We start from the raw sequence: 482,403 nt of genomic DNA, 5'->3' as shown, positions 1-482,403 counted from the left end.
GTATGATGAGAACTACTTTGATTTGGAGTTCACTTATATTGGGAGTAGTGCCTTTCCTCAGCCACAGTGTGTTATATGTGCAAAAGTACTATCTCACAACTCGATTAAACCTTCACTCTTGTGCAGACATTTAGAAACAAAACATTCCAATTTGAAAATAAGCCACAGGAGTTTTTTGAGCGAGAATTAAGACAACTTTCAAGTAGTAAGACATGTATAAAAGCAACAGATACAATTAATAAGAACGGTCTAGAAGCATCTTATATGGTGAGTTAACGAGTGGCAAGGACAGGCAAGCCCCATACTATTGTGGAGGACTTAATTCTACCTGCTTCCGTGGATATGGCAAGGATAATGCTGGGGGAAATGGCCCAAAAAACTCTACAGACAATGCCTTCATCAGACAACACTGTTTCATGACGCGTCAGTGACATGGCAGGAGATGTTTTGAAACAATTACTGCTTTGCATACAAGCCAGTAAATTCTATCCATTACAGATGTATGAGTCAACAAACGTGGCAGGCCTGGCAAATCTCCTGATATACAGTTGAAGTCAGAAGTTTACATATACCTTAGCCAAAAACATTTAAACTCAGTTTTTCACAATTCCTGACATTTAATCATTTAATCCTATCCACCACTTTATTTTAAGAATGTGAAATGTCGGAATAATAGTAGAGAGAATGATTTATTTCAGCTTTTATTTATTTCATCACATTCCCAGTGGGTCAGAAGTTTGCAACACTCAATTATTATTTGGTAGCATTGCCTTTGGGTCAAACATTTTGGGTAGCCTTCCACAAGCTTCCCAAAATAAGTTGGGTGAATTTTGGCCCATTCCTCCTGACAGAGCTGGTGTAATTGAGTCAGGTTTGTTGGCCTCCTTGCTCGCACACGTTTTTTCAGTTCTGCCCAGAAGTTTTCTATAGGATGAGGTCAAATCAAATCAAATCAAATTTTATTTGTCACATACACATGGTTAGCAGATGTTAATGCGAGTGTAGCGAAATGCTTGTGCTTCTAGTTCCGACAATGCAGTAATAACCAACAAGTAATCTAACTAACAATTCCAAAACTACTGTCTTATACACAGTGTAAGGGGATAAAGAATATGTACATAAGGATATATGAATGAGTGATGGTACAGAGCAGCATAGGCAAGATACAGTAGAGGATATCGAGTACAGTATATACATATGAGATGAGTATGTAAACAAAGTGGCATAGTTAAAGTGGCTAGTGATACATGTATTACATAAGGATGCAGTCGATGATATAGAGTACAGTATATACGTATGCATATGAGATGAATAATGTAGGGTAAGTAACATTATATAAGGTAGCGTTGTTTAAAGTGGCTAGTGATATATTTACATCATTTCCTATCAATTCCCATTATTAAAGTGGCTGGAGTGAGTCAGTGTCATTGTCAGTGTGTTGGCAGCAGCCACTCAATGTTAGTTAGTGGTGGCTGTTTAACAGTCTGATGGCCTTGAGATAGAAGCTGTTTTTCAGTCTCTCGGTCCCAGCTTTGATGCACCTGTACTGACCTCGCCTTCTGGATGATAGCGGGGTGAACAGGCAGTGGCTCGGGTGGTTGATGTCCTTGATGATCTTTATGGCCTTCCTGTAACATCGGGTGGTGTAGGTGTCCTGGAGGGCAGGTAGTTTGCCCCCGGTGATGCGTTGTGCAGACCTCACTACCCTCTGGAGAGCCTTATGGTTGAGGGCGGAGCAGTTGCCGTACCAGGCGGTGATACAGCCCGACAGGATGCTCTCGATTGTGCATCTGTAGAAGTTTGTGAGTGCTTTTGGTGACAAGCCGAATTTCTTCAGCCTCCTGAGGTTGAAGAGGCGCTGCTGCGCCTTCTTCACGATGCTGTCTGTGTGAGTGGACCAATTCAGTTTGTCTGTGATGTGTATGCCGAGGAACTTAAAACTTGCTACCCTCTCCACTACTGTTCCATCGATGTGGATCGGGGGGTGTTCCCTCTGCTGTTTCCTGAAGTCCACAATCATCTCCTTAGTTTTGTTGACGTTGAGTGTGAGGTTATTTTCCTGACACCACACTCCGAGGGCCCTCACCTCCTCCCTGTAGGCCGTCTCGTCGTTGTTGGTAATCAAGCCTACCACTGTTGTGTCGTCCGCAAACTTGATGATTGAGTTGGAGGCGTGCGTGGCCACGCAGTCGTGGGTGAACAGGGAGTACAGGAGAGGGCTCAGAACGCACCCTTGTGGGGCCCCAGTGTTGAGGATCAGAGGGGAGGAGATGTTGTTGCCTACCCTCACCACCTGGGGGCGGCCCGTCAGGAAGTCCAGTACCCAGTTGCACAGGGAGGGGTTGAGACCCAGGGTCTCGAGCTTGATGACGAGCTTGGAGGGTACTATGGTGTTGAATGCCGAGCTGTAGTCGATGAACAGCATTCTCACATAGGTATTCCTCTTGTCCAGATGGGTTAGGGCAGTGTGCAGTGTGGTTGAGATTGCATCGTCTGTGGACCTATTTGGGCGGTAAGCAAATTGGAGTGGGTCTAGGGTGTCAGGTAGGGTGGAGGTGATATGGTCCTTGACTAGTCTCTCAAAGCACTTCATGATGACGGATGTGAGTGCTACGGGGCGGTAGTCGTTTAGCTCAGTTACCTTAGCTTTCTTGGGAACAGGAACAATGGTGGCCCTCTTGAAGCATGTGGGAACAGCAGACTGGTATAGGGATTGATTGAATATGTCCGTAAACACACCGGCCAGCTGGTCTGCGCATGCTCTGAGGGCGCGGCTGGGGCCTGCAGCCTTGCGAGGGTTAACACGTTTAAACGTTGTACTCACCTCGGCTGCAGTGAAGGAGAGGCCGCATGTTTTCGTTGCAGGCCGTGTATTGTCCTCAAAGCGGGCAAAAAAGTTATTTAGTCTGCCTGGGAGCAAGACATCCTGGTCCGTGACTGGGCTGGATTTCTTCCTGTAGTCCGTGATTGACTGTAGACCCTGCCACATGCCTCTTGTGTCTGAGCCGTTGAATTGAGATTCTACTTTGTCTCTGTACTGACGCTTAGCTTGTTTGATAGCCTTGCGGAGGGAATAGCTGCACTGTTTGTATTCGGTCATGTTACCAGACACCTTGCCCTGATTAAAAGCAGTGGTTCGCGCTTTCAGTTCCACACGAATGCTGCCATCAATCCACGGTTTCTGGTTAGGGAATGTTTTAATCGTTGCTATGGGAACGACATCTTCAACGCACGTTCTAATGAACTCGCACACCGAATCAGCGTATTCGTCAATATTGTTATCTGACGCAATACGAAACATGTCCCAGTCCACGTGATGGAAGCAGTCTTGGAGTGTGGAGTCAGCTTGGTCGGACCAGCGTTGGACAGACCTCAGCGTGGGAGCCTCTTGTTTTAGTTTCTGTCTGTAGGCAGGGATCAACAAAATGGAGTCGTGGTCAGCTTTTCCGAAAGGGGGGCGGGGCAGGGCCTTATATGCGTCGCGGAAGTTAGAGTAACAATGATCCAAGGTCTTTCCACCCCTGGTTGCGCAATCGATATGCTGATAAAATTTAGGGAGTCTTGTTTTCAGATTAGCCTTGTTAAAATCCCCAGCTACAATGAATGCAGCCTCCGGATAAATCGTTTCCAGTTTGCTGAGAGTTAAATAAAGTTTGTTCAGGGCCATCGATGTGTCTGCTTGGGGGGGGATATATACGGCTGTGATTATAATCGAAGAGAATTCTCTTGGTAGATAATGCGGTCTACATTTGATTGTGAGGAATTCTAAATCAGGTGAACAGAAGGATTTGAGTTCCTGTATGTTTCTTTCATCACACCATGTCACGTTAGCCATAAGGCATACGCCCCCGCCCCTCTTCTTACCAGAAAGATGTTTGTTTCTGTCTGCGCGATGCGTGGAGAAACCCGTTGGCTGCACCGCCTCGGATAGCGTCTCTCCAGTGAGCCATGTTTCCGTGAAGCAAAGAACGTTGCAGTCTCTGATGTCCCTCTGGAATGCTACCCTTGCTCGGATTTCATCAACCTTGTTGTCAAGAGACTGGACATTGGCAAGAAGTATGCTAGGGAGTGGTGCACGGTGTGCCCGTCTCCGGAGTCTGACCAGAAGACCGCCTCGTTTCCCTCTTTTTCGGAGTCGTTTTTTTTGGGTCGCTGCATGGAATCCACTCCGTTGTCCTGTTTGTAAGGCAGAACACAGGATCCGCGTCGCGAAAAACATATTCTTGGTCGTACTGATGGTGAGTTGACGCTGATCTTATATTCAGTAGTTCTTCTCGACTGTATGTAATGAAACCTAAGATGACCTGGGGTACTAATGTAAGAAATAACACGTAAAAAAACAAAAAACTGCATAGTTTCCTAGGAACGCGAAGCGAGGCGGCCATCTCTGTCGGCGCCGTCTTTGTGATGGCCACTCCAATACTTTGACTTTGTTGTCCATAAGCCGTTTTGCCACATCTTTGGAAGTATGCTTGGGTTCTTTGTCCATTTGGCAAACCCATTTGCGACCAAGCTTTAACTGATGTCTTGAGATGTTGCTTCAATATATCCACATAATTTTCCTCCCTCATGCTGCCATCTATTTTGTGAAGTGCACCAGTTCCTCCTTCTGCAAAGCACCCCTACAACATGATGTCGCCTCCCCCGTGCTTCACGGTTGGGATGGTGTTCTTCGGCTTGCAAGCCTCCCTCTTTTTCCTCCAAACATAACGATGGTCATTATGGCCAAACAGTTCTATTTTTGCTTCACCAGATTATTCCAAAAAGTATGATCTTTGTCCCCATGTGCAGTTGCAAACTGTAGTCTGGCTTTGTTTATGGCGGTTTTGGAGCTGAGGCTTCTTCCTTGCTGAGCGGCCTTTCAGGTTATGTCAATATAGGACTCGTTTGACTGTGGATATAGATACTTTTGTACCTGTTTCCTCCAGCATCTTCACAAGGTCACAAGGTGCTGTTGTTCTGGGATTGATTTGCACTTTTCACACCAAAGTACGATCATCTCTAGGAGACAGAACGCATCTCCTTCCTGAGCGGTATGATGGCTGCGTGGTCCCATGGTGTTTATACTTGCATACTATTGTTTGTACAGATGAACGTGGTACTTTCAGGCATTTGGAAATTGTGGAGGTCTACAAAACAGCGATCAAATTACAGAAAATGTACATGACCAATTACCATCAGTAGCCTACAGAGTAATATGAGAAGAAGGCAATTGCTGAATTTATGTAGATATTCTAAACTAAGTGGTTTGATATCTTTCAAATGTAGTAGCAGGTCCATGTAGAATAATCTACCCTTTACCATAGAAGTTATGGTTATGCTAATATAACAATGTGCACAATGTGCACCTTTCATTGTTGTTATCAGCCGATGCAGATACTGTGCCTAATCAGCATTTTGTCAGGTGGTAATGGGGCTACCTTGACAAACATGCCAGTGGTCATACCTTCCTGTGTCAGAATACACAGGGTTTCTCCCTCCCCATATTGACTGCCAAAAAAGACAATACAAGTAAACGTTATCTAGTAAAATGTTAATGCTGAGTGCCAGTTCTCTCTCCATTCAGAGTCATCAGTATCAAGCATGTCTGTCGGTCTAGACTTCATCACATCATCTAGAAAGTCTCCATGTGCTGGCTCCATACATGTTTTTGTGAACACATACAGTACCCACAGTCACTGTTCTATTACCAATAGCAGTTAGGATAGGTAATATCTGACACACAAACAAGTACTACGTTGAAGTTTGAAAAGGTCAGACTAAATCTACCTAATTCTGTTTTCCCCATCCACGACAGTTGATGAGAGGCAAGAGATGGTGAGGTAAGGGTCTTTGCCATAGCCCCATTTATGGGCATAGCAGCTGTAACGCTTGTCGTCTAGGGAAGGAGAGGAGGACCAAGGTGCAGCGTGGTAAGTGTTCATATTATTTAATGAAATATGCAACACTAGACAAAACAACACTAAACACTAAACAGGAAACAACCACTCACAAAACACAATGGAAAACAAGCTACCTAAATATGGTTCTCAATCAGGGACAACGATAGACAGCTGCCTCTGGTTGAGAACCATACCAGGCCAAACACAGAAATAGAAAATCATAGACAAACTAACATAGACAACCCACCCAACTCACGCCCTGACCATACTAAAACAAGCCACGGGTCCCGAATGGACGGGAGATTCCGGCAGCGCCAGACAGGCGGGAGACTCCGGCAGCGCCAGACAGGCGGGAGACTCCGGCAGCTCCTGGTTGACTGACGGCTCTGGCAGCTCCTGGCTGACTGACGGCTCTGGCAGCTCCTGGCTGACTGACGGCTCTGGAAGCTCCTGGCTGACTGACGGCTCTGGAAGCTCCTGGCTGACTGACGGCTCTGGAAGCTCCTGGCTGACTGATGGCTCAGGACAGACTGGCGGCTCTGGCAGCTCAGGACAGACTGGCGGCTCTGGCAGCTCAGGACAGACGGGAGACTCTGGTAGCGCTGGGAGGAAGGCTCTGGCAGCGTTGGACAGGCGGGAGCACCTGTAGGGAGAAGACAGAGATGTACACCGGCCCTAGGAGACGCACTGGAGACCAGATGCGCTGAGCCGGCTTCATGGCACCTGGCTAGATGCCCACTCTAGCCCGACCGATACGAGGCGCTGCAATGTACCGCACCGGGCTATACACACGCACCAGGGACACCGTGCGCTTCACGGCATAACACGGTGCCTGCCCGGTCCCTCTCGCTCTCCGGTAAGCACGGGGAGTTGGCTCAGGTCTCCTACCTGACTTAACCACACTCCCCGTGTGCCCCCGCCCAATAATTTTTTGGGGCTCGCGGGCTTCCAACCACGCCGCCGTCCTCCCATGTCCAGGAGTCCTGCGATTCCGGCCGCTGCTGCTCGTTACCACGCTGCTTGGTCCTTTCTTGGTGGTTGGTTCTGTAACGCTTGTCGTCTGGGGAAGGAGAGGAGGACCAAGGTGCAGCGTGGTAAGTGTTCATATTATTTAATGAAATATGCAACACTAGACAAAACAACAAACAAACAGTCCTGAAAGGTGAAACAAAAACACTAAACAGGAAACAACCCCCCACAAAACACAATGGAAAACAGGCTATCTAAATATGGTTCTCAATCAGGGACAACGATAGACAGCTGCCTCTGATTGAGAACCATACCATCCTTCTCAGAGGCAGCTGTCAATCGTTGTCCCTGATTGAGAACCATATTTAGGTAGCCTGTTTTCTATTGTGTTTCGTGGGTGATTGTTTTCTGTTTTGTGTTGTGTGTCTGCACCAGCCAGAACTGTTTTCGGGTAATTTCTCTTTGTTATTTTTGTTATTTCCGTGTTCATTCTAATAAATATGGACACATACCACACTGCACCTTGGTCCTCACCTTCTTCCACCAACAATGGCCGTTACATGTATTTGGCGCCCTGCAATTTCATTGGCTGTTGGCGAGGTAACCCCAGTCCTACACAGGTTAAAAGGCCTTTGAACGCATTGTGGGAAATTAAACAATGGAGCCCCATTTCAATGAAGGGAAGCGAAGTGTGCGGAGCTTGGAAAAAAGGGGCATGATTTGTTTACATAATTGTAATCCAAACCAAATCTTCATATACTCATTGTGACGCACTGAGGTGACCAACATTATCGTATTTACACTTTGTAGTCACTTTTGATACTATAATAAATGTTTGACTCATATCAATGCCACATAGGCCGTTTTTCAAAGGGATAAGTAGGTTTTTAGGGGCTCTTAAAAAAAGTTTTACAATTTTGTATCTGCAGCCAAGAAGAGGGCAACGAAAACGTTTGGTCGGAGACCGAGTCATTGTCCAGGCCCACTACCAGCCCCCCCCACACTAACTTTGCCAAACCGGCTGAAAAAAAGAAGTACTTCTGGAAAAAGCACCTAGGCTAAACTTTGAAAATCCAAAGGCACAGCTGTTAACTCAATTTGATCCACTCCCTCACTCTGTCCCCCTTGAAGCAACAGTAATGAGTAATTCATAAGCACAGGCCTATTTCTGTTCTGTGGCTTAGCTACCATCTTAAATTATAGGCTACCGGTATGCTGCTACCCATGAGAAAGGAAGTCTACAGCCTTTCAAAAACTTAGGCAAAAGCTGAACTTTGTACAGTAAAAACATGATAATATTGTCTCGATTAAATCTACACGCAAAAGTACATTTACCTCTTGAATTTATAATGCTTTATCTGTGAAAACAAGTAGAGAGTGATTCCATGCCAGTAAGGCCCAAAAATATTTTGGGTATCTCAGATTGTTCTAGCAATTGGGAGAAAGGATGTTAGATATGCTTTTTACATTTGTAACATATAGCTTTTTTTATCTTGGTGAAAGTGGCAATTTTTTGCCGTTTTTAGACCTATACATGCAAGTATATGCATTGAAGTTACGATAAATGTTATGAGCACAACCAACACAGTGAATGGGACAATGGATTCAAAGGCAACTCTCTCTGCTGGTGATTTGCTGAATGAGCAATCCTAAAATCCTGAATATGCAGGCATTTGAATTCATAAATGCAACTATTAAAATTGCATTGACCCACAAACTGTGTACCAGTAATATTATATCAGTATTGTTTAGCTGAAGAAAAATAGGTATTCCTCTTACCAACATCATTCGGGCATACAGTATCAGTCAAAAGTTTGGACACACCTACTCATTCAAGGGTTTCTTTATTTGACTATTTTCTACATTGTAGAATAATCGTGAAGACCTCAAAATTATGAAATAACACATATGGAATCATGTAGTAACCAAAAAAGTGTATTTTAGTATTTTAGTAACCAAAATTAGATTTTAGATTCTTCAAAGGAGCCACCCTTTGCCTTGATGACAGCTTTGCACACTCTTTGCATTCTCTTAACCAGCTTCACCTGGAATGCTTTTCCAACAGTCTTGAAGGAGTTCCAATATATGCTGAGCACTTGTTGGCTGCATTTCCTTCACTCTGCGGTCCAACTCATCCCAAACCAACTCAATTGGGTTGAGGTTGGGTAATTGTGGAGGCCAGGTCATCTGATGCAGCACTCCATCACCCTCATTGATCAAATAGCCCTTACACAGCCTGAAGGTGTGTTTTGGGCCATTGGGCCAAATGATAGCCCCACTAAGCGAGCGGTATTACTGCAGAATGCTGGGGTAGCCATGCTGGTTTAGTGTGCTTAGAAATCTAAACAAATCACTGACAGTGTCACCAGCAAAGCACCCCCACACATCACACCTCCTCCTCCACGCATCACGGTGGGAACCACACATGCGGAGATCATCCGTTCACCTCATCTGCGTCTAACAAAGACACAGCGGTTGGAACCAAATATCTCAAATTTTGACTCATCAGACCAAAGGACAAATTTCCACTGGTCTAACCAATACTCTTCATAATTGTAATGCTTCTGGTATTTTTGCACATGTCATAAGGGATCACTGTGCTATTGTGCCTGTGTGAGAGATGGTAAAATTCCTAAGCATTCACCACGTGTCATTACGAAAAGAAACTGGAAGCGGTTTCATATTCAAGGTTTTTTACATGATGTATCTAGCATTGAATGGAATAGAATGGAATTAATCCCTGATGTTGTAACTAGACTTTTCTTCCTTCCACATTGCATTGCAGGATGTATGCAATGGACATGTCCCTTTAAAAAAATCAGGATTAAGGGCAGAGAGAACCCTTTGTTTACTGAGCAACTTACTAAAATCATAAGGGAACGAAATGCTAAAGCAAGAGGGTCTGGTTCGGTTGATGATTGGATGGCTTTTAACCGTCTTCAAAATATAAGTGTGGCTATGATCCGTAAATTGAGAAAAAAGAAGAAACCCGCACACCGCTCTTGATAGTATCACTGCTCTCCAATAAGCTTTACGCATTGGCCTCACGGCCTTCGTCACAGCTCTGACGAAGGCTGTGAGGCCGATGTGTAAAGCCTATTGGAGAGCGGTGATACTATCAAGAGCAGTGTGCGGGTTTCTTATTTTTTCTCATTTTATTCAACTGTTACCATGCACCTGCCAAAAAGATAGCTCAGATGTGTGAGAGCCTTTTGAATTAGGATCCGTAAATAGAAAGCAGACCACTACCTGAAATCTACTTCGGATAATTTAAATTATCCATCAACATTATGGCAATTAGTGAAAGGTTGGGAGTGCAAAAAAGATACACAGCTTCCCAAACAATTGTTGGTAGACACACAGATTGTAACTGAGATAACCTGCATTCTGAAAGCCTTAAATCAGCATTTTCTATATGCAGACAGTTTATTTGAAAAGGTCAAAAGGTATAATTGAGCCCCCTATAAATTTACCTGACACCCCTGTGCACTCCTTCGCCAGGTTCTCCTTTTCATCCTTCTCTGTTTCAGAATTGGGTAAAGCCCTGAAAGAAATTGATAGAAAAAATTCCCTGGCCCTGATGATCTAGACCCCCGCTTCCTACGCCTAGCTGTAAACATCATTGCTCCACCCTTAACATGTATTTTGAACCTCAAGCTTAATGTTAAGGAAATCCCCAAGTTATGGAAATCTGCTTTTGTACTGCCTCTCCTGAAAGGTGGAGATCCTTCGCTACTTGACAACTATCGACCCATATCAAAATGGTCTGTACTGTCTAAGGTACTGGAGTCCTTAGTTAGTAGGGAGCTGAAGGCCTACCTCCAAGAAAACATCATCTTAAATGGAATGCAATCAGATTTTAGATCTGGCCACAGCACTGTTTCAGCAACATTGAAGGTTTTTAATGACATCCATTGTGCTCTTGACAAGAAGTTACATTGTGTGTCTGTCTTTATTGATTTGTCGAAGGCATTTGACACTGTGGTCCATGCTGTGTTAGTGCAAAGGTTAAAATGTTGTGGAATTACTGTTCATGCTCTAAATTGGTTTATAAATTACCTATCAAATCCTACACAATGTGTAATGGCAGATGGTTGTGAATCTGAGTCCATAGAGTTGTGCTCAGGTGTTCCGCAAGGTTCTATTTTGGGCCCATTGTTGTTCATTTTGTATATCAACAACATTGGAAATCATATTGAAACAGCAGATGTTAATTTTTATGCAGATGATACTGTTCTTTATTCAAGTGGTAGTAGTTTATCTTTAGGGAAAATTCCCAAAGAGCATTTAACATCATACAACATAATCTGTATGATTTAAAGCTGGTTCTGAATTTGGGTAAGAAAAAATGCATGGTATTTTCAAATACCTGTTTGAGAGAATGCCAAGAGTGTGCAAAGCTGTCATCAAGACAAAGTGTGGCTACTTTGAAGAATCTCAAATATAAAATATACACTTTTTTGGTTACTACATGATTTCATAGTTTTGATCTCATCACTGTTATTCTACAATGTAGAAAATAGTACAAATTTAAAAAAAGCCCTTGAATTGAGTTGATGTCCAAACTTTTGACTGGTACTGTATATCATGATAACTCTATTTTTTTATTTTTATGAAGGAGTGGGCCTTTAATATTATTTAGGCTGGTATTATAATGACTCTTGTATTTAGTTTGCAGGCTGACACCATGCTGAAGATGGGCTTCCAGAAGCAGGTCCTGGAGGTTCTGGAGCATGTCCCAGAGGGGCAACAGACCCTGTTGATGTCCGCCACAATCCCCAAGGGCACAGAGGCGGCCCGACTGACCCAGGACCCGGTCTGCATCGCTACTGTGGACCAGAACCAGGCCTGCGCCAACATTTGCCAGATTGGCATTTGTTTACATCCTTGTTAGGGAGCTATTCTTCTTTGCCAAGATAATCCATCCACCTGAGAGGTGTGGCATATCAAGAAGCTGATTATGATTATTACACAGGTGCACCTTGTGCTGGAGCCAATAAAAGACCACTAAAATGTGCAGTTTTGTCACACAACAATGCCACAGATGTGTCAAGTTGAGGGAGTGTGAAATTGGCATGTTGACTGCAGAGCTGTTGCCAGAGAAATGGATGCTAAGTTCTCTACCATAACGTTGTTTTAGAGAATTTGGCAGTACGTACAACCGGCCTCACAACCGCAGACCACATGTATGGTGTCGTGTGGGCGAGTGGTTTGCTGATGTGAATTATTTATTTTTTTTACCTTTATTTAACTAGGCAAGTCAGTTAATTAAGAACAAATTCTTATTTTCAATGACGACCAAGGAACAGTGGGTTAACTGCCTGTTCAGGGGCAGAACGACAGATTTGTACCTTGTCAGAGCTCAGGGATTTGAACTTGCAACCTTCCGGTTACTAGTCCAACGCTCTAGGCTAGGCTACCCTGCCGCCCCATTGTGAACAGAGTGTCCCATGGTGGGGTTATGGTATGGGCAGGCATAAGCTACGGACAATGAACACAATTGCATTTTATTGATGGCAATTTGAATGCACAGAGATATCTTTACAATATCCCGAGGCCTATTATTGTACCAATTATCCGCCGCCCTCACCTCATGTTTCAGCATGATAATGCACGGCCACATGTCGCAAGGACCTGTAGACAATTCCTGGAAGCTGAAAATGTCCCAGTTCTTCCATGGCCTGCATATTTACCAGAAATGTCAACCATTGAGCATGTTTGGGATGCTCTGGATCGAAGTGTATGACATAGTGTACGGTGGGGTGCTCCAGTTCCCGCCAATATCCAGCAACTTCGCACAGCCATTGCACAGACAACATTCTACAGGCCAAAATCAACTCTATGCGAAGGAGATGCGTCACCACTGTTATCAAATGGACTCATGCTAGCCACAAGTTCTGACTGAGCTCAATTGTCATGAAACTCACATACAGTGATGAATTTCTCTCTCTTTCATACAAACTTTAAGAAATAACCAGGAACGCCCACAATGTGTATTGTGCGGGAAGTGCTTAGTAAAAAAGTCTCTCAAAATGAACAAATTAATAAAACGACACGTCCTGACCAAACATCCACAGCATGATGGAAAACCCAGGGAGTTTTTTAGAACAGGGCAGAATGCTTCAGGAAACTGTGCTTCGACAGTGGAAAAGTAAGTCAGCTAGCAAGGCATTGTTGTCATCTGTTAACAGGTGTTAGTTAATAAGCAGAAATACGGGAGTAGTAGATGTCAGTTTCTCTTTCAAACAATCCCCTGGCCTTTAAAAAAAAAAATCTCCCCAATTATTATATGTAATTTTTTTAATTAACCCCTTTTTCTCCCCAATTTCGTGGTATCCAATTGGTAGTTACTGTCTTGTCTCATCGCTGCAACCCCTGTACTGACTCAGGAGAGGCGAAGGTCGAGAGCTGCGCAGACTCCGAAACACGCTTCTTTTGTGTCTGCACTGCTTCTTGACACAATGCTCGCTTAACCCAGAAGCCAACCGCACCAATGTGTTGAAGAAAACACCTTACACCCGGCGACCATGTCAGTGTGCATTGTGCCCGGCCCGCCACAGGAGTTGCTAGAGCGCGATGGGACAAGGACAACCTGGCGCAACAAACCCTCCTCTAAACAGAACGATGCTGGGCCAATAGTGCGCTGCCTCATGGGTCTCCCGGGTGCAATGGGACAAGGACAACCCGACCTGCCAAACCCTCCACTAAACCGGACGACGCTGGGCCAATTGTACGCCGCCTCATGGGTCTCCCGGTCGCAGCCGGCTGCGACACAGCCTAGGATTGAACCAGGATCTGTAGTGACGCACTGCGATGCAGTGCCTTAGACCGCTGCGGCACTCGAGAGGTCCCCAGGCCTTGTACACAGATAATTGCTAACATTAACCAAAGCAAGCTAGCTAGCACTGATTGTAACAGTACAGATTAAGATGAAAAATGATCAGGCCTACTGTACCTCATACTGTAGAAACTAGTCTAGGTTGGAACTGTCGTTGTTAAAATACAAGTAATAATTTATATTCTGAACTGGAATAAACTTATTGAAGCAAGATGCTTTTTGAGGCAAACACACTCACCCAGTTCTGGGTTGCTCATCTACAGCAGGAAGCGAACTCCTGCCTGGCTGAGAAAGCAGAAGATGTTCTGATCCAGTTTGGCACCACATATCTACGCGAGTCAGGGTTCTTAACTCTGACATACTTAAAAAACAAGTACAGAAGCAGTCTCAATGCTGAACCTGACCTCAATGTTGCACTGTCAAAAACTGTGCCCAAAATAGACATGCTTGTTGAAAACTTCAACCAGCCACACACCTCTCATTAGGACTATGTGTGTGTGTGTTTTCTGGTCTACATCTGTGTGATGTGATCAATCAGTTTATTCCAGTTCAGAATAAAACATATGTATTGTATTTTAACAGCAGCACCAACCTAGACAGATATGTAAGAGTGTTTCTAATGGGGGAAAATAAACATGAATAGATATTTATATGGATATTTAATTACATTGTTATTTGATTTTGTCTATATTGCATTTGTTTTAGGTATAAGGGCAATGAAATGTACCAATATTTACATATAGTTGCATGTTTTCCTAAGCTTGGGTCCCAGGAAAACACAGAATTTTTCATTTGGTCCCAGGCTGAAAAAGTTTAAGAACCACTGGAGTAGGGCCTAATGAATTTATTTCAAATGAACTGTAACTCAATAAAGTCTTTGAAATTGTTGCATGTTGTGTTTATATATTTGTTCAGTATATATGAAAACTGTTTGTTTTTTCTTCAGTGTACTGGGTAATGTTCATTGGTCACTAAACAGAAGAAAATAGACTGAAACAGGGAGGTGCGTGTCTGCAAAATGATTTATAATGTTTTCCGTTGCGTGCCCTCATGAACCCAACCCTGGTGTAGATTTTTTTTAATGTTAATTTAAGTTTCCGGTTTGGTCAGTAATTTCTGTATAGAGTCATAAAGCAGACACTCTCAGAATGGAGTGTTTTTAAGTCTGAAAAATGGTCATTCCTGCTGTGTGAGGACTGAGATGGCGCTGGAGGAGAGGGCTGCCGTCTTATCGGCTCTTCACCAACCATGCTATTTTGTATGTTTTTTTACATTGTTCGTAACTTGTTTTGTACATAATGTTGCTGCTACCGTCTCTTATGCCCGAAAAGAGCTTCTGGACATCAGAACTAAGATTACTCATCTCAAATTTGACGAGGAGTTCTTCTTCAATGAGTCGGACATGAGGCATATACTACAGACACCCAACCAGGCCCAGATCCCCGTAATTCTCTGGAAAAGGAAACGTAGGTTTCGTGGAAAGAGATCAGGATGCCTTGTGAGGATCAGCCGAAGAGTGGCTAATCTTCCCTTGCCTTTCGTTCTGCTAGCTAACGTTCAATTGCAGGAAAATAAATGGGATGAACTGAAAGCACGTATATACTACCAACAGGACATTAAAAACTGTAATATCTTATGTTTCACTGAGTCGTGGCTGAACTACGACATTAAGAACATACACCTGGCGGGTTATACACTCAATCGGCAGGACAGAACAGCAGCCTCTGGTAAGACACGGGGCGGGGGCCTATGCATATTTGTAAACAATAGCTTGTGCACGATATCGAAGGACGTCTCAAGGTGTTGCTCGCCTGAGGTAGAGTATCTCATGATAAACTGTAGACCACACTATCTACCTAGAGAGTTTTCATCTGTATTTTTTGTTGATGTCTACATACCACCACAGACCTAGGCTGGCACTAAAACTGTACTCAATGAGTTGTATTTCGCCATAAGCAAACAGGAAAACGCTCATCCAGAGGTGCACTCCTAGTGGCCGGGGACTTTAATGCAGGGAAACTTAAACAGTTTTAGCCAATTTCGATCAGCATGTTAAATGTGCAACCGGAGGGAAAACAATTCTAGACCACCTTTACTCCACACACAGAGACGCGTACAAAGCTCTTCCTCGCCCTCCATTTGGCAAATCTGACCATAACTCTATCCTCCTGATTCCTGCTTACTAGTAAAAGTGAAAGCAGGAAGCATTAGTGACTCAGTCTATTAAAAAGTGGTCAAATGAAGCAGATGCTAAACTACCGGACTGTTTTGCTAATACAGACTGGAATATGTTCCGGGATTCTTCCGATGGCATTGAGGAGTACACCACATCAGTCACTGGCTTTATCAATAAATGCATTGAGGACGTCGTCCCCACAGCGACTGTACGTACATACCCCAACCAGAATCCATGGATTACAGGCAACACTCGCACTGAGCTAAAGGGTAAAGCTGCCGCTTTCAAGGAGCGGGACTATAACCCGGAAACTTATAAGAAATCCCGCTATGCCATCCGATGAACCATCAAACAAGCAAAGAGTCAATACAGGACTAAGATCGAATCGTACTACACCGGCTCCGACGCTCCTCGTATGTGGCAGAGCTTGCAAACTATTAAAGACTATAAAGGGAAGCACAGCCGAGAGCTGCCCAGTGACACAAGCCATCCAGACAAGCTAAATAACTTCTATGCTCGCTTCGAAGCAAGTAACACTGAAACATGCATGAGAGCATCAGCTGTTCCAGATGACTGTGTGATCACACTCTCCGCAGTTGATGTAAGTAAGACCTTTAAACAGGTCAACATTCACATGGCCGCTGGGCCAGACAGAATAGCAGGAAGTGTACTCCGAGCATGCGCTGACCAACTGGCAAGTGTCTTCACTGATATTTTCAACCTCTCTCTGTCTAAGTCTGTAATACCAGCATGTTTCAAGCAGACCACCATAGTCCCTGTGTCCAAGAACACTAAGGTAACCTGCCTAAATGACGACCGACCCATAGCATTCACGTCTGTAGCTATGAAATGCTTTGAAAGGCTGGTCATGGCTCACATCAACACCATTATCCCAGAAACTCTAGACCCACTCCAATTTGCATACCGCACCAACAGATCCACAGATGATGCAATCCCTATTGCACTCCACACTGCCCTTTCCCACCTGGACAAAAGGAACACTGATGTGAGAAAGCTATTCATTGAATACAGCTCAGCGTTCAACACCATAGTGCCCTCAAAGCTCATCACTAAGCTAAGGACCCTGGGACTAAACACCTCCCTCTGCAACTGGATCCTGGACTTCCTGACTGGACGTCCCCAGATATCAACACATCCACCACGCTGATCCTCAACACGGGGGCCCCTCAGGAGTGCGTGCTCAGTCCCCTCCTGTACTCCCTGTTCACTCATGACTGCTCGGCTAGGCACAACTCCAACACCATCATTTAGTTTGCTGATGACACAACAGTGGTAGGCCTGATCAAAGACAAGGATGAGACAGCCTATAGGGAGGACCGTGTGGTGCAAGGACAACAACCTCTCCCTCAACGTGATCAAGACAAAGGAGATGATTGTGGACTACAGGAAAAGGAGGACCGAGCACACCCCCATTCTCATCGACGGGGCTGTAGTGGAGCAGGTTGGGCATGACAAAACCTATTCCCCCTCAGGAGACTGAAAAGATTTGGCATGGGTCCTCAGATCCTCAAAAGGTTTTACAGCTGCAACATCGAGAGCATTGGTAACACTGGTTGCGTTACTGCCTGGTATGGGCAATTGCTCGGCCTCCGACCGCAAGGAACTACAGAGGGTAGTGCGTACATCCCAGTACATCACCAGGGCCAAGTTTCCTGCCATCCAGGCCCTCTATACCAGGCGGTGTCAAAGGGAGGCCTTAGGGAGTCCAGCCACCCTAGTCATAGACTGTTATCTCTGCTACCGCACGGCAAGCGGTAACGGAGCGCCAACTCTAGGTCCAAGAGGCTTTCAGCTTCTACACCAAGACTCATGAACAGCTAATCAAATGGCTACCAAGACTATTTTGAATTGCCCCCCCTGCCACTGCTGCTCTACTGCTGCTCTTTAATTATTTGTTATTCTTATCTCTTACTTTTTTGGGATGTATTTTCTTAAAACTGCATTGTTGGTTAAGGGCTTGTAAGTCAGAATTTCACTGTAAGGTCTACTGCACCTGTTATATTCGGCGCATGTGACAAAAATAAAGACTTCTCTCACTGGCCCATATTTAGAAAGCCATCACTGCAGCCCCGCCCCCCTTTCCAGAGGAAATGGGTGGGGCCTTAGCCATGACCTCGCTCCAGGAAACTAAGCAACGGTTTATACCATCTATACAAGGCAGGGAGCAGGAAGAGGCTGTGCTTTCATAAACCCATTGGAGAAATTGCAATTACTGCCCAGTAATCAGACTTTTTTTTGTTATACAGGGGGATATTGACTTGCACTCCTGCATTTTACCTGTTGTCCAACAATTCTGAAATAAAATGTAATTATCATGTTATTTTATAGGTTTAGTTTTGTAGGTTTTAGCAGACTGTCTTATCCCAAGCCACTTACATTACTTATGATGGCTTATAATAAATGCACATAGGGGTGAAACATCAGCATAAAACATCAACAAGCATAATAAATCAACTCTTCCTTAGATGTAGGAAGAAATGTTTTTGTGACCGAGATGGCCATCATATTTTGTATAACACTACTGACCTGTGTGTTTATCTTGTAGGATGGGAAACTGTACCAGCCTCCGGTGATGGTGATTATAGACTGTAAGCTGGGGGCAGACCTGCTATGTGAGCCGGGAAGTAGGTCATGGGCCTCAACACGGTGGCCATCCACTCCGACAAGACCCAGTGGGAACGCAACCGCATCCTCAAGGTGAGGCCAATGGCAGCCTTTGGTTCATTAGGCACCAAACAGAAGAAAACTGACTGAAACAGGGAGTGAGTGCCTGCACTGGTCCAATAAGAAACACACATTTTCATTTTCTTTTGCAAAACATTTTAAAACATTCTCTTTTGCGTGCCCTAATGAACAAGACCCAAGGGAGGGGTATTCAGTTGAATGATCAAAGGGTTTCCCTAGATATGTTTCCCTAGGTCAATACCACACACACTAGGATCTAGGATCAGTTTAGCCTTTTACAGCATAATTAATAAGATTACATGGATAGTGGGGACCTGATCCTAGATCAGCGCTCCTACCATAAGATGCTTTATGAATACGGCCCAGGTCTGGCTACTATGGCTCAAAAAGCGAAGCAAGTCAAAGCTATTGTACTTCCATGAAGAGTATGATACCTTTAATATGTTTTGTACTCTGTTCTCAGGATCTACTTGAAGGGCACTTTGAAGTGATGGTCCACTGGCGTACTGGGCAGAGGGCTCAAACTAGTGGTCTTTGACATCTCACCCAACATGGACAAGTATGTTCATCAGGTAGGTGATTTTGAAACTGTTGTGCATGGGAAAATCTGATGTGTTTTTGTCTTATACATTTTTGAGACAATACCTTCTTGCATCTTGGCGGGAACATCTTGCACAGAATAATTTTTTGTATAGTATAGTCTACAAGTGTGTGTGTTTGTGTGTGTTGCCACTTATTCGGTGGTGACAAGCCATTTTAGGTGTCCGTCCTGTCACTCCTTCCTCACAGCTGAGCAGAGCAGGCAGACTGGGCCACTGGGGCACTGCCTTCACGTTGGTCAACAACATCAACAAGTGTCTGTCCCTGAAGGTGGTAAACTGGGTGAAGCCCACAGGCTCCCAGCTGCCCCCCCCAGCTCCTCATCTCCACTCACCTCCACGAGCAGCAGAGGAAGGGAAAGCAGAAAGCCACGTAAAGTAGAGAGGATGATGTCGTTGGTCACCAAGACCAACAAAACACAACAGGAGATTAAAAAGATAGAAACAGTTTGACAGATGCACTTGTTATAGTTACTTTGTGTTTATATCTGGGTAATTTTTTAAAATAAATTAATATGAAAACTTGATTGAGTTGTCATTTGGATTTGACCCTCTTTTACATTCAATATGGTAATATACACAATATACTGTATATATACAAAGTAGGTGGACACCCCTTCAAATTAGTGGATTCGGCTTATTTCAGCCACACCCGTTGTTGACAAGTGTATAAAATCGAGCACATAGCCAAGCAAACACCATAGACAAACAGTAGAATGGCCTTACTGAAGAGCTCAGTGACTTCCAACAACGCACCGTCTCATAGGATGCCACCTTTCCAACAAGTCAGTTCATCAAATTTCCGCCCTGCTAGAGCTGCCCCAGTCAACTGTAAGTGCTGTTTATGTGAAGTGAAAACGTCTAGGAGTAACAACGGCTCAGCCGCGAAGTGGTAGGCCAAACAGAACGGGACAGCTGAGTGTTGAAGCATTTAGCGAGTAAACATTGTCTGTCCTAGGTTGCAACACTCACTACTGAGTTCCAAATTGCCTCTGGAAGCAATGTCAGCACAAGAACTGTTCAGCGGGAGCTTAATGAAATGGGTTTCCATGGCCCGAGCAGCCGCACAAGCCTAAGATCACCATGCGCAATGCCAAGCGTTGACTGGAGTGGTGTAAAGCTCGCCAGTGGTGTAAAGCTCGCATTCTCTGGAGTGATGAATCACGTTTCACCTTGGCGAATGCCAGGGGAACGCTACCTGCCCCAATGCATAATGCCAACTGTAAAGTTTGGTGGAGGATTAATAGTGGTCTGGGGCTGTTTTTCATGGTTCAGGCTCCTTAGTTCCAGTGAAGGGAAATGTTAACGCAACATCATACAATGACATTCTATACAATTCTGTGCTTCCAACTTTGTGGCAACAGTTTGGAGAAGGCCCTTTCCTGTTTCAGCATAACAATGCCCCTGTGCACAAAAGGAGGTCCATACAGAAATGGTTTGTCGAGATCAGTGTGGAAAAACTTGACTGGCCTGCACAGAGCCCTGACCTCAACACCCCATTGAACACATTTGGGATGAATTGGAATGCTGACTGAGAGCCAGGCCTAATCGCCCAACATCAGTGCCCGACATTCCGAATGCTCTTGTGGCTGAATGGATGCAAGTCCTTGCAGCAATGTTACAACTTTTAGTGAAGAGTGGTGGGGACCAGCTCCATATTAATGCACATGATTTTAGAATGAGATGTTCGACAAGCAGGTGTCCACATACTTTCGATCGTGTAGTGTAGTTGTGCATTTTGTTGAGACGATGGATCTAGTCTCAAGCGTGGAAATACTGCCATCTACCTTTCAAACACAGGCTCTGCATGTTTTTTGTTCTGCTGTGGACGGTGACGTAATTTGTGTCTAGCCAATAGCACACCACTGATAGGAGTTTGAAATCGACGCGGGGCAGATGTCAACCACTACAGTGAAATGGTAAACAAACTCAGAAGAAATAGTTAAATTCTTCTGTTTTGAGAAGTAGCTGGCAAATATAATTGTGAATGTCCGAATTATATTAACGTTTACTTATTAAACTGATCAGATTATCATTTTCAGCTTTGCAATGTGTTATGGACAGTTAGCTAACGTTAGCTGGCTAATTTAGCTAGCTAAGCTAACGTCGTACACCAACTAAACGACCAAATAAAACCGCATGCATTGTTGTCTAGTCAGCTCATGTCCGAATGATCAATTTCTTAATACAACTAACGTTAACTTTAAACATTTTGCAGGGGAAGATGTGCACTTTCATTGATTTGTCTACAGATAACGTTGGTAACATTTTTCTTTTGGAATTGACGAAAGATTGTAATACATTTATTATTATTTTTTAAATAAACTCAGCCATGTCTTTATATTCGACATCAGCAAAAAAGCACACCGCCTTTTATGACAATTTCTTGACATCAAGGGTTCCTGACACGAAAGACCAAAAAGCTGCGCGAGGAATGATCAAAGGGGACGATACTAAATTATTGACATTGGATAAAACCAAGGAGATAAACACGACCTATTTGAACTCTGCACTGTCAAAAACCGGAGGTCAGAGGAATGGCACCCCCGGTCGAGGTCGTCTCACTCTACAGAGGAAAACGGGTACGAACGGCGACACTGTGATGAGTGAAAATACAATGGAAATCACTCAGAATAGGACACCGGTACCCGAGAAAAGACTCACGTTGCAACGCAGAACCAGGACAGGTTCAATTGACAAAAGCGCAAGTAATGACACCAGCAAAGCAACAGAGAGCTCGAGACAACACTGGGTCAGCGGTACCGACTCTCATCATTACAAAGTTCTCTCTGAATCAAACCCTCGAACGCCTGTTAGTACAGTTGTATTGCGGTCATTCAGTCTGAGGGACAGCTCATCTAGAAGTAAATCAAGAGAAGCTGTTCATCTTTTAAACACTCCTTCTAAAGGAGTCAAACTATTTGTACCAAAACAGCCAGCAGCCCCGGGTAAAGTAGATGTGACAAAACCTGAGGATCATACCAGAACTTTTTCAACACCCACAAAAATGACTCCATTCGAGAAAATCACAGCAAAGAAGGATGCCTTTGAGAGGTTGGCTGGGAAAGAGATCCCAAAAGTGGTGGCAGTAAAAACGGTAGGCCTAGAGAGGCCGAAGACACACGCACAGGTGACTGTGGAAGCTGCAAAGCCTGTTGCAACTCCCCATACTAACAAGTTTCTGGTCAGTAGTCAAAGAGCAAACGTGACCTCCAACTTGACGCCCGGGCAGGTGAGAAAGTACTCAACCCATGGCGACCTGACCATGGCTAGGTCCTCGACTCCTGCGCCTACCTTCTCCACCGAGCTTTTACTCCCACCCAGTGCGATGCTAAAGCACGAACAGGGTACCCTGAAAATGGAGAACAGTGCCGTGACAGTTGCGGTCAGAATGAGGCCATTCAACACCAGGTATAAATACGTAGCATCTGCTTGTGATGAATTGTTAATTAAAATTGCATTCAGCCAGCTCTTAATGACATTTCTATTGTTTGGAATAAATATTGCTGTCTTTGAACTTGTATTCTACTAATTTGTTTCTACAGTTATCCATAAATAGTGACTTAAATAATGACAATGAAATATCTGCCTTTCATTCATATTCAGGGAGAAGACTGAGAAAGCATTGCAGGTGATCTTCATGGATAACCAGGAGACTCTTGTCCAACATCCAGACACCAAGCAGAGCTACTCCTTCACGTATGACTTCTCCTTCTGTTCCGTCGACAAAAGCGACCCCGGCTTTGCCAGCCAGCAGACGGTGTATGAAAAACTAGCAAAGCCACTTCTGGAGAGGGCCTTTGAGGGCTTCAACACCTGTCTGTTTGCATATGGCCAAACTGGATCTGGGAAGTCTTACACGTAAGGCTCACTCCCACAACTTGAAGAAACACTCAAATCGTATAATGTATTGGTTCTAATGCAAGGTTTCCCAAATTCGGTCCTGGGCCCCCACCTGGGTGCATGTTTTGGTTTTTGCCCTAGCACTACACAGCTGAATCAAACAATCAAAGCTTGAAGATTAGTTTGTTATTTGAATCGGCTGTGTAGTGCTAGGGCAAAAACCAAAACGTGCACCCAGGGCTAAGATTAGGAAACCCTGGTCTAATGTAATGTTCCTTTGTGCCGCAAGCCATGTAAACTGTGGTTGCATCCATATGTTCAATTGGACTATATGTTCTTCTGTTACTCTCCTGCAGTATGATGGGTGTTGGGGAAGAAGCAGGTGTAACACCAAGATTCTGCGAGGAGCTCTTCTCTAGGCTGTCTGTGGTTGATAATCAGGAGGTACCCTATTAGCTATTAATTCAGATAATATTCCTACCAAGTTGCACATATTGTTGACTCTGTTCAGTTATCATGCAATGCATTTTTATGTGGCTGTCGATGTATTACAGGTTACATGTCATCTGGAGATGAGCTACTTTGAGGTGTACAATGAGAAAATCCATGACCTGCTCATTGCCAGGAATGAACAAAACCAAAAGAGGTGGCCTGTGAGTAGGACAAACTCCCTAAAGATAACCGATATGAATTGAAACATGACATTTCAATCCTGACATTTCTATTGAATGGCCCTATGATCTGTGTTGTTTCTCAATGCCATTTTACATCAATGAGCTTAGTAATGACCAAATGCTCTGTTTTTGTAGTTAAGGGTGAGGGAACATCCAGTCAACGGGCCTTACGTTGCTGAGCTGACAACGTGAGCAAACTTACTCTTTCCATTCTTATCTTGTTAAATGTAATGATGGATTGCTAGTCTTATGGATTCACTCACTGACTATATGTTTGCTCACAGAAACGTGGTGAGCTCCTATGCGGACATTCAGGTAAGTTGCTTTGCAGACACAATTTCTTAACACTGGGCCACGTTCAGTTGCCAAACATTGTTGAACGTTGCAGATAGAAATGCCATTAATGGCCTCCGAGTGGCGCAGTGGTTTAAGGCACTGGGTTTGAGTCCAGGCTCTGTCGCAGCCGACCGCGACCGGGAGACCAATGGGGCGGCACACAATTGGCCCAGCGTTGTCCAGGCTAGGGGAGGGTTTGGCCGGCAGGGATGTCCATGTCCCATCGCGCACTAGCGACTCCTGTGGCGGGCCGGGCGCAGTGCACGCTTACACTGTTGCCAGTGTAAGCGGCTGGCTGCGACAGTGTAAGCGGCTGGCTTCCGGTGTAAGTGAGCCTTGTGTTCGTTTGTGTTTTGGACGACACACCGCTCTCGACCTTTGCCTCTCCCGAGTCCATACGGGAGTTGCAGCGATGAGACATGACTGTAACTACCAATTGGATACCACGAAATTGGGGAGAAAAAAGGGGTTAAAAAACCACAATAAATGCTATTAATAGAGCTGACGTGATCCCTTACTCTACATGACAGAAAGGCATGGCATATTTCTATCTGAACGTTCCAAAACGTGTCCTGCTGAACCCGTCCATGATATGTAGCGAGCTCTTACCACTTTTGAACACTGCTCAATAAATGTGTGGTGAATACACACTCTTACCAGGGTTGGCTGGAGCTTGGGAACAAGCAGCGAGCCACTGCAGCCACGGGCATGAACGACAAGAGCTCCCGATCCCACTCCGTATTTACTCTGGTTATGACACAGACCAAGGTGAACTCCCCGCCCTGTCTCTTTGTGTGTGTATGCTGTTAGCGTTACTTTGTGCATCTAAATGCATATTATCCACCCACTGATGACCAATTATTTGTTTCTTCTGATGACGATCTGGGTCTGTTTGTCTTGTGTCCTTTGTGTTTGTGGTTCTTCGTGTTTCTGTTTTTATGCACATTTGTTTCATTTGTGTGTCGCTCATCTCCTTTTCTGTTTGAATACACACATACAGCTAACTGCCAAAATAAAGGAAACACAAACATAAAGGGTCTTAATAAGGCAACCACAATCCAAAACAGCTTCGATGCACCTTGGCATAGATTCTACAAGTGTCTGGAACTCTATTGGAAGGATACGACATCATTCTTCCACAAGAAATTCCATCATTTGATGTTTTGTGTTTGGAGGTGGAAAACACTCAGGCGTCGCTCCAGAGACTCCCATAAGTGTGCAATTGGGTTGAGATCTGGTGACTGAGACTTCCATGGCATATGGTTTACATAATTTTCACGCTCATCAAACCATTCAGAGACTGTTCTTGCCCTGTGGCTGGAAGCATGGTCATCCTATGGGACCTTAGTAGCTAAACTAATGGCATGCCCAGCATTTTTATATATCACCCTAAGCATGATGGAATGTTAATTGCTTAATTAACACCTACTTTGTATCCCTCATTTACTCAAGTGTTTCCATTATTTTGTCAGTTACTTGTATGTTTTGTGTGTGTGTGACTGTTCTCCCTTTGTCTGTGTAGACTGAGTTTGTGGAAGGGGAAGAACATGACCACAGGATCACCAGCAGGATCAACCTGGTGGACTTGGCCGGCAGCGAACGCTGCTCCTCAGCCCAGACCAGTGGAGACCGCCTCAGGGTAAGCACTGGTAGTTGGACTTGATTTCTTCATCTCGCTCTCGCTGATTTCTTGTCCGACTCCCACCCGCTCCTGCAAGAACTGGTTCTGAACCCGACGGCCTGAACCCGAAGGTTTGAGTGAAATAAAATAGGAGAGCGGACATTTGCACTTGACTCAATATACTTTTTGATTGACTTTTATGAGCGGGACGATTTGCACACAGTAAAATAAATGTGTTATAAATATTTATTTCCAGTCAATGTCGGAGCCTAATTATAGCCTAGCTATCATATGTTTAGGAAGTTAATTTCCTTGAATATACAGCCTTGGGCAAACGTTTTGAGAATGACACACATATAAATGTTCACAAGGTTTGCTGCCTCAGTTTGTATGATGGCAGTTTTCATATACTCCAGAATGTTATGAAGAGTGATCAGATGAATTGCAATTAATTGCAAAGTCCCTCTTTTCCATGCAAATGAACTGAATCCCCCCAAAACATTTCCACTGCATTTCAGCCCTGCCACAAAAGGACCAGCTGACATCATGTCAGTGATTCTCTCGTTAACACAGGTGTGAGTGTTGACATGGCTAGAGATCACTCTGTCATGCTGATTGAGTTTGAATAACAGACTGGAAGCTTCAAAAGGAGTGTAGTGCTTGGAATCATTGTTCTTCCTCTGTCAACCGTGGTTACCTGCAAGGAAACACATCATTGCTTTGCACAAAAAAGGGCTTCACAGGCAAGGATATTGCTGCCAGTAAGATTGCACCTTAAAATCAACCATTTATCGCATCATCAAGAACTTCAAGGAGAGCGGTTCAAATGTTGTGAAGAAGGCTTCAGGGCGCCCAAGAAAGTCCAGCAAGCACCAGGACCGTCTCCTAAAGTTGATTCCGCTGCGGGATCGGGGCACCACCAGGACAGAGCTTGCTCAGGAATGGCAGCAGGCAGGTGTGAGTGCATCTGCACGCACAGTGAGGCGGAGACCTTTGGAGGATGGCCTGGTGTCAAGAAAGGCAGCAAAGAAGCCACTTCTCTACAGGAAAAACATCAGGGATAGACTGATATTCTGCAGAAGGTACAGGGATTGGATTGCTGAGGACTGGGGTAAAGTCATTTTCTTTGATGAATCCCCTTTCCCATTGTTTGGGGCATCCGGAAAAAAGCTTGTCCAGAGAAGACAAGGTGAGCGCTACCATCAGTCCTGTGTCATGCCAACAGTAAAGCATCCTGAGACCATTCATGTGTGGGGTTGCTTCTCAGCCAAGGGAGTCGGCTCACTCACAATTTTGCCTAAGAACACCGCCATGAATAAAGAATGGTACCAACACGTCCTCCGAGAGCAACTTCTCCCAACCATCCAGGAACAGTTTGGTGACGAACAAGGCCTTTTCCAGGATGATGGAGCACCTTGCCGTAAGGCAAAAGTGATAACTAAGCGGCTCGGGGAACAAAACATCGATATTTTGGGTCCATGGCCAGGAAACTCCCCAGACCTTAATCCCATTGAGAACTTGTGGTCAATCCTCAAGAGGCGGGTGGACAAACAAAACTCCACAAATTCTGAGAAACTCCAAGCATTGATTATGCAAGAATGGGCTGCCTTCAGTCAGGATGTGGCCCAGAAGTTAATTGACAGCATGCCAGGGCGTATTGCAGAGGTCTTGAAAAATAAGGGTCAACACTGCAAATATCGACTCTTTGCATCAACTTCATGTAATTGTCAATAAAAGCCTTTGACACTTATGAAATGCTTGTAATTATACTTCAGTACTCCATAGTAACATCTGACAAAAATATCTAAAGACACTGAAGCAGCAAACTTTGTGGAAATTCATATTTGTGTCATTCTCAACTTTTGGCCACGACTGTACAACTAGGTTGTGCTTTTCCGCCTATGCATATAGCCTTCAGGCTATTTAATTGAGACGCACATGGGCCATAGGCGCAACAACGAGAGAAAGACGATTTGCAGGCATAGACAAATGTGTTATCAATATTTATTTCCAGTCAATGTCGAAGCGTAAAATATAGCCTATCCTATATTAGGAAGTGAATTTCCTCGGAAAGACATTTCCCACTATTTGTCATTTATTTTTTACAAAGTTCAAAACCAGTCAAATTGGAGCCAATCTGTTCTCTCTATCAAATCCATCCAGCCTAACTGTATCCTATTCCCCTGTATCTCAGGAGGGTGCCAGCATCAACAAGTCGCTGCTGACCCTGGGGAAGGTGATCTCTGCCTTGTCAGAGCAGGCCCAGACCAAGAGGAAGGTTTTCACTCCCTATAGGGACTCTGTGCTCACATGGTGAGTAAGAGAAACTTCACTGACAGGCTAAAGAGTTGAATGCTTGTTATACAAACAATTGGGATGGGCTGAATTCCATTATCAAGTTAGAGATTTAATTGAAATGGAATCGACCCTTACCTTGCCACACCACAGTATTGTAAACTACAAACATATTTCATCAAGCTTTTGAAACTAATGAGAAGGAGGAGATATTGAGGTTTAGATTCCTCAATAGAAACATTGGTAATATTTAACATGGATTAACTATGTGGGGATAAGATCATTGTTTTATGTTGTTGGCAATGCCACTACCTGTACAAGATATCCTTATGAAATTGCGAGAGGTTGGTAAAGTCAGTTTGTGAAGTAAGTAGTTTTGTCGAGAGGTAAACTGAATGTTGTTTGTGTCGCCCGTGTGTCCAGGCTGCTGAAGGAGAGCCTGGGTGGAAACTCCAAGACGGCCATGATCGCCACCCTGAGCCCGGCGGGCAGCAATGTGGAGGAGAGTTTGAGCACGCTGCGGTACGCCAAGCAGGCCCGCATGATCATCAACGTGGCCAAGGTCAACGAGGACACCAACGCCAAGCTCATAAGAGGTCAGCCTCGCTCTCCCTCGCCATGCCACCACCCAACTCTGTCTTTCTCGCTCTATTTTTCCTATCTATCCATCACCAGATTGAATTAGGTAGCCCGGCTCTAACCTTGCCTTCGGGACATATTTATACACTGTCACTTTACACGGGGGCTAAGTCAACTGTCATGCAGGTATTATTGAAAGGAGATAGCTGCGCCACATTTGCAAATACTTTATTTGACCACGGAAGGGGAAACAGTGCAGAGATTGAGACCATCTACCTTCTGTGGTGTATCACCATATTATGTGTATTAAAGGGTAGGTTGCAAGAATAAGTTGTCTTTTGACATCATACATGTGATTGTTATGAACAAAAACTCATACAAACTGGCTCCTCACTTTTCTGTTTTGTTGGCAATTTAACAAACAATGTCGTTTGTGTCTTTGTTTACTAGAGCTGAAAGCTGAGGTGGAGAAGCTGCGGGCTGCTCAAATGAGCTCTCAGGGCATCGAGCCGGAGAAAATTAACCTCTTCCAGCAGGAGATCTTAGCTCTGAAGAGCCAGCTAACCCAGCAGGAGAGGGAGATGGCCGAGGCCCACAGGTGACCACCATACAACCTCCACACGCCTTAGGCACTAGTACCAGAGAGGGTCTGATCTAGGTAGCAAAATATGAAAATGGGTCCGAACAACTGTTTTAGTCTTGGTTTGTTACTTTAATCTGATTCCTTTACCTCTTGTCAGAGCGTGGAGAGAGAAGCTGGAGCAGGCAGAGAAACGCAAACTTGAGGAAACCAAAGAATTACAGGTCAGTTTTAGTTGGTTGTAAGTGGAAAATGACCTTTAGCTTCATTACTAGGGTTGCAAAGGGAGGGTATATTACTCAAAACTTTTTAAGTTAACAGTAAAGTACCAGAATTTTGCTAACTTTCATGTTTTAATTTCATCAGATGACATCTTGTGGCCTTTTTGTGTACTTCAGATTATCACAGATGTCTGTAATTATCTCTGGCCCTCTGTGGCCTTATCTCGTAAAATAATCAAATAATAATGAAAAAGCTGTTATGCTATATATACCAGCTTAGTGAATACCATTGGTGTTTAATATGAGGGTTTCAGCAAGAATTATCCTTAATATATTTTTAACACTTTTTATTAAAAACATTGTTTATTGTACATTTTTTCAAAGTCAATTCCTTCCTATATTTGTCTGCTTCCCTCTCCCTCTCAGAAAGCGGGCATCACGTTTAAGGTGGACAACCGGCTGCCCAACCTGGTAAACCTGAACGAGGACCCGCAGCTGTCAGAGATGCTGTTATACATGATTAAGGAGGGACAGACCAAGGTCGGCCAGCACAAGTCAGAGTCCGCCCACGACATCCAGCTGTCTGGGGCCCTTATCGCAGACCACCACTGGTGAGGAGAACCGACCCGCCTCTTTGGTTTTAAATAGCGTCTTTTAAAAAGGGGAAGCACCATTTAAAACATGTATTTATCTTTATTTAACCAGGTAGGCCAGTTGAGAACAAGTTCTCATTTACAACTGCGACCTGGCCAAGATAAAGCAAAGCAGTGCGACAAAAACAACACCACAGAGTTACACATGGGATAAACAAACGTACAGTCAATAACACAATAGAAAATCTGTATACAGTGAGTGCAAATGAAGCAAGTAGGTAAGGCAATAAATAGGCCAATAGTGGCAAAGTAATTACAATTTAGCAATTTACACTGGAGTTATATGTGCAGGTGAGGATGTGCAAGTAGAAATACTGGTATGCAAAAGAGCAGAAAAACAAATATGGGGATGAGGTAGATAGTTGGTTGGATGGGCTATTTACAGATGGGCTGTGTACAGCTGCAGCGATCGGTAAGCTTCTCTAACAGCTGATGCTTAAAGTTAGTGAGGGGGATATGTCTCCAACTTCAGTGATTTTCTTTTTTTGCAATTCGTTCCAGTCATTGGCAGCAGAGAACTGGAAGGAAAGGCGGCCAAATGGAGTGTTGGCTTTGGGGATGACCAGTGAAATGTTTTATTTCACCTTTTATTTAACTAGGTAGGCCAGTTGAGAACAAGTTCTCATTTACAACTGCAACTTGGCCAAGGTAAAGCAAAGCAGTGTGACAAAAACAACGCCGAGTTACACATGGGAAAAACAATCGTACCATAGCCTCGTATAGCCTACTAATGAGTCCCGTCTGTCACTTGCTTATATTTTAATGTTTGTTTGACATGAAATAACTTTATTCCAGTGTAATTTTGTCGTCGTTCCTGACCTGTTGGTCCTTCTGTCTGTAGATTTTTTTCTTTCTTCTCCAGGTTATTTAATAGGAAACACCTCTATTCCAGTGTCCTTTTGATGTCATTCTTGTATGGTTTCAGTTGCGTTATGGCTAGAATTGACTAAACTGTTCCTTTCCAGTGTAATTTCCAATGTGAATGGTGAAGTCAGCATCATCCCCATAGAAAACGCCAAGACCTTTGTCAACGGGAACCTGGTATCTGAGATCACTGTCCTGCATCATGTACGTATTGTGTACACACATACGATGAATAATAAAAAGCAAAAGGTACAATATTAGAAACCTGACTGTGAGCTCAATCATGAATCACTCACGTTTAAAAAATATTTTTTATATATCTCTGTGGTTTCTAGGGTGACAGGGTGATCCTGGGCGGCGACCATTACTTCCGCTTCAACCACCCGGCAGAGGTGCAGTCTGGGAAACGCGTGTCATGCTGGACGGGCGACGGCGATGGCCATAAGGACTTTGAGTTTGCCAAAAATGAGCTGCTCTCCGGGCAAAGAGCGCAGTGAGTCGACCACAAGATTCAGAAACGGTTGCGATATGATTCCTGTCACACGTCAATGTGAATAACGGAAAGTCCCATGCGTATGGGTGAAAATATTTTTAGATGATCACATCGATGATGCAATACTGCACTTGTTCGAAAACTTGTTAATGCAACTAGGAGGCCATTTTGTTTCTATCTAGACTGGAAGAGGAGATCGAGGAGGCCAGGCTAAAGGCCAAAGAGGAGATGATGCAGGGGATCCAGGTGGCCAAAGAGATGGCCCAGAAGGAGCTGTCTGACCAGAAGACTCAGTATGAGAACAGGATCAAAGCCCTGGAGAGAGAACTGGTACGCCAACCATGGCTTTACGCACATGTAGGACTAATGTGTGAATGAAAACACTGACAAATCTCGGCCACTGCCTTCATGTTCACATCAAACCTTATGTAAAGTATCATGGTGTCTTCACTGTCTTGTATAAAGTGAGTCATTTAGTGTAACGGTGTAATGTCAGGGCTACTGAATTGACCAATGACCAGCTAAATCAGATGTACCACAAGTGTTGGCTACTTATCCGGCATAGTCACTCGGTGTAACATTTTGTAGTCATAGGGATACCACGGCAGGGTTTTTTCTGCATAGAAAAGTATCAGGTGGGCCGCTTAAGTGTTTTCTCGGTCCAACTCTTAATCTTTACATTTTCAAGAGGAGCTCCTCAGAAATTTCCGGTTTGCGACTGCGCCGTTGGCCACGCCCAGCGCCTAAGTCCCATTTTGATCCAGAAAAAACCCTGCAACGGTGTAACATTTTGTAGTCAGTCATTCAGTGTACTGTTTTGTGGTCATCTGCTCCAATTGCTGACAGATTTGAATGCGAATGTAAAAAATAATCAGCAAAAACAATATACAATTTTATTGGTCACATACACATGGTTAGCAGATGTTAATGCGAGTGTTGCGAAATGCTTGTTCTTCTAGTTCTGACAATGCGGTAATATCTAACAAGTAATCTAACAAATTCACAACAACTACCTTATACACACAATGTAAAGGGATGAATAAGAATATGTACATATAAATATATGGATGAGCGATGGCCGTGCAGCATAGGCGAGAGGCAGTAGATGGTATAGAATACAGTATATACATATGAGATGAGTAATATAATATGTAAACATTATTAAAGTGACTGGTGAAACCTTTATTAAGTCCATTAATTAAAGTGGCCAGAGATTTGAGTCAGTATGTTGGCAACAGCCTCTCTGTTAGTGATGGCTGTTGAACAGTCTGATGGCCTTGAGATAGAAGTTGTTTTTCAGTCTCTCGGTCCCATCTTTGATGCACCTGTACTGACCTCGCCTTCTGGATGATTGCGGGGTGAACAGGCAGTGGCTCGGGTGGTTGTTGTCCTTGATGATCTTTTTGGCCTTTCTGTGACATCTGGTGCGGTAGAGCAGGTAGTTTGCCCCCGGTGATGCGTTGTGCAGATGGCACTACCCTCTGGAGAGCCTTGCGGTTGAGGGCGGTGCAGTTGCCGTACCAGGCGGTGATACAGCCCGACAGGATGCTCTCGATTGTGCATCTGTAAAAGTTTGAGTGTTTTAGGTGACAAGACAAATTTCTTCAGCCTCCTGAGGTTGAAGAGGCGCTGTTGCGTCTTTTTCACCACGCTGTCTGTGTGGGTGGACCTTTTCAGTTTGTCTGTGATGTGTACGCGGAGGAACTTAACTTTCCACCTTCTCCACTACTCTACCGTCGATGTGGATGGGGGGGTGCTCCCTCTGCTGTTTCCTGAAGTCCACGATCATCTCCTTTGTTTTGTTGAGTGAGAGGTTATTTTCCTGACACCACACTCCGAGGGCCCTCGCCACCTCCCTGTAGGCCTTGTCGTTGTTGGTAATCAAGCCTACCACTGTAGTGTCGTCTGCAAACTTGATGATTGAGTTGGAAGTGTGCATGGCCACACAGTCATGGGTGAACAGGGAGTACAGGAGGGGGCTAAGAACGCACACTTGTGGGCCCCCAGTGTTGAGGATCAGTGGGGTGTAGTTGTTTCCTACCTTCACCTGGGTGCGGCCCGTCAGAAAGTCCAGGATCCAGTTGCACAGGGCGGGGTCGAGGTCTCGACCCTGGGTCTAGATACCCATTTTCGCGCCGGAGATGTTTCAATCTCTAGACAAAAGGCTGTACGTGATGACGTTAATGCACACAATTTCTTTTGTGCTTAAATTCCCATGTACTGAACAAAAAATACAAGTTAATTGGGTTTCTATTGCATTTTCAACTGTAATGATGGTTTTCCCACATGTTGCGTTACATAGCGAACAGCTTGCAGATACAATTCGAGTAGGCTGCCTACATGATGAGATTATTAAGAGTGGGATAATTTTGTATTTGTCAAACAGCAGCCAAGCATCGATCATGTCACCAGAATAAGACCCTTGATATTTAATTGAAAGGAGCATCAAGCTCCTCGTGCACTTTCACCACCCTGTGAAGTTCATCTGTAGCTTAATAACCTACATGCTTTCCTGAGTCGTAGTGGGCGGACCACAGAACATATAATCACGTGACTCAAGTTTATTTCAATATGATGGTTATTATATCAATATTTGCGCATACATTACGCCATTTCTAGCATAATACATTTTACAGACCCAAAAAGATCCCACCTTGTCGACATTTGGAAAGTTTACAGACAAATTTTGATGTTTCCATCTGGCCTTGTGTTTTTTTTTTTTTTACCTGACCATGTACTTTACTTGATTTTAAAGGTTAGGTGGTCCTACAATGGTGTAACATTTTGTAGTCCTACAACGGTGTAACCTGAGAAGTTTGCTTTTTAACAACCAAATCTCTATGCGCTTTTCCGTTTCTCAAAAACAAGTGAAATTGCAAAAAAAAGTGTCTGGATCCTTCTATAATCCTTTTATGCTGTTTTGAAAATGCAATCTGCACAGGTTCCAGATTTCTGTGGTGACATCACCATGCGGTAAATTGGTTAATAGACTATTAACTTTCAACAAATAACAGCTAGTTTTCAGTTTCCCCTACTCAGACCACTCCCAGACAGCCCTAGCAAAATTCTTGCTTGAGAAATAGTTTTTTGCTAAAAAGCTATTTTTGCCCTCTTTTCATGGAAATCTATTACAGTAATGTACTTAATTGTTACACAGAAATGATTTGATACATAAAACGACTGCATTAGGCCTGTAAGACCTTTTACTCATTGACAATGGTGCTTTCCTTCCCCCAGGAGGAGGAGAGCGAAAGGAAGCGGTGTCAAGAGATGGACCAGCAGCGGGTGGTCTCCAAGATGGAGGAGCTGCAGTTTGCCAAGGTGGAGCTGGAGCAAGAAGTGGACACGCACAAGACACGTCTCCGCCTCCACATGGAGGCCCAGGCCACACGGCAGGCCATGGCCGATCACGGTGTCCGACAGGCCAAGGTGGTGGAGGCCCTCGAGGCAGAGAAGAGGAAGATCGGCAAAGACCTTGAGGAGATGCAAAGGAAAGTGGCGCAGAAAGGAAGCCAGACTCTGAAAATTGGTAAACCATTGTTGGGAATTTTCATCTTTGGGTTGTATTCACGAGGAAACGGACCGAAACTAATAGCTAGCGCTGTGTTGTAAAGATAAGTGTCGTTTCCATTACGTCACAGCATGGTTCTAGTGTTGTAGCTAGTTACAGTTCTGATGACCTGGTGTGTATTCATTAGTCCACACCATAGCAAACTGTAGAAAAACTTTTTTTTGCAAAGGAAACGAGAGTTTCTATTGGACAAACTCGGGTACATCCCTCCCAGTTTGGTTCTGTTTGTTTTCGTTTTGTCCCTAGGAAATACACTAATGCTCTGTGGTCTGTTGTCTTAAGTCCCTCCACAGTGGGACACCATGAAGTTGTCTCTGATGATCGAGGAAGCCAACAAGATCAGTGGCAAACTCATGAAGAACACAGTTTTCAGCAGGTACGAGTGGAGAGAATCTATATGAAATATTTACATGAAATAGTCCTTTGTTTTGCTGCATATTGAGATCTTACTGTAGATCCATCTATCAGGAAATTATCTTGTTTTATTTAATTTATTTAACCTTTATTTGGGCAGGGTGGGGTCTCATTGAGTCCAAGGTCTCTTTCTTAGAAAGCCCTGCATTATATATCAATCCTTGTCATCACTTTCTCTTCCTTTTTCGATTAATCTCAATCTTCACTTTGTTTTTAGACACGAGGGGTCTGGGAAGGAGGGCGGAGGGGGAAAGGGAGAGCTGCAGGTCCAGGTGCAGAACACCAAACTGGGCATCTCCACCTTCTGGAGTCTGGAGAAATTCCAGAGCAACCTGGCTGCCATGAGAGAACTCGACCAGGTCAGTAACAGTCATTTGAGTTATTCCTTGCTACTAATGCATATGTTGTCCATCTGAATTTAAAGAGCTGTGTTGGGTGCATTTTTGGTTAATCTAGTTGGTAGTTATCATACCACTATCTAGTCGATTTAGACTGCATTCTCCCACCCTTTTTGTCTCGCACTCAACCAGTGGAACAGTCAGTCTGCCCTTTGTAGATTTTGCCGGTGCACACCTAATTTACAAAACGCTTGTTTATGCATGAGGGGCATCCTCCGTTCCTGTAATTTCTCATTTAAGCTGAATAAATGAGTCTGGGGTTAAACTGAGCAGTCATTTATTCTCCTTCCCCAGGGGGACAGCAGCGCCTGTAAAGATGACGACGTGTTTTACGACCCCAATGATGAGTGGGAGCAAGATATATCGGCTTCCTCAACCGCCTCCTCCTTCTCACGCAGAAGGTCATTTCTAATGTGCATCCCAAAAGGCACCCTATTCTCTATATAGTACACTACTATTGACCAGGCCCTATGGGGCTGTGGTCAACAATAGTGCACTATGTACAGAATAGGGTGCCATTTTGGGACACAAACCTAGTCTCTACTCTTTCTCTCTATTCTCCTCAATTGAACTCGCATGCAAAAATGTGTCAGAACTAAGTTGAATATGATGAATGTGGAAAACCGTGTTTTTGAGCTCACTTGAGTGAACATAGAAAACTATCATTCGTTGAACATATGGAACGTGTTGGGTATTTTTTTTCTTCTACAGCGCTCGTATTGATATTTCCACTCTGTTGATTTACTACTTGGCACATCCTGGAAGTTCAATGTATAATTTTTCTTCACCTCAGTGTGAAATAACCACACAGAAACATTTCCCTAATTTTTCCCCTCGCGGCAACTTTTTTCCCCCACGCTATTTTTTTTGTTGGCTATGTTTATGGGCCTGGTGGTGCCTGCAGTGAAGGAGAGGATGCCAAAAGAAACATGAAAACCATCTCGGTCTCTCTCGCTACTCACTCTCACCTGAATCCTCTGGAGTCTACCCTGAACCCACTAGCAGCCACAGCTAGTGCCCTGTTTATCTTTGTCGGTCTGGCTGTGTGTGTGTCTCGGGCTCCCGTAGCCCTGCTTTTCCCAAAGTGTTCACTCCCCGTCATGGATTTAAAAAGCTTTGGATTTTCTGAAAGCCTTAGCTGGAGGGAATTCACCATTGACGGGAGTGTACAAAGTGTGGGTAATCGGGACGCTGCCCGAGAGAACACTCACATTCTGCCAACCAATGTTTGACTCTCAATTATTTTAAATGGCCTCTCCTCCTCTGCTCCTGTCTCCTCTCCTTCATCTGCACTGATATGATAACAGGATAGGTGAATGAAATGTAGCTGGTGCGTGGTGCCTATCAGACATTAATTTGCTTTCACATCAGTGAAAGTTGGGGCAATGCTGTGTTAGACTGTTGAAATCCTTTCCAAGACACATTAGTCGTGTGTTTTTTGTTTTTTGTTCCCCACCATTATAGGAGCAGAAGCCTGTTGAAGAGCAGGAGGATTTCAGGGCGTCTCTACGAAATCCGAGTGCACCCTATTCAAAGCCTTCGTAACAGTAACACCTCACAGTCCTCTGGTATGTGTGTTGTGTTGTGCGGTCCTGTGTGTGTAAGACACTAAAGTACTTTTAGTTTCTTTTCCAGGCTACCGTATATAGAAATGAAAGAATGATATAACATTAGGTGTCAAATAAAAATACAGTGCCTTGCAAAAGTTTTCACCCCCCTTGGCATTTTTCCTATTTTGTTGCATTACAACCTGCAATTAAAATTGATTTTATGTCATGGACATACACAAAATAGTCCAAATGGGTGAAGTGAAATGCAAAAAATAACTTGTTTAAAAAAATTCTAAAATATCAAAAACTGAAAAGTGGTGTGTGCATATGTATTCACCCCCTTTGCTATGAAGCCCCTAGCTGGTGCAACCAATTACCTTCAGACGTCACATAATTAGTTAGATTTCGCACAGGTGGACTTTATTTAAGTGTCACATGATCTGTCACATGATCTCAGTATATATACACCTGTTCCAAAAGGCCCCAGTCTCTGCAACACCACTAATCAAGGGCTACCACCAAGCAAGGGGCACCATGAAGCTCAAGGAGCTCTCCAAACAGGTCAGGGACAAAGTTGTGGAGAAGTACAGATCAGGGTTGGGTTATAAAACAATATCTGAAACTTTGAACAATAAGGGGTGTTCGTCAAAAGGCATGTGGGAGGCTCCCCAAACATATGGAAGAAGGTACTCTGGTCAGATGAGACTAAAATTGAGCTTTTTGGCCATCAAGGAAAACACTGTCTGGGGCAAACCCAACACCTCTCATCACCCCGCCATCCTCACCGTGAAGTATGGTGGTGGCAGCATCATGCTGTGGGGATGTTTTTCATCGGCAGGGACTGGGAAACTGGTCAGAATTGACGGAATGATGGATGGCGCTAAATACAGGGAAATTCTTGAGGGAAACCTGTTTCAGTCTTCGAGATTTGACACTGGTACAGAGGTTCACCTTCCAGCAGGACAATGACCCTAAGCATACTGCTAAAGCCACACTCGAGTGGTTTAAGGGGAAACATTTAAATGACTTGGAATGGCCTAGTCAAAGCCCAGACCTCAATCCAATTGAGAATCTGTGGTATGACTTAAAGATTGCTGTACACCAGCGGAACCCATCCAACTTGAAGGAGCTGGAGCAGTTTTGCCTTGAAGAATGGACAAAAATCCCAGTGGCTAGATGTGCCACGCTTATAGAGGCATACCCCAAGAGACTTGCAGCTGTAATTGCTGCAAAAGGTATTGACTTTGGGGGGTGAACAGTTATGCACGCTCAAGTTTTCTGTTTTTTTGTCTTATTTCTTGTTTGTTTCACAAAACATATTTTGCATCTTCAAAATGGTATGCGTGTTGTGTAAATCAAATGATACAAACCCCCAAATATAGATTTTATTTCCAGGTTGTAAGGCAGCAAAATAGGAAAAATGCCAAAGGGGTGAATAATTTCGCAAGCTACTGTAGGCCTACAGTTATAGCTCTCGTAGTCCACGTGGAGTTTCCTTTATATTCCATGTAATTATATTGGCCTACTTGTCTGTCTCTATTCCAGGTCTGATAGGTGTGGCCAAAACGCCCTCGCTGCACCCCAGCTCATTAGATTCCACCCTGCCGGGGATCTGCAAAGATTTGATTGGCCAGATGGTGGGGCAGCTGCGCGGGTGTCACAGCTACGAGGAGAGCATGGCAGACAGGCTGAGCTCTGACCTCTACTGTGTGTACACAGCCGTGACGACCATCTCCGGCCTGTACGATGGCCTGGACGATGACTGTCAGGAGAGTGGTAAGTCTGCATCTCAAAATTCACAATGTTCCATTCTTCAATGTTCCATTGCTCAGTAGGTTATGTGCTTGCAACACCAGGAGCTGGTTGCACCAGTTGATTGTAAGTGGTTTGTAAATCTATGTCCAATGTAAAATGTGCTCTACGTTGGACCTAAAAATTAAATCTGTTGCACCACCTGGGCGTTAACACTAATACAACCTATACCTAGGCGTTGATTCTACACCTTGTAGGGAGCAGGCGTGTGGTGTTAAATTGGAATCTTCATGCACAGAAAATAATAGCAATCTATATTTTCGAAAGGATGCGAGTCTCGTGTTCATATTTCACAAACTCCGTGGGCTTTTTGAGTTGCCTAAGCACAAGTCATTAGCAAAATAATACACTTGATTTATGCTATATTATAGCATGCCGAATGTGTCTGCTCAGATATTAGCAAACTAATAGAGGAGCTGCCTCCACTTATTTGCCCAGCCAGAGATCAAATAACCAGACAGATTCGGTGAATCAAAATGACATTGATTAAAAGACCAGGGCTTTTAGGCTATAACATTCTTGCAAAATGTCCTGATAACTGTTAGACGAACAAACTAGATGAGTCCACAGGCTTGTTTCAAAGCAGCGCTATAACGCTGTCCCAATCATAGCGGTGCTGAAATTATAGTTGACCACACATGGCTATTGCTTTAGTAGAATGGCGCCGGAGAGGATGGCTGATGTTTTATGTGCTCCTAACCGACTGTGCTATTTTGTTAGTTTTTTGCATTTTTTGTAACTTATTTTGTACATAATATTGCTGCTATTTTTATGACTGAAAATAACTTCTGGACATCAGAACAGTGATTACTCACCTCAAACTGGAAGAAGCTTTTTCCTTTAACGAGTCCGATGCAAAGGATATACTGCTTTCTCGGGAACATGCCCAAATCCCTGTAATTTGTGTGAAGAAAAGACAGATAAAAAGGAGGCGAAGGTCAGGCTACCTTTTGAGAATTCGTAGACGAGCGAGTAAACCCCCACTGCCACCCGTTCTATTGGCCAAAGTGCAATCATTGGAAAATAAAATTGATGACCTACGATCAAGATTATCCTACCGACGGGACATTAAAAACTGTAGTATCTTATGTTTCTTTGAGTAGTGACTAAACGACGGCAGGGAAAATAGATCTGGCGCGATTTTCCATGCACCGGCAGGACAGAGAAGCTACGTCTGGCAAGACGAGGGGTGGGGGTGTGTCTACTTGTCAATAACGGCTGGTGCGCAATGTCTAATACTAAAGAAGTCTCGAGTACCTTATGATAAGCTGTAGACCACACTATCTACCAATTGTTCTCATCTATATTATTCGTAGCCATCTATTTACCATCACAAACCGATGCTGGCACTAAGACCGCACTCAACAAACTGTATAAGGCCATAAGCAGACAAGAAAATGCTCATCCAGAAGTGGTGCTCCTAGTGGCCGGGGACTTTAATGCAGGCAAACAAATCAGAGGAACCAGAGGGAAAAAACTCTAGACCACCTTTACTCCACACACAGAGATGCATACAAAGCTCTACCCCGCCCTCCATTTGGCAAGTCTGACCATAATTCTATCCTCCTGATTCCTGCTTACAAGCAAAAACTAAACCAGTGACTCGCTCAATACGGAAGTGGTCAGATGACGTGGATGCTACGCTACAGAACTGGTTTACTAGCACAGACTGGAATATGTCCAATGGCATTGAGGAGTATACCACCTCAGTCACCGGCTTCATCAATAAGTGCATCGACGACATCGTCCCCTCAGAGACCGTACCAGAAGCCATGGAGTACAGGTAACATCCGCATCGAGCTAAAGGCTAGAGCTGCCGCTTTCAAGGAGCGGGACACTAATCCGGACACTTATAAGAAATCTCGCTATGCCCTCAGGCGAACTATCAAACAAGCAAAGCGTCAATACAGGATTAAGATTGAATCCTACTACACCGGCTCTGACACTCCACGGATGTGTCAGGGCTTGAAAACTCTCTTATGGACCACAAAGGGAAACCCAGGCACGAGCTGCCTAGTGATTCGAGCCTACCAGACAAGCTAAATGCTCGCTTCGAGGCAAGCATCACTGAAGCATGCATGAGAGCACCAGCTGTTCTGGATGACTGTGTGGTAATGCTCTCGGTAGCTGATGTGAGCAAGACCTTTAAACAGGTCAACATTTACAAAGCCGCTGGGCCAGACGGATTACCATGACATGTACTCAAAGCATACATGGACCAACTGGCAAGTGTCTTCACTGACATTTTCAAACTGGGTCTAAAAACCTCCCCTGGGTCTAAAAACCTCCCTCTGTAACTGGATCCTGGACTTCCTGACGGGCTGCCCCATGGTGATAAGGGTAGGCAGCAAGACGTCTGCCATGCTGATCCTCAACACTGGGGCCCCCTCAGAGGTGTGTACTGATCACCGACAACGATGAGACAGCCTATAGGGAGGAGGTCAGAGATCTGGCAGTATGGTGCCAAGGACAATAACCTCTCCCCCTAGTGTGAGCAAGACAAAGGAGCTGATCGTGGACTACAGAAAAAGGCGGGACGAACAGGCCCCCATTAACATCGACGGGGCTGTAGTGGAGTGGGTCGAGGGTTTCAAGTTTCTTGAAGTCCACATCACCAACAAACTATTATGGTCCAAACACATCAAGACAGTCATTAAGAGGGCATGACAACACTCCCCCCCTCAGGAGAATGAAAATGAGTCATGGGTCTCCAGATCCTCAAGTTCTACAGCTGCACCATCGAGAGCATCCTGCCTGGTATGGCAACTGCTCGGCATCTGACCATAAGGCGCTACAAAGGGTAGTGCGTACGGCCCAGTACATCACTGGGGCCAAGCTTCCTTCCATCCAGGACCTATATACTAGGCAGTGTCAAAGGAAAGCCCAAAAAATGGTCAGCGACTCCAGTCACCCAAGTCATAGACTGCTTTCTCTGCTACCGCATGGCAAGCGGTACTGGAGTGCCAAGTCTAGGCTCCTTAACAGCTTCTACCCCCAAGCCATAAGACTGCTGAACAATTAATCAAATGGCCACCGGACGATTTACGTTGACCTCCCCCATTTGTTTTGTACACTGCTGCTACTCGCTGTTTATCTATGCATAGTTACTTCAACCCTTTGCTCGACTAGCCTGTACCACCACACATTGACTCTACCGGCACTCCCTGGATATAGCCTTGATATTTTATTGTTACTTTTTATTCTTTTTTACTTTAGTTTATTTGGTAAATATTTTCATAAGTCTTTCTTGAACAGCACTGTTGGTTATGGGCTTGTAAGTAAGCATTTCACGGGAAGGTTGTGTACACTTGTTGTATTCGGCTCGTGACAAAGTTAGACTTGAAAGTATTTAAAACGTTTGGATGACTAAGAGTTTCATTAAGCAACAATATGATAAATTGCTTTAATTGCATTTGCGTACTTTATTGCAATATTTTCGTCATTCATTTCCACAGTAATTATTGATTGATTAATCCAGATGTGGTTAATAAGAAAACGTACATGCGTAGCGTTGGGCTTTGCAAAGTGATGGAACATTCCTCGCAAAGTTTATATGGTAAAGGTGGTAACAACCTAGTAATGGGCGCTGCCTAGCAACCATCATTATGAAGCATCAAATCTCATGAACGTGCATTGCTGACGCCGGAATTAGCTATGACTAGTCATATTTTTGGTTGGTTGGTGCAATAGATGTAAATTCTGATCCCAAAGTCGGAAGCTCAACGCCCGACCAAGCATGCACCCAACTGGTGCAACTGTCCCCAGGGTTGCTGGTTAAAGTATATCTCACTGTCAATGTTGAGAATAGAGGTCGACCGATTAATCGTAATGGCAGATTAATTAGGGCCGATTTCAAGTTTTCATAACAATCGGAAATCTGTCTTTTTGTGCGCCGATTTTATTTATTTATTTATAAAAATATATATTTTTTAATACCTTTATTTAACTAGGCAAGTCAGTTAAGATTCTTATTTTCAATGACGGCCTAGGAATGGTGGGTTAACTGCCTCGTTCAGGGGCGGAACGACAGATTTTCACCTTGTCAGCTCGGGGGATCCAATCTTGCAACATTACAGTTAACTAGTCCAACAGAATAACGACCTGCCTCTCTCTCGTTGCACTCCACAAGGAGACCTAACTGCCTGTTACACAAATGCAGTAAGCCAAGGTAAATTGCTAGCTAGCATTAAACTTATCTTATAAAAAACAATCAATCATAATCACTAGTTAACTACACATGGTTGATAATATTACTAGATATTATCTAGCATGTCCTGCATTGCATATAATCTGACTGAGCATTCAAGTATCTAAGTATCTGACTGTGCGGTGGTAGGCAGAAGCAGGCGCATAAACGTTCATTCAAACAGCGTTTATAACTTCAAGCCTATCAACTCCCGAGATGAGGCTGGTGTAATCGAAGTGAAATGGCTAGCTAGTTAGTGCGATCTAATAGCGTTTCAAACGTCACTCGCTCTGAGCCTTCTAGTAGTTGTTCCCCTTGCTCTGCATGGGTAACGCTGCTTCGATGGTGGCTGTTGTGTTGCTGGTTCGAGTCCAGGGAGGAGCGAGGAGAGGGACGGAAGCTATACTGTTACACTGGCAATACTAAAGTGCATATAAGAACATCTAATAGTCAAAGGTTAATGAAAAACAAATGGTATAGAGGGAAATAGTCCTATAATTCCTATAATAACTACAACTTCAAACTTCTTACCTGGGAATATTGAAGACTCGTGTTAAAAGGAACCACCAGCTTTCACATGTTCTCATGTTCTGAGCAAGGAACTGAAACGTTAGCTTTCTTACATAGCACATATTGCACTTTTACTTTCTTCTCCAACACTTTGTTTTTGCATTATTTAAACCAAATTGAACATGTTTCATTATTTACTTGAGACTAAGTTGATTTTATTGATATATTATATTAAGTTAAAATAAGTGTTCATTCAGTATTGTTGTAATTGTCATTATCACAAATAAAAAAATAAAAATTGGCCGATTAATCGGTATCGGCTTTTTTGGTCCTCCAATAATCGGTATCGGCTTTTTTGGTCCTCCAATAATCGGTATCGGCGTTGAATCTTAATCGGTCGCCCTCTAGTTGAGAGTACTGTAAGTTTCTCTCCCATTAATCATGAATGTGACCCTGGTCTTATACACCTATAGTAAAGTCTTTGTCAGTGCTTGGCACTCCTGAAATAACAGGTTTAAGCCCACAGTGCCTTCAGAAAGTATTCACACCTCTTTGACTTTTTAAAACATTTTGTTACAAAGTGGGATTAAAATGAATAATTTTTTTTTTGTCAACTATCTACACAAAATACTCAGTCAAAGTGGAAGAGAAATTATAACAGTTTTATTTTTCACAAATATCTTCATTAGATAAGTATTCACACCCCTGAGTCAATACATGTTAGAATCATCTTTGGTAGCAATTACAGCTGTGAGTCTTTCTGGGTAAGTCTCTAAGAGCTTTGCACTCCTGGATTGTAAAATATTTGCAGTCTTAAATAAACAATTATTCAAGCAGCATTCCACCCTGCATCCAACTGCTGGCTTGCTTCTGAAGCTAAGCAGGGTTGGTCCTGGTCAGTCCCTGGATGGGAGACCAGATGCTGCTGGATGTGGTGTTGGAGGGCCAGTTGGTGGCACCCTTTCCTCTGGTCTAAAAAAAATTATCCCAATGCCTCAGGGCAGTGATTGTGGTCATTGCCCTGTGTAGGGTGACGTCTTTTGGGTGGGACATTAAACGGGTGTCCTGACTCTGTGGTCACTAAAGATCCCATGGCACTTATCGTAAGAGTAGGGATGTTAACCCCGGTGTCCTGGACATCATACCATCATGGCCACCTAATCATCCCCAGCTTACAATTAGCTCATTCATTCCTCCTCCCTCCATCCCCCCTTCTCAGACAACTTTCCTGGTAAAATAAGGCTACCGTCCTGGTAGCCATTTGATGTTCAGGAGTCTTATTGCTTGGGGGTAAAATCTGTTGAGAAGCCTTTTGGTCCTAGACTTGGCGCTCCGGTACCACCTGCCATGCGGTAGCAGAGAGGACAGTCTATGACTGGGGTGGCTGAGGTCTTTGACAATTTTTAGGGCCTTCTTCTGACACGGTCGGAGGCCGAGCAGTTGCCGTACCAGGCAGTGACGCAACCAGTCAGGATGCTCTCGATGTTGCAGCTGTAGAACCTTCTGAGGATCTGAGCACCCATTCCAAATCTTTTCAGTCTCCTGAGGGGGAATAGGTTTTGTGGTGCCCTCTTCACGACTGTCTTGATGTGTTTGGACCGTTCTAGTTTGTTGATGTGGACACCAAGGAACTTGAAGCTCTCAACCTGCCATTACAGCCCCGTCGATGAAAATGGGGGCGTGCTCGGTCCTCCTTTTCCTGTAGTCCACAATCATCTCCTTTGTCTTGATTACGTTGAGGGATAGGCTGTTATTCTCCACCACACGGCCAGCTCTCTGAACTCCTCCCTATAGGCTGTCTCGTTGTTGTCCGTTATCAGGCCTACCACTGTTGTCGTCTGCAAACTTAATGATGGTGTTGGAGTCGTGCCTGGCCATGCAGTCGTGGGTGACGAGGGAGTACAGGAGGGGACTGATGAGGCCCATGAGGCTCCAGTGTTGAGGATCAGCGTGGCAGATGTGTTGCTACTTACTCTCACCACCTGGGGGCGGCCCGTCAGGAATGCCAGGATCCAGTTGCATTTTGAGGTGTTTTAGTCCCAGGATCCTTAGCTTAATGATGAGTTTTGAGGGTACTATGGTATTGAATGCTGAGCTATAGTCAATTAATAGTATTCTCACGTAGGTGTTCCTTTTGTCCAGGTGGGAAAGGGCAGTGTGGAGTGCAATAGAGATTGCATCATCTGTGGATCTGCTGGTGCAGTATGCAAATTGGAGTGTGTCTAGGGTTTCTGGGATAATGGTGTTAATGTGAGCCATTACCAGCCTTTCAAAGCACTTCATGGCTATGGACGTGAGTGCAGTCATTTAGGGAGCTTACAGGGACACAGGGACTATGGTGGTCTGCTTGAAACATGTTGGTATTACAGACTCAATCAGGGACATGTTGAAAATGTCAGTGAAGACACCTGCCAGTTGGTCAGCACATGTCCGGAGCACACGTCTTGGTAATCTGACTGGGCCAGCGGTCTTGTGAATGTTGCCCCATTTAAAGGTCTTACTCACGTTGGCTACGGAGAGTGTTATCACACAGTCGTCCTGAACAGCTGATGTTCTCATGCATGCGTCAGTGTTGCTTGCCTCAAAGCGAGCATAGAAGCATGCATCCCTTTGTAGTCTTTAATAGTTTGCAAGCCCTGCCTCAACCGACGAGCTTCGGAGCCGATTCAACCGTAGTCCTGTATTGGCGCTTAGCCTGTTTGATGATTAGTCAGAGGGCATAGGGGGATTTCTTATAAGCTTCCGGGTTAGAGTCCTGCTCCTTGAAAGCGGCAGCTCTATCCTTTAGCTCAGTGCGGATGTTGCCTGTAATCCATGGCTTCTAGTTGGGGTATGTACGTACAGCCTCAATGCACTTATTGATAAAGCCAGTGACTGATGTGGTGTATTCCTCAATGCCATCGGAAGAATCCCAGAACATATTCCAGTCTGTATTATCAAAACAGTCCTGTAGTTTAGCATCTGCTTCATTTGACCACTTTTTTATAGACTGATTCACTTGTGCTTTCTGCATGAATTTTTGTTTGTAAGCAGGAATCGGGTGCATAGAATTATGGTCAGATTTGCCAAATAGAGGGCGCGATAGGGGTTTGTACGTGTCTCTGTGTGGAGTAAAGGTGAACCATAATTTTTTTTTGCTTGCGCATTTAACATGCTATTAGAAATTGGCGACAACTGTTTTAAGTTTCCCTGCATTTAAGTCCCCGGCCACTAGGAGCGCCGCCTCTGGGTGAGCGGTTTCCTGTTTGCTTTTTTCCTTATACAGCTGACTCCGTGCGGTCTTAGTGCCAGCTTCCCTCTGTGGTGGTAAATAAACAGCCACTCATTTTTTTAATAAACTCTCTTGGAAAATAGTGTGGTCTGCAACTTATCATGAGATACTCTCCTCCAGGTGAGCAAAATCTAGAGACTTCCTTAGATTTCGTGCACCCCTTCTCCTGTGTGCTGTTTTATCTAGCCGGTGCAGCGTATACCCCGCCAGCTGAATGTTTTCCATGTTGTCATTCAGCCACAATTCGGTGAAACATAAGATATTACAGTTTTTGATGTCCCGTTGGTAGGATATTTGTGATCATACCTCGTCTAATTGTTCAATGATTGTACGTTGGCAAGTAATATTGATGGTAATGGCAGATTTCCTACTCGCCGTTGGGGATCCTTACGTGGCACCCCGCCCTGTGTCCTTTATACCTGCGTCTCTTTCTCTTGCCAATGACAGGGATTTCGGCCTTGTCGGGTGTCTGAAGTACACCCTGTGCGTCCTGCTTGTTGAAGAAAAAATCTTTGTCTAAACCGAGGTGAGTGATCACTGTCCTGAAATCCAGAAGCTCTTTTTTTTTGCCATAAGATATGGTGGCGGAAACATTGTGTAAAGTAAGTTGCGAAAAAAAAACCCACATGCCACAAATAGTTGGGTGCCCGTAACACGTCTGCCATGTCTTCCGGCGTCATCTTGGAAAGCTCAGGACATAAAGTTAATTTCTTTGACACATTTTTTGCAGCTGTACTTTAGTTCCTTATTATAAACAGGATACATATTTTGGAATATTTTTTTGTTGTTGTACAGGCTTCCGTCTTTTCACTGTTTTTTTAGGTTAATATTGTGGACTAACTACAATGTTGTTGATCCATCCTCAGTTTTCTCCTATCACAGGCATGAAACTAACAATTTTCTACAAATCAAATTGTATATTTCACATGCTTATTAAACAGGTGTAGACTAACAGTGAAATGCTTACTTATGGGCCCTTCCCAACATTAAAAAAAATAATAAATAACACAAGGAATAAATAGAAAAGCTCTTCGGTCGGTCTGACAACTGAGTTTGGAAGGACGCCTGTATCTTTGTAGTGACTGGGTGTATTGATACACCATCCAAAGTGTAATGACTTCACTATGCTCAAAAGGATATATTTTTGCCATCTACCAATAGTAGCCCTTCTTGACGAGGCATTGGTAAACATCACTGGTCTTGTGCTTGAATCTGTTTGAAATTAGCTGCTCGACTAAGGGACGTACAGAGATGGTATTGATTTTTTAAATCTCTGTTAAACACTTATTGCACACAGTGAGTTCATGCAACTTATTGTGTGACTTGTTAAGCGCAATATTACTCCTGAACTTTAGGCTTGCCATAACAGGGGTTGAATACTTATTGACTCAAGCTTTTCATGTTTAATTCATTTGTAAAATGTTCTAAAAACATTACCCTAAATCAAAGTGGAATTATGTATGTAGGCCAGTGATGCAAAATCTCAATCTAATCCATTTTAAATTCAGGCTGTAACACAACAATGTGTAAAAAGTCCAGGGGTGAAAATACTTTCTGAAGGCACTGTATATGTTATCCTCCTGACACTTCAGACAATAGGCAGCAGTGTGCTGTGGCTGTTTTCTTGAAAAACTCATTCTTGAAACAATTCTGCTGCGGATAGACAATGTTTTCCACGTCTAATATGTGGGTGAAGGAAGCTCTGTTGTAAGTGTTGTCACCAATAGTGCTGGGTGATGTCAACCTTTGTCCTCATAAAACCTTGATTGACCATTTTTATTTTTTTACTCCGCTAAAACAACTGTTGGGCTGTTGGGTGATTTAAAAAAATTCTAAATACAGATCTCTATTGCGTGAAATTGCATGCTACTACTATACGAATCATGACGTAGAATCATGGACGCATATTTTTGCTTTTTTTCAACACTTGTAACTGCCATTTCCTGCAATCAAGAGCAAAATGTTTACTGAAATGGTAACAAATGAAGTAAAAATCTGTGTATATATACAGTGTACAACTTTGTTTTTTACAGAGTTGCGCAGGCAGTCCAAATGCCCCACCTATTTTGAGCCCCACTTCTGTCCTGGAGTTGCGTTCCCATACCAAAACTAGACAGATAGCTAACAACTAAGTTCAATAAAACTCCCAAGGCGTGACTTTTCTTGAATGACTATATTGTAAACGTTTGTTGTGAAACTGCAAAATACAGAAAATAATATACTTCAGTATTCAATTCACATCGACATACTGTAACTGTACATTATACATTTTAAATTGAAGTTGCATAAATGCAAAACACGTGCCAAGGTACCATGTATCTGGCATGATGCCAAACCAGAGAACTGGTTGCTAGTCATATGGTAATTGGCTAACTCCTTCAATTACTCTAATGTGCAACCACCTCTGTACAATAACAAAGCATATTACACTAGAAACAGTAACAAAAGTTCAGTCGATAGCGCGCCGGACCTCGGCCTAGAAGGTCGAGAGTTCGAGGCCTGCTCCCTGCCTGTTTCATTACAGTATGTTTTACAATTTGTTTACATGACGCACGAGCAAAGTAATACAGCTGACGGCATACATGAGACGAGGCAATTTGTGTGAGTAAATGCAAACAACTAAGTAAGTAATTCTATCAATAACAAGATTATCATCACTAGCAATATTCTTTCATCAAATTTACAAACAAATATTTTCCGAGGCTGAAGCGTGACGAGAAATAACTGCACTGAAAGACCTGCACCGTAGCGTTGTTTTTAGAGGCTTTGCGTGCTGAACGACTACTCTACTTCCTGTTTCCGTACAGTCTTTCTAAGTACCAGAAAGCTCCACTAGGGGGCGATAAACACTATGGAACACAATGAAAATCCATCTTAACCACTGTAATAAAATCATCTGTTACCTTCTAACAGGAAGACGGCACACCCACCTTTTTTAGCTTTTTTTATGTGCCTGTTTTGCATGTTGCATTTTATTTTGGCATATCAGTTTGCTAACAATGTAAAACAAATATTAATTGAGTAAGGCAGCTCCAAAAGGCAGGTGTTTCAGCCTAGCTCAGTGCTTTCTGTGGTGGTGGGGCAGCCAGCTGAAAATTCGTGGTTGGTGGTGTTCTTTAGTTGCGCTGTGATTGGCTCAGTGTTCTGTCACTCAAGGGGACACTACGTCACTGCAAAGTTTAAGAGGAAATTCAAGCCCCTTAGGTGCTGCCATATAGTTACATTAGAAGGGCCCATCCAAGAAGGCTCAAGGGCATTGGTCATAGATGACGTCAAATCACGTTATATGTACCGAAGCTTTGATTGGACTGATCGTGTCAACATCATACTTTCAAAATCTTAGCTAACAAGTTAGCAGTCATCATCATGAATCAAGTTGACATATACTGGAAAATCCTTTTCAGTCCTTGTCATATGAAGAGAAAGTATAGATAAAATGTATTGGTGCTCATTGGCCATTGGACATAAACATTACACAAGTTGGAAATCGCAAATTCAACAATGAGTGGTTTGGAAGGAATCAGTGGCTAACTGCAAGCTTTGCAAAGCAATCACCAGCCTGCTATTCAGTGGAGAGGGTGTGTGGTCCAAGTCTGGGTTTAAGGGTGTCCTTTTCCAAACTTAAAAGGATAAACATTCAACATTGGCCAAGCTGTCAATACAGCATGACTTCTGCCGCGTTCGAAACAACTGGGAAATCTCAGACTTCAGTGAGTTCAAGTAAACTGAAAACTCGGGTGGAACAAGCTCCGACTGGGAAAATAAGTTTCGAACGGTCATCCAACTCAGAATTCCAAATCGGGAACTCTTTTTAGAGCTCCGACCTGAAGATCACTGACGTCATGATTCAACCTTGTTTTTTCCCCAAGTTCCCAGTTGTCTTGAAAGCACCATAAATCCAGAGAATGCCAGAATTTGATTATACATTTTGATGACAAAATCTGTGCACAAGAAGGACTTTCGCGCCACCTTCCTGTTCAAGTGAGCACAGCACAAAAATGTATGTTGTGTAATGATGTAATATGCCAAGCAATACTAAGTGTATGTTGTGTATTAAGCTGTTAGTATCCCATGTTCCTCACCCTAATAATTTGCTCCCTTTTCTCTTAAAAATGTAGCCTGCTGTTTGGACTTGGTGGTGCACATTTAGCCTATTTTATAGAAATGTCAATATCGAATATTGTAAGAGCTTTCATTGTCTGCGTTTATACCCCCTTTATTTATCCTACGGTTCTGACTTGGTGTACAGGGAGAATACTGTAAGAATGGCCCATGTTTTGAATTCAAAAGTGCTGAACAAGTAGATAAATTGACTTTGTCTGTCCTTGCTCGCTCTTTAATATCTTAATCGAAATTATAGATTGACTCTTATCCGCTATGTTGTATCAGCTATGAACATTTTCATAAGTATTCAGACCCTTCAAACCCGTGCTTAGGGTTGTTGTTCTGTTGGAAGGTGAACCTTTGCCTCAGTCTGAGGCCGTAACCTGCTCCAGAGCGATTTTCATCAAGGATCTTTCTTTACTTTACTCTGTTCATCTTTCCCTCGATCCTGACTAGTCTCCCAGTCCCTGCCGCTGAAAAACATGCCCTCAGCATGATGCTGCCACCACTCTGCTTCACTGTAGGGAAGGTTACCTCCAGGCGTGATGCTTGGCATTCAGGCCAAAGAGTTCAATCTTGGTTTCATCAGACAAGAGAACCTTGTTTCTCATGGTCTGAGTCCTTCAGGTGCTTTTTGGCAAACTTCAAGCATGTCATGTGCATTTTACTGAGGAGCGGTTCTGTCTGGCCACTCTACCATAAAGGCCTCATTGGTGGAGTTCCGCAGAGATGGTTGTCCTTCTGGAAGGTTCCCCAATCTCCACAGAGGAACTCTGGAGCTTTGTCGTAGTGATCATTGGGTTCTTGGTCCCCTTCCTGACCAAGGCCCTTCTCCCCAAATATCTCAGTTTGGCCGGCAGGACAGCTCTAGAAAGAGTCTTGGTGGTTCCAAACTTCTTCCATTTAAGAATGATGGAGGCCACTGTGTTCTTGGGGACCTTAAATGCTGCAGACATTTTGTTGGTACCCTTCTCAAGATCTGTGCCTCAACACGATCCTGTCTCGTACAATTCCTTCAACATCATGGCTTTGGTTTTTGCAAACGTTCCAAAAAACCTGTTTTCACTTTTGTAATTATGTGGTATTGTGTGTAGATGTTTTTTTTAACGTTTTTGTAAAAAAAAATTATCCACTTTAGAATAAGGCTTTAACGTAAAAAGGGAAGGGATCTGAATACTTTCCGAATGCACTGTATGCATAGGCTTATTGACTCCGACTTTCATTCATGTTCTTTTTGGAAGTGGAAACTATTGGACCTTAGGCTTTTAGGGGGCGGCAGGTAGCCTGATGGTTAGGGCGTTGGGCCAGTAACCGAAAGGTTGCTAGCTCGAATTCTCGAGCTGGCAAGTTAAAAATCTGTCATTCTGCCCCTGAACAAGGCAGTTAACCCACTGTTCCTAGGCCCTAATTGTTAATAGGAATTTGTTCTTAACTGACTTGCCTAGTTAAAGGTAATAATATTAAAAATAGGACATTTGGAATAGACTTCTGTTCGTAACTTTATTTTGACTTAAAGCTTTTATGGTAGGAGGATAGGTTATTGGAGGGATTCTTACTCCCCGCACAGATTATTTATTTCTTAAATAATCTTAAACTTGTCATTAGATTGTTTTATAGGCCATTGATATTGTTTGTCCTTACTCATTATTAGTCCCCTGGCTTCCTCATGTTTTTGGGCTGTTCAATCTACTTTTGAGATGGAACTGTTAATTATTCTAATTGTTTGATCGGGAGAGAAAGCATGCATAAAACAATGAAAGCCCAAAGTCGTATTCATATTGATTGGAGAGACAAGGGAATATAGCTGTTTTTTGTTGTTGTTTTTTTACCGCTGGACACTATAGTTAGGGAGTGTCAGTTATTAAAAAAAAAATGTATAGGTTTAGGCTATTTTAAGGCCCATGCATCTTACAGAAGTCAAGAAACAATATTTTATGACGGGACATTTTGCGCTGCTTTGGTGGAATTCTCTGGTCTTTCTAGCCTACACTGCTCTTGCGTTCTGTAGGCTTATATAACAGGCTATTTATTGAAATGTGCTATAGCAAATAGGAATAGGCAGATTACTTGGAATGCCACTTGTATGCTGCCCTGTTGTTTGCTGCCCAACTCCATTCTGTAGGCTACTACGTGGTGCCAAACCAGTTCAAATAGGCTAAGCCATCGTCTGTCACATCACAATGTCCTCACCATCGACAATGGCCGCCAAACATCGTCGACAGAGGATACTGGCGTAATATTTCCCAACCCTAGTCACTATACTTAGTTCAGTCGAGGGCAGGCTAAACTGAATGAACAACAGAGGCAAGTATGAACATTTTATTAAGAGTTTTGGGGAATGACTTCGTCATTGATCATTGGAGCCAGATGCTGGTATGCAGGCAGCACTATGCGGGGCAGCTGGCATTGAAACCATCCCTCTGGTAGAGAAAGGTTCCGATGACGGACCTTCAGCTGCTGGAGGTGGAGGGTCGGCAGTGAAACTTTTGCTGTAAGACGTGAGGGAACAAGAGCAAGCCGTCATTTTAAATGCATCAAAATATGTATTCCCATTGGTCAGAAGAGAGCACGTTGATTATTGCACCAGTATGCAAATTCAAATCAAATGAATTCATAAAGCCCTTTTTTTTACATCGGCAGACATCACAAAGTGCTTTTTCAGAAACTCAGCCTAAAACCCCAAATGGCAGGCAATGCAGCTGTAGAAGCACAGTGGCTAGAAAAAAAAGAAAGGCAGGAATCAGTCCTCTTCTGGCTGTGCCGAGTGGAGATTATAAGAGTACATGGTCATTTAAGGCCAGATCGTTCTTCAAGATGTTCAAATTTTCATAGATGACCAGCAGGGTCAAATAATAATCACGGTGGTTGTAGAGGCTGCTACAGGTCAGTACCTCAGGAGTAAATGACAGTTGGCTTTTCATAGCCAAGCATTCAGAGGTCGAGAGAGAGAGGGAGTCGGAAACGGCAGGTCCGGGACAAGGTAGCACGTCCGGTGAAATGTGAGGTTTCCATAGCCGCAGGCAGAACAGTTGAAACTGGAGCAGCAGCACGGCCAGGTGGACTGGGGACAGCCAGGAGTCATCAGGCCAGTTAGTCCTGAGGCATGGTCCTAGGGCTCAGGTCCTCCGGGAGGGGGGGATGGAGAGAGCACACATACTTAGTCACCTAGGACACCAGATATAACAGACTGACCCTAGTCCCCCGGCACATAGACTATTGCAGCGTAGATACTATGCCTCTAGGTTATTTAGCAAGTGTGATAAAGTTGCATTATTCAGTTGTGCTGATTGGCCATAGGGTAATAGGGGAATGACATTCCGCACATGGCTAATTGATAGTAAAGGAGGAGGAGTGACATGATGCTGTGCTGTTGATGAGAACATTCTAAACATCAGATATAAATTCCTGCTGTGTCCATAGAAGAGGATTGCCTGGCTACCCAACCACATTGCTATGGCCAAACACCACGCCCACGATGAGTCTGGATATGATCTCCTCACAACGACTTCTCGAATGCGAACACATTCAAACCGTTCTGATTGGTTCCACAAACCGATGGGTTGGGCCAGAGCCTGAAAACACTTGGTCAAGTGGCGTTTTGGAGATGGTAATTGGCTTTGATAGAAGCGATCATTCGCTGATGACTTGTTTTGTACAACGTCCCTCACTTTGAAAGCAAAAATGACTTCTACAATGGCAGTCTGACTGAAGGTATATAGCGATAGATAGAGCAGCGGAATTAAATTCAGTATGAGTCATCAGGCAAAGAGAAAACAATGTAAATTATATTGTGGTTACAGAATTAAGTAATGTGAGCTATCTATTTAGATCAGCCTTCGTGATTTGTACCTCCACTACCGGTCAAAAGTTTTAAACACCTACTCATTCAAGGGTTTTTCTTTATTTTACTATTTTCTACATTGTAGAATAATAGTGAAGACATCAGAACTATGAAATAACACATATGGAATCATGTAGTAACCCAAAAAGTGTTAAACAAGTATTTTATATTTGAGATTTCAAATAGCCACCCTTTCCCTTGATAACAGCTTTGTACACTCTTGGCATTCTCTCAAGCAGCTTCACCTGGAATGCTTTTCCAACAGTCTTGAAGGAGTTCCCACATATGCTGAGCACTTGTTGGCTGCATTTCCTTCACTCTGGGGTCTGACTAATCCAATAACCATCTCAATTTGGTTGAGGTCGGGGGATTGAGCAGGTAATCTGGCCTCAAGAATCTCAAATATAAAATATATTTGGATTTGTTTTAACACTTTTTTTGGTTACTACATGATTCCATGTGTTTCATAGTTTTGTTGTCTTCACTATTATTCTACAATGTATAAAATAGTAAAAATAAAGAAACCCTTGAATGAGTAGGTGTTTTAAAACTTTTGATCGGTAGTGTACATTATCTGAATAGTCATGGCAAGGTTAAACTAAATAACATGAATCAGACTAAATGTCCTGAGGAAAACAATCCTAATATTGGAAACAAACAGCCTTATGTTGTCACCCAGTCACATTTGTTTATTTTCCATGCTATAGCACACCATGTTGTGCATGAAGCAGGTTCATAGTAAAGGACTGTTTTTCTTTTTTGTCATGGAATATTGACAATTATCTTGGTAGTATTTTGATACGGATATTGTGAAAAATGTACCCTTTTGCCTTCTACTTGAAAATAATGAACTTTTAAACGTATATCCAGCGTATTCACTAGGAACCAAATGGGAAGAAACAGGGAACGACCCATCTGAATTCGTCCAATAAGAAACTCTTGTTTTTGTTGCGAAAAGTTTTGCTAAGTTGGGCACCACATGACATTTTGAAAATACTAAATTGACCTATTGTAATGTATTCTTTATTCTGTCTCTGTCCCAGTGTTTGTGTTAGAGGCTGAGGCTCCGACACAGCTGGTGAAGGCCACCTCGGCCATCGAGAGAGCCGTGTTTATCACCATGCAGTGGGTGGCCAGCGTCAAACCCAGAGCCGGACCCCTCTACACCGTCACAGAGGAGCTCAAGACCCAAGTCAAGAGAATGGGTGGTTACTTTCAGCTTCTCATCCAGGTAGACATTTCTGTCAGCACTTTTAACTTAAAAAGATCAGACAATAGAATTAACAATGTATCGCACTAGGACTGTCTTGAAAAAGAGATGTTATCTTTATGAAATTGACCTGGATAAATATAGGTTGGCTAAAGTATTACATTCCAAAAGGGACACATTGGAGCATTGAAACAATTGAACACAGTATATTCAAAACAGTAGTCGCTGTATGTGAATGTACAACATACAGATAGAACTATGCACCAAAAACATTCAATCGCACCTACAGTGCATTCGGAAAGTACTCAGTCCCCTTTACATTTTCCACATTTTATTACTATACAGCATTATTCTAAAATGTGTTAAATAATTTTACCCCATAATGACAAAAGTAAAAACAGGTTTTGTAGAATTTTTTTCAAATGTATTAAAAATATAAAACTGAAATTGTATATTTACATAAGTATTCAGATCGTTTACTCAGTACTTTGTTGAAGCACCTTTGGCAGCGATTACAGCCTCTAGTCTTCTTTGGTATAACGCTTGGCACCTTTATTTGGGGAGTTTCTCCTATTCTTCTCTGCAGATCCTCTCAAGCTCTCTCAGGTTGGATTGGGAGCGTCGCTGCACAGCTATTTTCAGGTCTCTCCAGAGATGTTCGATCGGGTTCAAGTCCGGGCTCTGGCTGGGCCACTCAAGGACATTCCTGAGACTTGTGCCAAAGCCACTCCTGCGTTGTCTTGGCTGTGTGCTTAATGTCGTTGTCCAGTCTGAGGTCCTGAGCAGGTTTTCATCAAGGATCTCTTTGTACTTTGCTCTGTTCATCTTTCCCTCGATCCTGACTAGTCTCCCTGCTACTGAAAACATCCTCATACCATGATGCTGCCAACACCATGCTTAACCGTAGGGACGGTGCCAGGTTTCCTCTAGATGTGACGATTGGCATTCAGGCCAAACAGTTCGATCTTGGTTTCATCAGACCAGAGAATCTTGTTCCTCATGGTCTGAGAGGATTTAGATGCCTTTTGGCAAACTCCAAGTGGACTGTCATGTGCCTTTTTATTGAGGAGTGGCTTCCGTCTGGCCACTACCACAAAGGTCTGATTGGAGTTCTGTAGAAATGGTTGTCCTTCTGGAAGGTTCTCCCATCTCCACAGAGGAACTCTGGAACTTTGTCAGTGACCATCAGGTTTCCTGGTCACCTCCCTGACCAAGGTCCTTCTCCCCTGATTTCTCAGTTTGGCCGGGCAGCCAGCTCTAGGAAGAGTCTTTGTGGATCCAAACTTCTTCCATTTAAGAATGATGGAGGCCACTATGTTCATGGGGAGCTTCCATGCTGCAGACATTTTTTGGTACCCTTCCCCAGATCTGTGTCTCGACACAATCCTGCATCGGAGCTCTACAGACAATTCCTTCGACCTCATGGCTTGGTTTTTGCTCTGACATGCACTATCAACTGTGGGACTTTGTATAGACAGGTGCGAGCCTTTCCAAATCATGTCCAATCAATTGAATTTCCCACAGGTGGATTCCAATCAAGTTATAGAAACATCTCAAGGATGACCAATGGAAAATAGGATCCACTCCGCTACAATTTCTAAAAACCTGTCTTCGCTTTGTCATTATGTGGTTTTGTGTGTAGATTGAGGGAAAAAAATCTATATTTAATCAATTGTAGAATAAAGCTGTAACAGAATGTGGAAAAGGGATCTGAATATTTTCTGAAGGCACTGTATGTACAGTACACATACATTGTTGACTAGTTTATTGTAAGTAATGTCATAGTGAATTACAGTAAAGATATTCTAGAAATATCAGTTTTTATCCCAATTAAACTGAAAAGACACAAACGCTGCAAAAGGAAAATCTTTTTCAATCGAGTTGGGTTGACACCTCACTGGCTCATCAAAATTCACCTCACTGATTGACGGGTTTTAGCTTTGAGCTGTTTTGACTCCTCGTATGGAAATATCAGAGCGTAGGGGAATTCTCAACCTTCAGCCTCAAGTCCAACATGAATGAATGTATATTATACAGTGCCTAATGAATGTCTACACACGCCTTGCACGGTCTTTACATTTTGATGCCTTAAAATTGTGTTAAAGAATGCAACCGTTGTACACAACCTTCTCCAGCGTTGCACAAGTCTTAGGGGCAACATATAATATCCATTGTTTTTGTCAAAATTGCTCAAGGTCAGTCAATTTGGTTGGGAGTCATTGATGGACAACAATATTCAAACCGTGTCTCTGTTTTTCAAGCAGGTTTAAGTCAGGATTGAGACTGGACCTTTCAGGAACACTCAAAACATATTGGAAAGCCATTCTGGTGTGTCTTTGACATAAAAACTTGTGTAATTGTAATTGTCCCACGGTTAGGTATTCAGAAGACTGAGACAGGGTTTCCTCTTACTTTTTATCTGAGCTTTGTTCCTTTCATATTTATTTAGATCCTGACAAACTCTCTAGTCCCAGTCTCTGCAATAACATTGCATTCACTCCACATTATTGGCCTGTATGACAATGTTAAATCCACTTCAAAACATCTTCATCTTGTCTTTAACTTTGAACATTTGGACTAGGTTGTGTAGATGGTTGGGAAAATAATCAAATATATTCCCTTTTGAGATTACATTTTAAGGCAGCAAAATGTGAAGACTGCAAGGTGTGTGAAGACCTTCACTACATTTTAGGAATTTAGCAGACAATCTTATCCAGAACGACTTACTGGAGCAATTAGGGTTAAGTGCCTTGCTCAAGGGCATATTGACAAATTTCGCCTAGTCAGCAAGGGGATTCAAACCAGAAACATTTTGGTTACTGGCGCAACCTCTTAACCGCAAGGTTACCACCCAGCCCACACTAGTCACTAGTGACGGTATACGTAGCCTTCAAAATGTATTCATACCCCTTGACTCATTACACATTTTGTTGTTGCAGCCTGAATTCAAAATTGATTAAATATATGTTTTCTCTCACCTCATCTACTGTGCACACAACCCTATAATGACAAAGTGAAAATATGTTTTTAGACATTAAATGAAATGCGTATCTCATTTACATAGGCATTCACAGCCCAGAGTCAATATTTTGTAGAAGCACCATTGGCAGCAATAACAGCTGTGAGTCTTTCTGGGTAAATCTCTGAGAGCTTTCCACACCTGGATTGTGGAACATTTGCTCATTTATTATTTTCAAAATGCTTCAAGCACTATACATTTGGTTGTTGATCATTGCTAGACAACCATTTTCAGGTTTTGCTATAGATTTTCAAGTAGACTTAAGTCAAAACTGTATCTCGGCCACTCCGGAACAGCCACTGTCTTCTTGGTAAGCAACTCCAGTGTAGATTTGGCCTTGTGTTTTAAGTTATTGTCCTGCTGAAAGGTTAATTCATCTCCCAGTGTCTGGTGGAAAGTAGATTGAACAATGTTTTCCTCTAAGATTTTGCCTGTGCTTAGCTCCATTCCATAATTGTTTTTTTCCTGAAAAACTCCCCAGTCCTTAACGATTACAAGCGTACCCATAACACGATGCAGCCACCACTATGCTTGAAAATATGGAGAGTGGTACTCTGTAATGCGTTCTACTGGATTTGCCCCAAATTTGCCACATTTGTTTGTAGTATTAGTGCCTTGTGCAAACAGGATGCATGTTTTGGAATATTTGTATTCTGTACAGGCTTCCTTCTTTTCTCTCTCAATTAGGTTAGTATTGTGGAGTAACTACAATGTTATGTGACTTGTTAAGCACATTTTTACTCCTGAACTTATTTAGGCTTGCCATAACACAGGTTGAATAGTTATTGACTCGAGACACATCAGCTTTTCATTTTGAATGAATTTGTAACATGTTCTAAAAACGTAATTCCATTTTTGACATGGTGGGTCAGTGATATCTTTAATACATTATAAATTCAGGCTGTAACAACAATGTGGAAAAAGTCAAGGGGTGTGAGTACTTTCTGAAGGCACTGTATGTACTGCACAATCTAACATTCCTAACCAGTGGCAGCAATAAAACAAATTAAACCACCTTTTCCACCCATCTCACCCTCCTTTCACACTACTGTATGTCTTTAAACTTTACATTTTTATTTAATTTTTTTAAACATTTGAAAGTCATTAAAAGTGTTAAGCTTTTTTCCCTAGTTCATTCATGTATGTATTCAAATACAATATAACTTCGCATTCACAATTAGTGTGAGTACATTTATTTTATTGAGCAAACTCTTATCCAGAGCGACTTGCAGTTAGTGCATTAATTTTACTTTGGCTAATTAAGACAACCACATTTCAATTATTAAAGTAGTTATCAGCAAAGTCAGTGGTAGTAGGAAAAGACAAGTGCAAGTGTTTTATTTTATTCAAATATTATTTTATGTGATTTAACATCCAATTCCCATGGGCTGTGACCAGGGCTGTGACTCTGAGATCTCGTCCATGGTGACCGAGGCCCACAGGAAGAGTGGTCAGTGTCTGGACACGGCACTGCTGGTCATCAGCCACCTGGCCGCGCTTACCGCCACCCAGCTCCATTTAACTGAGCTGGGCTCTGAGGCCACAGGCAAGGTAAATGTTACCACACTGACTGTCTTTCTCCTACTCACACTCTCACCATATACTGCCTTTCATATTGATTGAGAATGGATAAGATACTGGGCATGAAGGCTTTGTGGTGCTTTGGTGGAAATAACGAAGCCATGATGCATCCTGCCTGGATGCTTCATCTCCACTCCCCTCCTCAATTCAGAATAATTATATAACTGGATCCAATGACACATGGCTAATCACGCTGGTTTGCGGAGGGTAAAGAAAGCGTCTCTCAAAAGTTGTTTGTCGTTTCTCTTTCCCCAGCGGTCTGTGGCCCTGTCTCTTTTGGAGGGGACTTGTAAAGGGGTGCACTCTCTCCTGGAAGAGGGTCTGGCAATCTCCAACAAGATGCTGAGAGATGCGCAGCTGGCCTATCCCAGGACTCCGGTACGTAGCCACCATTTTAGTATTCACTGTCTAAATGACTTCTCTATAGGAATTGTTTTGATATACACTGCCGTTCAACAGTTTGGCGTCAGTTAGAAATGTCCTTGTTTTTGAAAGTAACGTCAATAACATTAAAATAACATCACATTGATCAGAAATACAGTGTAGACGTTGAATGACTATTGTAGCTGGAAACGGGTGATTAAAAAAATTACAATAAAAAAAATAAATAATAGTAATATCTATTCTCCATGGACTTTACAGTGTCCCTAAACTTTTTGGAATTATTGCTGAAGGAAGCAAATTCCTGTTTGAAAAAGCTAGCCTTCGCTTTCCTAACTGACTGTGTGTATTGGTTCTTGACTTCCCTGAAAAGTTGCATATCGCAGGGATTATTCGATGCTAGTGTGTTACGCCACAGGATGTTTTTGTGCTGGTCGAGGGCAGTCATGTCTGGAGTGAACCAAGGGATATCGGTTATCGGTTCTTAGTTCCTCATTTTTTTGAATGTGGCATGCTTATTTGAGATGGTGAGGAAATTACTTTTAAAGAACAACCATGCATCCGCTACTGACGGGATGAGATCAATATCCTTCCAGGATACCCAGGTCGATTAGAAAGGCCTGCTCACAGAAGTGTTTTAGGGATTGTTTGACAGTGATGAGGGGTGGTCGCGGACCCATAACGGATGCAGGCAATGAGGCAGTGATCGCTGAGATCCTGGTTGAAAACAGCAGAGGTGCATTTAGAGGGCAGGTTGGTCAGGATGATATCTATGAGGGTGCTCGTGTTTACGTATTTAGGGTTGTACCTAGTGGGTTCCTTGATAATTTGTGTGAGATTGAGGGCATCTAGCTGAGATTGTAGGACGGCCGGGGTGTTAAGCATATCCCAGTTTAGGTCACCTAACAGAACGAACTCTGATAGATTGGGGGCAATCAATTCATGTATGGTGTCCAGGGCACTGCTGGGAGCTGAGAGGGGTCTATAATAGGCGTCAACAGTGAGATACTTGTTTCTGGAGAGATTCATTTTTAAAATGAGAAGTGTATGGGCATAGACCTGGTAAGTATGACAGAACTTTGCAGGCTATCTCTGCAGTAGACTGCAACTCCTCCTTTTGGCAGTTCTATTTTGACGGAAAATGTTGTAGTTGGAAATCTCAGAATTTTTGGTGGCCATCCTGAGCCAGGATTCAGACCGGGCAAGGACATCAGGGTTGGCGGAGTTTGCTAAAGCAGTCAGTAAAACAAACTCTGATTAAAGAAGCAATAAAACTGGCCGTCTTTAGACTAGTTGAATATCTGGAGCATCAGCATTTTGTGGGTTTGATTACAGGCTCAAAATGGTCAGAAACAAATAACTTTCTTCTGAAATTCGTCAGTCTATTCTTGTTCTGAGAAATGAAGGCTATTCCATTTGAGAAATTGCCAAGAAACTGAAGATCTCTTACAATTCTGTGTACTACTCCCTTCACAGAACAGCGCAAATTGTCTCTAACCAGAGTAGAAAGAGTGGGAGGCCCCAATGCAAAACAGAGCAAGAGGACATGTGTCCTCTTGCTCAGTTGCTGGCCTTCTAGGTAGCACTCCGGGATGCTGGCCTTCTTGGCAGAGTTGCAAAGAATAAGCCATATCTCAGACTGGCCAATAAAAAGATTAAGATGGGCAAAAGAACAGACACTGGACAGAGGAACTCTGCCTAGAAGGCCAGCATCCTGAAGTCGCCTCTTCACTGTTGATGTTGAGACTGGTGTTTTGCGGGTACTCTTCAATGAAGCTTGCCAGTTGAGGACTTGTGAGGCGTCTGTTTTAGAGGTCGACCGATTTAATCGGAATGGCCAATTTAATTAGGACCGATTTTCAAGTTTTCATAACAATTGAAAATCGGTATTTTTTGAGATTTTTTTTGTTACCTTCAGTTCAGGCATTCAATCTTGCAACCTTAAGGTTAACTATTCCAACGCTCTAACAACCTGTCTCACGAGGAGCCTGCCTGTTACACAAATGCAGGTAGAAGCCAAGGTAAGTTGCTAGCTAGCATTAAACTTATCTTATAAAAAACAATCAATCAATCATAATCACTAGTTAACTACACATGGTTGATGATATTACTAGTTTATCTAGCGTGTCCTGCGTTGCATATAATCGATGCGGTGCGCATTCGCGAAAAAGGACTGTCGTTGCTCCAATATGTACGTAACCATAAACATCAATGCCTTTCTTAAAATCAATACACAGAAGTATATATTTTTAAACCTGCATATTTAGCATCCCTAAGTCTAAATATTGCTGTTACATTGCACAATCTTCAATGTTAAGTCATAATTACGTAAAATTCTGGCAAATTAGTTCGCAATGAGCCAGGTGGCCCAAACTGTTGCATATACCCTGACTCTGCGTGCAATGAATGCAAGAGAAGTGACACAATTTCACCTGGTTAATTTTGCCTGCTAAAATGTCAGCCTCAAAACCTTAATAACTTGGAGAAGATCTGCAAAGAGGAGTGGGACAAAATCCCTCCTGAGATGTATGCAAACCTGGTGGCCAACTACAAGAAACGTCTGACCTCTGTGATTGCCAACAAGGGTTTTGCCACAAAGTACTAAGTCATGATTTGCAGAGGGGTCAAATACTTATTTCCCTCATTTAAAATGCAAATCAATTTATAACATTTTTGACATGCGTTTTTCTGGATTTTTTGTTGTTGTTATTCTGTCTCTCACTGCCCAAATAAACCTACCATTAAAATTATAGACTGATAATTTCTTTGTCAGTGGGCAAACGTACAAAATCAGCAGGGGTTCAAATACTTTTTTCCCTCACTGTATATACACATGTTTTGAAAGGCCCCTGAGTCTGCAACACCACTAAGCAAGTGGCACCATGAAGACCAAGGAGCTCTCCAAACAGGTCAGGGACTAAGTTGTGGAGAAGTACAGATCAGGGTTGGGTTTTTAAAAAATCTATCAGATCTTTGAACATCCCACTGCGCACCATTAAATCTGTAAATACAAACTTGAAAGAATATGGCACCACAACAAACCTGCCAAGAGCGGGCTGCCCACCAAAACTCACGGACCAGGCGAGAAGGGCATTAATCAGAGAGGCAACAAAGAGACCAAAGCTAACCCTGAAGGAGCTGCAAGGCTCCACAGCAGAGAGTGGAGTATATGGCCATTGTACTACTTTAAGCCATACACTTCACAGAGCTGGGCTTTACAGAAGAGTGGCCAGAAAAAAATCCATTGCTTAAAGAAAAAAAACAGCATGTGGGAGACTCCCCAAACATATTGAAAAAGGTACTCTGGTCAGATGAGACTAAAATTGAGCTTTTTGGCCATCAAGGAAAACGCTATGTCTGGCACAAACCCAACACCTCTCATCACCCCGAGAACACCATCCCCATGTTTTTCATCGGCAGGGACTGGGAAACTGGTCAGAATTGAACGAATGATGGATGGCGCTAAATACAGGGAATTTATTGAGGGGAACCTGTTTCAATCTTCCAGAGATTTGACACTGGTACAGAGGTTCACCTTCCAGCAGGACAATGACCCTAAGCATACTGCTAAAGCAACACTCGAGTGGTTTAAGGTGAAACATTTAAATGTCTTGGAATGGCCAAGTCAAAGCCCAGACCTCAATTCAATTGAAAATCTAAGTTTATTAGCGGAACCACTCCTACTTGAAAGAGCTGGAGCAGTTTTGCCTTGAAGAATGGGCAAAAATCCCAGTGGCTTGATGTGCCAAACTTATAGAGACATACCCTAAGAGACTTGCAGCTGTAATTGCTGAAAAAGTTGGCTCTACAAAGTATTGACTTTGGGAGGGTGCATAGTTATGTACGCTCAAGTTTTCAAGTTTTTTGGTGTTATTTCTTGTTTGTTTCACAACTATCTTCAAAGTGGTAGGCATGTTGTGTAAATCAAATGATACAAACCCCCCAATTAATCTATTTTAATTCCAGGTTTTAAGGCAACAAAATAGGAAAAATGCCAAGGGGGTGAATTCTTTCCCAAGCCACTGTACTTGTCCCCTTGCTCAGTTGTGCACCGGTGCCTCCCACTCCTCTTTCTATTCTGGTTGAGCAAGTTTGTGCTGTTCTTTGAAGGGAGTAGTACATAATGTAGTACGAGATCTTTAGTTTCTTGGCAATTTCTCGCATGGAATAGCCTTCGTTTGTCAGAACAAGATTAGACTGACGAGTTTCAGAAGAAATAACTTAGTTCCGGCCATTTTGAGCCCGTAATTGAACCCACATAAGCTGATACTCCAGATACTCAACTAGTCTAAATAACAGTTTTATTGCTTCTTTAATCAGAATAACAGTTTTCAACTGCGCTAACATAATTGCATAAGGGTTTTCTAATGAACAATTAGCCTTTTAAAATGATGAACTTGTATTAGCTAACACAACGTGCCATTGGAACACAGGGAGTGATGGTTGCTGATAATGGGACTATATAGATATTCCATAAAATATCTTCTGTTTCCAGCTACAATAGTCATTTACAACATTAGCAATGTCTACACTGTATTTCTGATCAATTTGATGTCCTTTTAATGGACATAAAATGTGCTTTTCTTTCAAAAACAAGGACATTTCTGAATGACCCCAAACTGTTGAACGGTAGAAATCCTTGAGATGGATTCTTGAGGTTTTGGCATCAGAGAAATGTTATGTTAAAAAGTTAAGTAAAGAAATTACATTTAAAGCCATGAATGGCATCAATGATTTGCATAGGATAAATAATTTTGCAATGTTATTCTGGATTGTTTCTTTCGATTGCCTCTGTCTCTATTATCAAGCATCAGTCTCCAAACAAGATACCATATGGTCTATATGTTTCTGGCAGGTTTTGCAGAGCCTCAAGTCGAAGATGCTGGACCTGTCCTGTGCTCTCCAGAGCTACATCCACTGCCACATGACGGTGAGCACTGGGCGAACAATAACAAACCCAACCAGCCCATCTATCTTTCTTGACATGGGGTTAAACTCTCCAGATAAATAGCCCCTCCCACAGCCAGCACGTTAAAAGGTGCGAATCAGCTTTTATGGCTCTTGTAAAAAACCTTGCCACCCCTGTCAGCCTTATCGCCACAGTCTCACGTTGAGCACATCGTTCAGGTAATGGATGTGTTGAATGAAGTGCCATCAGTCACCGTTAACGTGCTTGTTTGCCATTATCTGCCACTCACAAACTAGCGTCTTTGTTAGTGTCGATCATCGGCTGCGCTAGGCGATTGGGACAAAGGAGAGGACATCTTTCCCCCGGACCTCCACCCCCATTGTCTTTAAACAAAGGGAATGGATGAGCAAAACCAGTCACATGTTGAATCTCTGTGGGCCTCTGGGAGAGCCATGGTTTAATTTGTTGCTACTGTATTTTCATGATAGTGAAATGCAGATGCAGCCAGGTCCATAATTATTGGCACCCTTGTTACACATTTTTTTTTATACAAATACTGTGTATGCTCAAAGAAAATGTGAAATTATATTATTTTACGCTAATGCAATTGCATAAATACAATTTTTGTTTAACCACTAGTTAAAAAATAAAAAAAAATCTAAAAAAGATGAGGGTGAAAATAATTGACATTAATTTTCAAAACTCTAGCACCCCCTCCCCTTGCGAGCATAACGACACTGAGATGTTTTCTTAAATGTTTTATGAGATTTGAGAACATGTTGGGAGGGATCTTAGACCATTGCTCCATACATAATCGTTCCAGATTCTTGATATACTGCTGCCAAGTTTCAGCCCCCTGGCAGAGGCAACCTTGTTTGGCTGACGCCAGCTCTCAAAGTCTTGCTGACTTGAGAGTAGGGGTCTGAATGATAGAACATTAAGAAAAAATACCTAACTCGACAATGCTGTAATGTTAGTAGGAGGAGCTACTTTATTAGCAGAGCAGCAGCTCAAATGTGAGTGCTGATGGGAGCAGGGAGGTGGCGGCATGGCAACAGTCGACTCGCACTGGTAGACTAATTTATTGCTAGTTATTTGTCATATCATCTGATTACATAGTACCTTTTCTTGATTGCATCAAACCGAGAGAAGCTAGTTAAGATGGCCAGATACCTAACATTAGCTAGGCTAATTTAGACTACATAATGCTATCTCCAAAGACAAACATTGGCAGTACAATGGCCTTACTGAAGAGCTCAGTGACTTTCAACGTGGCACCATCATAGGATGCCACCTTTCCAACAAGTCAGTTCAACAAATTTCTGCCCTGCTAGAGCTGCCACGGTCAACTGTAAGTGCTGTTATTGTGAAACGTCTCGGAGCAACAACGGCTCAGCCGCGAAGTGGTAGGCCACACAAGCTCACAGAAAGGGACCGCCGAGTGCTGAAGCGCGTAGTTTTATTTATTTTATTTTTATTTCACCTTTATTTAACCAGGTAGGCAAGTTGAGAACAAGTTCTCATTTACAATTGCGACCTGGCCAAGATAAAGCAAAGCAGTTCGACACATACAACGACACAGAGTTACACATGGAGTAAAACAAACATACAGTCAATAATACAGTATAAACAAGTCTATATACGATGTGAGCAAATGAGGTGAGATAAGGGAGGTAAAGGCAAAAAGGCCATGGTGGCAAAGTAAATACAATATAGCAAGTAAAACACTGGAATGGTAGATTTGCAATGGGAGAATGTGCAAAGTAGAAATAAAAATAATGGGGTGCAAAGGAGCAAAATAAATAAATAAATTAAATACAGTAGGGAAAGAGGTAGTTGTTTGGGCTAAATTATAGGTGGGCTATGTACAGGTGCAGTAATCTGTGAGCTGCTCTGACAGTTGGTGCTTAAAGCTAGTGAGGGAGATAAGTGTTTCCAGTTTCAGAGATTTTTGTAGTTCGTTCCAGTCATTGGCAGCAGAGAACTGGAAGGAGAGGCGGCCAAAGAAAGAATTGGTTTTGGGGGTGACTAGAGAGATATACCTGCTGGAGCGTGTGCTACAGGTGGGAGATGCAATGGTGACCAGCGAGCTGAGATAAGGGGGGACTTTACCTAGCAGGGTCTTGTAGATGACATGGAGCCAGTGGGTTTGGCGACGAGTATGAAGCGAGGGCCAGCCAACGAGAGCGTACAGGTCGCAATGGTGGGTAGTATATGGGGCTTTGGTGACAAAACGGATTGCACTGTGATAGACTGCATCCAATTTGTTGGGTAGGGTATTGGAGGCTATTTTGTAAATGACATCGCCAAAGTCGAGGATTGGTAGGATGGTCAGTTTTACAAGGGTATGTTTGGCAGCATGAGTGAAGGATGCTTTGTTGCGAAATAGGAAGCCAATTCTAGATTTAACTTTGGATTGGAGATGTTTGATATGGGTCTGGAAGGAGAGTTTACAGTCTAACCAGACACCTAAGTATTTGTAGTTGTCCACGTATTCTAAGTCAGAGCCGTCCAGAGTAGTAATGTTGGACAGGCGGGTAGGTACAGGTAGCGATCGGTTGAAGAGCATGCATTTAGTTTTACTTGTATTTAAGAGCAATTGGAGGCCACGGAAGGAGAGTTGTATGACATTGAAGCTTGCCTGGAGGGTTGTTAACACAGTGTCCAAAGAAGGGCCAGAAGTATACAGAATGGTGTCGTCTGCGTAGAGGTGGATCAGAGACTCACCAGCAGCAAGAGCGACCTCATTGATGTATACAAAGAAGAGAGTCGGTCCAAGAATTGAACCCTGTGGCACCCCCATAGAGACTGCCAGAGGTCCGGACAGCAGACCCTCCGATTTGATACACTGAACTCTATCAGAGAAGTAGTTGGTGAACCAGGCGAGGCAATCATTTGAGAAACCAAGGCTGTCGAGTCTGCCGATGAGGATGTGGTGATTGACAGAGTCGAAAGCCTTGGCCAGATCAATGAATACGGCTGCACAGTAATGTTTCTTATCGATGGCGGTTAAGATATCAGTGTAGTGTGTACAAATCGTCTGTCCTTGGTTGCAACACTCACTACCGAGTTACAAACTGCCTCTGGAAGCATTGTTCGCCCAAGAACTGTTCATCGGCAGCTTCATAAAATGGGTTTCCATGGCAGCCGCACACAAGCCTAAGATAGCCATGCACAATGCCAAGCGTCGGCTGGAGTGGTGTAAAGCTTGCCGCCATTGCACTCTGGAGCAGTGGAAACTACTCTCTGGAGTGAAATCACCCTTCACCATCTGGCAGTCTGATGAATGAATCTGGGTTTGGCGGACACCAGGAAGTACCTGTAAAGTTGGGTGGAGGAGGAATAATGGTCTGTTACTGTTTTTCATGCTTCTGGCTTGGCCCTATAGTTAAAATGAAGGAAATACATAACGCTACAGCATACGATGATTCTGTGCTTCCAACTTTGTGGCAACAGTTTGGGGAAGGCCCTTTTCTGTTTCAGCATGACAATGCCCCTGTGCACAAATCGAGGTCCATACAGAAATATTTTTTCAAGATTGGTGTGGAAGACCTTGACTGGCCTGCACAGAGCCCTGACCAACTCCATCGAACACCTTTGGGATGAATTGGCATATGTTTTGATTTGTTTAACACTTTTTCTTTGGAATGTTACCACATGATTCTGTGTTATTTCATAGTTTTGAAACTAGCCATAGCACCGGTGCCAACGTCGTTTATCATACTTCATGGTGCTATGGTCTGTTGATGTGAAAATGTAGCTCTTTGGCCACGCACACCAGTGGTGGGTTTGGCGTAGAAAAAATGGAAGCATGTGCAGAAGAGTACCTCATGCCTACGTTAAAATACGTAGGATTTTATGGGGTTATTTTGCTTCCACTGGTCTTGTGGCCTTTGTTTAGGACAACAGCATCATGAACTTAACCAGGACATTTTAGCCAAAAACCTGGTTGCCTTTGCCAGGAGGCTGAGACTTGGCCGCAAGTGGATCTTCCAGCATGACGATAACCCCAAGCACACACCCAGACTTGAACCACATTGAAAACCTGTGGTTTGAGTTGAAGAGAGCAAGTCCATAAGCGCAGATGAAGGATATCAAGGATCTGGAAAGATTCAGTGTGGTGGAATTGTAAGATCCCTCCCAATGTGTTCTCCAATCTCTTAAAACATTTTCAAAAAAGGCAGTGTCGTTATCCTCGCAAAGGTAGGGTACTACTGAAAACAGGTCTCAAATTTATTGGCAGCCCTATCTTACATTATTATTTTTTTATTACTTGTTAAACAAAATCTCTTTCTCTGAGCAATTGTATTAGTATAATCATTTTAAACTTTTTTGGCGCCTGCGCAGTATTTATTTTATACATGCTTTTTTTGCTCATCTTTATCAAGGGTGGCAATGATTATTGGCCTAAAATTGTCACATGTTTTGTAATTGCACTGTTGTAGTGAGACAGTATTTGATTGGAATCAACAGTAGTTATGCACAACTAGTGTATGGAGGAAGGGCTTTATTAGGGTTAGCTACAGTATGTGAGGAAAAGGGTTCATCCCCTTGGAAAGGCACCATTTTCCAATGACATCAACTGTAAAGTGTGTGTGTTTTCCAATGACATCAACTGTAACGTGTGTCTGTCTGTCTACAGGATAGGGAAGAAGGCTCCAGGAAGGGAGCTGAGGACCCTGATCCCTCACTGCTCCACAGAGTGAGGAACACAGCAGCCAAGCTGTTCCAGCTCAACCAGGCAATCAAGCAGCTTCACGCTGCTCTCTCTCTCGCCCTCCGAGGTACTGACTGTCTGGCCTGTGAGAAGCAAGGCCACAGCTTCCTCAGCATTGCTATAAAAACAAAATGCCTGTCATTTAACTAACCAAAATGGCTTCCTTTTTGATTTCCCCTCATTTCCCTGTCCTTTTGTGACTTCAACTTTGATTGATAGATTTGAGCGATATTGTGGAACTGTAAACATATGTGTTTATATTATCTGCCCATCATTAGTCTAATCATCCAGGAAAGCTAGGTTCTAGCCACTATAGGGACCTAAATAAGTCAAACGAGAAGTTAAATGCATGTATTTAACTCTTTACCAGGTAAAAGCAGTGACTCCAGCCTCAGTACCTGCCGAGAGGCTGTCTCCTCCTCCTCCAAGACCATTGACAAAGTCATTAATGGCCTCCCCAGGGGCGGCACAGGGCTGGCTACCACATCATCTAGTCTACAGCTGCCCTGCCTGGAGACTGTCATAGCAGCCCGGGACGAGCTCCATTCTGCCCTGCAGTCCCTGAGTACCGCCTTCAACACGCAGGGCCTTGAAGAGAAGAGGGGATCTTCTGGCTCAGAGAAGAGCACACGGGAAAGGGGTCAGGGGAATGAGGGGACTCTGGTTGCTTCCGACATGGAAAGGAACAGAGGAGCCCCTACGATTGTTTCTCTCTCTTCAGGATTGTCTTCATCTAATGACGATGCACATTGGGTTTGATGCACAGGGGGTTGATCAGCTGATCAGGTACTTGTTCAGTAGGCATGAAACTGCCAGAAATGGGAAGGTAGTACAATCTGAACTTGTCCAATGAGGAACAAATGTTTTCGCTTTCCGTTGCAATTTTTTTTGCTACAGTGTGCTCTAATGAACACGACCCAGATGATTGATGTTAAAGGTTACAGGCTCAATGCCATTAATATAAAGACCCAACAGAGAGAATGAATGTACATCAAAGGTCTTTCTGTCCAATTGCACTAAAACCCCAGATGAATACACTGAACAAAAATATAATGTAAACGCAACATACAACAATTTCAAAGATTTTACTCAGTTACAGTTCATATAAGGAAAGCCGTCAATTGAAATACATTCATTAGGCCCTAATCTATGGATTTCTCATGACTGGGAATAAAGATATGCATCAGTTGATCACATACCATAAAAAAGTAGGAACGTGGATCATAAACCCAGTTAGTATCTGGTGTGGCCACCATTTGCCTCATGTCCCACTCTTCAATGGCTGTGCGACATTGCTCGATATTGGCAGGAACTAGAACACTTGTACAGGTCGATCCAGAGCATCCCAAACATGCTCAATGGGTGACAAGTCTGGTGAGTATGCAGGCCATGGAAGAACACGGACATTTTCAGCTTCCAGTAATTGTGCTTAAATTCTTGCGACATGGGGCCAAACATTATCATGCTGAAAGATGAGGTGAATGCGGCGGATTAATGGCATGAAAAATGGACTTCAGGATCTCGTCACGGTATCTCTGCATTCAAATTGCCATCAATAAAAAGTAATTGGGTTCGTTGTCTGTATATTATGCCTGCCCATACCATAACCCCATTGCCACAATGTGGCACTGTTCACAACGTTGGCATCAGCAAACTGCAGTCAGGTCAAGACCCCGTTGAGGACTACGAGCACAGAGAGAGCTTCCCTGAGACCATTTCTGACAGTTAATGCAGAAATTCTTCAATTGTGAAAACACACAGTTTCATCAGCTGTCCTGGTGACTGGTCTCAGATCAACCCGCAGGTGAAGAAGCCGGATGTGGAGGTCCTGGGCTGGCATGGTTACATGTGGTCTGCCCTTGTGAGGCCGGTTGGACGTATGGCGAAATTCTCTAAAATGACGGCTTATGTTAGGGACATGAACATTCCCAGGCAACAAACAGCTCTGGTGGACATCCCTGCAGTCAGCATGCCAATTGCATGCTCCTCAACTTGAGACATCTGTGGTGTTGTGTGACAAAACAGCACATTTTAGAGTGGCCTTTTATTGTCCCCTGCAAAAGTACACCTCTGTAACGATTATGCTGTTTAAACAGCTTCTTTAATATGCCACACCTGTCAGGTGGATGGATTGTCTTTGCAAAGTGGAAATGCTCACTAACAGGGATTTAAACACATTTGTGCACAAATGTGCGTAACATTTCTTAGATCTTTTATTTCTGCTCATGAAACTTGGGACCAACACTTTACATTGATATTTTTGTTCAGTATACTTTATTTTGTCAGACAGGGATTTCTTCAGATTGTAAAGTACTTTGATAAAATGTGTATACTAATTGAATTGTACTGCAGTGGATTGTAAACTATTTGGGCAATATCTTCTCATTTTGGCATTTATTCATGTAGGCGAAGGCGCAACAATTTTCTGTATTGTATGTAGCTGTTATGCTGTTAGAGGTGTCCCATATCACAACTTTTTCTGAGTGGTTTCATTCATTTGATCAACTATACTTTGCACTTAAACCTTGCACAAAGTACTTGTCTTTCTTGTTGTCTCATGACACTTTTTGTATCTCTTGGTAAAGATTTGATACCTCACAATCATGTCACAATTTGAAAGTGAGCTTAATAAATGAATATTTCTGGACTTTTTTGTTTTGCTTTTTCGTCTGGTCTCCATACATGCATATTTTGGTCTCGTTTTATGCATATTGTGCAACAGCTTGTGAGTAAGTTCGTTATTTTTCCCTCAGCAGAGCTTGAAACGGCTCCCTGCTTTTATACCCACCCTTCGCGCTCTCAGGCTCTGCATCACTTCATAAAATCTGATGTCACCTAGGAGGTTCCCTCAAACTCATGAAGAGTAAATCGAATCTACTACTTTTGGGTTGCAAACAACGACCGATTAGTTTTTGCTAATTACTTTTGTTGAGAAAATGTAGCACAGGAGGATTCATTGATGAAAGTATTTTAAATCACACGACGACTTCGAAATGTCGATGGAGGTGGACTAAAGAAAACGCACGAAAACTTGAGTATTAACGGATGGTGTCCGATCTCAGGTAGGTGTAAAGTACTGTTAGTCATTTTAACTTAAATGTTAAAGTGAGAATTCAATAATTATATTTGGACATGTAGCTTTTGCCTTTTGGTGCAACCTTTAAATTAAGTTGATTTATATTGCCTTTATCGATGGATCATTTCCCAAAACCGTACTAACAATTTCACATTGGCTTCCATTTCAAAGGATGCAGTGGTTTTGGATATTATACCCCAATTTACTTGTAAGTGCACTGTTTTCATTATTTTAGGGCATGTTTTATATTTGAAGGAATGTGTTATTGAACTTTCACACAATGTATGAAGGATGTTCACTCAGCCCTATTCTCCCTTAAGCCAATGTTTCTTAATTAAGACCTATGTACACTCAGTACCCACTGAACAAATTTCCATCATTATTGGAATCAATATTGTGGAATATGGGCCCGATTCAGACTTAGGAAATGTACGCCTTTCCTATGCATGCCATTCCTACACACTTCTCAGTAGTTCAGATTTACCTTATGCAGGTGTGGTTCCCTTGCACATTCTGAAAACAATTTAATTAAACTGCTGAAAACCCTCCCACTTGCAGGCCAACATATTTTATTGTGGGATATTTTCAACATGGGATTCCGTACATGTATCTAAAGTCATCCCTTTGAATTTGGTGTACTTTTAAAAATATGTGTATCAGCAAACTCACTAGAATATATGGAGAGTACGGTTCAGGGCCTGGCTTCCAAAAACTTCTTAAGGCTAAGTTCATCGTTAACCTTTGTAGCAACATAGTCAAATCTCCTAGCTGTTTCGCAAAACCATCGTTATTAACGTTGCACTTGAAAACGCTCGTAAACTAACGCTTCCTCAGACCACTTGTAGAACAGCTAAGTGTGTCGTTGCATGCTGACTAGACTGGGCACGCGCATGCATGTTGATTTTTGTCCACCCACACCGGACACGATCAGGACACGCAGGTTGAAATATCAAAACGAACTCGGAACCAACTATATTAATTTGGGGACAGGTCAAAACGCATGTAACATTCATGGACATTTATCTAGCTAGCTAGCGTGCTATTGCTAGCTAATTTGGGTTATTTTATTTGACCGAAATTGCACAATGATGTGCCAAATCGGTGATTAATGTATTTTTATTGGTCATTCGAATAAGCCGCCTCAATATTTGCTGCCGTAGGTGGTAATTTCACTAGGAGCTGACCCATCTTCAGTATTGTGAAAAAATTCAAATGTTAAGGTAAGACTTGACTGGAGAAAGCTGATCAGAGAGCAGCGCTCCCTTTCTTTCGAATCAGTATTGAAACCTACTCCAACGATGCATTTAGCGACCGTTCTCTCTGCCTGGTGTTTTGGGAAACGCATGCTACGTCTTTCGGCTGTTGTAGGAAAGATACATCGTTGGGGAAACCGGGCCCAGAATATTAAGGATCAGTGAAAGAAAGCCATGTAAATACACACCTTCGTCTCCTTTCCAACACCAATTAGTAGATTTAAAAATAGTCTGATCTTGTATATTTTTTAGGGATAGTAAGTTATTTATGAATAAAAAATAGAACTGGTTTGGAGATCCTTAAGGTGCAAAATATATTGGTGAAACAAAGATTGTGGTTTGATTCATCCTGAAAGTTACCTTATTCAATTGTTCAATCCATGAAATATTGGAAGGTGAGAAAAGTGTACAATAGGGGTTGAACAGTAGTCCTATAAATCTACCCTAATAATCCTCACTAATCGTGGAACTATGATGGCAACGGTCCATTCATTAGAACTGCTCCAGGTTTTAAATGGCTATGTATGGTCTGCGTTCCGTAATGATTCAAATAGGCTACATGTCCAAATTTATTGTACAACTTATAATACGGTAGCCTAATATTATCCACTATTGCTAGCGATCCTCAGTAACAACCACATGCATGGGACAGAGGAAAATAACAATGTAGGATAATGGAATGATGCAAAATGTAAGGAATCTAATAAGGAAGTCAGCGACAGTTATAGATGTATGTGGGTATAACTGACGATTGATACCAATAGTGGCTAATATTTAACACAATACAAATTGTAAAAAGTACAATGACAAGTTGCTCGACCTTATTTCATCATGCACTAAGGTGGTGAAATTATGAGGGAATTAAGGTCAGAATATGACGTATCTGTAGACACACCTCTGCCACACCTTCATTTCTCGAATAGCGGGTGAATAGCATGCTATTCTCATGCTTAAGATCAAGTTCAGAATACGCGTAGAGCGTAAAGTGCATAAAAAGGGAATCGTTCCATTTAAGCATGCTTAATTCGGGTCGTAATTACACTAAAAGAGATTTGAAAGTCAATGTTTGAGACAAAATATGTCACCAATTACTGTTCCAAAAGGATTTGTAAAAAAATTGTGGTGCTCTAAACATGTGCAAATTCCCATAGGAACACAGCCATTTTAAAAACGCTTGTGCAATGTGTCATGCCTTAATTCCTTGTCTTACCGGAATGATATAGGGTACCAGTCAAAAGTTTGGACACACCTACTCATTCCAGGGGTTTTCTTTATTTTTACTATACTCTATATTGTAGAATAATAGTGAAGACATCCAAACTATTAAATAACACATATGTAATCATGTAGTAACCAAAAAAGTGTTCAACAAATCAAAATATATTTTAAATTTGAGATTCTTCAAAGTAGCCACCCTTTGCCTTGATGACAGCTTTGCAAACTCTTGGCATTCTCTCAACCAGCTTCCTGGAATGCATTTCAATTAACAGGTGTGCCTTGTTAATATGTGGAATTTCTTTCCTTAATGCATTTGAGCCAATCATTTGTGTTGTGACATGGTAGGGTTGGCATACAGAATTAGAGGTCGACCAATTAAGATTTTTCAACGCCGATACCGATTATTGGAGGACCAAAAAAAGCCGATACCGATTTATCGGCCAATTTTTGTATATATATTTGTAATAATGACAATTACAACAATACTGAATGAACACTTTTATTTTAACTTAATCTAATACATCAATAACATATATTTAGTCTCAAATAATGAAACATGTTCAATTTGGTTTAAATAATGCAAAAACAAAGTGTTGGAGAAGAAAGTAAAAGTGCAATATTTGCCATGTAAAAAAGCTAACGTTTAAGTTTCTTGCTCAGAACATGAAAACATATGAAAGCTGGTGGTTCCTTTTAACATGAGTCTTCAATATTCCCAGGTAAGAAGTTTTAGGTTGTAGTTATTATAGGACTATTTCTCTCTATACCATTTGTATTTCATATACCTTTTGACTATTGGATGATCTAATAGGTACTTTAGTATTGCCAGCCTAATCTCGGGAGTTGATAGGCTTGAAGTCATCAACAGCGTAATGCTTTTACGCATTGTGAAGAGCTGCTGGCAAACGCAGCCGAAACTGCTGCATATACCCTGACTCTGCTTGCACAGAACACAAGAGAAGTGACACAATTTCCCTAGTTATAAGAAATTCATGTTAGCAGGCAATATTAACCAAATATGCAGGTTTAAAAATATATACTTGTGTTTTTATTTTAAGAAAGGCATTGATGTTTATGGTTAGGTACACATTGGTGCAACAACAGTGCTTTTTTCGCGAATGATCTTGTTAATTCATTGTTAATTCATCAGCCTACTTCACCGTTTGGCGAAGTAGGCTGTGATTCGATGATAAATTAACAGGCACCTCATCGATTATATGCAACACAGGACAAGCTAGATAAACTAGTAATATCATCAACCATGTGTAGTTAACTATTGATTATGCTAAGATTGATTGTTTTTTATAAGATAAGTTTAATGCTAGCTAGCAACTTACCTTCTTGCTGCACTCACTGTGGTGGTCAGTCTGCCACGCAGTCTCCTCGTGGAGTGCAATGTAATCGGCCATAATCGTGTCCAAAAATGCAGATTACCGATTGTTATGAAAACTTGAAATCGGCCCTAATTAATCGGCCATTCCTATTAATCGGTCGACCTCTAGACAGAATACAGCCCTATTTTGTAAAAGACCAAGTCCATATTAGAGCAAGAACAGCTCAATTAAGAAAAGAGAAATGGCAGTCCATCATTACTTTAAGACATGAAGGCCAGTCTCTACATGAAAGCTGAAGTCTCTACCTATCCATTGTCCGTAGCTTATGCCTGCCCATACAATAACCCCACCGCCACCATGGGGCACTCTGTTCACAACATTGTGCACTCGCCCACACAATACCATACACGTGATCTGTTGTTGTGAGGCCGGTTGGAGGTACCGCCAAATTATCTAAAATGACTTTGGAGGCGGCTTATGGTAGAGAAATGGACATTCAATTCTCTGGCAATTGCTCTGGTGGACATTCCTGCAGTCCGCATGCCAATTTCACGGTCCCTCAAAACTTAAGACACCGGTGGCATTGTGTAGTGACAAAACAGCACATTTTAGAGTGGCCTTTTACTGTCCCCAGCACAAGTATGTCTGTTTAGTGATCATGCTGTTTAATAAGCTTCTTGAAATGCCACACCTGTCAGGTGGATGGATTATCTTGGCAAAGGACAAATTCTCACTAACAGGGATGTAAATACATTTCAGCACAATTTGAGAGAAATAAGCTTTTGTTCATATGTACAATTTCTGGGATAATTTATTTCAGCTCATGAAACAATGCAACATTCCAACATGTACAGTAGCTTACTGTGTTCTGCAGGTTAACATCTAACCAGTGATGTAAAAATATCTCCAGTTTTTGTGTGTTTTTTGAGTTGTGGTAGTTTCAAAAGTGCAACTCCCCCACCCCCACCCCTTTAAAACTGTGTTTTGACATTGAGGTGTTTATCAAAATCTTGGCAACAGGAAGCAGCTACAGCATCATTTTCAACATTAACTTTCAATGGTATTGTACTTAATTGTGTAAAAACTAATGAATGAGTCCAAAAACATGCACTGATTGAATTATTTTGATGATATACCAGAAATCACCAAAATGTGTTTGTCCTGTCTAGTATTGAATCATTGGTGACTGGAAGTTGAAAAATATATCTTCCTTTCATTTGGGTTGCCGACCCCGGGTTTAGAAGATATAACTAAGGGAACATGGGGCTGAGGGAACATGGGGCTGAGGGAACTGAGGGAACATAGGGCTGAGGGAACTGAGGGAGCATAGGGCTGTGGGAACTGAGGGAGCATAGGGCTGTGGGAACTGAGGGAGCATAGGGCTGTGGGAACTGAGGGAGCATAGGGCTGTGGGAACTGAGGGAGCATAGGGCTGTGGGAACTGAGGGAGCATAGGGCTGTGGGAACTGAGGGAGCATAGGGCTGTGGGAATGTAGACATGGTCAGGCTACTCAGACCATAAATACGCTAGTGTACACCATACGCTGTTTTAAAACAGCTAAATGGACATATTTTCATTATCATAGGCTACTTCACAAGCACGAATATTATTCTTACTACAACATGTGTTTATATACCTATTTATAGTAGGGGTCCCCAGTATTCCACTAGTTACACTTGATAGCGATTTAGATAAGACATCAAATGTCAGGAATCAAATGATAATACATTAACCTAGGTTTTGTTTTATTCCGTAGATTTGGTTTCACCACTGTACATCAGGTAAGTAGTCTTTAATATGTTGACATGTAAGTGATATATTCTGAGTTAAAGCTGGTAGTAACATTACATAACAGCCACTATGAACTGTAACTTACAAGGCATGTATGACAAAGTTATAACCTATAGTTATTATTTGAGTTCTCGTACAATTGTAAGAGCTCATGACTTCACCGCACTTAATCGGGGTTGAACCATATTGTTGGTTAAGGGCTTGTAAGTAAGCATTTCACGGTAAGGTTGTATTCCTGTTGTATTCGGTGCATGTGACAAATACAATTTGAGCATGTGGTCTCAGTTATACTGTACGTCCAGCAGTTGCCATTTTCCTGTCCTTAATCTCCCACTATGCTGAGATAATGTAAAATGGGTATTGTTGAACAGTGGCCCAACAAAGCCATAGTGCAACGACAGCCACTATAACTCCCTGTATTCCCTAGCAGTGCATATGATTTCCTCGATAGTGAGCTCCGTTGTTAACCAGGGTCATGTTCATTTGGGCACACTGTAACAAAATGTTAGAAAACCTATTGCAATGGGGGGGGATAGCTTTTTTTTTTGGACAAGTTCAGATAGTGCCTCCTCGTTTCCGACAGCCTTCCATTTTGTGAAAACGGACTTGAATGGTAAGGGACTACCTGGACCTGTTCGATGAGAAAAGCTTATTTTCAGATTTTTTGGGCAAAAGGCTTCAAAACCTTTGGTACCCTAATGAACATGATCTCGCTCCTCTCCTCAACCACTCTTTGTGTTCTCTGGGCAGATACAGCTTTGACGTTGGAGAGCAGGACCCTGTTCACATACGACGAGTCCTACTACGAGTACGTACCCGACAGGCTACCGTGGCATGGGGCCGGACGCCTCTGTAGCCAGCGCTCGGGGGCCTTAGCCACGGTATCCAACACCTTCGAGAACCGAGAGCTCACCACCTTCTTAAAGTCCCTGAACATAACCCACCCCGTGTGGATTGGCAGGAAAGTCATGACACACTTAAAGAGTGAGTTCAGTCACTATGCCATTGCCATATTTGACAGCTTTAAGATTTCAGCACCTTCTCTGTATTTTTTATTTATTTTTTATTTCACCTTTATTTAACCAGTTAGGCTAGTTGAGAACAAGTTCTCATTTGCAAGATAAAGCAAGATAAAGCATAGCAATTAGACACATACAACAACACAGAGTTACACATGGAATAAACAAAACATACAGTCAATAATACAGTAGAAAAAAAGAAAACAAAAAGTCTATATACAGTTAGTGCAAATGAGGTAAGATAAGGGAGTTAAGGCAATAAATAGGCCATGGTGGCGAAGTAATTACAATATAGCAATTAAAAACTGGAATGGTAAATATGCAGAAGATGAATGTGCAAGTAGAGATACTGGGATGCAAAGGAGCAAGAAAAATAAATAAATACAGTATGGGGATGAGGTAGATAGATGGGCTGTTTACAGATGGGCTATGTACAGTATGCTACCCATGACTGCGTGGCCACGCACGCCTCCAACTCAATCATCAAGTTTGCGGACGACACAACAGTGGTAGGCTTGATTACCAACAACGGCGAGACGGCCTACAGGGAGGAGGTGAGGGCCCTCGGAGTGTGGTGTCAGGAAAATAACCTCACACTCAACGTCAACAAAACTAAGGAGATGATTGTGGACTTCAGGAAACAGCAGAGGGAACACCCCCCGATCCACATCGATGGAACAGTAGTGGAGAGGGTAGCAAGTTTTAAGTTCCTCTGCGTACACATCACAGACAAACTGAATTGGTCCACCCACACAGACAGCATCATGAAGAAGGTGCAGCAGCGCCTCTTCAACCTCAGGAGGCTGAAGAAATTCGGCTTGTCACCAAAAGCACTCACAAACTTCTACAGATGCACAATCGAGAGCATCCTGTCGGGCTGTATCACCGCCTGGTATGGCAACTGCTCCGCCCACAACCGTAAGGCTCTCCAGAGGGTAGTGAGGTCTGCACAACGCATCACCGGGGGCAAACTACCTGCCCTCCAGGACACCTACACCACCCGATGTCACAGGAAGGCCATAAAGATCATCAAGGACATCAACCACCCGAGCCACTGCCTGTTCACCCCGCTATCATCCAGAAGGCGAGGTCAGTACAGGTGCATCAAAGCTGGGACCGAGAGACTGAAAAACAGCTTCTATCTCAAGGCCATCAGACCACTAACATTGAGTGGCTGCTGCCAACACACTGACTCAACTCCAGCCACTTTAATGATGGGAATTGATGTAAAATATATCACTAGCCACTTTAAACAATGCTACTTAATATAATGTTTACATACTCTACATTATTCATCTCATATGTATACGTATATACTGTACTCTATATCATCTACTGCATCTACTGCATCTTTATGTAATACTAGCCACTATGTATCACTAGCCACTTTAAACTATGCCACTTTGTTTACATACTCATCTCATATGTATATACTGTACTCGATACCATCTACTGCATCTTGCCTATGCCGCTCTGTACCATCACTCATTCATATATCTTTATGTACATATTCTTTATCCCTTTACACTTGTGTGTATAAGGTAGTAGTTTTGGAATTGTTAGTCAGATTACTCGTTGGTTATTACTGCATTGTCGGAACTAGAAGCACAAGCATTTCGCTACACTCGCATTAACATCTGCTAACCATGTGTATGTGACAAATACATTTGATTTGATTTGATATGTCTCACAGTAGGGTCTTTGTTAGAGGTCGACCGATTATGATTTTTTTAACGCCGATACCGATTTTTATATATATATTTGTAATAATGACAATTACAACAATACTGAATGAACAATGAACACTTTTATTTTAACTTAACATAATACATCAATAAAATCAATTTAGTCTCAAATAATTAATGTAACCTTAAATTTGGTTTAAATAATGCAAAAACAAAGTGTTGGAAAAAAAGGAAAAGTGCAATATGTGCCATGTAAAAAAGCTAACTTTTAAGTTCCTTGCTCAGAACACGAGAACATATGAAAGCTGGTGGTTCCTTTTAACATGAGTCTTCAATATTCCCAGGTAAGAAGTTTTAGGTTGTAGTTATTATAGGACTATTTCTCTCTATACCATTTGTATTTCATATACCCTTGACTATTGGATGATCTAATAGGTACTTTAGTATTGCCAGCCTAATCTCGGGAGTTGATAGGCTTGAAGTCATAAACAGCGTAATGCTTTTACGCATTGTGAAGAGCTGCTGGCAAACTCAGTAAAGTGCTGTTTGAATTAATGCTTACGAGCCTGCTGCTGCCTACCACTGCTCAGTCAGACTGCTCTATCGAATCATAGACTTAATTATAATATAATAACACATAGAAATAAGAGCCTTCGGTCATTAATATGGTCAAATCCGGAAACTATAATTTCAAAAACTAAACGTTTATTCTTTCAGTGAAATACGGAACCGTTACGTATTTTATCTAACGGGTGGCATCCATAAGTCTAAATATTGCTGTTACATTTCACAACCTTCAATGTTATGTCATAATTACATACAATTCTGGCAAGTTAGTTCGCAACGAGCCAGGCGACACAAACTCTTGCATATACCCTGACTCTGCATGCAATGAACGCAAGAGACGTGACAAAATTTCCCTAGTTTAATATTGCCTGCTAGCATGAATTTCTTTTAACTAAATATGCAGGTTTAAAAAAAATACACTTCTGTGTATTGATTTTAAGAAAGGCATTGATGTTTATGGTTAGGTACAGTCGTGCAACGATTGTGCTTTTTTCGCAAATGCGCTTTTGTTAAATCATCCCCCTGTTGGCTGTCTTTGTTAGGAAGAAATAGTCTTCACAGAGTTCGCAACGAGCCAGGCGGCCCAAACTGCTGCATATACCCTGACTCTGTTGCACAGAACGCAAGAGAAGTGACACATTTTCCCTAGTTAAAAGAAATTCATGTTAGCAGGCAATATTAACTAAATATGCAGGTTTAAAAATATATACTTGTGTATTGATTTTAAGGAAGGCGTTGATGTTTATGGTTAATACACATTGGTGCAACGACAGTGCTTTTTTCGAGAGTGCGCTTGTTAATTCATCCCCCGTTTGGCGAAGTAGCGTGTGATTCAATGTTAAATTAACAGGCACCGCAACGATTATTTGCAACGCAGGAGAAGCTAGATAAACTAGTAATATCGTCAACCATGTGTAGTTAACTAGTGATTATGTTAAGATTGATTGTTTTTTATAAGATATGTTTAATGCTAGCTAGCACCTTACCTTGGCTCCTAGCTGCACTCGCATAACAGGTAGTCAGCCTGTCACGCAGTCACTTCGTGGAATGCACTGTAATCGGCCATAATCTGTGTCCAAAAATGCAGATTACCGATTGTTGTGAACTTGAAATCGGCCCTAGTTAATCGGCCATTCTGATTAATCGGTCGACCTCTAGTCTTTGTGCAGACATTTTAAATTGGACTTACGGCAGCGCCGTTGGCCTTACTATCCTGCAGTCTAGTGAATACGTTTTTGCAACCTAAATATGACTACAATTGGAGTTGCGTAATATCGTTCCGTTCCTTTTATGTCTGTGTCCAAGTTGTAATGAACGTGACTGTTCTCTCTCTGTCCACCACTCAAAGGTTCCACCGAGACCCTTATCCTGGAGTTTGACGGGAGATCCGACGTGAAGAACGCGCGCCTCCTGCACAAGTTCCCCGCCATGTGCGAAGTGACCGTTTGCACCCGTGTCCGCTTCGATCCGGCCTGCTACGGATTTTCCACTGTCTTCTCTTATTCCATCCAGTCATTCATTAATGAGTTCCAGCTCCGCGCCAGGCTGATCCAGGGCCAGCCTGTCCAGCTGGCTCTGTTGGTCCATGGCATGCACGGGCCCTACCAGGAGGCCTTCCACCATGATGGCTCCTGGCACTCACTGTGCGTGAGCTGGTCGCGCCACGGTGGACGCTGGGCCCTGTTTGCCAACGGCCGCCCGGTCAACCGGGGCGACAGCCTGTACAGCGCAGGTGACGTGGGCCCTGATGGCCACTTCATCCTGGGCCAGGAGCAGGACTCGTTCGGGGGCTCTTTCAAGAGTGCAGAGTCCTTCTCGGGTAGTCTCACGCAGCTGCACATTTGGGAGCGGATGTTGAACGACAGCGAAATCCACACCATGGAAAAAGAGTGCTCTCCCGCCTCATCTGGGCTGGTGTTCAAGTGGAGCGCCACAGTCCTGGAAGTGGAGTCCTCCCTGAAGAGGCTCTGGGGAGACTCGCCGTGCCAAGGTAAGGACCACGTGGGCGGACATGGTTGATTTAAAGCGGACTACCCCTGGAGCTAGGCTGGGCTGTCCCAGCATTCATTCTCTCATTCTCTCTCTCTCTCTCCCTCTCTCTCTCTCTCTCTCTCTCTCCCTCTCTCCCTCTCTCTCTCCCTCTCTCCTCTTACCTGTTATGAGTTCCAGAGCCTGCATGTCTCTGTCCGGCAGCTCCCTCTTCCTTCATGAATAGGGGAGCAGATTGGCAAGTTGTAATTGGCAAACTCAGCCCAGTAATGGTTGTAAATATTTCATGTGCGTGGTAATGAATCCCACCCTTCAAAACAAACTCTCCTTTCTGACATCGTCGTCTCAGCTGCCTGGGCTCTCGTTATGGAGACCGTAGGGAATAGTGTCCCAAATGGCACCCTATTCCATACATAGTGCACTACATTTGACCAGAGCTGGTGAAAAGTAGTGCCCTATACAGGGAATAGGGTGCCATTTGGCATGCAACAAAGGAGAACACACAGGCAGATGTTATATCTCCATATATATCAGACCCAGACAGTACAACCTCCTTCCGTTCCTTATCGGACCATTTAAGAATGTTGACTCATTCTGACATCATGTGAAACCCAGCACATTAGGAGTGCACTTGCTTTCTCTTTCTATCAGCTTTTTTTACTTCCTAAAAGCATTGCATATCCATTGCACAGCCAGAAGAGGGTGGGGCCTCCCCTCTGAGCCTAGTTCCTCTCTAGGGACTTTATTTTAACAAACCTAACGCAAATGGCCTTATGGTTAGGGTGTCCACCCTGAGTATGGAAGGTTGTGACTGAAAAATGAGACCTGATGCGTCTCTGCTTGGCACTCAGCATTTAGGAGATAGATTGGGGGTAAGGCCCTGCGATAGACTAGTGTCCTGTTCCACGGGGTGTACATCAAGCTGCCTCACGCTACAGAAACAGGAGATAGGCACCTTCCCTATGAGCCGTTTCGACTCGCACAAGCCAAGGCTCTTGCAAGACTACTTACTTACTAATTCAATGGTAAATCTAAGCGTTGGCGGTAGAGCTATAAGTCCGGGGGTGTGTCAAATATTTGAGCTATTTTCACAGCTGGAATTATGAGTGAAATAATTGATGATGGAGCGAAAGGGCTGGGTTTTGATTAATAAACAAGTTGTAGGTGTGACAAGTGCTTGGCCACTGACTGGCCAATCAACGCATTCCATGGCTTAATACTGCATGCGATTGTCTCAAGTTCTGTATGTTATTGACTGTCTTTGCGTTTTCTTCAACTCCAATTCAGCTGGGGGCATGGACTATTCTCGTCCTGGTCCATTGTGGATTGATATTACACTTCATTAAATAGTATAGGCCACAGTAACGAGTAATAGCAACAGTAAAAAATTATGCTGAGCAATTAACCAAAATTTCGCTCATTTACATTTTTTTAAACAACTAATTGAATGTTAGTTGTTTAAATATTTTCATTCCATTTATTTTTTGGGGGGTTGTTGAGTGCAATGTGCAGTTTATCTAGCGATAAATCAGATAAAGCCTGAACTGTGAGATGTAGTAGGGAGGTGTAGTTTCCAACAGGCTAATATTCTACATAGTTTAGCAAAGAAAACATGGTAATTAACTACAATGACCATAATCCATTGCGCACCTACTTGTCTGTTCTGAGATGGAGAAGAGACAGAAAGAACTCGCAATTGAAAGTCATAAAGAGTAGTTGTTCATGAGGTATCTCTACCTGAAAATACATGATCTAAGATTGATAGTTGGTATTCAGCAGTTTTAAAAGTATGTGTTTTTTACTTTGAAGAACTATTAAAAAAGTGATTTGTGCCAGACGGCATAGGCAACAGTTCTATAGAGATGAGATGATGACTTGGAATTAAATAATAGTCTTCAAATAGGCCTAAAACAAATGTAATATACAAAACAATTAAAATATTTGATTAAAGTAAAGTAATGTGAATACATTATGGTTAATAAGTGATAAGCAGTAATGGCAGTCATTTTATTAATAGTTTTTCTGTAGGGGGTGAAACTGAAACAGCACTCCTAAAAGCTTAGTACTAGTAAAAGAAAAATGAACATCCAGTGTTTGCTCAATAGCCTATGTTTGGAGTGTTGGCAGTCAATATTGTTGTAATTGGCTTTAAAAGCCTAGCATACATATCTTTACTCATTGCACTTCTCCTAAAATAAAAATACTAGGCTCCCGTAAAATGTATTGTATGTGTGAGGCAGGTTCTCAATAAGCAAAATATAGCCTAGGCCTACCATTAATACTGCATTATAGCAATGAATCATTTAAATTAAGCGGAGCCAGTTCAGAAAATAAACCTGAGTGCCCCTCCTCAGGCTGACGCATCAGCTGAGATGGCATCTACTGTGTTAGAGGCTAGTATCAATCACGCCTACTACCTTAGTTGGCGGTTTATTTAAGCTGACCGGGTCTGCTCACTCATCCTGCTGCCACTTACTGTTACTATGTGCTGGCTTCTTGTTCCCACCATCACCCCAGCCTCTACCTGTTAGGTTCTGTGTTCCTGCCGGGGGGATTGGTATAGCATACCGCACTCACTGCCTGTAGGCTATTTTATATTGATGCTTTGCTTGGACAGTGAGCTACCCTGATGGAGCAGAGCCTAAGACTTGCACTATCCATTGCTTAATAAATGGTTAAACATATTTCTACCTGGCGTTTTCTTTCTGAAATAAGTTTGTATGAGTGCGTCTTTGGTAACCGGATGAGATGACGAAACTATTCAGACCCTTTGTTATGAGACTCGAAATGGAGCTCAGGTACATCCTGTTTCAATTGAACATCCTTTCGATGTTGCTCTTTTGCACCCTAGTATCTCTACTTGCACATCATCATCTGTACATCTGTCACTCCGGTGTTAATGCTAAATTGTAATTATTTCACCACTATGGTATATTTATTGCCTTACCTCCCTAATCTTACTACATTTGCACACACTGTATATAGATTGTTCTATTGTGTTTGTTTATCCTATGTGAAACTCTGTGTTGTTGTTTTTGTCGCACTGCTTTGCTTTATCTTGGCCAGGTCGCAGTTGTAAATGAGAACTTGTTCTCAACTGGTTAAATAAAGGTGAAAAAAAATAAATGTCAGAGCAAAAACCAAGCCATGAGGTCGAAGGAGTTGTCCGTAGAGCTCCGAGACAGGATTGTTTCGAGGCACAGATCTGGGGAAGGGTACCAAAACATTTCTGCAGCATTGAAGGCCCCCAAGAACACAGTGGCCTCCATCATTCTTAATTGGGAGAAGTTTGGAACCACCTAGACTTCCAAGAGCTGGCCGCCCGGCCAAACTGAGCAATCAGGCGAGAAGGGACTTGGTCAGGAAGGGGACCAAGAACCCGATGGTCACTCTGACAGTGCTCCAGAATTCCTCTGTGGAGATGGAGGAGGACCTACCAGAAGGACAACCATCTCTGCAGAACTCCACCGATCAGGCCTTTATGGTAGAGTGGCCAGACAGAACCGCTCCTCAGTAAAATGCACATGACATGCTTGGAGTTTGCCAAAAAGCACCTGAAGGACTCAGTCCATGAAAAAAAAAGGTTCTCTGGTCTGATGAAACCAAGCTTGAACTCTTTGGCCTGAATGCCAAGCATCACATCTGGAGGAAACCTTGCACCATCCCTACGGTGAAGCATGGTGGTGGCAGCATCATGCTGAGGGCATGTTTTTCAGTGGCAGGGACTGGGAGACTAGTCAGAATCGAGGGAAAGATGAACAGAGTAAAGTACAGAAATATCCTTGATGAAAACCTGCTCCAGAGCGCTTAGGACCTCAGACTGAGGCAAAGGTTCACCTTCCAACAGGACAACAACCCTAAGCACACAGCCAAGACAACACAGGAGCAGCTTTGAGACAAGTCTTTGCATGTCCTTGAGTGACCCAGCCAGAGCTCGGATTTGAACCCAATCAAACATCTCTGGAGAGACCTGAAAATAGCTGTGCAGCAACGCTCCCTATCCAACTTAACAGAGCTTGAGAGAATCTGCAAAGAAGAATGGGAGAAACTCCCCAAATACAGGTGTGCCAAGATTGTTGCGTTATACCCAAGAAGACTCGAGGCTGTAATCGCTGCCAAAGGTGTTTCAACAAAGTACTGAGTAAAGGGTCTAAATATTTATATAAATGTGATATTTCAGTTGTTTTTTCCCGTAAATTTGCTCAAATGTATTAAAACCAGTTTTTATGCTTTGTCATTATGGGGTATTGTGTGTAGGTTGATGAGGGGAATAAAACAATTTAATCGTTTTTAGAATAAGGCTGTAAAGTAACGAAATGTGTGGCAAGTAAAGGGGTCTGAATACTTTCCGAATGCACCGTATGTTTATATGTTTAAGGATGTGCAGTATATTTTCTGTTCAAGGCACATTGACTAAACAACTTTATGGATATGCTGCTTTGCAAGGCAAGGATAAAACAGAAAACACGTTGCTTTTTAACCAGCCTTAGTAGCCTAGGCCTAGGTTAAGGGTAGCGGAGGGCTTGATACGAAATGGGAAACAAGAAATCTGTTTTTTTTAAACAACAACCATATTTCTACACAGGGTGGGGTCAAAAGCATGATATCATATATCTCTTCTTGTTCCATGGCACTGTGTGCACACATAGGCCTAAGAAGACTCACCTGTGCGATGCTGCTAAACCAGCCTTGATTAAGAGGACATGTCTTTTCCATGGGCACTGTGTGTCATGGGTGGATTCCGCTCTCAAAATGCATGCCATTGTCAAATGCGTTACCATTAAGACCTGCTTTTTGTGGGTCTTATCTTCCCATTAGCGCTGGGAAGATTGTTACTTTTGCGCTTGTTTTTAAGGACATACCTAAAATATTGCCACACCTCCCACCTCAACGCAAGCGAGTTAGTTGATTTTAGACAGGTAAATTGCCGAGCCTGGAGTTAGACACTTGTCTTCCTTCTACTAAGTTTTTCCCGGACAATGTGCTACTGCTTTTGCTTGCTGTTTGGGGCTAAGGACAGGTTTTAGGGCTGTATTCCAGAATTCCCGGTTGGAGGATTTCGTATCTTGGTCAATCCTTCCTGATTCTAGGAATCCTCCAACCTGGATATCTGGAAAACCTGAGAATTTTTGGAAAGTTACTGTAGGTTTGCAACCCTCGACAATTTAATGTAAAGCACTTGTGACATATAATTATTCTAAAAGGTCTTTAAAAATGCATTTGATTGATTGATGTACAATGGACTTATCAATGGATCTTATCTTTTTGGCTCCCTGTTTTTTTCTGTTATTTCTTCCTTACTAGCTAACAGCAGTGATTTGGCTGACGAGTTCCTGTACTCCCTGTTGGATTCAGATGTGGTGCCATATCACAACTTCTCTGAGGTGGTGGATGCACCTCAGGCTGGAGAGTGTGTCACCTTTGACCCCCTGAGTGGAGGCTGGGGCTTAGACGTTTGTGACAGTCAGAGAGGTGCCGTCTGCCAGTTTGAGAAAGGTGATCGCTCACTGATAACAGTTAAATGTCATCGAAACATGATCTAATTATTTCTAAGCACACACAAATCAATCAAAGGAGGAGTGCATGTTTTTTTTTGCGGAATAAACAACAACATCCTATGTAAAATAAGATACAACTTTTAAAAGTTAAGCGTCACCTGTCTCAAATAGACTCTTGTTATGTTATGGTGCCAATGTAATAAAAAACTCAATGGCCCTGCTTGGGTACTTTCAAAATTAAACTTAGGATGTGTTCAGAAAGGTGATGTGTTTAGAACGTTATATAAATGGGATTAATAGAGCTAGCAGGATTCCCTATTCTACATGTCAAATATTTGTTTTACACAATACATTTATATCTGGACATTCGATAACGTTGCACCCATTCAAACAGACCCAAGTCATTCCATCCTTTAGGTAATCACTAATCTATAATTAGTTAAGTTACGTCTACCTTCGTAGATACCTTGCTTTCACCTATCCAGTCACCTTAAAGGGGCAATCCAGGATTCGAACAACAAAGCGGTCAGCCCGCCACTTCTTTTGGTAAACAAGAGTGATGAGGCTGGAGAAATGTAATTGATAGACAGAGCTATGGACGCAAGGACTGACTACCCATGAGATCAAAATTATAGTGTTAGCCATGTTTTGATTTCAAAATTTAGGACCTGTTTTGGTATCAAAAAAAGTACATAAAACAATTAATTGATGAAACATTAAATTTGGCCTTACTGCTATTAGCCCATAGAAACACATTGAATAAAAGTTTCATACATGACAAAACAGATCAACAGTCAATAAAAGAAAGTGTCTGTCCTATATCTGAGAGATATAATAAATATCAGGATTTTAGGCATCCTAGAGCAAAATGTGTTCGTGAGAGTCTCACGTTTCAGTATTAGTGTGTAGCCCAATCTGTACAGACTTTAGAGACAGAAGTTGGCAGATGGGCGGAACCGACTTCAGATGAGCCCCGTGACTTGTGGGGGTAGTAGAGCAAAACGGAGAACACCATCGTGTTTGGGAGAGTCTCATCTGTCTATAGAGTAGTAATACATTCGGACGCTACAGATGTTTTTGTGAGAAGACCGATTTTCGGAATGTCACATGGTCTGACAAACACCACTGTAGACACGCCACCTTCCACCGTAGATGCGGAAGGCCGCCATTGGTGGATGAAGTGATTTGAGACGCTGCCCATGCAAAAAAAAACACTATATCTCTAGCTTAAACAAAATTATTTTGATGGGGATTTTTGTATTATGCTAATTATATTTCCACTGGGGCACGGACATCAACTCTGGGCGGTTGTGTATGTTTTATTCAGTATATCCCGAGATATCTCATACTAACATTGTTTTGTTTACTTTTTTTTATTCTAGAGGTGTTGGACATCTTCGGCTTTCCCAAGACAGCATTTTTCATTAAGGTGAGCAAAGATGCGCTCGACCAACCCTGTAAATTGGAAGGTTCACCCAGCTGTAGCCTATTAGTTTCACGCCATTCAAATGCAGCTTTATCAGTCTGGATTCTGCGTCCAACAACCGCAAGCCAATGGCAGAATTAATATGTATCTCCCCTGAGTCATTTAGGGTTGCGTCCCAAATGGCACCCAATTCCCTATGTAGTGCACTGCTTTTTACCAGGGTCCTTAGGGCTCTGCTTAAAAGTAGTGCACTATAAAGGGCATTTGGAACACAACCTTAAGCCTGTGTGACACCAAAGGTTTTATGTTATATTGACAAGATACAGTGCCTTGCGAAAGTATTCGGCCCCCTTGAACTTTGCGACCTTTTGCCACATTTCAGGCTTCAAACATAAAGATATAAAACTGTATTTTTTTGTGAAGAATCAACAACAAGTGGGACACAATCATGAAGTGGAACGACATTTATTGGATATTTCAAACTTTTTTAACAAATCAAAAACTGAAAAATTGGGCGTGCAAAATTATTCAGCCCCCTTAAGTTAATACTTTGTAGCGCCACCTTTTGCTGCGATTACAGCTGTAAGTCGCTTGGGGTATGTCTCTATCAGTTTTGCACATCGAGAGACTGAAATTTTTTCCCATTCCTCCTTGCAAAACAGCTCGAGCTCAGTGAGGTTGGATGGAGAGCATTTGTGAACAGCAGTTTTCAGTTCTTTCCACAGATTCTCGATTGGATTCAGGTCTGGACTTTGACTTGGCCATTCTAACACCTGGATATGTTTATTTTTGAACCATTCCATTGTAGATTTTGCTTTATGTTTTGGATCATTGTCTTGTTGGAAGACAAATCTCCGTCCCAGTCTCAGGTCTTTTGCAGACTCCATCAGGTTTTCTTCCAGAATGGTCCTGTATTTGGCTCCATCCATCTTCCCATCAATTTTAACCATCTTCCCTGTCCCTGCTGAAGAAAAGCAGGCCCAAACCATGATGCTGCCACCACCATGTTTGACAGTGGGGATGGTGTGTTCAGCTGTGTTGCTTTTACGCCAAACATAACGTTTTGCATTGTTGCCAAAAAGTTCAATTTTGGTTTCATCTGACCAGAGCACCTTCTTCCACATGTTTGGTGTGTCTCCCAGGTGGCTTGTGGCAAACTTTAAACATCACTTTTTATGGATATCTTTAAGAAATGGCTTTCTTCTTGCCACTCTTCCATAAAGGCCAGATTTGTGCAATATACGACTGATTGTTGTCCTATGGACAGAGTCTCCCACCTCAGCTGTAGATCTCTGCAGTTCATCCAGAGTGATCATGGGCCTCTTGGCTGCATCTCTGATCAGTCTTCTCCTTGTATGAGCTGAAAGTTTAGAGGGACGGCCAGGTCTTTGTAGATTTGCAGTGGTCTGATACTCCTTCCATTTCAATATTATCGCTTGCACAGTGCTCCTTGGGATGTTTAAAGCTTGGGAAATCTTTTTGTATCCAAATCCGGCTTTAAACTTCTTCACAACAGTATCTCGGACCTGCCTGGTGTGTTCCTTGTTCTTCATGATGCTCTCTGCGCTTTTAACGGACCTCTGAGACTATCACAGTGCAGGTGCATTTATACGGAGACTTGATTACACACAGGTGGATTGTATTTATCATCATTAGTCATTTAGGTCAACATTGGATCATTCAGAGATCCTCACTGAACTTCTGGAGAGAGTTTGCTGCACTGAAAGTAAAGGGGCTGAATAATTTTGCACGCCCAATTTTTCAGTTTTTGATTTGTTAAAAAAGTTTGAAATATCCAATAAATGTCGTTCCACTTCATGATTGTGTCCCACTTGTTGTTGATTCTTCACAAAAATACAGTTTTATATCTTTATGTTTGAAGCCTGAAATGTGGCAAAAGGTCGCAAAGTTCAAGGGGGCCGAATACTTTCGCAAGGCACTGTAGTTGAGTGACTGCTCCATCAATGGAAATGCATGTCCTCAAAGATGGAAGGCAGGGCTGGTGAGATCAGTGGTGAGATCAGCTGTGTGGTGACCATTCTAGCCAGTGTGAACAACTATACTCCGATATAGTTGTTTATATGAGTGCATCCATTTATATCAGTGCATTTATAACACAACCATTACGAAACTTATTTTCGATCAAGTAAGCCTCACGTACCAAATTAGGAACAACATTTTTTGTTGTTGACCAAATTTGACACTCATTGACCTCCATTAAAAAAAATCCTCACTTCGTTGTCTTATTTAGGTAGACAGATTTTGGATTGAGTAAACCCTCTTGCTTTGCAGCTTCCTCTGGTCACACAACGCTATTTGGACACAATTTTTGTTTCAGATGCAAGTGACATCTTCTCTAGCAACTTTGCTGATACATGAAGCAATTCAAAGGCAATTGAAATTTCATGCAACATCCAATCCTGTCATACATTGAAGCTCCCGAGTGGCGCAGCGGTCTAAGGCACTGCGTCTCAGTGCTAGAGGCATCACTACAGACACCCTAGTTCGAATTCAGGCTGTATCACAACTGGCCGTGAAAAATAACCGGGACCTAAGATGCATATCGGGAGAGTGGAAGACGCGTAGTCGCATTTCATTCACCCACTTTCATTATGCGACTTAAGACGTCTTGGTCAGAGCATACGGCGTTAGAATTGATTTGCGATCCCAGAAATTTGTCGTGGATCTCAAATCGTGGCAAAATCGCAGTTAAAAATCATGTAATGTATTATACATTACACGATGGCGTCACACTGAGCAACCCAGATCCAACTTCGTTAGAAGCAACATACAGTGCCTCCAGAAAGTAGTCATACCATAGATCTACACACAAGACCCCATAATGACAAAGTGAAAACATGTTTTGAGAAATATTTGCTAATTTATTGAAAATGAAGTATAGAAATATCCAATTTACTTAAGTATTCACACCCCTGAGTCAATACTTTGTAGAAGCAGCTTTGGCGGTTTATAGCTCTGAGTTGTCTTGGGTGTGTCTGTATCAGCTCTGCAAACCCGGATTTGAGGATTTCCTCCCATTCCTCCTTGCAGATTTTCTCAAGCTTTGTTAAACCATTACGTCTAAGCCGGGGAGGGTTCTACTAAGCCATGTGGAATTGTTTTAAGAAGGTACCAAGGTACCAAAATGATCCATACCAAGGATCATTTTGCTATTTGATTTTGAATTGTAAGACCCCTTGAAGTATCAAAAAATATATAAACAAATTATTTAATGAACATTTTTATTTGACCTTTACTGCTATTAGCCCATACAAACACATTGAATAACAGATTCACTACATGGAACAACAGATAGTCCCCCCCAAAAAAAAGTGTGTTTACATGTGTTTAACCCCTTATTTTTGGAACTAAACAGTCTCCATAAATACTTCCATAAATGTTTTCATTTGGTACCAGGGGACCTTCAGACTAGTCTTGTGATGCCTGTGGGCATCCTAGAGCAAAACAACTGACATGTACGTGTTCTTTAGAGTATCACCTTTCTACAGATGGGTTATATTAGTGTAGCCCAAACTGTTCGAACACTACAGACAGAAGTTGGCAGATCGGCTGTACCGACTTCAGACGAGTTCCAAGACGTTTGTGGGGCTCGTAGACCAAAACATTCGGACACTACAGACAATTTAGTAAGAAGACCGATTTTCGGGATGTCTCATGGTCGGACAAACACCGCTCTAGCTCTATGCTAATTAGATTTCCACTGGGGCACGGACATCGATTCTAGGGGGTTAATTTAGATGGCGGTGGTGAACAGCAATCTTCAAGTCTATCCACAGATTTTCTATGGGATTCAAGTCTGGGCTTTGACTGGGCCACTCAAGGACTGTCACATTCTTGTTCTGAAGCCATTCCAGCATTCCTTTTAACAAACTCCAGGCGTGCGTGCGGTCATTATCGTGGAAAATACATAATTAGTCATTCTATCCCATGTTTTACTGTTTAAAGAATTATCTTGTTATATGCTGGTGCTTTTCTAACCTGATACAACCTTGTCTTTGTGGGACTTAGTCATAAGACTGGGCGTATAGCTAAGGTCAGCTTGGGTGCGGCCGCAGCATGTGACACCCCATGGGTTTACTATCTACAGAAAGTCACATGTATGGAAACTTGCAGAAAGGAGCACATTATAGTGTTTTGCAGTTGTGAATGTGCTAACTAATTACCTTTTACACACTATCTGTTGACTGCCACGTATACAGAAAGAGGTTGTATGTATTTCCTCTATAAAAGCAGAGACCGGGCTATGTTTGTTAAGCTTTCAACTCTGAACCGTTCTTGGTGATGTTGATTTTTGCAAATCTTATGATAAAGTGTTGTTTGAAAGAATCTGGTCTCTCTTCCCTTTGATTATATATTCCACAATATCACGTGCCTTTTTCTCAGGAGTGGCTTCAGTCTGGCCACTCCAATAAAGCCCAGATTGGTGAAGTGTTGTAGAGACTGTTGTCCTTCTGGCAGGTTCTCCCATATCAGCCAAGGAACTCTCTGTAGTTCTGTCAGAGTCCTTCTTGCCCGGTTGTTCAGTTTGGTCAGACAGCCAGCTCTAGGCAGAGTGTGGGTATTTCCATATTTTTTTCAATTTCACAATGCTGGAGACCACTGTGCACTTGGAAACGTTCAACGTTTTTACCATTCCCCAAATAAATGCCTCATAACAATTCTATCTCAGAGATCTGCAGACAGTTCCTTGGAGTATCTGCTCTGACATGCACTGTCAACTGTGGAACCTTTCCACTGGGGCACGAACATCGATTCTAGGGGGTTAATTTAGATGGGGAGCGGTGGTGAACAGCAGGTGTGTTTCTTTTTAAATCATGTCCAAACAATTGAATTGGCCACAGGTGGACTCCAATCAAGTTGTAGCGACATCTCAAGGATGATCAAAGGAAATTGGATGCACCTGAGCTCAACTTGGAGCGTCATAGCAAAGGGGTGTGAATACGTACAGTACCAGTCAAAAGTTAGGACACACATACTCATTCAAGGGTTTTTCTTTATTTTTTACTATTTTCTACATTGTATAATAATAGTGAAGACATCAAAACGGTGAAATATGGAATCATATAGTAACCAAAAAAAGTGTAAACAAATCAAAATATATTTTATAGTTGAGATTCTTCAAAGTAGCCACCCTTTGCCTTGATGACAGCTTTGCACACTCTTGGCATTCTCTCAACCAGCTTCATGAGAAATCACTCTTAAATGAAAGAAGTTTGTGGAGATGGAAGAACCTTCCAGAAGGACAACCATCTCTGCAGCACTCCACCAATCAGGCCTTTATGGTAGAGTGGCCAGACTGAAGCCACTCCTCAGGAAGTGACACATGACAACCCGCTTGGAGTTTGTTAAAAGGCACCTAAAGAACTCTCAGAACTTGACAAACAAGATTCTCTGGTCTGATGAAACCAAGATTGAACTCTTTGGCTTGAACGCCAAGCATCACGTCTGGAGGAAACCTGGCACCATCCCTACGGTGGAGCGTTATGTTGTGGGGATGTTTTTCAGGGAGACTTGTCAGGATTGAGGGAAAGATGAACAGAGCAAAGTTCAGAGAGATCCTTGATGAAAACCTGCTCCAATGCGCTAAGGACCTCAGACTGTTGCTAAGGTTCACCATTCAACAGGACATTGACCCTAAGCACACAGCCAAGACAACGCAGGAGTGGCTTCGGGTCTATGAAGCCGGGTCTTTATATTCATAAAATCTATGAATATCATTGAGTGGCCCAGCCAGAGCCCGGACTTGAACCTGATCAAACATCTCTGGAGAGACCTGAAAATAGCTGTGCAGCGACACTCCCCATCCAACCTGACAGAGCTTGAGAGAATCTGCAGAGAAGAATGTGAGAAACTCCCCAAATATACATGTGCCAAGCTAGTAGCGTCATACCCAAGAAGACTTGAGGCTGTAATCGCTGCCGAAGGTGCTTCAACAAAGTACTGAGTAAAGGGTCTGAAAAAAATTAAATATCACATTTACACAAGTTGTCTTAAAATCTGTTTTTGCTTTGTCATTATGGGTATTGAGTGTAGATTGATGAGGTGGAAAAAATATTGAATCTATTTTAGAATAAGGCTGTAACGTAACGAAAAAGTCAAAGGGTCTGAATTAGAGGTCGACCGATTATGATTTTTCAACGCCGATACCGATTATTGGAGGACCAAAAAACCCGATACCGATTAATCGGCCGATTCCTTTATTTTTTTATTTGTAATAATGACAATTACAACAATACTCAATGAACACTTATTCTAACTTAATATAATACATCAATACAATCAATTAAGCCTCAAATAAATAATGAAACATGTTCGATTTGGTTTAAATAATGCAAAAACAAAGTGTTGGAGAAGAAAGTAATATGTGCCATGTAAAAATGTGTGCCATGTAAAATATGTGCCATGTAAAAAAGCTAACATTTAAGTTCCTTGCTCAGAACATGAGAACATATGAAAGTTGGTGGTTCCTTTTAACTTGAGACTTCAATATTCCAAGATAAGAGGTTTTAGGTTGTAGTTAATATAGTATTTATAGGACTATTTCTCTCTATACCATTTGTATTTCATATACCTTTGACTATTGGATGTTCTTATAGGCACTATAGTATTGCCAGTGTAACAGTATAGCTTCCGTCCCCCTCCTCGCCCCTACCTGGGCTTGAACCAGGAACACATCGACAACAGCCACACTCGAAGCATCGTTACCCATCGCTCCACAAAAGCCACGGCCCGCAGCGCAAGTGGAATAACTACTCCAAATCTAAAAGCAAGTGACGTTTGAAACAGTATTAGCGCACACCCAGCTAACTAGCTAGCCATTTCACATTGGTTACACCAGCCATTAGGCTGATAGGCTTGAAGTCATAAACAGCGCGGTGCTTGAGAAGAGCTGCTGGCAAAACGCACGAAAGTGCTGTTTGAATGAATGATTACGGGCCTGCTGCTGCTCAGTCAGACTGCTCTATCAACTCAGACTTAATTATAACATAATAACACACAGAAATACGAGCCTTTGGTCATTAATATGATCGAATCCGGGAAACTATCATTTCGAAAACAAAACCTTTATTATTTCAGTGAAATACGGAACAGTTCGGTATTTTATCTAACGGGTGGCATCCCTAAGTCTAAATATTCTTGTTACATTGCACAACCTTCAATGTATGTCATAATTACGTAACATTCTGGCAAATTAGTTCGCAATGAGCCAGGCAGCCCAAACTGTTGCATATACCCTGACTCTGCGTGCAATGAACACAAGATAAATGACACAATTTCACCTGGTTAATATTGCCTGCTAAACTGGATTAGTAGTTATGATGATTGATTGTTTTTTATAAGATAAGTTTAATGCTAGCTAGCAATTTACCTTGGCTTCTACTGCATTCGTGTAACAGGCAGGCTACTCGTGGAGTGCAATGGTTAGAGCGTTGGACTAGTTAACTGTGCTGTTACAAGATTGGAACCCCTGAGCTGAACAAGGCAGTTAACCCACAGTTCCTAGGCAGTCATTGAAAATATGAATGTGTTCTTAACTGACTTGCCTAGTTAAATAAAAGGTATAAAAAAAAAAATAATAATAATCGGAATTCGGCGCCCAAAAATACCGATTTCCGATTGTTATGAAAACTTGAAATCGGCCCTAATTAATCGGTCGACCTCTAGTCTGAATACTTTCCAAATGCACTGTAAATAATCCCAATAGACATTCCCATTCAAGTCAAAGTTCGCTAATGTTCTAATAGTTATTCTATTTCTATGGTTCAAACCACCATGTTTTTCACCAAGGTGATTGAGGACATGAGCATGAACGCGTCGTCTGAGAAAGACTTGGTGTCGCTGAGCGGACTGACTACCGTGCTGGTCAAGGTCCTGGAGGCCAGTCCGGACATCCTCACGTCCACCGATGTCCTCTACCTCACCGAGCTGATGAAACTGGAGGCCACCACCACCACCCAGGAGGTCAACCATGCCCAGGGGGGCCTAGACTCTGCCGAGGCCATGGTGTCCATTGCCACCAACTACCTGAAACTGGCCAGTCTCATCCTGGACTCTAAGAGGGCCACCCGGTGGCTAGGTCGGCCGGAGGACGTTGTACGTTTTCAGTGTTCACACGTTTATATAATGTATTACACCGGCAAACAAAACTGGTTGCCATTACGTATTTAGTGATTTCATGGTCAGGTTGTATACTGGTCTTAATATTTTTTTTGTCACACTTTTGTCTTATCTCTACAATGAATGTGAAGTTTTGATTTATTGTGTAATTTTTATATGTTCTATAAGGAACTGGTTCTATAAGGAAGTTGTAATCTGACCACAAAACAACAGGAATATTATGTATTTTTCATGACTTCTTGATCTTGTCGTGAAAAAATATATCATTACCTGATTGTAACAGAGACCAGTCGTTGTATTCTGGTTACATGACCAGTTTTCAACCTGAAAATCCCATATCAGTAATATGTTGTTTTTTTCACACAAATGCAAAAAAATAATTTTTATTTTGTATTTTTTTTCCATACAGACTGTGGGACCATTCACTGTGGTGGAGAGCATTGATAAACTGACTGGAGCTTTAGCAGATGTGCTATCTGCCGAGTGGAAAAGCTTCACACTCTCCACGGAAAACATAGGTAAGGATATTGTTTGCAACCGTTTTTTTATAGTGTTGCTAAACATCTTTGAAATGAGGTCTTATTAAGAATAAAATTAACATAAGAACTGATAAGAACGGATAAGAACTGGAGATAGAACTGGGAACTTCAGATAGACGCGAACCAACTAGAGAATATAGGTGAAATGACTGTAACGGTTTTCTTGATGAGAAGGAGAGTCGGACCAAAATGCAGCGTGTCTATTGCAATCCATGTTTAATGAAGAAACGAACTAAACACAAACACTACCAAAACAATAAACTTAACGAAAACCGAAACAGCCTATACTTGTGAAACCTAACACAGAACAATGACATCAGGACACTAAGGACAATCACCCACAAACACACAGTGAAACCCAGGCTACCTAAATATGGTTCCCAATCAGAGACAATGACTAACACCTGCCTCTGATTGAGAACCATATCAGGCCAGACATAGAAATAGACAAACAAGACATCCAACATAGAATGCCCACCCAGCTCACGTCCTGACCAACACTAAAACAAGGAAAACACACACGAACGATGGTCAGAACGTGACAGTACCCCCCCTCCAAGGTGCGGACTCCGGACGCACAACTTAAACCTATAGGGGAGGGTGTGGGTGGGCATCTGTCCGCGGTGGCGGCTCTGGCGCTGGACGTGGACCCCACTCCATAATAGTCTTGGTCCACCTCCTTAGCGTCCCTAGATAGGTGACCCTCCTTAATGACAGCTCGGGACAGAGGGTCAGCTCGAGACAGAGGGGCAGCTCGGGACAGAAGTAGCTCGGGACTGATGGGTAGCTCAGCACTGAGAGGAAGCTCAGGCAGGTAGTTGGATCCGGCAGATCCTGGCTGGCTGGCGGTTCTGGCAGATCCTGGCTGAATGGCGGATCCTGGCTGAATAGCGGATCCTGGTTGACTGGCGGATCTGGAAGAGTCTGGCTGACTGGCAGATCTGGAAGAGTCTGGTCGACTGGCAGATCTGGAAGAGTCTGGTCGACTGGCAGATCTGGAAGAGTCTGGTCGACTGGCAGATCTGGAAGAGTCTGGTCGACTGGCAGATCTGGAAGAGTCTGGTCGACTGGCAGATCTGGAAGAGTCTGGTCGACTGGCAGATCTGGAAGAGTCTGGTCGACTGGCAGATCTGGAAGAGTCTGGTCGACTGGCAGATCTGGAAGAGTCTGGTCGACTGGCAGATCTGGAAGCTCCATGCTGACTGGCTGCTCTGGCTGCTCCATGCTGACTGGCTGCTCCATGCTGACTGGCGGCCCTGGCTGCTCCATGCTGACTGGCGGCCCTGGCTGCTCCATGCTGACTGGCGGCCCTGGCTGCTCCATGCTGACTGGCGGCCCTGGCTGCTCCATGCTGACTGGCGGCCCTGGCTGCTCCATGCTGACTGGCGGCCCTGGCTGCTCCATGCAGACTGGCAGCTCTGGCTGCTCCTCGCAGACTGGCAGCTTTGGCGGTATCCTGCAGACTGGCAGCTTTGGCGGTATCCTGCAGACTGGCAGCTCTGGCAGCTCCTTGCAGACTGGCAGCTCCTTGCAGACTGGCAGCTCCTTGCAGACTGGCAGCTCCTTGCAGACTGGCAGCTCCTTGCAGACTGGCAGCTCCTTGCAGACTGGCAGCTCTATGCTGACTGGCAGCTCTATGCAGACTGGCAGTTCTGAACAGGCGGGAGACTCCGGCAGCGCTGTAGAGGCGGAAAGCTCTGACAGCGCTAAACAAGCGGGAGACTCCGACAGCGCTGGAGAGGAGGAGGGCTCCGACAGCGCTGGACAGGCGAGGCGCACTGTAGGCCTGATGCGTGGTGCTGGCACTGGGCCAAGGACACGCACAGGAAGCCTGGTGCGGGGAGCTGCTACCGGAGGGCTGGGGTGTGGAGGTGGTACTGGAAAGACCGGACCGTGCAGGCGCACTGGAGCTCTTGAGCACCGAGCCTGCCCAACCTTACCTGGTTGAATGCTCACGGTCGCCCTGCCAGTGCAGCGAGGTGGAATAACCTGCACTGGGCTATGCAGGCGAACCGGAGACACCGAGCGCAAGGCTGGTGCCATGTAAGCCGGCCCAAGGAGACGCACTGGGGACCAGCTGCGTAGAGCCGGCTTCATGGCATTAGGCTCGACGCTCAATCTAGCCCGGCCAACACGCGGAGCTGGAATATACCGCACCGGGCTATGCACCCGCACTGGAGACACCGTGCGCACCACTGCATAACACGGTGCCTGTCCGGTCTCTCTAGCCCCCCGGTAAGCACAGGGAGTCTGCCCAGGTCTCCTACCTGGCGTAGCCATACTCCCTGTTAGCCCCCCCCCCAAGAAATTTTTGGGGCTGGCTCTCAGGCTTCCATCCGCGTCGCCGTGCTGCCTCCTCATACCAGCGCCTCTCCGCTTTCGCCGCCTCTAGTTCTTCTTTGGGGCGGCGATATTCTCCTGGCTGAGCCCAGGGTCCTCTTCCTTCTAATTCGTCCTCCCATGTCCATACCTCCTCGCGCTGCTCCTGTTGCCTCTTCTCCTGCTGCACCTTTGGGCGGCTACACTCCCCTGGTTTAGCCCAGGGTCCTCTCCCGTCGAGGATTTCCTCCCATGTCCAGAAATCCTTATTGCGCATCTCCTCTTTGGGCTGCTCCTGCCTGTTGACACGCTGCTTGGTCCTTTTGCGGTGGGTGATTCTGTAACGGTTTTCTTGATGAGAAGGAGAGTCGGACCAAAATGCAGCGTGTCTATTGCAATCCATGTTTAATGAAGAAACGAACTAAACACAAACACTACCAAAACAATAAACTTAACGAAAACCGAAACAGCCTATACTTGTGAAACCTAACACAGAACAATGACATCAGGACACTAAGGACAATCACCCACAAACACACAGTGAAAATGACTAACACCTGCCTCTGATTGAGAACCATATCAGGCCAGACATAGAAATAGACAAACAAGACATCCAACATAGAATGCCTACCCAGCTCACGTCCTGACCAACACTAAAACAAGGAAATCACACACGAACGATGGTCAGAACGTGACAATGACAAAGAAAAGGGAGTTCACTTTACAGTGGTATCTGATGGCTCAGTCTGGGAGTATAGTGTTTGAATCAAATAAAATTATATTCGTCACAGGCCGAGAGAAAGAAAATAGAGAATTATTAGAAAAATTATAACATGTAATAATAAATACCCAATGAGTAATGATAACTTGGCTACGAGGTAATTGAGGTAGATATGTACATATAACTAGGAATGAAGTGAATAGGCAACAGGATAGATAATAAACAGTAGCAGCAGTGTTTGTGAAGAATAAAAAAAAGTTTGTGCAAAAAGGGTCAATACAGATAGTCCCGGGTAGCTATAAGGTTAACTATTTAACTAACTATTTAACAGGTTTCTGCAAAAAAAGAAACGTCTTCTCACTGTCAACTGCGTTTATTTTCAGCAAACTTAACATGTGTAAATATTTGTATGACCACAACAAGATTCAACAACTAAGACATAAACTGAACAAGTTCTGCAGACATGTGACAAACAGAAATTGAATAATGTGTCCCTCAACAAAGGGGGGGGGGGTCAAAATCAAAGTAACTGTCAGTATCTGGTGTGGCCACCAGCTGCATTAAGTACTGCAGTGCATCTCCTCCTCATGGACTGCACCAGATTTGCCAGTTCTTGCTGTGAGATGTTACCCAACTCTTCCACCAAGGCACCTGCAAGTTCCCGGACATTTCTGGGGGGAATGGCCCTAGCCCTCACCCTCCGATCCAACAGGTCCCAGACGTTTGTTTAAATTATGTTTAATGTGTAAATGATGTATTCAATATAGACAAGAAAAATACAATAATGTGTGTTTTATTAGTTTAAGCACACTGTGTTTGTTTATTGTTGTGACTTAGATGAAGATCAGTTCAAATTGTATGTACAATTTCTGCAGAAATCCAGGAAATTCCAAAGGGTTCACATGCTTTTACTTGCCGCTGTACTGCACTAGGTAACTTTGATTATTAACCTCATCAAACCACGTCCCCTGCGCGCACGCCTGTTAGCTAAACTATGTGGAGATATGGCATCAGAGCATGACAATGTTCTATTGCACACTGAGGCTTGGTGGTTATTGAGGGAGAGTGTTGGAAAGATATTTTGCATTGAGAGAGGAACTGTTGTCATTCAAAATGGATGTAAACCCCCCCCCCCCCCCAAAGAACAGACTTGGTTGACTTTTTGTGTAATGAAAGAAAAATGTGTTTCCTTGACTATGTAACAGACATATTTGGAGAACTGAACACAAGCATGCAGGGGAAATACAAAACATTCTACTGACGAGTGACCGAGTCAGTGGATTCAGAGGGAAGAATTCCTATTGGAGAGAGTATTTCAAAAGCGAACCATGCCCCCTTCCCTAGGCTGTGCATGTTTCTAACGGACAACAGCATCAGTAAGTGTCCCACACGAGTGATGACTGCTCACTTCCGATGCTTGGAAGAGAACTTTGGGACCTACTTCCCAATCCGTTTAACTGTGATCCTGGCTCAGACATGCCGGTAAGTGAAAATGAACAGCTGATCGGGCTGTCATGTGACCGAATGCATTCACTGGTCACTGTGGAGGAGTTTTGGTTCCTGACTCAAAGGGAATACCCTGCCGTCTCCCTCTGAGCATTAATGCTGCGTTCAAAACAACTGGGAACTCCGACAGGGATATATATTTTTGAACAGTCATCCAACTCGAATTTCCAACTCGGGAACTTGGACCTCTTTCTAGAGCTCCGACATTCTGACCTAAACATCACTGGCATCATGATTTGACCTCGTATTTTTCAGAGCCTTCTGGGAAGGCTTTCCCCTAGATGTTGGAACTTTGCTGCAGGGACTTGCTTCCATTCAGCCACGAGCATTAGTGAGGTCGAGCACAGATGTTGGGCAATTAGGCCTGGCTCGCAGTCGGCGTTCCAATTCATCCCAAATGTGTTCGATGGGGTTGAGGTCAGGGCTCTGTGCAGGCCAGTCAAGTTCTTGCACACCGATCTCGACAAACCGTTTCTGTATGGACCTTGCTTTGTGCACCGAGGCATTGTCATGCTGAAACAGGAATGGGCCTTCCCCAAACTGTTCCCACAAAGTTGGAAGCACAGACTCTTCTAGAATGTCATTGTATGCTGTCGTGTTAAGATTTCCCTTCACTGGAACTAAGGGGCCTAGCCCGAACCATGAAAAACAGCCCCAGAAATGATTCCTCATCCACCAAACTTTACCGTTGGCACTATGCATTGGGGCAGGTAGCGTTCTCCTGGCATCCACCAAACCCAGATTTGTCCGTTGGACTGCTAGATGGTGATGCGTGATTCATCACTCCAGAGGACACGTTTCCACTGCTCCAGAGTCCAATAGCGGCAAGCTTTACACCACTCCAGCTGACGCTTGACATTGCACATGGTGATCTTAAGCTTGTGTGCGAGATGCTCGGCCACGGAAAACCATTTCATGAAGCTCCCGACGAACAGTTATTGTGCTGATGTTGCTTCCAATGGCAGTTTGGAACTCGGTTGTAAGTGTTGCAGCTGAGGACAGACGATTTTTATAATTTTATGCGCTTCAGCACTCGGCGGTCTCGTTCTGTGGGATTGTGTGGCTTACCACTTTGCGGCTGAGCCGTTGTTATGGCTAGACATTTCCACTTCACAATAACAGCACTTACAGTTGACCAGGGCAGCTCAAGCATGGCAGAAATTTGACAAACTGACTTGTTGCAAAGGTGGGCTCTTCCGTAAGGCCATTGTACTGCCAATGTTTGTCTATGGAGATTGCATGGCTGTGTGCTCGATTTTATACACATGTTAGCAACAGGTGAATTTGAAAGGGTGTCCACATACTTTTGTATGTAAAGTGTACATTTTTTCACATGGTTGGGTTTCAGAGAAGTTTTAGATCTCAAAATAGGGTTGTGGGCCAAGAATGTTTGGGAACCCCTGGTCTATGACTTGGGTGGCTGGAGTCTTTGAAAAATGTCTGGCTGTCTGGCTCCGCCTGTTATAGAGGTCCAAGATGGCAGGAAGCTCGGCCCCAGTGATTTACTTGGCCGTACTCACTACCCTCTAGTGCCTTGCGGAAGGATGCCAAGTTGTTGTCATACCAACTGGTATGTCCAGTCAAGATGCTCTCAATGGTGCAGCTGTATAACTTTTTGAGGATCTGAGGGCCCATTCCACATTTTTTCAGACTCCTTAGGGGGAAGAGGTGTTTCGTGCCCTCTTAATGACTGTGTTGGTGTGTGTGGACAGTGATAGATCCTTAGTCATGTAGAAACCAACAATCTTGAATCTCTCGACCCGCTCCACTACATCCCCGTCGATGTGAATGTGGGCATGCTTGTTAATGAAGTTTGTGACTGGTGTGGTAAGTTCCTCAATGCCATCAAATGAATCCCGGAACATATTCCAGTCTGTGCTAGCAAAACAGTCCTGTAGCTTAGCATCCACTTCATCAGACCACTTCCACATTGGGCGCATCATTGGTACTTCCTGTTCGATTTTTTGCTTGTAAGCAGGAATCAGGATGATAGTATTATTTGGCAGATTTGCCAAATGGTGGGTGAGGGAGAGCTTTGCATGTGTTTCTGTGTGCGGAGTGATGGTGATCTAGAGTTTTTTTTAATTCTAGTTGCACAGGTGACATGCTTGAAAAAATGAGGTAAGATGGATATCAGTTTCCCTGCATTAAAATCACCAGCCACTAGGAGCGCCACTTCTGGATGAGCATTTTCCTATTTGCGTTTGGCCCTTTTACAGCTCATTTAGTGCGGTCTTTGTGCCAGCGTCAGTTTGTGTTGGTAAATAGACAGCTATGGAAAGTATAGATAAACTCTCTTGACACGTACCAACAAATGGGTGTGATCATTCTATTGTGGTCCCTAGGGTTGCAAAGTGTCGGAAACTTTCTGGTAAATTACCGGAATATTTCCATGGGAAGTTAAGCCCTGGAATTTGGGGAATTATTTTTAAATTCATCAAAAAGTTAGCTTATAACAGTGAACCTTTTTTGTGGGATACACATGAGGCAATTCTAGGTCTTGTGACATATTTTGGTTAAACTATTCAATGGTATTGCAACCATCTGCATGCACCGTGCATTATTCCATCACATGTGCAGTGCACTCTTCCATCACATGTACAGCTGATTCTCAAGATATTGCACACTAACATGCTGGCCAGACCGGACACGTCGCGTGCGCGAGCGAGCAAAATACATTTTAGAAATCCATGTTATTAAATTATTTCACCCACACTGCTCGCGCGCGCCAACGAGCGTCTGTGATGCCAAGGGCTAAAATAGAACTCCTTTCTATTTCTGACGCAGATCACGCTGAAAGTCCTGCCTCTCCCGTTTCCTCATTAGTTTATAGAAGCAGGTACCCACGTGCCATCTCCTCATTGGTTATATCCACGTGGGTGATTGAAAGATGAACAGTTTTGCCGGTCATCGTGGTAGTTCTATGAAAGTTTAGATGCCAATCACCATATAAGTTCAAAGATGAAAAAGCCTGGAAGGAGGAGAGATGACTAGAAACGATTCGGTTGGCCGTTTTATGTGTGGATTAATTGTAGGAGTGAAGGTCCTTGTGCATTTCAGGTAAAATAACAACTCAATGTTTATATCCCAGGACATATTAGCTAGCAACAGCAAGCTAGCTAAATAGGACAAATTAGCTAGCAAGTGCAAGCTAACTAGCTAAATTGCCATACATGTTTAATGCTTTTCGACCTGTCCCCAAATGAATGTCATTGGTTCAGAGTTTGTTTTGATATTTTAACCTGCGTGTCGTGATCACGTTTGGTGTAGGGGGACAAAATAAATGTATGCACGATAGAGCACGATGGCGCACGCGCGCATCCGGTTTGGGTTCCGTGTAATGAGATGCTATTGAGCCCACACTACTACACTGTCTGAGCCAAGGACTACATGCTTTCTGGTAAGTTTTGATTACAATACTGGGTGGGGTGAATATATTTTATATGACATTTTATATTTTTTTGTTTAAATCATTTCTAAAGTAACAATTTATGCTAGTTAGTTTTTGTTACCATGTGGGTTTTAGCTTGCTTGAGCCTAACTGAGGAGTGTTAATTCACCTGTTTACATACATGTTTCATTTTAAAACATCTTATTGCTTAACTATTTATCTGTACATGGAATTGTATTTGTTTTTTTTACTATTTTTTTCTAATCTTTACAGGAATGTCACAGGCACTAACTGATGTGTGGAGACATTTCACTGCAGCTAATGTAGAAGGAAAAGCTGTGTACATTTGCAAATACTGTGCCAAATCATATGTGAAGAATGCATCAATGATGCAGAATCATCTGGCCAAGTGCATAAAGTTCCCTCAGCACTCACAACAAGCAACCTCTGACAAAAGTCCCTCTACTTCTATTTGAGGTGATAATGCTGAATCAGTCTCCTTATTGATAGCAACAGCTCATGGTCCTCCTGGAACCAGAAGTTTTTTTGACTCAATGGAGGAACGTAATCAGAGAAATGCTGATGGATGTCTTGCTCGAGTTGTGTATGCAACTGCTTCACCTCTGATAAACTACATCATCTCCACCCCTCAAACCAGTATTCTACAAGAGCACAGACACAAGGGACAACAGACACACCGGTCTCTACATTGCAGATAAGCTGAAGGCAGCCATCAATGACCTTGGACCACAGAAGGTATTTGCAGCGGTGACAGACAATCATGGAATCATGAAGGCTGCTTGGTCTAGTGGAGGAGTCCTTCCCTCACATCACACCCATTGGCTGTGCTGCTTATGCATTGAATATGCTCCTCAAGGACATCATGGCACTGAAAACAATAGATACACTCTACAAGAAAGCCAAGGAAATGGTTAGGTATGTGAAGGGTCATCAAGTTATAGCAGCAATCTACCTCACCAAGCGAAGTGAGAAGAATAAGAGCACCACATTGAAGCTGCCAAGCAACACTCATTGGGGTGGTGTTGTCTCATGTTTGACAGTCTCCTGGAGGGGAAGGAGTCTCTCCAAGAAATGGTCATGTACAGTGGGGCAAAAAAGTATTTAGTCATACACCAATTGTGCAAGTTCTCCCACTTAAAAAGATGAGAGGCCTGTAATTTTCATCAAAGGTACACTTCAACTATGACAGACAAAATGAGAAAAGAAAATCCAGAAAATCACATTGTAGGATTTTACATTTTTTTATTTGCAAACTATGGTGGAAAATAAAATGGTGGCAAATTCTTATTTACAATGACTGCCTTCCCCGGCCAAACCCGGAGGACGCTGTGCCAATTGTGCGCTACCCTATTGGAATCCTAAATCCGGGCCGGATGTGATGTAGCCTGGATTCGAACCAGGGACTGCAGTGAAGTCTCTCTTCTGAGATGCAGTGCCTTCTGGAGACGAGATGAGTTTGGTCGTTTTTGAAGGGGGTGTGTCATCTACTTCACCTCATTATATAACATCTTTGATCTAACAGTTTATGTGACACCCAGAATGCATTGTATAATGTCAACAAACATGGCGCAACACATAGCTGGCAAATAGCTTAGCCTTATCTCATCGTAATCAGTACAACCTTCAAAAAAGTATTTTACACACATCATAGGTGTCCATTAAAATCTATGCAATTATCGGAAAGTATTATTTTTCACCAGTACTGTGAATAAAACTGTTAATACTTTATGCTCCATACATACATACTGTATGCTACAGTAGAAACGTCAAAACGATAGAATACCTCATGAAGCTGGTTGAGAGAATGCCAAAAGTTTGCAAAGCTGTCATGAAGGCAAAGGGTGGCTACTTTGAAGAATCTAAAATCTAAAATAAATTTTGAGTCGTTTTAACATTTTTTTTTGGTTATTGCATGAGTCCATATGTGTTATTTCATAGTTTTCATATTTTCTTCAATGTAGAAAATAGTACAAATAAAGAAAAACCCTTGAACGAGTAGGTGTGTCCAAACTTTTGACTGGTACTGTATATTTTTGATATCTCAAATAGCTAAATTATCCTTGGTATGATCATCTTAAAACAATTCCATATTTTAGCACGAGTCCAATTTGTCTAATGTTCCTGTATTACTTTATAGGAGTCCAATTTCCCTGTATGTCCTTTGTTCCCAGATGTGCACGTGGAGGCACGGACGCTGTCCCAGATGAGCTGCAGCTGTGTGTTTAAACCGTCAGTGTTTGGCGGCCACAGTAAAGGTAGTGGCCAGGACGAGCTGCTCATCCCCGACACGGAGGTCCAGAGACTACATGACTTGGGTAACACTCATTCATGCGGATGAACACACACACGGACACTCACACTAAGGTTTAACTCTAGAACCACTAGAGAACGTTGCCTATAGCCTATGTTTGTTTCCCTTACAATAAAAACATTACAGTGTAAGCCATTTGATCAACTTTATTTGTAGATTCGATTAGTAATAGTTATAGTAATTAATAAAGTCCAGTTACAGCTTCTTTTGACAAAGTAGAAGTTAAAACTATAATAATAATATAACCAACCAGGTACACAGGTGAAATTATTTGCCATATTCCTAAACAAAAGCATCAGTACATGAACAATTGTGAAGGATGAATTGCATTAATTAATATTTGTGGAAATACTGTATATTCATGACAAGATATAAGAACACGCATTTTTTGATTGTATCGGACACTTACGTGCCTTTACGCATTAATCAATCTCGTCTTCTCTTTATGCTTTGTTTCCAAAGTCAGCACACAGCTTCGAGGCTTTGTGTGAGCAAGCCCCACAAACAAATCGGTTACACTGCACACAGTTTTCATGGGCCTTGTTTTGTGTGCCCCTGCTGCAGGTGTCGCATAACCTCTCTGTAGCGGTTGTGTGGCATGGTCTCTCCCAAAACAAGTCCACCCTAAAACTATCAGAACAAAATTCCTCTACATCCATGCTCTTTCCGCGTGCAATAAATGCTTACAGTTCATCATTAGACATGTCCCACGTACTGTTTCCTTTTTTGTGCACATGAGCAACAGTACAATCTCTGATGCACTGCGACATCTGCATGTCACATAAACTCATCACTCTTTTCTACCCAAACCGTGCCATCCCTCCCAGACTCCTGTCTCACCGTGGCAGTTGGGATCACCGTCTCAGTTGGCTCTGTTCTGGTTTTTCTGCGGTGAGACTCAAGATCAGAATCAGATGAAGACTCTTCATCAGCAAGGTCGATTTCAAGCTCAATATCTGATCCTCCATCAGGCTCCAAATCTAAATTCTGCAGTATTTGCAGTGCTGTCAAAACGTGAAAGAGAATGGTAATCAAACCTGCAAGGCGTGCGGTCAAATTATTAACATGAGTGCCAACGCTGATAAATAGGCATAACACAAACTCGTTATTACACTATTGTTGTTCTAAATGAAACCAACCTCTTCACCCTCATCATTCAGTTAGGCCTAATTTAAATCAGATTGTGAAGTAACTTGCACAATGATTGCCCATTCCATCCATTGTCATTCATTCTGTGAGCTGGCATCGTTTGCTTCGCTGTATAGAGTCAAGATATGTTTAGCGTTATTCTAAAGGCCTACTGCAACATGTAACATGTTCTCATTTCCCTTACAATACATTTGATTAATAATAGAGTTATAGTAAATAAAAGAGTCCCATAACAGCTTATTTTTACAAAGTAAAATGTAAAGTTGAAGTCGGAAGTTTACATACAACTGCCCCAAAACATCACTGCTCTATAAGAGATCTGCATGGAGGAATGGGCCAAAATACCAGCAACAGTGTGTGAAAACCTTGTGAAGACTTACAGAAAACATTTGATCTCTGTCATTGCCAACAAAGGGTATATAACAAAGTATTGAGATAAACTTTTGTTATTGACCAAATACTTATTTTCCACCATAATTTGCAAATAAATTCATGAAAAATCCTACAATGTGATTTTCTGGATTTTCTATTCTCATTTTGTCTGTCATTGTTGAAGTGTACCTATGATGAAAATTACAGGCCTCATCTTTTTAAGTGGGAGTACTTGCACAATTGGTGTATGACTAAATACTTTTTTTCCCCACTGTACTTTATTGCTAGAAAAGGCCTACCATAGATTTTTAGGCTAACGAATGATAATGAATGAATAATAAGTAAATTGTTAGCTTTTATGTAAAATATAGCCTACCTTAGAATGGCACATGATTCGCGGCGGGTTTAGATTTGCGGGCAATTGATCAACCGTAGTGCTATCCTCTACAGCAAATCTCTTTGATTAGCGGAAAATCAAATGTTCCCTCTGATAAAATCACCACAGTAAGCAAAGTAAAAACAGCCACAACCTTCCCAAATTCTCCCGATAGCAATGAACAAGGAGAGAGAAAAGGACCAAGGTGCATCGTTCAGTCAAAGCTAGGCTACAGCGAATGTCATTTTCACTAGACCGTATTAACCCCATAATACTTTACTAGTCGGCCAACAATGCTTCATAGGCCTGTTAAAACTAGGCTACATCATCAAAATAGTGTGGTGACTTCAAGAGCACTTTGAGTTGGTTAAATTGCGACAAATACAACAAGATATCGTTAGATTAATGTGTATATTTCTCCATTTATAGTGGTATAGTCAGATTTTTTTTCACTGGTCTTCCGGTTTGAACAAGAATAGTGGGAGACTCATTTAACTAACACTCGCATCAGTGTTGTATTTTATGATGACGTTTATTTTATCACCCATTTTGTTTGGCAGGTCACAAGGAAGTGATGTTCATCCATACGTACTACAGCCATCTCATGGAAATCCAGTCTATGATGGAGCAGGACACTTCTCCAGAAGACCAGAGTGAAAACACAGGGTCTGGTTTCCTTACACCTCCAATTTGACCTAGTAGAGAATGTCATCCAATACAATGAATGACCATATGACCTTTGGCTTTGACATAATTATGGTAAACGTTTCAGAACCTCCAGATCTTTTGGGGAATTAAAATGCTACACCAACATACAGCATGGAGAATTCAAAGGGAATACATTATTGGATTATTTCTGAATACAATCTTTATCTACTAGAAAAATGTAAAAAGAAATTACACTTTATACTTCTAGTAGTCTGATCTTAATCGGATAAGATCTGATTTTGGTTGCCAACAAGCTCACATGAAAGGAAAGGCCTAAAGGTTACATCTACTCTATTATTGCTCTCCGCAGTGTCCTCCCTGGTCGCCTGGCCACTGCAGTCATCTCAGCCACGGTTCGAGACCCCTCCAAGGCCCAGAACATCCCAGTGGCCATCCACTATACTTTGTCCTCCTCGCACGTGGTAAGATCAATGGCTGCATTCCAAATGGCACTCTATTTATTTTATAGTGCACCCTATTACCTTTAGAGTCCTATGTGCCCATGTCAAAATGACTGCTCTATAGGGAATAGGGTGCCATTTGGGACATACACATTACTATATATGAAGGGGATAAAGCCCACTGCTACACACTAGATTACTGCCTGCATCCTGATTCACACTATAGTGCCAACCTGAACCATAGAGTACTTACTGGCTTGGATATTTTCATTTCACATTGTCCTTTCCAGCTCTGCTCCAGCAACTACGGTGATGAGTAATCAGGCCAGCCAGTGCGGCTTGGCTTGGTTCGGCTCAGTAGTGTGAAATGTTATGTCCTGCAACAACAACAAAAATATTTCCTGCAATTCTTATGATGAACTGAATTCCAATCCGTACAATATATTACGATTTTGTAAGTATGGGTGTGTGGTGTAACGTTGATGTGTATATATTGTGTCTAGTGGGTGGTTCTCCTCCTACAATTTTTCTTAGGCGAGGTTGCCAGATTCTCAAGAACCCCAGAATCTTTGGGTTTCACTAACAAATGGTGCAATTCAAACCAATCTTGGTCATTTTTACAGTGGTTGGGAACAGGGTGAAGTAATGGTTGAGGGAAACATACCGTTGTTATAGAAACTCTACAATACAGTACATGTCATTGATTTGACATCTATTCACAAAGTAAAGAGTTGGCCCAGGTCTTTCTAGTAAGTTCCCTGGCCTGATTCCGTGTTGCTTTTGGCGTGTCCTGTCGAAGGGTGCGAGGAGAGAGACTGAGAGAGAAAGAGGGTGAGAAACATCTGTTTCTTGTTCTAGGTGGAGTATTCGCAGCGAGTCACGCCTGTTTGCGTGTTTTGGAATTTCACCCTAATGTAAGTATGACCACACAGTGCAGCTAAGTCAGACGTCTCTAGAGTACATGTCAGTAGCGATAAGTCATAACATAACGTTGCGTAGTGTTTGTATGTGTGTGCGTGTTTGTGTCATATTGATTTCTGGGTTTTTGTGCCACAGGACTGGGAATTCTAACGGCTGGTCCAGCGAAGGTTGCAGAGTGACTCACACGAGCTCTGATGTCACTTCATGCTATTGTAACCACACCACCAACTTCGCCGTCCTGATGAATTACATGGAGTCCAAGGTAATGAATAGCATGGTCGTTCCACCAATTACATGCCATTTGAGTAGTGTAACTTGGTGAGGAAGAAAAACAAACATTTTAACATTCTGTCATAAAGAGTACGTTCAACTTTATAAAAAACATGTTTTACCATCTCAAGAGGTTAATTAAAAATTAAAAATAGTGCGTAACTGCCAAATAAAGTAACAGGGTTGACCGTAACAATATTGACCGTAACAGTGTTGAAGATGTAATCTTAAATCAGCCATAAATCACCTTTTGAAATGCAGAATGGAAGCTTGTTGTGTGAATCAGGGAAGGGGAATTGAATGCAAGCGTCACAGTATTTGTGTTATTGTTAAAACATTTCTAGCCTGTCGATCTATGGGTAATAGGGTTGATGTGTTACGCTCAACCCACTCAGTTTTCCACCACAAAACACCAGAAAATTGTCAAAAAGAGTAGATTTTACTACGAGATGTTCAATGTTTCTTTAGAAAAAATATATTTTAAAAGGAACAGTTTCAGTTCAATTTATGTAACAGGGTTGACTTTTTTTTGTTCTCTTGAAATTAATATCTAATCACATCAAATACACTGAACAAAAATGTAAACGTAACCTGTAAAGTGTTGGTTTCATGAGCTGAAATAAAAAATCCCAGAAATGTTTCATACGTACAAGAAAGCTTATTTCTTTCAACTATTTCTCTAAAATGTTGTTTATATTCTTGTTAGTGAGCATTTCTCCTTAGCCAAAATAATCCATCCACCTGACAGGTGTGGTATATCAAGAGGCTGGTTAAACAGCATGATCATTACACAGTTGCACCTTGTGCTGGGTACAATAAAAGGCCACTTTAAAATGTGCTGTTTTGTCGAACAACACAATGCCATAGATGTTAGACGTTTTGAGAGAGCGTGCCGTTGGCATGCTGACTGCAGGAATGTCCACCAGAGCTGTTGCCAGATAATTGAATGTTAATTTTAATATCATAAACTGCCTCCAACGTAGTTTTAGTGAATTTGGCTGTACGTCCAAGCGGCCTCAAAACCACAAAACACGTGTAGCCACGTCAGCCCAGGACCTCCATATCCAGCTTCTTCACTTGTGGAATCGTCTGAGGGTGGGTGGAGAGGGGGTGCTGAGGAGTATTTATCTCTGTAATAAAGCCCTTTTGTGGGGAAAAACTAATTCTGATTGGCTGGGCCTGGCTCCCCAGTGGGTGGGCCTGGCTGCCAAGTGGGTGGACCTATGCCCACCCATGGCTGCACCAATGCCCAGTCATGTGAAATCCATAGATTAGGCACTAATGAATTTATTTAAATTGACTGATTTCAATATATGAACTGTAACTCTGGAAAATCTTTGAAATGGTTGCGTGTTGCATTTATATTTTTGTTCAGTATAAATAATAATCTTCAGAAATGACTTCGTCAAAGCAACAACATACACTACAGTACCAGTCAAAAGTTTGGACACACCTACTCATTCAAGGGTTTTTCTTTATTTTTACTATTTTCTACATTGTAGAATAATAGTGAATACGTAAAAACTATGAAATAACACATATGGAATCATGTAGTAAAGAAAAAACTGTTAAACAAATCAAAACAGATTTTATATTTGAGATTCTTCAAAGTAGCCACCCTTTTCCTTGATGAGAGCTTTGCACACTTTGTGGTAGTGGTATGTTTCAGTTCTGATATTGCATCAAATAATTGTATACACATGCACGCACAACTGCAGGAACTGGTGGATTTGTAGCCAGGTCAGCGTAGTTCAGCTCTGCTCTGCTTAATAGGGTTATTTGTTGTGTCAAGTATTCCTCAAATCAAGCTCATCTAACGTCAGTCACTTGCACTTATTGCCATCAGACTGTTGCAAACTTGTATTGTGCCACATTGCCCAGTAGATGTCACTGTTAGTATGGAGAACCATAGGCCTCAGGCCATGTAGGAGTTAATCAGCTATAATATAGACTCGTTCCTAGTGATCAGTACTCAGTGAATGATAACAAGACTTATGTGTTGACTGTGTTTTGACTGGCTTGTCCTACTGTGTGTATGCGTATGTGTGCTTTTCTCCCTTTCTCTCCCCAGTGGACTCAGGAGGAGGAGGATATTTTGACGAAGCTGACGTTTATCGGCTCTGGGGCCTCTCTGTGCGCGCTGGTGTTGACCTTGATGCTGTTCACCGTGCTGGAGTGAGTGTTTTATTAGCCAGTCGCCAAGCTGCTACTTTTGAAAAAACACCACCACTGTGAAACTGGGAAGAATTTGAACCAACATGGCCTCATTGGAGACATTTGGCCTCTCTAACTTAGCTTCACCCTCCAAAGCCAGCATGGCCCATTTCTTAGTCAGCACTCACTGGAATATTATATTTTAGCCATGCAAAAGCAAACAACAACATTTACTTAAAGACAGTAAGAGAAAACAAACATTGTAAGCAAGCCCCTTTAAAAGCAATAAATCAGTAGCTACATTCACAATTAAACCTGATTTAACAGCAGAACTCCTCAACAGTAAGTTGCCACATCCAGGGTTTGGGTTTCTAACTCCATTTGAATTGATTAAATTCAGGAGATTCATTGAAGACATTTCTCATTATTTCCAATGAAGAGTTGTCTGAGTTGAAATGGAATCGACCCCAACCCTGGTCAAACCAGCCAACAACATACCATTGGAATCATAGAGATACAATTACTAGAATTGGGTTTTCCCATTCAAGTCAATGTAATTTGTTTCAAGTAAAATTGTCATGATCTCAAGGACTTTGTCCCTTCTAATAATTATATTTCTATGGTCGGAATCCTGCCTAGTCATCACTGATGCTCTGTTTTAGATGTTTTTAACAGTGCTAATGTAGTAATTAGTAGTGTATGTGTTTGAGCACACTGAAGGTTTATGGTGGCATTAAAGGGCAGCAAATTAACTCATCAATGGAGATCCAAATCAGCATGGGAATTGGAATAGCCGATTGGTCAATCGGCTGGGGTTGGAAATAGCGGGAATAGGCGACTTGACAAGGAGATTTATGAGCCAGTCACACCTAAATCATCCCAGACACACCCGATGGCACACAGATAAAAACAAGAGATGGCTGGTTATTCGCCAATACTTCATTTGAATAACAACAAAATGACAGACCCACACTTGGTTTGCTATAAAGCTGAGGATGGGGTTGGATAAATCACAGAGTGAGCCTTTAAAGCCATTCTATTTGCTGCTATTACTTTCTTTCTCAGACATTTTGAAAGTATACATGTGAAATGTGTAATTATTGCAAAGATACTTGATTGGGGTTTTATTGTTATGCCGTCCTGTTAAAATATAAATGTTTTCAACACTAAATCTTTTGATTCTGTCCAGCATTCCCAAATCGGACAGGACGTCTATCCACAAGAACCTGTTCATTGCGCTAACCTGTGCCCAGATAGTCCTTCTCTGCAGTGGCTCAGCTGTCAACAACAAGGTAGGCTAACAATCTTGGCTAACTGTGGGGCAAAAATAATTCACTTTACAGTTAGTTAGCTACGGCACCTCTCTTTGCTAGGAAACCGCTACCCCTGAAACGGATAGGGTGGCTCCACATTTTGTGACGTATCCTCTTACAAAGCGTATTGGTCTGGCGTGTTGTTTATCTGACCCTTGACCCTGTCAGGTGGCCTGCACCCTGGTGGCGGCCCTGCTGCACCTTTTCTTCATGGCTGCCTTCAGCTGGATGCTGGTGGAAGGACTGCTGCTCTGGAGCAAAGTGGTGGCAGTCAACCTGAGCGAGGACCAACACATGAAGTACTACTACCTCATTGGCTGGGGTATGACACAGAAGAACAAGATAGAAGAAGATTTCTCTTATTAGTCCATTGAGCAACAATGTCTTTTCCATATCCCATTCTCCCCAGTAGACATACTGTACACATACACTACATATACTGTACAGTCAGGTCCACAATTATTGGTACCCTTGATAAATATGAGCAAAAAAAGACTTTATAAAATACATTTTTCAAATACTGAGCTATATTGTATGGGGAAATTGTATTATTTTATACTAATACAATTTCTCTGAGAAATATATATTTCTTTTCAGATCCTTCCTATCCTTCATCTGCTGTTATGGACTGCCCTCTTCAGTTCAAACCACAGGTTTTCAGTGGGGTTCAAGTCCGGAGACTTAATGTTGATTTTGTGGTAAATTAACCATTTCCTTGTGGATTTTGATTCATACTTGGGCTTATTGTCTTGCTGGAAAATCCACTTGTGGCCATGTGTCAGCCTCCTGGCAGAGGCAACTAGGTGTTTGGCTAAAATGTCCTTGAATTGAGGAGGGCAGCCCATAAGAGCAGACAAAAGATATCAAGGATCTGGAAAGATTCTGTATGGAGGAATAGTCTAAGATCCCTCCCAACGTGTTCTCCAATCTCATGAAAACATCGGTGTCATTATCCTCGCAAGGGGAGGGTGCTGGATTATTAAAAACGGGTGCAAATAATTTTGTCCCCCATCGTTTGAGATTTTACTTGTTAAACAAAATATCTTTCTCTGAGCAGTTGTAATAGTTTAAAATAATATAATTTCCCATTTGTTTTAGCATACAATATAGCTCAGTATTTGTATTATTTATTTTATAGAGAAAATAATTATGTACCTGACTGTACATACACACACATACAGTGCATATACACACACACACTCAGGAAGAACTGATCTCTCTTGCTCTAACTCTCATTCCCTCCCTCCCTACCAGGTCTGCCAGTGCTGATAGTCACCATCACCCTGGCCTCTGCCTCAGGGAAGTACTCTGCTGATGGCCACTGTTGGCTCAGTGTGCAGAACGGGGTCATCTGGGGCTTCGCAGGCCCTGTCATTTTCATAATTATGGTGAGAACACATGCACATTTTTTTTGCTCGCATTGCATTGTCTGAAAGCATTGAAAATACACTGAAAACATCCTAATACATAATCTATACAGCTAAAATCTACAATGCCATGTAAAAACAAGTTGACATTAAGGTTAAATAAATTGTTCTTTCTCAATTTACCAAATTTTGCTAACCGTTACGTTAGACAAAATCAAGAAGTCGTCATGAAAAATCTTGAATTACAGCTCACTTTGAGAAAATCCTGCGAGTTAACGCAATGTTTAAAGTTGAATATTTTTATTGTTTGCCAGCCCTAATTATTACCCCCCCCCCAAAAAATATACCAATTTAACTCTAACAGATGACAAAACAATGTCTTAGATACAGTAGGCCTTCTGAATACTAACAGTACCTCTCACATGACTTGCATGTTTTAACCAATTATGTACTGCATTTACCCTGTTGAAGTGTATGTGAATATATTGTATGTCTCTGTCTTACCGACAGTGTGTGTGTGTGTCGTCTCATCAGGTGAACATCATGGTTCTGATGCGGGTGGTGGTCATCACCATCTCCACAGCCAAGAGGAGGTCCATCATGCTGGCAATGGATAGCAGTCCTGTGGAGCAGGCCTACGAGCAGATCAGGTATGCACCACACAGGGGCGTAATTTCATTACAGTTACTGCCACTGGAATGGACTACTACTAGGTGGTAGACAATACTAATGTAGTTGTTCTATGTCTTTGCAGAAGTTCCATGGTTTGAGGTTGGTTTTGTAATCTAGTTAGAATTCGTTTTTAACATTGTGCATAAAGCCGGCAGGTATAATACTTGTATTTCTTGTTATAAGCATGTATGAGGCATTATAATCTCTTATACAAATAACTCTATGTATATAATGACTATGCATTTTTTGGTCTTACAAAACATTGTGGACATCCGCTCTTTCCATGTCATGGACTGACCAGGTGAATCCAGATGAAAGCTATAATCCCTTATTGATGTCACTTGTTAAATCCACTTCAATCAGTGTAGATAAAGGGGAGTAGACAATTGAAACATAGATTGTGTATGTGTGCCATTCAGAAGGTGAATGGCTAAGACAAAAGATTTAAGTGCCTTTGAACGGGGTATGGTAGTAGGTTCAAGGCGATCAATTAGTTTCCCGTGTGTATCAAGAACAAGGACATCCAGCCAACTTGACACAATAGTGTGAAGCATTGGAGTCCAAATGGACAAGCATCCCTGTGAAACGCTTTCGACACCTTGTAGAGTCCAATTCCCCGACGAATTGAGGCTGTTCTGAGGGCAAAAGTGGGGCGGTGCAACTCAAAATTAGCAAGGTGTTCCTAATGTTTGATATACCCAGTGTACATATTAACTGAATTGCAAGATATTAACTACACTGCAAGAGGTGAGGTAAAGTGTGTTGGTATTTTTCCCTTTGTTGTTTCCTTTACCCTTTGTATTGGATACAGTGTGTGAAATTTGAGTGTAATTATTCATTCACTGAAGTGCTGTTTACAATCTATCAGTGGAAATCATTTGAACGTGTAAATGTTTTTCCTGCAACTCAGCTGCGCTGGTCACAATAACAACTCTGTGGAGGAGGAATATCAATGTTGGTGTTGAGCGTCAGCCGGCCTGCCCGATGGCAGCCAGAGTGGAAACTTAAACACATTCCTCCGCTGAATAAACTAGAGCCCTCTCCAGCCCCACAGCTGGTGCGGTTTAGCGGTCACCTGAACTGGAAGGTAATTTCATCCTAAACAGAATTAGGGAGCGATTTAGTGTGGAAATTGTCACAATATGAGACTAACCAGCCGCCCCTGTTGTGCTTGGGTCGACCCTCCTGCCAACCTGCCCTATTTGGCCCAGTAGGGAGCCAACCACGTCCAACCAAGCCCATAGCGTTGCGCACTGATCCGATCCAGAATGGACGGGGAGTTTCAGTGTGAGGTGCCTGGATTGGGTGGGTAATGGGGAAACTGTCTACTAGCATGGTGCCCAGTCCTTCAATTTGTGTCGATTGGCTTGTGGTTGCTTTCTCTCAGGGCTGCAGTGAAAGCGGTGCTGGTGCTACTGCCAATCCTGGGCCTGACCTGGCTCTGTGGCGTCCTGGTGCCCTTCTCCATAGTCATGGCCTACATCTTCATCTTTCTCAACTCACTGCAGGTACTGGCCACATACTTTCACTTATCTAAAAAAAACATATCACTCTTTCTGTTGTTAAATTTTTTTTCACCCATTCTGTCTCTGTGTGTTCTCTCTCTTCCTCTCACTCTTTCATTCATTCTTTGTCTCTCTGTTGTCCTCTTTCTCTCTCTTCTTCTCCCTCAATTCGGTGTTATACACGTATGACCGTATACGGATGTGTAGATTATTTGCTATAGGCCTATTTCATTGGAGGCCTACCCAGTAGAGGGACATACTGATTTGTAGATGTTGATTGGAGAATTAACAAGGATTGCAAGACCACTAACCACCAATAGAGATGGAAGTGGCTCAAGTTTCAGTTGAGACCGTTGTTCTTTGAAAGGCCTCTAGGTTTTGCTGTGAGTGAATGAGATGCTGTATTAGAACCAAGCTCGGAGATTAAAAAAGGGACACAATCAGTATTTGTGGCAAATAGGGACTCTCATTTTACCATAAAAAACATCCCCCATCGTTTTTTAAATGTTTTTTTTTTATCAGAAAGCATTTTACTATTATGCATTCTCGTGATTCTCTTATTCTGACTGAAAGAGAGCAACAAACTCTCAAGGTTTCAGTTTGTGTTTGTTGGAGACAAGGTTGACTTTGACAGGAAATGAGTAGCATTCTGCTTGTGTTAAACTGGTGCTTCTGTTTTTCAGTGAAAGTTACAAAATGGTTTCATGAGCTACTACAGAATTTATAGGCTGGCATCTTGATTGTCAATTGTGTTCATGTTTAAATTGTTTATTTTTTCAGCTACAAAAAAACATGTTTTTGTTATTTTATTTAAGTATTTTATTTACAGTGAACAATGTACATCATTTCAGTCAAATTCACCACTTCGTATCATGTTTTTGATATTGGATTCAGTAGTCATGTAAATAAAATATTTTTTTAAACAGTGAAATAAGGTATTTTTCTAATTACATTTCATAAATATGACACATACAACATTCTGAAAACATGAATACGTATTTTCTTATGTTTTATCTCAGCAGTGTACCCAGGAGTTAGCTTTCATTTTTACTTCCGACCCATAATTAACATCAACTTGAGAAATATCGGTTTTCACATGAAAACATTAATTCCAGTGTAACTTAATTATCTTGCTTGCCTGTGAAAATAGGACAGAGAGAGGGAGAATAATGTAACGCTCAGAATGCGGTCTACCCTGGTGTGCAGTACTCGCACTACTCACATCCTGCTTGGCAATTTGTAGTCATCTTTAATCAGTTGTATCTTTAATTGAGCCGTATATTTAACAAGAAATCAATAGAGATTTAGCCCGAGTCAGATCATTAAGAAAGCCCTCTCTCTTTCTAACTATAAATAGTTATGTTTCTCCCACATCTAATTACATTTTTTATCATAACAATAATTAATGCAGGCTATCTTAGTAGTCGGGGTGGAGTAACATAGCTTTGATGGACGGCTTCCACTTTAACAGTAAAGTAGAAACATAGAAACAACTTTTCCTCATAGTTTTTCCTCTGAGCCCTGCTATAAGCAATAGAGCAAACTGAATGAAGAAATGATTTTGGGTCCTTAAAAGCTTCCGTTACCTCACTAACATGCAACATGACTCCTTTAACATCATATTATCCACGTGATCGCATAGCAGACTAGTTATAATATTTTTATGTCTATATTCGTGACGTAATTGGAGCATTACCAAGACAACATATACAGTTGAATTGCTCAGATACAGGTAACAAATGTACAACTTTCTGGTCAGGACAGTGCTTTTAACTGCCTGTGTAATGTTAAAATAGGCATGTTTGCGGTTTAGATTCAATGTTAGCGGTCATCATGCCTTGAGGAAATCATCCTACACATAATCACTGTCTGTATTTATCGCACCAAAAGTCCCAGCTCATGTTTATCGTGTCAATCTTAAATAAGGCAACAAATAGCACTAACCTGCACCTTTTTGTAATTCACCTGTCAAGTACAGGTTTTTTTATGTGACCGTGTGAGTGAGTACCTTTTACTTCTATCAATGCTAAATAATGAAATGAAACTAAATAAATGAAATGGCCATCCAAATGGGACTATATACATTTTTCAAATGACTGCTTATTGTGTGAGGTCAGACTGGTCAACAACGCTCGCCTGAGGAGGAATTAATGAAGTGACGGGGCACTCCGTCAGTTGTTGTGGCGATTGGGGCCCTATAATAGCCAGCTGCTCCTGAATTCCGTAATCGGCCCTGCTTTAAAGGCTTTGACTGTAGAGAATAGGGCCAGACCACCCCTGCTATGCAGAAAACTAGTCCCCCGTTGCTAACAGTGACCTGGCATTCAGCATATTGTCCCTTCTTAGATATACCTTGTTATTCGGTATATAGGCCTAATCACTTATTAGATTATTGCTCTTCAGCTAGAGTGTCACTCATGTATTGCATAATTTCTCAAGTATGTCTTTCAAGTATATTATTCAGTATTTTGGGAGTGTTAAAGCTGAAAATGTCAGATCACTATATACTAGATATTTGCTCCTCATGCTTTGAATTCTTATCAAAGAAATACGGCTTCAGAGGGTGGACATCCGGTGAAACAAGAAGTATCATACATATAAAAAGCATTTTTGAAAGTATTAATTGCTTTGTTGGGAATTTGCGCATCCAGCTGGAATGCCAGCTATTGATGTAAGCTGTTTGGAATCCGAGGCTAGAGTTGAGTCTTTGATTCGATTGTCGCCATCGCTGTGTTTTTAGTCTTTTAGGAAGTATCGCATTTGTTTGATGGCGAGGAAGTCAACACAATTTCGGTGAGTCACAGAGACGGTTCTCAGCACTAGGCCCAGCGCAGAGGAAACATCCTGAGTGCTTTCTGTGATCTTCTAATTGTACTGAGAGTCTTTTCGGCCCGGTCTTTTCCACTGGAACATGAAGAAAATAGACGTCCCCTGTGTACAATTTAAAATGGATTCATCTGTTTTCCTGATGATTTCCAGGCCCATGTGGTGCCCCCTTTCCTCTCTTCTCTCTCTTGCATAGCTCTCTCTCTCGCTCTCTCTCTCTCTCTCTCTCTCTCTCTCGTAATGCAAGCAAGGCTCAGGCTTTGGAGCAAAATCTTGGGAGCCAAAACATTTATCTTGTTTTTGCAAGTTTCTCAATGAATCTTCCACGTTTTTTTCACCCACTTTTTGTGATACATTTTAATTTGGTGTCATCTTGATGCATCACGTAGGCCTATACTGATCTCCAGTTCTGCTGGAGATGTATCTAACTACAGTATATCCTCGTTCAAATGACATTGATTTCTTGGCGAGGAAAAACCTACTTGAACATTCTAAATTCTAATGGCCGCCCATAAAGATGATGAAATGCAGGAAATACATAATAATGCACGCAAAACCTCAAGTGATTCCGGCATGTGATAAAAAGGGGACGTTTTAAGGACGTTTTTTTTATTTGTGGCTATTGTATTTTCAGTGGGGTGGCCAAAGCAACGTAACGCTTAAGCTGCTTGCCTTTACTGTTAAATCAATAAAACAGATCATGTTGACAAGCCTTTTTCATCGCACTCCTCCCCCCTATTGGGTGCTTGACAAGATTGTTTGAGTATTTACAGTGTTGTTGTTCTCTTTTCTTCTTTTTTTTTTGCAGACATTAACCGACCATGATAAACAAACGAGCAAACACGATCATGCATTTTCTTACACACCAAAAGCTCACAGACCGTTTTTTTTTTCTTTTTCCCACTGATACACACTGAGAGTGTGTGCGTGCGTTTGTGTGTGTTTGTGTGCATGCGCGCATATATGTGTGTATCTTTGTGTGGTTTTATACCCTAGCATTTCCTCATATATCATTTGTGTTGTTGTTTTTGACTCATTTGATGTTTTGCATTAAGAGCAACAGCACATGGTTTGGTAGATTCTAAATTTGCTCCATTTTGAGTAAGCACCCATTGGTTCCGATTGTATTTACTATACCATGTAATTAATTGGTCCTTGGTATATATTATAATACCCTGAACAAAAACATAAATGCAACATGCCACAATTTCAGATATTGTTTTTATTTTATCAGTTCATATAAGGAAATCAGTCAATTTAAATAAATTAATTACGCCCTAATCTATGGATTTCACATGACTGGGAATAAAGATATGCATCTGTTGGTCATTGATACCTTCAAAAAAGGAAGGCGCAGGGATCAGAAAACCAGTCAGTATCTGGTGTGACCACCATTTGCCTCATGCAGCAAGACACATCTCCTTCGCATAGAGTTGATCAGGCTGTTGATTGTGGCCTGTGGAATGTTGTCCCACTCCTCAATGGCTGTGCGAAGTTGTTGGATATTGGTGGGAACTGGAACACGCTGTCGTGCATGTCGATCCAGAGCATCCCAAACATGCACAGTGGGTGACATGTCTGGTGAGTATGCAGGCCATGGAAGAACTGGGACATTTTCAGCTTATACGAATTGTGTACAGATCCTTGCGACATGCTAAAACATGAGGTGAATGCCGCGGATGAATGGCACGACAATGGGCCTGAGGATCTCATCACGGTATCTCTGTGCATTAAAATTGCCATCGATAAAATGCAATTGTGTTCGTTGTCCGTAGCTTATGCCTGCCCATACCATAACCCCACCGCCACCATGGGGCAATCTATTCATGGGGCAATCTATTCACAACTCTGCGGTTGTGAGGCCGGTTGGACATACTGCCAAATTCTCTTAACCGACATTGGGGGTGTTTTATTGTAGAGAAATGAACATTCCGTTCTCTGGCAACAGCTTCCTCAAGACTTGAGACATCTGTGGCATTGTGAAGTGTGACAAAACTGTGCATTTTAAAGTGGCCTTTTATTGACCCCCAGCACAAGGTTCACCTGTGTAATGATCATGCTGTTTAATCAGCTTCTTGATATGCCACACTTGTCAGGTGGATGGATTATCTTGGCAAAGGAGAAATGCTCACTAACTGGGATGTGAACACATTTGTGGACAACATTTTAGAGAAATAAGCTTTTTGTGTGTATGGAACATTTCTAGGATATTTTATTTCAGCTCATGAAACATGGGACAAAATCTTTAAATGTTGCGTTTGTATTTTTGTTCACTGTACATTTACATTTTAGAGTGATACATTATATCGAATAGTTTCATCGATATTTCATTATGTCCCATTCATCTGAATTAAGGTAGTGGGAGAGTCCTACAATAACCAAATTACACATAAAGACAAAGTATCAATTGTCCACCAAACTCCCTCATACACTATGTATGCAAAAGTTTCCAAATGAGTGGATTCGGCTATTTCAGCCACACCCGTTGCTGACAGGTTTCTACAATCGAGCACACAGCCATGCAATCTCCCTAGACAAACATTGTCAGTAGAATTTTCTTACTGAAGAGCTCAGTGACTTTCAACGTGGCACTGTCATAGGATGCCACCTTACCAACAAGTCAGTTAGTCAAATTTCTGCCCTGCTAGAGCTGCCCCGGGCAACTGTAAATGCTGTTATTGTGAAGTAGAAACGTATAGGAGCAAAAACGGCTCAGTCGCGAAGTGGTAGGCCATAAAAGCTCACAAAATGGGACTTCCAAGTGCTGAATCACGTAGCGCGTAAAAATTGTCTGTCATTGGTTGCAAAACTCACGACTAAGTTCCAAACTGCCTCTGGAAGCAACGTCAGCACAATAACTGTTTGTCGGGAGCTTCAGGAAATTAGTTTCCATGGCCGAGCTTCCGCACACAAGCGTAAGATCGCCATGCGTTAGCTGGAGTGGTGTCAAGTTTGCCACCATTGGACTCTGGAGCAGTGGAAACACATTCTCTGGGGTTATGAGTCACGCTTCACCATCTGGCAGTCTGACGGATGAATCTGGGTTTGGCTGATGCCAGGAGAACGCTACCTGCCCGAATGCAGAGTGCCAATGATAACATTTGGTGGAGGAGTAATGGTCTGGGGCTGTTTTTCATGGTTCGAGCTAGGCCCCTTAGTTCCAGTGAAGGGAAATCTTAATGCTACAGCATACAATGACATTGTAGACAATTCTGTGCTTCCAACTTTGTTGGTTTGGGGAAGGCCCTTTCCTGTTTCAGCATGGCAATGCCCCTGTGCACAAAGCGAGGTCCATACAGAAATGGTTTGTCAAGATCGGTGCGGAAGAACTTGACTGGCCTGCACAGAGCCCTGACCTCAACCCCATTGAACACCTTTGGGATGAATTGGAACGCTGACTGCGAGCCAGGCCTAATCGCCTAACATCCGTTCCTGACCTCACTAATGCTCTTGTGGCTGAATGGAAGCAAGTCCCTGCAGCAATGTTACAACATTTAGTGTAAAGCCTTCCGAGAAGAGTGGAGGCTGTTATAGCAGCAAAGGGGGGACCAACTCCATATGAATGCCAAAGATTTTGGAATGAGATGTTTGGTGAGCAGGTGTCCACATACTTTTGGTCATGTTGTGTTATATCCCTAGAATATGAGAGGATTTTAACTCCTTCCCGGCCGTCTTTATGAACTTGTGGACCATAAATACCACCATGCCTCATCTGTTCTCTTATCAAGCTGGAAATAAATAGCATGGAGGGGGGCTTCACTTGGCCATAAATCGCCGACCCTCCGTCATCCAATCTCCGTGCAGTGTCATTCAATAGCTCCCTGCTATCCATTACCTGGGCATAATGGGCTCCTGGCCATGCATTGTCCGTCGTATTATTAGCCCATAACTTCTAACTATCAATAACTTTTGAGTGCAGTGGGAGCGAGAGATTGGGGGAGGAAGGGTGAGAGTGAGAAAACAAATGGGCTGGGGCTTGGAAGTTGGAACTTTGTGAGTTTGCTCATTGTTAATAAGTGTAGAGGAAACTACAATATTAGTTATAGAATAGTTGCTTTTAAAGTTGTTGGTGTTTAAGGTTTTGTTTTTGTGCAGCAGAGGTTATAAGGCATTTAAAATGTCTGTTTTTGAACCACCAGAGGGCAGTGTAATTTCAGTCCTTCAAGTTCTTACTATTACAGTGGGGAAAATATGATGAAATCAGTAACTGTTTTTACTTGTGCACTTTCTTGTCAAGCTTTTTAATTAGAAGTTGCTGATGATGACAATAGCTTTTACTTTTCCTTTGAAATTAATAGTCAGTGCCTGGATAGAAATTTAATTCCAAATGCATTCAACAGCACTTCAGAAACGGTTGACTTTTTTAATCATGTTTAATGCTGAAGGAATAGATTTGATAAGCTAATCTAATGATGAGATGTAATTGATTCGTTGTGGAATTAAGTTTTAGCATGTTTAAAGAGGCTACTTTCTGATATTTGAGATAATAGATATTTCCCAATCTTAACATCAGTGCCTAAACCTAACATCTTATTTTTCGGATTAAAATATGTTGTATTCCCTGGGCATTCTGTCAAAATTATATTTAATTTAATATGTGGTGTCATATATAATATATTGTCATTTGTCATGATGAGATTTCTGAATACCCATATGGTGTCGAAAGAACCAATATAATTTGTGCTTTACCATGACATGACTGTTGCTCAGTCAAAGATGACACCCAGTCAATTCATCAATACTGGTTCTATACACATTGGCTGTCCGAATGGCATTTTAGAAGCCAATGGAACAAATTACATTTAAAAAAAAATAGGAATTTTAGCCAACAGGCAGTCCAATTCGGATCATTTTTTAACCAGTTGGTCTTTTGTCCAATCAGATCAGCTCTGAAAAAGATCTGATGTGACTAGTCAAAAGACCAATTAGTGGAAAAAATATCAGAATTGGCTGCCTGCATAATCACAGTCTTAGTAGTCAGGAATCAGGGCTTTGGGCTTTTTGGAAGGACTTTTTACATTTTTTTGTGTGTGTGTGAGAGAGAGTGTCTACCTGGGCCAAAGACATAGTCATAAGAGCATAGCGTTTTTAGACACTCAAGATGTTCTAACTAAAACTCAGTTCAAGAATGTTTCTCTATTTGTTGAATGTGACTTTTTTCACGTTTTCCTTTGACGGGTTGTTTTGACATTATTTTGACTGATTGTTTGACTCATTGTGGCTGTTTTGACAGGCCCTTTGAGCTAAGCCTTTGACTGGGGTAATTGTAGGCAGTGATGATAACTTTCCCTTCTGCCCGACTTCTAAGGCTGTCGAAAAAGACTTGACACTTTAAATAAGTGTTAAGGCTTTATGAACCCTTTAAAAGGCATATAATGATTTTTCAGAAATCATTCATAAGCAAATGTCATGATATAGTCTATTAAGTGAGGCAAAAGGGTCATAATGCCACATTGGGCAAAGCACCAGGTGGATTGAGCTTTTTTATCCGATATTTTTTTTTTTTTCCGATATTAACTCAAAATGCATCGTCACAATGGAACATTGCTCATGATTTTCTAGTCACGGACTGAATTTTGTGTCATCCTCTGAATTCTGCTCTTGACATGAACTTGAACTACAACTCATAAACAAGATATTTCAAATAATTTTCTAGTCATGAAGTGAATTTGGTGTCATGTCTCTGAATTGAGTGGATTCAAATGGATTCAATTGAGTTGACCCCCCAGTCCACTGGCTGGTGATTGTCTCTGATTAATGGTGGTTGTGGCCCAGGAGGAGATCAGGGGGCCGTTTACACTCCTTTCAGCTGTCGCAGCTGTGTGTCATGCTTCAGTTTCCCCCCCACACTAGCAATCCCCGGCGGAATTTTTTGGCCATGCGTACGCTCACTCGTGTGGATGCCAAGATACCTCCATCGGGGGCGCCCTGGGAGTGGGCCTGGGTCATGTTCTCTCTGTGTGTGTGTGTGTGTGTGTGTGTGTGTGTGTGTGTGTGTGTGTGTGTGTGTCTGTGTGTCTCCAACTCCCGTCACCTCCCCGTTTCCCACCTCAGACAAAGGGGAGACTGGTTATTTTAAATCCCAGCGCACGACAGGGAACAAAAACAGGAGTCCAGCTTTCCAGGCAGTTGTCCAGTCAGTCAACTCACATGAACTCTCCGGGGCAGCCTCTCCGGGGCAGTGTCTCACACACACACACACCTTTCCTCTGTCTCCCCTGCGTAGACACACACACAGGGTTGGGTAGGTTACTTTTTAAATGTGATCCGTTACAGTTACTAGTTACCGGTCCAAAAGTTTAGATGACCTAACCCAGTAACATAATCTGATTACTTTCAGTTACTTTTAGGGGCATTAGAATTCATGTGTCAAACCTATTCCACAGAGGGCCAAGTGTCCTTAATTGATTAATTAAGGTCACAAATTAGTAAGGAACTCCACTCACCTGGTTGTCTAGGTCTTAATTGAAAATTGAAAACCCGCAGACACTCGGCCCGCCGTGGAATGAGTTTGACACCCCTGCATTAGAAGAAGACAAAAATGATTAATCAAATGCCTTTGGAGTGTCATCACAGTGGTCTCTGACTTGTGGTCAGACTCGCTTAGGTGGAACAAACTTTAACTTGCACTTTTTTTCAATGCTGAATTGAATGTCATTGAGAAAACAGAAAGGTATCATAATGTTTTTGTTTTTTTGCAAACATCCTTTCTGAATATAAAAGTAATTGTCTACGGTAATAAACTAGATCTACATCTAGTTAAATAAAGGTAAAATAAAAAAATAATAAAACACAGACACACACACTCGCACTGTTCCCGAGTGGCGCAGCGGTCTAAGGCACTGCATCTCAGTGGTAGAGGAATCACTACAGACAACCTGGTTCGATTCCAGGCAGTATCACAACCGGCTGTGATTAGGAGTCCCATAGGGCGGGCCACAATTTGCCCAGTGTCGTCCGGGTTTTGCTGATGTAGGCCGTCATTGTAAATAAGAATTTGTTCTTAACTGACTTGCCTAGTTAAATAAAGGTTGAATTTAAAAACACACACACAGCCCAATGGTCAGATTACCAGGGAAATGTTTTACATGTTGAATTGTTTGAGACGGCAGCAGGCAGGAACACTATCCCCCTAGGAATCCAGTGCCTTTGTAAAGTTCAAAGACACAGCCCCTACTCAGTGTGGCGATATCTCGCATCAAATGCTAACTTAAATAATGCTAATATTTTCTGTTTTCTCACAACTGTACTTTTTCAGGGTAAACTAAAACCTTTGGTAACACTTCATGATAGCTTTCATGAATAAGCATTAATAATGCAGTTGATAAACTATTGATGAAAATGTAGTTCTGGGCCCAGATTATAGTAAAAAAATGTATTTATAAGTAGTTGAATACATTCATTAGACACTCTGTAGCAACAGGTGATTGGGTATCACTATGTAGCATCAGGTACTAGGGTATCACTTTGTAGCAACAAGTACTAGGGAACTTGTAGTGTCAAATACATACAAGCACATTAATAACATGGCATGCGTATATCAGTCCAATAAATGTATTCATAAATGTGTTCATAAATCCCCCCCAAAATACAGGGTGCCTGAGAGGACAGGGTAAAGGGCACAGAGGAAAAAGTCAATTGCTTGCTTTTTTATTTATCCAGGTGAGTCAGTTAATAACAAATTCTTATTTACCGGCACAAAACAATGTTAAACAAGATTTCAAGGTCAGTGTTGTCTCTTACTATGAATTCCTAAGAAGATGGCATTTGCAATTAGGTCATAGTGTGCTTTTTTAGGTAGTATATTTTTGGGGCATTTGCCTCAAACTTGTTCTTGTTATTTTTTCATGTCTCATTTCATGTTACTTAACTTTGGAAGTAGATAAGTGTTGTACACTGTCTAAGGAGAACACTGACACATTTCATATTGCATTTCCGTAACTTCTTATGGAAATAAATTAATGTTTTATGAATGAATGTTAGCAATAAAATATCAACTCCTTAAAACCCTTGTCAAAGTCTCACAAATACAATTGAAAAATTATATTTGGGTTAATTCCATAAAAATATTTTTAAAGTCCAATAGACCAGCAGCGCATAAGTGAGCAATGTGTGGTATTTAAGAATAAAGAAGGGCCTCATTTTGAACCAAACGCCATCCGAGCGAAAACCCAAAAACCTGACTATATCGGTGCTGCTGGGAAAATAAGCCGGGAAGAATGATATGCTTCCTGTCAAAAGGAGAGAGAATTCTAAATTCCTGTCGTTACTCACGACACCACCACCTCAAAAAATACCCTTTCTTGTATTAAGCCCACTAGCATTTATTTGCTTTAGAATTTACCTGCCAGCTCAATTTAGTAATAGCCTATGTCATATGAAAGCAAACCATAGTGCAAGCCCATGACCCGAAACACATGATCAGCTGACTCTCACTTCATGACCCTTTTTATAATAACACAACACCCCCCCTTCCCCCTTCCTCTGCCCTCCCCCTGCCAACCACCCACCTAGCAGTGTCAGGAACCACTCCGACGACTCCAACACTGAAATAACACATTCAGAACAATGACTATTCTATTTATAAGTTCAACCACTTCTTTGCCTTCTCCGACCTGTTGTGAGCTCACAGTTCACACAGACGTGCTCGTCTGGCTGTGACAGCAAGATGGGGTAGGTTTGGTGGATTAGTTAGTTAGAAAGGGGAGCCCTCAGCCCGACCACATCGCAGTCATATATTTTAAATGGGTTTGAATCTATCTAAGTGCTGCAGACTGTTTGGCCTGCTTTGATGCCTACTTTGCAGATAATTAGTGAGAACTGGGTCAGCATGGGGCAAGGCAGCAGCATCTTTTAAATATTTTGTAGGGCTGAGTGGGGTGGGGGGTGGGGGGGGGGGTAAAGGCCGTCAAATACACATGCCAATTTGCAAGTGAGCTATTCGCTTATTTTCTCGCATGTGAATTAAACCAAAATAAACACAATGTATTATTCAGGGGCCTTGACTTTGTAAATCATTATTCCTTTTCGAAAGAAAGCTTAATTGTATGTCACAGCTATTATTGAACAGAGAAAGGAAAATTCAGTCTGTCGGTTTATCTAAGAATTTACGCTGAAAAGGGATGCTATGCATTTAGATTTTTTTCCCGCATAAAGATTGCCCAGGGAACTACCTGGCTATTTCAAACGTTACAGCATTGTTGTTTCAATGTTACAGCAGCATTATGTAAAGCAAATATGGCATGGAGTCGCAGACAGAGAGAACAACGGCAGCCAAGGGGATGTCACTCAGCCTCAGCCTCAGCCCCTTTGGCCTTTTGCCCTTCCTCCCATGGCCGTGCTGTGCTTTCTCACACACACAGGACAGGGTGAGCCACACACACAACCCGGCATCTTGTGTCATTTCCTCCGCGCGCCGCCGAGCCTCCTGGCCCTAATGAGTGTTTACAACGACATGCTGATTCCTATTAATCTGGTTATTGTCGACTGGAGGGAGGGAAGAAGGGAGGGGTGGAAGGAGGTAGGGAAGGAAGGAGAAGGGAGGAGGTAGGGTTTGTGTTAGAATGGGCCCATGCCGCTGAAGGTGGGAAAAAGAGTGCGCTCTCTCTCTCTCTCTCTCTCTGACAGATCGGGGCACCACCACCTCCCTTTGCTCCGACGTTACACTGAGCAGATGTGGTTCCCCAGTTGTTATTCCTAGTAATTATCCTCATTAAGTGAAAGCATGTGCCAATCAAATGCCTTTGAGAAGGGCCCCGGCCGGGGCAGAAAATCGCCCTAACACCATCTCAAAAACGTCAAGCCTGTGTCATTTGGACTCATTAGTAGGCTAGATTAAAGAGGTTAGTCGACCAGGAGTTGAGAAAGTCGCGCGGAACGAGAGGCTGAGGCAGCGACGTTATTGCGGCTCGTTTCACTTTCCTGTGGTTGATAATTTTTATGATTATCACGTTTAACACTTTGCGATGCTCAATCACATGAAAAGGCCGAAAAGCCATATGGGCCTTTTTTAATCCCTTTTTTAAAATGTAAGACCTCTTAGATAATTACTCCTTAAAAGCAGAGAAATAAATATACGCAAAAAAACTATTCCAAATTCAATTAGTTGTATTGTAATAAATTCTAGTATAAATTATATTTTACGAAATTGTTGAATCATTTCTTCTACAGTAGGAAGAGGGGAATATTTTATGGCATCTTAAATAGGGACACAAAAACACAGAGCCATACAAATAGAAAGAGAAAAAAGACAAGACAAGTTCCCCCCCAAAAACAAGATATATGAAGTCTTCATGTCGATGAACTACCATTCGTTTTCACTTTGAAGTCCCGCGATCCGTAGTAAACTGTGATTGCATGTGACAGACTCCGGGTCCCCTGCTTTATCATGATGGATACTCCGGCAAAGTGCCTGAACTGCCGCTGGCTCCACACGTCACCGCAGTTGGCATATGCCATTAACCCCAGCTCGCCTCACCTCAGGTGGGGAAGAAGAAGAGAGGAAACACGTCCCTAGGATCCAGGAATTGGGATAATAATTCTCTCCCTCGCTAGTGCAACTTTCTCTGAGTTTGCATATCAGCGCGTTTTATTTATTTTTGTTAGTGTGATTTTGCTCCGGTGTGTTGTGTGGTGTTTCTAATGCACACAGAAGCTTGTTTTTGGGGAAGTTTTAAGTTTGCCATTAATGAATGGAATGACATGTAGTAACAGCTTTAGCTGTTGCAAATAGTATCTGCTACAAAGGGTAGCTAGCGTCTAGTCCAAATAGACACTGTTATTATGATTTTAATATAATAAGCCCAGCACAATGCCTGAAAAATACAGTCAATACACTGTGCTTACATAGGAGACTGACAAAGAGAAATAGTAAGTTGGCCTTCTTCTCTCCCCTTTTTTCATGCCGTGAAATTGAAGGTATCCTGCAAAGTATCACATTTTCTGCATTCAGTAGGTGTTAGTGTAGTGATGATGGTAGAAGCGTGCCTGATTCTATCCACAGTCAGTTGGACTATTCTCTCTCAGTTCAGAGCCGAGAGCGTGTGTTTGAGTGTTTGTGTATAAGGGAGATTCCCAGCCCAACCCAAACTCCAGCTGCTCACTGCTTCTCAGAGATGTAAGTTCGTTTTCCACCTCCACCCCACCCCCGTTAGTGGAAAATGTGTAATTAAAATATGCCCCAAGATTGACAGTGGGGTCTCATGCAATTTGACAGGGGGGCGCCCAAAAATGTCTGTTGGATATCTAAGTATTGTTAATTAAACAGCTTTCTGGCACTCAGGCTTCTCTTTCCTTTGCCAGTTCAAAGAGTTTGGTTTGACCCATGTGTTAAAAGTTTGTATCAGTTTTCTGCGCGTATGTTTTCCTTGGCGCTGGGAACATGCAATGCCAAATTGTCTTGTTTAAAAGTGTGTTTGTTTACAGTTCGTTCTTTCGCCCTTATTTTCTCCCACATGTGTACGCTAGGATAAATCCGGGTATACGGTTACACACTCAGTTGGATTCGAATCGTATTGTAACAGGCAGATTGGTGTAAACGTTCCAGAATTAAGTTAACACACCAGACAAAATCAGTACATTAGTGAATGGAAAAGCTGCCACTCGAGTGGCTTCGTCGGTGTACTTAAACAAGAACAAGTACAATAAGAAGTACAATAGTGCTCTCATCCGTTACCGAAGGAGGTTCATCAATAACATTTGGCCCTCTGATGTAAAATCAATACAACACACACCGACAGAATGTTAGACCGATGGCAAATGTTGTGACATCTGTCATCGACTGGCTATAAAGATATGTCACCATTGATTTTACCGGGATAGTTTTTTTTCACCTTTCTCTCCCTCTCTCTCGTAGTTGTTAGGGTGTAATGGAAAAAATAAATGAATGTTATTATGAATGAGGCATGGTCAGCCTTGCCAAACTCAATTAATATTAGAGAAACAATGTGAGAAAGAACACTGTGATTAGATCTTTCAATTTTCCACGGGATGCTTTGCTGGCAGTTTGAAAATGGGGTGGGATGCTCAGGGGGGAAAGAGTTTTGTTCAGCGCTCGCTCAATACATGTTTTCCCTGACCTTCCAAAACTAGCCCTTCTGAATGGACAACTCTCTCCTGAAAACCAGAACATTATTTGGTGTTTTGGGTCCTCTGTGAAATGTTAAGTATTTTTTAGGCTACTTTGAATTTTTCAACAACCTTGACATTTTGTTATGGATTCTTTAATCCGCGGGGTTCTCAAAGTGGGGTCCGCGGCCAGATACCAAAATAAAAAAGTGTATGGGTGGCTCACAGGGATATTGGTATCCACAGTACTCCACCAATTATCACATTTTCAACTCAATAGTTCTTGTATTCCCCCTCAACATTTTTTTGGAGTGGAAGACATAAATGCACTGGAATTTAAACTTTCAAACTGCAACGGTTTCTCTCTACCTCATAGCAACATGTGTAGAATTGCAGGATATTATATTTAAAGCTGCAACAACAAAAATCTCTGCCCCATGACAAAATGTGTAGAATTGCAGGATATTATATTTAAAGCTGCAACAACAAAAATCTCTGCCCCATGACAAAATGTGTAGAATTGCAGGATATTATATTTAAAGCTGCAACAACAAAAATCTCTGCCCCATGACAAAATGTGTAGAATTGCAGGATATTATATTTAAAGCTGCAACAACAAAAATCTCTGCCCCATGACAAAATGTGTAGAATTGCAGGAAATTAGCTTTGAAAACGGCTACATTTTCTTACATTTTCAAGAGATGCGGCCCTTTAAAATGTTCCTTCCCAGTGCCCAGACTTGGTTCATCCTGCCATGTAGTGCCGAAGTCATAGAAACTCCTTGAAAAACTCCTTGTATGCTATTTTTTTATCTCACTTGAGTTGTGTTCATATATGAATTTGCTATTACAAAGTGGTCCCGGCCCCAAAAACTTTGAGAACCCTTGCTTTAAATCTTTAAATCTGCTAATTGTTTTCATGTTGAAATGAGTAGAATTCCTTTAGTATACATTTTGTATTATGTGTGATCCATTTAATATGGTGCATTTATTCCAAATGTATTTTGAATTCATTGATAACTTGTTCAATTTTGGCAAATATCAGTTTAGAATATTAATCCAATACCAAATTATCAATAGAGAAACAGATGAAGTTAGATAAGCGTACCATATGTTTAATACAAAAGGATGGTACTGTACATGATATACCTGTGATGTGTATGTGTGTGCACGAGTGTGTACAAAGCGCTTGTGCCTGTGTGTGTGTCACAATTTGCCATGGGTTTGTTTCTTGCTGTATACCTCGCCGTGCCAGTGGTAGCAAGCAACATCTGTTTCGGCTTGTTGTTCCTCTTGGCTGCTTTTCAATTGGATTTCCTCAAGCAGGTCCAAAAGCTGTCACCTCTGCTAGGCTCTGCTAGCTATCAGCACTGGCCCCTATATTAAGTAGGTGTTTCAGGGCTAAGCTAATAACTCTCCCTCCTCTCCTGAGTGATCACAGTCAGCACTGCCCCTCTCTGGGCTCAGTTTACCCCCTGCTCCACAGGGGTGGCTGGCCTGGGGGTCCCCCGTTCACTCTGACACTGTGTGTGTGTGGTGGTGCTGTGTGGGGGGGGGGGATGACCACATGTGTGTGTGTGTGTGTGCGTGTACAACCTGTACGTTAGGGCTAGCAAAATTACAGTAGAACCGTGTAGCCCACGGTTATGGATGACAACATTCATGAAAATCAAATAACTGTTAAAACTGTTTAAAAAAATATATTTACAGCTGACTGAAGACGGGACGCATATTCATGCAGTTGAGTCCGTTTCTGCGGTGACATGGACTCTTTTTGCTCCTTGCTGAAACAAGCAAGGTGTTGTAGCAAACGAATCTTCGGTTGCCTGGACAATGCCCCCCTCCCTGCAGCAGCAGCACAGATAGAAATAGGATAAATAGAACGTACTTGAAGCCTAACCCTGGCAATTGACCCTTTACTAAGACCCACCCCCCTTGGTTACTGTTGCAACCTCAGAAAACATTCCCCATTCAACCACTTGCAAAATCTTCTCTCAATGATTTCAAACTGTGTTTCTAATACACAATGAAATTAAACACAGACTACCGCTTGCTAATCAGGAAACTCTTGGGTAAATTGTGGTGGACTGTCATTACAATTGCTTCATGGGACCCTGATAAAATTATATTTGTAGTGTAGCTACAGTAGCCACAGAAAGGCTCAGAATTCACTCAGCATGCAGTTAAAGCTATAACCAAATCGCATCCTGCTGTCGTAACAGATAGGAGTTGTATTCATAACATTGCTAACTTAGTTAGCTAACATACATTTAGAAAAAACAAGTTAAATTAGGTGACTAGCTAGCATTAGCAACATTTGGCAGTCAATGATACTGGGAGCTAGCTAACCAGCTGAGCTATCAAACAATGTAACAATTTTGGATAAAAAGATACTCCCAACAGGTATCAGGAATCACAGTAGCAAGTACTCCCGGTGCACTGTTAAATTATTTAGCCATTAACAACAACAAAAAATCGGAACAAAACTCTGCTTCTGCCATAGCCTTCACTCACTGGCTTTCATGCGATTTAAACGTGAGCTTGTCCTAGTTGTCGGACTCGATGACAGTCCATTGGAGCGCTGCGATTGTTGCCCAAAAATCTGGAGCGAGGCTTACCGCAAGGTCAATTTTACTTGTAAACTCATGGGTACACCCACAATGGCTGGCTGGTATTGTGATACAATAATTTCCAAGGTAATGTAGAATGTTCATTCAAATGGTGTTAACAGCTGGCTCATGAAATTAAATATTTTTTGTTGTTTAATCAACAAATTGTTGTTTAATCACAGCACATATTGATGGGTACACTTCCTGCTTTTACTTCCTGCTTTGCTCCTATGGGTACACTCGTAATGGCTACCAGTCCACCCATTATGCCATCATTGACTTGAATGGGGACACCCGTTCTATTCATTCTATTTCTATGGCTGCACATGCAGTCCTTAGCTTTTTTTGGTTGTTGCTATTCCATCGGTTATTTTGGTGACCGTGGTCATTTGGCTGGCCAATAACCGTCATCCAAAATTCCACGACAGTCACAGCCCTAGCATGAGTGCATTGTGTTGTTTAGCCCCCACTTGACTTCCTGTGAAAGCTTACCACTGTCCTCTCTCCTACATCAGATCTACAGCATGGTGCAGGCTCTGACACAATGTATTTCCTCGGGCCATTATCACTTAAATTGTTTTAAGTACATCACTTTTATACATATGGTATAAACAATATAAAGGCTTGCCCATTCAAATAAGGATTTCGTAGAATCAAGGCTTTAATCTGGAAATAGTTTTTTATGTCCTGTCCCTAGTGCAACCTGGCACTGTGTTGATGGCTGAATATGTTCCGCCATCATTATAAAAGCAACTGAGTGCATATTTAACATGGCTTTTGGCCCAGAATGAAATCCAACCAACATATGTGAGTGATGTGGAAATGCCTCACCCAAGGAATATTTTATTTGTTTTAGAATACTGTAGTTTATGTAATCCCTGAATGCCTGTTAGTGTGTGTGTGTGTGTGTGTGTGTGTGTGTGTGTGTGTGTGTGTGTGTGTGTGTGTGTGTGTGTGTGTGTGTGTGTGTGTCTCTGTGTGTCTCTGTGTGTCTCTGTGTGTCTCTGTGTGTCTCTGTGTGTGTGTGTGGACTAAGGATTGTTTTTTCTGAATGTAACAATCACCCTAGGCAAACCACTGTTAGTCTGCTGTTGTCATCCAAAATGTGACTGCAGAAATTCATCAAATAAAATTGTTGGTATGTCGTTGAGATCCATTTATTTTAGCCCAAACCTTAAAGCTTTTAAGTATTGTCTTAATTATATTATTTTCAGACTGTTGAAAAAGGGGTTCAAGTAGAAAATATGGATTTTTTTTGCAGTCGTTCATTTGGTTATATCCACAAAATTAATAATAGTATTGGATATGTAATATTTTTCCCGAATATGCTTAATGCGCTAGATTTGAACACAAGTTTTATCTTCAAGCCTTTTCGATCAGGAGAGTTGGTAGTTGGCTCTCTTTCTGACAGAGCGGCTGCCTGCCTGCATCCCAGCTGGACGAAATACAGAGAAGTTTGATCTAAATGTGAGGACCTGCAAAGCATCAACTTCGAGGGCTCGGGGCTTTGACGGACAGCTTTATTTGACAGGCCGTGAGCGGTTAAAGTGAAAGTTATGTATACAAGTTAATTAAACTGTTTTTGTGTAGAGGGGTCATAGACATTAGCAGGTACCCTCCGCAAAAAGTGTGAACTTTTTTTTCACACCGTGTTTTAACCTCTTCTGTCTCTCATTTAACGTAATGACTGCCATGTGTGGTGGAATTTTCCAACCTCTGCCAAGCTACGGACAGGGCTGTCGCTTGTTTTTGAAAAGATTTCATGTACAAATTGTACTTTTGTAATGTATCATTTGTTGCTAAAGCATTGCTTTTTGACAGAGCACCAATGGTTGAAATGTTATGTTGGACTGACATTAACATTGTAGATGACTGAGTTTGTTTCGTTATTGAGCTATTTTGAGACTTGGATGATATCTCTGAGTTTCTGTAGCTCAGAATGTCTGCCCAAAGGACTTGTAAGTATTCTAGCTTTTGTGAAGCTCTCGAGAGTGTTTTGCTCTGAAGTTGAACAATTTTATAAATCAAATTATGATCACTACATACAATACTAACAGCCAAAAGAAAGTTGTTTTGAAACCTATAGTTGGTTGTATTTAAATGGGAACTTTTGTTTCCTCACTTCATCTAGATCATTTGAATATAATTGTCAAACAACCCTGTGACAACTGTCCTTGATCAGTCTGATGGCACTTTCAATCAAAAAATATATTTTCCAAGAGGCCACAAAAAAGAGGAGGTGGTCATCTGAAAATATTCACACAAAATAATCGGGAACAATAACATCATTAGAAGGACTTCGATAACCTTAAGGGAACATTCCATAATGCCCAGGAAACTGTTTGAGCTCATCAGGCGGTGGCTTAAACCTGATGGAAGGGCTCCACACCTTGCTGACTTCTCTCCCATCGTCAGGCAGCTATGGTGGCCATGTCCATTTGGTACAGAAGTGGTGTCAGGAGCCGTTATATATATTTTGCTGCGGGAAGTAGAAAGCTACCCGCCACTCCCCTTGCCGAGACACTGGCTCCCCTTAATCATAGTTTTCATTTCAGTACATTTAGATTTCGGTTCCCAAGGACAATGTCATCAATAAAACAGCCTTTTGTGAGATTTTTACCTGCTGCTACCTAACTTTCCACATTAGGGAGGGGCCACTGTAAAAAGAGGAGGTGGTCATCTGTAAACATTTATAATAATTTGTTATGTAGGCTAGGGGCTTGAGCCCAGCAGGGAGGTAAGGGAGAAGCATGAAGGCACACATCCTTAAAGTGGGGCAGGAGGACTCCTAAATGAAAAGTCAAGTGAATTTCTGTATCTTGTCACAAAGTAATGAGGAGCTAGGGCCCTTCTTCATTGCGACGTACAAGACATTCACTCTCAATCTGAGGGGGAACTGTTAACTGATGTATGGCCTGAAATTGGAGAGGAATTTATCTGTGCTCAACGCAGGGCTGTCGTGACGGGAGGGTGAAGGGAAGGGAACATGCTTGGATGGACTCGACTCGTCACGAGGGTTTTTGCAGTAGTGCTGTTTCACTGTCTCTTCTAGCTGCCAGTGCAAGTATTTCTTACACGAGTTTGGTATCCCACTTTGCCGACTCAAAGTCCTAAGCCAGGGCACGTATTCAAATGCTGATATAAGATCAGGTCTTCCACCTCCATATAATCTTATATCTCATTGGGATCTAAAAGGTGAAAATTATCCTATATCAGCACATCTACTGAGCCTTTATGAATATGGGCCCAGGTGTGAGAGTCTACTTTGTTATCAAAGTTATCTATTTGTTCTGACTGCAATGTTTGAGAGTAATTTATCTGGTTTTGACCCCTTCTAATGAGTTGTGTGCTGCTGTGATTTTGACTGCCTACTTCTCTAGCTAGCACACATAGTATTTCCCCACTGTTTATTCAAATTGCGTATTCTTTTTTGTCTTCCGATGCACCACATTACAGTTCTCAAGGGTGATATATGTTTTTGCAAACACAATGTTTGTTGGCTTTAACTTTTTAAACATACAATTGTTCCCTAATTAGTTTGGTCATAATTAATTCAGCCATTTTGTTTGATGTATTTGTAGCAATACTTTGAAAGCAACTACGCCAATCCTTTGCATACATTTGTACCATTTTACTGCAGAGTTCAAAAGAAACCGGACTCTGTTTGGAAAAGCGCACAATGCATTTAAATATTACGCTCCAGTTTTACAATGTTTGTTTTTAACTGAAAAATTAATGAATTAACATTTTAAACAATCCATCATTATTGTTTTGATGCCACTTATTTTTAACTCAATTATATTCTAATTGATCATTTTTCGTAATGTGCGAGAGATGTTTTCCCACTTTGTTTGCTACACAACAAAATATTAATTGCAAATAAAAGAAATGATCAAAAACATGATAATTAATTTGTAACAATAAGGAGGAAATTGCAATTCTAATGCAATACAATGTGTTATGTGTTGCAAATTACCTCCTACTGTCTCTAGGTATTGTTTTTTTGGTGTGTGTGTTGGGTAAATTTTCAGCACTGCACTTCGATACAGAGTTTTAAGGGCAACCTTTTGTGTCTTAACTATAACCACACCGTTATAAAAACAAGCGTATGTAAAGGACAATATTGACAAGTACACCTTTCTTATAATATATTTTTTAATACTTTTGAGTTTTAGAGTCAGGTAATGAAATAGTTAGATTGACAGTGACACCTCCTGGTGCATCCATTTTGTTTTGTGTGGCCTTTGGAGTGGCTGGATAAAGAGGACAGATGTCCTAAGATGGCACCAGACAGACAGAGGCCAGTCCCTTGGGGACATCAGCAGGACCAAAGGAGTTGGGCGATAAGCCCAGTTTGGAGGTGCCATCGTATAGGCCATCAAGCCTGTCACCGCGAATGGGGCCCCCAAATCATGTTGTCAATGGTGATGCATCGAGATCTTGCTCTGGCAAATTGGATGTTCCAAACTCGCACTTGATTGATGCCCCGACCACGTCGCCTATTCAAGAGGTGTCATCTAACCGCTGAAAGATCAGAAATTAGAAAAGAAGCAAGAAAGAAAAAAGGACAATATGTTATTTTGTTATGTAAATTGATAAAAGTTTGTACTGTGAAGAGTCTGCCCTCGTCTGACATTAGGCCCAAACTCGGGACAGCCTTGGAATTGATAGGAAATTTTTCCCTTTCATTTTTTAAAATCTTTTGGGTGGCGACTGCATTCCGCAGTCCTCCTTTGTGAATCATGTCTCTTCACTGTGCCTATTACGGTTGGAGGACTGCATTATGGGGGTGAAGGTGAATTTACAGCTTGTATTTTCAATAAAGACAACAATGGGTTAATGAAAAATGTGCCCTTTATGTGCCCAAGGGCATTCCATTCTTGCGCGCCCAGTACTAGCCGTAGAGTTTTGTGAACCTGAAATATTTTCCTTTATTTGCCTTTTCTTTCATTCTTTTGCTCGCCTCCTCCACTGATTATTCTCGATAAACTCCTACATGTGTGTGTGTTTTTGTGTGTCTGTCTGTTTGTGTATGTGTTTGTCTGAGTGTGTCTGCGTGCCTCTATCTACCAGGGAACACAAATTGAACATGGCCACTTGAGGGTGAAATATTTCTGTTCCGTAAAGCCAGAGGAAACCTTGGGTTTCAGGTTTTGATCGGCTCGAAGATGAACACCGCACAGCAGAGATGCTTGTCTCGCAGAAGTGCCCCAGTTTAAAGAAGATCTCCACTCCCTTAAGTCCTCCAAACCCACTCTGTAGGGCTCGCTAGAAACAAAACAGCCTTAAGCTCAGTCCACTTTTCCCTCCACAGAGAGAAATATGTGTAAATACGTTGAAATACTGTAGGTATAGAAATACAATACATTATGTTATTCATGACGCAAGATAATAAAAGAAAGCAACTTTTTTCTCTCTTTTTTTCTCTGTGTGTGTGTGTGTGTGTGTGTGTGTAGGGCCTGTTCATCTTCCTGATATATGGGGTGTACAACACAGAGGTAAGTCTGCATTGTGTCTCAAGGCTGTCGCAGTGAATGAGAGAAATGACACGTTTCTGATGGGCTCGCTCGGTTTAAAAGGGGGGGGCGACGGATTGAAGGAAGGGGACTAGGGAGCGGGGGGAGGCTTTCCACATGAGCGTCCCACTGCCCTTCATGCTTGAGCTAACTTATATGCATCCAGCCACCGCCATTAAACACTGACACGGCCGGTACTCAGCGTAGTCATTCCTCACCCACATTGGCTAATATTTCACTGCCTCTTTAAGTTTTTAAACTCACGGTCCTCAATTTAGCATCCTGACAATAGGGCTACTCTACACTGGAGGACTAGAGGGACTGGAGGATCTAGCGCTTTGTCGATGGGGGAAAAACAATATGCAGCTTGAGGAATGGGAGGGAGTGGCGAGGTATCATATTGAGATGGTTGGTTATTACCATTTAGATTTACATTGGGATACAAAAAGGGGGATAAAAAAGGGGGGGAATCTGACTTTATGGATGAGGTTCAATTGAATGAATCGCTCTTGGTCAAATAGTTCTTTTTTTTCTATTGCCATGTAAATAGGGCGGGAGTTGAATGTGCTTAAGCAAATAACACACATTATAGTCGAGCTGAAGTGGAGCGGGATTATTTCTGAAGTCCAATTGCTCATTTCAAGATGTTAACCTTGCTCTGCCTAGAGATGCTTTTACATTCAGCAAGACTGAATGGAAACGGATTTCTTCTCACTGAGGAGATTCAAATGTTTGAATTTAAGCTGACTTCTGATTTGCTTTTGACCAAAGTTAATGGCCTGCAATTACTTGGATATGCTATCACAATACAGTAAGTAGCTTGTTGTTGTCCTTCACAGTGACATATTTGTTTTCACAAGAAAAATACTTCTCTGTAAGATACCTCCCGAAAAACCAAAACAATTACTGACCAAGATTTTTTAATTTTTTAAATACATCCAACTTTACTGTCATCTTTATTGGGCCAAAATAGCATTATTAAAAAATTGTCACACAGGAATAATCATTTTCATTACTTTAGAGAAGTCACCCAGTTTTAAGGTGTGTATGTATGCATGCATTTACTGTATGTATGTATATATGTATGTATATGTACATACATACATACATACATACATACATACATACATACATACATACATACATACATACATACATACATACATACAGTTGAAGTCGGAAGTTTACATACACCTTAGCCAAATACATTTAAACTCAGTTTTTCACAATACCTGACAATTTATCCTAAACTTCTGGCCCATGCCATGTTGCCAGGAACTTACTTTCGGCCGTGTGGATTAATTCCAACACCCTGTCTCCCACCTGGAATTTTCGGGGCTGGGTTCCCCGATTGTAGACCTGGACTTGGGCTGGTTGGGCCTTCTCCATATGTTCCTTTACCACTGGCCATATGGCTGTCATCCGCTCCCTCGTCGTCTCCACGTGCTCTACCACGCTGCGTAAGGTGGTCGGCTGGGCTTCCCCCACACCTCCTTGGCAAGGTCCAGTAGGCTGCGTGGCCTCCTCCCGTAGAGGAGTTCGAAAGGGGAAAACCCAGTGGAGGACTGGGGTACTTCTCGGATTGAGAACATTAGGTGGGGTAGTATCTGGTCCCAGTTCTTCCCGTCCTGCTCGATGACCTTCCGCAGCATTTGTTTGAGCGTTTTATTGAACCGCTTGACGAGCCCATCCGTCTGCGGGTGAAAGACGGAGGTCCGGATCTACTTGATCTGCAGGAGAGCACACAAATCTTTCATTAGGTGGGACATAAACTCAGTACCTTCGTCTGTCAGGATCTCGTTTGGGATGCCCACCCGGCTAAAGAGGTAGAACAGCTCCCGGGCGATTCCCTTGGATACCGCCGCCCGTAGGGGAATGGCCTCGGGATCACCAGGATGTACCGGTGTCCTCGTGCTGTTTTTACCAGGGGTCCCACTATGTCCATGGCGATGCGTTCAAATGGCACAGAGATGATCGGTAGGGTTTCGGAAGTGTGCTTTTGCTGCAGTGAGTTGACACTCCGGGCAGCCGCAAACAGTAGTCTTCCACGGCCCTCCTCACCCCGGGCCAGTGGAACCGGGCGGGGATCCGTTCCCGGGTCTTCTCCATTCCCAGGTGCGCCCCCAACAGGTGGGTGTGGGCCAGCTGAAGAACGGTTCCCACATACCGTTGTCGGGGCACCAACAATACCTCTCAAAGTTCCCCCTGTTGGCGCGACACCTGATACAAAGGGTTATTCTTGATTTGGAAATGGGGGTATCGCCAGTCACTCACCCCCGGGAGTAGCTGTCCATCCACCACTATCACTTGGGCTGCGGCGGCTTTCAAGATCGGATCCTCACACTGGGCCGTCCCGAATTGTCCCCTCAGTTGGCCCCCAGCGGGTGTCTCGATTAGCCCCTCGAAATCGAGGAGGGGGAGGCTGGGCTCCCCCTCCAGTGGTTCCCCAGGGGGGTCGGGTTCTGGTGCCACGTCCGACTCCAGACCCGTAGATACAGGTTGGTCATCCGGTTGCTTCCGGGCCGCACAGGCGATGAGTTGTCCCCGCTCTCTTCTTCGACTGGCTCGTATCTTTTTCTTCAGCTCATGCCCCCATAGGGCTGCGAACAGCGGACAATCCCGTCCCACTAGGAAAGGTACCAGCAACTCTGGTTCTGCACACACCATCATCTGGCAGCTCCCTTGTGGCGTCATGATTTTGGTCCATATGGTTGGATACCGCTTTGTGTCACCAAGAACACAGGAAATGGACATCTCCCTACCATTTTCGGTCTCCTGGTTCAGCAGGCTCGTGGTTACGAGTGTAACCATACTTCCGGAGTGTAATAGAGCTTCCATGTCGTTTCCGTCAACCTTCACCGGGACCATGGGTGCTGTTGATTCGTGGTGCAGGAGGTGACATAGTTCACGGCGTGACCCACCTCGTCTCCGGGGCTTACTGATGGCATTGACTCCTCTTGAGCCTGGCAATTCCAGGCAAAGTGCCCCCAGGTGCCACACTCAAAACACCTCCTTTGGTCTCCATCTACCTGGGGTCGTCGGTGGCGGATCAGCCCTACCCCAGCCGTCTCTCCACGGGTTAGCGGTCCTTTGGACCTGCCGACTGTCGGTTCGGGGTACACAGCGGTGGGGCTGTCCTCCCGTCCCCTCAAACGGGTCGCCGACTCGGCCTGGCTCCCGCTCAGCAGGGCTTGAGTGTTCTGATAAGTCTCCACTGCTTCCAGGAGGCCCTCCAAGGTCTGGAGCGCGCATAGACTCGCTGCCCTCTTCATATCATGGGGAAGCACCCATAAGAAGCGACCCGGGACCACTTTGTCGAGGATAGAGAGGGTGGATACGTCGGGTAGGAGCCATGCCCTGGTGATGTGCAGTAGGTCGCTCATCTGGGCTCGTGGGGATGCGTTGGGTACGAACCTCCAGTCGTGGAACAGTTGAGCCCGATGGGCCAGGCTGTACCCGTAGAGGCTGAGTATCTCCAGTTTGAGTCCGTTGTAGTTCGTTGTTCGTTGTTCAGGTCCCAATACACCTTTTGGGCATTCCCAGAGAGGAACGGGGCCAGCAGACTTGCCCACTTCGGCCTTGGCCATCCTTCCCGTAGTGCTGTCTGTTCAAACGTATAGAGGTATGTTTCGATGTCATCGTCTTCCGTTAGTTTGATTAAAAACTGGTTGGGATGTGATTAAGGAGACACTCGTCCTTGCAGATTCCTGATTTCCTCAACGAGGTGGACGTTTTGTAGTCGCTGTTCCTCCAGCGTTTGTTCCTGAACTGCCTATTGTGCTTGTTGGGCCCGGACGAACTGAGCTATCAACTCGTCCATGCTGATGCTGTGTAAACATCAACCCTGATCTGACCACGTTATCAGAATGCCTGCATTCTCCACCACTTGTGGTAGACCAGGGAGACCTGGCATGTCCAGCAGAGGGAGCCATCGCCTCGTGATGTAGACTCCGTCTGCCACCAGGCCTCAACGAGTCCCCTGGTGGCTGACCTGCTGTACGCCACAGTACATACATTCATACACATATACATACAGTACCAGTCAAAAGTTTGGAGACACCTACTCATTGCAGGGTTTTCTTTATTTTTACATTGTAGAATAATAGTGAAGACATAACTATGAAAGAACACATATTGAATCATGTAGTAACAAAAAAAAGTGTTAAACAAATCCAAATATATTTAAATTTGAGATTCTTCAAAGTAGCCACCCTTTGCCTCGATGACAGCTTTGCACTCTTGGCATTCTCTTAACCAGCTTCATGAGATAGTCACCTGGAATGCATTTAAATTAACAGGTGTGCCTTCTTTAAAGTTAATTTGTGTTGTGACAAGGTAGGGATGGTACACAGCCCTATTTGGTAAAAGACCAAGTCCATATTATGTCAAGAACAGCTCAAATAAGCAAAGAGAAACAACAGTCCATCATTACTTTAGGACATGAAGGTCAGTCAATGCGGAACATTTCAAGAACTTTGAAAGTGTTTTCAAGTGCAGTCGCAAAAACCATCAAGCACTATGATGAAACTGGCTCTCATGAGGACTGCCACAGGAAAGGAAGACCCAGAGTTACCTCTGGTGCAGAGGATAAGTTCATTAGATTTACCAGCCTCAGAAATTACATCCCAAATAAATGCTTCAGAGTTCAAGTAACAGACACATCTCAACATCAACTGTTCAGAGGAGATTGCGTGAATCAGGCCTTCATGGTCAAATTGATGCAAAGAAACCACTACTAAAGGACACCAATAAGAAGAAAATACGTTATTTTATTTTATCATTCTTGGCCCAAGCAAGAAAATACTTATTTGGGCCAAGAAACACGAGGAATGGACATTAAGACCGGTAGGAATCTGTCCTTTGGTCAAATCCTTTGGTCCAAATATGTGTTTTTGGTTCCAACCGCCGTGTCTTTGTGAGATGTGGAGTAGGTGAACAGATGATTTCTGTATGTGTAGTTCCCACCGTGAAGCACGGAGGAGGAAGTGTGGGGGTGATTTGCTGGTGACACTGGCTGTGATTTATTTAGAATTCAAGAGACACCGCATATCTGCAACTATATGCCATCCCATCTGGTTTGCGCTTAGTACGACTATCCTTTGTTTTTCAACAGGACAATGACCCAATACACCTCCAAGCTGTGTAAGGACTATTTGACTTAGAAGGAGGGTGATGGAGTGCTTCATCAGATGACATAGGCCTCCACAATCACCCGATCTCAACCCAATTGAGATTGTTTGGGATGAGTTGGACCGCAGAGTGAAGGAAAAGCAGCCAACAAGTGCTCAGCATATGTGGGAACTCCTTCAAGACTGTTGGGAAAGCATTCCAGGTGAAGCTGGTTGAGAGAATGCCAAGCGTGTGCAAAGCTGTCATCAAGGCAAAGGGTGGCTACTTTTGGTTACTACATGATTCCATATATGTTATTTCATAGTTTTGATGTCTTCAATATTATTCTACAATGTAGAAAATAGTAAAAATAAAGAAAAACCCTTGAATGAGTAGGTGTCCAAACTTTTGACTGGTACATATGGTATATATATATATATATACACATACCTTAGAACTGGGTGACTTCTATCAATGCAGCAAGGATGCATAAAAAATATAATCTTCTGATGCTATGACTTAGTGGGCAAGGTCATTGTCACTGGGGCACAGTACAATGTCCCCTCTTCCTCTCCATCACCCCCCTCTCCATCCCCGTCTTTCCGCCCCCCTCCCTCCATCACAGGAGTCCACGCAGTACGTGACCGCAAGAGTCAGGACACCTCTCCTCCCTTATTTTTTTTTTATCATTCTGCTCTACAGAGAGGTGTGAAGAGGTGTCCCTGAGTCATAGCACTGCATTGACATAGCAGACGCATTGGCCTGACCCCCCACATTGTAAAATAAATCATTGTCACATTCTTGCTTAAGTGGCTTTTTTAGTGTGCAGGAATCAATTTTCTTACTTCAAGTTCTCCTTGACCTCTGGGTCTTCACAATTTGTGAGCAACCCATTTACACGTTCTGCTTTTCAAAAGGGGTTTTGTAAATACTAAACGTAATAATCTTCCCTTTTTTTTTTATCTCCCTCTTTTCTTTTTTGCTTTTCTCGCGCTCTGGCCTTTTTTTGTGCTTTTTTGACGCTGCTTAAAGGTGTGACATAAAACACTGGCAGCTTCACGTTTCGCCCTCTGACACCCAAAGGGAATTTGTGTCTAATAGAAAAAAAATGCAAAAAGCTGAATAGAACGATCAAAGTTTTTGTGTGTGTGTGTGTGTCTGACTAGGGGTAAATCAGATCATTAAGGAGCGGAAAGGAGAGGCCAGAGTGAGACGTTCTGTTCTGTCTTCTCTCATTTAAGCAAACCAGTCCAGATCACCAGGGAAGGTAACATCCAATGACCTCCCTTTGGATTAAATTATCGCATATGTGACAAAACAGAGAGAGAAAGTTTTGTTTATTAGGATCCCACTTAGCTACTGCACATGCAGCAGCTACTCTTCCTGGGGTCCACATACAACGTACAAATACATGAAAAAGTACAGAAAGTAATAGACAAGAACAACGTAACATATTACAAGGGACAACAAAAATACTATTTACACACTATTCACATATACATATTCATATTCTTATATACACTACAGTTAAATTAGATCTTTAGAAAGAGAAGAGGTGCTGTGATACAACCAAATTTTTTTTTAAATCTGTTTTTTAAAGCTAAACTTGCTTTTTACCTGAGTGTAACCTCTGGTGGCAGAGAATTCCATGATGACATGGCTCTATACATAACTGAGCGATCCATTCAATCTGTCTTTGGTTTATGCACCGTGAAGAAATCCATAGTGTGGTGTCTGGTGGGGTATGTACAGTGCTTTCAGAAAGTATTCACACCACCTGGCTTTTTCCATGTTTTGTTGTGTTACAGCCTGAATTTAAAATGTATTACATTGTGATTGGTGTCACTGGTCTGCACACAATACCCCATAAGGTCAATGTGGAATTATGTTTATAAAATTCTTTACAAATGAATTAAAATGCAAGGCTGAAATGTCTTCAGTCAATAGGTATTCAACCCCTTTGTTATGGCATGCCTGAATAAGTTCAGGAGTAAACGTTTGCTTAACAAGTCACATGAAAGTTGCATGGACTCACTCTGTGTGCAATAATAGTGTTAACCATGATTTTTGAATGACTACCTCATCTCTGTACCCCACACATACAATTATCTGTAAGGTCTCTCAGTCGAGTAGTGAATTTCAACCACAAAGACCAGGGAGGTTTTTTAATGCCTCACAAAGAAGGGCACCTATTTGTAGATGGGTAAAAATAAATAAAGGCTGACATTGAATATCCTTTTGAGCATGGTGAAGTTATTACAGTGTAATTACACTTTGGGTGGTGTACTGTAGCAATACACCCGGACACTGCAAAGATACAGGCATCCTTCCTAACTTGCCGGAAAGGAAGGAAACCGCTCAGGGATTTCGCCATGAGGCCAATGGTGACTTTAAAACAGCTACAGAGTTTAATGGCTGTGATAGGAGAATATTTAGGATGGATCAACAACATTATAGTTACTCCACAATAATAACCTAATTGACAGAGTGAAAAGAAGGAAGCCTATACAGAATAAAAAATATTGCAAAACATGCATCCTGTTTGCAATAAGGCACTAAAGTTAAAGTGCAAATAAATGTGGCAAAGAAATTACCTTTATGTCCTGAATACAAAGTGTTTATGTTTGGGGCAAATCCAACACAACTCATCACTGAATACCACTCTTCATATTTTCAAGCATGTTGGTGGCTGTATCATGTTATGGGTATGCTTGTCATTGGCGAGGACTATGGAGTTTTTTTAGGATAAAAAGAAATGGAACGGTCCTCCCGGGTTAAGGACGCTGTACTGCAGCGCCAGCTGTGCCACCAGAGAATCTGGGTTCGCGCCCAGGCTCTGTCGTAACCGGCCGCGACCGTGAGGTCCGTGGGGCGACGCACAATTGGCCTAGCGTCGTCCGGGTTAGGGAGGGTTTGGCCGGTAGGGAAATCCTTGTCTCATTGCGCACCAGCAACTCCTATGGCGGGCCGGGCGCAGTGCGCGCTAACCAAGGTTGCCAGGTGCACGGTGTTTCCTCCGACACATTGGTGCGGCTGGCTTCCGGGTTGGATGGCGCTGTGTTAAGAAGCAGTGCGGCTTGGTTGGGTTGTGTGTCGGAGGACGCATGACTTTCAACCTTCGTCTCTCCCGAGCCCGTACGGGAGTTGTAGCGATGAGACAAGATAGTAGCTACTAAAAACAATTGGATACAACGAAATTGGGGAGAAAAAGGGGTAAAAATTCAACAACAAAAAAGAAAGGAGAAAAAAAAGAAATGGAACATACCTAGCCACAGGCAGGAAAACCTGGTTTAGTCTTCTTATCATCAGACACTGGGAGATATATTCACCTTTCAGCAGGACAATATTGCTTACCAAAAATAAATAGAATTTTCCTGATTGGCCTAGTTACAGTTTTGATTTCAATTGGCTTGAAAATCTATGGCAAGGCTTTAAAATGTCAACAACCAACTTGACCAAGCTTGAATATTGTTTTTATGTCCAAATATTGTACAATCCAGGTGTGCAAAGCACAAATGTTTCTTAACAAGAGTAAAAGAGAAGTAGTCCATTTTCTCCTCAACCCTCAACAAGGAAAGACTACCATGCATGTTGTTGATGTTAGTTCCCTGCATACAGTTAATGGCAAGGCCTTTCTTTGCTGCACCTGACCATATTACCGGACAGTAATCAAGATGGGAGAAGATCAAAGCCTGATCAACTAGTACAGTGGATCTTTCTGTCAAAAACGCAGGACATCTTTTTATAACAGACATACTGCACCTCTCCCCATCTCCACAACAACTTTGTGAGTATGACTTTGTCAAACTGACCATCCAATGTTACTGCGACGAGTTCAGCTTCTTCAACTTGTTCAATGGTCACATCCTTTATGCACAACTCCAGTTGAGGCTTAGGTCGAAGTTAATGCTCTGAACCAAATACAATGTCTTTGGTTTTAGATGTATTTAACTCCTTGCTAAGAGTCTCAGTGAGCTCACTCTCTGTAGGTGCTGATGTGTGGAGTGTGCAATGATCAGCATACGTAGTCATTTGAGCTTATCTGATTTTAGAGAAGCTTCCATTGAAGAATACTCTCCTGAGTTCTATTGGATAAGTAACTCTCCAACCATTTGATGGCAGGTGATGTCAAGCCATAACAAGTGATTTTTTTTCAATAACAAATTAGATCCAACTATCATCTTATTATCATGTCTTTTAGACAATCATCAGTCATCTGAGTCAGTGCAGTACAAGTTGAGCACCCTTTGTTCAAACAAGTACAATGAGAGAGGAAGACATAAAGAGGAGAGAGCACGTGTATGAATTTGACTGTTGTAGGTGTTGACATTCATCTTCTCTTCTTCCGATAAGTGGAGAGTTGCCAGATGGTATCCCCTTAGATCAGGGGTACTCAAATACTATTTGAGAAGGTCCAGTCACACAAATTTCCCATGTGGCAAAGGCCTGGATGGATATTGTAATTGATTTATTCATTTTAATATGTTGGGACCTGCGGTCCATTGGTCTTGTTACGTTCATTTTCTTTTCGCAACATTGGTGTTGGCAAAGAATTACATATAGAATCAGGGATATGTGTGGGATCTCTATGCGTGTACACACCAGTGGATTATATTGAACCTTCTTATATCACTGTATAGGAGTAGGTAACACAATTGAATCATGTTCAGTAATTAACTATTTATTATAAAGTGTTACTCAGCATTATTCTTTGAGAACAGTGATAGATCGTATGTATTTGTTCTATGTTATTTGATTCAAATGGTCCCTTAAATCTAAATATCAATATGAACAATTACATCAATGAGTAGTGTGCGTTTTATTGTCAATTAGAGTTACATGTTACACAGATTGCAATGAATAGATTGCAATGAAAGTTGAAAAGATTCAATCAAATTCTAATTTATTGAAAGTTACCAACATTTTCTAAAATGTACTGTGCATTTTAATGCAAAGCTGGAAAATACTCTTGTTGTTTGCAGGTTTCATAAGTAGGAAAACACAATGTTACATATATCATACCCACTGATATTACACTCCATTGCAACATATATTAAATTACTTGATTGAATGATTACATAATTTATCCCAATTCACTTTTTCTCCTTGGTCAGCTCTTCATCCTCCTCTTTGATTACTTTTTATTTCAATCAACTCTAAGGATGTCGGCAGGTGTGTGTACATGCACGTCTTTCATGTGCTAATAGTTTTTCTCCCATTTACAACGGAGACTCGCGGTTACATCCCTGCAAAATCTTCAGGCAACAGAAATCCTTAAACGCATAACAATCGTCTAAAACAATGCCCTTCCCTTCATTGTCAAATGATTAATTAAGTCAATGTCACTTAATTGCCTCTCGCCTTTTCTTTTATGCTATCGAAATAACCAGGATTTCCCCTTTAACAGCGGTTGGTAAACATTATCTAAACGCATCTCAAACGCATTTCAAATGCTCGGCAGGTCAATGTCACGTAATTTCCCCAGCTTTGATATGAACAAAAACACCAGGATTCCCCCTGAATATCGCTGTGTAAACATTATCTAAACTCATCTCAAACGCTCGCCGCTCCTCATCCCGTCAGGATTAATAGGGGTGTGGAATATGACACTGCTCTGTTGATTCTGCCTGTCAGGAGCCTTCTGCTCTCTTCATTATGGGCCCGCTCAGCGATTGTGTGTATGCAAAACATCCCCCTGCCACACACACATAGACAGACACACACACACTATTTTTAGTGTGTGTATTTCAGTGTAGCGTCATAAATTATGACATGCCGCAGCCTAATGAAGCCATAAGAAATAATGCATATTCACTAATGGAGCGGGCTGCCCCTGAGTGCGCCGGAGCCCGTTACAAATTTACAGTGTATGGTGACAGCTACCAGCCTCATTGAAGAAAACGTCATTGGACGGAAATGCTTCACAGTGACAGTAGTAAACAGGATCGATAGAATACAGATCAGTAAAGCCTGAACTTGTGTCTTTTGTTGTTGTTATAAGCATGCATGAGCCTTTAAAATGTATTGTAAGGCTTATGATATTTGATTGTCTCTCCATGTAGGACGTTTTTAACTGACTCAAAATAGTTTTAGTCAAGTTGATAACGAGACATAAGGGGTCATACATGCTTATGCCAAGTCTTACGATGCATAATAACAGCATTGGGATGCATTACTCCTGCAGGCTTAACATAAAGTCGTAAAACATTTTTAAATGTAGCCAATTTGTAGGAAGAGGTATGATGAAATGAATCGCACAAAATATATTATGAATAAAAAATGTCATTTTAAAGCATTCCATTGGAAACCTTAAACACATTCTAGTAATGTTAATAGCCAGCTTTAGGGAAATATCTATCAGTAATTCAGTTGATGACTTTCAAGTGAATCCTTGCCTTGCTATTGTTACTTTAGTAGCTCCATTTTCATGTAAACCAAATTCTACTGAAACAATAAATATATATACAAAAAATAGCCTACAATGTAATATGCATTCATACTGTAAATATACCCTGCCCAAAACATTTAACCACCAAAAAAAGAGATGTAATCTATGTGTGCAACAAACAGCACTATTGGATACTGTTCCACACTGCAAATGTAATCTGTTCTGCTAGTGCAACCCTTTCCCTCCTATAGCTCCATTTGTTGGTTCCCCTTGCCATGTGACAGATGATAGCTTAAAGTAGTCTCCTTAGTTTGCTGGCGCTATGTGTCACTTTCAGGTTCCATTACCCCTGACAAACTGGAACATTTCTGTTTTCCCCTCTCCGGTGCTGCTCATCGGCCTAAAAAAATGTGCTGCGTGCTTTGTGTGTTTCTCTCTCTGTCTCGCTCTCTCGCTCTCTCTCTCTCTCTCTCTCTCTCTCTCTCTCTCTCTCTCTCTCTCTCTCTCTCTCTCTCTCTCTCTCTCTCTCTCTCTCTCTCTCTCTCTCTCTCTCTCTCTCTCTCTCTCTCTCTCTCTCTCTCTCTCTCTCTCTCCACTTTGTTCTTTATTTTGAATTTGCTTCCAGATGCAGGGGGATGCCTTTGAATGATTTTTTGTTTTGTTTTTGTAAGTGTTGTATTGTCCCCAAGTCAAGAACAGACTATGGGAGACGTACAGTACTACATAGAGCCATGGCTACATGGAACTCTATTCCACATCAGGTAACTGATGCAAGCAGTAGAATCAGATTTGGGGAAAAAACTGACAAAAATACACGTTATGGAACAGCAGGGACTGTGAAGAGACACACACACATGATAAGACACGCACTCGTACACATGGAATTTGTATTGTAGATATTTGATTGTAGAGTAGTGGCCTGAGATAACACCTATATGTGTTGTGAAAAGTGTTATGTAATGTAATATTTTAAATGGTATATAACTGCCTTAATGTTCCTGTACCCCAGGAAGAGTAGGTGCTGCCAAAGCAGCAGCTAATGGGGATCCTTAATAAATACAAATACAGCATGGTATGTTCTGTGTCAAACTCTCTTATTGCCCCTCTCTCGCGCTCTCTCTCTCTCTCTCTCTCGCTCTTTCTTGTATCTCTCTTTGCTGCAGGTTCGGAGCACAGTTAAAAGGATCAAGGAGAGAAGAAAAGCGCTACGTTTTTCAGTATGTAACCTAGCATCCCTTTTACGTGTGTGTACAGATTCACATAGTTCACCACATAGTTCATACATAGTTCACCATAGTACACACACCATGTTCTTTTCCACATCAATGCTGCAATGTCAGTGAGAAGTAGCCGCTGAGCAATGCTTTTTGTACCGCTGGCGGAAAGCCCCATGTTAGAAGCCCTTATACATCAAACACGCACCTCTGTAATAGCCCCTATGCCGCACGCCGGCCCAGCACCTTCATCCCGACCAATGTCACCCGCACCACTGGGGTTACAAGTTTCTAATCCTGGACGAGCTGTCCCCTGACATTAAAGTGTCAGGCCACTATTTATACTGTTCCCTCCTGCTCCCTGCAATCACTTAGCTCCGGCAAAGCGCTTTAAAAGTAGTTAATAGCCCCCCTCCACACATACACACACCAACCAAAGCCCCCCACCCCCCTTCACACACAACAACTGTCCCCTCTCCTCCACCCCCTTCTGCAACTCGTCCCTTATGAGTGATCACATTAACTCCTCTCCCGGGTTGTCACGCTTTATGGCTCAGAGCAGTTTGTTCCCCAGTCCAGTCCCCCCACCCTTCAACCATCAGGTAATTGAGAAGGGAATCAGACCATTTTTAAAGGCAGATTGATTTTAGAATATCGCCCCTTCTTCCTTTTTGACCCCGTTACAGTTCCTGACACTGTGAAGATTGTGACTAGTAAAAAAAAAAATGGCTCGGGGGGGGGGGGGCAAACACACCCCAGGGTAGCTGATATACCGTGCAGCTGTATTATCAGTGTGGGGGTGCTCCTTTTAGTGCTCTCTGGCAATTTTCCAATCTCAAAGTCCGCCATCCAGTTTGCCCATGCAGCGGATGTTTTTTAGCTAATGCTATTTTGCCCCATAAATCCCGCTGAAATACAGTATCTACCTGTCTGTCTGGAGATGGGAGACATTTGGCTCTAGATGACCGAACATGCCCTATATCTCCCCAGTTGTAAAATATAGGATTCAGTATCGTCTCTGGTGGAAGGTACAGTTCTTTGCAGCATACCGTTACTGCATATGGTACTTCAGAAGATAAATGAGACATACAAAATAGTTTTATCTAAAAGGCTTTTTATGAATGTTTCATAAGGTTGATGTAAAATGATTGTGTGACGCATAACCAGATACACTGGAATGAAGCACGCTGTTCGTTTCAGCTCTGTTTTCTAAATGGCCATTAGTCCATAGATTTCTCAGAATGCACATCAAAGCAAATATTTAAATAAAAAAAGAGGATACACAGCGCAGCGTTGTTGTTCACATCTCTTAAATGATCCGGCGCTGCATTCATGTCAGCATAGGTATAGTGCAGCGAAGCAAAAAATTACCCCCAATCATTACATCTAATGACATTCTGTCATTGTTAATTTAATAATCCTATTGACCGCTGTTCAGCAGCCCCAAAATGCTGTAGGTTGTGCAAACAGCCCTTTTAGACCTCCGGGAGTCCCCCCTTCAAGTTAATTTATACACAAGCTCTAGACCAATGTTGCCTGCCTGCTTGATACCAACTGCCTGGTGACCCTCATGACCCCACACTTGTACACACACTGCCAGATTGCTTTGTGAAATAAAGCTGTCAGTTGCACCACCCAAATAAAAAACAACCCCTTTTCAATACTTGGAGTTCCGTGGCTTTGAAAGCACTGAAATATCGATATTGGAAGTGGATTAGTAAAAAAAAAAGTATTCTTAATTCAAGTTTTGACAAGATATAGGAAGCCGGGGGCGAACAGTGTGGGTGCGTGTGTGTTTCCTGGAGATCTACATTGAGTAGGGGTTGTAAAAGGAGCGGCAGGCATAACTTTGAGAGTTTGTTCATCTGTGATGCTAGGCATTCCTTCATGACAGACATATGTAATACAAGAGGCCGAGCCCATGGAAGTGCCCTGGTGCTCTCTGAAGTCTGTTTAATCGCTGTGCAAACAAATGGGATTCAATGATTGGAGTTTATTTTGGTCTCTTAGAGAGATTCCCTGTTTTAAATGTGTTCAAATGGTGAAATGTGTCGCCCATAGAGATGGATAGAGAGTGCCACAAAACACTTTGATTGCATGCACAATGCCATGGAGGGATTTCACAATTTTAACTGGGTGGTCAACTGGTCTGCACATGGTCTTCTTTCTTAAATGGGTTTGTTTATAGTTTGTAAGGTTTCCATCCAGGTCAGTAGGAGAATCTGCCAATGAATTACAAGGAGCAGAAGGAGGAAGTAATGTCAGGTTGTCGGCTAGGACAGCTTTCCATTCTAAAGCCCATAGACCTTTTGTCTGTTGGCGGCACTCCCCTCCTCTAAGCCCGCCTCCAAATCAAAACCCCAAACGAGAACAAAGAAGAAGCTGAGCGGGGAAAACTTGTGCACTCAATGAGAAGAATCAAGCCCGAAAACAAGATATTTGATCAACTGAATGCTTTCAAAAGGATGAAATATTATTACCCTTGAATATTATTTTCTTTCTACATTTTTTGTTAATACATTTATTCTATTTATTTTCAGCACACATTTTGTTCTTTTTTTGCTTAAAATATAAGTATTATTTTTGTTTACAGTTTTTATTCTTCCTCAGTCAATCATTACAGTGATTGTAGAGGGGCAAATTATTTGATCCCCTGCTGATTTTGTACGTTTGCCCACTGACAAAGAAATGATCAGTCTATAATTTTAATGGTAGGTTTATTTGAACAGTGAGAGACAGAATAACAACAAAAAAATCCATAAAAACGCATGTCAAAAATGTTATAAATTGATTTGCATTTTAATGAGGGAAATAAGTATTTGACCCCCTCTCAATCAGAAAGATTTCTGGCTCCCAGGTGTCTTTTTTACAGGTAACGAGCTGAGATTAGGAGCACACTCTTAAAGGGAGTGATCCTAATCTCAGTTTGTTACCTGTATAAAAGACACCTGTCCACAGAAGCAATCAATCAATCAGATTCCAAACTCTCCACCATGGCCAAGACCAAAGAGCTCTCCAAGGATGTCAGGGACAAGATTGTAGACCTACACAGGGCTGGAATGGGCTACAAGACCATCGCCAAGCAGCTTGGTGAGAAGGTGACAACAGTTGGTGCGATTCGCAAATGGAAGAAACACAAAAGAACTGTCAATTTCCCTTGGCCTGGGGCTCCATGCAAGATCTCACCTCGTGGAGTTGCAATGATCATGAGAACGGTGAGGAATCAGCCCAGAACTACACGGGAGGATCTTGTCAATGATCTCAAGGCAGCTGGGACCAAAGTCACCAAGAAAACAATTGGTAACACACTTCTCAGGGAAGGACTGAAATCCTGCAGCACCCGCGAGGTCCCCCTGCTCAAGAAAGTACATATACATGCCCGTCTGAAGTTTGCCAATGAACATCTTAATGATTCAGAGGACAACTGGGTGAAGTGTTGTGGTCAGATGAGACCAAAATGGAGCTCTTTGGCATCAACTCAACTCACCGTGTTTGGATGAGGAGGAATGCTGCCTATGACCCCAAGAACACCATCCCCACCGTCAAACATGGAGATGGAAACATTATGCTTTCAGGGTGTTTTTCTGCTAAGGGGACAGGACAACTTCACCGCATTAAAGGGACGATGGACAGGGCCATGTACCGTCAAATCATGGGTGAAAACCTCCTTCCCTCAGCCAGGGCATTGAAAATGGGTCGTGGATGGGTATTCCAGCATGACAATGACCCAAAACACACGGCCAAGGCAACAAAGGAGTGGCTCAAGAAGAAGCATATTAAGGTCTTGGAGTGGCCTAGCCAGTCTCCAGACCTTAATCCCATAAAAAAGCTGTGGAGGGAGCTGAAGGTTCGAGTTGCCAAATGTCAGCCTCAAAACTTTAATGACTTGGAGAAGATCTGCAAAGAGGAGTGGGACAAAATCCCTCCTGAGATGTGTGCAAACCTGGTGGCCAACTACAAGAAACATCTGACCTCTGTGATTGCCAACAAGGGTTTTGCCACCAAGTACTAAGTCATGTTTTGCAGAGGGGTCAAATACTTATTTCCCTCATTCAAATGCAAATCAATTTATAACATTTTTGACATGCGTTTTTCTGGATTTTTTTGTTGTTATTCTGTCTCTCACTGTTCAAATAAACCTACCATTAAAATTATAGACTGATCATTTATTGGTCAGTGGGCATACTTACAAAATCAGCAGGGGATCAAATACTTTTTTCCCTCACTGTATGTCCTTGACTCCTTACTCTTCTCCCTGTGCCCCTCCAGAACTGTGCCAGCTCCAGACCCTCCAGCTCATTGACCAGCTCCCGGCCCGCCAGCTCCCCCACGCCCTCCCCCCAGGGCCCCCAAGGTCCCAGCCTGGACGAAGGGGGGGATAAGACCTGCTCCGGCCAGCCCAGCCCACTCCCCAACCCTACCTACCCCCACACCCCAGGCCTTGTGGAGGAGAACGCCAACAGAGGTGAGCCACAAGCTCCCTCACCCACAGTTCCGATGACAGTACTACCTACAGAGGTGAATCGATGACTTCCTCCTTTTCTGACCCTCATCCTGAATGCTGCATTTCACTCCGAAAACAAGATCTCGGCTGTATATTGCGTACCATAGTCTGAGAGCTGAATGAAAGGGGGGAAAGACAGCTGAAAGAATATGCTCCAGCTTTTCACAAAAATAATCTAAATTGTCCCAAAAATATTTAGACACTCATTCTTCACTTCAAAAACATATTACCCTGTTGTGGGAGTGTGGCCAAGTGTAGTTTGTAGTTGTGCAGACTCCCATGGACATATTGCCCACAGTGGCATGGGTACGAATCTCACCCCAGTCTGTACTTTCTTGCTGTCTTCCCCTCTACAACCTGTACCCTGCCTACAGGGTAAAGTAAATTACGAAAAGAAGGACAGAGCTCTTGTCCTCCTTTTTGTAAATTAAATACAAAATAAGCATATTACTCAAATGTTGTACAACTTTGAGAGGCAATCATGAAATTCAGGAACAAAAATAAAACAAATAACCTTTGCTGATTTTTCTAAACCAATAATAGTTCCTCTTAGAGGATTTTGAGTAACCTATGTAATTAGGACTGAGAAATATGGAACTTTATTCAATCGAAACCTGAAACCGGATCTTGGTTTCAACAAGAGTTTGGAGTCATTTAATCAACAAAAAAAGTGTTTTTATATGACATAACATGTCAATTCAACCTCACATTTATTCAAACCATCTTCCTCGAGAACAATCTCATCCTAGTCTTACTGCGGAAACATGTGTATTGGCTTTGATTGAACAGCGAATCTGCGATGCATTAGGTTGTGAACGAGGAGCGGTGCTTGGCACAGAGAGTGAACCCAGACGTGATAGCTCCTCTGTAGGACTCAAACACTGTCCAGACTGCACAGACTGAACAGCTTTAATGCAGTTCCCTGACCCGTGTATCACTGAGTGGAGTCAATGTAATTGAAGGGGAGGAAAACACACATGATAACACACAACACAGCCATGCATGCACGCAATCACATATGCACGCGTGCACACACAAAGCATTTACGCACATGCACACACACCTATAGACACACAAACACAACACAGACACACACACACAGCAGAGGAAAGTTTCAAAGCAGTGAAAAAAGGATGGTGGCATCTCCTTAGTAAGTGACTCAAATACAGAGTCAAGCTGCTATATCTTCTCATTTCTTTAAAGCTACAATCTGGTATTCAAACAACTGCTCAGCCTGACACTTTTTTGGTAAACTGGTGAGGGATGGGTTCAAGGACTGACCATCCATGAGATCAAAATTATGTTTTAACCATGTTTTGAAGCTATACATTGTTTACACACAATGGAGTAAAATTTGCTCATATTTGGGGTTCTGACAGAGAAAAAGAGTCTAACTAAGCTCATGAGGCATTTCTATGTTATATTTAAGCAATAAGGCCAGGGGGGGGGGTGTGGTATATGGCCAATATACCATGGCTAAGGGCTGTTCTTATGCACGACGCAACACGGAGTGCTAGGACACAGCCCTTAGCCAGCCGTGTTATATTGGTCATATATCACAAACCCCTGAGGTGCCTCATTGCTATTATAAACTGGTTACAAACATAATTAGAGCAGACCAAACTGAAATACATAAATATATAATTTACATACAAAACCAGTCAAAAGGGTTTTTCTTTATTTTTACTATTTTCTACGTTGTAGAATAATAGTGAAGACATCAACACGATGAAATAACATATATGGAATCATGTAGTAACCAAAAAAGTATTAAACAATTCAAAATATATTTGATATTTGATTTTCTTCAAAGTAGCCACCCTTTGCCTTGATGACAGCTTTGCAGACTCTTGGCAACCAGCTTCATGAAGAATTGTTTTCCAATAGTCTTGAAGGAGTTCCCACATATGCTTAGCACTTATTGGCTGCTTATCCTTCACTCTGCGGTCCAACTCATCCCAAACCATCTCAATTGGGTTGAGGTCAGGTGATTGTGGAGGCCAGGTCATCTGATGTAGCACTCCCATCACTCTCCTTGGTCAAATAGCCCTTAACCAGCCTGGAGGAGTGTTTTGGGTCAAGGTCCTGTTGAAAAACAAATGATAGTCCCACTAAGCGCAAACTGGATGGGATGGCGTATCGCTGCAGAATCCTGTGGTAGCTATGCTGGTTGAGTGTGCCTTGAATTCTAAATAAATCACTGACAGTGTCACCAGCAAAGCACCCCCACACCATCACATCTCATCCTCCATACTTCACGGTGGGATCACATCACATATGCAGAGATCATCCGTTCACCCTACAAAGACATGGCAGTTGGAGACAAAAATGTTGTATTTGGACTCGTCAGACCAAAGGACAGATTTCCTCCAGTCTAATGTCCATTGCTTGTGTTTCTTGGCCCAAACAAGTCTCTTCTTATTATTGTTGTCCTTTAGTAGTGGTTTCTTTGCAGCAATTCGACCATTAAGGCCTGATTCACACAGTATCCTCTGAACAGTTGATGTTGAGATGTGTCTGTTACCTGAACTTTGTGAAGCATTTATTTGGGCTGCAATCTGAGGTGGTGTTAACTCTAATGTACTTATCCTCTGCAGCAGAAGTAACTCTGGGTCTTCCTTTCCTGTGGTGGTCCTCATGAGATCCAGTTTCATCATAGCGTTTGATGGACTGCACTTAAAGAAATGTTCCGTATTGACTGACCTTTATGTCGTAAAGTAATGATGGACTGTCGTTTCTCTTTGCTTATTTGAGCTGTTCTTGCCATAATGTGGACTTGGTCTTTTACCAAATAGGGCTATCTTCTGTATACCACACCTACCTTGTCACAACTCAACTGATTGGCTCAAACGTATTAAGAAAGAAAGAAATTCCACAAATGAACTTTTAACTAGGCACACCTATTAATTGAGATGCATTCCAGGTGACTACCTCATGAAGCTGGTTGAGAGAATGCCAAGAGTGTGCAAAGCTGTCATCAGGCAAAGTGTGGCTACTTTGAAGAATCTGAAATTTAAAATATATTTTGATTTGTTTAACACTTTTTTTGTGACTACATATGTGTTATTTCATAGTTTTGATGTCTTCACTATTATTCTACAATGTAGAAAATAGTAAAAATAAGGAAAATGAGTAGGTGTGTCTGAATGTTTGACTGGTACTGTAAGTATTCACACCTTTGAATCAATACTTTGTAGAAGTAGTTTTGCACTGATTACAGCTGTGAGTCTTTCTGGGTAAATGTTTCCACTCCTGGATTGTGCAACATTTTCCCTTTGTTCTTGAGAAAATTCTTCAAGCTCTGTTAAATTGGTTGTTGTAAGTCAAACTGTAACGAGGCCACTTTGGAACATTCACTGTGTCACGCCCTAATCTGTTTCACATGTCCTTGGGATTGTCTCCACCCCCTCCAGGTGTCGCTTATTTTCCCCAGTGTATTTATCCCTGTGTTTCCTGTCTCTCTGTGCCAGTTCGTCTTGTATGTTTCCAAGTCAACCAGCATTTTTTCCCGTTCTCCTGCTTTTTGCATTCTCCTTTTTCTAGTCCTCCTGGTTTTGACCCTTGCCTGTTTCTGGACTTTGTACCCACGACCATGGGTTAAAGGCTATTATGGAGCAAATCAGGGAGTTAGCTCAGACTGTCTACCACCTCTGGAAAACCCCAATCATCCAGTAATGTTTTTCCTGTCTGTGGTGAGTTTGTACAGCCTATCCCGACTCCCTGTGAACCCCTCGTACCTCCTCCAGAGCGATATTCGGGGAATCCTGGTACCTGCCAGGGTTTTCTTTCTCTGCTCGCTTATTTTTGAGCTACAGCTTTCTTTGTTTTCTTCAGACCGATCGAATGTTGGGAAGGGCGCTCTCCTGGGCTACAGCAGTTTGGGAGCAACAATCTGCCATTTGCTCGTGAATCTACAACAGGTGATTTGGAAATTCCTGAGCCTATGCAGTTGGGACGAACTAGGCTATCAGTTTGGGAGCGCTCACGGGGGATGAATAATAACAGTTGTCTGTACTGTGGAGGGGCAGGACATTTTATAGCTACCTGCCCTATTAGGAAACCCGTGTCTCTAATGGGTACCAGTACTATGGTGAGTCAGACTGGGAGTTCTCTAATTCCCATCACCCGCACACCCCTTTTTGCTCTTGTGCTGTGGGGAGACCAATCTAAGTCTCTCCGAGTACTCATTGGCTCTGGGGCTGATGAATGTCTTATGGATGCCACGATAGCATCGGAGCTTGGTATTCCCACTCAGCCGCTCTCTGTGCCCATGGATGCTAGGACACTGGACGTCCACTCTATAGGGGAAGTCACCCATAGTACTGTGCCCGTTCAATTACGGGTTTCTTGTAACCGCAGTGAGACCATGCAGTTCCTCCTCATTGCATCTCCCCATGTTCCGGTTGTTTTGGGATTTTCCAGGCTACAAAACACAATCCTGTGATTGACTGGGCCATACGCTACATCCTGGGTTGGAGTCCTTTTTGCCATTCCCACTGCCTTCAAGCAGCACAGCCTTCCCCAAGTCATCCTCCTCAGGATGTTAGCAAGACTGTGGATGTCTCTGCTTTTCCTACTGAATACCATGACCTCCTGGAAGTGTTCAGTAAGGCACGTGCTACTTCCCTTGCACCATCCTTATGATTGTGCCATTGATCTTCTCCCAGGCACTACACCACCTCGGGTCAGCTGTATTCTCTGTCCGGACCAGAGACCAAGGCTATGGAGGAGTACATAGAGGAGTCTCTGGCAACTGGGGCCGTCTGTCCTTCTGCATCTCCTGCCGGCGCATGGTTTTTCTTTGTGGAGGACAAGACCCTGTGCCCATGCATTGACTACCGGGGACTTAACGATATCACGGTCAAATCGTTACCCCCTACCTCCCCTCGGCATTTGAACCTCTCCAGGGGGCTACCATGTTTTCCAAGTTGGACATATGGATTGCCTACCACCTGGTTCGGATACGCGAGGGGGATGAGTGGAAGACAGCCTTCAATACAGCCAGTGGACATTATGAGTGTCAGGTCATGCCATTTGGACTCACCAACGCTGTCTTCCAGGCTTTGGTCAATGATGTGCTTCGGGACATGCTAAACCGGTTTGTGTTCCTCTACCTGGACGACATCCTTTTTTTTTTCCCAATCTGCCCAAGAACATGTACTCCACGTCAGACAGGTCCTTCAGTGCCTCCTGGAGAACCAATTGTTTGTGAAAGCAGAGAAGTGTGATTTCCACCGCTCTACAATCACCTTTCTGGGATATGTCATTGCTGAGGGCAATGTTTAGATGGATCCTGGAAAGGGGAAAACAGTGGTGGATTGGCCTCAACCAACGTACAGGGTGCAGTTGCAACGGTTTCTTGGGTTTGCATACTTCTACCGCCGTTTCATTCGGGATTACAGCACCCTGGCAGCCCCCCTCTCAGCACTCACCTCCCCCAAGTTACCGTTCAAATGGTCTCCAGCTATCGACAAAGCCTTTGTGGACCTGAAGCCTCGGTTAACAACAGCACTCATCCATCCGGACCCCTCGCGCCAATTTGTGGTGGAAGTGGATGCTTCGGATGTTGGAGTGGAGGTCATCCTGACCCAGCGATCTGCCCAGGACCAGAAGCTTCATCCCTGTGCCTTCTTGTCCCATCGTCTCAATCCTGCTGAGAGGAACTACGATGTTGGCAACCGAGAACCCATGGCGGTAAATATGGTGTTGAAGGAGTGTAGGCACTGGCTGGAAGGAGCAGAACAGCCATTCCTGGTCTGGACCGACCATAAAAACGTGGAATATCTCCATTCAGCCAAGCGCTTCAACTCAAGGCAGGCCTGGTGTGCCCTCCTGTTTTACCAGATTCAACTTTTACCATTTCCTACCATACTGGATCTAAAAATGTGAAGCCTGATGCTCTCTCCCGCCTATATAGTTCCTCTGCCACACCCTCGACTTCCAAAACCATTCTCCCTACCTCATGCCTTACTGCCACTGTGGATTGGGGTATTGAAGACCTGGTTTGTGAGGCGCAACGCTCCCAACCTGGACCTGAAGGGGGCCCGGCTAACCGTCTGTTTGTCCCTAGTCTGGTCCCGGGTCCTGGAATAGGCTCATTCCTCCAGGCTGACCTGTCATCCAGCGTTCGTAGCCTTCCTTCGACAACGCTTCTGGTGGCCCACTGGTCCCTAACGTCTCTGCCTTCGTCACTGCATGCACTGTGTGTGCTCAAAATAAGACTCCATGGCAAGCTCCTTCTGGCCTCCTGCAGCCACTACTCATCGACACTGGTCTTATATATCTCTGGACTTTGTCATTGGGCTCCCTCTGTCTGATGGCAACACTGTCATTCTGATGGCAGTCGACCGTTTCTCCAAGGCCGCTCATTTCATCCCTCTTCCCAAACTACCTTCAGCCAAGGAGACGGCCCAGCATGTCTTCCGGATCCATGGATCCTGTCCACGACCATTCTCTTGACTACCCGTTTGGATTAATAAACATTGTAAGACTCCAACCATCTGCCTCCTGTGTCTGCATTTGGGTCTCGCCTTGTGCCTTGATACACTGTCTTTGTAAGCAACTCAAGTGTAGATTTGGCCATGTGTTTTTATTTTGAATTTCAACCTTTATTTAACTAGGCAAGTCTTATTTTCAATGACAACCCACTGTTCCCCGGTAGGCCAACTGCCTTGTTCAGGGGCAGAACGACATATTTTTTTTACCTTGTCTGCTCAGCGATTCGATCCAGCAACATGTTGGTTACTTGCCTAACAGTCTAACCACTAGGCTACTAGGATATTGTGTTTTAAGTTAAGGTGAATTCATCTTCCAGTGTCTGGTGGAAAGCAGAGTGAACCAGGTTTTCCTCTAGGATTATGCCCCAGTCCTTAATGATTTCAAACACACCCATAACATGATACAGCCACCATTACACGTGAAAATATGGAGTGGTACTCAGTAATGCATTGTATTTGATTCGCCCCAAAAATACTACTTTGTATTGAGGACAAAAAGTGAATTGCTTTGCCACACCTTTTGCTGTGTTAATTTAGTGCCTTGTTACTAACAGGATGCATGTTTTGGAATCTTTTTATTCTGTACAGGCTGCCTTTTCCCCCTCTGTCAATTCGGTTAGTATTGTGGAGTAACTACAATGTTGATTCGTCCTCAGTTTTCTAGAATGCCTCAGCAGTTTCCTTCCTCTCCGGCAACTGAGTTAGGAAGGATGCCTATACCTTTGTCGTGACTGGGTGTAGTTATACTAAACAAAAATATAAACGCCACATGCAACAATTTTAAAGCTTTTACTGAGTTACAGTTCATATGAGGAAATCAGTCAATTTAAATAAATTCATTAGGCCCTAATCTATTGATTTCACATGGCTGGGAATACAGATATGCATCTGTTGGTCACAGATTTTTTTATTTAATTGACCTTACAATGGGCCTCAGGATCTCATGGTATTTCTTTGCATTGAAATTGCCATCGATAAAATGCAATTGTTTGTTGTCCGTAGCGTATGCCTGCTCTTACCATAACACCAACGGCACTCTTTTCACAGCAAACCGCTCACCGCACAACACTATACACGTGGTCTCTGGTTGTGAGGCCAGTTGGAATTACTGCCAAATTCTCTAAAACGACGTTGGAGGCAGCTTATGGTAGAGAAATGAACATTTTCTGGCATCAGCTCTGGTGGCATATTTTAGAGTGGCCTTTTATTGTCCACAGGTGCACCTGTGTAATGCTGTTTAATCAGCTTATTGATATGCCACACCTCAGGTGGACGGATTATCTTGGCAAAGAAGAAATCCTCACTAATAGGGATGTTAACCAATGTCTAAACTATTATTGCACACGGTGAGCCCATGCAACTTACAGTATTATGTGACTTGTCCATCAATTACAGCAAGCGAGGGGGCCCACAAAACGCAGCCGAGGCCAATTTTATTTAATTATTTGTGAAGCACAAACATAAATATTGATTGTCAGCCGTTATTATCCAGCTAATTTCCTGTGCGGCACCACCTCCCATATCAATGTGCTCCGCTCTGCATGATTGAGCGTCTAGTGAGCTTTGCGCTAGCATTGCACTCTACTGCTCTGCTTTACTCTACTGTTTGCATATGTAAAGCTCAGCGGAGCCTCAGCGCTCGCACAACCACTCTAACTAATCGTCTTGACGAGCCCGCCCATAATCCAACGCAACATGAGCAATGATTGATTATTTGTTTTTAATACCGGGCCACTTTCTTTAATCGTCGGCGGGTAGTGGGTAGGGCACCCCCCTGACCGCCAAGGGAGCAGTGGAACTAGATAGTGTGAGGAGGATACAGAGAGAGAGGGAGAGAAAGAGACAGGGTGATGAAGGATGGAGTTTAATGAATGAAAAGAGAGATAGATAGAGAGCGAGTGAGGAGAGATGAGGTTGATTGTGTGCATTGTCTGTGGGTGTTGTTGTATTGTGCATATAGTACGTACGCGCTGAGCTCTAAGGAAGTGTAAAGTGCGGCGCTCTATAACTATTTAACAGAATGAACATTACCCAATACCAAGACATTTTATCCAAAAACCTGCTTGGGCTCTACCAGGAGGCTGACACAAGTGGATCTTCCAGTAAGACAATAACCCGAAGAACTAATCAAAATCCACAAAGGAATGGTTAATGGATCACAAAATAAAAGTCTCAGTCTCTGGACTTGAACCCCATTGAAAACCTGTGGTTTGAACTGAAAAGTGCAGTCCACAAGTGCAGACGAAGGATATCAAGGATCTGGAAAGATTCTATTTGAAGGAATAGTCTAAGATCCTCCCAACGTGTCCTCCAATCCCATAAAACATTTTAGAAAAATGCTGTGTCGTTATCCTCACATAATTGTTGGCATCCTTGAAAAAAATAAAACGAATACTGAGCTATATTGAATGCTAAAAAATGTTTTTATTATGTTATACTAATACAGTTGCTCAGAGAAAGATATTTTGTTTAACAAGTAATACAAAATATTGTACAGAGGCACTGTTGACATGTTTCAGGGCTTTCACAAACAACTTAGAAATATATTCTATAAGTTCTAATATAAAATGTTTTTGTAAAATAATAGTGTTAAGTAAATATTAACAAGGGTTATAATGGTCAGATTTTCTCCTTTTAGCATCTGTTGATCCCCTTTAAATTGTGCACCACATTTTTGGAAAGCTGTTTGACTTATAATACTCAATGTTGTCGTTTCAGCTCCCCCTTATTTTAATGGACTTACTGAAAGTCAGTGTTTCTTAGAGCAACTATAAAAACCCGAAATAACAACTGTGAAAGTGATGAAACAAAAGTGAATTCCTTTCTACAGAAATATTGAAGATTTGTGCGTTGTCCCTGGCCAATAATAAATCAAATACAGTAAGTCAAGGGTATGCTTCCCTAATGGCCCCCTATTTCCTATATAGTGTAATAGTGTTAACCAGGGCCCATAGTTCTCTGGTCAAAAGTAGTGCACTATATAGGGAATAGGGTGCCATTTGGGTATGCAACTTAAGTGAAGTTGTCAGTGCGCAGCCTGCCAGGATTCTTTCCACATAGCACTCTAGTAAAAAGTAGTACACTATATTGGGTGTAGGGGGCCATTTGGGACTCAGCCCAAGTCAAGTTGTCAGTGCGCAGCCTGCCATGATCTGATCCCTTGTGCTGTCTGTCGTCTCTGGGTACAGGCCCATCTCCTGTAGGTGAAGGAGGAACATATGGTTGTACTGCTAACATCTGACTCGCCCCCTCTTAACATGTGTTTCTCAGCATCAGCTGCAATTAGGGGCCTACCATTGCGTCTAAATAAAGGGGCTCGTCTCTCTATCGCATGCAGCCGCAGATTACCCCCAGAGCTCCCCACCAACACCAATGTGGTGCATGGGGATGGGGGGATGACTTTTCTTCCTCCATCCCTCTTTCATTCCCTCCCTCCTGGCCCGCTGCTTGTCACACACGTTTAGCCTGATTCATTGACACGCCACAGGATCTGGGGCCTCCCAAAACGCCCCAGAGACAATGACAGCATCACCTTCTCTCCTTCAAACTCATCTATAGTACACCTTTTTAGTCCTCGTTCACCTTGTTCAATCAAAAGCTGCATGTGGAGGTATCCGGGAAATTTCTGTTTGTGTGACCATTTGCACAATATTGATGTTGTGAAGCTAAAAGGAACACCAGAGCGCTCTCTCGCTGTTTTTCTGCCTCACTGTGGGAATTTCAATATACAGTGCCTTGCGAAAGTATTCGGCCCCCTTGAACTTTGCGACCTTTTGCCACATTTCAGGCTTCAAACATAAAGATATAAAACTGTATTTTGTTGTGAAGAATCAACAACAAGTGGGACACAATCATGAAGTGGAACGACATTTATTGGATATTTCAAACTTTTTTAACAATTCAAAAACTGAAAAATTGGGCGTGCAAAATTATTCAGCCCCCTTAAGTTAATACTTTGTAGCGCCACCTTTTGCTGCGATTACAGCTGTAAGTCGCTTGGGGTATGTCTCTATCAGTTTTGCACATCGAGAGACTGACATTTTTTCCCATTCCTCCTTGCAAAACAGCTCGAGCTCAGTGAGGTTGGATGGAGAGCATTTGTGAACAGCAGTTTTCAGTTCTTTCCACAGATTCTCGATTGGATTCAGGTCTGGACTTTGACTTGGCCATTCTAACACCTGGATATGTTTATTTTTGAACCATTCCATTGTAGATTTTGCTTTATGTTTTGGATCATTGTCTTGTTGGAAGACAAATCTCCGTCCCAGTCTCAGGTCTTTTGCAGACTCCATCAGGTTTTCTTCCAGAATGGTCCTGTATTTGGCTCCATCCATCTTCCCATCAATTTTAACCATCTTCCCTGTCCCTGCTGAAGAAAAGCAGGCCCAAACCATGATGCTGCCACCACCATGTTTGACAGTGGGGATGGTGTGTTCAGCTGTGTTGCTTTTACGCCAAACATAACGTTTTGCATTATTGCCAAAAAGTTCAATTTTGGTTTCATCTGACCAGAGCACCTTCTTCCACATGTTTGGTGTGTCTCCCAGGTGGCTTGTGGCAAACTTTAAACGACACTTTGTATGGATATCTTTAAGAAATGGCTTTCTTCTTGCCACTCTTCCATAAAGGCCAGATTTGTGCAATATACAACTGATTGTTGTCCTATGGACAGAGTCTCCCACCTCAGCTGTAGATCTCTGCAGTTCATCCAGAGTGATCATGGGCCTCTTGGCTGCATCTCTGATCAGTCTTCTCCTTGTATGAGCTGAAAGTTTAGAGGGACGGCCAGGTCTTGGTAGATTTGCAGTGGTCTGATACTCCTTCCATTTCAATATTATCGCTTGCACAGTGCTCCTTGGGATGTTTAAAGCTTGGGAAATCTTTTTGTATCCAAATCCGGCTTTAAACTTCTTCACAACAGTATCTCGGACCTGCCTGGTGTGTTCCTTGTTCTTCATGATGCTCTCTGCGCTTTTAACGGACCTCTGAGACTATCACAGTGCAGGTGCATTTATACAGAGACTTGATTACACACAGGTGGATTGTATTTATCATCATTAGTCATTTAGGTCAACATTGGATCATTCAGAGATCCTCACTGAACTTCTGGAGAGAGTTTGCTGCACTGAAAGTAAAGGGGCTGAATAATTTTGCACGCCCAATTTTTCAGTTTTTGATTTGTTAAAAAAGTTTGAAATATCCAATAAATGTCGTTCCACTTCATGATTGTGTCCCACTTGTTGTTGATTCCTCACAAAAAAATACAGTTTTATATCTTTATGTTTGAAGCCTGAAATGTGGCAAAAGGTTGCAAAGTTCAAGGGGGCCGAATACTTTCGCAAGGCACTGTACTGGTTTTGATTGAATAGCGGCAGTAACGGGGTAAAGTTATCGTTTCCAGCTAGCCATAACATAGCATCGTGATTCTTAATCCACTGTATTGATTTAGCCTGTTTTCTGTTTTGTCTGCTGTGTTCCAACAAGGTTAGTTTGTGGAAGTCACCCTATCACAGAAATAAGAGAGTGTATTGAAGTGTACTACCAATTTTTATTAGTCAGGTTTTACTAATTTGATTTATACTGTAGCTCTTGAAAGACGACGACTTGAAACGTCATTGACGCTTTTCCGCGTTTATCTGTGTAAAAACAGAAACGCTCTGTTTTCAATTACTGATTCCAGTTGGATAAACAGCTGGGCACATCTATCCAGGTATATGCTCCTATTTTCTTAAAGAATGAGTCTTTACATTGGGGATTGGCATCACATCGATAATTGCACAAGCAGAATTACAGACACCAGCAAACCCTGGTGCGGCGAGAGGGAGGTGTACTCTCCATGGTGGCTTTATGGTTTACGTCTCGCTGATGCAAAGTGATGTGTACTAATTCTACATCTGGTCAAACAAAACAGGCCCCAGAAGTTCAGCCAATGCAAAAATCACTTCCCTTTTTCTCGTCCTTTCCTTCTTTCCTCCTGCCCTCTCTTTATTCAAGCCATTTATGCATCTTTATTCATTTTTCTCCCATCCACAATGATTGACAAATAACTGGGGGTGACCTTGAAGGTTGTATGCGTTGAGCTTTAGCTTGCTCAGCCTTTGTTTAGTGGATCTGTGCCGCTGTATCAGGGCCTTGTCATTTGGACTGAGGCTTTGAGGACTTGATTGTAGCCTACAGTCTAAATACCCAAACAAACTGCTGGGGCCAAAATGTGCTATTGGTTTGCTGTGTTTTTACATTCCTTCCTTCTTCTCACTCTGTCTTTCTACATCTCTCTCTCTTCTGTGTTTCGCTTTCTCTCTCATCTCGCTCTTGTCTCTCTCGCATCTTTTCCTCTCTCTGTCTCTTCTCACTCCCTTCTCCGCTCCCTCTTTTCTCTGAATGGCACATGCAGGATCTCTGGCCTAGAGTCATATGTTTACATAAAAACCCGTTTGGGGGAAGAAATTAAGTTTTGAGATTTCAATTTAGGAAATCCATATTCTTAATTTCCTTTTTGTTTGTATTATGTGAAATCTGTAATTCATTCTGAGGTAAACTTTAACTCTGGCACCCACATGTTCTTGCGCTCATGCTCTGGCACTTCATATTTATCAGACACACACACAGTCAATGAACAAAGGAAAAGCTGAAATATTGAACGTGTGTTGTCGCTCTTAGGGCGCTTTAAGTGTGAATGTTTATGCATATGCACTCGACTGTTTCAAAGCGTGCCGGGTTCCAAATGTGTTTTCCTACTCGTTTCGCATACGGCTTGCTTGAGCAAAGTCGAGGACAGAAATCTATTCATAATTCAAAGAAACAACAACGGCGAGTTGAAAGCTATAACAAATTGGAGGGAAAAGTTGAATTTGTATCTTCTTAGGAGGCTGACTCCATAATACATACTGCTCCCACTGTGTGGTAATGGGATATATGATGGATGGCCAACCAGCATAGACTCCCATTCCTTCTCTTTGCTATTCATCTGTTTATCTATTTATTCATTTCTTCCGTCATCCAGTGAGACCCAGACTAACTGTGGATTGGGCCCTGGAGGGTCTCTGGAGGGTTCGCCGTAAGTGGCCTAAAAGGGATATTTCACCCAAATTACACAATAACATATTGGTTTCTGTACTCTGTTAGCAGTCTATGCAGTAAGATGTCAGCAATCCATACTTTGGTTTTGTGTACCTGGCCACTGTCTTCAAATGTGCCACTTTGTAATTTGGGTGAACTATCCCTTTAACATGGTTGTTAATCAAAAGAAGGATTGATACTACAATTTACTATAGATCCTTTAGGGCATTTGGTGTTGATTGATGTCATTGGTGGCACAAGGTGCAGTGTGGCTTTGGCTTCATCAAAGCAGATGTGATGTGGTTGCTGTGAGCCCATAAGTTAAAGGTACAACTGTCTCCACTCATATATTGTGCCAAACAACACCCCTTGGCTGTGGTATATACTGTACTGTATTCACGATATACCATGCCTCCTCAGGCCATATTATTGCTAAAGTACCACATACAACTTTAATACTTTGTTGAATCACAGTACATTAACAATCAATGTCTGGACATTGTACCTGTTTTGTAGATTATGCACTCTAAAAAAAGGTACATTAGAAGAGTATACTGTACATACACCACTACAACCAGACCAGTTGTTTCTCAAGATGTCGCTCTAGCTAGCCAACCTCGACCTAAAGTGAAGTGAAATTCCTGATTTTTACCTGGATTATGTTGGAGAGGCTTCCATTAAATAACACCCTCTGTTTTCTGTTGGACAGGTAACTCTTTATCCACAATATAGCATGGGGTGTGAAGCCATAACACATTTTTTTTTCTCCAGAAGCAGACTATGATCGATAATGTCGAAAGCCATCTTGAAGTCTTACAAAACAGCCCCCACAATCTTTTCATCATCAGCCCATCATCAGTCTTTTGTGTAAGTGCTGTGCTTGTTGAATGTCCTTGCCTATAAGCGTGCTGAAAGTCTGTTGTCCATTTGTTCAATGTAAAATAGCAACTTTTTTTCCCAAAAGTTTAGGAAGGGTTGGTAACAGGCTGATTGGTTGGCTATTTGAGCCAGTAAAGGGGCTTTACTATTCTTGCATAGCGGAATGACTTTTGCTTCCCTCCAGGCCTGAGGGCGCACACTTTCTAGTAGGCTTTGATTGAAGATATGCCAAATAGGAGTGGCAATATCGTCCTCTATTATCCTCAGTAATTTTCCATCCAAGTTGTCAGAACCCGGTGGCTTATCATTGTTGATAGACAACAATACTTTTTTCACCTCTTCCACACTCACTTTATGGATTTCAAAATTACAATGCTTGTCTCTCATAATTTGTTCAGTTATACCGTACTTGGATGTGTAGTGTCAGCGTTTGTTGCTGGCATGTTTGCTAATCTTGACAATGAAATAATCATTACAGTAGATGGCAACATCAGTGGGTTTTGTGCTGAATGAGCCATCTGATTCAATGAATGAGTTTGTCTTTTTGCCCAAAATTTCATTTTCGGTGCTCCAAAGCTTTTTACTATTATTCTTTATATAATGAATCTTTCTTTCACAGTGTAGTTTCATCTTCTTTTTATTCAGTTTAGTCACACGATTTCTCAATTTGCAGTACGTTTTCGAATCGGTTGTGTCAAGTGCAGCAGCTACTGTAGTTGCACCTCATTACACACATACAGACCAGCAAATATTATTTAAATCATCAACAGAGGAATTACTGCAAAACTTATTGTATGATCTCTTATACACCATGTTAGGCCAAGCCTTAACTTTGGTTTTCCTAGATATGGCTACTATATTATGATCACTACATCCATTGGATTTGCATACTGCTTTAAAGCACATTTCTGCAGCATCAGTAAAAGTTGTGATAAATACATGTTGATGATTTCATTGCGGTGCTGTTTGTAACTACCCTTGTAGCTTGACTGATAACCTGAACCAGTTTGAAGCTTTTTCTTGAGTGGGCAGCTTGATAAAAGCCAGTCAATATTGAAATCACACAGAAAATATACAAATATATATATATATACAAATATCCTGCTCTGTCCATGTCTGATCTGTGTAAATGTTTTGACCAAACCCTCTGGTCTGCCACAGTATGTACAGTCGGAAGTTCACCACAGTATGTACAGTCGGAAGTTCACCACAGTATGTACAGTCGGAAGTTTACCACAGTATGCACAGTCGGAAGTTTACCACAGTATGTACAGTCGGAAGTTTACATACACTTAGGTTGGAGTCATTAAAACCCGTTTTTCAACCACTCCACAAATTTCTTGTTAACAAACTATAGTTTTGGCAAGTCGGTTAGGACATCTACTTTGTGAATGGCACAAGTCATCTTTCCAACATTTGTTTACAGACAGATTATTTCACTTACAATTCACTGTATCACAATTCCAGTGGGTCATAAGTTTACATACACTAAGTTGACTGTGCCTTTAAACAGCTTGGGAAATTCCAGAAAATGATGTCATGGTTTTAGAAGCTTCTGATAGGCTAATTGACTTTGGTGCGAAAAGTGCAAATCCATCCCAGAACAACAGCAAAGGACCTTGTGAAGATGCTGGAGGAAACCGGTACAAAAGTATCTATATCCACATAACCTGAAAGGCCGCTCAGCAAGGAAGAAGCCACTGCTCCAAAACCGCTATAAAATAGCCATACTACGTTTTGCAACTGCATATGGGGACAAATATCATACTTTTTGGAGAAATGTCCTCTGGTATGATGAAACAAAAATAGAACTGTTTGGCCATAATGACCATTGTTATGTTTGGAGGAAAAAGGGGGAGGCTTGCAAGCCGAAGAACGCCATCCCAACCGTGAAGCATGGGGGTGGCAACATCATGTTGTGGGGGTGCTTTGCTGTAGGAGGGACTGGTGCACATCACAAAATAGATGGCATCGTGAGGAAGGACAATTATGTGGATATATTGACACAACATCTCAAGACATTAGCCAGGAATTTAAAGCATGGTCGCAAATGGGTCTTTCAAGCATACTTCCAAAGTTGAGGCAAAATGGCTTAAGGACAACAAAGTCAAGGTATTGGAGTGGCCATCACAACGCCCTGACCTTAATCCTATCAAATCTGTGGGCAGAACTGAAAAGGCATGTACGAGCAAGGAGACCTACAAACCTGACTCAGTTACACCAGCTCTGTCAGGAGGAATGGGCCAAAATTCACCCAACTTATTGTGGGAAGCTTGTGGAAGGCCGCCTGAAACATTTGACCCAAATTTAAACAATTTAAAGGCAATGCTACCAAATACTAATTGAGTGTATGTAAACTTCTGACCCACTGGGAATGTGATGAAAGAAATAAAAGCTGAAATAAGTTACTCTCTCTACTATTATTCTGACACTTCACAACCTTAAAATAAAGTGGTGATCCTAACTGACCTAAGACAGGGAATTTTTACTAGAATTAAATGTCAGGAATTGTGAAAAACGGAGTTTAAATGTGTTTGGCTAAGGTGTATGTAAACTTCCGACTTCAACTGTACCTCTCTGTTGATATCACGTACATTATCAAGCATTTCACACGTTATCCAGATACTGATTGTTAGCACTTGGTGGTCTATAGCGGCTTCCCACAATAATGGGCTTTATGTGAGGCAGATGAACCTGTAGCCATATTACTTCCACAGTTTTTTAACATGAGATCATCTATACGCTTTACAGGAATGTGGTTCTGAATATACACCGCAACACCACCCACATTGACATTTCTGTCTTTTTTGTAGATGTTATAACCATGGATTGCTACCACTGTATCATCAAAGGTATTATCTAAGTGAGTTTCAGAGATAGTCAGAACATGAATGTCATCTGTCAAGGTATTGATTTCATGAACCTTGTTTCTTAGGCTACATATGTTAGTGTGGAATATTTGTATCACTTATTGGATGCTTGATTGTTTTTATTGCTTTACTGGGAAGCTTATCAGAATTGGACATGCTCATGTTATTTATGTTTGAGGTGATAGTGCAGGATGAACCGACCACAGTGGACTTCCTACTAGGGCACACCGCCTGAGTGCTAACAGTATAACTCTGGTTCATAGGCACAATAGTTGTAGGCTCAACAGAGGCCAAAATCTCCAGGTCTCCCTCATCTTCAACCTCATTTTTGCTCCCAATCAAGGGCGTTGCTCAGGGACCTGTGTTGTCCCCCACTCCCTTACCACTCCCCTGGGGGTGACCTCTCACGTCCCGCCCGCACCGCTGCTTGTACAGGCCCCTGGGATATGGAGGGGTGTGGGGGGGGGGGGGGGGGGTGCAGGTATAGCATAGAGGCAAGGTGACAGCACTCTAAACCAATGGCGCATCAAGACACTTCTTCCCCGGGCAGCAGGACCGTAGATCAGAACAGGGAGGATGGCGGAGCGACTGAGGGTGACAGGGGAATAACATCCCTTTCTCCTCAATCGACAGGGACTATAACTCCTGCTTCTCCAGGGACAGATTGAGAAAGGCAATAGCCAGGGGCTGTGAAGCACGGATGCTTAGGAGAATTGAAAGTTAAAGAAGCAGCAGTTGGGACTTTTTGTTATTTTATTTTTTTTGTCCCTTTTTTATGTATATATAAAAAAAATCCTTATAAAACTATCGAACAATAAATCCTGTGCGTTCTTGCATCCCCCCAAAAATAAAAAACATTATTTTATATACACTGATTGTACAAAACATTAAGAACACCTCCCTAATATTGAGTTGCACCTCCCCTTTCGCTCTCAGAACAGCCTCACTTCGTCGGGGCATGGACTCTACAAGATGTTGAAAGCGTTCCACTAGGGATGCTGGCCTGTGTTGATTCCAATGCTTCCCACAGTTGTGTCAAGTTGGTTGGATGCCCTTTCTTGATGCACATGGGAAACTGTTGAGCGTGAAAAACCCAGCAGCATTGCAGTTCTTGTATGTTTCAAATTATTTTTTGCTACTTTTTGATATCTACCATGACTCTTAGATTATGTAGAGCAAGACCAGGATATTTGAACCAAACAGAGTTTCCTTCTGAAGCTTCATTTCCTAGTCCAGGCTTAGTGGTGTTGAAAATGTGATGCATTACATTTTCTGATTGTTATACTGCTTGGTGTGTTGTAGTGTATTGTATATTGTAGAGTACTGTGATGAGCTGGTACTAATGATAGTGCACTGTTATGAATCATTGTGTTACATGGTCTTGTGTCTCTCAGAGCCTGTATGGTTACTGCTGCATCAGGTCTGAGCTGTCTCACTCACACCATCTCTCCTTCTTCCTCTCTCTATCTATATCTCTCTCTCCCTTCCTCACTCTCTCTCTCTTCCCCTGTCTTTCCTCCTGTCTCCTTCTCTTCCTCACCCCCCATCCCCGTCCTCTTCCCCCTATCTCTCTCCATCCTGCCTGAGGCGAGAGCCTCCTCCTTCTCCATGCATGGCCACTTTTCCCTGGGGAACAGCTTTTATTGACTGATCAATTTCACAGTAGCTTATTGAATGCCTTTTAATGGTTTCTTTATTTTCAATTACAATACACTGTGTCTCGCCTGACGACGTGGCAACCGACAGCGACCCAATGTACTCACCAGAGAGCAGCGAAATTTTGAACCCCCATTTTGAGAAATTACGAATGTTTTATGTGTTCGTTGTAATGTGTTTGGGACTTTTATTGTCACGCTGGGATAATATTGTCCTAAACTGTGTGGGGCGAAAAAGATTGACTGGTTGAATATCATTAGTCAAGATATTATACCAATAGTGATAATAAAGAAACACTACACAACAGAAAACCTCAGTCAAATCACATTAAATGATTTAATATTTGTGCTGGTTGAGATTTAGGCCTAATACATTCCACCATAGAGTAGCTTGCGATTTCCAAGCCCAGTATGGTCACTGACTAGACGAGGGGAAGGGTACATTTCAATGTGCGTTGGAGATTAATCGGCAGTATATAAAAAAAATTGGGGTTATTTCATTCAGGCACTGTCATCAAGTTGATGAAGGCAAACACCGATAGGTCTGGTAAATACAGTGGATGAAAAATAAAAACTGCTAGAGTGTTAAGGTGTGTGTATATTGGATGGCGGGGATTGTGTTTGTGCGTGCCTGCCAGCCGACCAGGTTACCAGGCACCTGCTCCACTGAAGGTGAAAGAAGTGCTCACTTGAGCTCATTGAAAAGTAGATGTGACAGTAAATTTTTCAGCCTCCCGAGATGGGAGATCTTGTTATAGCAGTCAGGATGGGGGTCAGGGCAGTGGCTGTTGATGATTGAGGAAAAGAGAAGTAAATTCATTCTGCTTCAGGCACTTTGTCAAGTGCCAGTAGCTTACCGTTGAGAGCCACTCACCCATCACTGTGTTACGGCCCCAGAGGTCACCCTCCCGTCGTAAATCAGAGTCGCCTCGCCTCGGCTGCTAAACCTATTGCCTGCTCTCCTATTGCCGCTCCCCCTGCTCCTAGTGAAATGAAAAAGGAAGATCAGCCAAGCCCATGTTGCTGCTGCTGTATTGAAGAACATAACAGGGACATGCATGTAAGGAGATGACTGGGACTGGGAAAGAACTCTCTGGGAGCACTCCTCCACGCCACATGTTGCTTCTGTTTCATAAAAGCCACCTCTTTTTTCGCTCTCAATTCAATTCAATGGGCTTTATTGGCATAGAAAAAAAACATGTTTACATTGCGAAAGCAAGTCTCTCTGTCTCTTTCTCTCAGGGTACATATCGATCCTCACGTATCAAGTCATTAAAAAGTGTATTTTCTCCGTTTTTTCTTCTTCTTTCTATTGTTTATGAGAATGAGGCAATTAATTGGTCTGTTTAAGTTGGAGCAACCCGTTCCTGGTGGTTTATGATGTGTATAGAGTTTTTGCCGCCATTGCATGGCTGCAATTGCATTGCCATCAGTGACAATGTTTTTGATTACTCCTGACAAACCTCCTTGGGGTGTTAATTAAAAATGGCAGCAGATGCGCAGGTGTGGGAGATCATTAGGAGACACAGGGCCCCCTTGTTCACACACACGCACACTTGTCTCACCACACCCCAGCCCAGCGTGCACACGATTGCACACACACAGGCCTTCACAGCTCAGAGGAGAAGTTATCAGGAAAGGGGAGAAGAGAAAAGGAGAGGAGCAAGGGAGAGGGGTGGAGAGGATAGAAGGACGGACGGAAGATGAGAGAAAAGAGGAGAAGGACGGAGAAGAGGAGAGGAAACAGCGCTAACACTGTAATCTGCCAGACAACAGATAGAACCAAACCAGAAGCATATCCAAAACCAACTCAACCAGCAGATGCCTTAATAACATACAACCGTCAATCCTACACACCTACAAACTGTTCTAGGATCAGCATTAGTCAGCCCTATCCAGTATCTCTCACTTTGGGTTTCCATGTCTGAGTGATGGCGCTAAATGCCCTAACAACAGCTGCAAGCAGCACGAAAGCTATCAGCAGCGTGTTTCTGAATCTCCCCTAAAGTGCGAAAGGTCTTATGATACTCCAACATGCCGTGTTAGTTTTTCTGGTGAAACGTAAGCTCCAGTCTACAGAAGGATTCCTTCATTTTTCAGTCTTTGCTCGCACTGCCATCACGGCCCAGAGCTTTGGACCCAGCCGGGACTCAGGGCTGGCCTCACGCAACTCTACATACAGACATTCACAGGGTGCCTCCAAACCAAACATCAAATGTACAAACGCAAACCCCCAAAGGCTCTCTTTCTTTCAACCTGTTAATTGATATATTATGAAATTATTGAAATCTTGTGTGGCCATGTGCAAACATTTTTCTGGGATGGTGGGAAAGAGAGAGAGAGAGAAAGAGAGAGGAAAAGGGATCCAGTGTGTGTGTGCACTGCTGTTTTTAATATTCCTTCTTATTAGGGTGTGATTATCCTCCCACGCCTGGCTTCTCTCACATGATGACTGGAAGAGGAGCGGGGAGACCAGGAGAGAGGACTCTGAAAACCTGCGTTTTCACCTCTAACTTTACACTTTCATTTCAGCTTTTTCCTCAGTGAATCAGCCTTTTTTCTTAAAGTAACTGTGAATTCTGACGGCCAAATGACAAAGACAGTTGATTTAAAAAGTATTTATAGAAAAATTGTGTCCGTAAAATAGCTATTTATATATGGATACTAGCCTACAATGGATGTTCAGGGTTTGTTTAAATATTAGGCAATTTTGAGCATTACTGCGCTTGCATCCCTTGGGAAGAGTCATTGGTGTATTTGTTGATGGTATCATGCCAAACATTGTCGACGACCTCTGAAGACTCCCACCGTTTAACAGGCGCTAACATCAGCCGTAAGCGAACGGTTAGCCTTTTCCAGCATCTCTCTCCCAGGATGTTTATGCCTTTATGTTCGCCTCCTCTTCATGCATACACACACACTCGCGTCCAAAGGCCTCTCCAGTCAGCCGATGCGCTTCTGCCGCTGCTCCTCACCGCCTTCAACATACTCTGGCACAGTTTTGCTAACCTCTCAAATAGAAAATTCCACTCTTTGATGCAAATCGCCAGAGCAGGCTGGATACATGCCACTGAGGATGCTGGCGACCGTGCTATGATCTGACGGAATATTCCGTGCACCAAGAGAAGAAAAAAAATGGAAAGGAAAGGACGACAAACGGAGAGAAACAGGATGGAGGGAAGAGGAGAAGAAGAAGAAGAGAAAAAAAAGGCAGCGAGAAACTGCAGAGCAGGTCTCCGGGGGCCCGACCAAGCACTTTGTATCGTACATATATCACCTGTCAACCACGGGCTCTAAAGAGACACACAGAAACACAATGGAACTGACAGATGGTCCAAAACAAACCAAACCTGGTTTGATGCTATTAAAAGCTGTTTACCTCGGCCAGACGGCTGCCTGTGTGTGTGTGTGTGCGTACGTGTCTGTCTGTGTGTGTGTGCGTGTGTGTGTACAGTATGTGTGAGAAGGTGTTTGTGTTTGTTCTGTTCGTGTGTGTGTGCTGTTTCTTAGCTCCCAGCATTTCATCCAGCTCACTGTTATGTTAGCAGCTCCCAGGCGGTAGTTCTAAGGCCGAATAGTGCAGTGTGTGTGTGCTTGTGTGTGTAGGAGCTGTACCACAATTAAGATTAAACAAAAGACACAACATAGTGAAACATTCTCACTGATTACTATGGTTGTTGTTGGACACCAGCTAAACTCTCTTTAAGTACTGACTGATCAAACCCCCCCAAGCGAAGGGTAAGAGAGAATATCCCCCTTCCCTATCCCCCCTTCTTCATCCCATCCTCCCCTCTAAAGAGGTCTGACACCATAGAATGATGAACCCCTTAAATGCACTGACCTTTCTCATGTGGACTTCACCCCCCCCCCCCCCCCCACACACTTTCTCCATGTAGATGAGACAGAGAGAGATTAAGATATTTCTGATGGGGAGCGATTTGAGCGCAACACGCTAAATTAATTCTGGTGGAAGCCAGCCCACCTCCTGTTACTGACACAGGGCCACTTTGAGACCATGACAACTATGAGAGAGGAGAGGAGTTGACAGGCCATGCGTGTGTAGGTGTGTGTGGAAGTGTGATTACTTTGCATGAATAACGTGTTACATTTATTGTATCAGATGCAGTCTCAGTTGCAGTTATAATATTCCTATTCAAAGGCTTTTTTTTGGGTGGCTTAAGACAGCATCCAATTATATGTGATGACTTTGGGCTCATTTGGGCTTCTGAATTTTCTCCATAATTACAAGAGCATAATTAGTCATTCAGAGCTGACAGCCTCGTGTGTGTGTGTGTGTGTATGTTTAATTTAAGAAATAATTAATGATTACTTTGTCCCATTACATAGTTTATTTGTCACGTTCTGACCTTAGTTCTTTTGTTATGTCTTTGTTTTAATTGGTCAGGGCAGGGGTTGGGTGGGCGGTCTATGTTCTTTTTCTATGATTTGGTATTTCTGTGTTTGACCTGGTATGGTTCTCAAATCAGAGGCAGCTGTCAATCGTTGTCCCTGATTGAGAACCATACTTAACCACCCACCACCAAAGGACCAAGCAGCGTGGTGAGGAGCAGCAGAGCTATCTGGAGAAATGGACATGGGAGGAGATACTGGAAGGCAAGGGACCCTGGGCACAGGCTGGAGAGTCGTCGTCCACAGGAGGACCTGGAGGCAGCTAAGGCTGAGCGGAAACACTACGAGGAGTTGGCACGGAGACAGCCCCAAAAATGTATTGGGGGGCACACGAGGAGTTTGGCAGAGTCAGGAGTCAGACCTGAGCCAACTCCCCTTGTTTATCGTAAGGAGCCAAGGATGGAACCAGAGCCGGTCAGGGTGAAATTGGAGGTGAGCGACGGAAGCGAAGCAGAGACAGTGAAGGAGTTAATGGGGAGATTGGAGGAGAGAGTAATGAGGGAGTTGCTGTGTTGGTGCATGAGGCACGACATCCGCCCGACGGAGCGTGTCTGGGATTTGATGTCACCTGAGTCAGCTCTACATACTCGTCCTGAGGTGCGTGCTAACCGTCTGGTGAAGACTGTGCCAGCCCCACGCACCAGGCCTCCTGTGCGCCTCCCTAGCCCTGCACGTCCTGTGCCAGCTCCGCGCTACAGCTCTCCAAGATGTGCTTATGGGTGTCGTACTGGTCAGGCACTGTGTTATGAGGTGGAGCGCGCAGTGTCCACAGTACTAAGAACCCGTGCGCTACATCCCAGCTCCCCGCATCTGCCGGGCTAGGGTGAGGATCCAGCCAGGGCGGATGGTGCCAGCCCTGCTCTCCAGACCTCCAGTGCGTCTCCTCGGGCCAGGATATCCTGCGTCGGCTCTGCACATTGTATCTCCCGTGTGTCTGCACAGCCCAGTGCATCCTGTGCCTGCGCCCCGCACGTGCCGGGTTAAAGTCACCAGCCAGGACGGGTTATGCAGGCCATTAGTTCGAGACCTCCAGTGCGCCACCACGGCCCGGTCTATCCTGTGCCTCCGAGGACCAGGCTGTCTCTCTGTTTCCTCCCTACAGGTGCTCCCTCCTGCTCAGCGCTGCCAGAGTCTCCCTCCTGCTCAGCGCTGCCAGAGTCTCCCTCCTGCTCAGCGCTGCCAGAGTCTCCCTCCTGCTCAGCGCTGCCAGAGTCTCCCTCCTGCTCAGCGCTGTCAGAGTCTCCCGCCTGTCCTGAACTGCCAGAGTCTCCCGCCTGTCCTGAGCTGCCAGAGTCTCCCGCCTGTCCTGAGCTGCCAGAGTCTCCCGCCTGTCCTGAGCTGCCAGAGTCTCCCGCCTGTCCTGAGCTGCCAGAGTCTCCCGCCTGTCCTGAGTTGCCAGAGTCTCCCGCCTGTCCTGAGCTGCCAGAGTCTCCCGCCTGTCCTGAGCTGCCAGAGTCTCCCGCCTGTCCTGAGCTGCCAGTGTCTCCCGCCAGAGCCGCCGGAGCCGCTGCCAGAGCCGCCGGTTACTCCGGTGCTGCCAGAATCGCCCTTCCCTCCGGTGCTGCCGGAATCTCCCATCCATTCGGGACCCGTTGCTAGGGTCCCCAGTCCGAGGTTGGCGGCGAGGGTCGCCACGGAGGCGGGTAAAGAGGCGGGTTAAGACTATGGTGGAGTGGGGTCCACGTCCCGCGCCAGAGCCGCCACCGCGGACAGACGCCCACCCAGACCCTCCCCTATAGGTTCAGTTTTTGCGGCCGGAGTCCGCACCTTTGAGAGGGGGTATTGTCACGTTCTGACCTTAGTTCTTTTGTTATGTCTTTGTTTTAGTTGGTCAGGGCGTGAGTTGGGTGGGTGGTCTATGTTCTTTTTCTATGCTTTGGTATTTCTGTGTTTGGCCTGGTATGGTTCTCAAGTCAGAGGCAGCTGTCAATCGTTGTCCCTGATTGAGAACCATACTTAGGCAGCCTGTTTTCACCCTTGAGTTGTGGGTGATTATTTTCTGTGTCTGTGTGTTCCACACGGAACTGTTTTGGTTTTTGTTATTTCACGTTGTTAGTTTGTATTTTTCATTGTTCTATTAAAAGAATCATGAACACGTACCACGTCCTCCGATCCTTCCTACTTACTCTTCGTCAGAGGAGGAAGAAGACAGTTACATTATTAGGCATGGCATATTATAGTATCCTGATATTAGGAACACCTTCCTACTATGGAGTTGCACCCCTTTCTGCCCTCAGAACAGTCTTAATTCGTCAGGGCATGGACTCTACAATGTGTCGAAAGTGTTCCACAGGGATGCTGGCACATGTGGAATCCAATGCATCCCACAGTTGTTTCAAGTTGGCTGGATGTCCTTTGGGTGGTGGAGCATTGTTGATACACATGGGAAACTGTTGAGCGTGAAAAACCCACCAGGGTGGTGGACCATTGTTGATGCACACTGGAAACTGTTGAGCATGAAAAACCCAGCAGCGTTGCAGTTCTTGAAACACTCAAACTGGTGCGCTTGGCACCTAATACAGGACAATACAGTGCCACTGACACGGCCTGCAACGAAAACATGCGGACTCTCCTTCACTGCAGCCGAGGTGAGTAAGACATTTAAACGTGTTAACCCTCGCAAGGCTGCAGGCCCAGACGACATCCCCAGCCGCGCCCTCAGAGCATGCGCAGACCAGCTGGCCAGTGTGTTTACGGACATATTCAATCAATCCCTATACCAGTCTGCTGTTCCCACATGCTTCAAAAGGGCCACCATTGTTCCTGTTCCCAAGAAAGCTAAGGTAACTGAGCTAAACGACTACCGCCCCGTAGCACTCACTTCCGTCATCATGAAGTGCTTTGAGAGACTAGTCAAGGACCATATCACCTCCACCCTACCCGACACCCTAGACCCACTCCAATTTGCTTACCGCCCAAATAGGTCCACAGACGATGCAATCTCAACCACACTGCACACTGCCCTAACCCATCTGGACAAGAGGAATACCTATGTGAGAATGCTGTTCATCGACTACAGCTCGGCATTCAACACCATAGTACCCTCCAAGCTCGTCATCAAGCTCGAGACCCTGGGTCTCGACCCCGCCCTGTGCAACTGGGTACTGGACTTCCTGACGGGCCGCCCCCAGGTGGTGAGGGTAGGCAACAACATCTCCACCCCGCTGATCCTCAACACTGGGGCCCCACAAGGGTGCGTTCTGAGCCCTCTCCTGTACTCCCTGTTCACCCGCGACTGCGTGGCCACGCACGCCTCCAACTCAATCATCAAGTTTGCGGACGACACAACAGTGGTAGGCTTGATTACCAACAACAACGAGACGGCCTACAGGGAGGAGGTGAGGGCCCTCGGAGTGTGGTGTCAGGAAAATAACCACCAAAAGCACTCACAAACTTCTACAGATGCACAATCGAGAGCATGCTGGCGGGCTGTATCACCGCCTGGTACGGCAACTGCTCCGCCCACAACCGTAAGGCTCTCCAGAGGGTAGTGAGGTCTGCACAAAGCATCACCGGGGGCAAACTACCTGCCCTCCAGGACACCTACACCACCCGATGTTGCAGGAAGGCCATAAAGATCATCAAGGACATCAACCACCCGAGCCACTGCCTGTTCACCCCGCTATCATCCAGAAGGCGAGGTCAGTACAGGTGCATCAAAGCTGGGACCGAGAGACTGAAAAACAGCTTCTATCTCAAGGCCATCAGACTGTTAAACAGCCACCACTAACATTGAGTGGCTGCTGCCAACACAGTGACACTGACACTGACTCAACTCCAGCCACTTTAATAATGGGAATTGATGGGAAATGATGTAAATATATCACTAGCCACTTTAAACAATGCTACCTTATATAATGTTACTTACCCTACATTATTAATCTCATATGCATACGTATATACTGTACTCTATATCATCGACTGCATCCTTATGTAATACATGTATCACTAGCCACTTTAACTATGCCACTTTGTTTACATACTCACCTCATGTATATACTGTACTCGATACCATCTACTGTATCCTGCCTATGCTGCTCTGTACCATCACTCATTCATATATCCTTATGTACATATTCTTTATCCCCTTACACTGTGTATAAGACAGTAGTTTTGGAATTGTTAGTTAGATTACTTGTTGGTTATTACTGCATTGTCGGAACTAGAAGCACAAGCATTTCGCTACACTCGCATTAACATCTGCTAACCATGTGTATGTGACAAATAAAATTTGATTTGATTTGATACCATACCACTTTGAAGGCGCTTAAATATTTTGTCTTGCCCAATCACCCTCTGAATGGCACACATACACAATCCATGACTAAAGGCTTAAAAATCCTTCTTTAACCTGTCTCCTCCCCCTCATCTACACTGATTGAAGTGGATTGTACAGGTGACATCAATAATTTATTTAACCAGGAAAACCCATTGAGACCCAGAGTCTCTTTTTCAAGGGAGACCTGGCCTAGAAGGCAGCAACAATCATTACATTACATAATTAAAACATACAACAATACAAGTCAACAACATGATCCAGCCTAAAAAGAAAAGCATTTACACTCTTCTCTAACAGAGTCGGGGATCATAGCTTTCTCCTGGATTCACCTGGTAGGTCTATGTCATGTTTTGTACACTCAATGTGTGCATTACTGTTTCAGCTGTCCATGCTCTGATTGGCTCCAATGACCGCCATTGGGTCATCCCTTGTGTTTGGTTTGTTCCATTCTGATTGGTCAGTTTAGAATTGATCAGTCAGACATTTGAGTCCGAGATAAAACATTTTTAGTTGCAGACAACCTTTTGACATCTCAGTTTACACAAAACACACTGGAATAAGCTATCTATGAAAACTTTTGAGTACATGATTAAAAAAACACTGACAAAAGCATAGTCTAAAACTACTGGTCCTGAGTTGTGTATCATGTATATTGTATCTTATTTTTGCTTGGATATGTCTGTTAATACATTCGATTCCCTGCATTCTGTAATTCACAGATTATTGTGGTTGACAATTATTTTCCACAATTTCAGATGTGCTGTTCACTTAGGATTATCTGTACCGTATACCCTGTAAAATATATTACCTTTTGGCAATTTTTGCAAATATTTTTAAATAGGAAGGAATCTCCTTATTAGAAAAGCCTCTACTTGTAATACCCCAGGGAGTGACACACATATTTTCTTCCCCAAACAGTCCAAGTGGTTCCATGTTTAGTATGTTTGTAAAGCGGTGTGAACAGAGACGTGGGACCGCAGAGGCCTCCCTCGTGGTGGAACTATGCCTGTTGATTTAGCATGCTACGGTTCCCATGGCATTACAGTGAAAAGTACAGGAGTATTATACAAGTATGACATTCCACAATTGTGTGTGTGTGTGGCTCCAAATTGCTTCAAAAATACTTTTTATGGAAGCACAAGAACCAAAATATCCAGGGATGAATAATAATGTGCAAACTGAATTGAAGAAAAGTTGTTACTTTGTGTCGCTTCAGTTGAGGTCATTGGCAGTCCAAATAGTATAGATAAGAGAGTGTGTGCTGAAATAGAAGTGAGCCGGAATCGAACCATGCTCTCAGTGGTGTTTCAGAGGCAGCGGCTTAGACCACTAGACCACCCCAGGCCATTCAGACAAGATCCTTATCTGAGGTGACCATTGTGGTCAACAGTGATCATTTCCTTATTAATACACGTTCCTGTTGTTAATTTAATTCAATCTTGGAATGAAATGTCCCAACCACATGTTGGGACATTTCCATAATATAGGGCCCTATAAAATCTGCGTTGCCATGAACGCGTATAGAATCACGGAATCCAGACATTAAAACAGAATTCAACAATATTCCAAAATGTATTGAACTTAGTAGGTAAAGTACTAAATGCGTTGAACTGGTTAGATTAAATTGCCCAAGATTTTCATAACTCCTGAACATTATGTATCAGTGATTCGTATTTCCCTTCAACTTCCTGAATAGTGAGTGCGCGTTTGTCTACCTCTGTGTAGCCATTAACGATGATGCTAGTGTTATGACAACCGTCTTCTGGGAGATGGAAAGGTTTTTCCAAAATGATATTATGATTATTTGCATCAATCCAGTGTCCACTCTGCAATCACATGAGCGCTACAGAAACATTGCAAATCAAACAATAGTATCTGGCTGGGGTGATTACAGCCCCCAAAATTTTAAAAATGATCCCAGAACCTCAAAAGTGGTCTCCTGATGTGGTTTAAAGTTTTATTGTGGACATACACAATCAAATGTGGTTGTTTTTCTCTCTATTTTTTTTGTTGTTGTTTGAAAAACTAAAACCTGAAAAAACCAAATGGAATTTGGAGGGGATAAAACTAAACAGATTTTATAGGGCCCTAATAATTTAACCCTCGATGTACTTTAAATTCAACATTCAATTTACCTCAATCAATCACCCAACTACCTCGTACCCCAGTACACTGACTCAGTACCGGTACTCCTGTATATCGCCTCGTAATTTTATTTTGTATCTATTCATACATTTTCTCACTTTTTAACTGCATTGTTGGAGTAAGCGTTTAATGGTAAAGTCTACAATAATTGTATTCGGCGCATGCGACAAATAACATTTGATTTGATATGATTTAAAGCTATTTCTTGATCAATGAAAAGTGAACACGGTAACTGTCCAAATGCATTTCTGTTTTAACGGGCAACATTTTTGTTGTATTACAATATTGTTAAATAACAAGGATGTGAAAATGACAATCACAGTTATATAATTGAAATGATCTATGTCGAGACAAATTAAGGAAATTGTGTTAATTTAGAAACGGTTTATAGGATAAAACAAATTGGGATGTCTTCATTACTTATTTACTGTTGTATTACTTTTTTTCAGCGTAGAACAGGGGTAGGCAACACGGGTCCTCGAGCGCCGCAGGCACTTAATGTTTTTGGTTGAACTAACCTGGGAGACCAGGTGTATTCGATTCAGGCAATCACTGAATCAGGGGTGGTGCCTAGTTGGAACAAAATCGTGCAGTACCTGCGGCACTCCAGGAACAGGGTTGCCTACCCCTGGCGTAGACTGAAAGAACAATTATTGGGAGCGGCCACATTTTTTATAATTTTTATTTGATCTTATCTTTTCACTTATCAAATCACTGTGTTAATTGTAATACTCCAATATATTAGATAACACATGTTTTCAAAACTCCTTGACTGAGTGATGTGAAAGGTAGGTGTACCAGACAAACTGACAGTGGTGTGTGTGTGTGTGTGTGTGTGTGTGTGTGTGTGTGTGTGTGTGTGTGTGTGTGTGTGTGTGTGTGTGTGTGTGTGTGTGTGTGTGTGTGTGTGTGTGTGTGTGTGTGTGTGTGTGTGTGTGTGTGTGTGTGTGTGTTTCCTTCAGGTCAGCTGTCCATTCCTTGTGTCCCAAAGAGCCTAAAGGATTCCCACAGTCATGCTACAGGTGCCTTGATCCCCAGAATGGTAATAACACATACACGTACACATACACATTTAGTGCATTCGGAAATTATTCAGACCCCTTCACTTTTTCCACATTTTGTTACGTTACAGCCTTATTCTAAAATGTATAAACAATGTGTGTTTTACTCATCAATCTACACACAATACCCCATAATGGCAAAGCAAAAACAGGTTTATAGACATGTTTGTAAAAAAAAAAAAAAATAATGTATTTACATAACAATTCAGACCCTTTGCTATGAGACTCGGAATTGAGCTCCGGTGCATCCTGTTTCCATTGATCATCCTTGAGATGATTCTACAACATGATTGGAGTCCACCTGTGGTAAATTCCATTGATTGGACATGATTTGGAAAAGTACACATCTGTCTATAAGGTCCCACAGTTGACAGTGCATGTCAGAGCAAAAACCAAGTCATGAGAAGGAATTGTCTGTAGAACTCTGAGACAGGATTGTGTCGAGGCACAGCATTGAAGGTCCTCAAGCTCCATAGCGTTCAGGACCTCAGACTGGGGCATAGGTTCACCTTCAGACAGGACAACAACCCTAAGCACACAGCCTAGGCAACGCAGGAGTGGCTTCGGGGAAGTCTCTGAATATCCTTGAGTGGCCCAGCCAAATCAAATCAACGTTTATTTGTCACGTGCGCCGAAAACAACAGGTGTAGACGACCTTACAGTGAAATGCTTACTTGCAGGCTCTAACCAATAGTGCCCGGACTTGAACCCGATCGAATATCTCTGGAGAGACCTGAAAATAGCTGTGCAGCAACGCTCCCCGTCCAACTTGACAGAGCTTGAGAGGATCTGCACAGAAGTAGTGTCATACCAAAGAACACTCGAGGCTGTAATCACTGCCAAAGGTGCAATGTACTGAAAAAAAATGAAGTACTGGATAAAATACCTGAATACTTATGTAAATATGATATTTCAGTCATTTTTTTGTGTGTGTGAAAGTTGCTACATTTTCTACAAGCCTGTTTTTGTTTGTCATTATGGGGTATTGTGTGTAGATGTAATGTAACAAAATGTGGAAAAAGTCCAGGGGTCTGTACACTTTCCGAATGCACGGTACATACACACCACTGTTAGATCTGTCACTCCCTCCTCTGGGCCTTTTGGGCTTTCTAACAGGCTAAACACCTGAGGTCAGGCTGTGGCATTTGACCTGTGAACCCAAGACAAAAACAGCTTGAGCTCCAGGCCAGGTGATTACTATAGAGCGCTACTGTATTCACGGCAGCCCAGTAATGTTTTAGTCTCCCCCTCGGCCCCTTTCCTTCCCTCCTGTCCTCCCCTACTAATTCCCCACAACCTCCCCCAATGTCTCCCCCTTCTCTCGCTCCCTTTCCTTCCCTCCTGCCTGTCCTCCCCTACTCAATCCCCACCACTTTTACCATATTTCAGGGCCTCCCCAGGTCTGCCTCTCCCTCTCTCTGTCTCCCCCTTCTTTTTCCCCTGGTCTCTGACTCTACTAGTAGGTTTCCCATGTCCTCCCCCTTTCTCCCTCCACCTGTCTTCCTCTGTCTACTGTCTCCCCCTTTCCCTCCCTTCTCTCTGCTGTTGTCTGATCCTACCGGAGGTCCTCAGTCATCACAGCAAGCCTCTGTGCTGGAGGTCAGTGTGAGGCCTAATGTAAGGTAAATAACTTGGGGCTGAGTAGCTAAGACCCAACTAGTGTATGTACAGAGCAGTACAGGGGACATATGTATCAAGCGTCTCAGAGTAGTAGTGCTGATCTAGGATCAGGTCCACTCTGTCCATATAATCGTATTCCTTGTGATCTAAAAGGCATAACTGATCATAAATCAGCACTCCTACTCTGAGAATCTTGGCCCCAGAGAACTGACATTGACTTTTGGTCCTCAGTACTGAAGCAAGCGAGTTGTTTTAACTTCCCTTTTAAGTTCTGACTGACTGGGGCAAGGATCACCAAGTAGATTCAGCCGCAGGCAAATTTTTTTCTTCAGTGGATGATCGGGGGGACGGAACATAGTTACAAATCATTTGTAGACTGCAAATAGACCACAAGAAGCCCAAACAGATATAACATTTGACGAAAACACAATCATTTCAAACCTTTCTTACGTTTGTATACGATCAGATATCTCTATTATGCGTGGGAATACGGGAATATATTTCCAAAATTCAAATAACTTGGAGATGATTTCTGTGTTTTTACAATCTTTTATGTCCAACAATGAAAATTCACAACGACATAAAAAAAATATATATTAAAAATATATATATATAGATGATTTTTTTTGCTCAGAAAACTTGGGAGGCCAAATAAAACTACCCACTGGCACCAGTTGGGGAACCCTGGACTAGGACATGCCGTGTGGGACGCCTCATGCACACTGGTTGCCTCCTAAATGGCACCATATGCAAGGCACTACATAGGGAATCGGGTGCCCATTTCAGCAGACACTGATGTAATGTTGTGAAAACAGATCAAACAAATGAAACTACAAACAATGAGGCAAAAGTGGCAGTTTGATTTGAATATAGATTGTGATAGTTAAGAGGGAGGAATAAAGATGACAGAGCCCACATCAGACATGCTGTACCCCTGTACTATAGGCCCCCTGGTGGACAGTGGTGGGAGAGCATCAGTAGTCACATCACTGTCTTTCATCCCTTGCTAACCCAGTGTGTTTGCGTGTGTGTCCTGTGGATAGTGGTGTGTGTATTTCTAGCTGATTGTGCAGGGTGTGTGTATGTCCAGGGCAGCGTAAAAACAGTTACTGTCCCATTTCTGATATGATCATGCTTGACTTTAGCCCCTTTGCTCTGTTTGGTTTGGTTTTCATTTGGGTGGTCCACTCGATCCATGTGAAGTGTGTATGGCTGTTTGAACTTGTCTGTTTCTCTGTGGGGCCTGGCGTGACCTGAAACCTAATACTTAAGTACACACAATTAAGTTCACACCAGAGGTTACATGGGGAAATAGGACCTTTCCCAGAGGTGTGAATCAGTTCAACCTGTATACAAGAGCCAGAGGCTTCTCACCACTCATGGTTCAAGGTTAAGAATTTCTTTGGTTGGAAAAGAGGCGGGTCTGAGACCTAGTTGGCTGTCCCCGTGGTGGTGGTGCCTTGACAAGAAGAATTATCCAATCGGATATCCTGTTCTAGGATTTGTTCTGATCAGCTGTGGTGAAAATATCCCACTGTGCAGTAATGTCCAGAGTGTTTTCATAGTTTACAAGAGTGGGTAAAGTAACTGCCACAATAAAGGAAACACTAATGTAAAGTTGGGCCACCACGAGCCACCAGAACAGCTTCAATGCACCTTGGCATAGATTCTACATGTGTCTAGAACTCTATTGGAGGGTTGCAATACCTTTCTTCCACGGGAAATTCCATAATTTGGTATTTTGTCGATGGAAAACACTCAGGCACTGCTCCTGAATCTCTTGTTTGAGATATGGTGACTGAGACACAGACAAACAAACACACACAAACCCCCATATGGTCCTTTGAGACCACTCTTTCAAAGTCACTTACTCTAGTATGGTACATAAAATAATGGGCGACTGGGCATCTCTCTAAGCATGATGGGAGGTTAATTGATAAATTAACTCATGAACTACACCTGTGTAGAAGCACCTGCTTTCAATCTACTTTGTAACCCTCGTTTACTCTAGTGTTTCCTTTACTTTGGCAGTTACTTTCATATACAGGGCATTCCAAAAGTATTTAGACCTTTTTCCACATTTTGTTACATTACAGCCTAATACTGAAATGTATTAAATACACACAATACCCCGTAATGACAACTCAAAAACAGTTTTTTAGATATTTCTGCAAATGTATTAAATATAAAAAACGTAAATATCACATTTAGACCCTTTACTCAGTACTTTGTTGTAGCACATTTGGCAGCGATTACAGCCTCAAGTCTTTCTGGGTAGGACGCTACAATCTGGGCACACCTGTATTTGGGGAGTTTCCATTGTTCCCTGCAGATCCTCTCAAGCTCTGTCAGGTTGGATGGGGAGCGTCACTGCACAGCTATTTTCAGGTCACTCCAGAGATGTTCGATCAGGTTCAAGTCCGGACTCTGGCTGGGCTACTCAAGGACATTCAGAGATTTCCCCAAAGCCAGTCCTGCTTTGTCTTGGCTGTGTGCTTAAGGTCGTTGTCCTGTTGGAAAGTGAACCTATGCCCCAGTCTGAGGTCCTGAGTGCTCTGGAGCAGGGTTTCATCAAGGATCTTTATGTACTTTGCTCCATTCATCTTTCCCTTGATCCTGACTAGTCTCCCAGTCCTTCCACTGAAAAACATCCCCACAGCATGATGCTGCCACCACCAAGCTTCACCGTAGGAATGGGGCCAGCTTTCCTCCAGACTTGGAAACTCCTCCAGCTTGGAATTCAGGCCAAATAGTTCAATCTTGGTTTCATCAGACCACAGAATCTTGTTTCTCATGGTCTGAGAGTCCTTTAGGTCCCTTTTGGCAAACTCCAAGCGGGCTTTCATGTGCATTTTACTGAGTAGTGGCTTCGGTCTGGCCCCTCTACCGTAAAGGCCTGATTGGTGGAGTGCTGCAGAGATGGTTGTCTTTTTGGAAGATTCTTCCATCTCCACAGAGGAACTCTAGAGCTCTGTCAAAGTGACCATCAGGTTCTTGGTCACCTCCTTTACCAAGGCCCTTCTCCCCCGATTGCTCAGGTTAGCCGGGCTGCCAGCTCTAGAAAGAGTCTTGGTGGGTCCAAACTTCTTCCATTTAAGAATTATGGAGGCCACTGTGTTCTTGGCAACCTTCAACGCTGCAGAAATATTTTGGATCTGTGCCTCGACACAATCCTGTCTCTGAGCTCTATGGACAATTATTTTGACCTCATAGCTTGGTTTTCACTCTGACGTACTGTCAACTGTGTGACCTTATATAAACAGATGTTCAATCAATTTAATTAATTAACTTATTTTTTGCTTTGTCTCTTTGGGGTGTGTGTAAATTGTTGAAGAAAAAAACATGATTTAATCCAGTTTAGAATAAGGCTGTAACGTATCAAAATTTGTTAAAAGGGAAGGCGTCTGAATACTTTCTGAATGCACTGTAAATGCACAGACAAACGCATGCGTGCGTGCATGTGCGCACACTCAACCACATAAATCCTGCTTTGATATGGTGCACCTCACATAGAATTAATTGGCCATATATTTATTTTTGGTGCATCCTTCTTCCACACGAGTGTTGACCAGCAACGTGATTACAATCTTCCCGATGTATGCTTGTGCAATGTCATGCAGTAATGCTGTATTATGTCATGTGATTTCCCCCCCAACCGTTTTGGGACAGTATGAGGTGTCTTCAAAAAGACAAACATAATAAATAAATATGATTATGTACACTACATGACCAAAAGTATGTGGACATCTGCTTGTCGAACATCTCATTCCAAAATCATGGACATTAATATGGAGTTGATAACCCCTTTGCTGCTATAACAGCCTTCACTCTTCTGGAAAGGCTTTCAAATAGATGTTGGTACATTGCTGCAGGGACTTGCTTCTATTGAGCCACGAGCATTAGTGAGGTCGGGCACTGATGTTGGGTGATTAGGCCTGTTTCGCAGTCTGCGTACCAATTCATCTCAAAGGTGTTCGATGGTGTTGAGGTCAGGGCTCTGTGCAGGCCAGTCAAGTTCTTCCACACCCATCTCGACAAACCATTTCTGTATGGACCATGCTTTGTGCGCAGGGCACTGCTGAAACAGGAAAGGGCATTCCCCAAACTGTTGCCACAAAGTCGGAAGCACAGAATTGTCTAGAATGTCATTGTATGTTGTAGCGTTAAAATTTCCCTTCACTGGAACTAAGAGGCCTAGCCTAAACCATGAAAAACAGCACCAGGCTGTTATTCCTCCTCCACCAAACTTCACATTTGGCACTCTGCATTTGGGCAGGTAGCGTTCTGCTAGCATCCGCCAAACCCAGATTTGTCTGTCGGACTGCCAGATGGTGAAGCGTGACTCATAACTCCAGAGAATGCGTTTCCACTGCTCCAGAGTCCAATGGTGGCAAGATTTACACCACTCCAGCTAACGCATGGCATTGCGCATGGTGATCTTAAGCTTGTGTGTGGCTACTCGGCCATGGAAACCCATTTCATGAAGCTCCAGACGAACAGTTCTTGTGCTGACGTTGCTTCCATAGGCAGTTTGGAACTCGGTAGTGAGTCTTGCAACCGATGACAGACGATTTTTACACGCTACAGCACTCAGCGGTCCCGTTCTGTGAGCTTGCGTGGCCTACCACTTCGCGGCTGAGCCGTTGTTGCTCCTAGACGTTTCCACTTCACAATAACAGCACTTACAGTTGACCGTGGCAACTCTAGCAGGGCAGAAATTGACGAACTGACTTGTTGGAAAGGTGGCATCCTATGACGGTACCACTTTGAATGTCACTGAGCTCTTCAGTAAGGCCATTCTACTGCTGATGTTTGTCTATGGAGATTGCATGGCTGTGTGATTTGATACACCTGTCAGCAACAGGTGTGGCTGAAATAGCCAAATCCACTCATTTGAAGGGGTTTTCATATACTTTTGTATATATAGTGTATGTATATATTAGCCTTAAACATGATTGTTAACTACAAGTTGTTTAAGGCTACAAGATATGGCATTCCTCCTAGAATCAGTACACCCATTCCCCAAAAAAGTCTAATAAAATAAATATGATTGATTTGTCAATATAATCTAACACATTAGCCTAACTGTAAGTCTCTCTGGATAAAAGTGTCTGCTAACTGACAAATGTTTTATGTAAATTGTATTCAGAAAGTATTCACACCCACTTGACTTTTTCCTCATTTGTTGTTCTTCAGCCTTAATTTAAAATGGATTAAATGAACACTTTGGATGGTGTATCAATACACAGAGTCACTACAAAGATACAGGAGTCCTTCCTAACTCAGTTTCCGGAGAGGGATTTCACCATGAGTCCAATGGTGACTGTAAAACAGAAAACTGAGGATGGATCAACAACATTGTAGTTACTCCACAATACTAATGTAATTGACAGAGTGAAAAGAAAGAAGCCTGTAAAGAACAAAAATATTCCACACAAATATTCCAAAACATAATCCTGTTTGCAAGGCACTAAAGTAATAGTGCAAAAAAATATGCCAAAGCAATTCAGTGTTATGGTTGGGGCAAATCCAATACAACGTATTACTGATTACCACTCTCCATATTTTCAATTAGTGGTGGCTGCATCATGTTATGGGTATGCTTGTAATCGTTAAGGACTGGATAGTTTTTCAGGATAAACATAAATGTAATGGAGCTAAGCACAGGCAAAATCCTAGCTTTTCCAGTCTGCTTTCCACCAGACACTGTGAGATGAATTGACCTTTTGGCAGGACAATAACCTGAAACACAAGACCAAATCTACAATCTACACTGGAGTTGCTTACCAAGAAGACAGTGAACGTTCCTGAGTGGTAGAGTTATAGTTTTGACTTAAATCTGCTTGAAAATCTGTGGCAAGACCTGAAAATGGTCAGCAACCAATTTGACAGAGCTTGAAGAATTTTGAAAAGAATAATGGGCAAATGTTGTACAATCCAGGTGTGGAATGCTCTTATAGACTAAACTACAATGACTTACAGCTGTAAATGATGCCAAAGGTGTTTCTACATCTGCATTGCTTGCTGTTTGGGGTTTTAGACTGGGTTTCTCTATAAGCACTTTTTTTTATGGTAAAAGGGCTTATAAATCATTTTGATTGATACTAACATGTATTGTCCCAGTGTTGAATACTTATCAAATCAAGATATATTAATATTTCATTTTTCATAAATTATTTTACAAATGTTCACATTTTTCTTCCCGTTTGACATTACAATGTATTTTGTGTAGATCGTTGACAAAAATGTAAATCAAATTGATTTGAATCCCACTTTGTTACACAACAAAATGTGGAAAAAGTCAAGGGGGTGAATACTTTCTGAAGGCACTGTGTAGACCTTTTTTAAGAACCTGTAAGCTACCGTTTTTAATTTGAACTATAGTACATGGACTCGTATCTGCAGTGAGCCAACATTACTTTTATTTTTCTCTACGGTGGCTCTTCTTTTTGTCCAGCTTCTGTGCACAGTTGTATGTGTGTTTGCGTAAATATCTCTACTCTCACTGATATCGTTGTCCCTATCAAACCAGTACAGCTGACGTACCTCCCCCTGCCTGTCTGTTAATTGGACAAGTGGTCCGACACTGAGCAGCGGCCTTTCTGTGAGGCGTCACACGCGATAGGGACCCCCTTGGCAGCCCAGGTGGCCCCTCCATTCAGACACAGCCAGGGGCCGGGTCCCACAGGGCCTCCCTGGCCCCCCACTTGTCAGTCACGAGGGCAGCTTGTCAATCACTAGGGGAGTGCTTGAGCTTCCTGTTTTAGCCCGGGTGCTGTGACACATCCTGGCAGGGGGTGACTGGTGTCAGCCTGTCAACTGGAGGGGGGCTGTTGGAGCACACACACTCTCTCCCTCTGCTCTCTAAGGCTGGTGACTCCGCAGCAGAGGCAGGGCCCTAGTTCCTGTTTTACCTCACACACCTGCAGGCTGCCGTTAGTGCAGTCGGCGCTGCCGTCTCAGAGGTCACACGTGCCATAATCCAACCTCATTAAGAGCCCTCTAAGAGCCGGGGGAAAGAACGTACAATTGCCTATCACCAGATAACTCACCGCTGAGTGTGAAGGTAGCCATTTTTCACATGCAGCCATATTTAAGACTCAAACGCACCCCTGTGACCTCAGGGTTTCAACAGCAATTAAAACCGTCTTCACGTCTTTAGTGCCACACTGGCTCTGGTACAGGGCTCGTGCTCCCTACTGTAACTCCCACTCTGCCAACTGACAGACCCATGCATGTACACACACACACACACACACTCCACACACATCTACGCCCATCTTCAAAGAAGAGTTCAGGCTGTGTGTGTGTGTGTGTGTGTGTGTGTGTGTGTGTGTGTGTGTGTGTGTGTGTGTGTGTTTTGCTGTAGCTAAATGAACTAACAAATTGTAGCTAAATTAGCAAATTGTAGCAAACAAACTAGCTAAATGAACTAACTGTAGTTAAGTTTTATTTTGATAGGTGGGCATGGCTGGAACATTCCAACCATTGTCTGGTCTCTGTCAGGCCCTGTCTATTGTAGATACGCCACTATAAGGTTATTTTCGATACCAAAATATTTAGCCGTAGGGACAACAACCAAAAACAGAAAGCCGTTGAGGTGAAGTGCAGACAGGCTCATCTTTCTCACCCTTAATTAAACCTCTGTAGCGGGGGCCATTGTTTAACTCCAACAATTGTCATTGAATTAAAAGTGTCGTGTCTTTTGTTCTGGCGATGTGTGCTGCTGTCAGGGGTCCTGCTGTTAATGTGCCATCACCACGCCTCATATCCGCATTAGACACCGCCGCTGATGTTATTTCCTCTGTGTGTGTGTGTGTGTCTCTCTCTCTCTCTCTCTCTCTCTCTCTGTCCTACATATCCCTCAGCAGGAGAGGAAGAGTGGAATGTCATCCAACATCTGAGAAACCTAGGGCTCAGTGATACTTATGCACACACACACACACTCAAGTACATATCGTATACATATACGCACGCACGCTCGCACAGACACAAACACTTATAATTGAGAGACCTACGTCCCGTTTTCTTGCAGTTGCCTAATAGGAATGGAGATTTTTTTTAGATGTTTTATTGCGTCACTACAGTTGGATTCAGATGTTTTATTGCAAATTAAAAAGCTGAAAGAGTTACATCTACCTTTTCTGTGAATGAGCAGTGTTTGCTTTTTGGATTTGGGTGTGGCACTCTAGTGAGTAACATGTCCTGGAGCCTGCAGGGCTTCAGTGAATGGGTGTTGGCCAGGCAGATAGTATGACAGACAGGAAAGGATCATCCCGGGGTCACCACAACAATTATCACTTAGTGTCCACAAGGTAGAGAGGGTCACAGTGCCTTCAGAAAGTATTCACACCTCTTGACTTTTTCAAGATGTTGTTGTGTTACAGCCTGAATTTAAAATGGATTCAATTGAGATCGTTTTTTGTCATTGGCCTACACACAATACCCCATCATGTCAAATTGGAATTATGTTTTTATTTTATTTATGTACAAATTAATAAACAATGAAAAGCTGAAATATCTACAGTTGGTAAGAATTCAACTTTGTCATGGCAAGCCTAAATAAATTGAGGAGTGAAAATTTTCTTAACCAGTCACACAATAAATTGTATGGACTCTTCTTGTATGCAATAATAGTGTTTAGCATAATAATTTTTAACAACTAACTTGACAGAGCTTGAAGAGTTTAAAAAATAATAATCTGAAAATATTGAACAATCCAGGTGTGCAAAGTTCTTAGACTTACCCAGAAAGACTCACAGCTGTAATCACTGCCAAGGGTGATTCTAACATGTTGACTCAGGGTATTGAATACTTATCTAATCAAGCTATATTACCTTACAAAGTACAAACAATATAAAAAATGTAAATTAAATCCATTTTAATCCCACTTTGTAACACAACAAAATGTGGAAAAGTAAAGGGGTGTGAATAGTTTCTGAAGGTACTGTAGCACTCTCTCTCTTTCTGACACACACAGTTCTCTCTTTCTCACACACATACACATACCCTTACAGCCCTTCTCCTCTCTCTCTCTCTCTGGCACATACACAGACAACAACAACATCCCTCCCCCCCGTCTCTCTCTTGTACACACTAACACACACTAGTGATATGTCCACTGAGGTGACATTTCCGGATGGGGGGGGACAGAGGATGACACTCGTGTCCACCCCTGCTTGAGAGGAAGTGGATATCAGAACACAACAGGAAAGACCGAAAAGAAAAACAAGCTGACATCTTTTTGGACATTAAATCACTTCCTTTAGGGCCCTGCGACTGACCCCTTAAGCAGGTTTACCGCCGAGCATCCTCTTGCTGGGCTGGGGATCGATCGTTGTGTGTGTGCTGTCTTACTCTTTCTTTTTTGGGGGGTAGATCAGCTTCAATATTGCAAATAGATTGTGGCTCCTATCAGTGTTATTGTCTGCATCATTTCAAATTCTCCATATATTTTCTCCATATATTTTTTGGTAAATATATATATATAGAATGTTAAATATATATATTTTTCCATATACACTGCTTTCGGAAAGTATTCAGACGCCTGGACTTTTTCCACATTTTGTTGCGTTACAGCCTTATTCTAAAATTGATCAAATATTTTTTTCCCCTCCTCAATCTACACATAATACCCAATAATGACAGCGAAACAGGTTTTTGGAAATTATACCTTATTTACATTTTGAAAAACATGTTTTTGCTTTGTCATTATGGGGTATTGTGTATATTGATGAGGAATTTATTTTATTTTAAAATAAGCCTTTCTGAATACTTTCTGAATTCACTGTATTTTCCTTCTTTATTACCCTACCACCCCTCCCCTAATTGGAGTAAACTATTAGACAACAATACTTAGGCTTGCACTTCCACCTTATACATACTACATACATTTCACGGGAATTATATTTTGCATGATCTTGTTTTTAGTCCCAGCCTTCAGCTCCCCTTAACCCCTCCCATCTATCTCTGAAGACCATCCAGTTTTGATTTCTAGCTGCCGTATATTTTTCTACTATGCTGTGATGTTTCAAAAAAGTTATATATTTCTATTCTCATAGTTTCTACATAGTTTCTACATCAACATGTTTACTAAGATATTATTATATTGTTGATCGATTGACTATGACTTTTCAAAACACCCAGCAGTGCTATTTACAGAGTTAGCGCCAAGTCATTATTGCAATTGTTCAGCCATTCTTGAACTTGCGACCAAAAACAAGTTACCAAAACAAGATCTAATGATTCTGTCTCTTCGCAGTAACATCTGTAGAGCTGGGATGGTTGTATTCCCCATATATATAACATTCTATTGGTTGCAAGAATTTTGTATAATAATTTAAATTGAAAGATTTAGAAGTTTTTAATCTGATGTCGTTTTGTATATCAGTTCATAAACCATGTGACATGGAATCGGTACATCAAAAATATCCTCCCAACTATTTTGCGACCTGTGTGGCTCAGCTGTACATTTTTTCGTCCTTAAATTAAACTAGTATACTTTTTGTAGGTATCACAATTTTCTTTATCCAATTTTGGTCTTTAATGCAGGGCCAACAGACAAGTTCCTTACCTTTCCTCCATTTTTGGGGTAATGCTGCAATCAGTTGCATGTTTGACAAAACTCCATCAGTCCTATTTATGATATAATTTACAAAGATTATACTGTTTAAAAAAAATAATAATAATTAAAGTATTTTTTTAATCAATTACTATATTTGAGTTGAACCATAATATTTGTTTAGGCTTTTCTTGTGGATTAAACTCAAATTAAAATCAGCTTTCTATTGCTTGTTAAAAAATAGATATTTTGGAGATTGTTTCATTTCCAAATAACTGAAAGTCAGAGGTAATCTGAATGATAGGAAAAAGACCATTCTTGAACATGACATTCTTACTATTCTGAGAACCAGTTTTTTTTTTTTTAAGTTGTATTTTTTTTTTATCCAATAAAAAAATATGGTGCACACATAAATTGGTTTTCATCCAGAGAGGTTAGGATAATGATCTAGATCCTCTATGAAGCTGTGCAGGGATCCAAATAGTGGATTATAAGAAAACAATAGTCAGCGTACAATGACACCTTTGTTTTTAAACCCTGGATTTCTAGCCCCTTGATATTATTTTTGGATCTGATTTTAATAGCTAACATGGTCATAATAAATGCATATGCCGATAGTGGACAACCTTGTTTTACTCCTGGTGACAATTTAATACTTTCTGAGAAGTAGACATTATTTACTATACATAACTTTTAACTCATTGTATAAGAGATTCTCCAAAATTAAAATAGTCCACGCATTTGTATATAAATTACAGTCGTACTTTATCAAAGGCGTTTGAATACCAGGCCTAGTTTCACAGATTTTTCATAATCTTCTATTGTATTCTATTGTATTATTATCTATTATTATCTCCAATGTATCATCCATGTCAAAAAATAATAATAAAATAACTGTCTGATTAGGATGAATAATATCCAACAATACCTTTTTAATTCAATGCACTATGCATTTTGTTAGAATTTTGGCATCACTACACTGAAGTGTAAGGAGTCTCCAGTTTTTTAGGTGGACTGGATCTTTATATTTACCATCTTGGTCCTGTTTCAGTAATAGTGAAATCAGACCTTCTTGCTCAGTATCTGATAGTTTACCATTTTTATTGAAGTCGTTAAAACATGTTATTAACAGAACTTTGACAAACATTGAAAAATATTTGATGAACCTCAACTGGTATGCCATCCATCCCTGGAGTTCTCCCAGACTTGAAGGCATTAATTGCATTTAGAAGTTCCTCCTCTGCATTTAGGCCTTCACATGTGTATTTCTGTATAGCTGTTAATTTTACACTATTAATAGAAAAAAATCCTTACAATTAACCTCTGTTAGTGGAAATGAATGAGACTGAAATGAAAACAAATGGTCAAGGTACTTAGCCTCTCCTTTCATAATATCGTTTGGTGAATCATGAATGACCGTCATTTCTAACAAGTTTCTGTAAATTATTTTTGGTAGCATTTCTATGTTGAAGATAAAAAAATATTTGGTTAATTTTTTTCCCTTATTCCATCCAGTTCGCTTTATTTTTATAATATATTACACTTGATCTTTCTTGAATAAGTTCCTCCGTTTCTGTTAGTTTGTATTGCTATCTGTCTGTACTGTTAGTTCCTCTATTTCCTTTTTTTAGGATGAACTCTTTTTGACCTAAATTGTTTTTGTTTTAAAGATTAATATTGAATTGTATGTCCTCTAAAGGCACATTTAAAAGTGTCCCATACAATAAGGGGATTTGCTGTACCTATGTTATGTAGGAAAAAGTTGTACATTCTTCTGTCTTGGTTAGAACAAGTTGTTATCCAGTAGGCTTTGAGATTCAATGTCCAATATCCTAGTCCTTGTGGAAATTCTGTAATGTGTAAACCAATTATTTGATGGTCCGACCACATTCTGTCCCCTATCAACACTCTTTAAACTTTTGGTACCAGCGTAAACAACATACAACATACATCCGTACATCCAATAGTTCCATTATATCCATAATATTCGTAATTTCCTTAACTTCTTATGGCTGGGGGCAGTATTGAGTAGCTTGGATGAATAAGGTGCCCAGAGTAAACTGCCTGCTACTCAGTCCCAGAAGCTAAGATATGCATATTATTAGTAGATTTGGATAGAAAACACTCTGAAGTTTCTAAAACTGTTTGAATGATGTCTGTGAGTATAACAGAACTCATATGGCAGGCAAAAACCTGAGAAGAAATCCAACCAGGAAGTGGGAAATCTGAGGTTTGTAGGTTTTCAACTCATTGCCTATCGAAGATACAGTGGGATATTGGTCATATCCTAAGGCTGCCACTAGATGTCAACAGTCTTTAGAACCTTGTTTGAGGCTTCTACTGTGAAGTGGGGGCGAATGAGAGGGGAATGAGTCAGAGGTCTGCCAGAGAGCCACGAGCTCAGTCTCGCGCACTCACGTGATAGTTAACTCTGTTCCATTGCATTTCTACAGACAAAGGAATTCTCCGGGTTGGAACATTATTGAAGATTTATGTTAAAAACATCCTAAAGATTGATTCTATACTTCGTTTGACATGTTTCTACGACCTGTAATATAACTTTTTTGACTTTTCGTCTGTACTTTCTGCTGGATTTGTTTACCAAACGCACTACCAAAAGGAGGTATTTGGACATAAATAATGAACTTTATCAAACAAATCAAACATTTATTGTGGAACTGGGATTCCTGGGAGTGCATTCTGATGAAGATCATCAAACGTATGTGAATATTTATAATGCTATTTCTGACTTCTGTTGACTACACAACATGGCGGATATCTGTTTGGCTTGTTTTGGTCTCTGAGCGCCATACTCAGATTATAGCATGGTTTGCTTTTTCGGTAAAGCGTTTTTTAAATCTGACACAGCGGTTGCATTAAGGAGAAGTTTATCTAAAGTTCCATGTATAACACTTGTATTTTCATCAACATTTATGATGAGTATTTCTGTAAATTCAAGTGGCTCTCTGCAAAATCACCGGATGTTTTGGAACTACTGAACATAACGCGCCAATGTACACTGAGATTGTTTTATATAAATATGAACTTTATCGAACAAAACATACATGTATTGTGTAACATGAAGTCCTATAAGTGTCATCTGATGAAGATCATCAAAGGTTAGTGACATTTATCTCTATTTCTGCTTTTTGTGACTCCTCTCTTTGTCTGGAAAAATGGCTGTGTCTTTCTGTGAATAAGCACTCACCTAACATAATCGTTTGTGGTGCTTTCGCCGTAAAGCCTATTTGAAATCGGACACTGGTGGAATTAACAAGAAGTGTATCTTTAAAATGGTATAAAATACTTGTATGTTTGAGGAATTTTAATTATGAGATTTCTGTTGTTTGAATTTGGCGCCCTCACTTTCACTGGCTGTTGTCATATCGATCCCGTTAGCGGGATTTCAGCCATAAGAAGTTTTAAGTGCATGAGGGTGATAGTTTGTAGTGTGATCTCCTTTACGGTCCATTGAGGTATTTAAATCTGTATTATAATCTCCCACCATAATAATTGAGTCTGTTTCACTCTTTGTGAAGTATCAAAAGAGCTACAGTTAGTCAACAATATATGTTCCCCGTTGCGTTAGCTTGCATACTCCAAAGTAACTGTACTACAGGTTCACTAAACACTGTGTTAAACCAATTTATGGTGTTAGCTGGGGTTGCTCTTTCAGGTCTCTCAGGTCTCAGACAAGGTCTCTCATATTGCGAGCCTGGTTCACTGAACCACCTCAGTTACAGTTGTAAGGAGAGGGATAATGAGTGTATTCTTAGCACCAATAAGAGACACGACCAAAATAGAGTGAAAAGTTGGCTTTATTTATCTTAGTCTTTCTACCACCCAAACAATTACTATCTATCTTCACTACCGTCAAGGTTGTGAGGCAGTTTCAAAATATAATTTGAGTTCGATAATATGCCTTATATTTCTCTCATAAGAAGATTTGTATTACATATTAAGTGTATTCATTTAATTTATTTTGTTAAATTTATTTGACAGGGAGGTCGTTCCACCAATTCAGTGCCTTTTGAGAGTGTAACTTCGTAAGAAAAGAAAAAAGATTTGGCCTACCGAGTGGCGCAGCAGTCTATTTAACTAGGCAAGTCAGTTATGAAAAAATTGTTATTTACAATGACGGCCTACCAGATAGTGATTGTTCTGAATTATCACAGATTAAAGGCGCATCTCCTCTGAGAACTAAGGAAGTAACATGAGGCCCCAGAGGGGTGAGAATAAAACAGAGTGCCAAACAACTAGGGGAATTTAAACATTTTATATGTATTTATTTTTAGGGGTCGGCTTTATTTATCTTAGTCTTTCTACCACCCAAACAATTACTATCTATCTTCACTACCGTCAAGGTTGTGAGGCAGTTTCAAAACATAATTTGAGTTCGATAATATGCCTTATATTTCTCTCATAACCTCTTCGATATAGGGGGCGCTATTTTAATTTTGGGATGAAAAACGTTCCCGTTTTAAACAAGATATTTTGTCACAAAAAGATGATCGACTATGCATATAATTGACAGCTTTGGTATGAAAACACTCTGACGTTTCCAAAACTGCAAAGATATTGTCTGTGAGTGCCATAGAACTGATGTTACAGGCGAAACCCAGATAAAAATCCAATCAGGAAGTGCCGCATTTTTTTAAACCGCCTCATGCCAATGACTCCTTATATGGCTGTGAATGAGCTACGAATGAGCTTACGTTTTCCACGTTTTCCCCAAGGTGTCTACAACATTATGACGTCTTTTTAGGCATTTCCCTTGAAGAATGGCTGTAAGGGACCATATATGGCATGTGGTCACATGGTGTTTCCCGCAGAAAACCTTGCGTAAAATACTGAGGTAGCCATTTTTCCAATCGCTTCTTATGAAAAACCAACTGCCTCGACGGATATATTATTGAATACATATGTTAAAAACACCTTGAGGATGGATCCTAAACAACGTTTGCCGTGTTTCTGTCGATATTATGGAGCAAATTTTGAAAAAAGTTTGGCATTATAGTTTAAGTATTTTTCGGTCGATTTCTCAGCCAAGCAGGATGAACAAACGGGAGCTATTTCGCCTACAAAAATAATATTTTTGGAAAAAAGGAACATTTGCTATCTAACTGGGAGTCTCCTGAGTGAAAGCATCTGAAGTTCTTCAAAGGTAAATGATTTAATTTGGTTGCTTTTCTTATTTTCGTGAAAATGTTGCCTGCTGCCAGCGGAGCCTAGCATAACATTATGCCATGATAAACTTACACAAATGCTTGTCTAGCGTTGGCTGTAACGCATATTATGAAAATCTGAGATGACAGTGTTGTTAACAAAAGGCTAAGCTGGTGTTTGAATATATTTATTTCATTTCATTTGCGATTTTCATGAATAGGAAAAGTTGCGTTATGGTAATGCGCTTGAGGCTATGATTACGCTCCCGGATACGGGATTGCTAGTCGCAAGAGAAGATTTGTTTTACTTTTTAAGTGTATTCATTTAATTTATTTTGTTAAATTTATTTGACAGGGAGGCTGTTCCACCAATTCAGTGCCTTTTGAGAGTGTAACTTCGTTAGAAAATAAAAAAGATTTGGCCTCCCGAGTGGCGCAGCAGTCTATTTAACTAGGCAAGTCAGTTATGAATTTTTTTTTATTTACAATGACGGCCTACCAGATAAGGATTGTTCTGAATTATCACAGATTAAAGGCGCATCTCCTCTGAGAACTAAGGAAGTACAGTGCCTTGCGAAAGTATTCGGCCCCCTTGAACTTTGCGACCTTTTGCCACATTTCAGGCTTCAAACATAAAGATATAAAACTGTATTTTTTTTGTGAAGAATCAACAACAAGTGGGACACAATCATGAAGTGGAACGACATTTATTGGATATTTCAAACTTTAACAAATCAAAAACTGAAAAATTGGGCGTGCAAAATTATTCAGCCCCCTTAAGTTAATACTTTGTAGCGCCACCTTTTGCTGCGATTACAGCTGTAAGTCGCTTGGGGTATGTCTCTATCAGTTTTGCACATCGAGAGACTGAATTTTTTTCCCATTCCTGCTTGCAAAACAGCTCGAGCTCAGTGAGGTTGGATGGAGAGCATTTGTGAACAGCAGTTTTCAGTTCTTTCCACAGATTCTCGATTGGATTCAGGTCTGGCCTGACTTGGCCATTCTAACACCTGGATATGTTTATTTTTGAACCATTCCATTGTAGATTTTGCTTTATGTTTTGGATCATTGTCTTGTTGGAAGACAAATCTCCGTCCCAGTCTCAGGTCTTTTGCAGACTCCATCAGGTTTTCTTCCAGAATGGTCTTGTATTTGGCTCCATCCATCTTCCCATCAATTTTAACCATCTTCCCTGTCCCTGCTGAAGAAAAGCAGGCCCAAACCATGATGCTGCCACCACCATGTTTGACAGTGGGGATGGTGTTCAGGGTGATGAGCTGTGTTGCTTTTACGCCAAACATAACGTTTTGCATTGTTGCCAAAAAGTTCAATTTTGGTTTCACCTGACCAGAGCACCTTCTTCCACATGTTTGGTGTGTCTCCCAGGTGGCTTGTGGCAAACTTTAAACAACACTTTTTATGGATATCTTTAAGAAATGGCTTTCTTCTTGCCACTCTTCCATAAAGGCCAGATTTGTGCAATATACGATTGATTGTTGTCCTATGGACTGAGTCTCCCACCTCAGCTGTAGATCTCTGCAGTTCATCCAGAGTGATCATGGGCCTCTTGGCTGCATATCTGATCAGTCTTCTCCTTGTATGAGCTGAAAGTTTAGAGGGACGGCCAGGTCTTGGTAGATTTGCAGTGGTCTGATACTCCTTCCATTTCAATATTATCGCTTGCACAGTGCTCCTTGGGATGTTTAAAGCTTGGGAAATCTTGTTGTATCCAAATCCGGCTTTAAGCTTCTTCACAACAGTATCTCGGACCTGCCTGGTGTGTTCCTTGTTCTTCATGATGCTCTCTGCGCTTTTGACGGACCTCTGAGACTATCACAGTGCAGGTGCATTTATACGGAGACTTGATTACACACAGGTGGATTGTATTTATCATCATTAGTCATTTAGGTCAACATTGGATCATTCAGAGATCCTCACTGAACTTCTGGAGAGAGTTTGCTGCACTGAAAGTAAAGGGGCTGAATAATTTTGCACGCCCAATTTTTCAGTTTTTGATTTGTTAAAAAAGTTTGAAATATCCAATAAATGTCGTTCCACTTCATGATTGTGTCCCACTTGTTGTTGATTCTTCACAAAAAAATACAGTTTTATATCTTTATGTTTGAAGCCTGAAATGTGGCAAAATGTCGCAAAGTTCAAGGGGGCCAAATACTTTCGCAAGGCACTGTAGCATGAGGCCCCAGAGGGGTAAGAATAAAACAGAGTGCGAAACAACTAGGGGAATTTAAACATTTTATATATATATATTTTTAGGGGTAAATCAGCTTTAATATTGCAGCGTCCATCATTATGTGTCTGCATTATTTCCAATACCCCATATAGTTTTTGGTATATATTTATATATTATATATATACAGTACCAGTCAAAAGTTTGGACACACCTACTCATTCAAGGGTTTTTCTTTATTTTTTTACTATTTTCTACATTGTAGATTAATAGTGAAGACATGAAAACTATGAAATAACACATATGGAATCATGTAGTAACCAAAAACGTTTTTAAACAAATCAAAATATATTTTCGATTTTAAATTCTTCCAAGTAGCTACCCTTTGCCTTGATGACAGCTTTGCACACTCTTGGCATTCTCTCAACCAGATTCATTAGGAATGCTTTTCCAACATACTTGAAGGAGTTCCCACATATGCTGAGCACTTGTTGGCTTCTTTTCCTTCACTCTACTCAGTCCAACTCATCCCAAACCATCTCAATTGGGTTGAGGTCGGGTGATTGTGGAGGCCAGGTCCTCTGATGCAGCACTCCATCACTCCTTGATCAAGTAGCCCTTACACAGCCTGGGTGTGTGTTTTGGGAATTTGTCCTATTGAAAAACAAATGATAGTCCCACTAAGTGCAAACCAGATGGGACGGTGTATCGCTGCAGAATCCTGTGGTAGCCATGCTGGTTAAGTGTGCCTTGAATTTTAAATAAATCACAGACGGTGTCACCGGCAAAGCACCATCACTCTTCCTTCTCCATGCTTCACGGTAGGAACTACACATGCGCTGACCATTCACCTACTCTGCGCCTCACAAAGACAAGGCGGTTGGAACCAAAAATCTCAAGGACAGATTTCCACCGTTCTAATGTCCATTGGTCCTCATGAGATCCAGTTTCATCATAGCGCTTGATGGTTCTTGAAATGTCCGAATTGACTGACCTTCATGTCTTATACTAATGATGGACTGTCATTTCTCTTTGCTTATTTGAGCTGTTCTTCCCATAATATGGACTTAGTCTTTTACCAAATAGGGCTATCTTCTGTATACCACCCCTACCTTGTCACAACAACTGATTGGCTCAAACGCAAGAAGGAAAGAATTTCCACAAATGAAATTTTAACAAAGCATACCTGTTAATTGAATTGCATTCCAGGTGACTACCTCATGATGCTGGTTGAGAGAATGCCAAACCTTTGCAAAGCTGTCATCAAGGGGTGGCTACTTTTAAGAATATAAAATATATTTTAGTTTGTTTAACACTTTTTTGATTCCATACCTGTTATTTCATAGTTTTGGTGTCTTCACTATTATTCTGCCATGTAGAAAATAGTACAAATAAAGAAAAACCGTTGAATGAGTGCAGCATTGAAGTCCCCAAGAACACAGTCGCCTCCATCATTCTTAAATGGAAGAAGTTTGGAACAGCCAAGAGTCTTCCTAGAGCTGGCCTCCCGGCCAAACTGAGCAATCAGGAGAGAAGTGCCTTGGTCAGGGAGGTGACCAAGAACCCGATGGTGACCCTGACAGAGCTCCAGAGTTCCTCAGTGGAGATTGGAGAACATTGCAGAAGGACAACCATCTTTGCAGCACTCCACCAATTAGGCCTTTTTGGTAGAGTGGCCACTCAGTAAAAGGCAAATGACAGCCCGCTTGGAGTTTAACAAAAGGACAGACCATGAGAAACAAGATTCTCTGGTCTGATGAAACCAATTATTAACTGTTTGACCTGAATGCCAAGCGTCACGTCTGGAGGAAACCTGGCACCATCCCTATGGTGAAGCATGGTGGAGGAAGCATCCTGCTGTGGGGATGTTTTTCAGCGGCAGGGACTGGGAGACTAGTCAGGACTGAGGACTTTGTTAGATACTACTGCACTGTTGGAGCTAGGAACACAAGCATTTTGCTACACCCGCAATAACATCTGTTAAGTATGTGTATGTGACCTATACAATTTGATTTGTAAGACAAACGGAGCAAAAGTACAGAGATTTCCTTGATGAAAACCTGCTCCAGATTTCTGAAGACCTCAGATTGGGGCGAAGGTTCACTTTCCAACAGGACAACGACACTAAACACACAGCCAAGACAATGCAGGAGTGGCTTCGGAACAAGTCTCTGAATGTCCTTGAGTGGCCCAGCCAGAGCCCGGACTTGAACTCGATCGGACATCTCTGGAGAGACCTAAAAATAGCTGTGACGCTCCCCATCCACCTGACAGAGCTTGAGAGGATCTGCAGAGAAGAATGAGAGAAACTCCCCAAATACAGGTGTGCCAAGCTTGTAGCGTCATCCAAGAAGACTTGAGGCTGTAATCACTGCTACTAGTGCTTCAGCAAAGTATTGAGTAAAGGGTCTGAATACTGTGATACATAATGTAGACCAGTTTAATTTAAGGGCAGAAAAATTAACAGCTGAGCCAAGCAGGTCGCAAAATAGTTGAGATTTTCCACACCAATTCCATGTCACATGGTTTATGAACTGATATACAAAACAACATCAGATTCAAATCTTCAAAGTTTTTCAATTTAAATTATTATACAAAATTCTTGCAACCAATAGAATGTTATATATATGGGGTATCCCCCATATCCCAGCTCTGCAGATTTTGCTGCGAAGAGTAAGAATCATTAGATCTTGTTTTGGTAGCTTGTTTTCGGTCGCAAGTTCAGGAATGGCTGAACAATTGCAATAATTGCTTAGAGCTAACTCTGGGTGTTTTGAAAAGTCATAGTCAATCGATCAATAATATAATAATACCATAGCAAACGTGTGTATCTTTAATTTACCATTTGTAGAAACTATGAGAATAGAAAGCATCAGAACTTTTTTGAAACATCACAGCATAGTAGAAAAATATACGGCAGCTAGAAATCAAAACTGGATGGTCTTCAGAGATAGATGGGAGGGGTTAAGGGGAGCTGAAGGCTGGGACTAAAAACAAGATCATGCAAAATATAATTCCCGTGAAATGTATGTAGTATGTATAAGCTGGAAGTGCAAGCCTAAGTATTGTTGTCTATAAGTTTACTCCATTTAGTGGAGGGGTGGTAGGGTAATAAGAAGGAAAATACAGTGAATTCAGAAAGTATTCAGACAGGCTTATTTTTAAATAAAATAAATTCCTCATCAATCTACACACAATACCCCATAATGACAAAGCAAAAACATGTTTCTTGAAATGTAAACAAGATATTTATGTTTAAAAAATGTTAAACATTTGCAAAAAATTCAACACACTTGTTTTTGCTTTGTCACTTTTTTCTTCATCCAATTTTGGTCTTTAATGCAGGGCTGGCAGACAAGTTCTTTGCTTTCCCCGCTTCCACCTGTCTCTTCCATTTTTGCGGTAATGCTGCAATTAGTTTGTTGTAATTTTGGGTAGAGCAGGCATTTCCATATATTTTTGTTAGCTGGATGTCTGACATAACTCCACTGGTCCTATTTATGATATAATTTACAAAGATTATACTTTTTTTAAAACATTTAAATATATACACTACTGTTCAAAAGATTGGGGTCACTTAGAAATGTCCTTGTTTTTAAAAGAAATATCAGCAACCATCACTCCTGTGTTCCAATGGCACGTTGTGTTAGCTAATCCAAGTTGCTGGCCTTCTAGGCAGAGTAGCAAAGAAAAAGCCATATCTCAGACTGGCAAATAAAAATATTAGCCTAAAATGGGCAAAATACCACAGACACTGGACAGAGGAACTCTGCCTAGAAGGCCATCATTCCGGAATCGCCCTTTCACAGTTGACGTTGAGACTGGTGTTTTGCGGGTACTATTAATGAAGCTGCCAGTTGAGTACTTGTGAGGCGTCTGTTTCTCAAACTTGACACTCTAATGTACTTGTCCTCTTGCTCAGTTGTGCACCGGGGCCTCCCACTCCTCTTTCTATTCTGGTTAGATTCAGTTTGCGCTGTTCTGTAAAGGGAGTAGTGCACAGCATTGTACGATATCTTCAGTTTCTTGGCAATTTCTCGCATGGTATAGCTTTCATTTCTCAGAACAAGAATAGACTGCTGAGTTTCAGAAGAAAGTTATTTGTTTCTGGCCATTTTGAGCCTGTAATCGAACCTACAAATGTGGATGTTCCAGATACTCAACTAGTCTAAAGAAGGCCAGCTGTATTGCTTCCTTAATCAGGACAACAGTTTTCAGCTGTGCTAACATAATTGCAAAAGGGTTTTCTAATGACCAATTATCCTTTTAAAATTATAAAGTTGGATTTGCTACGTGCCATTGGAACACAGAAGTGATGGTTGATGGTTGCTGATAATGGGCCTATGTACGCCTATGTACATATTCCATAACAAATCTGCAATAGTAATTTACAACATGAACAATGTCTACACTGTATTTCTGATCAATTTGATGTTATTTTAATGGACAAAACATGTGCTTTTCTTTAAAAAGCAAGGACATTTCTAAGTGACCCCAAAATTTTTTTTTGTATATTTGAGTTTAACCACAAAATTTGTTATGTTTTTTTTCTAGTGGATTAAACTGAAATTGCAACCAACTTTCAATGGCTTGTTTAAAAAACAGCAATATTTTGGGGATTATTTCATTTTCAAATAACCAAAGGGAGAGGTTGTAATCTGATTAAAGGGAAGGCCATTCTTGAACAGGAGATGAGACATTTTTACTAATCTGCTAAAGAAACAGTTTGGGTTTAAGTATAATTTTTGTATGACTGACGTCTTTAGTGAGAGGTCTAATGCTTTAATATTTATTCATTTCTGCCCTCTGAATTAATATTAATTATATACAATTGGGTTGGAGTCATTAACTCGTTTTTCAACCACTCCACAAATTTCTTGTTAACAGCTCCAGTCCGGGGCTGCCAGAGTCGCCCTCCAGTCCGGGGCTGCCAGAGTCGCCCTCCGGTCCGGAGCTGCCAGAGTCGCCCTCCAGTCCGGAGCTGCCAGAGTCGCCCTCCAGTCCGGAGCTGCCAGAGTCACCCTCCAGTCCGGGGGGCTGACAGATTCGCCCTCCAGCCTGGAGCTCCCAGAGTCGCCCTCCAGTCCGGGGGGCTCCCAGAGTCGCCCTTCAGCCTGGAGCTCCCAGAGCCGCCCTCCTGCGAGGCCCGCTGCGAGGGTCCCCCGTCCTGGGTCGGCGGCGAGGGTCCCCGCTCTAGAGGCGCCAAGTGGAGGCCCCAAGTGGGCCAAGCCTGAGGTGGAGCGGCGTCCACGTCCCGCACCAGAGCCGTCACCGCGGATAGATGCCCACTCCCCTATAGGTTTAGGTTTTGCGGCCGGAGTCCGCACCTTTGGGGGGGGTACTGTCATGCCTTAGAGATCCTTTTTATGTCTCTATTTTGGTTTGGTCAGGGCGTGAGTTGGAGTGGGTATTCTATGTTTTGTGTTCTATGTTTTTCTCTTTCTTTGTGTTTGGCCGGGTATGGTTCTCAATCAGGGACAGCTGTCTACTGTTGTCTCTGATTGGGAACCATACTTAGGTACCCTTTTTCCCACCTGTGTTTGTGGGAAGTTGACTCGGTTTGAGCACTTTGCTTTTGAGCTTCACGGTTTGTTTTTGTAGTGTTTAGTGTTTTGTTTGCTGTCATTTTGATTAAATTAATGAAAATGTATGCTCACTATGCTGCACCTTGGTCCTCTCCTTTGAACAACCGTGACAATATCCACAGTAAAACGCGTCTTATATCAACATAAACTGAAAGGCCGCTCAGCAAGGAAGAAGCCACTGCTCCAAAACCATAAAAAAGCCAGACCACAGTTTGCAACTGCACATGGGGACAAAGATCGTACTTCTTGAAGAAATGTCCTCTGGTCTGATGGAACAGTAAAAACCCAAGTTAAACAATTTAAAGGCAATGTTACCACATACTAATTGAGTGTATGTAAAAAGCGTCGCCCTCCTGAGACGTCTTTCAACGTCTTGTGCTCACTGACCTGCCTTTGATCTTTATCTGAGGAAAAGGCAAGTCCTTATCGGTGACTTGAGCAGGAACAACGTTGCCATTTCAAACAGAGCTAGAGAAACGGAAGATCAAGTGCCAGACACAATGCCTGACATCATGACAACCGACCATTCACCTTTGTAGTATATTGTAAGTGTTTATCATATCAGACATTTTCTTGCACATTGTTTTTCTCAATGGAAACTCCATTTATTAATAAATGTCATGAAAGCGTATTTGAGTACAACCGAGCAAGTTGTCAACTCACACACATTGACAAACACAGCTCTCTCTTCGTAGCATTGGTCTATACATTGTTGCCATCCCCCCAAACACCCAGCCGTCAAAAATATGACTTCCTTCCCGTGGGCATTTTCCTGTTTATGTGTGGGTCAGGAGAGAGAGATAGTGTCTTCCAGTCCCTTCTGACCTAACCTTAAGGTCAGCACGTCTTGCATACATGTAATCATCACAAGTACACACAAAGACGCCCTCTGTCCCAAAACAAAGACATTGAAGGAAACTCACATAATGTTTATTTTCTGGTTTACCATATTGTACCAGACGAGGCTGGGATTGTCAGCGAAACACCAAAATGTCTCAATTGCATGCATAAGCTATTGTACTGTAAAAGGTTGTTTGTTTTATTCCTGCTGATTTCCCTAAAAGAGGTGACTGCTGTGAATGTTTAATTTAAAAGCTCCTGTTTCCGCACAGTACAACACTGCTGGGTTGGAGCGTGTGCGTGCGTGCGTGCGTAGAAAGTAGCTCGCCACTCCCAACCTCAGAGAAGATGTTCCCCTGCTATATTTATTATTTATGACTTTACCAATTAAAATGGACATTTATATCAGCCACTGTGTTACTTGGCTTCTTGGGTTAGACTGAGGGAAAATTCTGATCTTGGTAATGTAGAGGAAGCACTTGATGTGTTATGGAGCTTTTTTACTCTATGAATGGAAGGTTTCATTCTTCCCTTCTGTTAGCTATGATTGTGATACTCCCTCTGAATAATACAGGAAGATTCAGAGGCATGTCTGTCTATAGCAGCCAATCACCTGAGACTTTGCTGCTCTCGCTCAATCATGAACTGGCACTCAGGATTTCATAATATTAACACAGTAAGAAAAGATGGAGAGAAAGCAGGGAGCACTAATGACAGCCTGCAGGTGTGTGCATGTGTATGCGTGCGTGCGTGTCACCACGTGCGTGCGTATGTGTGGGCCCAAACATGAGTGTGTGTTTATGTGGACAGAGAGAGGTACAGACAAACCTTCATTTTTTTGTGCCTAGTGCACACATAAAAACGTTTCAGATGTTCAAGTCAAAGAACTATTGCGTAGGAAAAATGTTGACGGTCGGGTGCATCACAAATTCTGGCCCGCTGGACAGCAACATAATAAACTAAAGCCCTGATAATTGGGAACAAGGTCAGAATGACTGCTAAGGTTTGATCCATAAATGAAATAATTACATTTGTAACCTAGCCTAAAAAATAATACAATACATATGTCCAAGATGCCTGATTAACTTGACATCAATAGAGTAGCCACATACATCCCACAGTCCCTGGTGCAGACATTCAGAAATAGAAAGATGGTATTTAGTATTTAGTTTAAAAACTCTGACAAATGCCAAACGAACAAGAAACGCTTTTCAATGAGAAAACAGAAATCCACTTTAAAAAATAAAAAATCTATACAATATTCATTTTAAGGAGAACAAAAACTAGTTAGCCTATATTTGAACACCACCACAGCAGCTTCGCTATTTGGCATCTTCCCAATTAAGTAGCCTAGTTTTGTTGTTTGGCATCTTGAAGAGAACTAAGGGCATATTACTCTCAGCCCACCTCTTTCAATGCATTGTGGAAAAGTGTGCATCGAATTCTACTAGATGACGAGCCGAAATGAGCTGAAAATTCACATACTATTTTTAAAAAAAATGCACACTGAGAATGCGTCACTGTGCGATGGCATTGTCTCCCGCTATTCGTTGATATCTACAGTTGAAGTCGGAAGTTTACATACACCTTAGCCAAATACATTTAAACTCAGTTTTTCACCATTCCTGACATTCAATCCTAGTAAAAATTCCCTGTCTTAGGTCATTTAGGATCACCACTTTATTTTAAGAATGTGAAATGTCAGAATAATAGTAGAGAGAATGATTTATTTCAGCTTTTATTTATTTCATCACATTCCCAGTGGGTCAGAAGTTTTCATACACTCAATTAGTATTTGGTAGCATTGCCTTTAAATTGTTTAACTTGGGTCAAACATTTTGGGTAACCTTCCACAAGCTTCCCACAATAAGTTGGGTGAATTTCGGCCCATTCCTCCTGACAGAGCTGGTGTAACTGAGTCAGGTTTGTAGGCCTCTTTGCTTGCATACGCTTTTTCAGTTCTGCCCACACATTTTCTATAAGATGAGTTCAGGGCTTTGTGATGGCCACTCCAATACCTTGACTTTGTTGTCCTTAAGCCATTTTGCCACAACTTTGGAAGTATGCTTGGGGTCATTGTCCATTTGGAAGACCTATTTGCGACCAAGCTTTGACTGATGCCTTGAGATGTTGCTTCAATATATCCACATAATTTTTCGTTCTCATGATGCCATCTATTTTCTGAAATGCACCAGTCCCTCCTGCAGCAAAGCACTCCCACAACATGATGCTTCCACCCCCGTGCTTCACATTTGGGATGGCATTCTTCGGCTTGCAAGCCTCCCCCTTTTTCCTCCAACCATAACAATGGTCATTATGGCCAAACAGTTCTATTTTTGTTTCATCAGACCAGAGGACATTTCTTCAAGAAGTACGGTCTTTGTCCCCATGTGCAGTTGCAAACCGTAGTATGGCTTTTTTATGGCAGTTTTGGAGCAGTGGCTTCATCGTGACTGAGCGGCCTTTCAGGTTATGTCGATATAGGACTCGTTTTACTGTGGATATAGATACGTTTGAACCTGTTTCCTCCAGCAACTTCACAAGGTCCTTTGCTGATGTTCTGGGATTGATTTGCACTTTTCACACCAGAGTACGTTCATCTCTAGGGGACAGAACACGTCTCCATCCTGAACGGTATGACGTCCCATGGTGTTTATACTTGCGTACTGTTGTTTGTACAGATGAACGTGGTACCTTCAGGTGTTTGGAAATTGCTCCCAAGGATGAACCAGACTTGTGGAGGTCTACCATTTTTTTCTGAGGTCTTGGCTGATTTCTTTTGATTTTCCCATGAGGTCAAGCAAAGAGGCACTGAGTTTGAAGGTATGCCTTGAAATACATCCACAGGTACACCTCCAATTGACTGAAATTATGTCAACTAGCCTATCAGAAGCTTCAAAAGCCATAACATCATTTTCAGGAATTTTCCAAGCTGTTTAAAGGCATAGTCAACTTAGTGTATGTACACTTTTGACCCACTGGAATTGTGATACAGTGAGTGATAAGTGAAATAATCTGTCTGTAAACAATTTTTGGAAAAACTACTTGTGTCATGCACAAAGTAGATGTCCTAACCAACTTGTCAAAACTATAGTTTGTTAACAATAAATGTGTCTGGAGTGGTTGAAAAACGGATGACTCCAACCTAAGTGTATGTAAACTTCCGACTTCAACTGTAATGATCAGCTGTTGTCAAAGCCAAAATTAGTATGACATCAGAGCATTTAAAGTATATGTACTGAACAAAAATATAAACGCAACATGTTACACACAACAAGTGTTGGGCCTATGTTTCATGAGCTGAAATCAAAGATCCCAGAAATTTTCCATACTTACAAAAATAGTATTTCTCTTAACATTTTGTGCACAAATTTGTTTAGATCCCTGTTAGTGAGCATTTATCCTGTGCCAAGATAATCCATCCACCTGACAGTTGTGATATCAAGAAGCTGATTAAACAGCATGATCATTACACATGTGCACCTTGTGCTGGGGACAGTAAGTCCACTCTAAAATGTACAGTTTTGTCACACAACACAATGGCATAGATGTCTCAAGTTTTGAGGGAGTGTACAATTGGCATACTGACTGCAGGAGCTGTTTGACACTATGTCCAACCGGCCTCACAACAGCAGACCCAGGTGTATGACGTCGTGTGGGCGATCGGTTTGCTGATGTCAAACACAGTTGCATTTTATCAATGGCAATTTGAATGCACAGAGATACTGTGATGAGTACCTGAGGCCCATTGTGAGACCCATTTCTTTAACAGTGTATGTGACCAACAGATGCATATCTGTATTCCCAGTCATGTAAAATCCATAGATTAGGGCATAATGCATTTATTTCAATTGACTGATTTCCTTATAGAAACTGTAACTCAGTAAAATATTTAAAATGGTTTAATTATTTTATATTTTTGTTCAGTATATTTTTTAAATGTTGCATACTATTAAACTTTATTTTTTCGCATGCTCAAACAGCTTACTATTTAGGATACAAGGATGGGTATTCGGACATGGCCTCCTTTTCTCTCTCTCCCTCTCTCCCTCCACCTCCCTCTCTCTCTCTCTCTCCCTCTACTCTCACCACCCACCCAACCTACTCTCTTTCTCTCTCTCTCTCTCTCTCTCTCTCTCTCTCTCTCTCTCTCGCTCTCTCACGCTCTCTCTCGGGAGCCCCTCTGGCCCTGAGCCAGTCTCTGGTTGCACGTGATATTGATCTGATCTACCTGCTAGTCTCGGTGGTACTGCCTCAGGGCTACTCCAGCCTCTACACCGCTCTATACCGCATTGGTTCAGCGCTAACATTCATACTTGACTTGGAAAGATGGCTGGAATGGAATGGAGAATCAGTGTCTAATATCATAGCCAGTCCTCAGAGAGACTGGGTAGAATGGCAGTCAATTGGAGGTGTTTTAGCAGAACATGCTCTTGCCATCAATCTTGTATCGATCCCTGTGTTGAAGACACAATGGAAGGGTATCTGTCAGTATGCGTTTCAATCAGTGTTCTGCTCTCCCTTATATCACATTTTGTGAGTGTAGTGTGAGGACATCCCCAGTATTTCAGACACAGACACACTCTTTCACACACACCCTCAGCGTCATTGTTATGTCAGGAGTAGCGTGCTTGATCCTCCACAGGTCAACGACAGCTTGACAGGCTGTCGTTGTCTGAAGGTGACGCGAAGCAGCTCCCTGCCGACACACTCAACCAACCTCTCCTCTCCCCTCTTCCTCCTCTTTTCTTTCTTTTCCCCTTTCCTCTCTTCCCCTCCCCTCCTTTCTTCCCTCATCTTTTATCCTCTCCTCTCCATCGTGACCCTAACAGATGCAGAGCCCTATTCCCCGGGCTTCCCCCCCCCCCCCCCCAGCCAGTTCCCTGTGATGAGTCCACAGGCCCTGTGATGTGCTTTCTCTGTGTAAGTGTGTGGTTTTCCTGGGCCTCTGATTGTGTACGGCTGCCGCCAGGGGCCTGAATCCAGGGCTCTTACTGTGGCTCTTTCTTGGGGCCTCTTGGGACCTTGCAGCAGCCAAAATAAACAATGTTTCCCATTACAACTACCTATCTGCTGCTGCTAGGAACAGCTGTTTGTATCTGAGCGCCTGCCAAACATTGTTCTGTGTCGCGAGAGAGACATGGGAAGAAAGGAAGGAAGAGCGAGGGAATGAAAGGAGAGATATTGTTGTTGGAGTTTGTGTTGTGGCAGTTTGTCTTTGTCCTTAAGGTGTCTCTGTGTGGGTCGGTGCCTCGCACACACGCAGGCACGAATCAAACGTACGTACGTACACAAACACACCCACCCAGACACATAAACACACACAAGGCATACCTCCCATTCCCATCTTCCCCCCAGATTGGGAGGTTGTGCACGTTTTTGTTTGTCACACAAAGTGTCAAACACGCTTCTCTCCTGACTCAAGGACAAACAATATTTAGGTGCTGTGGTGGTTGTGGCTTAAAATAACCCACTTCAAAGTACCAGACCAGACAATGTTAATTTGTTTTACCTTTATTTATACAGGCAAGTGCATTAAGAATAGATTCTAATTTTTAATACATACCTGTCAAGAGGCGACCACAGCAACGACTTTACATTTGGAGCTCAACAATGTCACTTTTGTCCAAAATGGCGGCTTAATTGACAGCATGTAGATGGAGTCCAGACCCCTCCTGTTGACTTCTGACTCAACAATGTCACTTCTCCTCAAAATGGTGGTATAGTTGACTGAATGTAGATGGAATCCAGACCCCTCCAGTTGACTTGTGTGAGTGGTTGCGTTGCTTTAGTTTCTCACAGCAGGATTATGTGTATGGTGTTTGACTTGGGGTGTGAACCCTTCTGCTCCCCTGCTCTGTGTTAATTCTCCAGCTCAACATCAGCCAGTCCCCATTCAATCTGCAGTAAGCCTGGTTCCAGATCAGTTTGGGCCTTATAGACGACTCCTTGTTTAATTGTCATGCAAAAAGGGCTGGGACCAGGCTACGTTGGAGTGGTTTCTCCAGCAGGTTTCTGTCTATGGAGTTTGTTTGCATTGGAGTTAGCCTGGTCCTAGATCAGTTTGTGATCTATAGCTAACTATTATGGTTGTTCTCATTCTAAACATAACAAACAGATCTAGGACCAGCCTACGTTGGGAGTGGTTTCTCAACCAGGTTTCTCCTGTATTGCGTTGGAAAATCTGGTCCCAGGTCAGTATGTGCCTTATAACCGACTCCTATGGTCTGTGTCATTCTAAACATAGGGGAGAATAGGGTATTGTGAAACATTTATTACATTCAGCATCACTACGCCAAGGGAAATATAGTATTCTTACTAACAAATATCTCTACATATATTACAGGGTGTGGTGTCTCCCTGGAAATAATCAGAATTCATGTAAACATAACAGTTTTTAAAACATAGCTTGTCCAAAAAAAAGTTGTCTCTTGGCGCAACTTATCCCCGGTATGGGGTAAATTGAGCACAAGGACTGGGTAAGTTTATGGTGTCCTGTGACAGTGGGTGTTGGTGCTGGTAGGTTCATGTTTAATTCATGGAATGGGGATATGATATAGGTATTGAATAGATATAGATCTCTGTTCAATATCACTTACCGTTACATTTTTTTACCAGTTGTCTGGGACAGGGATGTTGTTTTGATGTGCCAATTCGCCGAGGTTGGGACCAAGTCACTATTATTTTAATCACAAGCAAGTCACAAGGTCCGAGTCTCAAGTCGAGTCCAAAGTAGAATGGGTCAGGTCAAGTCCAAGTCGTACGTTCTAAAAGCAAGTCGAGTCGAGTCAAGTCACACTTTTTTTTTTCAAATCAGATCTCAGGTCAAGTAAAAAAAAATCGATACATGCAATGGCTTGTTCAACTTCAAAGCTTTGTCTATTTATTGAGGCTACCAGACAGTCCTTTTCATTATTATGTCTACAACACATTTTGATTATGTAATAATTCATCTTTACAACAAATTCCAGATTTCGTAAGTAAACAATACATTTCAAGCAATTTTGACATACCAAAAGACCAGTAAGCCTATGCTAGTAATTGTTGCTTAAGGCCCCGTTGCTGGTGAGCATGCAAAGTAAACAGCTAATATTCCTGATTAACCATTTTTTTTTGGAGGTGCATATTTAATTATGGTAATCCTCTCTCTCCCTACAATTAGACGTTTGCGCTGCCCCAGATCCTACAGCAAATATGTACATCAAATCATCAATCTGTTCACGAGCTCAGTGGTTCCCAAACTTTTTGAACCCGGACCCCCAAAAAGGAGTGGTTCAAAGCTTGTGACACCCCGGCGCACGTGCATGCCCTTGCGAACGCGCACAATCGGTGCGCAAATGTAGTCTTGTCATTACAGCCATAAACGTGATGCACTTCCAAAACGCAAGATACAGAAATATACTGCGTTTTACACCTGCGTTTTTAGCTGAAAGTCATTCATATTAGCAAGTAGGGATATCATGTCACATTCTCACGTCTCTGGAGTACAGAGTAAGTAGGTCCATGTAGTCTACCTGTGTGCAGCGGAGGTTGAGGTTGCAGGATCGGATGGAAAGCATGATCAGTCTGTATAGACTTTTTCTTCTTCACAAATATTGTATTTCATTTGCCAGAATATGTTACATCTTCATACCGTAAGTATTAAAGGTAGTGCGACGTTACAGCTAGCTTTAGACATATAGCCAATATCCACCACCGAGGTAAACAATTGTAACCCACCCAAACTAGGCATATCTGAAATATGAAAATGATTAATGAAATCACCAGGCAGGGATGCGCCCGTAACATATTGCTAAACGGTATTTTATATGGATAATATAAACGTAGGTGGGCTACTCTGTTTTTGCCAGGCTCAATTGGAGAAAATTAAACGAGCGCTTTCCGGTCAATAATCTGGATGCTCTGCCAATGTTGATGACTGGTCATTGGTCAACACTCGAGATGCTTGGAGATACTTTTGAAACAAGAACTTGGTGCAATGCTGTAGGCCTATGTTAGTGACCAGATCAAATAAGCAAAAATATACATACAAATGGAAGGCTATATGTAACCTATTAAAATATGTATTAAATGATAACTTCTTCCAAAATATTTGGTCACATGGTTCTTTTTGTGTATGGTTTCCTAGAAACAATTGGTGGTTCAACTAACCCTTTTGCACAACTTACCCCACTCTCCCCTACAAACAGATCTATGATCAGGCTCTGTTGGGAGTGGTTTATCTACAATCTCTAGCAGGTATGTGTTGGAGTTAGCCTGGCCCCAGATCAGTTTGTGCCGTGTAGCCAACTCCTATGTTCATTGTCATGCCAAACATATAGACTGATCTGCCACATCTAGGTCTGTGTATTGGGTTTGATTTAAGGTGCAGTGTGTTTTAGTGTGAACCGTGCTTGGCCTGCTCGCTCTCTCTCCCCTCCCCTGCCTGCTGGTCTGTGTTATTTCCTCAGCCCTCCATCAGTGGGTCACAATTCAAGGCTGCAGGGAGCCACAGGAGACAGAGGCCTGCTCAGGCCAGAGCTGCAGCACTGGGTTCCCTCAAAGTTCACTTCCCCCACCAGGGGTGGTAGGTGGGTGTGTTTGTGTGCCTCTTTGTGTGGGGGTGTGTGTGGGTGGGTGGTATGGTGTGGGGGGATATGTGTGTGTGTACGTACGCGCTATAGGAAGGGAAAGGGAGATGCGTGTTTCTAGTGTCAGTGAGTCAATCAGCAAGTTTTTCTGTGCTGAAACTGGTTACCTCCATTCATATGACATGTCATGTTATTTTTTTGTGTCTGTGATAATGTGTGTGTCCAGTGTGACTGTTTGTTTCCCTTTTTCTCTGTGTGTGTGTGTTAGTGTACGTGTATGTGTCTGTGGGTTTGCATGTTTGTGTGTGTGTGCATTCGTGTTTTTGTTTGTGTGTGTGCCTGTGTTTCACTCTCCAATAAGCTGGCAGATGTGACCTTGAGTGGCATCCCCATGCTGATTTATCAAATGTTGTCTTCACAGCACAGTCTATTTTCACCTGACAAAGGCACATTTCCCAACTAAACAGGGGCTCTTAGTTAAAAATGGCTATGATGGCTCAATGTCCTTCCACACACAATGCATCTGAAATTATCAGTGTAAAGATTAACTTGTTTAGGTTAATCAATCTCCTCAGTAGAGTTACAGCTCTGTTCTAATGTTGTAATGGTATGGTTTGATGTCTATATTTGATGCACTAAATCAATGTATTTTCAAGAGTCTCCTCGATTTTTAATTAGTGTGGAAAAAAATCTATTGGGGCAGTGTGTGTTGAAAAGTGTTGATTCGATATAAAAAGGAGTTCAACAACATGAGTTGTTGAAAGCATGAATGTTAAGATGTCACAGTTTTCAATTTGTCACTTATTTCATCGTTACATATCTTTTTCTTCTCGCCATTGGCGAAGCAAAGGTCAGATTCCCACCACGGCCGGTATTGTCCACAGGCACTTGTCTGAGGCCTGGTGTGATTAATTATTGGTGCCTACATGTGAAGATTTTCATGTCTCTTACAAAGGAGTGAGGCAAACGAGGAGAAAACTAGTTTTCGGAAAGACTTTGACTTTGGCCATTTGAATTCGATGTTCTATCCGTCTCTAACTCTAAATGGATTTCTGAAGTGCTCATTGGCTGGGTCTTTCAATTGAACGTAACCTTGAGTTATTTTTCATGTCGGATTTAAGTGCCGGTATGACATGAACAGGACTGAATGCATGCTCCTCAATTTTCTGAAATTGAAAAATCTCCATCCGATACTACGCCATTGTCCAGGCAATTAATGGAATGGTGAAAGAGAGGTTCAGGTGCTTCAAAAAAAAAAAAGCCTGTATCCGTTTTTTCCTTTCCCTTTTTTCGACTTAATGACTAATAAGGATAATAAGAAAAACACAGCTTAATGCTGTAGTGTTCCTACTTAATGCTTATTTATGTATTATGCATGCATATAAATGAATAGGCCGTGTCCTTCGGTCCATTCCGTTTCAAAACCCGCCATATTTGCTTCTTAAGGTGAAGGTTTTGCATAACAATCAGCGCAATCCTATTCAAACGTTGGCCTATTAATTTAAGTCGTACCTTTTTTTGTGTGTGTCTAAAGGGCTGCTAACAATAAGCCACAGTCGGTGTTTCTCGTAAACTTGGCTAATTGGTCCTCAGATGAGTTCTGACATTTTTGGCCTCTTTCTGGTATTCAATGAGATTTGCTTTTAAACATTAAAGCCTCTACCAGATATACTGTATCTGGTGGTTTTCTGGTACAGTATATGTAACTCAGAAAATGCTTCTGACATGATTGTTCACTTAGAGGAGCAGTACTGTAATGCTGTTTTACATTGCTGCCTGCAACTTTGTTTTGGAGGTGGGGGGGGGGGGGGGGGGGGGGGGGGTTCATGGGTCCTGATTGGTGTTAATCGAATGACAGTTTTTTAACGTTTGCTTTGAGACACGATTTTGTATCTAACTTGTAATGCTACGACAGAGTGCAGCTTTTAAGGGGCAATCTGCAGTTGAAACAATAGAAGGTCTCCCTGCAACTGTTTCGGTAGAAAGCTTAGGCTGAAGAAATGCAACCACTCTCAAATTCCTAGACAGAGCTATGAATGAGGAGGAGTGACCATCCATGACATCAAAATAACAAGCTTATATTTTGGGTTCTGATGGGGTACAACTATTGAACTAAGCTCATGAGGCATTTCTAAGTTATATTCTTCAAGAATCAATGGTTACATTATCATTAATTTATGGATGTAGCAACTGCAGATGGCCCCTTTAAGGCACTTTTCTCGCAAAGATATCCAATTGTACTAAAAGTAATGTATTTATCTAACGTGTGAATTCTCTGTCATCAACAGAACACTGTGAGAAACTCATGCCACCACTATACTATGCGCTAACACATCCACTAAACTGCATATGTACCAACTAGTAGACCATGCCACTGTGGGGCTTTTTCATGGCAGGGCAGAGTGCGATATACCACGCGGGTGGCGTAACACAGCGAGAACGGAGCCCTCCTGTTAACGTTGTGACTTGGCTGCCCTGTGGGCCTCCAGGGTAGATAGAGGAGGCTGGGGAAAGCAGGACCAGGTGACTGCTCTGGATTTTTCACCCCTCCCTGTCTAATTCAAATGTCTCTCTTCTGTTTGAGTGGCGTCATCTCTCGCTCTTTGGAGGAAGTCCAAGTCCTCTCTCCTTGCGGCCCCTTCTGGTTGACTTAGTGTTGTGGAGGTGCCGGGAACATATGAGAAGAACTAGCCAACGTGCATGATGTGGTGCCATAATCTTAAGTGGTTGAGCATAGATACAACTCCGGGGTGTTTCGACATTGAGGGTGGGAGGGACACTTGTTAGAAACTGACAGTGGTGTGTGTGCGTGTTAGAGAGAGGGAAGCTGTTTATTTTTGTTGCTTTTGGCTATCTACTCATTTGTTTATTTTTTCCTGTCTTAGAGTTGGCGCTTAGAGTTTTTGCTACTGCTACCTTCAGGGATGCGAGTAGCATACATTTGTGAGTCTTTTTACCTGAGGCTGCCCTTGTTAGTGCCTGTGTATAAATGTATATACATTATTTATAAAAATTCACAGGGAGTGAAAAAAGGTTTAATACATTTACAGACAGTAGAGAGAACAAGCACTGCAAGCAAAGCTGGAAGTTAGTTAGTTTGCATAGTAGTAAGGGGGGGGTAGTAGACAGGTGCTTTTTGACCAGCATGTGCAATTTCATTGTACTAATGATAATAATAATAATAATATTACTATAACCACAGCTACTAATAAATATTTCATGTGTATATTTGATTGGGACGGATAGAATTGAATAGCGACGCATGGAATCGTCAGTCAGATTGCACTGCAATGTATGACGTGCTAATACAACATGGGTCATTTTAATAATGACAATAGTATAATTTAGTGAATGTTATTAATGTATCTTTATGTGTATACAAAGATATGTCAATTTCTGCGTAAGGGGTACTTTGTTTTTTTAAACTGTGTCTTAAAGGGAAAATCCACTCAAACTATCTTTTGGTATTTTTTTAATTAGTCTACTGTTGATACAGTCACAAAATGTTTTGCATGTCAGAAGTCAAGTTTTTATGATATTGGACTTTCAAGAAGCAAAGCCTCACCGGCCACATCATCAAGTTGACGCAAAGTGCATCTTGTAAAATGGCACAAAAAAAATACGGCCGTATCAACAGTGGAAGAATGAAAAGAAGAAAAAAACAAGTGGATTTTTTTGGTGTGGATTTTCCCTTTAACCACACACACTCACACCACTCACTTAGCCTTCTTCCTCTTTTGACAGGAAAACCCTCCCAAAGCCATGGAGGCCATGCTAGGTGGATGTAGCCTTCACGTACCCATGATGGACGTCGAGCTCACGTCTTGTTTCTCCCTCCCCGAAACCCTAACCCCCAGAAAACCTACAGCCTTGTATATTTAGACGAACGGCCCTCATTACCGCTCTGTCATTTTGCTGTTGTTTTTCTTCTTTGTCTGCTTGTCTCTTGAGGTGGTGTTAATTTTTATATATTTTTTGATATACTGATTCCACATGGTCTCTGTACAGTATGTCATTTAATTTGGTACTTTTTGTAATGTTTTGTTGAACGACGTACGTGTTGTTAATTAGGTAACAAACGATAATAGAATTCAAGGCTGTATAAATGCATATATCGAAATAATAGGGCAGCACTTTCTTTTACCAAGTAGTATGGAATAGTGATATCAATGTCTCCACCCAAAAATGTGTTTAAAATAAACATACAGTACTCTTCACTGTACATAAAGGTGCATATTTGCTTAAAATGACTGGGAATGCAATTAAAAACCTCCCCATTAAATGAACCATGTTGCATTCTGATTGAATTAATATTACTCTGTGTAAAAATGAATGAACGGTAGAGTCACCTGCAGGAAGTGACAGCAAAGCGGTGTTGCCATATAATTATTTATTGAAATATGAAGAAAAAGTCCATCAGCTTTGAAAGAAACTCCCCAGAACAGGAAGTGGCAGGACATAGTGTCAGATTGGGGGGGGGGGTATGTGAGTGTGGTTTCTGAGTGTGAGAGAGAGAGTGTTTGAGGACTTCCAAGGCAGCTGTAGAACTTTACCAGAACACACAGAATGAGATGGGGGACTGATAGAGATTGTCATTAAATACACACACTTAAGTACGGTAGTGGATTCATGCCAAAATAAAAACGCTTTTTTTGTGACTATTTTTCGATATCTGGTTTTTTTTCACCATAGTGCATCGCATTTCGTAATAACGTCTATCGCAACAACATTTGTATTTGTTTTGGCATGAATTTGCTTCCATAGCTAAGCAGGGGACGAGAATAGAAAGTACAATACTTCATGGGGTTTAAAGCCAAAAGTTTAGCCAAAATAGCTTTTTTCCGTCTTTAATAAAACGCACTGTTCAGAATGGATACTGAATCAATTATTTAACCAACCACTAACATTTACAAAAGCAGAAATGTATGTACTGAAGATACAAAAAATATTTTTGAATCACAGACGAATGTGAAGTGGATGATGTGATGGTTTTGAAGTGTACATTATAAGGGAAGGAACGAGCACAGGTTCAATGCTGTAAAAAATAATTGTGATTCAACACAATCCATAACGCTGAAGAGCAGCGCTGTAGCGCAATTGAAATTTGAAGGTTCCGATTCAGCTGACATATGCAGCGTTTACCGTGAATGCAGTCTCCACGAATGTGGGAATAATGCCTTTACATTTCTATTGCGCTGTAGCGCAGGTCTTCAGCGCTACTGATTGAATCGAGCCCTTGATCCGTTTTGACGTAAATGTAGACAGGCGGACTGATATATATATATATATATATATGTGTGTGTATGTATATATATATATATATATATATATATATACATACATACACACACATATATGTATATATATATATGTGTGTATGTATGTGTATATATATATATATATATATATATATATATATATATATATATGTATCGCAAATGTTTGGGGCCTTATTTGTGTAAGACAACAATGTAATTCTACAAAAGGACATTACAGAATGGCAAACTTCTGGATGGCTGTGGACGGCGGACTGTTTGTTCATTCAGTTATAACACATCACAGGTAACCACAGCTCACGGGACAGATGCAGTCTTTGGTATCAAACAAACAGGGCTGAAATGTGAAGCTAGTTGAAATTCAATGACAAGAAACAACTGATGCAAGGACAGTAACAATCACACCCATTAACTTAAATACAATACTTATATTTTTTTCCAATTTACAGCTCAGAATCCCATAGACATGTAATTAAAAAAAAAAAATGATATTGATAATTTCTAAGATAATTGTTTTGTTCCTGAACTGCATCAATACATTTAAAAAAAACATGCAACAGTAAACAAATATATTTGGCCTTGTCACCTTGCGCTTATAACACACAAGAACAAAACCCAGGGCTGGATTCAATCTGTATCGCCAAAGTATTGCGGAAGTTCTGCGTTAAAATTGAAAGGTCATTTCAGATTGAGCCTACATATGCAGCATTTACCGTGAATGCAGTCTCCGCGACCGCTGGAACGTTGCCTTTAATTTCATTTGTGCTATGAAGCGGATCTTCAGCCCTACGAATTGAATAGAGCCCCAAGACGCAATAAATTATTTTCATTTTTAAGCGTAACCAGTGACATACATTGAAAGCTAGAACATTGAAAAACAATTCTAAATAAAGCAAGTGTCTGAAACTGAACTCGAACACAATATGCACATTTTTTGAATGCCAACAGAAAAACTGTTAGAAATGAAATGTTTTAAGTGAGATTCCTTTTTGATTTTAGTGTCTCACGACATAATTAAGTACTGGTCAAAGAAAAAAGTTCAACACTGTACACGGCAAATAAAGCAAACCAGAGGAATCCATTTTGTGTTTTTAGTTTTTTTTTAGGAAATCATTGCTTTGCAATTTGCCTTGTCACAGTTATCTCCCACAGGACCGCTTGAATGTAAACACCACTTGAATTATTCTTGTTTTTATTTTTTTTACATTAATACTTTATATATATATTTGTACATATTTTCATTCACATCTGCACGGTTAGCTAGCATCGTAATGAAATAAGGCAAGACTCACATAACTGTGACATCACAAATGTATAATACTGATACTTAAGGTTTTGTTACTTTTTTTGTTTGATGTTGTTCTGCAGCAGGCTTTGGTCTGTTCGGACAAAAGGCAGCGTTTCTCAAATCTAAAGTCATGCTTTCTTTCCAGTTCTAACGAAAGGGATACATATTTTTGGGGGAGGGGGGGGGATCACACTCCATATCTGTCTATGCAACCATAAAATAGCCATGTAGAACATTCAAATAACTTATCTATGGTGTGTAAAACACATTTTACTGAGGTAAATGGTAAACATTGTTGATATGAGATCCTTTTGGGGTGGTTACAGGGTGGATTACAAAGAGGAGCCTCAGAATGACCAAGAGGAGGAAAAAACTAATGTTTTCAAAAATAGTTTTTTTGTTCTCTTCTTTTGTTCTGTCATGTTTTAATTAATTTTGTTCATCTGTTTTTTGGTGACTGGGCTGCACACGAGTCTCTGTCAGGTTCTGACATTTTCACCAGTTCTTCGTTGCCGTCTGTCTGTCCAGCTTGTTAGCCATGCAGCTTCTTTGAAGCCGGCTAAAGAGACTCTTGTCCAGCTGACAGTCTGCTCTGGTCTGGCCAATGCAGTCAGCTAATACAGTACCAACACTGAAAAGCATGGGCCAGTCTAAAGAGAGCGAACCACCCACACGCCTTTGGCCAAAGTCACTGCTCTCTTCTGAAACCCTCACCACAGATATCATAGGGTGGCTGGCACTCTTCATTGCTCAAAACCCTTCAACAGTATGGGAGGTGCAGAATACTAATGGTTTGCTTGTTTGTTACTTTAGTTACAGTCTGCTAGTCCTTGTATCACCTTGATGGTTTGTGTTTTTATTAAAAGCAGAAAAAAATGATCTCCCATGTACAGAGTCCAATGTACAGTTTACAAATGTTTTCGCTGTTTCTCACCGTCTCTCACAGCTTTACCCAGGGCCCCAGACACACCTGTCTTAGAGTAAAGGGATGTGTGTGTGTATATGTAATATGCGTATTGTGTGAATTTGAACGTGTGTGCTTTTGCGTGTGTGTGTGTGTGTGCATACACAGCATTTGTAAGTGGGTGTCAGTTTCTGCATGTGTTTTTTCCTGTTTGTGTGCCAGGATGGTTGATCATTACGATGAAGGAAAAGGACTGATGCTTCCCGCCCCAGAATCACAAAGTCTAGCTCTAACATGGGCAGAGTTTGTTCTGAGTCGGGTAAGGGCTGGAGTCTCAACAAACAAAACTGCAAAAACTAGTTCAGAGTCCAGCATCCCGCCTGCAGTCTCATCAGGCTCTCTTGGCGTGTAGCATCTCGATGAGCAGGTTGTTGCAGGGCACGTCTCCATTCAGGTGCTTGTAGTACAGGTACTCCTCGGCCTGGAGGCTGATGGCTCGGATCTCAGGCAGCCGCAGGAGCAGCTGGCCAAACTTGTCTGTCTGCTGCGGGTAGTTGCACATGACATAGTCCAGCAGTGCAGCGTTCACCTGCTCCTGGACGCTTTCCACCAGGTGGAAGTTCTCCAGGTTCTTCACGTCTGGAAAGAGAGAGGGGGGAACAGGAAATGGAGGTTAGCATTTGAAGGAAACCGAAATGGTCAATATCAACACATCAGTTTGCGTATATTGAACATTTCTCAGATGATGGGTATAAAAACCTTCATATATCACATGTTGAGGATACCTGTACACTAATTTTAGGCCCTGACACCATATGTACACCTTCTCTTAATGACATGATTGAAGAGGCTAACATTCCAACAATGGAAAGTCATGGAAAGCAACCAAGAAACTAAACTGAACAAAAATATATAAATGCAACATGTTAAGTGTTGGTCCCATGTTTCATGAGCTGAAATAAAATATCCCAGGTGCTGAGGAGTATTTATGTCTGTAAAAAAGCCCTTTTGTCGGAAAAATTCTGATTGGATGGGTCTGGCTCCCAAGTGGGTGGGCCTATGCCCTCACAGGCCCACCCATTACTGCGCCCCTGCCCAGTCATGTGAAATCCATAGATCAGGGCCTAATGAATTTATTTCAATTGACTTATTTCCTTTCATGAACTGTAACTCAGCAGAACGTCTTTTTTTGTTACATGTTGCGTTTATATTTTTGTTCAGTATAAATGGACGATACATATTTACATTTAGTTCACATAACATATATTAGATTTACATTTTCAAAACTTAGCAGATGCTCTGATCTAGAGCCTGAAACAAGTGGGTAACGTGGTACTCTAGATGCTTTATCCAAGACAGATTAAAAAGATGCCAAATTCTCCCCCTTCTATATTTCTTTGCTCCGGATTCTCTCAAGAGAATAAAATCGAAAGAGAATCAAATAAGAAAAAAAATCCTCTCCTCTGAGAAATTCTCCCCAGGAGTATATGAATTATGTAGGGCAGCATTACAGCGATGGAAGACTCTTTAAAATGAGTCCTTCCCCATTTAAAACTAAGCATCTAGACTACTTTACTGGTGTGTACTTTACACTTTTGTGTGGACATGGCTACATTTTGAATTGAAATCAAACTGTAAAGAAAGCTTATGTCCAGAAACACATTTTCGTGCTGGCATTTGAAAATATTGAAAGAATATAAACTTTTTACTATTAAAGTTTTATATATGTACTGTTTCGTACAGTAGCGGCTTTTCCATGTGGGCTATAGAGCTTGGATTCTGTGATGGATCAGAAATAAATACAGTATGGCCACCTGGCTAAATGAATGTCAGTACACTACATAGTAATGTATGCACACCTAATGAATAGGTGTCACAGGGCTATATTTAATCAAATACAGAGAGAGGTGTGTGCATGGTTGTTTATGTGTGTGCGCAGTGGCTATCTGTGTGTGATCTTTTATTCATCTTTGACCCCAGGTTGAGTGGGCTCTGGGAGCCCTTGTGCTTGTGGAATGTGACGGGTGTCCCCATGTCTGGCTGACACACACACTTAGAACAGACCTCTCACCCGCCTAGCCAACTCTAAGAACCTGAAATGATCAGCCTCCTCGCTACCGACACACACAGGCTCCATTGCTGTGAACACTGAGACACACGCACGCACCCCCAAGACACATCCGGGCTGTGAAGCGGAGAGAGAGAGGAGGAGGAGATACATCAGCGCCTAATGAGGTCTAAAGAATGAGAAGTCATTCAAGGCACCTCACTCATTCTATGATGCTTTACTACAATGTGTGTGTGTGTGCCTGTGTGTGTGTACCTGTGTTTGTGTGTGTGTGAGAGTGTGTGTTCACCCTGACCCCAGTGTGACACGTAGAGGCTAAATAAGGCCAAGAGAAGGGCAGGAAGAGAGATGAGGGGGAGGAGAGGCTCTGCCAGTGACAAATGACCCTCCAAACAGATATTTGCTTTTTCCTGCCTGCTGCCACTCTGTGGTCTGTCTGTCTGACCTCACATCAGCCTCATCAACATCTCCCAAATGAGCTCCAACCAATTGACCCGGTCAATATAAAAGAGGGCTGTGACTTATGGTGTTAATGTTAGGACATACATCACTCTGAGTGAGTCTGACACATGTCATGTTCATTAGGACACACCTTAGCAAAACATTTGTCAACAGGAAACTAAAACCTAAGGTTACTTTTACAACCCCAGTTCTCTGATAATATGAGTGAGATGTATCACATAGGGGATCGCCTGGATCACCAATACTCTCGGAAGGACCTATCAAAAGTGTCTGTTGGAGACAGACAGGTACAGTGGTGAATAAGGAGAGACCCTCATCTCCTTATAAGGAGCCACACTCCAACCCTCTGGTCATTCTCACTTACTTACTGACTTTATTGTCCGCATGGGGAAATTTTGTTGCAGTCTCATGTACACTTTTAAAGTGGCATTTAACAAATTAACAATACAAATTAACAATACAATTTTCATGACAGTTACATACCAATAAAAAGAGACTAGCCTGCTGGCCTTACTGGGTCTATAGGAACATTAGCCCGAGCTATTCAGGAGGGATATCACACCTGGCACAAATTATTGTCTAGTTCTGTCTTTCCTGCCGAGGAGCGCCCTATACCTGCGCCCAGAAGGGAGTAGTCCAAAGTCTGGGTACAGGGGGTGGCTTGAGTCTAAAATGATTTTGTGAGCCTTGCGGAGGGCCCTGACCATAAAGATCTCATCCAGGCATGTCTGTTTGACTCTCTTCCTTGTGCTCTTGTGCGCAGGGGAATGTGGTGATACATCTCACTCGAAAGTACTTTAAGTTCTCTTTCAAATACTTTTTGATGTATCACATATGGGGATATGGCCAACTCCCGTACTGCAAAACATGTTCTCCAAAGCCAGGGTAGTCAGAACCAAGAAGGTGCAACATCAGAACCAAGAAGGTGCAGAAACAACCTGTCGGGAAAAACATCATAACAAAGTGAGGGGAAGCCCAATACGTGGCACACAACATCTCAGTTTAATGAGATACAGTACATAACCAAAAGTATGTGGACACCAGCTTGTCGAACATCTCATTCCAAAATTAATGGCCAATAATATAGAGTTGGTCCCCCCTTTGCTGCTATAACAGCCTCCACTATTCTGGGAAGGCTTTCCACTAGATTGTTGGAACATTGTTGCAGGGGCTAGCTTCCATTTAGCCACAAGAGCATTAGTGAGGTAGGGCTCTGATGTTGGGAAAACTAGGCCTGGCTCACATTCGGCGTTCCAATTAATCCCAAAGGTGTTCAACGGGGTTGAGATCAGGGCTCTGTGCAGGCCAGGCTAGTTCTTCCACACCGATCTCGACAAACCATTTCTGTATGGATATTTCTTTGTGCACAGGGTCAATATTATGCTAAAACAGGAAAGGGCCTTCTCCAAACTGTTGCCACAAAGTCGGAAGCACAGAATTGTATGCTGTAGCGTTAAGATTTCCCTTCACTGGAACTCGGGTGAGCCCGAACCATGGAAAACAGTCCCAGACCATTATTTCTCCTCCACCAAACTTTACAGTTGGTACTATGCATTGGGGCAGGTAGCGTTCTCCTGGCATCTGCCAAATGCAGATTCGTACGTCAGACTGCCAGATGGTAAAGAGAGATTCATCACTCCAGAGAACGTGTTTCCACTGCTCCAGAGTCCAATGGCAGCGAGCTTTACACCACTCCAGCCGAAGCTTGGCATTGCGCATGGTGATCTTATGCCTTCTGTGCAGCTGCTCGGAGATGGAAACCCATTTCATGAAGCTCCCGACGAACAGTTGTTGTGCTGACATTGCTTCCAGAAGCAGTTTGGAACTCAGTAGTGAGTGTCGCAACTGAGGACAGACGATTTTTACGCACTACATGCTTCAGCACTCAGCTATCCTGTTTTGTGAGCTTGTGTGGCCTACCACTTTGCTGATGAGCCGTTGTTGCTCCTAAACGTTTCTACTTCACAATAACAGCACTTACAGTTGACTGGGGCAGCTCTAGCAGGGCAGAAATTTGAAGAACTGACTTGTTTGAAAGGTGGCATCCTATGAAGATGCCACGTTGAAAGTCACTGAGCTCTTCAGTAAGGCCATTCTACTGTCAATGTTTGTCTATGGAGATTGCATGGCTGTGTGCTCAGTTTTATAAATCTGTCAGCAACGGGTGTGGCTGAAATAGCCGAATCCACATACTTTGCATATATAGTGTATATCCCAAAACCAGAGCCCAAGTGGTAAACGCCTCTGTAGATAAAGGCCCTTTCAGGCCCCTCCGAAGACTATCATAATTGCCATCATAAATCAATATAATAGTCCCCATAATCTGGTAGGATATCGTCGGACAAGAGCCCATCCTCTTTCGAGGGTAGTTGCTTAATGAGTGACGCGCATAACACCCTTACATGACCTCTCGTTCAATCCAAGTAGATGCGCAACCCATGTACAATGACGGGTACGCACTTCTGGGGAAAGACACAGACGAAAAGCCATAGGCTCCAAAGTGCAACAATGAGAAAAAGTTGACCTGGGAACAAGGATGGGTTAAGGTACATTTATCTGGAAAAACCCTGGGCAGACTGCGGGTGTTAACAGTGGCTGGTAGAGCACAGTCCACACACTCACTTAAGGATGCCAAGGGCAGTAGCAAAGAAAAATATGGATAAATATTACACCTCCACGCTTATCAGTGGCTAGTAGCTGCTGTGAAAGTATCTTGAACACAATAAACATGTCCCAGGACAAGCTAAGACTTAGAGACTGAGTGTAAGCGATGTGCCCTCCTAGGAACAACATTACATGAATAAACTGTACTACTGTAGGGGCCTTGGCAGGCCAAAAAAGAGTCTACAGGACTTTAACAATGACGAAACCTTCTCTCTGTCAAAAAAGCTTCGCAAGGAGCATAAGACCATGGAAAACAGAGTGTAGGCAAGAACAATCTATTTAGTCATACCAATTACCAAGAAAAACGCAACAACTGTAACACAGAGAGCATGCATAAGCTCTTCCAAGAGTCCCAGGCCCTATTCACTTGCTCTGTGCAGACGGAAAAGTGAGGGTAGCCAACATAGGAGGAAAATAATACGGCATCACCCTATTTTCATTGGTGTGTCAGCTCTCCCACCCCCATGGCTCTCACAGGGTCGTAGCTTCTACCAGGATGCAGCAAGTCAGTCCGCATAGATGCGGGAAGTGGGCTCTCTCGGGAAGTCAGGCAATATAGCCGGAGGAAGAAGGAAACAACTGCCGAGCAGTAATCCTAATCATTTGGCATAGGTGCCTGAGAAATGGAACAAACAGAGCAGTTGGTTCAGTGCAGTTAGAAAGCACTAGTTGGACCACTGGTGTTTAAAATGTATATTTTTTATCTATGTAGTTGTGCTGTTGCATTTGTATCGTTGTTTCATGTCCGATGTGTTGGTCCAATGGTGTTGTTACATATCATTTGAGCTGCGTGCACCATGAGCAAATTCATTATATCATTTCACTTTTCCTGTAAGAACCATGATGCACACATTCTGATTAGGCTTTGCTGTAGCGCAGACTCTGACTCTGAGTTTTTGTATTTATTATGGAACCCCATTAGCTGCTGCCTTAGTTTTTACAGTCATGCTTATTATTAACTGGAATAAGCATTTCATAAATGTGTCAAGTGCAGCGTCTGGTTGGTCCTCATGACATACCACAGACCAGCAAATATTCTTTACATCTTCAACATAGGAATCCCTACAAAACGTATTATATGATCTCTTATACACTACAATTAGGCCCAGCCTTTGGAACTTTGGTTTTCCTAGATATGGCTACTATATTATGATCACTACATCCAATGGATTTGGATACTGCTTTAGAGCATTAGTAAAGATGTGATCAATACATGTGGATGATTTCATTCCTGTGCTATAGGAATATACCCTGGTAGGTGGACTGAGAACCTGAACCAGGTTGCAGGCACTGGTTCAGTTTTAAGCTTTTTCTTGAGTGAACAGCCAGTCAATATTTAGGTCATCCAGAAAATATACCTCTCAGTTGATATCACATACATTTTCAAACATTTCACACATATTATCCAGATACTAGTAGCTAACAAGTAGATAGTTCGAAATAATCAGTAGGCCTAATATTACATGATTAAAATATGTGGAATACAGTGGCGGTCCGTGCCGTTTAAGATGAGGGAGGACAATTTAATTTTTTCATGAGCATGGCCTTTTCTACTACACTCAGTTCAAAGTAACATTGAGAGTTTCAGGCCACTACATGATACTCAAATTTTCCCTATGCCCATCATGTTGCTACATCCCAGCCTATGAATGAAAGTTTACAATGTAGGTGCATACAGGTCGAGATACAAATTTCAGGTGATAGACAGTGACACATGGACAGACAGTGACACATTCAATGCTACCTTGCACACTCTTGCCTGCATCTAGCTGATCTAGGGTATAATCATTAGTCCAACAGTTGCAAACAAAAGTTTCTATTGGACAAATTCAGGTATGTTTATCCCCATTTAGTTTGTTTTACTTCTGTTTAATAAATGTGAATAAATGTTTTTCAACAGAATCGGCAGATTAATATATCCCTGATCACACATAAACACAGTTCACTTTCATAGCAGCCACGTTTTCCTTCTCGCATCTATGCGTGCTCTCCTCCTTTCACCTTTTCCCTTAGCTTGTGGACTTCAATGCACAACACATCAGCTGTAAGTGACCAGGCAAAATAAACTTTCCAAGCCAAACCATATCATAACTGCTACACACAGCCTACATCATTGTCACCATATACAGAGTGCTGTTGAAGCTACTGTAGACCTTTACTGCAAAACACTATGTTTTAATCAATTATTTGGTGACATGTGAATAGATTTGGTATAGTTTTTTCTAAAAATCTATTTTTATTTTTATGAAGTTCACTGTGGAGGATGGTCTTCTCCTTCCTCCTCTGAAGATCCTCCACTGGTGAAATATTTAGTATTTAACACCATTCAGCATTTTTGGCATCCATTTTCCACATTTAAATCGATTAAATCACAATGTTAAAATGTTATCAATCAGTTACATAAAAGTAACAGACCTTGTTGAGCCCCATGTGTGATGGTAGCAGCGCACCATGGCCGATTTGCGGTTACAATGTAGCCAAGCTGTGTCTGTATGCGCCAATGCACAAAATGAGAAAGCACAGGATATACAGTGCCTTGCGAAAGTATTCGGCCCCCTTGAACTTTGCGACCTTTTACCACATTTCAGGCTTCAAACATAAAGATATAAAACTGTATTTTTTTGTGAAGAATCAACAACAAGTGGGACACAATCATGAAGTGGAACGACATTTATTGGATATTTCAAACTTTTTTAACAAATCAAAAACTGAAAAATTGGGCGTGCAAAATTATTCAGCCCCTTTACTTTCAGTGCAGCAAACTCTCTCCAGAAGTTCAGTGAGGATCTCTGAATGATCCAATGTTGACCTAAATGACTAATGATGATAAATACAATCCACCTGTGTGTAATCAAGTGTCCGTATAAATGCACCTGCACTGTGATAGTCTCAGAGGTCCGTTAAAAGCGCAGAGAGCATCATGAAGAACAAGGAACACACCAGGCAGGTCCGAGATACTGTTGTGAAGAAGTTTAAAGCCGGATTTGGATACAAAAACATTTCCCAAGCTTTAAACATCCCAAGGAGCACTGTGCAAGCGATAATATTGAAATGGAAGGAGTATCAGACCACTGCAAATCTACCAAGACCTGGCCGTCCCTCTAAACTTTCAGCTCATACAAGGAGAAGACTGATCAGAGATGCAGCCAAGAGGACCATGATCACTCTGGATGAACTGCAGAGATCTACAGCTGAGGTGGGAGACTCTGTCCATAGGACAACAATCAGTCGTATATTGCACAAATCTGGCCTTTATGGAAGAGTGGCAAGAAGAAAGCCATTTCTTAAAGATATCCATAAAAAGTGTCGTTTAAAGTTTGCCACAAGCCACCTGGGAGACACACCAAACATGTGGAAGAAGGTGCTCTGGTCAGATGAAACCAAAATTGAACTTTTGGCAACAATGCAAAACGTTATGTTTGGCGTAAAAGCAACACAGCTGAACACACCATCCCCACTGTCAAACATGGTGGTGGCAGCATCATGGTTTGGGCCTGCTTTTCTTCAGCAGGGACAGGGAAGATGGTTAAAATTGATGGGAAGATGGATGGAGCCAAATACAGGACCATTCTGGAAGAAAACCTGATGGAGTCTGCAAAAGACCTGAGACTGGGACGGAGATTTGTCTTCCAACAAGACAATGATCCAAAACATAAAGCAAAATCTACAATGGAATGGTTCAAAAATAAACATATCCAGGTGTTAGAATGGCCAAGTCAAAGTCCAGACCTGAATCCAATCGAGAATCTGTGGAAAGAACTGAAAACTGCTGTTCACAAATGCTCTCCATCCAACCTCACTGAGCTCGAGCTGTTTTGCAAGGAGGAATGGGAAAACATTTCAGTCTCTCGATGTGCAAAACTGATAGAGACATACCCCAAGCGACTTACAGCTGTAATCGCAGTAAAAGGTGGCGCTACAAAGTATTAACTTAAGGGGGCTGAATAATTTTGCACGCCCAATTTTTCAGTTTTTGATTTGTTAAAAAAGTTTGAAATATCCAATAAATGTCGTTCCACTTCATGATTGTGTCCCACTTGTTGTTGATTCTTCACAAAAAAATACAGTTTTATATCTTTATGTTTGAGCCTGAAATGTGGCAAAAGGTCGCAAAGTTCAAGGGGGCCGAATACTTTCGCAAGGCACTGTATGTGTTTCGATAAAAACGCTATGCTTGGCTTGGTAAGTAATACTGATCAAATAAGCCATTTCTACCCTTGTTGCATCAAATATGTATGCTGCTGAGACAAGTACATATTTTTAAAAAAAATGTATTTCATGGTGACAGCGCTTCAAACAACAGCGCCAAAAACAAGTTTGGCAGAGGAAATGCAGAATGGTCAGTTAATGTGTTTGCTTAGAGCACACATGTTATTCCTCATACTTTTCTGTAGTATGTAGCCTACTCACTGTGGTTGTTGTTCAAAAGGCCACTAGTAAACAGAACGACAATTTAGTAGCCTAGTCCTTCATGCAGGCTACAGATTTGTATAAATGTAAAACCCTTTAAAAAGGCAAGATTCTCAAGGTAGACTACAGTAGAATGATTTTTGTTCAAAATGTGTGGTCTTTGTTTCTATTCACCAACTTTGCCCTACACAATAACAGAATATGCAGGCTGTATATGAGTAACTTGCGAGAAAAAAAGTGTTTATGAAAGAAATGTTGGAGACCCCTGCTCTAGCCCAAACTGTTCAAATATGACCCATACTACCGGAGCTATATTTTATTCTTTATACTGCAGATTCGGAGCCTTCATAGCTGCTAAAAATAATCTAATTTGATGATGATCCATTAATCATTCATTAACAATATTATATTTATGTGAACATAATCAATGACCAAATTTAAATACAAAACTTCAGTTTGCATTTTCAAGTTGATAGTTCTTGTTCAATGCCCTACCAGCTAACACTACCATATTGAGAAAGACATTTATTAAAAGATAATTACATTATTGCATCACATTATTTATGACAAATCCTTATTTGGTAAAACAATATTATTCCTGTCATGCAACAAGATCTCACAGTCTCACTGCAGAATTAGACATTCATCCACGTTCCCCAAACATCAAATTTCAAAGCTGCTCCAAACGTCTAATTTCAAGTGTGAAATGGCCTGGTTCAGGGGCCTAGCCTGAGTCTTGCCAGACTGCTGCATTGCCGAGGAAATCAGTTCAGCTGTTGCCCCCTCCCAGCTGTGAGACTGGGACGAGAGGCAGGAAGTAATGACTTTTGCTTTCTTTTTCATTTTTAAATGTTTTATTTAACCTTTATTTATATGTTGAGTATGTTACACCTTTGCCACATGGCAGGGACAGTGGGCCCGAACAACTCCTTGGGTGTCACTGTGGCACCCTGGAGGTAAACTTTTCTTGAAAAAAAAATTGTTCATTTGTCTCATTTAACTCTCTTTTCCAGATCGACTTACAGTTAGTGCATTCAACTTAAGATAGCTAGGTGGGACAACCACATATCAGTCATAGTAAGTACATTTTCCTCAATAAAGTAGCTACAAGCAAAGTCAGTGCTAGTAGGGGAGAAAAAATTTAAGTGTGAGTGTTAGTTCCCGAAAGGCAAGGGGTAAGGAGTAGGTGTGAGGTGGGGGTGTTGTGGGATTATTTAAAATACTCTTTCAAGAGGTAGATTTTCGGGAAGATGGGCAGGGACTCTTTGTCCTAGCTTCAGGGGGAAGCTGGTTCCACCATTGGGGTGCCAGGACAGAGAGGAGCTTTGACTGGACTGAGCAGGAGCTACCCTCCCATATGGGTGGGAGGGCCAAGGGACCAAAGGTGGTAGAACGAAGTACTCAGGTTGGGGTGTAGGTTTGAACCTAGCCTGAAGGTAGGGAGGGGCAGTTCCTCTTGCTGATCCGTAGGCAAGTACCATGGTCTTGTAGTGGAGGCAAGCTTTGACTGGAAGCCAGTGGAGCATGCATAGGTGCGGGGTGACATGGGAGAACTTGGGAAGGTTGAACACCAGGCAGGGTGCAGCGTTATGGATAAGCTGCAGGGGTTTGATGGCACAAACTGAGAGCCCACCCAACAGCGAGTTGTAGTAGTCCAGACAGGAGATGACAAATGCCTGGATTAGGACTTGCACCACTTCCTGTGTGAGGTAAGGTCGTACTCTACGGATGCTGTAGAGCATGAACCTGCAGGGAAAGTCACTGCTTTGATGTTTGCAGAAAACGACAGGGTGTTGTCCAGGGTCATGCCAAGGTTATTTGCACTCTGGAAGGGGGACACTGTGGAGTTGTCAAACTTGATGGAGAGGTCTTGGAGCGGGCAGGCCTTCCCCAGGAGGAAGAGCAGCTCCGTCTTGTCGAGATTGAGCTTGAGGTGGTGGGCCGACATCCAAGCTGAGATATCTGCCAGGCACGCAGAGATGCATGTCACCACCTGGCTGTCAGAAGGGGGAAAGGAGAAAAGTTGTTGAGTGCCATCTGCATAGCAATGATAGGACAGACCATGTGGGGATATGACAGAGCCGAGTAAATTGAGAGAAGAGGAAAGGTCCTGGAACCGAGCCACGGGGGACACCAGTAGTGAGAGTACGTGTTGCAGACACAGATCCTCTCCACATCCGCTGGTAGGAGCAGCCTGCCAGGTAGGATGCAATCCAATAGTGTGCAGAGCCTGAGACGCTCAGCCCTGAGAGGTTGGAGAGGAGGATCTGATGGTTCACGGTGTCAAAGGCGGGGGATAGGTCTAGGAGAATGACAACAGAGGAGAGAGAGTAAGCTTTGGCAGTGTGGAGAGGAGAGCAGTATCGGATGAGTGACCCGTCTTGAAGCCTGACTGGTTAGGGTCAACAAGATAGTTCTGGGAGAGATAGCGAGAAAGTTGGTCAGAGACAGCATGCTCAAGTGTTTTGGAAAGAAAAGTCCTGTAGTTTTTGACGTCAGAGGGGTCGAGTGTTGGTTTCTTGAGGAGGGGTGTGAGGAATGGGAGGTCTCCAGAGATGTTCAGGAGAAGCTGAGCGGCCAGTGGGAGAGAGAGAGAGCAAAGATTGCGATGGCACATTATTATCTGGGAAGGGGCTGAGTGAGCAGGGTTGGAAAAGAGGGAGACAGACAAGGAAATAAAGTAGTGATCAGACACCTGGACGGGGATTGCAGTGCGATTAGTAGGCGAACAGCCTCTATTAAAGATGAGGTCAAGCGTATTGCCTGCCTTGTGAGTGGGCGGGGACTTTGGAAAGGGTGAGGTCAAAAAGAAACAAAGAGGGGAAACAAAGAGGTGGAAAGAAATTAATCAAAGGCAGACGTCGGGAGGTTGAAGTCACCCAGTACGATGAGCGGTAAGCCGCTGCCAGGAAATTTGCTTATCAAGATGTCAAGCTCGTTGAGGATCACTCCAAGGGCACATGGTGGGTGATGATGACAATTTTAAACTTGAGTGGACAAGTGACAGTGACCGCATGGAATTCAAATGAGGAGATGGGCAGATGAGTGAGGGAGAAAATAAAGAATCTCCCATTAAGAGCAATGAGTAGTCCTGTGCCACCACCGCAATAACCAGATGCTTTTGGTCTATGAGAAAACACGTAGTCAGATGAAGAGAGAGAAGCTGGAGTAGAAGTTTTTTCAGAGTCTCAATAGCTAGCAATCAAAAGATGGATATTGTGCTCCCCACGATACCAGCTAACCTGGAGTCCAATCAATGAGATGAGATTGGAAATGTTGGTTAGAGCTGCCCTGCCCTATAAAAAACACTCACAACATTTGAGTTTGCTATTCACAAGAAGCATTGCCTGATGTGAACCTGCCTCGAACAAATGAGATCTCAGAAGACCTAAGATTAAGAATTGTTGACTTGCATAAAACTGAAAAGGGTTACAAAAGTATCTCTAAAAGCTTTGGTGTTCATCAGTCCACGGAAAGACAAATTGTCTATAAATGGAGAAAGTTCAGCACTGTTGCTACTCTCCCTAGGAGTGGCCATCCTGCAAAGATGACTGCACAGTGCAGAATGCTCAATGAGGTTAAGAAGAATCCTAGAGTGTCAGCTAAAGACTTACAGAAATCTCTGGAACACGCTAACATCTCTTTTGATGAGTCTACGATATTTAAAACACTAAACAAGAATGGTGTTCATGGGAGGACACCACGAAAGAAGCCACTGCTGTCAAAAAAAACATTGCTGCACGTCTGAAGTATTCAAAAAGAGCACCTGGATGTTCCACAGCGCTACAGGCAAAATAGTCTGTGGACAGATTAAACTAAAGTTGAGTTGTTTGGATGGAACACACAACACTATGTGTGGAGAAAAAAAGGCACAGCACACCAACATTAAAACCTCATCCCAACTGTAAAGTATGGTGGAGGGAGCATAATGGTTTGGGGCTGCTTTACTGCCTCTGGGCCTGGACAGCTTGCTATCATTGATGGAAAAATGAATTCCCAAGATTATCAAGACATTTTGCAGGCTACCTGTCCGCCAATTGAAGCTCAACAGAAGTTGGGTGATGCAACAGGACAACGACCCAAAACACAGAAGTAAATCAACAACAGAATGAAATACGTCTTCTGGAGTGGCCCAGTCAGTCCTGACCTCAACCTGATTGAGATGCTGTGGCATGACCTCAAGAGAGCAGTTCACACCAAGAATATTGCTGAACTGTAAAGAGGAATGGTCTAAAATGCCTCCTGACCGTTGTGCAGGTCTGATCTGCAACTACAGAAAACATTTAGTTGATGTTATTGCTGCCAAAGGAGGGTGAACCATCAATTAAATCCAAAGTTTCAAATTATTTTGCGCACCCTAAACTGTGAATAATTACACAGTCTGTTCAATAAAGATGTGAAAACAAATAATTGTTTGTGTGTTATTAGTTTAAGCAGACTGTGTTTGTCTATTGTGACTTAGATGAAGATCAGATCAAATTTTATGACCAATTTATGCAGAAATACGGGTAATTCCAAACGGTTCACATACTTTTTTCGTGCAACTGGAGACTGAGAAGTAGAAAATACATTTCTACATAAAGCAAAAACCTTTCCGTCAACCTCTCGACAGGGTCTGAAGACCTACGCTCGGCAGCGATGTCCTTCACGGTTCACTTGTGAGCAGTTAAGCAGGAAAACAGGGATCCAGGGATCCAGTTGTCGGGAGAGCTGGAGAGTAAATGTTCTTTATGAGGAAGAGAAGTGAGAATGACCAGAGGGTGAGAGAGTGGCTCCTTATTAGGAGGTGAGGGGCTCACCTCATTCGTCGCTCTACCGGTCTGTCTCCAACAGATGCTTTTGATTGGTCCATCTGGTGATACTGGTGAATCCCCCATATGTGATACATCAAAACAAGTGTTTGAAAGAGAACAAGGGGTTGTTATTGGACAAGTCCAGATGTTTCAATCTATTCTCTTCCATTTGGTGCCTAATAAACACAACACATGTTTCCTTGATGAGGACATAGCAATACTGACAATAGCTATACTGACTATTTTGGATATATGTAGAAAATGTACAATCTATATTGACAATATGATGTGTCATTGTCTGTTTATCGATTACATTTTCTTCTGTCCATTGATAAAATGTGATTTCATTGATTTAGAGGAGACATGACAGGGTTATCTGCGATCACTGGCAAAACAAGACACATGATATGTTGCCATGGTTTCATGGTAAGACTTTTCTCGGTGTGTGTGCGTGCGTGTTTGTGTTTGTGGGGTGTGTGTGTGTATGTGTGTGTGAGACCCAAAACTACAGAGATGAACAGCCCAATGTCTCTGTCATGCTAATTAGAGAAAGATGAGGCAAAAAAGGCACATTTTAATTGCTAATTATTATCAGGCTCCTTTTGAAAAAATAATGAAAGGGGCTCAAAAAGCACACTGATGTTCGATGACAATAGCTTGATCTCTTTTCCCCTGCAAACAAAAACACAGGTTTGCCGCAAAAGGAATTATCCCCATTTTCAATAGTAATTTATCGGCAGCAAAAAAGAGGGTTTGATGATGCTATGGCGATAAAGGGAGTAGGGTGATGGAATTGTATGGTTGAGTCATTCTGATTAACACTATCCCAAATGTCAGGTTGGAGCTAAGTACCACCGTAAGTATCTCCTCCTACTCTACTCCTCCTCTCCTCAATCCCTCCATTGAGTCACTAAGGGACTAATTATCAACTTTTTTTCACATGAAACAGGCTCAGTGTGCTCCAGCGCCGTGCACAGCACTCAGATGGAAACCCTGAGGTCCCGTGGAATATATTGTTTCGTTTGACTTGCGATCCACGCTGGAGCCCGACGACCCCACACTACACTACACACACACACGCACGCACGCACACACACACACACACACACACACACACACACACACACACACACACACACACACACACACACACACACACACACACACACACACACACACACACACACACACACACACACACACACACACACTGTACAGCCTCTCAATATGCCGCAATGCCTTTTAATTACATTGGATCAGCTCTGCCTGGATTCATTCAGAATGGGGGGGGGTACATTTCTGCTGTAGTTTTATTTACCAAACATATATATATATATATATATATATATATCATTATTATTTATTTTTTTCACCTTTATTTTACCAGGTAGGCCAGTTGAGGACCTGGCCAAGATAAAGCAAAGCAGTGTACCAAAAAATCACAGAGTTAAACATGGGATAAACAAACGTACAGTCAATAACACAATAAAAAATCTATATACAGTGTGTGCAAATGTAGTAAGATTAGGGAGGTAAGGCAATAAATAGGCCATAGTGGCGAAATAATGACAATTTAGCAATTAACACTGGAGTGATAGATGTGCAGAAGATGAATGTGCAAGGAGAGATACTGGGGTGCAAAGGAGTAAAAAAAAAAAAAAACATTATGGGATGGGGTGGGCTATTTACAGATGGGCTGTGGACAAGTGCAATGACCGGTAAACTGTTCTCACAGCTGATGCTTAAAGTTAGTGAGGGAGATATAAGACTCCAGCTTCAGTCATTTTTGCAATTCGTTCAAGTCATTGGCGGCAGAGAACTGGAAGAAAAGGCAGCCAAAGAAGGAGTTGGCTTTGGGGATGACCAGTGAAATATACCTGCCGAGCGCATGCTACGGGTGCTGCTATGGTGACCAGTGAGCTGAGATAGTGCAGGCATTTACCTAGCAAAGTCTTATAGATGACCTGGAGCCAGTGGGTTTGGCGATAAATATGAAGCGAGGGTCAGCCAACGAGAGCATACAGGTCACAGTGGTGGTTAGTATATGGGGCTTTAGTGACAAAACGGATGGCACTGTGATAGACTACATCCAATTTGCCGAGTAGAGTGTTGGAGGCTATTTTGTAAATTACATCGCCGAAGTCAAGGATCGGTAGAATAGTCAGTTTTACGAGGGTATGTTTGGCAGCATGAGTGAAGGATGTATTGTTGCGAAATAGGAAGCCAATTCTAGATTTAATTTTGGATTGAAGATGCTTAATGTGAGTCTGGAAGGAGAGTTTACAGTCTAACCAGACACCTAGGTATTTTTAGTTGTCAGAACATTCCAGAGTAGTGATGCTAGACGGGCGGGCAGGTGCGGGCAGCGATCGGTTGAAGAGCATGCATTTAGTTTTACTTGCATTTAAGAGCAGTTGGAGGCCACAGAAGGAGTGTTGTATGGCATTGAAGCTCATCTGGAGGCTTGTTAACACAGTGTCCAAAGAAGGGCCAGAAGTATAGAGAATGGTATCATCTGCGTAGAGGTGGATCAGAGAATCACCAGCAGCAATAATTGATCATTGATGTATACAGAGAAAAGAGTCAGCCCAAGAATTTAACCCTGTGGCACCCCCATAGAGACTGCCAGAGGTCCGGACAACAGGCCATCCGATTTGACTCAATGAACTCTATCTGAGAAGTAGTTGGTTAACCAGGCGAGGCAGTCTTTTGAGAAACCAAGGCTTTGAGTCTGCCGATAAGAATGCGGTGATTGACAGAGTCGAAAGCCTTGACCAGGTCGATGAAGACGGCTGCACAGTATTGTCTTTTATCGGTGGCGGTTATGGTATCATTTAGGACCTTGAGTGTGGCTGAGGTGCACACATGACCAGCTCGGAAACCAGATTGCATAGCAGAGAAGGTACGGTGGGATTCAAAATGGTCGGTGATGTGTTTGTTAACTTGGCTTTCGAAGACTTTAGAAAGGCAGGGTAGGATATATAAAGGTCTGTAACAGTTTGGGTCTAGAGTGTCTCCCCCTTTGCAGAGGGGGATGACCGCGGCAGCTTTCCAATCTTTAGGGATCTCAGACGATGCGAAAGAGAGGTTGAACAGGCTAGTAATAGGGGTTGCAACAATTGCGGCGGATCATTTTAGAAAGAAAGGGTCCAGATTGTCTAGCTCGGCTGATTTGTATGGGTCCAGATTTTGCAGCTCTTTCAGAACATCAGCTATCTGGATTTGGGTGAAGGAGAAATGGGGGAGACTTGGGCAAATTGCTGTGGGGGGTGCAGAGCTGTTGACCGGGGTAGGCGTTGCCAGGTGGAAAGCATGGCCAGCCGTAGAAAAATGCTTACTGAAATTATAGTTTATCGTAGATTTATCGGTGGTGACAGTGTTACCTAGCCTCAGTGCAGTGGGCAGCTGGGAAAGAGGTGCTCTTATTCTCCATGGACTTTACAGTGTCCCAGAACTTTTTGGAGTTTGTGCTACAGCATGCAAATTTCTGTTTGAAAAAGCTAGCCTTTGCTTTCCTAACTGCCTGTCTATATTGGTTCCTAACTTCCCTGAAAAGTTGCATATCATCGCGGGGGCTATTCGATGCTAATGCAGTACGCCACAGGATGTTTGTGTGCTGGTCAAGGGCAGTCAAATCTGGAGTGAACCAAGGGCTATATCTGTTCTTAGTTCTACATTTTTTGAATGGGGCATGCTTATTTAAGATGGTGAGGAAAGCACTTTTAAAGAATAACCAGGCATCCTCTACTGACAGAATGAGGGCAATATCCTTCCAGGATACCCGGGCCAGGTCGATTAGAAAGGCCTGCTCGCTGAAGTGTTTTAGGGAGCGTTTGACAGTGATGAGGGGTGGTCGTTTGACCGTGGACCCTTTACAGACACAGGAAATGGGGCAGTAATTGCTGAGATCCTAGTTGAAAACAGCAGAGGTGCATTTAGAGGGCAGGTTGGTCAGGATGATATCTATGAGGGTGCTCGTGTTTACGTATTTAGGGTTGTAACTGGTAGGTTCCTTGATAATTTGTGTGAGATTGAGGGCATCTAGCTTAGATTCTAGGACAGCCGGGGTGTTAAGCATATCCCAGTTTAGGTCATCTAACAGTACAAACTCTGAAGATAAAAATGGTGTCCAGGGCACAGCTGGGGGATGAGGGAGGTCGATAACAAGCGGTAACAGTGAGAGACTTATTTCCGGAAGGTAGAAGCTCGAACTGTTTAGGCACAGACCTGGATAGCATGACAGAACTCTGCAGGCTATCTCTGCAGTAGATTGCAACTCCACACCCTTTGGCAGTTCTATCTTGGCGGAAAATATTGTAGTTGGAGATGGAAATTTCTGAATTTTTGGTGGCCTTCCTAAGCCAGGATTCAGACACGGCTAGGAGATCAGGGTTGGCGGAGTGTGCTGAAGCAGTGAATAAAACAAACTTAGGGAGGAGGCTTCTTAACATGCATGAAACCAAGGCTTTTATGGTTACAGTCAACAAATGATAGCGCCTGGGGAATAGGAGTGGAACTGGGGGCTTCAGGGCCTGGGTTAACCTCTACATCACCAGAGGAACAAAGGAGGAGTAGGATAAAGGTACGGCTAAAGGCTATAAGAACTGGTCTTCTATTGCGTTGGGGAAAGAGAATAAAAGGAGCAGTTTTCTGGGCGTGGTAGAATAGGGCATAGTGTACAGACAATGGTATGGTAGGATGTGAGTACAGTGGAGGTAAACCTAGGCGTTGAGTGACGATGAGAGAGGTTTCGTCTCTGGAGGCACCAGTTAAGCCAGGTTAGGTCTCTGCATGTGTGTGGGGTGGGACAAAATTGCTATCTAAGGCATGTTGTGCGGGACTGAGGGCTCTACAGTGAAATAAAACAATACGAACAGGGCAGATCATATGAATGTAACAATAAAGGACAGAAGAACAGGGCAGATCAAGAGAGAAACAGTAATGACTCTAGTAATCAACTCATGCATCACAAGCAAATATGATACTCACTACCTAATCATTAATTCTTTAGTCACAAAAATGACTGTCAATACCTAACTTGTAACAGTGGCGTGTGTCTAACTAAACACGTGAGTGAACAATGAGCCAATCCGTTAAGAGCCATTCATGGGGCGGGACTTTGGCTAGATCGTCCAATCCCTGTTAGGGTTTACATGACCTCTCTATACAGAGATTGTTTTACTACTAGTAGGCTATCACCGCATTGACACAAAGGCCAGAAAGTAGTGCTGGGGAGTGTAGGATATGATATATCACTGTATTATCCCCCTATCTCAGTCTGTCCGCTATCTCCCAAGCCACTGCCATCAATCTCCCCTTTATTCATCATTAACCTGCTCACCTGACTTTCAGGAAGGTTCCAATCAGGCTGGTGGGGCAGTCCTGTCAGGGAACCCAGTGACCCCATCATTGATGTGGGGAGAGGTAGGCCCTGGGAATGCCACACCTGTGGATGGGTTGGTTGAGTGAGGGGAGGGGGAGTATGTGTGTGTTGGAGGGCGGTGGGGGGGGGATTTTGTGTGTGTGTGTGTGTGTGTGTGTGTGTGTGTGTGTGTGTGTGTGTGTGTGTGTGTGTGTGTGTGGAGCTGATGCTGGAAACAGGGCAGTAAGAGGGGGGCAATGGCCGCCCGGTCAACTCTATGGGCCAGTTTGTTAATACTGCTGAGTCACTAGGTGAGTAGTTAAGTGATAATGCCAGAGAAATTGGTGTTTGAAGAATATATTGGCCAGTCGTTCGCTCTCAATGTTCCATTGCCATACTGGCTGGCAATGTACTTATCCCTTGCTAGCTAGCTAGCGAACTACGGCTAATTTACAGTCACGTCAAAAAGTGAAGCCAGAATAACAGTAAAGTAGCTGCATTTGCATTTGTTTAAGCTGTTTTCTAGTGACATTTATTTGGATACATCCATAACAATGAGCTAATGAGGTAGGATTTTGCCTGGCATAAAAAATGTGCTCACTTGAACAGACGAGCTAGCCAACAACACAGCTTTTTTCAATTGACATTTCTTAGTATATATCCATAAAAAATGATGCCAGCTGATTCATGATTTCAACTGGCTGAGAAATGCTTAACTATCCATTCAAGTACATATTACCTCAATTAGCCCGACTAACCAGTGCCCCCCGCACATTGGCTACCCCGGACTATTTGCGTTGTGTTTATTTTTTTACATTTCTTTACTAATCTATTGTTTACCTAATACCATTTTTTTTACTTAAAAAATGTACTGTTGGTTAGGGCTTGTAAGTAAGCATTTCACTGTAAGGTGTTATATTCGGCGCATGTGACAAATAACCTTTGATTTGGTTTGATATGTCTCATCCAACTCCAGACACATTCATTACTATGGGACAGCTGGAGATCGAATTTGAATATTGAAACAATGTTGCAAATGTCGGAGAGACAGAAAGCAAGGTTTATACAAATCTCCGCTGTTGAAAACTAAATGTTTGTCTAAAAGAAATGTGAGATAATGTCTAGATGCTTTTTATGTGGAGATCAAGTTTTTACATTTCTTGGCTTGGCTGATGAGACAGTAGATTGCGCAGTTAGGCATTTTAACATCATAGATTTAGACAGTGTTAACATGTGGAACAGACACCGTCTGGAATGTGTTTTTAATTAGACCCACCCATTGTATAATACTGTACACACACCCTATGTTTGTACACACTGAATGGAAGTGTTGAGACAGTTGAGCCATTTTTTGTTGAAATTTGTGAATTTCTTTTGATGTTCTTTCTCTATTTCATACGTACATACACACACAAATATGCATTAACACACACCCTCTCACTGAAACACACATACCCACTCATTGAAACACACAAACACTGTCTTTCACCGCGAATACCACACGTCCTACTCAGACCTCATCAAAACTCAACTGACGTGTGTGTTATACCAGAGATTCTCCTTCCTTTCACAGCACCATGTTCCCTATCTATATTTCTATCTACTGAATACATTTCCCTGATCCCTGGAGCTCTACACTTCCTTGTTTCCTCCAATTCCCACTGGGATAATTCCCTCAGTTTCCACATCTAAGACTAAAACAGGGAAAACTGGAGCAGTGTGCCTCTTGACATTAATAGGTTATTTGAAGGAATTCACCGTAGAGTAGCTAAGCTAACGGCTAGCTAAGCTAATGGCTCGCTAGCGCCATGCATTCTGTAGTAACGTCTAGCTAAGCTAACAGATAGCGCCAAACATTCAGCGCATACGTAAGTACAGGGGGATTAATAGGCCTTCGCGATTGGGCCATTATCAAACTGAGATGCATTTCGATCTGCAATAAAGATTTAAGGGTGTGTATGGCTGTTTGGCTATTATCTTTGCTTCTTTTACAGTGAAATGGCTGGAGAGGAGCAGGCAGAGGAGTTGAAGAGAGAAGAAGAGGAAGGGAAAGGAAAGGAAAGGAGAAGTGAGGGGTTGAATGAGACATTTGGGAAAGCACTCGAGAAAGCACTTTCTAAAACACTATACTGGTCCTCAAAATGACACCAATACCCAATTCAATCCCACTCCAACCACACATAACCAGACAGTGATGCATTTTTTTTCTTCTACTGTGTTATTGACTTGTTTATTGTTTACTCCATGTGTAACTCTGTGTTGTTGTCTGTTCACACTGCTATGCTTTATCTTGGCCAGGTCGCAGTTGTAAATGAGAACTTGTTCTCAACTAGCCTACCTGGTTAAATAAAGGTGAAATAAAATAAAAATAAATACAATTAGCATCAATGATGCATTAGCATTACGTCACAACACTTCCTTGTTCTTTCGAGTGGGGGGGATGTGTGATTGGCCTGTTGATGAGCCAGTGGGGACAGGCTTTTATGTGTCAGAATAAGGCATGAAGGCTCAATTTGCTCGCCCCTCGTCAACCTCGAAGACCGCCGGGACCTGCGCCGGGCGGCTATGAAAGAGAATTAAACAGGAACGGCGTCCATTCGGGGATATATTAAGTAAAATCCGACTTAAAACCGGCGCCAGTTGTTGTTACTAAGCAGGTAGTCGAGGAGGCAGGTCCCGTCGCCCAAGGACGGGTCGGTTGGTTGGCGAGCTCGTCAGGTGCTCCGAAGACGCAGAGAGGACAGGAAAAGCGCCTTAGGTCTGATTAAATAAACAAGAGAGACAAGGCTCGCCGGCGGATCACAGAGCCGTCTTGTTACTTATGCTAGCTGAAATGCACTAGGGTCTGATCCTAAGGTGAAGGGAAATGCATTTACATCCATTGATTCTGTCTGTGGCATGACGATGTCGGCGTTATTAAGTGCCAGGGCAGTGGAGGACATTCAGAGGCAGAGGGGTTATATCCACAAGAATAATCACGAGAACATCGTGAAATCGTGAAAATGGTCACAGGCGAGAGCTTTTTCACAATGGTGACTAATCTAGTATGTCAAACCAAACAAACAGAAGATTGCACAGTGTGTTTGGTATAAGTGCACACACACCTGCAATTTGCATTGGTGGATTCTTAATTAATCTCCCTCTGTCTTTCTTCCTCTGTCTCTCTCTCTCTCCGTTTCCACTACAGGTCAAGGCGTCATGCTTTTTTTTACCAGTTCATGACTGGGGTGAAATTCTATCCAAACCAAACTGCAGTAACAGTGTTGTAAAGTGGCTATACAGAGGCAGGTAGGGCACACCACTGTGAAAGCAGACACTAAAGGGGTTGTATTAGCCATGAGTAGGTGACTGTGTTTTGGTTAATCATGACCTGGATTTTTACCTTTATTACAGAAATTAGAATTGGCCCAAAAATAAGTCTGCAATTGTCTGAGGATGGTGACATAAGAACGTGACATGATTAACCAAAACGCAGGGCCCATGAGCCCCTTTCCTCACCCCTTCTGGCCTCCTTTGCCACTTTTTAAAGCCCCCCTCCAGGCGGAACCAAATGCCTTTCAATGAGTTGACCTCAAAGGGCACAGTCACACTCCCAGGCCTGTGCTCTCTCACCTATCTAATGCCATCAGAATTCAATGAGCGGTTAACCCCTAGGAGCTAACACAGCTAGCTAGCACTTCATGTTTTTTTTTTTTTAGCACTTCATGGCTAGAGTTAATATACAGTGAGTCATTCTGAAAAGAAGCACGTGCTAGGCAGTTTGGAGCGATGGAATTGACAGAAGCATACGACATTTGAAAAGAAAGAAAGAATAAAAGTAGGTCAAATAAATGTACTAAAGGTGTTGTAAATTTGGTTGTCTCTCTGATGTAACCTGTGTTTTGTCTGTCTTTAAAGCTTTGAGGAGTTCATATGAACAACAAACAACAGACTGGTCAGCTCCTCTCCTTTACCCTTCTCCATATTTTCCCTCTCCTCCCCTTCTCTTTTGCCGATGGGTAGTTGGTTCTGGTGATGGTACTGCTGGCGCTGGTGAGGGGAGTAACTGGTTTGCATTCAGCATGTACTTTTACGGCCCTGCTAATTACATGCATGCGAGAGTGAGCGGGGGCACGTCAAAACCTCCTTGTTTATGATAAAGTGACAGAAAATCATTGGGGGGTCAAGTATCCCCCTCTCCTTCTAAACTCCTGGAGCAGTAGAAATCCCGCCCAGAGTGGAAACCTCGACACCTAATGAGACCATTAAAGCCGAGCTCCCATCAATATATTTCTTTCATTCTTTTTCGGACAAAATTTGAATTGATAATTCAACAAGAGTGCCGGGGGATGTATATTTTCTGTGTGAAGGACAGTTAATCCATAGTGTCATTTTTTCCCTCGTTTTTTTTCTCACTCCCTCTATCTTCACACCTTCCATTCCCGTCTTCTTCCTGCCTCCCCTGTTTGATGAGTGCTGACTACAGAATTGGGTTTTTATCTTCATCACACCTTTAATCTCTCTCTCTCTCTGTGATTTTACTCCTCTGTCAGTGTAAATTGGAGGTTCATTTATTTGGCTATGTTAGCAGCTGTCGTAACATGGCAATAAGTAACATGGCATCCCACTGGACACACACTGTTTTTGTGTTGCCTGTCAAAGTCGGCTTGATTTACAAGAGCGTTGCTTCATTGAATCTTTCTTATGTACCAAAGGGTGGAAATAATAATGAAACAGAATAAACGGGAGGAGAAAGAACACAATATTGAGGCAATCAGTTGCATCCGTCTAATGCTTCGTTATCGATTGGTTGTCGGAAGCTGCATTGAAGGGGAAAAGACTCGCAAAGCTGTCTGAAATAATTTCCCCGATCAGAACAGTTTCGCACTGGTGATATGCAATAGCGAAGACAGTGGGTTGAAATAATCTCTATCAGGAGTTAGGGTTCAGAAAGAGGGCATAACAGTGCTGACAACTTGGCAGAGGAAACTCTCTTATTTATATATCCTATAACACTGGCCACAGTATTGAAGCGAACACTCCTACACTTCTAAAGAATGCCTGGGATCACAAATGCCTGTGGACACCAATGACATCCATGGCAGGTGCCACCACAGCATGTGTGGTCGATTTTAATAACAGAGAGATATGAATGAGAGGATGAGGAAGAGGCAAGTGGGAGAAATACAACAAAGAAAGTGGTAGACTCAGGACTCGAGCCCCCCACATAGAGGGGCAATGTGTTAGTTCGGAGTCGGCAACTCTAGCACTAGACCAGACTCCTGGCGGGCACCTGGCACCCCCATTAAAATGATATAAAGTTGCATTATTCCGTCGATGGACACATGTCATGGCTTTTGTCCTCCCCGCGACCTCTAACCTTACCAACAGTCAACCATTTTGACAACCAAGGGTGTCCATTTTGGCTCTCACTGTGTTTTGATTGATTGATACCCCCTTTGTCTAAATGCGTCTCTCCCTCTTGGCCCTCCTGGCCCTTGTTTCCAACACTTGCCCCGGCCTGCAGGTTTAGGTTACACTCACCGAAGAGTGATGTGGAGATTTTTTCCACGGGGGGGTGAGAAGACAGTGAGCTCCACAGACGGCTTTGTTACTTTAAATAGACTAGCACAAGCGGGGCAATGCAGGAGGAGGTGTGTGTGTAAGTATGCACAAGTGTGTGTGTATGTGTGTGTGCGTGTGCATCTGTGCGCAAGTGTGTGCGTCCAGAGAAAAAGAGACACGACTAGAGCACCTGTCGGATCATCTGTGCTTAAACCATTTAATCACTGTCTCCAGTTACCGCTGGTCCTTCTCTGTTCTCTGCCGGGATCCTATAACCACATTGTGAGAGGGATCCGTCATGAGCCGACCAGCACAAAGAGCAAAGGGAAGCAGTATCCGGCCACCTGACTGCCATAGCTCACATCACATTGGCCACATGGATGCCCTTATACACAATCACCAAGGGTGGGCACTCACTGGGCAGGCCATGGTGGCACACGCCAGCTGGCAGGGACTTGATGCCAGGGTGCCGATTTGTAATGCACCAAGGGACGTTAGGAAAAGTCCTTAAATAAACAACAAATTTTACATCACGGCTTTGTGTCGCTAAGAATAGGCAGTCCGAATTTCAGTCTACAAGCGTCAGTATGCGTTTTTGTAATAATGATCATGATGCGATAGTTCTCGTATGCTGTTGTACTCTACTCCTTTACATAATATTAGCACTCATCTATCTTCATATGCAACCTTCTTTTCATGTTTCGGAGAGAGACTTTTTTACTGTCAAATTATGACAGTCAAATTACGCTAATCACTATTCAAACAATTCATAATGTACAATAATGAATAATGCACAAATACTATCAGCTAATATTTGCACAAATGTAAATGGCTACTCACATTTATCGGGCTTGACAAATGATTGACAGACTTGCCTCTCTATTCAACCAGATCCACTTTAGCTGACATCCGCCTAGTGTTTTGTTTTGGCATAATACCTAAATTGGACATTGCCACTGGTTGCACAAGTTCGAACACTGGAATGTGAGATGCAATCTACACCTCAGTGAGGATCAGGATTTCAATTTGAGAGAGGGGTGGGGGTGTGGCAAGTGGGGTGGGTGTGGCTTCGTGACAATGATCACAAGAGCAGCTGCTGACCGACTTGACATCTCCAACACAGTTTCACCTTCAACACCGCCAAAAACATCTGCTATGCGGCTGTCTGATATCGCCCGGTTAACGCTTGATCTGATTGGTCTATTTCATTGCCGATGTGGTTTTTGTGCATTAGACCTGGGTTACGCTACAGCAGCCCCTGAGGCCACGGCTGCCTTTGGCCTGACTGTTGCAGTGTGTGAGAGATTGTGTCTGTGTACGTTTGTGTTTGTGTGCGTATGTGTGCAGAATACGTGTGTGCATGCCTCTGTGCATGTGTGTGTGCATGCATGCCTGTGTGTGTGTGTGTGTGTGCGTACATACTCGTGTGTGTGTGTGTGACAGAGACAGCTTTATAGATGGCCACGGCACAGAAATCCCTGGGAGGGATCGATGGAGAAATGACAGCTCTTTATGGAGGGCTTGTGTAACTCCTTATCTGTGTTTGTGTGCAATGTTTAAATAAGGCCTGGCTGGCTTACTGATCAATACGGATTCTGACCGTGGCAGTTGCTCTTTCTCTCTCCTTACATCGGCCATGCTGCCTGACACTATACTCCTAGGAGAGGAGATATGCCGTAAAATACAAAGTTTATATACCAGTTCTCCCACAAGTATATAAATATATCCACAAGATCATCAGGCGCTTGACCTGAGATCATTTCATTAATTTAAATAAAAATAGGTCATATTATCTGCTTCCAATGGGGTAAGAAATTCTGACTAGATAATGTGAGATGATAAGTGTACCGGTTTCATGAATGTACGAGGCTTTTTCCAAGATAATCACATTTTTGTTTTAAAAAAGTAGGTTTGAATTATTTGCTTCAAGTGGGTAAAAAATTCTGACTAGGTAACATAAGATAATGTAAAACAATAAAATTAAAACAAAAATAATTGTTTCAAAATAGCTAGCATTGTACAATTTTGTTATTATTTACATTTATTTTGCCCCCTGCTCTCCACTGGGCCCTGGGTAGCCTGTCCTCTCCTCCATGCCCTGGCAGGCCTCAGCCAATAATTGATGGAGAGCAGAAGCTAGCGCATTGGCTATAATAGCGCTGCTGCTGCACCCATTGTGAAACATTAGCATCGTAGCGGATACCATGTACTGTACATAATGATAACCTCAAGCTGGGGCTACAGGGACCTCCAGTCATGTAAACTATTCTGATGCTGCTCTATAGGGCCCCCCTCCTCCCTACACACATGCACACAAACACACACGCGCTAGGCGTTGGACGGCTTGTGTGTGTAATGAACTTAAGTCCATTGATCGGGAATGAGAGGCGTTGCGAGCGGTCTGCTTGTCCCAGCAGGACCTGCGCAGCGCTCATAAATGTTTGAGTGGGCCCACGCTCTGCTCCTTATGCACTACTGTTCCTGTTTAGGTATCCGCTTCAAATGAATCCGCTTCAATTCAGGTGATGGACAGCTCGGGGTTAGGAGGAGTGATTATTTCAATATTTCTCCCTAATTTTTGTTAGAGGCAGGGTGGGTTTGAAGAAAATTTGGTGTGGAAAAGTTACACATAAACACTTAAATATGGCCAAATGCCTTGCGAACAAGCACCTGGGAGTGAAAAAATGCTGGCCTTAAAAAATCCAGCCTTGCAATCATGTTTGTATGTTTATTTGTTTCCCTGCAATGTTGTTCTCTCATGTTCTCATGCAAATGTGCATCCTGTGAACAGAGGCCCAGGAGGCCCAAATGGCCCCAGCAGAAGAATAGGTATTATAATATATAGATATTATGATAGCATTGTCTATCGATGATGATTGACAGTCGATGGTGACAACATCGTGATGTGACAGACGGTGGTTGAGCGCAGGGGTAGGCAACCCTGGTCCTGGAGTGCCGCAGGCACTTCATGTTTTTGATTTAACCGACCTGGAAGACCAGGTGTGTTTAATTTAGGCAATCATTGAACTGATCAATTAACTCAGTTTGGCAGGTGTGGTGCCCAGTTGGAACAAAATGCTGCAGTACCTGCGGCACTTCAGGAACAGGGTTGCCTACCCATGGTTTAGACTATTTGAACTTGACTGGCACCGTGCAGTAAAGAACGAAGTTCTATCTCTAAAAAAGTTGTTTGAATAGCCTAAAAGTAAAAGGTAGCGAGGGTACTAATAATGAGAGAGAGCAGACAATATCAATACACTATGACAAGTTTCTTATTAAGAAAGAAATTATCCATGCAGACCGGGAAAATCCTTCCATGAAAAGTTGAAAACCAATAACCATCCTTCTACTAGGCCTATCATAAATGCTTTAAGACAAGTTACAGTTATGAACAGTTGCTTATTTCCAAAATATTCTAGCCTAAGGTGTGCTCTAAAGTTGCCGCTTTTAAAAATAACAATAATGAAAGTCTATAGGACAAGAGAGTTTTTTAGAATAAAAAGGACACGTAATAGAGCTAATCACGGGCAGAATCCTAGAGGAAAACCTGGTTCACACTGCTTTCCAACAGACACTGGGAGATGACTTCACCTTTCAGCAGGACAATAACCTAAAACACAAGGCCAGATCTATACTGGGGTTGCTGACCAAAAAGACAGTGAATGTTCCTGTGGTCAGAGTTACAGTTTTGACTTAAACCTGCTTGAAAATCTATGGCAAGACCTGAAAATGGTTGTTTAGCAATGATCAACAACCAATTTGACAGAGCTTGAAGAATTTTTAAAAGAATAATGGGAAAATATTGCACAATCTAGGTGTGAAAATCTCTCAGAAAGACTCGCAGCTGTAATCGCTGCCAAAGGTGCTTCTACAAAGTACTGCCTCAGGGGTGTGAATACTTATGTAAATTGGATAATAATCACAATAGGACAAAGGTTGACATCGGCCAACCATAGTGCACATATCACTTAAGAAGCATCTGACTTGTCGGGAGCATGTTCTAGGGGCTAGCTGTAATGCAGGGGTCTAACCGGGAGGCAAACACAGCCTTATGCAGCCCTGGTAATAAAAGTTGAGCATTGATTTTCTGTAGCTGCTTGTAACTGTTAATGTTGATACATCAATAGCCGCGCAAGGAAAGCACCGGAGCTTAATGGGAGGGCCGAGAATGTTGGAGATATGGCAGAGGAGTCTGCCACTAAATCACGGAATCTATCCCGACGATCGATAAGACAGTAACTACAAGTGTCCCTCTGCTTTCCTAATGTTTTATAATAAACTGACAGGCTTGTAATAAGGCCTAGGATAGAGGGAGCGCAACGGTTTCTCCCTGCACCAACATCAATAGCTCATTCGCGCTTAAATCACACCCGGCGGAAAGAAGAGGAGGAAAGAAGGAGAGGGAAGAAGGGAAGAGGATATTTTTTCATAAGAAAACTTTACAGGGCATCTGTCTGCTCAGTGTGGCCCACTAAAGCTGGACAGTGTGTTGATGAAAGCAGACAAAGATTACAGGACATTCGCTGTAGTACTCTCTGCCTGTCGTCTGTAGTGTGAGTTAAGATTGCATTAAATTCTACTGAATCCGAACAGACATTATGGTTGCGTTGGATAGGCCTCCAGTTCTCATCAGTTTTTTAGTGGATGGGATTGTATAGTCCAGTCTACACACTAAAGTAGCAGTTCCTGAAACTGTTAGGAAGTTGATGTAGCAATGTTATTGTCTGTTTGTGTCTGGGGTTGGAAGCAAAATTATTTTCCAATCTTTTCGTTCTAAACAGAACCATATTTTTTTTCTGTTCCGTTCCACTGTTCTGACCAGCAAAAAAAGTTCTGACCCGGTTCGAACCAAAGAATGTATTGTTCCTTCCTGTTCCTTTATAAACCTCTGAAATCTACATTGTTTTACATTTAGCTCAACATTAAATGACTTCACCAATGGCTAGAGCAGCTTGCTATGGAGCAGGCAAACTATGTACAGTGCATTCGGAAAGTATTCAGACCTCTTGAATTTTTTCACATTTGGTTACATTACAGCCTTATTCTTAAAAGGATTAAATTGTTGTTTTTCTTCAACAATCTACACACAATACCACAAATGTATTAAAAATAAAAAACTGAAATATCACATTCACTTTTTACAAATATTCAGACCCTTTACTTTGTTGAAGCGCCTTTGGCAGCGATTACATATCTTCTTGGATATGACGCTACAAGCTTGGCACACCTGTATTTGGGGAGTTTTCCCCATTATTTTCTACAGATCCTCTCTAGCTCTGTCAGGTTGGATGGGGAGCATTGCTGCACAGCTATTTTCAGGTCTCTCCAGAGATATTCGATTGGGTTCAAGTCCGAGCTCTGGCTGGGCCACTCAAGGACATTCAGAGACTTGTCCAGAAGCTACTCCTGCGTTGTCTTAGCTGTGTGCTTAGGTTGATGTCCTGTTGGAAGGTGAACCTTCACCCCAGTCTGAGATCCTGAGCGCTCTGGAGCAGATTTTCATCAAGGATCTCACTGTACTTTTCTCCGTTCATCTTTCCCTCGATCCTGACTAGTCTCCCAGTCCCTGCTGCTGAAAAACATCCTCATAGCATGATACCGCCATGCTTCACCGTAGAGATGGTGCCATGTTTATTGAGTCCTTTAGGTGCCTTTTGGCAAACTCCAAGCAGGCTGTCATGTGGCTTTTACTGAGAAGTGGCTTCCGTCTGGCCACTCTACTTTAAAGGCCTGATTGGTGAGTGCTGCAGAGATGGTTGTCCTTCTGGAAGCTTCTCCCATCTCCACAGAGGAACTCTGGAGCTCATTTGGGATCTTGGTCACCTCCCTGACCAAGGTCCTTCTCCCCCGTTTGCTCAGATTGGCCAGGCGGTCAGCTCTAGAAAGAGTCTTGGTGTTTCCAAACTTCTTCAATTTAAGAATGATGGAGGCCACTGTGTTCTTGGGGACTTTCAATGCTGCAGAAATGTTTTGGTACCCTTCCCCAGACCTGTGCCTCGACACAATCATGTCTCAGAACTCTACGGGCAATTCCTTCGACTTCATGGCTTGGTATTTGCTTTGACATGTACATTCAACTGTGGGACCTTATATAAACAGATGTGTGCCTTTCTAAATAATGTCCAATCAATTGAATTTACCACAGGTGGACTCCAATCAAGTTGTAAAAACATCTCAAGAATGATCAATGGAAACAGGATGCACCTGAGTTTAATTTCAAGTCTCATAGCAAAGGGTCTGAATACTAAATAAGGTATTTCTGTTTTTTATTTTTGCATATTTTCGCTTTGCAAATATGGGGTAATGTGTATAGATTGACAAGGAAAATGTTTTATTTAATTCATTTTAGAATAAGGCTGTAACGTAACAAAATGTTGAGGTGTCTGAATACTTTCCAAATTGATTGGACAGACAAGTGTGGTGTAGGGTTTGAGATGTGACTGAAATTTTGCGGGTGAGAAGAGCACTGGGCATGAAGCACTGGGCATCTTGTTGTTATGACATGCATTATCTGAATTCGGACCAAATAATTATACCTACAGAGGAGCGGCTTCTATGAAGGAACTTTGAATACCTTTGAACATCGGAGAGTTGGCTTAACTAACGTTGGACCAGAGCTAGGCCTTGATCATGACTCTCAGTTCCATTACATTACACATAATGCCACGTAGCATTTTCCTGAACTAGACCAGAGGTAGCTAAGTTAGCTAGCTAACAGGCTTGTGTGTACAGAGCGGCACCAGAATTAAAATACAATTTTTTGTAGTTAATAAATCCAATGTGAAACGTGATAACTATCGTATCCTTACCTATCATTGAAAAAGTAAAAAATCTGAATCATTTCTGAATCATTTCTGAATCATGCTTGTAACGAAAGTAGCTATAGTAGACTATGCTTCGGAGGGAGTAGTACGGGCAGGTAGCTTACACACACACACTGGCAAAGATTTTCAGCTGGTAGGCAGACACTTGAATATGTTTTTAAGTGACAAAGTGAGGGCTTTGCATAGGCGCTTTTTGTGGGACTGGAAAAAAACTCCCAGAATGTAAAAAACGTTATTAACCTGTTCCCATGCTTTTAAAATAATGGTTCTGTTCCAGAACAGTATAGATCACTTTTGTTCTCAGTTCTGGTTCTGTTCCTCTAAAATGTTGGTTATTTTACCGTTTTTGGTAGTGTTCCCTGAACCGGTTCCAACCTCTGGTTTGGTTATCATACAGTATCTTCACTACATTTAATGGAAAGGAGTGTTTAAAACAGGCTGTACCTGTATTCATTCCCAGGAAATTTGCATAATCTAAAAATCGAATGCATAATGTATTTTGCTAACACACTGAACTAGGCTCCATTATTTCTCTCAGGACCCCCTTGTAACACAATTATGATGTGTGTGTTTTTTTTATTACCATTATCACACCTTTATCAGCAGAAAGTGCTAGGGTCCAGCGTTTTACAAAGTACAGGTAACTGCCAAAATAAAGGAAACACTTGAGTAAATGAGCAATGGAAAGTACTGTATATTGAAAGCAGGTGCTTCCACACAGGTGTGGTTCCTGAGTTAATTAAACAATTAACATCCCATTATGTTTAGGCTGCACCTAGGGGTCTCAAAGGAGTATAGGGGGTTTAAAGGGTGTGTGTGTGCATCCCTTCAATAGAGTTCCAGACACTTGTGGAATCTATGCCAAGGCGCATTGAATCTGTCCTGGCGGCTGGTGGTAGCCCAATGTCCTATTGAGATATGTTATGTTGGTGTTTCCTTTATTTTGGCAGTTAACTGTAGGAGCCGAGTATTGAAATCGAGGCGGAATCGGGGCTTAATTTCCAGAGCGTTCTGAATGTTAGGCAAAAGGGAGAGAATGTAAGGCAAGAGCTACAATTTCTCCCCAAACTCCTTTTTAATTAACAACAGCCTGAATCTGAATCAGTAATGGCCATTAATAGTGGCAACATGGAGATCTGGTGCTTTTACAGCTTGATAAAGTCTGAAAGCCTTTTAGAAGGTCTCAATACTGAGCTTGCTTTTCAAAGTGGGAGCTCGACAACGAACAACCGTGGGTTTGCTTTTTTACAAAGAGAGAGGGATGAAAATCAAGAAATACTAGATTCATTGCTTAGGGGGTTGCTGCTACCTTGTACTGTTAAAATAAAGGAAAATGTCAGGACACTCAACTAGAAGCCAATTGAGGCTTTTGCGGTGACTAAGTTCAAGCGTATGCCAAGAAAGCATTTTTATGCAACAGTCTCAAGTTGCTCTGGATAAGTGTCTGCTAAATAAAAAATGTAACAAAGAAAAGTACCAAAACGGAAGAGAAGATATTGAGGGAATATGTTTGAGAAGGAAGCACACACACCCAATCGTGGTTTATATGGGTATTGATCACGTTAACGCCACACGCGACTTCACCGCCTCCAAATGTTAATCAATCCTGACTGAATTCCAAATTATTTGATTCGTTTCAGGAAATGAATATTTGCGGGGCATTATGTGAGCCCGGGTTATGCATGCATTAGTGAACTCCCCAACTCATTGGCCGGGATCAGAGCATTGATTGGGGAAGCAGAGGAGCAAGGCTTGTAGCTTAATTAGGACATACCTGTCTGGGAATTACATGTTTTCTTCTCGCTTTCAGGGAGCAGTGTATGTGTGTGTGCCTGCATGCGTGTGTGTGTGAGAGAGAGAGAGAGAGAGAGAGAGAGAGAGAGAGAGAGTGAGAGAGAGAGAGAGAGAGAGAGAGAGAGAGAGAAAATTTGTTTTTTCTTTCAACAGGGTTTACCACTTTTGTGTTGTTTCAGCAGATTGGTGTCTGACCTCGTGGAACCCAGAGCGAGAGGCTTCACGTGACGTGCTAAACATGTTAATGAGAGATGCTAGCTAGCGCAGGGGAGAGGGCGGAAGGGTGGAGGGGATGAAAGGAAGGGAGGGAGAGAGGGATAGAGGGGAGGTGGGATGGGTGGAAGGTTTGAGACACAGGTTATTCCAGAACTGATTTCAGATCAGATCTATTCAAATGTCTGAAGAGAGAAGGAAACTGTGGTGTAATACCTTTTTTGTACTATTGGTTAGAGCCTGTAAGTAAGCATTTCACTGTAAGGTCTATTACACCTGTTGTATTCGGCGCACGTGACAAATCAACTTTGATTTGATTTGACTGTATGTTTAAAGTTCCATTGAAAATGATTCAGCATTTCCCATTTGTTTTATTTTTAGGTGGGAGGATCCCCAAATCAACAGCAAAGGCTGCCAACATCCCCCAAAAACGTCAGCTCTTTCGGCAAGGGTGCAAAGGAGACTATCTAAATGGGAAGGGACCCGCCTACATATACTAGCAAGGGGAAACACTCCTCGTAAGACTTGAATGGAACACAATCAGTCATCTGAGTAACCTTTACTCCTATAGTTTTTTCTGGTTCTTTTAGAAAAGAAGCAGAAAAAAAGGCCAGATAGTAGTAGTGTTATTTAGTGCTCTGCCCACAAATCTGGCCCCCGTTGGGAGCACTTACCAGCGCAGCCTGGCTATCCCTGGCTTTCCTCGCCTCTGACAAGTTATGACTGGGGCGGCCTCACACAATTACACATGACAGAGGCTGACCTCGAGCCGTGGGGTCACTGCAGAGCTCCCCTAACTGCACTCTTATGCCACTATTGCCGCATCTGGCATGTAACACACACACACACACAGATATATACACACACATATACACACACATATACACAAGCACGTATGCAAGCAAAACATGCACGCACATGTGCGCACACACACAGACACATACGCACGTTGTTTTGCACATGCACTCAAGCACGCACACTAACCGTGCTTACACCTTGCATTAACGTGGTTGTCGTCATCCGATCACAATCAAATCGAGATTTGTTGCGTCTAATAAAACGTGTCTCTTATTTGCCCACTTCATCCATATTGTGACCAGATTCCCTGGCCCCTCCCTGTATGCAAATAAATCCAACCTGCCTTGGACCTCCTGTTATGACACAAGCTGTATAAACTGACAGAAAACAGCACACTTTTATAGTCAACAGTCTTACACTCTCATCATTACAGCTTACTTTTGTTATCCAACGATTTAAGACTTGACGTAATAGGCTACTGTCCCGATAACCTCGACCTGTCCACAGATGTACACATAAATATTAGGAGAATCCATAAAAATTTCACCACACAAATGAGCTGAGGATTTGTGTCCAAAATACAATTATTACACTTAGGCCTTATGCACACAGTAAGAACAGAAACAGGTTACGTTTTCAGAGTCGGCTACAAAGTGCATCTCTGAATGGTGCAATACATTATCCAAACAGGCCTGGAAAGGGTTTACATACACTACACGAACAAAACTATGTGGACATCCCTTCAAATGAGTGGATTTGGCTATTTCAGCCACACTTGTTGCTGACAGGTGTATAAAATAAAGCACACAGCCATGCAATGCAAACATTGGCAGTAGAATGGCCCGTACTGAAGAGCTCAGTGACTTTCAATGTGGCACCTTCATAGGATGCTGCTCCGGTCAACTGTAAGTGCTATTATGGTGAAGTGAAAATGTCTAGGAGCAACAACGGCTCAGCCGCGAAGAGGTAGGCAACACAAGCTCACAGAACGGGATCGCCAAGTGCTGAAGTGCGTAGCTCGTAAAAATTGTCTGTCCTCGATTGCAAGACTCACTACCTCGTTCCAAACTGCCTCTGGAAGCAATGTCAGCACAATAACTGTTCATCTGGAGCTTCATGAAATGGGTTTCCATGGCACACAAGCCAAAGATCACCATGCACAATGCCAAGCGTCAGCTGGAGTGGTGTAAAGCTCAACGCCATTGGACTCTGGAACAGTGGAAACGTGTTCTCTGGAGTGATGAATCACGCATCACCATTGGGCAGTCCGACGGACGAATCTGGGTCTGGCGGATGTCAGGAGAAGGCTAACTGCCCGAATGCATACTGCCAACTGTAAAGTTTGGTGGAGAAGAAATAATAGTCTGGGGCTGTTTTTCATGGTTTGTGCTAGGCCCCTTAGTTCCAGTGAAGGGAAAACTTAATTCTACAGCATACAATGACATTCTAGACGATTTTGTGCTTCCAACATTGTGGTAACAGTTTGTCGTAACAGAAACCTTTCCTGTTTCAGCATAACAATGCCCCCGTGCACAAAGCGTGGTCCATACAGAAATGGTTTGTCGAGTTCAGTGTGGAAGAACTTGACTGGCCTGCAAAGAGCCCTGACCTCAACTCCATCGAACACCTTTGGGATGAATTGGAACGCCGACTCCGAGCCAGCCCAACATCAGTCCCCGACCTCACTAATGGATGCAAGTCCCTGCAGCAATGTTCCAACATCTAGAGGAAAGCCTTCCCAGAAGAGTGGAGGCTGTTATAGCAGCAAAAGGGGGATCAACTCCATATTGATGCCAATGATTTTGGAATGAGATGTTCAATGAGCAGTGTACACATACTTTTGGTCATGTAGTGGATGTTGTCTTTATATTATTGTACATTTGTATTGAAAGAGGCATGCTAGGAGAACGACCGTGGTTTAGGTAAGTGATCATGCCCGAGAAGCTGGTGTTTGGAGGATATATTGGTACGGATGTCGTTAGGCCTGAGATGAAGTCGAGGCAAACCATACCTTGACATCGAGGGCATTATCCCTTTTATACAACAAGTTATCAACATATTCAAACAATGATTTACATATTTTCATAAAAAAAATTATTTTGATGAATTTATTCATACTGTTTCAACCTTCCACAAGATATAGTCCCGACACAAATCAAGGGTTGCTACCCAACCCGGCTGGTCGTTCGTTCGTCCTCTATCTATGGACGGGACCCAGTCGTTCATTATAAATGTTCTATTGCCATACTGGCTGGCAACGTTCTTATCCCTTGCTAGCTAGCCAACTACAGCTAACTTACAATCACGTCAAAAACAGTGTGGCAGAAAAACAACAAAGTAGCTGCATTTGCAATTGTTTAAGCTGTTTTCAAGTCACATTTATTTGGATACATCCATAACAATGAGCTAATCCTGATGAGAGAGCACATGTTCTATGCCAGGTGAAGTCGCGACTTCACCTGGCATAGAACATGTGCTCTCTCATCAGGATACTGTTGTTCAGACGAGCTAGCCAACAACACAGCTAACACAATCACTTCAAACTGAAGCTGGAACGACTGTAAACTAGCTGCACTTTGTTTCGTTTTACTTGTTTTCTATTGATATTTCTTTGTATGTATCCATAAAAATTATGCTGATTCATGATTTCGACTGGTTGAGAAAATCTGCCTGCCTGTCTGTCTCATCCCGACAAGTTCATAACTACTATGTGACAGCTGGAGATCGAATTTGAATATTGAAACAATGTTGCAAATGTCGGAGAGACAGACAGCAAGGTTAATACAAATCTCTGCATGTACGCACGCGCACACACACACACACACACACACACACACACACACAACACTTTTTCTTGACACCCCACCACCCACCAAGACAAGTGACTCTTCCCAGGTCAAAAACGATGGTCTATCCTCCTCTTTATCGACAGCCACTTTTACAAAGAGTCCGGCGGCGAGCGACATTGACTGATCACGCTGGAGTCGGCACGCTGATAGAAAGCGCAGAAGTTGGAGCAATTGGGCTAGGCTCATGTCAGGCCAGGGGAATTGTACCTTTGATTTCCTTTAAAAGGCTTCATTTGTAAATGGCTTAAGAGAGGGCTGCTTTTAGGAGAAAAGGCCTGTCCAGGATTGATGTCTGTATGTTCATCGGAGCTGCATTTGACCTTGTGTGGCGAGTTTGTGGAGCTGTGTGTGTGTGTGTGTGTGTGTGTGTGTGTGTGTGTGTGTGTGTGCTTGCGTGCGTGCGCGTGTCAAATCAAATCCATATCTAATTTACTTGTCACATACACAGTTTACAGCAGGTATAAAAGGTGCAAGCGAAATGCTTATGTGCTGGATCCCTCAACAATGCGGTACATTAAACAATAATCAATAATAACGGTGAAAAGAGTCAAGTCAAAAATAACAAGTAGTAGAATGAATAGAAGCGGTAGTGTGCATATGTGGGTGTGTGCGTGGTTAACCTGTCTCACACACACTCGGCCTTGGACTGACTGGTGCTTTTACCTCACATCGATCTCTACCTTTCGGTGATCAGAATTCTACCAGGCATCTCTGAAATAGAGAGCCCCTGACAAAAAAAGCCTTTAAAAGATGTCTATGCATTGAAATTCAATTCAATCTAAATCTGATTAAAGACGTTGTATATGCTTGAATATACTTGGATTGAGTAATACTAATCTAAACTAGAGAATTGACTGTCAATAAAAGGAATAAAAGGTTAGAGTGACACCAACTACTGTATATTATAAACTGGGTGGTTCAAGCCCTGAATGCTGATTGGCTGAAAGCTGATTGGCTAAACACATTTCTAATTATGTTGGTAACCAGTTTATAATAGCAATAAGGCACCTTGGGGGGTTTGTGGTATATAGCCAATATACCACAGCTTATGGCTGTATCCAGGCACTCCGCATTGGAGTATGCAACATATACCACATCTCCTCGGGCCTTATTGCCTAATTAACTTGTTACTATGTAAGCAGTGCACATATGTCAAAACACGAATGCACCCATGCATTTGATAGATAGTCCAAATTTGATGGTCAAAATGTAGCTGGTTAAAATATGTGATGTGCAGCTGGCAAAAAAAAGGGTGCTCCACTTGATAGCTTATTGGTACAAGTGATGGTCACCTATCTATGTAAACACACACACACACACACACACACACACACACACACACACACACACACACACACACACACACACACACACACACACACACACACACACACACACACACACACACACACACACACACACACACACACACACACACCCATAGTAGAAGCAACTTGTGATCCTGTAAAGAACCAGTATTCACAAAACATCTCATAGTAGGAGTGCTGATCTAGGATCAGGTCCCTCTCTGTCCATGTAATCTTAGTCATTATGATCTAAAAGGAAAAACTGATCCGACAGTAGATCAGCACTCTTACTCTGAAATGCTTTAGGAATACGGGCCCAGGTAGCAAGTATAGGAGTAATAGAGAGAGAGTGTTTCACCTCATGTTGCCTTCTGCATTCACCCAGCACGGCACAGGAGTAGTTTCATGCCTCATTTCATTAACTCCCTATTAATTGGCTCCTCAGCTGGAGTTGATGAACTCTAGTACACACAGTATACAAACACACAGAGACACGCACACACTGTACAGTAAAACTTACACTTACAGACACGCGTGCATTCACATGTATATAAAAACACACACACACACACTCCTCTCGACTGTGGGATGATATTAATCAGAGCACTTCTAATCTCCTGGCTTAATGTTGGTTTCCCGCTTTCTCTCCGTAGCGAACCGTCTAGCGTTCACAGGGGCCCAGGCAGCGCAGACAACACGCACTGCCGGGGGCGATACACATCCCTCAGGTGAGCCTTTCATTATGGATGATGTTTCCGCCAAATTATTTAGACCATCAACCCCCCAGACCCCCCATCACACCCTCCCAGCCTCCCCTCTCACCCGCCCCTCTGCCACAAACACCCAATAACACAAACATTAATCTCACTAGCTCTGAGCACGGCAAGTCGGCCAGGAGGAAAGCATTTCATTAAGGGGCTTGTGCGAGGGTTGGGGAAGTAAAGCCCTTTTCCAGGTGGGACTGAAGCGTGGGGAGGAAAGGGGGAGAAGTGGAGGAGTGCAGAGGGGTTGGGGGAGGGTCTGCGTTTATTCAAAGGCTTGCTGTTCACTTAGCGATTCCAGGTGGTCAACATAAGCCCCTTGTAAATTGGAGGCGAGAACATGCACACACGCGCACAAACAAACCCGCACACACACTCACACACACCTATGTACTAAGTTCAGATGTGGAAATGCAAGTGATATGATAATACTTGTTGACAAACAGCCGAGTACATTACAATTCCAGCAATCTTCCTGGCAGTAACCATCAACCCTGGAAGTCTGTCTTTGATAGGAGAAACCAGTGTCCACCGTGGGGCTAGCCTGAGCATATTACCTTGACTTCAAATGACTTCATTAATGAATGATGGTAAACTACGGGAGTGAGGAGGCATAACTTACGAACAGGAAATGGTGAGGAAAGTCCCATGGCTGACCAACAAACACACATACAGAGAATATGAGAATATTGAACCTTTCTTAGAGGTGTGTGGTGTGTTTGTCTGTGATTGTCTCCGTGTGTGTGTGTGTGTGGGGGGGGGCGGGGGGGTGTATTGTGTGTGTGTATGTGTCCGACCGCTCCTGTCTCAGCTTCCAGTATTTATGCTGCAATAGTTTATGTGTCGGGGGGCTAGGGTCAGTCTGTTATATCTGGAGTATTTCTCCTGTCTCATCCGGTGTCCTGTGTGAATTTAAGTATGCTCCCTTTAATTCTCTCTCTCTCTTTTCTCTCTCTCTTCTCTCGGAGGACCTGAGCCCTAGGACCATGCCTCAGGACTACCTGGCCTGATGACTCCTTGTTGTCCCCAGTCCACCTGGTCATGCTGCTGCTCCAGTTTCAACTGTTCTGCCTGCGGCTATGGAACCCTGACCTGTTCACTGGACGTGCTACCTTGTCCGGGACCTGCTGTTTTGGACTCTCTCTCTACCGCACCTGCTGTCTCTAACTCTGAATGATTGGCTATGAAAAGCCAATTGACATTTACTCCTGAGGTGCTGTCCTGTTGCACCCTCTACAACCACTGTGATTATTATTATTTGACCCTGCTGGTCATCTATGAACATTTGAACATCTTGGCCATGTTCTGTTATAATCTCCACCCGGCACAGCCAGAAGACGACTGGCCACCACTCGGAGCCTGGTTCCTCTCTAGGTTTTCTTCCTAGGTTCTGGCCTTTCTAGGGAGTTTTTTCTAGCCACCGTGCTTCTACATCTGCATTGCTTGCTGTTTGGGGTTTTAGGCTGGTTTTCTGTGCAGCACTTTGTGACATCGGCTGAAGTAAAAAGGGCTTTATTTGATCAACATTTGATTGATTGATTGATCCTGCAGCTGCCACAGTACCATGACCACACCACAACCTGCCATCAGGACAGACCACTGCATCCGCAACCCGTGCGACTGACCAAATGGCCAATCGGTTGCAGATAGGGTAAGTGTGTGTGTGCATGCGTGCATCTATGTGTGTGTGTTTATATGCAGGGCTGGACTACCACATTTGGGGCTACCGGGCACCGATCACCTTTTGTAGAATTAACATTTTTTGGGGGAAATCAGCTAACTTCCCGGTTGAAAAAGCTAACATTTAAGGTTGAAAAAATGTGCAGTTTTATAATGCTTTCGACTAGGCTGGTCACTCGAAACATACGTCAATTTCAGACATTTTAAAAGGTCCTGTTGTCGTCGATATAATCCGTCCTTGGCGCTCACCAATTTTTTTTTTGAGAATTGTGGTACAGCACTCAAACTGAAAATGTTTTGAGCCAGAGCACACTGCTTAGACCACTGCGTCAAAGCAGTTCATAATGCTTTAGCAAGCAGGGAGAGTAGTTAATGCATTTCTTGTATTATTATTTAGTTTTATGCTTTCCCCAAACCATAGCCCTAACTTTAACAGCTCGGGAATTAATACCTGAACTTAATCTTTTGAGTTGTTTTTGTTTTAACCCTGTAACCATGCGGAATGAAACCTATAACCATGCTGAATTAATGAGTCAAAAATCGACGTTCATCCAATTACGTCAGTTCCTGAAGTGAAACTATGAGATCAGATTGATTCTACACATTTTGTCACGAGGCTAAGAGAAAATGTTGCTGTTTAAAAGCTAATTTCCTGATATTCTACACGTTTTGCCATGGGTCAGAGAGAAAAATGTGCTTTATAGCTAACATCACGCTATTGCTCACATTTTGCCATGAGGCTGAAAGAACATGTAGCAATTTTAAAACAAAATGTTCTACTATTCCTCACATTTTGCCATTAGCCCAAGAGAGAATTGAGCAGTTTTAAAGCTAATTTTCCTACAATTTTACACATTGTAACTGGGTTGTGGGCCCCCTGGAGGTCGGGTGCCCCAGGGCACGTGCCCTGTGTGGCCGTTCGGTGACCCTGCCCTGTTTCTATGTGGCATTCATGACCAGTGTGTTGTAGTCTCGTTATCACCTCCCCCCCACATCTCTGGCCCCATCTCTCTCCCAAAGTCATCCATACCTCACCTTACCCCTTCTCCCACCCCATCCCTTATCGTAAGACTCCCCATCCCTCACAAACTACCCTTTCCCTCCTCTTCCTACCTCACCCATCCTCCCTCCCCCTCACCTATAACCCCTTCCCCAATATCCCTCCCCTCCCCCCTTCTCACTTCTAATCCATACCCCTATATATCCCTCCCCTCCCCCACCCAGTCTCCCTTCTTCCCATCCCTGGGACTCACCCACACGGAAACAACCCTCTTTCCCCCCGACCCGTTCAGCCTCCACCCTCTCCTCCCTCAGCCACCTTCTCCTCTCTCACCCAGCATCCCTTACCCGGCCTCCCCTCCCCTACCCAGCCTCCTCCAGCATAGTACTCACCCAAGCTGAACAGCACCAGGAACTTGAGGCAGACAAACTCCCTCTGGTCCAGCTGCAGAGAGCGCAGCTTGCCCACCAGCTCCTGGGCGTGGCTCATCAGGTTGTTGAGAGTGGCTCCGGCTTGGGAGGCAATTACAACGTAATCCACCTGCAGGAGAGAGGGGGGGAGCACACACAAGCTGTTAGACACTGTGGGGTACACACTAGGCCTCATAGGACACACATATACGGTATCCGTATATATAATTTGATCACTCGTTTGTTGCCGAGAAATCTCCTTGATCTCGTGCAATTCAATAGCATTCCCATAGAATATAACACACTCCTTTACAGTGTGTGCTGAAGTTGAGGTGAGAGAAAGGTCTTGTCTGCGATGAAAGAATACTTTGAAGTCTCGTAGAATGATTTAATTATTTTTGTTTATAAAGCCCTCCTGCATAAACTTCTGCCGTACCTTACTTAATTGTTAACTTATATGGTGTTTTGTATAACAACATGTTATACAGAGTAATAATACATTATTATTATTATTATTATTATTATACAAATAATGCGTGTATGGATGTGTAGTTGTGTATTTTAATGTGTAGTTTAATGTGTATATTGTATCTTGATGTGTATTGTTGTGCTAAACAGGGCTCATCTGGAAAAGAGACCTTGGTCTCAGCATTGTCAGTTTTAGAATGGGTGGCCAGTAATAAACTAGTCCTTAACATCTCTAAAACTAAGAGCATTGTATTTGATACAAATCATACCCCAAGTTCTAGACCTCAGCTGAATCTGGTAATGAATGCCGTGGCTGTTGAGCAAGTTGAGGAGACTAAATTACTTGGTGTTACCTTAGATTGTAAACTGTCATGGTAAAAACATATAGATTCAATGGTTGTAAAGATTTGGAGAGGTCTGTCCGTGATGAAGAGATGCTCTGCTTTTTTGACACCACACGACGCAAGACGTGCAGGCTCTAGTTTTATCTTATCTTGATTACTGTCCAGTCATATGGTCCAGTGCTGCAAAGAAGGACCTAGTTAGGCTGCAGCTGGCCCGGAACAGAGCAGCACGTTTTGCTCTTCATTGTAATCAGAGGGCTGATATCAATACTATGTATGCCAGTCTCTCTTGGCTAAGAGTTGAGGAAAGACTTGTTTTTATAAGAAATTGTTTGCATAGTCAACTTACACACAGCACTAATACACACCCTTACCCAGGGGTCTTTTCACAGTCCCCAGGTCCAGAACAAATTCAAGGAAACGTACAGTATTATACAGAGCCATGACTGCATGGTACTCCCTTCTATCTCATATAGCGCACGTGGACAGAAAACCTGGTTTCCAAAAACAAATAAAGAAACACTGCATGGGACAACATCTCTCCCCCATGTGACTTACTTGTTGTGTGTATGTACTGACATGTATGTGTGACTGAGAGATGCACACTCACACACACTACATGTTCATGTATTTAAATGCATGTAAAGTATTTTGTCTGTAATGTCTTTTTCTACCTTTATTTAACTAGGCAAGTCAGTTACGAACAAATTCTTATTTTCAATGGCCTAGAAACAGTGGGTTAACTGCCCGTTCAGGGGCAGAAAGACAGATTTTTACCTTGTCAGCTTGGGGGTTTTGAACTTGCAACCTTCCGGTTACTAGTCCAGCGCTCTAACCACTAGGCTACCCTGCCGCCCCGGGTCATGTGGGGTCAAGTGTCGTACCCCAGTAAGACTAGATGTCGTCACTGGCGTCGGCTAATTGGAATCCTAATCAAGTTAAATAAAATTGGCTCCCTGTCAACATAAAGGTTAAATAAAACATGGAAATACCTTGACCGGTTTTTGAAAGTAAAACCATTTTGTAGTTCACTGGCACCTTAGATAATGCCTATCTATACAACAGTATGCCTTATACAGTATATGTGTATGAAATGTCCCTTTGGTCAATCTGACAGTGTAAGATCCCATCTCAATATGGGTGCAGTTAGCTTACCGTTCTTACACAATAAGACAAACAATAAAATAAACAAGCAGGTAGACCCCTATAACTGTGTATCCATAGAAATGAGGAAGAATACAGTGTATGCCTTATAACAATACAGGGCGCTATGTGTCTAACAACAACAGCTAGATGCATCCTCCCCATCAGCATACAGTAGGCTGGCTATCAGGAGAGTTTCTCTCTCTCTCTTATGGAGGCTTATCACTCTCACTGAACCTGAAAATATATATATTTATATATATATATTATTCTCTCTCTCTCTCTCTCTCTCTCTCTCTCTCTCTCTCTCTCTCTCTCTCTCTCAAGCCTTTCTCATTATCTCTCTCTCTCTCTCTCTCTTTCTCTCCCTCTCTCTCTCTCTCTCTCTCTCTCTCTCTCTCTCTCTCAAGCCTTTCTCATTTTCTCCCTCTTTCTCACTCTCCCCACACTGTAGCCCAGCACACTGTAGATTGCTAGCACAGCAGGGAGAGAGATACAGGGAGCGAGGGAAAGAGGAGTGAGAAAGAGAGGGAGGGAGAGGGCCGAAGGGCCGGGGCTGACTGCTGAATCATAATCACCCGCCGATAAACAAGGGGGGGACACCCCCCTCTCTCCTCCCTCTCGCCTTCCCCCTCCTCTCCCCTCCTCTGCGTCTGGACGCGGGGTTTGGAGGCGGGGGCCGAGAGGGGTGAGAGCGTGTGGGCCCCCCCGGATATCCCCCAGGACCCCCCCCCACCCCTCCTCATGCTCTGGCCCCGGCACTGGCCCCATTGGCCCACCGCGAGCACTTTCAGGTGCACTTAATATCTGCAGCAGCAGCAAATTTGTCTGGGAGGCAAGTCCATAGCTGCCACTCACAGTAAGCAGGCCATATTAAATTTTTATATTTATTGACAATTCATTACCATAATTGACTGAGCCAGGGTTTCTCGAGGAAGGTAGGCGGCTGCCTCCTAGGCTCGGGGAGGGGTCCCCGCGAGCTGCATTTGCAATTAAAACGGCCCAGATCGGAATTTATTTATTGTGTAAATAATGATGAGTAGAATTTTTTTAAGCATTGGGCTGGGAGGATTCCGAGATGTGCGGCAGCTTTTTTTCCCTACTTCTCGTCGCCTCTCCATCTCTCCTTTTCTCTATATCTCTCTCTCTCCATATCGCTCAGCATCTCTCTCTCTCCCTCCCTCTCTTCTCTCACTCTCTCTTCTCTCCCTCTCTCTTCTCTCCCCTTCTCTCCCCTTCTCTCCCTCTGTCCTTTTTTGAGGTGGTGAAAATTAAGAGTCAGTGAAATGTCAACGCCCCCCCTAAAGTGTCAATTAATTTACATAAAATCAACTGTGCATGAAATAACTTCAATGAAGGATTGGGCTCTTGATGGCATTGGGTTATGGTTTCCTAGCCTTAAGTAAAAAAAATTTTAAAAAATACACTTATCTATCATCTCTATGTCTGCATATTATAAAGATTCATAGGTCAACCTGTCATTAATACATCAAACAAAGGCAAACAAAATTAACATGGTTTGCCAAATGACAAACGAGCATAAAAATGGGAAAAGACGGCTAATATGGTTGGGTGACTCATATAGCACAGTAAGTTGGGTCATATAATAACAAAAATGTCTAAAGTTAAATTGCACAGAAAGTTGGATTAAAGTGTCTGCTAAATTACCACATTCTCCTAATAATACTATGGCTCAAAGAAGACGAGTTAGTTTAAAAAGACAATGCCACTGAAAAGTAGTGTAAACCTGCCGAATAAATTAGTTCAGAGAATATTTTTTAGCAATGCTTTAACATTTGCCTTTCATGTGCAAGTGCCATTGATATCAAGTAATATCAAAGACTTATCTTGCGAGACCTTGCTTGTACATTCATACTCTACTGAACTGCCATACAGCCATAACCCTGTGTTTTCACATGACACCGGCAGTCATGTCTTGTGTTTGAGCCAAGGACAGTTCAGGTCAGTACAAGACAGGCCAAAGAGCTGTATAAATTAGACGTGAATGTTGTGTGATTATATATTGTATCTGTTGCTACATCAGATTCCTCCGAAGGTCAGTGTACTGTGACTAAGGCTACCAGCTGACAGATAGGAGAGTGGAGGGCGGTGAGGGATCTGTATTCAAAGGGGGAAGAGGGGAGGAAGGGAGGGAGAAGAGGGGAGGAAGGGAGGAAGAAGAGGGGAGGAAGGGAGGGAGAAGAGGGGAGGAAGGGAGGGAGAAGAGGGGAGGAAGGGAGGGGGAATACGGAAGGAAGGGACAGTAGCATGTTCTGAAGCCCGTCCTCCCGGGGTGTCATGTGTTGCTCGCATTTCTCCTTTAATCCCCCATGGTGCACTTGGACCATTCCGACGACTGCTGGCAAAACGGCCAAGACACAAATGCTCACGCAACGAGGTAACAGCGTGGAAGTGGTCGGCACGCCCAAACAGGTCACGGTGCCCTGGCCTGACCCAATTGCCCTCCCAAAGATCCTCAAAATATTTTTGCAGTAACGCCAACCCGTGATCAACCCAACCCCTTATCTGAGAGATATCGCAAGAGGCTGTTGAGTTCTGCCATAGTAACCTTATCCATGTGTTTTGGTGGAGGTGTTGCTGGTAGTGATGGTGGTTGTGGTGGTGGGCCCTGGCTTTAAAGCAGTGCTGCTGTCACCTCTGGCTTCATGGAGAATAATAGGAGATAATGAACGGTTTGAGAGGAACTCCCCTCCTGTCTCCCACACCGGCCCCCCAACACCAGCTGTTCATTAACCAAAATATGCAAACGAGACCTGGTCCTCACCTCCCCTGACTCTTCCCCCTCCTCCTCCTCCTCCACCTCCTCCTCCACCTCCTCCTCCTTCTTCACTGGCTCAGCCCTGCTCACAGCCAACCTTCACTAATCAAACACAGAGCAGCAAAGACACTGCTGGGAGTACGAGCCACCGCTCGGCACTCTGCACTGGACGTGGGAGGGGGAGGGGGGGGGGGCAGTGACTCAGGGCACTCTGTGTGTGGGTTGGTGTATGTGTGGGTATATGTGGTCTGATAAAATAGCAGTGATATGAAAACTCCCCCTCTCTTGCGCTTTCTCTCTTTCTGTTTCTCTGTCTCTCTCCCTACATGAACTCACACACAACAACTTCAACTTTCTGACCACTAATTATTGGAGTTCATCGGGAGAACCACTCTTGTGTCCCTCCTCTCACAACATCTTCTTTTCCAAATCACGTCAGTAAAGCTCATCTACAGTAAGTCTGTAACTGTAAACAAAGGTAAAAACAACACTCCCTAACTCCACTCAGACCCTCCTTGCTTCGCCTCAATAGTAATGCCCCCATCTATTGTTGGAGAACATTTTGTTGAAGAGCAACGTTTTGGAAACACCGCCCCATCAATAATTAAGCGTGCTCGTCTTGCTGACAGGCGAGAGGTGCCGGGCGTTCAGAGCCATATTCATAACGAGCAATTTCATTCCTCTTTCTCTCTCTCTTTATCTCCCTCTCTCTGTCTCTCGCTCTCTCTCTGCCAGTGGAGAAAAAGACTGAGGAATCACAGGTCCACTCTGTGTTGAGAGCCTCGTCAGGAGCCTCAGGCATCGGCCCTTGCCGGCTCCTCGGGGGCCCCGCAAAGGTAAATCATCATAGGCTTTTTTTTCTACAGCTATGACTCTACCGGCATGCTTAACCAAGCGCTTTATTTATTCGCTGTTTGGAGTCTTTGCTTGATGCAAAATAATAAAAAATAAATAAATTGAAAATGTTTAATTGATTATTCTGGTCACATTAGCTTATACCTATAAGCGTAATCTATTTTTAATGGAGCGGTGACTGCGCGGGGGCCGGCTTGGTCGATAGTGCTTTAAAGGGTGTTGATGTGCTCGTGCTGAGTGGCTGATGAGGTCTATGGGGAGGGTGTGGAGAGAAGGGGAGGGGCATGTGGGGCAGGAAGGGGTAGGTGGAATTGGGGGAGTCAGGTGACTTACCTGCTGGCCGGTGACCAATAGGATGGAGCCTTCCTTGGCGTGCATCACCTGACGGAAGATGTGGTCGAGGATGAGGAGCTCGCTCCAACAGTTCTGGAGGAGCTTCATTTGGTCATCCACCTGATTGTGACAAAAGGGTAGAGAAATAGAAGATGAGGTCAGTTGTTGATGCTAATGCTAATGTATGTGCGTAGCTCATGCTATGCTAATGTGTCATGCTACATATATTTTCCCTCTGAATAAAAAGGATACATAACGATGAATAAAAAACCGCATCTTGACAAAAGGTTAAAGATTTACGATGCTGCATTATTCTCTTGGTGAAAAGTTTTTGGGTGAAGCTTTACCACTTTTATGGTTTGACAAGTAGACACATCTTGGGGTAGATTGACTCGTATTGATTACTATTCCACAGGTGGAGGAAGACAACTTCACACGATACTGTAGTTTCACATAGCCTCCCCCTTCCCCGTCTGAACACAACCACACCACTACTTTCTCATGTGAACTTAGCAACACCACGCTCTCTCAAAAAGCCCAGGAACGTCCCTGTTTGACAGCATTACTGGTTAGCTGTTTGCCCTGGAATACCAGTGGCTGAGGGATTTCTCCATTCCCAGTGATTAAGTTGTGAGTTTCTACGCAACACTGCGGCCCCACTCCCATTCCGGTGACTGACGCAGGCCAAAGGGGAGTCTGATACACTGCAACAACCATCCATTGTGAACTCCTGCAACTTCCCAGGGCTCACTATGTTAATCATTACACACTGTAGCCACACACATAGAAAGGCCACATTCAGAAGAGAAAGAATGAGGAAAAAGACAGGGAGAACCTCTCACACCCCTCCTTTTTTCCCCCGACAAAAAAAGTGTCACATTCGATATTATTTATCTGACTTGCGGAATGATGTGGCTTCGCGAAATTCTTCGGCATGTGTTGTTCTGGTGAAATGTGCTTTGCCTGAGTCTGAGAAAATCCTTGGGTTGACAGTTACAATCTGTGACGCTGCACTCGAAAACGTCAATGAGAATTGGAGAAGAATGCGTAAATCGATGATGTAAACTACCTCACTAACAGGTATGGTACAATTGACGGAGAAAGGAATGCTATTATCCATACTGGAACTTTTACTTTGTTATATATTGTTTTATTAACCCCTCTTCGGAGGACAAATATATTTTTGTTTTTCCACAGATTTTGTGCTACATATACACTACCGGTCAAAAGTTTTAGAACACTTACTCATTCAAGAAGTTGTCTTTATTTTTACTATTTTCTACATTGTAGAATAATAGTGAAGACATCAACACTATGAAATAACACATATGGAATCATGTAGTAACCACAAAAGGGTTAAACAAATTAAAATATATTTTAGATTTGAGATTATTCAAATAGCCACCCTTTGCCTTGATGACAGCTTTGCACACTCTTGGCATTCTCTCAACCAGCTTCATGAGGTAGTCATCTGGAATGCAGTTCAATTAACAGGTGTGCCTTGTTCAAAGTTAATTCGTGGAATTTCTTTCCTTCTTAATGCATTTGAGCCAATCAGTTGTGTTGTGACAATGTAAGGAAGATAGCCCCATTTGGTAAAAGACCAAGTCCATATTATGGCAAGAACAGCTCAAATAAGCAAAGAGAAACAACACTCCGTCATTACTTTAAGACATGAAGGTTAGTCCATATGGAAATTTTGAAGAACTTTGAAAGTTTCTTCAAGTGCAGTTGCAAAAACCATCAAGCGCTATGCTGCAACTAGCTCTCATGAGGAGCACCACAGGATTGGAAGACCCAGAGTTACCTCTGCTGCAGAGGATGAGTTCATTAGAGTTACCAGCCTCAGAAATTGCAGCCCAAATAAATGCTTCACAGAGTTCAAGTAACAGACACATCTCAGCATCAGCTGTTCAGAAGAGACTGTGTGAATCAGGCCTTCATGGTCGAATTGCTGCAAAGAAACCACTACTAAAGGACACCAATAATAAGAAGAGACTTGCTTGGACCAAGAAACACAAGCAATGGACATTAGACCGGTGGAAGTTTGTCCTCCAAATTGGAGATTTTTGGTGTCTTTGTGAGACACGGTGTGTGTGAACGGATGATCTCTGCATGTGTATTTCCAATTGTAAAGCATGGAGGAGGAGGTGTGACGGTGTGGGGGTGCTTTGCTGGTGACACTGTCTTTAGAATTCAAGGCACACTTAACCAGCATGGCTACCACAGCATTCTGCAGCGATACGCCATCCCATCTGGTTTGGGCTTAGTGGGCCTATAATTTGTTTTCCAATAGGACAATGACCCAAACACCTCCAGACTGTGTAAGGGCTATTTTACTAAGAAGGAGAGTGATGGAGTGCTGCATCAGATGACCTGGCCTCCACAATCCCTCGACCTCAACCAAATTGAGATGGTTTGGGATGAGTCGGACCGAAGAATGAAGGAAAAGCAGCCAACAAGTGCTCAGCATATGTGGGAACTCCTTCAAGACTGTTGGAAAATGCATTCCAGGTGAAACTGATTGAAAGAATGCCAAGAGTGTGCAAAGCTTCATCAAGGCAGAGGGTGGCTATTTGTTTAACACTTTTTTGGTTGCTACATGATTCCCTATGTACAGTATTAGTTCATAGTGTTGTAGTCTTCACTATTTTCTACAATGTAGAAAAGAGTAAACATTTTGACCCTTGAATGAGTAGGTGTTCTAAAATGTTTGACCGGTAGTGTATGTACATTTTACATATGCATTTTACATACGCATTTTACATACCTGGTACTTTTACGTATATAAAGCAGTCACATAACAATAATACATTACCAAACATAAGCTCTTTAATCCCAACCCTCAGCCGCTCTCAGCCCATCCCACTTATCACCATAGACCACCCTAGTTTGGTTTCCATGTGCCCATATATTTTTCAATAGTGCTGTGATGTTTTATATATAATTTTTAACCTTTCTAATCATATAGTACAGATTGTGAGCTAAAGATGAAAACCTTTCCTATGAGTATTATTATATTATTTATTGTAACTTTGTAAAAGAGGCCATTTGTTTCAATCGAAGCGCTGTGATATCACTGAGCTAACAGATGTCTACTGTACGTGAAATGCTTTATTACTTTGAATGACAGTGTGGTAGTTTCAGCACAACTGTTGTTGGCGTTGATTGTTTTGACTGCATAGGGGTTGTTTATTCTCCACCTAGTCATAACAATGGCAGTATCACTGAGCGTTCGCTTGGTGGTGCCGGGTCATGGAACTTCATAGTCGAGACTCAAACCGGGTCTGTCTGTGTCTCAAACCCAGGAACGCTGACATGATTTGTCTCATTCCTATTTTTATCAAAATGAAATACAACAAAGCCGCTGTGACCATTACCACAACTTCTGAAAGTTGGGTGAACTCCCTTTCTTTCCTCTTTTTTTCTCTCATCCCTCCTTTCTGTGGGGTGGGTGACCAGAGGCGACATGCGAGAGCAAAATTCAAATGCCATCATTAAAACCATCAGAAAGCGAGGGAGGGCGTGAGGGAGGCGATGGTGAACGAGTGTCCTCCTTACTGTACTTTAACCCCCCCACACTCCCCCCATCCCTGTCTTCGTCTCAAAGCCTCAGCATTAGTAGTAAAATACCCTCTCAGAGAGAGAGTGAGATTGGACGAGAGAGAGATAGAGGGAGCGAGAGAGTCTAAGAGAGAGGTGGTGGAGTGGGATGTGCAGCTAGACCTCGCTCTTCAAAGCAGGCCTGTCAAGGGCCCCGGCGAGCGTCGGGGTCCTCATCAAAGGGAGCCGTCCTCACGCTGCCTGCCTGGCAGCATCACTCTCGACAGAGCTGGGTCATCAAAAGGGGACAAGGGGAGATGAGGGGAACACGAGGTGGGAGCAGGAGACACCCGCACAGCAACCAAGACAGGACGAGCACAGTGAGGCGGGGAGAGAGATTGCCGACCCTTTAAGTGCCAGTGACACTGGCTGTTTTCCTGACAAGATTTTCCTTTGCACTGTCACATGGTTGAACACGACAGGCCCTGGATTTCACAAATCCATCTGTCTGTCCACTGAGATACTTGGTGGTCTGACAAAAGGGAGGGGATTGTTTGACTATCCATGCCTTTTATGTATTCTGTTCACAGTATGATTGCTTGTGAACAGGAATATATTGTGAACGTGTTGTAAATAAAAAAAAGTATGCAGCCAAAGCCAAGCCAACAGAACAGAATGTGATCTTAGACAATGAGGTTTATTGAGTAAATGGTCTAATAAAGTTTCAATTGATGTTAGGCCTATAGTTCATTGAACTATATGGGAGCAATAAAACTGTCTGGTTAATAATTACCATACCAAGTAGTCATGGAAACTGTGGATAACATGGACGATAGGCAGTTAGTTGCTAACCACGATCAATGTACTACTTCATTAAAAAGATTCCAACCTTTCCTGATGACCAAACCCTTACAATTGAGACTTCTTGGCGTTATCTAGTAATTTTACGTTTGTAGAATCAAGCTTCATTCCACTGCAGAAAACAGACATCACAGTTACATCATCAATACTAAACTATTACTAAAAGTAGTATATTTAAATACCGGTTTCATTGTGAACAATTTTTCAATTTGAGCACCATTATTTCTATATAGCCTACACTTTCTCACTCTGAACTTCTAACGCAAGTGAGGTGGGTGTGGCTTCATGGCAATGATCACAAGAGCAGCTGCTCACTGATTTAATGGCTCCAATGCAGTTGCACCTCTGACACCGCCAAAACATCCGCTATGCGGGTGTCTGCTATCGCCGGTAAACACTTGATCTGATTTCATTTAGGCCTTAAACTACCTATCGCTTTCTATGGTCTGACTTGAACCCGCCAAGCAATAAGTGATCTATCCTTGAAATCATGAAACAGTCATGACAAAGGCTTTAGCATGTTAGCTTTGGGTTTGGCATTGATAGTGGTTGAATAGCCCCCTTAAGAAGAGTATTATACCTCTGATAGGCCCAAACTATGTTCATTTAACACATTTAAGGCTATTTTCAAGGTGTTCTTTCTCTATACTTTAATATCATCACTCCTTTTTTCTTATTTTCAAAAAGGAACTTCTCTCAGTGCTTGTAATGAAAAATACATATTCTCCCAGAAACCAATTTAACACCTTCATGACCATTGAGGCGAGGACATCAATGTCCAGATCAATCGCTTTGCTCATAGCTTTTGTTCAAAACCACAAGCGCAGATTCATGTTTTCTACTTCACACACAGAGAGAGAGAGAATAAGAGGGGGAGTGAGATAGAAAAAGAATAAGAGGGGGAGTGAGAGAGAGAGAATAAGAGGGGGAGTGAGATAGAGAAAGAATAAGAGGGGGAGTGAGAGAGAGAGAATAAGAGGGGGAGTGAGATAGAGAGAATAAGAGGGGGAGTGAGAGAGAGAGAATAAGAGGGGGAGTGAGATAGAGAAAGAATAAGAGGGGGAGTGAGAGAGAGAGAATAAGAGGGGGAGTGAGATAGAGAGAGAATAAGAGGGGGAGTGAGAGAGAGAGAATAAGAGGGGGAGTGAGAGAGAGAGAGAATAAGAGGGGGAGTGAGAGAGAGAGAATAAGAGGGGGAGTGAGAGAGAGAGAGAATAAGAGGGGGAGTGAGAGAGAGAGAATAAGAGGGGGAGTGAGAGAGAGAGAGAATAAGAGGGGGAGTGAGAGAGAGAGAATAAGAGGGGGAGTGAGATAGAGAAAGAATAAGAGGGGGAGTGAGAGAGAGAGAATAAGAGGGGGAGTGAGATAGAGAGAGAATAAGAGGGGGAGTGAGAGAGAGAGAATAAGAGGGGGAGTGAGAGAGAGAGAATAAGAGGGGGAGTGAGATAGAGAAAGAATAAGAGGGGGGGTGAGATAGAGAAAGAATAAGAGGGGGAGTGAGATAGAGAAAGAATAAGAGGGGGAGTGAGAGAGAGAAAGAATAAGAGGGGGAGTGAGAGAGAGAGAATAAGAGGGGGAGTGAGATAGAGAAAGAATAAGAGGGGGGGTGAGATAGAGAAAGAATAAGAGGGGGAGTGAGATAGAGAAAGAATAAGAGGGGGAGTGAGAGAGAGAGAATAAGAGGGGGAGTGAGATAGAGAAAGAATAAGAGGGGGGGTGAGATAGAGAAAGAATAAGAGGGGGAGTGAGATAGAGAGAGAGAGGACTTAAGGGTTTAGAGAAAATAAAATACAGTGATTAAGAAAATAACATTTCCCCCATTTTTCGGGAATGTAAATTCATTGGGAATGGTGTTTTTGGAGAACCCAACAGTAATATGTATTCATCTTCCCCTGCTAAGAAGAGGTCACTGATAATGTTGATAATGGTCTGGAGTCAAAACTGGCAAATGTGTCAAAGCGTGTTATTTTTTATTTTTTCCTTCACCCTTTTTTTGGGCTGTTTTTGGTCGAGTGCCACAAGCATTGTTAAGCGTGGAGGGTATCGCGGCCTAACGAGGGTACACAGCTGGATCTGATTTTAATAAGTAGCTCCATTTTTGATGTGGCCTAATGAACAGATTAATAGAATCTCCTTCAGTGCTCCTTAATGAACAGAGTGAATTGCATTATTTTTGCCCACGAACGCAGCGACTTCACATCCAAAATTACATTTACATAAAGCAAGATGCGCATCTGATTTCGCTCTCTTTCTCACTACTTCTCTCTGTCCTTTTTTCCCTCCTACTAGCTGGATGTGTATCAATGTTCTCTCTGAGAACTACAGGTGAGGTTTGAAGTTCACTTCAATGAGGGGACTCTCGAGCATGGCATCGTTTGAGTTCTCTTCTGTTGGCATCTGTTCGTCTGGTGGCGAACAGGCCTTGTGTATGGTACTATTCACTTGGGGATAGGAATTAATCACCTAGAGTAGGTTCCACTCTTCTCAGGCTGTTACTCAGCCTGCTTCACTTCAAAACACATTCTAACCTAGACATACAGTACTTAGGTGTAGGTGTTTAGATTTGGGTTTCGTTTGTAAAGCATTTTTCTTAACCATGGAGAAAGCCATTCCCAAATGTAATATAATCGATAGTGACTGTAAGGGAGAGGGGGATACCTAGTCAGTTGTACAACTGAATGCATTCACCTGAAATGTGTCTTGATATTTACAAGAAAAATCTGTAAGTAATGTGACACCTCGTTTTGCACACTACCAATAACGCTTTAAAACAATATAAAAGAAACAACACACAAAAGAGTGGTTTAATAATCATATAATTGTAATGTCCTTTCTAGTAATTATTTTCCTATGGTAATAATGAAAGGGCAAAATAGCCTAAGTGAGTGAGTAAATCCCTGGGATGTGCTAAGTATGTGACCTAGGGGGAGCCAGCCAGCTAGTTTCTCCCGAGAGACAGGGCCTATTTAATCTCTCCTATCTATGATCCTGTGGAAATATCCCAGTCTGTTTATCATGGCACAGCCTCTGTTTGGGCCTCGGCCTCTCCCCTGCTGTGGCTAATGGTGATAAGCATGCTGGGAAAATCCTTGGGCCTTATGTGGGCCGCATGTATGAAGTGGGTGCGATGACACAGAAATGCTTTTCAGCTAGAAAGGGAATTTATATATACAGTATAGACAGTATATACAGTATATATACAAAAGTATGTGGACAGCCCTTCAAATTAGTGGATTCGGCTATTTTAGCCACACCCGTTGTTGACAGGTGTATAAAATCGAGCACATAGCCATACAATCTCCATAGTCAAACATTGGCAGTATAATGGCCTTATTGAAGAGCTCAGTGACATTCAACGTGGCACCGTCATAGGTTGCCACCTTTCCAACAGTTCGTCATATTTCTGCCCTGCTAGGGCTGCTCCGGTCAACTGTAAGTGCTGTTATTGTGAAGTGAAACTGTCTAGGAGCAACAACGGCGAAGTGGTAGGCCACACAGAATGGGACCGATGAGTGCTGAAGCATGCAGCGCGTAAAAATCATCTGTCCTCAGTTGCAACACTCCCTACCGAACTAACTCTGAGGCTAGTGTTTGCGGCCTTCTAAAGTAGGACAGTTTTATTGCTTCTTTAATCAGGGCAACAGTTTTCAGCTGTGCTGACATAATTGCAAAAGGGTTTTCTAATGTTTAATTAACCTTTTAAAATGATAAACTTGGATTAGCTAACACAACGTGCCATTGGAACACAGGAGTGATGGTTGCTGATAATGGTCCTCTGTACACCTATGTAGATGTTCCATTAAAAATCAGTAGTTTCCAGCTGCAATAGTCATTTACAACATGAATAATGTTTACACGGTATTTCTGATAAATTTGCTGTTATTTTAATGGACAAAAAATAGCTTTCTTTCAAAAACAAGGACATTTCTAAGTGACCTGAAACTTTTGAACGGTAGTGTATATGTTTTGATTTCCACATACACCAGATGGGTGGAGTGAAATGTGTTGTTTTACAGGGTCAGCCATACTGTGGTAGTGCAATGCCCCTGGAGCAAATTAGGGTTAAAGGGACATTTACAAAAAAAATCCACTTCATATTCATCATCTCCAGCACCACTCCATCAATGTGAAAATGGCACATTTCTCTGTTTTGTGGAAGAAAAGATTGAGGAAGATACTTTTTTCCAATGACATCATCGGTGTGCGCCATGTGATTCTAACCAATTATGAGTAGGCGTTGCCGACTAATTGTCTACTAATTGGTTGATGATGTCATTGGAAACGCTTATCTTAATTTTTATACGACAGAACACTTATCTTCATCTATCTTTTTTTACTATAAAACATAGAAAAACACAATTTTCACATATGTTGAGGTTGGGATGGTGCTGGATCTGATGAAGTTGACATTTGTTCTGTTCCGTACAGTCAGTTTGTATCTGAAGCATTCTGTGAAGTCATTGGCAACTGCTTCTGATTCTATGTCTGTCTGTCTGTCTGTCTGTCCATTCTAGTCTTGGTGCCAGACCAGTCAGTCTAGTGTGGAATAGAGGGGGGCTAATGGTAGGTAGAACACATATGCTTGAACTTTTTTCTCCGTCTTGCACCTGTTTAGAAGTTAGATCTAGATTTTATATCAAGTAACTAGGCCAATGTATGCAGGCCTATCCCCTGACCACACAGAAACCCTATACAGATATTATGTCTCTAAACAGCAATAGAAATACCAATGTCCAAACTAAGCCTATACAATGGGCCAGAGAAATGATAACTCATCCTCCCTCAGACTGTTTTTTTTCATCTGTTTTAGCCTTCACACAATATCAACAGAGGAGCATTTTCTCTATACCATGGAAAACCGCAGAACATTCATATTGAAGTGGACATTTTACAAGGCAAAGAGTTAAGTATAAATATATGCATAGATATATATATAAATAAATATACAGATGAAGTCGGAAGTTTACATACACTTAGGTTGGAGTCCTTAAAACTTGTTTTTCAACTACTCCACAAATTTCTTGTTAACAAACTATAGTTTTGGCAAGTCGGTTAGGACATCTACTTTGTGCATGACACAAGTAATTGTGCATGACACAATTCCAACAATTGTTTACAGACAGATTATTTCACAATTCCAGTGGGTCAGAAGTTTACATACTGTGCCTTTAAACAGCTTGGAAAATTCCAGAAAATGAAGTCATGGCTTTAGAAGTAGGTAGGCTAATTGACATAATTTGAGTCAATTGGAGGTGTACCTGTGGATATATTTCAAGGCCTACCTTCAAACTCAGTGCCTCTTTGCTTTACATCATAGGGAAATCAAAAGAAATAAGCCAAGACCTCAGAAAAACAGTCTGGTTCATCCTTGGGAGCAATTTCCAAACACCTGAAAGTACCACGTTCATCTGTACAAACAATAGTACGCAAGTATACACACCATGGGACCAAGCAGCCGTCATACCGCTCAGGAAGGAGATGTCTTCTGTCTCCTAGAGACGAACGTACTTTGGTGCGAAAAGTGCAAATCAATCCCAGAACAACAGCAAAGGACCTTGTGAAGATGCTGGAGGAAACAGGTACAAAAGTATCTATATCCACAGTAAAACGAGTCCTATATCAACGTAACCTGAAAGGCTGCTCAGCAAGGAAGAATCCTCAGCTCCAAAACCACCATAAAAAAGCCAGACTACAATTTGCAACTGCATATGGGGACAAATATCATACTATTTTGGAGAAATGTCCTCTGGTCTGATGAAACAAAAATAGAACTGTTTGGCCATAATGACCATCGTTGCGTTTGGAGGAAAAAGGGGGAGGCTTGCAAGCCGAAGAACATCATCCCAACCGTAAAGCACGGAGGTGGCAGCATCATGTTGTGGGGGTGCTTTGCTGCAGGAGGGACTGGTGCACTTCACAAAATAGATGGCATCATAAGGTAGGAAAGTAATGTGGATATATTGAAGCAACATCTCAAGACATCAGTCAGGAAGTTAAAGCTTAAAGCTTTTTTGCAAATGGGTCTTCCAAATGGACAATGACCCCAAGCATACTTCCAAAGGTGTGGAAAATGGCTTAAGGACAACAAAGTCAAGGTATTGGAGTGGCCATCACAAAGCCCTGACCTCAGTCCTAGAGAACATTTGTGGGAAGAACTGAAAAAGCGTGTGCGGGCAAGGAGGCCTACAAACCTGATTCAGTTACAACAGTTCTGTCAGGAGGAATGGGCCAAAATTCACCCAACTTATTGTGGGAAGCCAAAACGTTTGACCCAAGTTAAACAATATAAAGACAATGCTACCAAATACTAATTGAGTGATAGTAAACTTCTGACCCACTGGGAATGTGATTAAAGAAATAAAAGCTGAAATAAATAATTGTCTCTACTATTATTCTGACATTTCACATTCTTAAAATAAAGTGGTGATCCTAAATGACCTAAGACAGGGAATTTTTACTAGGATTAAATGTCCGGAATTGTGAAAAGCTGAGTTTAAATGTATTTGGCTAAGTTGTGTGTAAACTTCCGACTTCAACAGTATATATATATATATATATATATATATATATATATATGGGCCTATAAATTAATTAGATGACAGAATAAAGAAGCAGTGGCCGAGGCTTCTGATTGGTTACTTGGGGTAGAGCAGACCGTCTGCCTTTCTGAGAGGCCGGGAAGAGGGGAGGGAGCGTGTGTGTGTGTGTGTCTCACAGAGAGTCGTATTGTGATCGATACTGCTGAGGCACAAAGATTGATAAGTTCCCATAGTGACCGCATTAACAGACTCAGGAGGCTGTCCCCTGACCTATAGAACACACTTTGTTCGATTAGCCTCCCACCGCAACCTTTTCCTCCCCTCCTGTCCCAACGCCTCCCACCCCAAACCCTTCCTCCCCTCCTGTCCCAACGCCTCCCACCCCAAACCCTTCCTCCCCTCCTATCCCAACGCCTCCCACCCCAAACCCTTCCTCCCCTCCTGTCCCAACGCCTCCCACCCCAAACCCTTCCTCCCCTCCTATCCCAACGCCTCCCACCCCAAACCCTTCCTCCCCTCCTATCCCAACGCCTCCCACCCCAAACCCTTCCTCCCCTCCTGTCCCAACGCCTCCCACCCCAAACCCTTCCTCCCCTCCTATCCCAACGCCTCCCACCCCAAACCCTTCCTCCCCTCCTATCCCAACGCCTCCCACCCCAAACCCTTCCTCCCCTCCTATCCCAACGCCTCCCACCCCAAACCCTTCCTCCCCTCCTATCCCAACGCCTCCCACCCCAAACCCTTCCTCCCCTCCTATCCCAACGCCTCCCACCCCAAACCCTTCCTCCCCTCCTATCCCAACGCCTCCCACCCCAAACCCTTCCTCCCCTCCTGTCCCAACGCCTCCCACCCCAAACCCTTCCTCCCCTCCTATCCCAACGCCTCCCACCACAAACCCTTCCTCCCCTCCTGTCCCAACGCCTCCCACCCCAAACCCTTCCTCCCCTCTTATCCCAACGCCTCCCACCCCAAACCCTTCCTCCCCTCCTATCCCAACGCCTCCCACCCCAAACCCTTCCTCCCCTCCTATCCCAACGCCTCCCACCCCAAACCCTTCCTCCCCTCCTATCCCAACGCCTCCCACCCCAAACCCTTCCTCCCCTCCTATCCCAACGCCTCCCACCCCAAACCCTTCCTCCCCTCCTATCCCAACGCCTCCCACCCCAAACCCTTCCTCCCCTCCTATCCCAACGCCTCCCACCCCAAACCCTTCCTCCCCTCCTATCCCAACGCCTCCCACCCCAAACCCTTCCTCCCCTCCTATCCCAACGCCTCCCACCCCAAACCCTTCCTCCCCTCCTATCCCAACGCCTCCCACCCCAAACCCTTCCTCCCCTCCTATCCCAACGCCTCCCACCCCAAACCCTTCCTCCCCTCCTATCCCAACGCCTCCCACCCCAAACCCTTCCTCCCCTCCTATCCCAACGCCTCCCACCCCAAACCCTTCCTCCCCTCCTATCCCAACGCCTCCCACCCCAAACCCTTCCTCCCCTCCTATCCCAACGCCTCCCACCCCAAACCCTTCCTCCCCTCCTATCCCAACGCCTCCCACCCCAAACCCTTCCTCCCCTCCTATCCCAACGCCTCCCACCCCAAACCCTTCCTCCCCTCCTATCCCAACGCCTCCCACCCCAAACCCTTCCTCCCCTCCTATCCCAACGCCTCCCACCCCAAACCCTTCCTCCCCTCCTATCCCAACGCCTCCCACCCCAAACCCTTCCTCCCCTCCTATCCCAACGCCTCCCACCCCAAACCCTTCCTCCCCTCCTGTCCCAACGCCTCCCACCCCAAACCCTTCCTCCCCTCCTATCCCAACGCCTCCCACCACAAACCCTTCCTCCCCTCCTGTCCCAACGCCTCCCACCCCAAACCCTTCCTCCCCTCTTATCCCAACGCCTCCCACCCCAAACCCTTCCTCCCCTCCTATCCCAACGCCTCCCACCCCAAACCCTTCCTCCCCTCCTATCCCAACGCCTCCCACCCCAAACCCTTCCTCCCCTCCTATCCCAACGCCTCCCACCCCAAACCCTTCCTCCCCTCCTATCCCAACGCCTCCCACCCCAAACCCTTCCTCCCCTCCTATCCCAACGCCTCCCACCCCAAACCCTTCCTCCCCTCCTATCCCAACGCCTCCCACCCCAAACCCTTCCTCCCCTCCTATCCCAACGCCTCCCACCCCAAACCCTTCCTCCCCTCCTATCCCAACGCCTCCCACCCCAAACCCTTCCTCCCCTCCTATCCCAACGCCTCCCACCCCAAACCCTTCCTCCCCTCCTATCCCAACGCCTCCCACCCCAAACCCTTCCTCCCCTCCTATCCCAACGCCTCCCACCCCAAACCCTTCCTCCCCTCCTATCCCAACGCCTCCCACCCCAAACCCTTCCTCCCCTCCTATCCCAACGCCTCCCACCCCAAACCCTTCCTCCCCTCCTATCCCAACGCCTCCCACCCCAAACCCTTCCTCCCCTCCTATCCCAACGCCTCCCACCCCAAACCCTTCCTCCCCTCCTATCCCAACGCCTCCCACCCCAAACCCTTCCTCCCCTCCTATCCCAACGCCTCCCACCCCAAACCCTTCCTCCCCTCCTATCCCAACGCCTCCCACCCCAAACCCTTCCTCCCCTCCTATCCCAACGCCTCCCACCCCAAACCCTTCCTCCCCTCCTATCCCAACGCCTCCCACCCCAAACCCTTCCTCCCCTCCTATCCCAACGCCTCCCACCCCAAACCCTTCCTCCCCTCCTATCCCAACGCCTCCCACCCCAAACCCTTTCTCCCCTCCTATCCCAACGCCTCCCACCCCAAACCCTTCCTCCCCTCCTATCCCAATGCCTCCCACCCCAAACCCTTCCTCCCCTCCTATCCCAACGCCTCCCACCCCAAACCCTTCCTCCCCTCCTATCCCAACGCCTCCCACCCCAAACCCTTCCTCCCCTCCTGTCCCAACGCCTCCCACCCCAAACCCTTCCTCCCCTCCTATCCCAACGCCTCCCACCCCAAACCCTTCCTCCCCTCCTATCCCAACGCCTCCCACCCCAAACCCTTCCTCCCCTCCTATCCCAACGCCTCCCACCCCAAACCCTTCCTCCCCTCCTATCCCAACGCCTCCCACCCCAAACCCTTCCTCCCCTCCTATCCCAACGCCTCCCACCCCAAACCCTTCCTCCCCTCCTATCCCAACGCCTCCCACCCCAAACCCTTCCTCCCCTCCTATCCCAACGCCTCCCACCCCAAACCCTTCCTCCCCTCCTATCCCAACGCCTCCCACCCCAAACCCTTCCTCCCCTCCTATCCCAACGCCTCCCACCCCAAACCCTTCCTCCCCTCCTATCCCAACGCCTCCCACCCCAAACCCTTCCTCCCCTCCTATCCCAACGCCTCCCACCCCAAACCCTTCCTCCCCTCCTATCCCAACGCCTCCCACCCCAAACCCTTCCTCCCCTCCTATCCCAACGCCTCCCACCCCAAACCCTTCCTCCCCTCCTATCCCAACGCCTCCCACCCCAAACCCTTCCTCCCCTCCTATCCCAACGCCTCCCACCCCAAACCCTTCCTCCCCTCCTATCCCAACGCCTCCCACCCCAAACCTTTCCTCCCCTCCTATCCCAACGCCTCCCACCCCAAACCCTTCCTCCCCTCCTATCCCAACGCCTCCCACCCCAAACCCTTCCTCCCCTCCTATCCCAACGCCTCCCACCCCAAACCCTTTCTCCCCTCCTATCCCAACGCCTCCCACCCCAAACCCTTCCTCCCCTCCTATCCCAATGCCTCCCACCCCAAACCCTTCCTCCCCTCCTATCCCAACGCCTCCCACCCCAAACCCTTCCTCCCCTCCTATCCCAACGCCTCCCACCCCAAACCCTTCCTCCCCTCCTGTCCCAACGCCTCCCACCCCAAACCCTTCCTCCCCTCCTATCCCAACGCCTCCCACCCCAAACCCTTCCTCCCCTCCTGTCCCAACGCCTCCCACCCCAAACCCTTCCTCCCCTCCTATCCCAACGCCTCCCACCCCAAACCCTTCCTCCCCTCCTATCCCATGCCCAATGGCAAAGGAAAATATTTAAAGTGGCGCTAACCCTGCTCTAATAAGGTCCTTCCTGTGCGCTCCTCACCTCATCACGCCTCAGCACTGATACAGATCCACTGGAGAAATTAGAGATGCATCTCTGATGGAGGGATATCTGTCATTTTTAGATATTGTTAGCCATTTTTTTCTATTGTTAGCCATGTTAGTAGACATTGTTTACGTACTATATCTTTTGGGTTCTGATGGGGAACTAAGTTCATGAGACATTTGTAAGTTGTATTCTTCAAGAATCAATGGGTATATATTATGCATGTATAAGTCCAAAAGTGGGTGTAGCAACTAAGGATTATAGCATTAAAGAGGGAAAACTGAACTTTTGTCAGAAAGGGGCACACCTCCCCACACCAATAGGCAAACACATAAAACGAAGGCCCAAAACGTGTGTTTTGTGTGGTTTAATGAATTAAGAAATCATAATAGAGTATGAATCATACTGCCAACAATCAAGCCCACATTTTGCGTAAACAATTAGCAACTAAACTTACATAGTGTGTCTTTAATGAGCTACAGTCAAAGTTTCCACATATCCAAAATAGACACTGAATTAATTGGATACATGACGGGCAGCAGTTGTCCACACTAGTTGCTCTAGCTACATACAAACAGTTAAAAGAGCGAACTATGAGAACAGTTGGCCAACACAGAGAAGAGGTAAACACAAAGTCTCTTTGGTGTGTGTTGTTGGGAGTGTCTTGTTGTTTTCAAGGTCACTAAAGAAAGTAACAAACCCTTCCTCTCAGATTTCAGACAGGGATTTGCAGACAAAATCAGGTATCCCAACTTATGTATTCCTTTTCCCCCGATGAATAAGCATATGAAAGATATAAAAAATCAATAAGGCAAGAGAGAAACTGACCAGAGAGACGCTAGTCATGAATTTCAATAGACATATTTATATGGTGTACTTATTGTTGACTAGTTTGAGGTTCGCCATACTCCTTAAATTCTACCAGTGGGGTACACTGGAGTCAACTGGATAGCCCTAAAATAGATAAAAGGTAGTCCTTTATAATAACTCCATGTAACAAAGCATTTGTAATGGATTAGTAAATAGTTTATTCATAGTTTATTAATCATTACTCCCACATTTGTAAATGTTAGTAACCTAGTTACTACATTTAAAATATTAAATAATAATTAATAAGATCATTCATACAATGTTTAATATAGGTCTTTATAAACCATTTACTAATCATTAGTTAAGACTTTCTGCGCAGCCTCATCTAAAGTGTGGGCTATTTATATATATTTTATCAATGTTTTGAGTGACCAGTCTAATTTCTCACAAAAAGATGGACATGCCATTGGTTCCTGCTGTACCTGATGCTCCTTAAGGTCTCAAAATGGTTGAGTGAAATAATGTTACTCTATGCTGAGTAAAATAACGTTCTTAGTCCAAAAATGCTAACAAAACGCTAAGAGTTTCTTTGCAATCACTTTTCTACCAAAACCAAAGTGTGTTTTGGTAGAAATGTTATCACGTTATCATTACAGTGTCTGTATATCATGTTGTCGTTTTTACTGCAGTACACCATTGTGTGTATGTATGGACCATAGTGTATTTTGTGTTTTATTCATGTTATTCATGTTTTCAAGTACTGGTGACCAATAAAGCATTCTGATTCTTGTATAGATTGTAATGGACACATATGATGTGTGTAAAATGCTTTTTGGAAGGTTGTACTGATCATGATGAGGATGTGTGGCACCATGTTTGTTGATCATGTCTGGATGTCACGTAAATCGTACGCGTTAAAGGGCTAATGATTAGTAAATGGTTTATAAGGACATATATTATGTAATGATTAATAAATAATAAATACATGATTTACTAATACAATATAAATGCTTTATTTTGTGGAGTTATTATAAAACACTACCAAATAAAATCTAGACATCTTTGATTGATATAACATCAGATCTGGTGGCATGCCACAGCTATACAACACAAACAGATCTTTGGGAGCCAGGCAAGGAGCTGCCAGGCATAGAGCTGCCAACACAAGGCAAAATCACACAAAAATGTGGTTATGAGCTGCCAGTCTGCAAGAAACACAGTTGGGAGCCGCCAGAGCTGCCAGTCTGCAAGGAGCCGCCAGAGCTGCCAGTCTGCAAGGAGCCGCCAGAGCTGCCAGTTAGAATCAAATGTACAGCATTGAGTAGAGATGCATTTTAGGAATAGCAAACTGTTTGTAGCCTGACCTCAGATCTGGTGGCATGCCACAGCTATACAACACAAACAGATCTGGGACCAGGCTAGGGAAACACAAGGCAAAATCACACAAAAATGTGGTTATGAGAAAGAAACACAGTTGGTACAGCTGCTTCATTTCTGGATTTGAAATAGTCAGTTAAGTGCATGGAGTAGACCATCTATGAGTACCGTTGCTGATATGTTCATAATACGTTTTTTAAAAATGGCAGGAGTTTGCTGCATGGTATCTTGAGGGCTTAACGCTAAGAAGCTATCAACTAATTATCAAAAACAGAGAGGCGTAATCAATTATTCAAATTAACATTAGGCTCCTAATATAGATGACGCAAGGGGAGCCCCCAAAAGTAACCCTCCCTGAGACACACACACTTCCACACACACATATATACACACACACTCCTTAACCCCCCGCCCCACAAACACACTCCGAATCCTTCCCCGACACCCACCAACCAAACTCCCTCCAAACTGAAATACAGTGAGAAAATAATGACTTCCAAATGTGAAATGAGTTTGTGCTCTGTAAGTCTAAGGCGCTGGGTAGTATTGATCTGTTCCACAGTGTTCAATCTAGCAGGCAATACTCTGCATTAAGCCTGGGCAGCCGATCCCTGAGTGATCTGTGGTGGGCTCATTTGATTTTCATTCCATGCCTTGTTTGACTTGATTCTGCGATTTATGGCTATAGGCTACTTTATGGTAAGGAGGGCTGTCGATATTGTGTGTGTAGGGTGGGTGGGAGGGTGTGTGTGTGTGTGTGTGTGTGTGTGTGTGTGTGTGTGTGTGTGTGTGTGTGTGTGTGTGTGTGTGTGTGTGTGTGTGTGTGTGTGTGTGTGCGTGTGTGTGTGTGTATATGAGTGTGTGTGTGTGTGTGTGTGTGTGTGTGTGTGTGTATGTACAGCGCCTTGCAAAAGTATTCATCCCCATTGGAGTTTTCATATTTTGTTGCATTACAACCTGTAATTTAAATTGATTTTTATTTGGATTTCATTTAATGGGCATACACAAAATAGTCAAAATTGGTGAAGTGAAATTTTAAAAATAACTATAAAAAATAATAATAATAACATGGAAAAGTGGTGCGTGCATATGTATTCCCCCCTTTTCTATGAAGCCCCTAAATAAGATCTGGTGCAACCAATTACCTCCAGAAATCACATAATTAGTTAAATAAAGTCCACCTGTGTGCAATCTAAGTGTCACATGATCTGTCACATTATCTCAGTATATATACACCTGTTCTGAAAGGCCCCAGAGTCTGCAACACCACTAAGCAAGGGGCACCACCAAGCAAGCGGCACCATGAAGACCAAGGAGCTCTACAAACAGGTCAGGGACAAAGTTGTGGAGAAGTACAGATCGGGGTTTGGTTATAAAAAAATTATCCGAAACTTTGAACATCCCACGGAGCACCATTAAATCCATTATTAAAAAATGGAAAGAATATGGCACCACAACAAACCTGCCAAGAGAGGGCCGCCCACCAAAACTCACGGAACAGGCAAGGAGGGAATTAATCAGAGAGGCAACAAAGAGACCAAAGATAACCCTGAAGGAGCTCCAAAGCTCCACAGTGGAGATTGGAGTATCTGTCCATAGGACCACTTTAAGCCGTACACTCAACAGAGCTGGGCTTTACGGAAGAGTAGCCATAAAAAAGCCATTGCTTAAAGAGAAAAATAAGCAAACACGTTTGGTGTTCGCCAAAAAGGCATGTGGGAGACTCCCCAAACATATGGAAGAAGGTACTCTGGTTAGATGAGACTAAAATTGAGCTTTTTGGCCATCATGGAAAAACACTATGTCTGGCACAACCCCAACACCTCAAATCACCCCGAGAACACCATCCCCACAGTGAAGCATGGTGGAGGCAGCATCATGCTGCGGGGATGTTTTTCATCAGCAGGGACTGGGAAACTGGACAGAATTGAAGGAATGATGGATGGTGCTAAATACAGGGAAATTCTTGAGGGAAACCTGTTTCAGTCTTCCAGAGATTTGAGACTGGGACGGAGGTTCACCTTCAAGCAGGACAATGACACTAAGCATACTGCTAAATCCACACTCGAGTGGTTTAAGGGGAAACATTGAAATGTCTTGGAATGGCCTAGTCAAAGCCCAGACCTCAATCCAATTGAGAATCTGTGGTATGACTTAAAGATTGCTGTACACCAGCGGAACCCATCCAACTTGAAGGAGCAGGAGCAGTTTTCCCTTGAAGAATGGGCAAAAATCCCAGTGGCTATATGTGCCAAGCTTATAGAGACATACCCCAAGAGACTTGCAGCTGTAATTGCTGCAAAAGGTGGCTCTACAAAGTATTGACTTTGGGGGGGTGAATAGTTATGCATGCTCAAGTTTTCCGTTTTTTTTTGTCTTATTTCTTGTTTGTTCTATAGTAAAACATATTTTGCATATTCAAAGTGGTAGGCATGTTGTGTAAATCAAATGATACAAATCCCCCCAAAATCCATTTTAATTCCAGGTTGTAAGGCAACAAAATAGGAAAAATGCCAAGGGGGTGAATACTTTCGCAAGCCACTGTATGTATGTGTGTGTGTGTGTGTGTGTGTGTGTGTGTGTGTGTGTGTGTGTGTGTGTGTGTGTGTGTGTGTGTGTGTTTGGAAAGGAGTGTGTGTGTGTGTGTGTGTGTGTGTGTGTGTGTGTGTGTGTGTGTGTGTGTGTGTGTGTGTGTGTGTGTGTGTGTGTGTGTGTGTGTGTGTGTGTGTGTGTGTGTGTGTGTGTGTTTGGAAAGGAGTGTGTGTGTGTGTGTGTGTGTGTGTGTGTGTGTGTGTGTGTGTGTGTGTGTGTGTGTGTGTGTGTGTGTATGTACAGTATATGAGTGTTTGTATGGGAAATGACACACATACACATGCAGGTACATGGATATAGACTAGCCTTTATAATGCAGTCCAGTGGAGATACACTTGCCCAGCCTCGTTGAGTAGACAAGAGTGTTTTAAAATGCACAGACAGATGCTTCTCTCAGTCTGAAGAGGAGACATACATTCCCATTAGCACTAACAGACTGTCTGGCTCTGGCACTTCACAGCTGGGGCCACTCAGAAACCCACTTTGATTGGGGCTTTGATATGAAATTAACATCTGAATTAAACAAATTGATCTATGGATGTGTGATCTAAACACAAACAATTAGTGAGATGTAATTGAATGACTAGGCTGTGAAAGGTTGTCTCTCTTGTGGATAGTGAAAAGCCTTCTTTATCAACAGACCATTGTGACGAATGTATCAGGGAGAGTGTGTGTGTTTGTGTGTATCACGCTTACATAACTCTTTTGAGAGACTGAAGGCCGCTACAGTTCTGTCTGTCTGTGTGTGTCTGTGTGTGTGTGTGTGTGTACCTGCGTTCACGTGTGTGTACCTCTGAAACAATCTGTCTATCTATTCACCTCTCTCAATTGAATCCCCTGTCGACACCCCTAGCAGGGTGGGTTCTGGGGCAGTTAAAACGTGCTGGGCCTTGAGTCCATTCGGAATATTTTGTTTTTATTTTTCATTGTTTCAGTGATCGTAAAAAAGTTCCCCTTTATCCCCCTTTAAGTGTGCAATCTAAAAGGAACGCAGTCATAATATCTATTATTAGACTATACGCTTATTTAATATGTATGGATAATTTAGTTCTGCACCATGCCAGGTGCTGAGTTAAGGAGAGAGAGAGAGCGAGAGAGCGAGAGAGAAAGAGAGCGCGAGAGAGAGAGCGAGAGAGAGAGAAAGTCAAAAAAGACAGAGAGAAAGAAAGAAAAAGAAAGAAACACGATTACGAACAGGTGTTTTTCTCCTACTATTGCGGTCCGTGATGCAAAATACATTTTATAGGTGCATGGTGGGCCTCGTGAATTTCTCGCCCGTCGTAACTGACGCTCACGTCTAGCGTTACCCCCTCCAGAACCCACATGTCATTCATCAGAGTACAAATCTAATCACCCCTACGTTGGTTAAACATAAGTTCCCCCGAACCCCTCCCCCCCCCCCCCCCTGTTGTAAGCCTGCATTCTCTCTATCCTTTCATCCTATTGCTTATCTATTGTCTTTGGTCTCTCTCTCTCTCCCTCTCTCTCTTTCTCTGTTTCTCTCTCTCAGCGAGACGCCTCTGTCCACTGTGTCCAGAATAGCCGCCCGTAAATAAGCAGCAAAAATAGACGTAGAGAACAACTGTTGACAGGTTGTGTGACGAGGGTGGCAGACCTCAGCCAGCCAACCTCCAGCCAGCACCCCAAATTACAAGCAGATAATTAAGGCCGGGGCTAACAATGGAGAGCGAGACCCGCAATAAGCCTGAATCATGATTGTAGGAGAGAGACAAGGCCCTGTTGTAGTCGGACATAGTAAGATACATGAGATGTATCTTTAGATGGAAAACAAGTGGATGGAAAACATGTGAGGGATACATACATCAGTAACACTTCATAATAACTTTCATGATTAAGCATTGATAAATGATTTATAGATAGTGTAAGTACAATTAAAAATGTGTATATAATTATTCATAAGCATTTTATAAACATGTATCTAAGCAATTACAAGTGCTTTTTCATTAACATTATTATTAAGTTTATAAATCACTTGAAGTGACCACATGGCTTTGTGTAGTGAGTTTAGTTTGGAGATGGCAGGGTCCGGTCAACATGAGTCCAGAGAGGCCACACCTTAGCCCCTTTGACCTAAAGGAAACTCAGGGAGTAAATACTAGCGCTTGGTGTGTATATGTATTGTCTGTGACAACACATTACCAGCAGACCTGCAGATAACAATGCTTTACTGGAAGCCACTTGTTTTCTCTCAGCTCTTGTGAACTCTTGAGCAATATGTTGTTGTTAAGTTTTTTGATGGAAGACACTGGAAAGTGGACTCCCTCCGTATGCGCTATTGTTTTTAATGTCGGCTCATAACAATAGTGAGGGTTGAGAAGTCTAAGAGTTTGTTCGATGGAGACACCGCCCGAGTTAGCGTTAGCATCAGAGCCGTTGAGTTGATTTGTTAGCAGGCTAGCCGGCTAAATCAACTCCCAATATCCATTTTGTTTTCCCATTTCGCCACCACTCACTCGCCCGCTGATTTTGCACGCCTAGTCGTGGGCGGCGTCGTGGAACTGCACAGGAGTAGTGTGGGCCCCCGCGCTAACAGCATTGCCGAGCATCCACAGACTCCACACCTTAATCAGCACCATGGCCTGCCACTAAAAAGGCTCTTACCCTGATCGTCCATAAATAAGACTTAACATGGACCTGCTCTCTTCGCTTACACTAGCAGAGAAGCCAAAGTGCACACAAATGCGAATTCCAATGATGAACAATGTTCAACTTCGGAAAAATTGCGAGTGGGGGGGGGGACATTCTATTTTGTTTCCATTGCCATCATAACAGAAGCAGTTAAAGAGTACGAGGAGGAAGGGGAGGAGGAAAAAGGGAACGGCGAGACATCAGAAGATTTGGTGCGGATGAGTATCAGTGAATTCTGCAATGTTTCACTTCTGAAATTGTCTGTGGGGGTGTGATTATTTTTTCCCCTTCTTCCTTTGCATATTTCTTTGCCAGTCTAAGAGGAAGAGAACGAAAGGAAGGAGGAGGGGGGGAAACGGCAAGCGCGGAAGAGAAGAGTCTGAGGCGGATGAGTCTATCAGTTTCTTCTCCAGGAACTTGTAGTTCATGCCAGCCTTTTATCCACCATCAAAGCAACAAGTGGATGAGCAGACTCAGCGAATCCTCGAAGCTCTCCCCGATGTCTCGTTCTCCGCCCGTCTGTGGGGATAGCCAGCCCTAAATCTTTCCTTTTAACAAGTGCCTCCGCTTCCTTCCGGTCCCGGGGAGAGTCTCAGGAGACTACCGGGGCTCTAGGATGCAACGTTCTGGACTTGTCCAGACTTGTCTTCTAGGCCGGGGATATTGCTGTCCAGGGACCAAGGGAGGACCGACAATGGGAAGTAATGGTCGAACAAGACAGACAGGGGGAAAGAACGGTCCAGAGTGGTTGTCAATGGTCAAATGGGGCTGAAGCGACTCTAAAGCGACTAGGCATGAAAAAACAGACATGGTTTAGCAGTAAATAAACGGAGTGAGTGATCTGTCAAATGTCGATGTAATTTTGTGTATATCCTGGATTCTTGTAGTAGCTCAAGACTTAAAATGGTTCCATTTTGAGAACCTTGCTTGCCAGATGTCTATATGCTCTCTGTCTAAAATCCATCATATTATCTGACACTATATTAAAAAAAGGAACATTTCGGCATATATCGGAATTATCGGAAAGCTAAAATACGCAGCTTTTTGTTGCCCGTTGTTCAGTCATTTATGAATGAAAAGCGGCTTTTATGACCTCCCTCGCGCTCCATCCTGCCCTGATCAACCAGATTTTGTTACCACTAAAATAGCAACTTAAAAAAACAGGCTGCCAGCAGACTTCAGCCTGGGACAGAGACAAGAGAGAGAGGGGGTGGGGAGGGTGGGACAGAGGGGAGGGTGGACAGAGAGAGAGGGAGAGAGGGGGGGCAGAGTGAGTGAGCAAGAGTGAAGTTTGGTGAGAGAGAGTGGGAAGCAAGAGAGAGAGAGAGAGAGAGAGAGAGAGAGAGAGAGAGAGAGAGAGAGAGAGAGAGAGAGAGAGAGAGAGAGAGAGGGAGCATGAGCAAGTGAGCAAAAAAAATATGTACAGGAGCAGGCCCTTACAAAAACTCACACGCCATCTCCAATTGTGGCTGCCTGGCGGGGCACGGCGGGGGGATATCATCTATCAGTGGACAAATGCAGGGACTGAGAATGCTGCTCCTCAAATGAAATAATATATCTTTGAAAACCTATGCCTGCACCAGGCCCAGGGCCCATATATCAAGCCTGAGCGTCTGGTGGATCCGGTCCAGGCCCATTAACCTTCCACCTGTTTCCCCCCCTGTCCTTCACCATGCACCCTTGCCCTTGGTATGCCTCTCCCCGGGCCTTGTTCATCTTCCCCCTCCTCCCTCCTTTCTTCTTCTCCATCACTCTCTTCCTCTTTTTGACTCTTTCTCTCTCACTGGGGCACTAATGTAAAGTGAGAGAGAGAGAGAGAGAGAGAGAGAGAGAGAGAGAGAGAGAGAGAGACAGGGGGCTAGCCTGTGGAATAATTCAAATGCAATGGACCAGGGACACAGTTACAAATCTCTGCCAGCTGGGACGCCAGCGGCGCGCACGCAGTTTGTCAGAGCTGACCTCAGTGACAAGAGCGCGACGAGAGGGAGAGTGGGGGGTGGGAAGTATGGCTTGGGGATGGCAGTGGGGTGGCGGGGGTGTGGGTGAGGGGGTGTAGATATAAATCCGACCCCCCTTCACCTCCATCCCGCCTTTCACCCCTCGAGTTCACAGATCACGCCTAAAACGCCTTATTAATTTCCCCCGGTTATGGGGCGTAAAAAAACACAATCAGGGTGTGTGTGTGTCCCGCCAGCACCTTAAAATTGGATCGCTCAGAGAGAGGTTGCAGTGGGAGGGGAGAGAGGAGGGGTCGAATGCGGGGAGGTTGTAGAAAAAAGGCTGCAATTTCACAAAAGTAAATTCATGTAATATGTATGGCCGGTGAAATTATGCGGCTGTGTGGGAAAGCATCAGATCAGTACATTATACACTCAGATAAATCTATAAATTGAGAATATTCAGGTACGTTATAAAACCCCTGGGATTCTGACTGTCGTCCTGAGAGATTTACTGACGTACACGCTATAAAAAATGCATGTACACAAACACACTGCACATACACACACACATCTACGCCCTATAGACTATAGAGGGACGTATGAATGGCAGTACACAGAGTAAGCACTGTAAATAATTCCATTGCTGATCTATATTTTTCAATTGAAGAAATGTTTTTTTTTGCGATTCTATCTTTCTTCTTTCATAGGCCTTACATAGCTTAGAGTCAATGTTGCTGTTCCTTACATTTTTTGTGAATACATCTTTACTCACTGGTTGATTGAATCAATGTTGATTCCAAGTTATAAACAATTCAAATCTATGCGATAACATGGAATCAACGTGGAAAACTGATTGGATTTGCAAAACGTCATCAACGTCAGGGAATTTTGTCTTTGTTTCACTCAACTTTTAATCTAAATCCAATGACATGGTGACATGTTTTGTTGATTTCATGTTGAACTCACGTTAGTTGACAAATCTACCCAATGTAAATCAAAACTAGATGTTGAAATGACATCTGTGCCCAGTTGACTGAATTAATTGGAGAGATCATTTAGGTATATCTCCAGTACCCAAAACAAAACCATTTAACAATTTAATTCAACCACAAAAAATAATATGTCTACGTAATACTGTGTTAAAACTGCAATATGTGTTTGACTGAATGAAGCATTTAAGTCAAAGACAAGCAGTGAAGTCAAGAGGCAGACTGAGGCTTCTCTGCTCTCCTATCCTATACTTTCCTCTCCACCCCTCTCCTCTCCTCCGTTCTCCTCTCCTTCGCTCTCCCCTCCCACCCCCCCACCTCTCCTCTCCTGTCCTCTCCTGTCATCTCCAGCTGCTAATCCAATAAGGACCTGGGCAGCACAGCTGGGTATGGGCCCAGAAACAAGGCCCTAATACAGTCCCCCCTCACTTAATGGCAGGTCTGGTATTGTCATCGTCATTACCTCGGAGGAGAGGAACCCCAAAGCCCAAGCTGTCCCAGAACAACCGTGAAAGGACTAAAATAAATATTGCCGCCACATGTCAAAGCGTCATGGGCTTTACCCAGTTTAGTTTTATCAGGTTGACGGACTAAATCTACTTGTTATGTTACAGTGTGTGTGTTTGTGTGTACGTGCATGTGCGCGTGTCGGGTCCATTTTAACTGCAGAATAAACAAGTAAGTTGTCTTGTCACAACACAATTATTCTGTGGTGGAATAATAGAGCAATAATAGTGGGGTTATAAAGTATCAGAGGATAAAAACAAAACTAAAAGCAGGGAGGAATAATAGAAACATAATAGAAACAGATGAATCAATAACCACAATTGGAGACTTAATTCGGTCCCATTGTGTTGGTGGAAGCTAGAGGAAAAGCGCGGCTCACGCATCCTATCCCTGGAACAATGGTGGAGAGGCCCAGAAGCCGAGGTGGTTCTCTCCATGGACCCCGGTATGAATCATTCCTCAGCTCATGGGCAGAGCGGCTAATGACACACACACACACACACACACACACACACACACACACACACACACACACACACACACACACACACACACACACACACACACACACACACACACACACACACACACACACACACACACACACACACACACACTCATGCACATACAGACAACCTGACACACACACACATGCCTGCACATACAGACACAGACAAACTGACATACACACAGAAACACATTTACAAAGCCACACATAGAGTAAACACACAGAGACAGACATACGCATGTATGCACACATGCACCACACATGCACGCGCACGCACACACACACGCGCAGCATGAGTAAGTCTGATCGTACCTGTGAACCCAATGGCAGCCCGGCCCTGAGAAGAGACACACTAATAGTCTGGGTAATGATTGGTTGGAAAAAGCTCTTAAGGCGGAGGGACTGCGCTTGTGTGTGTGTGTGTGTGTGTGTGTGTGTGTGTGTGTGTGTGTGTGTGTGTGTGTGTGTGTGTGTGTGTGTGTGTGTGTGTGTGTGTGTGTGTCAACCAAACTTAACCTTGGCTCAGATCTGGTCTAGAAGGGGCATCAATAACAATCCCAATAACGACCCCACTAGAAATTATGCCCTCGGAGAAAGAGGTTGATAAAACGTTGATGAAATGTAAACATGTCAATTAGTCATTTATTATCATTGCATTCCACAGGTTGGTGTGATTGGGTGTTTATTAAATGGTGCCTGGCATAAAGGCTTGCCAGGATATGGGAGGAGTGCCACAGACACATGCCAACCCTGCGGTACCACCCCCTCAGTGACATCTAGCCACACTGAGCCACACATCTGTTTCCCTCTGTGCCCAGAGCGAGCCCAGCAATAATGGGAAGGGACGCTACTCCTAAAACACACACACACTCACAAGCACACACACACACATGCACACTTGCAATCAAAATGACACTCACATGCAAAAAGACACCCCTCCCAAAACTCCATACTTTTCCCCTCTCATATTACCATTTATTACAGTAATAACCAAACCAGGACACCTGGCTTAAAAAAGTCCAAATGTGAAACGAGTTAAGACTGAGGTAGGTAGGGCTGGAACCAAAAAAAGATACATAAAAGTACAGTTAAAGATCCAATCCAAAGGTGTGAGAATTGTGAAACGATTCTTGGCCAAGTGTCTTTCTTCTCCGGCTGCTCAGCTGCAGAGCAACACAATGGGGCTCCTCTCTTCAGTGATATCTAATGGCTAAATATTTATGACTCCTGTAACCAGGTCCAACTTATGGAAAATAAATCTTTAAACACTTTTGGCAGAAGCTTCTCACCACTCGGCTCCATTACCATATCAATTATTTTGTTCTTACCAAGCTAATAATAGGGGCCTGTAGATGGAGGGGTATTTATAGTGCCCTCGGAGCCGGGGTCTCAGACCAGCTTTTATTCCATGAGTATTTCCTGTGTTTATCGCCCGCTCTCTGTCCTCATTTTGAAATTATTTATATATTAGATGTAGCAGTCTACAGAGGTCACCAGTAGTAAGTAGTATTTGAATGTCTCTCTGAGATATGGTGAAGTGCAGAAATGCACACGGACACACGCATACACACATTTTATGATTCGGACACTGACGATCACAGATTGAGTCAAATCACCTGAAAATCTGTCTGAAAACAGCACTTTTAAATCATTGAATTAGTATGAAAACACTACATACAGTACAAGTAAATGTAGACATTTATCTTCCTACAGCAGCATGTGTGGTTCAGCGTGTTGAAAAGGCCAAAATGCAGGGGGGCAACATCCCACAAAGCCTCTCTGTCTACTGTATCAGTAGCTGCCTTAGCTTAGCAGAGCTCCAATTTGCCAGCACTTGTGGAAACAGTGCAGGGCTTACACAGGGCTTTTCTCTCATCACCAACACTAAGTTTTCTGCTCAACAATAGCTGTACAACTATCTGCTAATTACAAACAAGAGGGGGTGGGGTCTAGTGTACAGGGAAAGCTGTTAGTGCCTGCCTGCTAGCACACTATTTTTCAGCCCTGCTAGGCAAGCGCCTTTAGTCTAAACTCGAGTAGCTAGATGAGGTAGCGTAAAAAAACGCACCCCCTAATTATTCAGTAACTTCAGCGAATCAGTGAATTAACCCCCCACCCCGCCCCTCCGTGACCTCGCCTGCTACCGCGTGTCCCCGTACCACTACAGAAGGGGCAGCGGACACAGGAATATTGGTGCAGGAATTAGCCCCCAAATTTACCGTGGGTCATTCTCCACCATTTTAAAACACCTGAGGCTCTGTTCCACTTGAGTCCATGAGTAATATGGACAGTCATTAGCTTGGACATAATGATATTTCATTCTGAAGTGAACGAGGGGCGACATCTACAAGTGGATATAGGTAATTGAATTCGAATGGAGAGTTTAGAGAGGTATGCTGCTCCACACACTGCACAATGATCATTCAGCGGCTTAAATGGGCAAAAAAAAAAAAACATGGACAACCACGCCCAACTCTCCTGTCCATATACTCAGTGAAGTACTGTACAATAAAACATTTTTATTTTATGCTAATTCAGATACAGAAAATGTCAATAGGGAATGGCCGCGTGATAAATGTCAACATGTGTTTTCGAGAGCTCTTGCCCCTAATACAGAATTGGATTGTGTTGAATATTACATTTTTATTTCCCTCCCCTAAAAATTCAGAGGACTGTAATGGGGGCCCTAGTACATGAATATGCAGTCATGCCTTTGGCTACCGAGTAAACAGACAAAAGAGTGAGATAAGAGAGGGGGCAGAGAAAGAGAATTAAAGAAAAACAGGTGATCCACACAGACTCATCAGAGCTTTTTCATGTTGCTCTCCGCATATTAACCTTCTCTACTGAACGAATAAACCTCGGAGCAAACGAAACCACGCTTGGAAACATTTCCCGTTCCTCTGAAAATGTTTGGAATAATCTGTTTTTTACAGGAAGACTCGTCGTTGGCCATCTAGGGTTGTTTTGGTAAGCAGCTGTTAGTGATTGGTTGACAAAACATGACAAAGTATGTCAACCAAACTTGACTTTGGCTCCAAACTGGCCAGGCCTGGCCAAAACTGTCTGCTGCAGTATCCTCACTGAAAGCAGGGCTTTCGGAAACAGAGTTCGATAACACATCAATGAAATTTAAATACTTCAATTAGGCATGCATTACTACTAAATGGGTTGATCGGGTGAGAATATCAATATCCTAATTCATTCATTAATGAAATGCATTATCATTAATAGTAATAGTAATTAATAGACTGTATTTTTCAAGTATTTTCCATTTACCTCTGCCGCTGTGATGATGCATGCATTTGTGGGCCTGTGATCATATTTTATTTTGTATTTCAATATTTTCATACAGTCCCTGCCTACTTGGATCTCAAAAATGATACAGGGAAAAAGGGCACATCAAATCCAAAATTCAAATCCAAACCAAGAGCAGGGGATCTCGCTGCTTTGAATGAAAAGAGCCTGAAGGCGGCCAGTCAAAGTTTTCCTAACCCATACCCGAAATGTGTCACAGTGTGTAAATAGGGCAGGCTACTGAATTTTGATCAGGATGAGAGATAGACGGCTAAAGCTACACCGCAGCCTTCCCTCTCAGCTTCGTGCACATTGCATTAGTGTCGAGCAGACACATAAAAGGGAAAGATTAAAGGCGGGCGAAGATAAAATATTACGGGGGGTTTGACGAGGAGTGAGATCACAGGGGTGTGTGTGTGTGTGTGAAACTGTCAATTGTGGATAACAACACTGGGTTGAAACATTGAACGTTTGGACAAAACGCAGGATGCATTATGCAAAGCCACACAAATAGGGTAGGTATAACGATCCTATTGTCTATTGATCAGAAAATATATCAAGATATAATACATGTATATGACCGAGTTTGATATGTGTAATATGCATGACTTGTTGTATATTGTAGTTAGCTAACCAACATATCTCATTTAATTCACATCATCAGTAGTTTAGCAACCACTAAAAATGATGTATGTGAAACATTGTGAAAATATAGAAAACCAATGTACTGTAATATACAATACAGATGTACTGTATATGTGTTTGACTAGTGTTTGTCTATATGCATGTTAAACCTTCTGAAAGATACACATGAACAATTAAAACAGACATACAGTATACAGTGTGTGTGTAAAATTCAACATGGTGTCTGTGTGTAGTGTTCCCACGTACCTTGAGCTCGCGGAAGAAGATGCTGCTCCGGGCCCACTCCACGATGGAGAACAGCGTCTGGTCGGCCATCTTGCACATTAGGCCGAACGTGTTGAGTTTCTCGTGCTTCCCCCGGCTGGCCTGCTCCTGCTGCAGATAGGTCAGGATCTTGGCCTGCACCTGGGGCTCGTCAGGCTCGCACTTCAGCAGCTCCACTATGAGGTGAGGGAAGCTGGGCGGCGAACCCGTCTGGTACGCGTCCATATACGGGTTGTATCCCATGATGGACTCGGGAGAGCTGGTGTACGGGTCCGGGTACTCGGACTTGATGGTGCGGGTGCTCTGGAAGTGGCCGTAGGCTGCCTGGTAGCCCTGGAGGGAACCGGCATGGGGGGGCATGGCCATGCTTATGGGTGACGTGACGAAGGGGCTGCGGTCGTAGTCTGTGTGGGGCAGGGCGGCGTGGTGCGGGTGACCATGGTGGCTGAGCGGCAGGCCCTTGGAAGCTGCCTGGTGGATGTTCTGGATAGCCGAGGAGATGGTGAGGTCGGTGGGCACCGCCTGCATCACCTGGGTCATGGCCTCGATCTTCAGGCCGTTGGCACGGATCAGTGCCTTTTTCTGCTGCTTGAGCGCCCGGTCGCGCTTGTACATGGGGCCAAACTTGTTGCGGCCGCCACGCATGCGGTCAGCCCTAACAGCTGACGGAGACAGACAAGACAGGAGAGGAAGGACAGGAGAAGAGAAGAGGACGTTAGTGACATGATAACATCCACATGTGTTTCCATTTATTTTAGCAGGTAAGGTGACGAGGAGCACATTCTCCTGGCGGGTGTTGAAGGGGGAAGGAGAGAAAAAGATATTAGCAATATTGATAAACTGATCAAATAAAAAGTAATTGGAGTCTACTTAAGCCAGTGTTCTGAAACTTCCAATCCGCGGGCCACAAATAGGCAGCTCATGAGCCAGGAGTTTGTGACAAATGTCATTCATGACCCCCATGTGTTCATAACAAGAACCCACACCAAACTATTAGCATTGATGGATCATAGAGATATCTACAATGGCCATTTAACACAGAGCTCCCGTTTCATCTTATAGGTCATGCATAGAAGGAAAAAAAAACGATCAACAACTACTAAACTTTGTGTTGACCTTTGCACTGGAGAACTCGGATGTCTCAGAGCAGGGAAATACAGCCTTGTCATAACATGTTACCTTTCACAAGCATGGCACGCTTTGTCACTCAGCTTGACAGGTTGTAAACACTAGTTACTGAAACAATAACTTTTATTAACCTATGTAATCCTGATACATACCAGACAACAAGGCTGTTAGTAATTTCTCCAAGCATATATCGTCAGTCCAAATGAGAAGAGTGACAACATCAACATTATTTATGCCTACACTTATTCAAAACACTGAAAAGTGTTAACACTGAAAATTATTTAACCTCGTTCAAAACACTGAAAAGTGTTTGCACTGAAAATTATTTACCCTCATTGAAAACACTGGAAAGTGTTAGCACTGAAAATGACACTCATTCAAAACACTGAAAAGTGTTAACACTGAAAATCAAACCAGAGTACAAACATGACAAAAATTGTAAATTTCCTAATGATCCCAAAACATCATATGAAAACCCCAGCAGAATCCCGAATGATCCCAAGATTCCGAGGATCACAGCTTCATTCAGGCTAATGAATGAGACTGTCTCCATGGTGCACGGCGGACCATGTATGATCTGCACCATGCATGCCAAGGGGGGAGACTGTCTCTCTGCCTCTCTCTCTCGGGTGCCCCCCTGTTAATTATTTATGGTTAATTATTTATCTCTTATGCCCAAGCTGTGGTGGAGTGGAGCAGGCAGCAGACTGGCTACGCTGGGCTCGGTGGGAGAGTGAACCAGGCGGGACCACACCATTCACCCCCCATCCGCCCACCCCCGTTCCATCCCTACAATACTGGGTCAGGGCGGACACACCGTTGGGCACTCAGGCCACTAATATCTAATATCTCTAGTAGGGAGTATGTATTGAAATACATAAAGTGATTAGAAGGGGGCTGGACCAACAGCTGCCTTGGGAGTAGTTTTAATGGTCTCTGTCACAGCAGTGTCTGTCACAGTGGCGGTGATCTGAGAAAGGGGCCAAGAGGGGCTTAGAGGGGAGAGCACAGGGGCCGCAGACACACAGTACAGAGGGTATCACACACTGATGCAGCACTGATAAGAGAGAGAGGTAAGGTCAAGCACATAGGGTCCGTAGACACTGGCACCTAAGAAGAAGAGCCTGCCACTGGCTAAGTGACACACACCAAACAAATATATAATGTATATATGGGCCCTGGTCAAAAGTAGTGCACTATAAAGGAAAACATTTTGGAACGTGGATCCCGTGTATCCATTATACATTATTGTAGCGCCTTTAACTATTAATGACTCAGAGCAACAGGGTAATTAATAAGCTGAAAATTAATAGTTGGCCCGTTTGGGGAAAACACAATTAGGTCTGAACCTGGGACTCACATCATGAATACTGGAGCATTTTTGATAGCAGTTTTTTTCTCTCTTTCACCCTCCTTGTGTCTAATTAAACAAGGTTATTTACATGCATGTTGTACAGATTAATCTGGGATGGAGTTTGGGAGAGGATGGGGCTTTAGCTGGGGGATTGGGGGTTAGGGCTAGCTGAGGTTGGGATTGGGGTTTGATACTGGGGAGAATACTGTACTGTATAAGGCAAGAGCTGAGGTACAATGATGGGGCTGTGGTATAAGTTTAGAGTATAGGACTGTAGTATAAGGCTGGGGCTTAGGTACAAACACACAGACACACACTCTACACTCCATCCCGGGCCCGGCCCGCCACGGCACAAAGGGCTCTGCTTATGGTCTGATTTATGAGTGTTTAATATACAGGAATATTAAGTGAGCGTAGGTGAGGATCCCTGTCGGGCAGCAGCATATTAATGGCTCCCCTGGCCAGGTTCTGACACCCTGTTTGTCATGTCTGCCCGGTTCCCACTCTGGATGTGCGCTACCCCACGCACACACATGAATACCTATGATACCTATGCATAAGTAATGGGACAGGAGTCTGGCTTCCGTTTCTTCGGCAGGTAGAAAGGGAAACAAGACAGGGCAGGGAGAAAGGGAGGAGAAAAAAAGGAGGACGGAGGGAAAACACAAACACACAGGAGACAATTCCGTTTATCTGTGTGGAAATATTAGGATTCGGGCAGGGGTTCAATCAAACCTGCACTGCGGGGAAAAAAAGTGATGTTTTTCCTTAACAGCGATATTGCATGTTACAGTGAGAATCTAAATGGGATAATACGTTTTGTTTAAATGACTGAATAGTACTTACTATAAAGTATATGCTTAAATAAATATATGTTTTTTTAGGCCTAGAAGCATGAGATTTTTCAGCAGTGTGCTAGTAGTGCATGCATTGTGCGGGTGGTTGAATCCTACTCTTGATACCTGGGACAGGCATCTTGCTAGGCTCTTGGATGACAGTAGCTATTTACTGACAATTTAGCTTTGGGCAATAAAACAGGAATAAAGAATTCCCACCATACTTAACAAAGTAAATTATCCAAATTATATGAATTACGGATATTAGTAAGTATGGTACATTTTAACACTAATATGTTTTAAAACATGTTTTAACACTCAGAAATGTTAACTCATATTAACACTCATCAATGTTAAAATACCAGTGCCAATGCACCTTTTCAAGGGAAAAGAAGAGTGTAATCTGTACATTGCTCATTCACACTCAACAGGAAAGACACAACAACAGGAAAAGTGAATCTGAAATCAGATCATGAGCCCAGACTGCACATTAGGCCAAAGGTAAACTATTTATCATGGGCATAAATACACAACAAAAGGATATCTCACGGCGGCATAATGACTCCTTTTCCTCCAGGATAGATAGGCGTCGCCATGCTTTTATCAGTCCAGATAACAGGGACTGAATCTCTCTATGGCAGACATGTCAGACTCAGGATACTGTCTGTGTCACTCAGATATGACTGCCTGTATGTTCACCATTATTTACAGCCCCAGCCCAACACTGTACTGGATATTGACTAGGTCTATTGACTTATCGGTAGACAGGAACAACTTCCAACAAGCAAAACAAACCCCAAAATTATCCTACCTTTAAAAATAGATTTAACTGCAATTCGACCATTTTTTCTTTTCAAAAATCAGCCCAAAATGAAGGACTGAACGGGTCTAGCTCTAAACACCTTTTTTTGGTGCGTCTGAATATATTTATAATATATTTATGTGTTTACTGGAAAGCTGTGTCTGGAAGATCAGGATTCTAGCTCGGTGCTCTTTACAGGTTGTGGCAACTCTCCACACTGCCTCCCTGCCTGTCCACCCGCCTGCCTGGCTCTGCCCCTGGGCTGAAGTAGACAGAGCGCTGCAGGGCCCCTCCGCCCAGCTGCTGGCATATGAAAACAAATCACATCGTAGTAAGCTGTAAAATGACAGGCGTGGAAATTCTGCCCCGCGGCCATTCACAATTAATAGTAATTAAAACCACACTCCTGCGGGCTAAGAGGAAAAGACTCCAAAAAAAGAACTGTTATCTTAAAAAACGCTTAAAAGTACACATGAATATGGGATGGTTTTATGAAGATTGTGGTTCAACGAGGAAAGGTTTAGGCTAAAGACTGAGGGCCCAGTAGATATGAGTGTCAGGGGTAAATCAAGCCAATGTTGCCTTTCACTTCTCGCCCCTCTGTGTACCTGCAGGACATGTTTGGATTATTTCTACAGAGTAGGTTGAATTTGGCCCTCATCATTGATACAGGGTCAGATATTTGTTCATCCCCCTAATCCTAACCTGGTAAAAGTTAGGATTGGGGTAGGAGTATCTCATCCTCGATCTGTGGTTTAGGGCAACTTCTACATCAACCTATGTCTATACAACAACAGTAGAAACCTTTGAAAACCTTAGGTGATACCAATTCAAACGTGTTTGTTTTTCCTTTGCCCCAAAACTTCCACATAACAGTTTTGTTTGAATATGGCCGTAGCGTTCAAATTAACTCTAGAGAGATCAAAGATAGTGGACTGGAGAATTTCCACATCTTTACTGATTGCCCATGCTAAATTCCCACTCCAATAAGTGTGGTCTGTGCACCAGACTCTGAGCTCAAATTGTATTTGTTTTCTTTCAAATACTTTAGCTGGGTGTGACTGAACTCGCCTGGCGCAATGGAACCGATGGAGTAGTCCCAAAAGTGCAAAACCCAAACATTTGGCACTCTGCACGATTCGATCAAAGTCCTCAAACTTTTTGAAAGACAAACAAATACTACTTGAACACAAGTCTGTCATTCACCAACTTTAAATCAAACCCTGACCCTAACTATACTATGACCTTGTCTTACTGTTTCATAATCTCATTAACAAGAGCTGTCCTTACCTTCCAGCTTCATGCCGACGGTAAGGCACTTCTGGAAGCGGCAGTAAGGGCAGCGTTTTCTTTGTGTCTTGTCGATGGCGCAGCTCTGGTTCTCTATACATGTGTACCGCTTGTTGTTCTGAACAGTGCGCTTGAAGAAGCCCTGTGGAAAGGCAAGAACTAAGATGTCAACACTTATGACCCCAACGTTTGTAATTGCCCTATTCACACACACACATACTAGAGCGTGCCGCACACACACACACACACACATAATGGGAAGCAATCACAGGCATAAACACAGTGATGTGAACACTAGGAATCACAGAATCACAGAATGGAGGCACAGAAAAAACAAACTACCAAACTATATTCACACAAAACAAATATACTTGATAAACGGACTATGTATACACATAATTGCAGCCATAAATACAAATAAATGATCCCAAACAGACACACAAACACACACAAATAAAATATGTATTGATACCAGCTCCTGTTCATGACAATGATATGGGAATTGGGCTTCAGTGTTCAATGTCTGGTACTGAAGTAAACTACACTAAATAATGAACATGCTGATATCAAATGTTTACACTGAAGAAAGCTTAAAACCCTAACAAAGCAGCAAACCCCAAATCTGATATAGCCTACTTGGTATAACACATACTAATTCTTATTCTTATGCAATTAACATACTAACATCACCCTAGTACTTTTCAGTGCTAATGCTGAATTTTTACTCACATAAAAGTCATAATTTTCCTCATACATAAATATGTACTTTGGGTAAGTGATGAGACGGATGCATGAATACGACTCCTATGTTACTTATAGTTGAATTAGTGTTTGATGAAAAGTATAGAATATACTTCTGTTCTCATTGTGAGTTTAAACAGAGTGTTAATACAATGTTATAAGTAACATCATCAAATAGGTGTTCAGTATTTTCATGAAGCAACCTGTTGCAATTCCAGCCATATATACATTGGTATTCACACTTACACGGCCCTATGAAGACTTCAAAATTGACTTATAAAATCTCCTCTATCTATCTCTCAATTTAATTATTTAAAAATATGAGTGTTAGAGTAAAAAATCCAATAAATTATATCCATAATTTACAGTTCCGGGATTACACCGTTCTATCTGCACCATTGAATTCATTTTCAGAAGCAGCAGGAAAAATCTAATGGGGAAAAGGTATTAACGTATTCCCGATCCATACCAGCAGGAGAATCCCCTAAACCTGCCCATTTAAAAGTAAAATGATCAATATTTCACCAAATTCCAAACATAGATTTAATGTACAATCGCGATGCAGGGTCGTGACATGAAAATAAAACCGCACTAGACTCGAAACTAGACACAGTGGAGAGACAGTCTACTCACTTCGGCCAGACAAACAAGCATCAACGTAATAACCCCCCCCACACCCCCCCACCCCCCCCCCCCCCAAAAAAAAAAAAATATTTAAAAAATACCGTGCGTTCTATAAACAACGGGTAAGCCACAAAATAGAGCGTGGATACCAACAACTGAATTTGCGTAAAGCCGCAAGATTTCAACGTCCAGGTTGTCCCAACTTCTCATTTGTGCTTAGTGTACAGTATGTGGCCTATGTTGAATTTGTGTGTCTGTACACTGTATCTGTGTCTTTATCCAAATCTAGACTTTTCCCACAGCTTCTGTGTCTAGCAGCGGTTATGGGAATATGGGAAGAGCCTAACGCAACCCAGTTAAAATGTACAGTATTTCACACATTTTCAAGTCAGTGATTGTGTGTGCGTGTGTGTGAGCGTGCATGCATCCTGCTTGCCTGCGTGTGTGCATGTTTGTGTCCGCTTGCATGGGCCTATGTATGTGTGTATGTGCGCATGTGTGTCTGTATAGGTTTAAAGTAGACTAACACTGTATTACTTTGTGTGCGTTTAGACATGAGTCCTGATACCACCCTTCTCAGACCCACGGCAGTGTGGTAGACTGGCGAGAAACGATAAAAACGCTCCAAACCCAATCTTTTTCCAGTCCAAAACACACAGCTTCCGTTGAAATAACTACACAGTACAAAAAAATGACACCCCAAATATGTTCCTAAAACCCAGACAGATCCCATTTAGAACTGTGCCGGTAGACATTTGCCACAGTTTATCGCAAATACAAGATGATTTCGCTGAAGACACTCATTTGAGATCTCATTTTAAGCAATGTTGCTATTGAAGGTATCCTCAAAGAAAACATGTAACATCTCATGGTCAGAAAACGGATGAAATCTATAACACCTGTTTTAAATGATGCCAGCGTAGGCAGAAATATGTACCGCATACACAGAACGGCTAGCTATACACAAATTGACATTAGAGATTAACATTTTAGAAAATACGACTAAAATAGGCTACTTGAAACTTCATCGGACAAACAAATGTAGGAGTTAGCTGCTTATAGGCTATGTTCAAGAGAAGCACAGATGGACAATCTGATGAAAGGGTAGAAAAGGGGTAGAGAAAAAAACAAGCACAAACCTTGCAGCTTTCGCAGGTGAGCAGCCCATAGTGGTATCCAGAAACCTTGTCGCCACAAACCGGACACATCTCATCCAAGTCTTCGTCATACGAGTAGTCCATCATTTTATAGTGGGGGGCTGCAATAGATAAAATACACACATGAGCACACAAAGAAGACTGTTTCGTTTGAAAGACCATCTCTGCCTAATGCAGTCATCTTTAACGTATACATCTGAATAACTTCACAATGAGCTTAGGTTCTGCAATATTTTTGGCGACATCCATAAAATGTTCAATATAATTTTTATTTGTATTTTAAAGCTTTTAAACAAAAAAGGGCATTTCACAAAACTATAATTTTTGAAGGAATAATGTTATTTGATGGAGCTGAAAGAAAATATACCTCTGTATCCCTCTTTGCAGCACTCACTCTTGCTCGCCAGTCGCAGACAGGGCAAACATATGAAACTGAGCTTCATAAATATTCATGATTTTAAGTTGTGAATTCATCCGGGAAATGGTAAAATAGAGTAAGGGATTCGAGGAGAAAATGTTACCGCCCACAGACAAATGAAGACATACAGTGTAACCTTTCGCTCTAACAGGCGAAATAAAAATACAAAACTGATACTGAAATTGAACTTACAAATGCGCTCATTAAATCGCAATTGTTCCTATCTGCTGTGGCCTGTATGTGTAGGCCTACATTTGTATTGACTTTCCATAAGCCACTGCTTTAGCCCACATTTTACGTGCATGAATGCCGAAGGCAATAGTTGCATTGATGAGAGGATATATGACAGTGCTAAGCAAACTGCTGAACTGACATTTACAATGGTTACAAAATGTTTTATTGTTCTTATAAAAAGTGGCAAACATCAAACAGAAAAATCCCAATGAATTCCAGAGCAGACTGGAAAACTGGCAAATTATTTCCCGACATTAGACTCTATATAAAATAATGTTGGCTAACTTTCAATTGCAATTGCATCTTTCTGCCTGTGCCTGCTGATTTCTTTCTCCATTGACCATTTGATCTCGCAGCGTTTATAAGCGCTGAATATTAAGTTGAAAGAGGCAACAAGTCCTCTTGTGTTTTGAAACTTTTAATAGAAATTAACTGATAATGTAGCCTATTACTTACTATATTACAAACATATCTGCCTGCACGAAAAATCCCTTCGATAGGAAAGTGTCAGGCCTCGTATTTTGATGACAGGAGAGCAGAACCCATGGATAGCCCAAGTTGTATGCGAACTCTGAGCCGTTTGGATTTTTGCCAAGTTCAGACAGCTTTTCTGTAACCTACGGATATCACCTAAGCTATCGAATCTTACTTATGGTCTCTTAAGCACGTGCAGCCTCAAAACTATATCCAGTTAAAATGTAGATTTTTTAAATATATGTTTAAATGAATTGGAGAGAGGCATTTGCTTGTGCACTCACACAGAGAAACTACCCGTGCAAAGTGAAACAGAATGTCACAAAGAAATTCTAGCCCTTTATTCCTTGAGGTTGGTGTCCCTTTATCAGGTGTTTAAAAAAAAAGTCAAAGCCACATGAGACTTGATTTTAAATCAAATGTAAATGTGCAATTGGCAAAATGAAAGGGATTTACAGATATTAATTCGATAGGCCTGCAGAGAAGTCTTTTTTCGATGAGAATTTTTTATTATTTTATTTCCATATCTTATTAAACTTTGGGAAATTCAAGCAAGCACTAGTCTAGAATTGTGAGAAATAACACCAAAACTAAATTGCCACAACGGGTTATAGGTGATAGTTTGTAAACTAAACTAAAATGTATCCAAGTAAAATGTATCCAACTCAACTGGGTATTTTTCAATCATTACATAGGCCTACTTTTGTCCGAATTTTTGTTTTGTTTTAGGACTATTGCTACTCTGACGCAAAGACTAGACTATATGATTTGCACGCTCGCATTTGCATTCTGGAGTAAAGATTCTACATGTATCACCCTTTTTTATATCAACTTTTGCCTTTTGACAGAAACGTGACGTTAACTAAAATATTTTATCCAGAATAAAACAGTTATTTTAATATCACTGACATAATTTTGCATGGTACTGAAATCGAGGTTTAAAAGATAATAGCCCAGAGTTAGTGACATTTTGGGAATTCCAATTTTTCAGGATTCAACAACTGCTGGCGAATCAGATCATGCATATTACGCAAATTTTAGATATCGGTGAACTTTCGGGTGGTTTACTCATTAGCCTAGTAAAATATCATCAGATGACGTTGGCTATATGATAGATAAACTGTGGCGTTTAATTTCGTAATATGTCGGAATAAAAAACAATGAATTAAACCGAATGATATCTGACAGTGAGTATTGGGATTTTAATGAATTCATAGAGTGCACAAAACAATCATTTGGCATGCACTATTTGGATCGAATTTGGGTAGGGTGAATTCGCAAGTGCAACATCTTGACGGTCCCTGATATTGTTGCACAATGCATGATCAGCAAATACGTTAACTATGAGAGAGGCAAGCGCGAGAGGCAAGACGAGTCTGTTGTCTTATTCTGTCTAACACTGCCAGGTCTTTCGCCTGGTATTGTGCACAAATGACACGACTTGCGATTGTGATAAGGCACAAGGGACATGCGGTCTACAATATTGCGTACATCGATCTCAGTCTCTTACCTTGCATATTCCTTTGCATGTGCCCCTGTTCTCCATGCGATCGAACGAGTCCCAAAGATTCCGTGTCGGCTTTGGGCAGCATGACAGCTCCGCTGGGCTGAGCGGGAGACTCAGCTCCGTCCGGTGGACCACCTGGACGGGAGAAGGTCACCACAAGTTCTCTCTCACACACACACCAGAGAAAAGTGACTTCCCAAATCCCGCGCGCTCACTGTGTGGCTCAACTGCAGCCGGCTCAGGTTAAACTGACATCATATGTCTAGGCTACATACCCAGTGGGTAGCCTGCAACAGCGAGCCCAATGTAAATTAATTCTGAATAGCGCTCTTGCATAAATTGCAACACGGAGCAATGCCGCTGAACCTAGAATATGAGCATGGTTTCGCCGCGAAGTTGAGGAGTGGAGCGCACTGATTTCCAGTTCTCTCTCTCTCTAGCTCTGTCTGTGATGAAAATAACAAATCTACCCGGGAAACGATACATCTATCTATACGCTGGCCTTTCCGCGTCTTTTTTGACCAGGGTCTTGAAAGTGTAGTTAGCGAACTGTAAGGAACTTTCGGGCTGGATGGCAAAGACTGTCACGCCGGCCCCTCCTTCGCGAAAGGTTGGACTCGGTCTATCTGTGATGTAGTGGGATGTGAAGTTCGGTCCTATCCTTGCTGCTTTGTTTACTCCACACTGACACCGCTGCCTCGCGCCAATCAGGGGCTCATGGACTCTGACATCACACCGTTAGCTCCAATCGCGTGCGGAGATAGGCAACATCACTTCTAACCGGTTTTCCACACACTGTCTAAATCACAGCTGTTTATACAGTTTATGATGGACTTAATAAAAGCAGTGGGATAACAAGGAAATAAACGAAGGTGAATGTTAAAATAAAACGAGTTTAGACACAGAGGAGCGGAAGACAAATAGCCTACACAATGAGGTACAGTGTGATAATAGTAACGAGTTATAACGTATTCGTTCTAATTAGGGTTTTTATAAGGAACAGGTAGCGGATAAATTACGGGGAAACTTTGCGCGCAAACGTTTCATTTTACTGAAACCTAATGCCATGTTCGTTTTACGCTTGGATGTATGAATTCTAAAATATTGTCTATATCCATCCGATGCAATTGTGACAAAACCATACATTTGACCCAAATGTTCCTTGTTTTAGGCTAATATCCCAAAACATATTGCCATGTCTTTGGCAAAATATTTGCATTTTAAAAAGTAGCAAAGTTATAATATGCTATATTGCTAAAGGCGAAATGTATTTGCGTTTTTTAAATAGGCTACCAAACGTTCTCAATTACTTGTATAAATGATCTAATTTCTCTCCTTAATATTTACAGAAATCAATACAGGACGGGAAATATCAATTCATGTAGGCCTACACTCTAAACCTCAATTGTGCTGGGGACAATAAAGGCCACTCTAAAATGTGCAGTTTTGTTACACAACACAATGCCACAGTTGTCTCAAGTTTTGAGGGAGTGTGCAATTGGCATGCCGACTGCAGGAATGTCCACCAAAACTGTTGCCAGATAATTGAATGTTAATTTCTCTACCATAAGCCGCCTCCAATTTAATTTGAGAGAATATGGCAGTACATCCAACCGGACTAAATACCGCAGACCACGCGTAACCATGCCAGCCCAGGACCTCCACATCCGGCTTCTTCACCTGCGGAATGTCTTGAGACTAGCCACCCGGACAGATGATGAAACTGAGTATTTCTGTCTGTAATTAAGCCCTTTTGTGGGGGAAAACTAATTCTGATTGACTGGGCCTGGCTCCCCAGTGGGTGGGCCTATGTTCTTCCAGGTCCACCCATGGCTGCACCCCTGCCCAGTCATGTGAAATCCATAGATTAGGGCATCATTTATTTATTTCAATTGACTGATTTCCTTATATGAACTGTAACTCAGTAAAATCTTGAAATTGTTGCATGTTGCTTTTATATTTTTGTTCAGTATATAAATAGCTCTCTAAAATATGCAATGACTGGCATGATGAGGAAAACTGATTATGCACTACCCAATTTCAAAATTGCACCTTATGCATTCTACTGTTACAACTTGCAAGAGTAAGTTGATGTGACTTCTCATTTAGTTACTGTAATACTTACTTTTCATTGGATTAGTTCCAGTGGCATGTACTCATGAATGCTAAGGGAAGCCAGACCCCCCCACACACATTTTTAAATAAATAAATAAACATACAAAATAATTTATCTTTTAATTAATATTTTACAGTGCCCATTTGTCTCTGTATGTGTAGCCCATCTATACTGTCTGGTTAAAAAGAGAATGACATTGTTGCCACCCATAGCATTGAATGCGAGGGAAGCCAGTGAGCACTTGGCCTCCCTTGATACAAAAAGTATAAAATAATAACCAATCAGCGTTGAGCTAAACTGAGTGATCTCAGCTGTGAATGGTCCTGGCGCACCAAAAAAAAGTGTCAAGGGAAGCCCGTTTGAATTTGGCTTCACACCAATCACATTTCATTAGAAGCCAAATGTCATTGACAGAAAACTTGAATTGTTGCATCTCGTTGTGTCATTGTCCTCCGGTGGCTAGATAGCTAGCTAAAATCATCCCTTTTCTAAATTAGCCATGGATGGAAATAGGGATTTGGACTTGTGGACTTGTAGGTTTACTTAATTCTCCGTACTGGCCAATGATTATAACGGCTATTCTGATCCAACCATAAATTCATACATTGTGCACCTGGCTTGAGAGTATGGAAATTCAACATGTAGCTAGATGTAGTAACGTTAGGCTAATGTTAACTAGCTGGCCTGGTTCATCATTGCCCATGAAAGGAAGTTAGGCTAGTGAGCAAGGATTTTAGTCAGGTAGGACAACAAAAACTAAAAGCGGATCTGACAGAGTCATAGACCTGTTTAGGCAACATGAAAGAAGAGGATGGCATTGGCGTTTCTCTACAAGTAGGGTGAGTCAACTATGTTTTTTCTACTTGCGCGCATGCATGCACACACACGGAAATAAGTACAATGGAAAGCCACATCATATTTAGCTTACATTGATTGGATTATATAGTTTTTTTTGTATATTTTAGTTGTCAATATATTAGACTAAGCATAGGTGATTAGATTATGTTGAGAAAAAAGAAGGAACCCGCACACTGCTCTTGATAGTATCACTGCTCTTTCATAAGCTTTACGTATCAGCCTCACGGCCGTAGTCAGAGCTTTATGTTATGTAACTGTTTGTTACATGCCATATGTTTTGTGGACTTCACAGGACAGATGATGCTCTCCGGTTTTGTGATGAAACAAAGGTTTGTTTGAATTTACTTTGCCACTGTGTCTTCTTATTGCCTCGGCTTTAGGCCTATATATCACGGTGCCAAGGCATATGAACTAACCGGTTATAGAGCAAACAACACAATTATCACAACACATAGGTTGTAATATGGCTTTTTTTCCCTGGCTTGGCTTCCCCAGTGATTTTACCCACACACGGCTACTGCTGAGTTCAACTTACTAGAAGGATGACTTGCGGTTTAAAGTGTAGGCATAACGAGGAGAGGCAACATTAGCGACATGGACCATTGAATTAAAACCACAAAAGGAAAATCAGGATTTGTGTGTGTTAAAATAGGCAAATAAGACATTAGGGTATTTTCACATGCATGTATGCACACACAAACACACACACACACACACACATTTTTATTTTAAGGTTTGGCTCTGCGGAAACCAACATAATTCAGTCTTATTGAAAAATTATGCACAGCGGTCCTAGAACCAAATATTACATATCAAAGGTCAACTCGAGACACACTGTATCTGAGAGGTCCTAAGGCACTTACACACACACACACACACACACACACACACACACACACACACACACACACACACACACACACACACACACACACACACACACACACACACACACACACACACACACACACACACACACACACACACAACTGCTTGGAGTAACCCTGGATTTTAAACTGTCATGGTCAAAACAGGTTGATGCTACAGGAGCTAAGATGGGGAGAAGTCTGAACATAATAAAATGCTGCACTGCCTTTTTAACAACACTCACTATCAACAAAGCAGTTCCTACAGGCTCTAGTTCTGTTGCACCTGGACTACTGTTCAGTCGTGTGGTCAGGTGCCACAAAGAGGGACATTGGAAAATTACAATTGGCTAAGAACAGAACAGCATGGCTGGCCCTTAAATATACATGGAGAGACATGCCACCAGAGGTCTCTTCACAATCCTAAAGTCCAGAACAGACTATGGGAGATGCACAGTACTACATAGAGCCATGGGTACATGGAACTCTATTTCAAATAAAATAAAATAAATATTATTGGTCCCATACACATGGTTAGCAGATGTTATTGCGAGTGTAGCGAAATGCTTGTGCTTCTAGTTCCGACAGTGCAGTAATATCTAACAAGTAATCTAACAATTCCACAACAACTACCTAATACAAACAAATCTAAGTAAAGAGATGGAATAAGAACATATACACTACCGTTCAAAAGTTTGGGGTCACATAGAAATGTCCTTGTTTTGAAAGAAAAGTGCATTTTTTGTCTATTAAAATAACATACAATTGATCAGAAATACAGTGTAGACATTGTTAATGTTGTAAATGACTATTGTAGCTGGAAATAGCAGATTTTTAATGGAATATCTACATAGGCATAGAGAGACCCATTATCAGCAACCATCACTCCTGTGTTCCATTGGCACACTGTGTTAGCTAATCCAAGTTTATAATTTTAAAAGGATAATTGGTCATTAGAAAACCCTTTTGCAATTATGTTAGCACAGCTGAAAACTGTTGTCCTGATTAAAGAAGCAATACAACTGGCCTTCTTTAGACGAGTTGTGTATATGGAGCATCATTTTTTGTGGGTTCGATTACAGGCTCAAAATGGCTAGAAACAAAGAAACTCTTCTGAAACTCGTCAGTCTATTCTTGTTCTGAGAAATGAAGGCTATGCCATGCGAGAAATTGCCAAGAAACTGAAGATCTCGTACAAAGCTGTGTACTACTCCCTTCACAGAACAGCGCAAACTGGCTCTAACCAGAATAGAAAGAGGAGTGGGAGGCACTGGTGCACAACTGAGCAAGAGGACATTAGAGTGTCTAAAAGGCCAGCATCCCGGATTTGCCTCTCCATTGTTGACGTTGAGACTGGTGTTTTGCAGGTACTATTTAATGAAGCTGCCAGTTGAGGACTTGTGAGGCATTCAGCTACAATAGTCATTTACAACTTTAACAATGTCTGCACTGTATTTCTGATCAATTTGATGTTATTTTAATGGACAAAAAAAGTGATTTTCTTTCAAAAACAAGGACATTTCTGTGACCACAAACTTTTGAACGGTAGAATACATGAAAATATATGGACGAGTGACGACTGAGTGGCATAGGCAAGATGCAATAGATGTTATAAAAATACAGTATATACATATGGGATGAGTAATATGTAAACATTATTAAAGTGGCATAATTAAAGTGACTAGTGATCTATTTATTAAAGTGCCCAATGATTTCAAGTTTGTACGTATGTAGGCAGCAGCCTCTCTGTGCTAGGGACAGCTGTTTAACAGTCTGATGGCCTTTGAGATAGAAGCTATTTTTCAGTATCTCGTTCCCAGCTTTTATGCACCTGTACTTACCATACCTTCTGGATGGTAGCGAGGTGAACAGCAGTGGCTTAGGTGGTTGTTGCCCTTGATGATCTTCTTGGCCTTCCTGGGAAAACGGGTGCTGCAGGTGTCCTGAAGGACAGGTAGTTTGCTCCCGGTGATGCATTGTGCAGACCGCTCCACCCTCTGGAGAGTCCTGCGGTTGTGGGCGGTGCAGTTTCCTTAACAGGCGGTGATACAGCCTGACAGGATGCTCTCAATTGTGCATCTGTAAAAGTTTGTGAGTGTTTAAGGTGACAAGCCAAATTTCTTCAGCCTCCTTAGGTTGCGGCTTCTTCACCACACTGTCTGTGTGGGTGGACCATTTCAGTTTGTCTGTGATATGTACGCTGCAGAACTTAAAAAGAGATGATTCTGGACTTCAGGAAACAGCAGATGGAGCACCCCCCTATCCACATCGACGGGACAGCCGTGGAGAAGGTGGAATGTTTTGTTTTGTTGACATTGAGTGAGAGGTTGTTTTCCTGACACCACACTCTGAGTGCCGCACCTCCTCCCTATAGGCTGTCTCGTCGTTGTTGGTGATCAAGCGTACTACTGTTGTGTCGTCTGCAAACTTGATGATTGAGTTGGAGGTGTACATGGCCACGCAGTCATGGGTGAACAGGGAGTACAGGAGGGAGCTGAGCACGCACCCTTGTGGGGCCCTAGTGTTGAAGATCAGCGAAGTGGAGATGTTGTTTTCTACCTTCACCACCTGGGGGCGGCCCGTCGGGAACTCCAGGACCGAATTGCACAGGGCGGGGTTGAGACCCAGGGCCTCAAGCTTAATGATGAGCTTGGAGGGTAGTATGGTGTTGAATGCTGAACTGTAGTCAATGAACAGCATTCGTACATAGGTATTCCTCTTTGAACTAAGAACAGATGGGATAGGGCAGTGTGATGGCGATTGCATTGTCTGTGGACCTATTGGGGTGGTATGCAAATTGAAGTGGGTCTAGGGTGGCAGGTAAGGTGGAGGTGGTATGATCCTTGACTAGTCTCTCAAAGCACTTCATGATGACAGAAGTGAGTGCTAGTGATAGTCATTTAGGGCCTTGTATGCATCCCGGAAGTTAGAGTTGCAGTGATCCAGTGTATTGCCAGCACGAGTGCTACAATCAATATGCTGATAGAATTTAGGCAGCCTTGTTCTCAAATTAGCTTTTTTTTTTAAATCCCCAGCTACAATAAATGCAGCCTACGGATAAATGCCCTATCCCATATATATATATATATATATATATATATATATATATATATGGTTTCCAGTTTGCGTAGAGTCCAGTGAAGTTCCTTGAGGGGCCATCATGGTATCATGGTAAGATTTAAAATGCACCTTATGGAACAGCGGGGACTGTGAAGAGACACATACACAGGCACAGACACCTGATAAGACACGCACTCTACACATGGATGTTGTATTGTAAATATGTGATAGTGGAGTAGTGGCCTAAGGGAACACACTAAATGTATTGGGTAAATTGTTATGAAATGTAATGTAATATTTTAAATTGTAAATAACTGTCTTGACCTCAGGTGATTGTTTTGTGTGCCAGGTGGGTGAAAGGTAATTTGTGAAACACACACACACACACACACACACACACACACACACACACACACACACACACACACGCACATACACACACACACACACACACACACACACACACACACACACACTGATTTCATTATACCCTATCCATTAGACATAATCTTTTAATTCAAATGTAATTCTCTTTTCTTACATAAACTACAAATTAATAATTATTTCCAAACTATCAAATAGGCAATACTACTAATAGTAGGTGTTTTATCATTCTAAATAACATGAATTTTGTTGAATTTCTCATGCATATTGTTCATGCGGTGTAAAGGGGTTACTATGAATTTGACAGTAGCTTACAGGAAGCTTGATGGCAAGCAACATTCTGTATTTCATGTTACAGTACACCTACTGTAATATAAATACGGTATCAAAGCAAGTACTGTGTAATGACACAGTACAATACCATAACATTGACTGGATTATACTTTTAAAAAGAAATGTTACCGTAATCGAAATTAATTAATGAATAGATGAATTTCATAGTATTTTACTGTAATTACAAAGGATTGGTGCAAGCAGGTTGGCTTCTAGGTAAAGTGTTCACACATTACAGTATGTTAATGTATATTTGATGTTTTATATCACTTGCACTTCTAGAGGCCTTAACAAAGGCTTCCAAGCTGGCAGCATCTACATGGTAAAATAGACCACAAGGACATGGCAAACTGCTCAACCATTTAAAGTTCAAGTCTTGCTGCCACTCCAATCTGTCCCCTATACAAATTGATGGGGCAATATAACTAAATTGGTAAATTGGTATGTTAATGAGCCAGAAACAACAATGCCATGCACCCGCTAGTGGTCAAAAGGTTTTTGGCACTGCAAAGATATAGAATGGATTATGTGGGGTGGAATTACAGTACTATTCGAAATACAGCAATTATTTCCCCGCCCACAACATTTCCCCACATTGCACCATTAATTTACAATAAGCTGCAGTAAAACATTTCAGACTATTTTACGTTTGATAATACCCCAAATTACCATATAATTTAAAGTCTTGATAATTTCCGAGCATACGGCTACTCTGCAATTATTTCATCTAGAGAATTAACATTTTAACCGAACACTTGTACGTCTACAAGCACATCAAAATGTCAGAGCAAAGTTGTAAAACACAATAGCCTCATATAACACTTTGACTGTAAAGTGTTGGGCAACTCGTTTCAGTCAGATTGCTGGAATGCGTTTGGCTGTTATGTTTGCGATTAGAATGCACCAATTATTTACTTTTAAAATCTACTAAACTTTGAATACTAATCAATGTTGAAAAGCTCATCATCTTCTCTGATATTTTCCTGAAACAAATGCAAGCTGTAGCGTATCGATGATGATGCCCCGACTTGTTGCAATCGAGACCACACGTTGAAGCTACCTCATTTGCAACATCTGCTAAATTCAGTTCCTGAAATTAACATTCCTTACCTTTAACACAAATTACTATTTTATGCATATAAAAACGTGGCATTACATTGTGTGAACATTTGCATTGTGTTTTTGTAGCAAAAAAGAACAGTACATTGTATATAAGCCTAAGAGGGAAAATGTCATGGCTGTTATTCAACAACGCAAATCAAAATGGACAATCAAAAGGTTAATTGAAACATCAAAAGTCGAATAAAAAAGTCTAATAAAAAAATGAGGTATAGAGGGGCCTCTTGAATCATGGCACACTGCACCATAAACTGCACACGGAGCCATGTTACAACACATTAGTCCCTACTCACCTGCACCAGTCAGGTCCTCTGTAGAGTTGCACTGGTCGCTCTCACTCTCAGGGCTGGAAGAAGACATGCTAGAGTCCCAATCCACAGCTCCAGAGAGTAAACATCTAACTCCTAACAACAGTGATCGACACTCGTAACCTCTTTCATTCTGTGAGAATTCATTGGGACAATCAGAGCAATGAAGAGGGCTGAGACTTTAGGGGTTAAAAATATTTAAAAAAGTTAGTGTACACTTGCTCTGAAGTCAAGTGAACTCGCCCTGGTGAACCTCTCTCTCTTTTTCTCCCTCTCTCTCTCCCTCCCTCTCTCTCTCCCTCCCTCCCTCCCTCCCCACTTTCAAACATTCCCCTTATATGCACACACAAATAGCCTGCCTCCCCCACCCCCCATCCAATCCCTGTAGTGACCTGCGTTAAACTAGAGCGGCATCCTATCTCTGAAGCACTAATCAACAGTATTCAAACTGCTGGGCTGTGATTGGTCCTGGGGTGGTCAGGTGGTTGATAAGGGCTGGTTATAAAGTGACACAGATATGGGGTCATTGGCAGATCTTTGCTGGAATGATTAACGAGAGAGAGAGAGAGAGAGAGAGAGAGAGAGAGAGAGAGAGAGAGAGAGAGAGAGAGAGAGAGACAGAGAGACAGACAGACAGACAGACAGACAGACAGACAGACAGACAGACAGACAGACAGACAGAGAGAGAGAGAGAGAGAGAGAGAGAGAGAGAGAGAGAGAGAGAGAGAGAGAGAGAGAGAGAGAGAGGGAGAGGGAGAGACTTTGAACTAAGAACTAATTCCCCTCCGCTTTGCAATTGTTAATGTTTCCATATACATTTGTATTTTGTTCATTTAGCAGATGCTCTTATCAATGCAGGGTGATACCAATGCAGGCTGAAAGAGGGACGCGAAATGATAAACCGCCATAGAAAATGCTATAGAAAAGTGTTTTGTATTTTGAATATACAAATTACAGCTCTCTAAAGTATTTTGAAACAAAATACATTGGAGTGTAGTGGGCTGGTCCATCTTTAGGCCAGTGGGACTCTTAAGAAATGTTATAATGATTTTTTGTGCAGAATTATCATCATTTGGCTATTGGTCTGCTGTCCCATTTCACACCGGCCCAAAATAGTTTAGTGGACTGGCCCATTTTGCACTGGTGGGCTGGTGTATCAGGTCATCAGTCTGTCACAAGAGACTATATGGGATGACATGAAATATGGAATATAGACTGAAATGAAATGAAATATAGACTGGCTGAAGTGCCAAATATATGCTTTTCTAAGAATATTTTAACCCACTTAACCTCAGCATTTTCCAAATGTTTCACCATCATTGTAAAGCCCTAGTTATGTTCTTTCTTTGACAAAGTCATTTCTGGAGATGTTTATCAATTTCATGTGATTAGTGATACATTTTAAGGTCAACCCTGTTACATGAACTGAACTCTCATTTTAATATGAAACTCTTCCTTTTGAAGTAAGTTCTTCAAAATAAATATTGAACATATAATAGTCAAATCATAGTGGAAAAGCAGGTGAGCTGGTTTTGACTCTTTTTGGCCATTTTCTGGGGTTTTGTGGTTGAAAACTGTGCACGTTGAGCATAACTCTTCATTCCTGTTACCCATAGATAGATAAGCTAGAAATGTTCTAACAATTAAAACAATTTTGGGGGAACTTGCATTCAATTGCCCCACCTTGTTACTATCATCAAGCTTCCATTCCCTCTGTCACAAGGGGATTTATGGCTGATTTAAGATGAAAACCTCAACCCTGTTACAGTCAACCCTGTTAATTAAATGGCACTTTATTGGCACTTACTTTGAATTCGCAGAGGTCTTGCTTGAAGTCGAGGCGGTGATTTTAAGCATGAAGGACTGAAAACACAGATGGACTTTTCGGAAGGGGTGGGGCTAGTGTGCGAGCTTTGGCATAGACTTTGACGGGGGGTAGAGACTTATCTGCTGTTCCCGTCAACAGCTTCACCCCCAGCATCAAACCAAGTAGCTAGCTAGGCAATGCAACATTTGTCTCTGGGCTCTGAAATGATTCCAGATACAAATGAAAGAAGGGGATGAAAAACCCAAACTTTCTCTTGGGACACATTACTTTCCTATCTGGCAGGGGGCAACACGTGTTTATACCAAATCCTGAAGCAGGTTCCATTGACCTTCCCGATCTGATAAGGAACTCATTATAATGACCTGAGCTCAGTCCAACAACACACTGCCCAGCATCATTAAAGTCTAATCAACTGCTCCTAGCGCCTCATATCCAGGAAACCAGATCACTCCGCTTGTTCTCTTCATCCGCTGGACAATATAAACATTCAGTTGCTTCCAAAAATACAGTCCAAGATCGGCATCCATTGTGTCGTTCTCAGTTGTAAATACTGTATCAGGAGGTGAGTGGACAACGTATTGTAGTGAAGTCAGGGGGTAGTTCTGACCGGGGCTTGAACCCCAGCCTTGCAACTGTCAACCCAACATGTTGGCTGATAGGCCAAGACATGAGATCCTCTTGATGAGTTCAGAAGGTGTTTATTCAAGTTTATTCGTATTTTTTATTTAAAGACGTCCTCCTCCAGTAAATTTGGACATTTTCCTGTTGTATAAATACAGTAAAGTACACACACTAAATAAAGGGTAAAAATATATATATTTTGAGTAAAATAGTGTTTTTTAGACACAACTGCAAACTTCAAGGAGTAGGGCATTCAAGGAGTTCATTCCTCCCCCCTTGCTTGAGGAATGAAAGAAGAGCAATAGAGAACAAAAGAGGAAAGGCCCACCCCCCCACTTGTGCAATGTCATGACTTACTTGGACCACCTATTAAGATGTGCTTTCTGTTAAAGATGTCCTCAGGTGACTTTTACAGTTGAAAAGCGATATCTCAAGTGTCAATACAGTACACACAAAAGGGTTAAAAAAAATGTGTTGTTGAGAAAATAGTGTTTTTTAGACACAACTGCAAACTTCAAGGAGTAGGGCATTCAAGGTGTTGGTCTGACGGGAATCCATGAGGACATCGTCCTCCCACCCTTGCTTGAGGAACAATAGAAAACAAAAGAGGAAAGACCCACCCCCCCACACTTGTGCTATGTCAATACTTAATAGGTGGACAACCTATTAAGTACTGTCTTTTGTGAAGTAAATCAGGTGTTAAATAAGGTGAAAATGAGGGAGGTCGATGACATCAGAGGGCACCATCAGACCAACTCTGAATGGCCTACTCCATGAAGTTTGCACGGTTTTGATCAAAAAACTATTTTTTTACAAATAAACTCTTTTTTTACAAAAAAACTCTTTTTTTACAAAAAAAATGTGTCATGTTTTATTACATTTAAAAAAAAATTAACCTTTATTTAACTAGTTAAGAATAAAATGTTATTTAGAATGATGGCCTACCACTGCCAAACCCTAACCCGGACAAAGCTGGGCCAATTATGTGCCACCCTATGGGACCCCCAATCACGGGTGGTTAAAAATAATATAATGTGTACATTACTGTATTTTTACTTTGGATATCGTTTTTCAACAGGAAAAGTTCAAAAATAGCTGGAGCGCGTCTTTAACCATCCTTTAACAAGGCAACTCAATTGATAACCTGTTCTTACAATACAATTGTTGTGTTTGGAGGTAGAGTAAAATGGAGCTTCCGCTAAAAAAATCGGAAACATTGTCTTCAATATACCCAAGATATATTATACTAAACATATACCCAACTCTTGCTCGTTTTACACAACACATCTGATTAGCAGTTATAAACATTGATTATATTTAAAATCACTCTTGTCCTATAGGGGGTCTATTCTCCATTCTATGGTCACCTGCATTCATTGTGGTAAGAGTGGCTGTAAAATCAGTCGTTTCTGACCAGGCAAGATGTTAAGTCTGTCAACAACATGACGTTTACATTGAAGGTCAAGAGATAAACCCTTGTGGGACAAGTGGCCAAACAAAGGCTGGCCTATTGACTGAAGAAAGGCCCCCTGTGACCCGAAGTTGCTTAGTCGCCGCTGGTACAATTGACCCCTCGCTCCGTGTCCTGACTATCATAAGTGGACGTCTGCTGATAACGCCAAAAGAGCTAACACAGTAAGAGCGCTTTACTTATCTAGAAGATTTACATCACACACACACACTCAAGCAAGCAGACACTTACACACACAAACACAAGTCTGCATGCACACGCTCGAATTCAGGAAAGCCTGCAAACACACACACACGCCCGCCCGCCCACACACACACACACACAGAGAGCATTCTGGGAAGACGTGTAGTAAGTTGTGTTTGGAGCGAGTAATAGAGCGAGTAGTTACACTCATCTGTGAGCTATTTTTATCTTCAATTATTGTCACACCCTGATTTGGTTCACCTGTCCTTGTGATTGTCTCCACCCCCTCCAGGTGTTGCTTATTATCCCCAGTGTATTTATCCCTGTGTTTCCTGTCTCTCTGTGCCAGTTTGTCATGTTTGCCAAGTCAATCAGCGGTTTTCCTTGCACCTATTTTCCCAGTCTCTGTTTGCTTCTAGTCCTCCTGGTTTCGACCCTTGCCTGTCCCTACTCCGAACCCGCCTGACCACTCTGCTTGTTCTGACTACCAACCTGCCTATCCCCTTGTACTGTTTTTGGACTCGGACCTGGTTTCTGACCCATGTTTCTGACCCAAAGTATTTATAAACTAAAAATCTGATCTCTTAAAAGTTTCCTTCATTTTTGTTCTATTGTCTAGAACAAAAATCATTGATTTTAGCCGAATAGGCATGGCGTACTCCAACTTTCAAGGAGCTTTCCATTTTGAGTGGGTTATTTTGCATAAAGACCTTTAGGCCTACCTATATATAAAAAAATGCATCCCTGCCTAGCCTGGCAAGAGTGGCCAACAGGGTATTTAGCATCCCCAGTCGCTCTGCAAGAGCAGAGAGATATATACTCTCTCCAGGCACCATCGCATGAGCCTGAAGCAACAGATTCTGGCCAAACGGGTGTTTCTAAAAATGAATTCAAAGGCACGGTAGATTGAGCCTAATAAGGCATTTTTTGTTTAATTTTTAATCTTAACTGAAAGGTTGGAAAGGATGTGAAACACCAAGTCGTGCGCAAGTAGTGCTCCATGAGCGATGAGCAGGATTTCCGCCCGCACAACTCAGTTTTCCAATGCTCACATATTCTGACCCTGATGCCAGGCAAGTGATCACCAACATCAAACAACAGGGCGACAACATCAGTCCCTTTACCCATGTCCACCTGTCTGGTCCGCCTTCAGCTGACAGCCAGACCGTGTCCCCTGCCTTACCCGACTGCACACCACCGAACTTCAGCGACTTTGGATCACCGAGCCAACGGAGGCCCTCGTCGCCCCCTGCAACACCTCTTTCGAGGCACCCCTCTCTCTGAGGCACCCCCCCTACTTCTAGGCAACGGCGCTCTTCCCTCCCAAGATAGCCATCATTGGGAGTTCCATTGTAAGGGATGTGGTGGTTGATGGCACAAAGACATTCTGCTTCCCTGGTGCCAGAGTGCGTGTCATCACTCGGGAGCATACGGTCATTCTAGACCAAAACCTGGAGTTGCACATGATGATTGTGCATGCTGGTACAAATGACATCAAGCTGCGGCAATGGGCTGAGTTGAGACGGGTCTTCAAATACAGACTATTGGCTACGGGCAAGCATATTGTTTTTTCTGGCCCTATCCCAACACACGATCATGGAGTTGATCACGTCTACTGGCTATTCTGCTCTGAAAAAGCATTTAATCTTTTTGACAATTTCAATCTGTTTTGGGAGCAACTGCAGTTCCTAAAAAGGGACGGCCTGCACCCGAACAGGAAAGGAGCTTGGTTACTGAATGCTAACATTGAAAAAGTACTAAGAAAGTGATGGGATATCAGTCCTTGCCTGAAACAGGTAATCCTCATTGAGTCTTGTATTAATCCACGTTCTCGTTCAAGGCATAGAGCAAATGGCACAGTTCTAAGCAATCTTGTATCTATACCATTTCAAGCCAACCATGGCTATGGCTATTTCATATAGAGGGTTACCTACTGTTCACAGCATGTTTGTGTTAGAGACTCCGTCTGATCTGAAATCCTGCAGCTATGGCCTTGGACTGGTTCATGTAAATGTCAGAAGTTGGTTTCGAAAATGGATGTTATTGTAATTCTTGCTTCTCAAACTAACATAGACATTTAGATAATTACTGAGACTTGATTAAAATGTCTGTGCCAGACTCTGATGAGTCTCTGAATAAATATATACAGTGCATTCAGAAAGTATTCAGACCCCTTGAGTTTTCCCACATTTTGTTACGTTACAGACTTATTCTAAAATGTATTAAATATTTTTTCAATCTACATCAATCTACTCACAATACCCCATAATGACAAACCAATAACTGCTTTTTAGTAATTTTACCAAATTAATTCAAAACTAAAAAATATAAATATCACATTCACAGAAGTATTCAGACCCTTTACTCAGTACTTTGTTGAAGCACTTTTGGCAGCGATTACAGCCTCGAATCTTCTTGGGTATGATGCTTCAAGCTTGATACACCTGTACTTTGGGAGTTTATCCCATTCTTCTCTGCAGATCCTCTCAAGCTCTGTCAGGTTGGATGGGGAACGTTGCTGCACAGCTATTTTCAGGTCTCTCCAGAGATGTTCGATCAGGTTTAAGTCCGGGCTCTGGCTGGGCTACACAAGGACATTCAGAGACGTGTCCTGAAGCCACTCCTGCGTTGTCTTAGGGTCGTTGTCCTGTTGGAAAGTGAACCTTCGCCCAAGTCTGTGGTCCTGAGTGCTCTGGAACAGGTTTTCATCAAGCATCTCTCTTTACTTTGCTCTGTTCATCCTTCCCTCAAGCCTGACTAGTCTCCTAGTCCCTGCCGGTGAAAAACATCCACAAGGCATGATGTTGCCAACACCATGCTTCACCGTAGGGATGATGCCAGGTTTCCTCCAGACGTGACGCTTGGCGTTCAAGCGAAAAAGTTACATCTTGGTGTCATCAGACTAGAGAATCTTGTTTCTCATGGTCTGAGTCCTTTAGGTGCCTTTTGGCAAACTACAAGCGGGCTGTCACGCGCCTTTTACTGAGGAGGGGCTTCTGTCTGACCACTCTACCATAATGGCCTGATTGGTGGAGTGCTGCAGAGATGGTTGTCTTTCTGGAAGGTTCTCCCATCTCCACAGAGGAACACGGAAGAGCTCTGACAGAGTGACCATCTGGTTCTTGGTCACCTCCCTACCAAAGTCCTTCTTCCCTGATTTCTCAGTTTGGCCAGGCAGCCAGGTCTAGGAAGAAACTACTTCCATTTAAGAATTATTGAGGCCACAGTGTTCTTGGGGACATTTAATGCTCCCAACATTTTTTGGTACCCTTCCCCAGATCTGTGCCTCGACAAATTCCTGTCTCGGCTCTCTAGAGACAAGTCCTTCAACCTCATGATTTGGTTTTTGCTCTGACATGCACATTCAACTGTCTGACCTTATATAGACAGGTGTGTGCCTTTCCATATCATGTCCAATCAATTGAATTTACCACAGATGGACTCCAAACAAGTTGCAGAAACATCTCAAGGATGATCCATGGAAACACGATGCACCTGAGCTGAATTTTGAGTCTCATAGCAAAGGGTCTGAATACTTAAGGTATTTTTATTCATTATGTGGTATTGTGTGTAGATTGATGAGGAAAACATGTATTTAATACATTTTAGAATAAGGCTGTAACGTAACAAAATATGGAAAAAGTCAAGGGGTCTGCATACTTTCCGAATGCACTGTAATTCTTATTGATCTGACAGGGCTGGCAGAGGTGGGGTTGTCGACATATTCATAAAGAACAGCTTGGATGTTCCTGTGTATATTATCACATCTGTCCCTAAGCTATTTGAATATCTTGTCCTAAATGATAGTCTTCATAATAATATCAAACTAACTTTAGTGGGAGTTTATCGCCCTCCCTCGGCCCTCCCAATTGCTCTCATCAGCAAACTGTCTGGCTTGCTGTCTAACTATGCTAAATCTGAATGATTAATACTGGGTGATCTAAACCTGGATTGGTAGATGCCTGTGTCAGATAGACTGAAGTATATTTGTACTCAGCTAAATTAAACTAAACTGATAACTAAACTAATCCGTCCAAACTTACAACCCCTTCTAAAAATCAACTATTTTGGATATCATGCTCATAAGCACGCCCCTCATAAGTTTACAGCCAATGTGATCTTTGCTAATGAGCTCAGTGACCATTGTCCCATTGCCTGCTTTAGAGATACTAAACTACCTAAATCATGTCCACGCATTATTACAAAGAGGCATTTTTTAAAACTTTCAACTAGCAACATTTCCTGTATGGTGTTGTATGATTGGTAGGGTGTGTCTTCTATCTCTAATTTCAGATCAGGTCCTTAAATGTTTTACCTCTCGGTTTAGCCTGCTCCATAAGAGATTAAGAGTTAAGGACAGATCTAACCCATGATTCACAAATGAATTGTCAGAAAATGTTCATGAAAGAAACGTAGCTTTGGCTAAGGCTAGATTGACTGATTCTACCTTTGACTAGCAGTCCTTCAGACATTTGAGAAATATATGTTTGTGTATCTGAGAGTGGTGGAAATCCAGCAAAATTCTTGAAAGTGATCAAATCACCCCCTCATTGCCCCAGCAGGTTATGACAGCCTCTGGTCCCATTACAGACACAAATTACATTTGTGGTGCTATTAATAACCATTATGCTTCAGCTGGCTATCCATTTTAAAAATGGTTTCTGAAAAAAAAGTTCCATTAGAGGGAGTCCTTTATTCACCTCTAACAGAGAATGATGCACTTTCAGGCACTCAGGCACTTTTTTTTTTACCATTGTATGTTGCTAACCAGGTTCCCAGCCAACGTTTTTATGCGAGTACATGTCAGATAATGGAAACAGAATTTTTTTCTGTCAACTTTCCAAATATTGACAAAACAAAATATGACAGACAATGTGGGATCTTTTTGTGTCCGTAAAGTGAATTATGTATGAAATGTCGGTGGAAACGCTTTTATGGACAAACATTGATACAATAACCATCAAATCAAAGTAAACTTGCAGTCACACAATAACATGTTGTGTGATCCTCCCACTATGACTCATTGGAAAATAATGCAGTTTATTACGCTACAGATTAAATAAATTATGATAAACTTCACAGGGTGGGGAAAGTGCAAGGTTGATCCTCCTTTCCAATAAATATTGAGGGTCTTATTCTGTTGACTTGATCATCGACGCTTGGTTGCCTTTTGACAAAAAATGATCTTGCTCTTTTGTCCATAATAATGTCATCATGTAGGCCAGTGTTTCCCAACCCTGGTCCTAGAGTACCCCCAACAATAAACATTTTTATTGTACTTGGGAATGATGAGGAGGGATGATAACAAAGTAAAAGTGAGAAATAAGGCAGAGGGGGAAAGTAAGAGAGAGGTAGAGAGGGAAAGATATGAATGAAGAGAGAGAAAGACACGGTGGAAATGACAGAGAGAAATAGAGCGATAGAGAGCGGGAAAAAATACTAAACACTTGACCCTGGAAAGCACAGGGATGTGTGCCACGGTCACGACAGTCATGACTCATGCACAGTATTGGGGAGTAAAGCCCACTACAAGCTCTACGCAGACGCAAGGTTCAGAGTGTTGCAATGTCATTTTTTTTGTCACCAAAGGGGTGGCTCATTGCAATACGCTCTGGCATTGAACTTTGAGACACACCATATAACATATAATTTATTCCGTAGCCGTGGGGGCAGTGTAGGTGCTTGGTTCCTTGATCTGATCTATAGGCTATATAGACTATTCATCAAAGTAGCCTATTTTGCATTGATAACCAAATATAATCTCAGTGACTGTTCATAAAGTAAACCAAACAACAATAATCCACCAAAAAAAGGTATCTTGTTTAAAAGTAATAACTAGTGATTACAGGCTATTATGAAATGGTAGAACCTGCTTTGGCCAACTAGCTAGCCATGTGCTTTGTTCTCTGTGACCAGAACATGATCAGCTAAACTATTTTTTAGCTGATATGGGAATGGATACATAAGCAGTAAATCTGATTATTTTACAAAAAGGCTAGCTAGCCAACTATGTATTTAGTTAGCCAGGCTGCCAGCTAGCCACTAATAGTAAGGGAAGGTGACTCTTCCTTGCTTTCACAAAATGAAAAGACCCCCCAAAATTAACGCTGCTATCACCCCCTTGTGAATGGGAATGGGACCAGCGAGGATACCATGTTAGCGAAAAGTGCCCATTCACGTACGTAGATCAACAGAGTTAAGTTTGTAATAACCTCCATGGATAAACTGTAATCCAGGACCATTACTAGCTAAAATATTGTAATCAGATTACAGATACTTTTGAAAACGAGACGACAACTTCTATGATGACTTTTAAATTCAGAAAGGATGATTGCGGACAACTTTCTGTTTTCACAATGACATTCAAATCAGCATTGAAAAAAGTTGCACGTACATTTGTTCCGCCTGAGCGAGTCCACTATGATGACATGCATTCGGTGGATCGCGAGAAAAGAGCAGGAATAGGTTTTTGTAGGCTACAGTTCAAACTAAACCTTCCAATAGTGCGATTAATGTCGGCATCCGAAGATTATCCAATTTGAATAAACGCTTGGAGGTAAGGACAACAGCAGTGGTGTAGCCTATGGGCGATACGGATATCACTTATTAGTTATATCTACATAGCGCACTGCTGCTCTCTCATGAGCTATTTGCGATATACGTATTGTGGTTGTGGATGGCTGTTCACAAATGTATATGTGTATTTTAACCCAATAATGGTTGAATTGAAGAAGTTTAAACTGCCTATCAATCTTTGTTTTTGAAACCAGTGGGCAAAATTGTTCTCTTGCAACAATAGTGCATTGTGCAGATCCCAGCCTTTAAAAGTTTTTAGGGAGTTCGTCCCTTCTAAACTCCTCCGCGGTAATGTGCTCTATACTGTCAAAGACACGTTTAATTTAAGATAACCACGAGTGGGGCTTTTATTCTCAATCTAATTCGTGCTGAATCCAAATGTTTATTTCCATAGGGCTAACGGACACATGTTCAAACTCGCACACATTTGATGGACAGCCTAAACACCTGCAAATTATCGAGATATCAAAGTGTCAAACAAAAACTAAAATGTAAACAATAGGCGTATTGCAAATGCAGCATATGGCATTCATTTTTCACATGCAAATAGCACTTTTCAGTAGTGCTCAAAGCATGCCATTCCATCAGAGCAGCATTTATTTTTTTAAATTGAAGCAATGAGTCCAATCAGTCCTCCATGACAACAAAATCCTAAACAACAGAGGAGGCTAATAAATCTTTTGTTTTTGGGTTATGCTCAGGTAAAACAATATGGCAAATCTATATTTCCTTATTTCCATGTCCGATTCATGAAGATCAAGGGGTATTCAATTAATTGTAATGTATTAAAAACCGGAGTCTATCAGATGATAAACTTTGGTTTTTAATATATAATAAAGATATAGCCTAATCATATTATTATCTGTAGTGGAAAGCAGTGGGTTAGAAGAAACCTACATAACCAACCCTTAAAGTTAAATGCAACATCCATTTATGACCAGCTATATGAACTCTAACATTGATTTATCCTGCAATAGATGTCGTTCAATTGGTAATATTCATTTTTGTCTTCTAATGCCTCTTAAGGGGAAAGAAATCGAAAGTAACTGAAAGTAATTTCATTATGTTACTGATTACAATTTTGGACAGGTAACTAGTAACTAACGGATTATGGTTAGAAAGTAACCTACCCAACCCTGCTCATGTCGGGTAGGTCGCTTCTCAACACGCATCCCCTCTCAGACACCTAGTTGGCATCCCAAATGACACCCTATTCTCTATTTAGTGTACTACTTTTCAAAAGTAGCGCAATATATATGGAATAGGGTGCCATTTGGGACGCAATTTACAGTACACACATGTTTATCACTGGTGTAGTCTACATTCCCGTGCCCCTGCACTTCTACAGTAGTTCCCCCATTCCCGGCATGTACAGTAGGCATTCATCTCCTACCAGCAAAATGCCCTCATCGTATTTCTGTATATATTATGTTGTGTCCTATTCTAATTAAATTCCATATGTTTTCCTCCGACTCATAGAGATGCTGACTTCTCCACGGCATGCAAACTAGAACGCAGTGAGAAAAAAACCTAAAACACTGTTAGAACCATTAGCAGGTCAAGCAACGGTCATTGTTCATTGCTTCCTTATATGATCATTTTTTTCAAGAGGTCGAAGGAACAATAGCAGCAACTTGCTAGCTGCTGTCAGGTGTGCGACTAGGGGCGGCTAGGGCTCGAACCATAACAAGGCGGGGTTACTGTGTGTTTTGCGCCTCAGTGAAAACAAGAACAGCACAGCCAGACCTGGATTGAAAAATTATTTGAAATCATGTCAAATACTTTATCTGTGCTTGATTGAGCATGCCTGGCTTAATGGACCAATAGAATAGTCCCAAAACTGCAAACCCCACCAATCTGGCACTCCAGGCAGGCTAACGCAAAGTACTTTAAAGATTCCAAATAGTATTTGAACCCAGGTTTGCGTCACAGTGAAGAGACAGTAGGCTCAGAGGCTTTATCAAGGTCTAGCAGTCCGTCTGAGCCCGAACATGGGAAAGCCTGTTTACAGTATAGCCTATATCTCCTGAGCTGGGGTGTAAGTCTAGTACTTGACTTGTTAACGATAGTTTTCTTATGTGCCACAGAGAAGGACTGTGAATGTGAAAACAGCTGTGTGAAGAATGTACAGTACATTCGGTGCATTGTGTTAGTGTAGAGGTTCCCAAACTTTTTTGGCAAACGACCCCTTTTGATATCTGAAAAGTATCTCGACCCCAACCATGTAAAATGTATTTTTGAATTAACAGCCAATGTTTACTTTTTAATTGTGGCTATAACAGTCAATTGAAAAACATTCTAACAGTATTTCTGACTGTTTTCTCAACTCACCATCACATACTTTTAGAGTGGGGCTATGACAGTCAATTGCAAATTCGGTCATATGACAGCTTGATCAGCTGTTTTCGATTTCACTTACCGGCATGCCAGCTGAGCCAGGATCACTGTTAAACAGATTGGGAAGTAGGTCCCAAAGTTATCTTCCAAGCATTGGAGGTGAGCAGTCATCACTCGTTCGGGACACTTACTGATGTTGTTTTCTGTTAGAAATATGCACAGCTGAGAGAAGGGTGCATGGTTTGCTTTTGTAAGACTCTCCATCAAGAAATCTTTCCCTGATTCAGTCACTCATTTGTAGAATGTTGTTGTATTTCCCCTGCACGCTTGTGTTCAGTTTCCCAAATATGTCTGTTACATAGTAGCACTCAGTGTATCATACAATGCGTCCATATGGCAGAGGGAGACATTCATAACTACACTACATAAATGGATCTCCGTCTGTGCAAAAGCCCACAATTTGTTTGTCCACTGAACATCCCCTATGCCTTGATACAGAACAATATTTCCTTGTGAATAGCATCTCCCGACATGTATAGCAAACAAAAGTGAATGCATGGGGATCTCAACCCTCACAGCTAACATCCATTTGGAGAGCATAAGCTTGGGAGTTTTTGAGTCGTTCAGTCAAAGTTTCCTCTTGATGGCTAGCAACAGCATAAATGATTTGTTTAACAGTGTTATCTGACAAAAGTATTAATGTGAATTTATGTGCCTTTGCCTCCCCACACATTGTTTTCACCATATCAATTGTGGCCGTTAATATCAAAGTCTCTGCAATAGTGTGTGGTTTCATAGCGTAGCAGGCCTAGCCATTCACTGTGGGAACGATTCAAGTACAATGGTCAAGTGCGGCCTTTTCCCATGATCTAAGAGCGCTTTCTGGTTGAATTTGATCTTTTAGATTTGAATTAATTTAAATTTTTAAGGTTAACCATATTACAATGATTTTGAGATACAAAGATGTTATTTTTTTGTATATTACATAATTTTTTTTGAAAAAAAATATACCCCCAATTTTGTGATATCCAATTGGTAGTTACAGTCTAGTCCCATTGCTGCAACTCCCGTACGGACTTGGGAGAGGTGAAGGTCGAGAGCCGTTAATCCTCCAAAACACGACCCCGCCAAGCCGCACTTCTTCTTGACACAATGCTCGCTTAACCCGGAAGCCAGTCGGACCAATGTGTCGGAGGAAACACCGTACACCTGCCGACCGTGTCAGTGTGCATTGCGCCCGGCCTGCCACAGGAGTCGCTAGAGCACGATGGGAGAAGGACAACCCGGCCGGCCAAACCCTCCCCTAACCCGGACGACGCTGGGCCAATTGTGCGCCGCCTGGAATTGAACCAGGAGCTGCACTTGACATAGCTAGAACTGCGATGCAGTGCCTTTAAACACTGTGCCACTCGGGAGGCCCTTTTTTGTCAATTCTCCCGCTACTCCATTTTCATATCAGGCGACCCCAAATGGGGGTCGTTTGGGAGCCTCAGTATTAGTGTGTGTGAGGGAGGATTTCAACAAATATGTTTAGATATATATGTTTATATTGCCATGGATATTTAGGTTAGATTTTTTAATTTTACTAGGCAAGTCAGTTAAGAACAAATTCATATTTTCAATGACAGCCTAGGAACAGTGGGTTAACTGCCTGTTCAGGGGCAGAACGACAGATTTGTCAGCTCGGGGGTTTGAACTTGCAACCTTCTGGTTTCTAGTCCAACACTCTAACTCTCACTAGGCTACCCTGCCCTGCTACCCTGCCCTCCTACCCTGCCACACCGATGATTGATTGGAGGCTCAAAGGGAAATATGGTGTTGTTATAACGCATCATATTAAATTACAGACAGATTACAGATACAGTGATTTTGGTGATATATTATTCTATGAACGTAATAATTATTTTAAGAAACTCAAGTATTAATACAAAAATAGGATTTTCTACAGCTACGGTGCTTTCGGAAAGTATTCAGACCCTTTGACTTTTCCACATTTTGTTCAGTTACAGCCCTATTCTAAAATGTATTTAATAAAAATCCTCAGCGAAAACAGGTTTTTAGAAATGTTTGCTAATTTAAAATTTAGAAAATACTGAAATATCACAATTACATAAGTATTCAGACCCTTTGCTATGAGACTCGAAATTGAGCTCAGGTGCATCTTGTTTCCATTGATCGTCCTTGAGACGTTTCTACAACTTGATTGCAGTCCAGCTGTGGTAGATTCAATTGATTGGACATGATTTGGAAAGGTGCACATCTGTCTATATAAGGTCCCACTGCTGGTTGTGCATGTCAGAGGTCGAAGGACTTGTCCGTATAGCTCCTTGACAGGATTGTGTCGAGGCACAGATCCGGGGAAGGGTACCAAAACATTTCTGCAGTATTGAATGTCCCCAAGAACACAGTGACCTCCATCATTCTTAAATGGAAGAAGTTTTGAACCCCAAGAGTCATCCAAGAGCTGGCCGCGTGGCAAAACTAGGCAATCGGGGGAGAATGGCCTTGGTCAGGGAGGTGAACAAGAAACCGATGGTTACTCTGACAGTGCTCTTGAGTTCCTCTGTGGAGATGGGAGAACCTTCCAGAAGGACAACCATCTCTGCAGCACTCCACCAGGCTTTTATGGTAGAGTGGGCAGACGGAAGCCACTCCTCAGTAAAAGGCATTTGACAGCCCGCTTGGAGTTTGCCAAAAGGCACCTAAAGACTCTCAGACCATGAGAAACAAGATTCTCTGGTCTGATGAAAACAAGATTCAACTCTTTGGCCCGAATGCCAAGCGTCACGTCTGGAGGAAACCTGGCACCATCCCTACGGCGAATCATGGTGTTGGCAGCTACATGCTGTGTTTTATTTTTTCAGGGACTGGAAGACCAGTTAGGATCGAGGGAAAGATGAACAGAACAAAGTACAGAAAGATCCTTGATGAAAACATGCTCCAAAGCACTGAGGGCCTCAGACTGGGGTGAAGGTTCACCTACCAACAGGTCAACGACCCTAAGCACACAGCCAAGACAACACAGGAGTGGATTCGGGACTCCTGGGACTCTCTGAATGTTCTTGAGTGTCCCAGCCAGAGCCTATACTTGAACCCGATCGAACATCTGACCTGAAAATAGCTGTGCAGCAACACTACCCGTCCAACCTGACAGAGCTTGAGAGTATCTGCAGAGAAGAATGGGAGAAACTCCCCAAATACAGGTGTGCCAAGCTTGTAGAGTCATACCCAAGAAGACTCGAGGTTGTAATTGTTGCCAAAGGTGTTTCAACAAAGTACTGATTAAACGGTCTGAATACTTATATATTAAAAACTTAAATATCACATTTACATATTTTTTTTAAATTAGAAAAACACATTTAATAATCTATTTTTGCTTTGTCATTATGGTGTATTGTGTGTCGATTTATGAGGGGAAAACAACTATTTCATTAATTTTAGAATAAGGCTGTAACCTAACAAAATGTGGAAAAAGTCAAAGTGTCTGAATACTTTCCGAAGGTACTGTATATAACTTAGCATTCTTTCTTTCATCCAGTTGACCTCAGGTGATTGTTTTGTGTACCAGGTAGGTGAAAGGTAATTTGTGAAACACACACACACACACACACACACACACACACACACACACACACACACACACACACACACACACAGTCTTGTACAGCTAACCTTGTTTGGACACACAATTCAGTCCCATTTAAAATCCTATTTTCCCTAACACCTAACCCTAACCTGTAATCTTACCCTAACCTTAACCCTAACATTAACCGAAAAACCTAGCCTTAAACCTAATCCTAAACCTAGCTCCTAACCCTTAATGAAATTTTAACCCTAACACTAATTCTAACCTTAACCCTAAACCCCCTAGAAATAGCATTTGACTTCGTGGGGACTAACAAAATATCCCCAGTTGGTCCAATTTTTGTTTGTTTACTATTCTTGTGAGGACTTCTGGTTGTTAAATACACACACACACACACACACACACACACACACACACACATACACACACACACACACACACACACACACACACACACACACACACACACACATACACACACATCCCAGGCCAGAGTGTGTGTGTGTGTGTGTGTTGGTGAGCAGTCAGTTGTAACAGAGTGATCCCGTCCCCTCTATGTGACCCAGGTCACCACATTCACTGCTATCTACACTCTACTCCTGAACCCAATGGAGCGGACCTTTTTTATTTCACCACCGGCCCTCGCAAAGGTATCATCTAACACCACGCTAATGACACAGAACAGTTAAGAGGCTGCTTAGAGACTCTCAAAGCCTCTTAACCACCAATCTTCAGAGCACAAGCATTAAGATATCGTCCTTATTAACCATTGATGAGATAAAATGCCCCCCCCCACCCTCATTTGATGTGCAAACACCTCTGAATCAATGTGATACCTTTCAATTAGGTCCAACATTAACAGCAGCGTCAACTGCGGGCCATAATAAAGGTTCATCGCAGCGAGTCAATCTATCAATGTAGACAGGTGAGGTGAGGAGGTCGAAAGATGCGGTTTACGGCTCTAAGAGACTGAAATAGCTCTCAGACTAAAGAGGGACTTAAAGAACCATTGTTTTCTTCAGATAAACTCCCAGGGTGGATATCTGTCAGACAGCGTGCACACAAACTCAGCAAGGTTTGACTAGTTCTTTCCGCTAAATACTGTTGTTTGCACACCTCTCCATAAGAGACAGCGGCAGACACACACACACACACACACCCCATGGTTGTAAGCTGCCCCATGTACTCATCTCTTGCTGTGTGTACTTCCTTACTTCCTTCTGTCATCGAGACTTAGCTTTGCGCCGGTTAACCAAGTACTAATGGAGGGCAAATACTGGGCCTAACCATTAACAGTGTAATTGTGTTTGGACAGGTCAATACAAGGGAATGGCATTTATGGCTGGGCCCCCCATTTGAATGTGGTTCAGGTAAGGAGGAAAATATGGAAATAAGGTGTACACTGTAACAGAAAACTGTAAATTAAATTAAACTGTCATTTTTTGTATTATCAACAGTAAAATACTTTGAAATGTTTTACTGCAGCATACTGTAAATGATGGTGCATTGTGCATAAATGTTTTGGGTGGGGATATAATTTCTGTATTTCGAATGGTACTGTAATTCCACCCCACAGAACACAGTACTGTATCTTTGGAGCACCAAAACATATTTTGACCGCTAGTGGATGCATGGTATTGTTGTTTCTGGCTCATAAAATGTATTTTGAGGCGTGCCTTGTAAAAGGCCATATTTGTTGCACCCGTGAGTGAGAATGCTGTACCAATTTAACTTCTATACGTTTATAGTGCCTCATCAATTTAAAATGTGTAGGGGACAATTAAGCGTGTAATTAAGTCTTAGACTTTAAATGGTTGAGCATTTTGCCATGTCCTTTTGGCCTGTTTTGACCTGTACTCGCTGCCTTTGGCTTTTAGAAGTGCGGGTGATATAAAACGGCATTCATTAATATGTAGTAATGGGGAAACAATGCTTCTTGTAACATTGAGGTTTTCTGGCCAATTGTGTCTCAAATAGGTTCCACCCTCGAGGCTTTAATCAAATTATTATAGAGCAGACAAATTATTATAGATGATGTCCCACACTCTATACCGCATGCGCAGCGTAGCCTTTTTCTCTTATACCAAACCAATCAGGTGGTTTTTTTTTACAAAACACCTGATTGACCATTGATCATGTGCTTCTGATAAAGTGATACAGGCATAGGCACACTGCTTAGCGATTTCAACGCACGCCTCGAAGCTCCAGTATCAAACGTAACATCAATTTGAATATGCTGTAATGTTTGTACATCCCTTGTAATTACAGTAAATAGTGTGAAAATACACACCCTCAACAAATTTCATTCATTCAGCCATTAATTCATTCATTCATTTCAATTGCGCTAGCATTGACTTTTATTTTTTATTTTTACAGTATAATACAGTCAATTTTACAGTATTGTACTTTCATGACACAGTACTTGATTTGATACCTTATTTATATTACAGTAGGTGTGCTGTAATTTCAAATACAGCATTTCACTTGCCACCGAGCTGCCAGTAAGTTACTGTCAAAATCATGGTAACCTGTTTTCTGTGTAAGGTTGATGCTATCTTACCTGTTTGTGATGATAAACAATAAATGGACATGGCCCTTGTCCCCCCCCCCCCCCCCCCCCCCCCTCCTGACATTGCTTGTTCTGACATTGGTAGTTCTGACAGGTTCAATCTCTTGTTTCTTATTTTTTTCCCCTTGGGATTATTTGTATGTGACAAATAAACTGATTTGATCTTAAACATGACATTATAGCTTCATAGAGCACTTATCAATTTGAACCTCTAAAATGTTTTTCAATCACATAATTTGTGCAACCCCATAGATATACAGTGATATTATGTTATTGCAGAGCAAGATATGAACGGTATGTGTGTGTGTATTATGGCCATGTGCTAAATACAGTTTGCATAACGTATAATGGCACTCTAACTCACAAGCCGATCATTAACCCATTAGACCAACAGGTCACGAAAGGTGAAATCCTAGTGACCAGGGAGAATTCTCACTCCCATGTGAGTGTTTGAGCACTTACAGTAAAGCATAACACACACACACATGCAACATACGCACATACATGCATATACACACTTCCGCGCAAGCATGCACTCATGCACAGACTCACACACACCCACACACACACACACACACACACTTCTTCTTTGTGAGAGATCTCCAATGCCAATCCCCTTCACTCTGTGCATCATGCTTCTGAATAAAGCATCGCAGACAAGAACAGACAGCTCCTTCTACCATTGGCATTAAAGGGCCATTCTTAAACGTGATGCCTTAGACACCATGCCATTAAAATGTCATGAAGGTTGAATGGCTCCTGTTTGTTTTGGCCCAGATCAATCTGCGTTGTGCAAAGGCTCACTCAAGTCTATTCCTTCCTTCTCTTCATGGCACTGAACCCAACCTTTAGAAAAAGTTTTGGAAGTTATTCCAATATAAAAGATTCTTCTTTGATTAAGCGACAGCAAAACGATATCATCTATTTCAACTTGAATTTAAAAAACACACAGCATCAAATCAATGTTGTATATTTAACTCTGAAAGTGTAAAGTGTAAAACATTTTCAGTTCACATGAGTCCCACTGAACTGTTCTTAAAATAACTATTTTGAAAGTGTTGAAGGTTTTTCTCTGTTGCAGTGTTCCCCATTTTACTCTTAAAGTGTTCAAAGTAACTCATGTTTGCATAGCTCTACTGTAGAGTAATTAACAACACCTAAAGTGTCAAACATAACATTTGATTTAGAGTAAATTGGACTCACATTGCTTAGTGCTGACGCTGTTACACTTTCTTCGGTGTAAGAAATTAACAACTGTAGTGTTACAGTAAATCATTTTGGGGTGACGTTTTAACACTGTATGTTGTAAAGTCTAATTAGCATATTTCCCAGGGTACGTTTTCTTTTTGAGTAAATTGTAGAGTTAACACCCATGACTGTATTTGTTAGTGACAAAGACATGGCTGTTTAATTATTTCCTTTTCAAGGCCCATTGCTTCCACCCCTGCAAGTTTCTTGTCGAATGTTATCATTGACAATATCTATGACACTATATCATAAGGCCTTACTTATTGGCCTAGTTTTACCCTAACACAGTGGTGTTAGGAAACTCCTGGTTTACAGGCCAAATCAGGAATACAAGTCACGTTATGCTGGCTTGCAAAGTGATGTGTAATTCCTTGGTACAGATCTAAATTTACTGGGGGGAGGGGCTGGTCCAATTCAAAGTGTCATAAAAAAAATGCACCCCCCTCCCCAATGTGAAAACTATTTTCACATGACCCTCCTATTGTACTGTAAAATAAATTGAACACCCTCCCCCCTCATAGAATTAACTAAAAATAATGTTTACGACCACAAATAACAATAACTGTGTTTATAAACGTGGATATCGACTTTGTCACTTCAGCATGCTTTTGTGGCACAGTTGATGCCACACAGGGCTACGGACCAGAAGGCTGAGGGTTTGCTGACCACCTGTTTTATTACACTACGATTTATTACACTACGATTACACAGAACCAGCTGTAGACAATAATCAGATAGGGGGAAATCAGATTTTCAACATTTTGATGCCATATTTATAATTATATAAAATATATGCAATTTTCCACCAACAGGTTTCTGTGCCAATGCACCACACAAACAATATGCAACGCATACCGACTACAGGCAATTTAATATAATGGTTTGCGTTTTCAACATCCCAATTAATAGACTATTTCAATTTTGACAAACAGAAAATACATCCCTCCCTAAGTTGTAGGCTTGCCCAGTATCAATGGCTTGGTTTGACAATCTCAAATCAAATCAAAGTTTATTTGTCACGTGCGCCAAATACAACAGGTGTAGTTACAGTGAAATGCTTACTTACAGGCTCTATCCAATAGTGCAAAAAAGGTATTAGGTGAACAATAGGTAGGTAAAGAAATAAAACAACAGTAAAAAGACAGGCTATATACAGAAGCGAGGCTACATACAGACACCGGTTAGTCAGGCTGATTGAGGTAGTATGTACATGTAGATATGGTTAAAGTGACTATGCATATATGATGAACAGAGAGTAGCAGTAGCATAAAAGAGGGGTTGGCGGGTGATGGGTGGTGGGACACAATGCAGATAGCCCGGTTAGCCAATGTGCGGGAGCACTGGTTGGTCGGCCCAATTGAGGTAGTATGTACATGAATGTATAGTGAATATAAGTGAATATGCATATATGATAAACAGAGAGTAGCAGCAGCGTAAAAAAGAGGGGTTGTGGGGGGGGGGGGGGGGGGGGGGGGGGGTACACAATGCAAATAGTCCTGGTAGCCATTTGATTACCTGTTCAGGAGTCTTATGGCTTGGGGGTAAAAACTGTTGAGAAGCCTTTTTGTCCTAGACTTGGCACTCCGGTACCACTTACCATGCGGTAGTAGAGAGAGAACAGTCTATGACTGGGGTGGCTTGGGTCTTTGACAATTTTTAGTGCCTTCCTCTGACACCCCCTGTTGTCGAGATTCTGGATGTCAGGCAGCTTAGCCCCAGTGATGGACTGGGCTGCACGCACTACCCTCTGTAGTGCCTTGCGGTCAGAGGCCGAGCAATTGCCGTACCAGGCAGTGATGCAACCAGTCAAGATGCTCTCGATGTTGCAACTGTAGAACCTTTTGAGGATCTCAGGACCCATGCCAAATCTTTTTAGTTTCCTGAGGGGGAATAGGCTTTGTCGTGCCCTCTTCATGACTGTCTTGGTGTGTTTGGACCATTCTAGTTTGTTGTTGATGTGGACACCAAGGAACTTGAAGCTCTCAACCTGCTCCACTACAGCCCTGTCGATGAGAATGGGGGCGTGCTCGGTCCTCCTTTTCCTATAGTCCACAATCATCTCCTTAGTCTTGGTTACGTTGAGGGATAGGTTGTTATTCTGGCACCACCCGGCCAGGTCCCTGACCTCCTCCCTATAGGCTGTCTCGTCGTTGTTGGTGATCAGGCCTACCACTGTTGTGTCGTCTGCAAACTTAATGATAGTGTTGGAGTCGTGCCTGGCCATGCAGTCATGGGTGAACAGGAAGTACAGGAGGGGACTGAGCATGCACCCCTGGGAGCTCCAGTGTTGAGGATCAGCGTGGAAGATGTGTTGCTACCTACCCTCACCACCATCTCTGAATTTCAATAATCTTTTTGGTGTTATGTAACAGATGTCTCTTTTCATTCATCGATTGGCAGTTTGGATTGATTGATTTATTTTATTTGTCAGTAAAAAGAATACATATATCCATAAATATTTGTTTTTAAGTGACCGGGATGGCACAATAAAGTCGGGGACTTATTTCCATTGTGGTTCCATTCCATTTTTAATAAATCTAAATGACAATTAGATACTGTAGATACAAATTTCAGAGATAGAGACAAAAAGATGTTCAACCTCCAGATGAGTATGAGGGGGGAGATTGAGTGAAATTCTTACAAGCTTGTTTGGCTGGTAGCTTATTCTTTAGATGTTTGGGGCTCCTGGTGAACAATGATGTGCAGGCATAATCAAGTGGACTAGCGCACTTGCATAGTCTTTAGGGTGTCTTTAGCTAGATTTCCATCCAATTGGCGACAGATTTACTTGTGAATGTTCTAAAATCTTCATAAAAACAATGTGCCATTTCAGATTCCTTTTGGAAAATTTAACACCGGACAACATGACAGGGAAGATTTTAATTTACTGAAATTTGTGAAATTTTACGGACATCCATATGCATTCAGGTCAAACCTGGAGCAGCCAGCGCCATTAATAAACAAGGGATGTTGGGCAAATAAGCCACATTGACATGTCCTTAAATAAATATATACAGTAGGTATTTGATACACTGCCGATTTTGCAGGTTTCCCTACTTACAAAGCATGTAGAGGTCTGTCATTTTTATCATAGGTACACTTCAACTGTGAGAGACGGAATCTAAAACAAAAACCCAGAAAATCACATTGTATGATTTTTAAGTAATTCATTTGCATTTTATTGCATGACATAAGTATTTGATACATCAGAAAAGCAGAACTTAATATTTGGTACAGAAACCTTTGTTTGCAATTACAGAGATCATACGTTTCCTGTAGTCCTTGACCAGGTTTGCACACACTGCAGCAGGGATTTTGGCCCACTCCTCCATACAGACCTTCTCCAGATCCTTCAGGTTTCGGGGCTGTCGCTGGGCAATACGGACTTTCAGCTCCCTCCAAAGATTTTCTATTGGGTTCAGGTCTGGAGACTGGCTAGGCCACTCCAGGACCTTGAGATGCTTTTACGGAGCCACTCCTTAGTTGCCCTGGCTGTGTGTTTCGGGTTGTTGTCATGCTGGAAGACCCAGCCACGACCCATCTTCAATGCTCTTACTGAGGGAAGGAGGTTGTTGGCCAAGATCTCACGATTCATGGCCCCATCCATCCTCCCCTCAATACGGTGCAGTCGTCCTGTCCCCTTTGCAGAAAAGCATCCCCAAAGAATGATGTTTCCACCTCCATGCTTCACGGTTGGGATGGGGTTGGGGTTGTACTCATCCTTCTTTTTCCTCCAAACACGGCGAGTGGAGTTTAGACCAAAAAGCTCTATTTTTGTCTCATCAGACCACACGACCTTCTCCCATTCCTCCTCTGGATCATCCAGATGGTCATTGGCTAACTTCAAACGGGCCTGGACATGCGCTGGCTTGAGCAGGGGGACCTTGCGTGCGCTGCAGGATTTTAATCCATGACTGCGTAGTGTGTTACTAATGGTTTTCTTTGAGACTGTGGTCCCAGCTCTCTTCAGGTCATTGACCAGGTCCTGCCGTGTCGTTCTGGGCTGATCCCTCACCTTCCTCATGATCATTGATGCCCCACGAGGTGAGATCTTGCATGGAGCCCCAGACCGAGGGTGATTGACCGTCATCTTGAACTTCTTCCATTTTCTAATAATTGCACCAACAGTTGTTGCCTTCTCACCAAGCTGCTTGCTTATTGTCCTGTAGCCCATCCCAGCCTTGTGCAGGTCTACAATTTTATCCCTGATGTCCTTACACAGCTCTCTGGTTTTGGCCGTTGTGGAGAGGTTGGAGTCTGTTTGATTGAGTGTGTGGACAGGTGTATTTTATTCAGGTAAGGAGTTCAAACAGGTGCAGTTAATACAGGTAATGAGTGGAGAACAGGAGGGCTTCTTCAAGAAAAACGAACAGGTCTGTGAGAGCTGGAATTCTTACTGGTTGGTAGGTGATCAAATACTTATGTCATGCAATAAAATGCAAATTCATTACTTAAAAATCATACAATGTGATATGTAGCCTATATAAAGGAAGAGAAGCTCAGGCCTAACCCCAGAGAAATAGAGATATGCCAGTGGCATGCTATGACACCGACATGCATTTCTTTGTCAGATGGCTACTGCAACGAGTGCTGACATGCAACTACATATAGACAATAACCCACAAAACCAAAATGGCAACCTAAATAGGATCCCCAATCAGAGACAACGATAAACAGCTGCCTCTGATTGGGAACCAATTCAGGCCACCATAGAACTACATTTACCTAGACAAACCAAAACCCTATAGATGTACAAAAACCCTAGACAAGACAAAACAGACATACCACCCTCGTCACACCCTGACCTAACCAAAATAATAAAGAAAACAAAGATAACTAAGGTCAGGGCGTGACAAATATGACCCCTCTGTGGAAAGGCGAGTCTCTCATGAACACGTACAAAAACAGATTGGAAGTATATATGGAGACTGTTTAGTGCCAAAAATAAGGGGTTAAATACATGTAAAAGAATTATCTCTACGATATAGTACAGGCACTTTATCTTTATTTATCTGTTATTCCATGTAGTGAATCTGTTATTCAATGCATTTGTATTGGCTAATAGCAGCTATTTATGTTTGATTCTTCAAGGGGTCTTAAAACTCAAAATCAAATAGCAAAATTATCCTTGGTATTACTTTCTTAAAACAATTCCATACAGCTTAGTAGAACCCCCCCCCCCCCCTACCGGCTTAGACAGGGCTTAGACTGTAATGGGTTAATTTCACTCGTACAGAGTGAATTTAACTCCTGAATCAAAGACAGAAATGTTACACTGAAAAGTCAACACTGGCCAATTTGCTGTGCAAAATGTAGTTGTTCTTTATGCTGACATGGGGAATGGAGGTGGGTGCATGTGGGGTTTGGGGGATCTAGAGTTAAATTGGGCTAGAAGGAACCCTTCGTCGTTCTGACAGACTTGGCCTGAGAGGGTGGCGAGGGGTTTGTACTGTATATTTTCCGAGCAAGGCAGCTAGCTGTGTGTGTGTGCATGTGTGTGTGTGTGTGTGTGTGTGCAGGGTTTGTGTGATGGTGGGGGATCTAAGTGTGTGTGTGTGTGTGTGTGTGTGTGTTTGAGGACCACCCATAGGCTGCTCCTCTCGGTGAAGCCTGGGTATGGCCTAATTGAGGGCCCTGTGTGAGGTGGTTTTGTGGTGGGGACACCTGTGAACTCAGATGTGGGCTGTCACCAAAACCTCAAGACGGACTTTGCTTCGGCACGGTGAAATGGCTTCCAGCTTCCTCAGACAGAAGGAAATCTCTGACATCTGTTTCTTATGCTGGTTAAAGTACAATGTAAAAAGAGAACGAAATCTAAATACTGTTTAAACTCCTGTAAAAATGTGACCTATTCCGAAATAAAAAGGGCAAAAAAATTTCCCCATGCAAAAATGTTATCCGGTTTTGAAGCTTTCGAGGGGAGAGACGTTTTGGTGTTGGAATCCATTCCTGCCCCACATACAGGCCCTGTGGATGAAATATATCGGTGAAGCTCTTTACTGGATAGCCAACTGGATATAAATGGTGGTTCAATCTCTCTCGGCAGTGGTCTCGAGGCGTTATCGGGGGTTTGAGGCGTTTTACCTCATGCAGACACCAATAAATCTGTCACCCCGAGAAGATCCGTCTCTCGCCTGCTGGAGGGAACAAATTGTGTCTTTCGGGGGAGGGAGCGAGGAGAGTGGGGTGAGGAGTGGGGGTGAGAGAAGTGACCTGTCAGCCTTCCCCATTCATCATCCGGACAAAATGGCTCCCGCATCTTTTCCGCTGACCAGGGAGAACATCCTGTCGTAAGCAAGTTTAGGAAAGACGTTGAAACCTCCGTCTCCAATCCTTTTCCCCTCATCAATATTCCCAAAGATTTGCAAAAAAAACACCTGTGATGTTTTCGGCCCCAAAATCAAAATGTTTCTGTCTTTTTCTCGCACTGTGTATTCTCCTGAGTAGTAACAGTGGCCAGGGAATCTGCTTACATGCAATTTGTATTTGAGAAAAAAAAAACTGTGGAAAGTTTGTGTATGAAGTTATTGAAGTGAAGTTGGACCAACAGGGGGGATCGTGTGTGGTATTTATAGAATGTGGTGCTGAGGCTACTCAAAACCATTTTTATAACAGGCCCTGATCGGGAGATGTATGGCTGAATGTAGCTATATAAAAGTTGGCTTGTAACAGACCACATTAATAAAGTACCTCCAAGTTAAAATGGTCAAATGTGGGGCTTTAGCAGCCAACAACCTGACAAAGAACTCCCCTCGAGACTACGGTTGGCATTTGAAGAGTTTGGCAGGATTCTGAGGGACACGCATAGGGTGTCTCACACACATGTACACACATACACAAACTCACAAGCACACACACACACAATCACTCGCATTTCAAAGTGTCATTCATAAACTGGCATGTAGAGCATAACAAAATTCAGATTTCATTGTGAAACCTGGATTAAAAACATTTAAATGAAACGGCAATGTTTGGCAGACAGGCTTAAAGAAATCACCAGAATAATTCAACAACTTAACTAGGGAGGTGTTTGCTTATTTTCTCTTGGTTTCTGCATGACAGCACAATAGAAAATGTCAGTTTCTGTTTAGTCAAAGGGGTTCCAACTGCACTATCACATTTCCTATCATAAAAAAAAGCAGGATATGACAAGTAAACGAATCCAAAAATCCAAAACGGGCCACTTTGAATCCCCCTGGGAATACACATTTGTTTGCCTTCAATGAGTCTCATCTCATTCACCATACACACACACGTGCACGCAGACTTACACGCAACCCCCCCCCCCCCCACCCCCCATCCCAAATGCAGACACTCATCGATTACTATTTTTGAGTCAGCGTAATAATTCATGCTATAAAATATTCACGGTTCGGCTAAGTCCATCTGCTGTGGCCATAATAATGTAGAGTGTACTTTGTTTTCAATAAGACAAGTAGACTAATGTGCATATTGAGCTATTACAAAGCTCAATATCAGAAGCACTATTGCTACTACTACAACAATCACTACTACTAACTATACAGTACGATTCCTAAGTACTGATGCGGCCAAATATATTGGCACCCATGCACAATTCACAAATTCTTCTAATAATAAGTTGAAATATTTGGTGTTCACACGTGTATTTGTTTGATTTACAACAGCACGGGACCCAATAAAATAAAACAAATCAAAACGTCAAAGTTCAATTATTATTAAGCTAAATTATTATTAACAATACAAATGAATTTGGTTGGGGGCCAGTGATTCACGTTTATATGTAATTGATCTCACCTGTGATAAGTTGCAGGTGCCTACAGGGGACCAGTTTTGAAAAGAGAAAACAGAACATTCTGCTCCATTGCACCCCATTGTAAAGTGCAAGGGTGCCAATATTTTTGACCGCATCTCCTTTGCTACTACAGACAATAACAATAGCACTATTCAAATCACCGTGGCCAAAGTTGATGTTCAATTATTATAAAAATAACATGCAGTACCAGCACAATACTATCTTTACTCCAGTACTAGCATCTTTACTCCATTTAAATATTTATTTAACATTTTCCCCATCCCGCTCACACCACTATGCAATGGAAGGCAGATGAAGATGTGGCTTTCCACACGGTGTGGAGTCATGCATTCAATCCTGCACAGCTCCCTCGCATGATGATGAATGGGCCATCCACCAATGGCTGTCAATAAGACCATATACAGGAAATAAACAGAACCTTTTTTCAATGGCAGGTATCTTGGCAGATAAATCATAGTAACAGCCAATAATAAATGGATCATGCTTCTATGTTTTTAAACCCAGTGGAAGCTGTATTGAATGGGGAACCTTGTGTGTGGGAGAAAATAGACCTTTATTGATCAGAAACAACAGAGGAGGAGGGGAGGGGGGGGGGAAACGTCTGACATCCAGGAAAATGATGTTCTCACCAGATTTTTTTATAGACTCCCCAGCGCAGTAAATTCAAATGGTAGGGCTCGGTTTAAATAGATGGCGCGATAATGATGCCATTAGACAAAATATACTGTGGTGTGTGTGTGCTCATTTCACTAAGCCACTCACCTCTTTGAGAGGATGGCAGATGATTATAACTGCCTTCATATTTCAGGGCGATCTTTCAGAATGAGAAAAGTAGAATCAAAAATCCATTCAGTGTGTCAAAATGCTCTTGAAAAAGCAAGCAAGCATATCTCTATTTCTATTTCACAGTATACAATTTAAAATGAAACTGAAATCGAAATGTTTCAAAAAAACATCTCCATCCGCCCATATTCATTTCCAGAATTGTGGTGATTGAAATAACAAAAAATTTAAAAATGTATTTGCTCAGTCTTACATGCCAGATGCAAATTCCGAAAAGGATTTCTCTCTTTTTTTTCCATCTCGTTCTCACTCCGGTCCTGCACGAAACATCAAGTTACAGACTGGGTACAGGACCAATTTAAACACTCCGGGTCTGCAGCTGAACGCTGGCTGCAGCGGTGTGGTCTCCAAAATACTTTGTCTGTGGCCAGACAATTAAGGATTAAGGTGTGGCGATAGGAAGAATGTGGAAACTAGATCTGTGCGGCCAGGGAGAGCCCACACCCTTACTGCTGCTGGAGATTGGGCTTCCTGCAGATGCCACATGCACCCCGAGACACATGCCTGCCAAACAGTCAGTCGGCCAGCCAGGCAGCCGGGCCTTATAGCTTTGCTCTATTGTTCGGCTCCCTTTAGGCAGACCTACAGGGCCAGGGGCGATGGGGGAGAGAGAGTATCCCAGTACATACCCCCTTCCCCTCCATCTCCACCCCAGCACCCCCCACCTCTGTAACCTGTGGGACACCAATGGGAACCTATCCGTCAAAGCAGATGACATTCGACTCTTCCTGTCGGGAGGCCTTGTTTTGCACTGTACGCCACCCTATAGAGACAGATATGTGTCTGACAACATATATTTCATTAGGACATACTGTCGCAGTGTCTATTTCCACTGTTCGGAGGAGGAAAATCTAGAATTGTGCATTTTCTTAGGACATAAGACTTGATTTGGTTTAATGTATTAAAAATAAAAGGGGAATTAGTGATTTGATGATAGTATGTGAAAACTGGCAGGCATATGACGGATTTAAAGACAGGAAGCGGAGCAAGAGGTTGAGCTGAACTAGACCTCAAAAGTTCACGCACACGACATGCATCCTCTACACCAAATCTGTTTTTGTGTTTTCAGGGTTACAGGGATTATCAGATTAATGTTTCAGTATCATTTCAGTTCAATATAATTTCAATTTAATTTCAGTATAATTTCAGTATCTCATCAGACATTTGAATATACTCTACATGAGGACAAACTAACTAAAAAGAGAAAAGATATTAAACTGACTATACTGAGAAAATGTAAGAATCTATGGTTGTATTCTGTCCATACACTGTGGCCAGTAATCTTTTACAGACAAATCCTCTGTGTCGACTAACTTATGATCCATGTAAACTATTAGATGTCCATTTATTATGCAATTAAATCAATTATCATGGATGAGAGGGGATCAAATCTCCAAGAAATCATTGCAACAACTGGCCAATATTACTGCCTGGATGGCGAATGGAGAGATTGGGAGAGACAGATAGAGCCATTCCTCAAAATAAGTGAAGTGGCTTGACTAGCGCTGAGATAGACCTAGTGATAATGGCCCTGTTTACCTTGACTTCCAACAGGCTCCAGATCAGTGCAGGTAGGTATCACTCTCACTGGCAAGCAGTCCGTCTGTCCACGTGTCCATGTGTCTGTGTCCATCTATGTGTGTGGTGTGGAGCAGCTGCAGGTGGCTGTGGTGATGGGTGTGAAGGCTGAAGAGAGAAGGAGAAGAGAACCAGGGCAGCCGTCAGAACTCATTTTTCTTAGCGGTTATGTGAATTGCTAAATGCAATGCTTAATAACCCTATTCAATCTTAAACTGGTAAGCAAATATTGCTGGAAAAGTTACAAACACAGTTACAGATTTGAGTTTCTCTTTGTTTTTTTTACCTCCAACATTGTTTCCTTGAGCCCAAACAACATCAACAAAAGAAGAAAGGTAGTTTCGTCATAACGGATTTGAGTGAATACAAATAATATAATTTTATTGTGGATCTTGGGGGAATTTTCAGTACAGTATATCAGAGAAAATCATTATCACAACTGATAATTCCTTATAACAATTTACAATACAGCAGAACCTAAATAGCAACCACTCTCCCAAGTACTCTTCCCAGTATTTGGTACTGAATTAAGTTGTTTATGGGGAACACAGACAGACGCGCAGACAGACCTTGGGTATGTAGCTGCTGCTACTGTCGTGGATGAAAACTGGGGGGGATGAGAGGAAGGCATGGGGGTAAGGAATTTCCTGACGCGACTGTATCAATATGTTTAACATGTCCTCCCTGTTTTACTATCAGTCCACAGGGCTCTCCCCCTCTCCTTCCCCGTCACTCCTTCCCAACATAAAACACATCATCATGTCTTCTTTTCTGCCGCAGCTTGCAAAGACGTTGACAATGCTTCAGGCGTGGTTGAGGACCAGGGAGAAGGAAGGAGGTACTACCGAGGGCTACCCTCTCACCCCGCTTTAACTATCTAAAAAAGGCTGCCCCTTCTCCTCTGGGACACATCAGCCCCTTCTAACTCACAGAACAGCACGTCCATGTCAAGAGCGCTGTTATGCTATATGCGATTGTCACTGCTGCAATCATGAAAAGAAAGAAGGTGCAAACCTTGCAGAGACAATTATTAATGGTAAGAAAGTATTCAGTCAGTTCTATTTATCCATCCCTAGGCTGATATGTTTTCCTCAGGAAATATCTGTGGAGCTAGCTAGCATAGTGGAGGGACCTGTTTCAGTTACCAACATGTGTAGAGAAAGAGTATTCAAATCACTGTACATATCAGTGGCATCCAGTGGGAGAAGCCTTGGAAACCTTTTGTTTGATGTGTTTGATACCAGCCCCAAGACAAGACTCCCATCCACAACTGGTATATATACATAAAGTGCCGAGAGAGCCTGGCGAGGCAGGCCCAACGTGGATCACCTACATAGATTATTACTGAGTGTTTCAGAGTGCTGGCGGAGTAAAGCTTATCTCGTGTGAGTAACACAGACAGAAAAACGAATGTATAAAGCCAATACAGAATAATATATCTATATATTTTCTTAATGGCTAAGATTTTTCCATAAAGTACATTATAACTTGTCCAGTGCTTGACTTGGACTGAAATAGGTGCTGGTGGTCATTTTGGGTCCTGGAATTGTTTATATTTAGGTGCTGGAACTCTGCAATGCTTTTAATTCAATATTCTATAAGAGGTCACGGAACTCAAGTCTGAATCTATCTCGTAATGGAAATAAATTAGATGTGAGCATCATCCTCCTCATCCTCAAGTCTTGAAAGCTTTAAGGTCACATATCTTTTTCTCAAACATTTCTATTGCTGGTTCTGTAAAACGACTGGCATGAAAAATGTGGATTATTCCTTTCCACAGGTCTGTGGCTGATTTCAGGTGGACTCCTGTTGTTTATTAATTATTCCCACCAACATTTTTTTTTTTAACTGTTGAAGTAGCAATTAATAACCAATGGCTGGACTGAACATGGAATTCTGCAGCCTGAGAAAGAGAACACATGTTCTAGTCTGCAGTCCTTAGTGTGGCTTTCTCCCTCAGGCTGCAGTCTGCAGTCCTTTGCGTGGCTTTCTCCCTCAGGCTTTCTCCCTTTGTTTCCTCCCCAACGGGGAAATAAACTAAAAATTCCAGGCCATGGTGATGGACTCCAGAAGCACCGTTAAGTTGACCACACAGAGATGTGAGGGATTACTTTGAGATTTCCATGTTTCAAACGTCATCAAATACACACATGCCAAAGCGATAAACAGGACAAACAGACAAAAAAAACAATACACACAGACCCAAAATGGTTGCTATACAAAGGACTTCCCATTGTTCTTGGCGATGCATTTCGTTGTTAGAGTTTGTTTGCTTTGGTGTATATGGAGATAATTGTCTTGTGAATTGATATGGACGTTTATAGTCAGTTCTCAGAGCAATACATGCTAGACAGCTCCTTGTTGCTATCGAGGAAAGTAAACAGGTTTTCCAGGACGGGTGGGAAAGTTGCGGGAAGTATTTAGCCTTTTTCTCAGGTGCTAGCTAAGTGGGCTAAAGCAGGTGCATGAGTCACTCTCCATGGCTGAAACAATCCAGCTGCCTCTCTCACCCTCTTTTTTTGTTGCTAGTTCCTCTTGGTCGTCTGTCACAGGGAGAGATAGGAAGCCCAGGAACACTCTTGATCGATGTCATGGTGTGCCGTGAGGAGGAAACAACATAGCAGAGGGCATGGTTATTTTTGAGTCGTCGCACGGAAATGGGATGCATCCCTAGGAGGATGCAGATAGGCCAGAGGGAGTTGCATAGAAACCTCCCCTCAGTCTCTCACACACACGCACATGCACAACACACACACATATCACTATTCAAGAAAGAAGCTACGGCAGGGGTGTGGTGCGTGTGTGTGTACATGTGTTGTCACATATATAAGCCACGTATGCAGAAAAACTATGACTGTACACACACAAACACACACCACGCACAAACAACAAAACAAGTTGAAAGAGGACGGCAGGCCAACTGAAAAATTGATAATGAGACATCAATGCTTTATTCATGCTGAATTCGGAGACAAAAGCCAAACTAGGAACGAAAAACATCAGGAGTTGATCATTGGGAAGTCCTTTGAACATGAACAATATTTATTTGTTTTAATCGTAGGAAGAAAACACCCTATGAATCTGTAAGCAACATTTCAGAGAGTGAGTTTTCCTAAAAATAATCATAATTTTTCTCGTCTGGATGCTGTGTCGGGGTAAGAGGGCTACATGTGTGGTCTCACCTAAATCGGCAGAAGTTAATATCACAGCTGGACGCTGGCGGGCCTTGTGGCTAGTCCCGAAAGAGAAAAACGACCTCTCCCAATAATAAAAAAAGAGACAAAACCCTCAAAAGGGAAAAACGCAATTACCTTTGAGGAAAAGGCAATTCCTTTTGTTTGACTGGATTTCTGAACTAAATACGAATTCTGTTTCAGGATCCTGTTTCAGGAATGACACATCCAAACTATTATTTTTAATAAACTTATTTTAAAGGCACAATGCAGACATTTTCATGTTAATATCAAATCATTTCTGGGTAACAATTAAGTACCTTACTGTAATACATTTCCATTCAAATTAGCAAAAAACTATTTCTCAACCAATACTTTTGCTAGGACTGTCTGGGAGTGATCTGAGTGGGGAGGGGAAAACAGAAAACTTTTATTGACAGAGAGGTTTGAAACTCTCTTTGTTATTGGTCTATTAACCAATTTACCGCGTGGTGATGTCACCATGGAAAGCCAAAACTCCTGCCCATGCAAACCTGCTGATTAGAAGGTCCAGTGTAGATTATTTTTTCAACCAGCCATCAGGAAATGACACTGATAAAAAATGTTCACACTTGTACAGTGTTAGTTTCATTGGCTGCTCTACAATATGATACAAAACACTGAATTTTGACTGCATTGGGCCTTTAAAGAGGCTATATGGGGTCTTTTTAGAGGGAGTGTTTTTAGCAGAAAGACAACCCTCCACTCTGAGAAAGGATCCCCATAACCTCTTTAGTTTCTCCCTCTGTCATAAGTGGCTGCGGACCACAATGTTTTCACTGGGTGGTTGGTTGCCCATCCTACTCCCCGAGTCGCTAGACCGTGGCAAAGAAGAAGCTTGTTCAACATGTTTCCCCCTTCTACTGGCCTGCCTCCTCAATACCACCCAAGTGTCGAGACAGCCCTCAACACGGGGGCTGCGTATGACATCAAACAGATGACATCACATGATTTAGATGACTTAAAGTACAGACTGCGAGTATATGTCAAACCCTCCCCGGAAAAACACATTTATATATTAGTTAATTTTGTCCTTGAACTAGAGTCTTTAAGGCTAATTTGTCTAATATTTAAGTAACATTCTACAGTGGCATGTGCATGTTTGTCCAGGAGTCTCATTCATACACTATTCTCTATATTTCGGTTGTCCAATAATGACTGGAGGTTGAGTTGAGTGCTGGGGGCAGGGGTGGGTTGGGGTGATTGGTTTTTCACCGGAGCAACGCAGCAGAGATTAAACATATATAGCCTCCAATGCAATCTGTCAGTGCAGTTACTTCAGCGTTCACAACAATGAGGACGACCTTCACCAAATCAGAATGGATCTGTCTGAGTGGCAAACACACATGCATGCGCACACATGCACATACACACGCATGCACCCACCCACGTGAGCACGCACACACACACACATGCACCTAAGCATCAATGCAAGAGTAACAACTCTAATCGGAACAAGTGGTCCTTATGGATGCAAGCACTAGCACGCACAAAGGCAACACACATGAAAAATGGGGTATACACATGTAACACAAGTAAACACACATCAATACACTCTCAGACACACACAATGACAATAATACACACAAGCACACATACATTGTGGTTCCATTTGTTACGGTAATGGAGTGATATTAATTTGAGTGGCCTTATCCTATCATTTTAACCGTAGGTTATGATGCAGTAGTTGCCAGCTACACCACAGTTTAAAAAAGCCCTATTTATTACCCACAATACCCAGAGAGAGCCTGTGACCTCCACATCACGGCTCACATGATGGGCTCTTATTTGGATGGAGGAAGTCAATTAATTCATAAATACTTAAGCACCTTTACAGTAAGGCAGAGGGAAGAGAGGACTATTGATCGATTAAGCCTTTGGCCCCCAGGCCATAGGTTTAACGAACCTGGGCATCTCAGTCCAATCATACCATGATCAGAAAATACAGGGGGAAAATAACTTTAATGATTTTACTTTCAGTTAGATGGGAAATGTTGTGGAAAAATGTATTAATATAGTAAGGAAGATGTTTCTATGCAATTGCAGTAATATGTCAACAATAATTTTTATCAGATACCTGTTTGGTTAGAAAATACATGGGAAATATTAATAATTTGGTATAGTAGTGTTCTGTTAAATACCAGGTGGAATATGACTAGTATTTCATACCAGAGTACTGAGTAGTGAATACAGTAAAGACAGAGGTACTGTTCAGTGAGAAAGAGAGGTGAGGTTATGTGTGGAGTCTAGTGCTGCTGGCAAAGACATCTGGGAAATTGTGGCGGAACAGCAGAAAAAGGTGACCTCATTTTTGCGGCGCTTAGATGGGCAGGCTTACAGTGACCTAACCAGACCTCTAGTTTTAAGTCAGCACTTCAGGAAAAAGTAATTTTAAGTCTTGAGTAAAAAAAAATGCTGCTAATGTCGAATCTGTGGAAACTATAATTATTCTTGTTATTTTTTTTTTTTTTTAACTTACATTTATATTTGTTTATATGTTTATAAAGTACCCGGCCATCACCTATGCTATGTCCCCCAAGTTAGGTAGGGAAAAAAGCAATTGAAAAACAATCCAGTGGCTGTTGATTTATAAATGAGATGGAAATCCCTAGAAACTGTGTTTCCTATCAGTAGAATCTATGCACTATAGGCTATTAAGCACTCTTAACATTATGAATTACTGGCAAGCCATCAGCTAAGCAATATCGCACTGGACTAAAATATGAATGGAGCCAACCTTTGTAGCCAACACCACATCCAATACCAAGCCAAGCAGATAAATGGATACATGAAACATTTCTGAGGCTGATTTAATGGGGAGAGATATTGAGCTAAGTAATTGCAGGTGTTTAATTAATTGATCTCAAAATAAATTATAATAATGATAAATTATAATTGTAGGGTACAGTACGTAGAGTCAAAAGAGCTAAATAAAATGATGAATATGTGCATAAATAGTATTATATGCGTCTTACAATCATTCACAAACTGTTTAAATTTGTTCTTACACATAAGGCACAGATTATTAATCACAAGAATCATAATCCTTGCATTAAATTACAGCATTTGGTAGATGTTGAAGATCTACACTCTAAAAAAGACTAGGTTGTTTGGTTAACCCAACTGCTGAGTTGCAGGTATTGGGTCACTTATTTGGGATGTTATTGATGCTGGGTGCTGGGCAGTGCTTCATTTGTAAATCGGAAGGTCCCGGAACACATAGTGAGCGCTAGAGGGGGGCTTTGAGGTACCGGAACACATGGTGAAAAAAAGTGCCAAACACAACGTAGCAACCAAGTAGCTTACAGGTAGCAACCAAGTAGCTTACAGCAGTGAATCGGACAGTACTCATATCAAGCGAAATGCTTGCGTTTCTAGCTCCAACAGTGCAGTAATACCTAGAAATACAAAACAATACACACATAATCCAAAAGTTAAAAAAATTAAGAAATTAAGAAATATCAGAATGAGCAATGTCAGAGTCTGGAATATATATATTAAAGTGACCAGTGTTCAATGACTCTGTGTACATAGGGCAGCCGTCGCTAAGGTACATGCTAGACTGTGTGCATGTGTGTGCTTTTGTCTGTGTGATTAAATGTGTGTGTGCGTTTGTATTTGTGTGTGTGTGTGTGTTTGTTTCTGTGTATATGTGTGTTTGTGTGTGTGCACAAGTGTTCCAGTGTGTGTGTATGTGTGTTAATATCACTCCATTATTTTAACAAATGGAACGACAATGTGTGTGTGTGTGTGTGTCAGGGTATAGACAAGCAAGGGGCCATTTGTTCTGTTCACGGCCCCAGGAGCAATCAGTCCGTCAGCGAGGGTGGAGCCCAGCTAATTTACCCCCCTCCTTCCATCCCTCCGTCCCTCCCTCCCTACCTCTCTCCCTTCCGCCCCCAAGACTGATGCTTTGGGTAATAAGGCTAATCAATACACTTTGCCTCTGTCCCCAGACATTATCAGACATTTGTCATCGGAGCGTCGCCCTTTTATTAGACATCCCCATCTTGTTTACATGGTGCCCCCCCCCCTCCCCGTCAGATTTACCCCTGTGGTGATGAATAGACACATAGGCAGGGTGACAGGCTACACATGCACACTGGTGTCGGGATAAATTAATCAACCTCGGCAAGAACAATGACAACAACAACAACAGCCCCCTTCAACAAATAACACACGCTGTAATTTGCCTCGTTTGATTTCTCAAGGGCCCCATGGCAACTGTCGCCTTTTCTTAATTAATTAAGCAACGCAATGCAGGGTGGTGGGGGAGCGTCGAGTGAGTGGAGTTATCCGAAGTTACCTTACTGAGGAACTACTTTTGTCTCTTTTTTCTGAAATCATGTATTCATCAATGAGATGAGACAAAATTTTGCAATCAAATTAAATACTTTAGAGGCTAGTGGAGGCTCCTCAGAGGAAGAAGGTGAGTACCATACTCCTCAGTGAATTTTATGAAAAATAAATAGTGAAACATTTTAAAAAGGTATCATTTTTTAGATAAAACTATACTAAATATATTCACATCACCAAATAATGTATTAAAACATATTGTTTTGCAATAAAGGTCTATAGTAGTCTCAACAGCAATCTGTAGGATAGCACCATGGTGTAGGCAGAGGACAGCTAGTTTCCGTCCTCCTCTCGGTACATTGACTTCAATACAAAGCCTAGGCTTGTGGTTCTCACCATCTTCCATAGACTTACACAGTAATTATGACAACTTCTGGAGGACGCCCTCCAACCTATCAGCTATTGCAGCATGAACGGACATGTTGTTCACCCAATCAAAGGATCAGCGAATGAATCTAGTACTGAAATCATAAGCTACAGCTAGCTAGCACTGCATTGCATATGTGTGGGGGAGGTTTATATATATATTGGTCTGCTGATACAGGACTAGTAAAGGCCAAGTGCACTACTTTTGTGAAAACATTTAAACTAAATGTATTTCAGTGTTTACCAGAGTCTGATAATTATCAGTGCAAAAAAGTTAATCTGATAATACTTGTGGTATATAAAAATACTGTCTAGGTATATGTTTTCCAGTTTCTTGAAATACTTTGCAAATGCAAATTATTTATTTGTGAAAACTAAAATGGTCCATTCATTCCTTTTTACTAGATGCTCTTATCCAGAGCAACTTAGTGAGTACATCCAAAGCAAGTAGTGTGTACATTCATTTATCGTACTGGTCCCCCACGGGAATCGAACCTATAACCCTAGCATAGCAAGTGCCATGTTCTACCAACTGAGTCACATCACATCATCACAAGCCAGTTGATGTCTCAATGTACTCTATTCATGTATGGTGCAATATTTTTCTTCATAGTGATAGAAAGTCTACAGGTACAAGCCTAGATAACCAGCCTATGCACAATACAGTAATGTACATTTACATTAAGTGGTTTGTAAGGATGATAAATGAATACAGCACAAAAAGTGTTAGTTTTCCATGTTATTTGATCAATCATTTTTAAAAATTTGATGTTGGTTTTGTATCTGCACCTTTTGATATAAATGATTGAGCAGAAGGTTTTGTTCTTTCTGGATTCCATTAGAATGACAATCGCAGAGAAAGGGACAGGGCAATAACTAGTCCGCTAACACTAGCGAAGGCCCCTTTTGTTAAATAAAAATAGTGACAAAAATAATTAAAAGTTAGTAATATTTAGTTTTATTCAGATTTTTTCAGTTGAAATTAAGGAGAAGCGAGAGCGCTATATTTTGTATTTAGTTTTACTTTCACTTACTTAGCTAGAGAATGCAGCTAGCTAGTTAAGATGGCTATGGCTATCCAACACTGAAACTCTTCCAGGTCAAGGTAAGCTTTTGGTTTTATCATTTATTGCCACCGTGGCCCACCGGTTTAACTGCTAAACTGCTTGCTAACTGTACACTGTACTGCATGATTGTTTACTAACGTGCTAGTTCTAGTAGCTACAGTTGAAGTCAGAAGTTTACATACACTTAGGTTGGAAAACTAGTTTTTCAACAACTCCACAAATTTCTTGTTAAAACCTCTTAAGTCTACCCCTTCCTTTTTCGAACATTCTGTTAAAAATCGCGCAACTTTTCAGCGTCCTGCTACTCATGCCAGGAATATAGTATATGCATATGATTAGTATGTGTGGATAGAAAACACTCTGAAGTTTCTAAAACTGGTTAAATCACGGCTGTGACTATAACAGATCGTGTGTTTCATTGAAAAACGCAAGAAAAACTGCTCTCTGAAAGCTAAAAATAATTTCCATAAGTCACTTTCATGGGTTGTTAAAAGGGGACAAAATTTAATATCGACCTGCATGCAATTCATACAAATTCCACACGATGTCGCCATTGTCGTCATTTTCAATTGAATTTTTTGTTGGAAAATCCAACTATCTGGATTCCGTTTCTTCCGGTCTCCACCAGGATGCTTTGAATGTGGACATTGGCAGCCATTGATTTGCAGACGAGGAGCTATTGAATATACATCGCCCTGTAATCATTTTGATAGATTATAAACGTTTACTAATACCTAAAGTTGGATTACAAAAGGATTTCAAAGTGTTTTGTGAAAGTTTATCGTCGACTTTTTTAATTTTAAAAAATGACGCAGCGTTTAAAAACGATGTTTTTTTCTGAATGACACAGCTTCCATAGAAAGCTATTTTGGGTATATATGGACCGATTTAAAGGAAAAAAAGACCCAATAGTGATGTTTATGGGGCATATAGGAGTGCCAAGAAAGAAGCTCGTCAAAGGTAATGAATGTTTTATATTTTATTTCTGCGTTTTGTGCAGCGCCGGATAAGCAAAGTCTTTGTTTACGTCGCATTCAGGCATTTTGAGGTGTTGCATGCTATCAGATAATAGCTTCTCATGCTTTCGCCGAAAAGCATTTTAAAAATCTGACTTGTTGGCTAGGTTCACAACGAGTGTAGCTTTAATTCAATACCCTGCTTGTGAATTTTGATCAAGGTTTGAGTTTTAACGAGTACATTTAGCATTTAGCGTAGCGCATTTGCATTTCCAGGTGCCTAGTTGAGACATATGCGTCTCAAGTAGAATCAAGTAAACAAACTATAGTTTTGGCAAGTCAGTTAAGACATCTACTTTGTGCATTACACAAGTTATTTTTCCAACAATTGTTTACAGACAGATTATATTCACTTATTTTACTGTATAACAATTCCAATGGGTCAGAAGTTTACATACACTAAGTTGACTGTGGCTTTAAACAGCTTGGAAAATTCCAGAGAAGGATGTCTTGGCTTTAGAATCTTCTGATAGGCTAATTGACATCATTTGAGTCTATTGGAGGTGTACCTGTGGATGTATTTCAAGGCCTACCTTCAAACTCAGTGCCTCTATGCTTGACATCATGGGAAAATCAAAAGAAATCAGCCAAGACGTCAGAAAGAAAATTGTAGACCTCCACAAGTCTGGTTCATCCTTGGGAGCAATTACCAAACGCCTGAAGGTACCATGTTCATCTGTACAAACAATAGTACGCAAGTATAAACACCATGGGACCATGCAGCCATCATACCGCTCAGGAAGGAGACGCGTTCTAGAGATGAATGTACTTTAGTGTGAAAAGTGCAAATCAAACCCAGAACAACAGCAAATGACCTTGTGAAGATGCTGGAGGAAACAGGTACAGAAGTATCTATATCCACAGTAAAACGAGTCCTATATCGACATAACCTGAAAGGCCGCTCAGAAAGGAAGAAGCCACTGCTCCAAACCCGTCATAAAAAAGCCAGACTACATTTTGCAACTGCACATGGGAATAAAGATTGTACCTTTTGGAGAAATGTCCTCTGGGCTAATGAAACAAAAATATAACTGTTTGGCCATAATTACCATTGTTATGTTTGGAGGAAAAAGAGGGACGCTTGCAAGCTGAAGAACACCATCCCAACTGTGAAGCACAGGGGCGGCAGCATCATGTTGTGGGTGTGCTTTTCTGCAGGACGGACTGGTGCACTTTACAAAATAGATGGCATCATGAGGAAGGAAACGTATGTGGATATATTATCTCAAGACATCAGTCAGGAAGTTAAAGCTTGGTCGCAAATGGGTCTTCCAAATGAACAATGACCCAAGCATACTTCCAAAGTTGTGGCAAAATGGTTAAAGGACAGCAAAGTCAAGGTATTAGAGTGGCCATCACAAAGCCCTGACCTCAATCCCATAGAACATTTGTGGGCAGAACTGAAAAAGCGTGTGCGAGCAAGGAGAACTAGAAACCTGACTCAGTTACACCAGCTCTGTCAGGAGGAATGGGCCAAAATTCACCCAACTTAGTGTGGGAAGCTTGTGGAAGGCTACCTGAAACGTTTGACCCAAGTTAAACAATTTAAAGGCAATGCTACCAAATACTAATTAAACTTCTTACCCACTGGGAATGGGAATTCACATTCTTAGAATAAGGCGGTGATCCTAACTGACCTAAGACAGGGAATTTTTCTACAATTAAATGTCAGGAATTGTGAAAAACTGAGTTTAAATGTGTTTGGCTAAGGTGTATGTATACCTCCGACTTCAATGGTGACAACAATTTAGGCTATGTGTAGCCATTAGTGGTTATGGCATTTTACATTTTTTTTACTTGACTAGGCAAGTCAAAATAAGAACAAATTCTTATTTTCAATGATGGCCTAGGGAACAGTGGGTTAACTGCCTTGTTCAGGCGTAGAACAACATATTTTTACCTTGTCAGCTCAGGGATTCGATCTTGCAACCTTTCAGTTACTAGTCCAACACTCTAACCACTAGGCTACCTGCCACCCCATATTAATGTCTTTTTTCACCTGGTCACAGATAGCTGATGTGTTGTGCACTGAAGTCCACAAACGAAGGGAAAAGGTGAGAGGAGGAGAGCGCGTAGATGCGAGAAGGAATTATCCAATGCTGTTTGTATGTGGCTGCTATGAAAGTTAACTGTGCTTGCGTGTAATCAGGGGTGTATTCATTCTGCCGATTCTGTTGAAATATGTTTCTTGAATGGAAGCAAACGGAATGAAACAGGGATCACATACCTGAAATAGAAACTATTAGTGTTAGCAACTGTTGGACTAATGATTACACCCTAGATCAGATAGATGAAGGCAAGATTGTGCAAGGCAGTATTTTTTATTTATTTTTTATTTTACCTTTATTTATACAGGTTTTTTCTCATTTAGATATCTCTTTTCCAAGAGAGACCTGGTCCAATAGCAGCAGAGGGAACAACATAATTAATTGAATGTATTGAATGTGTCAATGTCTGTCACCTTGATTACTCAATTTTCCCTCGACCTGTGCACCTACAGTACGTTCATATGCTAGGTTGTAGCAACCTCATGATGGGAATAGGGATAATTAGAGAATAATGTAGTAGCCTAAACCTATCGATGTTATATTGGGCTGGGTGAATGGAATATGAATGACAGTCATCCAATATGCTGTAATATGCTGTATGACCACGCCCATAAAAACATGAGCGTTCTCCCTCATCTTAAATGACACCGACATCCACTGATACACACATATCCTGTATATTACTATAATTTCATGATTAATATAATACTATAATTTCTGGTTTATTATACAATTATAGTTACATTATTAGTTGTTTCATTTTTAGACATTTTAAAACCAGATTTCCATCATTTTTTGTTAGCCATATACGGTCTATTCTGAAATGGTACATGAACAGGTATCCATTGTAAATCCATACTTTTCTAGTACATACCAACTGAAACAGGACTGTAAAATAAATGGTCACAGACAGTCAGCTCATTGTTACTGATGAATAAGAAATAGGAACATAGGCCCTAAATAACTAACCTTCCTATTTCTCAGCAAATGCATGAACAGGACAATGACCTAAACTACTGTATACAGTACAGTCCATCACTCACATGAACAAACCTTCAAACCTAAGCAAAAACTGAAAAGACTCAAAGATTACTGAGGGCAATAGAAGTGTAGGTTACACCAGTAAATGTACCCACACCTGGGAGAGATGAAGCTTATTGTGTAGTAACCAGTTACCTGAGCATTTACATGGAGCATGACATCGGTGACACAGGTTGAGCTCAGTCACAGGTAGGTTAATTAACATGTGAAAGGGCCTTCCTTTGATGATCTGGAACTTCTGGGTTAAGTTTCCCCTAGGTGCGGATCTAGGATCAGCTTCCACTCCCCCAATGCTAACCTTAACCATTAGTGGGGAAATACGGACCCAAGATCAGCATCTACACGCAACTTCACCCAAGAACTTCTATGATTCCCCTGTCCCGACGGAAGGCTGTGATTGGGTGTAGGGGGTGTGTCGGGGTGGTCCCACACTCTTGAGGGGGAGGTTGATAAGTTGACAGTGTCAACTGACACTACTGTTTGTCCTCTGATGATATGGCTTCCAGATGATTTAGAGGTCTCTGATGAACAGCTAATTCGTCACCCTCTGTCTTGGATTAATGATAGTTAATGGTGCCACCGGTGACTAGGCCTGGGACTGACATCCAAGGGAGAAGATGTGTGTGTGCATGTGTGTGTGTTTCTGCTCACGCACGTGTGTGTGTGTAACTTTCTGTCCCCTTTGTGTTTCATCAAAGGATGAACTATACAGATTTGTATCTTTGTCCTCAAAATGATCTGTTATCTCATACAATACAACAATACATCCATTACTGTCTTTCAGTTGTTCTAATCCAAGTTAACGAGCGCACATGGAATTTCAATAGGAAAAAACAATGGCTATTTTCTCCAGAAAGACTAATGTGTTTGCCGCACCAGAGACCACCTATCATCGTACAATTGTTTCAAGGACTACGTGCCTTTGTTTTTTTGTTGCTATCCTTCTCTAGGTGGACCATATTAGAAAAAAGTTGGAAGACGAGAAACAATCACATAAACTCCATCACTCTCTCCGGGTCCAACAATAACACTTCAGCTGTCTGTAGTAAACACCCCTCCTTAAAACGTGGGCTGAGACGAGTATTGCTCCTGAAACCAATACATTGCCGGAGACTGAAAAAAAAAAGACCAAACAAACGCTATGGAGTCGAAAAAAGCCAAAGCCTCCTCCCTTTGAAAATCGGACCGAAGAAACTATGTATTATAAATAAAGGCAATGGGTTCCTTTGAAAAAGCCTAGCCTTCCTTCCTGGACCTGTCATCCAGGGGGAAAAGCACACTCCAAGCCATACTCTTAAATTCCCAAAGACCCATTCTGTCATCAAACTCCTAACTGCTGCTTTTCAAACACGTGATGTCTGGCCTCCCCCCTCCCGTCTCTCAACCACATGCCCCCCTCAACCCTTTCATCTGTGGACTTGTGGACCCATGGATGGGAACCTTAAAGTTAGCTGTGTCTGGTTAAATGGCCTAAAATGGGTAAATTATTTGAAAGGGCACTAGAAACCTAGCCATGGTGAGGGGACACCATGCATTCCCTATCTCATCTCTCCGTTGGTCCTTAGTGTTCTCTGATATTGAGACCAGGCCAGCGGATGCTTGGTAAAGACACACTGACAGACGATCGGTTGATTGGCTGAACAAATATATTTCATTCATTAGCTTCTGTATAACCCTAATCTGTGTGGTGGACATTTTGTTTATGTCTGCTTGATACTGACAGGAGAGACCAACATAAAAAGCAAAAGCAACCAAAGGACGTTAGGCACACTATGCACTGACAATTTCATACCTCATCCATAGAGCGACACTAGGACAATTTCAGCAGACGGAGGCATATGCACAAACACCCTCTCTCTCTCACACACACACACACACACACACACACACACACACACATACACACACACACACTCCCTCAACTTGTCCTCTGTACAAGTGCAAAAATATGAACTACACTAAAGGATCATACATCAAATGAAACCTGGACACAGACTGGGGCACACAATGACCCTCAGCAGCAGGGACTTTAATGACATCCACCATCTTGGCTCAGACAGGGCATCCCAATTTAAGCAGTTTCCACTGAGAGTGGGGCTTTTTCTGCACATCTGCTGAGCTGGTACAGCGAGTGGGTCAAGGGGACAGACATGGTGGTCAGCCCACTGGTCAGACACAGAATGGACCCCGGTCCCTTAGATGAATCAGACAGAACCCCTTACTTCTTCTTTTATAATTTAATTTCACCTTTTCATTTTGTCATTTTGTTTCACTGTTTTCTGCATGGATCTAAGTCAAATAGTGGTATGAATCAAATGTTTTACTCTCAATTAGTAAGCTTGGAAGTTGTGTATGTATGTATACGTAAGGAATATATTTGGTAACACTGCATTTTACATTCCAATTTTTGCTAGTTGACCTGGTATTTGCCCCCAAAATATTTGAGTTATTATGTGTACTTTTAGGTTCTTACAGAATTCCACACATTTGGGAATTACATAATGGTACATCATTGTGTTTGTTTCAACGAACCCTAAATAAATATGAAATTGTTAAAACGATAAATAAATGTTTAAATAAATTAGAAATAGTAAATATTTAGTTTTCTTGATCATTCATTCATTTTAGCCATATAAAAACCAGAAAAACACAAAGATATTTAAAATAATTTGCTGGGTGTGTTTCTAACAAAAATACACAATAAACATAAATCAAATCAAATCAAATTTTATTTGTCACATACACATAGTTAGCAGATGTTAATGCGAGTGTAGCGAAATGCTTGTGGTTCTAGTTCCGACAATGCAGTAATAACCAACAAGTAATCTAGCTAACAATTCCAAAACTACTACCTTATAGACACAAGTGCTATTCTAACTTCCGCAACGCATATAAGGCCCTGCCCCGCCCTCCTTTCGGAAAAGCTGACCACGACTCCATTTTGTTGATCCCTGCCTACAGACAGAAACTAAAACAAGAAGCTCCCGCGCTGAGGTCTGTTCAACGCTGGTCTGACCAATCTGATTCCACACTCCAAGACTAATTCCATCACGTGGACTGGGATATGTTTCGTATTGCGTCAGACAACAACATTGACGAATACGCTGATTCGGTGAGCGAGTTCATTAGAACGTGCGTTGAAGATGTTATTCCCAATAAACATAAGGGAAGAGTCTAGAGTCAGAAAGATATACATTATGTTGCTTGGGGTTAACACATGAGTCTAGACTAAAGATTAGGAAACTGCTAATAAGTCACATTTTACTACACTTTCAGAAAAAAATAAGCAAAGTAGAACCATACAGGGTTCTTTGGTTTGTCCCCAAAGGGGAAACCTTTTTGGAGATGGGTAGAACCCTTTGCAGGGTTCTTCAAAGAATCCCCTGTGTGTGGTTCTACCTAGAATCCTCTATGAACGGTTCCACCAGCCTTATTCCCCTTTAAAATTGTATTATTTATGACAATACATTACATTCAGTTTATCATGAGGGCCTAGTTATACCTGCTGGGAAATATTATATATGGTTCTATGTAGAACCCTTTTTTCTAAGATTGTACACGGGAGTCACAACTAGCAGAGATTAGCTCTGCAAAATACTGTACTTCTTATGTAAATTGTCTTTAATTCAATATTATATTATGTGAAATGTATTATCATTACTTTTAAAACATGTTTTAAAGCTATACATAATTTCATTATCTCATTTGACAACAGTAAAATAACCAATTCAGTTAAGGGTCCTCTATAAAAAAAATCTGTGGGTATATTTCATTAATTGATGGATATGACTTTAAAATGTATCTATTTATTTGCCTTTGTTCTGCTTTTGTGCGGCCTTTGGCATTAAGTTTCTTGGCAAGACTTTACAATAACAAGGTTACCTTTATGAAGGGTTTATAAAGGGTTTATGCCATTTTTCTCATACTATGTGGCTAGACTCCTGATTAACTTACATCTACTACACAGGCTGAATTAATATTTTGAGGGAATAATTACAGTGACTAAAAAGCTATTTTATAGCTTCCTGTCAGAGAAACTACTAAATAACAATGTATTGTCTGGGTCAGACTAAATGTGTGAGGAAGTGAATAGTAATCAAGTGAAAGAGAAAGAAAAAGTAGTTTGTGAGAAACAGACATAAAATAATGGACAGGAAACAAAGATCAAAGCGCCGTGCCGAGCAGGTCAGTTTGTTTTCATACTCGCCGGCCAGTAATAAAACACGCAGGCTGGCTTCAGAGGGTTTTGTCGAGGCGGGTAATTGCTGAAAGCGTTACGTCCCATCCTGAGGATCCCGTGCTACTATTCCCATGTTGTGTGTGGGAGAGAGAGAGGCAAACCTGGGTTCAAATACTGTTCTAAATCATTTCAAACACTTAATGTGTTCTTGATTGCACTTGCCTGGATTAACGGCCTAACGGAATAGTCCCACATCGGTAACCCTCCCATCTGGCACTCCAGGCAGGCTCAAACAAACCCTCAGTATATTTGAAAGATTTCAAATAGTTTTTGAACCCAGGTCTGGTGTGAGAGAGAGAGGCGCTAGGAGGAGGGTTGATGGGAGGAAGGCAGAATTACCAGGAAAAGAGACAGGGCTTCACAGAGCTCCACTTCAGAGGCAGTGGCATCTTGTTAAACACATAATATGTGTGTTCATGGGAACCACTTTCTCCCTCTTGATGCCCTCACACATAATGGATTGGTGTTTCTGAGGACACGATAAGAAGTAGCAGTGGCTGGGTGTGAGAATGACTTAATATGTCGACGGGTGGAGTCAGAACACAGACAGACAGGTTTCATTCATCACTTAAATATTAAGAGGTGGTGGTCGAATGTCTTTACAAGCCTCCACAATCTCTCTCCTGCTCATTAAATAGGACTCACCTATTACAGTTTTTTTCAATCACTTTGGTGCAATTTTCACAAGTACAGTGCATTCGGAAAGTATTCAAACCCCTTCCCTTTCTCCACATTTTCTTACGTTACAGCCTTATTCTAAAATTTATTAAATCTTTTTTTCCTTCACAATCTACACAAAATACACCATAATGACAAAGAAAAAACAAGTTTTTAGAAATGTTTGCAAATGTATAAAAAAAACAAAACAACAATACCTTATTTACATAAGCATTTGCTATGCTATGCTTTGAGACTCCGGTGCATCCTGTTTCCATTGATCATCCTTTAGATGCTTCTACAACTTGATTGGAGTCCACCTGTGGTAAATTCAATTGATTTCACGTGATTTGGTAAGGCACACACCTGTCTATATAAGGTCCCACAGTTGACAGTGCATGTCAGGGCAAAAACCCTGACATGCAAGTCATGAGGTCGAAGGAATTGTCCGTAGATCTCAGAGAAAGGATTGTGTCGACACACAGATCTGGGGAAGGGTACCAAACTAATTCTGCAGGTTTGAAGGTCCCCAAGAACACAGTGGCCTCCATGATTCTTCAGTGGAAGAAATTTGATACCACCAAGACTCTTCCAAGAACTGGCTGCCCGGCCAAACTGAGCAATTGGGGGAGAAGGGCCTTGGCTAGGGAGGTGACCAAGAACCTAATGGTCACTCTGACAGAGCTCCAGAGTTCCTCCGTGGAGATGGTAAACCTTCCAGAAGGACAACCATCTCTGCAGCACTCCTCCAATCAGGCCTTTATGGTAGAGTGGCCAGACGGAAGCCACTCTTCAGTAAAAGGCACATGACAGCCCGCATAGAGTTTGCCAAAAGGCAAAAGGACTCTCAGATCATGAGAAACAAGATTCTCTGGTCTGTTGAAACCAAGATTGAACTCTTTGGCCTGAATGCCAAGTTGTCACGTCTGGAAGAAACCTGGCACCATCCCTATGGTGAAGCATAGGGGTGGCAGCATCATGCTGTGAGGATGTTTTTCAGCGTCAGGGACTGGGAGACCAGTCAGGATTGAGGGAAAGATGAAATGAGCAAAGTACAGAGAGATCCTTGATGAAACCCTGCTCCAGAGCGCTCAGACTGGGGCAAAGTTCATCTTCCAACAGGACAATGACCCTAAGCGCACCGCCAAGACAATGCAGGAGTGGCTTCTGAACAAGTCTCTGAATGTCCTTGAGTGTCCCAGCCAGAGCCCGGACTTGAACCCGATCTAACATCTCTGGAGCCACCTGAAAATAGCCGTGCGGCGATGCTCCCCATCCAACCTGACAGAGCTTGAGAGGGTCTGCAGAGAAGAATGGGAGAAACTCCCCAAATAAATGTGTGCCACGCTTGTAGAGTCATATCTAAGAAGACTTGAGGCTGTAATCGCTGCCAAAGGTGGTTCAACAAAGTACTGTGTAAAGGACCTGAATACTTATGTAAATGTGATATTTCTGTTTTTTTATTTCCAAACATTTCTAAAAACCAGTTTTTTCTTTGTCATGATGGGGTATTGAGTGTAGATTGATGTGGGAAAAATAACAATTTAATACATTTTAGAATAAGGCTGTAACGTAACAAAATGTGGAAAAAGTCAAGGGGTCTGAATACTTTCCGAATTCACTATATACAGTATGGAGACTGTTTAATGCCCAAAAATATGGGGTTAAATACATGGGGTTAAATACAAAGAAATGTTTCCTGATATGTCTTTTTTCTCTCAGATATAAGAGAGACACTTTAGAACAAACTTTCTTTTGATATTTTTTTGATACAACTATCTGTTGTTCCGTGTAGTGAATCTGTTTTTCAATGCTTTTGTATTGGCTAATTGCAGTAAGGCCCCAAAAAATTATTAATCAAATAATTGTTTTATATATTTTTTTGATACTTCAAGGGGTCTTACTATTCTAAATCAAACAGCTATGTGATCCTTGGTATGACCTTCTTAAAACAAATACATATACTGTAGACAAGATGAATATACAAACCAACTCACACATTATCTTTTAAAGATGACATTTCCCAGATCAGGCAATGGATGACAATCATTATTATGTTGCTTCGCTTCAATCAAACAGAAACCTTACTCTGTAAAGTCTGGAGGTATGGCTACTTATGTACTTTATAACCAAATGCTACGTTTGCAAGCCATGGCACAAAAGTACGTTTAAGAGAGTGGTAATCTCGTTAGTGTGGTTTTTCGGAAGCTAATCTGTTGCTACAAAAACAGATAATATCTGTTCTAAACCATTTTTACATCAACTTCTCATCGAACAATCTTTCCTTCAATGGCCTAATAGTATGCAAAAACAATACGACTATTTCCAGTAATACGGGAACTGATGTCTACTCTCAAATGCACATGACTTATAATCAATATCATGTTGACCCCACTTGACTCTTTTTTAAATAGTGTTAAGCTATTCCTCAAATACTGTACATTTTCCTTAATGGAGGTCAGTGGACTTTGAACCCATCTGAATGAAAGGTTGGACATCTTCTCGCTCTCGTCCCAGGTCACGTACAGTTCTTCTTCAACTCTCACATATGTCCGATGGTGCCATTCACTTAATTCAGCCCCAGTGCTCCCAGAGACCCCAAAATACCCCCCAAGGGGTCAATCCATACCGGCTAATAGCAATATTAGGAACAGTGTGCAGGTAGAACTAGATAACATATATTAATTATTGGCCATTAGTAAGGGGTTGTGTTATACAAATGTGTAAATGTCCATCTTACAGAGTTGCACTCTTAGAAAAACATGAAGAGTTCTACATAGAACCATATATAATATTTCCCAGCATGCTCTATTGCAGGTAGATTTTCAGAATAGTTTGTTTTACTGCAATATCTGCATATGCAGTACATTGATTGGTTGATACATTTTATGCCACACAAAGATAAATAGCATACAGTTTTCTAAACAAATCCAATTTGTTAGTACTTGGATGTATTACACCTGTTACTGAGATGGTTATTCTAGTTTAAATGATTGAGGTAGTTGTAACAGTTTTCTTCTGGTGAAAGAGAGGTGGACCAAAATGCAGCGTGGTTATTTTTGTACATCTTTAATAAAGATGAAAATACAACAATCTACAAAACGTGAAAAAAAACGAAACAGTCCTATCTGGTGTCACAAACACCAAGACAGGAACAATCACCCACAAAACCTAACACAAAACAGGCTACCTAAATATGGTTCCCAATCAGAGACAATGACTAACACCTGCCTCTGATTGAGAACCATATCAGGCCAAACATAGAAATAGACAAACCAGACACACAACATAGAATGCCCACCCAGCTCACGTCCTGACCAACACTAAAACAAGGAAAACACGCAAGAACGATGGTCAGAACGTGACAGTACCCCCCCCCCCCCCCCCCCCAAGGTGCGGACTCGCACAACCTAAACCTATAGGGGAGGGTCTGGGTGGGCATCTGTCCACGGTGGTGGCTCCATAATTGTCTTAGTCCACCTCCTTAGCGTCCCTTGAGTGGCGACCCTCGCCGCTAACCTTGGCCTAGGAACCCTAACAACGGGCCCCACTGGACTGAGGGGAAGCTCCGGCCTGAAGGGCAGCTCGTGACTGAGGGGGAGCTCGGGACTGAGGGGGAGCTCGGGACTGAGGGGGAGCTCAGGCAGGTTGATGGATCTGGCAGATCATGGCTGGCTGGTGGTTCCGGCAGATCCTGGCTGGCTGGTGGTTCCGGCAGATCCTGGCTGGCTGGTGGTTCCGGCAGATCCTGGCAGGCTGGTGGTTCCGGCAGATCCTGGCTGGCTGGTGGTTCCGGCAGATCCTGGCTGGCTGGTGGTTCCGGCAGTTCTGGCGGATCCTGGCAGACTGGTGGTTCCGGCAGTTCTGGCGGATCCTGGCAGACTGGTGGATCCGGCAGTTCTGGCGGATCCTGGCAGACTGGTGGTTCCGGCAGTTTTGGCGGATCCTGGCAGACTGGTGGTTCCGGCAGTTCTGGCGGGTCCTGGCAGACTGGTGGTTCCGGCAGTTCTGGCAGATCCTGGCAGACTGGCGGATCCTGGCAGACTGGCGACTCAGGTGGCGCTGGGCAGACTGGCGACTCAGGTGGCGCTGGGCAGACTGGCGACTCAGGCGGCGCTGGGCAGACTGGCGACTCAGGCGACGCTGGGCAGACTGGCGACTCAGGCGGCGCTGGGCAGACTGGCGACTCAGGCGGCGCTGGGCAGACTGGCGACTCAGGCGGCGCTGGGCAGACGGGAAGCTCCGGCAACGCTGGAGAGGAAAGCTCTGGCAGCGCTGGAGAGGAAAGCTCTGGCAGCGCTGGACTGAGGAGCTCTGGCGCCTCTGGAATGAGGGGCGGGAGCTCTGGCAGCGCCGGACAGGCGGGAGACTCCGGCTGCGCTGGAGAGGAGGAAGGCTCTGGCAGCGCTGGACTGAGGAGTTCTGGCGCCTCTGGAATGAGGGGCTCTGGCGCCTCTGGACTGAGGGGCGGGAGCTCTGGCAGCGCCGGACAGGCGAAGCGCACTATAGGCCTGGTGCGTGGTGCTGGCACTGGTGGTACTGGGCCGAGGACACGCACAGGAAGCCTGGTGCGGGGAGCTGCCACCGGAGGGCTGGTGCGTGGAGGTGGTACTGGATAGGCCGGACCGTGCAGGCGCACTGGAGCTCTTGAGCACCGAGCCTGCCCAACCTTACCCGGTTGAATGCTCCCGGTCGCCGTACCAGTGCGGCGAGGTGGAATAGCCTGCACTTGGCTATGCAGGCGAACCGGGGACACCGTGCGCAAGGCTGGTGCCATGTAAGCCGGCCCAAGGAGACGCACTGGAGACCAGATGCGTAGAGCCGGCTTCATGACACTTCGCTCGATGCTTACTCTAGCCCGGCCGATACGAGGAGCTGGTATAGTGGGTTCTAGATCGAATTATCTGCAAAGGGTTCTACAAAGCATCAAAAAGGATTCCCCTATGGGGCCAAACCAAAGAACCCTGTTTGGTTAATCTTAGCACCTTTTTTTTCTATGAGTGTAGATCCCCCCACCCAACGTCTTATATCACTCCTTGCTAAATAAGCACTCTAGGCCAAATGGTCAGGCAAGGTGGAGTTTGTAGAGTTCCATTGACATGCAAATAAATAAGACTTTGGAGAGGCTGTAGAGCAGTGAATCTGGTTCTGAACACAACTCATTACCCAATGACTTCCACATCCATTTGTATTGATCGTGATCTCTCAAGCTTTTCCAATAGAGCTGGGTTCATGAGTTCATTATTACAAACATTAAGGTGTAATTGGCTTTACCTATTAGAGGGAGTTATTTACACTAATCCATGTGATACAACATGTTAAAAACTAAACTGTGTTTGAATTATTTTGTGAGAACTTACACCTAATATATTTTGTCAGTGTTATGTTTAAAGTGGTTGCAGTCCCTCCTCTGTTTCAAGGCAAGGAAACAAATATCTAAATATGTCAAATGTATGTTAATGAAATCACACCAGTGTGCCAATCCATTGACGTACTGTATATTACAAAACTGACATACCTTGTTGATAAACTTTTGGTTGGGAATACCTAAAAATTATGCAAAAGCTTTCTGAACAGTAGGAAAACATTAATGTGAGACTATTGCTTCTGTTCAACATTCAGACAAAATCAATATTAGGGGTAGCAATGCTTACAACAAAATGACACATTTCAGAATGTTTTCTTGCAACCAACTTTTGGCACAAAGATTGCCAATATGGCTGAATTATGTATTCTGAAAAATATGACTAAAGACTGTCTATGCCATGTCACTGACCAACGTTTTTTTAGTGGGGAAATACTTAGGTTGAATTAAAATGGCAAGCGGATTTTATAATTAAATCTAACTGTGTAGCTGCTGTCTTTACATCACAGGACACATTGCTTCACAATCACATCAGATACACCACATAACATCTAAACCCTAGACTCCGAGTATGAAAGCTTCTCAGAATAATCGCTCCACGATAGTTTCCATCCAAACAGAACAGACCTTTGCTCAAGGCAGGTTGATGTTTATTGTCAGATATCTTGGCCTGGAGGCAGAACTGATTGAGTGCCGTTAGCTCGGCCAGCTGCAAAGTCAAAATTGTCTATATTGTTAAAATTATATAAAACAAAAGTGTGCTTTTTGGTTGTAATTTAAAGGTAGGGTTAGACATAAGGGGTTGCAATGCGGTCAAGTATAGGTTTAAAATCTATTTTATGAATTTGTAGCTGTGCCAGCTAGTGACCACTCTGCAGAGCTGTTTCCAGGGCAATGACAATAAATTCCAACCTACTCACTAAAGCCTAACCAAGTACAGAGTCGTGTTCATTAGGCACAAAACGGAAGAAAAGTGACTTAAAAAGGGAGGGACTACTTGAACTTATCCACTAAGAAAGCTTGTTTTCGTTTCCATTACCAAATGTGGTCCCATCTTACAGAGACTTCATAAAGCATTCATGTAGGCTCCATAAGCACTGCATAAATGGGTCCAAAATAATCTATAACATTATTTCATGCTCTATAAAATATTAATAAATGTGAACAAACAAATAGATGGTTATGTCACACAGTTATGCCACATTATAAATCTTTATAGAGCATGATATACAGTTGTAGATGATTTGTGAAGCATCTATGTAGTGCTTATGAAACCTATATGAAGGCTTTATGAAGCCTTCAGAAGATTCAGTTAAATGTTTTGCGATTGTGTGCACTGTTTCATAATGAACACTACCCAGGTCTGGGGAATCAAACACAGGCTGGTGGTTGGCTGGCCTCCTGCATGGCTCCCCTTCCGGCTGACAAGATGGAGCCATCAAAAGATCCCTGGCTTTCAGAAGAAGAAGTTTTGTGGGGCAGACAGCCAGCCCGCTGAGTAGACTTCCTCTGATGAAAAGGTCAGTGGCACCTGTAAATCTAGGGGCTGCAGAGAGCAGCTGGAGGAACTTCAGCAGTCAGGCGCCCAGGGACCCTAAACTACCCCCGCTACTACATACACACACTCACACAGATGCATATAAGCGCGCGAACACACACACACACACACACACACACACACACACACACACACACACACACACACACACACACACACACACACACACACACACACACACACACACACACACATTTGTCCATGCATACACACACAATCAGAAAAACAATTCTACAGACATTGCACACACAAACATACATCTACACAAACAACAGGGAAATGAAGGGAGTTAGCAGAGTGAAAAGCCCACTGAGGGATGTAATACAGTGCATTCGGGAAATGTATTCCGAATGCACATTTTCCACATTTTCTTATGTTACAGCCTTATTCTAAGATGGATAAAATTATCTTTCCCCCTCTTCAATCTACACACAATACGCCATAATTACAAAGCAAAAAAACAATATATATACAAAATTACTGAAATCACTGAAATCACACATTTACATAAGTATTCAGACCCTTTACTCAGTACTTTGATGAAGCACTGTTGTGACTTCACTTTCATTAATCTGATGACTGTTATTTATTTAATCAACTAACTATGTTTAATTGTTACCCGATTAAATGAATCATGTAACAATTAACTCATTAGGATTTGGGGCACCACAGAAGAGGTTGTTTAAAGAGTTACCATCTCCCGAATTAAACTCGATAAGGTATACTATATCTATTTCATCGATAAACAGTCATCTTATTAACTTACCTCTTATCATATCAGTCGTAACCTCATGCATCTGCAAAAACCCCAGCCTTGCTCATGATTCAGTAAAACACAAAATGGTTTAATTATTTATTTACTAGCTAACTAAATAATAACACAGAATAAACATGCACCCTTTACATGAGACAAAGGTCCCTTGCGGACTGACAAAATATGACTGCTTGTTTACCAAAAGAGGGAGGGGTATTGAGAGAGAGAGAGAGAGAGAGAGAGAGAGAGAGAGAGAGAGAGAGAGAGAGAGAGAGAGAGAGAGAGAGAGAGAGAGAGGAAGCGACAAAACCACTGCCCGTTTGGAGTAAGAAATCATGAATGTATTTACGTGTTAATGCCTTCATTCGTTGTTCATCTCTGTCAGAACACGAGCCTCCTTGGAAAGGGGTTTGGTTGGGTATCCACATGTGTAAGTCTCTGACTGTCCACAAGAGATCACAATGTCATTCTTCTTAGTTGTCTGGTCTCCATTGGGTGTTCATTCCTCAGAACAGCTACTTAGCTGGACCAGTGATTGTCTAAGAGGGGAGTTCTCCTCTCTCCACTTCAGGTAGATAGTTAAAGTTCCAAACCACTATACACGTGCAGCTGCAGACTGGCGGTGTCCTGGTCTGGTAGGTGAGTTCATTTTCTTCACCTCGTGGTGAGGTTCAAAGTTCCAACCATTTCAGATGTGTAGTGACCGCTTCATGCTTTTCTGGTCTAAATGTTGATTTCTCTTCCAAGCCTTTATGCACCCTTGGTCAAAAGGGCATTCAGTCATGCTGACAAGCTCTCTCACCTCACTCGGGGCATGGCTAGTTACTGTGCAAAGTATTATAAAAACAATTATCTTATTAGAAAACTAAAATCAGAAATGCATAACATATTGGGATGAAAACTTGACAGATTTACAGTATTTCCGTTTTTAATGACATCGCAAAATGAAAACCAATATTACATTAGTTTTCCATAGTTCCCCACTGACCATTCCCCTCATTGTTATGTTAGAAATATTGTTCCGGTATTTACTTTTTGGATGTGAGAGTTTTGGTGGTAACATGTTTTTGAAACAAAGGCAGATTCCTTTCACCAATACTGGAGGTGTAGAGAGAGGCCCCTATTCTACTTAAATTGACAACCAGGCGTGAGCTGTCAAACCGGCCCAGCGCCCTCCTCCCCTCTTCTATGGATGAGAGAGGGTCTGGTTATTGTCAACCATTGCCAATCTGATCTGGGCCATTGGATTCTCACAGGACAGTCATGACAGTCCCCCTCTGGTGGGTTCAACCTTGGAAGGATTCTGCAAGTTGCAACCCACCATACAAATTACAACGAGATGTCCTGGTTTGAGGATCATCGTAGCGGACCCGCTCTGGTGGTTTTCTGCAAGCTGCAGACCACCATATAGTCATTCCAGACCCGTCGCCTGGTTGTCCAGGCTGGTGGATCTAGGCAGCAACACTCACGCAATACATCATTACATTTCTTCCTAAAATGAGTGGCTTTTTGGCACTTACTGGTGGCTGTACGGGGAACTTGTTTGAGGCTCTATCACTTCCTAAGTGTCAAAGAAAATGAAACAATGAATAAAAACAACCAAAAGTTATACAAAATATAGTTACCACACGTTAATCATCTAATTGAACTGTAGTATCCTGGTAGGATTGAAAACCAAGTATCCTGGTAGGATGTGACCTGTTCAGAATGAGTCTGAATTCATCAGATCATTTCCGTATCAATGATTGTGTGTCAGTAAGAATCGGTGCCGAACTTAAGTCATATGCCAGTGGTTTTACTACAAGTCAATGTGTTTTACACCATTGTAGTTGCGATAGGTATGAAGGAGTCTATTTCATAGCTATGTTATCCATGGAGGAGCTATTCTCATGGCGGAAGTACTCTATAAGCACTGACGCGGTGTGCATACTTTTTTTTACAACCAGTGTGGTACACGTCAGTGAAGGTTATCCCCTCAAGGGGCTTGTCCACTCCTCTCTGTTCTGGTGGGGAAGTTTACAACTTGATGGGTCTAGGCTAGTATTCCCCCCCTTTGTGCCTCGGGACCCCCCCACCAGCGGTTAGTGTTGGTTTCCGAGGCACAAACAAAAAGGTTGGACACTTTTGTATGAGTTGTCAGCAACCGCGTTGTTAGTAGATGTAACCTTTCAACCAAATCTTCTGGTGTTTGTGCTTCAAAATGCACAGGGGCTGTCGTGGCCTGCCAGTCACCACATCGTCCGTTTGTGGCAACCGTTCCAGTACCTATGAACTGAGATAAGTATATTTTATGCGATATCGCACAGTGTTTCACCAGTGGGAATTATCAGGTCAGTGGCGGGACTGACGCCGTTAGTGCCATAGAAAGTGATTTCAGTCCCTCTCAAAGCGGAACCAATATCATCGAAAGCATAGTCCACATTGATGCTTTGTTTCCTGAGACGGCTGGGGTGCTGGCGGAAGTGTCCAAAGGACAAGATAAGTTAATCTTAGCTACAGCATCGCATGACTCCAAGGATGAGGGAAGTTGCTCACTCACAGTGACTTCTGGCTCAATATCATGAACATAATAGTCAATCAGGTTTGCTGATTGAATGTGATGAGATATTGTAATATCTGCTTGAGTCTGAGGTGTCAAAACTTATTTTTCCCAAGGGGTACTTTCGACAGATACTCCTTGCGGATGACTGTGTGGCAGCCAGTGAAAGGTGAAGACAGTGTGGTCAGTGGAGACGGCACGGTTACCTGTGACCACAATTGGTTGAGTTTCCAATCCATCAGTGGGACCAAACGATCCATCAAGTCTGCTCAGAGTAGCAGGTGTTCTGTTTCGAGGCTGGTAACTTACACAGGGTGAACAAGCGACACGTCTTGGAAGTGTAGTTTCAACATGACTCCCTTTGTGAGAGGCGAGGTAGTCTGAGTGAAACTTCGAAGTTTAGTATCGTATCGTTTTGTTTTTAACCAACATTTAGCTGGGTTTAAAGCCCTTTTGAGATCATTGAAAAATATTTCAGAGATGAGCGATATTGTCGAGCGCAAATCAATTAGCACATCACAGGTTAAGCAGTCTTTCAGGACTGTTTCCAGGTATGGCCTCTTTGAGTTGCGTTTTGTTGTTATATTCCCCACAAAGTGGAGTGAATGTTCACAACGGCGTGATGTGTAATTTATGTTCATGGTCAAAACAGAATGACTCATCGGAGTTTGAGTGGAATTGGCTATTGCGATGTTTACCTTGTGAGTCGCAACATTTGTATTCGAGTCTATAGGCAGAGTTTCTTGATCAAGTGGGCCCTGCCCTGGATAGGGTCTCGAGTGAGAGCGGGAGTAATTTGATTGTTTACGTCCTCGCTAATGGAGTTAATTTTGGCGGACCTGTCGTCAAGCATTTGTTTGAATGGTAATAGCTCTTCCATTCCTGTTTCAGTCAGTAGGCCAAAGTAAGCTGAACGTGGCCTATGATTGCATGCTTGTGGGTGTTCATTCCAAGCTTGTTTGACAGCATTAGCCAGTGAGCTGTCGTGTTTGAATGTGGCAGAACCACAGAATTGTATTTTCAAAGCCATGACAAGTTTAGTGTAGTCGTTTTGCACGTGTTGCTGTTGTAGACGCATGAACCATGTCATGTATCTATTCGATATTCGCTTCAACAGGTAAAGCCTGTCAGTACCCGTAGTGTTCGGGTAGCCATCCAAGGCGTTCTCTATGTCTACTAAGAGCGTCTCAGTGTTGTTTGGCTTCCCTGGAACGGGATCAAAGTTGCGGAAGTTTTTGACGATTTTGTCAAGGCGTTCCGTAATAAGTGTGCGGAGAGGGTTGCCAAAGCAGCAGCTACTCTTCCTGGGGTCCAGCAAAGTTAAGGCATTTTATACAATTTTTTAAAATTACAATACATTCACAGATTTCACAACACACGGTGTTCCCTCAGGCTCCCACTCCACCGCTACCAGATACAGTTGAAGTTGGAAGTTTACATACACTTAGGTTGGAATCATTAAACCTTGTTTTTCAACAACTCCACAAATTTCTTGTTAGCAAATTATAGTTTTGGCAAGTCGGTTAGGAACGGGACTAGCAAGGACTCCTGGTTAGGAGACTCTTTCCACATCACCATCTGAGACTCAAGAGCTGAGCTTGCTTGACTCCACACATTTGAGGCAATATGCTTTTTTTAATAAAGAGCTGTGCCATGCATTGTGCATGGCACAAGTCATCTTTCCAACAATTGTTTACTGACAGATTATTTCAATGCATCACAATTCCAGTGGGTCAGAAGTTTACATACACTAAATTTACTGTGCCTTTAAACAGCTTGGAGAATTCCAGAAAATTATGTCATGGCTTTAGAAGCTTCTGATAGGCTAATTTACATAATTTGAGCCAATGTACCTGTGGATGTATTTCAAGGCCTACCTTCAAACTTAGTGCCTCTATGCTTGACATCATGGGAAAATCAAAAGAAATCAGCCAATAGTAGACCTCCACAAGTCTGGTTTCATCCTTGGGAGCAATTTCCAAATGCCTGAAAGTACCACATACAATAGTATGCAAGTATAAACACCATGGGACCACGCAACCGTCATACCACTCAGGAAGGAGACGCGTTCTGTCTCCGCTCAGCAAAGAAGAAGCCGCTGCTCCAAAACCGACATAAAAAAAAGCCAGACTACGGTTTGCAACTGCACATGGGGACAAAGATCATACATTTTGGAGAAATGTTCTCTGGTCTGATGAAACAAAAATAGAGCTGTTTGGCCATAATGACCATCGTTATGTTTGGAGGAAAAAGGGGGAGGCTTGCAAGCCGAAGAACACCATCCCAATCTTGAAGCACGGGGGTGGCAGCATCATGTTGTGGGGCTGCTTTGCTGCAGGAGGGACTGATGCACTTCACAAAATAGATGGCATCATGAGAAAGGAAAATTATGTGGATATATTGAAGCAACATCTCAAGACATCAGTCTTGTTATAGCTTGGTTGCAAATAGGTCTTCCAAATGAACAATGACCCCAAGCATACTTCCAAAGGTGTCGAAAATGGCTTCAGGTCAACAAAGTCAAGGTATTGGAGTTGCCATCACAAAGCCTTGACCTCAATCCCATAGAAAATTTGTGGGCTGTCATGCCCTGACCATAGAGAGCTGTTTATTCTCTATGTTGGTTAAGTCGGGGTGTGATTAAGGGTGGCTTATCTAGGGGAATTGTGTATCTATTTTGGCCTGGTATGGTTCCCAATCAGAGGCAGCTGTTTATCATTGTCTCTGATTGGGGATCATATTTAGGTAGCCATTTCCCCATTGTGCTTTGTGGGATCTTGTCTATGTATAGTTGACTGTGAGCATTATTATAGCTTCAACTTTCATTTGTTTGCTTTGATATTTTGTTCTTTGAAGTTTTCTATTCCAAAATAATGGATGGAAACATACCACCCTGCATCTTGGTCTACTCCTTATGATGAATGTGACATGGGCAGAACTGAAAAGGCCTGTGTGAGCAAGGAGGCCTACAAACCTGACTCAGTTACACAAGCTCTGTCAGGAGGAATGTAGCCAAAATTCACCCAACTTATTGTGGGAAGCTTGTGGAAGGCTATCTGAAGCGTTTGAACGAAAATAAAGTGGTGATCCTAACTGACCTAAGACAGGGAATTTTTACTCTGATTAAATGTCAAGAATTGTGAAAAACTGAGTTTAAATGTATTTGGCTAAGGTGTATGTAAACTTCCGACTTCAACTGTATCTACAGTGTACGTATATTGTGTATTTTATCATACGTATGTGTGTGTATGCATGTGTCTGTGCCAATCTTCGTGTTGCTTCACAGTTCCTTCCATAAGGTGTTTTTTAATCTGTTTTTTAAATCTAATTTTACTTCTTGTGTCAGTTACTTGATGTGGAATAGTGTTCCATGTAGCCATGGCTCTATGTAATACTGTGTGCCTCCCATAGCCTGTTCTGGACTTTGGGACTGTGTAGAGACCTGTTGCGGCATGCCTTGTGGAGTAGGCATGGGTGTCCGAGCTGTGTGCCAGTAGTTTAGACAGACAGCTCGGTGCATTTAACATGTCAATACCTCTCATAAATAAAAGTAGTGATGAAGTCAATCTCTCCTCCACTTTCAGCCAGGAGAGACTGACATGCATATTATTAATATTAGCTCTCTGTGTACATCCAAGGGCCAGTCGTGCTGCCCTGTTCTGAGCCAATTGCAATTTTCCTAAGTCCTTTTTTGTGGCACCTGACCACACAACTGAACAGTAGTCAAGGTGCAACAAAACTAGAGCCTGTAGGACCTGCCTTGTTGATAGTGTTGTTAAGAAGGCAGAGCATCGCTTTATTATGGACAGACTTCTCCCCATCTTAGCTACTACTGCATCAATACTGTATGCTTTGACCATGACAGTTTACAATCTAGTGTTACTCCAAGCAGTTTAGTCATCTGAACTTGCTCAATTTCCACATTATTTATTACAAGATTTAGTTGAGGTTTGGGGTTTAGTGAGTGTTTTGTTCCAAATACAATGCATTTAGTTTTAGAAATATTTAGGGCAAACTTTTTGGTGTGGAGGCGCCATATTACTCTGTGCCAAATGGCCAAGAGGAGAAGACTGAGGGACACCTGAGAGAGGCAAAGTGTAAAATCTTTTGTCGTCCTTCACTCCTTTGTGTACCGAGCTCCGGTTGCGAGCTTGGTTGCGTAGTCACACTGTAGCGTGTGACCATTCTGGATTTCCTCCAGATGGTACCGAAGGGTGCTATTCTGCTGCATCGCAGAGTCCACTTGGGCGCTTAGAGTACTTATTTTAGACACGTGAGTGTTGCACTTGCTCCGTTCTGCCTCATACTTATCTGTCATGGTTTGCAGGTAGAGGTCTTGAGTGCGGAGCGAGAGATTCAGTGATGAGATATCCTTTACTTGCTAAGAAATCATTTTTTTCATCTTTCTCACCTGGGTTTTCTCATCAATCATTTGATCAGCGACTTCAATCAGTTCCACAGTTTTTTCCTCCAACTTGGTCATCGTGTTCATTCATTGACCATCTTTGGTCTGCTGCATTGGACTAGAACATTACTGCTTTGAGTGTTGTTGATCAAAACTTTATGCATTGTTATCAAGTTGCGCACCCTGTTTGTAGATAACTTGTCAGATTTATCTAGTTTGCCTAGACTTCGTCATATTTCATTTTAGCTAAATCGAGTTGTTCCTGTAGAAGACGTTTTTGTTCCTGAGGAAGACAGGTTTGTTGAAGAGTTTGTGCTCGTTTGTCATCATAAGTATTTGCCATTTGTTTCCTGGTTCCTTGTCCCTTCATGTCTGTTTCTTGCTCGTGCTTCTGCTGTGCACTGCAGTACTGGACCGATGTCAATCTCTGATGGCGACCATACACCAGGGCTAAACCTTTACAATGCCTGCGCTTGATGGTTTATTTTGGAGGATGTTTTTTGCAATTTCTCAGGTCAGCAATCAATCTGTCCATGGGTGGGGGTTCACTAATTAGCGGGGGAATGGGGGCCATCCCCTCTGACAGCTTGCACATTAAATATATATATATAGGTATGTGATATACTGTATATATATATATATATATATATATATATATATATATATATATATATATATTTATATATATATATATATTTATATATATATATACAGTATATCACAAAAGTGAGTACACCCCTCACATTTTTGTAAATATTTGAGTATATATTTTCATGTGACAACACTGAAGAAATGACACTTTGCTACAATGTAAAGTAGTGAGTGTACAGCTTGTATAACAGTGTAAATTTGCTGTCCCCTCAAAATAACTCAACACACAGCCATTAATGTCTAAACCGCTGGCAACAAAAGTGAGTACACCCCTAAGTGAAAATGTCAAAATTGGGCCCAATTAGCCATTTTCCCTCCCCGGTGTCACGTGACTCGTTAGTGTTACAAGGTCTCAGGTGTAAATGAGGAGCAGGTGTGTTAAATTTGGTGTCATCGCTCTCACACTCCCTCATACTGACTGGTCACTGGAAGTTCAACATGGCACCTCATGGCAAAGATCTCTCTGAGGATCTCAAAAAAATCATTGTTGCTCTACATAAAGGCCAGGGCTATAAGAAGATTGCCAAGACCCTGAAACTGAGCTGCAGCACGGTGGCCAAGACCATACAGCGGTTTAACTGGACAGGTTCCACTCAGAACAGGCCTCGCCATGGTCGACCAAAGAAGTTGAGTGCACGTGCTCAGCGTCATGTCCAGAGGTTGTCTTTGGGAAATAGACGTATGAGTGCTGCCAGCATTGCTGCAGAGGTTGAAGGGGTGGGGGGTCAGCCAGTTTGCTGAAGACAAGCAGACTAAGGACATGGATTACTGGAACCATGTCCTGTGGTCTGATGAGACCAAGATAAACTTATTTGGTTCAGATGGTGTCAAGCATGTGTGGCAGCAACCAGGTGGGGAGTACAAAGACAAGTGTGTCTTGCCTACAGTCAAGCATGGTGGTGGGAGTGTCATGGTCTGGGGCTGCATGAGTGCTGCCGGCACTGGGGAGCTACAGTTCATTGAGGGAACCATGAATGCCAACATGTACTGTGACATACTGAAGCAGAGCATGATCCCCTCCCTTCGGAGACTGGGCCGCAGGGTAGTATTCCAACATGATAACACCCCAAACACACCTCCAAGACGACCACTGCCTTGCTAAAGAAGCTGAGGGTAAAGGTGATGGACTGGCCAAGCATGTCTCCAGAAATTAACCCTATTGAGCATCTGTGGGGCATCCTCAAATGGAAGTTGGAGGAGTGCAAGGTCTCTAACATCCACCAGCTCCGTGATGTCATCATGGAGGAGTGGAAGAGGACTCCAGTGGCAACCTGTGAAGCTCTGGTGAACTCCATGCCCAAGAGGGTTAAGGCAGTGCTGGAAAATGATGGTGGCCACACAAAATATTGACACTTTGTGCCCAATTTGGACATTTTCACTTAGGGGTGTACTCACTTTTGTTGCCAGCGGTTTAGACATTAATGGCTGTGTGTTGAGTTATTTTGAGGGGACAGCAAATTTACACTGTTATACAAGCTGTACACTCACTACTTTACATTGTAGCAAAGTGTCATTTCTTCAGTGTTGTCACATGAAAAGATATACTCAAATATTTACAAAAATGTGAGGGGTGTACTGACTTTTGTGATATACTGTATGTATATATATATATATATATATATATATATAAATTATTCTCCAAACTTTGGGTTTTGAGTCATTGGAACTTGCAAAAACGAATGTAATCTATTTAGAGACGTTAATCAATCATCAATACTGGATCAGTAATGTGGGATTTGGGCTTCAATGAGCTTGCAAAATAACATGTAATTGATTTAATCAATGTTACTGATTAATCATACCTGTATAGGCTATCTGGGAATTAAACTTTAATTAACCTGAAAGTGTCACTGTATCTAGGTTAATGTGGAAAAGTTTAAAATGTCTCATCGGTTGGAACAAATTAATTTGGTCCGTATCCATAGATCAACCTAGTAAAAGGTTTGTTTGGCAATTAAATCAAATGAGACAATGATATCTAATCAGTTGAGATTCGTTGGATATTCTTAAAGAGTAACCAGTCGTTACAAATGTGAGAAGACGTTGGCGCTCACAATGGATCCTCCCCTCCCCCCAAAAATACTGGTAATTTTTACAAGCGGGCTGTCATGTGCATTTTACTTAGTAGTGGCTTCTGTCTGGTCACTCTACCATAAAGGCCTGATTGGTAGAGTGGTGTAGAGAGTGTTGTTCTTCTGGAAGGTTCTCCCATCTCCACAGAAAAACTCTGGAGCTCTGTCAGTGTGACCATCGGGTTCTTGGTCACCTCCCTTACCAAGGCCTTTCTCCCCCATTTGCTCAGTTTGGCCAGGCGGCCAGCTCTAGGAAGAGTCTTGGTGGTTCCAAATGTGTTCCATTTAAGAATGATGGAGGCCCCTGTGTTCTTGGGGACCTTCAATGCTGCAGTCAATTTTTGGTACCCTTCACCCAGATCTGTGACTCGACACAATCCTGTCAAGGAGCTCTATGGACAATTCCTTCGACCTCATGGCTTGGTTTTTGCTCTGACATGCACTGTCAACTGTTGGACCTTATTATAGACAGGTGTGCACCTTTCCAAATCATGTCCAATCAATTGAATTTTACCACAGATGGACTCCAATCAAGTTGTAGAAACACCTCAATGATGATCAATGGAAACAGGATGCACCTGAGCTCAATTTCGAGTCTCATAGCAAAGGGTCTGAATACTTATGTAAATGGATTATTTCAGGTAATTGTTTTATTAGAAATGTTTAAAAATGTCTAAAACCTGTTTTTGCTTTGTCATTATGGGGTATTGTGTGTAGATTGATCTGGATTTTTAAAAATGTCATCCATTTTAGAATAAGGCTGTAACTTAACAAAGTGTGGAAAAAGTCAAGGGGTCTGAATACTTTTCAAATGCACTGTATATGTGTGTGTGTGAGAGACATTGTTTACGACTTAGGAAAGGCAAGTTGAGTCTTCTAAAAATACAGGTTCACAGGACCATACAAATACCAAATAATTTTACATTTTCAAACCAATGTTCTTGCCACCCCAAAACTAATATTTGTGAGCTTCCAATAACTATTTGGGCACGTAGCACTGAAAATGTTTTAAATAATATGTGTTAGCTCTTATTTAAAACAATCAAAATGAGATAGCAGCAGATACACCACAAATGCTCATATTGTTTAATTCAATAGCTAACCAATACTGAAATAAAAACTCATTCTTGTGTAGGCCTACCGATTGTAGGAAAAATATCAACACTACCAATTATGTACTGTAGGCCTACTATCTCCATGGGTCGGTGGATTTACCGATTTACTGGCCTTACCTCCTTTGTCATGTCATCGACTGGCAGCTGAGGTCTAGCACACGGCACAGAGGTCTTGCTCAAGGCTGTTTCCTTCTTTGACAGAAAATGATATTTTACTGACAGATGAGAGATTATGAATGACATAACACATCCTCTTCAAAAGCACTAATTTGTGAGAAGTTGTAGAACTATTAGAGGTGTTTCTAGTCTAGAGTCAGAGCTGTGGATTCTGCTCTTATGACATTTTGACTTTAACATTTTGTGTGTCCTTCTCATTTTATTATTTTTATTTTACTAGGCAAGTCAGTTAAGAACAAATTCTTATTTTCAATGACGGCCTAGGAACAGTGGGTTAACTGCCTGTTTAGGGGCAGAACGACAGATTGTGTACCTTGTCAGCTCGGGGATTTGAACTTGCAACCTTTCGGTTACAAGTCCAACGCTCTAACCACTAGGCTACCCTGCCCCCCCTCATAACAAAAGTCTTGAGAAGGCTCATATTGTGTTTAGTCCAGAAGACATGTGAAGGGGGCTAGGCTATAACAAATCCACTCCCAAGCATGTTGAACAGACAGTTACTGTTGGCTGTTACAGTTTTCCATTTAGGTTTTCTGATATAGGCCACTTCTGAAGACATGCCTACACATTCTGAAGATGCGTCGCAGGTCAGGGAATAATGAAAATGTTCTGGTATTGGTTACAGTTCAATTCCCGCAAAAACGTGTCTTTTATGACAAACTGCAGAGACAATGCAACATGAGTGCACCCCCCTTCTTTTGAAAGAACAGCCCGCCAAGTTCAAACTGCAAGCCAAAGTAACACAATACCGCTGCTGAGCATTACAATGTCAGAATGCCGCACATTTGAATCGCATCGGGCGGTGGGTTGCGAGTGTCACAGGAGTGCATTGTTATTTTGGAAGGAGCATGTGTTTTTCTTACCACAGCTCGGATTTCTTGGCTCTCCGCTGCCTGTTGTCCAACTCGAGCGTTTACTGGGCGTAGGAGACGTGATGGATGGCGACCCAGCCAGCCGCTTCTTGCCCCCTCCACCCCCCCTCGACACATTCCCGGTCATCTTATTTATGATGTTAAAAATGAACAAGGGGGTAAGGATAGGCTATCTAGTTGTGGAACAGTATTAATTACTGTTCGCATGGCAAGTCCTCACATTTCCGTTCCTTCTTCAAGTCTAAATTAAGTTTGGCTACTACACAAAAAAAATGCTGGGTTGTTGAGATACTGTATTACCCAGAAGGGTCAGACTCAGATCAGAAGACTGGGGGCGTAGCTTTCAAATAGTTATTTTTAGCCACCCATGAAAGTAAATGACATTCCTGTTTGTCTGTTCTGTTGTGTAGTTATCACATGTTGAGGTCAAACAGAGAATTTTGACGTTTCAATGAGGTGTATGGCAGTGTATAAGTTGAAAGCCTACCTAAATCCCATTGTTAAAATAAGGTGGAGTCCCTTATCATAATATGTAATAAATGACTAGAAAAATGTGTCAAATTGGCAACATTTTGTTTGCCGAATGTAAACTTAAAATTATGAACAGGACTGTAATTTACTCCCACAGCTGGCCAATAAGATATCAGAAAGACAAGCTCCTAATGAGCTACACCTGAAAATAACCTAAAAAAAAAATCCTGTTGTTTTTATGGTCATTTACTGGCAGCTAGTTACCTTTAAGTTATTGTAAAATAAGTAACTTAAAAGTATTTATCTATGTTTTATTTTAGTTAACCTTTTATTTAACTAGGCAAGTCAGTAAGAACAAATTCTTATTTACAATGATGGCCTACCCAGCCAAACCCTAACCCGGATGACGCTGGGCCAATTATGTGCCGCCCTACGGGACTCCCAATCACAGCCGGTTGTGATACAGCCTGGAATTGAACCAGGGTATGTAGTGACGCCACTAGTATGTTACATTAAATTCCAAAGAAACTTTGTTTTAACAGTACTGCCAATAAGTTACTGTAAAAACAACAGGATTTTTTGTACAGTGCAGCTGCTAGGTAAACCCAGCATGCAGTGGTGAACCGTGATTATGGGACCTATGCCTTCAGAGGGAGAAAACATTGTCCAGTATGTTTTATCAAACCAAAAAATCTAGAAAATAACAGAAAACGTAGTGTCACCTGACATAATATCTTCTGTAGTCGGACCATTCTAGTTCTAGTGAAGGAGGAGCAATACTTTTTGATGACATTATGAATAAATCAAATTCAGGCCAAGCTTTGGGCTGCCACACACAGAGACAAAACCGGCATGGACACAACATGACACACTGCATAAAATAACTTATGGTAGCCAACACCACTGTCACACCATCACCAATAGCGACAACAACAGCGTCACATCAAAAGGTAGACGTGGCTGATAGACAGGCGACAGCAGACGCACAGCATCAAATAATGATAAAGAATAAAAAGCCCATTCACTCCAGTAGGACCCATGAAATCACACCAATACAAAAGCACAACCATTTGATGTCCAAAATGAAATTAACAAACCAGCTATTACTTCCCATTGCAAATATATTTTATCACGTTCTTCACACGAACCGATGATCTAAAGTTTAAACACAACAATGTTTCAATCATTATTTTCAAAGAGATAGCTAACAGAAAGCGAGCTGCAACAAAAAACAGTGCCACTCACCAGATGATGATCATTTGTAAACAAAGTCTGAAAGGTAATCGTGAAAAGGGTAATGCTGCCAAATTAGCAGCAACATCCACCTTGAAGTTGATAACAGCTGCTGCAGCCACCATAGCCATTGTCATGTCACTACTAATATTGTCGCACTACTACAATTAAGTGATAATGCTCTCGAAGCCCGTGTTTGGAGGATATATTGGCACGGGTGTTGTTATGCCCGAGACGAAGTCGAGCAAACCGTGACAATATCCTCCAAACACGGGCTTCGAGGGCATTATCACTTTTATACAACGGGTTACCAACATATTCAAATAATGAGTGACATATTTTCATTAAAAACATTATGTTCACATCACCGTCAGACCATTTTATTAGTAAACTACACGGTAATGTAAAAGCATAATTTTTTAGTGATCTAATATATAATATTTACTTATCATAATTTGGTTGTAATCCAGACAGGTTGGAAAAGGTATCTATATCCTCTATGAGGCTGTGAAGGGGATTCAAATTTTATATTTAACAGAAAGCATGAATCATCAGCGTACAATGACACCTTTGTTTTTCCACCTTCTGAAGGCGTAGCCAATGGCTGGCAGAGAAAGGCCTGCCAGCATGAAAGTAAAAAATATCCCATTTATGTTTATAATGAACCAATGTTTGGGTAATCTCAACAAACTAATTTGTTGGGTTATTCACACAACCCAACTGAATGGGTTAAAATGAATAAAGTTAAATGAACACTACTGGATTTTTTTTTACCCTCAAAGTGATACGCTCTCTGGAGTTAGTGTAACTGGAGTTGATTGGAACGGAGTACTTTTAACTCCATTAAGAGTAACCAGAGACAGGGAGTTAAAACTATGGAGTACACACATATGTGGGAATGGAGTCATTGTCATATTTTTAGAATTGTTTGTTTCAATATCTGTGTTTTTCGCATGTAAATTGATTGTCTTATGCTACAGAATGATTTTTTAAAAGTATTTAAAAAATGTAACCTTTATTTAATATGTAATATACATGTTATGTATGTTACATAATAAATACATAAAAAAAAATATTAAATACATTTAAAAATATATATATATATTTTTAACCTGTGAGTGGTTGGATTTATTGCAACGGTTACTGAGAAGGCTGTTCCAGTTTATATGATATAGGTCGTCGCTAACAACAGGATTCTCCTTCCGGCTCTGACATGCCTGCTGAATGTAAGTTTTGGGTGATGTAAAATGGCTGGATATTCTCCCTTTCAGGGGTGGACTGGCATTTCTGGGCGTGCAAAATTACGTGTCTAAATAATGGGGGCCTCAAGAAAAATAATGGGCTGGTGTGTTAGAAAGGCCAAAGCCTACTTCTGGTCCCAGTCCGCCCCTGCTCCCTCTTTAATGGATAACACTAGATATTGCATGTCAATTTTGCAAACCACCATAATATGACACATTACGTAATATGTAAATCAGACTTCACAGCTTTACATCTCAAATGGGACCATATAAACCCCATTTGAGATGGGGTTTATAGATGACTTTATTGAGAGTATACATTACTCTAAATAATTAACTCTAGAATACTGAACACAGCAGAGTTAAAAAAGGAAGTTATTTTCAATGAATACTGTACATAGTGAAACATAATGATGTAGAGTTAAACATCAAAACTAAATTGAGCATGTGTTGGGAGAGTACATTGTTGTGAGAGTAAATTGCTCTGTTGCGAGAGTACATTTTACTATTTTTAGACTGGGACCAAACGTTATCAGTGGAAGAGTCAAATATAATATTTTGTTGTTTTCAACCCAGCATTTTTTTGACTGTATAGGGAGGTGTGTGGGTTCATAGAACTTCCGCCAAAGATCTACTGTTCAAGTCTACAAACATGTTCAAGGCCTATCTAAATAAAATGTTGTAACACAGATAATCTAGTGCCTTTAGAAAGTATTCACACCCTTTGACTTTCACATGTGTTACAAGGTGAGATTAAAATGGATAATTGGATGTATTAGGTTACGAAATTGCAGTTTGGGCAGAGTGGGTGGACACACTAAAGCTAGCCACTTAACTAGTAGGTTATTGCCAGGGACCTCACAATACGATATTATCACAATACAGTGCCTTGCGAAAGTTTATTTTTGAACCATTCCATTGTAGATTTTGCTTTATGTTTTGGATCATTGTCTTGTTGGAAGACAAATCTCCGTCCCAGTCTCAGGTCTTTTGCAGACTCCATCAAGTTTTCTTCCAGAATGGTCCTGTATTTGGCTCCATCCATCTTCCCATCAATTTTAACCATCTTCCCTGTCCCTGCTGAAGAAAAGCAGGCCCAAACCATGATGCTGCCACCACCATGTTTGACAGTGGGGATGGTGTGTTCAGCTGTGTTGCTTTTACGCCAAACATAACGTTTTGCATTGTTGCCAAAAAGTTCAATTTTGGTTTCATCTGACCAGAGCACCTTCTTCCACATGTTTGGTGTGTCTCCCAGGTGGCTTGTGGCAAACTTTAAACGACACTTTTTATGGATATCTTTAAGAAATGGCTTTCTTCTTGCCACTCTTCCATAAAGGCCAGATTTGTGCAATATACGACTGATTTTTGTCCTATGGACAGAGTCTCCCACCTCAGCTGTAGATCTCTGCAGTTCATCCAGAGTGATCATGGTCCTCTTGGCTGCATCTCTGATCAGTCTTCTCCTTGTATGAGCTGAAAGTTTAGAGGGACGGCCAGGTCTTGGTAGATTTGCAGTGGTCTGATACTCCTTCCATTTCAATATTATCGCTTGCACAGTGCTCCTTGGGATGTTTAAAGCTTGGGAAATCTTTTTGTATCCAAATCCGGCTTTAAACTTCTTCACAACAGCATCTCGGACCTGCCTGGTGTGTTCCTTGTTCTTCATGATGCTCTCTGCGCTTTTAACGGACCTCTGAGACTATCACAGTGCAGGTGCATTTATACGGAGACTTGATTACACACAGGTGGATTGTATTTATCATCATTAGTCATTTAGGTCAACATTGGATCATTCAGAGATCCTCACTGAACTTCTGGAGAGAGTTTGCTGCACTGAAAGTAAAGGGGCTGAATAATTTTGCACGCCCAATTTTTCAGTTTTTGATTTGTTAAAAAAGTTTGAAATATCCAATAAATGTTGTTCCACTTCATGATTGTGTCCCACTTGTTGTTGATTCTTCACAAAAAAATACAGTTTTATATCTTTATGTTTGAAGCCTGAAATGTGGCAAAAGGTCGCAAAGTTCAAGGGGGCCGAATACTTTCGCAAGGCACTGACTGTACTTAGGTGCTGACACGATATGTATTGCGATTCTCACGATTCTATATGTATTGCAATTTTATTGCGGTTTGAAGTTCCAAACATATTGCTCTGTATACATTGCCTTCAGAAAGTATGTACACCCCTCAACTTTTTCCACATTTTGTTGTGTTATAAAATGTATTTGTAATTTTTTTTAAACGATCTACACAAAATACTCTATTATACATCGCTGCAACTCCCCAACGGGCTCAGGAGGCGAAGGTCTAGTCATGCGATCCCCGAAACAGGAACCGCCAAACCATGCTTCTTCCCCGGAAGCCAACCACACCAATGTGTCGGAGGAAGACCGAGGTCAGCCTGCAGGCGCCCAGCCCGCCATAATGAGTCGCTAGAGTGCGATGAGCCAAGTACAGCCCACCAGCCAAACTCTCCCCAAACCAAGACAACGCTGGGCCAATAGGGCGCCGCCCTATGGGACTCCCGATCCCGGCCAGTTGTGACACAGCCTGGAAATGAACCCGGGTCTGTAGTGACACCTCTAGCACTGCGATGCAGTGCCTGAGACCGCTGCACCACTCAGGAGGCCAACTACTATTTCATTTTTTATTAATGGAAAATTAAACTCTAATATACAGTATCTTGATTATATAAGTATTGAACCCCCTGAGTCAATGCATGTTAGAATCCCCTTTGGCAGCGATTACTGCTGTGAGTCTTTCTGGGTAAGTCTAAGAGCTTTGCACACCTGGATTGTACAATATTTGCACATTATTCTTTTGAAAAATCTTCAAGCTCTGTAAAGTTGGCTGTTGAGCATTGCTAGACAGCCATTTTCAAGTCTTGCCATAGATTTGTAACTAGGCCACTCAGGAACATTCAATGTTGTCTTGTTAACCAACTCCAGTGTATATTTGGCCTTGTGTTTTAGGTTATTGTCCTGCTGAAAGGTGAATTTGTCTCCCAGTGCCTGTTGGAAAGCAGACCTAACCAGGTTTTCCTCTAGGATTTTGTGCTTAGCTCTATTCCATTTAATTTCCTAAAAAAAAAACTCCCCAGTCCTTGCCGATGACAAGCATACCCATAACATGATGCAGCCACCCTCATGCTTGAAAATATAAAGACTAGTATTCAGTGATTTGTTGTGTTGGATTTGCCCCCCAAAAAACAAAAAGTTAATTTGTTTGCCACATTTTTTGCAGTTTTACTTTAGTGCCTCGTATCAAACAGGATGCATGTTTTGGAATATTTCATTCATTTATGTTAGTATGGTGGAGTAACTACAATGTTGATCAATCAGTTCTCCTATCACAGCCGTTAAAATCATTATTGCAACTTATGTATTACTTGTTAAGCACATTTTTACTCCTGAACTTATTTAGGCTTGCCATACCAAATGGGTTGATACTTAGACTCAAGACATTTCATTTTTTATTAATTTGTAAACATTTCTAAAAACATAATTCCACTTTGACATTATGGGGTATTGTGTTTAGATCAGTGGCTGTGCGAAGTTGCTGGATATTGGCGAGAACTCGAACAGACTGTCGTACACTTCGATCCATATCATCCCAATCATGCTCAATGGGTGTCATGTCTGGTAAGTATGCAGGCCATGGAAGAACTGGCACATGTTCAGCTTCCAGAAATTGTGTACAGATTCTTGTGACATGGGGCAGTGCATTATGCTGAAACATGAGGTGATGTCGGCGGATGAACGGCACGACAATGGGCCTCAGGATCTCGTAATGATTTTTCGAATTCAAATTGCAAACTATAAAATGCAATTGGGTTCGTTGTCCGTAGCTTAAGCCTGCCCATACCACAACCCCACCGCCACCATGGGGCACTCTGTTCACAACGCTGGCATCAGCAAACCACTCACCCACACGGCGCCATACCCACTGTCTGCCATTTGCCTGGTACAGTTGAAACCACGATTCATCTGTGAAGAGCACACTTCTCCAGCATGCCAGTGGCCATCGAAGGTGAGCATTTTCCCACTGAAGTCAGTTCAGACGCCCAACTGCAGTCAGGTCAAGACTCTGGTGAGGACGACGAGCACGCAGATGAGCTTCACTGAGATGGTTTCTGACAGTTTGTGCAGAAATTCTTCAGTTGTGCAAATCCACAGTTTCATTAGCTATTCGGGTGGCTGGTCTCAGACGAACCCGCAGATGAAGAAGCCAGATGTGGAGGTCCTGGTTGCACGTGGTCTGTGGTTATGAAGCCGGTTGGACTTACTGCCAAATTCTCTAAAATTATGTTGGAGGCTGCTTATGGTAGAGAAATGAACACTAAATTATCTGGGAACAACTGGAGTCAGCATGCCAATTGCAAGCTCCCTCAAAACGTGATACATCTATGGCATTGTTTTGTGTGACAAAACTGCACATTTTATAGTGGCCTTTTATTGCCCCTAAGCACAAGGTGCACGCACGTGTGTAATGATCATGCTGTTTAATCAGTTTCTTGATATGTCACACCTGTCAGTGGATGGATTATCTTGACAAATGAGTAATGCTCACTATCTGGGATGTAAACAAATTGGTGCACTACATTTGAGAGAAATAAGCTTTTTGTGAATATGGAACATTTCTGGGATCTTTAATTTCAGCTCCTGAAACATGGGACCAACACTTTACATGTTGCGTTTATATTTTTGTTCAGTATATATGGAGTAGACAGTGCAATGAATTACTATCTGACATCATAAAATGGTAAGGCCCACTCAGATATAGTGTAAAAGTCAAAATTGCAACAAAACTGGCTAAATAAATAAAAAATAGGAATTTATAATTGAATTAAAAGCATTCTAGGGTCTGATGTTAATTTGTTAGGTCAATATTTTCAGTGCCTTGCCTCATGATAACGACCATTGTTGTGCCAACAGTTGAGGGGAATATTAGGCCTAGTCATAATAAATCATTATGCTATAATCATATACCTCACCAACTCTTATATGATTTATATGATCAATATTGAGTTTTAATTTGGTATTCTATCTTTTTTTCTTGACTCTTCTCAATGCATGCTTTCGATCTGAGATCTAACAAAATGCAATAGAAGGGTAATGGCTCTGATCATAGTTCACACTACTATTTTAAATTGGAAGTTATTTAATTAGGACATGTCATGAAAGATTTCCAATATGAAGAAGGTGTTCATGGGAGTTTGGCGTTCACGGAAATCAATATAAAACAATATAAAATGTTTTATATTGACGGACATTGATACTGGTTGCAGACATTAAGGCTTATGAATATGCATGAACTGCTCAGAGCATAACTATCAAACGCATATTAATTCTCGAGATGTGTGTCTAGAGATCACATTTTCCAACATCAATCCAAATATGCAAATGGTTGCAGTTTTAAGTGTAGTCACTGGACACCGACTACTGATGTGCATTTTGATATTTCATTCAAATACTGGATGAGAAAAAAAGAACAACGCTAAAACAAATAAAAAACACCCACAATGCCTTGATGTAAACTCACCTGAGGTTGTGGATAATTACTCTGTGGAGGGCCTTACCTGCATGCATCTCCCAGCTTCCTAGCCCCCCCCCCCCACACACACACACACACACAAACACACACACAAGGGACGTATATGCCCGGCCTCGCGTCCACAGGGGAGAAATTGTGAACTAATTTCTGACCCTCGTTGCGGAGGAGTTAATTGCCCTCCTGAGTTAGCGTTTTCAGGGTAAAGGTGCTACCCTTGATGTATCAGCACACTAGCCACCGGTGACTGATTCTTTCAACTCTGACGTGTTCCGTGCATATCCTATATCTCATTAAATCTCCGGATGGGAAGAAAAAACACAGGCACGCACATGCACGTCCTCATGCATGCACTCACACACACACACACACACGAACACATGCGAGTCCTCATGCACACACACACACACACGAACACATGCGAGTCCTCATGCACACACACACACACACACACACATATTCAAACGCAGGCACACACGCGCCCTCATGCATGCATGCATACAGTGGGGCAAAAAAGTATTTAGTCAGCCACCAATTGTGCAAGTTCTCCCACTTAAAAAGATGATAGAGGCCTGTAATTTTCATCATAGGTACACTTCAACTATGACAGACAAAATGAGAAAAAAATCCAGAAAATCACATTGTAGGATTTTTAATGAATTTATTTGCAAATTATGGTGGAAAATAAGTATTTGGTCACCTACAAACAAGCAAGATTTCTGGCTCTCATAGACCTGTAACTTCTTCTTTAAGAGGCTTCTCTGTCCTCCACTCATTACCTGTATTAATGGCACCTGTTTGAACTTGTTATCAGTATAAAAGACACCTGTCCACAACCTCAAACAGTCACACTCCAAACTCCACTATGGCCAAGACCAAAGAGCTTTCAAAGGACACCAGAAACAAAATTGTAAATCTGCACCAGGCTGGGAAGACTGAATCTGCAATAGGTAAGCAGCTTGGTTTGAAGAAATCAACTGTGGGAGCAATTATTAGGAAATGGAAGACATACAAGACCACTGATAATCTCCCTCGATCTGGGGCTCCACCCAAGATCTCACCCCGTGGGGTCAAAATGATCAACAAGAACGGTGAGCAAAATCCCAGAACCACACGGGGGGACCTAGTGAATGACCTGCAGAGAGCTGGGACCAAAGTAACAAAGCCTACCATCAGTAACACACTACGCCGCCAGGGACTCAAATCCTGCAGTGCCAGACGTGTCCCCCTGCTTAAGCCAGTACATGTCCAGGTCCGTCTGAAGTTTGCTAGAGAGCATTTGGATGATCCAGAAGAAGAATGGGAGAATGTCATATGGTCAGATGAAACCAAAATATAATTTTTTGGTAAAAACTTAACTCGTCGTGTTTGGAGGACAAAGAATGCTGAGTTGCATCCAAAGAACACCATACCTACTGTGAAGCATGGGGGTGGAAACATCAAACTTTGGAAGTGTGCTTGGGGTCATTGTCCATTTGGAAGACCCATTTGCGACCAAGCTTTAACTTCCTTACTGATGTCTTGAGATGTTGCTTCAATATATCCACATATTTGTCCTTCCTTCCTCCATCTATTTTGTGAAGTGCACCAGTCCTTCCTGCAGCAAAGCACCGCCACAACATGATGCTGCCACCTCCGTGCTACACTGTTGGGATGGTGTTCTTCAGCTTGCAAGCCTCCCCATTTTTCCTCCAAACGTAACGATGGTCATTATGGCCAAACAGTTCTATTTTTGTTTCTTCAGACTAGAGGACATTTCTCCAAAAGTACAATCTTTGTCCCATGTGCAGTTGCAACCGTAGTCTGGCTTTTTTACGCCGGTTTTGGAGTTGTGGCTTCTTCCTTGCTGAGCGGCCTTTCAGGTTATGACGATATATGACTCGTTTTACTGTGGATATAGATACTTTCGTACCTGTTTCCTCCAGCATCTTCACACATTTGCTGTTGTTCTGGGATTGATTTGCACTTTTTCAACCAAAGTACATTCATCTCTAGGAGACAGAACACGTCTCCTTCCTGAGTGGTATGACGGTTGCATGGTGTTTATACCTGCGTATTGTTGTTTGTATAGATGAACGTGGTACCTTCAGGTGTTTGGAAATTGCTCCCAAGGGTGAACAAGACTTGTGGAGGTCTTGGCTGATTTCTTTTGATTTTCCCATGATGTCAAGCAAAGAGGCACTGAGTTTGAAGGTAGGCCTAGAAATACTTACACAGGTACACCACCAATTGACTCAAATGATGTCAATTAGCCTATCAGAAGCTTTTAAAGCCATGACATAATTTTCTGGAATTTTCCAAGCTGTTTAAAGGCACAGTATGTACACTTCTGACCCACTAGAATTGTTATACAATTATAAGTGAAATAATCTGTCTGTAAACAATTATTGGAAGAATGACTTGTGTCATACACAAAGTAGATGTCCTAACTGACTTGCCCAAATTTTAGTTTGTTAACAAGAAATTTGTGGAGTGGTTGAAAAACAAGTTTAATGACTCCAACCTAAGTGTATGTAAACTTCCGACTTTAACTGTATACACGCACGCACGCACGCACGCACGCACGCACGCACACACAAACACACACACACACACACACACACACACACACACACACACACACACACACACACACACACACACACACACACACACACACAGGCATTGTCTTCCCATGTTGGGGTTCAAAGACACACCAACTAAGTGGTAGTTAATACTGTTTTGGAGAGTATGTGTCCCCCCCAAATTACACACTTTTCCCTATAAAGATCCCGTGGGCCCTAGTAAAAAGTAGTGCACTATATAGGAAATAGGATGCCATTTTGGGTTGCAACCTCTGAATGCTCTAATATTGTCAAGAGTGGACTGTTGCTTTCAGTGCTTTGAAGTCAGAGAGGAGATTTGGTGGGAGACCTGACTCCTATCCATATTAAAAGAGAGCTTCCGGGCAGAGCCAGACCATGTTGTGTCTGTGTGTGTGTGTCCATGACGGTGTGTCTGTGTGTCTCATGTGTGTCGACCAGTTGATGCATTCACCAACTGAAATCATAGTATTTTCTTTGCAGAAACCAATAACAGTTCAGTTCATGACAGGATCAGATATCATGAAGCACTCCATGTGTGACTTCAAATCTTCGACATATTCAATTTGGAGCATCTAACTTCAGACCACTGTGTGGAGAAATAGAGAGCAACACACACACACACGCACGTACAGAGAGAGGAACACACACAGAGAGAAACACTCTCAGCGGCACAGTACACACTGTCTGAAGTAATCACAAAACAGACGCTACCCAATGTATATTCAAGAGCTATGGCTACGTTCTTCGAACATCAAAAGTATTGTTAGCGTGTATGTGTGTCTGTTGCTCTCTGTTTCTCCACATACTGTGCATGTGTATCTGGGTAAACATCTTGATTAGGGCGCCTCATTTCACCCCAAAATTGTAGATCCAAGTTGCACCCGCTGACAAAAAGCTCTGACTGTCATCCCTTTGAAAATGATAATGAGGCTTACTTTTAAAACATCTCAACTGTTTACCGAATTTGTTTCCCAGGACGAAAGTCAAATATTAACCGATTTTCCTACCTGCAGCTCTTTAAAAGCACCAGGATTCATTTGGAGTTGCAGCTTTTTATATTGGTATCCAGTGCATTCGGAAAGTGTTCAGACCCCTTGACTTTCATAGCCTTATCCTAAAATCGATTAAATAGTTATTTTCCTTCATCAATCTACACACAATACCCCATAATGACAAATCCAAAACAGTATTATTATTTTTTTTTTTACATTTATGCAAATGTATTAAAAATTAAAAATTAAAATCACATTTACATAAGTATTCAGAACTTTTACTCAGTACATTGTTGAAGCACCTTTGGCAGCGATTACAGCCTAGGCTCTAGCTGGCCCACTCAAGGACATTGAGACTTTGAGCCACTCCTGCGTTGTCTTGGCTGTGTGCTTAAGGTCGTTGACCTGTTGGAAGGTGAACCTTTGCCCCAGTCTGAGGTCCTGAGTACTTTACTTTCTTTACTTTTTTACCAAGGATTTCTCTTTTCTTTGCTCTCTTCATCTTTCCCTCTATCCTGACTAGTCTCCCAGTCCCTGCCGCTGAAAAAAAATCCCCACAGCATGATGCTGCCACCACCATGCTTCATCGTAGGTTTGGTGCCAGGTTTCCTCCAGATGTGACCTTGGCATTCAAAGAGGCCAAAGAGTTCAATCTTGGTTTCATCAGACTAGAGAATCTTGTCTCTCATGGTCTGAGAGTCCTTTAGGTGCTCTTTGGCAAACTCCAAGAGTGCTGTCATGTGCCTTTTACTATGTAGTGGCTTCCGTCTGGTCACTCTACCATAAAGGCCTGATTGGTGGAGTGCTGCAGAGATGGCTATCCTTCTGGAAGGTTCTGCCATCTCCACAGAGGAACTCTAGAGCTCTGTCAGAGTTACCATCGGGTTCTTGGTCACCTCCTTGACCAAGGCCTTCTCCCCCAATTGCTCAGTTTGGCCGGGCGGCCAGCTCTAGGAATAGTCTTGGTGGTTCAAAACTTCTTCAATTTAAGAATGCTGGAGGCCACTCTGTTCTTGGGGACCTTCAAAGCGGCAGAAATGTTTTAGTGCCCTTCCCCAGATCTGTGCATCGACACAACCCTGTTTGGGAGCTCTACAGACAATTCCTTTGACCTCATGGCTTGGTTTTTGCTCTGACATGCACTGTCAACTGTGAGACCTTATAGACCGGTGTGCGCCTTTCCAAATCATGTCCAATCAATTGAATTTACCACATATGGACTCCAATCAAGTTGTAGAAACATCTCAAGGATGATCAATGGAAACAGGAAGCGCCTGCGCTCAATTTCGAGTCTCAAAGCAAAGGGTCTGAATACTTAACTAAATAAGGTATTATTATTTTGGAAAAGTTATAAAAAGCTGTTTTCTCTTTTCCATTATGGGGTATCGTGTGTAGATTGATGATGAACAAAAATGTATTTAATACATTTTAGAATAAGCCTTTAATGTAACAAAATGTGTAAAAAGTAAAGGGGTCTGAATACTTTCCGAATGCACTGCATATCTAAGATTTAGAGGAATGGGTGCAAAGAGCCTGAGAAAACATTATTCAGTCAAGTATACCTTCAACACTAAGAAATCTATACCGCTGATAGTTTGTACTGTACTCTGAAATATGGAATCAAATCCTTTCCCATCTTGGTGAATTTTACTGTAATTTGATGAGAGTAAGGCTACATACTGTAAGAGTGTACAAACCATAGGGTTTTGAGTTTGAAAAAAGTGAGGCAATTTTCAAATATTGAAGGATGACAATCTCATTCAGCATTTATTCTAACCCTGAATGTTTTCATTGTCCGATATAATTAATTTTAGGCAAGTAATTAAAACCCATAGTTGCTCATAAAAAAGTATTTTGTACCCACCGGAAACATATTATTACTCAAACATTTAGCCTTGATAGATTTTAGTGCTCCCTTTTCTCTGACTCTCTTTCTTTCTCTCATTATTTATTTCTCTCATTATTTCCAACACTCACTCACTCTCTCTCACACACACACACTCTGTCAGGGTGTTTACTCACAGGTCATCAGAGGTGTGTGTGTGACCTCAGCACAACACCACCAAAAAAAACCACAGCAAAACACTTGTATAGAACTATAAACCAGTAGTAGTGTATCTGGAATCCAAGTTCAGAGGCATAAATATAACATTGTCTAAGAAATGTACGTTTTTTAAACTTTGTGGTCTACATAAAGTAGATAGTATATTTCCTAGGTAGATTGAATCTTTATCAGGGTTGGGATCGATTCCATTTAAATTGAGACTATTCAGGAAGAAACTGAAATTCTAATTTGACTTCCAATTTTCTTCATTGCTTTTCAATAATGTGTTGAATTTTAGCATCATATCTGCTCTTTGTCCAGTAAGAAATCAGTGGTGTCTGTGTCTTGGTAAAATGCCTCATCACAGCATAAGTGTTAAAGGCTAAAAGGTGACTTATGTTTAGAAACAGTGACAGGCAGTTTGAGAGACAAACACACTACTGAAATAAGGTACTTTAAATACACTAAGCATGTCTAACAACTTGTTTGTGACATAAATAACAATACTTTTAACACAGAACCTTTTGATATATTACTCCACCCCCCCAGTTAAATTGTGGGGAAATTATTTAGACGTTTAGTGAAACAGTGTGTTGGGGGAAAAACGTTGCAAGCACTCCTCTGCCATCTAGTGAAAGATTTATGTTTTGAAAATCTTCCCTGCAACAAATGAAAATTAATTCACATTTTGTCCTCAAACTCAGAGGTAGACTATTTCATTGTTAAATAGAGTGTGATGATGTGCATAATTTAATCAAATACTATTCATCTTGGTCAGTAGAGGTATTTCCCACAAATATAGGCTATTGACGTTCTTGGTTTAGAATTCTCTAGCAATATCGGCAGAATTTACCCACTTCTACACAAATAGAACACCTGATTAAATCAGACATTTTTCAAATCCAATGACTTCAACCAATTAGGTGGTTCAATTTCAAGGAGTGCATACATCCCAGACAGATAGAACTATAAACACCCACACAAATGTGTCTTTCCTCAAATATAAACCTCTGTGGTGACCACACAGGTGTAGTGCTTTTTAAGATTATTTATTTGATTACATTTAAAATGCAGCAGGGAACAGGGTTTTTTGGTTTAATCAGTGTGTCCCCCCCTGCACACACACTTAGACCCTTCTTACCCCATCCCCTCAACCCACACTCCCTTTTCCTCTTTTCCTCCCTCCACCTCCAAAAAAGAAAGAGGGATATGCTGAGGGTCTAAAAGTGTCCCATCTCTCAGTGGCTGAGCACTCCACAATGGTCATGCGTGCCTCGTAAATCTAGCCCCTCCCCCCCAGCTCTGCGCTGCAACCGGGCTCCCGGCTCAGTGTTTTGGAACCGACGGACAGCAGATTGCCCCCCTACACCATTATGTGCTAATAAGACACCTCCACCACATTCCTCAGCCAGCCAGCCACCTCTGAGACACCCGCTCCAAATTAGAAAAGTGACATGGCTGACCTGGCGATGGGGGTCACCACCAGGTCACCATCCACTCACTCCCTCCCTCCTTCGATCTTCTTTGTACCGTTCCTTCTTTCCTCTGTCCTGTACTGTTCTTATGTGCTAAGTGTCCCTACTATGGGCTCATCATTTGCTGTAATTTCAGATGAGAAAAGCTTATAGTATGTGGAGAGACAGAGATTTGCAGACATTTGTGGTAGTCATTGTGTGAACTGTGCACTGTGAATGGACAAATGTACATTGTACACACATATACGCAGAGTATGTGTGCTTGGACAATGTGCTTATGAGTCTGTGTGTGTTTTCACTCACTAGCATGTATGCCCAGACAGCGGGACACATAAACAGACCTCCGGCTCCTCTCATCTTTAACCCATTTTCCCCCTCCATCAGACAGCCCCCCACCCCCCTCCCTTTTCCCCATTCACCCAAAAGAGTATGTTCAGTCAGTCCCCAGGAGGGGCCCGGCCACCCATAGGGGCCCCATTAGGCCAGGGAGACACTGGCAGGTCAAATCACTTTACGGTGGCTGGGTGAGTAACTATCATTTACTGTAATGCGGGCCCTGTCACAGTGAAGGAGAGGGAAGGTTAAGAGCAGTAGCGTCGCCAGCCAGGGTTCATCCGACTCCATGGTCACTAGTCTGAAACCACCGCCACTTCGTTCCCCCACCACAACTCATTACAAACCTCAGACCTATAGGCCTCAGACATTTTTCAGCCAGCAAAATTTGCTTCTGTGAAAACAATAATATAGCTCATAAGAATACCTTGCTGTTGGTAGTCAATGTGTGAGTGACACTTTATATGAACTATGTCAGCACCCACGTGGAAATCTAACTAGCAAAATTCCCCCTAAAGTCAGTTGAAGCTAGAGATATGTTTGTTTGCATTTTATTAGTCTAAATCCACCGCATCAACTGATGTGTGTTTGTCAGACCATGGAACTGTTGTTCCATGTAGTGAATCTGTTATTTTTTAAATATTTTTTATTTCACCTTTATTTAACCAGGTAGCATTTGTATCGGCTAAAAGCAGTAAGGCGCACATTTTTTTTTCATCAAGTTATTAAATGTATTTTGGGGATGCTTCAAAGGGGTCGTAAAATGTAAAATCAATAGCTAAAATTATCCCTGTATGACCTTCTTAAAACAATTCTTTACAGCTTAGTAGAATCCCACACCACATGATATTCATTGGACATTCTATTTTAAGCCTAGCTAGGTACATGCCAGCTACCAGTGAAGTTACAACAGGACAGCTGAGCATCCACCGCAAGCGCAAGTAATGCTTCCGACAGGACATTGGTCTGAAGTCATGGCAAGTCAGATTAGTAAATATACTGTGTCTTTCATAAGTATTCACCCCCTTGCATTTTTTAGCATTTCATTGTTACTCCAACATTTCTGTCATTGATCTAGACAGGTTTTGGTCATCACGACACGCAGCACTTTGGGGTGGAACCACCTGTCTCAATAAATGACGTATATATAAAATTGCATTTAACTAGGCAAGTCAGTTAAGAACAAATTCTTATTTACAATGACAGCCTACCTCAGCCAAACCCGGACGATACTGGGCCAATTGTACGCCGCCCTATGGGACTCCCAATTACAGCCGGTTGTGATACAGCCTGGAATCAAACCAGGGTCTGTAGTGACACCTCTAGCACCGAGATGCAGTGCCTTAGACCGATGGACCAACCCTGGATTGCTGATGCTATGTCTTGAGGCTTTGAAGCCACTGGTCGCCCATATGGCACTCCCCAGTAGGCACAGTCCTCCATAGGAATGAATGAATGTAATTCTATAGTATTTCAATTAAATGTTAAGGACTAAATTACATGGATTTAAGTATTTTTGTTGTTGTAATGGGGACAGTAACAGTAGTAATCTCAAAATTATAATTTAAGGAAAATGATATATTTAGCATTTTTGTTTAGCTCACATGTAATTTAAAAGTATGCATCATTTAAAAGTCAGTCTGTAAGAGAATAAATGTTACAAAAACGAATGTAGAAAATAAAATGCATGTCTACAGCTAAAATATTTTTTAACAATAGTGAGGGAGTGCCAAGATGGAGAGACAGCACCCCCTATTAGTAATCTAGTGTATATATAAATTGGTCTCCACAAAAGGAGCTGATTGGCTGACACTGCCATTCTAAAATGGCTGCTGTGGCTTCTGCTACCTAGCATGAGGACGAAAAGGACAGTTATCCAGAAAAACAAGGAGTTGTTCAATCTTATTGGTGTAACAGTTGGGATAATTCGGAGTACAATGTATTTTTCATTCCTGGATTGAGGTACATTTTCCGAGCCACGTCACATCAGCTCTGCGGTGTTTTAATATACACAGGAATGTCCAACCCTAGTGCAGCTGTAGGCAAGCGGGTCGGATCTGCTGGCTACTTAAATTCATATTTTTTTATTATTTAAAAAAAAAAACTTTACACGAAGGAGAATGGAATTGTCGCTGTTTTCATAATTGTGTGTATCACTTTGGCAAAATTGACCCTGCTATTTATGCCATTAAAGCAGATTGAATGGAAATGTATTTGAATTTAAAGAGAGACTGTAAAACTTTTAATCTATCCATGGCAACTTCATTACTTTATACACAGTATGCTATAGCCTACAATGCATTTCTTAAGAATTAATTATCTTGAATTTTCTACTTCAAAAAGGTTTGGTCATGAAACCGGCAGAACATTTGATTATCAAAGTAATCGCTAGTAATGTTATTTACTAAGTGACACTGTTAATTTTATTATTGCACATTTTGTGTTACTCAAAATGCTAAAAAATATGTTTTCACCTGTTTACACAAAATACCCCATAATGACAAAGTGAAAACATGTTTACATTTTTTTTGGTACATTTATTGAAAACGGTTTAGCTGCGGTTTAGCTGGTACAATGATTCCCTACATACTGAGCGCTTGAATTTTAGCAACCAGGAAATGGTGGCGCGATTTCTGCATATTGCACCTTTAATTGGACACAAATTAAAACAAAATAACACAAACCAGCAGACACACTGCCCTCGATTATATGAGTTGGACAGCCTAGCTCTTATTACTCACGATGTTGCCACAGTTAGTGATAAATGGTTCATTGTATACATTTTTTCCCTAGAGTGAAGAACATGTAATGAGGATAGAAATTGTATTAAATAGAGGCAACTCGCCCTGTGGTTGGCATATCAATGGATGTGATAAGTTTGATTCAATGCACCCCCCCCCCCCCCCCCCCCCACACTATACCTATACACATTGTATGTGAAAAAGTAGTGTTATAATCCCTGTGACAAAACCATAGCCACAAGCATACTTTGTCCCTTTTGGTAAATGAGTGTACAGATGAACTCATCTCAAACTATTGGCCGCTTGTTTGCTTCTCTTTGATTTTTATTTTTGCTCTGTATGAGCTAAGAACAAAGGCATATTGGCATTGTCACCTTCCTCCTTTTCTTCCTCCTCCTCCTCTGGCTCCTCCACTCCATCCTCCTGTGAAGAGGAGAGGGATAAAATACTAAACAAGGAAAATAATAAGAAGAGATAGAAGAGAAAGGAAAGAGAGCATAGAAGAGAACATTCCGCCATAGAAGTAAATTAAACAAATATAGGCTATAGAAATCATTTTCCTTTGCAATCTGTGACTACAAAAAAAAAAATGTTATTTATGAATGTAACTTTTTGCGAATTTGGACCAAACTGTGAGATGTTGACTGTTTATGTTAATATTTAGTGTACTGAGAATTCATGCAATATGTATACACTGCTCAAATAAATAAAGGGAACACTTAAACAACACAATGTAACTCTAAGTCAATCACACTTCTGTGAAATCAAACTGTCCACTTAGGAAGCAACACTGATTGACAATAAATTTCACATGCTGTTGTGCAAATGGAATAGACAACAGGTGGAAATTATAGGCAATTAGCAAGACACCCCCAATAAAGGAGTGGTTCTGCAGGTGGTGACCACAGACCACTTCTCAGTTCCTATGCTTCCTGGCTGATGTTTTGGTCACTTTTGAATGCTGGCGGTGCTTTCACTCTAGTGATAGCATGAGACGGAGTCTACAACCCACACAAGTGGCGCAGCTCATCCAGGATGGCACATCAATGCGAGCTATGGCAAGAAGGTTTGCTGTGTCTGTCAACGTAGTGTCCAGAGCATTGAGGCGCTACCAGGAGACAGGCAGTACATCAGGAGACGTGGAGGAGGCCGTAGGAGGGCAACAACCCAGCAGCAGGACCGCTACCTCCGCCTTTGTGCAAGGAGGAGCAGGAGGAGGACTGCCAGAGCCCTGCAAAATGACCTCCAGCAGGCCACAAATGTGCATGTGTCTGCTCAAACCGTCAGAAACAGACTCCATGAGGGTGGTATGAGGGCCCGACGTCCACAGGTGGGGGTTGTGCTTACAGCCCAACACCGTGCAGGACGTTTGGCATTTGCCAGAGAACACCAAGATTGGCAAATTCGCCACTGGCGCCCTGTGCTCTTCACAGATGAAAGCAGGTTCACACTGAGCACATGTGACAGACGTGACAGAGTCTGGAGATGCCGTGGAGAACGTTCTGCTGCCTGCAACATCCTCCAGCATGAACGGTTTGGCGGTGGGTCAGTCATGGTGTGGGGTGGCATTTCTTTGGGGGGCCGCACAGCCCTCCATGTGCTCGCCAGAGGTAGCCTGACTGCCATTAGGTACCGAGATGAGATACTCAGACCCCTTGTGAGACCATATGCTGGTGCGGTTGGCCCTGGGTTCCTCCTAATGCAAGACAATGCTAGACCTCATGTGGCTGGAGTGTGTCAGCAGTTCCTGCAAGAGGAAGGCATTGATGCTATGGCCCGTTCCCCAGACCTGAATCCAATTGAGCACATCTGGGACATCATGTCTCGCTCTATCCACCAACGCCACGTTGCACCACAGACTGTCCAGGAGTTGGCGGATGCTTTAGTCCAGGTCTGGGGGGAGATCCCTCAGGAGACCATCCGCCACCTCATCAGGAGCATGCCCAGGCGTTGTAGGGAGGTCATACAGGCACGTGGAGGCCACACACACTACTGAGCCTCATTTTGACTTGTTTTAAGGACATTACATTGAAGTTGGATCAGCCTGTAGTGTGGTTTTCCACTTTAATTTTGAGTGTGACTCCAAATCCAGACATCAATGGGTTGATAAATTTGATTTCCATTGATAATTTGTGTGATTTTGTTGTCAGCACGTTCAACTATGTAAAGAAAAAAGTATTTAATACGAATATTTCATTCATTCAGATCTAGGATGTGTTATTTTAGTGTTCCCTTTATTTTTTTGAGCATTCAAAAGTTTAGACACACCTACTCATTCAAGGGTTTTTCTTTATTTTTACTATTATCTACATTGTGGAACTATGTAATAACACATATGGAATCATGTAGTAACCAAAAAAAGGTGTTAAACAAATCTAAATATATTTTAGATTTTAGATTCTTCAAAGTAGCCACCCTTTGCACATGGCATTCTCTCAACCAGCTTAACTTGGAATGCTTTTCCAACAGTCTTGAAGGAGTTCCCACATATGCGGAGCCCTTGTTGGCTGCTTTTCCTTCACTCTGCGGTCCAACTCACACCAAACCATCTCAATTGGGTTGAGGTTGGTTGATTGTGGAGGTCAAGTCATCTGATGCAGCACTCCATCACTCTCCTTCTCTGTCAAATAGCCCGTACACAGCCTGGAGGTGTGTCGTTGTTCTGTTGAAAAACAAATGATAGTCCCACTAAGCGCAAGCCAGATGGGATGGCATATTGCTGCAGAAGGCTGTGGTAGCCATGCTGGTTAAGTGTGCCTGGAATTCTAAATAAATTACCAACAATGTCACCAGCAAAGCACATCCATACATCACACCTCCTCCTCCATGCTTCATGGTGGGAACCACACATGTGGAGATCATCTGTTCACCTACTTTACGTCTCACAAAGACGCGGTGGTTGGAACAAAAATCTCAAATTTGGACTCGTATGACCAAAGGAGAGGTTTCCACCGGTCTAATGTCCATTGCTTGTGTTTCTTGGCCCAAGTAAGTCTCTTCTTCAACTATGAAGGTCTGATTCATCTCCTCTGAACAGTTGATGTTGAGATGTGTCTGTTACTTGAACTCTGTGAAGCATTTATTTGGGCTGCTATTTCTGAGGCTGGTAACTCTAATGAACTTATCCTCTGCAGCAGTGGTAACTCTGCGTATTCCTTTCTGTGGCAGTCCTCATGAGAGCCAGTTTCATCATAGCTCTTGATGGTTTTTGCGACTGCACTTTCAAAGTTCTTGAAATTTTCCATATCGACTGAACTTCATGTCTGGACTGTCGTTTCTATTTTCTTATTTGAGCTGTTCTTGCCGTAATATGGACTTCATCTTTTACCAAATAGGGATATCTTCTGTTTACCACCCCTACCTTGTCACAACACTGATTAGCTCAAGAAGGAAAGAAATTCCACAAATCTGTTAATTGAAATGCATTCCAGGTAACTAACTACCTGTTGTTGAGGTTTTGTTATTGATGAGACGACCTGTACCGGCTGATTTTCTTCCAAGGTTTTCCTCATTAAGAAATGTGACATACTGTAATTCATTTTCTAGTTTGAATTCACCAGCCCTGGCTCTCTGTCTCTCGTTCTCTCTCTCTCTCATTTCCCTCATGTTCTCTCTGTGAGTCACTCGGAAGATCTCAATTGCATACTCCTCTCATCTCCTTCTCAAAACCCATTGGAGGAGTAGGTCAGAGGAGGAGGCACTCTGGCTTTCTCATCCAATGGGTTTTGAAAAGGTGAGAGGAGAAAGAATGCCAGGCATATGCAATTCAGATCTTCCCACTGTCCAGATTGTAAACTGTTCAGTGGTTGAAAGATCAGTGGATGTTCAAAGCACCCATTTTAGTTGAACCCTTTTCAACAAACAGATCATGTGGGTCAGACCTGGGTTAATAAGGATCAGCGCTTAAAAAAAAACTGCCTGTAGCGCAGGCCCTGAAGCAAAGATATGCATATTCTTGGTACCATTTGAAAGCGAACACTTTGGACTTTGTGGAAATGTGAAAGGAATGTAGGAGAATATAACAGAATAAATCTAGTAAAAGACAATACAAAGAAAAAAACAACCATTCTTTTGTATTTTTTTGTACCATCATCTTTGAAATGCAAGGGAAAGGCCATAATGTATTTTTCCAGCCCAGGTTCAATTTAGATTTTGGCCACTTATGTGTGTATGTGCAATGTTTTAGACTAATCAATGAACCATTGTATTTCTGTTAAAAATGTTGTATCAAGACTGCAAACATGTGCCTAATGTGTTTATTAATAACTTTTCATGTTCAAAATTATGCACTCTCCTCAAACAATAGCATGTTATTCTTTCACTGTAATAGCTATTGAAAATTGGATGGTGCAGTTAGATTAACAAGAATGTAAGCTGTCTGCCAATATCAAATATGTCTATGTCCTGGGAAATATTCTTGTTACTTACAACCTCATGCTAATTGCATTAGACTGTACTTTTACTATTGCATGTTTTAGGATATGTTTAGCCATTGGTGGAGCATCAAGCACTGTCTACTAATGTGGCCAGCTTTTGGGAAGTAACATGTCATTTATAAATGTTGTAAAGTATATATAGTCCACACTTTCATAAATCATCAACTGAGGTATTAGTAAGTGCATGCACTCACATTTATAAATGACCTCATTAAAAATGAATAATAATACCATTCATTACCAACATAATTACATGTATAAATATGTATGTAAATGGTGAGTCAAACCATAAATTAACCATTATCAAATACCTTATGAATAATCTTACTCCTTTATAACTGAGTTCGTTGGTAATACATTAGTAATCATTTACAAATTGTGAACATACTATGATCAAACACCTTAGTAATGATGTTATAAATCATAAATAATTTAAATAGGGTTTATAAATGCGTAATTGACTATTTAGAGACTGCTTATTGACATTTACAAATGTAGGAATAATTATTAATAAATAATAAGTACACTCTTTACAAACTGTTTATAAATGGTTTATTATTAAGGGACATTAATATAGAGTGTTACCAATGTGGGCAGTAATAATAAAAGTATTCACAGTATTGTGATTATGATTATATTATATAATTATATCATTGACATAAATCCTTTTTTATTATCATTCTACAATGAATGCCTACATAAACTAAATTGGTTGATAATGGAAGTTGGTTTGAGCTGTTTGTGGTTGAGTTGCTAGGTTTGCCTGTAGACTCCACCCTACACAGCATCCTACACATCGTACGTAAATTCTAAGGTGGTAAAATGCAACACTAATCTTAGATCAGTGTCTTGGAGAGTTACTGTACTGAGTATGCTGCTGGCTTTTGTTCCAACCCAGTTGTTGTAATACACCTGTGGTGCGTTCATTTCTCTTGAATGTTTGCTACGTTGCGAAATGGTTTCTACTGAATGATACATTTCCCCAAAACATTCTTGTACGTTCTTGAGCAAACTTTGAGGTACATTTGTTCCCATTTGGTGGGTGTGGCGAGGTGTGGCTTGAAGCAATGAGTGATGGGTCACCAGGTGCACATGGGCCTTTTTAGGTCACCAGGTGCACATGGGCCTTTTTAGGTCACCAGGTGCACAACGTCCATTTTGGGTCACCAGCTGCACATGGGCCTTTTTAGGTGACCAGGTGCACATGGGCCTTTTTAATGGGCAGTGGCCATGCTGACAGTGTTCCACAACTTAGCCCCTCCCCATTTTTCAACTTGTCGTTCAGTACGGCATCGTTTCCGTTAAACACCTCCCTGACTCTGTGAAGGTTCAGATGAAATGCTAATTAGTAGAATCAGGTTGGAGCAAAAGTTCGAGAGCATCAAAACCATGATCTACAGTGTCATGGTAAATTGTGTGTAACTGACTGATTTACAAATGATATTGAGTAGTTATTAATGATGCAAGGTGATTTGTAGTTTGCTGCAATGGCAAAGGTGCCCAAAGTTTGCAGATGGACAGTTCTCTCAATTTGGGTTGGCCACCCATCCCTGGCCTATATAGGATCCACAATATCCTTCTGCCATGGGCTCATGCTGAGGCCACAAAGCTGCTATAACATGACTTTGATCACTAGATGGAAGCATTTCTCTCTGCCTCGTGCCTACACCAGCCAGTCACCACCCTGATGAAGGAAACCCTCTAGGCCTAGCAGGTCTAAAATACCCCCACCACGGATGCGTCCCAAATGGCACCCTATCCCCTAAATAAAGTACCAATTGTGAGCAGGGCCGGGTCACAAGTAGTGCACTAAAAAGGGAATAGGGTGCCATTTGGTATATATTCCCTATCCTCAACATTTACATTTTGTCGCGCCTACTCTCGCTCTTCCCCCCTGGCGCTCGAGGGCGCCAGGCTCCCCAGCAATTGCGCACTCCTACCACCATCATTACACACACCTGCCTTCCCCCCATCACTCGCATCAGCGTATTTTTGGACTCACCTGGACTCAATCACCTGTTTATTACTTCCCCTATATTTGTCAGTTCCCCATCTCTGTTCTCCGCTGCTGCATTGACTGTCATTTGTCATTGTGTATCTGTGTGCTGACGTTGTTTTTGTCTTGCTCTTTGTCTATTCCTTATTAAATGTCAACACCCCGTACTTGCTTCTCGTCTCCGGCGTTGGTCCTTACAAAATGAATGGAGGAACTGGCTGGAGGAGGCGGAACACCCTTTCATCGTGTGGACCGACCACAAGAACCTGGAGTATCTCCGTACCGCCAACCGCCTCAACTCCAGGCAAGCCAGATGGGCCCTGCTGTTCACATGGTTTGGTTAAATAGTTATGGGACTTTTGACTGGGTTTCAAGCCTAAATATGTTGTTTATATTACTTCAGGGAATTTGAGCTACTATTACGTTTGCAGGCTTGTTTATTGTTAGAGGTACGCTAGCGTTAGTGATACCGAGGCAGGGATAAGCTACTCACTGGCTGGCCGCCTAATTGCCAGCTAGCTGATAGCTTTACAGTTGTGTATGTGCTTACATGTGTAGATATAATCTTTTTTGGGGGGAGGGTGAACTCAGAAGGATGGTGATTGTTTAACTACTTGTCCCTATTTTATATTTGAGGGATGATAGTTATCATCTGGTAAAGGTTTTCATTTATTCATCATAGCTTGATGTCTTTTTTCCTGTGCTGCTTGGATGAGTTTGTGGTCATCAAATCAAATGTATTTATATAGCCCTTCGTACATCAGCTGATATCTCAAAGTGCTGTACAGAAACCCAGCCTAAAACCCCAAACAGCAAGCAATGCAGGTGTAGAAGCACGGTGGCTAGGAAAAACTCCCTAGAAAGGCCAAAACCTAGGAAGAAACCTAGAGAGGAACCAGGCTATGAGGGGTGGCAAGTCCTCTTCTGGCTGTGCCCGGTGGAGATTATAACAGAACATGGCCAAGATGTTCAAATGTTCATAAATGACCAGCATGGTCAAATAATAATAATCACAGTAGTTGTCAAGGGTGCAGCAAGTCAGCACCTCAGGAGTAAATCAGGTCATCACTTTTGCCTGCCGCACGGCACAGGTTTCAGGGCGCCTTGGGGAATGCGGATTGGTTGACATTTGAGTGTGCAGGTAGGCTCTGTTGGTGACTATGAACGCATCCTTTGTTTTTTGTTGTTGTTGTTGAGACATGCTCAACTGGGGCTAAATAGTCCGGTCATTATTGTTGCCGATGTTTGTCGCTTTGATTCAAATTGTATTTCGTAACTCGACTAACTATATTTTAATGTTACAAGGAACAGTCAATGCACTTCTAATGCCATATACATATAATTTACAATTAACCTAATTTGGGCGACGTTATGCATAGCAGGTACATCTAGTTGAAAGACTAGCGTCTAAGGGTATGTGTTCTTTAACTACCTCAGTTGGAGAGGGGGTTGAGTCGGTTTGTGGTAGGGTCAGAGTATTAGCTCCTGAGATGTTTACTATTTTATACTTTCATAATTTCATTTTGTATAAGTTGTTTACACAACTCAATTTAGTTTCTATATTTTCCCCTATTTTTTTTCTTTAAAGATGTCGGCACCTTTACCCATTTATGACACTTAACATTAGGGGTACTAAATGCCCAGTCAAGCGAAAACACATTCTGAGTTATCTAAAGCAGTATAAGGTTGATATAGCTCTTCTTCAGGAGACCCACCTGACTGACTCTGAGCATGATACACTGAAGAGAGAGTTGGTGGGTCAAGTGTACTATTCATCTTTCACCTCTCAGGCAAGAGGGGTGGCCATACTCATTAATAAGCATTGCCCCTTTCAGCTACAATCTCAGATGAAAGACAAAGGGGGTAGATTTGTGATCATTCAAGGTTTCATTAACACTGAGCCCACTACCATTGTGAACGTGTATCGGGCCTAACCATGATGATCCTACGTTTTACCAAGACATCTTTTTGAAGTTGATGTGGTGTCCCAGGAGGTCTAACTCAGGGGTTGGTAATAGAGGGGAGGTACGTGCTGTGACGTTGGCGCCCTCTGCTGGGAGTACACGGGCTGGGCACCCCAACATGGATGGTAATTAGGGGAAAGTGCCAACCAGCTGTGGAGGCCACATAAAAGGAGCACTTGTGGCACACCTCGAGGAAGAACAGAGAGAGAGACTGACACAGAGCAGAAGCTGAGCAGAAAGACTGAGCCACACCTATGTGATTTTGTTGTTGTATTTATTTTATTGCCCAGTGTTTGCTGACAGTGCCCAACATCAGAGATAATAATGGCAGGGGATTTTTACTTGGTACTGGACCCTTCCAGTGATAGCTCTTCCTATAATAGTATCAACCTCATGCAGGCAGCAAACATTTTAAAAGCTGAAATTAAAGATTTGGTAGACGTATGGAGATTTCACAACAAAAAGGTTAAAGAATACTCATTTTACTCCCCTGTCCATAACAGTTACTCTAGAATTGACTTATTTCTTATTCCTGCAGGCAAGGTAAGTTTAACCTCTGGGTGTAAGTACTTGCCAAGATCATTCTAACCTGCTGGCTTCATTACCAGTCAGTAAAACATAACCACCCTCAAGAAGGTGAAGGTTTGGCACATACTTACTAAATAATCCCACATTTGTAACATTTCTGAACACTCATATCGACATATTTTGTAGCACCAATAACAACTCTGCCTCCCCCCTAATTTTATGGGAAGCTCTCCTTGCATATCTGAGGGGGCAAATAATAATATCCTTTAGTTCAGGTGCTCGTAAGATGTATAAGACTCAAGTAGGTTCATTGGAGAAAGAAATTAGAGATCTGTAAAATGAACATAGTATATAACATTTGAAGACTCAACTCTACAAAGATTTCACTCACAGCGATTGGAATATAACAAACACCCTGACGGCCACAAAGCGGAAAAATCTCAGGAGAACAAAACAATACTACTATGAACATGAAGATAAAGCAGGAAAGTTGCTTGCTTGGCAGATCAGACGAGAGGAAGCTAGCAAAGTTATTAGCTCTATTAAGCAGCCCAATAACACCATTGTTCACAGTCCTGAGGAAATCAATCTAGTCTTTAGGGAGTTTTATGAAACATTGTACAAGTATGAAGGGGATGCCACAATGCACAAGTTTTTGAACAAACTCAATTTACAAACTTTAACTGATTCGGATAGAGAGTACTTGGAGGAAGAGATTACACCCGACGAAATTAGGGAATCAATTTTCAACCCTGCTGGGGGAAAATCACCAGGGTTAGACGGATTCCCTATTGAATTCTAGCGATCCTTTTAACTCAAACTAATTGAGCCTCTTTGCAATATGTTTAATTATGCCATAGAGACAGAAAAGCTCCCAGACACACTTGAACAGGCACTGATCACAGTTTGTTAAAACCTGGGAAAGATCCTCTGCTTTGTGGGTCGTATAGACAAATATCTTTATTGAATACTTCATATAAGATTCTTGCAAAACTCATAGCTCTTAGACTAGATAAGGTTCTTCCTGGCTTGGTTGATATGGACCAAACAGGCTTTGTAAGAAACCGCTCATCTGATAATATCAGAAGATTATTTCATATTGTGCATTATGTAGAGAATGACCAATAACCTGTAGTGGCGGCTTCATTAGATGCGGAAAAAGCTTTTGACCACATAAAATGGAACTACTTGTTTGAAGTTTTATAGAGGATGAATATTGGACCAAAGTATGTAGGTCTCATTAGATTACTGTCTGCTGGCTCAGATCCTGACTAATGGAAATGTTTCCTCACAGTTCTCTCTATCACGTGGCACAAGACAGGGTTGTCCCACTAGTCCTCTCATTTTTTCTTTGGCCATAGAGCCACTGGCAGAAGCTTTTAGATCTCATCCATCCATTGATGGTGTTCGTATAGGTGGGCGTGCTATATGCTGTATTCTGTATACTATATGCATACTATATACTATTTGCTTTACCTCACTAAACCAGAAATTTCACTCTGAGCATTAGTTGACACCCTGAAAGAATATGGGACCTTTTCAGGATATAAAATAAACCTATCAAAGAGTATAATTATGCCTTCTAACATGGCAGCTATGCAGAACCCAGTCTTAGACCAGCCATTTTCTTGAAGACCTCAGAAAAGGACATATCTTGGATTGCAAATTCCTTCTGAAATGATTATCAAATTAACTATACTCCACTTCTCAAAAAGGTTGGGAAAGAATTGGATAGATAATGGGATTCACCAATTTCTCTTATTGGGCAGGTCAATTCTGTAAAGATGAATATACTACTAAAATTCTTGTACCTTTTTCAAACCTTGCGTTTTCCTATTCCCAAAGATTTTTTCAAACATCTCATTTTCAGTTACCTCAAACTCATTTCTCCAAGTACCTACAGGTTAGGCACTATATTGCCACTCAGCAGGGAGCTAGGATTCCGCCCATGAGTAAACCTATAACTGATCAAATTTGGCTTGAGAGGAAAGGGGTAAAAGGTTTCATTTCTTACGTGTACTCCAGTCTTCAAGCTCTGTTGGGGAACAATGAAGCTCTGAAGGCTTGCATGAAGTGGCATAATGACCTTAGTCTCATTTTTGAGGATGAGAAATGGGGAAAGCTCTTTTTAGATGCTCAGCGTCTTTCATTTAACACAAGGCACAAGTTGATGCAATTCAATATTTTACATAGAGTCTACTTTACACAAGAGAAACTGAAAATATCAATTCTAAATATTGAACATTTTGCCCTAGGTGTAAAACGGGGGTGGGCACACTTATGCATATGATTTTGTCCTGCCGTGAACTAGGCAATTATTGGAAAGACATTCAGATCTTAGCACAGGTCACTAACATGACGGTTCCACTAGATCCTTCCCTTACTCTTCTTGGAGATGACTCTGTTCTACCAGTTAATACTAGTAGCAAAACCAGATTAATTAAATTGCCAGTCATTGCAGCCAATAAATGCACAGTTATTATATGGAAGAGTGGTTAAAAGAACTAACTTCCTATATTCCATCGGAAAAAATAATGTACAATTTACGTAATAAACCCTTTGAATTTACTGATGTCTGTGGGGACTTTCAGAAGTTTCTGGAGTCATCACCTGAGCTGCCTCATTAGTATTTTCTTCATCAATGTATTATTATTATTATTATTATTATTAGTTTTTGCGTTGAATCATTTATTGAATAATTTATTTTCTAGCATTCCAAACAAATCCAATTTATTTATAAAGCCCTTCTTCTATCATCCCGATATCTCAAAGTGCTGTACATAAAACCAGCCTAAAAACACCCTAGAAAGGCCAGAACCTAGGAAGAAACCTAGAGAGGAACTAGGCTATGAGGGTGGCCAGTCCTCTTTTGGCTGCGCCGAGTGGAGATTATAACAGAACATGGACAAGATGTTCAAATGTTCATAGATGACCAACATGGTCAAATAATAATAATCACAGTGGTTGTCGAGGGTGCAACAGGTCAGCACCTCAGGAGTACATGTCAGCTGGCTTTTCATAGCCGATCATTCAGAGTATCTCTACCGCTCCTGCGGTGTCTAGAGAGTTGAAAACAGTAGGTCTGGGACAGGTAGCACGTCTGGTGAACAGGTCAGGGTTCCATAGCCGCAGGCAGAACAGTTGAAACTGGAGCAGCAGCACGGCCAGGTGGATTGTGGACAGCAAGGAGTCATCAGGCCAGGTAGTCCCGAGGTATGGTCCTTGGGCTCAGGTCCTCAGAGAGAGAGAAAGAAAGAAAGAATTAAAGAGAGCATACTTAAATTCACACAGGACACCGGATAAGACAGGAGAAATACTCCAGACATAACAGACTGACCCTAGCCCCCCGACACATAAACTACTGCAGCATAAATACTGGAGGCTGAGACAGGATGGGTCGGGAGACACTGTGGCCCCGTCCGACGTTACTCCCGGACAGGGCCAAACAGGCAGGATATAACCCCACCCACTATACCAAAGCACAGCCCCCACAGCCTCGCATTGAATGTGAAGTTTATTCTGTTTCTTTTGTAGTTGTTAATCATTGAAGCTAATACCGGTAGAGGGGAGGGAAGGGGATGTTTATGTGTTGGGGACGGAAGGGTTTTGCATGATGTGCTCCCATGTATCATGCTGTTTTGTGTAGGTGGAAGGAATAACGGGGCATTATCTGTGTCATATTTAGCTGATTATTAAATTGTAAAATATGCCAATAAATATATTTTAAATAAATAAATAAAAGATGGGTGTGAACATTTTGTGTCATGAATAGTGCGTGTGCCCATAGAAATAGACGTGGCGTGCAGGGGATGTTGCCCAATGCTGGAATGGGGGCCTGAGTTTGGGAACCCCTGATTTAGCAGACACTCTTATCCAGAGCAACATACAGTTAGAACATTTGTCTTAAGAAAGCTAGGTGGGACAACCACATGTATCAGGATGTGTAGCTGTATACCAATGTAGCTGAATACCAATGTAAATGTAACAGGTTAGTACAGAATCACATGACCATTCTTATTCAATATTGTTGGTAAAGCTTTAAGATGTTGGCACTCTGGACGGTGACACAAAACCTGGGTTTTGAGGCACACTGATTAGAAACCATTTATGAAACAGACAGGTCCAAAGTAGGCCTATAGCAATATGTGCCAAAACAAATAGTGTCTGGCAACTTGGTGGAATTAGCCAAGGAATATGTTAGGCATACAACGTGTCAAGTATTTTGGTAATGGTATAGTCAGTGTTGAAGGAGTCAGTGTATGGACTGGAGTCAATAGATTTGTGTTCCATTCAGGAAGCTGTGTACTCAATCGATTTTTATTACTTCCTACAGACTGTGCACTCAATTGCATGTGCGAGCACATCCACTTGCACGCACGCACACACACCACATTTGAGGATTTCATTTGGATGGCTGAAATGCATTACTGTATGACAGCTGCATCAAATGAACCAGTCTCACACTGTACTCTCTGTTTTTCACTGGAGGGCGATGTGTAGCTCAAAATCATCCTACAGTTTGGAGAGCAGGTATTGTGTTCCAACATTTCTGTTTTCTGATCATTTTAATTATGAAATACAATATTTGATGTCTTCAGAGTTTAGCTACAAATTCAACACTGCCAAAATGTCAAACGACATCAATATCAATCAATCAATCAAATTGTATTTGTCACGTGCCGAATACAACGGGTGTACACTCCAAAAGGGTTATTTTCGGAGGGTTAGGGTTCTATCAAGAACTGTTTTGATCAGAAGAACCCTTTTAGGAAGAAGGGAATCTTTGATGATTCTTTGGAAGGCAAGAATGATGTGACAGAAGATCCCACCATAACAGGACCAAACAGCGTACCCAGGAGGAGAGGGATCCTGGACTTGGGAGGAAATCATGGCAGGACAGGATAGCCTTCCTTGGCGGCAGATGCAAGGAGATAAGGGAGGACAGTGACAACGCCGGGGTTCGCGGCCACAAAGAAAGCCCAAAACACAGCCGAAAATATTTTGGGGGGGCACAAGGGGTGGTCGACGGAGCCGAGGAGTGAACCAGAGCCAGTCTGGGAGAAGAGGGAGAAACTGGAGGAGAGTGAACGGAGAGACTTGTTGAGTTGGTGGAAGATGCACTACATTTGCCCTAAGGAGCGTGTTATCAGTTTAATGCCACCTGAGTCAGCTCTCCGTACTCGTCCTGAGGAGCGTGCTATCAGTCTGGTAAAATCTGTGCCGGCTCCACGCACCAGGTCTCCAGTGCGCCTCCACAGCCCAGTGTGTTCTGTGCCAGCTCCTCGTACTTGCCGTGCGAAGTGTGTCATCGAACCGGGAACAAATGATGCCGGCTATAAGCACCAGGTCTCCAGTGCGCATCCACAGTCCAGTACGTCCTGTGCCAGCTCCATGCACTAGGCCTCCAGGGCGCCTTCCCAGTCCGGTACCATCTGTGCCGGCTCCACGCACTAGACCTGAATTGTGTGTCACCGGTCCGGTGCCACCTGTACCGGCTCCACGCACTAGGCCTCCAGTGCATATTCCCAGTCCAGAGCTTCCGGCGACGGCTCACAGTCCGGAACCTCCTGTGATGGTCCACGATCTGGAACCTCCTGCGACGGTCCACGATCCGGAACCTCCTGCGACGGTCGACAGTCCGGAACCTCCTGCGACGGCCGACAGTCCCAAACCTCCTACGACGGTCTACAATCCGGAACCTCCTACGACGGTCTACAATCCGGGACCTCCTACGACGGTCCACAGTCTGGAACATCCTGCGCCGATATCCAGTCCAAACACTGCGTCCATTCCAGCGTCATGGCAGGAGCCCTCCTCTGCGCCGATGCCCAGTCCAAACACTGCGTCCATTCCAGCGTCACGGCAGGAGCCCTCCTCTGCGCCGATGCCCAGTCCAGGCACGGCGTCCAGTCCTGCTCCATTGCCGGAGTCTTCCCCTGCGCCGGTGCCCAGTCCAGGCACGGTGTTCAGTCCTGTTCCATGGCCAGAGCCTTCTTCTGTGCCGGTGCCCAGTCCAGGCACGGCGTCCAGTCCTGCTCCAAGGCTGGAGCCTTCCTCTGCGCCGGAGCTCAGTCCAGGCACGACGGCCAACCCATTTCCATGGCCGGAGCCCTCTTTTGCACCGATGTCCAGGCATGGCGTTCAGCCCGGCTGGTTGGCTGGATCCAGGGTCTGAGCGAGTTCTTCGGCCCACACCAGAGCCACCCCCGATGTTGGTGGATGAGCTGGTTCTTCGTCCCGCACCAGAGCCGCCACCGATGCTGACGGATCCACAAACTGAGTGGGTACTTCGCCCCGCACCGGAGCCGCCACCGACGCTAGATGCCCACCCGGACCCTCCCCTATAGAGTCAGGTTTTGCAGCCGGAGTCCGCACCTTGACCATAGAAAGCCTTTTTTATTCTCTATTTTGGTTAAGGTCGGGGTGTGACTAGGGTGGGTAATCTAGGCTGTGTATTTATATCTTGGCCTGTTATGGTTCCCAATCAGAGGCAGCTGTTTATCGTTGTCTCTGATTGGGGATCATATTTAGGCAGCCATTTCCTCAATGTGTGTTGTGGGATCTTGTTATGTGTAGTTAACTGTGAGCACTCCATTGTCTTCACGTTTCGTTCATTCTTTATTGTTTTTGTGCGTTTCAATTAATAAACATGTGGAAACCATATCACGCTGCACCTTGGTCCGATAATTCTTACGACGAACGTGACAGGATTGAATGTCAGGAATTATGAAAAACTGAGTTTTAATGTATTTGGCTAAGGTGTATGTAAACTTCCGACTTTAGCTGAATATAGTATTGTTATTGAGTATAGATAGTGTCAGTGCAGGTAGTCCGGAAAATCATTTAATTTACTATGTAGCAGTCGTATGGCTATTTAGCAGTCTTATGGCTGATGAGATAGCAAAAGCATAGGCTGCCCAGCCCGGTGGAGATAACAAAATATTATTTGAGGATGACCTCTTCATTCACAACAAATGTTCAATTTTTGTTTATGTCTTCCCCAAAAATCTCTAATTGTAAATCACTCTGGATTATAGTGTCTGCTAAATGACTAAAATGTAAAAATGTAAATGTAATCCCAGGCATTCAGTGTTTTGTTTTCACTGTGTATGCCCTTTCTGAAGTAGTACCGGTACCATCGCTTTACATGACCAATGCTGAGTTTTGGGGCAAACCAACACGTTCTCCCATCCTAAAATAAACCTTCTGTCTCAAGCCCAATGAAATGGTTCTGAAAAACATGGGTCTGAAATCTAAGCCACAGCCCACACTGGAGGGAGAGAGATAAAAGAGAGAGAGAGGCCATTCACAGCCAAAATACTCTGAATGCCTGGGATTTCTGTGGTAGACATATAAATAGTCATCTTTGTTTCGGAAAATGTGTTATGAATGAAGAGGTTGAGAGAACAAGAGAGAGAGCGAAAGAGAGGGAGAGAAGGAGAGGGCATAAGTGAAAAAGAGAATGAAAAAAGAAGAGGAAGAGAGGAGACAAAAGAAAAGGGACAATAACACAACACCATCGTTTATGATTTTACACACAAACAACTGGACAAAAAAAAACTTATACGGCAGTCCCAGGCAGGCAGGGAATTGAAGTAGCCACAATGAATGGTCCCAGATATTGGCATAGCCATTGGTTTTCTCAGAGAGGCACAGACCCATGAATGGCCTGGCTGTCATTTTGTGGTTATTGAGTAATGTTTTCACGTGACCCTTGAGACAGGCCCAGACACTCTTTATCATGCTAATGTTTTTCAATTTCCCCCACAAAGAGCATACATATCTCACACAAAAGATGTCTCAGACAGGCCCACAGCACACACACACGCACGCACGCACACACTCACACACACCCCTCACAGCTGGTCCTTCTCCATATGAGCGGCTCTCCATTGGTACACACACACAAAAACAGCACAATGAGGAAATTCACCCCCCCCCAGTCCGTCCCTCTCTATACACACTCTACTCTCTCTTCATACACTCCCCAAGTCCCCCAAATATCAAGTAACCTTGTTCTCCTACTATCTCAACTGCCCGACTGTCCCTTCCACCCCCAAATGACTGCCCTCAGTTAATCAACGAAGCAACCAAGGACCTCAATGAGAAGTCTAGGCTGCGTTACAAATGCCATGTGATTCCCTATATATAGCACTTATTTTAATCACAGCCCTATGGGCCCTGGTCAAAAGTAGTGCACTATAGAGGGAATATGGTGTATTTTGGGATACAGCCCCTGCCTTCTATTCCCTTAAACAAGCAACAAGCATGCTCTCTCTTTTATATGCACAGACAAGGATATATTCATCAGCTGCGTAGTTACTTGATTTCCTTTAATAGGGCCTATTCAGAAATAGGGCTACACTTCCCTGTTTTTATTTCGATTCATATTTTTTTATTATGCACTGCAGAACTATCCAGTTCTAAAATCAGTTTTACTGTGTCACTGTACTAACATTGAAAATTAATATTGTGCACAGTACATTTTTATAAAAGTTGTACATTCGATACATATGTATTAATGAAATGAATGTGACTGACTATGAGAAATGTCCTACAGAGCGATGGCAGTCCTTCACAGCTATTGCCCTTTGTTGCCTGAATGAACATACAACAGACACTCGCGCCCCCCCGCACACACACACATAACCCCCTCCCTTCCTACCTCCCGGAGTACCAATCAAAATCAATGAATGTAGGACCCGTTTATGGGGCATTATGGCACACGTTAAAATCTCATTAACGGGACAGCTGCACTTCACCACCACATGCTGATGATTGTAGCGTTTTGTAGCTGTGGGCCTGCTAATGTGTAAAGGGCTATTACACCAGAGGAAGCTAGTGAGAGGAGCTATAGGAGGACGGGGCTCATTGGAATGGCTGGAATGGAATACATGAAACGGCTTCAAAGATGTGGTTTCCATAACTTTGATCCGTTTGACTCCGTTCCATTAACTCCATTCCAGTCATTACAATGAGCTGTCCTCCTATAGCTCCTCCCACCAGCCTCCTCCGGCTGTTGGGTCACACCATTGTCAGCCATAAAGCATCTTCTTTAAAGGGCACCCTGTTAGTTTCAGCTTATTCACTCTCTACTATGCTACTATTGTGTGCTATGGTTTCCAATAGCTGCCCATTTGTTATTGCAGTAATGCTCGGATATGATAGCAGGGAAAGGTTGCAAAAAATGTACCACTTCACAGCTTGTCTAGGATAGTTCACCCAATCCCTTTTACAGGCATTTTCCTGACATATGAATTTCAATGGGAGACCTTTCCCTCGGCATAGAGTGCTCTTGCTGACAGGAGTATTGGCCTATGTATGACCACAATTTAAATTTGGCAGTGCAGACATTTACAGATGTTAGCTCTGTAAGCCTACACACACCAGAATATTTTTGGCACATGGTGTTCCATTTGCAAAAGAGTGTAAAAAAGTGCCAATGTTTACACTGAAACCCCACCATACAATTCATCCAGTGTAGCTGTGAGTTGCGAGTGAAGAATTTAGCAGGGACTATTTTTGAACTGGGAAGAAACCCAAAGCCCGTACTTAAACCGGGGTTCATCTGAGGCAAGATGGAGGGCTGCCATACAACACTCAGCAGATGTGACCGAATCCACTCTTCTTTCTCTATCTCTCCTATTCGCTCTCCTCTCTTCCTCCTTAGGCTGCTCAATGTGGCGTCTCCTCCTTAAAACGCACGCACACACACACACGCACGCGCACACACACACACACACACACTTTCCATCGTGAGAGTCCTCCATATGAATATTTACTATACTGAACTGTCAGAACCACAGGAAGAATATACCACAGTATATGAATATCCGTTGTTTCAGGTAGGTTGACAAAAATATTTCAAATCAGAAGAAGAAAAAGGCGTATGCTCTACGACGATATTTTAGCTTCAATCCAAAGGCAATATAATTGTTTTCCCTTTGGCTATAATTCATCTAGTACTGATTTGCACCTGCTTTTTAATTCCATATAAGAAAATGTAATATCACCATTTGATGGTGTGCGTATTTCATTAAATCCAGGGGTGGAAGTAAAGAATTACATATACTCTTGTTACTGTAATTGAGTAGCTTTTTCGAGTACTTTTTCAAAGTCAGTAATTTACCTTTTCCTTAATTATGTTTTGAATTAAGTATTGTACTTAGTTAAAAAAAAAATGCTATCTGTTACAGTACAATTTTGTAGGCTGCCCATAATAGTATGTAGATCATGAGGGCATGGAACGATTGCATGTAATCTTGCTCACTGTAAATGTAAGATATCTAGTTAGGTATGAGTTCTAAAACGTTATGGATGGCTTTAGCAGCTAGTATAGCTATCTATCTAATGGTATAACTTACGTACGTTAGTGCTAGCTTAGTTGTCTAACAAGTTGTCTAGTTGTCTAACAAGCTATTCTTGCAGCTATGTTAGCTACATGGCTAACCACCACCTGATGATGATAGCTGTTATGGTTAGCACGTCAATGTCACTATGTGTGGTGGTGGCTAGCTAGCTAGTCATGTACAGTGCATTCAGAAAGCATTGGACCCCTTCACTTTTTTCACATTTTGTTATGTTATAGGCTTAATCTAAAATTGATTAAATACATGTTTTTCCTCATCAATATACACACACAATACCCCATAATGACAAAAAGGAAAACGTATTAAAAATAAAACGTATTCAGACCCTTTGCTATGAGACTCGATATTGAGCTCAGGTGCATCCTGTTTTCATTGATCATTCTTGAGATGTTTCTACAACTTGATTTTGACTCCACTTGTCATAAATTCAATTGATTGGACATGATTTGGAAAGGCACACACATGTCTATAAGGTCCCACAGTTGAGTGCGCATGTCAGAGCAAAAACCAAGCCACGAGGTCGAGGGAATTGTCCGTTGAGCTCTGAGACAGGATTGTGTTGAGGCACAGATCTGAGGAAGGGTACCAAAACATTTCTGCACAATGGCCTCCATCATTCTTAAATGGAAGAAGTTTGGAACCACCAAGACTCTTCCTAGAGTTGGCCGCCCAGCCAAATTGAGCAATCGGGGGAGAAGGGCCTTGGTCAGGGAGGTGACCAAGAAACGAATGGTTACTCTGACAGAGCTCCAGAGTTCCTCTGTGGACTATCTCTACAGCATTCCACCAAACAGGCCTTTATGGTAGAGTGGCCAGATGGAAGCCAGTCAGTAAAAGGCACATGACAGCCCGCTTGGAGTTTGCCAAAAGGCACCTAAAGACTCTCAGACCATGAGAAACAAGAGTCTCTGGTCTGATGAAACCAAGATTGAACTCTTTGGCCTGAATGCCAAGTGTCACTTCTGGAGGAAACCTGGAATTATCCCTACGGTGAAGCATGGTGGTGGCAGCATCATGCATCATGGGGATGTTTTCAGCGGCAGGGACCGGAGACTAGTCAGGATCGGTGCAAAGGTGAAAGAAACAAAGTACATAGAGATCCTTGATGAAAACCTGCTCCAGAGCACTCAGGATCTCAGACTGGGGCGAAGGTTCACATTCCAACAGGACATTGACCCTAAGCACAAAGCCAAGACAATGCAGGAGTGGCTTCGGGACAAATCTCTGAATGTCCTTGAGTGGCCCAGCCAGAGCCCGGACTTGAAACCGATCAAACATCTCTGGAAATAGCTGTGCAGCAACGCTCCCCATCTAACCAGACAGAGCTTGAGAGGATCTGCAGAGAAGAATGGGAGAAACTCCCCAAATACAGGTGGGCCAAGTTTATTCATACCCAAGAAGACTCAAGGCTGTAATCACTGCCAAAGGTGCTTCAACAAAGTACTGAGTCTGAAGGGTCTGAATACTTATGTAAATGTGATATTTTTTTTTTAAATGTATACATTTGCAAAAAATGTCATTATGGGGTGTTGTGTGTAGATTGATGGAAAAAAAACAATTGAATACATTTTAGAAGAAGGCTGTAACGTAACAAAATATGGAAAAAGTCAAGGGGTCTGAATACTTTCCGAAGGCACTGTGTAGTGTATCAATCCTCACTTTTCAATGAAAAGCAGTCCAACACAGCTAAAAAGACGATCACAGGTGGCATGGGCAGGCAGGCCCGTGTTCAGATTGAGGGACAGCTTCTTTATGTATGAAAAGGAATGGGGCAAATCCATCTCATCTGACACACAGGCAAGGCACCCACATAACCTAATGCACTTTATACATCAGTGGAGGTTCCTCAGAGGAGGAAGGGGAGGACCATCTAATCAGTGAATTGCATAAAAATAAAGAGTGTAATATTACAAAAGTTATCCTTTTTAGGTAAAACTATACTAAATATATTCAGGTCACCAAATAATTGTTTAAAACACACTGTTTTGCATTGAAGGTCTACAGTAGCCTCAACAGCACTCTGTAAGCTAGCACCATGGTCTAGCGGGAGGACAGCCAGTTTCCGTCCTCCTCTGAGTACATTAACTTCAATACAAATCATAGGAGGTTCTCACCCGCCTTCCATAGACTTACATAGTAATTATGACAACTTCCGGAGGATGTCATCCAACCTATCAGAGCTCTTGCAGCATTAACTGACATGTTGTCCACCAAATCAAAAGATCTGAGAATAAATCTAGTACTAAAATCTTTAGCAACAGCTAGCTAGCACTGCAATGCATAAAATGTGGTGTGTAGTTGGCTCAAAGAGAGAGAAAGAAAATAGTTGAACCGTTTTGAAGCAATTAACCCTTTGACCCATACGATCACATATTTGTGATCATTGTTGACCGGTCCCTGCAGTGTACCATCACAAATATGTGATTGGAACAGTAGCAACAGAACGTATGATGCAACAAACAAAAGCATCTAAACAATGTTTTGCACTATTGGGAAATAAAGCTCTTCACAACTTTATTCCTCAACTACACCTTTTATTGTAAAAGATCAATACGAACTTCCTCATCCAAACATCACACGGAACACATCCACAGCCAAACTCATTCCTAAATCAATCTAAATAACCGGTTGTGCTGGCAAAAAAACTAGACATAAGTTAGCGCCCTAACAGTTAGACTTGTTTACAATGTACAACATCTCTGGTGAGCACAAAGGAGAAATGTAATATTGTTACGAAAAGAGATGCGTGTCAGAACTTGGAATCGGCCTCTTTCTAGAGCTCCGACCTTACAGTTGTCTCCCAGTTGTCTTGAAAGCACCATAAATCAGTTGAGTGAGCTATCCCTTGTTATAACTTAAGCCTGACAGACGCTTACGTGACAACCAGAATGCATTGTATGATGTCAACAAACATGGCGCCGCCACACAGCTGGTATAAAGCTTAGCATTAGCTCATCATAATCAGTACAACCTTCACATTTTTTTTTACACACATCATATGTGTCCATTTCTATCTATGCAAGAATCAGAATTCATGATTTTTCATCAGTACTAGAAAATGTGAATAAAATAGAAAATACAGTATGCTACAGTATAAACAATAACACAATATACAGACAATAAGGCACTTACTTTGATAGGAATGCACACATGCCCGATGTCCAAGTAGGAAGGAAAACAACAATGAAGGCAATGCGGGCGCCAGCCAGAAAATGTGCCGGGGGAAAAAGTTTGTGAAAGGCCTGTTCTGACTAGAGATGCGCAATATCTTCATACTTGATCTGGGGGAAACACTGGAAAGTGCTTGGGCTCTTGTTGAAGAGAGAAGTTTTTTCTGGCTCAGTAAAGCCTCAAACATAAATTGTCCGCAAAATTTAAATGGGATACTTCTTAAATGAGTTAATGAGGAGGCGGAACACACCTCAATTCAAATTGTTGTTAAAAAAATAAATCTTGTTAGAAAATAATTACAAATTGACAAGTTGAAACAGAGCCTATAAATAATTATCAGGCAGCGTGGCTTGGTTTGAGGGCAGCACAGGTTAACTGTCCTGTTTCGTATCAATCACATTTAGGAAAAGTGAGCACATTCTTCGCTTGCTGAATGATACACCCTATGATGGCTTCCGGTGTCCTGCTTTGGGCATTTCGCGACGGTTCTATGTTATGCTGATTGCACTATATGTTTTTGTGGGTGTAGATATGGTTATCCTTGTTGGATAGAGCCATTGGATGTCTTTCAGCAATGTTCCTATTGGTGGATTCATTGCTAAATATACAAGCAGAAACATTTTTTCCAGTCTCTAAAAGACTACAGCTTTAGTTGGGCAGTGCTTCATGTTCTGGCCCCCGCCCCTCCCTCAAGAGAGGCTTTTTTTAAAAGGAGGCGGACACTAACAACAATCCTTTGGGCAAAACTGAAAGAACTGACCAGACACAACGGCTTCAAGTGACTCCTGGCACCTACTATGTTATTATGCGCCACACATCGCATGTGACTTATTAGCAAACATGTGTAACATCAGCAACTGTAAATAATTTTACTAGCTAGCTACTGTAATGTAACAAAATTTATGAGGGTTGACATTGTTTATGATTATGACCATGGATGCATTTCAATCTCACAAAATTATAGGTATGATGTAAAATAGAATTCCAAACAGATGTAAATAACAAGTATTGTATATCTAGCAAGCACTCTAAGTTTACTAGCAAACAGTAAGGAGAAACATTAATTCAACAATTTACTGTTGTAAATCTCTAAAACGGAAGCTGGTTTTACAATAGAGACATTTGCATAAACATGCCTGATACACATGGCTGTAAGTAGATACTATCTGCCTACCTACCTAGTGTAACGATTGTCTTCGGGTGAAAGAGAGGAGGACCAAGATGCAGTGTGATGATAATCCATATTTAATGGGAATACTTAAACACTGAACAAAACAACAAGCCGACAAAGGAACGAAGCCCGTAACGTGAACATTAAACACTGGAACAGGAACAATCACCCACAGAATATGGCTGTCTAAATATGGTTCCCAATCAGAGACAATGATAGACAGCTGCCTCTAATTGAGAACCAATCTAGGCAACCATAGACGTACAAAAACACCTAGATAGGAAAACACCCCCATAAACATACAAAACCCATAGACAAGACAAAACACATACATCACCCATGTCACACCCTGACCTAACCAAAATAACAAAGAAAACAAAGAATACTAAGGTCAGGGTGTGACACCTAGGCTCAAAGGTTGAGGGTTATGCATTTATTTATTTCTATTAGGCTAGATATTGTTGTGAATGTAATCTCTGTGCCTGTGCACATGTATGTATGTTCAACTAGTCTACCCTAATGTTGATGTTATGCTGGCACGGTTCAACTCTTGTTCAAATTGTACAGTAGAGCATAAGATTTTTTGATTTTTGTTTTACAGACAATATCGTGTGGTGTCTGGGCATCTTCCTGGAGTGGATTCTAGATACAGAATTCCTTTGCATGCATGTGTCATTGTAGCATAAATGTATCCCATGAATTAGACATTATGCTGCATTTCAAGCAGATTACCATGAGGAGCTAGATGACAGTTTGATCATGACAACACTAATGTGAGTGTAGCGAAATGCTTGTGCTTCTAGTTCTGACAGTGCAGTTATATCTAACAAGTAACCTACCTAATACGCACAAATTTAAAGGGATAGAATAAGAATAGGTACATATAATTATATGGATGAGCAATGACCGAACAGCATAGGCAAGATGCAATAGATGGTATAAAATACAGTATACACATATGAGATGAGTAACGCAAGATACAGTATGTAAACATTATTAAAGTGGCATCATTGAAAGTGACTAGTGATCCATTTATTAAAGTGGCCAATGATTTGAGTCTGTGTATGTAGGCAGCAGCCTCTCTGTGTTAGTGATTGCTGTTTAACAATCTGATGGCCTTGAGATAGAAGTTATTTTTCAGTATCTCGTTCCCAGCTTTGAAGCACCTGTACTGACCTCGCCTTCTGGGTGGTAGCGGGGTGAACAGGCAGTGGCTTGGGTGGTTACTGTCCTTGATTATCTTTTTGGCCTTCCTGTAACATTGGGTGCTGCAGGTGTCTTGGAGGGCAGGTAGTTTGCCCCCAGTGATGCGTTGTGCAGACCGCACCACCTTCTGGAGAGCCTTGTGGTTGAGGGCGGTGCAGTTGCCGTACCAGGCGGTGATGCAGCTCAACAGGATGCTCTCAATTGTGCATCTGTAAATGTTTGTGAGGGTTTTAGGTGACAAGCCAAATTTCTTCAGCCTCCTGAGGCTCCCTCTGCTGTTTCCTGAAGTCCACGATCATCTCCTTTGTTTTGTTGACATTGAGTGAGAGGTTGTTTTCCTGACACAACACTCCGAGTGACCTCACCTCCTCTCTGTAGGCTGTCTCGTCATTGTTGGTAATCAAACCCACTACTGTTGTGTCGGCTGCAAACTTTATGACTGATTTGGAGGCGTGAATGGCCATGCAGTCATGGGTGAACAAGGAGTACAAGAGGGGGCTGAGCACGCACCTTTATGGGGCCCCAGTGTTGAGGATTAGCGAAGTGGAGATGTTGTTTCTTACCTTCACCACCTGGGGGCGGCCTGTTGGAAAGTCCAGGACCCAATTTCAAAGGGCGGGGTTGAGACCAAGGGCCTCAAGCTTATTGATGAGCTTGGAGGGTACTATGGGGTTTAATGCTGAGCTGTAGTCAATGAACAGGATTCTTACATAGGTATTCTCTTGTTAAGATGGGATAGGGCAGTGTGCAGTGTGATGGCGATTGCATCGTCTGTAGACCTGTTGGGGCGGTATGCAAACTGAAGTGGGTCTAGGGTGGCAGGTAAGGTGGAGGTGATATGATCCTTGACTAGTCACTCAAAGCACTTCATGATGACAGAAGTGAGTGCTACGGGGCGATAATCATTTAGTTCAGCAATCTTTGCCTTCTTGAACAATGGACGTCTTGAAGCATGCGGGGACAGCAGACTGGGATAGGGAGCGATTGAATATGTCCGTAATAACACCAGCCAGCTGGTCTGCGCATGCTCTGAAGACGCGGCTAGGGATGCCCTGAACTTACTGTATGTTTATCTGTAATGGCAATTTCATAATGACCACCTCTCCCATCATCTGCTGATCACCAGTTCTCTTAGCTACAGATTGTTATAACAAATTAAATTAACCAATGATTATTCATTGCTGATCTACCTTAGCGATGCCATCTTCGTCATTAATTTAGGGACTGCAGGGGTCTCATAAAATGTTTGTGTCCAGTTGCAAGAGGTCAATTTGAATTTAGATAATGCTCTGTTATTAAAATAAAAAATGTTTTTGCTCCATAATAAAGTAATCCAACAATATGTTTACTGCCATGGTGTCTATTTCAAGTCTTCTCACTCATTGATCGAGACAGGTCTCTGTCATCATGACATGCAACACTTTGGGGTGGAAATCCACCTGTCTCAATCAGGTAGTCTCGTGGTTAGTGTGTTGGGCTACTAACCAAAAGGTTGCTGGATCAAATTCCTGAGCTGACAAGGTAAAAATATGTTGTTCTGCCCATGAGCAAGGCAGTTAACCCACTGTTCCCTAGGCACCATGGATGTTGATTGTGGGAGCCCCCTGCACCTCTCTGATGCAGAGGGGTTGGGTTAAATGCGGAAGACACATTTCAGTTGAAGGCATTCAGTTGTACAACTGATTAGGTATCTCCCTTATCAATGAGATAATAGTTGAAATACGGTGTCTCCTCCTTTAAAAGTTGTGGTGCAGCTTGCATGGTGCCGCAGAGTTCTATGGCATGTTATTTACCACTGGTACCATTAATGCTTGTTAGTGCTAGTTTGACCACCAGAGGGCATCTTTGAGAAGCATTTGATAGCCTTCAATAATGGCTGTACTAGAGAATGCGGGCACAAGGGAGACAAGGGTTAAATTTCCAGACGGGGAGACAGGAGTAGGCTTTCCTTGTAAATAAGAATTTGTTCTTAACTGATTCAATATGTGTTATTTCATAGTTATGATGTCTTCACTATTATTCTACAATGTAGAAAATAGTACAAATTAAGAAATACCTTGGAATGAGTAGCTGTGTTCAAACTTTTGACTGGAACTTGCTTTATTAATTTGATTAATATTATGGGGTTTCTATTCCAAGAAAAACATTAGGATGGAATGGAAAATATGGCACGTTGTACACGTGATGGTCGGGAGTACAGTACTTGGCTATTTAGCTAAAGAATCCCTGTGTCTCCAAATGCAGACAATGACCCAAAACACACAGCCCCCGGATTTGCATTGTAAATGAGGTCATAAACTGGGTCAAGACGCCAGCAGAGTAACTATACCTTTTATGCAGTATGTATGTAGTAAAATAAAGGTTAAATAAAAATAAATAAAATACTTACAACATTTTTAACAGCACATTACTCAACACTAGTGAGACTCATGTCGCCTACGGTAGGCCTAAAGTGTATCTAAAAATATGTTTTCGTCTCTACATGTAGGTCTCCTGATTTAAACCCGATCTAACTTGTTTGGCATCAACTGAAAACATTCATCCGCAACTCTGCCAAGCCAACAAGCAACAAATACATTGAGCATCTCGGCAAGGTTTTACCTGTGGCCGTGGAGCTGGGGGGAAGTGCAACTAAAATGTAATTAAAATACACATTGAATACATTGCAAGTTGGGGGATTTTCACACCTACAATAGCCAGGCTACCATTTTGTAAACAAATCGATGCATGAAGAGTCTATTGTCCTGCTAATAGCCCATCATGGAAAATGTTTTTGCATGATGGGCTACACAAAACAGTCAAAGCATTTTTCGTAAGTCTGTGAGAATATCTAAAAGGGGCTTTTATGAAATTTTAATGCATGTTAATTATAATTATAATAATCGTTAGATAACAGATCAGCTCTCAGAACTCATTAAGAGGTGGCTTCTATCTTCAATATAATCATTCATTCAGAAGGTAAACGAGAAATGATGTGTCATGAAGCATTTGCCATGGAATTTGTACATCAAATCTCTTCTCAACTATTTTGTAATCTATAAATGACAGCTGTCATTTTTTTTGGTGAAACTGGTATATATTTTTATTTATCACAATTTTCATCAACCAATTTTGGTCTTTAATGCAGGGCCGACAGACAAGTTCCTTAAACATTTTTTTTTTACTGAAATTGCAGCCAACTTTCTATGGCTTGTTTAAAGAATAATGATATTTTGGAGATTATTTCATTTCCCAAACAAAAGTGAGCGATTGTAATCTGAATAAAGGGGAAAAGCCATTCTTAAACATTGGTTGAAACATTCTTACTAATTTGTAAGTAAAGCCAGTTTAGTATTTAGAAATATTTCTAAATATTCGTCTCTCTGTATGTCAAGAGAAATTCCCACATTGTATTTACCCAAGCTGTCTCTTAAAACCTCTACAGGATCGGTGGGTCCCCCACGGGATGGTTGATCTAACATAGGCTAATGTGATTAGCATGTGGTTGTAAGTAACAATAACTTTTCCCAGGACATAGACATATCTGATTTTGTCAGAAAGCTTAAACTCTTAGTCTAACTGCACTGTCCAATTTATAGTAGCTATTACAGTGAAATAATACCATGTTATTATTTGAGGAGAGTGCAGTTATGAACTTGAAAAGTTGTTAATAAACCAATTAGGCACATTAGGGAAGTCTTGATGCAATTTTTTTAACAGAAATGCAATGGCTCATTGGATCAGTCTAAAACTTTGCACATACACTGCTTCCATCTAGTGGCCAACATCCAAATTGCACCTGGTCTGGAATTCATTATGGCCTTTCTCTTGCATTTCAAAGATGATGGTACAAAAAAATGTCAAAAAGCTCATGCTTTTTCCTTTGTATTATCTTTTACCAGATCTAATGTGTTAGATTCTCCTACATTAATTTCACTTTTCCACAAACTTCAAAGTGTTTCCTTTCAAGTGGTATCAAGAATATGCATATCCTTGCTTCAGGTCCTGAGTTACAGGCGGTTAGATTTGGGTATGTAATTTTAAATTAAAATAAAAAAAAGGGGCGGCTCCTTAAGTGGTTATTAATAACTCTAGGACCACCGACAGTTTTTATTGTTGGTGTCTGATGCAGGACTCTAGTGCCAGAGGAGAGACTCTCAGACTGAAAACGCCTCCATTAATTGACACAGTTTAGACTACCGATACATCAGCGTTCTAACTCCCCCTTGTGATAGTGTGGTGCAATTACAGAATGCCAGCATCTATGACTAATGGTAGTGGCATAAACTCATAACTTTTAAAGAAGGAACCACTGTACTGCCACCTGCAGTTTGCTCATGAGTTTAATTCATTGGCTGATGGAATTATGTGATCCTTCCTTAACCGATAGGAAGTCCCTCCCACTTGTGGAAATTGCGAAAGTCCTCAGTGGCACTGCCCCGGCAAAAACTGGCTTTTGGGCATGAGTCATCTTTTCAATTTTATTAGACTTTTTTTTTACTAGGCAAGTCAGTTAATTAAGAACAAATTCTTATTTACAATGACGGCCTACCCCGGCTAAACCCTCCCCTAACCAGGACAATACTGGGCCAATTGTGCGCCGCCCTATGGGACTCCCGATCGCGGCTGGTTGTGATACAGCCCTGGATCGAACCAGGGACTGTAGTGACGCATCTAGCACTAGCGATGCAGTGCCTCAGATTGCTGTGCCACTCGGAAGCCCTATCATTTTATCATTCATCTATCATTCTCTATGGTTACACCTTATCTCAATAACATGTTGTCAACTTTGTCCATACAGTGTCGGGAGGATATTCAAAATCAAATTGTATTTTTCACATGTGCCGAATACAAAGGGTGTAGATCTAAACGTGAAACGCTTGTTTACAAACCCTTCCCAATGATGCAGTAAAAAAAAGTATGATTTTTTTTGGTAACACAGGGAATAAAATACACAAGAATGGAGCTATGTACAGGGAATAGCAATATAAGATCAATGTGCTTGGATATGAGGTATTTGAGGTAGATATATACATGAAAGCTACAGCATCATTCCTGATAGCCACAAGCCACTGGCAGAATCTGGGGAAATCTCTGGTAGCTAGAACGATGAAAGGTAACACATTTTTGCGTTTGTATGTAATTAGCACTGCCAGGCACTGAACACCACACGGGCATGCTGACAAACATTAGTGAAAAACAAATGTTTTCAAAACAATCTTGCCTATAGAAGTTCTGAGATTACTGTGAGGTGGTCGTTCGAAGTAAACAGCACCATTATTCAAGGTTTTGAGATGTCCCCTCTACCTAGCGGGCGGCATCAGCATTTGCTATGAATGCCGGACTTGGTGGTTCACTATGAGCAGACGAATCCACAGGGAGTCGAAACTTCACGATTCTACCAGTGAAATGAAAGTGTGCAAGTTCTAGCTTGTGGTTTGGATAATTGTGATGTTTATGATAAAAATGTAATGTTGTTAATATAGTATTTTGTTGTAATATATATATTTTGTGGTATTGTTTGTCTCTTTCACCTACTTAGTTAGCCTGTGTAGATAGCTAGCTAGCCTGTGCAGCTAGCTAGTTTAGCCTACTCAATCAGAGAGAGATGCTGTGTTAGCTAGCTGGCTATGGTTATCTAACATTGGAACTCTTCCAAGTCAAGGTAAGCTTTTGTTTTTATTAATTTATTGCCATCACGGCTCGTCAGTATAACTGCTAAACTGCTTGCTGCTGACTGAACACTGTACTGAAGGATTGCAACGGGTTTACTAACGCTCTAGTTCTAGTAGCTATGTTGAATGACAAGGATGATGACAAGGATGTAGGCTGTGTGTAGCAGCTATTATATGAAGGTTTGGCTCTGAAAGTTTTGTTTTCTCCTGCAGACAGCTGATGCCTTGTGCACTGAAGTTCACAACCGAAGGGAAAACGTGAGAGGAGAAGATGTGAGAAGGAATTGTACAATGATCAAAGGGATCATGGTGTTGGTATGTGCCTTCTATGAAAGTCAACTGTGTTTGCATGTGATCAGGGCTGTATTCATTCTGCCTATTGTGAGAGATATTAGATGTTGTTATAATAGTTTAGATGTTGTTATACTATAACAATTATAACAAGATGTTGTTATAATAGTTTTATTGCATCAAATTGTTGTTATATGCAACAGAATAGAGGGTTCTTATAACTCTATTGTGTCTGTGTGAACTGAAAGTGGGTCTCTGGGAGATTTAACACTGACAGGAGATTTACGATGTCTTTTGGGTAATAAAACCCAAAGAGACCGTATTCCAGAATTAATGTTTCTGTTCTATAAGGTACCAGGGAGAGATGACTCCAGTGCCAGACGCTGGTATCTACACAATGAGAACAGTTTTTACAGCAACAGTTTTTATATTTCATATAAATCTTAACCTTGTGACCCATTTCATACATCTGTTGTTTGTCTTGTAGACTGAAGGGAGTGTATCTTGGCTATAAAATAACTTTGTACTTTTGTCTCGGGACTCTCAACGAATCATCTGAGGGTGATTCCTCGACCAGCCATCATTATTGTAGAGCACTCAATCGATTCATGTGTTTGTTGTATTGACCTGCTCCCTTATTAATAAGTGAATAAAGATTTAGTTCAAGTATAACTCTGATTTGTGTGATGAGTTTGTCTCTCCTCATTTGATAGTAAAAAAAAATACCATCACACGTTTCTGTTGACAAAAGTTTCTTAAACGGAAGCAAATGGAACGAAATTGGGATAAATGAACCTGAATTTGTCCAATAGAAACTCTCGTTTGCAGCTGTTGGATTAATGATTACACCCTAGATCAGCTAGATGCAGGCAAGAGTGTGGAAGGTGGTATTGAATGTGTCAATGTCTGTCACCCTGATAACTCAAATTCCTCTGACCTCTTTGTAAATGTCAATTTATAGGCTAGGCTAGGTTGTAGCAACCTTAGGTTTAGGCTACTACATGATACTATTTTTCCCTATACCCATCATATCAATGTTACATTGAGCCGGGTGAATGGAATATGAATGACAGTCAAACAATACGCTGTAATAGAAATGAGACCATGCTTAACATTTGTTTTAGTCCTCCCTCATCTTAAATAACACTGACCGCCACCGTTGTACATGTAGCCTATACAGTACATACAGTGCATTCGGAAAGTATTCAGACCCCTTTACTTTTTTCCACATTTTGTTACGTTATAAACTTATTCTAAAATTGATGAAATAGATTTTTTTCGTCATTGATTTTTTTTTTTTTTCGTCATTGATCCACACAAAATACCCCATAATGACGAAGCAAAAACGTATATTTTTTTGCAAATACAATACAAATAAAAAACTGAAATACAACATTTACGTAAGTATTGAGACAATTCACTCAGTACTTTGTTGAACCACAATTGGCAGCGATCACAGCTTTGAGTCTTCTTGGGTATGACACTACAAACTTGGCACAAGTCGTATTTGGGGAGTTGATCCCATTCTTCTCTGCAGATCCTCTGTCAGGTTGGATGGGGAGCGTCGCTGCACAGGTCCCTCCAGAGATGTTTAATCGGGTTCAAGTCCAGGCTCTGGCTGGAACACTCAAGGACATTCAGAGACTTGTCCCGAAGCCACTCCTGCATTGTCTTGGCTGTGTGCTTAGGGTCATTGTCCTGTTGGAAGATGAACTTTGCCCAAGTCTGAGATTCTGAGCACTCTGGAGCAGGTTTTCATCAAGTACTCTGTACTTTGCTCATTTAATCTTTCCCTCAATCCTGACTGGTCTCCCAGTCCCTGCAACTGAAAACATCCCCACAGCATGATGCTGCCTCCACCATGCTTCACAGCAGGGATGGTGCCATGTTTCCTCCAGACATGACGTGGCATTCAGGCCAAAGAGTTCTATTTTGGTTTCATCAGACCAGAGAATCTTGTTTCTCATGATCTGAGAGTCCTTTTGATTTTTGGCAAACTCTATGCGGGATGTCATGTGCCTTTTACTGAGGAGTGGCTTCCTTCTGGCCACTCTACCATAAAGGCCTGATTGGAGGAGTGCTGCAGAAAAGGTTGTCCTTCTGGAAGAGTATCTCTCTCTCTCTCTCCCCCTCTCTCTCTCTCTCTCTCTCTCTCTCTCTCTCTCTCTCTCTCTCTCCTGGCCGTGCTGCTGCTCCAGTTTCAACTGTTCTGTCTGCGGCTATGGAACCCTGACCTGTTCACCGGACGTGCTACCTTCCCAGACAGCAGGAGCAGTTGTGAAAGGTCTGCGGTGCAGACCTGTTGCACCCTTGACAACCACTGTGTGTATTATTATTTGACCCTGCTGGTCATCTATGAACATTTGAACATCTTGGCCATGTTCTGTTATAATCTCCACCTGGCACAGCCAGAAGAGGAATGGCCACCCCTCATAGCCTGCTTCCTCCCTAGGTTTCTTCCTAGGTTCTGGCCTTTCTAGGGAGTTTTTTCTAGCCACCGTGCTTCTACACCTGCATTGCTTGCTGTTTGGGGTTTTAGGCTGGGTTTCTGTGCAGCACTTTGTGTCATCAGCTGACGTAAGAAGGGCTTTATAAATACATTTGATTAATTGATTAACCTCCCTTACCAAGGCCCTTCTTCCCCGATTGCTCAGTTTGACCAGGTGACCAGCTCTAGGAGAGTCTTGGTGGTTCCAAACTTGTTCCATTTAAGAATGATGGAGGCCACTGTGTTCTTGGGGATCTTCAATGCTGCAGACATTTTTTGGTACTCTTCCCAAGATCTGTGCCTCGACACAATCCTGTCTCGAAGCTCTACGGACAATTCCTTCAACCTCATGGCTTGGTTTTTGCTCTGACATGCACTGTTAACTGTGAGATCTGTTGGGGAATAATCAGAATTAGTTGGTAACATAGGTAAGATGTTTTATATTCATCATATGTTTGTAAGTTACTTCTCATCAGAATGTTTATTTTTGTATAATACTGTGGCTGGGTTTGCAGTTATCTGGTCTCTGTCAAGACTAAGTTATTTGGGCCGCAGAGAGGGGAGAGGTCAAGCGTGTATCTCTTGGCTCCACAATGTCTGTGTGCCAGTCAATGTGTCTCTGTGATCTTGTCAAGATAGGATGGATTTGATATATGCCTGTTGATATGGAGGATTTGTTTAGGTTCTGAGTTTTTGAAAATAACATAGTTTAGGAGTCAAAGCTGAATGATAAATTATGCCAATGCTGTCTGGCTATGTATGTCTTTGCTATAAAGGATCTCAGTTGCAATGTGTAAGGGACTCTCAGAGAATTCATTTATAGAGACTGAATTGATCTGAGAGTCACAGGGTTGTGATGGAGCTCATATAATTAAAGATGGACTTTGTGATAACTAACTCTGACTTGTGTGTGGTTTGCTCTCATGATTTGGTAAATACAGGACATTTCCACGACAGATCTTATATAGACAGGCTTCTGCCTTCCAAAATCATGTCCAATCAATTGTATTTACCACAGGTGGACTCCAATCAAGTTGTAGAAACATCTCAAGGATGATCAATGGAAACAGAATGCAGATGAGCTCAATGTTGAATCTCATAGCAAAGGGTCTAAATACTTAAGGTATCTGTTTTTTAATTTTTAATACATTTAAAAAGAAATCTAAACCTATTTTCTCTTTGTTATTACAGGGTATTGTGTGTAGATTGATGAGGAAAAACATTTGTTTAATCCATTTTAGAATAAGGCTGTAACGTAACAAAATGTTGAAATTCAAGGGGTCTGAATACTTTTCCAATGCAATCTAATGCAACATCTACAGAGTTTGTTCATTCATATTTATTTCTATGATGTTCTGTTGCTACCTGCGGACTAATTTAACATGAAATCCTTTAGCTATGCCCGATGTACCATGGCAGTCCCCATTTGGCCTTGTATGGGTGAGAGTGAGTGATTGAGTGATGGAGAAAATGAGTCAATGAGAGAGTTTGTGAGTGAGGATAAGAGCACAAATTGGTTGTTTTTTGTTTTTGTACTTTATTTTGTATTGCTGATAATTCATTAACACATTTGAATTGCTTTATATTTGAATTTATTTTTGAAACATCCTTGCTGCAACGCAAACAATAAATTAACTTAGTTCATACTGTACATTAATTTCCTCTCTTCCTTTTTACATTTATTGTATAACAATGTTCAGGTAACCAATGCAAAGTTAGCTATAAGGTCAATGTTTTTATTTTAAAGTAACTCAATTACTTTTACTCTGAGTACTTTTTAAATTAGCTACTTTTTTACTTTCACTTGTGTAGCTTTTTACAACAGTAGCTTTACTTCTACTTGAGTAAAATCTCATTACAGTAACAGTACTTCTACTTGAATATGATAGTTCAGTACACTTTACCCCTTCAAGTTAAATCTCTGAAATGTACTGTATAGCCTAACCATAGGAGATGTATGTAGAGGGAGGAACATCTGATAGTGGGAACAATTTGTCTACGTTCAAAATGGCACCCTATTCAGTACATAGGCCACTATGGGCCCTGTTGGCCCTGATCAAAAGCAATACACTATGTACGTAATAGGGTGCCTTTTTGGACGCAATCTCACTTGTACAGCCACAACACTGATCAGGTGAGAATGGGGTTGAGATAGGGAATAGGGTTTCATTTTGAACACAGCCTATGTAGTACACTACTTTTGACCAGAGTTGGCTCTGTGGTTGAGAGATATCACTACTTGTCTCCGGAGACAGAAACTGAAGGAGATAAAGAGAGATGTGCTGGGTTGACAGGTTCTTGTAATGGAGGCGCTGTATTCTAAACTTTCCTGACTATTTTTGGATGGTATGTGCTGCTTATTGTGAATACATTTGATGGCATGGTGTAGTTTTACTCGGTAATGGTACAATGGTCTTGTTCAATGTCAGAGGCGTTATGTCTTTCAGTGTGTGTGTATATGCGCATGTGCTTCTACACCTGCATTGCTTGCTGTTTGGGGTTTTAGGCTGGGTTTCTGTACAGCACTTTGAGATATCAGCTGATGTAAGAAGGGCTATATAAATACATTTGATTTGATGTTTATGTGTTTGTGCATGTATACGTGCGTGGAGTTCAACACAAACTATTATACTTAGTATTCTAGAATCGAAATGCTTTATTTGCATCGTTAACTCCCAGTTGTTAGCTCATACATAACTTGGGGGTTTACCCAATTAGAAGTTGTCTAATATGCAAATATACCCACTTCCCATAAGACCAGGAAGTAATATAAGTCCACAGTATCACCACAATCTACAACTTTGTTCTGCCAGTTATTTATTCGCTTGTAGTTATTTTTTACTATTTTTTTCTAACCAGACCTTCTCTCTCACACACACACACACACCACACACCACACACACACACACACACCCACACACACACACACACACACACACACACACACACACACACACACACACACACACACACACACACACACAGTAACCTAACCTCATTAGCATGTACAAGTACAATCATATGTGTGCATGTCCGCACATGTGAACTGACATATCATTTGCATAGTTACTGAGTGGCCAATCGTGAATAAAACATGAACTGTAATAAGCCTAATTCTGGTTCATTTGTTCACTAATTGGTCTTTTGACCTATCAGATCTGAAAAAGATCTGACGCGAAAAGATCGGTCAAAAGACTAATTACTGGAAAAAATATCAGATTTGAGCTGCCGGTCTAAATGCTGCCTAAGGGCAATATCCTGCAACATATGTCCTGATCTGTCCATGTGTGAGTATAGTGCCTTCAGAAAGTACTCACACCACTTGACTTATTCCACACAGTTGTGTTACAGCCTGAATTTAAAATGGATTAAATACATTTTGTTCTCACCCATCTACACATAATACCCCATGATGACAAATTGAAAGCATGTTTTTAGAAATGTTTGCAAATTTATTGAGAATGAAATACAGAAATGTCTCATTTACATAAGTATTCACCCCTGAATTAATCAATACATGTTAGGATTACATTAGGCAGTGATTACAGCTGTGAGTCTCTCTGGGTAAGCCTCTAAGAGCATTGCACACCTGGATAGAAAATGATTCAAGCTCTGTCAAGTTGGTTGTTGATCATTGCTAGAGAGCATGTCTTGCCATTGATTTTCAAGCCGATTTAAGTCAAAACTGTAATTAGGCCACTCAGGAACATTCAATGTTGTCTTGGTGAGCAATTCCAGTGTATATTTGGCTTTTTGTTTTCAGTTATTGTCCTGCTTAAAGGTGGTGAATTTTTCTCCTAGTGTCTGTTGGAAATCAGACCGAACCAGGTTTTCCTCTAGGATTTTGCCTGTGCTTAGCTCTATTCCGTTAATGTTTATCCTTTCCAATGACAGGCAAATGCATAATATTATGCAGCCACCACCATCTTTGACAACATGAAGAGTGGTACTCAGTGATTTGTTTTGTTGGATTTGCTCCAAACATAATGTTTTGTATTCAGGACATAAAGTACATTTCTTTGCAACATTTGTTGCAGTTTTACTTTAGTTCCTTATTCCAAACAGGATGCATGTTTTGGAATACTTGCAGTATGTACAGTGTGTACTTTTCACTGTGTCCTTTAGGTTAGTATTGTGGAATAACTACAATGTTGTTAATCCATCCTGTACTTTCACTGTGTCCTTTAGGTTAGTATTGTGGAATAACTACAATGTTGTTAATCCATCCTGTATTTTCCTATCACAGCCGTTAAACTCTGTAACTGTTTTAAAGTCATCATTGGCCTTATGGTGAAATCCCTGGCCAGGTCGCCCGGGATACAAGTCAGTATTCGACAGCCATCCATGTCTGAGGATGTCAGATGGCGATGAAACCAGCCACTAGGGGCAACAGTAAGCAATGTTATTTTTCAGTTTTGCTAGGGTGATGTGGATGGTCGCAAACCTCTGATTTTAAATCCAAAGGTTGATAGTTCAAATCCAGCAATAGAAAGTTGTTTTTGACATTTTTGTTTTAAGCCTATCCCAGACCTTAACCCTTACCTTACTGCCTAAACTTTTTATTTATTTATTTGATTTCCCCTTTATTTAACCAGGTATGCCAGTTGAGAACAAGTTCTCATTTACAACTGCGACCTGTCCAAGATAAAGCAAAGCAGTGCGACACAAACACAGAGTTACACATAGGATAAAGAAACGTACAGTCAATAACACAACAGAAATATATATGTATAGTGTGTGCAAATGTAGAAGAGTAGGGAGGTAAGGCAATAAATAGGCCATAGAGGCAAAATAATTGCAATTTAGCATTAACACTGGAGTGATAGATGTGCAGATGATGATGTGAAAGTAAAGATAGTGGTGTGCAAAAGAGCAAGAGGATAAATAACAATATGGGGATGAGGTAGTTGGGTGTGCTATTTACAGATTAGCTGTGTACAGGTACAGTGATCGGTAAACAGCTCTGACAGCTGATGCTTAAAGTTAGAGAGGGAAATATACCTGCTGGAGCGTGTGCTACGGGTGGGTGTTGCTATGGTGACCAGTGAGCTGAGATAAGGCGGGGCTTTACCTAGCAAAGACTTATAGATGACCTGGAGCCAGTGGGTTTGGCGACGTATATGTAGTGAGGGCCAGCCAACAAGAGCATACAGGTCGCGGTGGTGGGTAGTATATGGGGCTTTGGTGACAATGGCATGGATGGCACTGTGATAGACTACATCCAGTTTGCTGAGTAGAGTGTTGGAGGCTATTTTGTAAATGACATCTCCAAAGTCGAGGATCGGTAGGATAGTCAGTTTTACGAGAGTATGTTTGACAGCATGAGTGAAGGAAGCCGATTCTAGATTTAATTTTGGATTGAAGATGCTTAATGTGAGTCTGGAAGGAGAGTTCACAGTCTAACCAGACACCTAGGTATTTGTAGTTGTCCACATATTCTAAGTCAGAACTGTCCAGAGTTGTGATGCTAGTCGGGCGGGCGGGTGCGGGCAACAATCGGTTGAAGAGCATGCATTTAATTTTGTTATCATTTAAAAGCAGTTGGAGGCCATGGAAGGAGTGTTGTATGGCATTGAAGTTCGTTTGGAGGTTTCCAAAGAAGGGCCACAGTGTCCAAAGAAGGGCCAGATATATACAGAATGGTGTTGTCTGCGTAGAGCTGGGTCAGAAAATCACAAGCAGCATCGTTGATATAAACAGAGAAAAGAGTTGGCCCAAGAAATGAACCCTGTGGCACCCCAATAGAGACTGCCAGAGGTCCGGACAACAGGCCCTCCCGATTTGACACACTGAACTCTATCTGCAAAGTAGTTGGTGAACCAGGCGAGGCAGTCATTTGAGAAACCAAGGCTATTGAGTCTGCTGATAAGAATGCGGTTATTGACAGAGTCGAAAGCCTTGGGCAGGTTGATGAAGATGGCTGCACATTACTGTCTTTTATCGATGGTGGTTATGATATTGTTTAGGACCTTGAGCATGGCTAAGGTGCACCCATGACCAGCTCGGAAACCAGATTGCATAGTGGAGAAGGTACCATGGGATTCGAAATGGTCGGTGATCTGTTTGTTAACTTGGCTTTCGAAGACTTTAGAATGGCAGGGCAGGCTGGCTATAGGTCTAGAACAGTTTGGGTCTAGCGTGTCTCCCCCTTTGAAGAGGGGGATGACCACGGCTGCTTTCCAATCTTTTTAGATCTCAGACGATACGAAAGAGAGGTTGAACAGGCTAGTAATAGCGGTTGCAACAATTTCGGAGGATAATTTTAGAAAGAGAGGGTCGTCTAGCCCAGCTGATTTGTAGGGATCCAGATTTCTCAGCTTTTTCAGAACATCAGCTGTCTGGATTTGGGTGAAGGAGAAGCTGGGGGAGGGGAGGGGAGGGGGGGGGGGCTTGGGCAAGTTACTGCAGGGGGTGCTGAGCTGTTGGCCGGTGTAGGGGTAGCCACGTGGAATGCATGGCCAGCCGTAGAAAAATGCTTGTTCAAATTCTCGATTATCGTAGATTTATTGGTGGTGACATTGTTTCCTAGCCTCAGTGCAGTGGGCAGCTGGGAGGAGGTGCTCTTATTCTCCATGGACTTTACAGTGTCCAAAAACTTTTGGGAATTAGTGCTACAGGATGCAAATTTCAGTTTGAAAAAGCTAGCCTTAGCTTTCCTAACTGACTGAGTGTATTGGTTCCTGACTTCCCTGAAAAGTTGCAAATCGCGGGGGCTATTCGATGCTAATGCAGTACGCCACAGGATGTTTTTGTGCTGGTCAAGGGCAGTCAAGTCTGGGGTGAACCAAGGGCTATATCTGTTCTTAGTTAAAAAAAATTGAAAGGGACATGCTTATTTAAGATGGCGAGGATAGCACTTTTTAAAGAGCAACCAGGCAGCCTCTACTGACGGGATGAGGTCAATATCCTTCCAGGATACCCGGGCCAGGTCAATTTGAAAGGCCTGCTCGCTGAAGTGTTTTAGGGAGCTTTTGACAGTGATGAGGGGTGGTCGTTTGACCGTGGACCCATCACGCACGCAGGCAAGGAGGCAGTGATCGCTGTGATCCTGGTTGAAGACAGCAGACGTGTATTTAGAGGGCAAGTTGGTCAGGATGATATCTAAGAGGGTGTCCATGGCTACGGATTTAGGGTTGTACCTGGTAGGTTCCTTAATATTTTGTGTGAGATTGAGGGCATCTAGATTAGACTGTCGGACGACCAGGGTGTTAAGCATATCCCAGTTTAGGTCACCTAACATTACGAACTCTGAAGATAGATGGGGGAAAATAAATTCACATACAGTATATGTGTCCAGGGTACAGCTGGGGGCTGAAGGGGGTCTATAACAAGCGGCAACGGTGAGAGACTTGTATCCGGAAAGGTGGATTTTTAAAAGTAGAAGCTCTAATTGTTTGTGCACAAACCTGGATAGTATGACAGTAGATCTCTGCAGTAAATTGCAACTCCACCCCCTTCGGCAGTTTTATCTTGTCGGAAGATGTTATAGTTAGGGATAGAAATTTCAGGATTTTTGGTGGCCTTCCTAAGTCATGGTTCAGACATGGCTAAGATATCAGGGTTGGCGGAGTGTGCTAAAGCATTGAATAAAACAAACTTAGGGAGGAAGCTTCTAATGTTCTAATGTTAACATGCATGAAACCAACCAAGCTTTTACGTTTACAGAAGTCAACAAATGAGACAAATGGGAATTGGAGTGGTGCTGGGTACTGCAGGGCCTGGGTTAACCTCCACATCACCAGAGGAACAGAGGAGGAGTAGGATAAGGGTACGGCTAAAGGCTATAAGAATTGGTAATCTTCTGCGTTGTTAACAGGGAGTAAAAGGAGCAGATTTCTGGCCGCGGAAGAATAGATTCAAGGCATAATGTACAGACAAGTGTATGGTAGGATGTGAGTACAGGGGAGGTAAACCTAGGCATTGAGTGACGATGAGAGAGGTTTTTTCTCTAGAGGCACCAGGTCAGCCAGGTGAGGTCACCGCATGTGTGGGGGGTGAAAGAAAAGGGCTATCTAAGGTATATTGGGCAGGGCTAGGGGCTCGACAGTGAAATAAGACAATAATCACTAACCAAAACAGCAATAGACAAGGCATATTGACATTAGGGAGAGGCATGTGTAGCCAAGTGATGATAGGGTCCAATGAGTAGCACTAGATGAGTCAGGGAGCCAATTCCGTAGTTGCTGCTACGCTAGGCGAGCTGGAGACATGCGATTCAGACAGCTAGCAGGCTGGGGCTAGCAGATAGGCATCCGGCGACCTTGCAACAGAAGAGCCTATTGAGACCACCTCAGACGGTTACGTCGGCAGACCAGATCTGATTGATCGGCGGGGCTTCATGTCGGCAGTAAAGGGTGCAGGCCAATTGGCAAAAAAGTTATTGTAGCCCAAGAATTGGCCGGTGGACCTCTTTGGCTAGCCGGGAGATGGGCCTAGCTCTAGGCTAGCTCCAGGCTAACTGGTGCTTGCTTCGGGACAGAGACTTTAGCCAGGAGTAGCCACTCGGATAGCAGCTAGCTAGCTGCGATGATCCGGTGTAAAAGGTTCAGAGCTTACGGTAGGAATCCGGAGATATGATAGAGAAAAAGCAGTCCGATATGCTCTGGGTTGATATTGCGCTGTGCGGACTGGCAGGAATTGGGTTGAGGCTGGTTGATGTCCGAGTTAACGGTGAGGACCGTTAGCAGTGGCTAACTGACTACTATCTAGTAGCTAGTTATCTGGCTAGCTTCTGAAGGGGGTTCCGGTTCTAAAGTATAAGCATAGCAGATACGTACCACATTGGGTGAGGCGGTTTGCATGAGAGTATATTCAGTCCGTAGATAGAAAGTGAGATTAAAATATATACGATGATAACGATATACACATAGGACAAGACAAAGACACACGTCCGACTGCTACGCCATCTTGGAATGAATGTAAAACCTAACCTTAAAAATTCTGAGTGAATGCCTACACTTTACCTTAAACTCTTTGGAATTTGACGTTTGCAACAATTTCTAAATTTGACATTTAAGAAACATGACGTGACACTGTGAGAGCTAGTTGGTAATCCCAGAGTGGTTTTCTTTCTCTCTGGCTACGGAGTAAGGAAGGATGCCTGTATCTTTGCAGTTACTGGGTGTATTGACACACCATCCAATATATAATTAGTCACAAAGGGATGTTCAATGACTGCTTTGTTTTTACCCATCTACCAATTGGTGCCCTTCTTCATTGTTGAGCATTGGAAAACCTCCCTGGTCTTTGTGGTTGAATCTGTGTTTGAAATTCACTGCTCAACTGAGGGACCTTACAGATAATTGTATGTGTGGGAAACAGAGATGAGATCATCATTCAAAAATGTTAAACACTAGTATGGCACACAGAGTCCACGAAATGTATTATGTGACTTGTTAAGCACATTTTTATTCCTGACCCTATTTAGGCTTGCCAAAACAGAGAGGTATTGAATCAAGACATTTCAGCCTTTTGTTTTTTTTAATTCATTTGTAAAAAATTCTAAAAACATAATTCCACTTTGGAATTATGGGGTATTGTGTGTAGGCCAGTGACACAAATCTAAATGTAATCCAATTTAAATTCAGACTGTGTTTGTGTGTCAGGGTTTGTCTCCCCACCCATCTTCTATTAGACCAAGTGTGAGGAGCCGAACCCTCACTTAGCTTTGAGACCCGAACAAGATGTTTTGGAGGCAAACTAAGTCATAACACTATATTAGTGGCATAGTCAAATCGAATCAAATCAAAGGTTATTTGTCACATACATGTGTTTAGCAGATGTGGTTGCGGGTGTAGCGAAATGATTGTTTCTTGTTCCAACAGTGAAGTAATATTTAACACTTTCACAACAATAGACACAATACACACAAATCTAAAGTAAAGCAATTAAGAATATATAAATATTTGGGCGAGCAATGTCAGAGTGGCATAGACTAAGATACAGTAGAACAGGATATAATACAGTATATACATATGAGATGAGTAATGCAAAATATTTAAACATTGTGAAAGTGACAAGAGTTCCATTAATAAAGTGGCCAGCGATTTCAAATCTATGTATGTAGCGCAGCAGCCTCTAATGTGCAAGTGATGGCTATTTTACAGTCTGATGGCCTTGAGATGGCCTTTTTCAGTCTCTCGGTCCCAGCTTTGATGCACCTGTACTGACCTCGCCTTCTGGATGATAGCGGGGTGAACAATCTCGGGTGGTGGTTATCCTTGATGATCTTTTTGGCCTTCCTGTGATATCGGGGGCTCTAGGTGTCCTGGAGGGCAGGTAGTTTGCCCCCAGTGATGCGTTGGGCAGATCGCGGGCAGTGCAATTACCGTACCAGGCAGTGATACAGCCCGACAGGATGCTCTCAATTGTGCATCTGTAAAAGTTCATGAGGGTTTTAGGTGACAAGCCACATGTCTTCAGCCTCCTGAGGTTGAAAAGGCGCTATTGCGCCTTCTTCACCACACTGTCTGTGTGGGGGGACCATTTCAGTTTGTCAGTGATATGTACGCAGAGGAACTTGAAGCTTTCCACCTTCTCCACTGCGGTCCCATCGATGTGGATGGGTTGTGCTCCCTCTGCTGTTTCCTGCAGTCCACGATCAGCTTATTTGTTTTGTTGATGTTGGGTGAGAGGTTATTACTCAACCGCCACCATCAGACACAACATTGACATCAGCAAACCTGCTCTAGCACATAACACCATACATGCTGTCTGCCATCTTCCCAGTACAGTTGAAAACATGATTCATCCTTGAAGAGCACACTTCTCCAGCATGCCAGTAGCCATCGAAGGTGAGCGCATGCCTACTTAAGTTGGGTATGACCCAGAACTGCAGTCAGGTCAAGAACCTGGTGAGGACAACTAGCATGCAGATAAGCTTCCCTGAGATGGTTTCTGACAGTTTATGCAGAAATTCTGTGGTAGTGCAAACCCACAATTTTTTCAGCTGTCTGGATGGCTGGTCTCAGATGATTGCGCAGGTGAAGAAGCCGGATTTTGAGGTCCTGGGCTGACGTGGTTACACCTGGGCTGACGTGGTTACACCTGGTCTGAGGTTGTGAGGCCGGTTGGACGTACTGCCAAATTCTCTAAAACGTTGTTGGAGACGGCTTATGTTAGAGAAATTAAATTATCTGGTAACAGCTCTGGTGGACATCCCCTGCAGTCAGCATGCCAAGCAGCTCAAACAAGCACCACTAAAGCATAATACACAGTTGAATTCGCCAAATACATTTAAATTCAGTTTTTCAAAGTTCCTGACATTTAATCAGAGTCAAAATTCCCTGTATTAAGTCACCACTTTACTTTAAGAATGTGAAATGTCAGAATAATAGTTGAGAAAATGAATTATTTCAGGTTTTATTTCTTTCATCACATTCCCAGAGGGTCGGAAGTTTATATACACTCAATTAGTATTTGGTAGCATTGCCTTTAAATTGTTTAACTTGGGTCAAACGTTTTGGGTAGCCTTCCACAAGCTTCGCACAATAAGTTGGGTGAATTTTAGCCCATTCCTCCTGACAGAGCTGGTGTAACTGAGTCAGGTTTGTAGGCCTCCTTGCTCGCACAAGCTTTTTCAGTTCTGCCCACACATTTTCTATAGGATTGAGGTCAGGGCTTTGTGATGGCCACTCCAATACCTTGACTTTGTTGTCCTTAAGCCATGTTGCCACAACTTTGGAAGTATGCTTGGGGTCATTGTCCATTTGGAAGACCCATTTGCGACCAAGCTTTAACTTGATGTCTGATGTCTTGAGATGTTGCATATCCACATAATTGTCCTCCCTCATGATGCCATCTCTTTTGTGAAGTGCACCAGTCCCTCCTGCAGCAAAGCACCCCCACAACATGATGCTGCCACCCCCGTGCATCACAGTTGGGATGGTGTTCTTCGGCTTGCAAGCCTCCCCTTTTCCTCCAAACATAACGATGGTCATTATGGCCAAACAGTTCTATTTTTGTTTCACCAGACCAGAGGACATTTCTCCAAAAGTATGATCTTTGTCCCCATGTGCAGTTGCAAACCGTAGTCTGTCTTTTTTAATGGCTGTTTTGGAGCAGTGGCTTCTTCCTGGCAGAGCGGCCTTTCATGTTATGTTGATATAGGACTCGTTTTATTGTGAAGAGAGATACTTTTGTACCTGTTTCCTCCGGCATCTTCACAAGGTCCTTTGCTGTTGTTCTGGTATTGATTTGCACTTTTCGCACCAAAGTACCTTCATCTCTAGTAGACAGAACCCGTCTCCCTCCTGAGCAGTATGATAGCTGGTTGATCCCATGGTGTTTATACTTTCGTACTAGTGTTAGTACAGATGAACGTAGTACCTTCAGGCATTTGGAAATGGCTCCCAAGGATGAACCAGACCTGTGGAGGTCTTCAATTTTCTTTCTGAGGTCTTGGCTGATTTCCCCATGATGTCAAGCAAAGAGGCACTGAGTTTGAAGGTAGGCCTTGGAATACATCCACAGGTACACCTCCAATTGACTCAAATGATGCCAATTAGCCTATCAGAAGCTTCTAAAGCCATGACATCATCTTATGGAATTTTCCAAGCTTTTTAAAAGCACAGTCAACTTAGTGTATGTAAACTTTTGACCCACTGGGAGTGATTGAAAAATGAGTTAATGACTCCAACCTAAGTGTATGTAAACTTCTGACTTAAACTGTATATATATATATATACTACTGGTCAAAAGTTTTAGAAAACCCCTTGAATGAGTAGATGCTCTTTATTTTATTGTTGAATATTAGTGAAGACATCAAAACTATTCAATAACACTTATGGAATCATGTAGTAACCAAAAAAGTGTTAAACAAGTCAAAATCTATTTTATATTTGAGATTCTTCAAATAGCCACCCTTTGCCTTGATGACAGCATTGCACGCTTTGGCATTCTCTTAACCAACTTCACTTGGAATGCTTTTCCAACATTCTGGAGGTGTGTTGGGTCATTGTCCTGTTGAAAAACAAATGATAGTCCCACTAAACCCAAACCTGATGGGATGGCTTATCGCTGCAGAATGCTGTGGTAGCCATGCTAGTTAAGCCACAGACATCAGCGAAGCACCCCACACCATAACACCTCTTCCTCCATGCTTTACGGTGGGAAATACACATGCGGAGATCATCTGTTCACTCACACCGCGTCTCACAAAGACTCTGTGGTTGTAACCAAAAATCTCAAATTTGGACTCATCAGACCAAAGGACAAACTTACACCGGTTTCCAAATTTTCAATGGACTAATGTCCATTGCTCGTGTTTCTTGGCCCTAGCAAGTCTCTTCGTATTATTTTTGTCCTTTAAGTGTGGAGTCTTTGCAGCAATTCGACCATGAAGGCCTGATGCACACAGTCTCATCTGAACAGTTTATGTTGAGAAGTGTCTGTTACTCTGTAAAGGATTTATTTGGGCTACAATTTTTGAGGCTGGTAACTCTAATTAACTTATACTCTGCAGCAGAGGTAACTCTGGGTCTTCCATAACACTTGATGTTTTTTTGTTCCGTATTGACTGACCTTCATGTCTTAAAGTAATGATGGCCTGTCGTATCTCTTTGCTGTTCTTGCCATATATGGACTTGGTCTTTTACCAAATAGGGCTATCTTCTGTATGCCCCCCTACAGTACCTTGTCACAACACAACTGATTGGCTCAAACGCATTAAGATGGAAAGAAATTCCACAAATGAACTTTGAAGAAGGCACACCTGTTAATTGAAATGCATTCCAGGTGACTACCTCATGAAGCTGGTTGAGAGAATGTCAAGAGTGTGCAAAGCTGTCATCAACACTATTTGAATCTCAAAAATAAAATATATGTTGATTTGTATAACACTTTTTTGGTTACTACATGATTCCATATGTGTTATTTCATAGTTTTGATGTCTTAACTATTCTATTCTATAATGTATAATCTAGTAAAAATAAAGAAAAACCCTTGAATGAGTAGGTGTTCTAAAACTTTTGACCAGTAGTGTATGTATATATTTAGACATTGTAGTCATTGTTATCACCACTACGTTGTTGGTTGAAATTTCAACACATAGCATAAATACACATTTTCCTAACAGGCATAGGGTTAGGGTTAGGGTTAACAGTTTAATTTACCTGGGACGTTCTCTCATTTGTCATCATGCAGATATGGGGAGCTACTGTAGAGTCGCAGGCAGCCAGGCAGCAGCCCTGTTGATGCAAACCATCTCCAATATTTGTATGTACAGTACAAACAAGCTTATGAATGGGCAGCTATTTGGCCTGTTCATGTTTATCCTATTAACTGTAAGCAAGCCAAAACAAGCCACGACACCAAAAATAAATGAAGACTAACAAACAAATGCAAATAAACTGCAAGGTGCGAACTGGAAGAGGTTGACTGAGTTAAGGTCAACCCTGCTTAAATGAATCATTTTTCCAACATCTTTCTGTTTTTGTTTTGTGAAATGTTTTTTTGTGCGTTTAGGTATTCATGTATTCGGAAGCAGACATCTTTATAGCTGAAACATATGAATAGTCAATAAACTGCCATCCTCAGTGCATCCTTACAATAAACCCCAGCTTGGATTGTTGGAAGTATGGACCACTTCCAAGCGTAGACATAGAATAAGTAGATTGTATTTCTATGGTTCAAATGCCTGAAAATGTACTATACTATAGAAGATTGGATCAATGGAATTCAATTTGTCACGGTCATTGTAAGGAGGAGACCAAGGCGCAGCGTGGTAAGCGTACATTCTTCTATATTAAAGAACGAAACACTGAACAAACTAACAAAATGATTCGTGAAGCTAATATGGATAGTTCAGACAGGCAACTAAACACAGAACAAGAACCCACAAAATACCCACGGAATATGGCTACCTAAATATGGTCCCCAATCAGAGACAACGATAGACAGCGGCCTCTGAATGGGCACGAATTCAGGCCACCATAGACCTACATATACCTAGACTTACAAAACCCCTAGATATACAAAAACCCTAGACAATACAAAAACTAACATACCCACCCTAGTCACACCTGACCTGACGAAAATAATTAAGAAAACAAAGATAACTAAGGTCAGGGCATGACAGTACAATCCCCCCCCCCCCCCCCCCCCCCCCCCCCCTCCCCCACCAAAGGTGCGGACTCCCGACCGCAAACCTGAACTTATAGGGGAAGGTCCGGGTGGGCATCTAACCTCGGTGGCTGCTCTGGTTCTGGATGCCATGGAATGCAGGTCGCTCTCATGTGAAATTCGCATGACCAGGACCTGGCTCTCTGCCAGACCACTGACTCAAAGAGCTCTCATCCGGCCCCACATCACAGGAGAAAGCCTCATTCAAGTTTCTAAAGACGGTTGACATCTAGTGGAAGCCTTAGGAAGTGCAACATAACCAATATCCCACTGTGTATTCAATAGGGGCTGGGTTGAAAATCGACCAACCTCAGATTTCCCACTTCCTGTTTGGATTTCTTTTCAGGTTTTTGCCTGCCATATGAGTTCTGTTATACTCACAGACATCATTCAAACAGTTTTAGAAACTTCAGAGTGTTTTCTATCCAATACTAATAATAATATGCATATATTAGCAACTGGGACTGAGGAGCAGGCCGTTTACTCTGGGCACCTCTGGGCACCTTTCAACCAAGCTACTCAATACTGCCCCTGCAGCCATAAGAAGTTAACTGACTTGCCTAGTTAAATAAAATAAAGAAATGCTGATCCCCAGTTATTTACGATGTTGAAATTAATGTATCTTAGCGTGGGACTCTCGAGGAGTGGATGCCCTCCTTATGAGGCGTGTGACGCTCTGAGGGGTTGAGGGGATGAGATGCAGTGAGGGAACGATTGAGAAACGTATTCAAATCCCTCTCATAGATTAGAAAGCCGTCTAACAAGCCTCCCTGCAACTTTGGAAGTCTGAGGGTTTTGACACTCGTCAGAAACGGGAGGTAATCCACTTGGAATTTACAAATGATTAGAAATAGAGTGACGGTAGAGAGGAGACACAAACTTTCCTTGCGTGTCATCGGGCGCCGATTATTCATAAACAGCACATGCAAATTAGGTGGCATTTTAAAAGCTCGCACGTTGGGTTGCCAGGCTTTGATTTTGTAATTGTTTAAGATGAATGGAGAGGGGCTTATATTTTCACAGCCCATCAACATTGCAAATGTTGTTTCGGATAATTTGCAATGGGATTTAATGATCTAGGCTATATAGTTTCCAAAGGATGAGATGAATCACTATACAGTTACAGTATACTGTTTACTATACACTCAGAAATAAAGGTTTAGATTTGTTCTTAAAGGGGTACAAACACTTTACACTATAGCGGTACCCTGTAAGGTATGTCCTTTGTACCTTTAGTTATAGGAACATAATTGTACCTTAAAAAGAGCCAATAGTGTACCTTAGGGGACAAGATAGTACAGGTACAAAAGCGTACCTTTAGAAATGGTACAAATGTGTCTTTTTAGGGTATCACCATAAAAAAAAAATATGTTTGTTCCTTTTGAGTGGCAAAAAAAGTACCCCTAAAAAGGATTTTGGGTGTTTTAACACTGTATGGGGTATAGCCTTAGTTGCATATTTCACGACTGTGTTTGCTAGTGACAGAGACATGGTTGTTGAATGCAATGGCTTTCAGTCCAGTAGTTTTTATCAAGTGAGTGTTGATTATTTTATCATAGAAATTAAACTCTGGTTTCTCCTCATTACGCACAACCCTGTGTGGAGAGTTGTATCCCTCTCTCTACCCTCTCTGGTGTCTTTCATTTGACGGACTAGTGGACACTGCTAGTAACATTGGCTCAAGCACGGCTGGTGCAGTTCCCCAAGTCCACGGACTACTCCGACACCGGAAGGCCTGGGGAAGAAGGAGCGGTAACAGTGGCTTGAATGTGGCCCGACCTGACTCCTTAGTCCATGGACTACCCCGACACCTGAAGGGCTGGGGATGAATGAAAGGTAACAGTTTCTTGACCGCGGCCTGACCTAACTCCCCAGTACACGGACCACTCTGGACTCCACCCCCCAGCATCCAGAACCAGCACCGGCCTAGCTGCTTGAGAAGATGATGGACTGCAGGCCTCGAGGTGAGTAGAAGCTCTGTCATGGCTAGCCTTTACTGCTTCTACCCCTCCAGCCCTCCTCCCCTGCTTCTTTTGGTGCCACCAACCTCCCGTGGCCTTCACTACTCACAGCACCTCCCATTATTTTACCAAGTCAGTACAGAGGGCCACCAGGCAGTCAGTCGGGAGGCATATCAAGACCTTTGAACAGCCAAGAACCATCCAACAAAACAAAAGACCCGCTAGATGCCCTCATCCACCTCTGCAACGGAATGATCAAACGCGGGCCGGAACCCCCGAAATAACTCATCACCATGACCCTGATAATATACCTAGAAAAGAAAGACACACTCTAGATGATTGTACATGGTTGTCTCCCGACGAGGGAATTCATCCATAAATGGCACAAAGTACGTACAGAGAATTGCCCCCACAGATGCACTTACACTGAACACACCTACCAACTGTTTGTGAGTGCACTGTGGCCTGGAGGGTTTGGGCCCTGTGTGTTCCCTCTGTCCTCCATCCTCTAGAATCCAGCCTTACCTCCGCATTGCTCCTCCTCCAGCACCAGCCCAGGCCAATGGACATATCCTCCACCACCACTCCCTCCTGCTCCCTCACCATCCCTTTTCCCATTCCTCCCTCTACACTTATCCCTCTCACAGAACCAGAACCAGGAACCATTCATCACCACACCAGAAGAGGCGTGGTGGAAGGGACAAAGATCTAGACTTATGCCCAGAGCAAGCAGGCTACAAAAGAGTACCATCATCAACCTCCAGGTTCTGAGATTCCAAGTGCATCTCTCCTCAGGTTGTCCTTCCTCCCCTCTGCAGCTTCCAGCACCAGACCCAGTCACAGAACCAGAACAAGAGGCGGTGACAGCTGTGTAGGCGACATGACAACTGGGCAGAGTTCCGAACCTTCGACAGGATCATGTGACAAAAGCATTAGTTTTGATTGGCTGTTGCGTGCAACTAGTTGCACAAAGTTTAAATGTTTCAACTGGATGCAGCCAAGTTGCAGATGAGTTGCTTATTAGTTAAAGGGGTGTGTTTCACAAAGAAATCAAAAAGCAACTCTGAGTACCTCCCCGACCCTTCACCGAATGTGGACATATTCGGGGCCGTCTGGTTGGTCCAGAAACCAATGGATTGGGCGAGAACACACATGGGTAAAGCGGCAGTTTGAAAATTCGTCATTGGCTTTGATACTCTTATTTTTTAGAATCGATCCATTTGCTGATGACTTCGTTCTGTCACTATAAACGACTTCAACGTATGTTGCTAACGACAGAGCAGTGGAATAATTTAGTATGAGTTGTCATTCTAGTTACCTATAGAGCATCTCAGTAAATCAAACTACGAACAGATTGGATTAGTTTTGTTATGCATTTTATTTACAGTGCATTCAGAAAATATTCAGACCCCTTGACCTTTTCCACATTTTGTTACATTATTCCAGCCTTATTCTAAAATGTATTAAACTGTTTTCCCCCCTCATCAATCTACACACAATACCCCAGAATTACAAAGCAAAAACAGGTTTTTCAATTTTTTTGCACATTTATTAAAAATACAAAACTAAGATGTCACATTTACATAAGTATTCAGACCCTTTACTCAGTACTTTGTTGAAGCACCTTTGTCAGCGATTACAGCCTCGATCCTTCTTGGGTATGGCGCTACAAGCTTGGCACACCTGTATTTGGCGAGATTCTAAATAGATTAAATAAAACATTTCCCCCATCAATCTACAAACAATACCCTATATTGACAAAGACAAAACAGGTTTTAGACAGTTTTGATCATTTATAAAAAAAGGAAAAAACTGAAATACAGTGCCTTGTGAAAGTATTCGGCCCCCTTGAACTTTGCGACCTTTTGCCACATTTCAGGCTTCAAACATAAAGATATAAAACTGTATTTTTTTGTGAAGAATCAACAACAAGTGGGACACAATCATGAAGTGGAACGACATTTATTGGATATTTCAAACTTTTTTAACAAATCAAAAACTGAAAAATTGGGCGTGCAAAATTATTCAGCCCCTTTACTTTCAGTGCAGCAAACTCTCTCCAGAAGTTCAGTGAGGATCTCTGAATGATCCAATGTTGACCTAAATGACTAATGATGATAAATACAATCCACCTGTGTGTAATCAAGTCTCCGTATAAATGCACCTGCACTGTGATAGTCTCAGAGGTCCGTCAAAAGCGCAGAGAGCATCATGAAGAACAAGGAACACACCAGTCAGGTCCGAGATACTGTTGTGAAGAAGTTTAAAGCCGGATTTGGATACAAAAAGATTTCCCAAGCTTTAAACATCCTAAGGAGCACTGTGCAAGCGATAATATTGAAATGGAAGGAGTATCAGACCACTGCAAATCTACCAAGACCTGGCCGTCCCTCTAAACTTTTAGCTCATACAAGGAGAAGACTGATCAGAGATACAGCCAAGAGGCCCATGATCACTCTGGATGAACTGCAGAGATCTACAGCTGAGGTGGGAGACTCAGTCAGTCGGTATATTGCACAAATCTGGCCTTTATGGAAGAGTGGCAAGAAGAAAGCCATTTCTTAAAGATATCCATAAAAAGTGTTGTTTAAAGTTTGCCACAAGCCACCTGGGAGACACACCAAACATGTGGAAGAAGGTGCTCTGGTCAGATGAAACCAAAATTGAACTTTTTGGCAACAATGCAAAACGTTATGTTTGGCGTAAAATCAACACAGCTCATCACCCTGAACACACCATCCCCACTGTCAAACATGGTGGTGGCAGCATCATGGTTTGGGCCTGCTTTTCTTCAGCAGGGACAGGGAAGATGGTTAAAATTGATGGGAAGATGGATGGAGCCAAATACAGGACCATTCTGGAAGAAAACCTGATGGAGTCTGCAAAAGACCTGAGACTGGGACGGAGATTTGTCTTCCAACAAGACAATGATCCAAAACATAAAGCAAAATCTACAATGGAATGGTTCAAAAATAAACATCCAGGTGTTAGAATGGCCAAGTCAAAGTCCAGACCTGAATCCAATCGAGAATCTGTGGAAAGAACTGAAAACTGCTGTTCACAAATGCTCTCCATCCAACCTCACTGAGCTCGAGCTGTTTTGCAAGGAGGAATGGGAAAAAATGTCAGTCTCTCGATGTGCAAAACTGATAGAGACATACTCCATGCGACTTACAGCTGTAATCGCAGCAAAAGGTGGCGCTACAAAGTATTAACTTAAGGGGGCTGAATAATTTTGCACGCCCAATTTTTCAGTTTTTGATTTGTTAAAAAAGTTTGAAATATCCAATAAATGTCGTTCCACTTCATGATTGTGTCCCACTTGTTGTTGATTCTTCACAAAAAAATACAGCTTTATATCTTTATGTTTGAAGCCTGAAATGTGGCAAAAGGTCGCAAAGTTCAAGGGGGCCGAATACTTTCGCAAGGCACTGTACCTTATTTACATAAAGCATTCAGACCCTTTGCAAACTACCTTCCATCCAGGACACCTACAGCACCCGATAACACAGGGAGGCCAAAATTATCATCAAGGACAACAACCACCTGAGTTCACCCTGCTATGATCCAGAAGGCGAGGTCAGTACAGGTGCATCAAAGATGGAACCGAGAGACTGAACATAAGCTTTTATCTCAAGGCCATCAGACTGTTAAATAGCCATCACGAGCACATTGGAGGCTGCGGCACAGGATTGTGTTGACGCACAGATCTGGGGAAGGGTACAAAAAAAATTCTGCAGCATTGAAGGTCCCCAAGAACACAGTGGCATCCATCATTCTTTTATTTTATTTCATTATTATTTTTTGGTACTTTTTCTCCCCTTTTTGATGATATCCAATTTGTAGTTACAGTCTTGTCCCGTTGCTGCAACTCCTGTACAGTCTCGGGAGTGGTGAGGTCGAGAGCCATAAGTCCTCAGAAACAGGACCCCGCCAAGCCGCACTGCTTCTTGACACACTGCTCGCTTAACACGGAAGCCAGCCGCTCCAATACGTCGACCTTCCACAAGGAGTCGCTAAAGCACGACGGGACAAGGACCTTCAAGCCGGCCAAACCCTCCCCTAACCCGGATGACGCTGGTCCAATTGTGCACCACATCATGTGTCTCCCAGTAGCGGTCGGTTGCTACACAGTCTGGGATCGAACCCGGGTCTCTAGTGACACCTTAGACCGCTGCGCTATCATTCTTAAATGGAAGAAATTTGGATCCACCAATACTCTTCCTAAAGATGGCAGCCCAGCCAAAAGGAGCAATCTGGGGAGAAGGACCTTGGTCAGAGAAGTGACCCCAAGGTCCCAAGGTCACTCTGACAGAGCTCCAGAGTTCATCTGTGTTGATGGGAGAACCTTCCAGAAGGACAACCATCTCTGCAGCACTCCACCAATCAGGCCTTTATGGTAAAGCGCCCAGACGGAAGCAACTCCTCAGTAAAAGGCACAACAGCCCGCTTAGAGTTTCCCTAAGGCACCAAAAGGACTCTCAGAACATGAGAAACAAGATTATCTGGTCTGATGAAACCGAGATTGATCTCTTTGGCTTGAATGCCAAGCGTCACGTCTGGGGGAAACATGGTACCATCCCTACGGTGAAGCATGGTGGAGGCAGCATCATGCTGTGGGGATGTTTTCAGCGGCAGGGACTGGGAACCCGATTGAACATCGGGTTCAAGCTAAATAGCTTTTTGAGGATCTGGTGACCCATGCCAAATATTTTCAGTCACCTGAGAGGGAAAAGGTGTTGTCGTGACCCCTTCACGACTATCTTGGTGTGTTTGTACCATGATATTTTGTTGGTGATGTATACACGAAGGAACTTGAAATTCTTGACCCCCTCCACTACAGCCCTATCGATGTTAATGGAGGCCTGTTTAGCCCTCCTTTTCCTGTAGTCCATGACCGTCTCCTTTGTCTTGTTCACATTGAGGGAGAGGTTGTAGTCCTGACACCTGACGCCAGTTCTCTGACCTCCTCCGTATAGGCTGTATCATCTTTGTCGGTGATCAGGCCTACTGTTGTGTCGTTAGCAAACGTAATGATGGTGTTGGAGTTGTTTTGTTGTTTGTTGTGTCAATTGTTGTTTTATATTTCAGTTCATAGACCCGATGCCAAGGAATTTGGGACATCAAAAATCTGTTCCCAACTGATTTTAATTTTATACAATATTGCTGTCAAATCTTTCGACTTTAATTGAAACTGATACATTTTTGGATTTACAATAATCATTTTAAGCCATTTAGGAATTTTTTATGGGTGGCAGACCGACTAATTCTTTAATTTCTTCTTTAAGTAATTGTCTCTTCCAATTTTGTGGCTGAGCCATGATGTTGGTTATAATTTTGTATTGAGCACACACCTCCATACACTGTTGTTAGTTGTTTATGTGACATCACTTTACCGTTATTGTTTACAACATCCTTCATAAATATATACTGTTGGTTGCATATTTCATGAGCTGCAAGAAAAGATCCCAGAAATGTTCCATATGCACAAAAAGCTTTTTTCTCTCAAATTCTGTGCACACATTTATTTACATCCCTGAATTTCTCCTTTGCCAAAATAATCCACTCACCTGAGAGGTGTGGCATATTAAGAACAGATGTTTCAAGTTTTGAGTGCAATTGGCATGTTGACTGCAGGAATGTCCACCTGAGCTGTTGCTAGAGAACTGAATGTTCATTTCTCTAACAGAAAACATTGTTTTAGAGAATTTGCAGTACGTCAAACCGGCCTCACAACCGCAGACGACGGGTAACCAGGCCAGCCCAGGACCTCCACATCCGGCTTCTTCACTTCACCACCCACACAGCTGATGAAATTGTGGGTTTGCACAACCGAATCATTTCTGAACAAACTGAAACCGTCTCAGGGAAGCTCATCTATGTGCTCGTCATTCTCATCAGGGTCTTGACCTGACTGCAGTTCGGTTTCATAACCGACTTTAGTGGCCTAACACTCACCCTCGATGGCCACTAGCACATTGGAGAAGTGTGCTCTTCACGGCTGAATCACAGTTTCAGTTGTGAAGAGATAGCAGACAGTGCACACAATGAAAACAAACAAATATTACATAATCATGAAGAACTCTGAACGATCTATCATTGAAGAGGTTGAAATCAAATTAAACTGGACAAATTCTAAATAATGGCATTGTGTGGGCTACTGGTTTGCTGATGTAAATGTTGTGAACAGAGTGCCCCATGGTGGCGGTGGGATTATTGTGGGGTTATGGAATGGGCAGGAATAAACTATGGACAACGTGCAAAATAGCATTTTATTGATGGCAATTTGAATGTACAGAGATACCGAGATTACCTCCTGAGGCACATTGCCATGCCATTCATCTGCCGCTATCACCTTATGTTTCAGCATGATAATGCTGGATTTGTACACAATTCCTGGAAGGTATAAAATGGCCCAGTTTTTTTATGGCCTGCAGGAGGCAAATGGTGGTCCCACCAGATACTGATTGGTTTTCTGATCTACTCCGCTACATTTTTTTAAAGGTATCTGTGACCAACATATTCATATCTTTATTCCCAATTATGTTAAATCCATAGATTAGGGCCTAATGAATTTATTTCAATGGACTGATTTCCTAATATCAACTCAGCAACTCAGTAAAATTAATGAAATTGTTGCATGTAGCATTTATATTTTTGTTCAGTATAAATAGAAATGTATGTGCAAAAATGAATAATTCCAAAGAATGCTGAGTATTACCCTAAAAAAAGGCCAATAATAACACCCAGTGTGCTTTACAGTTAATTTTGGTATGTTCATTTTCACATATGCATTTACATTTTGGTCATTTATCCAGAGTGACTTACAATGAGTGCATTCAAACAACAACATATCATCGTCATAGCAAGTAAAACGTTTCTGTAACCGTTACTGAGCATTGTTGCTGTTCATGTTGGCAGCATGCAAATGTATTTCTATATGTCTGTGCCCCTGTGAAAATCGAATTAGCATAATCAATTAGCATAATAAAAAAGCAACCTGTTGTTTTGCATAGGTTGCATCTCAGTCCACCGCATCCGCCAATCGCAGCCTTGCGCATCTGTAGTGGAAGGTGGCTGAGCTACAGCGGTCTTTGTCAGACATGAAACATCCGAGAATGTCTGTAGTGTCCGAATGGTTTGGCCTGGAATACAAACATAACCACTCTTTTGCTCTATGAACCCCACAAACGTCACAGGGCTTGCCTGAAGTCAGTAACGCTCATCTGTCAACTTCTGCCTGTAGCATCTGAACAGTTTGGGCTACATACTAATATGACCCCTCTATGGGAAGGTGGCCATCCTAACTGAGCTGCCGGAGAGGAAGGAAATTGCTCAGGGATTTCACCAATGGTGACACTTACGTAGTTTAATAGCTGTGATAGGAGAAAACTGAGGATGGATCAACAATGTTGTAGTTACTCCACAATACTAACCTAAATGACAGAGTGAAAAGAAGGAAGCCTGTACAGACGTGTATTCTGCTTGCAACATGGCACTAAAGTATTACATCAAAAAATGTGTCAAAGGAATAACTTTTTGTCCTGAATTCAAAGTGTTAGTTTTGTGGCAAATCCAACAAAACACATCACTGAGTACCACTCTCCATATTTTCAAGCATGGTGGTGGCTGCATCATGTTATTTTCTTCAGGATCGTTGTCCCTTCCACGGGACGGTTGAGCTAATATAGAACATAGACATATCTGATATTGGCAGAAAGCCTTAATTCTTGTTAATTTAACTGCAGTGTCCAATTTACAATAGCTATTACACTGAAATGTTTTTGTTGTTGCCTTGGCAAAGTTAAGCAAGCCTCAGAATTTGATATTAGTTTGCACATACAGTATGGCAATATACCTTCCCCCTCTCTCTTCAATGTCTCTCTCCTCCATCCCTCCCTCCATTATTTCTCTACTTTCAGTTCCCTGTTCATGTCTTTTTCCTCTTGCTGTCTGTCTAATTTCCCTCTATCACACCCCTCTGTAACCTTGCCTATCCATCTCCCTGTATTTCTCTCTACATTTCTTTCCCTCTCTCCCCCCTCTCTTCCTCCTCACTCTCACCCCACACTCGCTCTGGTTGCTTTTGTTTTACTTGCAGTACTTCTTACTTGTCCCTTCTCTTTCTCACCACATATTTATCTATTTCCTCCTTCCCCCCTCTCTAATTTCCCCATCTTACAACCTCTCTTTCCCTTGCCACTCCCCCCCCCCCCCCCCCCCTCCATTCTCTCTTTTGGCATGTGTCTCTGAGCCTGCATGTATGCTGCTGGCTGCTCCCCTATTGGTCTGGGGCCAGCTTCGTCCTCCTCCTCTTCTTCCTCCTCCACACATGGCCCGCTGGCCTCGGAGTGATCCTTATGTAATTGCCAACTGTCTCCAATCATTAGGGGCAGCCTTTAAAAGAGACATGCTCCGCCGACAGCTGTGTCCCCTCGCCTTTGCCTGCCTTTCAGATTACATTTGCTTTAAAGGCACAACATGGTTATATTTATACTGAACAAAGATATAAATGTAAATGTAAAGTGTTGGCCTCATGTGAAATAAAAGATCCCAGAAATGTTCCATGCGCACAAAAAGCTGATTTCTCTCAAATTTCATGCACAAATTTGTTTACATCCCTGTTCGTGAGCATTTCTCCTTTACCAAGTTAGTCTATCCACCTGGTAGGTGTGGCATATCAAGAAGCTGATAAAACAACATGATCATTACACAATCATTACACAGCACCTTGTGCTGGGGACAATAAAAGGACACTTTTAGGCAGTTTTGTCACATAACACAATGCCACAGATGACTCAAGTCTTGAGGGAGCATGCAATTGTCATGCTGACTGCAGGAATGTCCACCAGAGATGTTGCCAGAGAATTTAATGCTAATTTCTCTACCATAAGCCTCCTCAAACGTCATCTTAGAGAATTTGGCAGTAGATCCAACCAGCCTCACAATCACAGACCATGTGTAACCACACCAGCCCAGGACCTCCACATCAGGCTCTTTCACCTGCGTGTTCGTCTGAGACCAGCTACCCATACAGCTGATGAAACTGTGTTTTTACACAACCAAATAATTTTTTTAAACCGTCTCAGGGAAGATCATCTGCATGCTCGTCCTCACCAGGGTCTTGATCTGACTTCAGTGGGCAAATGCTTACCGTCAATGGCCACTGGCGCGCTGGAGAAGTGTGCTCTTTACGGATGAATCCTGGTTTTAACTGTACCGGGCAGATGGCAGACAGTGTGTATGGTGTTGTGTGTGCGAGTGGTTTGCTGATTGAACAGTGTTCCCCATGGTGGCTGTGGGGTTATGGTATCAGCATGCATAGGCTACGGACAACTAACACAATTGTATGTTAACGATGGCAATTTGAAAGCACAAAGATACCTTAATGAGATCCTGAGACCCATTGTCGTGACATTCATCCGCCGCCATCACCTCATGTTTCAGAATGATAATGCATGGCTCCATGTTGCAAGGATCTGTACACCATTTTTGGAAGCTGAAAATGTCCCAGTTCTTCCATGCCCTGCATACTTACCAGACATGTCACCCATTTGAGCAAGTTTGAGATGCTCTGGATCGATGTGTATGACAGCGTGTTCCAGTTCCTTTGCATTGAAGAGGAGTGGGACAACATTCCACAGGCAACAATCAACAGCCTGATCAACTCTGCGAAGGAGATGGGTCGCGCTGCATGATGCAAATGGGTGTCACACCAGAAAAGTACTGGTTTTCTGATCCATGCTCCTACCTTTTTTTTAAGGTATCTGTGACCCAACAGATGCATATCTGTCTTCCCAGTCATCTGAAATCCATAGATTAGGGCCTAATTTATTTATTTCAATTTACTGATTTCCTCATATGAACTGTAACTCTGTCAACTCTTTGAAATTGTTGCAATGTTACATTTATATTTCTGATCAGAAAATATACAATGCGAGCACACCAGCTGTGGCCAGGCAGTGTCCTCCTCCATCCTATCCCATCATATCCTATCCTCTGAATATCTGGTAAACATGAAGCATCCTGAAGTATGCATGAAGATGATTTTCCGTCTATTATCATATTGGGAAGCATTGTGTTTTAGGGATGTTTAAATGTACAGATGGATTTTGCGTTGTTTCAGGATTCTTTACATTCATTATGCGTTTACCTGACAATGTTCAAATGACAAAAGCGAAATTACATGCATGTAAAATAACATTGTCCATGTCTAATAGAAATTAATATAAGCCAAAATAGCTAACAGTACACATAGCTTTACGCATTACAGTGCAAAATACATTTGATTTTAGTAATTTAGCAGAAGCTTTTATCCAGAGCAACTTACAGTACATTTTCTTACAGGTCCCCCATGGGAACTGAACCCACAACACTGATGATGCAAGAGCCATGCTCTACCAAATGAGCCACATATGTTTTGCAGTGTTCCAGAGATCCCCGTAAAGCCACACGCAAGTGACGAACATCAGTTCAGTGACAGCTGGGTTGCTGGGTTGCGTCCTGCCGTATATGGGACAGAGACACCCGACCGACACATAAAATATTTTCAGAATTTTTACAAACCAAACGGATGAAGTGCATGTTAGACTAGATTAAGGCTTTTCCATTCATTTTAATGAATCTGGAAGTGAAAGGAAATTGTTAAAAGGGTAGGAAATATTCCAACATGATATCACAGGAAAATGCCATTCCAGCACGTTTTTGGTAAAAGGTAGCTGACGTTTTTCTCAATACATTGCAATCCATGGGAAAGACGAGTGTCACAGGCTTGACTTTTTGCGCAGTACATTGCAGTCAATGGGAAAATATGTGTCACAGAGTTTACATATTTCTCAATACATTTCTCAATGGTAAAAGATGTGTCACGGGGTTGATGTTTTTCTCATTCATCTCATGTCTGTCTATCTCACTCTCTGCCTCCTCTTTTATAGCTAAAAGATGATGATGAGGATGATAATGACATAAAGTAATACTGTCTGTCTGTGCGGTCATTTACATTCTCTTCTCCCTCCCTTCATTCACCTCCTCCACCCTCTCGCCCCTCTCTCACCCTCTCTGTCTTTCTCCCCCTCCCTCACTCTCCTCCTTCTTTCTCTCTCCCTCCTTATTTCCCTTCCTCTACCTTCTCTCGTCTCCCTCTCCATTTTCTCTCCCTCCTGTCTCTCCCATCCATGCCTCCTTCACCCCCTCTCTCCCCTTCCCTCACTCTCCCCCTTATACCCCCCA

The 482,403-nt window shown here is 42.5% G+C and overlaps 3 protein-coding genes across 4 annotated transcripts; 2 read left to right on the top strand and 1 right to left on the bottom strand.

The window, feature by feature from the left end:
• Positions 1-21,502: 21,502 nt before the first annotated feature.
• On the top strand, positions 21,503-73,416 carry LOC139408960 (kinesin family member 14). The gene is made up of 28 exons (XM_071153490.1): positions 21,503-22,581; positions 22,777-23,031; positions 23,370-23,457; positions 23,568-23,666; positions 23,823-23,875; positions 23,972-24,002; positions 24,684-24,791; positions 25,546-25,662; positions 27,839-27,957; positions 28,363-28,535; positions 28,969-29,116; positions 29,259-29,322; positions 29,746-29,930; positions 30,938-31,040; positions 31,172-31,329; positions 31,512-31,659; positions 34,567-34,858; positions 35,183-35,276; positions 35,532-35,673; positions 36,007-36,113; positions 37,177-37,280; positions 38,808-39,038; positions 56,030-56,217; positions 60,614-60,766; positions 61,052-61,174; positions 66,033-66,107; positions 70,729-70,870; positions 71,174-73,416. The coding sequence occupies exons 1-28, from the start codon at positions 21,503-21,505 to the stop codon at positions 71,560-71,562; spliced, it is 4,968 nt and encodes a 1,655-aa protein (XP_071009591.1). The 3' UTR covers positions 71,563-73,416.
• Positions 73,417-73,589: 173 nt separating this feature from the next.
• LOC139408964 (adhesion G protein-coupled receptor D2) lies at positions 73,590-231,732 on the top strand. Of its 2 annotated transcripts, none has more exons than XM_071153495.1 (25): positions 73,590-73,865; positions 74,051-74,087; positions 79,442-79,466; positions 80,227-80,460; positions 84,096-84,737; positions 90,041-90,232; positions 91,617-91,663; positions 99,470-99,775; positions 100,209-100,317; positions 110,468-110,611; positions 113,065-113,170; positions 113,523-113,634; positions 114,472-114,527; positions 114,670-114,796; positions 116,876-116,979; positions 118,148-118,250; positions 118,440-118,593; positions 119,526-119,659; positions 120,173-120,288; positions 121,698-121,818; positions 144,772-144,813; positions 157,492-157,545; positions 161,812-162,007; positions 192,803-192,882; positions 231,175-231,732. In XM_071153495.1, exons 1-25 carry the CDS (start codon positions 73,849-73,851, stop codon positions 231,310-231,312), a joined length of 3,396 nt encoding a protein of 1,131 aa, XP_071009596.1. In that variant the 5' UTR covers positions 73,590-73,848; the 3' UTR covers positions 231,313-231,732. The 2 variants fall into 2 exon arrangements, with proteins under 2 accessions (XP_071009596.1, XP_071009597.1); XM_071153496.1 differs by lacking the exon at positions 231,175-231,732 and adding an exon at positions 202,393-202,654 and having other exon boundaries at positions 73,654-73,865; positions 161,812-162,060.
• A 1,385-nt stretch (positions 231,733-233,117) lies between these two features.
• LOC139408965 (nuclear receptor subfamily 5 group A member 2) lies at positions 233,118-334,303 on the bottom strand. Its single transcript, XM_071153497.1, has 8 exons — positions 333,990-334,303; positions 324,964-325,095; positions 322,310-322,428; positions 319,806-319,947; positions 314,378-315,057; positions 283,760-283,879; positions 277,820-277,967; positions 233,118-235,537 (listed from the first exon to the last, which is right to left on the bottom strand). The coding sequence occupies exons 1-8, from the start codon at positions 334,054-334,056 to the stop codon at positions 235,290-235,292; spliced, it is 1,656 nt and encodes a 551-aa protein (XP_071009598.1). The 5' UTR covers positions 334,057-334,303; the 3' UTR covers positions 233,118-235,289.
• Between the last annotated feature and the right edge of the window lie 148,100 nt (positions 334,304-482,403).

Source organism: Oncorhynchus clarkii, chromosome 5 (assembly GCF_045791955.1).
Source record: "Oncorhynchus clarkii lewisi isolate Uvic-CL-2024 chromosome 5, UVic_Ocla_1.0, whole genome shotgun sequence".
NCBI lineage: Eukaryota > Metazoa > Chordata > Actinopteri > Salmoniformes > Salmonidae > Oncorhynchus > Oncorhynchus clarkii.
Note: the sequence above shows the minus strand (reverse complement) of the source record. Positions and strands in the feature narration are given on the sequence as shown.

Excerpts from the sequence above, each read along its gene's own strand:
- LOC139408960 (XM_071153490.1), top strand. The coding sequence starts at position 21,503 with ATGTCTTTATATTCGACATCAGCAAAAAAGCACACCGCCTTTTATGAC. Across the intron at positions 27,958-28,362 it reads AGGGACTCTGTGCTCACATG|GCTGCTGAAGGAGAGCCTGG; the intron begins GTGAGTAAGAGA and ends CCGTGTGTCCAG. Across the intron at positions 39,039-56,029 it reads CGATGACTGTCAGGAGAGTG|TGTTTGTGTTAGAGGCTGAG; the intron begins GTAAGTCTGCAT and ends TCTCTGTCCCAG.
- LOC139408964 (XM_071153495.1), top strand. Across the intron at positions 113,171-113,522 it reads GACCAGAGTGAAAACACAGG|TGTCCTCCCTGGTCGCCTGG; the intron begins GTCTGGTTTCCT and ends TGCTCTCCGCAG. Across the intron at positions 114,797-116,875 it reads TGAATTACATGGAGTCCAAG|TGGACTCAGGAGGAGGAGGA; the intron begins GTAATGAATAGC and ends TTCTCTCCCCAG.
- LOC139408965 (XM_071153497.1), bottom strand. The coding sequence starts at position 334,056 with ATGTCTTCTTCCAGCCCTGAGAGTGAGAGCGACCAGTGCAACTCTACA. Across the intron at positions 322,429-324,963 it reads CATGCAAAGGAATATGCAAG|CCCCCCACTATAAAATGATG; the intron begins GTAAGAGACTGA and ends TATCTATTGCAG. Across the intron at positions 315,058-319,805 it reads CGTCGGCATGAAGCTGGAAG|CTGTTAGGGCTGACCGCATG; the intron begins GTAAGGACAGCT and ends TGTCTCCGTCAG.